The sequence below is a fragment of the Carcharhinus amblyrhynchos genome, chromosome 11 (genome assembly GCF_965287045.1).
Source record: "Carcharhinus amblyrhynchos chromosome 11, sCarAmb.v2.hapA, whole genome shotgun sequence".
NCBI classification, from domain to species: Eukaryota; Metazoa; Chordata; class Chondrichthyes; order Carcharhiniformes; family Carcharhinidae; genus Carcharhinus; species Carcharhinus amblyrhynchos.
Window position 1 is genome coordinate 40,765,031 of NC_137334.1, and position 576,716 is coordinate 41,341,746.

Genomic DNA, 576,716 nt, shown 5'->3' on the forward strand with positions numbered 1-576,716 from the left:
TGAGGAGCTGCCTAAGTGTGCATACGAGAGCAATGCAATTGATGTATCTATGTGGACTTCAGTAAGGCTTTTGACAAGGTCCCACATGGGAGACTGATCAAGAAGGTAAGACTCCATGAGATCTAGAGCAATTTGGCAAATTGGATTCAAAATTGGCTGAGAGGTAGGAGACTGATTGTTTTTGTGCCCAGTGGTGTATTACAGGGATTGGTGCTGGGTGCCTTGCTGTTTGTAATGTACATGAATGATCTAGATGTGAATTTGGGAGATGTGATTAGTAAGTTTGCAGATAGCACGAAAATTAATGATGTGGCAAATAGCAAAGAGAAAAGTCTTGCTTTACAGGATGATATAGATGGGCTGATCAGATGGGCAGAATAGTGGCAAATTGAACTTAACTCTAAAAATGTGAAGTGATGCATTTTGGGAGGACCAACAAGGCAAGGGAATGCACAATGAACAATAGGATGCAAGGAAGTACAGAGGATTGGATGGACCTTGGGATGCATGTCCAAAGATTCCTGAAAGCAGCAGGACAGATGGATAAGGTTGTTAAGAATGCTTCTGGGATTGTTGCCTTTATCAGCGAAGGCATAGAACATAAGAGCAAAGATGTTATAATGGAGCTATATAAAACATTTGTTAAGCCACAGCAATTCTGGCCACTACACTATAGGAAGGATGTGATTACACTAGAAAGGTTGCAGAGGAGGTTCACTAGGATGTTGTATGAGGCTGGGTTTGTTTTCCTTAAAGCAGAGAAGGCTAAAGGGTGACATGGTTGAGGTGTACCAAATTATGAGGGATATAGATCGGGTAGATAGGAAGAAATTTTTCTCCTTTTCTAGACGGGTCAACAACTAGGGGGCATAGATTTATGGTGAGAAGGGGATTTCAAGGGAATTTGAAGGAAGTCTTTTCACCCAGAAGGTAGTGGGAATTTGGAGAACACTGTCTGAAAGGATGGTAGAGGTGCAAACCTTCACAACAAAAGTGATACATTCGGATGAGTGCTCGAAATGTCATAGCATGTCAGGCTATGGACCAAGTGTTGGAAAATGGGATTAGAATATATTGGTTCTTGATGGCTGCAGCAGACACATTGGGCTGAAGGGCCTCTTTCTGTGGTGTAAAATGCTATAATTCTCTGACCTTACCATGCTGTTGGTAGATCGCGCTGGTCCTGGAGAATAGCATGCGGGCCTAATAATCATCAGTTTTGCACCCAGCCCCTTCCTATTGGCATGACTAGACTGCGTCCCGGAAGGGTACTAGTCCAATTAGTGTAAGTAAAGTAGTATTTAAATACGCATAGCCAGTTCAAATCCCAGTGCATTTGAATTGCAGAATTCACCGGCCTTCGGGCACAGCAAGAATCATGCCTGGTCTCCATTAGTGGAGATCTGGCATAATGGTCACTCCAGGGGGCTCAGAGGCCACTGAAGTCACCAGGTGGTTGGGGTGTGGCTGGGCAATGCCCACCTTGCACACCAGCAGTGCCCAACAGTGGCCAGTGGACAGCCTGGTAGTGCCAGCTGGGTATCTCCAGGGATGATGTGGATATGCCGGCATTGGACTGGGGTAAACACAGTAAAAAGTCTGACAACACCAGGTTTAAGTCCAACCGATTTATTTGAATGTTGTCAGACTTTTTACTGTGTTTACCTCCAGTGAACCAGCACAATGCCAAGGATGTGGGGCATAAGTGGGGTCATGATAAGGGGGGCTCATCATGCAGGGGTAGATCACGATAGCGTCCCAATGAGGGGCAAGCCAGGAGTCCTAATGGTGATGCATTGGGAGTCCTGAGATGAGGCAAGTTGGGAGCCCTAAAGGGGGCATGTTGGGGGTCGGGCAGCAGGGTCCATTGGGAGGACGTGGGAGAACGTCCCCATTGATGAGGGGGGAGTGAGGTCCTGATGTCTGTGGGGGAGGGAGGGGATCTCCTATTGCACTATCAGGATGCCTTTGTGAAACGGTGCCCGAGTACAGTGCAGCCAGGCTCATCATTGAAGAACAAGTAGAAGCTACACAGTATCTGAAGCATAGGATCAGCTTGTTACAGCAGTGGCTCAGACTGCCACCCTCACAGCTGCAAATACCAATGTTTAAAGGGACCTGTCACTTGTCACAGTATGCAGAGTCTTTCCTTCAGTGGAGTACTAGGATTGCTGTAGTGTCACCGTGGCGTATGAACCTGCTATCCTCTGAGAGATAGCATTCATTCCCCCATGACTGCCACTTCACCATCAGCAGTTCCTGAATTCAAAGATGAGATCTACTGAAGGTCACAAGCTTCAGCAATGAGTCTTAATGTGATTGAACAGACCGATGTTCGACCCGTAGATCTTTGGGCACATGGGACAGGATATCCCACAAAGTCTGGAATCTGGAGTGCAGGATTTGCTTCCTTTTCTTTCCTTCTTTGCTGCCACTCTGCCTCATCATTAAGGTGTTTGGACTAAAAGCATGATGCAGCTTACTGAACAAGTTGTTGCCATTTTGAAGCACTGGTACTAAGCTCATCCCAGGCAATAATGACAATACTGCAATGCTTCAAGAAGAGCTTCAGTGTGCCTTTGAAGGTTTTCCCTTGTTCTCACCTAAAACTGTGGCAGTTTGAAACATGACCAAACCAGACTTGGTGGGGGAGACTCTTTTGATGATTTTCAGCCATCTGGATAATGTCTAGTCCTTTAAAGTTGGTTGATTTTGAAGGAGTTTTGTCTGAAGGGAGCTGGCTTCTGTTAACGTTTGTTCAATGGTCATCTGATTGAATCTGGTGAATGTGGCAGAGGCATTGCTGGTGGAACATCTCTAGTGCTCTTATGTGTCTTTGATACACATTCCAGCTATCACTGCAATATAAGAGTTTGATAATGACCACAGTTCTGTGCCCTATGGGTGGGACTTTCTCACTGTGCTCGCCCCAAGACCAGAAAATCCAGCCCGAGGTCAACGGACCTTTGCATGGTCCGATTCCCTTCTACGATTCCCATGGTGAGCAGGATAGGAAAATTCCGCCCAATGACTTTTGGCTTTGTTGTCAAACACTTGCTGTCGTAGCTTGTAGAAGGATGGGCAAGCTTGTGATGGAACTCTTCGTCAATAATGGCCTTTGGAGAGAGTTGGTTGTAAAGGTATGCAAAATACTTAACATGTTCCAGATTCTCTCCTTCAACATATATGCAGGTTTGGCTGAGCAGGCGTGAGTTGTTTGTTTTGGCAACATAAGACAGGCCCAGTTTCTTGAATGAAACTGAAAATTTGAAGAGATCAAGACTGGATTGGAAATCTGGTGCAGAGTGAGCACCAGAGTGGCATTGCAGTCATCCTCAAAATGTAGATCATGTACGTGTATAGGTTCAGTTTACTTTTGGCATGGAGGCAATTGAGATTGAAAAGTTTACTATCTAAGCCGTACATAAATGCACCAGAAGACAGTTGAACTTCGATGAGGTAAAACAGCCACTGTCAGGTAGATTGTAAATAGTGTGGGGACTATCACACAGCCTTGCTTTGGCAAGCATCTGGATTTTGAACATGTCTGTTTCCCACTTAAGACAATTGTAGTCATGTCATCATGAAGCAGTTGCAGGATTGTGATCGAGTTCTTTCACATCCAAGTTGTTGGACTACAATTCGCAAAGCCTCACGGTTTACTGAGTCAAGTGTTTTGATCACATCAGTGAAAACAGTGAGAAGTTCTTGGTGTTCTTGACGTTTTTATTTAATTTGTCTGGCAGCAAAGACCATGTCAGGGATTCTTCTGAAAGGTCTAGAGCCATTTCATTGGTGCCCCTGCTGCTGCCTGTCAGCCAACCAGTCAGACAGCTACCACCCACGTCAAGATACTGCCCTCAATCTGAAATTTAGGTCTTCTAGGAGCAGAGTTGATCAAAATCCTTCCACAAAGCCACCTACAGTCTCCCCCATTGAAAATCAACAGCCTTCTGCCAATTCTGGTTCAGCCCCTGGGGATACTCCACAGAAGCATTAGAACATGCAACAGCAGAAGACAAGCGCAAAGGAAATACATAAGAGTAATTAGTCAACTTTTGGATTTTGCTTTATAAATTTGGTTTGGAATATTTATTTTGTGGTGGCTTTTATTTTTATCATTGTGGTCAGGACAATGCTGTGTGTGTCAGTGACAAAGGAATGGTGGTAAGGTGACTATTGATAAATGAGGATTAGGAGTTGCATTCATTGATGCCGTAGGCCATTCCTCCTCTTTCTTCATGATGGTGAGCTCCTGGAGTACGCATGTAGATCACCTACAAATCTTATTACGCACTCTCTTAAATATAACAGGGCCCCTTCAGAGCCCTCCAAATAGTAGAAGTATTGTTCCAACATGCTAATAGTTTCTTGATCATGTGACGTGGCTGCATGGCTTTCTTTATACACGTAGGTCTGGATTTTCATTCCCACGGCCAGGAAGTTCCCCAGCTCATTGCATTAATCTCAGGGAAACATACCCAGAATGGCAGGATCTGTGATCTGACTGGTGGAATGAGGAGGATGCTGAATGGAATCAGGCCACCATTCCCAGAGGGGGACATGAGGGCTGCCAAAAGCCGGTTGGGTAGCTAAAAGGCCTGCCTTGGTATTCTGAACTTTGCCCCAATTGTTTTCTTAACCATTTGGCCCTCTAATCCTCACCCCTCATTCTGCAACTCATTCCCCATGCCCATAGATGACAACCTGTGCCAACACACAACCATCATCCACCCTCAATGGTCTCTCATACTCTCCATAGCAACTCATGCTCTCCCCCCCGCATAGGTCCTTATAAACCCTATGCCAACTTAGTGCTAAATCATGCCCCACCCACCACTCTTTGTCTTCACATCCTCCATGTCAACTCACCCAGTATCCATCATGGGCAGACCTCAGGAGCAAGGCTAAGATGAAATAAAATAAAGTTCTAAATATCTATCCCACACTTTACATTAAAAACTATAATTCATGAAAACCAATTTAATACATTTAGATCCCTCAAATACTTAATCCCATATTAAAAAAAAGTTGTATTCATAACATCCCATCAAAGGCAGCTAAGCATTTATAACCTCTTTGAGCAGCCAATCAAACTACAAATTTACAACCCCACCTCAACTCTTTCCCACTGTGATGATAATTGGTTGTAGAAAGCAGTTAAGCATTAATAATGCTATAATGATAAGACATAGGGTTATGGAAACAAAAAGTCGCTGAAACAGTTTTTTCAACTCTCTCTACAAAGGCAGTTTGTTTTCATTTTTTGAAGACTTGGCTATTTAAATCTTGACAGATTGACGGTTCTATATATCTTATCCTTCCTTCGTGAATATTTACTCCTTGCTCTAAAGGTACAGACTCCCACAATTTGGGGTAAAGTCCTCGCTGCAACAAAAATACGGTCTGTTTCATCTCAGCACCAAGTTTAAATGGTTCAGCTAGCTTTGGGTTTTCCACATCTGGGTGTCACATCCCACCCCCATTTCCATCTTCCCGCCTCCTCCTTGCACGGAAATTTGTTTTTGCCAGACATGAGGGGCAGGGTTTTGGATCTGGGAAGTCCATTGCCATTTTGGATACTTCACAGAGTATCCAAATATCCAGCCCATATTGTCCACACATGCTCAATGATGCACTGGAATCATATAAACCAGCTGATCAGCAGATAGCATTTGTCATTAAGTAACTATCCTCTGGTTTGCCCTGGTGGCTCAAATATGTAAAGTGGACTGCCAAAGAATGAAAGCAACATGATTACTGCCAGATTACCAAGTGATGATCTACATGATATTCTGAGTATCAGAATGTACCAGCAGGACATTGAGTGAAATTCCTTTTGGCTGTGGTACATCTCAGAATTGATATTCAGAGTGACATGTATCCAGTTAATGTCAGCCTGCACCAAGAGGAAATCTATGATCTTGGTGGCCACTCATGCATGTTCCACCTGTTTCTCTCTAGTAAGAAAGAATAGAATGGAATGCTTTACATATAAAGCCTCAGTGCCCTCCCTAGAGCAACAGTGCATACTGATTTGGCTGTCGCAAGTAACAACTGTTCCGGCTTGAAAGGAGTCTGATGCATAATAGTATAGGGTCATGATCATGTTCATAGCCTTTGGCAATGCAGTCCTTGCCCTGTTTTGGGGTTGTGGTTACAGCAGCAGTGGGTGCTGGGTTTCAGGGAGTACCTTCTTGATGAAATGGAGACTTCTCAGACAGATATCATTCCTCACTGAGGTTCAGTTAGAGAGTTGCGCCCTCAACATTTGCGAGGATACAGACTGCTGCTCAGACTCCTCATCCCCTCTTCCTCACCCCACTTCGAACAGCCTCTCCTCCTTTAGTGTGAGCATATCTAAGAGTAAATGTTTTGCCCAGGCTTAACACAATGGGTTAACAAAATTTGAGACTCATCATAAATGAGGGTTAGTGTCAGCTTGGATAATAAATATGGCTTGAAGATAGAAAATAGCAGTGTCTGGACCTGATGGAAGCCAGTGGTGTTTCCTGAATGTCAGTGCTGGGATTGTTGCTCTTTTAGCAATATAGACTAAAGGACAAAGTTCTAAAGTGTGTCAAGGACAAAGTGACCTGGGGGTGCATGTGCATAGATGTTTGAAGATGTCAGAATATATTGAGGGAGTAGTTAGCAAAGCATATAGAATGTTATCCTTCATAAATAGAGGCACTGGATAGTAACATCTGAGCTCCAGTGCCAGGACAGTGTAACTGGGGATACACCACTTATGCGCTGGGAAATCATTTTGCATCCCCAGATGTTTCCAGCGAGTTTTGCACGGCAATTGCATCTGCAATCTTCCAATTGGCAATTGCCCTGAACTGGGAACCATGTAATTTAAATCACAATCTTCACATGGTTCTATCTCTCTTACATCAATAGTTCCCCATAAAAAGTTAGAAGAATTAAAACCACTTCTAGTTTTTGGGTAACTATTGTATAGACCAATACCAACACCCCCATGGGACTCCCCTGACAAACATCCCCACATGATTCTCCTATCCTCCAATTAACATTCCCCAATGGATCTCCCCACACAGCACCTGTCATGGCTTGCTGAGCCTCCCACCCCACCCCTAACCCATTGACAGCCCCCTGTGTGCCCACCTTCCCTAACCCACTAAATTCTGATCATTTACCTGAGAAACCTACTTTCCCCCGGCTTGTAAGTTCCTGGAACTTTAATCCTACCTGATTTATGGCAGTTAGTGCAGTAAAACAGGGAGCGTGACTTTCTTGCATCCCGCTCTGAAGTCCACAACAGAACACTCCAGGAAGGCATTACCCTGCACTGTTCTTGCCTGGTCTGAATCAAAAGGTTGGGTCAGAAAAGAATAGGAAGTTTTCAAAGTAAAATTGAGAGATAATCCAACTCTGATTGCCACCCATTAAGTGCAAGTGCAGGAAAGTTATTCTGAACAACAATGAGAGCGTGCATTTAGTTGCAATTAGCACTCTTATTAAGGATATGAATGAAGGTCCTTGACAGGGTGCGGAGGAAATTTACCAGAATAATTCCGAGGATGGAGGATTATAGCTATGAGCTGAAGGTGGGGAAGCTGGGGCTGTTCTCCTTGGAAATAAGAAGTTTATGGGCAGATTTGATAGATGTGTACAAGATTGCACCCGGTTTAATGAGACAAAGAAAAATATTTCAATTAGTTGATAATAGAGGGACTCAGATTTAAGATTTTGGGAAAGAGAAGGGAAGACTGTGATTCCAAAGGAAACCAGAAGGGTATTTGAAGGATTTATGGAGATAGAGTAGAAGAATGGGATTGATTGCATTATTCTCCAGAGAGTTGGTATGGACTAGATTAGCCGGTGACCCCTTCTGGCTGTGACTCTTTGATTCCACAACTCCCTTTAGACTATAGAAACTTTAAATAACAGTTCAAACTCCAGAGCTCCTCTATAAACTCAGCAACAGCCGAAAGAAATAAATCAGCAACAGACCTGAAAGTAACTGATGATCCCTTTAAATACTGCAGATGAGGTTCCTACTACTGAACACATATTTAGCTGTGCAAGGTTACGTGAAGGTATTAGCGGGCCCCACTGGTGTCAAATCAGCGTTACATGTTGTTTGTTATCATTATTTCCCTATTTTGCATACTCCTGGCACATTGTCCTTGCACCCACAACAATGTCCAACTCAAGATGGTCCAGCATTGCCCATGTCATCCGTGTGTGTATGCATCAAGGACACAATTTGGTAAAAAGAAAACATCTAGAACTGATTAAAAAAAAACAATGACTAAACAACCAATTTTGATTGCAGCACTAACCTATCACTGCTGACTATGAGTGCAAGTAGCCAGATCAATCTTTAATACGATGGTGAGATGATGAGAGCGTGGGATTGGTAGACGGTATAGACAACCTGAAGAATTCTACCAGATGGGCTGGATTTTACTAGTCCTCTAGGAGGCATTGGCAGCCCATAAAACGTGAGAAAGTGAGGGGTGGCATTATCTTCTTCTTCCTGCCATCAGACCATTTTTCAGCAGTGGGGAAGCTGGCGATGGTCCTCCTGCCCAGAGGGAAATTGAGGGAAGGTATGTTTCTTTTCAATCTATTCTTTCAAACGATATGAACATCTATGGCTCAGCCAGCACTTATTGTTCATCCAGGTGACGTAGGTACACCCACAGTACTATCAGTGAGGGAGTTCCAGGGACAGTGAAGGAACAGTGAAATATTTCCAAGTCAGGATGGTATGTGGCTTGGATGCAGTGGCATTTCTTTGCATCTGCTGTCCTTGTCCTTCTTGATGGTATTGGTCACGGGTTTGGAAGGTTCTTTTGACGTATGCTTGACAAGTTGCTGCAGGATGTCTTGTATATGATAGATACTGCTGCCACTGTGTTGGTGGTGGAGGGAGTGAATGTTTAAGGTAGTAAGCGGGGTGCCAATCAATAACAAATTCAGGGCCTTTCCCACCTCTACTGGCATTTATTCAGTAGTAGGAAGCTCTCTGCAATATGAGGAGATGACCAGGAAAACCTTGGTAGCTTCCCAGGAATTTCAGGAAGGGAAACCCTCCTATTCAGGTACTCTTTGGCTACAGAGGCACTCTTCTTTGGCAATGACCACTCAGCAGCAACAGGGCTGTCTGCTGTAACCATTGTAGTATAAGTGTGCTACAGCACAGCAAGGGTTATGTGGGACTGAAGAACAGTATGATATAGAGATACGTGATCAGAGACTGGAGTTGAGTTGTATAGAGCCACTTGAGCAGGACTCAACATGCAGTTAGCTCTTAGTTCAGGCCACACCTTAGAGATGGATGCTACTCAGTGTTACCAATAATTACTACTGTCAACCTTACAAGCCTCTGAACCTCTTTGAGACCTACTGAACAAACATTTACAACATAGTCCAAAAACAGAAAATGCTGGAAAATCTCAGCAGATCTGATAACGTCTATGAAGAGAAACAGAGCTAACATTTGAAGTCTGGATGTCTCTTCATCAAAGCTGGCTCCCCAGTTCTGACTTATCCAGACTTGAAACTTTTACCTGAATTATACCACTTTGCCCACCTGAGGCTCATAAGATCCTGCCCAAGGCGAAGAGAGAGAGCCAGCAAAAATCCGGCGATTATCTCTTTTCTCTCTCCACAGGTGCTTTCAGAACTGCTGAGATTTTCCAGCATTTTCTGTTTTTTGTTTCTGATTCCAGCATTTGCAGTAATGAAGGAACCCAGAACCAACGAAGCTGGGAAGGACCTTGGAATCTGAAAGAATGAAAGCAACAGCATCTTAACTTGACTGAAGTGCATCTGGACTGAAGGGACAGCTGGAGGTCACCAGAAAGGTCCACTGCAGACATGGAGGCTGAAGGGGAGAAGAAAAATCAATTATACAGCTGAAGGACTCTACCAGAGTTTGTAGAGGTTCATTGTGAATCCCCAGCAATTACAGAGTCAAGGATGAGCAAAAATTCAGTTCTAAGGATGAACTAGCCTTTAAAAATGTTCAGGCTATGAGTCATCTTGTTAATCACTGTATGCAGCCTAGGTTCAGGGTCAGCGCTGTACCATGTAGCAGCCGAGCTCATCTGAGAGCAAAGTATTGAAAACTCAGTCAAAGCCAGGAATTGCTTTTTAATTGCCCTAACATAGTCTAAAAATATTCTAAAGGGACCAATTCATTGACTAAAATATTTGCTACAAGAAATTGATCCCTTTGATAGGTTGTGGGAGCCCACCAAAACCCAACAAGCAGAGCAAGAAACATTGAAAAAAATGGTTAGTGCCTCATCATGAAATGAAACAACATTTAAAGCTTTATTTCTCTGAGCTGAAAATCAACCCTACCAGATCAATTTGGGAAGGGCCAGACCAAGTGCAGAATTTTGCTATGGCAGAAAAGATTTTGAAGATACATGTAGGCAGCAGGATTCAATAAAAATAGAGGCTGAACAAGTGAAAAGACTACTGTATACTCAGTGGGTTTGATAGCCAATGACATTGTGAGACAAGGAATAAATTGATCTTCAGATATATTTGAAAATGTTCTGAAATCCTTTGATATCTTTTTTAATTTAAAAAGTAATATCATTTTAGGGCAAGAAAAGATCAGAAAGCGAGTTGAACAACCTGAAGAACCCATTAACTCTTCCATAAGCAAATTATACATATTGGCTGAAGGCTGTGACTCTGGCAGCCTTCAGTCAGAGCTCGTATGAGAGCAAATAGTCATCAGAGTGGCAGATAAAGACCTTTCAGACATACTACAGGCAAAAGATGATCTGACTCTTGGAAGGAAAATCCAAATAATTGGGTTGTCTGAAATTCACCAACAACACCAGTTCATTTCATGTGGTGAGGTTAAACCATGATGTGAAGTAACCTCACCTGTCCAACTCATTAAGCAACTGAGATGCAGGGACACTCCAGGTCAAAGAAGATATATCCATCAGATCACATAAAGCATATTAACGCTGTGAAGCCGAAAGACCTCAGGCAAGAGCAATGTTTAGCAATCTCTTTATAGTGTTTCAACTACAACCACTGGGACACTTTGGAAAACTGTGCAAGTCTAAGGCATTAGTGGGTTCTTTCTGGCCTTGTTGCCAACATGTATCATTGCGGACAGGACTGGAAAATTTGCTGGGCAACTGGCCACTCTCTAAATTTTCCTGTCCTGCCTGTGACAATGTCCACTGCTAGTGGCGCTGGAAAATCCCAAAACAGTCCAGAAGACTGAGATATCAAACCAGGAAGAAATCCTCCTTGGGTGAGATCAAGGATCCTGGATTCTCCTTTTGCAATACATCTCTGTAAATGGTCACCTCACCTGTTTCAAATTAGACACAGGAGCCCATGTTATGATCCTCTTGGATGAGGAACTATATCTAAAAGATCTACAATGACAGACACACCACTTAATAACCCTGGAGGAATCCAACTTATGGTCATAGGTATGATCCTTGAACCATTCCGGTGCAGTGATAAGCAAGTTTTTGAAGTTCTGTATACCATCTGAAATCAATCTGTTTCTCTCTTAAGTAAAGCTAACTGTGTTTCCCATTATGACCTCAAAATGGCAGACAGCGTCAAAACAATCTCTGTTGTCAACTACGTGGAATTGCAAATTCCTGGGAGGTTCACCAGTAAAGAGACTCTCAGCTGAAAGTTCAGTTCTGAATTGTCTTCGTTCTTGCAGGGTTGGCTTGTCCAACTCTCTTGCAGGTAGCTCAACTTTGGACAGACCAGCTAAATCTTTAGATAAGTACCATCATACTTTGAGCAGAAGGCACACATAAGAAGGACCAGCAACAGAACGATGAGCCCAAACCTCAGGCTCCAATGGTTGCTGTTACACAACCTGGTAATACCATAACAATGAAACTGCAATTTCTAGCAGAAGCGCATGTCAGCAATGTAGTGCTGGAACAGGAGAACAGCAACTATCAACTCACCAGAGGTACAAGGGCACAAGAAGGAATGTAGTATGACAATGGAAGCCAAACTGTAGGTTGAAATCTTCAATGAGGAACATTCAAACATAATGGATATATATCCCAGAAAGATCCTGGTGGGCCCCACAGAAAAAGAAAAGATGAATCTACCCAATGAATGAGCGAAGTGAACACCTTCTCCAGAAGGAACGCAACAAGCCAATGGTATCTGAACAAAGCAGATGGGTTGTCAATAAGGAAAAGTTCAACTCCAAGGTGTGCAAAAAGTGAATCAGATGGAGACAACTAAGTGCTGGAAACACAATACTAGAAGTGCGATCTTACCTGATGTTCACACCACACTCTCACTGCAGCAAAGTCATCGAATTTGGCAGTCAGTCAAATCTCCATTCACTGCAGTGGAATGGGAAAATCCTGCCAACATGAATGGTGGTAAGATTCTGGCCTACAATTTCAACTCCAAGCCAACAAAACTTGCCCAAAGCAATTGGGCCTAGCACTTCTTCAAACTTGACCAGAATATGTTGGGTGAGGAGTTGGGGGCAGTGTGGTATAAGGGCGTTCAGCGTAACAAAGGTTAATGTGGAACTGGAAAACAGTGTAGAGAGACGCGTGACAGTAGTCAGTAAACAGAGGGCTGTAACTTCCAATTGATGTCAAAAGGTGATGGCCCGCTGGAATGACAATACTTTTTTCCTCCTCAATTACCTGCTCTTGAAAATTTCACTGAAATGTCCAATGGCTGAAGCTGCTTCGAGCCTTCAGAGCTCAAGGCAGTAAAGCAGCATTAGATTCAGGAAGGTCACGCCTGTATTTTTACTGCGCTTGCCACTGTGAAGTTTATAGGGCTCAGTGAAATTGACAGGTCAGGGAGAAGATAAATGTCCAAGTTAAGTGAATGAGATTTGGGTGGTTGGGACGTTTGGAGGTCAAGGGGGTTTGGAGAGGGTGGAGGTCAGGATGCTGGGGAAGGTCAGAGAGACAGGAAGACTCAGATGTTGGGGGCTCAGGTGAAAACCCTTGGGGAATACCATGGGAAGGCTGATGAATTGGGGAGTGGGAGTGTTCCATGCAGGGATCTATCTGGGTATTTAAAATAGTTATGCAGAAGTTAGGAGGTATTATTTCTTCTAATTTTTCTTGAGTAGCTACTAGCGTAATCTTGACAGAACATTCTGAAATTAGCTACTTAAATCACTTTGCAGTGCAATTACCCAGGGGGATGTTAGCACTTCTGGACAATTATCACAAACACTTAACTGGAAACTTCTCAGAGGATTCCCCAATGCATTTTTGGAGTCCCCCAAATATAACACTGGGGAGCCAGAAAGGCCAAAATTGTATGGAGTGACTCAAGTAGGAGTCAACAAGGAGTGAGCTCCTATTTTGACCTATACTTTTTATATTGGTATATAGCTATCTATTATCGGTGAACGCTATTATTCAACCTTACAAGCCTCTGAACCTCTTTGTGAGACCCGCTGAACAAATCCTTACAACATACAAAACTGGCCAACATCACCCCCAGACCAACATAACTGGTTGTGAGAACACATGTCCATCATTGTTCCCTCCTTCTCCAAGTCCAGCCCCAGTGGTGGCCACTACTCCTGGATACTGCTGAATGCTGACCTCATGATGAGCTGGCAGCTCTTGGAGGTGAGCAGCTGTGCCACTAACAACATGTGGCTATGGGTTCTGCTGACCATCAATGTGGGGTTTCCCTGCCCCTCTTTCAGACCAGTTACATGATTCCCATCATCAAATCTAAATTCAGCCCGCATGTGTTTGAGGAAAACACAGAACTAGACTTGTCACTATGCCATCAGTTAGTAGGACAATCCATATACAGGATATTTGCAATTGTAAAAGCCCATACCTATAATAAAAGGAATAAAGGGCATTCAATTATTAATTTGCAAGTGTAAAGTTAAATGATATATTTTTAATAACTTGTACTTCAAGTGGAGAGGTGTAATTAACAATATGGCAAAGGGAACATGCTTTTGGACTCGATGTTAAATAAAATTATGTATTGTTCTTTGACATTACCATATTATATATCTTTGCCAATAAATATTTAAGTAATGTAATTATCAATTAATAATTAATTACAACTGCAATCTGTTAAAAAGCTTTCAGAGTTGGTAAAAGAAACTTGCTTCTATTTGTTAGTGTTTCCAAACGTTTTCTTGTTCTTCAAGTTTCCTGTGAAGCCAAACAGGTGCTAGGGAATGTATTATTCAATCTGAAAGATTTTTCAATGGCCTGAATTTTCCAATTACCTGAATTTATTTGACTATAAATTATATTAATATTTTGTTATAATTCATTACTATTTATGATACCTTATATTGTGCTGTCAAAATGTAATAAATAATGAGTAAATAATTGTTAAAATTGGCTTTGTTCTTTGATCTAGTATTCACAATACAATTTCATAGCATCCGCTGTTGGAGAACTGAAACATATCCACCATTCTCAAGAAAATAATCACAAAAATTAAAACTGATGCCAATTGAATATACTGCCTGTTTTGTTTTATACATCTCTAGTTTCAGTTCATCAATTTATTTAAAAATTCCATGGCTTACAAGTTTATGAAATGGATTCTAAATATGGATAAATCAGGAAAAAGAAACATTTAAAAATCTGGGGTACAAAAAGTTGAATCCCACTTCCTTCATGACATCTGCATGTGATGGATAGGAAATAAGCAGTTCCAACAGGAGAAAGGGGAGAGATATCCATTTTGGGGCAGGAAGCCAGCAATAGACTTTACTATCGTGCCTTGTCCTATTTCTGCTACTGTTCAAGCCAATGTTAGGTAAAGTATTCCAGCTCCCCTTACTTCAAAACCACTTAGTTTTAACTGGATTCTTAATTATGAAGAAAAGCATATTACTCCAATCATTGTTCAACCAATGTTTAAATAAATGCCAGTATGAAAATGAAGTTTGAACACAAGGAGTTATGTACAATCTGCAATTTTAGTTCTTGTGCAACTACATCTAATGGCCTGTTTTAGAATTTCTTTTTATGTTCCTTGTATCTGAGTATTCTGAAATTCAATACTGAGTTAATGCTAGTGATGGGTCAACAGACTCCTAAATTTAATCAAGTCATTGCAGCTGTTTTAAATGTCAAATAAGCACGCAACAGATTGACAGGAGCATTTGGGATGATAGTTCATTGCAGGATTTACTGTTCGCATAGAAGCGTTATAAACTTATTTGGATGAGCAAAGAAGTTATCATAGTATGCAAACCTCTCAAGGTAATGGAAAGAAACAAGTTATAACTTCAGTCAGGTGCAAACACACCTTATCTCCATGCCCATAACTCTTCCATTGCTTTATTAAGCAATGTCTAGATTTCTAAATTTTAATTCTTGTTTTCAAATTCTTGTATGGCCTTGCCCTTCCCCATCTCGGTAATCTCCTTATGCCCAAAACAATGTATCTGCACTCATTTAATTCTGATCACCTGAGTATTCCTAATTTATTCATTTCATCATTGGTGCCTGTGCCTTCAGTTGCTTAGGCCCTAAACCCTGGAATACTCTCCTAACACTTCTCCAGCTCTCTACTTTACTTTTCTCCTTTAAGAAACTCCTTGAAACCTACCTCTTCAAAAAAAACCTTTTGGTCATCTGATCTAATATCTCCTAATGTGGCCCGGCTTCATATTTTCTTTTGAGAAATACTCTGGGATGTTTTATTATGTTAAAGGTGCCATATAAATAAACATTATTGTTGTTGTACTATTGAGTTCAGCGTGATATGCAGTTGGCAGGTAATTTAGGCGTGCTGTTGAAACTATTCAGAGTCACTAAGCTGATTCCTGGGATGAAAGATTTTTCATCTGAGGATAGGTTGGACCTATGTTCATTGTAGTTCAGAAGAATGAGGAGTGATCTTGGGAGACCTCATCCTGTCCAAGAGGTCCCCATGTAAGGACAGTGCAGGGGTTGGCTGGCAAGTTTTTAAACTTCTGACGGACAATTGCTTTGTACCGAGATCCATCTGATACTGTGATTTCAATCAGAGAATAGTCAATGAGAAAAAGTCAGAAGGAGTTAAACAATTTTGCTTCCTTGATAACTATGGTACTAATCCCCTGACCTGCCCTCTCCCCCACTGGATCCCTGATCACCCTGACCACTTGGCATCTGCCCCGCCTCCCACCACAACACACAAACACCCACACAAACCTCTCAATACTCTCTTCGTTCTGCAACTACCCCAATCCCCTGAATATGCCCCCCTCAAGCCCCAACTATACCCTAATCCCCTACCTACACCCCTAACCTCCATGACTATGTCCCATCCACTGGCTACCCTCCTGACAACCCTGACTATCCCTCTGCTAGCCTCCCACATCACTGACTACAACCCTCACTTCTTGCCTATACCCCAAGCTGCCTGACAACAGTCCTGACCCTCTGACTAAGGCCCTGACATCCAACTATCACCCACCCCACTAACTAAACGCCTGACCCTCATCTACCCACCCCCAACTACCCTCCACACCCCAGTGACCCTCTTGACCTCCTCACTCATGATTTCCTTCTTGAACCCCCTCCCTGACCACCCAAATCCCAAATCACCCAAATCCCCTCCCCCAACCACCCAACCTACTCTCCTCCACCTCCTCTCGCCAACTACCCTAACCCCTATCCACATATCTTACAACTTACCTTCTCCAAGCTTCTCAAGGTGGCTGGGACCAATAAATGTGCCAGAAACTGGTGTGTACAAAGTGGGTATGGTTTCACTACCCTCAACACTGATGCCTCCAGGAGCTGCATTACATTTCTCACTAGGCCTGGGATGGAAGATCAGGTGGAAAATGTGCAGCTCCTGACTTGGTTATGTGAAAAGGTGTGTAGTGGCAATCCAATAATGAGTGCCAGTCCGCTGAGGTTCTGGCTTATAAGTTGCGGAGGTGGCTTGGCAGGACAGATGCTGAAAGATGGATTCCCCTTGTGACTGAATTTAGAACTATGGGGACACTGTTTAAAAATAATGGGTCGCCCATTTAAATTAGAGATGCGGATAATTTCTCCCTTCAGAGGGTTATTAATCTTTGGAATTTTCTTGCCAAGAAAGCAGTGATTGTGGGGTCATTGAATATATTGAAGGCTAAGTTAAGAAAGTGGAGTTAAGGCTACAGTCAATCAGCCATGATCTTACTGAATGGTGAAACAGACTGAAGGGTCACATGGCCTCCTGCTCTTATTTCTAATGGTCTTATGATGTTGCACTGACACATACCAATCTGAGATCATCTGTTTTTAAAAAAAGATTTGTTCTGAAGATGTGGGTGATGTTGGCAACGTCACATTTAATCATCCATCCTTGGTTGCCCTGAGTAGGAATTGGTAGGACTTATCTTTGAACCACTGCATTTTACGTAACGATGGTCACATGGTGGTATTAGACAAAGAATTTGAAGATAATGATCCAACAACAGTGTCCAAATCAGGATGACATGTGATTCAAAGTTGAAGGTGTTCCCATGACAATGTTACTGTGATTTTACCTGGGTCGTCCAGGAAGAATCCCCTGTGAAGGGGATTGTCACAGTATAGGTGCAACTTTATTTTCTACCAGCAAAATCTCGCTTCATTTTAAATTAGACATTAATGCATGTCAAAAGTGAATCAAATCTCTTCCATTAAAATAATTTAATACTGTTCAACTTATCATCACAAGCTGTGATTTTACATTATCCAAGAGATATTTTATTATTGCAATAACTTGAAACTGTTACTCATTTTCTCAATTTTCTACATGACTTCCTTGTATAACTTTGAGTTTCTTTCAAAATAACTGGACTAGATTCCCCTCCTGTTGGCAGGATAGTAACAGAACAAGACACATGCCTGACCACATCAGTCCATTACTAACCTGGCACAATTCCTTCTCAACACCCTCAATTGGTATACAAGACAGAAGTGGAGCAGGAAGACTGCTTGTAGCTTACCCTCTCTGGGAAGGATAGAAATTGATAGCTGCAGTGTTCAGATTACTGCAGCTACCCCAAAATCCACAAATCTATCTGGAAAGCAGTACTCAAACAATACAAAATTGCAGTAGTCTGAAGCATTGGTAGTACAGTGGTTAGCACTGCAGCTTCACAGCTCTAGGGACTGGGGTTCGAATTCTGGCGCGGGTCACTGTCTGTGTGGAGTTTGCACATTCTCCCTGTGTCTGCGTGGGTTTCCTCCAAGTGCTCTGCTTTCCTCCCACAGTCCAAAGATGTGTGGGCTAGGTTGATTGGCCATTCTAAATTGTCCCTTAGTGTCCTGGGATGCATAGTTTAGAGGGATTAGTGGGTAAATATGTAGGGATATGGGGATTGTGGTTGGTGCAGACTCGATGGCATCTTCCTGCATTGTAGTAGTCTATGATTCTATGATCTCAACAACTGGAAGAAGTTCCAGATTTTCCAGGCATCCATGGAGGTATTTTTTAGTAAGTGAGGACAAAAAGAGCAGCAGTGTTGGGTGTAATATTCAAATATACAGTTGTTTTGTGTTTGATTATATGAATCTGTTTACTATTGATGCTCACTGTGCTCGATTAATTAACCCTGGGTATGTACTCCAAGCAAAATAAAAACAAAACTGTAGAAATTGCTGGAAGAAAAGAACAGTAAGCATGGAGTAGACATTTTAAAGTACTATGAATAAAACTTGTTTTACATAACAGAACTGGTTTCATCTCTGCATAGCTTCAAAGTAGAAAATATACAGTACTGGGCACTTAAAGATGAGGATGGTGCAGATTATATGGAAGTACATGATAGAGGTGAATGCTAGTTGTACCATTTCAAGACTGACACACAATGCAAAAGAGATTCAATTCCTCATACAGGTAATAAAAGTAAGTCTGAACACTGGTAACCTTACACATCTATATTGGTACTTTCTCCACTCATCCCCAAAAATATCAAAGTCTTTCTTTCTACTCACCTATGTGCTAGGGAAACTTGGCAATACAACAAGAACATTTCTAAAAACACTCCCAACATCATCTTAAATAACATCTATTCTATCAACTCATAAGAGCTATAACTGTAGTATAATGGGTTAATATTAAATATGTAAGTAGACAGTCTATGTTAGCAGTAATGTAAGATCACATGACAATATGTCAAACCTCATGTTAAGCCTTATATTGTATACAATTAGAATGTTCTATAAAAGATAAGGTAACCTAACCTCCTGTACTCTCAGTCAATCCAGACCAAGTGTAGTTTTATCTAAGATCCACAACAATGATAACAGATTACAGCAGAAAACATGACGAAAAAAAACAAGTAAACGGCCCAGTAACTGGTAGAAGCACTAAAAGAAATGACTGTGGGATGAGGACAGTCTGGGAAAACGCCAACAAAAATCAAAGGAAGGTTAGAATGAAAAAAGCCATGGAAAAAATCTTATTTTTACCAGAAGGCTTCAGAGCCTGGATCAGCCAGTGAAATGGAAGAATTGGCATAGTAGGTTTGCCAGGTATAAAACCGTTTTGAGGCTAACAGAAGAGAATGACAAGGAGCAGGTCATTAACCATGTCTACACCATAGGCAGAGATGCAGATGACATAATGTGCAGGCAGGGCCTAAACAAAGAGAGAGCAACATACAACGAAGCAATAAAAGACTTCAACAACACATTTTGCAACCTTAGGTGAAGGGTGAACTTCAATAAATATACCCAATGACCAGCAAAAGAGCATTGGTTCCTTCATTAATGATTTGTATCAACTAGCTGAGAATTACGAATATGGACGCCTGAAAGAAATTAATTTGATATCACATTGTTGCAGGAGTTTTAGAACATTATCAGATGTTCTGCACTCAAGGGAGGATATGATGCTATCAAAGGCCATGCAATTAACAAGACATAGAGAAGTGAGAAAGCAAAATTGTGTATTTATTCAAGGTGACAGGGAGATCAAGTGAAAAAATGATTGACACAATGCAGGACACAAAAATAACAGTATCCCTGTCCAAAACAGGACAAGTACAAAGAGGGCAGTCACCACCATTATTCCCTATCTTCACTGTGGCTGGAAAAGGCTGCACCAATGTGAAGAATGTCTCATCAAAATGTAGGGTGCCATTGTATACCCCAGCAAAAAACTCCTAAAACTAGAAGAAAAGGAGAAATCAATAAAATCATTGGGTATTCAGCAAATTGAAGATGAAAGAGACAATGACGTGCCATTCATGGGACAAACTCTAGGATCTAATGGGAACTATTGGATTGCAGATATCTAATCAACAGACATAAAACAGACTTCAAATTAGACACTGGAACAAGAGTTTCAGTTCTTTCAGACACAGAACAGTGGCTAAAGCTAAAATCTCTCCTGTTATCGAACATATGACTCCATGGTCCAAGAGACATTCAACAGAAGCTTAAGGGATAGTTGACGGCTAAACTTTAGTATAAAGAAACAGAAATGACAGAAACCTGATATATGATCCAAAAAGTGTTTGCTGTTAAGCTGATGAAAAGCTTATAAGGATCTGCAATTCATCTATAATGTAGGGGAAGTCAAAAAAATATATAGTTCAGGACAGAATTTCCAAAATTTTTCAAATGTCTTAGGAAAACTGAAACAAGTGTACAAAAGACCTGAATTTAATAGGGCCATGTGAAAACTGACAGAACATTGGCAAAAGAAAAGCAGGTGAAGGAATTACAAGCTCATTACCTGGAAGAGCAGCTTGCATCAAGCAAGAAACAAATGGACAGACTTAAGCAAGATAAACAACAAGCAATGGCAGATGCATTGTTAAGAAATCTGTTGAAAATCCTGAATAAGGAGACGTAAATTTATGATATATTGTCCTATATATCATTGACCACAAGATTTCTACCATCACAAACACAGAGGCGAAATGAAATTCAAAAGGTGCCAAAGCAGGTGCTAAAAATAAGGAAGACTGAGAAAATGTATGGCAAGAATAATTCTTGATAATCTCACACTGAAGCAATACTTCAAGCAATGAAGACATTTTGGTGTTGTAGATGACCTGATTTATGATCAGAGATTGGCCATAACAAGAGTCTTCAGACTCGAGATCCTTCAGAGAATACACCTGGGATACCTAAGAATGCAATTCTGTGCGGTGGCCAAGGATCTCAGAATCAGTAGAGGAAACAATTTTGAGCTGATTCACATGTGAAATTCATTGCCAGGAGCAAAGGGAACTGCTAATGGTACCTTCAATGCCATTCACGCCAAGGAGACATCTCAGAATGAATCTTTTCAAGCTCAAGGAGAAGACATTCCTCATTATTTTTGGCTATTAGTCCAGGTAGATTGAGGTTAAGTATCTTCATGATCCAACCTCAGAAGCAGTCATTAAATCACTAAAATAATTTTCTGCTACACATCGCATTCCAGATCTTGTCATTTCAGAAAATGGCCATATTTTGCAAACATTAACTTTGAAACATTAACTTTGTTTCTTTCTCCACAAATGATGCCAGACATGCTGAGTTTTTCCAGCATTTTCTGTTTTTATTTCAGATTTCCAGCATCTGCAGTATTTTGCTTTTATTTTAGTCTTTAAAGGAAAAATATATCTGATCCTTTTGTCAATATGGACAAATAAGGAAAATGTTCATGTGCCTTAAACATCCTCCTGCCTCTCCAAAGGAAAAACTTACTCATAACCATCATATTCAAGGAATATCAATCCATAAAATTCTGAGTCCATTACAAGAAGAAATCTTAGAAATCATAGGCAAGAGAGGTTGCAGAGACTGGAAGCAGGGTGGAAGTAGAAGTTTGGTATATGTTAGATAGAGATCAGCATAAAAAATCTAGGTATCCTATGTTTGCTCAAAGTATACCCTCAATTGTGCTTACCCTCGACAGTTACTTCTTCAAGGGGAAATGGCCCTTTATGCACTGCTAAAAATGCCTTCTTGTATTTTGCAACCTAGAAGGTGCCATGTTTGAAATGTATTAGTCATTACCTATGACTTGTAGAATACTCAGTGGCAGCCTGGAAAATTTCTTCAGCATCAAGCTACCAGGCACAGTTTCTGAGGATATTGCTGGTTGGTGGGGAGGCAGTTCCTGGACTATCCTTGATTCACTAGTGTCTTGAGGGTCATCCTAAATTAGATTTCCAATACTTGAATGAAAGTATTCATCTGTGATAATTTCAACCAGTTGCATCTCTGAGCCTGTATCCAGCAGAATCGATGCAGGCATCAATATCCCTCTTTACAAGGCAATGAGACTACTGCCCATTAAGGGTAAAGTTTGAGTGAAATAATTGGAGAGGAATAGTCCGTCATACCCCACCAAAAGAATGCAAATAAAAGTAAATTAGAAGGGATATTATGGCCACCCGAGAATATTAATGAAATGTCAGGGAAATGGAATCCCATTAATCTCTGAAATTCAGATTAAGTTGATTTCAGTTGATGTGTAATAACATTATAAAGTAGAATAGAGTATGTATTATACATAATCCAAGAGTATTCAATGTTGGTAACTGCTGCCAAAGTGAAGAAGTCCTATAATTATTATTACTGGCATGAAATAACTTAATGAACACAAAAACTCAAAGGTGCATGTGTTCATAGCCCACCCTTGCAAAACACTTATTGAATCAATCAATTAATTATTTAAAGATAGCACGAACTTTCCTGAATGCTCTCTTTATTATTCTTTCATCATGTAACTATGTAATTTTATATGGAGCGAATTATATCAAATTCATCTTTTACAGTATCTGGCGTACATGCATTTTCAATACAAATATCAACAGGAATAGTTTTTTTGCTGATGGGTGGTTTTCTAAGTTATCAGCGTTATTATTTGTTTTTGTGATGTGAATGACACGAGCAAGGCTACGTTTATTGTCCTTCCTTATTTGCTCCGAAATTCTCCTTGAACTCCTTGGGATTCTCTTTGAACTGCTGCACTCATTGTGGTGATGGTACTCTGTGTCAGTGTTTAGTAAGAAAGGACTGAATACTGACCTAGAGGTATTACCAGAACATCAATACATGTCCAAAGTCCAAGTCAAGATGGTATGCACCTGAGATTTGATAGTATTATCATGAAATTTCTGCTCATCTAACTCTTGACTGTAGAGCTTTGAGGAGAGGATAAAGACTTACATGTATTCACAGCTCCAAGACATTCCAAAATGCTTTACTACCACTGTATCTTTGAACTGTAGTTGCTGTTATAAAGTAGGAAAATGCTGTCAAGATAATCTGTGTAAATTATTACAGTGCACCCTGTGTAACTCATGCACAATATACCAATTGATGGAGGCAGTTCTAATCAAGAAATGCTGTGCTCATAAGATGTCATCATAAAACATATTTTAACATAGCTGAACGATCTGATATACTCACCAGTTGATATTTTTTATTTCTAGTACAAGACAAACCTCCAATTTTTGAAAAGAAATTTGGTGATTCAGTATTAATGACAGGGGAAGATCTGATACTCCGTTGCATTATTTCAGGACAACCAAAACCAAGTATTACATGGTTAAAGGATCACGTGATACTTTCACCCAAGAAATCCAATGTGAGCCATCTAAATTTGCTTTTATTTGTTTTATTTCAGGCTATTAGAGTCTAATAGTTATATGGTTTAATAACATATTTAATGTGCTTAGTAAAGTGTTTTTTTTTATTTAGAGAGAGCACTTTGGTGAAAATTATGTATTCAGGAAAAGAAGTATAGGCTCAGCTGATACTGGAATATATAGTTGCATTGCCAGAAATGTAAAAGGAGAAGTGCACTGTTCGGCTTCAATAGTTGTTACAGGTATTTGTATAATTGATTTATTGCAATGTAAAACTTTCTAACATTGATCATATGATACACTTTATGCCCTGTGTAGCTTATAGTTAAGTATATGCTTATAACTAGATTACGGTTTTCTCTATTCAGAACAAAAAGTTAAGATTTATATGATATAATATAACCATTTTATTTTCAATAGCTAACAGATTTATAAAATTTGCAGCTCATGATAAATATCAGTTCTTCAATTAGTGTTATTACATATCGGCAAAGTGCAGCAAAATATTACTGGCACCCATTTAAGCTGAACAATAGCACCTATGAAATGGACACGCTAAAGTGCAGATTGCCTAGAACAACTTTGTTTCTAAATGCATTGGAGGTTCAGAAACCCATAGCTAAACCAGGTTCATGCTAATGCTTTAAGATAACATAAAAAACATAACATCAACATAATGTAAACACTTCCAATGTATATTAATCTATATATTACTACATAGCTAGTAAAAATGTTTTCTCATTACAGCTGATAAAGTTAAGACATTTTAAGCTTAATATGGAATTTTAACAAAAACATGAATTTACTTTACCATTACTGAGTACAATAATGCACGAGGAATTTATTTCTACATAGTTTTGAAACATTATTAATGGTGGTTGATTTCAGAAAAACATAAAGAATTATCGAATACCAGTAAGGAAACTCCAGAAAAGGATAAGGGAATTATGATCAAGAAAGTTAGACCTGATTCATTTACAAATACACACGGACATGGAGCATGTTGTGTAAATGATCAAAGATCAAAGACATGGTCAAGGTAAGTTGACCATTCTTTTTGTATGATGCCCTTATGTATGTCCTTACATTTGTTGCAATTGTGTAATACATAAGAAGTGCCATCAAATATTTTTATTTTTAACTCACTGTGCAGTTTCTTCCAATTTCCAGTTTCATTATTTTAATACAAATGCCAAAATTCGGTAACTGAAAATATGAACTTGAACAGTGAAATCGTTGTATGGTGAGATTGAAAGAAGGTGGAAGGAATCTTGAGCACAGCATAAGACCTAGACAGAGGGACCTCGGGGTACTTGTGCATGAGTCGCAAAAACCCAGCCTGCAGGTGCAGCAGGTGGTCAGGAAGGCTAATGGGATGTTGGCCTTCATAGCGAGGGGGATTGAATATAAAAGTAGGGAGGTCTTGCTGCAGCTGTATAGGGCATTGGTGAGGCCGCAGCTGGAGTACTGTGTGCAGTTTTGGTCGCTGCACTTACGCAAGGATATTTTGGCCTTGGAGGGAGGGCACAGGAGGTTTACTAGGCTGATACCGTAGTTGAGGGGGTTGAGCTATGAGGAGAGGCTGAATAAACGAGGCTTGTACTCGTTAGAGTTTAGAAGAATGAGGGGAGATCTCATTGAGACGTATAAGATGATGAATGGGATGGATAGGATAGAGGTGGAGAGACTCTTCCCGCTCAGAAAGGACAGTAGGACTAGGGGGCACAGCCTCAAGATAAAGGGGGGGCGGTTTAGAACGGAGTTGAGGAGGAACTTCTTCACTCAAAGGGTGGTGAATCTCTGGAATTCTCTGCCCGTTGAAGTGGTGGAGGCTGCCTCGCTAAATATTTTTAAGATGCGGGTTGCTGGGTTTTTGATAAGCAAGGGGATTAAGGGTTATGGGGAGAGGGCGGGAATGTGGAACTGAGCCACGACAGATCAGCCATGATCTTATTGAATGGCAGTGCAGGCTCGAAGGGCTAGATGGCCTACTCCTGCTCCTATTTCTTATGTTCTTATGTTCTTATAGACCTAGCATGGGATTTTCAGTCCATGCTCAGCCCAAGGCTGAAAATTCCCAGTTTCAGGTCAATGGATCTTTGATGGTCCCGCCCCACCCCTCCCCCTGCTCCGTGCTACAATTCCCATGGCAGGTGGGATGGGAAAACTCTGCCCCTATTGCATTGAATGTCTTGTTTTGGTCTTACGAATACCACATAATGCAATTCTATGTAATATGCATACAACATGGCAACATATTTCTCTACAGTGGCATACAAAATGCAGCATAACTTATGTAAGAAAAACAAACAGCCAAATAGAAGATAATCAGAATTATACTTGAAGAATTTAACTTAATCTCATGTCCTTTTACAACTGTAGTTTCCTGAAGTTTAAACTCAGCAGTTCATATTGTACCAGAATTCATCAATTATGTGACAAAATGTTATTATTCAATGATGGGCAAAGTTGAAAAAGGACTTCTTTATTTCCCTCAGCACCTCCCTTCTCCCACCCAAGAATATCACAACCCTTCTCTTTTGAGGGCTGCCCCCTGTAACCTTAAAGGGCTTCTGCCATTAGATTTTATGTGGCTCCTTCTGTCCCCATTATAATTGCCAGAAGAGGGTGAAGACAGGGGGTGGTGTGCCTGAGATCTGGGTCCTCACCCATTTAAGGAACGAGCACTGGAGCTTGCAGGAAAGGAGGAGATGCGGACATTAGTGACAGCATGGTCGGGCTGGTGCATAGAAGTGAGAATCTGCTGATCCTCCACTTGGAGAAATCACAAGCAAGTTGCATACATCCAAGATTCCTCTCTCTCCACTGCACTTAACCTTGTGTCCTGTTTTGCAGGAAGGGACCCCAACATGTCTGGGCTATCTGGCATCATGGCTCCCACTGCTGCTCCCACCCATCTTGTCCCTGACAGCTTGGAAGACTCCTCCAAGGAAGCGGATGATGGGACCTCCAAGGCCAACATCAGTTTTGCATCAGCTTCCACCTTGCAATTCACCATCCCAGAGATTCTCACGTCAGTGGGTCAAGTTAGTGGTGAGGCATCTGGGTCACTGTCTAGTGCGCACCGCACATCTGATGATGTACATCGGGTGGAGGAGGGAACATCTGAAGCCTCTGGCACACAGGAGTATGCTGGAGGTGATGACTCAGCTCGCTCCAGGCCACATGCTGGGCCTCTGAGATCACTTCTCCCTCAGCTACTGGAGATGCAGCAACAGAGCTAGGGAATGCAGGAGGGGCTGAAAGCCACATTAGACCAACTGTGAGGCTGTTGGGAGGAGTCCCAAAGTTTTCAGTTGGACCAGTTATTGCCTGTCTTGCATGTTTCACTGGCCAGCACTGCAAGGCTGGTGTCCGCGGTGAAAAGCCTGGGGCAGGAAATCCTCACCATGAGTGGCAGAGTCCAAGTGATGGCTAAGTCACAACATACCACAGCAGAGTCCCAGAGGGTGATGGCTGAGCCACAGCAGATCACAGCTAAGGGCCTCAACAGGTTTTTCAAGATTCTGTGGCCCATAACTGAAAGGCTCAAAAGTTTGCAGGAGACCCAGCGAGACAGCGCTGAGATACAGCAGGCTATGGCTGCAGCCCTTGAGCACATGGCTCAGTCACAGATAGCCATGATTGAGGGGCTGCAGAGCAAGGCCCAGTTTCTCAGGGCACTTGCTGCTGCCATTATCAGGTGGCCCCAACTCAGAGGCCCATTGCAGAGGGCTCGACTACCATGGCAGGAATGCAAATGATCTTCCAGGACTGGCAGGGTCTGGTGACACCGAAGCTTCTGGAGCTCACTGCAGAAGCACCTCCAACCCATGGAGTGATCCAGGGGCCCGCAGGAGCTCCAAGGGAGGGGGAAGGGCTCAAATCCATGCTGGGGCTTTCCACCCTCGAGACTGCAGCTATGGCCACACCCTCTGATTTCCCCCCTTCCTGACACTGGGGCATCTTGGGTTAGCAGGATGACAAAGGTGTTATGGATACATCCCTGACACCTGGAAGCCGGCCAGGGCCCTCAAGGTCCAGGCCCTCCAGAGGACAATCACCAAGGGCACCACGGGGTGCAGTAGGCAGCTGGCCACTTCCACATCTGATGTATATCCAGGGGAGACACCGAGCCATAGTGGTAGGCCACATAAGGTTAAGAGTTTGTAGCAGCCCTGAGATGACATGGGTGAAGTGCACCACTAGTTAGATAGAATACTTAGGCACTTTAAAGTTTCACATTCACATGTTTTTACGTTATCACTTATTTTGAAAGCACTATTATTGACAACAATAAATGTTATTTCACATCACACCTATTACTAACTTGTCCCTAATTAGCCTCTAACGGGGATGTACTTACCCCTACAGTCTATGGAGGGATCCTGCATGTTGATGTCAGTCAGGGAGGCCCCTCAATGCACTGTTACTGAGAACATCAAGACGCTGAAATAACTCACTGGCTACTGCAGGTGTCATACATTGGCAGCGATTTGCAACATCTGCCATGGCATCTCCAGAACCCATAAGAGATTCGCTCCCCTCCACAATCCACCTTTCCCCCGGGGCCCTGCATGGGGGTTTAGTGATCCCTTACCCACCACTCAGACATGGGCCCAGGTGCCAGTGTGCACGCGGAGCTCAGGGAGGAGTGAGACTAGTTTGCATTAGAGAATCATCACAATAGCTCATAGCCAGTCATCATCACCCTCCTGCCTGCCAGGACGGGGGTGCTGGGAGGAGTGAATAGCACCCACATGCAGCAAAACAGCCTGCTAGTGACCAAAGTGCTTGGTGATCAAGGCTTCCTTCATCACCCTCACATGCCTGATTCTTGCTGCCACCAGCTCTCCAGCACCTAGGTGGTGTTGCTCTTCGTTGTCCTCCTCCTCCTCCTGCTGGGTGGCCTCCTCCTGCTGGGCGACCTCCTCCTCCTCCTCCTGCTGGACGGCCCCCTCCTCCTCCTCCTTCTCTTCCTCCTCCTGCTGGGCCTCCTCCTCCTCCTCCTGTTGGACGGCCTCCTTCCCAGCGACGCCCAACTTGTCGGCCTCCACGTCCTCCTCCTTAAAATGGTTTTGTCGCTGCTGCACCAGGTTGTGCAAGGCACAGCATGTTACCACATTGTGGGACAATATCAGTGGGCTATATTAAAGGGCTCTGCCAGAGCAGTCCAGGCATCTGAACCGCATTTTGAAGAGCCTGTGCACCACTCCATTATTGAATGGGTGCCAACATCGGTCTTATTATATCAGGTCTCTGCATCAGTCTCAGGCCTCCACACAGGAATCATCAGCCAAGTCCAAAGTGGGTACCCCATCTCCCCCATGAGCCACCCCTGCACCCTAGATCGCTGGAATATCAAAACTCTTCAATATAAAGCTGTCATGTGTGCTGCTGGGGTGTCTGGTGCAAATGTGCATGATGTCCAGCTGATGGTCACACAGCAATTGCACGTTTATTGAATGGAAGCCCTTTCGGCTCATGAAGTCTTCACTGGAGCCTTGAGGGTGAGGTGGGAGCAGTCTATAGCCCCCTGCACATTTGGCATCCCCGCGATGGCCACATATCCTGCAGACTGGGCTTCCTGCTGGGCCTGCTCCAGGTCAAATTTAATATACTGGCCAGCCTGGATAGAGGGCATCCATGACCTTCTTGACACACTTCTGGACGGACGGTTGAGAAATGCCACAAAGGTCTCCGCCGGTGGTCTGGAAGGACCAATTGGCGTAAAAGTTTAAGTTGGCTGTCACTTTCACAGCCACCGGAAGTGGGTGCCCCCTGTGCCCCGAGATGGCAGGTTCTGCAACAAATGGCACAGGTGTCACAATGTCTCCTTTCAGAGCTGGAGCCATTGATGGTCAACAGTTGCTTGGAGGATACTCGAGTGCAGAACTGCTGGGGTCTCCGCTCCCCCCTTCTGCCCCTCCCGCTCCCCTCCTCTCTCCTTCCACTGCACCTCATCCCCCCTCCCCACCTCACCTCCACCCCCCCCCCCCCCCCCCCCCCACAAACCCCCCCACCGCCACCCTTGCAGTGAGCAGTGGCCACATTTTGCCTCTGGTGTCAGCCTCCCTCTACTCCAATGAGTGGTAAGACCTGGGTCTCCTCTGCCCACAATTCATCCTCCTGCTCCTCCTCCTCAGCTCCAGCAGTAACCCAAAGAACAGCAACATCAATTGGCTGCATCACAAAAGCCACCTTGACAATCTAAATGGGGTGGGGGTGAAATTTGAGGAAGGGGAGAGACAGATGGAGAGGTTAAAGAACTCTGCTCACCCCCAGCTCTGCAACAACATTCCCCATACCCCCTACAGGACCCCAGCAACACACACTCCCCATACTCTCCCACATTTTGAATGGATTCATCTTGCATTATGTTGATCTTTCTCTACACTCTAGCTATGACTGTAACACTACATTCTACACTACATTCTCATTTCCTTCTCTATGAACTATGATTTGTCTGTATAGCACGCAAGAAACAATACTTTTCCTGGTATGTTAATACATGTGACAATAATAAATCAAATTCAAACAAGATCCCCAGCAACACAAACTACCCATACCCTCCCACACAGACCCCCAGCAACACACAGCCCCCATGCTCCTCCCCACAAACCAACAGCAACACACATTCCCCTTATCCCCCTTCCCACACATCCCAGAATGGCAACCCAGCCCCCCCTGCCCCCCAATTCCCCATCAATTCACAAAAACACCCAGAACCCATGCAAAAATGGCCACAGATGTGCTGCTTGATGACAAGTTCTGAGGCTGCAGCATTGCCACTTCAGTGAGTTTTCAGCCCATCCCCCACCAGCAACAGTGCTTGCCACTGGCTGGACTAGGACCCAGAGTCAGCGCTAAGACCCAAGATCAACACTCTGACCCGTGTCTGTCCTGAGAGTCTGAGGTTGTACCCCAAGTAACAACAGCCCCTCCCCACACACTCGCAGTCCACCTGACCTAAAACACAACATGGCCGCTATGAAACAATCCCCTCTGAGCAGCATGGAGCAGAGAATTACCTCCTCGCTCACCTTCAGTGATCAAGCACCTGAATGTGACTTTTATATATGAGGTGTTTTCCTGACTGATCCGACTGCAGTGAGTGAGATGGTTAAGGCAGGTGAACTGGGATGATTGGGAATGAAATTCACTAATTACAATGTGATGAATGCAAAAAAAATGCAAATTGACATTTAGCCTGTTTTGGGCGGGCTCCCGATCCCAAAATGTTTTTTTCTCGGTAAAATGGGAAGGGGCACAAAAACAGGTACCCTTCCCACTAGTCACATCACGCCTGGTTTTACGACATTTTCTCACAACAAAACGGATGCGATGAGTTGCAAAATTCTACTTAATTTTTTTTAGCACCCCACATTTTCTTATGAATTTTCAATTATCAACTTCCACATGGTAGATACATGTCATGAATGCTTCTATAAAATGTAAATATAAGCTTGTCTTTGAATATCTGCAGCTGTGTATAACATATAAGACCACACGACATATAACTACCAAATTAGAACATGTCTCCATTTTATACGATTGAGAAATATTGTATAACCATGTGCATTTTCTTTTCTTTGTTCAATCTTTTATAATTATTAAAAGAAACTTGTGCAAGGAGCTTTGTATATCATAATATTGTCACTACTATTATAACCTTTGCATAAAAATTACTTGCAACAGAAAGCACAAACTACATTTAATCCTTTTTTACAATCAGATTGAATTACACATCCTCATGCATTCTGAACTGTTCGCAAATCTTAATTGTGAACAATTAATCGGTAATATGAAGCAAATGTGAGGTTTTATGTTAAAATAGGAATTTCTGTGCCAGAGGGATCACTGTTTATTAACAAAATTATTTGATCAGTTGCTTTGGAATGAAGAGACTGTTAATCTGATTTGGTGATTGATAGAAGCAGTTGTTAGAATCAATGTGTCATCAGTGATTGATGCTTTCAGTCACGCACCATTGCTAAAAGCTTGATTCTTTATCAGTTTAGTGATAATTGGAATACACAAAAGTAAAGATCAAGAAAATGAGACAATAAAAGTGATGACTGTATTTGAATTAAATCCAATAATTGTGACCATGGGCATTGAATATTACTTAGAACTAATGTGCCAAAATTAGCACAGTCTGCATAAAAGCAAAGTGACAGGCGACATTGGCTTGCCTAAAATGGTTTCATTATCCCATGATGCCCTGCTGTAGTGGCCAATCAGAAGTGTCTAAGAAATGATGTTGCATATTTTCAACAGAGTTGTGGTATATAAGGTAAAACCACCATGTTAGCACTTCTGAGCGGTTCAGGCATTCCCAGCCTTGCCTCGGGTGTAGGGATTGCATGGAACCTCCGGGTAGTTTTGTTTCCTTAACATAAGAGGAAAGCTCCATTCTCTCAGTGGATTGTTGGAAAAATTCTGAATAAGGAGGTGGTTTCCGAAGCTTTAAGACCTTTGGGCTTAGCCCTATAACTTAGGCACTCTTGAATATTCAGGTTAGTAAATCAATCTTTCTTCTAACAGAGCATTTTGTTTTCATGGTAATAAAATGAATTCAGCTGAATTTGTATATGAAGCAATAAATACATGTTTGAGCGTAAAAAGTTGAGAAAACCGCTGGTTGAGATATATTTACCTATACCTTATTAAGTCTAGACAATGGTACTCAATCTTCTGAGTGTAAATTGAATTTATTGAACATTTTTTAAAGACAAATCAAATTCAGTGGTTTAAATCTAAATTACTTAAGACATTCAAACTGCAATCAAAAGTTTTCAAGGTTATCCTATAGACAGATAAATTAAGAACTGCTAAAAATAGCACTGATTTTATGCATCTGGTATCAGCTAAGCAGTGATGTCTTTTTAAGGGAATCAGCACTGAGCTATTAGCTGTGCCACCAGCTATGTAACACATGTCCCTTGTCAATCAAAGTCATCTAACTAAATTTAGAACTCTTTTCTGTTGCCAACTGCATAGTTAATCCTTATTTAAAGAAACTGAGAATAATATTTGTAAGATGTTGCAAATTAATTTGCCTTGCACTAAATATTTATTCTAAATAAAATGTATTCATCTATATTACCTTCCATGTATTTATATGCCATATTCCATGTATTTATATGCCATATTCGTTTCCATTTAAACTAATATTTGTGTGTAACTTTTTAAACTTCAAGATCAGAATTATATACGAGTTTAGTTAAATCTCAGGTTATAGAAAATGTGGGTGGAGTGGAGCAAGAAAATATTTTCAACAACTGAAGCACACCTCGCACAAAATATTTATTTGTTCATTTTAATCGAATAAATAGTTAATTGAAACAATTCTTCTATAGTGCGGCACGGTGATCTAACACAGGAGTGCTCAATACTTCATTGTTGCGTTTTTTAGTTATCTGTTAAAGCATTCCACCGCAGTTGCCAGAAATGTCATGAGCAGTTAAATCCGGTTATCAGTAATGTTTGCTCAAGCACTGAGTCGATTCACAGTCCAAATATATTTAAACTGGATATTGCTGTAGTCACTGAATTGACATTATAAAATACATGCGATTACGATAAAATAAAGTTCCATAAAGGTTGAACTGAGGATAACTACAAATTGCATGCATACACAAAAATCATTCTGGCCCACAATTTATGTATTATTCTGAAACAGTAATAGCGTTCAAACTAAATTGGATTCTTACCACTGACTTGCAACAAACTAACGAGCAGCCTGTGTGTCAGTCAGATATAAAAATGTGACTTCGGAAAAATGTTTATTCGTTTCATTCCTTGAAATAATGGCCAATGTAACGTTTCTAAGAAGTCCCGTTACTAACTATCCATGTTCCTTTTTTTTGTTTAGAGTGCCTACAAAAATGGCAACACAAGCTCCGACTTTTTTACATCCGCTTCAAAGTGTTGTGGCACTTGAGGGTAGTGTCGCAACCTTTGAAGCGCATATTAGTGGTAAGTTAACTTTCTAAGTGTCAGCTCAATTCAAACAGATACAAAGGACACCCAATAGAGTTTAAAAATTAATTGGATAGTCGCTTCTGCTGTTGAATGCACACCTGTCTGTCATATTGTGCATTTTATTCAGGGATCAGTAAAATAATTGTTCCCTGCTACAGTTACTTAACGATATCGATCGCTGAAAAAATGTATCACAGTATTGCTTAATTTATTGTCTAGATGCATATATAAATAAACACGTTCCCCACAACCACCCCCTCCCCAAAGAGTAACTGATCAAATCCGAGCAATGCAAACTGAAATACATATTTGTTTTATTTCTACACTATTGTGCCCAAGTTTAATTTTGTTTGCAAAATCTGTGTGTGTGAGTGGCTCTAGTGTCTGTGTGTAAGCTGCACTGGAGCCCCCCCCGCCTGACTGTTGTTCTCTGTGTTTGGTCAGGATTGCCAGTTCCTGAGGTGAGCTGGTTCAGAGATGGCCAGGTTCTCTCCGCTGCTGCTCTCCCGGGCGCAGAGATTTCTTTTAGCGACGGCCGCGCTAAGCTGACTATCTCTCGCGTGACGCCCGCGCACAGCGGCAGGTTCTCTGTGCGAGCCACCAATGGATCAGGACAAGCGACTAGTACCGCCGAACTGCTGGTGACAGGTCAGTAATGCCCAGGAGAGGGGCTGGGCTAGGGGACAGACCTCATTGAAAACATCCTGCAACTCCCTCATCAACCACATGGGAGGCTGCAGACACACCGCCATCGAGTTTGTTGAGTTTTACTCTATAATCCTGAAAATACATGTCTTAAACTGGTTAAAAATACTATACTCAGAGGTTTGGCTACTCTTACTTCACACCCTTAGCTCATACATCATAAACACTTGAGGGGCTGAATGTTCGCGTCTGAAGTGTTTCTAACGCCCCTGAACAGTCACTGAGCTGGATTGACAGAGAAGGGGGGAATCAGTCACATGGCCATGGCGACAGGTTGTCTGATTAATGGTGATAGGCGTGTTCCTCTGGCAGACCCAATCAGGGGCCCTCCAACTTGAGAGCAGCTGCAGCCTGCAGAAAAGGTCAGGAATTGAGGGTACTTCAACATGAGGGCAACTTCTTTAAGAATTTAAGCATGAATTTGGAGTACCTCTGGAGACCCATTCAGCCTGCTGCGCCATTCAGCAAGATCATGGCTAACCTGACTGTAACTTCAATCCTGCCCATCCTGCAGAAGCTTTCACCCCCTTCTTAATCAAGAATCGATCTATCGCTGCCTGAAAAATATTCAAACGCTCTGCTGCCACTGCCTTTTGAGGAAGAAAGTTCCCGAGACTTGTAACCCCCTGACAGAAAAATATTTCCCTCATCTATGTCTTAAATGAGCAACCCTGTAGTTTTAAACAGTGACCCCTCATTCTAGATTCTCCAACAAGACGAAAGATTGACCGGAATTCTTCCACATTGTCCGCCACGGAATCGGAGCGGGCACGGGTCCTAAAATGGAAATCTCCATTGACCTCGGGTGGAAATTTCCAGTCTCATCCGAGTGAGGCCATAGAATTCTTTTTCATCCACTCTGTCATCACCCCTCAGAATCTTAAAGGTTTTGATCAAGTTGCCTCTTATTCTTCTAAATGCTAGTGGATACAAACCTTACTTTCCAACCTTTCCACGTAAAACAACCCACCCTTTACTGATATTTTTCTAGGAAGTCTTCTCTGTGCTGTTTCTAACATAGTTACATCTTTCCTTAAATAAGGAAACTAATACTATACTGCAAATGTGGTCTCACTAATGCCTTGTACTAAAGCATACCTAGAACATAGAACCCTACAGTGCAGAAACAGGACCTTCGGCCCATCGAGTCTGCACCGACCACAATCCCACCCAGGCCCTATCCCCATATCCCTACATATTTACCCGCTAATCCCTCTAACCTACACATCCCAGGACACTAAGGGGCAATTTTAGCATGGCCAATCAACCTAACCAGCACATCTTTGGACTGTGGGAGGAAACCGGAGCACCCGGAGGAAACCCACACAGACACGAGGAGAATGTGCAAATTCCACACAGACAGTGACCCGAGTCGAGAATCGAACCCAGGACCTGCTCTACTTTTGTAATCAATTCCCCTCACAGTAAGCAATAACATCCTATTAGCTTTCCTAATCACTTGATGCACCTGTATACCATCCTTTTGTGATTTATGTACTAAAACACCCAGATCCCTTTGCATCTCAGAACTCTCTGCAATCTCTCAATAAAGTTCTTTTATAGCCTTTCTGCCAAAATGGGCAATTTCATATTTGCCCACATTATACCCCATTTGTCTGATTTTGGTCCATTCACTTAACCTATCTATGTTCCTTTGTAACCTCTTTACATCCTCTTCAGAACAAAGAGCCAAGTCACTGCTTTGCAGGCTTGGGGGATGGAGAGAGATGGGGGGGGGGTAGTAATCCCTTTATAGGAGAGCCCTTTGCTGCACCCACACCAAGAGAGGCAGGAATGATCCAAAGTCTACCCACCTTGTGGGGCAGGTAACTGTGCTGAGCCCTGAACTCACAGTGACCAAAATGGCTGGCACCAGGAATAGGTGTTTGAAAACTCCAGCGCTGGTATTTTTGGGCCCCATTTGCCTCTGTTCCCAATCCTGACAGGGCCCAAAAATTCTGCCCCACATATTCTCAGAATTGCCAGCCTCATCATGAGGGAAACTCTTAAAAACCAAATAATTTAATATAAAATCTACCCCTTTTTTTACAAAAGAAAAACAAACCATTATAAATTCAGTGTTTTATCAACCTCATTAGTGGCATATTTAATCCCCAACAGGAATGAACGTATTGCAAAATTCTATCACTGCCCTGTTAGGGTGTAAGAAGGCCTAATTTCAATGATCAAAGTCCTGTACATCTAAAGAAACAGTTATTTTTCAGGCTTCCAGTGTGGCTACCTCAGATGTTAATTTGACCCATTGCATGGACTAATGAGAGGTCTGATTTAGGGCCCTTCTGGAAAACTAGGTTGCTTAAAAAACACTAACCAGTAGGGGGAGTGGTCTCTCTTGTAAGGCTCACTCATCTCCTCCCCACCCATTCAGTGAGGGCATATGGAATATCCTTCTTGGAAAGCTCAGTAGTTTCCTTCTCCCATCCCTTTCCCCTATTGAGAGTTGATGAGTGTGAGTCCATATGTGGAAGTCTCTGCAAAAGCGTCCCTCTATTACCCATGGTCTCCTGTTCCTTCAACCCCTCCCCTTTCCCCACCCACTCAACAAACTTGGGCATCGTGGAGTGACACGCGACTGCTTAAAGTCCCCTCCTCTGGGGCTCTTGTGTGCACCAAGCACGTAAGAGGGATGAATGTCCCGAAGCCACCAACAGATGCTTTGTCTCTGTCTCTGTCTCTGGCTAAACCATAAACTTTGGCACAGTATGTTACATTATGCCATTACTCAGGTATTTATTTAAGCACACACCTCGCCACTTTAGATTGCAAACTCAACAGAGCAAGTTGAAGTGTCGGCATGACCAAATGGGTGCACATATGCAGGAAGTTTTCAGAGCCTGTCTTTCCATTCCTCCAACCACAGTGAATAACTTCCCAACATTATTCTATTTCTTTTAACTTGATGCCCACTCACATAATCCTTCTATATCTCTGGGGCAGCAAGTGGCACAGTGGTTAGCATTGCTGCCTCACAGCGCCAGGGACCCCAGGTTTGATTCCTGGCTTGGGTGAGTGTCTGTGTGGAGTCTGCAATTCTCCTCATGTTTGCATGGGTTTTCCCAGGCTACTCTGCTTTCCTCCCATAGCCCAAAAATGTGTGGGTTAGGTTGATTGGTCATGCTAGATTGCTTCTTAGTGTTAGGAGGATGTCAGGGTGGGGTTACAGGGATAGGGCCTGGGTGGGATTGTTGTTGGTGTAGGCTCAATGGGCTGAATGGCCTCCTTCTACACTGTAGGGATTCTATGATCTCTAGCCTCTGTCCATTTCACAACTTATGTTTCCACCTAGCTTTGTAATGTCAGCAAGTTTGGATACATTCCTCCTGGTCCTTTTGCCTAAGCCATTAATATAGATAGCAAGTAGCTGCGGCTGAGCACTGATCCTAGCAGCAATCCACTAGATCCAGCATTTTCCCAACAACCGATGTCAGGATAACTGGCCTGTAGCTCCCTGTTTTATCTTTCTTAAATAATAGTGTTACACTTGCTAATTTCCAGCCTGCTGAGAATCATTTTAGAATGTGGAAAGTTTTGGAAAATTATAACCAGAGCGTTCAGTGAGGTGTTTCATCGATCTGGATTATTGGATAGAAAATCATGGGAATTGTTACCTGAATTCACATTATCTACCCTCAGCAGGTGATCTCTTCTTGGAGCATCAATTGTAAAGTTACCATTCTCTATTCATTAGCACTCTTCAATCTGAGTTCAAAAAGCAAAAAAAAACAACTGAACAAGTCCAAAAGATATGCGGGTTAGGTTGATTGGCCATGCTAAATTGTCCCTTGGTGTCAGGGGGATTAGCAGGGTAAATACATGGGGTTATGGGGATAGAGCAAGGGACTCTTATCAGTGTAGGCTCAATGGGCTGAATGGCCTCCTTCTGCACTGTAGAGATTCTATGATTCCAAGTTAACCTTCTGTGATGCTGTTAACCAGGAGATATTTTTTACCTCCATTGCTTGTGTTGTAAACTGATGGTGCAGATCACTGGCCTGAAATAGAGTCTGCTTGACTTCATTTCTGTATAGAAATTAAAATTAGACAGTTATTGTAACAAACTGAAGATACCCACATAATAAACGCAAATTACTGCGGATGCTGGAAGCTGAAACCAAAAGAGAAAATGCTGGAAAATCTTTGCAGGTCTGGCTTTGACAAAGGGTCATCAGCTCTTTTCTCTCCTTACAGATGCTGCCAGACCTGCTGAGATTTTCCAACATTTTCTCTTTTGGTTAGAAGATACCCTCAGGTGTTTTATGGCTGAAAATGACAGTTATCCCCATACACATTCCCTGAAAGCTGGGTATGGTTCAGCAGTAGTTTAGATTGTATATTAGGGAGCCCTGTGAAGAACAGAATATTGCATTGGATAATAGCAAAAGCACTATTTAGGGACAAAAGACAAATCAAGTCTAATTAGAAAAGATCAGTTCTTGTGGTAGTGACATATTTAAAGTGTGGTGTGTTTGTCATGTGCAAGATTTTTAGTTATGTAGATTGCTACACAATAACATGATTCAAGAGAGCTATAAATTTAAATTTAGATATTTCTTTCACATATTGCAGCAGAGACAGCACCTCCCAACTTTATACAGAGACTACAAAGCATGACTGCAAGACAAGGATCCAAAGTTAGACTGGACGTTCGTGTAACCGGAATCCCTACACCTGTGGTGAAGTTCTACAGGGAAGGAGCAGAAATCCAGAGTTCTCCCGACTTCCAGATTGTACAAGATGGTGATTTGTACAGTTTAATAATTACTGAAGTTTATACGGAAGATTCTGGAACCTTCTCCGTGACAGCCACAAACAGTGTTGGACGTGCCACCTCTACAGCCGAGCTCCGCGTCCAAGGTATTTCTTTGATAGTTGTAATTGCATACATTGAAACAATACTTCGCAAATTCCAAAATTAATTGAAGAGTTATTCAGACTTGAAATGTTAGCTTTGTTCTCTTGCCACAGATGCTGAGATTTTCCAGCATTTTCCATTTTTGTTTCAGATTCCAGCATCTGCAGTAGTTTGCTTTTAACTTTCAATATCATGTTCCTTTTCTACAGCTGATGATGAAGTAGTACCAGCTAAAAAGACAAAGACAATTATTGCTTCTTCTGAAATTTCCCAGGCAAGGAAAGTCCAAGTTGAAAAGGTATCTTGGTCTTAATGTTCACTCTGAAATCAACTTTTCTGTAATCTATTTGTTATAATCTGACAATTACAATTTTCTTTTTGTTTGTATTCCAGAAAATGGAAGCTCATTATGAAGCCAGATCTTCAGCATCTGAAATGATTATTGATGGCAGAACAGTAGTGCAGCATTTGCATCATAAGACGCCACCACGCATCCCACCAAAACCAATGTCCAGGTCCCCAACTCCGCCACCTACAACTGGCAAAGTAACTCGCCAACAATCCCCATCTCCTGTTCGTCATGTGAGGGCCCCAGCACCTTCACCTGTTAGGTAAGGGAAATTTAAATGCTCATATCTTAATATTAAAACATTTTTCTTAATGTGTTTCAAAACTGATAATTCATGTCAAATAATTAAGTAAAAATCACAATTTTGCTGAATTTCTAAATGAATGATGGGATTCATCAATCTGCTTTTTTTGGGTTCCAATCAAAGATAAGGTGCATGGAATTAGATCTGTTTTTACCCAAGGATCCATCTGCTGGCCAGAATTTAGAGTTCATGGTGCTATCTAGGGCATTCAGATTGAAGTTCTTCAGTTGCTTGGATGCACCACATTCCCAAATTGAATTCAGTTGAATCCAATTTCAAAGTTTTCGTTTAGTTTGCAAAGAAAATTGGCGTTGTATTAAATGGCAGCTATTTTATAGTGATAGAAGAGTGTAGAATTGATTAGGATCAGAAAAAGGATATTGTAGTCCATCTGGTCAGTGCAAAATTTTAAAAGTGCCAAATGATATTCCATTATAACATTCAACCACTTTTTAACCCTCAATCATTTCTTTCAACAAAAAGCTATTCAGTTCCTTGTTGAATTTTCAGGCAATTTTGTTTCTATTTTTGTTTTTTATAAATATTGTAAATAATCTGAAATACCTGTTTATTGTTCATCTTTTGAGTTTCAACTCATGACCATGATGAAGTCAACCAATAATCCAGGGTTCAGTAATTATACTATTAGAGTCTTGAAAATATCAATAACACCTCTCCTGAATCAGCTCTCTTCATTATTCTTACATTAATAATGTAAGTATTCTTATTCCTTTAACTTATCTTTAGCTCAAATGCATAATCCCTGATATCTGTTTGCTCTTCCTCCACTTTAATCTCTTCAAAGCCTCAGTGGCATGAAGAACTGATTGGCATGTATCCCTCCAGGTGGGTGGGACTGCACCAATTTCTATACAAAACTCATTCTTTGAACTTCTGGGCAGAATGGCAGGATTTTCCAATCCCTGTGAAGCCAGTGGACTTGCCGTTTTTACGGCATTGCCTCCATCACCACAGGGCAGTAAAATTCTGTCCTATTTTTCTTCTGTTTGCTAAAGACAACAAGGTTTTGTTTGGAGAAAGGAAAAAAATAATTTCTGAGTGTACAATGATCAAAGGCAGATTTGCCACTTTGACAGCGAGAATTGTACCGTTGCGTCACCATTGCAGGAATTATTACATTTAAATACTACATTTTTTAAAATACAGATCTGTGTCTCCGGCTGGAAGACTCTCAACATCACCTATCAGATCTGTCAAATCTCCAGTTCTTACTCGAAAATCTCAGACAACAGTTGTTGCTGCAGAAGTTATACCTCCTTGGAAGCAGGAAGGCTACGTTTCAGCAGCTGAAGCACAAAAGAGACAAAGCAAATTAACCACAAGTACCACACAGGTTCATAGAGAAGAAAAATGGGAAAGGAGATATGGAATCCACGGACAGATGACAGTCACTGGTGCTGCTGGAGCTGCTCAAATGACCACAGTTGAACATGGTGCCAGAGCTGCTGGAGCTGCTGGAATGATGACCATTGCACAAGATGTCAGTGCTGCCAGAGCTGCCGGAGTTGCAGGAGCTGCTAGAGTTATCACTGCTGAACAAGAAGTCAGTGCTGCCAGAGCTGCCGGAGCTGCAGGAGCTGCTAGAGTTATCACTGCTGAACACGAAGTCAGTGCTGCCAGAGCTGCCGGAGCTGCAGGAGCTGCTAGAGTTATCACTGCTGAACGAGGTGTCAGTGCTGCTGGAGTTACCACAGTTGAAAGTGAAGCTGGTGCTGCTGGTACTGCTAGAATAACCACAATTGAACAAACTATTAGTGCTCCCCGAATTACCACAGTTGAGCGAGTGACCAGAGTTAGCACAGCGGAAGGAGCTGCTGGTGCTGTTGGTGCTGCTCGAGTTACCACAGTTGAAGGGAGTGCTGCAGCTGTTGGAATGACTGGTGTTGCTGCTGGCAAAGAGGTAAGACAAATTTACTATTTCATAAAGCATGATCAACTTCTGAGAGAAATAAAGCATTGTTAATAATTCAAATCAGGTCTGTGTGAAAATCTAGGACGTAAATGTGTTAGGGGCAATAAGTTTTAAACACAGTAAAAGTTGATTAAAATAGATTGATGTAAAATAGCCAACTTCTTGCTTGGATGTATGGGACAAGTACTCTATATCTGTAAAGATCTAATAATCAAATTTGTTTTCTTTATGCCTTACAAATGTATGGATTTGCAATATGCATTTTGAATGTTAATTATTCCAATACAGATTCATGTTGAAACCATTTTTAAAATTGCATTTAATTTATTACATGGCATATATAACGTAATCCATCTATTTTTTGCTGCAACAAATTCAGACAGAGCATGCCGTAGGAAAAACAGCAGCTGTTGCTACTGTAATAGCTGCTGTTGACCAAGCCAGAGTACGTGAACCAGTTACTGTAACCACAGAAAGAAGCGCATCAGAGAAACATGTATTCACAGTACAAGCAGAACTGGTTGAGGATCAGGTAGTTTGAAGCACAATGAAAAATAACTTCACACATTTGTTATAAACATGTAACCTTTTTCTCTCATAATAAATTTCACTGTGAAATCCTCATGTAACAATTAAATATTGTTATATATCCTCTAGTTTTGCCACGTCTCCCTGTAGTGGTATCATTTAATTTCACTAGAATTTCTTTCTACTTATACCCCTTTGGGTTTGCCACTTCTCATTGGTCCCTTAGTTTCACACTTACTTCCCTTTTTTGATATCTTTTAGTTTCATCACTATTCCTCTGTGAAGTGTGCACCACCTTGCATGTACATGTCATGTAATTTTAGACGGTTTGCTTAAAATGTATTGGTTATAAATGCATTAAAGTGTAGTGTGCATTTTTATTGTCAAAAGCAATGCCAGTTTATTTTGTAACTTAAATCTTTACACATTGACTTTTAAGGTTGGAAAGTAAAGTTTCCTTTTTTAAACTTTCTGGAACAGAATCAGAGTGGACGAAGGTCCGATAATGGAAATCTCCAGTGATTGCTGGAATTTCCGATCTTGTCTGAGCGAGGCCGTAAAATCCTACCCGAACCCCTTACGTTTGCCTTGATTAACAAATCGACCAGCTTTTGAAAATAACAGTATCTTTAAAACAAAATAAACTTCCAGGAAATTGTAAAGAAGAAATATGTTTTCAGATCTCAATGTGATAAATCAAAATGCAAGATGGTATTGCTTTTGAAAGTCATAGTTAATCTTGTGAAATTTAAGATTAGACTATGAAAGCCCTCGCAGACTTAGCCCTTGTTGTCTGCAGATTGAAGTTGGCAAAAAGGCTGAAGCTGTGGCTAAAGTGTTGGCTGCTGTGGATCAAGCACGTACTAGACATCCTTTGTATGCTGAAGGAGTGCACACAGAAGAGACATCAATGGAGTATGAATATGCACAGCGTGGTGTATGTCAAAGTGCCACTGAGTTTTCTGCTGAAAAACGAAAAGCCCCTGCTGAACAACAAGTTGTCACCACAACTGTCAGAAAAGGGACAGTTATTGTGCCAACTGAAACACAAATTTCCTATGGCGAGCAAGCTGAAAAACACATTTCACAGGTTAGACATCATTTAACTCGTAAAACAATGAGCTAACATTAACAAAGATTCTGTTATTCATGATAACTGTGAAGAACATCATACCAGATTTAAAAAAAATTTTATTGGTACATTCTGAATTGAACATGATAATAAAGATTTTGTTGGTTGCTATAGATTGAAAGAGCATCAGAATCCGCAGTACATCTGGACCACAAACTTGCCAGTACAATTCCTCACTTCACTGTTTCAAAAATCACTGTAGCCAAACCAGAACCGACCCAAGAGGTAAGGGTGAAAATTCTATGTGGCAGGCAAATATAACATTTATAACATTAACCTTAAATAGACAGGACTATAAAATGAGGTACTTGATCATAAAAGAAAACGATACCTATAGAAATTAGGAAAGTAAAATCCATGTACTTTGTTTAACAAGACCGTTAGCAATTTTAGGGAAATACTTTTGTAATTCCCAACATGTAAACAAGGTCTGTGGATGTACCATGCAAGCAAATAAGACAAATGTATAAGTAAATACGAATACCTTCTAATGGAATAAGTCATGAGGATATTGATATTGGTAATGATTGACACCAGGGCTAAACACACTGAAGTGGAAATTCCATTAGATCCAATTTCAGGCCTGAAATGAACGCCCCCAACTAGGAGGTCCCAGTTTAGACTTTAGAAATTAGTAGTGCTATTTCAGTGAATTGTTAGATCTTAGCATGCTTCTACAGATAGCTTACCCTATTTCAAAAAAGAATAGTTAGTTTTGGCAGGGGGGAGGGAGGGTGGCTGGGAAAGAGGGGTTAGAATGACAGTAGAAGATTACTTACACTGTGGAGTCAGAAGGGTACTCCTGCGTCTCCTCGCTCAACAGGAACTCAGTTTATACTTTACATTTTATTTGAAAATAATTTTTTTGTTGGCGACCAGAACCCAGTGTGGTGCTGGCTTAGCTCCAGCTTCACATAATTTCCATGACGGGCCTAAAACAGATGTTTGACTCCTCATTTAAATGTTTAAGGGACCTAATTATTGTCTTAGGTATCATCCTAATGATTAAGACCCAACCCAATATTATGGCATACATCTTTCAGGCATATCTTGGGTGCTGGATTTCTTCCTTGAAATTAGCCCTTTTGCTTGTTTTCAGCTCTAATGTTTACCCCACTGCTCTTACAGCACATGTCATGGTAAAACATACAAACAAAGCATAAATAGTGGATATTGCTATCATTTATATTATGGAAAACATTTTTATACTCAAGTCATTTGAAATATTATAGAAATCAGATACATATGCTGTAATTAACGAGGAAGCATGCAGAGCCTAACTTAACTGAGATGGCAGATATCATATCTCAAGGTACTTTTGACATGTATTAAGCAACTTGCATTTGTGATTCCTATTACTTTGCCATACAGTATAATCATTTTTTTAAGTTTATGAATGATTTAAAAAGCTTTTTCTATAAATGGCCCAGAATTTGCTTGGAAAGTAATGGCAATTTTAATATGCTTGCAGTTATTGGTGTAATCTATTATTTATGGTGCAGAAGAGATAGCAAGTTGTGAATCACTACAAATTGTTGAACAATTTGCACTGCTCAACCAATAACCTTGTGAAAATGGGATCTACCCCATGAGCCTCCCCGTGAGTTTCAGGAAAGTGCTGCATTTGCACCATCAAACGAATTAATTTCACTGCAGGAAGTTAGGGCTGACACAGAATGATGTAAGAACCCTTTTCATTTCAATGTTTAATTTCCTGCAATGCCACTCAACCATTCCAGGCCAGAAAAGTAACAATTGAGACAGATTATAAATTGCTCCTGAAGGTTTTTAAAACTTTTAAGTGTTACATTTTAAAAATTATTCTTGTTTTCCCTTTCCATTCCTTTCAGTCTCTGTCAATCTAATTTTTATCTCCATTTTGTATTTAATTTGGTGTAATTCACACCATTTCTTTTTCCACCATGAGCTCTGTTTCCTTCTGCCCTTGATTAAGGAAATAGAGTGTTGGTCCTAATGTCCAGTAAGCTCTCAGATACCTGTCAATTTGGTGTCTCAACATTATCAATTTGCATTTCCAGCACTTTGTAAGGCAAAATACTTTTGGGCTGAAGGATTGGAAAAAATATACAATAATGGGCACACCATGAGATATTATGCACCAGCAAATTCTGGGCCAAATTGCAATTTAGTTTTATTTGTTTGTCATTCATTTTACATTCTCACAAGTACAGCTTTTTATCTTCATCATTTATACTAATAGCTTAATTTTTTAACAGTTGTAGCGAATTAACTGAAGACCTTGGAACCTAACCCTTCATGTTGTAGGAGGCTGTTTGGTCGCACCTTTCACCTTACCTCAATGTTTTCTAAACCATGAGTTCCTTTCTTCCTATTGACCATTTTGTTTTCATTCTCATACAACATTTTCCAAAAAAAAATCCATCTAATTTAGCTAACCTAATAATCAATCCATCCCTGCCTGTCATGTGACCAATCATTAAAACAATCAAAGTAATTTGTAAAAAATGTAACTTTATTCTTCTTGGCCTGGTTAGGTTTCTATAGCAGGAACTGCCATTGTTACTCTGGAAAAAGAGTTGTCTGCGTCTTCTGCTGTGAAGGTTACCAAGCCAGTGAAACCTCCCGTGTTAAAAGAGGCCAGAATTGTGACAGAGGAGAGTGTCTCTCCCCAGCCTCGTTTTAGAGAAAGAACAGATGTGTATGAAACACGGTTTGATACTGAGGTGCACAGGCATCTAGGTTTAAGTGTTTCAGGCTCACTTGAAGCTGATTTTGATGTTGAACACGAGGAAGATCAATATGAAGCAGAAGATGAGCAGGTTTGTTAATTACCCAGTAGTGTGCCCTAAATACGCTAACTTTGTGTGTTCCCTACAAATTAACAGCAGTAAATAGTGCAAAACATTTTGTTCCTGATCAAAAGCACAGCTAACATTTTTACCTTGCCCCTCTCTCATCTGAAACTGCTCAGTTCAGCGTAACACCTTAACTCCTTTTGTTGTGAGAATGAGAACTCAATGGTGTGACAGCTTGACAGTCTTCTGCAGGAAGCTTGTTCCCACGTTTTTGTTTGATGTGTGACACTCCCCAAAACTTAATACAAAAGCATAATACTGTGGTTGCTGGAAATCTAAAATAAAAACAGAAACTGCTGGAAATCAGGTCGGGCAACAGTCAGAGGGAGAGAACAGAATTAATGTTTCAGGATGATGGCTTTTAGTCAGAACCAGGAAAGTTAGCGATGTAACAGATGAAGAGGTAAGGAAAAGGGGTGAATGGAAAACAAAGTGGGAGAACATAATCATGTAGATGGCATGCAGATTAAATGCCAAAAGCAAAAATGAATTCCTGTAAATTTGTTTGACTAGTTGTTAAATATGGTGTCATTGGTTGCTCACTATACTTTGTTTTTTCAGATCACAGAACCTGTTGCTCCAATTCCAACAATAGTTCCACTTACTGCACCAAGTTTTGTGTCAGTAAGTAATTAATTCACATGAAACCACATTTTAATGGACCATTTGTACATTGTAGTCTTTACATTTGCTTCATTTCCAGCAATTTAATTTTACTGTAATTTTTTGTAGGGCTTGAAAAATGTCACTGTAATAGAAGGCGAATCTGTAACCCTGTCATGTGAAATCGCAGGACATCCAACTCCAACCGTGATGTGGTTTAGAGAAGATTATCACATTGAAAGTTCCATTGATTTCCATATAACCTTTGAAAAAGGCATTGCTAGTATAACAATTAGGGAAGCTTTTGCAGAGGATAGCGGTCGCTTTACATGTACTGCCACCAATGATGCTGGTACTGCTAGTAGTTCATGTTATCTTCTTGTTCAAGGTGTGTATTTTAGCAGAATTAACAAAGGTGATTAAAATTTGAGAAACAATTATTGTAAGGCACCATTAAAATAATTTATTATTTGTACTTCTTTAGTGTCAGAAGAGATTGAGAGCAGAGAAGAAGCCATTGCAGTATCAGAGCCAGCTGTCATTGAAAAGAAACGGTATTTAAAGTCTTTAGATATTCCTGTTAAAAACAATTAATCAAACTTATTGATTTTTTATTTCTGATGTTTTGCTTTTTTTATTCCGGATTAGGATATTCTTTGACCTTTGCTCTGTGTATTATATGGGGAGTAGCATAAATAATATAAGGATATATGACAACACATGTTAAAGCGAAGTCATCCATGATGATCTGTCAAATCAAAACCAGTCTCATTATTTGTTTCTTACTAGAGTTGAAATGAAAGTTGAAACTTTATCAGGAGCAAGTACTACCCCTGAGTCAGTGGAAGATGGCGCAGGAGTTGCTCCTTTCTTCATTAGGAAGCCAGTTGTACAGAAACTAATTGAAGGTGGAAGTGTCGTTTTTGATTGTCAGATTGGAGGCACGCCTAAACCTCATGTTTACTGGAAAAAAGCTGGAATTCCATTAACAACTGGATACAGGTATAATATTCTATTAAAAGACACTTGAATCCTCATGTTAAGGCAATTAAGACAGCCAACTAAAATCACTTTCCATTGTTTTATTGAAATATTGACTGAACTTAAAATAACACAGTGGCTTAACAAAAAGCTATTGCATTTAATAATTTAAAAAATGATTCTGTGTTTGGGAAAGTGTAACTTAGAGTTAGGGTTAGAATAGTGTCACCTCTGAACTGTGCTCACTTTGAGTATGAATTTGAAAATTTAGTGTTTATGCAGCCCTGTACATGTTCCTTAGGAACCAGACACAATTAATGAATGAATGGCATGTTGGTGTCAAGCTATTTATGTACTGGGATAGGTTTTAGAAAGCCAACAGGTTATTCTAACATAAAGGTACAAATGCACTGTCCTACTGCACTGGTCGATCAGCATGGCGAGCCAGGAAGAGGCCAAAAAGCCGAACACTATCTTCCCGGCCCTGTTTTGCCAGCGGGATTGGCTTTGCGTCCAGAAAAGGTGGCATAGTGGCAGAGTGGTTAGCACTGTTATCTCACAGCGCCAGGGATCCGGGTTCAATTTTGGCTCTGGGTGAATGTCTACGTGGAGTTTGCAAATTCTCCCCATGTCTGTGTGACTTTCCTCCAGGTGCTCCGGTTTCCTCCCATAGTCCCAAGGTGTACAGGTTAGGTGGATTGGCCATGGTGAATGTATGGGGTTACAGTGGTAGGGTAAGTAAGATATTCTGTCAGAGAGTACTGCAGGGGATCAGGCAAGCCAGCCAAAAGTCCATTGATTTTTGATGGGACCAAAGATCCCAGTAAAAAGTCTGACAACACCAGGTTTTAGTCCAACCTATTTATTTGATAATATACTCACAAGCTTTCGAGGGGACTGCCTCTTCGTCAGGTGAGAACTCTCCATTCACCTGACGAAGAGGCAGTCCCCTCAAAAGCTTGTGAGTATATTATCAAATAAATAGGTTGGACTAAAACCTGGTGTTGTCAGACTTTTTACTGTGTTTACGCCAGTCCAACGCCGGCATACCCACATCATGACCAAAGATCCCAGCAGTGGACAGGGCTGGAAAACCCCTTTAAAAAACATAGCTTTTATATGGGCAATGGAAATAATGTCTTGATGTGTTTATGTTGTTCAAGTATAGTTAATGCTGCACCCAGAAAGGTGGCATGGTGGCGTAGTGATTAGCACTGCTGCCTCACTGCACCAATGACCAGGGTTCAATTCCAGCCTTGGGCGGCTTTTGCTCTTTATCCCCGTGTCTGCGGGGGGTTTCCTTCCACATTACAAAGATGTGCGGGTTAGGTAGAGTGGCCATGATAAATTGTCCCTTACCGTCAGGGTTACAGGAATAGGGATTGGGTGGGATTGTTGTCAGCACAGGCTTCATCCACTGAATGATCCCCTTCTGCACTGCAATGATTCTAATCACATGTTCGATTGTAAGTTAAATGTTGCATGGGACATGATGCTTCCTGCTAACTTCCAGCATTTACAGTTTTGTGCTTCATTCTCACTTGGGTTCCTGCATTCATGGGATCAGTGAAGGTCAGGTCAAGAGGGCAAAGTTAGATGCAGTACTTTGGAAAGTAAAATTAATCTTCTGGGATTTCACCAGATTTACCTTTAAAGGCAGGGGGTCCTTTTGTAGAATACAAAAACAGAATACTGCAGATGCTGGAAATGTGGAATAAGAACAGAAAATGTTGGAAATATTCAGCGTATCTGTCAGCATCTGTAGACAGAGTTATAAAATGTTGCGAGTCACTGAATATTCCTCACAGGAGCAGGTGATTGACTGGGCTGGGTACAGTCTTTGGAAGGAATGAGTGTAACAGTCTTTTCTTGTTTCACGTTTCTTTCATGTTCATCAAGATTTTTCTTCCTTCTAATTTTTTGAGGTTTTGTGCTTTATGTATTTCTTTCCTCTCTAGGTACAAGGTGAGCTATGACAAGGAAATGGGAGAATGCAAACTGGTGATTTCCATGACTTTTGCAGATGATGCAGGTGAATACTCCATTGTTGTTCGGAACCAACATGGAGAAATTTCTGCATCAACTCAACTGCTGGAGGAAGGTATGGAGCCTTTAAAATAACAGTTAGAATGACTTAATTTTCTGCAACAATTAAATCTGCCTTATTGAGGTACTGTGATAAAATTATTTTTGAAATTAAAACCTCTTTGTTTAGGTAATGATTAAATAATTTGCTTTCGTTGAATTAGCTTTCAAATTTTGGTTACTGTCTGCGGTTATAATTGTAATATGTACATAGGATAATATTTTACAGCATAGAAAGAGAGTGTTTAGCCGATCACATTATCTGCAATATCTATCTAATTTCTATGCCCTTACTCACTATTTTCATTTTTGGATGTTTATCCCTTATCATTTCAAAAGTCCATTATCCGTTCTGCTCCTATCACTATTTCTGCTTGAAACTTCCATAGGCTAACAACCCTCTGTCAAAAAAAAATTCTAATCTCTCGTTACATGTTTTGTTCTTTCAAAGAGCTAGCACAGGAGTGAAGGGGCAAATGGCTTCTTTCTGTGCACCATGATTCTGTCGCCATAAAAATTGGACCAGTAGTGCCCTGTGTTTTGGTGCTATGGGTACTCTTTGCGGTACAAAATAGCACTTGTGGCACAACTGCCTGGTTTTAGGGTGAGTCACACCAAGTACCATAGCAGAGATTCGGTGAATAGTTTCTGGAAGTAAGCCAGCAGTGCCTTTTTGGAGCTCAACACTCCAGCTAACGCACGCACATTGCTTTGTATGTGCCACATGCCAACTTTGCCCTGCACCACAACTGAAAAGGATTCCATTTTGTCAGTGTCCAGCTGGTGTAAGAGCAGAGGCAGAGAATCACGCAAGTCGATGTCTATGTTGTGGCAGCAGTTATCATGCCTTCATTCTGCATAGCTCACTGTGCCAGCTACATTTGGGTCAACACAATAAATCAAAAGGTGGCATCTAGATAACAAGGGTTATCTGCTGACCACATGGCTGATGTCACTGGTGCACAACCCACATGTGCAGTGTACATACAATGAAAGCCATGCTGCAACACTAAACGTGACATAGCAAATGATTGGTGTGCAGGAACAATACTTCTGCTGCCTCAACCACAGTAGAGGAACCGGCAGTAATAGACAGAGCTTTGTCATGATCTGTTGCTTGCTGCACAATAACAAAATCAAGAGGATACAGTCCTTGCCATCGACTATATAACAAACAGATCAGGCACAGGAAGAGCAGAAACAGAGGAGGAAACACAGATAGCCTTTTTCCTGCTGGGCATCTTTGTGCAATATCAGTACACAACCCCAACTATCTGTTTGACCTAAAAGAACCCCACCCCAATTATCTGTTCATCAACAATCCCACAATTTCCCTTCTCTCTGTCACTGACTATCACAGCATCCACTTAGCTGCAATGTAAAAATGAAAGCCCACAGAAAATAAACACTCCGAGCTGAATGTACAAATCACATTACTTCATGTAACGTACAGAGGTCAGCTAATCATTCTTGGTCATTCTCTTGGAGCCTGTTTCAAGTGTGCCTTTGCCCCTGTGAGTGTTCCCGTGCAGTGTTATCCCAGTGACTGCTGAATGTTGTTGGAGAAGATTGCAGGCGGCTTCAAGCAGCTTTTAGCCTGGAAGGCCCAGACGCGGATAGCACAATCTCAGCATGGGTGGCAGCAGTCTTGGCTGGTTTCCTGTAGGAAGTAGTTTGGCTACTGGGTTAGGTGTGAGAATCAGTGCTGACCTCTTGAGCGAGGACAGCAGTTTTGGATTTTGTGGAGCATTTCAACTTCTTTCAGCATTTTATCTTATTTAGTGTAGTATTTCATCCTCTCAATTATCTCACATTAAATGTCATTCAGTAACTATTTGCTCAAATTGCAATCTGAAATTGCTAAGTGTCCTTTTTCATAGTTAAGCATAGTAAGAAGTCTCATACCAGCAGATTAAAATCCAATAGATTAATTTGGAATCACTCACTTATGAGGGAGCAGCTCTCCAAAAACTCATGATTCCAAATAAACCTGTTGGACTTTAACATGGTGTTGTGAGACTTCTTACTGTGCTCACCCCAGTCCAATGCCAGCATCTCCACATCATTGCTGAGCATGGTTCCGACTTTGCTGTTGTTTGCAAATTTTCATGTGCCTCTTTCATGCAAGTCTGTCTGCTTGAGATGAGAGCAATGATCTTAATACTGATCGCTCCAGTCTGAGTAGAAGATAACTTAAGTGCCATATTTGTTTAACTTTTTGAATTGATTTGCCATTTTAATAACTCAAAAGAGTTTGTTGTTCTAATTCTGGTGCAATTTCTTCTTAGCTGATTATGAGCTTTACATGAAGGAACACCAAGTGGTGACAGAGCGAACAGAATTAATAACAGAATATGTCCAAGAACCCAAAGCTGCAGATGTAGCACCAATGTTTTTAATGACTGAGTATGAAAAAGAACAAGCACTAATCAGGAAGAAAATGGGTAAAAGCGAAGCCATGATGAAAACTATGACAGAAGAACATGTAAGATTCCTCTTAAAATTCGTTAACGTTTCTTGAGAAATATCAGAAATGCATTGTGAAATTATAACATTTGTTTTAGAATGTGCAGAGGTAATGTATGTTATAAGTGTTGTGGCTTAATTAAGCAGTTTTGCAATTACAGTAGAACATAATTTGCATGATTATTGTTCACCTTTGGATAAAATCATCTTGGCAGCCAATATTCTATCCATGCAGAGATTTGCTAAAGTGCAAAAGAAATGGATGGACGAATAGAACAATAACTCATATTTACATATCATCTTTAGTATGGCTCCTTCACAGGAGCATTATAAACAAAATATAAGATAAAAAAAGATATTTGGTCAAAAAACAAAAGCATGGTCAAAGAGAAGCATCTTCAACGTGCCATTTGGCACTGAATAGTATTGAACAGAGAATGGGATAGTCAGTATCATAATATTCTCATTTTTCCACATGAAATAAGTTTGATCATAAATGCAAAATTTTCATACATACTAATGCACATTATTCATTTTTGAATGTTAATTGTGTGAGGAAAGGGGTATGCGCAAGGCTGAAGGTTTACGAAGGGCACGTAATATCCATACCAGCTCTGAAAATGATAGGGGGTGATCTTACTGGCTTGTCCCACCAGTTGACCAAGCCGGTAAGATCAGGCAAAATGCAAAAGTTGTGTCCACACCCAGTTTCTTGCCTCTTGCAATGTTACTGGCATTGAATTGCTGATGAAATCAGCTTCGCACCCTCATTGTACCCATCAATGGGGACCTGATGTGATAGTCTTGCTGGTGGGACTGAAGCTCCAGGATGGTTGAGGCAGGGCCAAACTGTACCCTTTGGGCAGTGCCAGCCTGGTGCCTTGGCACTGTCAGCATTTAGGCAATGCCAAAGGACTGGATCTGCAGGAGGGTGGGCAAGGCCTGAAGGGGGCAGGTCCATGTGGGGGGGAGGCAAGATGGGGTCAGTTCCATAGGGGTGGAGGGAAGGGTGGGGATTGGCATCAACTGGATTGGAATCTGCTAGGGCAACGGTCAGGGAGGGGGTGGGTTGGGGGTTGGGGTGGGGATCGACATTACCCAGGGTGGTGATAGGTGAGAAGGTGGTGTCTGGATTGATTGTGTGGCGATTGGGCGGGGATTGGCATTAGCAAGAGTGGCAGTTGCGGGATATATTGAGTCGGCATTGGCTGGGGCGGTGCTCGGCAGGGGGAGGGGTGGTGCACTAGGAGTGCACTGGGAGATCAGGGTGTCTGCGTAATGGTGCCCCTAGAGCTCATCAGCCAAGTTCCTGGTGAAAATAGGCCCTGCTCCCTTCCCATGTGGCGTGAATCACATCTGGGCTTTTTTTTTCCTTACTGCCATACAATTGCATCTGGGAACTCCCCACAAAAATTGTCATGATTTTCTCTCAATGTCCTGTTAAAGAATGCTGCAAATATTGTGCTGTATTCCATTAGTAAATGGAATTCCCCATTAACTACATTTCTGATTAACTGGCATTACCCTGCATGTAAAGATTTTGCTGTATTTTGATCTATCGCTCATTGCCATATAACATCTGTTTGCTTTCTTTAGGAATACCATATTTCTTCATTTGAAGAAAGACTTATCAAAGAAATTGAATTGCGAATCATCAGAATCACTTTGGAAGAGCTTCTTGAAGAGGATGGTGAAGAAATGGTGTTGGATATTCCTGAAGATGAATCTATTGCACCAGGATTTGATTCGACACTGAAAAGCTTTAGAGTCCTTGATGGAATGGGCGTTACTTTCCATTGTAAAGTAGCTGGTTATCCATTACCCAAGGTAACCTATTTTTTGCATTGGGAACCACATTTGCCATGAAGAATGTTTTGAGATGAAATTTTTTCTAGTTAGATATAATAGTTAATGTGAACAGCTGCAAGTATGTATCGTACAATCTAAAATGCTTTTGTAAACTTCTCTTTTGGGAGATTTTTAAATGACCTAATGCGTCTTCGTAATATATGTTTCATATTTTCATAGGTTGTATGGTTCAAAGACGGTAAGCGTCTGAAACATAACGATCACTACCAGATGGATATTTCTCAGGATGGTAGAGCTAATCTGCGTATTCCAAAAGTTTTACCAGAAGATGAGGGCATCTACACAGTGTTTGCCAGCAATGTCAAGGGAAATGCTATTTGCTCTGGAAAGCTGTTTATTGAACCCATTGGTGCTCCAGCAAGCCATACTTATTTACAAACAACAGAAATAATGAGGAGAATGCGGTACTGTTTATTAGACACTATTATTTCGTTCTAATTTTATGTTATGCTTCACATTCAGAAGCATTCAGAAAATTTAAAAATTAATCAGCTAATGATTTCAAAATAGAAATTATAACATTAATGATAATGTTAAATCCATTTTCCCTTTCTTCAGTTCTGTGTCTCCTCGATCTCCAAGTCGTTCACCTGCTCGTAGATTGGAAGATACTGATGAGACTCAACTAGAGAGACTGTACAAACCAGTTTTTGTTCTGAAACCTACATCATTTAAGTGTTCTGAGGGACAGACAGCTAGATTTGACCTAAAGGTTGTTGGTAGACCCATGCCTGAGACATTATGGTTCCACAATGGTAAGAATTATATTTTGTCACATCGCGTATTCAAGTGTGTACAAATAATACGGGAAAATGAGATATCTGATTTAATATCCGCTTATGTTACAGGTCGTCAAATTGTGAATGATTACACTCACAAAATTGTCGTAAAGGAAGACGGGATTCAATCCCTGATCATTGTTCCTGCTCTGCCAAATGATTCTGGTGAATGGACTGTTGTGGCACAAAACAGAGCTGGCAAAAGCTCTGTTTCCATGACACTCTCTGTCGAAGGTACGTTATACTTAAATAAAAATGTATAGAATTATTTCAAGTGAACTTGCTACAAGAAATATGTTTTTATTTTTTCTGTGTTCATTGGAAGAGATGTATAGCGATTAATAATAAGCAGCACTGGGACCACTGCTCCAGTGCCTTTTGCACCGCCAACAACTTCATAATGAAAAGGTCCAGTTCTTTATAATATTTACATTTTGTTCCATCTGTATTGATTAGAATGCACTGAGAGTACTGAGATGTGGCAGTAAGGTTTCCAGTGCCCAGTAACCCTGGAAAGAAGGATGTATTTGGGTTGAAAAAGCATTGTGTGAGATTACAATTAGTCTTCTAAGGCCAAAATGTTGAGCAGTATGTCAACAAGATCATTATAGTAATACATTGGATCACCCAGATTTTAAAAAAATGTTAACGTCTTGACAGATAATTCAGCTGCTGTATGTGAATAGATTTAATTGCAATAAAAACATGTGGCCTTGCTGAACCTTGTGTCACCTTGTCTGCAAGCACTATGTGCAGTACATGTTAATTGGCAGTGCAGTTTGGGGGAAGGTATAAACATTGGAATGGGATTAGGCTACTTAGTCCCTCAAGCCTGATGCACCACCCAATGGGATCATAGCTGATTCTTGACCTAACTGTATATCTGACTTTGCCCCAGATTCCCTAAAAGGTTTGATTAACAAGGGTGGTGTGTGAAATTAGCCTCAATTATACTGTGAGCTAGTCCATGTTACATGCCAGAGCAACAGATGTTGAAATTACACTTTGTATGTTTCGAGGCAAAAAAATTGATCATTTCAAAAAGTGGATCTGTCTTTTGTATTGCTTTTTGAGGCTGAAAGGGTGAATCTTTTTCTGGGTTTTGACAGAATCTCAAGTTGATAATTCACAAATGCGGAGGAGGGAGTCAACATGAATAGCATGTGAATTTCACTTCCGCTTGGTGCCAATTTGGCTGCAATGTGTGTTTCTCCCAGTGGCAAACCACAATGTGAAACTACAACCCAACTCTCAGTTGTACAGCAATTTGGAGCATCAGCATAATGTTCTATTGTGCCATTCAAATTGCGAAAATGTAGTCATTATTTACAGAAAATTTATGTTTGTTATTGCATATGTGTGTTTTTGAACATCAACATTTAAAACTGTGTTGTTTTCTTTGCAGCCAAGGAGCATTTACTGAGACCTCAGTTTGTGGAAAAGTTGAAAAATGTCAGTGTTAAAGAAGGTGCCCCTGTTGCAATGGCAGTAAAAGCTGTTGGAAACCCAAATCCTGATATTGTATGGCTGAAGAACAGTGATATTATTGCCCAACACAAGTATCCACATATTAAGTAAGTACATTGTAATATTAATAAATTGTTAATAGGTACATGTGCATATGATGTATTTGCTGATTTGTAATTTCTACTTACTTGTATCTTAGGATTGAAGGTACTAAAGGAGAAGGAGCACTGAAAATTGATTCTGTAGCAAATTATGATGCTGCATGGTATACTGCAACTGCCATCAATAAAGCAGGTCGTGACACAACAAGATGTAAACTTAATGTTGAACTTGAATTTGCTGAACCTGAACCAGAAAGAAAGTTAATCATTCCAAAGGGGACCTATAAAGCTAAGGAGATATCGGCTCCTGAGCTAGAACCCCTTCATTTACGTTACGGCCAGGAACAGTGGGAGGAAGGTGATTTGTATGATAAGGAAAAACAACAGAAACCCCATTTCAAAAAGAAGACCAGTTCTGTGAGGCTCAAATGTTTCGGACCAGCACACTTTGAATGCAGACTAACACCAATTGGTGATCCGACAATGGTTGTTGAGTGGTTACTTGATAGTAAGCCTCTTGCTGCAGCGAACAGACTTCGTATGATCAATGAATTTGGATACTGTAGTCTTGATTTTGAAGTAGCATATCCCCGGGATAGTGGTATCATCACCTGTAGAGCTACAAACAAGTATGGCACTGATCAGACATCAGCAACTCTCATTGTAAAAGATGAAAAGAGCCTTGTTGAAGAATCTCAGTTACCTGAGGGTAGAAAAGGAATGCAACGAATTGAAGAACTTGAAAGAATAGCCCATGAAGGTGCACTTACAGGTCTTTCAGAAGAATTGATAAAAGAGAAGACAAAGCCTGAAATAGTTTTGTTCCCAGAACCAGCAAGAGTGCTGGAAGGTGAAATAGCACGCTACCGGTGTCGTGTCATAGGCTATCCTCAACCAAAGGTCAACTGGTATCTTAATGGGCAACTTATTCGCAAGAGCAAACGGTTTAGGCTACGTTATGATGGTATCTACTACCTGGAAATTGTTGACTGCAAATCATATGATTCAGGTAATGTCAAAGTTACGGCAGAAAATCCTGAAGGGGTTGTGGAACACACAGTGAAGCTAGAAATAACAGAACGAGAAGATTTCAGGTCTATTTTACGGCGAGCCCCTGAACAGAAGGTTGAAACTGGCCCATCAGAACCTGCCAAGCCATTCTTTGAAGTCATTAAGGTAGAAAAACCAGCTGAGGCTGCAGTCAAAGAGGTGGTGAAACTTAAAAAGGCTGAAAGAATTATTCATGAGAAACTAACAGAGGAGACCGAAGAACTCCGTAGCAAATTTAAACGTAGAAAGGAAGAAGGTTATTATGAAGCCATTACAGCAGTGGAACTCAAATCACGTAGAAAAGATGAAGCTTATGAAGAAATGCTGAGAAAAAGAAAGGAAGAACTTCTCCATTGGACCAAAGAAGTACCTGAGGAGGAAAAGAAACTCCCTCCTCCTGAAGGCACTGTCACCATTCCAACTTTTAAACCAGATAAGGTTCAGTTATCACCAAGTATGGAGGCACCCAAAATTTTGGAGCGTATTCAGAGTCAGACAGTGGCTTGTGGAGATGAAAGTCATTTCCGTGTTAGAGTGGTGGGCAAGCCAGACCCTGAATGCCAATGGTTTAAGAATGGTGTCAAACTTGAAAAATCTGAACGAATTTACTGGTATTGGCCTGAAGACAATGTCTGTGAACTTGTAATTAGAAATGTTGTACCTGAAGATTCTGCCAGTATAATGGTGAAAGCTATCAATGTTGTTGGTGAAACCTCAAGCCACGCTTTCCTGCTTGTACAAGGTAATTAGCTTTGTCTACTAAATGCTAGATGTACGTTTTTTAAAAAATTATTCTTCCTGATATTTATAGTATTTTCCTGATCTTTTTTCAGCCAAGCAAGTGATTACGTTTTCCGAGCAGTTGCATGATGTTAAAGCAAAAGAGAAAGACACCATGGCAACTTTTGAATGTGAATTGTCAGAACCATTTATAAAAGTAGAATGGTTTAAGAATGACGTGCAGATTTTCCCTGGTGACAAATACCGAATGCATTCTGATCGGAAAGTTCATTTCCTGTCTGTATTGACAATTGCTATGACTGATGTTGCAGAATACACTTGTGCTCTTGTTGAAGATTCTTCTATACGATCAACAGCAAAACTTATTGTTGAAGGTATGAAAGATGCATGAGTAGCAAAGCAAGAACTAAATAACTGCAACATAATAGACAGCAGCCAAAGAGTAATTAAAATGTGAATTAATTTTTTAGAATATTGGTTAAGTTACTTCTCTTTAAATATTACCATATTATGATTGAATGAAAATGCTTTTATCTCCATAATGTCAGTTGGTTAAGTTACAAAATGAAAAAGAAAACTCTTGGAAATTCCATCATTCATGTCAACTTACCATAGATTTAATGACTTTCTATGAATGCAGAAAGTTATTCTTATGTCTGCTGCTGGTGACGGTTTTGATGATTGATTGTTTTCATAAAATCATAAGGCCTTAATAAGATCACAAAGTCATAAGAAATTGGAGAAGGAGTAAGTCATTTGGCCCAATAGGACTGCTGCACCATTGGATAGGATTGTAGCGAATCATTTGTGGCCTGACCTCAAATTTCATGCCCCTGCCTTAAATATCCCTGTTGATCAAAAATCTGCCCAATACAGCTTTGAATGTGTTCTATGACACAAACTCCATTTGTTGTCTGTGGAAGAGAGTCCAAAGGTTAACAGACCTCTCCATCTTCAGTGGCTGACCTCTGATTTTTAAGCTTTGCCTCCTGGTTCATGAGCAGTAACATCCTGTCAACTCTGTCTTGTCAATCCCCCTCAAAATCTTATAAAATACAATCAGATTACCTCCCATTCTTCCAAATTCGGATGAGCATGGACCCTACCTGCTCAAACTTTCCTCTTATGATTGTTAACAATAAATGTAAATGCAACATCAATTTCCACATGTACACTGATGGTAGCCAGTTTTTCACCACCACAATCTGGTACATCGAGAGAGAATTTAGCATGGCCAGTGCACCTAACCAGCATATCTTTCAGGCTGTGGGAGGAGACCAAAGCATTGGGAGGAAACCCACACAGACACAGGGAGAACATACAAACTCCGCACAGACAGTAACACAAACCAGGAATTAAACCTGGGTCCCTGGTGCTGTGAGGCAGCCATGCCAGTGGCTTGGTATCAGATATTTCTGATACCTGTGAAATGCACTGATCCATTTAACTATGTTAAAGGTGCTACATAAATGCATGTTGTCATTGATTTATGAATAAACTCATTGATCCAACACTCCCTATAGGAAACCACATTTAAAGAAATAATAGGTTGGAGAATTTATACTACAGTGCTGTAGCTCAATCTCTGACCCATGCTCCTTCAAGCATGTCTTTGATTGAGAGCTTGAACTGATGAATTTACACTTTAATAGCATTACTTAAGTCAAGATAGGCTATGATACGGTGGCTTAAAGTATGATTTTTTTAATCTTCATATAGGAGCTGTCCTTGAATTCACCCAAGAGCTTGCGGACTTAGAAGTGCCAGAGTTATTCTCAGGTGAATTAGAATGTGCTTTTTCAAGTGAGGATGCTGAAGGAAAATGGTACAAAGGAGATGTAGAGATCCAGCCCAGCAACAAATACTATATGTCCTCTCGTCGTGGTCGCCATACTTTAGCAGTTAAAGATGTTGTCAAGGAAGACCAGGGCAGATACAGTTTTGTTGTTGAAGGCAAAAAGACAAGTTGCAATCTGAAGATGAAACGTAAGTTAATTTGTATGTAAATCAGTAATAATCAGCTCATTTTTAATCTAATAAAGCATTTGGTTTGAAGATGGAATGCATTCACAATGATGGTAAATTCAACAATTTTGGAGATATTGCAAGGGTTTATTGACAAAGGTCACCTTTGTTACTTGCAGCACGTGCTGTGACAATTCTTCAAGACCTTGGAGACCAGAACATTTGTGAAGGCGATATTGCCCAACTTGAAGTTAAATTCTCTCAAGAAAATGTTGAAGGTGTCTGGCAAAAGAATGGTCAAGAAATCCAGGCTAATGAACGTGTTCACCTTGTTATAGACAAAACATCACATATGTTGCTGATTGAGGATGCAACAAAAGAAGACGCTGGCATATATTCATTTCATGCCACTGATTTTGACCTCTCTACATCTGGACATTTAACTGTGCAATGTAAATGCTTTTTTTATCTTTATTTTTTACAATTTTGTAACGTTTCATTCAGTTATAGGAGGTATCCCGGGATTTCCAAATGACAGCCATATTTTCTTTACTTTCCAGCTATTGAAGTTGTGATCCCTCTTAAAGACCTTACTGTAATTGAGGGAACAAAGGCAGTTTTAGAGTGCAAAGTCTCAGTTGCACACATTACTTCTGTGAAATGGTACTTCAATGACCAACCAGTTGAACTTGGTGACAGGATACAAACTGTTGCAAAAGGGGCTAAACAGCGTCTGGTAATCAGCAGGTCCTTTGCCTCAGACGAAGGATGCTACAAACTTGTCATTGGCAAAACTGAAACAAGCTGTAATCTAACAGTTGAACGTAAGTGACCAATTATTGTGAACTGGTTTAAGAAGTTTATATTGTTTTTATTCGGCATTTTGTTTTCTGAAATTTGGATTTGTGTCTTTTCTTATAGGAATTGAAATTATTAGAGGACTCAAAAATATTACATGCACAGAGACTCAGAGTATTACCTTTGAAGCAGAGTTGTCTCATACTGGAATTGATGTGGCATGGTTATTTAGGAACCAAGAGCTCAAAACAGATTCCAAATACAACGTAGAGGCAAAGGGCAAAATTTACAGACTGACTGTAATGGACATAATGAAGGACGAAGAAGGAGAATATACATTTATGGCTGGTGAGAAGACATCAAAAGCAAGCCTTACAGTTTCAGGTATGAAGAAGTTGATATACTATAGAACATAGTTCTTTCTATTTGTTTGCACTAAAGATTATGGGAGTTCTTCATAAAAATAAAAGCCAACTCATAATTAAATATTGTAAATACCTAGGTATCATTACTGTTACTATAAAATGGTTTGAGACAGCTACAATGAAAACAAAAACCAGCCCTCGCTCCTCATGCTCATGCATTCCACATGCCTCCCAATGCATGCCACTTCATGTCCCCACCACTTTTCATGGCCCCTCATAATCTCCACTCCCTTTCAGCCACCCCCATGCCATCTCAACCTATGCTCTTTACTCACCTCCCATAACTCTTCATAGCCTCATGCTAACTAAGTTCCAACACTTGCCAGCCCATGATCCTTTGCTCTTACACTCACCATGCCAAATCATCCAGTACCCACCATGAGCAGATCTCAGGGAACCATGTTGAGATGACATAAAATAAAGTTCTAAGTGTTGATTGCAAAATTCACTATTAAAAAAAAGTCATTCCTACAATCTCATTCAATATATGTACATTCTTTCAAACACTTAATCCCTAATAAAAACAAACATTTATTTCAAGTACTTTAATCACTTAGGAAAAAAAATTATATCCATTATGCCACATTAAAAAGAATTATAAACCCTTACTGCTCTCAATCAAACTATGAACTTACACCCCCACACCTGATCATGGTAATGCTAGATCATGGAATCAGACATGCAACATTGAGCCCAACTGTTATCCCTCAGGCTTAAGTAAACAGACAGGTAGTGAAATGGGAAACTGCAGGTTGGAAGTTTTGTTTTAGAAAACGATCTTGAGGATTTGAATGACAGCCTGACTTTTCTATTGAGCTTATCCACTTTTAACAAACATTGATATCTACACTTGTATAGGAGCATTTTTCAGAGACTATGGCCAGTATTTCATGATCTCGCTCAGACAAGGCTCGTAAAATCCTACCCAAGGCCAACAGAGAATTCCATTCTGCAAGCCACACCTGCCCCGATTCCAGGGCGAGTGTTGGCAATAAAATTTGGGCATATGTGATGTGCTGGCTTTCACATGGTTGATTTCCACCCTTAATTATGGCTCAGCTAACACAAAGACTTGTGGAGGCAGTACTCTGGTAAAAGACATTTTTTATTTTCTAAGCTTGGTCAATGTACGAGGAAGAGCGATTTGGAGCAGTTCCAAATCAACTCTGAAATTACATGACTCTTTGTTCTCTAATTATACAATTTTCAAAGCTATTTGGCCACCCCAGCTGGATATGAGCCTATCATTATAAGTGTAGATTATATACCTTGGCCAATAACACTACACCTGGGCAGCATGGGACTGTGTGATCAGCTTGTGGACCTTAAAGGCCTTACTTATAGTATCCTGATGTTTTCCAGACCCCTTTATCTGGTGTCCTTGGTTCTGCATGTATCCCATTAAGGGCTGTCTGGAGACTACTGATAAGAATTGTATTTTTTCCTTTGCTCAGCAGCAAAGTGTTTTAAGGAATGTGGCTCTTTTCACTTAAATATGCCCCATTATGCTTTATGAGCATTATGTTGTTAATACAGGTTTAAGTTTGCTTTAAAAACAATGTTTAAATTCTCTAATTGTGGTTATATGTACCTCTATGCAAGAGGTTTATAACTTTATAACTCTTTCTGTATCCGATCTTATCTACCCCAGTCTGCTGATCATTGGTCTCAAGCCATTCTGAATCTCCTTACAACTTGACAATACTAAAAGGGAAACTGACCGCTTCCAAGGCGCACCTTGCCTCCCCAAGGATATCTTCTAAATTTCTACTGCAGCTATTCTCAGACACTTAAAGTCTGCAAGTCATATTTTGGACATTATAGTTATGAAAATAGCATCTGTTTGCAGGCAATTACACTTCTACATGCAGCTGCCTGCATGAACCACGGATGTGCACACTACAATCCAATCCCTGCCCCAGCCTCAGCCTCCAGTGCTCCCCTAACATTGTCCTGGTGAAAATTATGGGTGCCAAGGTCAGGGGCAGGACATTCAGAATCTGAGCTGTAGTGCCATTTTTGCTAAGGCATGGAGCCCTCATTTTGGGTCATTGCTTATATGTGCATGCAAATATGTAGTTAATTGTTATTTGGTAATATTTTGTTGCCTTTAATTTGCTTCATTCCCATATTTTTATACAACCATAGGTGGTGCTATCAGCAAACCTCTTGAGGACCAGACAGTGCCTGAATCACAGCCAACTATGTTTGAATGTGTAGTTGCTAATCCAAAATCTGAGGGAATATGGTCAAAGGATGGCAAACCAATAAGCTTTAGTAATATTATCCGAAGTGAAGTAGATGGAGTTACCAGGCGTCTTGTAATTGATATCACTAAATCAGAAGATGCCGCTGAATACTCGTACCAAGTTGCAAACTCCAAGACATCTGCTAAGCTGAAGGTTGAAGGTAAGTTTCACAAACACCAAAAAGATTATGTTTAGACATGATTGTGATCTTTTATGTTTCATTGAGAATTATTGAATTCATTTGTGAAAATTATGAAGTGTAATTGCCAAATTATTTAACTGTTAATGGAAAAATACTTCTCATCTATTATAAGAACACAAATACTTAGAAATATCAAAATAGGATTTTAGCTAATTTTGAAAAATTAATAATTTAATTTGCATTAAATATTGCAATGTGTATTTCAAAGCAGCAATATGGTGACATATTGAAGGATTTCATGATGTAAAGAGAAATTTGTTACTGTCTCCCTTAGAAATCACGGCAAAATGAATCACATAGCTTAACAAGAGAATAATAATAGAATTTAACACATTTGGTAAGAGATAGCATCTTAACATTTAAATATTACACACAGATAGTAGATGAAAAGTTGAAAATCCAGCTTCTGTATCTAATCAAAACATAAGTCAGAACTTTGTGAGTGTTCATTCTGGTAGTGTCTTCTGGTCCCAGTGACAGTGCGGGTTTCCTAGCGGTGTGGGGTGGAATCTATGGGAAATCCCATGACAGTGGCAGGACTAAAATATCTCATCACTGGCCAATAGCACATTGCCTCCTGCTGCAAGAAAGTTGCTGTGGAGAGGCCAAAGAATCCCACCCCAATTCCTTTCAAAATAGATTATGAATGACTTCTGACAATTAAATAAATCGGATATCCTTTTTTCCCTATGCATAATTTTACTTTGCAAAACTTGATTTTCATGAAAATTATTTACAAAACGTTGTTATAACAGAAGGCATGAGGGAAAAGTAGAGTGGCTGCTTTGTTATTTTCATTTAAAAGACATTTGTTTTTTATCTATTTGTTACTGGATCCTTTGTGTATGGGAAAACTGACAGCTTTGCTGTTCTCCAAAGATAAAATATGTGAAGTAGTTTCAGAAAATTTAAATGTTGTTCCTTTTTAATGGCAATTATTGGAGCAATAGAAGAAAGTTTATTACTCTCATTTAAATTATGTAAGCTACCTCTCTAGAGCTGATTCGAAATCTCTTACTATTGAAAATTTAACATAAGTGGATGCTCTGACATTTAATGTAAATACTTAGTCCCATTACCCTAGACCAAGGTGAAAATTAGAAATTTGATATCAGCTGAGGTGTAAAAAGAAATGGCAATTTTGCTCAATTGGTTCTGTGCAATAAAACACCTGATTAAAAATATGTAACACAGCATGAGATTTAATCAGAGTAAGATATCAATTAATTACAAAATACCACTTGATCTTTGCAAAAGGGTTTGGTGTTACTGAGGAGTAGTACTTTCCACTCCTTTCCGGTCAATTCACAGGGAGGTGATGGCGAACTGGAAATATTGCAAGCGATTAATCCAAAAACTCAGCTAATATTCTGCAGACCAGGTTCAAATTCCACCATGGCAGATGATGGATTTTGAATTCAATAAAATATATCTGGAATTAAGAATTTACTAATCACCATAAAACCATTGTCAGTTGTTGTAAAAAAAGACATCTGGTTCACTAATGTCCTTCAGGGAAGGAAATCTACCATCCTTACCTGATCTGGCCTACATGTGACTCTCAACTATCCTCCAACGTTTCCTAGCAAGCCACTCAGTTCACAAGCAACTAGGAATGAGCAATAAATGCAGGCCAGCCACTGATTCACATGTCCCGCAACTGAACAAAAAAAATGATGAGCTGGATGATGAGCCAATGTAAAATTGAGATTGCATTGTAAAATAAATAATGTTCATAAAATTATTCTCCTAAAGCTATCAAAGTAAAGAAGACTTTGAAGAATCAGACAGTCACAGAAACCCAAGATGCAGTCTTTACCTTGGAGCTTACACACCCTGATGTGACCGGAGCCCAGTGGATTAAAAATGGGGAAGAAATCAAACCAAGTGACAAGTATGAGATTACCGTTGATGGAGTCATTCACACTCTTAAAATTAAGAAGTGTCTAGTTTCAGATGAATCTGTGTACAACTTCAAACTTGGCAGAGTGTCAGCCAATGCCAGACTTCATGTGGAGGGTAAATAGAGAATTTTGAGTTTTTTATGCTGCTTGACAATACTATGTATTAAAAATTCAATTACTGTAGGCTGTAATTTCTTAAAAACGCCTGGCGCTATTTTTAACTCTGCTAATATGTACTACTGCGTTCTTGTATTCTGCATTTTAAACGTATTTATAGGAATGCTTTGAAGCTTACAGAATTGTACATTAACATTTTGGCTAGTTCAGGAAAAGAAATTTATTATTTTGGACAGCCTAATGACAAAGCTTCATAAAATTTGAGTATCAGCTCAGTGCTTTAGTGCAAAAGCCTGAATAAAATATCATATAAATAAATGGATATAAATAATAACAACATATTAATTTCTCATGAATTAATTTGTTAAAATTTGTTAATTATGCATTACATTACACCACTTTAATTTAAATTTATAAAACTAAAGCTATCAAACTGGAAATATGTGTTCATATTCTTTATCACATCAGCTATTGCTGTGTCATCTAAAATTTTTACTTGAACATGCAGAACTTAAAACAATGTTTTGATTTTATGTTATTAGTTATCAAAGTAATTAAGAAACCAAAGGACATCACTGCCATGGAAAATGCCACTGCTACTTTTGAACTAAGTGTGTCACATGACAATGTGCCAGTAAAATGGATGTTCAACAATGTGGAACTTAAGACAAGTGACAAGTGTAAAGTCATTTCACAAAGGAAAGTTCACAAACTAGTATTGGAGAATGTCACCCCAGCGCAAGTTGGCGAGTATTCAGCCATTATTGGACAACTTGAATGCAAAGCAAAACTTTTTGTTGAATGTGAGTATATACTTTTATGTTCTGCAGTAACAATCCATTATAAAACAACAATTCAAATATAAAATCAAAAATGTACTCATCCCAAAATATATTGGATGGTATTTTGCACTTTGTGCACCAAGTGCTGGCTGACGTGGGCAGCTGTCCAGCTGCATAGCTGAGCTTTCTCTCCAGATTCTCTGGCACCCTATGCACAGAAAATCTGGGGGAATGGTTTTCACCATCACACTGGAGGTGTGGGGCCTGATAGAGCTGTCAATGCCAGCTCCACGGAGATCACGGCATTGTTTTTAAAATGCGCCCCAATTTGTGCTGTTTAAAGAAACGCTCCTCCCCCTCCCCCCCACAAAAAAAAAGCACTGGGGCAACCATCATCCTCAGTGCAAAAACAAAACTCTTATGGGCACACAGTTGAGTGTCTCAGAGGGCACACTGCGGTGCCACTGGTTAGAACTGCAAGTGTGTTACAAGGGCAATGTCAGGGATATTCTTTATGTGGGGGAGCAAATGGTGGGAAAGCCTTTAAGTGTATTTAGCTTTATTAAAATGTATTTAAATGAAAGGGCAGGAACCTTGTTATGTCACCAGCATTAAGCATGTCAAATTGGAAAATGAATTCCCACTGGCGAGAATCCCTTTTTCTGATTCTTGCGAGATTTTACGTCCCCATCACTGTTTGCACAGGTAGCAATCACGGGCACAAAATCACCCCTGTTATCTATTTCCCACGTTCTAATTTATTTATTTATTTATTTATTTAGCTGTACACATCACCAAGACAATGAAGAATATTGAAATTCCGGAGACAAAGAATGCAACCTTTCAGTGTGAAGTGTCTCATTTCAATGTCCCAGCCACATGGTTGAAAAATGGTGTGGAAATAGAAATGAGCGACAAGTTCAAAGTAGTTGTACAAGGCAAACTCCACCAGCTGACTATCATGAACACAAGCCATGAGGACTCTGCAGAGTATACCTTCATCTGTGGAAATAATAAAGTGTCAGCTACTCTGACAGTGAACCGTAAGATGTCCTCATTCACGTAGATATTGTTAAGCAATAAATTTTAAGTTAGTCTTACATAATTACAGATGAAAATAACTAAGTACCAAACTGTTAATAATGATTAGAATGTGTACATTGATAATATTTCTCTGCAACTAAACGCATGTTTTCTCTCTTTAGCGATTTTAATAACATCCATGCTAAAGGACATGAATGCACAAGAGAAGGATACAATTACTTTCGAAGTAACAGTGAACTATGAAGGTATTACTTATAAATGGCTGAAGAATGGGAAAGAAATCAGATCAACTGACAGAACCCATATAAAGACCAAACAATTAACACACACACTTACAATCCGAAATATTCACTTTGGTGACGCGGCAGAATACAGTTTTGTTGCTGGATCAGCCTCATCTGCAGCGACTTTATATGTGGAAGGTAATTAATGAAGTCATTTACTTGTACTTTTGTTTTAATTACAAAATTGACTGTAAAATCACATGTTTAATACATGCTGCACGCTTCCTTTTATAGCTCGGCACATCGAATTTAGGAAACACATCAAAGATATCAAAGTCGTTGAGAAGAAGAAAGCCACCTTTGAGTGTGAAGTTTCAGAACCAAACATTGCAATACAGTGGATGAAAGATGGTACGGCACTTGAGGCTTCTGACAGGTAAGTATCTGATCTATTCAGCATTTGATAAGTCAGTTTCCTGTGTTAAATATGTTATAAAAGCCAAATACGGAATCACATTTATATCTTTTTGATTTTTTGTTTACAGAATTAAAATCGTCGATGATAAATTTATCCATCGTCTCACCATTCCCGTTACAAAAATGGCCGATGCAGGCCAGTATGCAGCAGTGGCAGGTGGAACTATTTCTACTGCTAATTTGTATGTGGAAGCTCGACACATTGTGATTTCAAAACCTGTTCATTCAGATATTCAGGTATTAAGTATTCCTTTTTTATTTAAAACCAGTAACTTTGACAGTTATCAGAAGTAACAACATATAAATTGATAACAGAACTAAGAACCATTAGTTTTACTCTTTCCGTACATTATCTTAATAAGAAAATAATTTCCTGTAATCAGGTCATTGAGAAAAAGAAGGCTATCTTTGAATTTCAAGTTGATGAAGATGATGTTGAGGCTCAGTGGCTCAAGAATGGAACTGAGATCAACTTTGAGGCTGAAGAAAGATACAGATATATAATCCAAAGACGGGTACATCGCATGACCATTACTGAAACAAAAGTTAGTGATTCTGGAGAGTATACCTTTGTGGCTGGCAGGAATCGAAGTTCTATGACGCTTACTGTTAATGGTACGTTTAAGAGCAACAATAACTACATGTTATGTTATGGCATCTTTGAAATAAGAAAAAGCACCCCCTGTGTTTCACAAAATTGATTAAACAAAAGTGGATGCTGAACCAAAGCTGGAGATTTTAGGAGAATTGAGAAAAAGCTATGTTGAAAAGATGGGGTTTAAGTAGTGTATAAAAGAAGAGTGGAGAGTTTTGGAAGAAAATTCCAAAACTTGGAACTGAGATGGCTGAAGGTTCAGCCATCATTGGAGGCGTGAATAAAGGGGAGGTGGCACAAGTGACCAGAGACAGAAGAACAGTTGGGTTCAGGATATGGAATGGTGGTGTGAGTGTTGCAGAGGATTAAAGAGAAGGGATATAGGTTATGAATAAAATAAATTAAGAGAATGAGAATGTTAAACTGGAGTCTCTGGGAGAACACTACAGGAGTGACGAGTGAACTGCACTTGTTGTAAGACAAGGTACAAGCAAGGGAGTTTTGAATGAATTGGTTCACAGTGGAGAAAAAGAAAACTTTGAGATAGTTGAGTCTGAAGGTGACAAAGATATGGAGAAAGATTTCAGCAGAAAATAGGTTAATGCAAGGGCAACTGCAGAGGCAGGCAATATTATGGACGTTGTAGTAGGTGATTTTAGTGTTAGAGAGGATATAGGATTGTATGCACAGCTTCTGGTTGAATAATGTGCTGAGGTTATAAACAGATTGGTTCAACTTAGGTTAGTGGCTGGCATGAGAAGTGTAATCAGTGGCAAGGATAGAGAGCTATGACTTAGGTTGAAGATGATGGTTTCAGTATTACTAATTTTTAACAGGAGAGATTGTAGTTCAGCCAAGGCTGGCTATTGAAGAAACAGTTTGGCAGCAGAAATGCAATTCAGTGGTTAAGAAAAGTGATTGAAAGTTAGAGCTAGGTATCATTAATGTGCATATAGATGCTGTGTCATGTCTTCAGATGATGTTGCCAGGGGAAAGAGCAAATGGGAGAACAGAACCGATCATGGATTGATGCTTTTGTGACTCAGGCAATGTGTGGGGCCAGGAAGCGAAGCCTTTGCTGGAGGAGGTTAAATAGATAGGAATGGACTCAAATGAAGGCAGATCCACTGAACTAGCCAAATGATTGGAAGCATTGGAGGAAAATAGGTATGGTCAACTATGTTAAAGCCAGCAGAGAGGTCAAGGAGCACTGGAACTGATAGAGCATGGTCGGAGAGAATGTCATTTGTGGCTTTAGAGCTGTTATAGTGTTCTAGCCGCAGACAGGAACTTGACTCAAACATGGATTAGTAGGAGAAATAGATGCCAATTTAAGAGGTGAGAGCACCTTCAATACTTTGGAAGGAAAATAAATATTGTAGAATCAGTAGTTTGCATGGACAAATTAATTCAAACTGGATTTTTGATGTGGGAGGGGGGATAATGATGGTAATTTTTAAAAGTATGATAGTAATTGATGGAAGTGAATTGGTGTCATGAATGGGTTAAGCTCAGAGAGCGGGAGAAATAACATAGATGAGAAATAAAAAAGAATAGCTGCTCAGATTTAGGGTGGGGGAACCATATGTTACTTAGTTACCTAGGCAATGAAAAGAGAGGGAAGCAACAGGTGAAATTGAGCAAATGGTCTCAATCTCAATAGCAAAGAAGTTCATGATCTCTTCATACCTTTTGTAGATAATATTGATGGGAGTGGGAGGAGAGGTTTAAGGTTACCTTTGTTCCCAGGATGTATATTTTTGACACAGGAGAGTGAGGCCCAGTAGCATTTGTTGTGGTTGTGCAACATCCACCGATCAATGGCTAAAGCAGATGTGTGCCAGATACGCTCAAGCCCTTTGGAATCAAGAAAATAAAACTGACGCCTTGTCAAGGAGGATGATCAAGATAGAGTGAATTTGTTTGGCCAGGCCAGCATTTATTGCCCACGAAGGAAGATATTTTGGTAAGAAGCTAGAGGTGGGTCTTAGGTAGGAGGTAGAAAACCCACACTTTAAAAGAGGAAAGGGGTTTGGAAAAAGTTGAGGTGGGAAAAGGGGAAGATACTATGAGATAACAGATCAAGGTGCGATTGGAGAATGTGGACAGTGTGGGGTGGTAGGTGGTAGAGCTTTTATCTATGCAAAGGATGGTGTTACCATCTGAAACCCAAGTTTTTGTCATTGGCAGGTTGTCAATATTATCAGTTGCAAGTTTATGGATAGCAAGGACCTTTTCACAAGTGAATGGATATTCTGATGGGTTATTCAACAAGCTGCTGTGATTGTTGACCATCTGTGACTGGGGGCATTGGTGGGTGGAGTGAGCGGGAAGGGAAAGACGTTGGCAAAATTATTTCTGAGTATTGAGAGAGCAATGGGAAAAGGTGATGAAGCAGTTGTAATTGTTGCTTATAATGAGCCAGAGTTCAGTGCCTAAGCAACCATATAATACTAGTGTTGGAAAAAAACCAGAGCAGAGATTAAAATGTTGTTAATTGGTTCATTCATTTTGGTGCAAGGACTTGGGAGAATAATGAGAGGCATTGAATCAGATGCTCATTTAACTTGTGCTCCAATTGCCTTGGGTGAGATACATGTTAAGCTCCTATCCACTAATACCTGTTTAGCCCTCTTGGCTGACTTTCAAGCAGAGGTTGTAAAATGGAAACGTGAGTTAGTTCCAGTCCTTGACCCTGCATGGCACACACCTATGGAGATGTTCAATGCTCGAGCCAGTTGAAGGGCAAACAGTGGGCTCACCATCTAATGAAGCTTGGCAGACCTGCATCCAGTGAGGGAAGGCAGACCTGCTCCCAATGCTAGAGAATGAATGGGAAGTCCTCCGGCACTCAATGATTGGTTGCTCCATCAGTTGAGGCAGGAGCTGCTAATCTGAAGATGGCAACAAGTTTATTGGTTTGGTGTGTGGGGGCTTCACTGCATGATCCATGAGTAAGCCCCATGATTAACAATAATTGAGCAGCTGGCAGCGATATGTTCCTCAGACTGCAACATTCAAAATGGCTCTGGGTCAGACTCGTGGCAACGGTCCGTGGCACCAAACGGCATGCCTGTCTGCCTTCAATCTGCACCCCAAACTGATTTAAAAATCCCTCTCCTGTCAAAGTTGAATTTCAGTCCACTTTTTCCAATGAGAAACTGTAGCTGGAAAATCTTAATTGTTTCAAACAGCTGTTCAGGAAGTGGAATACTTGGATGTGGTCAATTAAAATTAAGTGTGCAGTTTTAACGTTCTGTTCTTTAGCAAATGGAATCAATCCCAGGAAGTAGCTTTTTTGTACATTTATTTAAAACTCCTTCAATTCTTTCTCTCTCTCAGATTTTTTTAAAATGAAAGTCTTGCTATTTTGTAGTGCTACGAAGAAATAATAAATTGTTATTCAACAGTCAACTGTAATAAAAATTAGTTTATTGGAAATGAAAAGCTAATGTTTGGCCTTCTTTTCTGTCATTACTTCAGTTTCCGAGCCTCCTTCCTTCAAGGTGGAGCTGGAACCTTGTGCTGTGAAAGCTGGAGAACCTGCTCGATTCTGTGGTGTAATAGTTGGCACACCAAAATTAGAAGTATCTTGGTTCAAAGATGGCCAAAAGCTTTCCTCAGGATTTAAGCGCAAGTTACTTCATGACGAGAACCAGTACACTTTGTTACTGATTGAAGCACTCCCTGAAGATGCTGGCACCTACACTTGTGAAGCAAAAAATGAAATTGGGGTAGCTGTTAGTAGTGCTTCACTTGATGTTGAAGGTACAACTGATTGAATTGATTTATTTGCATGTTCAGTGTTTTGATATGTACAAGCTTTGTGTAATAGAGACTGTCTGCTGTTAGTTATACACAGGTATGGGGGAAATAAAATTACTCTTTGGTGATGGTGTGATATGAGCAATAGCAAATCACCAGCCTGTTTTGAAAGCAATGGAAAAGAAAATTAGATATTGTGTTAAATGTACCCTTGGTGTATTTTTTGTTATTGCTCATTTTGTCCTATCGTTTCTATAAATAACAGTTGACTTGAGGTTCTGTGCAATTTAATCAGCGACGAGCGATCTGTTAAAATCTTCAAACTTATGCTGGTGCAGCCATGGATTTTCCTTTACTTTGCATAGTTTTCAAATCATCATTCTGATAAGCTAAGATGTGCACACAACATTTTATGAATTATTTATTATTTACAGTTCCAGAAGTTGTCTCTCCTGAGGTAGAAGTACCTGTTTATCCACCGACCATCATAAGTCCAATACAGGACACTTCAACCACTGAAGGAAAATCTGCTCAATTTCAGTGCCGTGTCACTGGAACAGGTATGTTCAATATTTGTGTTTCAGTTCCATTTTTCTTATTCCAGTTTCCAGCTTCCACCCCTGAAAAGTTGACTTTTGCTAAGGTTCCAAATTTACACACAACGTTCTTATACTTTAGCCATTCTCTTTATTTGTGAACCCAGCCACCTCACATGGCATCGCAATGAGCTCCCTGTGCCACCTGTCGTTTGTACAATGGAAACATTTTTTTTCAAAATTATAACTCAAAGTGGAAAAAGTTAAGGGATAATATCCTGTACCCTAGGCTCCTAAAAGAGTTACCTGCGGAGATTTGCTGTTATGATTTTGCAAAGTCCCCTAGGTCCCAGTCAACTCGAAGTTGACAAATGTAATTCCATTATTCAGGGAAGGAGGGGGAGAAATTAAGGAACTACAGGCCAGTTGGCTTGACATCTGTTGTTGGAAAAATACTGGAATCTATTATTAAGGAAGTCTTAACGATGACCAGAGAAAGTCATTAAAGTTTTGCAAAATTGTGCTTGGAATTTTTTTGAGGAGAGCATAGATAACAGGAAACCCAGCTGATGTAATATAGTTGGATTTCCAAAAAGCATTTGGTAACGTGCCATTGCAAAGGTTTAAGGTACAAGCTAAAGATTCTTAGAATTGAGGGTAATATGTTAGAATAGTTAGAGGATAGGTTGGTGGACAACAAGCAGAGAGTAGGGTTAAAGGGGACATTTTCAAGTTGACAGGCTGTGACTAGTGGAGTACCGCAAGGGCTGGGGCTCAACTATTTACAATCTATATTAATGAATTATACAAATAGACCAAGGGCACGATTTTACCAACTATTCGTGCCACACTCCTGCTGTAGCGAGGTCAGAGAATTTGGCACCCAGCCAAATCTCTGTTCGTGGCAGCGGGATGGGAAAATCCCACCAGCGTGAACAATGGTAATGTTCTGGCCCAAGAATAATAAACCTAAGATAAAAGCAAATCGCATGTGAGGACCCGACATGTTGGACCCTGCGAGTTGAGGAAACACAACCAACCCCTCAACAATGAGAGCCATCCAACCCCCCCACATCATGCGGACATGAGGTTTATCTGACAGGACTTGCCACTCAGGCCCCCTTTGCCCCTGAATTCCCCAATCAGGGCCCCTTCCCACTCAGAACCCCCTCAGACCGCCCACTCTGGCACTTTTCCCACAGGCCCCCCGCTGAGGCCCCGTTTCACCCCTCAGAATGCCACACAGCCTCCCTTCCCCTTGGACTCCCCAAACTGCCACCATTCACCTTTAGACCCATCCCACTCAGTAACTAACACCCCCCCCACCCCACCTCACTGGTCCCCTTCCTCTTCAGACCAACCACTCAGCCTCCCTTCAGGCCATGCATCTTGGCAATGCCAACAGTGTACTGTCCCCTGGCATCCTAATGCTGACACATTGGCCTGGTGCCAAGGGCCCTGAAGGGGCTCAAGGAGGTAAGTCCAGTGACCATTTGTTCCTCAGAGGCTGACAGGCTGCAAAAGACTGATCCCTCAAGGGTCCTGGAAGTTGGGTGGGCTCAGGCTGAGGTAAAATAGCTGACCTTGCCACTCTCTGCTAGAATGGGGATGTTGTGGCTGGTCTGCCCTGCTAACCCTGGCAGACCTGAATATTGCCCTGGCATGGTGATTTCATGATGTGGGTATGCCGGCGTTGGACTGGCGTAAAGTGATTTCAGTCAGCCCTATGATCAAGACCTGGGTTCCTGTCTGTCAGCTGTGAAAATTCTGAAGTGGCCAGTTCGCTTTCATCTCCATGTCTCCCCCGGTCACCTGGCAGGATTTTAAGTCGTTACAGCATTTTGTTTGGCAGCCGAGATTTTCCTTTCACTCTGACCAAAGCTGCAGGTGTGAAGTCCTCTGACAGAAAGGAAATGTCAATTTCATCTTGGGCGTGCGGAGGCTCCATTCTGCACAGTCATGCATTCAGCCCCAATGTGTGCACGCAGTTTTGACTTTCTGAGGTTTCCTAGCAAGCTGAAATCTTGAAACCTATCCATTGCACTTGAAGCCTTTGACCTGCAACAAATTCACTCTGCAGTGCCTCATAAAAGACTCAGCTGCCAACTCAGTGGACTTCTTTCTCCCTCCAACCACCTGTGTTTATTTTTATTTGCCTTCACGGTTGAACACCTCAAGTACCTCATTAATCCTGACCACAATGTTGACAGAATCTAAGTCTGATTGACTATTTGTAGTTTAGCTTCCTCTTCTGCAAACCACTTTAAAGAGGAAGTTAGACTACAAACTGTAAATCTGGCTTAGTCTCTGCCAACATTGTGGTCAGGATCAGTGAGGTGCATTCAACAAACTCAGGTGGCTGAAGATGATAGAGACCCATTGAGCTGGCAGTTGAATCTTTTACTAGGCACTGCCTATTGAATTTATTGCAGATCAAGACTTCAAGTGCCATCGAGAAGGTTTCAACAATTTCAGCTTATTGGGAAGTGTCAGCAACTTCAGATTGAAGCTCTGTGCATACATTAGGGCTTAATGCATATGGGGCAGACTGGACCCCCCTGCCCCAGGTGAAATTGACATGTCCTCTCTATCAGGGAACTTCAAACGGGTCTACTCTCACCTGCAGCTTCTGACAGAGAGAAAGGAAAATCTCAGCTGCAGAATGGAATGCTGCAATGACTTAAAATCCTGTTAGGTTACCAGGCAGTATGGAGGTTAAAGTGACATGGCCACTTCAAAGTTTGCACAGCTGACAACCAGAAATGCAAATATTGATCACAGGGTTGCCTAAAATCATCATGCCAGGGGTGATCTTCATGTCTGCCATGGTCAGAAGGGACAGTCCAGCCAAGACCACCACCACCCCCCCCACCATGCTGATGGAGAGTGGCGAGATCAACCATTTGCACTCAGCTCTAATTAACCTAAACTCTAGGACCCTTGAGCGATCTATCCTCTGCAATCCTCTGCAGCCTAGCAGTAGCAGAGTGGCAAATGGCCTCCTCGAGCCCCTTACAGCCTAAAGCACCAGATCAGAGTGCCAGGGAACAGTTCATTGTGGCACTTCCAAGGGGCATAGCCTGAAGGAAGACTGAGTGGTGGGGGGCGGGGAGGGGATCTGAGAGGGGAGGAGGGCTGTGTAGGGAGGAGGTCGCGGGAGGAAGGGACTGAATGTGGGGTCTGAGAGGAGGTGGGTCAGGTCACCTTATGTCTGCATGATGTTTGTGGGGAGGGATTACCCATTAATTGTGGGTAGAGGGGAGGATGCCCCACTTTGATTGTTGGTGCTCCACTGGTCAGTCGGTGAGCTGGTGGGGGGGAGGGTTCCATTCAGGTTTTTTATCTGGGGTGGGTGTGTGGGGGGCTGTCTCCTCGCATGGGGATCGGAGGGTCCTTTAAAAATGGCAGCCCAGTCTCTGAACAGCGGGGATGACTGGTGGGATGCTCAAAATAAATTTATTAGCATCTTTCAGGTAGCATTGCGATGTTACTTTTTATCTGAAGTGTTATTCAAGTGTACTGTCAGGGATTGGGGTGCTCTTTTGTAGGAAGGCACGTACTTGTGCTCAGAAGAAGACCAGATGAATAACATTAGCATTTGTTAAGGGGACTTATCTTCAGCACAGAACTGCCAATATTCCCCATCCCCAAGGTTAAAGGACTATTCGTATTCAGTAATAAGGACAGGTGAAAAAATTCCTTTTATTCAAAAGCAAAAATAAAATGGTTTCATGGCAATACTTGTCTGTCCCTCAGAATAGAAAATGTAACAAAATGGTGACTTTGAAAATTGAAACACCAGGTTTTACACCAAATGCTGTTGGGAAATTTAAGTCTCTGACATTTTAATAAAATTTATATTCCTGTGCCCTTTTTAAGTGGAAATACCATGGAACCCTAATAATCTAAGTGTAGATATAACAAAGTCTTGTATATCCCAAGTTAGTGTCTGAACTCCCTCTTTGCTATCTCTCTAACTGTCTCTAACTGGTTGCATACTTTTAAGGAGTTTTCAACAAGTACTGTTGGGCCTTTTCTCTCAGCTTGAAATTTATTAATTAAATTTGATCATTCTACATTCATTGCAGAAGAACTTTCATTTTATAGATTTAAAATACATATTAGCACATTGTATTTGCGACTGAGATAAAGTTAGCAGTCTTTCACTTGTGTGAAGGTATTTTGGCAAAATGGTTGTTGGAAATGTCAAACCTTTTCTTGTTGGACATAATACTGAAACAGTTCTATCCTTAATCTGGCTCTGACTGACATTAAAGCTAGCATTATATTGCTTCCAAAAATCCAACCCTTGTATGTGCCTGCTTCTACCTCTCTTTACTCTTCAAGACACTCTATGAAACCTATCACATTGATCAAGCTTTTGGTTATCTGCTTTGATACTTCTTTACCCTAGAATGGTCACAACGCAGAAAGATGTTATTCAGTGCATTGTATCCTCACTGCTTTTGTACAAGAGCAACTCCACCATTCCAGTCCCTGCGTTTTTGCTGTAGTTTGGTAATTTTGTTCTTTTCAGTTAATTATCCAATCCCTTTTCAAAGCCATGATCTGCCTCTAAGGGAATGGATTCATTGCGTGGGAAAAAAAAATTTCCTTCATGTCACCTTTGCTTCTTCTTTCATTCATCTTAAATCATTGTTTTGTGGTTCTTGATCCTACCGCTAAGGAAACAGTTTCTTCTTATCCACTATGTGCAGTCCCCTCATGATTTTAAACAGCTCTGTCAAATCTCCGCTAAACCGTGCCTTCTTGAAAGAGAGCAGCAAGTCCCTGAACCCTGGAAACACTCTGTGCAAATCTTTTCCTGTGCCCTTTCTAAGGCATTCACATTCTTAAGTGTAGTGCCCAGAAATGGACACAAATCTCAAATTGAGCTTGAATCAGCATTGAAAAATATTCACCATAAGTTTCTTGCTTTTGCACTCCATGCCTCTATTTATAAACATAATTCCAAATATCTTATTAACAGCATTCTCAACCTGCCCTATCATCTTCAACACCTATATCCTATATTTAAACTCTTTTTAAATCCTGAGTGCAACATTTGCAATTTTGTAATCCTCTGGCACCTATTTCTAAAGCAGATGGGAAGATTATGACCAATGCCTCCATGATTGCCACGCTTACTTCACTCAGTATCGTCAGATGCATTTGATGGAGTCGTAGTGACTTGTATAGCACAAGGTCAAATCTTATTTACTGTTGCTCATGTGCAGCACCGTGGGAAGTTTTACCACACGAATGATACTATATAAGTATCAGGGCTGCAGAGTTTGGTTATGTAGTACTAGTGATTTTGGAACTCTGAATTCTAGTTTTATTAGCAAATTACATCCACGGCATTTCTGCACACAGCCGGTGTGATGTGTATGAAATTCCAATTTGTTAAGTACAATAGGGAGTGTAAGTAAGACAGAAATATGCAGACTAGACAGATTATGATGTTGGCCAGCATCTGACACCGATTTAGCAATAGATGTGCCATTTTAGACCTTGCTATTCTTATTAATGCCCTCTTTGAAACACACCGAGATACCCCATCAATGTAATTTATAGATCATTAACGTCTTACAGGTCAATTGCTGCTGGCTGATCAAATTTCTGGAAGTGCTAAGTGGTGTTGCACATGGGGCGAATATTACTGTTAACTGCAAGGGCTCTGAGTACACCACATCATGGGCAATAGTAGCAGTTTCCTTGGGTTGGAACATGAAGGGAGATGGTGCAGAAGCAGCAATTGAGAAGACAAGCCATATGGAGAGGGAGGAGGGAAGGAAAGAAGCAAGAGGTATTTACACACCTGCAATCCTCCCAAGCCTTCATCCTAACTCTAGTTATGATGTGGAGGTGCCGGCGTTGGATTGGGGTGGGCACGGTAAGAAGTCTCACAACACCAGTCTATTTCTCCACTCACCTGATGAAGGAGCAGCGCTCTGAAAGCTTGTGATTCCAGATAAACCTGTTGGACTTTAACCTGGTGTTGTGAGACTTCTTACTGTAACTCTAGCTAAGTCTGGGTCAGGTGTCTACAATTTACCAAGGAGATGGCCAAAGAACACTACTTTTTCTTGGGAACTAGACCTGAAGTTTTTGAGCAGGGTGAAGACAACGTTGTCAGTGTCTATAATGGTGACTGTGGCACTTAGTTTTTCCACAACCAGCTCTGTCCAAGCTGGAAAAAAAAATGACATGGCTAACACCTGATTCACCTTCCAGTGATGGAAGGGAGAGGTGATGGTGCTTCTGTCTGCCAGAAGACGGGACTTCATTGTGTTTCTCTGAACAGTGAGAAGCAGGAGGAGCATGTATCTTGCTTTGGAAGGAAAGCGGGCTTCTCTTTGGCGCAGGCTGCCATCTGCTGCATACATGTGGCTTTAGGGACATTATGTTTGGATTTTCATCATCAGGCAGGCAGTGGGAGTTGAAGAAATTCCCAGCTTGGTTCATCTAGGAGAAATTGCCCAAAAAGCTGGGTCTTAATTGTGGAAATGTAACTGTGGTTGAGCTGTAATCAGATCAGCTGACCTGGGAGTGTTTGAAGGCAGCCCAGGTGATCCAACAGCCTAATGGATTTTGAGGTTTTTAACCAAGCATTCATAATAAGGGCTTGGCTGAGAGCCCAGCAATCTTATTAGACTGTTAAAGCACCTGACCTTTCGAAGAAAACATTGCCATGATTCATTGAAAACCTGGTCTGACTCCATGAAATTTTGCCACGATTCATTAAAAACCTGGTATGACCCTGTGAAATAGGCATGGTCTGACTCCATGCCTATTCTCACAATGGAATTGGCCAGGTCAGCAGTACAGGAAATAGACTTCGAAACCCTGGGAATGGGGTCAGGAATTCCCGAATCAGGTCTGGCCACAATTTCTAAAGGACTTCTACATCATCCTGACTGGGTGAAAATCCAGGCCTACATTTCAACTGTGAGCTATTCCAAAACCATAAACTCAGGGGTTGTATGCCATGCTCAGCACATCATGTCACTGAATGCCTACTGTCCTGGAAATAGTCATGTTGCATTTATTCTATGCCAGTTGCAACTGTCTTTCAGCCATAAGGTCAAAACATAGGTGGGCAACATGAGTTACCTACTTTATACCTGGCTAATGAAACCCCTTTACAAACTAACCACATATAGCAAGCATGCTACCATGGGAAACATCATTGGGCAGAAGAAGGAGTGCTGGAGCATTGGGTATGCTGTCTAGATTACTGTGAAGGTGCCCCCCACTATTGACCAGAGCGAGTATCCATTTTGTAACGGATGGTTGCATACCTTATAACTTGGTCATCATGATAGCACAACTCTTGCCACCAAGAATATGGCAAGTACTTCAGAAAGAGAAGCAAGAGGACAGGATGGACTGTGTATGAACATGTAATTCAACTTCAGTTCTTGTGAATAATGCCACAAATCTTAATTTTTATAACAAGACACCCAAATACTCCACAAAATATTCAGCTAATTACTTTTGTGCATTTCCTTTATGTCTGCCTTCTATGTCCCCATGACTATCCTAGTGCTTCAGTATGGTGTTACCTCAGTGACGGTTGCATGAGCGATGGAAGGTAGGAAATTGCAAACAACCTTGGACGGCAGTTTTTAGCAGCTCTGGGCCATGGTTCAGACTGCACTGCCTCAGCAATCTGGGCTGACTGGCTTACAAGGCAGCAGCAAGAGCACTGGCAGGCTGACAGCAATAGAAGTATAAATGCTATCATCCTGAGGGAGTATAGCACTTGTATACTCCCAAGCAATCACTGCTACACCACCTCAGCAATCAAGTAAGCTTCTGGAGGACATATTGCCAGACAGTGAGACTCTGCAACCCCCTTGAGCACTGCTGCCTGCAGCCATGTTGGCAGCACTCTGAGCCTACATGGCACCAAATTGGACTTGTTTGGCAATAAGCTGAGATTTCATAACTTCAGTTTGAATTTCCACTGTCGTACTGACATGTTGGGGGCTTCTGTTTTGCTGCAATGGAAGTCAAAGCATCAGACATCGGACTATGGTTGGGTCTAGAATGTTGTCATGGAATTTGCCACTACTTCCACACTGGAAAGAATGGGCTTCAAGCTCTGCACAAAACTCATGCCAAGTTGGAGTCATACTTCTGCATATTTCTTAAGGGGTGGCAGCCTTCCTGGCAGGTCTGCTAGTGCTTCAAGCATTTCTTTCTGCGTGCCAGCTAGCCTTGTTGGATGAGGGTGAAGCATGACTTGAGAAGCTGGGCCATCAGGAGGAACATAATGTCATCCTCAGTGGATTAAACCCTGCCACAGGCCCCTGCTTCAGTAACAACTCTTCCACTGGTGGCAAGCACTGTCTCCTCCATGGAGATCAGCACATGCAGTCTTCCCACACTCCCTTCTCACCCCACCCTGGCAGGTGCCACCTTGTCCTAAGGAGAGAGTAGGAAGTGTGTCATTGAGTGTGGTGCAAAGTGTTTGGATATTGTCTATGCCACAGTTGAACAGCTGGCAGAATGTACAAGTTGTGAGATGCAAGTTTGCATCTGCAAGCTGCACAGTCACTTGGAAATATTTAGCTGTAACTCTCAGGCTGTGCTGCACTTCAATCTGTGCTATGCTAAAAATTTGCAGTTCTTCCTCTTGGTTAGCTAGCACTTAACGTGTGGATTTCTTCTATCTTTACAGTGTGGTTCTCTAACTCCACTTCTTTTGTTGTTTTTGCTGCTGGGTGTTCCCATTGTTTCTACAGAGTACCACTTTCTGCCCTTCCTTCTTTTACATAATCAGTTCATATCCTTAATCAATTTTTATATGCTGTATATATATTTCAGCTGCATTATTTCAAATTATAAGCACTGCACAGTTACATTATTTGAATTTAATTGTGATACTTTTAAGTTAATGCTGTAGCTTATTAAGTTGAAGTTTGTTTGTGAGATTACAACCAATTTGCAACATTTTGGTGAAACTGCATTTTTTTAAAAAATACATTTAGATATGAAGGTTACATGGTATAGTAAGCAGAAGGAGATCAAACAATCGCGATTCTTCAAGATGGTTCAGTTTGAAGATACCTACCAACTGGAAGTTGCTGAAGCATACCCGGAGGATGAAGGAATGTATAAATGTGTAGCATCCAACTCCGCTGGAGAGGTGTCGTGCACTGCTAACTTAAAACTGGAAGGTAAATTAATGCATTCTTTATTTTGGCTTTATATGCTACATATTACATTATTTTTACATTTCTCTTTTCCTGGTCTGAATTTTGAAGCATATTCCTGCCTGTGGTTATTTCCATTGTTTGGTAATGGTTGACATTGCCTGTGGCATTCATTTTTACACTTTAGCACCATTGGGCCAGCAAGCGTGTTCACTTTTTACGAAAGCATGTGCATTTTGTGCTTGCATTGCTGAACACCATTCCACCTTGTCTCTGTATCTGCCATTGGTTGAAGCATTTTCATCCGTAATAGACTTCATCAAGCAACTCATCTAGTCTACATTTGTTTCCAAACCTGTAATAACTCATGGCCAGTTCTTTCATCCACCTCTAAGGTAAACAACTGAGGCTACCAGCTGTGCTCTGTGGAATGCCACTATAACACGATTATACTTACTAAAATAAATTTCTTTTGTAAACAACATAATATGTTACAACTGTAAATTTATTCAGCAATAAAGCATTGTACTTCATCATTTTGTTTGGATTTTCTTGTTAGATCTCCTCTTGCAGTGGCTTCAATTTTAAGATATTTTCAGTAAACTATAAAATAAGATGAAAGTTTTCATCAAATGCACCCAACTACCTCAACCATACAAAGGCACACTAATTTTTAAATTTCAAGTATGTGCCTTGACTTTTAATTTATAATGCCAGTCATACAGTGCAAAACCTGATTTCCTTTCCAGGATATAGAAAGGTCGATTACATCAAAGACATCATATGTCTACGTTTGGCTCTTCTGAAGAAGCAACATGAGTCCAAATGCCTTTCTTTAGTGTGTGCATTTTAAGTAGGCAAGTGCACATTGGGCCGGCAAGCATATTATATGCAATAGTGTCTGTTGGTCCCAAACCAAAGATCCAAGGATTGCATAATGGACAGTTAATCAAGCCAAGAAAAGTTCTGGTGCTTCATTTTGATAGTCTAAGAACAACAGTATACTTATTACTGATGCAAGAATAAAATTAGGATTTCCTTGGTATAGTTCTTGTTAACTGACTTAGCAATTTCAGCAAAGTACAGCCCACATTGGGCAATATAAATATGGAAAGCATAAATAAACTATACTGGCAAAAAAAATCTAATAGTGCTCTACTTACAGTAAACAATTTACCCTCTGACTAGATATTTGCTGTAATCCTTCCAAATAGTATATTTTTTGATTTTGCACTTCATATCACCTCATGTTTCGAAAATCTGATTCCTTTAACACACAATTTAGAAGCCTTTCATCTTCATCTTCATCTGGAACATTTGCAAGAGAAGAACTAAATCTTCATTTTGTTCAATGAATGCCATTTTCTCCCATGGAATTTTGCAGATTTTATTGAGGAAAAGGAATTGGGAGTTTTTCTCAATCAAGTGAATTGCACCTCTTTAGCATGTGGTGAGCATGCTGGGTTGCCCGTTGGACAACATGAGCTGTTGCTTTGATTATTTTGTCAGTCATGATTTAATATCATGATTAATACTTTGTCTTTTGTTACTCAGATTACAAAGTGCAAAGCATAGATAGTCAGAGCATAACAACTTCTGGAAAAGCTGTAGAGGAATCCATCGCTTCAAAGACTTTTGAAGTATCAGAAATGCATGTGGAGTCCCCTGTGACCTTAACGCATACAAAGAACTATACCAAGGAAATCAGTTTGCAGCAAGAACATACATACAGTGTTCAGACATTTGAAAATATTTCCATGAGTTCATCAAGCAAAACAGTTTCCTCTGGAAGTTGGGAAGAATGCGAAAAAGTTGCCAAGACGGAAACAGTTAGAAGTGGCTGTCAAAGTTCGCCAAAAATCTTGCAAGATCTGAATGATGTCACAGTTTTGTTAGGTCAAACTGCATCTCTAAAATGTCAAATTCTAGCATTGCCAAGACCTGAAATAAAATGGTATAGAGAAGATCAAGAACTTGTGGAAGTTAAGAGAATTAAAATTGTTTCTATAACAGAAGATGAAGTTTTGACATCATCCAAATTAATTATAGAACAGATCCAAGAAGAAGACACAGGAATTTATAAATGTAAAGCTACAAATCCTTTTGGCGAAGTTAAATGCAAAGCCGAAATAATTGTTACTGCAGCCAAACCTGCCCTTGAGGTTCCCCTGATTCTCCTTGAACTTAGTGATCTAAAGGTGAAGGTTGGCCAGATGGCACAGTTCATCTGTTCTTTTAGCGGGGAATCTTTTACAGAGGTCATATGGAGTCACGGAAGCACAAGACTGGAAGAATCACGAAGACTGAAGATTTCTCAGAATGGAAATGTTATGTCTCTCACTATCCTAAATGTGCACTTAGAGGATCAGGGACAGTACAGCTGTACTACAAGAAATGAAAGTGGTGAAAAGAAGACTACTGCTATACTAATTGTAGAAGGTGGTTGTTTATTATTTTATTTACAAACAGCATCCTGATCCATCCACTTCATGTTTCCGTTCCAAAATAAGTTTGGTACCTTTTTAAGAAGATCCTAAATTTACTTATTAATAGTAAAATGTTCAGTTTAAAATGTTTAGCTAGTGATTTATACAAACCTTAACACTAGACAGACCAAGTCTGCATGAATTATTGCAAACGTTGCCTCTTGCTGTTATAATTTTTTCAAGTATTTACTTTGCTGAAATTATTAAATCAGTTAACATTTATCCTAATTTTATTCTTGCATAGCTGAAGAATCAAAACCCAAAACAGGTGCAAAAATTCCCACTGATAGCAGTTCAGATAGCACAATAACTGAACAAAGACCACATATCACACCTGATAGCACACCAGAAGTACAAAAGAAACCATCAAGTCCACCACCGTCTTCAACCAAAAGGCCAACTGGAAAAGAGAAGCTACGAAGCCGAGACTATTATCCTGATGTGGTGCCCTTTGACGAATTGATAGACACTGGAGCCATAGCACCGATGTTCTTAGAAAAGCTACCTCCAGAAATCATTGTACAAGATGGAGAAGATGTTTTGTTGTTCTGCATCGTAAAAGGTGTACCATCACCTTGTGTACTTTGGCTGTGCAACCAACGCATAGTTGAAGAATCTTCATTGTGTTCCATTAAACATGATGGGTTACTATGCAGTTTAAAAATGCAAAATGTCTGCCAAAGGCACAGTGGCACTTATTCATGCAAAGCGGTTAACTCTGCTGGAGAAACAGCGTGCAACACTCTACTTAGAGTGACAGGTTGGCAATTGCATGCTTTGGTCCTTCCCAATGTGACTTTATCATGCATCTCAGCACATCCTATGGAAAGATTCTTTGCAGAAAATCATCTTGTTGACCTGCGGATTATTGCATTCATTTTTCCTGAAATCAGATTAGGCATGATGAGGCATGTTTGTTGTTTCGATACAGAGCAAAACGGAGAATGATTTTTTTTTACAAAACCCTGGATTGCCTGAATTATCTTTATGATTCAGTCAACCAGTTGCTTGGTAAATCCTTCTAGAAATCACAATTAGCGAATATATTTAATTTTTTGCATGTATATTTTGTATGTCTTTGCATATTAAATGTATTTTGAGTTTCATTTTCCTTTTTGCATATTTTATTTTGTGGGGAAAAACAGTGATACATTCTTATAATTATATTCAATATTCATTTTCATGCAGAAAAGATTCAAGACAAGATTGAACAACAGATAGAAATGGAAGTGAGAGGTAATACTTTTATTATTATTCAATAAACAATTATTTAACTTTGCATTTAATGCTAGGTTTGAACAACTGCTATCAACTTTGATATTTTGCCATCATGATAAGTTGTGCTGTGTTACAAAGTATTAAAAAATTACACGTTGTCTATGCCAATCTGATTTACAAACCCAACTTCTTGTTGTCATTCTCATTTTGACCTAAACAAAAAAACCCTTTAACATCAAAAATATTTACTTTGCAGGAAATGTTATTTTTTAACCAGTATTAGTTCCTCATATTTCTGCTGAATTTCAATTTGAAATTACTCATTGTCATAATTGATACACTGCAAAAGGGATATATAGAGTTACATTCAGTAAGTTGTATTCTAACATGAATTATGTAATGAGAAGTGGTTAAATGAACTCTCAACTATCTGTCGTTCAATGATTGAATGCTGGAAATATATATTTTAGTGGTGATTACTTGAATCAGTACTTTTGTTGCTCTCATTTACTTCTGATTTTCCAATAAATTTTTCGATAAAGAACTCACAGGCAATATTTCATAAAGGAACTTTGACGAGGGTCTTTTCCATTTTTAGCATTCATTTTCTTCCATTTTCATGACATCAACCTATCCTCATGTATTTACACTGCCTTGCAGATAGCAGTATGTGTTCACGTACGCTGGCATTTTTTTGCATAATATTGTGAATCTAGCAACTATATTAGTTCGAATAAACGCCTTCTCATGCAAATTGGAAGGATTACAGTTATGGATGAATTTATTTCCATCTATTGATTCCAATTCTAAAAACAATCTCTATCAAACTGGCTGAAAAATTTACCTGTTGTTGAAAAAGGATCAGAAAGGGCGTTTATTCTGCTGTCTGCAAGTCAGGTAAGAATTGTAATAACCTAGATATCCCCAAATCACAGGGACAGATTTTACATTCAAAAATAAGAAAATTCTTTCATGAGATCACTTTATGCTTTTTTCAAAATATACACTCTAATTTGATTTTTGAGAAGAAATTGCAACAGTCTGAAGAAGGAACAAAGAACGAGCGATTTTCCTGCTCAGAATCTTTAAAAAGAAAATGGTCTTGTGTTTATTCGAACAAATATGGTGAGTGAATTTTTTACAATATTTGTGAAAAAGCTGATGCATTAAGTTCATCATTTCATCATATTAGAGATTTGTTCTAAATTTAATTCTTATAATGTTTTGAACTGGCTTTTAAGAAACTTCATACAAATTATTTCTTTTTTTTTGCAGAGTTGTTTTTTGGTGCTGGGACAGAATATTTGGAAAATCGAGAAAACCTGCGTGATGCATTTTCGGATGCCGAAGATTATTTAGATCAGGGAATGGTTTCTGCTGATCGTTGTGCAAGCAGAACATCTTCTATAAGTTCCTGGTCTGAGAATTTCAGGCCATCTTTCACTGAAAAGCTCAAATTCAAATCCGTAATGGAAGGAGAACAAGCTATTTTTAAATGCAAGTTGGTTGCCAGCCCAGCACCAAAAATTGCATGGTTTCATAACAACAGACCTATATGTAAAGATTCAAGAAGGATTATTAAAATAGAAAGCGTAATGCACATTCACAACTCAAGTTTGGAAATCAATAATGTAGAAGAGAAAGATTCAGGGAGTTACAAAATATTTGCAATAAACTCTGAGGGCTCAACAGAGGCAACTGCATCTTTACTCATTGCACTTAAAGAAGAGCAAAATGCAAACTATCTGAGCTTTCTGAAAAGATCAGAGATGGTTCACGAAAGTATAGACTCATTAGTTAAGAAGCGGGATGCAAGACTTAGAGTTGATCTCAGACATGTTGGATCACCCTTTGATAAGAAATATCAGGTTCAAGGAGCTTTGCGTAAACATTCAAATTCTAAAAGCAAACTGATGCGTACAATGTATTTTGAAAGAACACCAATAAGGCATTATCTGTATAAGGACAGATCTGCAGAAATACAGTCATCTAGATTATCAGGGAGGGTTCTCGATAAGAATAGTTTGATTGATGAAGATATTAAAATTAAACTGCAGCTTTTACGTGAAGCTAAAAGGAAAAAAAGATTTTCTCTTGCATTCTCTGAAGCTTCATTTGATCTGGGCACTGCATCGGTTGAAGACAATCTGAAATATAATTTTGCATATTTAGACAGGGAGCGCAGCAGAAGTATGGGAGATATTGATCACATGGATTTTGAACCTAGTAAGTCTTATTTTGTGCAAGGACAGGAGCTGTCTTCTGGTGACTATTTCCAGAGAGAGTCTCCTGAATTTCAGTGTCGAATGGAGCGGGTATCAGGACTTTCTCCACAGGAAGTAGAACCACAAAGAGACCTGAAAGAAAATTTTACTGAAGAGTCTTCCAAAACAAACGTCATAAAGTCATTACCAGAGCAATTTCTGAAAGGTAGTTTAATTCAAGAAACAGAACAAGCACAGCAAAGTCAGTACTGGTTGGAAGAAGAGGAAACCGATGAATGCTATTTTCAGAAGCAATTTGATGAAAGAGCAGAACCACAGAGTGAACCTTGTGAAGAACCACAGAAATTCTCTGACCAGTGGCTTGGAGGCTTTATTAGTATGCAAAGGGACGTAATAGCAAAGGGGCCTGGAGAGTTGTTTGAGCCTCCCATACCAGCAATTAAAGAAATACCAATAATTCAAGAAGCAGCACAGCCTGAAGCCAGTGTTGAATATCCAGAGATTTTACTGAAGGAAAAAGAATTCTGTCTGTTTGACAGAACACCAATAAAGCAAACTCCAGTGGAATTAAAAGAATGTCCAAGTAAATCTGAGTTGAAGGAAGACCATGAGATATTTTCTGACCAGTGGTCTGAAAGTTTGGTAAGTGTGCAGAACTCATTAACAAAGGGAACTGAAAAGAACCAGTCAATGTTTGACTGTTCCAAAGCAACTGAGGTAAGTGGATCCAGATTTGGTGAACAAGATGACATGGTGAAAGAATCTATGCAAAAACAGAAGCCTTCTCCTTTAATAGAAGAAAAAGAAGCCTCCACTCTTTTCAGAACATCATTTGATGATAACACTATGGAAATAAGCAAAATTTCATGCAGAGTTGAAGACGAAGAAGACCCCAATGCACCTTTTGACAGATGGTCTGGGAATGTCTTAGTAAAACAGGGGTTTGGATTTGACCACGTAATCATTGATCCAACAAAATCCACTTCTGAGGAAAGTGAGATCAGTGTCTCTAAAATCAACCAAAAAGCAGCACAATTTGAAAATGAAGATTATACCCAGATGATAACACCCTCTACTTTGCCAGAGAAAATAGAAACCTCAGAATTTGTCAGTTCCTTGGTGAAAGAAATACCAAAAGAGGTGAAACATATTCCATTTAAATCTAACAAGGTGAACTATGGGACATCTGTGGAACATTGGCCTGAGAGATTCATTAGTGTACCCAGTGACTTACTAACTCAAAAACCTGAAGATGGTCATAAAATATCTGACCAACCTGCATCAGCAGTCAGGCAGGCAGAGGTAGTTAGTATGTCCAAAATCAGGCATAAAACCCCACAAGATGAAGCACAGTTTACAGATTCCAACCATGTCGTGAGACATTCTCCCCTGATAGCAAAAACAAAAGAAACATCAACTTTTACTAGAACAGTGATAAAACAAACTCCAGAGGATATAAAAGAACCTCCATATAAATCTGATGTTGAAGAAGAACATGAGTCACCTTTTGATAAAAGGCATGGAAGATTTATTTGCGTGGAGAAAGACTTCCCAGCAACAAAATATGAAGATAGCCACAAAATCGCACTGACTGATAAAGGCAGATCAGCAGTAGATCATGCAGAGGTGATTGATTTATCTAAACTCAGTGAAAAAGAGCAGCATAAAGGCAAGGTTGAAGAATTCACTACAATACTAAGACCTTGCATACCAGAAAAGAAAGAAACTTCAATATTTGTCAGTTCACCCATAAGTGAAAGAGCAACAGAAATAAGAGAACCTCCATATAAACCTGAAGTGAAGGATAGTCACCAGATACCTCCAGAGCAATTTGTCGGAGGTTCTGTTGGTCTGATGAGGGATTTTGTAACTGAAAAGTGTGAAGATACCAATGGAACAACCAATAGGCCCATACCATTACTCGAACAAATAGAGACAACTAGCATATCTAAAATCAGTCAAAAAGAGTCACACCCTGTAGGTATGGCTACAAGCACCACCCAGATAATACACATAGAACCAGACAGCAAAATTGAATCAAGCTTTTTCATTTCTTTGAAGAAAGAAACAGCAATGGATTCCCCAAAAGAACCTGCATATGAATTTGGACATATGGAAGATCATGGAACAGCAGATGACCGACAGGCTAGCTTTCTAACTGAGAAACCTGAAGAGAGTCATGAAATGTATAACCAACCTAAATTTACAGAAACACAGGCTGAGATGGTTAGTGTAGCTAAAATCAAACAAAAAGAGCCACAATACGAAGCAAAGATTGTGCATTCCACATGGATGGTGAAGCCGCCTTCTTTATCAGATGAAATGGAAACTTCAACTTATTTAAGTTCATTGAAAAAGCCAACTCCAGTAGACAAAATAGAATCTCTTGAAAAAGCAGAAATTAAGGAAGACCCTGAGACAGCTGTTGAAAGTTTTGCCATTATGCACAGAGACTTCCTGACAGAGAACCTGGAAGGTGACCATGGAATACTTGATCAATCAGCAGATAGAGATATAGCAAAGATTAGCACATCTGAAATTAGTCAGAAAGAATCACAACAAGAATGGAAAGTTAAATGTTCTACCCAAACAGTGAGACCTTCTCCTTCAACAGAGGAAAATAAAACTTCAAATTTCTTCAGTTCATTAGTGGATGAGACACCAATACAAATACAAGAACATCAAAATAATTTTTTAGCTACCAAAGAATCTCCAAAACAAGAGCCTCCGACAATTAAACATTGCCCACCTGAATTTCTCCATCATGTTGCATCTACCAAAATTAAGCAAGGAGACTTGTGTGTGCTTGAGTGCCAATTTCAAGGACACCCACAACCTACTGTAACTTGGTACAAGGATGAACGCCCAATTCAGCGAAATATGGGCTATACTATTCACTCCATGGAAAACCAATCTACATTGAGTATTGGATGCACATGCAAAGAAAATGAAGGAGTATATACATGTGTAATATTCAACCAATATGGAACTGCAAGTACATCTGGCAGCCTTACGATACAAGGTAAGATTCTTAATGCTTTATTTATGAAATTATTTTCTTAAATATGTTTTTGCAACATATTTTATGAATGATGACTTCAAATTAATGAAAAATATTTTTATTTTCCAGAACCAGAACTGTTTGAAGAACCTTTGAAAAGGTTTGACATACATGTTATTGAAGTGCCAGAGAACTATACTGAAGAAAATGATGTTGACCAGTTGCTTGAAAATGAGATGGAGTCTTATTTTCCACCGTTTACTGTAACAAAATCCACTTTGCAATTACCAAAGATTGCAGTACCGCGACCTTGTCCTGTAAATTTATCTTTGCTTTCTTCTCCTGTTGAAATTAAAATAACGGCTCCAACTCCAACACCAGAGCAAGATGACGAACGGAAAGAGTTACTTCAAGAAGATGAATCTGATTCCAAGCATTCGTCTCCAGAACTGTCCTCTCAGACCTCAAAGCACAAATTTACATTTTCTTTTGATGTAATTTCTGAACCCCCACAAGTTTTAAAAGAATTAGATAAGATTTGTTGTGCAGAAGGAGAATCGGTGATGTTTGAATGCCTAATTTCTGGAGAGCCAACACCTATTGTTACATGGACCCAAAATGATAGAGTTTTAACTTATGATAATAGCAAGCACCGATTTGAAGAGAGTGGAGGAATGTATAGGTTATACATTGATGATGCTTCAGAATCTGATGTGGGGATCTATAAGTGTGTGGCTAAAAATAAAGCTGGACAAGTACAGAGCACATCTAGTCTTACAATAGAGCCCACAATGCATAGTTTTGTTTGCCATCTGAAGGATATTGAGCCATATGGTGAGGAGGCAGAGCCATCTGTCAGCCGTTTTCTCCTCAATTTAAGTAAAATGGGACAAGAAGGTATTGAGCAGCAAGAACAATTATCAGTACAGGAAGGGCATGTGGACACTTCTCCTTTATATAGCAGAAAAGAACAAACATTAGGTCTAATTTCTGAATCTGGAGACTCTTTGATTTCCACTGCTGATAAATTTTCGAGTAAAGTTTCGTCTTTAAAGGATGAGGGCATTGAAGCCAAAATAGATTCAAATACTTCCTTTTCTGATGAAATTTCATCCTTGTGGGAGGAAAGCAATAAAATAGTCTCAGATTCAACAACTTCCTTTCCTGATGAATGTTTGAGTAAATGTTCATCTTTAACAGAAATTAGTAAAAATGTAGGTCAAAAAATGCCAGATATAGCAGCAGAACAAACATATTCTATTAGCGAGTATCTGCGCTCTCTTGATGAAGACCAGAAGGTGCATGAAGCTTGGAAGATGGAAGAGGAAACGGAACCAAAAGGGGACAAATGTGACTCTGTGAGCGAAATGTATGAGGATAGTATATTTCCAGAAAGTGTAATTAAGCAAGTTGCAGAAAGTCCCAGAGCAGAAACAGAAGGGAATGGATCAGAGATGAAGTCAAGTGGTAACTCCATATCCCCTGAACCCATTTGTGAAATAAATGTCAATCTAGCAGAAACAGTTTCTAGGAAAGATGAGGAAGATGAAAATGTTTCCATAGCACGATATCTCCTTACTGCAAGACAGGAAGAAGCACCAATTCATGAAGAGGCAAATAATGAGGCATTTGGGTACGATGAATCTGGGATAACTTCGATGGAGATTGAGGAAGTAACATTCGGTGCTGTTTATGACTATTATAATCAAAATGAAGAGTGGGTACGCTCTCTATCCCCTGAATCCGAAATGTCAATTGAAATTAGCAGTACAATTAGTGATGATGTAGCAGAGAATGGAAGATTTTATACACCACCCTTGGCTTCTGATAATTTCAAATCTGCTGTGTCTGCAGAGTCATTCCATACCCCACCGCAATCTCCTGGCTATGTGACTCCTCCAGAGAGATTGCCTCCACTTAATGTTGTGGGTAGGTCTCCTTCTGGCGCTTTGCTAGAGAGGTTTTATACACCACCTGAATATTTCAGATCCCCGATAGATGAGGGTATTGAAACAACACCTCTTGAATATATAAGTCTAGCTGCTGAGGAGCAAAGATCAGAGTTATTTTCAACTCCTGCACAGGAAGCTGAAGCAAAAGGAAATGAAACACCGCCAGCATTTATCAAACCTCTTGTCAGAAAGAAGATCTATGAAGGAGGCACACTTACATTTATCACTGAGGTAATTGGTTGCCCAGTTCCAAATGTTAAGTGGTACAGAAGGAAATCATTATTGGAACCAGACCATAGAACTAGACTTGAAAGAGAAGGAGGTTTGTGTATATTGGTAATTCATAGCATCCAGAGAGAGGATGAGGGAGAGTACATTTGCAATGCTGTCAACATCATAGGAGAAGCCAAAACTGTTACTCAGGTGGATGTTTTACCGCAAAATGGAAGGTCAATTGCATTGCCACCCCCAGTGACTCATCAACATGTTATAGAATTTGATGTGCAACAAGGCCAAACATCAAGAACTCCTTCACCTCAGGAAATTCTTCTGGAAGTTGAACTTGATGAACATGAAGTGAAGGAATTTGAAAAACAGATAAAGATTATTACAATTCCGGAATTCACCCCTGACAATAAAAACATGATTATCTCCTTGGATGTCCTTCCTATGATGATTGCTGAAGAACAAAACATTGATTTTGTAACAAAAGAAAATGAGGATGTGAAAATTAATTTTGAAGTCACTGAAACACCCCCACGATTTATTAGCCATAATTTTGACCTTGAAATTCCAGAAAACGCTGATGCAGTCTTTGAATGCTCAGTGACAGGTATTCCTACCCCTGAAATAATGTGGTTCAGAGATGATTCACTCATAACTTCAGATGGCAAGAAGTACATCCGAACAGATAATCCTAGTCACAGTCTCAAAATAACCAATGTTTGTCCTTCTGACAATGGCATATACAGTTGCAAGGCAGTGAATAGTGTTGGAGAAACAACGTGTAGAGGCTACCTTGCAGTGACAAATTCAAATGTGGCACTTACAAAATCTGGTGCTAGAGCAGTGGTAGTACAATTGGATAGTGCCCAAAAAGGTCCTCAGCAATTAGATGTTGATGTTGGTAATTCTTTACTACAAAGCAATCAGAGTTCAGAAATTGAGGTTGAGTTTGATTTTGAGCAAGGCACAGATGATTCTCAGAAATTGTTGAAACTCATAGCAGTAACCGAGACCGGAAATGAAGAAAAGGGAGAGAAATGTGTAAACATCAATTTTGATGTATTTGGTGAGCCTGCCAAGGAGGAAACTATTCAGTTTAAAGCAGAGGCTTCTGAAAACTGTTCATTTGAATTTCAAGTGACAGAAACTCCACCAAAGTTTGAAATAGCCCTCGTAGACTGTACCGCAACTGTCGGGAGCTCAGCATCTTTTCAATGCCTTGTGACTGGTACTCCAAAACCTAATGTAATGTGGTATATGAATGACAGAATGATTGAAGGTGCTAACTACGTCATTGAGGAAAAAGAATCTGGACACCATTATTTGAACATTGCAAATGTTGAAGAAAGTGATGCTGGAGTATATAAGTCCAAAGCTGTTAACAAAGCTGGGAGTGCAATCTCAGGAGCTATTTTAAAAGTACTTAATTTGTAAAATAGTACTTTTCTTCTGAATATCTTTGAATAATGATGCTTTTTTTTGATTTATGGTGAATTTATGAATTTGCTAAATACAAACTTAAAAATTTCTTGCTACTAAAAATAATCATATCTTATTTGTAGTTGTTGAAAAGGTGGTTCATTTTTAGAGTTGATTTATAATAATTGTACCCTGCAATGGTTTATCAGCAGTGGAACTTTAATTTGTGATTTTTAAAATATTAGCTGAAAAGTAACTATTACAAAAATACTCATGGTTTTAGACTAGAAGTATAAAAAAACCTAGATGAGGTCAAAGGTGTTGAAAAATATTGATAACAAGCTATTCTAGATCAAACAAGATGACTATTAATGGCTTGGTTGGCATCTTTAAACATGAGATTTTCTGCTCCCCATGGCGCATTTTGCAGTGGCAGAGATGGCCCAGCATTGCCAAACAGCAGGATCTTCCAGTCCCACTGCTGTCAACAAGGTTTCCTATTGTCTGCATGCTCCGCCGCTGGGAAACCCACAGTGGAAATCACTGGAAGATCCAGCAGGCGGGAATAGCCAAGAAATGCATTGAAGGACTGTCTTGTTGAATTTAGCACTACAGTTTGAAGTAAACCCAATCAATATCCATATGTACATGTACTTATTTGTTTTGCAATTCCTTTGTAGTATGTCATCACACTGGTTAGCATTGTTGCCTCACAGTGCCAGATACCTGGGTTCAATTCCTGGGTGAGGCGACTATATATGCAGAATCTGTACATTCTCCCCGTGTCTACATGGGTTTCCTCCAGGTGTTCTGGTTTCCTCTCACGGTCTGAAAAGACACGCTGGTTAGGTAACCAAGCTAAATCCTCCCTTAGCGTACCCAAACAGACGCCAGAGTGTGGCAACTAGGGGATTTTCACAATAACATGTAAGCCCACTTGTGACACTAATAAGTAAACTTAAACTTATCATTGGCAATGACCTTCCCTGATTTCTTGGGTGACCTACTTTCAAAGACACTATCCAAACTACTTTGAAAATGCTGTAGCGCTGCAGGAAAATTCTGTCATTCTGAATTCTTTGGCCCAATACTTTGCTTCTGCATGAGGCTGTGACTGACATGTCAATTGAGTTTCACAATTCTCTCATGCAGAGGCCAAGGTGCTAATCTCATCAGAGGTTTGCATTCAAACACACATCCTTCAGTGATAGGTGCTGCTCTTAATGTGCTTTCTGGAAATATTCACTTCAAAGTGCATGCTTGTGTTTCATTGAAAGACTAGTTAAGATATTGAAATCTTATTAAGTGAGCATTTATCCTATTTGATATACAATAGATGAATACTTTTGTTAACATTTAAGATAATTAAAGATGTGAACTAAGATGTGATTCATTGTTAATTCTTTGAAGACTATCATTTTCCACAGCAGAAAACATTTCATACAGCATGTTAGGTTGAAAAATTTAACTAAGGAAAAGAGTATCAGAAGAATGTTTTAAAAATTTTATATTGTAATAGGCAGAAATAAATGTCCAGTCTGACAGTAATGTTGAGTACATTCTGTTTGATATAAATAGCATTTGACTGAATAACATTCAATCCCTAAAGCAGAGATTAAGTTATGAGGCCACATTACCTGAACAGTTTGAAGTTGTTTCTATCTGGATTCTGCTCTGTTTCCTGCTGGCACCACTGTAGATTTAGACTTACATGTGGTTTAGAAGGTATTTTAATTTAAAGGCTTGAAATTCATGTTAATGATACTAGAGGAAAATCACTAAACATGCTGATTTGACATATGTCTACCCAGCATGTTAAGAGGATCATTAATCCCATTTATTTTAGCTGGTCTAATGCCACAATTAAAATGCCCAGAGCAATGTCAGATCAACATGTTAAAGATTTATTTGCTAATATTACCAACAGCAATTTCTTGTCCAATATTTTATTATTGGGAAACTAGTAGCTGATAACTTTAGGCATTGTGGAATTGCCATTTTGTGAAGCTATTTGATACTATGGAGATCAAGCTGAGGGATTGTGATAGGAAGAACTGAAAGTGATACCAATTGTCATGTGAAGGATGCGGATGGATATGCTTATGATTATGGACCACAGTTCTTGAACGAATTTATGCACCAGGACAGAGCTACTCCAGCGACATGACAGGATAGTTTCTGTTGGCTATAATTTAGAGAGATTCTTGAAGCTTTGGTAAGTATGATTTCAATTATGGTTTACCTCTGCTTTTGCTCATTGTTATAATTTCCATTTAGATCTCATGTATGCACTACTTTGCAGCTAAGGTAGAGAAGAGCTTGCTTTGTCCCAGCTGTTTTTGGTTATATAGGGCACAAAGTCCATGCGACTCTTTACCTAGATTTCTTATCCTGTCAATCAGAAAATATTTGGCAGTCCTAGCTTTCCTTTTTTCTGTCTTTATTGTTTCAGAAATCCCATGTTTAACCACTGTTGTGCTCTACTCTATAGCAGTTTATTGGAGTACTGGTGTACTATGTCGCCACATTGGCCAGATGTTCAACATTTGGTTTATTCAGTGTTTTACTTGTCATTCTGTTGTTGCTAACGTTAAGGCCAATGTCTGTTGGGGGTGTGGGGGGTGGGGGGGGGTGCAGAAGAGCTTGAGAGATGGTTCAGAGCTGTAAGTGCAATGTGTAGGATTAAGAATTCATTTCATGGAGTTGCAAAACTTACTGATTGTGTTACCACATTTGCTTTTGGAGGGAGTAAGCTCTGTGCCCCAATGTATTTTAATGTGCCCTAAGAATTATTATCAAATATGTCAGTTGAATCTTTTAAGCAGTTTCCATAATAGTGGAAGTAGAGCAGTCAACATGTATATTCAGTAAACTTAAAGACTATGACCTTGTCATAATACTGATAATTTCAGTGTTATTGTAAACTTACAATGAGATTGAGTCTTCAATGAGTTTGCAGATAATCACATTGTGTCTATATATGAGTCACATCTTTGAGTATCATTTTAATATTTACTCTTAACTTGTTTTTTTAATGGTAGAATTAAGCTTTTCTATTGTAATCAATGTTTAATATTTGTGCAAAACATGTAAATTGTTTAGTAGTGAAGGAGGAGCTTTGGTGGTTTGATTTGTACAAACGTCAAAATAAAAAAAATTGTACCTTTCACAACATAAACATTAATCAACATTTTAGTCAACATATTTATCAGTTATGTTCTTGCAATGCAACAGTCTAATTGTGAAAGCATGTGTTGTTTACTATCATTTATCTGCCCCATTTACATGATTTATGATGTGATGAATGAAAAAAGTTAATCTTCCATCTTGGTGAGAAGTTCTTTAATACAGACATCATTCATTCCTTGTACAGGTTTCTGTTGCTGTATATCATAATTGTTTCACGTGCTCTATGGGTGGTTAGTTGATGATAGTTTGGTTTTGGTATAGTAATAATATGATTGATATGTATGGCATATTTCCTTTCACTTAACCTGTCCTGTCCTGAGACAGCTGCTCATGCTATGATGCAGTTCCACAGGCCCCCTAGTACCTTGCCCATCTGAATGTTTAATGATGACCTGTGAATTTTGGTAAATTATTTGAGCGTTGGCCAACTTGGCGAATGTTGTTCTGCACTTAACTGATGGCTACACACACATGGCTGAATACCTTGGTTCCTGGGTTTTGGTAACAGGAGCAGTGGTATAGCTGGTAAACTAGCAGAAGCAATGTTGAGATGCCTCCCCTTCACTGACCCATTGTGGGACAGGCTTTCCAATGGTGGGCTGCAAGACAGTTGGCAACCTGCTCCATGGAGGCCAGCAACTAAGTTCCATACACAGGGCTCAATTAAAGGCCATTTTACGGATCCATCACCATTTACTAGTGGCAGGTGGGCCCCCATTGAATGGAGAGTCTGCCAATTTCCAGGAGCTGGCCCTTCAGCTTTGCCTGAAGGGGCCTTCAGAGCCAGAAGTACAAAAGGCAGCCCAAACACCCCTAACAATCCTCTGGAGTAATTTTGTTCTGTAATCGGTGTAGCCAATTGCTGTCATCCCTCCCAAAGTTTAATTTTACTTACCTCTCTGAGGCTCCTTCACTTTCAATCACCTCAACAGCTATGTCCTGCCTCAGCGGTGCTGTCCTCTCCTGGTGACAAGGCCTAAGTTTCAGATCTGTTAGCCTTCTGATTGGGCCAGCAACATCAGGAGCCAGAGTCCATAATTGGATGGTGGGCTCTCAGGTGGCTAATTAGGACAAAAGATGTGCTGGTTAGGTGCATTGGTGTGCTAAATTCTCCCTCAGTGTATCCAAACAGGTGCAGATATGTGGCAACTAGGGGACTTCCGCAGTGAATTCATTGCAGTGTTAATGTAAGCCTACTTGTGACACTAATAAATAAACTTAAAGGAAATCAGCTGCAGTAAAATCATTGAGCCAGTCCCTCTGACAGCAAGTATGGGCTCAGGATCTGCCTTTCACCCTAAAAGCAGGACCCTGAAGCCCACAGTAAAAAATTGGCCCCACATTCAGTTTGGATTGCAGGATAATGATCAGGAAAATAAACATTTTTAGATTTTGTGTTGCCATAGCCTGGAGATGCTGAAGTCAATTTTAGCATTTCATTGCTCCCTAGTTAAGAGAGGTTCAGCATAAATCAGGTTTTGTGTAGCACAGGGCTAGACAAATGTTACACTTGTCTCCTGAACCACTGGACCAGATCCTGGCTTAGTAAATTGTTATCACGTAAACCAATATGGGTTTGACAACATTGAGTTATCAGATGATTGGCAAGGTTTACACATGAAAACTATTATTTTTCATTCTGAAACTTGGCAGACTATGAAATTATCAAACAGATAGTGTTATTGTTAAGGTAAAAGTAGGAATGCATTTTTCTCTTAGTTTGCTTGTGGTATGACTTACTGCTCAAATGTGATTTATTTGATTGAAACATTTGTATTTCTGTGATGGAATAAAATTTATATTAGAAATTACTCAAGCCTTTAGAACATTTCTAGCATGCAAAATAATTTTGTATACTGATAATTAATACCAACATGACTACCTTGTAATGGAATTTTGTGAAGTTCCCATGGCAAGATGGTTACTGAGCTAGTTTTTACTCATTTTGATTCAGAAATGGAGAATATTGATGTGACGTAAAATCATTTTTATCTGTAAATAGTTACTGTGGCTCTTCAGAAGATCTATATTTAATATCTACAAATCTCAAAAAATTTTAAGTTAAATGGTTTGATTTTGACTTGAGAAATGAAGGCAAGTTTTTTTTATTTTGCTTGTAAGCTGTTCAAAATAGCTTGAGGCAAAATTTCTCTCCTGCTTTGGACTAATTCTATTCACAATTAATGGATCCAATTGTATGTTTTAGTTAAAGATAAATCTTTGAGATGAACTATTACAGAATTTTATCCTTTTGAGGCAATTTGAGTTTAGCATGCTAAGTTATGTGATTAATTTTTGTGATTATTTTCAGTTTCCAGTATTAAGAAACATCACTCACCATCAACACGCATTCTAAATTTAAGCATCTTATTTCTTATACAGAATTTTCTAGCTCTGTTACCGTTGCTGCTGAAGATAAGAGGGAAGATTTCTACAGTAGTGACCTCCATGTGTCAGATAAAACATTTGAACTCAAGCCTGAAACAGCACCTCTTTCCAGCATTTCAGACATAGAAGCTAAGCCTTTGAAAGCAATACCAGCATTTGTTAAAAGCATTTCCAGTATAGAGGTAGTTGTGGAAGATGTAGCTAAATTCACTGTGACAATAACTGGATTCCCCAAACCCTCTATTCAGTGGTTTCATAATAATAAAAAAATCACTCCTTCATCAAATTGCAAATTTATTTATGATAGGGATGAATATAGTCTAATTATACCTTATGCAAAATTTACAGATGAGGGAGAATATACTTGCTCAGCTGCCAATGTGCTTGGAACAACTTCATGTAGTGCATATCTGAAGATCAAACCAAAAGATGGTATGGGAGGGTTTAGGACATCAGCTTCAAAACCTCCAGTTGCAAAACCGACTGATAAAAAAATAAGCAAAGAGGCATTCTCAAAGGAAATTGTGTCAATGATTCCAACAGAAACCATACATACCCTTAGAGGTCAGCCACCACATTTTTTCAAAGAACTTAAATCTGTGCAGTGCCCAGAAGGTCTGCCTGCTAAATTTGACTATGTAGTGAAAGGTGAGCCAGTGCCAGAAGTGCTTTGGTATAAGGAGAACGATCAGATTCACCAGAGCGTGCAATGCAATCTTAGATCCAATCCTGACGGCTCTGGTTCATTAACTATCAATAATGCACAAAAAGAGGACAGTGGTTTATATTCCTGCAAAGCTTTTAACTCATTTGGTGAAACAACTTGCACTGCAGAGCTAATTGTATCCAGTGGCACTTCTGCTACTGTTGAACATAAGAAACAGGAAGTAGTTCAAAAGCACCATACCAAGTCATACACAAAGACTGTTGGTGATCATGCCACAGAGTCACGTTTATTCATGGTAAAGTTACCTGGTGAGGCTCAGGCTGAATTACAAGACAGAGATCAACTGGTGTACACAATAGCTTCTGAAGGTAAACATTCGGTTCACAGTGAGCAGACCGGCACATTGCATGATGTGACTGTTTCTGCTGCAGAAACAGCAATTGCAGGAAAGAGACAGATAATAATGCATTCACAAACCACACAAGAAAGCCTGGGTTATATAGAGCAACATTATGAACCAATTAAAAGTCCACCAATGTTTGAATTATCAAGCACTGAAGTACAATTAGATTCTACCCTTTGTTTGCCCACAATTGAGGAGAAAACTTTAATTCCAAAGGAAGGCAGTTTTAGTATCAGAGATTCATCTACTATAGATACTAAGACAAAGACAAAAGAAACAAGCATCTTGTCTGTGGAAAAGGATCTAATTCCCAGCTCCAGGACTGTTGTAGAGAAAGAAATATCAAAAACAGAGCCAGCATACTCTTTGCACAGCTACAAGGTTGAGGGAGATCAAGGACCACCCAAAGAGGCATTGTTTGGATTTGAAATTCCTGCATTACAGAAATGTGAAATACAAAAAGAAAGAAAAATGGAGGTTCATACAGCTGTAGCAATGGAACAGAATAAAATAAAACATGAAATGGCAGAAGACATACAAATGTTAGATGAAGCAAGAGAAGCAAAACCGTTTAAAGAATTGCCGAAACCATTCTTGATGACTGTCACTGAAAGCCAGAAATCATTAGCGAAGGAATCTCTGTTCAAAGTACCTAAAGCTGACACACAACAAGCTTCAGTTATGAAAGATAAACTTGTGAAAACTGCTTTAACTGCAGAAGAAAAACAACAGCTCACGAGTGAACACACCAAAGCAATATTTGGGTTAGACAGTGCAATCTCATTAACATCAAAAAAAGAAGAAAAGACACCTTTGCATTTACAGATTGTTAAGGGACAAGACACTCTGCCCAAAGAAACAACATTTACTTTTGAAGTACTGGCAGATGAGAAAGCTGACCTCAGAAGGAGCCCAATATTGCTGCATTCGTTACTATCAGAAGAACAGCATCTTTTACCTCACGAATACACTACTCCGTTATCTGATGTAAAAGATGCCGTCAGAACTAAACCTATGAAAGAGCGTATGCCTATTTTATCTCCTCATTATATGGAGACTACATGCATTTTTGATAAAGAAAGGATGCGACCTGATGAGAAACCAGCATCTCATGTTGCAGCACACAAACTTGAGAAAGCATACAGCTATTCTGCTGTTGTGGAAGAGAAAGCAGAATTGTTAGCTGAACAAACTAAAACACTTGAAAAGGAAGTTCCAAGTGTACAGGCTGAAGTTAAAAGTGAGCATTCAGCAGAAGAATACCTCCCAGCTGTAACTGTACCAATGCACCTATCAAAAGAGAAATGTTTTACTGTTGAAGAGAAAGAACAACGTGCAGTAATAAAGAAGTTGGATGACACAGTTAAACAGTTCGGTACTATAACAGAGATTAAGATCGTGGAAGATGGTTCACTTGCCATTTCTGAAGCCGTAAGTGCAGCAACCTGTGAAGATAAATATGAATTAAAGCTCCCTTCAGTTTCTGTGCAGGTTAAAGATAAGGCAATGCCTATAGAAAGCATCAAGACTTTAGAGGCTGCAGAAGAGGACTTTGCAGCAAGAATCCAAGAGGGTCAGTCAGTAAGATTTCCATTGCTGCATGAAGAAAAACAGCTCATTGAAGAGGAACATTCTTCAGGAATCAAGAGATCAGAGCAAACAATTCTGAAGGTGGAGAAACAACCACATGAAACACAATTTGCTCAAGTAATACAAGAAAATAATGCATTCCATAAAGAAACAGCATTCAAGGCTGAAGTTCCTAAAGCAGTCACCTTAGATGTTAGTACACAGATTAAGAAAGCATTGCAGTCAGCTTTAGCAAGTGAACATTGTGTCCTTTCTTCTATTTTACTAGGTAGCATAGAACCAGTGAAGATTAAGGAATTAAAAGTTCAAAAAGAACCTAAATATAATTTATACACATACCAGATTACTAATATCAATCCTCCCATAGACATAACTCTGTCATTTGAGGGAGAATACCCTCAGAAAGCTGACTTAAGAAAGGAATTAATAGCTGCCTTCCATGCCATTACTCATGAACAACAGCAGGCTTTGCTAGCTGAGGAATTGAATATCATTCAGCTGCCAACTGATAGGTTAGAAAAATTGTGCATCAGCATAGCTCCTGCAAAAGAGATGATCTCACCTGAGGCTGTCAACATTGCTGAAAGCACCTCTGAAGTGGCTAGGTATGGAATGCATATGACTGAACAGAAAATGCAGACAGCAGAGAAGACAGTTGTTCAAGAAATGATAGTAACCACTGAATCAGAGGATTTTATTCAGAAGTTTAAATCTGTAGAGACAATTAAAAAAGGGGCAGTCGTTAGTCACATAAGAGATGTTGGTGGTGCGATAATTACTAAAGATGCCCTTTCAGCACCTGTCCCAGTAGAGCAACCAACAGAAATTCTTAAAAAAGAGAAGAAAATTGAGGAGCTTATAGTTACTAGCATTTCTAAACCGAAAAAGCCAGGTGAAACACTAATAAAAATCACCAAAGACATTCCAGTAATTATTAAAGGGCTTACAGATATCATTGTAGATGAAGATAGTGACGTAAAATTAAGCACAGTCATTACAAAAGTTAACAAGGTAAATTGGTATATCAATGGGAAGAAAATCATTTCAAAACATGAGTTCAAATGTTTACAAGAACTTGACACTTACTCACTTATAATCAACAATGTACAGAAAGCGGACCATCAAGGAGAATATGTCTGTGAGGCACTGAATGAAGCTGGAAAAGCAACTACTTCTGCAAAACTCACAGTTATTATAAGAGGTTGGATTATGGGGATAAAATCTTTGTTAATACGAACTTCAAAAGCTAATATATTGAACTAACTATGTAGTTAACTTTTGATATTAGTTTCTCAAAACTCAACTGAGTTTATGCCAATAAATTAACATGACTAAATATTTCCTTCCCTCCTTCCTTCCATTCCTGTCTTCCTTTTTTACCTTCCTTATTTTAAAAGTAAAAGCATTATCTAGTTATCAATCTCTATACCGTGCAGTCAAAGCCTGATCAGACCGCATCAGTTGATTTCACAGATATTTTGCATCAAAAATTTCAAAACTTAACATCATTAATTTAGCAAACCTAATCTGGTTTTGTATTAATTTAAATGAAAATTGCATTCTGGCTTGATGCAATCTTCAGATGCTTTCACTGTCGGTAATAAGTAACTTTTAAAGCTTTAAGTTATGTTAAAACTTTACTGTGACTATATTATTATTTTTTGGTCTCTTATACTTTAACATTAACTTTTGATTAACATCAGCCATGGTGCTTTAAGTTTCTACTAACAGAATTAATATTGCTTTCATCCCCATATCCATATTTGAGGAGTTGCTAGATTTTTTGTCATTATCATCACTTTGTCATAACGAAAAGACATTTCTTCCTAAAACTTAATATCACCGTTTCTGTCATTTTTTTTTCTCTAGGAAAACATTTCATAGACGTACCAATTACTTGCATGTTTCTATGGACACCACACATGTCAATAAATGTTGAATTTCATTCATTGAAGTCTTTCATTTGTTGAGCACAACCACTGGTCAGCTAACATTTTTAACAATCATTTCTTCTCCACAGTCACTCCTTGGATTGTTAGTTACTGTCACCCTCCCTCCTCCATCTATGAATTTCAGGGGGTCACATACGAAAAGAATTACAGTTAACTATTGCAGTATTTTCACATATTTTCCTTTAATTTAAATCATAGTGCCTCCGTCTTTCAAGAGGAAGATTGAACCACTGGAGGTGATAGTTGGACAAGCTTCTCAGTTTGAATGTGAAGTTGATCCTATTCCTGATGTAAGGTTCCAGTGGTTTCGAGCAAGAGCTGAACTTCGCGATAGTGAGAAGTACAGGATTGTGAATGAGAAATACATCTCCGTCTTGAAACTTCTGAAGCCTCAGCTAATTGACTGTGGTGAATACACCTGCAGAGCATCCAACCAGTGTGGTAGTGTTAGCAGCACAGCCAAACTGATGGTGACTGGTAAGTCATCCATGTTCAAATTGTCTTTCATTTTAACAATTTGTTTTCAATCAGACTGTCTTAAAAGATTTGGATGGTTTCATAGGTACCTTTACTTCACATATGTCTTAATATCACTTTCAACAATAGCAATACATGTTTTGATATTTTTATATCATTTAATTATGAAAATAGTTACATTTTGAAAAGATATTTAAATAGTCAATGACTTTGCCTATCATCTGTTCATTCCTTTTATAAAATCACTATTGTGGCTTCTTTGTAATGATAAAGCTGTCTGTTTTGCTAATAGAGTGGGTTGAATTTTTCCATTTGGATCATGAGTCCAACCCTGGCCCCAGAAGTGGCAGTGGTGGAGTGTTGCTTGTGATCTTCCCAGAGGCAACCAATTGGCCTCTGGAAGCGCTGTCCAATTAAAGACAGCAGGAGGACCAATGAAGTGAGGGCATGTAACAATGTCTGGCTCGCAGCCCACTAGAAGGGTGGACTGAGATGAGCATGATGTGGATGTGCCGGCGTTGGACTGGGGTAAACACAGTAAAAAGTCTAACAACACCAGGTTTTAGTCCAACCGATTTATTTGATAGTAAACGCACAAGCTTTCGAGGTTTCCCTCTTTGTCAGGTGAATGGAGAGTTCTGGCCTCAGACAGAGCATATAAAGCACAGACAGTTTAGAGATTACTGATTAGAATGCGAATCTTTACACCTAACCTGCTGTTCAAGTCTTAAAGTGGCCGACAATGTGTGTGGAAGGAGCACTGATCACAGGTTAAAGAGATGTGTATTGTCTCCAGACAGCACAGTGAGTGAGGTTTTGCAAACCCAGGCAAGTCACGGGGGTTACAGATAGTGTGACATGAACCCACACTATCTGTAACCCCCGTGACTTGCCTGGGTTTGCAAAACCTCACTCACTGTGCTGTCTGGAGACAATACACATCTCTTTAACCTGTGATCAGTGCTCCTTCCACTCACATTGTCGGCCACTTTAGGACTTGAACAGCAGGTTAGGTGTAAAGATTCGCATTCTAATCAGTAATCTCTAAACTGTCTGTGCTTTATATGCTCTGTCTGAGGCCAGAACTCTCCATTCACCTGACGAAGAGGGAAACCTCGAAAGCTTGTGCGTTTACTATCAAATAAATTGGTTGGACTAAAACCTGGTGTTGTCAGACTTTTTACTGAGATGAGCAGGCAGCCATCAGAGATCTCCCTAAGATTGAGATGCTCTCCAGAGGATTTTGAAATGCTCAAAATCCCATTTGGTTGCACCTATCAAGCCATCAGTGTAAAGGATAAGCCCACAACAGGTTAGCTTGTGGCCAGGAGGCTTTATTCAGGTAAATGATGGACAATAGCCTCATTGGGTGGTCCCCAACAATGGCATCTCTCCCCCAGTTGGTTCAGTAATGTGTTTAAAGCATTACAAAATCATTGCAATCAATTAATATATCTGTATAGCTGCATGATTAGTATACGACCGTTGAAATTAAACTACGACACATAGTCCTCCACATATAAAACTTCATCTTTAGAAAAATACTTAATTTTGAATTCATATCTTCCTTCAGTAACACAATACAGCACCTTGGCATCTGAATCAGTTTTGTTACCTAGATAATTGTTTTGCAAATTAGTTTTTTTTCTGACTGTGAGCTTTCTGAATGCCACAACAAATGCAGCAGAGGTTATCAAAAATGCTGCAACAAATGCAGCAAAGAACATCAATGTCATCTCTTTACTTGTGTCTTTCTGATTTTCTTTAAAGTAAATCGGGACAATATAACTGTCCTAAATGAGTACTAACTTAAAGCTTAATTCCTTCAAAAATGAAAATCTTAACCAAGATGTTTCTTTTGTAGAACTTACACCACCCAGCTTTATAACTAGACTGGAATCACTTACAACATTTGTGGGTAAAACTGCAAGACTTCAGTGTACAGTGGCTGGATCACCTGTGATCCACACCACTTGGCAGAAGAATGGTGTTGATATTACTGATGAAGAGAACTGCAAAATATCAGTCAAAGACAACAAACGTGTTTTAGAAATTACCAATGTAAAGGTTCTGAATAAAGGAAGCTATTCTTGCAAAGCGACCAATGACTGTGGCACTGAAATTTGCAGTGCTGATCTGATAGTACTTGATAAACCGCATTTCACTAAGACTCTTGAACCTACTCAGACTATAATTAACTGCAGTACACATCTTGAATGTCACGTAGATGAAGACACAGCAGTTAAAGTGTCATGGAAAAAAGATGGATTAGAACTTCATTCTGGCAAAGATTATAAAATTACATTTGAAGACAAGGTAGCAGTTTTAGAAATTCTGAAAACCAAGCTGAAGGATGCAGGAAATTATGTCTGTACTGCTTCAAATGAAGCTGGAAGTGATTCTTGCTCAGCGGCATTAGCAGTGAAAGGTAAGGAGTTCTGGAGATTACTAACCTCTGGGAAGCAAAACTTGTGGCTGTTTGGATAAAACTAATTACAGATTTTAAGATCTTTTATTAGAGGCAACATTTCTTGTTGCAGGTTAGACAACTAACTCTAATTGCTCTTTGTTCAAATCATATTTTTCTTCATTTTAATTTGCAAATTTTATATAGGTGCAATCGCATTTATTAAATAACACGTTCATTAAAACATCTTGATTAAAGGCTGTTTCCTAATGCAGCTGATTCTTATTTATGATTGCCTCATTTTCATAGTTTAATGAAGCTGAGGATAATATCACTGTTTTTGTCATTACCCTTTTTCTATAAATTCAATAAATGTTACCCTTAAAGATAATTTTTCATTTTGTAAGATATAGTATTGAAGCAATTGTGAATTTTGTAGAACAAAGTAACTATGCTTTATATGCATCATTTTGTACATCATAGGTAAATTATGCCTTTCTTCTCGTAAGCAAAATATGCACAGTAGATAAATATTTCTGTCACAGTGAAAGCTATCTTTTTCTTAATTTTAATTAAACAGGCATTTGTCTTGAATATTCTCAGTTCCTCCAAATCAGATGACTATGTATTTGTCTGAAGACAATCTTAATCTTGTACAGTATAAATATTTTCTCCACGATATAATGAGAAATATTGAGTCAAGAGAACAAGTTAATAATGCAAATTAATGGAGTCTATCTGAATTAGGAAGTTGTTCTTTTAACACAGTCACGTTAATTACAAGTACTGTGCAGTTAGGATTGTGACAAATTCGTTGCATTTGGATTCAGGTTCACATAGCACATTTGTGTGAGAAATAAGACTGATGAGCTGCAGATGCAGATAAGTGCATGGAAACATGATGTTGTGGTGATAACAGAGATCTGGCACAAAGAGGGACAGGATTGGGTATTAAATATTCCTTGTTACAAGGTGTATGAGAAAGATAGGAAATGAAGGAAAGGAGGAGAGGCATTATTGATTAAGGAGAATTTTGCAGTGCTTGAGAGAAGGGATGTCACAGAGGGGTCAAAGGCAGAATCTATTTAGCTGGAACTAAAGAACCAGAAAAGATGCAATTACATTGCCCATTGTAGTCTATTGACAGTCAACAAGTGAAAAAGCCCCTAGGAAAGAAAAGAGTAGTTACAATGGGGGACTTTAATTGCCTGAATATAGACTGAAAGGCAGAGCGGGGAAAGATTCCCAACAGTTCATTCAGTTTAATTTTCTGTAGTAGTTTGTTTTCAGTTCAAAGAGAAAGGAGGCATTGCTGGATGTAATGCTCGGGAGTTAGTTGAGCCAGCTGGATCAAGTGTTAGTAGGGGAGCATTTAGGAGGTTATTGTATCGTGAAGCTCAATCTAGTGTGAGAATGATTAAATTGTACAAAAGGAACTTCAATGTGGTCAGGATAGATCTGGCCCAGATAAATTGTAAGCAACTGTCAGACAATGTTACAACAATGTAACTGAACAATTTAAATTTACTTTAAATAAGTAGCTGGTCAAGTATGCTCAAGGTGTATGTCCATGAAGATGAACACATGGGCAAACAAATGCAGAGCTCCAGAATGGTGAAAGGAATAGAGATTATGATGAAATAGGAAAAAAACGTGCGTATGGCAGATGTCAGATAGATAATACAAGTGAGAGCCAGACCAAATATAGAAGGGCCAGTAGGGGGTTGAAAAAACAAATCAGAGGAGCAAACAGAGTATGAGGAGAGACTGCCAGCTAACATAAAATGAATCCAAAAGTCCTCTCAAGGTATATAAATAGTAAAAGGATGGTAAGAGGAGGAATGGGACTGATTATGGTCCAAAAAGGGGATTTGCACATGGGGCTAGGGGACATAGGTGAGGTATTGAATTAATGCTTTGCATCTGGCCATATTGAGGAAGAAGACCCAGGTCATGATGAAAGAAGAGGGAGTTCAGACAGTTGAGAGTTTACAGTTGATAAGTAGGAGGTATTATGTAGGCTTTGTTTACTTAAAGTTGATAAGGCATTAGGACCAGATGAAATGCATCCAAGAATACAGAGGGAAGTCAGAGTGGAAATTGCAGAGATATGGCTATAATTTTCCAATCTTCCTTAGACTCCAGGTCAGCACATAGAAATCATAGAAACCCTACAGTACAAAAAGAGGCCATTCGACCCATCGAGTCTGCACCGACCACAATCCCACCCAGGCTCTATCCCCATGTCCCTACATATTTACCTGCTAATCCCTCTAAACTACACATCTCAGGACACGTAAGTGCAATTTTTAGCATGGCCAATCAACCTAACGTGCATATCTTTGGATTGTGGGAGGAAACTGGAGTACCCGGAGGAAACCCATGCAGACACGAGGAGATTGTGCAAACTCCACACAGACAGTGACCCAAGCCGGGAATCAAACCCAGGTCCCTGGAGCTATGAAGCAGCAGTGCTGACCACTGTGCTATTGTGCTGCCACCAATGACTGGAGAATTGCAAATGTTAAAACGTAGTCCGAAAAAGGGTACAAAGGCAATGTAGTGGGACAGCTTTTAATAATTCTATACAAAATTAATAGTCATTTGGACAAATGTGTGTTAATGAAGAAGAGCCAGTACAGACTTGTGAAGGGAAAATCATGTTTAGCTAACTTGTTTGAGATTTTTGATGAGGTTACAGAGGGTTGATGAGGGTAATGCTATTGATTTTGTGTACATGAATTTCCAAAAGACATTTGATAATGTTCCACTCAGTACACTTGTGAGCAAAGTTGGAACTCATTGGAAAAAGGACACAGTCGTATATGGATAAAAAGTTGGCTGAGCGACAGGAAGCAAATAAGAGTGGTGAACGGTTGTTCTTCAGATTGGAGGAAGGTTTGTAGTAGAGTTTCCCAATGATGCGTGTAAGGAGCCCTGTTCTTCCATTTATATTTTAATAACCCGGATCTTGGTCTACTGGACACGATTTCAGAACTTACGGATTCAAAGCTTGGCGAAATTGTGAACTGTAATGACAATAGTGTAGAACTTCAGAAAAACACAGACAGACTGATGGAATGGGCAGACAAATGGCGTTGAGAGTTAATGCAGGACCCGAAAATCCGTCTCTTTGTGTTTCTTTTATAATTTGCTTACTTCTGTTCCTTAATTTACCTTTTCAACAAAATAAATAAGGGAGTCAGATGCTAAGCAATTATTAAGTCAAGCATTCTGTTGATCACACACATTTTAAAATCAAGACCTATCTGAGCCTAAGTGTATTCAGTTTCACACTTCAGTTGCTGCTTTACATCTGTCACCAACTTAACTGTTTTTTATATATATAGATATGATTTTGCTTTTATCTTTGTTGAAAAATGGTTAAAAGCTTAAACACTAATATCACTAGTGATGATTAATATGGTGTATGTTATATCTTTAAATTTGTTTTAGTGATATTAGTTCTCTTCTTATAAATGCCTCTTCCTTGGCATTTCTTAAAATATTTCTTCAAACCTCCCTTCAGAACCACCTTCATTCGTTAAGAAGTTAGAACCATCATTGCTATTGAAACAAGGTGATTCAGTGCACTTGCAGTGCCAAGTGAAAGGGTCACCCGAAATCAGCCTTGCCTGGTACAAGAACAATAAGATTCTCAGTTCCTCCGAAAAGTACAAGATATCATTTGCTGACACTACAACTGTTCTTGAGATTCATGATTTAAATGTAGAAGATAGCGGGGATTATGTGTGTGAAGCACAAAATGAAGCTGGAACTGATAGCTGCAGCTCTGCCATCACAATCAAAGGTCTGTATGATGTTGTCATTGATTTCACATTAGGCAACATCATTGTTGCTTTCTCTCATCTCTTTGGAAAAAAATACTCGTTTAAAATAGAATGTTAGCATGGGATTTTTATGTTTTCCTTTGTAGAGCCTCCCTCTTTTATCAAAGCGTTTGAACCTACTGAAGTGGTAAAAGGTTGCGGTTGCACTCTTGAATGTGAGCTGGCTGGCACAGCTCCGTTTGACATTCTATGGCATAAAGACAGGAAGCCAATTCGAGCTAGCAAGAAGTACAAGATGACCTCCAAAGATGCTCATGCTTCTCTCCATATTAGCTTCTTTGAATCCTCAGACGTCGCTAATTATCAATGCACTGTTTCCAACGAAGTTGGAAAATGTCTTTGTGGCGCATCAGTAAAGTTAAAAGGTTAGTAATATTCTCAGAAAGTGAAGCAAATGCTTTCATCATCTACCAGTATAAGTAGATATTGAGAAATTAACAAAGTTCATTTAATGGATGGACCCAACCAATTCTATATGTTCATTTTAAATTAGAACCACCATCATTTGTGAAGAAGATTGAAAATACTTCTGCACTTTTGGGAAGCTCAGCTGTGTTTCAGTGCAGCCTAAAAGGCTCGCATCCTATTACAATAACTTGGCTGAAAGATAAAGACATTGTCACAGAAAGTGATAATATCAAAATTACGTATGAGAATAATATTGCTACTCTTCATATTGCTGCTGTTGAAATGAACAACAGTGGGAAATACACCTGTATTGCAGAAAATGAAGCAGGAAGTCAAAAGTGTCTGGCAACATTTGTTGCGAAAGGTCAGTTTGAGAATGGATTGGCACTTTTTATGCGAGACTCATGTTTTATGAAATTATGATGATTTTGTTAATGGCTACTGTTTCATTTTGCCATAGAGCCCGCAAATATCCTAGAGAAAGCTGAACCAATTAGTGTTACTGCGGGGGACCCAGCAACTTTGGAATTCACAATAGCTGGTACACCAGAATTAAAAATTAAATGGTTCAGGAATGGAAAGGAGCTGATATCCAGTAGAAAATACAAGACAAGTTTTTCAGACAAGGTCGCCAGCCTAAAGATCTTTTCTGCAGAAAATGAGGATAGTGGTGAATACGCTATTGAGGTCAAAAATGATGTGGGCAGTTGCAGTTGCAATACCTTTATTACTGTACTGGGTCAGTATCTAATAACCCAATTTTATATTTTCTTTGTTCATTGTAATGTTAAACATTGTTTGAATTTTGTTTTGGTAATCATACTGGTTTGTATCTTGTCTTGGACAGATCGCATGGTTGCACCCTCCTTCACGAAAAAATTACGAAAAATGACTAGCATCCTGGGTGCTTCTTTTAACATGGAATGCAAATTTTCTGGTTCTATCCCAGTCAGTGTATCTTGGTATAAAGATGACAGAGAGATATCAACCAGTGATAAGTACACAATTGCATGTCAAGACAACGTTGCTACTTTGACAATCAATCATTCAGAGATTGCAGATGGGGGAACTTACTCATGCAAAGTTACTAATGCTGCAGGAAGTGATGAATGCAGTGGAGTCCTAAGTATAAAAGGTTTGAGCAAATAATTAAATTCTGCTTCTGCACTGACGTTTTCTTTTGGGGTTTCTTTCTTGGCTACCTTCTTCCTCTCTTGAAGCTGTTGATGTCTTACCAAGGCATAATTCCATGCCATTTTTTTTGAACTTGTCCAACTGCCCATTACTTATGTGTGGAACTCAGCAAAGAATGTTGCTGGAATATTTGACTGTAGAAATTATCTATTCAGAGTCATAAGTTGTCTTTGCTCAATGTCTGTATGCACACAATTCTAGCCAGAGATTGGGAATGTGAACTTGTGTAATTTTTCCCTCCTGAACAATGATGCTCAGACCAATGATAATGAAATAACCACTGCCCTGGCTGTGGTCAACTAACACAGATTAGGAATTGAACCTTGTGTGTCACTAGTCACTGTTATTTGGCTATTTTCCAGATAAACTTGCTGAACAACCAGGGGACCCCCTTGAATGACTAAGAGTTAATTGCCAAAATGCTGTGAGTGAGCTACTCTCAGTTAACTGAGGTACCAGCAGTCTGTTAAGGCACAACACAAAAACTTGGAGCTGGAGTAGGCGATTTGGCCACTTGAGCTTGCTCCATCATTTGATAAGGTCTGATGGTAACCTCAATTTCGCTTTTCTGTCTGCCCCCCACCCCCCCCATAATCCTTGGCCCCTTTGTGTATCAAAAGTCTATTTAGTTTAGCTTTGAATATATTCGATGACCAGCTCCCTGCTCTCTAGGGAACAGAATTCGACAGGCTAACAAAATTCTGAGAGAAAATAAATTCTCCTTATCTCAGTCTTAAATTGGAGATCCCTTATTTTAAACTGTGCCCTCTAGTTCGGGCGGCATAGTGGTTAGCACTGCTGCCTCACAGCGCCATGGACCCATGTTCGATTCCTGGCTTGGGTCACTGTCTGTGTGGAGTTTGCATGTTCCCTCTGTGTCTACGTGGGTTTCCTCCAGGTGCTCCAGTCTCCTCCCACATTCTGAAAGACATGCTAGTTAGGTGCATTGATCCAAACAGGCACCAGAATGTGGCATCTAGAGGAATTTAACAGTAACTTCATTACAGTGTTAATGGAAACCTTTCTTGTGATTAATAAATAAACTTAACTTAGTTCCATACTGCCCCAGAAGAAGAAACATCCTCCCCACATCCACCTTGTCAGAATCATATATGTTTTAATAAGATCGCCTTTCATTTTTCCAAAATCCAACAGCTGTAGCCCCAACCTGCTCAATCTTTCTTCAAGGTAATCCCTTCATCCAAGGAATCAGTTGTCTGAACCCTCCCTGAATTGCTTCCAATGCAATTTTTTCCTTTCTTAAGTTAAGGAGACCAAAACTTCACAGAGTACTCCAGATGCAGTCTAACCAAAGCCTTGTCTAACTGCAGCTTCTTTTATACTGAATTCCCCTTGCATTCCATTTTCCTTCCTAATCACTAGGTGTGCCCAATTACTAACTTTTTGTGATTCATATGATCCATTGACTTCTTGAGTCTCTCGCCATTCAAATCATGGACTAAATTTTTCTTCTTCATGCCAAAGAGGAAAAATTCACATTTCCCAGCATTATTCTCCAAATTTTTGTCCACCCACTATCTAAATTCCCCTGTAGACAATTTATGTCCTCTTGGCAGCTTAATTTCCTACCTTTTATTGTGCCAGCATACAGTCCATCCCTTATCCAAGTCATTTTCATGAAAGCTCTGCCTTCTTAGCCTTGTCCCTCACCTGAGGAGTGGTGACTCTCAGATTGAATTACCACCAGTCAGCTCTTCCCCTGAAAGGGATGAGCAGCTGTGGACATCTGGGATTGTGGTAACTTGATCTTACCCAAAATAGATTGTAAATCGTTGAGGACCCAGCACTGGTCTCTGTGACACTTCACTAGTTACAATTTGATAATCCAAAAAAAATCTATTAATCCCTACTCTCTGTTTCCTGTTCACCAGCCAATTTTTATCCATGCTGATATGTTAATCTCTGCACCATATGCCCTTATCGAATGCCTTTTGGAAATCCAAGTACAACACATCAACTTGAAAATTACTTCATCAAAAAACTTTAGTTTATTTGGCAATCACAACTTCCCTTTCACAAAACCATGTTGACTCTGCCTGATTGTATTATGATTTTCTAAATTTTGTGCTCCTACTTCCTTAATAATAAATTCTCAATTTTTTCCTATGACAGACATTAAAGATGTTTTTCTCTCAGGGGATCATTGGCTTGTTAAATTTCCCATAGTTTCTTGAATTTTGTCTCACATGGGCAAGGTTCTTCTCCACGTATCACTTTACTCAACACTACAATGTTTTAGTACGTCATTGCACCCCAACATTAATCCCTGCAAATCATAAGGGAAGGAGGAAATGGGGGGAAAGCTTCCTTGCTTACTGCTGTCTATTCATTGATTATGCATTATTCATATGTTGTTTCTTTGAATGTCTTTTAGAGCCTCCCAGCTTTATCATAAAACCTGCTTCTGAGCATGTTCTACCTGGTTCAACTGTGAAGTTTAAGACTGTGGTGAATGGAACACCTCCAATGTCAATGAAGTGGTTCAAGGGTGATACAGAGCTTGTGACTGGTGGCACCTGCTTCATTATGAAGGATATTTCTACAACTTACCTTGAATTATTTTCAGTGAAATCTTCTGACAAGGGTGATTACATTTGTGAAATCAGCAATGATGCTGGAACAATTTCCTGCACCACAAGCCTCTCTGTAAAAGGTGACTTTTAAAATTTTCTTGTCTCTTTAGTTGTGTTTAGTTTTCTTAATATTTTCTTTGTTCTTTCTATTAAAATGTCACTAACATTGTCACGTATTCTCTTATTAATAGAAGAAATTGAAGTTATCATCTTTGAAGGACAGTAAACGTTTTTATCTTCTTGTCTTCATGCATCAATTTCTTTTAAATTCATTCTTTATAACATCTTGATCTTTATAGAACCACCAGTGTTTTTACGGAAACTAGAATCATCACAATTACTGAAAGTTGGTGATTCAACTCGGTTTGAATGTGAAGTGGCTGGCACACCTAAAATTAATGTTACTTGGTACAGGGAAGACATGCAAATTCTTCCCAGTGAGAAATACAGAATGTCATTTGTTAATGGTGTGGCCATTCTTGAAATTCTTGAGAGTGATGTGCGAGACAGTGGAGAATACAGTTGTGAAGCTAAGAATGAAGTCGGTACTGAGAGTTGCAGTGTCACTGTAACAATTAAAGGTCCGTGAATATATTTTGCTTCTAATTTCACAAATATAGGCTGCATTTACAAGCTATTTCTAACATTTAAAGTTTTACATGTAACTGCAAAGTGATATATTTTAGATTGAATTTATTATTTGTTCCTTTTAGAACCTCCATCTTTCATGAAAAAACTTGAATCTCTTAAGGCGCTCAAAGCCTCTGACATCATTCTTGAGTGTGAAGTGGCTGGCACAGCCCCATATGATGTTTCTTGGTATAAGGACAATAAGCAAATTAGGCCTAGCAAGAAGTACAAGGCAATCAATAAAAACTCGTTAGTTAGTCTACATGTTCTTAAATTTGATACAATAGACGTTGGTGAATATCAATGCACGGTATCAAATGAAGTGGGAGAATGTTCCTGCAGCTCTGCAGTGACTTTGAAAGGTCAGTAAAAAAAAAACAAACCTTTCTTTTCCATTAAATTACAATCCAGTCTTTTTCCACACTAATTGTCAAATGATTTTACAATGATTACTCAGCAGCATCCCATATTCATAATGTTTCATTTTAAAAACAGAACCTCCATCATTTGTTAAGAAGATTGAAAATATTACGGCACTTTTTGGAACTACTGCCATGTTTCAATGCATTGTGAAAGGTGCAAGCCCAATTTCTATAACCTGGCAAAAAGATAACGATGATGTGACAGAAGATGATAACACTAAAATATCTTTCGAAAATGACACAGCCACACTGACAATTGATTCTGTTGCAAGTCATCATGGTGGGAAGTTCATTTGTCAGGCAAAGAATGAAGCAGGAATCACAAAATGTATTGCAAATTTGCTAGTGAAAGGTTGGTTTAAAAATGATTGTGCATTGGAACTTCTTAAAAACTTGACTATTTTAATAATTGCATAAGGGCTGCCTTAAGGCAGCTGAATCCAGTAGTGTACAGTGCATGCTGAAATGTTTGGTCCACAAAAAAAGTCTTTAGGAAAATTAGGGATCAGAAATAACTGGAAAAATGATGACGACCTGGCACCCTCCATTATCACTGTGTATAAAGCTCAGCAACTTGTGGCAAGAAAGAGGTATGCCTTTAGCAAATTGGCATAAATTGTTGGATGATCTGCTCCTCCATTGGCCTCGTCAAAGTGGGAGCTTGCTGTCACTCGCCATGAGTGACAAAAAATTGGTGGATTTGCACCGCATGCATAAATTAGTCTTAAAATGCACACTTTGGGTTTGGATGTTGTCAATGATGTGATTAATGATCCTGAATTGAAACCTCAGTCTTTAATGCCCAGAAAGTGCTCAATTGAAATGATCAAATCTTGCTTGAGGTGGCTGATTATTCTTAGAGATTTTTTTTAAATGCTAAATTATATCTTTCCTCACTTTTGCTTTTGCTGTTTTTTTCTCAATCTGTCTCCTGGTCCAATTTTATTTTGCGTCTTTTTCTATTTTTGTTTCTAATTCAGTTCTATTTCATCCTAGTTCCCTCTGCGCCATTGTTTTGTTTCCTTATCTATTCCTAAATTTAATTTAATGAAGCAGGCCATTAAAGATGGACATCCTATACAATTATCAGTTTGCATTTCCAGCAATTTATCATGCAAAAATGTGAAGAGTATGTAAAAAACCAAATTTGCGGCAAATGCTTCGCATTGTGCCTTTCCAGCAATTTCTGAACAATTCTCCATTGAGTAGAGAAAATGGAATAAGAATATAATGCAACAATATCTGGAATCATGAAAATAACTGATTAAGTTAATATGAAGTTGATATAATTGAAGCAGAACGGTGGTCAAAAGAAAAAAATAGCTGAAAGAAATTCGACATGAATGTAAACCCACAAAATTGTCAATGCATGCCATTAATTAATGTTAAATGAGAAATTGGACAGTTGCACAAGCAGAATTTTCCATGACTTGAGAAAGGCATTTTCGAGTAGTATGATTTTTTTACAAGGTGTACTTGTGGAATTATGTGCATGGTTTAGCTGTAGCTTCAATAGTTTGGCTCAGTGAAAATAAAATTACGAAGGTCAAAATGGCCTATTCATGCTTCTTACATTCTTATCTTCTAACTTTTCTTTGTCATAGAACCTGCAAATATTATAGAGAAAGCAGAATCAATTAGTGTAACTGTAGGAGAGCCAGCAACACTGGACTGCATTTTTACAGGAACACCAGAAGTGAAAGCCAGATGGTTTAAAAATGGCGCAGAGTTGGTGACTGGTAGAAAATATAAAATCAGTCTTACTAATAAGGTTACAAGTTTGAAGATTCGGACTACTGAGAAGGAGGATAGTGGTGAATATACTTGTGAGGTTGCAAATGATGTTGGTAGCAGCAGTTGCAAAGCTTCTATAACAGTATTGGGTTAGTATTTTTGCTTTTCCATTTTGTTGCATTTACCATAAGTTTAAAAAGAACAGCTGATATTTTGAAAGAGATTATAGCTTTTCCTTTCCTACTATGTGTTGGACAGATCGCATAGTTCCACCATCGTTTAAAAGAAACTTAAAAAATATGGATGGCATCAAAACATCCTTTATTAAGATGGAATGCACGATCTCTGGCTCTCTTCCAATGGATGTGCTCTGGTATAAGAACAATCAAGAAATATCAGCTAATGAAAAATATAAATTTTCTTATCACGATAACTTGGCACAGTTGGAGATTCATCATCTAGAGTTGACAGATAGTGGAACTTACATTTGCAGAGCAACAAATGACGCTGGAACTGATGAAAGTAGCGGTGCCTTAACTGTGAAAGGTTGGAAATCTTGTCTTCAATCTCTTAAATGCTTACATGAATTAATTAGTTCACCTAGGATTTAGTTATCACAAACATCAGTTATTATGCAATTATTATTTGCTCTATTAAAAAACATGTTGAGTGTACCATAGGTTATACTTACATAGTTTTGTGATATTTTGCCATATCTTTTCAAAGTTTCTATTTCCCATGTATTTTCTTGCCATTATGACTGCAATTTTCCTTTGGTAATTTTAGAGCCTCCATATTTTACTGTGAAACCATTGTCCCAGAATGTTTTGCCTGGTTCCAAAGTGCAGTTTAGGAGCGTTATGAGTGGGACACCTCCAATGGCAATAAAATGGCTTAAAGACAATAAGGAGTTAACGTCTAGCAACTCACGTTACATTTCAAAAGAAGGCTCATCAAGTTTGCTACAACTGCATTCAGCTGAAGTTTCTGATACTGGTGACTACGTTTGTCAAGTCAGCAATGAAGTTGGCACAGAATCGTGCACTGCTCGTCTTTTTGTCAAAGGTGTGAATTATCTTCATGTTTCTGCACGTCATTTTACAAAGTTTATTGTCTTTCTTTAAAACATTATGGGGGGAATCATCCGGCCTCCCAGTGTGTGTTTCTTGGTGGTGGGGTGTGCAGTTCGCTGGTGGCGCAATTCACTGGTGATGCAATTCTCTGGTCCTGCTGCGGACAATGGGATTTCCCATTGATGTCACCCCATGTCGCCGCGGGAGGGGGTGCACTGCCAGCTGGACTAGAAAATCCCACGAGCATGCAAAGCTGGGAATGTCCCCCTATTTATAATCTTTATTTGAAAACTCTTTTTCTCTTTAGTTTTATTTGTGTACCTGTTGTAAGCCTATCTTTATAAGTTCAACCTGAATGTTCCTTCAATACTGTTGCATTCGATTTATTTCTCTGTGCAGTGAAAACTGTGATCTTACATTGTTTCCAGAGGTTTTGTCTTTTATGCCATGAATTGAGATTAGATCACAATGATTTGTGTTTAGAATTTAGCTGTTTAAGTATATATGAGAAACATTGTGGCCAAATTAAGGCACATCAGCCCATCAAGCCTGCTCTGCTATTGAATAAGATAATGGCTGATCTGATTATGACCTGAACTCCAATTTCCTGCCTGGACCCCCTTTAAATCATAATTCTGTTTAATCTTGCCTTGAATATAATCAGTGACCCAATCTCAACTGATGTCTGTGGGAGAGAATTCCTGATGGCACAGTGGTTAGCACTGCTGCCTCACAGTACCAGTGGCCTGGGGTTCGATTCTTGGCTTTGGGTCATTGTCTGTGAGGAGATGACACTTTCTCCTTGTGTCTGCATGGGTTTCCTCCGTGTACTCTGATTTTTCTCCCACAGTCTGAAATTGATAGGTTTAGAATCCTAAAATTTTATTCTGAACCCAATGATGGGTGTTCCTGCACCAGGAGAAGAGTGTGGTGATTCAAGATGGCCTCCAGCACCATCTGAAAGCCAGATGGTTAGGTTCATTGGCCATGCTAAATTCTCACTGAATGTACCCAAACAGACACCAGAGTGTGATGATTCGGTGATTTTCATTGTAATTTAGTTGCATTGCTAACATAAGCCTACTTGTGACACTAATAAATGAAAAAGAATTAAAACGCCTGAGAGAAAAATTTTTCCTCATTTCAAGCTTAAATGGAGACCCTTTATTTTTAAATTGTCATTTTTTTAGATTCCTCCATGAGGTGGCACCTTTACTGGCATCTATCAAATGTCTTTTAGGAATCTAAGTACATTACATCTATTGGTATCTCTTTAGCCATTGTATTGTTACATTCTGTTGAGACTTATGAAATATCTCCTTAAAAGCCTGCTGCTGCTTTTCTTTCGTCTTACTTTTTAACCTTTTCACAACTCCACCTAAGGCAACTCTGTCTTCACACCCTTTTCATTACTTAAGTTTAAGATGGTCTTCGTTGTAACTTCATAGTAACTTCATTGCAGTGTTAATGTAAGCCTACTTGTGACACTAATAAATACATTTTAAACTTTAATAAATAAACTTTAAACTTCTAAATTTTAGAACTCTAGTTTCAAACTCACATTTCTAACCCTGAATTGGATATTAAATTATTTTATGTTATGATCAGCTTCACTGACAGAATGAGGTCATTCATTAATTCCATCTTGTTACACATTACCAGATCTAAAATAACCAGTTCTTTGGTTCCTTCCAGAGCACATTGTTCTAAAAGAAACTTTCTAGAACCTATGCACGCACCCTGCAGATCACCTTTGCCAATTTGATTAATCTAATCCACATAAAGGTTGAAATCTCTCATGATTATCACAGTGCCTTTCTCATAAGCCCCCTCTATTTCTTGATTTAGAGGCTATAATTCATAATTCTACAATGTATTGGCTGTGAAAGGGCTTAAAAACAAATGCAACAGTGACTTATTTCCTTTGCTATTTCTCATCTCCATCCAAACTGATTCTACATCATGATCCTCCCAAACCAAGATCACTTCTCACCACTGTACCAATCACATCCTTAATTAACAGAGTCACCTCATTTCATTTTCCTTTCTTCGCTTCTTCCAAAATGTCACACATGCTTGAATATTTGGGTCTCAGCCACAATCACTTTGTAACCAGGTCTCTGCAATGACTATTATAGCCTATTCATTTAATTCTAATAGTGCTATGAATTCATCCATCTTGCTGTGAATGCTGAATGCATTCAAATAAAAAGCCTTCAATTTTGAACTTCTATTACTTTTTCTTACTCTGACCTTATTTGCCTGCGCACTCTTGTGTTTCTCTGCTCTGCCCCTTCCTGCCACTCTCTGGTATTCGTCATCTGTCCATTCTCATTAATTTTCCAAACTTCCCCCCCCATGTGCTCTTCTTCCCCTTCCCCCAATATTTAGTTTAAAATCCTTTCTGCAGCTTTATTATAGGATTCACTAGAGCACTGGTTCCAGGTGCAGGTTGTTACAACAATACAAAGTACCTAACAAGCCATGAATTGGAACACATTTACCCCACACCAATATTTGAGCAATACATTCAACTCTCTGATCTATTCACACAAATTTGTTTGTGGTGAAGGGGATAACCTAGAAACTTTTACTTCTGCGGATCTGCTTTTTAATGTAGCTCCAAGCTGCTCATACTCACCGAGCAGAATCTGTTTCTTTGTCCCACCAATGTCTACCATGTGGATCATGACAACTGCGTCCCTCCCCTCCAACTCAAGTTGCTCGTCAACTCCAAAAAGCTGCCCTTAACTTTCATTTTTGCTTAGAAAAAGTGGTTGCATGAAGCCCTATTCTCCTTTTGTGCTGTTGTCAAATGTGAGTACATTTTCTGCAATCAGGAATAAGTTGCATGACAATTGTACTTTGTGGCAAGTTCCTCTAAAACAACCAGCAATTATAGCTGTGGGGTGGAAGAAGAAAAAAATGTAAGTGAATATTAAATCAGTGGAAATTTTTACAACCGGGGGGAGGAGAAGTGAGCTTTATTCAACCTCCTCAGATAGTTGCAATAAGTGTTTTTAAAAAATTATCCCCCTGGATGTTTTTTCCAATCCAAATGTACTTATTTCTTATTAAGGAGCCAAAGAAACAATAAGGGCAAAATCCTCCCTTTTTGAGACAAAGTGCTGTGGTGAGGGTGGAAACAATAAGCGTTTCCCGCTGTGGCAGCCAATGGGAAACATACCAGATCTTCCGGCCCCGACCTTATTAATTATGCACCTGGGTGTTTCATGCTGCTCTTGTTTATTAAATAATAAAATACATAATGATACACATAGCATCAGAAGTAAGAAAAGTTAGAGTCAAAATAGAAGTTACAGAAATATATGATTGTTATTTGTTTGTCCATGAGATGTAGGTATGCAGCTATTTGAAGTTAGGTGGTTTCTGGTAGAATTCTGGAGTTGACTTTATTCAGGATTGCATGCTGTCAAAGACACCCTGGCTTGGTTCAGGTCTGCACTTTGTTGAAGACTCCCTTTTAATTTCAGAGTGAGTGATGTTTCCTCCTTGAGACGTGTACTTACAGACTTTGGGAGGTTGAATTGAATCAAAGTACACGTTCACAATTTAACCCCATTTTAAAGCCAAATAAATTCTTCCCTTTTATATTCTCACTTTAAGTTCCTGTGCTTGCATTTATAGTGTAAACTTTCTATGAAACTTCCCCTCATTAACCCCTTCTATTTCAGCCCTTTTCTCTCTTTCAATTTTTATCTCTCAACCTTTTTCTTATCCATGTCTTCTCAAGCCCTTCTTTCTCACTTGTTTCCCTCTCTTATCCCAACTTTCTCTGAATTAGTGGATGGGATTTTCCACGCAACCTGCTATGTGTTTCATGGCAGCGGAGTGGCCTGCCATTGGCCAGCGCTCCTTTCCACAGCGAAACCTGTGGTGGGAGTATGATGTTGGTAGGACCGTAAGATCACATTGCCATAACCATACAGAAAGCTCCAGCCCTAGGCTTTCCTAGTGCTCCTCTCCTCCTCACCCCCCGAATTTCATACATCATTGGCAAACCATTTAATATGCACGTGGCTGGGATTCACAAACGTAAATCTGGCTGTATCCTGGAACCTGTTTCTCAAATGAAGTGGAGAATTGGTTAAATGTAATTTAAAAGACTCAATTTATTTTTAAAACAAAACATTTTTAACTTTAAGACTTTTGAGTTAGTTTTTGCTCTGTTTATGAAAATTGCTCACATTTGAATGAGCATGAATTTTCTGATGTTGCTCCAAAATGACAATGATCCGCAACATGATAGTTATGTGATGATTTGTCAACATGTAATCTTCCAAGAAAATTGTGGAAATGTTTGGAGAATTGTAACGCACGCCATTTAAAGTAAGGTTGATTGGAAATCAAAACCAATCAATTGTTTTCATCATAGTATATTTCTGATTATTTGGAGATCATTCTGATTATCATCAATTTTTATTTCACACATCCATTACCTTCAGTTGTGTGCACTTAAAATCTTTGGCTTTCTTTTCATTCGATTCAATAAATGTTACATTTTATAGAGCCTCCAAAGTTCATTAAGAAGCCAGATCGTAACGTAACGTTGAGAAATGGAGCTTCAACAAGTCTTGAGTGTACACTAACTGGCTCGCCTGAAATCAAAGTTACCTGGTGCAAAAAGGAAAGTGAAATTCAGCCCAGTGACAACATTAGGATGTCATTTGTTGATTCTAAATCGATCCTTGAGTTGATTGATGTCAGTGTTGAAGACAGTGGACTTTACAGTTGTAAAGCAGAGAATGAAGCAGGTTTTGACATTTGCAATGTGATGGTTGCAGTTAAAGGTGTGTAGTCATAAAACACATTGAAACCAAATTTGACCTTTTTCAAAAAGTGCTTCCAGCCTGGTGAGGTTCTAAATTGTTTTGCTTTGCTTGGTCTTTTTTTATAGAACCACCTTCTTTTAAAAAGAAACTCGAACCTGGTGAGGTAGTCAAAGGCAACGATAGCCATCTTGAATGTGAAGTGGCTGGTACAGGTCCATTTGATGTTGTTTGGTATAAGGACAATAAGCAAATCCGACCTAGTATAAAATTCAAGATGTTCATTGGAAAATCTTTATTTAGTCTTTCTATTCAAAAATTTGATAACTCGGATGTTGGTGAATACCAGTGTGAAGTGAAAAATGAAGTGGGAAGTTGTTCTTGCGTTACTGGAGTCAAATTGAAAGGTCAGTTATCAAGTACTGATCATTTTCTTTTTAGGCATTTTCAATACTTCTATTTTGCAATTCATTCTTTTTTTCAGCTTTAGCATAAATGAATGTCAAGTGTCTGATTTTATAACTAATTCATAAAACTCTTAACTTTATATCAGAACCCCCTTCCTTTGTGAAAAAGATTGAAAACATCACAACATTATCTGGAAGTGTCGCCACTTTTAGCAGCCAAATAGAAGGCTCAGCTCTCATATTTGTTACATGGATGAAGGACAAGGATGAAATCAGAGAAGATGATTATATTAAAATATCTTTTGAGAATGGTATTGCTACACTGCAAATTGCTTCTGTTGGAGCAAATCACAGTGGAAAGTATACATGTCAAGCCATGAATGATGCAGGAACAGATAAGTGTTTTGCCACTTTGTTAGTAACAGGTTAGTATGAGTGACACAACAATTCTGAATTTCAGTAAAGTGTCACGTATGGAAACAACTTCTTACTTCACCAATTGAGGAAGTATGATTTTTCTTGCAGAATCTGCACAAATCATAGAGAAGCCACAGCCATTAAATGTCACTTCAGGAACTACAGCAATTTTAGAATGCATTGTTGCTGGTACTCCAGAACTAAAAGTAAGATGGTTCAAGAATAAAGCTGAATTGATATCCAGTAGGAAATGTAAAATGACATTTGTGAACAAGGTGGCAATCCTAAGGGTTCTGTCTGTTACTAAAGAAGACAGCGGGGAATATGATTTTGAAGTCCAGAATGAGTTTGGAAGCAGCAGCTGCACAACTTCATTGACAGTACTAGGTTGGTGTTTCTTTTGTTCGAGCATGTCAAAAAAGAAACATAGAACAAAGAACTCAGTACGATTTTAGAATACTTTGCATGAGAAAGTTATATTTTAAATGTACTGAAAACATTTTGTCCTTCTAAATATGTGCAGTTCGTTTTAGACAACATCTTAGTCACATCTTCAAGTTAATGTAATAATTGGCTTCATGGTTTGAGCAACTAATTAAATATTACAGCATCTATTAGTAAAACATGTCAAAATTTTAAGGGTAAATTTGAACTAGTGGGCACATTGTTGTTTCAGTGAGGGGACCAGCCATCCGATTCCTCAGGCAGGAGGCTCAGTCTATAACCCATTTTAAGTGCTAGGCTTCATTATTATGACTAGGCTGCCTGCTCTCAACAGGTGTTCTTCTGCATCTTGCTGGTTGAGGACCAGTATACTATTGGGTATATCTACAGGCTTATCCAACTGGCAAAACGGTAGATCCAGAGAGAAGTTAATAATCATGGGGTTGGATTACATAGATCCCAGGCTGACAGTGTCCCACATTATTATTGTTGAACTTAGAAGAGCACTTCAGTTCTACTGATACTACAGCCCCATCTGCTGCACGACTCATAGTAATGGTGCAGAGCATGTACATCACACTTCCTATCCAGTAGCCTGTAAGATGACTTCAAAGTTCCAAGTGTATCATCAGGTCACAGTCTGCATAAATTAATGGCTGGCCTGCTTGGTTTGGGTGTGCGCATCAGATACCTTGTAACGGCCTACAGAAAAATTGGAAGTGGAACAGGAACAAGGCAGGAAGTCCACCACCTCTATTTTAACTCCATTACCTCCTGTTTCCACCAGATGGAATGAGTATGCAGCTCCCCTTTGATATTCTAGCAGACAAGCCATTTTTATTATTCTTTATTGGACAGATCGAATAATTGCTCCATCCTTCACAAGAAGTTTGAAGAAAATGGATAGCATCTTGGGCACATTGATGCACATGGAGTGTAAAGTGTCTGGTTCTTTACCAATAAGCGTTTCTTGGTATAAAGACAACAAAGAAATAGTGACTGGCAATAAATATAAAATATCATTTGAAGAAAACACAGCACTTTTGGAGATCAAAGAACTTGAAATCACAGATGGTGGAAATTATTCATGCAAAGCAACGAATACTGCTGGGAGCACTGAATGCAGTGGATTCTTAACGGTGAAAGGTTCGAAAATCTCTTGACTCCAAACAATTTCTATTTCAAGATGCATCAAATGCTGGTTTTCCAGTTATAATATCCATTTTTTCTCTTCTCTTGAACATTTAGATAAATTGTGTTTTTCACTTCTTGAAATACTTTAACACATCTTCATTAAAATGCATGGAAGATGTAACTAATATTAAATGTTTTGGCTTTATTTTTACTTTATCTGACCTTACCAAACAATATTTTCTTAAATAACTTCTAGAACCACCACATTTTATACAAGAACCAAAGTCCCAAGCAATTGCACTTGGTTCCACAGTGCAGTTTAAGAGTGTTGTGAAAGGAACTCTTCCATTGGTTGTCAAGTGGTTCAAAGCTAATAGGGAGTTGAAACCTGGTCCAAGATGTTTCATTTGGAATGAAGAAACAACACACTTCTTTGAACTAATGTTAGCTAAAACCACTGATGCTGGTGTTTACAGCTGCCATCTCAGCAATGATGCTGGTTCTGTCACAAAAACTGCCGAAGTTTTTATTGAAGGTTTGCAACTCTTGCCAGTCTTATTGGGAATTAATTTTTAAGTGACATTTTTAAATGTTACATTTCTTTCCTAGTTATCTTAAAAAAAGAGTAAATTTTATTCTGAGATGATTTTTCTTATATTTAAGAGATGCAAGTTTAGTTTGTAATTCCAGTATTCAGTTTCATTGCATTTACTTTTCTCAGAGCCTCCAAGTTTTGTTAAGAAGCCACCTCCTACAACAGCACTGAAACAGGGAGAGCTTGCACATTTTGAGTGCAAAGTAAAGGGTACGCCTGAAATCACAATTACCTGGTACAAAAATAACACTGAGATCCATACCGGTGAAAAATACAAGACATCATTTCAAAACACAGTGGCTGTTCTCGAGATTGTTGATGCAAGTGTGGAAGATATTGGAGAATATTCCTGTGAAGCACAGAATCAAGCTGGTGATACCAGCTGCAACTTTGTGGTTCAGGTTAAAGGTGTGTAAAATGTTACCCTAAAGAAGAGTTAATTTTTGGTGTTTAATTGCTTACTAAAGGAGATTGTTATTTTACTCTTCAGAATCTCCAACATTTGTCAAGAAACTTGAACCTGTTGATGTAGTTAAAGCCTGTGATATTACTCTTGAATGTGAGGTGACTGGTACAGCTCCCTTTGAAGTTCTGTGGTATAAGGACAATAAGCAAGTTCGACCGAGCAAAAAATACAAAATGACCTTTGAGAATTCTTTAGCCAGTCTTCGCATTCTTAAGTCTGATGCCTCTGATGTTGGTGAATACACATGTACAGTAAAAAATGATGTGGGAAGTTGTTCCTGCAGTTCCACAGTCAGTTTGAAAGGTCAGTTATCGCCTATTATAAGAAAATATCTTTTTTTTTATTTACAGCGCCAGTTATCATTTATTGGAGCATGCTTTGCTCAGTGATTTATACAAACATTTTTTAACATCAAAGTTTTTTAAAATGCTCACTAGAAACAGTTAAATATATTCATATTACCATTTGTTTTGAACTAGAACCCCCAGGCTTCATAAAGAAGATTGAAAATATCACAACGTTGTCAGGGAATTCTATTGTATTCCAATGCCTAGTAAGAGGCTCAACACCTATTCATGTAACTTGGATGAAAGACAAAGATGATGTCAAAGAAGATGGTAACATATCATTATCTTTTGAAAATAATATTGCTGCTCTTCAAATACATTCTGTTGGAGAAAATCATGCTGGAAAATATACATGTCATGTCAAGAATGATGCAGGAGCTGAGAAATGTTTTGCCACCTTGTTAGTAGCAGGTCAGTACGACATTAGCTTATTTGTACTTTCCACTTCAAAGTTTTTGCTAATTGCAAGTGCTCTCAAATTCTTTGTTGTGCATCAACTAAAATGAGATTCATACAAACAATACATTGAAGAGATGTTTTTCTCCTTCGTAGAACCAGCCAAAATCACAGAACAAGCGCAGTCAATCAGTGTGACTGCAGGGAATCCAGCAAGCTTGGAATGTACCGTTGTTGGTACACCAGAACTAAAAGTTAAATACTTTAAGGATGGTAATGAAATGGCACCTAGCAGAAAACACAAATTCAGCTTTGAGAATAATGTGGTCAGCCTAAAATTTCCTTCTGTTTCCAATGATGATACTGCTGAATATACTTTTGAGGTCAAGAATGAGTTTGGCACCAGCACCTGTAAAGCTTCGTTGTCCGTAATAGGTTAGTGCATTATTTATAATAAAAATTTACCAGATAAATATACAGTGTTACTTAAAAGTTTTGTTTGCAGAGCAGAGAAATACTGATCATAAGGATCATAAACGTATGTAACAATCTTATTGTTGTAACTTTTTTTTATCGACTCCAGTTATGATGGGTGTACACAGATTAGTCATTTCAGTATTTAAAACAAGTTTTGTCGCACTTTTACTGTTGAAATCATTATGTCCTATTATAAACAATCACAGTGGATTTTACCAATTTAATGCATTTGCAAATATTTACCTTAAGTTGACTGGCTGTGCTTTCGTCACTTTATCTTGGACAGATCAACTAATCCCTCCATTGTTTACAAGAAAGTTACGGAAAATGGATGCTGTTTTAGGATCTTTCGCACATATGGAGTGCAAAGTTTCTGGTTCACTTCCAATAAGCTTTACATGGTATAAGGATTTCAAAATAATTACATCTGGTCAAAAATACCAAGTGTTATGCCAAGATAACACAACAACATTGCAAGTTAATGAACTAGAATTTTCTGATCACGGAACTTACATTTGCAAAGCGACCAATTCAGCGGGAAGTGCTGAATGTAGTGGTATCTTAAAAATAACAGGTTTGAAAAATGAACTTGCTTTATTTCATCTCTTGTCCTAGCTTTTGCATTTACCTGCAGCAATTAAATTTCTGATTTTTGCCAGATGCCCAGCAGGGAGCTGAATCCTTAAGACCTGCCAGGGGTTGAAGTGGGTATGGACAGGAGTTGAAAATACCAGTGCTCAAATCCGGTCTGCTTTTGTGGTCCTGATCCTGGCACCGGACATTTGCACCTAATTGTGTTTGGGGCAGTTAAGGCTATCCGTGCTCATGAATCGTATAGCCAAGTAGCTTTGTGAAGAGTCTTTCTAAGCACACTTAACTAGATTTAACTGTTCGGAAATTGGATCCATTAGCAAGCTGGATAGGCAGTTGGAAACCTAGAGGTTTTCCCAATCTGCCTGCGAAGGAACTTCAATTCCACCGCCACCCTTCCAGCCAATTTAGAGGAAACCCCGGTAAGAATCATGAGTGAATACACCCCCACCCCCGGCTACCAAGGGAAGATTCAGAAAACCCAGCCTATATAAATGCTTAAAATGCAGTTCATAATAAGGGGCAGGTCAGCTATTTTATTTTTATTTGAGCTTTATGCAATATAAACATATGCTATAGAGATCCAGTTGTATTATTCTTTTTTCCATCTGAATTTTAGAACCACCAAGTTTTATAGAAAAGCCTGTAGCCCAGGAAACTCTACCCGGTTCCACAGTACAGTTTAGAAGTGTTGTGAGAGGAACTGCTCCACTTTCTGTAAAATGGCTGAAGGATGGCAGGGAGCTGATTTCTGGTGCTGACTGTTCCATTTTAACTGAAGGTTCAACAAGTTTACTCGAGTTATTTTCAGCTAAAGTGTCTGATTTGGGTGACTATACTTGCGAAATCAGCAACAAAGTTGGCAGCGCCACTTGTACAGCAAGACTATTTGTCAAAGGTGTGTATTTTAGGTTCGCTTGTGGAATATTGTTAAAAATTCCGTCTTTGACCAGTTTGAAAACTTTGCTTTGGTTTGTTACATGCTTTTCTCTTGTTGTCACTCTTAATGTTACTATTGAGCTTTGTGCTATCTTCCTTTGCTCTTTTATATGCTGCATATATTTCATTGACAGTGATTTAATTCTCTCCCCTGGAAACAGGATAGGGATGATTTGGAGATGCCAGCGTTGGACTGGGGTAAGCACAGTAAGAAGTCTCACAACACCAGGTTAAACCTGTTGGACTTTAACCTGATGTTGTGAGAGTTCTTACTGTAACAGGATAGGAGGCAGGAGACCCATTTAACTGCATAAGAAAGTGCAGGTTGGAAACCACTTTGTCTTTTTGTGTCATCCCAATTAAGTCTGGAGAAGAAAAGCCTGAAGACAGCCTTCCCTCCTGAAAGGCCCTTGTGTGACTATTTCCAGGCCTAATCGCCCTGCCATTGTTATTTAACCAGCAATAAACAGCAGCCACAACATGTTTATTTGTGTTGTGGTTCACGAGGTAACCCTGCCAGATATCTTGTAGTCTGATGGAACTGGGGTCCCTGGAATCACTTCTATTTGGGCAGCCCCTTCCCAATGGAGATAACTGCTTGAGGCATGGGCCATGTACCCCACCCACCTATACTAACCCCCCTCCACCATCCCACAGAGGAACGTCCCAGTGAACCTTCCCCATTTACCTTGTTCCTGGGGCTTCTTTGCTGAACCTCTGCCTGGACCTCCTGTGATAGCAGCGGCCAGTGTTCCTGGTGGCAAAAAACTAGTGCTCCTCTGATTAGCTGACAGCACTCGGGGGGTGGGGGGGTGTGGGAATTCCTTCTGAGGACAGTGGACAGCCCAGGCCCAACTCAGATCCAGTGCCTGAATGGTAGTACATTGGGCTTGAGGAGTAGAGCATGGAAATATCACAGTAGGGTTGCCACCAGCTCTCCCAAGGGGAGGCAGGCACCACTGCTCCGAGCATTAAATTTTGCCTATTTTCCTTTATATGTTGCATGAATTTATTCCTGCCTTTTACTCTTGCAATGAAATTTACCACATTTTCTTCTCTAGAACCTCCATATTTCATTAAGAAGTTAGATCCTGCAGCAATATTTAAAAGAGGAGAAACAGCAATTTTTGAGTGCAAAGTAACTGGCACACCTGAAATCAAAATTTCTTGGTTCAAGCATTATCGTGAGATTCATGCTACTGAAAAATACAAGATGTCATTTGTTGATTCTGTGGCAATCCTTAAAATCACTGATATAAGCCTGGATGACAGTGGGGATTATTTCTGTAAAGCACAAAATGAAGCTGGCAGTGAATCTTGTGAGATTAAAGTTGCAGTGAAAGGTTTGTAAAAAATTCTGGTTACATTTTCCATTATAAGTAAATTAGCCTTTCTGGAAGTGTTGCAAGTTCCTATTGTACATCTACGGAATATGTGGGAATCTTGACTTAGCAACCTAGTTTCTTGTATCTTTTCAATTATGGAGTAGAAATTAATTCTGTGCGGAAAGCTGGCAGGTGGAGACAATGTACACATTTTTGTCGGAAGCCGGGAAGATTTTATCTCGTACTAGCTATTCAGTCACTTGCTGCCTGAACTGTGCCAAGATTTCCACTTGTTGGTGGTGTTCCTATCAAAATCCAGTGGATGCCTCACTCACTGCCAAAGTCAGTGGGAAATGTCAAGAAAATGGAAATGTGCCTGTCTGTTAACAACTCCCCCATTACTTCTGATGGGGTTCATTAAAGTTCCCCTTCTATTATTTTATCCTCGTTACAATCATTTACATCAATTTGATTTGATGTGGATTGTTGGTGCTTTTGAAACCTGTCATACAATCATAGAATCCTACAGTGCAGAAGGAGGCCTTTTTGCCCACTGAGTCTGCACTGCCTATAATCCCACCTAGGCCCAATTCCCATAACCCATGCATTTAGCCTCACTAGTCCCCCTGACACTAAGGGGAAATTTAGCATGGTCAGTTTATCTAACCTGCACATCTTTGGATGAGACTGAATTATAAAGTAAGTGTGAGGTTCATTTATTTTAAACTATTTGGTGCTCTTTAGTTGTCATGTTGGCACAGTGCTTAGCACTGCTGTCTCACAGCACCAGGGACCTGGGTTCAATTCTAGCCTTGGGTGACTGTGTGGAGTTTGCATGTGCTCTCCGTGTTTGCATGGGTTTTTTTCCAGGTATTCCGCTTTCCTCCCACACTTCAAAGATATGCAGGTTAGGTGGATTGGCCATGCTAAATTGCCCCTTAGTATCCCAAGGTATGTAGATTAGGGGAATTAATGGGTAAGTATGTGAGATTACAAGAATAAGGTCAGGATGGGATGCTGTGTTGGAGAGTTGGTGCAGACTTGATGGGCCAAATGACCTCTTCCTTCCCTGTAAGGATTCTATGACTAATCTGCATTAAACATTAACCGAAGCAGAAAATGTCCATGTTGGTTTATTTTCCATAATTATTCATCGGACATTTTACTGAAAATCGGTTGAGAATTTTTAGTATCAGGGAGTCACTTTGCAGAACTTGGATTTTAGGAGCAAGTAATTTGTAAATCATGTTGTGTGTTTATTTTCATAGAACCTCCCACATTTACGAAGAAGTTTGAACCAGTTGAGGTAGTAAAATCAACTGATGTTACTCTTGAATGTGAGGTGGCTGGTTCAGGTCCCTTTGAAGTTCTGTGGTGTAAGGACAATAAACACATTCGACGCAGTAAAAAATACAAAATGATCTCTGATGCTTCTTTAGTCAGTCTTTGCATTCTAACGTCTGATAGCTCAGATGTTGGTGAATACACATGTACGGTAAAAAATGATGTTGGGAGTTGCTCCTGCAGTTCTACAGTCAGTTTGAAAGGTTAGTGGCAATCCAGTTCTCCTTAGTAATTTATGTGGATGTAGTGTGGTATCTGCATGTTGTAATTTTCCTGTATCCCATTACTGAATGGCTTGAAACATAAAACATTTAATAATTAAACATTCATTGATTACGTATAAGTTATAACAGGTCATATTCTCTTTACTTTGAACCAGAGAGACCAACCTTCGTGCAAACAATAGAAAATGCAACAGTATTTTCTGGAAATCCTGCTGTATTTCAATGTCTTGTAAAGGGCTCAGTTCCAATAACTACAAGCTGGAAAAAAGATGGCAAACGTGTTAAAGAAGCTGATAATGTAAAAATGTCCTTTGAAAACAATGTTGCCACATTGCAGATTATTAAAGTTGAAGAAAAAGACAGTGGAAGTTATATGTGTCAGGCAAAGAATGACGCAGGAACTGCAAAATGCGTTGCTGCATTGGCCGTAATGGGTTAGTAGCAAGTAATAAACACCGGTGTTGTTCACAAGCTGTTGATCTCAGTTTCATGACATTTAATTTTCTTCATAAAATTATTTTTAGATTTATACATTAATTTTGTGACCATCCAAGTTACCAATGTTATAACTGGCACTGGGAACATTTTCCACGTGGAACAGTTATTATTAGAAACAAACACTCAAATATGGCACTATTAAATACGAGATATGGTTCCTCAACCATGCCCCCTTAACATATCTCTGATAAACTCTTGGAAGAGTTCTTCCACTTCATCCATGTGACTTTTGTCCATTAACCTCATCATCAATGTTGTGGCATCTCTAAATGAGATTGTTGACTTAATCCCCAGATGGGGACAGTTTTGCCATATGAGCACAAACCATTGTGAGCTCTATGGAGACCATGCAAAGGCATTTCACATGAAACACATACAGAAAGATTGACTGACATTGCAGAATTTTTACCAGATCGACCCTAATTTTGCGTCACCAAACCCATTGTACAGGCATCTCTCACCAAAATGTCTTAAAGTAGCAATCTTTGCACCAATAATGTACAGTTCCCCTGATGCAAATAATCTAACTCTTCCTGCAGAACCTGCGAATATCATAGAAAAAACAGAGCAACTCACTGTGTCTTCAGGAAACCCAGCCATTTTGGAATGTACTGTAGCTGGTACACCAGAGTTAAGCGTTGTGTGGTTCAAAAATGGAAAGCAACTGGAATCAAATAAAAAATATAAAATGAGTTTTGTGGATAAGGTGGCCAGTCTAAAAATTCTGTCTGGTGAAATGGATGACAGTGCTGACTATACTTTTAAAGTTCAGAATGAGTTTGGAGCCGACAGCTGCGATATTTCTTTGACAGTATTAGGTCAGTGATTAATTTGTATTGAAAGCTTTGATTTCATGAAGCAATTATTTTAAAACCAAATCTTATCACCAAGTTTGAAACAATTGACTTCTTAAAATCATTTTGTTCTTTTTCTTTCCTTTGTACTGGACAGAACAAATAATTGCTCCATTGTTTACAAGGAAATTAAAGGAAATGAGTAGTATTTTAGGATCTTTTGTACGAATGGAATGCAAAGTTTCTGGTTCTATTCCCATGGACGTTACTTGGTATAAAGAGGGCAACAAAATATCGGCTAGTAACAAATACAAGATGTTATTTCAAGACAATATGCTGTCTTTAGAAGTCAATGAGTTAGACATTTCAGATGGTGGATATTATACTTGCAAAGTGGCAAATTCAGCAGGAAAGGATGAATGCAGTGCTGTCTTAAGTATAAAAGGTTTGAAAAATTGCTTTGTCACATTTCCTTCTTATTGATCGTCTAAGAAATGTTTCTTTCTTTATCAAAATAGCCAATTGATTATTCTTCACTTCAATACCGAAGTAACTAAATAAACCTATCAAATTTCATTTTGCTAAGTTCTTAAATATTAGCATGTACTATTCATAAAATTGTCTTCAACCTGATCATTTCTAGTAGTTTCCATATACGTGAGTTAATTAAATGTGTTCTTTCTTGTGTGAATTTTAGAGCCCCCAAGCTTTACAGAAAAAATAACATCGCAAGATGTTGTACTTGGTTCTACAGTACAGTTTAGAACTGTTGTGAAAGGAAGCACACCATTATCTACAAAATGGCTTAAAGGGGACAGGGAACTGATGCATGGTGTGGCATATTCTATTTGGAATGAAGGCTCAACATACTTGTTGGAGTTGGTTTCAGCTAAAATATCTGACGCAGGTGTTTACACCTGCCAAGTCAGCAACGATATTGGTACAGTTGCCTGCTCCGCAGAATTGTTTGTGAAAGGTGTGCATTTTTTATTGAAATACTGTTTTGTACTATACTGCTTTTTCTTTTTAGCTCTTTTAATAGCTTAGAACTATCGATTTGTTTTCTTGATATTAGATCAGCTCTCATGGTAGGTCTTTACACTGCCAACCATGGAGAGGGAGAAGTGACAATTACCCAGCATCAGTAAATTTGGGCTGATACTCAGACTTGATATTCCTCATTTGGAATCTCTGCATTAATGGTTTGATGAAGCATCATATAATTTGTTCTGAGTTTAAGGAAGAACAGGCAAAACAAAAGTCATACATCAAATTGATTTGCATCTTAAAATGACAGCGATGGACAAGTTTGGGAAGGTTTAAAGTCTAGAATGCCCCACCCTCCCAAAATGAAGAATAAGCATTATGGTGGAGGCACTAATGAGAATAACTGATAGAATAAAGGAAATTTGTACACAGTTGTAAAGGAGAATTAAAGTATAATAATTTATTTATAAATTGTAAATGTGCATTTTAAATGTATTCTCACTAATTACTTATACCTAAATGTTAGTTGGAGTTGCTTTTGATTATTCTTTAAATTTACTGTGACATTTATTTGGCTTCCAGAACCACCTAGCTTCATCAAAAAACTAAACACTTCAGCAATATTAAAGAAAGGAGTCACAGCACATTTTGAGTGCATTATAACTGGCACACCTGAAATCAAAGTCACTTGGTACAAACATGGCCAGGAAATTATAGCCAGTAAGAAATGTATGATGTCATTTGATGGTTCTGTGGCAGTTCTTGAAATTTTTGATGTTATGGTGGATGACAGTACATGCTACATATGTGAAGCAAGAAATGAAGCTGGTAGTATCAGCTGCAGCTCTGAGGTTGAAGTTAAAGGTCTGTACTAATGCTTCCTTGATTCGGTAACAAAATATGTACTGCAGTTTCTTGAGCAAGGTTTCTATTAGTTTCTGCACTTCAGTTGATCTGGATTTCTTCACTGTGATTACTTTATAGAACCTCCCAGTTTTAGAAGGAAACTTCAGAACGCTGAGATAGTTAAAACCAGTGATATCACCCTTGATTGTGAGGTGGTTGGAACAGGTCCTTTTGAAGTTCTGTGGTATAAGGACAATAAACAAATTCATCGCAGCAAAAAATACAAAATGATCTCTGACAATTGTTTAGCCAGTCTCTGCATTCTAACATCCGATACCTCTGATATAGGCGAATACACATGTACAGTAAAAAATGATGTGGGGAGTTGTTCCTGCAGTTCCATAATCAGCCTGAAAGGTTAGTCGTAGCATGTTGTCAGAAAATAATTTTTTTCACTGTTAGTAGTGCTATTTTAGTTGTCTTGTTCTCCATTGGAAAAGTAATCGCTAAGATCTTTGTAGAAGCATTCTACCTTTATATGTTGAAGCATTGTTAGAAAAAAAAATGAAAGACTGAAATATATTCACATTGCCATTTGCTTTGAACCAGAACCCCCAGGATTTATAAAGACGATTGAAAATGTCACAACATTGTCAGGGAATTCTATTGCGTTCCAATGTCTAGTAAGAGGCTCAACACCTATTCATGTAACTTGGAAGAAAGACAATGTTGGTGTCAAAGAAGATGGCAATATTAAGCTGTCTTTTGAAAATAGTCTTGCTGCTCTTCAGATAAATACTGTTGGAGAAAACCATGCTGGGAATTATACATGTCATATTAAAAATGATGCAGGAACTGAGAGGTGTTTTGCCACCTTGTTAGTAGCAGGTCAGTGCCACGTTAGTTGTATGGTACTTTCCATTTCAAACTTTTTACCAACTGCAAATAAATTCAGATTCCTTGTCATGCATCATAGAGCTCATAGCAGTAATATATTGAAGAGATCTTTTTCTCCTTCATAGAACCAGCCAAAATCACAGAACAAGCGCAGTCAATCAGTGTGACTGCAGGGAATCCAGCAAGCTTGGAATGTACTGTGGCTGGTACACCAGAACTAAAAGTTAAATGCTTTAAGGATGGTAATGAAATGGCACCTAGCAAAAAACACAAATTCAGCTTCGAGAATAACGTGGTCAGCTTAAAATTTCCTTCCGTTTCTGATGATGATACTGCTGAATATACTTTTGAGGTCAAGAATGAGTTTGGCACCAGCACCTGTAAAGCTTCAGTGTCTGTATTAGGTTTGTGTTTGATTTACATTTAAAATTTGATTAATTTAAATATCCAGCACAATTTAAAAGCTTTGCTTTCAAATAAGTTGACCATAAACATATATAATGGATTCCATGGTATATTTTTTCTTATTGAGACCCAGTAATGATAAGAATATCCAAATCAACTAATTTTAAAAACATCTTGTTTTCAATGGACTTTGAAGTATATGTCCTTGTAAAGCTGAAAATTAAACTGTTGAAATCATCCCTACTTATTAAAAACAATCATGGTTGATTTGATTGATGTAAAGCTTTCGGAAATATTTATTCTAAATTGACTGCTGTGCTTTTGTTACCTTATCTTGAACAGATCAAATTATTCCCCCATTGTTTACAAGAAAATTACGGGATTTGGATGCTGTTTTAGGATCTTTCATTATTATGGAATGCAAACTTGCTGGATCTCTTCCAATGAGCTTTACATGGTATAAGGATTTCAAAGTAATAACATCTGGTGAAAAATACCAAGTATTATGTCAAGATAGCGCAACAACACTGCAAGTTAATGATCTAGAGTTTTCTGATCACGGCACTTACATTTGCAAAGCGACAAATTCAGTGGGGAGCGATGAATGTAGTGGAGTCTTAAACATAACAGGTTTGAAAGATGAACGTGCTTTACAATTCCTATTCTAGCTTTTGTATTTACCTTCACTTGTTCAGTTTCTGATTTTTCCTCAGTGCCCTGAAAATGTAAACTAAATACTAAAGGGATTCCATTTTTCTTTCCACCTGAATTTTAGAACCACCAAGTTTTACGGAAAAGCCTGTAGCCCAGCAAACTCTACCTGGTTCCACAGTGCAGTTTAGAAGTGTTGTGAAAGGAACTGCTCCACTTTCTATAAAGTGGCTGAAAGATGGCAGGGAGCTGATGTCTGGAGCTGACTGTTTCATTTTAAATGAAGGTTCAACAAGTTTACTCGAGTTGCTTTCAGCTAAAGCGTCTGATTTGGGTGACTATACTTGTGAAGTCAGCAACAAAGTTGGCAGTGCCACTTGTACAGCAAGTCTGTTTGTCAAAGGTGTGTATTTTAGGTTCAGTTGTTAAACCATTGTGGAACACTTAAAAGTTCTGATTTCACCCAGTTTGAAAATTTTGCATGTCTGCAGTTATTTTTCTTTGGTTTGTTATGTGCCTTTCTCTTGTTTGTTACTTTCAATGTTACTATTGTTTGTGTGTCGTTTTTCTTTATTTCTTCATGTTCATAGGCGTTGATTTTATGTTGTCCCTACTTGTTGCTGCATTTTTACTGTTGTAATGAAGTTTACTACGTTCTCTTCTCTAGAACCTCCATATTTCATTAAGAAGTTAGATTCTGCAGCAATATTTAAAAGAGGAGAGACAGCAAGTTTTGAGTGCAAAGTTACTGGCACGCCTGAAATCAAAGTCTCTTGGTTCAGGAACCACCGTGAGATTAGTGCCAATGAAAAATACAGAATGTCATTTATTGATTCTGTGGCAGTCTTTGAGATTGTCAATGTAAACCTGGAGGACAGTGGGAATTATTCTTGTAAAGCACAAAATGAAGCTGGCAGTGAATCTTGCGAGATTAAAGTTGCAGTGAAAGGTTTGTAAAAAATTCTGGTTACATTTCTGTCAGAAGTAAATTAGTCTTTCTGAAAATGTTGCAAGTTCCTTTTGTGCACATTTGGAATAGTTGCAAATCTTGAATTTTTAGCAGCCTAGTTTTATTGCTTCATTTCAATTGTGGAATAGAAATTAATTCTGTGCGGGAATCTGGCAAATGTAAACTATGGCAGTGTTTCTTCGCTGAGGGCCCAGGGAGACTTTTGCCAGAATTCACCTACCACGGATTCGGAGCGAGTGAGAGGTGGATAACAGAAATGTCCGTTGACCTCAGGTGGAATTTCCAGTCTCACTCGAGTGAGGCCATAAAATTGTTCCCCTTAACTTTTGGATCTGATTTGATTGTGGCCATTTGATTGTTTGGAGCAGTAAGCGACAACTGGCTTCCTGTGACAAGGCATTAGGTGGGGGAAGATAGACACTGTGGAGCAATGGTTGTGAGGTGTGTTACATCTGGCATCTGACACTGGGAAATGCCAGATAGCATCAGCAAGATAAACCTAGGAGGAAGACTCTGTGAGATTCTCAGACTCCCTGAGAGATTCTCTGCTGAAGGGCGAATCCAAGAGCAAAGACTACAGATTTTCTTTCTGAGGCCACAAGATGTTTCTATTATGGAATCGCTTTTGGTTTATCTCGAAAATGCTGCTATTTTCCTGACAACTTAACCTGGAGAATGGCCATTGGAGGCATTCCGCATCATCCTCAAAAGAAAAATAAAATTCCCATTTGGGTCCCATGCATATAATTGAATTCCAATTTTGTTTATCGGTCAGATTTCAGCTACAGTCCAATACACATTTTTCTCCACCCAAGGGATTGGTGTTAAAAATGGGGAACTGGCAAGAGCGAACCTGGAAATGAAGATGTTCGATTTTAACTGCTCCCTTCTTTCCTGTTGATGGGGCACAGGGAAAACTCTCTGTAATCGCATCTGGGAAAATTTGTAAACATTGAGGATTAATAACATCATTGAAGATTGTCCAATTGGATATAAAAACAAGCGTAAAAGCGTATTTGAATAATTCAGTGATAGCTGAAAGAGAAACTAGCCGGATGTTGGTTTGTCTCGTGCATTAGCCATTGCTCTTTAAAAATGAATCTCAATTCTTTATGTCATTTATAATTTTTGGAAGTCAACTTGCTAAACCTGAAATATATAAATCATGTTATCGTCTTTACTCTTTAGAACCTCCCACATTTATGAAGAAGCTTGAACCACTTGAGGTAGTAAAATCCACTGATTTCACTCTTGAATGTGAGGTGGCCGGTTCAAGTCCGTTTGAAATTGTGTGGTATAAAGACAATAAACAAATTCGACACAGTAAAAAATACAAAATGATTACTGATATTTCTTTAGTCAGTCTTTGCATTCTAACGTCTGACAGCTCAGATGTTGGTGAATACAAGTGTACGGTAAAAAATGATGTTGGGAGTTGCTCCTGCAGTTCTACAGTCAGTTTGAAAGGTTAGTGGCAATCCAGTTCCCCTCAGTAATTTTAACTGGATATTTGTTATTATGTTCTTAAGAAGCATTATTGAATACCTTGAAATAATTTTTAATCATTGGCTGTGTAATTATAAAATGTAACAGGTTATATTCTCTTTACTTTGAACCAGAGAGACCAACCTTCATACAAACAATAGAAAATGCAACAGTATTTTCTGGAAATCCTGCTGTATTTCAATGTCTTGTAAAGGGCTCAGTTCCAATAACTACAAGCTGGAAAAAAGATGGCAAACATGTCACGGAAGATGATAATGTAAAAATGTCCTTTGAAAACAATGTTGCCATGTTGCAGATTATTAAGGTTGAAGAAAAAGATGGTGGATATTATATATGTCAGGCAAAGAATGACGCAGGAACTGCAAAATGCTTTGCTACTTTGGCAGTATTGGGTTAGTAACAAGTCATAAGTACAAATCATTATCCAAAAGTTCTCAATTTATAATATATACCCCTCCAAGCAAAGTTATTTTAATATCAAAATTAAAAATGACAATGAGAACATTTTCCATGCTGAGGATCCATCTTCAGGAACAATAGTTTCCCTTGATTATTGCCAAAGGTATGACTCTGGCAAATACTTGGAAGAGTACTTCCACTCCATCCCAGTGGCTTAATTGAATTTTCCTCATCATCTGTTTTATGAGCTCTGTCAACGAGATTGTTAATATAATGCCAGAATGGGGCAATAGCTCTCCATTGAACACAAACCTATTAGGAGTTGATTTGAAGCCGCCCAAACTCATTTCACATGGATCACCTACAGTCCTCATGCAGACTGACACCCCTATTGTAGCAGCCTTTACTGGATTTAAACCCAACCCATGAGTTATCAAATCAATTCTACATGTTGCTGTGCTCATGTTAATTTCTTAACGTAGAAATCCTAACACAATTATTGCATAGTTCTCCTGATGGAAATGGTCTAATTTCTCCAACAGAATCTGCGAATATCATAGAAAAGACTGAGTCATTTACAGTGTCTTCAGGAGACCCAGCCATTTTGGAATGTACTGTAGCTGGCACACCAGAGTTAAGTGTTGCATGGTTCAAAAATGGAAAGCAACTGGAAGCAAATAGAAAATATAAAATGAGTTTTGTGAATAAGGTGGCCAGTCTAAAAATTCTGTCTGCTGAAATGGATGACAGTGCTGACTATACTTTTAAAGTTCAGAATGAGTTTGGAGCCAAAAGTTGTGATATTTCTTTGACAGTATTAGGTCAGTGATTAATTTGTATTGAAAACTTTGATTTCATGAAGCAATTATTTTGAAAACCAAATCTTATCACAAAGTTTAAAATAATGGACACGTTTTAATTGATCTTTGTGATTTTTCCCTCCCCTGTATTGGACAGAACAAATAATTGCTCCATTGTTTACAAGGAAGTTAAAGGAAATGAGCAATACTTTAGGATCTTTTGTACGAATGGAATGCAAAGTTTCTGGTTCTATGCCCATGGAAGTTACTTGGTATAAAGAGGGCCGCGAAATATCAGCTAGTGACAAATACAAGATCTTATTTCAAGACAATATGCTGTCTTTAGAAGTCAATGAATTAGACATTTCAGATGGTGGAATTTATACTTGCAACGTGGCAAATTCAGCAGGAAAGGATGAATGCAGTGCTGTCTTAAGTGTAAAAGGTTTGAAAAATTGCTTTGTCACATTTCCTTCCTATTGATAGTCCAAGAAATGTTTATTTCCTTATCAAAGCTTTTTTCTTAAAAAAATCAGTGCAGTAGTGTTGTAACTGAATAAACCTTTCAAACATCCCTTTCCTCATTATTTTAAGTTTGTAAATTTTTGAATATGTTAGCATGTGGTATTCATAAGATTATCTTCAATCTGAGCATTTCTTTCAGTTCCCACATACATGAGTTAATTAAATGTGTTTTTTCTTGTGTGAATTTTAGAGCCCCCAAGCTTTACAGAAAAAATAACATCGCGAGATGTTGTACTTGGTTCTACAGTACAGTTTAGAACTGTTGTGAAAGGAAGCACACCATTATCTACAAAATGGCTTAAAGGGGACAGGGAACTGATGCATGGTGTGGCATATTCTATTTGGAATGAAGGCTCAATATATTTGTTGGAGTTGGTTTCAGCTAAAATATCTGATGCAGGTGTTTACACCTGCCAAGTCAGCAATGATGCTGGTACAGTTGCCTGCTCCGCAGAATTGTTTGTGAAAGGTGTGCATTTCAGTATTTATTATTGTGATTATCTTTTATTCTATACTGTTTTCCCAGCTTAGCTACTTTAAAAGTCTAGCACCATCAACTTGTCTTCTTGATGGTTAGTCAGCTTTAGTTGTACAACTTTACACCGCTAACCAGAGAGAGGGCTGTCTCATTTATCAGTAAATTGGGGCTGATACTCATTCCTTATTTGGAATCTCTACAGTTTTGACATTAACTGTTAGATGAAGCATCATGGTGAAGGCTGACATTTAGGTAATTGTGGAAAGTTCTTTCTTAGTTAAGGAAAATCTCAAATAAATAAGGTTTAAAGTCAAGTTGAATTGTACTATGAAAGGACAGAAAGGCAATTTTGAGAACTTCTGAAGCCTAGACTGCCCATCTCTCAAAATGAAGAACAATTATGGTGGAGGCAGCAATGGGAAAAGCTGATCTTAAATCTGGTTTCCTCCCACCGTCCAAAGAAATGCAGATTAGGTGGATTGGTCATGCTAAATTGCCCTTCAGTGTCCCAAGATGTGTAGGTTAGATGGATGATATACATGTGGGATTTCAGGCTTCGGGCGGGGAACAGGGCCTGTGCAAGATACTCTGTCAGAGAGTCGATGCAGACTCGATGGGCTGAATTTCCTCTTCTGCACCGTAGGGATTCTATGATTCTATACATGAAAAAGGAATTTTTGTTTGTTTTACCCTACACAGAGCACTCACTGAGCGCTGAACCTTATTTTTTTTAAGTTGTTAGTTTGATCTGTAAATTTTTTGTAGCAAATTATCTATAGCTAAATGTTAGTTTGAATTGGTTTTGATTATTCTTTAAATTCATACTGACTTTTTAACATTTTGGCTTCTAGAACCTCCTAGCTTTGTTAAAAAGCTAAACACTTCAACAATATTAAAGAAAGGAATCACAGCATGTTTTGAGTGCATTATAACTGGCACACCTAAAATCAAAGTTATTTGGTACAAAAATGGCCAGGAAATTATAGCCAGTGACAAATATATGATGTCATTTGATGGTTCTGTGGCAGTTCTTGAAATTATTGATATTATGCTGGATGACAGTACATGCTACATATGTGAAGCAAGAAATGAGGCTGGTAGTGACAGCTGCAGCACTGAGGTTGAAGTTAAAGGTCTGTAATAATGTCTTTCTTAATTCAACAACAAAATATATATTGTGGTTTCTTGTGCAAGGCTTTGATCAGTTTCTGCATTTCAGTTAATCTGTATTTCTTTATTGTGATTACTTTATAGAACCTCCCAGTATTAGAAGGGAACTTCAATCCACTGAGTTACTAAGAGGTAGTAGTGCCACTCTTGAATGTGAAATAGCTGGAACAGGTCCCTTTAATGTTATGTGGTCTAAGGATAATAAGCAGATTCGATTAGGTGAAAAATACAAAATGGTCACTGAGAACTTTTTAATTAGTCTTCATATTTTGAAGATTGGTGCTTCCACTGCTGGTGACTATAAATGCACAGTAACAAATGATGTGGGAAGCTGCTCCTGCAGTTGTAGTGTCAGCTTGAAAGGTTAGTTATTTTGAGTCTGGAAAATAATTTTGCTCATAATGTTGATATTTTTACAGAACAGTTCCAAAAAAATTTTCTATTACATATTTCTATTTTATTATCATGCTTGAGGACAGAGGAAATAATTCATATTTATTTGTCTGCCTGTTTATCTGAACCAGAACCTCCCTCATTTATAAGGAAGATTGAAAGTGTTACAATAGTTGCTGGAAATCCTGCTGCATTTCAATGTTTTGTAAAAGGGTCACAGCCTTTATCCATAAGTTGGATGAAAGATAATGATGATATCAAAGAAGATGATAACCTAACAATTTGTTTTGAGAACAATACTGCTATTCTGAAAATTACTGCTGGTGAAACGAAACATGGTGGGAAATATATCTGTCAGGCTAAAAATGATGCAGGAATTGAGAAATGTTTTGCTACATTGACAGTCACAGGTTGGTAGAGAACACTTGTGAATCTTGTTGCCCAACTTGTGAAAGTCAGTTGCTGCTAAGTTCAAACTACTCGTGAAAAAGCAGCACTCCTTTAAAAAGAATAAACAATGACTCAGCACAATATTTTTTTTCTTAACAGAACCTGCAAAAATTGTTGAGCGAGCAAAGTCACACAGTGTAACTGTGAGAAATCCAGCAAATTTGGAATGTACTGTAGCTGGTACTCCAAACTTAAAAATGAAATGGTTTAAAGATGGAAAGCAGATTACACCCAGCAGAAATTACAAAATGAGCTTTGAGAAAAACATAGCCAGTTTAAAGATTCTGTCGGTAGAGAAGTCAAGTAGTGGTGAATATACTTTTGAGGTGCAGAATGAATTTGGAGTCGACAGCTGCAAAGCTTCCTTGACAGTATTAGGTTAGTATTTTAAATTGTTGTGAAAAGGAATGCAGTTAAGGCATGAAATTAGACTTGGTATTTGAGGCTACTTTTACATCTTAAGCTTACAGATTGTGCTCTATATTGTACAGATCAATTAATTGCTCCAACATTTACGAAAAAGTTAAAGGATACGGGCACTTCATTAGGGTCTTTCATGTCCATGGAGTGCAAAGTATCTGGCTCGCTTCCATTGAACATTCATTGGTATAAAGATGGCAAGGAGATATCAGATAGTGACAAATATAAAATATCACGGCAAGATAACACTTCAGCTTTGGAGATACATCAACTAGAAATCACAGACGGTGGAAATTATACCTGCAAAGTATCAAATGTAGCAGGAAGTGATGAATGCAGTGCCACATTAGTTGTGAAAGGTTTGAACTACAATCTTTGTGTTATCACCTCCATTTCTTAAAATGATAAAAGTCAGTTGTATCATACTCTTGAACTAATTGTTCTGAATTTATTAGCATTATGTGGTTCATAATGCAGAAGTTGATGAATCTTTATTTATGCTCTTTATCGCAACAAATATATTTTTTCTTCAATGAATTTTAGAACCACCAAGATTTATAGTAAAACCAGTGTCACAGGAGGTCCCCCCCCATTCTGCAGTGCAGTTCAAGAGTGATGTGAAAGGAACACCTCCTCTGTATTTCAAATGGTTTAAGGATGACAAGGAGCTAAATTCTGATGCTACATGTCGCATTATGACAGAAGGTTCATCCAGTTTTCTGCAACTGTATTCAGTAAATCATTCCAATACAGGATACTATACTTGCCACGTCACCAATGATGCTGGCGTAAATACCTGTACAGCAAAACTATTTGTAACAGGTGTGCAATTTTTATGCAGTGTTGCAATGTGTTATCAGTATCTTGTTTATTTTTTACTTGTTTTGTCTTTAACTTGCTGAGTATTCTCAGTAGAGATCATCTTTCTTATCTGTTTATCATGTTAGCATCTTGTGTTCTTCATGACATTGAACATATGTTACAATCTTATACTCTTTATCAATTTTATATTTGCTTCTTATTTTCTTCATGATCTTAAAAATACATCATCTTGTACTCTTCACTAAAGCGATTCTATTGAATGCTTTTTATTGTTTATAACACTGAAAATAAATCTTTGATTTATGTCTTTTTAAAATAATTTGAAACATTCTCTTATGTAACTACTTTCAGTATCTTTCCTCTTTCTACATACTTCACAATTCCAATTTTTCCAAAACACTAACATTCTTGTAACTCTGGCACTAAATGCCCTCTATTTTGGTTTCCTAGAGCCCCCAACTTTCGTTCAGAAGCCAGAACCATCCAAAGTGCTGAAGAAAGGTGAATCCGTACATTTTGAGTGCAAAGTGATTGGCACGCCCGAAATAAAGGTTTCATGGTTCAAGAATGACATTGAAATTAGTGCTGGTACCAAGTACAAAATGCGTTACGACAATTGTGTAGCAGTTCTTGAAATCATTAACGCTGATTTGGAAGATAGCGGGGATTACATATGTGAAGCTCAAAACGAAGCTGGCAGTGCAAGTTGCAATGTAGCTTTTACTGTCAAAGGTATGTAGATTTTTTCAAGTGTATTTCAAAGTTTGTTCTAAAGCAAGTATCTTTTCACCATGAATGCATAAATGAGACAAATTACCATTTTCTTACAGAACCTCCGGTTTTCAGTAAACCACTAGAGACAGTTAATGTCAGAAAAGACTCTGATATCGTACTCCAGTGTGAAATCCGTGGTACATCTCCTTTTGACATATCCTGGTATAAAGACAAAAGGCAAATCCGAGCAAGTAATAAGTATAAAATGATGTATGAAAACCATGTCGCAAGTATTCATATTCTTAAAGTGGAGGCTTCAGATGTAGGAGAATATATGTGCATGGCCAAGAATGATGTAGGAGGTGATACTTCCATTGGCACAGTCAATCTGAAAGGTTGGTAAATTTTCCAAATGCAAATTTTACCACTGTTGCAATTTCAGAAAAATAAATCAGACATAAAAAATATTTCTTTAATTCTTCAGAGCCGCCAGTATTTGTGAAGAAACTTTCCAACATTTCTTCTCTGCTTGGAGAGTCTATAACTTTACAAGCTACCATTAAAGGTTCAGAACCAATTCATGTGACATGGATCAAGGAACACAAAGAATTGAAAGATGATGAGTATATGACTATTACTCATGAACAAAACACTGTAACGCTACATATTTCAAAAGTAGAACCAATTCATGCTGGAAAGTATGTTTGCCAAATCAAAAATGATGCTGGAATGCATGAGAGTGCTGCCATAATATCACTTCTGGGTCAGTACTTAACATCAACTTATTGATGTTTTTAGAATTTGGTTTGCATTTAAGAGCATTGCCCAATATTATTTTCTTTACCAATATATACCAAGAATCTTTTGTAAAAGTACTTTTTTTTGTATTTTAGAACCTGCCACAATAACGGAAAAAGCAGAGTCTGTCAGTGTAACTGCAGGAGATCAAGCAACTTTGGAATGCGTTGTTAGAGGTACACCAGAACTAAAAGTGAAATGGTTGAAAAATGGTCAAGAGTTAGCATCTGGCAGAAAGTATAGAATCAGTTTTCTAAATGGGATTGCCAACCTAAAGATTCTTTCTGCCGAGAAGGCAGACAGTGGTCAATATACTTTTGAAGTCCAGAATAATGTTGGTAGCAGCAGCTGCAAAGCATCAGTCAGTGTACTAGGTTTGGTTTATTTTTTCTTCTTTTTCATACTTACTTTCAAGATTTGTTAAATGCTTGTTAAACAAATCTTTTCATAATCATGGTTTATTGATGTAACTTAAACAGATCGAATCATTCCACCAACATTTACAAGAAAGTTAAAGAAGGTGGATGGTATTTTGGCTTCTCCTATCCAAATGGAGTGCAAAGTGTCTGGATCACCACCTATTGCTATATCTTGGTTCAAAGATGGACAAGAGATTGTTCATGGAGCAAAATGTCATCTCACATTTGGAGATAATACATGTGGTTTAAAAATAAATGCTCTGGAAATGTCAGATGTTGGCAATTATACATGTAAAGCAACAAATACTGCAGGGAGTGATGAATGCAGTGGTGTCTTGACCGTGAAAGGTCAGTTTATTTTTCTGTGAAGATTCCAGTATTTTACATTATTCTTTGTATTACTACCATCTCAATAGAGACTGGTAATGTTTTTTATAGAATCCGGAAACCTGTGTATTTCAGAAAAGAATAATGTCACAAGATTGACAGTTAAATCAAAAGAATTTTAGCACATAAAAAATCAAATAACATGAACGCTAATAAATAATCATGTATAGTTAGTTAGATTAATAGATAATAGAAGTACAATGAACTCTGTTGCTAATTATCTAAACTGAACTCCCTTATTCACAAAATTATTCTTAGCTTTTTGTTCTTTCCCCTTTTAAGCCTGTAACTTTTAAGTGCAGAACTGTCTTCATAGTGAAAGCATTACTGGAGACCCTGCCTCCAGCACCAGTGAGACAAATAATCCAGTGTTACTTCAGTTTCTCATGAACTAGGTCTTTTCAGTCCAAGTTCAGGTTTCAAGTCACATCCCAGCTTGGTGACCAGTAGAGACTTCGGGCCTGTAGCTGCTCTGTTTCCTTTAAACCCCTGACAGACTAAACTGTCTTTCATATTCAGTGATATTTTAGGAAATCCTGGTAACACATTGGGTACCTCTGTACCCTGCCATCTCAAAGCCCATCACCATGGCAGCTTGAATCACATGGGTCTTATATCCAGCTATCCTTAACACTCCAACCAGCTTTTATCTTAAATAGACAATTTAATGCAGAACTTTTAACAACCTAACGTTATCAACATCTTTTTGAAACTTTGGAGACTCAAAGACTATTAGCACACATGCTGCTGCCATTATAATCAGATATAAGCATCTTGCTCGTTTTTCACCAAAAATCACTCTGGATCCCCTTTAAACTAATCGGTACTTGCTGACAGACAGACATTAGAACAGATCACATGATCTCCTTCATCTTAATTTAAAGACCACAGCTCCAAAAATATGCAGAGGGCGATTCTCCCAGCCAACTGCATGCTTCTCTAGCAATGTAATGGGCCGGGAGACATCAGCAGAGGCCATTTAGCATGGGGTAAGGGTGGGGGAGGGTGACCCCAGGGCATTGTCAGCCTAGCAGCGCCAACCTGCCCCCCTTGCATTGCCCAATGGGCAAATTGGTAATGCCCAGGGGACACCTTGGTACTGCCCACCGGGCATCAGACAGTGCCAAGAAGGTGGAGGCCTTGAGAGACCTGGGAGGCCAATGATCAGGGTGGGAGGGGATTGGAAGGGCAGCGATGGGGGGGAGGGGCTGTTGTTGAGCTGGCCAGCGGGGTCACTGCATATGTGCTGATCTTCACTCTGTGCTGTGCTGCTGTCTCTCTGGCAGGAATAGGCACCGCATATTGATTTTCAACATGAATCTTGCCTGAGGACTCTGCAGTGCTTAGAGTGTGAGAGATTCATTTTGAAAATCCTGCAAAAATACCGTAGGGAGTTACTCCAGTTTTTACTTGAATTTGGTACTTAGAGTTTTTTTTGGGAGAATCCCGGCCATAACCTTGTAAATCTTATAATTGCAACGGTGCCTGGGTAGAAATGCATTCTCTATGTAACAGATCACTGATCCTGTTCCAGATACTGTCACACCAATCAATGCAATGTGCGACCTCTATAATCTCTGCTTGGGAATCTCCTCTTATATTTCTTTATCCAGTAAAGCCTGAAAAGACTAATTCAACCCACTAATTATGTCACAGTGGCCCTATTAAAAATACATACAATTTATCCATCTGATTGCCAAAACAAGGTCAAATCTCAAGAGCTCTTGCGGCCCAAACTTGGGCTGCATCAGCTCATAAACATTTCAGTGTCAAGCTCAGGAAAAGCAAGAAAAATCATTCAGTTAAAAGTTCAGCATGACAAATAAATTAAAGAAATCAGTCACAGTATTTAAGTTAGTTTTCCTTAATTAGCCTAAAAAACCTGATGTAGGAATTTGCCAGGATTCTTACAGCAGGCCTCAACCAGACAATCTGATGTCATTTTCAAGAGACATCAGTTTGGGTGTTGTGCCAGGACAGAACTCAGCCCAACTATCATCACTATCTTTGCCAAATGCTCAAGCTGCCCACCTTTAGGCTTAGACATAAAGAATGGTACCGGAAGACTAATATTATCTATGGATTTCCATGAGCCACTTCCGCCAGGAAAGAGGGGGCAAAGGAATAAAAGTTCTGGAAAAAAAGAAAAATTGATTTTGTCTTTACTTCCAGCAAAAATTGCATTCGTCTTTCGAGTAAATTTATAACTTAATGTTCCATTACAATATTTTGCTTTGACTCCTTTAGAACCACCTTCATTTATGAGGAAACCTGATCCTCAGGAAGCTTTACCTGGTTCAAATGTGAGATTTACAAGTGTTGTTACTGGAACAGTTCCACTGAAAGTGGCATGGTTTAAAGGTAGCACTCAACTGGTAACAGGAAGGAAATGTCTAATTTCTTTAAGTGGCTCGACAGCAGTATTAGAGCTATTAAACATAGACGCTTCCCAAAGTGGAGACTATATCTGCCAAGTCAGTAACGAAGCTGGCCAAGATTCTTGTGCAACAAAACTGTTTGTGAAAGGTTTGTAAATTACAAATTAGATGAAAGAGCATCTGTGTAAGTTAATATTTTACTGGGGTTGCTTGGCCTTTTTGAAAAAAAGTTTTCATATGTATCCTTACCAGAACCGGCCGTATTCCAGAAGAAGTTGAAGGACTCCAGTGTTGTACTGGGCAAATCAGTTTGTCTTGACTGCACATACACTGGTACCCCAGAAATCACAATCAGCTGGAAAAAAAATGGAATCCCTATATTCCAGTCAGAAAGATATATTTTAACTACTACTGAAACATCTTGTATTTTGGAGATTCTCAACTGTATTAGAGATGATAATGCAGAATATACATGTGAGGTAGAAAATGATGCTGGAATGGACACTTGTCATGCTAAGGTCAAAGTATTAGGTTTGTTAAAATTCAGATTTCTATTAGTCACTGACTTTACATCAATATTATGTCGCTTTTATTTTCTTTTTTATACACATAATATGCATAATTTTTAACTGTTGATGTATATTGATTATACTTCAGAACCGCCAACATTCATCCAGCATTTAGAACCACTGGAAATAACAATAGGTGACCCAGGATTCTTTGAATGTACTCTTACTGGAACACCTGAAATTAAGGTTACTTGGTACAAAGGGGACACAAAACTGAGAGCCACCCCTAATTGTAAAATGGAGTTTGTGAACAATGTTGCAAGAGTGAAACTGAAGAAAACAACTTTGAGTGACTGTGGGGAATATATATGCAAAGCTGAAAATAAAATAGGGGCCTGCTCATCAAAGGCCATGCTCAATATTCAAGGTGATTTTGCTGAACTGATTAATTGTGCTTGACAGATTGGCATATGTCAGCATCTGATACATTTTTCCATTGGAACACTTAAAAATCTTTTCACTGCAATTTGAAAAAAGTATATTTCCTATATGATCACAGTTTTGAAGAACTCATTCCTTAATTGTTTACTTTACAGAACGTAAAGTTGCACCTTCTTTCACAAGAAAAATTCAGAGTATAGAAGGAACTCTTCATCTTCCAGTGACATTTGAATGTCATGTTTCTGGTTCGATGCCCATTGAAACCTCTTGGTTTAAAGATGGTGTAAAATTGACGAATGAAGAAAAATTAATTATATCTTTCACAGGAAATGTAGCAACTCTTAAAATTCTTAATACTGAGATGAATCATGCGGGTGAATACACTTGCAAAGCTTCAAACATGGTTGGAGCTGTTTCATGCAGTTCTAAACTAACCCTGAAAGGTTTGTTGGGTTACAAATTAATTAAATATCTTCATCTCTTTCTCTTTATTATATCCCAATCTTGCAGCATTTAAAACTTGTTTCTTTTAATGATTGCTGGGTGCAGTTATTTTACTACTGCAATATTACGATAGAAAATAATAATTTTTTGTTTTTTTTTAGCGGCTAGAATTGCTCCTGTATTTGACAAAAAACTAGAACCATTGGATGTTACTACTGGGCAAAGTGTAGATCTTGAGTGCCATTTCATTGGCTCTTCTCCAGTTAAAGTTATTTGGCTGAAGGATGGCAAAGAAGTTCGAACAAGTGGCAATTACAAGATAACTTGCATGGAAAATACACCTCACTTGACAATTCTAAAAGCAGACAAAGGAGATTCATGCCAGTTTGTTTGTGAGGCTAGCAATGATATGGGAAAGGACTCATGCAAAGCATTAGTGACTGTGAAAGGTATTTTCTCAAGTCATTTATTAGTTTTTCCCCCAGCTCAGAATTTCAGACTCAGCATTATTCATTTGAAGGGAGAATGTTGTTTCTTCTTAGTTTTCCTTCTTCAATGTGGTTGTTTTCCAGTGACTTTTTTTTTCACTTTCTCAATCTGGAGTTCTTCTTTTGAAGTAAGAGCTTGAAAAAGGCAGTTACTAAAAGCACAAATCTAAACTGAAAAGTAATGTGAAATATTGTGGAAATCTCTTTAATCCATTCACGTCAAAGAATCTTAGGGGGAATTTTCTCCATGCTGAGCCAACAGGTTCAATGGTGGGCAGAAGGGGGAATTCAGGCGGGTGTCCAAAAATAGGTTTTATGTCAGTCTGGATTTCCCACTGATGCCCACCATGGCAGATTGGGGAACCCACTGAAAACTGATTTGCATCCCACTAATGAGGTGCAAATGTAGGCCTGAATAGAATCCCACTCCCCACCCCCAACCCCCAAGTCCAATTCAAGATGCCAGCGGGAAAATGTTATTCTGGAACATGCCTGGAACAACATGGCGTGCAGAAGTCAGGATTCACCTGCTTGGCGTGCCTCTAGTGTTTGGGACGAAAGCTGCCTGGACTTTGGAATGCCATAGCAATGTGTGAGGACCATCTTACTTCTTCAATGGTGGGTTAGTGATGCTGTGGTGCACCTTTTAAATATGGCACCCAGATATAATGGCAGCACACGCCAAATTCTTCACTCTGACTGGCCTGCCCCTTCATAAGATAGGATGCAAAATTAGTAAGTTTAGGCCAGAAGATGGTTTTCCGCTGGGCTCTATAGCAGAAAACACTCCCATTATCACCGCTGCCACAGGACTAAGTTCCAGATGGGAGAATGTTGCTCTTAATTTGTATAACCTTCCACTCTCCACAATCCATCTTGAAGTGAAAGTTCAGATTTTCACTTTTTAACAGATTTCTCTTGTTGAAGCCTAACTTCACTGAATAAATAAAAAATATATCCATACATTTGGGTATTTGTAATGTTGCTCCATCTTGAAATGCCTCTCTTTTACAGATCGTAAAATCCCACCAACCTTCACTAAAAAACCTCTGGAACAAATACATGATACAGAAGGAAAATCTATAAAACTTGAGGGTCGTGTTTCTGGTTCACAACCAATATCTGTAACCTGGTTCAAAGATGAACAAGAGATCCAGCAAACTGAAAATTATGACATGCCATTTAAAAACAATGTAGCAATACTGAACATTAAAAAAGCACATCTTAATGATTCTGCTGTTTACACATGTAAAGCAGCCAATGAAGCAGGCACTGCAATGTTTACTGTGTCAGTTTTGATCAAAGGTTAGTAATGAAGATAATTATTTTTAGTGCCTGATGACAGTGGATAAATAAACAAATGTGTGCAAATTCTCCAGTCGATAATTTAGTCAAATATATTGGGTTTCTTAAAGACTTTACCAGACATCCTTTATTATTCTTCTGTCTAATATGCATTCTAAACTCTTTACTTGTTGTCAGTTGTTATCAACATTTCCTTTAGATTTTGGCCGGAATTCTCCATTTCTTGGACAGGTTACCAGATGAAACATTATGTGAAGTGAAGGTGCTAAACACCTCCAGAAATAGTATTGCCCAACATCAACGCATATTTTGATAACAAATTATAAAGTACCATTAATGTTATCCAGACTACTAAACCCTCCTGGATGAAAGAGGAGATGTGATGATGCGAAACAGCAATAGCAGTGGGTAACCTGAAAGGGGAGAATGGGTATGGACTGGGTAAAATAGACAGTTTGAAAAATCCTTGATTGTATGTTTGATGTTGGCAGGCTTTTCTTTTTAAATACTCACCTGCAATTTATTGTTGTTTTAGAACTTTTAAAGCCTCCTGTCTGTGACATACCACTTAAACCAATGACAATAACCGAAGGAGAGTCATTGAAGCTTAGCTGCCATGTCCATGGGTCTGAACCAATTAAGATACAATGGTTTAAAGACAGAAAAGAAATTAAGCCATCTGAAAGATTGAACATGACCTACAAGGATGGTACAGCTGCTCTGGAATGTAAAACATCTACTAAATCAGATAGTGGTGACTACCTCTGTAAAGCTACAAATGAAGCTGGAACTGTCTCTTGCAAAGCCAAGCTAACAGTCCAAGGTATGAGGTTGATATGAAATAAATTGGCATTGTGATGTGCATACCATAAGGAGGCTACAGCTCTTACTAATCATGTGTTGTTAAGTTTATCGAACCCCTTTAGCCTTACTGCATTAAGAGAAAAATCAGTGGCGCATTGAGATCCATTACTTGAAGCATTGAAACATTGACGTGATCCACACAGCCATATAGGTGACACTGGATCATTGGACCATTAACCAGTTGTTAAGTTTACCATTAGCAATGTCAAAACCAGGCTTTTTCATTGGCCAAATATGCCTCATGCTGCCAGTAGTAATCTTTGATTAGGCAATAAAGGTGTTCTCGCAGATCTTGCAAGCCACTTGGATCAGGATCCTCTTGCTAAGCTAGACGGAACATTTTTAAAAGGAAGAAAACGTTACTTCATACTTTTGAATTCTTAAATCACGTATTTTTTTCTTGCAGTTAAATAGCAAATGCTGTTACATGCTGGTTAACTACATTTCATATCTCACAGACTAAATATATACATATAATAATAATATATAAAACTCTAGCTCTGTTTGATACAATACCCTATTATCACTGCTGCCTTTTAAATGCTACCAAAAAAATCTTCATTTGAAGTTTAATTCCTGATGTCTTTAACCACAATATTAAATTAGTTCATGTAGTTTTAATTATATAAATATGGTACAAGACTTAAATTGTTCTTAAACAGACAATTAATATGTTATTTATTGAGGTGTAATTTCAACATGCAGTATGTGCACAAGGACTTTCATAATTTTTCATGGTATCAAAACGATATCTTAGTCTGTAATCATTTTGTTTCATCTTATTACATAATTTGTACAGGTAATTGGACTTCATGTCTTGCATGAACACATTTCAAAATACTATAAATAACAATCATAGAAATTGGGATCGGGCCATACTTGATTAATAAATATGGAGGCAGCTCTAGCCAGTTTTTTGTTCTTCCACTTAATGTAAGGGTAATAAATGGGGACCTAACACTAACACTAACAAATGGACTCCCAAATCTGAATTCCTATGTTCCCACATGCATAATGCAAAAGTTACCATGCACAAAAATAGACACATTCTACCTATTTTGCAGTGGTGGATGTATTAAAGAAGTGTTTTCAAAGTTGCTAAATAAATATCTTAGCAGTACTTGCACTGAATTACTAACGTTTGTAATGCATTTCATTCATAATGTCCTGAAGAGTTTATTCAAAAATCTCTCATTGGTGAGATATATGGGTCAATCATATCAGTTCTCAAAAAAGAGAGGAAAACTGAACCTCTAAGTAACAACAAGAAGATATTTAACATAAATTTTGCAGCTGTAGACTTGTTAGCATACTTCTTCAATGTTATAGCATATTGCCAATGTCATGTCATAAGAACATAAGAACATAAGAACATAAGAAATAGGAGCAGGAGTAGGCCATCTGGCCCTTCGAGCCTGCCCCGCCATTCAATAAGATCATGGCTGATCTGTCGTGGCTCAGTTCCACTTTCCCGCCCTCTCCCCATAACCCTTAATCCCCTCTCTTATCAAAAACCCATCAACCCGCGTCTTAAAAATATTTAGCGAGGCAGCCTCCACCACTTCAACGGGCAGAGAATTCCAGAGATTCACCACCCTTTGAGTGAAGAAGTTCCTCCTCAACTCCGTTCTGAACCGCCCCCCCCTTTATCTTGAGGCTGTGCCCCCTAGTCCTACTGTCTTTTTTGAGCGGGAAGAGTCTTTCCACCTCTATCCTATCCATCCCATTCATCATCTTATACGTCTCAATGAGATCTCCCCTCATTCTTCTAAACTCTAACGAGTACAAGCCTAGTTTATTCAGCCTCTCCTCATAGCTCAACCCCCTCAACTCCGGTATCAGCCTAGTAAACCTCCTCTGCACTCCCTCCAAGGCCAAAATATCCTTGCGCAGGTGCGGCGCCCAAAACTGCACACAGTACTCCAGCTGCGGCCTCACCAGTGCCCTATACAGCTGCAGCAAGACCTCCCTACTTTTATATTCAATCCCCCTCGCTATGAAGGCCAGCATGTCAAGGTGGATTTCAACTTTTTTCACATATTTATTATTTATAATGTACATTTTTGTATGTTTGATGGTAGAATGTTAATTTCCCACTTTTCACAAGAGAAAATTTGCTCAGTTCTACATACACAGATCAAAATATTTGGAGGAGCATGTTATTCTTGGAAAGGAAGATGTCAGTGATCGGATCCATCAAACAACTTAGGGACTTCACATGCATCTAAGTAACCTATAGATTCCAAGACACATTACTTCTCAACAACACAAACTTGAAGAACCACATCTGGCAATACAATTGTCTCATGAAACTCATAATTGGATGAAGAGATGAAAACTTCTTTCACATCATCAATGCAGAATGTTCCATTGGAGATTTTTCACAATCTTTAAAATTTTTAATTCATCCATTTTTATGGTTGGAGGCAGATTTAGTATCTACTATCAACACCCCAGTCTCAAATGAAAATTATTTTTCATAGACCCTTGGAAGAGATTTCTTAGAAAAAAGCCCCATTGCTGTTTCAATGTTATCAGCTGGAGAGAAGTGTAAATCCTGCTGATGATATCCTAAAATAACTGTAAATGGATTTAAAACCTGGCAGGGATAAAGGGCAACATTGGGCTTTCAACAAAGGCCAGATCATAAATTTTGAGTTAACTGAAAAATTACACGTTTCATTTAACTTGTATTGTTTTCATATCTGACACTTTCTCAGAGACGTAGTGACATAATGCAAATCAAAATACCCCAATGCAGAGCTGTAGCTGCCCAGTATTTTGTGCCTTAGCAATCCATATGTGAACTGAAAAAAAACCTTTCATCTGCATCTGACTTAAATCATCCACTAAATGGTAAGGAATTAGATTAAAATTAAGCACCCTACAACTTGTATATGTAGAAGGTTACAGGAGGAATAACAGGAGATTTTAGTTTCATGTAAATATAGTTTAAAAATTGGCAAGTCATGTTGCAGCTTTATAGAACCTTAGTTAGGCCGCGCTTGGAATATAGTGTTCAATCCTGGTCGCCACATGACCAGAAGGATGTGAGACTTTGGAGAGGATGCAAAAAAAGTTTTACCAGGATGTTGCCTGGCATGGAGGGCATTAGCAATGAGGAGAGGCTGGAGAAACTAGGTTTGTTTTCAGTGGAACGACAAAGGTTGAGGAGCGACCTGATAGAGGCCTACAAGATTATGAGGGGCATGGACAGAGTGGATAGTCAGAAGCTTTTTCCCTGGGTGGGAAAGTTAGTTACTCAGGGGCTTAGGTTTATGGTGCGAGGGACAATGTTTAAAAGAGATGTGTGAGGCACGTTTTTTACTTAGAGGGTGATGGGTGCCTGGAACTCACTGGTGGAGATTGTGGAAGCACCTATGATAGTGAGTTTTAAGGGGTGTCTGGACAAATACATGAATAGAATGGAAATAGAGGGATATGATCCCCGGAAGGGTAGAGGATTAGTTCAGTTGGGCAGCATGATCCATGCAGGCTTGGAGGCCTGAAGGGCCTGTCCTGTGCTGTAATTTTCTTTGTTAGTTCTTTATAAATTTTACACCATTATGATTGTTGAATAATGACAATCATTTGAAGTAAGCAACAACTGCACTGAACCACAGGGTATAAGATGCAATTCACTGTTCAAACACTACTGCTTCTTTATATTGCTAGCATAGGTACAATATAGATTCATATAGACTGAATTCAGACTCAGACCTTCCCTAACTACACAATAAAATAAAAGAATTGGGTCTCATTGCTCCTCTGCAGCCTCAATGCCAACCCTAACTCCAGATTTGCATAGACAGACTGAAATCTGCATGGAGGTGAGATCATGTTTGTAGCATAAATGCGCACCAAAATGCTTGGCCAGACTTTTAAATCTTCAAAAAATATATTTTTTGTAATCATATTATTTACTCCTGGCATATTCAACTTGTTTGCTTGTGAGAATTTTGACGTTGTAAACTAAAGCAATGCCATTCAAAATAATTTTAACATGCTCTGGTTTAGAAAAAGCTGCAGCAAAGAAAGTCGTTTCTCCACCACAGCCAGACAAGATCTTCTTCATTGAGAAACCAAAGAGTGTGAAAGTAATAGCAAGTAAGTGCACTTTGGAATACTTCCTCTCGTGCATAATGTTTATTAAAAAGAAACATTTCTGAATAATGCAAAACACGTCAAAGCAAAAATGAGCAAGTAATTACAGCGCTACACTATTGACTGTCAACGAGAAGGTATTAGGGTAAATTTTTATCTGAAAGTAGATTCACATTCATTCTTCTAGAGAAAATTAATTACTTTTGTTGGGTCACTCAGCAGAAAGAGAACGCAAAACAGGGTTCCGTTACTGTATCATTTAAGCACATAACGTTACGCATCAAGTGAAATGTGAATGCCTTTTTTAAACAAAATAGAACAACATCAAGTTCATAGATGTTTGGTGGGAAAATTATAGAGAGTAGAAGTTTAAAAGACATTTTCATTGATATTTTTCATTTATATTTTACATTGCAGAGGGTGTAGCAACATTCATTGCAAAGGTTGGTGGTGACCCAATTCCAAATGTTAAGTGGATGAAAGGCAAATGGAGACAGATTAACCATGGTGGCCGAGTTATTGTACAGCAAAAGGGACAGGATGCCAAATTGGAAATTAAAGACGTGATAAAAACTGATGCTGGACAGTACAGATGTGTCGCGTCTAACAAATCTGGCGAAATTGAAAGCAGCGTAAGTTTGGAAATTGAAGAGAAGAAAGAAGTCATTGTTGAAACAGACTTCAGAGCTAAACTGAAGAAGTAAGTATGTTAGATTTGGTGAGATTGTTTAAGGTTCTGATTCAAAATATGAATGAACAAATGATATTTAAATGTAGTGTTAGTCATTTTAAAATTACTTTTCCTGATTACCAGAAAAAATAGTGAACGTTCATGAAGTTTAATGAAACAGAATTTTTTTTCAGTCCAACAGCTTTATTCTCAATTTTTTACTATTTCATTTTGTATGGAAATTGGCAACATAATTTTATAGAAGAACATCATTGACTTTAGTTTTGGTCCACGAGCTTGTATATTTTATTTAATTTACATTTCATTTACAATGCAGTAATAATGCATTAATATATGTCATTTATTTTGAAAAGAACACCTTCCAAACAGAAGGAAGAAGAAGTAGACAAGGATATTGACATTGTAGAACTGCTAAGGAATGTTGATCCGAAGGAATATGAAAAGTATGCCCGCATGTATGGCATTACTGATTTCCGCGGTCTGCTTCAAGCCATTGAACAGCTGAAAGCCAGCAAAGGAGATGAAACTCACAGAGTGGTGAGTTACTTCCTGATCATTTATCTGTGTTAATACTGTGGTGTATACTACAGTTTTTATGCAGAATAAAGATCTTACATAATCATTATGCTGTACATTTTTGTAATTGCCTTTAACTCATTGTCACTTTATTAAGGAGTTGGAAGAACATGAACGAGGCCCTGAAGAAGAGGAATTCAATGAACTCATCCAGTATATCCAGCAAAGAATAGAAAAGGTTGAGGTAAGATCTGCGCTACAACGAATTAATAGTGACCTTGAATTGCATTCTAATATAATGTTAACATTGTTTTGCTTCAAATGACTATTTTGTTAAAAAAAATTGTTCTCTGCAGCCTATTGAATTAATCAAGGACATTGAAGATCAAGTTGTACGTACAAATGGGGTTGCAGTATTTGAATGTGCAATAAAGATAAACTATCCTGAAATCAAACTTTCCTGGTACAAAGGAACTGAAAAGTTGGAATCAAATCACAAGTATGAAATTAGTATTGATGGTGACATTCATCGCTTAAAGGTCAAAAACTGTACACTGCAAGATCAAGGCAACTTCCGCATTGTCTGTGGCCCACATATCTCTAGTGCTAAACTGACTGTTGTCGGTAAGTACCGTTTGCAGTTTTAATTCTGAATATTCTTTCCTCTCATTAACTCATCTAACTTATTTGCATTGCACTATGTTTTCCAGAACCTATAGTTGAACAGCACCTTGAAAATCTTTCTGGTAAGGAAGGTCACATTTGTATCATGGTTTGCCAGTTTTCCTTACCAAATCTGAAAACGGAGTGGTTTAGAAATGGTAGAAGAATTGAGGGCCGTGGCAGATATTCCATAGATGTTGTGGATAAGTTGCAGAAAGTCACTATTAGTGACTTGAAACCAGAAGATCAAGGCCGATTTACTTGCAAGTTTGAAGATCTTGAAACATCTGCTGATCTCCACGTTGAAGGTTTGTGGTTTAACCAAATGATCGTAACTGAGTTGCACTTAGATTAGTTTTGTACAAGTGTTATATTGTTTCTGTTCTTGTGTGTTGTAGCACAACCAATTGAATTTACAAAGACAATTCAGGATATTGTGGTGAAAGAACATGAATCAGCTGTGTTTGAATGTGAAGTGTCCTTTGATGATGCCATTGTAACCTGGTTTAAAGATACAGTGGTGCTTAAAGAAAGTCCGAAGTACAGTTTCAGAAGACATGGACGACGACACTTTATGACTATCCATAACGTCACAACAGAAGATGAAGGTGTGTACAGTGTAGCCATTAAACATGACACTTTTAATACAGTAGTTATCTATACAAATCTATCTGCATACTTGGGTTAAGGAAAAGCAATGAAGATATGTTAAATGTATAGAATCTTGATTAGGCCACAATTAAAAGTACTGTGCACAGTTCTAATCTCCATGGGCAGATTGGGCATTCTGTATGCTGTCTACCCACCCTTACCTGCCCTGTTGTGATTTTACCAGCAACCATGAGACATCATGCAGTCTTGCCTGTGGGTCAGTTGAGGCCCTTAGGTGGGTTCCCACTTTAAGGGCAAGAGGGGTTTGCATCCATTTCAAGCCCCCATACCTTTTGATGCCCCTGACCCGCTCACCACCATTATTCCCTTTCCAGCCAGCCTGTCTGCCTGACTGCACCCCTCCCCTCACCCTCGTCAATGACACTTGCCAGTCTGGTCCCAGTGAGGCCCCAGACTTGCTGTCACAGCTGCATTTTGGCATGCTTCAGCCTGGACCCCCCTGCAAATCCAACATTACTGCTTCCGGTGCCACTGCTGCAAAGAGAACTGCTGGCCATTTCATTTCCCAGCAGTTCTCTGAGGAGGGCCTTCTTTCACAAGGGGAGCAAGCAGGTAGGCTTGCTCCTAACATTTATGCCAGTGTTGGGCACCCAGCCCCAAAATTCAGCCTCATGTTACAGGAAAGCATATCAAGGCACTAAGGGAGGTACAGAAAAGATTTACAAGGTTGATGTCAAAATGGATAGCTTTCCAACATAAGGAAAGAGTGCTCAAAAAGGTAAAGGCTGAAAGTGACCTGAAAGAAATGCATAAAAATAGGGAAGGGTTGGATGGAATAGATGTAAAAAAAAGTTTCACTTGTGGAGCTGTTCAAATCTAACAGTCTAATAGCCACTAATAAGGAGTTCAGGAAAAGCGCCTTTACTCAGTGAGTGATTAGATTGTTTAACTTGGTGCCACAGAAATATTTAAGGCAAATGGCACAAATGTATTTAAGGGGAATTGGCATAAGGGGGAAAGGTGGCATGTTGGCACAGTGGTTAGCACTGCTTCCTTACAGTGCCAGGAATCCGGGTTCAATTCCGGCCTTGGGTCACTCACTGTCTGTGTGGAGTTTGCATGTTCTCCCCAAGTCTGCCTGAATTTCCTCCGGGTGCTCCAATTTCTTCCCACAAAGATGTGCATGTTAGGTTGATTGGCCATGATAAATTGCCCCTTAGTGTTGGGGGACTAGCAGGGTAAATACCTGGAGTTATGGGTGTTGTCATCGCAGGCTCAATGGGCCAAATGTCCTCCTCCTGCACTGTTGGGATTCTCTGATAGAAGAGGAAGGATATATTGATAGTGAAATGACGTAGGGTGGAAGAACCTCATGAAAATCATAAACACTAGCAAAGAACTTCTTTGTCCTGATTGGCCATTTTCTGTGCTGTGAATATTACGCAATACTGATTTAAAATAGGACGTTGGTAAATATAGGAATATAAAATTGTATTTTTCAGGGGTTTATTCAGTAATTGCTCAACTTGAACCAAGAGGTGAAGCTAAAAGTACTGCAGAACTTTATGTATCAAGCCAAGGTAGGTGCAATTGTAAATTAACACATCTTTTTCATAAAACTTTTTCATAAAACTAAAAGGTTTCCTTTATAATTTTACTAATTTTCACTGATGCTAAAATCTGTTCTCTGCAGAAATCACCTTGAAGCCCAGAAAACCTGGTGGGTAATCTGTTTCAAAAAAAATGTTTTAGTCTACTTAAATTCTCTTTAATGCTGCAGTGAAGTACATGCAGAACTAATTATTTTCATCTTCACTGAGGCAAAAGATTTAATTGTGCAAAAATGAAATGTGGCAGTATCAAGTAACTTATTTAATTAATTGCAAATATTTTTATTTGTATTTTTTCTTTATTTTGTGTTTAAAGCAATAAGCATGTACAAGAGAAGCCAGTGATCAATAATTTAAAAGCTGCCACTGGCTTGTCTATTTGTCAATGATGTTAATATTCTTGTTCAAGTAGGTCAAATATTAAAATCTGAAATACTATTTAGAAATTTAGGCTGGAATTTTGGAGGTGGAAAGGGCATGTCTTTTAACAGGATTGTGGCAGACCAAAACCCATCAGCCTTCACATCTCTGCCAGAATTAAGTTCTGGGCAGCAAGGCCCATGGTGACTTTCCATTCTGGCCTTATTGAGATCCTTAAGTGGCCAACTAATGACCACATCACCACCAATAATCCAGCTGCAGGCCTGTTGCCATGCAATGTGCATAACACATAAAACTTGTGAAACCAACTTGTCAATTCCATGGGTGGGGTAGGTCCATCGTGGTTCTTCAATCAAAGATGCCTGATCAAGTGACTGGATATCAGGAAGGGAATGGCCTGCTGTGACCAATGGCTCTGCCCTTGCTGTCAATCCCCTTCCACTGCTCTCAGCTAGACTGCATCCCTCCCCACAACGGCACCCCGCTCCTCTGCATTATTTACCTGTGGACTGGGTCGCTCCGCCATTCAGGGACTGTCCATTCAGCAGCAGCAGCCATGGCCTCTCCAATGGTAGCGCTCAGTACTAGAACTGTCATCCTCTGATTAGCTGCCAACTCTTCGTAGGTGTGACTTCCATCCCCACGGATTTGTTTCCAGGGGAAGGCCCACCAGTGGGCTTGCCACTACCTGTTTTATCAGCAAATTCCCCCCCTCCTCCCAAAAAGAAACACCCTAGTTTCATGCTGGTCTCATGCTGGCTCTGCAGCCAGCAGACGAGAACTCCAACACCCAAATCAAGATTCCTCTCTTAATTTCATTTCTTACATTAAATAGTTTAGTAAAGTAATAATGTGATAAATGTGCAGAAAGAATGGAAGAACAAAACCTAATTACCATTCTTATTGTATTGTTCAAATGTCTTTGATATTGGAATTCCATTTGGAAAAAATTGCCGGTTACAGATAAGCAAGCACATATTGTGGAAATGTTTTCTCAAGGATGTGCTGGCCTTAGACAGGGTCCAGAGGAGGTTCACAAGAATGATCCCTGGAATGAAAAGCTTGTCATATGAGAAATGGTTGAGGACTCTGGGTCTGTACTCGTTAGAGGTTAGAAGAATGAGCGAGGAATCTTATTGAAAATTATAGGATATTGCGAGGCGTGGATAGAGTGGACGTGGAGAGGATGTTTCCACTAGTCGGGCACAACCTCAAGCCAAAGGGGCGATTCTTTAAAACTCTTTGCCGCAGAAGGCCAAAGAGGCCAGGTCATTGAATGCGTTTAAGACAGAGATAGATAGTTCTTGATTAATAAGAGGATCAGGAGTTATGCAGAAAAGGCAGGAGGAGGGGGAGACGGAAAATGTCAGCCATGATTGAATGGCAGAGCAGACTCGGTGGGCCAAGTGGCCTAATTCTGCTTTTATTTCTTATGGTCAAAGGAGTCTTGTTCAGTTGTTTATTTGTCAGAATCACGTTTTGAATTCTTGCCACATTTTTCAGCAAATTTTTGAAGTTCCCCTGTGTCCTGTATCCCACTTCGTGCCCTTTTCAATGAGCTGCATTAACGTATTTTGCTTGACTTTTTGGAATTATATGTTACTAACGTATGTTTCCCTAATTTCTATGTTGTAGAAGAGGAAAAGAAAGAAGAAATAGGTAATGTGTTTATATCCTTTGCATCTCAATGAGCTAGAGAGATGATTAATTTCTAGGCATACCAACAGTCTTAAAAAATTAATAAAACAGAATATGCTGGAAATACTCAGCAGGTCTGGCAATATCCATGGAAAGTGAATGGGTAGAATATTAACAGGCAAGGGGGTGGTGGGCTTGGGTGTGGAGTGTGGATCCAGTCCAGCCCTGATTTAGCACAAGCTGTGCCCAGGTAGGGCATGAGGGGCATAACCAATGGGGAGGAATGAGACGGAGACAGGACTGGTGAGGGGGTTGAAATGCAAAAGGGTAAGGTGGAAGCAGAACTTAGAGTGAGGAGGCAAGGAGATGCAGTGAGCAAAGGTCCAGAGTGCAAGGATCAAAGTCTGTCCAGGGGAGGGTGAAAGACTGTTTGAATGCCGTTTGACTATAGCACCAGGACCTTTGACTCTATACAGTAACGGTGTGGTGTATGACGTCCTGCCCACCTCACCATGAGATTTGCCAAGCGTCTCACAGATGCGTAATTCGTGGGCTGAAAAGCAGAAGATCTTACGTGTTTAGCTGTCTGGCTGCCACCATTGGATATTGGAGAACAGAAAATTTCACACACAGTCTTCTTCAGCTCATATCAGCTCACAGTCTGAGTATATTTTATGTAGGAAACAATAAAAATATACAGTTACATTCTGACATTTGAAATAGTTAATCATTCAGAAAGATTTAGCATTTTTATGTAAATACCAGCCTTTTCTGCTCTTTCTGTTGATTTATTTTAGGAAGACTTTCCTTTAAACAGGAGTGATTGTTAATAGGCAAACTTATTGAAAGTGACCATGCATGTGAGCTAGTTAGTTGAAATGTAAGGTTGTCTGGATAATCTTGCGTTAATGACAATATCAATATCTCTAGCAGTGTTGATTTAATTTTCTTTTATTGTCAAGCTTACTGAAGTCAGTTTCTCAATTATTTAATTAGCAGTCACTGTGGCACAGTATATTGCCAAAAATAAGCTTTTTAATTGAAATTATTTTACTAAATTTAGAAATTTCTTGTTTTATGTTGTAAAAATATATTGTCCTGTCTCAAGTGTTATTTATGAAATATGATCTGTTACTGGCAATGAGCTAATAAAAAATAATTCTTTTGAAATCACAGAAAGAGTCAAGATAAGTGAAGAGATTGCTTACATGATTGTGGAAGAAGAGAAAGTCAGCCATTGGAAAGGTACAGACAAATTGAGTTACCTTGATTAAGTACCTAGTCGGTTAGGTCAGTTGACTAGATGGCTGGTTTGTGATGCAGAATGGTGCCGAATGTGTGGGTTCAATTCCTGTACCAACTGAGGTTATTCATGAAGACCCTACTTTCTGAAACTTGCCCCTCACCTGAGGCATCGTGATCCTCATGTTAAATCATCACCAGTCAGCTCTCCCCCTTCAAAAGGGAGAGCAGCCTTTGGTTATTTGGGATGATGGTGACTTTAACTTTTGCCTAGCTGCAACTTATTATCTTGCCTTATTCAGGAAGAATGAATAGATAGGTGCCTTAGATAGCTACTGCTGTTCATGGAATTGCATGGAACATTATCCAGCAGTCTTAAGAAGAAGTTTTTTTTTGACAACTTTGGTGCTTATTAATTCACTGAAAGGGGATCAGCACATCATAGGTTGTCATTCAGATTTCTTAAATGCATTTTATTCCTTTGTGTAACCAAAAGAAAAGTGTGTAACATTAAAAATGCTTTTTTAAAGTTCCTGAGGCTCCCAAGAGAACTGACGACATTTATGTTGAAGACGAAATTCATGTAACAGAAGGTACAAAAATGAAGTGTTGTGCCTTTTTAATGTGCGCTTTCAGTGTTTTTATTATTTTAACTTGACGATTTATTTTCTTTAAATAGTCCCTCTCTTGTTCTTTTTCTTTTCCAATACTAATGATGTACTTTGCCGTCTTTTTGTTTCTTAATTTTTGCTTAACTATTGCATAAATTAAGTCTCTTTGAGTGTGTGCGTTTGTGGTGGTCCCCATATTTTAGAAAATAATTTGTTCAACAGTGGAAGTCTGAATGTGGTCAATTACCTTGTACTTCATTGCTATGTAATTTGTGTAAAAAAAACCCAAGAAAATCCACCAGTTATTTGACAGAAAACTGAACTTAAAACAATTTAAAATCTTAATATTTTTAATAATGAAACTAATCAGTCTGAAACCTTATTAAGTGGTAAGCATGTGAATTGTGAAACTCAATCTATGTTGTCCAACCTTCTATATCATTAAGTATGATAAGCCTTTGCTGCATTTCCTTCGAATGTCTTTTGTCAGTCGTGCTCTCAGATCATGGTTAAGCCTTTTCTATGTGTTAGTTTTTCTTCTATTTTCTTTGAACATTTTCTTGTGTCTTTTTCTGTACACAACATAACCAAAAATGAAACTGAACTAGAAAAATATGGAAACATTGATAGTGCGAAGGTAGTTTGTAAAATATTAAATACATTTCATTGCAAATTATACATCAAGCACAGAATAAACTTCTCATGAGACTGCTTATTATTTAACACATGATTTTAAATTCTGGAAACATGAAGGAACCATTTGGAATTATTAAGAATATAGCAAAGGTAACAATTTGATAGTTTTCTTGCTGTCTGACCAATATACATCTGAAGTGCATTTTTCTGCAAAATATAGGATGTGAGAGCACAGAGTATTTGTTAATATAGTTTGTTAAATGTGTATAAATATCTTCTGTTAATTGGTGTAATCTGCAATAATAATAATTTCTTTAAAGTGCCTGGATTTGCCAAAATACCTGAAAAAGTATCTGAACAAGCTTTTCCCCCTCGGACTCCTATTGTACAGGAGACAATACTACACAAAGGTATAAAGAGCTTGTGCTGTGTTTACAACAAAGCAGCTGTTTGTGATCTTGTTAGTCTTCTATTGTGTTTTCTCACAACAAAGGCCAGCTTCTTGTATTTACCTTTGCTTATTTATTTACGTACCACTCTTTGAGATTTGGTGCGGTTTACCAAAGCAGATCTTGTACTTTTTAATTGCTACTACCTGTGTAGACTCCTATTACTGATCATTTTTGATGTTTTGTGCAAAGTGTTTAACACTGTCAACTCTGTGTTTGTTTATATTTTATTGAACTAATTTAAAATTGTGTGTCTTTTAAAAATTGTACATGTGCAAGAAAGTTTGGATTCACACTCAATCGGGACTAATAACCTTTACATGGCATAAAGTGCCAAGAAAATATGACTTCAATAATTTGGATTACTAACTCTTCCGTAAGCACTCTAGGGCAAATTGAACCAGTTGGTATAGCAAAATGTTTGAAGACCAACCCTGGAATTATTTCTACTGCAGCACTTCAAATTGCACTTTTGTCAGATTGCTAACAGGACAGGAGCATCATCTTTTGAAAACTGATGCAAAGAACCGATGCAATCGTTAGATCTGATTGCTGGTGATTATATTTTTGCAGGAACTAATTACAAAAGAGGTTTTAGTGCAGATCCAACAAAATATAATGCAGTGTGACAGATTTCATATTTCACCGCCATCTCAAACATATTTTGATTCCAGGTTTAACAATTAATTGGGAATTTTTGTATATATGCATTTTCTTTCACTTCCAACTGGTAAGATTTGTAATTATTGTTGTACATTTAGAGCTGCTTCTCGTATTTTTGTGTCAGATGACTATGCTTTATGTTCTAGTTGTTGTAATTATGCTTTTGTTCCATATATGTTGCTTAATCTTTTAAACATCTTCTAAGTTAACCTTCTTGAATGTAATTTATCTAAAATTCAAAATATTTTTTAAAGAACATGCTGTTGAGGAGGTTACGCACATTACAGTTTCAAGAAAGGAAGTAGTGCCTCCAAAAAAAGGTATGGAAATATTCATAGTGTATTTTTTAAATATCTTAGTGAAAGAAGAAGGCACAGGACTTTGCTGGATTTGCGACTTGACTCTAAGTGTGGAATTTAATGTTATGCCTTAGTAGCCAGGGTACTTTTAATCAAGCAAGATGGTGGTGGGTGGGACGCCACTGCTTTCCCACCTATGCCCCAATTACATCCAGGGTAGGAAGTGTCATGGATGACTTTCCTCTACTGCCACCAATTGAGGCCTTTAAGTGGGCAATGAGTGCCCACTGAATTGCTGATTTGAGGGCCTGACTTCGGGAAGGGTGGAAGATTTGCTGAGATTCACTACCCTCCCCTTGATGCTGACCCACCCCCACGTCCTATGTCCCCTGCTTCGTCATCATCCGCCTGTGGAGGATCCCTCAGTGATTAAGGCCTTGGTTGGGTGTACTGCTGGAAATTGCCACCACTCATGTGGGTGCTGCTGAGCAGTAGAGCAGCCGGCCTTTGGCTGCTGGCTTTGGTGGGCGAGTTCTACCCTGGGGTCCTTGTTCCAGCACAGGCCCACAGCTGCCCTGTTGATTACCTGATTGGCATTTAATTCAGCTGGCCTTCCCAAAAAAGAGTCAACGTAGAGCTTTTACCAGCAAGACTCCATTACATCCATTAACTACACTCCATCCATGTATGTTTTCAATTACACATGAACCTTCTGGATATTTTAAGGTTATTTCTCAATGAGCCTAAATGATTTTAGCTGCATCTCTTCATATAGTGTTCTTTATGTATCCCAAACTGCTTTTCTATATTGCATATTATAGTTTTATTTATCCATTAAGTAGAGGGGCACGTTGCATTAGAAACACTGGCCGGAATCTTGTGGAGGCAGTTGGGACCCTGGTTACCAGCTGGAAAACATGGCAGGAGCCAATCATCACCGCTTTTAGGGAAAGCATCTTGCTCCACACAAACACTCAACAATGTCAGCAGCGGTTTTACCTTGGGATCAAGGACTCCAGAAGCAAAAATTCACCCAGCAATAGCTGCCAGCCAATCAGAGACCAGAACAATGGTGGTAACATTGGTAGTGGTGGCTGCTGCCAATGTAACACCCACCCGAAGACCTGGACAGGCCAACAATGTGTGATGGTGGGAGGGATGGTACTGGGGAAGGTGTTGAGCAGCAAAGAAGGTGGGGTGTTTCTCAGTGGGCACCCCCATCCCCCCTGAATGTTGGCTCCCTCGACCTGACTCTCAGTACTTTTGAACGAAACACCCCCATCACAAGAGACCCCAAGTATGGCAATCCCCTTTCCCCCTGCATGCCGGTAATTTAAAATAGCTTAAGTGGGCATTAATTGGGCCACACATCGGCATTTCCACCATGGACTTATTTCTGGTGGAGGTGGGAAGATGGCAGGGTATCTATCTGATTAACAATCATATTCACCATGCTATTGGAGGTAAATATATGAAGAGTTACAACTAAAATAATTTAGATTAGTTGAGAAATAGCCTTAAAATATCCAGAAGGTTCATGTGTAATTGACCTGTCTTGTAGCTGCCTTGCTAATTAAGTAGATTGCTTAAGGCAATAATAAGTTTTTGTATAGTAGAATCACAATACAAAGTGAGAAATTATTGTGTGAATGGAGTATGATTGTACACTGTGCAATGCATTAGATGGATCTTTTGTGTTTAAAGCTAAATGTATTTCTGTGTTAAAATGTTCCATGTGCAAGTCTTTGATTTTTTTTGTCCAAAATTGAATTTCTTAAAGTGCCAGAGGTTCCTGGGGTTCTTCCTGAAGAAGCGAAACCAGCTTTGCGAAAAGAGAAGGTTGCTCCAAAAGGTACAAAGGAGACCACGTGTTGTATATTACACATTATCTTTTGATAAGTCATGCATCCATCTTGTCATTACCATGCAAAATATTTATCTTTTGGAGGCTTCAAACTGCTGGTGCTTAGTTACTTGTCAATCTTATTTTACAATATTCCATTGCTGAACTGTGCTATTTCTCTGCTAGAATTAGAAATAATTTTGATTAATGTCTTTATTATTAGCTAAGCATTCAGATGCAGAGGCTGAGAAATTTAGCTCCTTAATGCTTACTTTTCCATGCTTTACGAGAACCAATTTTCTCCAAAATGGCTTGCTTACACTTCTGGTGCGAGCCACGCTGTCACATTTTGTTGAGGGTATTAGAGCACATGCAGGGAGCATCTGTGAGACATTCGTAGACATCAGTCAGCATGTAACATTGACTACTTTTAAGTTAGTTGATTGATTTCTATTGGCTGTACAACATTTGCCGAAAGGTTTAGTGGGTTTCCATTAACTACCATTCCATCCATGTATGTTTTCAATTACACGTGAACCTTCTGGATATTTTAAGGTTATTTCTCAATGAGCCTAAATGAATTTAGCTGCAACTCTTCACAGTGTTCTTTATGTATCTCAAACTGCTTTTATATATTGCATATTATAGTTTTGTTTATCCATTAAGTAGAGAGGCACGTTGCATTAGAAACACTGGCCGGAATCTTGTGGAGGCAGTTGGGACCCTGGTTACCAGCTGGAAAACATGGCAGGAGCCAATCATCACCGCTTTTAGGGAAAGCATCTTGCTCCACACAAACACTCAACAATGTCAGCAGCGGTTTTACCTTGGGATCAAGGACTCCAGGAGCAAACATTAACTCAGCAATAGCTGCCAGCCAATCAGAGACCAGAACAATGGTGGTAACATTGGTAGTGGTGGCTGCTGCCAATGTAACACCCACCCGAAGACCTGGACAGGCCAACAATGTGTGATGGTGGGAGGGATGGTACTGGGGAAGGTGTTGAGCAGCAAGGAAGGTGGGGGGTTTCTCAGTGGGCATCCCCATCCCCCTTGAGTGCTGGCTCCCTCGATCTGACTCTCAGTACTTTTGAATGAGACACCCCCATTACAAGAGACCGTAACTATGGCAAACCCCCTTCCCACTGCATGCTAGTAATTTAAAATAGCAGCGGTGGGATAAGACCCTTAAGTGGGCATTAATTGGGCCACACATCGGCCTTTCCACCATGGACTTACTTCTGGAGGTGGGAAGATGGTAGGGTCTCCACTCGACATCCTTTTATCTGATTAACAATCATATTCACAGTGCTATTGGAGGTAAATATATGAAGAGTTACAACTGAAATCATTTGGACTAGTTGAGAAATAGCCTTAAAATATCCAGAAGGTTCATATGTAATTGACCTGTCTTGTAGCTGCTTTACTAATTAAGTAGATTGCTTAAGACAATAATAAGTTTTTGTATAGTAGAATCACAATACAAAGTGAGAAATTATTGTGTGAATGGAGTACGATTGTACACTGTGCAGTGCATTAGATGGATCTTCTGTGTTTAAAGCTAAATGTATTTCTGTGTTAAAATGTTCCATGTGCAAGTCTTTGATTTTTTTTGTCCAAAATTGAATTTCTTAAAGTGCCAGAGGTTCCTGAGTTTCTTCCTGAAGAAGCGAAACCAGCTTTGCGAAAAGAGAAGGTTGCTCCAAAAGAAGGTACAAAGGGAGCCATATGTTGTCTATTAGCATTGTCTTTTGATAAGTCATGCATCCATCTTGTCATTACCACGCAAAATATTTCTCTTTTGGAGGCTTCAAACTGCTGGTGCTTAGCTACTTGTCAATCTTATTTTACAATATCTGTCATTTCAATTGTTTGCTGATGCATTTGTGCCATTCCATTGCTGTACTGTGCTATTTCTCTGTTTGAAGTAGAAAAAATTTTGATTAATGTCCTTATTATTAGCTAAGCATTCAGATGCAGAGGCTGAGAAGTTTAGCTCCTTACTGCTTGCTTTTCCATGCTTTACAAGAACCAATTTTCTCCAAAATGACTTGCTTACACTTCTGGTGCGAGCCACGCTGTCACATTTTGTTGAGGGTATTAGAGCACATGCAGGGAGCATCTGTGAGACATTAGTAGACATCAGTCAGCATGTAACATTGACTTGATACAAGTGCTGCCAATATAGAGCTGAACACTCCAATCAGCAGCCTCTCTTAAGCTCACACTGTGAGCCATTTGGCATTTAGCAATGGTACATGGTTAAGGGATCAGCAACTACTTTTAGGTTAGTTGATTGATTTCTACTGGCTGTACAACATTTGCCGAAAGGTTTAGTGGGTTTCCATTAACTACCATTCCATCCATGTATGTTTTCAATTACACGTGAACCTTCTGGATATTTTAAGGTTATTTCTCAATGAGCCTAAATGAATTTAGCTGCAACTCTTCACAGTGTTCTTTATGTATCTCAAACTGCTTTTATATATTGCATATTATAGTTTTGTTTATCCATTAAGTAGAGAGGCACGTTGCATTAGAAACACTGGCCGGAATCTTGTGGAGGCAGTTGGGACCCTGGTTACCAGCTGGAAAACATGGCAGGAGCCAATCATCACCGCTTTTAGGGAAAGCATCTTGCTCCACACAAACACTCAACAATGTCAGCAGCGGTTTTACCTTGGGATCAAGGACTCCAGGAGCAAACATTAACTCAGCAATAGCTGCCAGCCAATCAGAGACCAGAACAATGGTGGTAACATTGGTAGTGGTGGCTGCTGCCAATGTAACACCCACCCGAAGACCTGGACAGGCCAACAATGTGTGATGGTGGGAGGGATGGTACTGGGGAAGGTGTTGAGCAGCAAGGAAGGTGGGGGGTTTCTCAGTGGGCATCCCCATCCCCCTTGAGTGCTGGCTCCCTCGATCTGACTCTCAGTACTTTTGAATGAGACACCCCCATTACAAGAGACCGTAACTATGGCAAACCCCCTTCCCACTGCATGCTAGTAATTTAAAATAGCAGCGGTGGGATAAGACCCTTAAGTGGGCATTAATTGGGCCACACATCGGCCTTTCCACCATGGACTTACTTCTGGAGGTGGGAAGATGGTAGGGTCTCCACTCGACATCCTTTTATCTGATTAACAATCATATTCACAGTGCTATTGGAGGTAAATATATGAAGAGTTACAACTGAAATCATTTGGACTAGTTGAGAAATAGCCTTAAAATATCCAGAAGGTTCATATGTAATTGACCTGTCTTGTAGCTGCTTTACTAATTAAGTAGATTGCTTAAGACAATAATAAGTTTTTGTATAGTAGAATCACAATACAAAGTGAGAAATTATTGTGTGAATGGAGTACGATTGTACACTGTGCAGTGCATTAGATGGATCTTCTGTGTTTAAAGCTAAATGTATTTCTGTGTTAAAATGTTCCATGTGCAAGTCTTTGATTTTTTTTGTCCAAAATTGAATTTCTTAAAGTGCCAGAGGTTCCTGAGTTTCTTCCTGAAGAAGCGAAACCAGCTTTGCGAAAAGAGAAGGTTGCTCCAAAAGAAGGTACAAAGGGAGCCATATGTTGTCTATTAGCATTGTCTTTTGATAAGTCATGCATCCATCTTGTCATTACCACGCAAAATATTTCTCTTTTGGAGGCTTCAGACTGCTGGTGCTTAGCTACTTGTCAATCTTATTTTACAATATCTGTCGTTTCAATTGTTTGCTGATGCATTTGTGCCATTCCATTGCTGTACTGTGCTATTTCTCCGTTTGAAGTAGAAAAAATTTTGATTAATGTCCTTATTATTAGCTAAGCATTCAGATGCAGAGGCTGAGAAGTTTAGCTCCTTAATGCTTGCTTTTCCATGCTTTACAAGAACCAATTTTCTCCAAAATGACTTGCTTACACTTCTGGTGCGAGCCACGCTGTCACATTTTGTTGAGGGTATTAGAGCACATGCAGGGAGCATCTGTGAGACATTAGTAGACATCAGTCAGCATGTAACATTGACTTGATACAAGTGCTGCCAATATAGAGCTGAACACTCCAATCAGCAGCCTCTCTTAAGCTCACACTGTGAGCCATTTGGCATTTAGCAATGGTACATGGTTAAGGGATCGGCAGCTACTTTTAAGTTAGTTGATTGATTTCTATTGGCTGTACAACATTTGTCGAAAGGTTTAGCGGGTTTCCAGACTTGATGAAGGACTTGGTCCTGACTTGAAGGATTCTTCACAAATCATTTAATCAGAGGTATGGGCCCAGCATCTTCTTGAACTATGACATGACAGGGTGAATGAACTGAGGATCTCTAAGCGGAACAAGTTGCTGGAAACGAGAGTCAAGGACGGAAGAAGGACTCTCAATGGGAGCATGAGGACCAGTATGTTAGACATGTCCAATTCATTACGTATATCCTCAGTGAAATCCACTATCTATTGCAGCCACAAGTGCAACATCGGAACAGGATGATGTTGGCACTGACAGTGTCCATGGAAGTGACTGTGGCCAGGGTTCTTCTGCTTCTGATTTTGTTGTGTCAGCACCATGGACTAATGTGCATATTCCACCAGCGTGTATATGTGTAATGTTAGTTAAACTAGTCATGACTTGTTGAAATCGTAGGCCTGATAATGGAAATGTTTACATGGAAATAATCTAAAGGTAGGCCTTGAAGATTTCAAATGATGGGGCTGTGACATTTTGTCGCCATAACATAGTAGAGCATGGCTATATTTTCTGACTGACCTGCCTATGCACCAAGAATTTCATTGTGCATAATTACGAGCCTTCTTCTGAATGTCCCACCAAATCTTCATCTGAGTCATCTGCAGCAGAACGTTTGTGAAACCTCACCATCTGGCAAACTAGCACCAATGCTTCCCAGATCCCCTGACCTGGCTATAGCCCACTTGTACCTGGTGACTCACCATGTGAAAATCTTTTCTTTATTTATTTCTGGGGTGTGGGCATTGCTGGATAGGCCAACATTTGTTGCCCATTCCTAATTGCCCTTCAGAACGTGGTGGTGAGGTACCTTATTAAATCACTGCATTCCACATGGTGTGGACTGTTATCACTGGTAGGGAGAGAGTTCCAGGATTTTGTCCCAACAGTAGAGAAGGAATTGCAATATATTTCCAAGTCAGGATGGTGAGAGATTTTGGAGGAGAACTTACAAGTGGTGGTGTTCACATGCCCTTACCCTTCTCGATGGTGATAGTTATGGATTTGGGAGGTGCGGTCTGAGGAGCCTTGGTGAGTTCCTGCAGTTCATCTTGTGGATGGAATACATTACTGCCACTGTGCATTGGTGTTGGAAGGTGTGAATGTTTGTGGATGGATTGACAATTAAGGAAGCTGCTTTATCCTGAATGGTGTAGAGCTTCTTGAATATTGCTGGAGCTGCACTCATCCAGGCAAGTAAAGAATATTCCATCACATCCCTAACTTGTACCTCGTAGATGGTGAACAGGCATTGAGGAGTCAGGAGATGAGTTACTTTCTATAGGAATCCTAGCCTCTGAGCTGCTCTTTAGCGTCAGTATGTCTGTAGCTAGTCCAGTTCAGTTTCTGGTCAATGGTAATCCCCAGGATGTCGATAGTGGAGAACTCAGTGACGGTAATATCATTGAATATCAAGGGGTGATGGTTAGATTCTCTCTTGTTGGGGATGGTCCTTGCCTTGCACTTATGTGGAGCAAATGTTACTTGCCATTTGTCAGCCCAAGCCTGGATATTGTCAACATCTTGCTGAATTTGGACATCAACAGGGTTCTGTATCTGAGGTGCAAAACATTGTGCAGTCATTGTCAGGGCCCATAACCTTTGCAGTACACAGTGCTGTCAGCTGTTTTTTGATATCGTGTTGAGTGAATCAAATTGGCTGAAGACTGGTTGAGGCTGAGATGGATCATCCACTCAGCACTTCTGGCTGAATATTATCATGAATGCTTCAGCTTTATCTTTTGCACTGATGCTGGGCTCCTCCATCATTGAGGATGGGAATGCTCTACAAGCTCTTCTGCTCTAGTGTGCTCTTTAATTGTCCACCACTATTCACAGTTGGATGTGGCAGGACTGTAGAGCTTGCCTTTGTCTGTCACGTGCTTTGTGTGATTTTCATTAGATGTTTAAATAAATGTCATTCTTTTTAATAAGCTTTTGCTAAATATAAAACATATTCCTAAAATGCCAGATGTTGCTGTGAAAGCTACTCCTGAAGAACCAGTTCCGGTTCAAAGGAAACCTACTCCTGGGAAACCAGTTCCGGTTCAAAGGAAACCTACTCCTGAAGAACCAGTTTCAGTTCCAGTAAAAGGTACAAAAATACAAAATTTTATATAAACATTTTCCCATATGGTATGGTAGTTTCGTCTTGGCACAAAGGTGACAATTTTGTCTTGTTTTCATAATGTTTCAAAGGAAAAATTGACTGTTTGTTGCTTAAAAAAACTAATTTTCAACTGTTGTGAATATGAGTGTTGTGATCATTCTTCTTATCTGTGTACATACAAATTATGAATATTGTGATAGTATTAGCATTCTTCAATATTCTGCTAAGAGATGGATTAAATTGGAGTGAAGCTTCTTTCAAAAAAACTGAAAATTTGAAAAAAATTATGAAATATTTTAAGAAAAATTGTGATGATGATATTGGAATAAGACTCAGCAAAATGTTTCATTTGTTAGCAAAAAGAGTAAGGAGCCTTTTTGTGTTATATTTTAGCAGATATGTTACAAGGAAGTAAAAATATTCCATTAACTCTGTCAGTGATTCAAATTCATATTGACATTGCATTACATACATAAGTACCAATAACTGGTACAGCTTTACAATTATGTTATTGTTACAGTAGAGATTGTTGTGTGTTGTCCTCTTTGGTGCTTTAATGCATTCTGTATATTTTCTTCATTTACTCAAGTCTTTAAACAATCAATGTTCTTTTAAAGTGCCGGGGATCCCTAAAAAAGCAGTTATTGAAGAAGCAAAACCAGCCATTATTTCAAGGAAAAAGGAGGTTTCTCCATTAGAAGGTATATTATTACCTTGAGGAATTTTGTGCAAGCTTCATTCATATATCATTTACTATCAACTTCATATCAGAATGCAAGCATGATTTTTCTTCATAATCATCTTATGTGTTCTAATCAGAACCCTGTTGTTGTTGGTGATGCTTATTGTGGCATTTATTGATTTTATTTTATGCTATGTTTCATTCTGTTGTGAGTTGTCTTTATGTGTCATGCTCATTTATTGTTTTAAGTGTTTTATTTTTGCTTTAACATAATAATTGGGGATTTAATCTGGAATATTTGAATCCATGGAGGGATGATTGTAATTAATTTGTTATGTCATCAATTTAGAAAGTAAGGCTGGAGCTCTACCACAGAATCAGAGCGGGCGAAGGTCCGTTGACCTCAGGTGGGAATTTTCGGTCTCCCCCGATCGAGGCCGTAAAACCCCGCCCTAAGTCTATTGTTTTCTTAGTTCCCATGATGGGGGAGGCAATGCCTAGTGGTATTGTCACTAGACCATTAATCTAGAAACTCATCTAATGTTCTAAGGACCCGTTTCAAATCTCACCATGACAGGTAGTGCAATTTGAATTCAATAAAAAGAATATCTGGAATGAAAAATCTCCTGATGACCATGAAGCCTTTGTTGACTGTCAGAAAAACCCATCTGGTTCACTAATGTCCTTTAGGGAAGGAAACCTGCAAAACATAATTTTAAAGGTAGTTTGATTTTTGCTGGCTCCCACTAGAGTTACTGCCATTTTTTCATTTGTAGTATCAGTTGTCAAAATTATTAATTTGAATAAGGAATGTCTTCTTCCAGCAAATACAATGCTAAGATGCAAGTTCAGACAACATGGAAACTCCTGATGGTTCAGAGAGTAAATAGGATTGAATTTTTACTGATCAAAAAGATTTGATCAGTAAAACCCGTTTTAGAGCCCAAGATGAGTCAGCTTGTTTAGTCATGATGAAGTTTAACAATGCCAAGATTCTTTTTTGCATCCCCTATTTAGATAAGACAGAAACTTCCTTGCTTATATTCTAGAATCAAGTTTGATTCTGTTGCAAGAAGAGTTTAGATGATTTAAAATGTGCTGGATGGTGGGAGGAGTGGTAAATGTGGCCAGGAAGGACACATAGTTGTAAGAGCAGTAGCAGATTTTGAGAGTATGAGTGTTTCAGAGAAGAGGTGAAGTTAAGCCTTCCCCAGATAACTGGAGCAAGTGGAAAAGGGAAGGATTGTTATTTGTATTGTGGTAAAGATAGAGTTCTGTGGATCCATGGAGAAAATATGCAACGTGAAGTAGCAATCCAAGTGAAATCACTCAGTTTATTTGTTCATTGCAACCAGTTCCTGGCAATAGTGGTTAATGCATTAATATATTTTACCACACTTCATCATGTTCATTCACCATTTTGCCTTGGCACCCAGAAACTGTCATAGAGTATCTCAGGCGGAATTCTTCCATCTGGGACTAAGTTCTGTGGCTGGGGTATGGGAGAAATGCACCACCTTGTTTCTATTTTGAATGTCCACCAGCTCCCTTACAGACGTATCTGAAAATCTATTGGTCTTGCTTGAAAGCTTCTTGTCCCCAGACATCTTGCAGCTTCAGATTGTCGCTTCCCTGCTTGGGTCACAAAAAAAGCATATTCACTGTAAGCCTTTAAGAAGCTGCTAAAGCACTTGATTTCTCACTTTCTAATCAATGAGCTGCCTTTGGTGAGTGCATTTTATGCTCTCACTTGACTCACTCTTGCAAATTATGGTCGATATGCAATTGGGTAGGTTTACCCAGTAACTTGTATAAATGCTTGCGCCTTTCACCATGCACACATCTAATAAGAGACAAAAACCGACCTTAATGTCTCCACTTGTTGAGTATAGTCAAGCAGTTATCAAAATGCACAGATCAGAAGATCTGTTTCTAATCCTTGGCTTGCATGATAAATCAGGCAATATTATACTTTTTTAAAACCATGCCTTTTCTTAAAGTGACAGAGGTTGGTCCGGAGCCAATTATTGAAGAAGTAAAACCAGCTGTTGTGCCAAGAAAAGAAAAGGTTGCTCCAGCAAAAGGTACAAGACCACTCAGGATCCAGACACCAGCATTATCTTTACATCATACAGCATTTTGTTCTTTCTTTTACAATAAAAATGATAGCTACTTTCCATGCTTGGTGCTTCAGCCCGAATCAAAGCAATTTCTTTGATGTTTCGACTAGTGCAATTTCACTTTCTATATCTATTCATAGATTTTACCATTCCTCTACAGTGTAGTGAAGTTATAACACAATTTTGTTTTGTTGTTTAGGTTACTCGTGCTCTTTGACTTAAGTAACCAGCAATTCAACATTTTCATTACAATGCTTAGATGAAAATGTTATTTCAAGCAATGAGGTGAATGTAAAGTTAATATCTTGGAGTTAATCATAGAACTCCTACAGTGCAGAAGGAGGCCTTTGGCCCATCGAGCCTGCACCAACAACAATCCCACCCAGGTCCTATCCCCATAACCCCACATATTTATCCTCGTAATCCCTCTGACACTAAGGGGTAATTTATCATGACCAATCAAAGTAACCCGCACATCTTTGGAGTTCAGGAGGAAACTGAAACACCCAAAGGAAACCCATGCAGACACGGGACAAATGTGCAAACTCCACACAGATTGCGACCCAAGCCTGGAATTGAACCCTAGAAGTGCTAGCCACTGTGTCATCACGCCGCCCTAATATGTAATATACATGTTATATGTAACGTAGAATCACCTGTATGAAAACAAACCCACTATTTAAGACAATTTTAAAATCAGTTACTATGTTGCAACATGAATCATTTGATTTGAAAAATATAAACAGTGAAATTAAGTTGTTTATAATTTACAAAGATAGCAAAGAAATACTTTAATATGATGGTATCAGTGCACCCAGATCACCAGTATTATCCACCATTTACTTTTAAAACTGCAGCCAGGTCTCTGTCACAAGTCAGAATACCTTGGTTATTCTTCCATAAAAGTATTTTGGGAAAAAAGTTATATTTAATGTTAAGCTTGTAAAGGGAAAATGTATTCAGGGAAATTTATTAAAATAGGCAACAATAAAAAGATAGTTAAAGTGCTAATAAGCTAGTTTAGATGTTGTTTCTCATGTATTGTAAATAATAAATGTAACAATTCTTCTCTGTCCATGTCTCACTCGGTGTCTGCACAGGTTTTGAAATAGTAATCATGCAAAGGTTATCTTGGCGATTTAGTGTTTGTCATTGCAAGGAAAAATATCGCTTTACGTCAGCATTGTCTGCTGTGTGGTTCATGTCATAATTTCTTGCTTAAATTTTTTTCAAGTACCAGAAGTTCCTAAGAAACCAATTCCCGAGGAAGTTAAAACCATCAGAGTGCCAAGAGAAGAGATTGTTCCAGCTGAAGGTAAAAACAAATTCGTAGAAGATTTTACATCAACATTCTTCATCCTTAATCTCTTATTCTTACTATTACAACTATTTTCAAATCTGCTTCTTATTTAAATGTTACATGTATTTTCCATGTCTGTATCTTTATGCTGGTCACTTCGTCCATTGCAACCTCATATATTGGCCCAAATCTTGCTGGAATGAGGCATCCTGTTGTGTGCACAATTATTTGTACTTTTTCCTGCACCCTTCAGATGAATTGTTTTTTGTCCCATAAATTGCAGAAAGTGCAAGCTGAAAGCATTATGGTTAGGGTAATGAGGCATAATAGGATTTAAGTGAATGACAGGAACAACAGTCTATCTTCTTAACCAATGAGACTGGTGTTACACAAACAATCATCATACAGTTAAGAGAGTACTTACACTGTTAAGTTCCCAGCCCTAACAATCTGTGCCAATCTTAATTTAAGTTCAAAGTGCAAGTTCCAATAAGGTGCTAAAATATCAAGGCTGTTGAGGGTAAGATGTGGTTTGTGAGTCAAACAGTGGAGCAAAATGTCTTTAAAAAATCAAGTTATGGCAATTTATAATTCATATCACAACTTTTTTGTGTCTCAATTTTCATTATAACAAAGTATGTTATCAGCTCACCATTTTTCCAGGAAAACTTGAGCCAATGCACTTAGCGCATTTCTTTATTATTGTTACAGGAGTAGCTAAATATGTTGATACACTACTATGATAGTGTATCAAATAAATGTAAATTTGATCATGAACCTTCACATTTATAGGGAGATTTAATGAATATAAAACATGATAGTAATACAATGTTTGTTAAAACAATCTATTCAGCATTTCATGTATGTTAGTTACTTTTATTGTGTATGTTTCATGTTATCGTGTTATGTCATGTTATGTATGTTTTGTACATCTTCAAAGCTATATAAATGTTATTGGTTGAATCATAATGATTTAAAAAAAATATTCTTTCAAGTTCCGGAAATCCCTAAGAGGACAGTTGTTGAACAAGTGAAACCAATTACCACCACAAGAAGAGAAGAGGTCATTCTAACCCCAGGTATAAAATTAAGAAGGTGTCAATTGAGTTTATTCTTATATATGAAACCATGTATCATTTCCATTGTACTGGAAATGATTCTGACTTCTTTCGGTCATCACATAAATTCTTTCTGAGACACTGCTTAGTAGCTTCTTAAAAACAATATTTGTTAAAAAGTTTTTTAAAGTTTATTTATTAGTCACAAGTAAGGCTTACATTAACACTGCAATGAAGTTACTGTGAAATTCCCCTACTCAGCACTCTCCAGCACCTGTTCGGGTCAATGCTTCTAACCAGCACATCTTTCAGACTGTAGGAGGAAATCCAAGCAGATACAGGGAGAACATACAAATTCCACACAGACAGTGACCCAAGCCGGGAATCAAACCCAGTTCTCTGGCACTGTGAGACAGTAGTGCTAACCACTGTGCCACCTTGCTGCCCCAATAGATCACGCAAATTCTTACTGAGACACTGCTTTTGTAGCTTCTTCTTAAAAACATTATTTGTCTTTGTGCATTAAACTAAGTTGTGGTGTTCTGTCATATTGTCATGGTGTTCTAACAAATGTTGTAAAGTGCTGGAAATATAGCTAAGAGTTGTCCGGGCTCACATGTCCTGACCTTGTGGCCAATGGGTACAGAGAATTTGGCGCTCAGCCAAATCTCCGTTCACAGCAGTGGGACTGGAGAATCCCAGCTGCCGGAAGAGGTCAGAGAATTCTGGCCATAACCCTTGTGTGATAATATGATAGCAATTGATATTGAATATTCATATTTACAATTTACGGTGAGTTTGTGCTGTTTAATTCAAATTATTAAAAATATTAATAACTTTTCAGCGACTACATGCTGACTTGTGTCATTACATTTGGAGATGCTGGCTGGCATTTTACGGCCCTTCCTGTAAGTGGAATCTTCCCGTCCACTGAAGCCCCCCTCTCCACGCCCCACCCTCCCATTCCCCCCAGCCGTGGCAGATTCCCTGATGTCAAGATGGACAAGCAATACAGAACAACATAGACATCGGCAGGACTGGAAGATCCCACCAGCTGCCAACTCCACCACCAGAAAATGCTACTCGTGCAAGAAAATTAATTTTAATGTGAATTAACTTAGTTTGTAAAGAGTTTAATGCATCTTTGCAAAAAGAGGCACATGTAACATTAAATTGGCTAACATACTTAGATATTTAAACTGAAATGGTAAAGATTTAGTAGACACAACCAAAGCAGAAACAGAAGAGAAGTAAGTTGAAAACAAATGTGTAATTATCGATCTTGCAGAAAGAAAGACTTGAAATCTATGGATCCCAACCTAAGAATGTTGTGCTACAAATGACACCATGGCAATAATTTGAGTAAAATCGTTAATTCAAAATATACACAACAGTAGTGACCAACTAAAAAATGGAATATAAAATTTTGACTTAAAGCAAATGAGTCAGATAGTCAAATCCCCCTTCTCTGCTCAATAATATTTCTTAGCCATGACCTCAAAAGAGCATATTCCAATTTGTTTGTATCAACAATTGAGATTTACGATTTTGTGCCCAACGTGAGACATTTTTCTGCAATTGGGTCTGTGTCCATTATAAAACACATTGAAATGTTCTCAATTAATTTCACATATAACATTTAGAACCAAGCACATTCCATTTCTCTGCACTGGGTTTCAACCCAAATCCCAGAGAATAGAAGGCTGTATCTAACCTATTTCACCATTTGGTCATGAATCTGAGATATTTATGTTTATTTTGCATGCACTTAGATAACTTCTCTTTATGAATTCTTATGAAAAGTAATTTACTTTATTTCTGTGTCTTGTTCACCTCATATTGTCATCTTTTGTCTCTTGTTAGTTCCATGTTAGCTTGTTGTTAAATGTTAGCCTATAACTATTTTTGAATTACATCTTAAATTAATAATGTTCTTTAATGTGCCAGAATTCATTGAGAAGACCATTCCTGAAGAAATTAAACCTGTTCCTGTTCCCAAAAAAGATATTATACCAACCAAAGGTATAAAAAGTTTTTTTTTAAACAATCTTGTAAAAGTATTCTGTCTTCAGTTATGATCCATGTTACCTTTTGTTGTCTTCTAATATGTTGCAGTGTGTGTTTTCTTTTAGTGTTTCTTGTTAATTGATGATAATTGTCTTCTACATGTTCATAATGAGTGACAATCTGCTACAATACCATGGCATTCTGTAATTCATGCTTAAAATCTATGTAAATTTGTCTTAAACAGTTTTAACAGAAGTCTAATATTTGTGCAATTTGGACTTTAGTCTGTAAGCTTGAACATTCGGATCTTTACTGAATTCAAATATTAAAATTTTTGAATTTAATAAAATTTTAATTATTGCATGATAATTTGATGACTTACTTTGACAAAAAAAGTGAAAACTTGTCTTTAAGTGTAAGGTCAGCAAAGGAATTATAATTGCATGAAATATATTTTGTTAACAAACCCTCAGGTGGAATTCTTCCATGTTGAGACTAGGTGCTTTGGAGGGTTGCTCGAGCGCACCTGTCCTGCCAACCAGAATGGTGAGATCCCACCTCAGATTCAGTGCTTGGAATCTCATTAATTGTACACAAACGCGCCCCCCTCAATTTTCCTGGTTGTCTGGCAGCTGATTCATCCGTTTGCCCTCTGCTGATGAGTTCAAAAGTCCTGGTGCTATATTTAAACACCGGTCCTGTTCACTCGTATCGCTCTCTCCAGCCCATTTGCCTTCACTGTGCAGGACGTCAGCAACCCAGAGGGAAAAGGCCAGCAGCTTCAAGAAGAAGTCTTTTTGATTCAACCACTCCCCCTCCACCCCTGAGCCCATCACCTGTGAGGCATCCATGTCCCTCTTTGATCTCAACCACCATCTCTGGAGTCTTTATCCATCCCCTTCCAGTAAGTGATGTGGTATTCCTTTGATCCCCTTATTGTGAGCTTTCCATGCAACCTTATTGGGGTCCAGTTTTCATACCATTGGTCCTCCTTCTGTTGTTTGGCTTCATCATTTACCTTCTTGCCCACTGTTTTGCCAGCCATCCTAAGCCCTCACCATTCCCCTCCACCCCTCCCACCCTTGTACAGCCCTCCTTCCATATTGCTCTCCTTGTCTTAGCCTTTGTCAGGCTATATCCACTCCATCCCAAACTTCAGAACTTTATTGTGATAGCTGCATGAATCCCACAGCACAGTCCTGTAAAGATAAACACTGCTGGATGGCACTGGGGAAAGGAGACCCCTGTACTCCTCAACCCCAGCCTCAGTACTTATCTGACCTGGTGATATAGGAGGTTCCAGCAGCATGGTGATGTCCATGGAGTCCAGCTCAGCATGGAGATGGAGGGCAGAGTGGTGTACAGTGCATCAGGAGCAGCGCAGCACAAGAGCAAAATGTTGCACTGACCCCGAAGTGTCTGGACAACTGAGGACCATCTTATGCACGTCACTAATTAGCAATTGGGTTTGACATTTCCACTGGTATGATGGAAGCTGGAAAGGCCTGATGGGAAGCTGTGGGGGTGGTGGGTTTGCTGTTTGGATGAGAGTTCATGAGATGCAAATGAATGCAAATAACATTTGTGCCATTTACCAGCAGGTAGTGCAACCCACTATTAAACTCCCCTCCCCATCCCCCACCCCCATCCTCCTGCCCCATTGGGAGAATTGCAACATGATTTTCCTTGGATTTTTTTGTCTTCCACTAGATTCACCACATCCGCCCACCACCAAACCCTCTGGAGCTGGCTGGAAGAATTCCGCCCATTGCTGATATTTGTTATTGTTTAATTGATTGAGTAGTAATACATAACTGATAAAATATATTGAATTGTGATGTCTTGCATTAGTTTCATCTGTCACTTATGCTTTGTATCTTAACCTCTTTCTACGTATCTTCATTGTCATATAACATACATTCTTAAGTGAATCTGATCTTAAACAATTGTCCTTTAAAGTACCAGAGATTCGTAAGAAGCCAGTAATGGAAGAAGAGAAACCAAGCATTATTCTAGAAAAAGAAGAGATCACTCCAGCAAAAGGTAGAGATAAATACGAGATGTTTTTGTAACGTTTTATTCTTCGAAATGACAGTATGTTGTTGCCATTATAATTACAGTTTCTGCATTTTGTGGTCATCTCTTGAACCTCAGTCTTACTTTGGTGCTGTTTGTTCTGCAGATGTAGACTGTCCTTCTGTTCTTTGTATAAAAAATGTTCTGTTAAAGTGTTGTATATATGTGCTTTGCATTACAAAACAACCATGCTGGGAAAGGTTTTTGAATGAGTTAAAAGAAAATTTAAACTTAAACCTGGTGATTCTTCGACCTTGCTAATGCAGGCACAAATCCCGTTGTGGGTCCCATAACGGACCCCTCCCGTTATGGTCCCGAGAGGGGCCATAACGGGATTTGCAACAGGGAGATTTCATTTTGAGATTTTCCCTTCTTCCCCCCGCATTCCCAGCTGGCGATATAATCTGGTTCATACCCTTAAATTAGCATGTATTAATAGTGACTTAAGTATTCAGAAAAGACTTTAAGCTGAATTCTCAGGGAAGCTCAATGCTCACACCATCTTGTGTGATGTGAAACCAGCAGAAATCACTACAGGTCTCCAAAACGGAGATCAGATGTGATGACCGTGATGGGGATGTGGGACCCTGAGGCCATTGTAGCTATACACACATTCCACCCCCCCCCACCCCACCTTAATAGTTAGACACATCATTAGACAGAGCCCGAGCACTGCCTCCTTCGCTTATGCCAACCTGCAGGAATTGCATCACATTTACTGCTGGAGAAGACATTTCATCATTTTTTAGAGAATTATAGCCAAAATATTTCCATTTATACAGAAACTTAAATGTGTAATGAATTCTACTTCAGTTAGTGTTATATTGCTTTGATTTTGAAAAGTTAAAATAAAATTATGGGCTAACAAATATACATAAATTGTGAACCTGTAACTCATCCTTTGGCCAGGACTTTTTGCTCACGCTTTTTAAAGTTTATTTATTGTTGTCACAAATAGGCTTATGTTAACACTCCTGTCAGGCATGTTTGGCAGAGGGCCCAGAAAATCTTACGAGAACTCTCAAATCGTGTTTCACACCGATATAAATACGTGACGTGATTGTCCCTTCCATCATTGACATAGCCATTTCCCAACATTGAAAGTTGAGAACATCATTCAAATACATTAACATCTAATTATCAAGCCTCAACGCCTGAATCAATCTACCTACACCATCAGAAAGTCCATTCACTTTGGGTGGAACCCACCTGGCCTCCCAAGGTGTGTATCTGGCAAGCATCACTTGTGGGTGAGGGTCCTGCCCGGGCACTTCCAAGCAATGTCAGGGGCAAAGCCTAAGGAGTGTCAAGCGGAGAAGGGGTTTCGTGTGAACTTCTTTGCTTTAAAAATGGTGCCACAATCTTCAAAGGACTAAGTTGCTGGTGGGCATGTGAATCAGAGGCCACCCTGCCATTGTTACCTAATAAGACAGGCCTCTTGATTCTTTTTTCCCCCTATGTCCAACCCTATATGTCAGAGAAAACTGATGTTTCTATTGGCAGCTTCAACGCTGCTTCTCCAGCCCACCATTGGCCTTTATCAAATTCTGGGAAATTGCTGGTCTTTTAGTTTTAGCTTGTTGATGAAAATAACATTGAAGTATATTTTTCTCTGTCTATCTGTGATATTAAAGTAAAATAGATAAATTAATGACAGTGCAATACAGATTTTTCTTAACCATGCACAGAAGAAACTGTGCCCAATTAATGTAAAACCTCTTTATCGCAGTTGATGTGCAATTGCCTTAATAGAGTATGTGTTCATGCAAGTAAATCTCCTTCTGATTTAAAGATCATGTATTTGCAAATGTGCATGAAATCCTATATTTGTATCTCTTGTCATTTGTGTTTCATGTTGTCTATTGTTTAACATCTTCACAATTATGTGTGCTTTATTGAGTTACTTTGCTCTTAATACACAATTGTTCTTTAAAGTGCCAGAGGTTCCTAAAAAGCCTGTGGCTGAAGAAATGATACCAACCCCTATTTCAAGAAAAGAAGCAGTCATTCCTGTCAAAGGTATAAAATAAATAACAATGATTGTTGAACTTTGTATGTTATGTTTTTGATTTTTTTTGGTCATTATCTTTTGTTTATTTGTTTGTCTTTTTTGAGATGAAAATAAAACATGTTTAAAATTAACAATTTGACTTCCAACTCTTTAGGATGTACCAATATTAGTTACCTTTAGTTTTGCCCAATCTAGTCTGACCAATGATTTGACCTTGACTTGGAAAAATTTAAGATTATTTAAATTTAAGTGTGATTGAAAACATTTAAATTAATGCGTGAACTAGAAAATAATTAAACTCATTTGTAAAGACAATTTTTTTTCAAAATTTGTTAGCAAAGAAAACTTATTACCAATTACTGCTCAATTGCAGTAAACTATGTATATAAGAACTCTAGCTGTCTAACTTATTAGTTTCATTGCACATTCAAGACGTTCGTGCTAGTGTTTCACTCTCTTAGATGTGTTCATCTGGTCTCAATTAATGTAATATCATGAAAGCTGTGCTTATTTATTTGGGCTAATGAAACAATAATGTTCTTTGAAGTGCCAGAGGTTCCCAAGAAGGCCCCTGTTGAAGAAATTAAAGTAGTTACTGTTCCAAGAAAAGAGGAAGCCCCTCCAGCTGAAGGTACATTGCAATGGAATGACTTACAATAATTTAGTTTCTAAATAGTGTGACAAAATCTTCATATTATTAAACAGAAAACAGCTTCTATTTTCATAGTCATCCCTGAAATCTTTTCGTACCCTATCTGAAATATAGAATTGATCATCTCTGTTTTTATATGTCAGTCTATTTGTTTTGTTACAACATTGTATTATGTATGTTTTGTTGATGTAGTAATAACTCCAGAGTGTAGGGAAAATGATTTTTTTGTTAATTTGATGTCAAATTTGAAAATAATCTGAGACATTTTGATTTGTACAGACTACATTGAAAGATTTCCAAAGTTATCAAGAGTATATTTTCAATTAATAAAAACACTCCAACAATATTTATTAGTTCAATACCACCATTCTTACAACATGGATTAGATTATTTTGTTAGAAAATTTGGACAAAAATGTCTTATTTTTGTCAGACAATAGAATGTGAAACAGTTAAAAACATAATCTATCACAACATGAAAATCATTTTCGTCTTGATACAAGGGTGGGATTTTCCAGCTGTCCTGGCTGGCAAGATATTCTGGTCCTGATGAAGGCAGCGGGATGGGCAGGACATGCAAAATGCCACTGACATTTGCGAGCCAGCTCAATTTCTGGAAAACACTCTGAGGGAGGGCAAGAAAATCTCACCCAAGTCATGTTCATTCATAAGAAAACATAGATTTATGCTAGTTTGTCTACCAATTTGTCATGTTTTCTTGACTTACTGTTTATATGTCTTTGAATTTTTATGTAAGTTCTTTGAATGAATCTTATCTTAAAAGCATTATGTCATTTAAAGTGCCAGAGGTCCATAAGAAGCCAATAAAACCAGAAGAAAAGCCAACCATTGTTCCAAGAGATAAAGTAGCACCAGCAAAAGGTACAAAAGTAGAATGACCGTCTTCTAACACAGCGACGTGTGCTCATACCATTAGAACAAAAATAGTTATTTCTATTCCTGGACATGCACTATTCTTCTTCAGAACTTTATTTCTAATCCTTCTTGTTATTCTTTGATTCTTTATCAATTTGTCAATGAATCTGTAATAACCTTGTGATTCTGAAGCTCATGTTATATCTGTGTAAATTGTAGAAGTTGTAAGATGCACAGAATTCAGTATAATTTTACAGCATAGAAACAGCCCAGTCAGCATTTGCTTATTATTGTCCATTTTAATCACCTCAGTTATTCTGTATATTGGAAAGTTCTACATTCTGATCATTGAGTGAAGAAGCTCCTTCTAAATGCCTTATTGGGTTTATTCTTGGATATTTTATATTCATTGTCCCACATTTTGGATTCTCCACAAGTGGAAACACACTATCAAATCCGTTCATAATTAGTCTTTCTTCTTTTAGAGAAAGGAACTCCAATCTGTTCGATCTTTTCGACATTTGGTTGCATATTTTTCAAATGCAACCAAATAAATCTAAATATTATTTTGAAGATTTTGGGTAGGATTGTTAGGCTGTGGCGCCCCAAGACTGGAAATTCCCACCTGAGCTCAACGGACTTTGAATCATCCTCCAAATTTTCTGTCCCGCTACGATTCCCGCAGCAAGCGAGACAGGAGAATTTCGGCCTTTATTTTATACCAGTGTCCCAATGTGTAGTGATCCACCAGAAATAACATTTTAGTCAATTACATGAATGATTATAGTTGAACAAGCCTGGTATATTACTATTGGAAAATCTTCAGAATTTTCAAGCCATCAAACAGACATTGACAAATATATACTCTCTTAGTTCACCAAGTAAATGTGCACTGACAGTAGAGAAAATTCATAGTTTTACGGCAATGTGTGTTTCATATAGTATTGACATATTTTTAAATGTCTTGAATGAAGCATTTTTTGGATTGAACATATCTTAAAATGCAATGTTCATTAAAGTGCCAGAAGTCGCCAAGAAGCCAGAAGTCACCAAGAAGCCAGAAGTCGCCAAGAAGCCAGAAGTCGCCAAGAAGCCAGAAGTCGCCAAGAAGCCAGAAGTCGCCAAGAAGCCAGAAGCCGCCAAGAAGCCAGAAGCCGCCAAGAAGCCAGAAGCCGCCAAGAAGCCAGAAGTCGCCAAGAAGCCAGGAATACCAGAAGACATTAAGCCAGTTGCTGTTTCAAGGGAAAAGGGTGTCATCTTAACAAAAGGTACAAATGTACACTGAAACATTGCATACAATCTTTATAGCTTTCTTGCTGTATTATTATATAAATTATTGTCTGTTTATCATGTCTTGCTCACTTGCCAAAGCCTAAACTCTTATTTTGGTTCGTTTTGTTGATATGACTGGAATTTGTCATGCCTTTTGTTTGTGAGTTTAATTCTGTGGTCTTCATATAAGTCTTACCTACTTATATAGTGCTCGTTTTCATGTGTCATTTGGCATCTGAATTTGTATTTATGTGTTTGTATTGTGATAAGAAGAGGTTTAATTTGTAGTAAAATAATTATTTACTCATTTTTAAAATTCAAGAAATAATATGTAAAGTAGCAGGACACCATTGTGACCATAGAGAGTGGGAGATAAAAGGCAATCATATTATTTTAATTAACATTATGGAAATAGATAGTGGGATATCTAATTTTGATTAATTGCTAATATTTGGCCTTAAACAATAGATTTGAATACATATTAATATTTAACTAATTACTGCATTTCCCGAGAAATAATCAGTTTTAGAAATCTGACGTGGAAGAAGTACAAACAAAATAATTTTAAATGACAACTTAATTGTTAGGCTAATGAGAATTGTTTATGGTATTCTGAGCACAGTAAATTACTGGTGCATTAGGGTCCTTATTCTTAAAAATGCTTCAATGTCACAAGTAGGCTTACATTATCATTGCAATGAAATTACTTGAAAATCCCCTAGTCGCCACACTCCAGTGCCTGTTCGGGAGAATTTAGCATGGCCAATCCATCTAACCATCACGTCCTTCAGATTGTGGATGGAAACCAGAGCACCCGGAGGAAACCCACACAGACACACGGAGAACGTGCAGACTCTGTCTGGGAATCGAGTCCGGGTGCCTGGCGCTGTGAGGCAGCAGTGCTAACCACTGTGTCACCGTACTGCCCCTGAAACATTGTGCCACATATTATGCCTGATATAAGCTCTGCAAATGGATGAATTTTGAATAAACTAATATCTCATATCTTTAGATATAATAGTTATGCTATTCTTAGAAAAATTATTATTATCCTGTGTTAGATGTGTCTGTGTGTTTCATGTTGTGTTTTCTTTTAAAATTCTCTTCAAAATTATACACGTCTTTTCAACAAATCACATTCTTAAACAATAATGTTCTTTGAAGTTGGGGAGATGCCTCAGATGCCGATTGCCTTTGAAGCTCAACCAGTCACTGTACTGAGGGAAAAAGAGACCATCACAGTAACAGGTAGAAAACTACATGGACCTATCATTCTTCTGCTTATTTCTTTTTCTATTTTTCATGGCCTTCATGTAAATCATTTACATTTTTTGTGTATGAATTTGTGTTCTGCAACTGTAGACCAAATTTTAAGTCTGTGTTGTGTTGACTGTCATATGAAGAAGTTTTACTTGTTTAAAACATTATTCATTCATATTATGAAATTGAGATATGAATATATGTGCCAAATTATATAAAATGGCACACCATCTTGGCTGAACTAGGACTGGAAATGTGAGGAGGGAAATAAATAAAATTAGTAAGTGAGTGATTCGAAGTTTGTGTTTGAATCACGTTATAGGAGATAGAAAGGCTTGGATAAAAACTGCTTACATATTACAAATTAAATATAATTAAAAACTTGGGAGTGTTCAGCATACAGCATGTTCAAATAATTGGTCTATGAAACTGCTAAAAAAGAAAAAGGACCTTGCATTTACCTTCCACTTTGGATGTCTCTAAAAGCTTCACAAATGTTTTGAAGGGTAGTCATAAGTAATGAAGGGAAATGTAGCAGCCAGTTTTCATTCAGTCAAATCCCATTACCAGCTTTGAGATAAATGACCACAAAATTTTTTTTGTGTGTTTGAGAGATAAATATTGGCCACAACAGTGGAGATAAAAATCTGCTGTTTTTTGAAAAATACCATGGGATCTTGTATCCAGCTGAATGGGCAGCCTATTCATTTACCTGGACAATTTATTTAATGTAACGTACTCTTGTGTTAGCTTCATCTGTCATATGTGTTTCATGTTGTTCTGAATTATTAAATATTTTTGAAGTTGTTAATTAATCTCATCTTAAAACAATGATGTCTTTTGAAGTGTCAGAAATTCCTCAGAAGCCAATTGTTGAAGAATTCAAACCAGTTACTGTTCAGGAAAAAGAAGAGATCATTACAGTTGAAGGTACAAAAATGAAAAGAAGACTTTCATACAAACTTCATCCAACATTATTATGTGAACAGTTGCTACTTTGCATAGCATTATATATCATAACCAGGGACCTTTCTGAACTCTAAGTCCCATTGGTCTTCTCCATCTGTATCCATTAATGCATGCTGTTGTGTTGTATGGTGGTGTTTCTGTTTTATATCTGATTGCATTGCTTGTGCTGCCATGGAGAAGCTTTAATAGCTAATAATGTTTAATTAAGTACCAAAAGATTAGAAGTAATGAAGCGAATATATTAATAAATTGTTACACACTAACTAGAAGTATTATACAAGTGAAATGGAAATGCCAATTAGAAGAAAATTAATTTAGTTATAAAATAGTGGGGAATATATTTCAAACTACAGTCATTCTGATACACTCCCTATGTAACCAGAACAGAAAAAAAGCCAGTTGAATCTTGATCTAGATCAGTCTCATGAGGAGACTGGAGCATAGTTAGGAGGCCCCCAATATCAGGAATTTCTGAAATCTCAGGCTTCAAAGAGATTTGCTTGTGGAGTCAGCATAAGAACATCTGCTAGGACTAGATGAGACCAAGAGACCGAACATATTGGTTTATCTAATGATGGATATGAAACTGTGGTCTGAACCGTATTAAAGTTAGCATATTTTCTAACCTTTGCAAAGGGTCTTTAAGGGTCTTTAAGAGGGGGATAGCTAAAATTAATTTCCTGCTTGGAGGTCTAACACCTTAATACTTGAACATCTTAGATGTACCTCTGTTTAACATGTGAGCCCACCACTTAACAGCAGCTGAGTAGTAATCATTCAATTTAGCCAAAGAAAGATTTCTTGCTAGGTGCTATCCCCACATAAATGGAATTACCGCTCTTTACAACATGGAATGCTATTTAATGTTTGTTGCTATTGTTATGTGTTTCATAGGACATGGCTTTGCCTGTTCTTAAACAATTTCAAAATGATTAAATGTTCTTGCATAAATTACATCTTAAAACAATCATATTCTTCAAAGAGCGCGAAGTTTATAAGATGACTACTATTGAAGAGTTCCAACAAGATGAAGTTGAAAGAAGAGAGATTATTACTCCAGTAAAAGGTACAAAATAATCAGAATTTCAAACTAGCTTTCATCTTGTGTTACAAAATTTATACTTTTCGTCATTTTCTTATATATCCAATTCTAAGTTCTTAGCTTTTTCTTCTTCAAAAGTAATTCACCTAAGCCATATTTCTGTGTATCTATCGTCAATTGTGCATTCCTGTTTAATTGGTACATCAATTAATATTTGTTTACATTTGTTTGTGTTGTATATGCTACCATAACGGTAGGTCTAACAATAAGGAAAAAAAATCTATTTGCATTCAGTGCTGTCAAACAAATTTACTTTTTGAGTATTTTGTATTTCTGCCAAATTTATTATGACAGCATAAGTAACAAAAACATCAGGAATATAGATGTTATTTGGAAAGAAACCTGAAGTTACTTGCTGACTTGTATCATTGCATATGTAAAACAAAAAAGAAAATGCAAAATGGTAAAACAATCTCATTTTTAAATTTGATAATTTTACATAATGAGTAAACGATCTTTATTTTCTAATTGTTGGGAGAAATGCATTATCCTAGCAATTCAAAATTATCCTTATAACCATTTTCTCCTCAAGTGCCCAAAAAGTAATTAATAAGATATACTAATTTTGTTGCTTTACGAGAGAAATGTCACTGTGTTAATTTTGTCTGTTCAGTGTGTTTCATATTATATTAAGTTGTATATATAACTTTAGCATGATGTATATAATTACCCATGAATCTTACATTAAACAATCATATTCTTTAAAGTGCTGGAAGTGCCAAAGAAACCAGCTGCTGAACCAGTCCAACCACTTAAAATTCCAAGAGAAAAAGTCACTCCTGTAAAAGGTATATTAAAAAATCCATGTAAATACTATATATACAGCTGTTCTTGTCAATCTGTTTGCACAGTAACTTCTTCAATCCTATCCAGAATTTCCTTTGGTACTTGTTATTTATCACCAAAGTAAAAATTAGAAGTAAAATCCTTTCTCTAGTAAAGATAGCAAAATACGTATTTTGCCAAAATAAATGTTCTCAAGTATGATTCCCCAATACAGAAATATGTAACCATTACTACTTACTACTCATACATTGAATTATAGAAAGCTACATTACTTTGATTTAACAGTTGTCTTGTACTTGTAATAGGGAATGTCATTTTGTGTTAATTTAGTGTTTTTTGTGTCTGGATTTGGTCAACTAACTTTAATGTTATCTGAATCATCTTAAATGAACCTTATCTTTAAACCAATAATGTTCTTTAAAGTGCCAGAGATCCCAAAGAAACCAATTGATGAAGAACCAGTTATGGTTTCAAGGAAGGAAGTTGCACCAACTGAAGGTACAAAAGAACACAGAAGAGTTTCCATCCAAATCTTAATCTTATGCACTGTACTGTCCTGTTATCTACAACATTGTAAAAACATGTATTTTTTTTTCATAAATTAACTAACATCTTACTTATACTGTTTTTATTCCAGCATATATCCATTTATTTATGCTTAGTAATTCTTTTCTTCTGCAAAATAGTAGCTAATATAGTTTTTGTCACTCACACGACATACTGTCTGCTGCAATATTTTCCACGTCCATTCAATACTTACATTGTTACAAAGTAATGTGTCCTATTCTGTTCGTTTTGTCTGTCATGTCATTTTGAGTTTCAGTATCTTAATGGCTTTATAGATTTTCATGAAATAATTGAATTCTGAAGTAATATCATGGTAAAATTATAATAATGTTCTTTAAAGTGCCAGAGCTTCCAAGAGAACCTGTTATTGAAGTGGAGAAACCAGTTGCTATTCCAGGAAAAGAGGAGGCTCTTCCAAAAAAAGGTATACAATAAAGAAGAGGATTTCAACCCAACATAGTGTTCTGGCCATTCCATTATAACATGTCTTTTGGGGCTATCTCATTAATGTAACTAAAATTTCACTTCGAACACAATTAAGTCAAAATATCTTCTTATTGCCATTGATGTGTCCTTTTATTTATGTTGTGAGGTGTCGATAAATGTAGTGTGTCTCCTTGCATTTTTCATGTCGTCCTATCTTAATTGTAAACGTCATGTTTTGTTCTTTGGAGACTGTAACCAAAACTTGAGGTTGGAACTTGAACTACTCATAGCTTAGCTTCTGGATTATTTCTTCAGGCTGCTGTTTTTGGAACTTCAATATACTTGTCTAAAGTTTGATTACACAACAGGAAGTCGTCTGTCTGTTTGTTAAAACAAGTTGTTTACTGATTTGGTTGGCCTGGTAGGCCAACTTCTTCTGTAAATTAAACAGGACTGGGAGAACACAGAGAGGCCACAAGAACAGGGCAAGCTGCTAGAAGAGGCAGAGGGAGGGCTTTCAGCACGATGTCATATTTTTAAGGCTGGTCTTTAGGGAGCAATTCTCTTATCTCAACTTCAACATGGACCAGTGTTCAAGATATCTTCACTTCACAAAATAAACCATGACTGAAATGTGCTAACTGCTGCAGCCAAGCTGCAATCTCAATGAATGGCAAGGACAGCATTGCTGTGTCTTTCAAGGTTATGTAGCTGTTATCTTTGCTATGTCTGATTCTTTGCAGGCTGCTGCTGGAGATGTAGCTTATATGTTAGTTTGTAATATACAGCTGCATCCGGGATGTCAGGGGACCTATCTATGCAGAGAGCTTCACCTCATTTATTCTTGCTGGAGTTGAGCAGATAGAGCAATCAAGAGGGTTTACATGTGTATTCTATGGTACAGGGTGCCATGGACATCCTGCACATTGGCTTTGCATAAACCTCATGTGAGCTCAGCATTTTTTACAAACCGAAAGGCATTCCACTCCCTTACTTATTTGTAGATATATATCCACAAGTAGCTCACAATGCAGATGAATATCTACTATCCTGGCAGCATTCTCTGTATCACCATGTTCTCTGTTGACCCAGTATGATAAGCCCAAGGCTGACTACTGTGCAACAATTGATATGCACTCATGACATGACTTGTTATTCCTGTATAGAACCCACACCCATAAGCAAGGCATGTCTACAAAGAAAATCATGTTGTCACAAAAAATATTACAGAGTATTCCCAAGCAACGTTGTCATTATCCGAACCAGTGTGGAGGTGCGCTGTGGTTTTCGTCTGAGCAAGCAACAATATTTGTGCTAGTTTGCTTCATGTTGCATGACATCATCTTTATGGGAAAAGAAGCGAGGACCTATTTGGTCACCCCTTTCTGTCCCAGCTCTTCATGGATGGTAGTAGCACCTCAGCCAATTTTCCCCAATCAGCAAAATTCCACATTCCTTATCCTTCCTTTATCACAAACCATCATATTCTCTTTCTGGTCCTATAAACGGAAAAAACATCTGAAAATAAACCTTCTAATGCACTTTTATGTATTCAGCCGTGAGATAATGTATCTAAAATAGTCCAATCACCAATGTGTATTTCCCTAGTGTTACTGTTCTAGAAGGTTCAGCTGCAGACTATACCATTTCAGCCTGGGCTGTAGCTGTCTGGAATGGCTGACGGATAGGCAACAAAAGTACAGATAGAGTGCAGAGATGGGAACAAGAATGTTGCAGTTTTGAGAGGGGTTCCACTGCCATTCTCATGGACCACTGCCATTCTGCTGGGACAGCTCCAAAGCAATCTTATTGATCTGCTGGACATCAAATTAATGGACAAAAAAACCCTCTGAACAATGGTACATCAGAGCCATGATACTCTTACAACAGTGCACAGAGCTTTGATGGAAGCCGCTGAAACTGCAATAGAAGTTGATATGTTGCCCTTAAGGAGTGATATCACAGTGAGTTCCACAGAGCTGAGCACCCATTCCAGTTTCGAAAGAATGGGCCCTAAGTTTATCCAAAGCCCTGTGCTAAATCTCTATTGGACACCGTGAGATTCCTTGAAATTAAGCAGACATTGCAATGCTCTGAATGTTTGGTTATGTACACCCACCAGCTTTATTTTTTCTAAAGTGCAATCTGTCAAAATCCTTGTCTGAATCTATGTTATATGACCCATTAGGATGGTTTGCCCTAGAGGGGAACTTGCCAAGCACCTGCCATTCTTGTCCTTCGCTAGAGCATGGTAGAGATTGAGAGTTTGGAACATGCTGTTAAAACAGGCTTGTTGAGTTGCTGCAATGCAGCTTGTAGATGGTACACACTGCAGCCACTGTGCACCTGTGATGAATGGATTGAATGTTTAAGGTTTGGAGGGGGGCATTAATCAGGAATGCTACATTTTTCCTGGATGGTGTCAAGCTTCTTTGGTGTTGGAGCTGCATTCATCTTGGCAAGTGGAGAATGTTCCATCACACTCCTGTTTTATACCTTGTAAATGATGGGCAAGCTTTGGTTCACTTCAGAATTCCCAGTCTCTGACCTGCTGTTGTACAATAAGAAGTCTCACAACACCAGGTTAAAGTCCAATAGGTTTATTGGTAACACAAGCCACAAGCTTTCAGAGCGCTTCTCCTTCTTCTGTTCACAAATAGGGCATATAAAGACACTGCTCTTGTAGCCATGGCTTTTGCAGTTAAGTTTCTGGTTAATGGTACCCCCCCTCCCCCACACACACACACCCCAACCCAGGATGTTGATGATGTGAAATTCAGTGATCGTAAGACTGCTAAACATCAAGGGGAGATGATTAGTTTTTTGTCTTGTTGAGATGGTCATAGCCTGGCACTTGTATGGATATTAGTTACTACTTATCAGTCCAAGTGTGAATGTTTCCCCAATCTTGATACATCTGGACACAAACTGCATCAGTATCTGAGGAATTGCAGGAAAGTACTGAACGTCATGTAATTGTCCCCACCTCTGACTGAATTTTGCAGCAAAGTTCATTGATAAAGTAGCTGAAGATGTTTGGGCTTGGAACACTACCCTGAGGAACTCCTGCAGTAAACTCCTTAGGGCCAAGATGATTATCAATAACCATTAGTATTTTGCATTGTGTTAGCTATGACTCCAACTAATGTAGAGTTTTCCCATTTGCTTCTTGATGCCACATTCAGTTAAAGCAAGCCTTGATGTTGATAACGGATATTCTCCCCTCACTGCCTGTATTCAACTCTTTTTTTCTGCAGCTGAATGGCCCTGGCAGACCTCAAACTAAACATCTATGAGCAGGTTATTGCTGTGCAAGTGTCGCTTGATATCACTGCCACCACCATCTTCCATTACGTTGCCGTTGATTAAGAATAGGCTGTTGGGACAATAATTCACCAGGCTGGATTTTTCTGCTTTTTGTGGACAGGGCATGTCTGGACACTTTTGCATATTGTCAGGTAGAGGCCAGCATTGCAGTTGTGCTGGAAAGTTGGCTGGAACGTGATTCTTCTGGAGCACAAGACTACAACTTGGATGTTGTTAGGACCCATTATAGTTCTTGTAGCTGGTACTGTCAACCCATTCTTGGTATCAGGTGGAGTGAATTGAATGAGTTGACGACTAGTATCTGCAATCTTTTGACCTCAGAAGGAGGCTGAGATGGATCAAGCAATTGACATTCCAATCGGAAGATGGTTGCAAATGTTTCAGCTCCGTCTTTTTCATTGGGTTCCAGTTTGTGGAGTCTCCTCATCCTTTAGTCGTTTCATTGTCCACCACTTCTCATGTATGAATGAAACAGAACTGCAGAGATTTGATCTGGTTCATTGTTTGTACACTCGCTCAACGTTGCCTATTGTGAGCTGCTCCCAGCTTTTAGCATAAATGTGGTGTTGTCTTATAACTTCACCATGTTGGAATCTTATCTTGAGGTTTGCATGGTGCTGCTCCTGATTGATTGAACCAGCATTGATCCTCTGACTTGATGGTAATGGAAGACTGAGGGATGCAGCAGGTGATGGTTACACATTGCAGTTAAATACATGCTGCTCCTGTCCTTGGTTCAAGGATGCCAGGTTTTGAGCAGTTAACTCTGTTCTGAATCTATCCCATTTAGCATGATGGTGGTTCCATCCAACAGCACACAAGCTCAGTTTGACAGCAGCTATGTCCTTCAGGGCAGACCAGCTCGATCAGGAGTGTTGCTACTGAACCACTATTACTGATTGGCGTTGAAATCCTGCTTGGAGTATACATTCTGTGCTACCCTGAATACCTCTTCTAAATAAACACAGAGGAATACTAATCAACAGCTGAGGCAATGTGGCAGGAAGAAGTCAGTAGGATGTTTCCTTACCTATTTTTCACTTATTAACATCAGAGTTCACAAGGTCTGGAGATAATGTTATGAGAGCTTCCAAGATCAGTTCCTCCCCACCCTATGCCACTGTGTCACCAAGATTGGTAGGTGTGTCTGGCTGGTTGGACAGGACACACCTGGGCACAGTGATCCAAGAGTCCAGGACGTTGGCTGTAAGGTATGATACAGTGAGTATGGCTATGTCAGGGCGATGCTGGGCTCATCTGTGAAACAACTCTTCCAATTATTGCATAAGTACTAGGGCATTTGTGATGATGACATTGCAGGATCAGCAGAGCAGGATGTGCCTTTGTCTTTTGTGGTGTTCTGGTCAGTGTTGGGTAGGGTCCATCTGGTTTTATTTTAACCAGTTTCTTCCCTCATGTTTGTGTAAGTGAGGATACATAACGTTCCCACGGGCTGATTTTCTCTGCCAAGCACGCTTGTGTTATTTTAATTTGTTAGTTCGCACACTTCAAGATAAAATGATTATATCTTAAACTTCTTAACATTATTGTTTCTTAAAGTGCCAGAGGTTCCTAAGAAGCCAGTTCCTGAACCACTGAAACCAAAGAAAGAGGCAGTTGCTCCAGAAAAAGGTATTCCTCCTTGTGATTTTAGATGCTGGAAATTCTTTTATGACGCATATATCGTGAACTGGTATTTTCCGGGCCTGGTGGGGTGGGTGCAGCTGCGACGGATGCAGCAAGCCAGCCAAATGTTCATTGACTTTGAAGAGAGGGATAGAGATGTTTTGCTGCAATTATAGAGGGCATTGGTGAGCCACGTCTGCAGTATTGTGTGCAGTTTTATCTGAGGAAGGATGTCCTTGCTATAGAGGAAATACAGCGAAGGTTTACCAGGCTGATTCCCGGGATGGCAGTCTGATACATGATGAGAGACTAAGTCCGTTAGGATTATATTCAGTGTAACTTAGAAGAGTGAGAGGGGTTCTCATAGAAATTTATAAAATTCTAACAGGGTTAGACAGGGTAAATTCAGAAAACCTGGGCACAGTGATCCAAGAGTCCAGGACGTTGGCTGTAAGGTATGATACAGTGAGTATGGCTATGTCAGGGCGATGCTGGGCTCATCTGTGAAACAACTCTTCCAATTATTGCATAAGTACTAGGGCATTTGTGATGATGACATTGCAGGATCAGCAGAGCAGGATGTGCCTTTGTCTTTTGTGGTGTTCTGGTCAATGTTGGGTAGGGTCCATCTGGTTTTATTTTAACCAGTTTCTTCCCTCATGTTTGTGTAAGTGAGGATACATAACGTTCCCACGGGCTGATTTTCTCTGCCAAGCACGCTTGTGTTATTTTAATTTGTTAGTTCGCATACTTCAAGATAAAATGATTATATCTTAAACTTCTTAACATTATTGTTTCTTAAAGTGCCAGAGGTTCCTAAGAAGCCAGTTCCTGAACCACTGAAACCAAAGAAAGAGGCAGTTGCTCCAGAAAAAGGTATTCCTCCTTGTGATTTTAGATGCTGGAAATTCTTTTATGACGCATATATCATGAACTGGTATTTTCCGGGCCTGGTGGGGTGGGTGCAGCTGCGACGGATGCAGCAAGCCAGCCAAATGTTCATTGACTTTGAAGAGAGGGATAGAGATGTTTTGCTGCAATTATAGAGGGCATTGGTGAGCCACGTCTGCAGTATTGTGTGCAGTTTTATCTGAGGAAGGATGTCCTTGCTATAGAGGAAATACAGCGAAGGTTTACCAGGCTGATTCCCGGGATGGCAGTCTGATACATGATGAGAGACTAAGTCCGTTAGGATTATATTCAGTGTAACTTAGAAGAGTGAGAGGGGTTCTCATAGAAATTTATAAAATTCTAACAGGGTTAGACAGGGTAAATTCAGAAAAAATGTTCCCAATGTGAGGGAGTCCAGAACTAGGGGTCATAATTTGAGGATAAGGGATAACCTTTTAGAACTGAGGTGAGGAATGTGTGGAATTCACTATCACAGCTCTCCCAATTTTGGCACAAGTCCCTCGATGTTACCAGGGAACAATTTGCAGTGTTAACTTGGCTTGATATGTCTTTGCCATTATTGTTTCATTGCTCGGCAGTCAGTCTTATTTGATTTTAACCAGTTTCTCCCCCAGTATTGTACGTGCAAATAGATAATGTAATTTTGAGTTGTATTTCACTGTCAGATATGTTTGTGTTATTTTAACCTGTTGCTTAGATATCTCAATGATAAAAAAAATGCACGCAAAGCAACTTAACATTATTGTTTCTTAAAGTGCCAGAAGTTCCTAAGAAGCCAGTTCCTGAACCATTGAAACCTAAGAAGGAGGCGGTTACTCCAGAAAAAGGTAGATTTCTTTTTATTTTAAATTCTGGAAATATTTGGATGAAGCAAATACCATGTTGCTATTTAAATATTAATAATCTATTTTTTCATGCTTTAATATGTTGAGAAGTATTATTATTACTACAAATTCCAACAACCTCAACCATCTTAATTTGTGCTAGGTATGATTCTAACCAGTGGAGATCTTATCCCCAATTCCATTGAGCTTTAGTTTTGTAAAGGCTCACTGATGCCACACTGAATGAAATGCAGGCTTCAGGTCAATGGTAGTCATTCTTACCTCACTCTTCAATTCACTGTTTTGTCCACATATTTGGAACAAAGCTGAAATGAGGCATAGAGTCGAGTGGCTGTGGTAGAAGCCAAATTGAGTATCTATGAATGATTGTTGCTTGATAATACTGTCAATGATATTTCTTTCACTTAGTTGGTGATTGAGTAGACTGTTGGCTCATTCATTGGCAGGTTTGGATTTTTTTCTGATTGTGAATTCATCCTCCTGTCTTTACTTCTGCACCCCCTCCCCACCCCTTTGCAATCCCTCTCACACCTTCATTCATCCAGTTTCTTGCGAAACCCAGCCCTCCCTTTAGGTGCACTATCGACGGCAGCTACTACTGCCAGTAACACAACCTCTTATGGAGACCAATGCATCTCATGATTGGTCAGCAGCTCTGGATGGGCAGGATTACTGATCCGGGGGTCCTGAATCCTGGTGTAGCCCCTATGCTTGGCCACTCAAGTACCTGATTTTCAGTCGGTCCTTCCCCTCAGAAAAGATTTGGTTTTCCAACCAGTTCTCCATCCGGTAAGCTGAATCCATATCAGTTGCACAAAATCCACCCCCATGAGAGGGTATGCAGGCTGAAGTTAAGGATGAGGATTCCCAGAGTCACACCTCTAAATGCCATTGTGCCACCACCGTCACAAGTCTGTCCTGTTGGTAAGACAGAGAAAAGCCAGGGATGGTGCTACAGGAATCCGGGACATTGGTTGTAAGGACTATGTCAGACTGTTGCTTCACTGGACTTTGAAATAGCTTTCTCAGTTTTGGCACAAATCCCCAGGTGTTGTTGAGGAAAATTTTGCAGTGTCAAATTGAGAGGCTGTCTCCTTGATGTTTCCAGCGCTTAGAGCCAAAATTCTCCTGTTTTGCCCACTACGGAAATTGTAGCGGGTGAGACAGAAAATTCGGTGGACCATCCAACAGGAATTTCTGTTCTTGGGATGCACGCGGCCAGAGAATCCTGCCCAACATCGATGCCGTGTTGTCCATCTTGGTTTACTTTAACCAATTTATCTCCCTGTATGTGTACACGAGTGTGCATAATGTCGCCTTGGGTTAAACTTCTCTGCCAGATATACTTGTATTATTTTAATTTGTTGCTTAGAAATTTTAATGATGAAAGCTTTGTATCTTAACATTAAACTGTTTCTTAAAGTGCCGGAAGTTCCTAAGAAGCCAGTTCCAGAACCATTGAAACCAAAGAAAGAAGCTGTTACTCCAGAAAAAGGTACATATCTTTTCAACCATGCTGGTCGACACATCCTGCTCCCAGGAAATGAAGGGATCAAAGTAAAAAAAAAAGCTTTGAAATAATAAGAGAAATAACTTTTTTTGTGAAGTCATAGGCTGAAATATTACCCCTATGGGCAGATGGACTAAATATTCAACAGATTGCATTCAATAATGCACTAATTATCTTCTTTTGTAATTACTTTAATCACCAATTTTAATTCCTTAAATATGAAACATAGATGCCCAAGTTCAAAGTATTACATGACAAAAAAAACAATTAATTTACTTTGATTTGTTTTACTTAACTAGATTCTCATCTTTTACAAATATTTTTATAAATTGTTCTTTGCATTCTTGGTTGTTGTTGTTTCTCTTCCCACAATCCTTCATCTGTTCCCATAGCAAGGTTTTGTCTGGAACAGGTTGCTAACCTGTCGTCAGAGGCTCATCGCTTGAGGGGCGCCACTCTGCATCAAGCATGGCTGATTAGAATCTCTCCCACTCTTGCCATCTGTCATTGGCATGTTGGAAGGATTTCACAGATTGACAGTCAATCTTTTGGCTGCATTAGAAATGTACCCCCATTGCCCATCAAGTCCAAGGCCATTGATTGGGACTTGAACCCACAGCTTCTGGCAGAGACAGAGATGCAACTCAGTGTATCACAAGACCTCCCTCTACATTCTCAGTGCCACACTCAATATCTTCAGACTCAAAAGCCACATCCTCACCTATTTCTTAATACTCTGAATATTTCATCATGAGTGTCAAGAGCAACATTTATCATATCACTTTCTCCATTTTCAGTGTCACTGTCTGTATTTTGTGTCTTCAATGAACAATTAATTATTTCATGATGGACCGATTAGATGTTCTTTTTCATTGAGCCAAAATAAAGAGATTTCTGGGTGATCCTGTTCAGCTTTTATGTTTTATGATGTTTTCCAAGAGTGTTTTCATTTTGTTTTTCTCATAAGACAAACATTCAGTGGGTCAGGTGGCTAACCTAAGGGTGACAATCGTACTTTTCCATCATTTACCACTGATGTTCTGCCATTATCACATTCTGGGTTGACTCATATTTATGATGGATTTAATAGATAAAAGCTTCCTGAAAGAGTCTGCTCTCTTACTTGCAACACTGCTTCATGCATTCTGTTGCTGTTTGTCAACTTACAATTCACACCTTTACATCTTCTGTGCTGTGGTGTGGCATCTGCCATTTTTGCCTTGCCAAGTGATATGTAGGTCTCAGAACATTACTGGCACAAAATAAATAAATTATGAGAGAAAAATAAGCAGATGAGAGATGCATGGTGTAATTTGTTGCATTCTTTCTTGAAAAGTATGGGTAAGGTTGTTTGAAGCATGTCTGACTTATAATGTCAGTGGGGACACCTTGTAGAATCCTCTGCTAGGAGGCCAGTGCCCCTCAGGTAGGGATGGTGTGATGTCAACTCCCATATGACATGGTTTTTGGTCTAGGAATGCATCTCACTGGTTGAGATTGGCCTAACGACCTCAGAATGTTCCAACAAGGAGGCACATTTCTTATGTACAGATATTTGGTTTTATTTTGCAACCCTCAATGCTTCTTCCAAATAGTATTCAACATGTAGGATTAGGAACTCATAACTGAGGGAGGGCAGTGGGTGTTAATAAGTAGGAAGTTTCCTTAGCCTTGTTTGATTTGATACCATGGGAATTTATGACAACTGGAAGCAAGGTTGAGTGTTCCCAGGATCATAACAGCCTGTAGAACCTTTCTGGTGGGTCTATCCTGCTGGTGACACAGGGCATAGCCAGGATAATGATGCCGGATTCTGGAATAGTGGCTCTTTGATGGGGATCAGGCTGTTGCTTGACTGGTTTGTAGGACAGTTGTCCCAACTTTGGCACATGTCCCCAGCTTTTAATGAGGAGGATCTTTCAGGGTTAAGGTTAGGGTTGAATGTCTCTTTGTTGTTTCCTATACTTAGGTCAATGCCAGCTGATCCTTCTAGTTTTATTTTAACTAGGTTCTTCTCTGATGTATGTGTACATGACATTAGGTAATATTGCCTTGGGTTGAATTTCTCTGCCAGCTATGTTTGTGTTATTTTAATGTGATACTTTGATCATTTATTGATAAAATGATTACATATTCAGTATCTTAACATTATGTTTCTTAAAGTACCAGAGGTTCCTAAGAAGCCAGTCCCTGAACCATTGAAACCAAAGAAAGAGGCAGTTACTCCAGGAAAAGGTATTTCTTTGTGTTATTTAGATGCTGGAAATGCCATGTTGCTGTTTAAATATTAAAATGTGATTCGATTTATTGATTATGCTTTAATACTTTTACAAGTATTGTTATTGTAGCTACAAATTCCAACAAACCCAACTACCTTCCTTTGTGTTAGTTATTTCCCTTTATTTCCATTGGCATAAAATTGGTTTGGGTTCCTTAATGCCATAGCCAGTCACATGCTGGCTTGAGCTCAAGAGCTATCACTCTCTCATCTGACCTCTTCAAATCATCCTTTTTGGGGTCCATATTTGGAATGAAGCTAAAATGAGGCCTGAAGCCAGGTGCAACCCAAACTAAGTGGCTCTATGTAGGTTATTGCTGAATAAGTGTCACTTGATTGCACTGTTAATGACTCCTTTCATCACTTTGCAAATGATCGAGTGTAGAATGTTGGGTTGGTAATTGGTTTGGATTGGATTTTTCCTCCTTTTTGTAGATAGATGCCTGGATACTTTTGCACATTGTCAGGTAAATGCCAGTGTTGTAGCCATACTGGAACAGCCATCTGGAGCACAAGACTTTGTCACTACAACCAGGATTTTGTTCAGTCCCTTCAGCTTTGCTCTACCTAAAGCCAGAGATTTCTTGATATTATGTGGAATGAATAGAATTGGCTCAGTACTGTCTTCTGTGACGCTAGGACCTCAAGAGAAGGTCAAGATGAATCAGACATTTGACCCCATGTTCATGGGGCCTCCCCATCTCTGTAGTTGTTTCATTTTTAGTCACTATTCATGACTGAATGCGGCAGGACTATAGGTTTGATCAAACATATTGGTTTTGGAATTCCCTAATTTTTTCGATAGTGAGCTGCTTCAGGCATTTCTCATGCATGTCACTGGGATAGCACTTAATTTTTAAGTCTGTGTACTGCTCCTAACATGCTCTTGCACTCTTTATCGAACCAGATCTCCTAGTTCAGTGGAAATGGTAGAATAAGGGATATGACAGACCGTTAATTTATTGATTGCTGTTGAACACAAATACTGCTGCTGTTTGATAGCCCATGTGGTTTGAGGGCGCCCAGTTATGAGATGCTAAATCTGTTTTGAATCTATTCTATTTAGTATTGTGTTAGTGCCACACATCACTGACAGAGATACATGGCCAGTTTGGTATTAGCTATATCTCTCAGGATCTAGCCAACTTGATCAGCAATGATACTACCAAGCCACACTTGCTGATAGGCATTAACATCTCCCTCCTAGAATGCAATCTGTGCCCTTGCTAACCTCAGAATTTCTTCCAAATGGTGATCTACATGCAAGATAACTGTTACGTCATCTGAGGGAGGGTAGTAGGGAATGGTCATTGAGAGATTTTCTTGATCGTGTTTGACCTGAAACCATGAGACTTTATAGGGTCCGGAGCCAATTTCGAAACCTCCTAGAGTCACTCCATCCTTACTGCTTACTGTTAAGCTACCACCTCTGGTAGATGTATCCTGCTAATAGGAGAAGTTATAGCCAGGGATGGTGATGGAGGAGCATGGAACGTTGTGATTCTCTGAGTAGTTCTATATAAAGTTATTGCTTGCTTATTCTGTGGGGCAGCTCTCCAACTTCAGGCACAAGTCACCAGATGTTTGTGCAGGGGATTTTGCAGGTTGACTGGGCAGGATATATCTTGCTTGTTTCCAGTGCTAAGGTCAATGCCAGGTGGTCCATTTGGTTTCATTTTAACCAGTTTCTTTCCCAATTTGTCTAAATGTGGATTATAGTGACAGTGTTACCTTGAGTTAAGTTTCTCTGCCAAATATGTTATTGTTATATTAACTTATTCTTAGATATTCTAATGATGAAAGCATTAAACCCTAATCATCTTACCACTAAACTATTTTTAAAGTGCCAGAAGTTCCTAAGAAGCCAGTTCCTGAACCATTGAAACCAAAGAAAGAAGCAGAAGAAGGTATTTTTAATTTTATTATTTTAAGTGCTGGAAATATTTGTGTGAAGCAGATAACTTGATGCTGTTTAAATATTAATATTTTGTTTTTGTTTCGTGCTTTAATATAGTTAGATGTATTGTTACTACCATCTCCAGCAACTACAACTATCTTCATTTGTGCTAGTTATATTCCAACCCATAGCAAGCTCTTCCCTGATTCCCATTGACTTCAAACTTGCAAGGGCTCCTTGATGCCACACACTATCAAATGTAGCCTTGAGGTCAAGAGCACTCGCTCTGACCACATCTTGAAATCAATATTTTTGACTATGTTTGGACGAGAGCTGAAACGAAGTTTGGAGCCAAGTGACTCGCAGAACTCAAACTGAGCATCAATAAGCAAGTTATTGTTGAGTGAATGTTGCTTGACACTTGACAGCACTTTGCAAATGACTGAGAGTAGACTGTTGTGAGGAGGACTGTGAGTGTAATTGGCTTATTGAATTTTTCCTGCTATTTGTGATACGGCATACCCAGAAATTTTGTACATTGTCCAGTAGACATGGGGCAGGGTAGGTGTAGGAAAATGCTTTGTTGAAATGGCGGCACGGGCTCGTTGGGCTGAAGGGCCTGTTTTCCGTGCTGGGTTGTTCTATGTCTTCTTTGTTCTTTGTAGATGCCCAGGTTCTAGCTTTACTAGAACAGCTTGGGTAGAGTTATAGATAGATCTGAAACAAAAAAACTTCACTGCTAAAACCGGGATGTTGTTAAGGCCTGTATCAAGTGGCTCAACTTGTTTCTTGATATTATGTGGAATTAATCAAATTGACTGAAGATTGGCATCTGTGCTGCTGAGACTTCCAGGAGAAGGCTAAGATAGATAATCCATGTGATACTTCTGGCTGAAGGTTGTTGCAAATGTTCCAGACTTGGCTTCTACCCCAAAGTGCTGAACTCTGCCATTGTTGAGGATGGGAATGTTTCTCCTCCTCCTATTTGATGTTTTAATGTCCACGACCGCCATGACTGAATATGGCAGCACAGCAGAACTTTTGATCTGATCCATTGGTTGGGGAATTGTTTAACTGCCTATCATGAGCTCCTTCCACGTTAGCATGGATATAGTCCTGTTGAAACTTCACAGCATTGGCACCGCATTTTTAGCTATGTTTGATGCTGCTCTGGGCTGCCTTTCTGCATTCCTCATTGAACCAATCTTGATCCTCCTGGCTTGATGACAGTTAGGAAATGAGGGCTATGGTGGGCCATGAAGGGTGGAATTCTCCCATGGCGAGTGCCCAGAGACACTTGCCCTTGAGCGATAATCAAGCAAAAAATGGGTTTCAGGGTAAAGGGAACGCTTGAAGGCATTGCGTGCTGGCGTGGGTGAGGGGCCAGAGCCCGATATGCACCATCACACCCCATGACAGCCAGAGGCACATCGTTCACCACAGTGTCCTGGTCTCTGGCGAGGTTGGCCGTGCTGCAGGTATCTTCCACAGGCATCTACGTTCAGACCATGACCAGGCTTTGGAGAGGGCAGGCACGATGTACAGCAGTTGGCCATGGCTGATTTGGTGGTGGACGAGCATGGTGAATCTGTTGGGAACCTAAAAGTTGGAAACCAGCCAGCATAAAATTCTCCCAAAGGCAGATTAATGGCAGATCGCTGGTAGGTGGCACAAACACCATTTACATTCATTTACATCTCATGATTGCTCACTAAAACTACTGCCCATTGACATCCCATCAGGCCTTTCAATGGGAATTTACGTCAGTCTAAAACCTGATTGCTAATGAGTGACATGCGTAAGTCAGTCCTCAGCTCACCAAAGAGTTCAGGGCGAATGCAACCACAGTGGTGTGCTGCTCCTGAAGCATTGCACACCACTCTGGCAGGACAGACTGGTTCCTGTCTTCATCTCCAAGCTGAGGCTGGTTCTCATGGACAGCACTGTACTGCTGGACCCATTGACTTTCCTTTGTCATCATGTTGGATCAGTACTGTGTCTGGGCATGAGGAGTACAGGAGTCTCCTTCCCCCTGGTGACACCCAGCAGTGTCTATCTGGATAGCACTATGCTGCTGGACACATGCGGCCACCACAACAAAGGTTCAAAGTACAAGTGGGGGTGGAGTATGAGGTGAGGATGTGGGGTTGTGATGTATTGAAGACAAGGAGGGCAATGTGGCAGGAGGGTAGTACAAGGGGTGTGGGAATGGAGTGGGCTCATGATGACTTGTACCAAGAAGGTGGATGAAGAAGATGAACATTGGAAGGCAGAGGGAAGACCAAGGGGAGAGAGGACAGACCCCAACAAGGCTGCGTGAAAAACTCACAAGCAATGGCGTCAAGAGGATACCACATTGTTTACTGGATGGGAATGCGTAAAGACTCCACATGTGGCGGGGAGAGGTCCCAGTGCAACATGGATGCCTCGCAGGTGATGGACTCCAGGAAGGTGGAGGCGTGGTGGGGGCGGGCAGGCAGGCAGGGAATGGTGATTGAATCAAGGAACAGTTGAGTTTGTTAGCCTTTTTCCTCCAGGTTGCTGACATCCTGCATGGTTTGGTGAAGACAGGTGGCCTGGAGGGAGTGATATGAGTGAGCTTGACTGGGATTTAAATATGGCACCAGGACCTTCAAAACAGCCAGGTGAGGGCAGACAGATGAATCAGCTGCCTGCACACTAGGAGATTTGGAGGTGAACTTCCCTGCACAAAATTAATGACATTCCAAGTACTGAATCTTGGGCTGGGATCCCAGTATTCTGGCCGGTGGGACAATCACTGCCAGAACCACTCACCACCTCACTGAGTCGCAAAATGGGAGGATTCCACCAGAATTACTGTTTGCTGTTGAATACATTCAGTCAATAATGATGCTCCTGAACCACTATTGAAGATAGACACTGAAAGCTCCCTCCTAGAATTCAACCCGTGTTCTTGCTACCCTTTGTACTTCTTTGAAATGGTTTATGAAAGAGTACTACTCCATCAGCTGAGAGAAGTTGGTTGGTGGTAATCAACAAGAAGTTCCTTGACTATGTTTGGCCTGATAACATGAAACTTCATAGGATGTGGAGTCAATGTTGAGGATTCCCAGTGTAGCTCCCTCCCCATTGTACACCACTGCACCAACATGTCTGATGAGGCTGACCTGCTGAAGGGACTGTACGTAGCCAGAGATGGTGATGCTGGATTCTGGAACATTAACTGAAAGATATAATTTGGTGAGTGTGATTATTATGTCAGACTGTTGCTTGATTAATCTGTAGATAGCTCTCGCAATTTTGGCACAAATTCCCAGATGTTAGCAAGGACAAATTTGCAGTGTCAGTTTGGCTGGATGTGTCTTTATCATTATTCTTGCTTAGGTCAATGCCAGATGATCCATCCATTTTATTTTAAACAATTTCTCCTGCAATATGTGTACATGAGAATAGACAGTACCATTTTGCGTTAAATTTCTCTGCCAGGTAGTGTTATTTTAATTTGTTGTTTAGGTGTATTAATGATGAAAGCATTGTACCATAACCAACTTAATATTGTACTGTTTATTAAAGTGCCGCAAGTTCCCAAGAAGCCTACTCCTGAGCCATTGAAACCTAAGAAGGAGGGGGTTCCTGAAAAAGGTACATTACTTTTTGTTGTTTTTCACACTAGAAATGCTTGTACGAGGCAAAATCTTTGTTCCTATTAAAGGATTAATATACAATATGATGTCTTAATTGTTATTGCTGCTACACCTCACTTGGACAGTTGAGAATCTAACTTCAAGTCCCCAGAGAGGAAAATATATGCCAGAATTATTGCATCAGCTCATTGAAAGGATGACTGACATTGAAGAACTTATGAAAATTATTCAGATTGGACGGCATTGAGACTGACCCAGATTCATTACTTGCATCTTTACTAATTATAGTATCAGTATTATTTCATATTAACTGTGTTGTGTGTGTGTCAAATGTGAGTTTCTTTTTGTATAAATGTTCTTTGGTACTTATTTTAAAAATAATTGTTTTTAAAAGTGCCTGAGATTCCCAAGAAGCCAGTTGCTGAAGCGGAACCGGCAACTGTTCCGGAAAAAGTTGAGATTCCTGCACCAGAAGAAGGTAAAAACAAAGATTTAATAGAGTGGGGGGAAATGCATCTTTGGCAGGGGTACATTATGGGTGTTAATGGATTGGACATCCATTACTTCAGCACTCAATTTCATTTTGTGACCCTGCCAAAATTAAATTCTCTTCCATGTTTTATATAGGCACCTCTCAGAAGAAATATTTCTTTATTCTTCAAATTTTCTTTGTTTTTACTTTTGGATATTTCTGTCATTTTCTTTGAAACGATTTTCTTTTGTTGGGGAAATGTTCATTGGTATGTGATGTCTTTCAATTGTCATTCCCTTTTCATTACTTTTCAAAGTCTTGCCATGTCTTCTGTTAAAACATACACTGTTCACATTGTAGATCTCAAAACATGCAAGCAGAATTTATATTGTAATTATCTAGTAAATGGAAAATATAAACAATGCCTTATGTTGATTACATGGAAAATAGGAATAAATGTAATAATTTTATCCTCAAATTTCTTCTTATGACAGTTTTAAAGGTGGTTTGAGGGGAGAAATGTTTGTGCAATGAAATGGAATATTGTCCATTTCAAACACTCATAATTAGCATCAAGCACTCAGATAGAATCCCACCAACAATGCCCCTTAGGGATCAAGCTTAAAAGAAAGCACTCTGCCACACTTCTTTTTTAAACTTCTCTGAATTATTTTGTTGGCTCAAAGTTAAATTGCCAATTTCATTTCACTAAGCAGAGTTCTGTGCTGTGGGCTGGCGCTCACCAAGGAATGTAGCTGTAGAACCTGCATACAAACAGCAGTTTTTCACTAATTCAGTCTGGGACTCAATTTGAATCTACGTCTAATTGGCTATATCGTTCAACTTTGATTGTCAGATTTTCTAAATTGTATTAAAACATAAAAGACACCTACGGTAGTTTGATTATTTTTCCAAGTAAAATGCCTTGTAAGTTTAAGAAATTATAGCATTCCCTTCAACCTTCCAATTGTATATGAAAAAAAAGCTGTATTGTAAATGATAGTAAACAACATAATTTTATGTTTATTCCTTTATTCTGTTTTCTGTGTTTTGTGTCACTGTACTTATGTTATCTCTATCTTAACAAATACTTAATTTGTCTTAAAAATAATATTTGAAGTGCTTCAAGTTGACAAGAGAGAAAAACGTGTACCCATCACTGTTTCAAGAAAAGTCTTACCCACTTCAGAAAAAGATAGCAAAGGTACAAACCAGCCTATGAATGATGGTATTTGAAAAAGTGTGCTAGTGTGAGCATTCCTTTTTTTTAACTAAATGTTACCAGTGCTTAGCTGGTTCATCAGAATTTTTCTTGCGTCACAGTGGTGTCCTTTGTTTCAATGTCAGTAATGTAATTCAGTTATGTCTCAGTGTGTAGTCTTGAAATGTTTGTTCTGTTTTAGAGTCATAGAGGCATTGTAACACCAAAGGGGGCCATTGTGTCCATGCTGGCTTGCTGTAGAGCAATCCAGTCAGTCCTATCTTCCACTTTATCCATGTAACTCTGAGGTTACTTCCCTCTATCCAAATATCTTTTGAAATCATTCATCATCTCCACGACTGCCACCCTCATAGGTAGTGAGCTTCATGTCATTACCACTTGCTGCATAAACATGTTCTTCCTCATATCCCCCCTTTGTCTCTTACACCAAACCTTAAATCTGCCTCCCCTAGTCCTTGTACCATCAACTAATGGGGACAGCTTTTCTTTATCTACTTTACTTAAACCAGTCATAATCTTATACACCACAATCAGATCTTCCCTCAAGCTTATTGCTCCTAGAATAACCCCAGCTTCTCCAATCTAATCTTTTTAAATTAGAACCTTTCTGGTAATCATCTTTATACCTTTTCAAGGGTCCTTCACAACCATCTTAAAGAGTGGTGACCAGAATTTAACACAATTCTCTAGTTGTGGCCTAACCACGTAATTCTTCATATTTCCTTGCTTTTGTATTCAGTATCTCTATTTATGAAGTCCCTAATCCTAATGCTGCACTAACTATTCTTTCAATATGTTCCACCACCTACACAGATCTATACACATGAACCATTATTTATAAAGCCCTTTCACACTTATCACAAACTATACAGTAGCTGCCAGGGGAAATAATTATAATTAATTACAATTAATGTATCTAGTTGCTTTGAAGAATCCTTTTGACAACATACATGTGAATATATGTCTAAAGTCTCAGATGAATACCATAGCATCCAGCACCTTGCATATTCTGATTGGATTGAAGTGCAGCCGAGAGATAGCATGGCTGTTTGCACATATTCTGCATTGTTCTGCTTGGCAGCATGAAACTTAAGTACATTCCAAATAGCAGATTGTGCTATTTAAAGTCATCCAACATGTGAATAGTGTTAATTAATACCTTGGGGATTTTCTGACCATCCCCTTGGCAGAAACTGGATGAGGGGGGTCAGTTAAAAATAAGGAAACCAACTTATTCCTAGGGTGCCACAGCATTATGCAGAAATGCATTTTAACCTAAGGTTTGTCAGCCAGATTGGCATTGGCCTCTGGCTTTAACTTGCAGACCTTGCCCTGACATGCAGTTGCTCCTCTGGGCCTCACAAGAAAACCCTACATCTTGCCCCAAACTTTGCCCCAGTCAGTATGCTTTCCCCATTCCCCAACTGTCTCCTGATCAACCTTCCCCAGTGCTGTGCACTATCCTCATTGATGGCCTCCTGTCACACAAACTGCCACCTGTGCCAGCCAGCTAGCTAGCTGGATCAGCCTGGAGGCTGGCAAATTGCATTTAAACAAGACCTAGAAGTGAAATTTATTGACTGATGACATTCTGTTCACTCCAAACATGTGCTGGTTAGGTTGATTGGCCATGCTAAATTGACCCTTAGTGTCAGAAGGATTGGCAGAATAAATGAATGGGATTGCGTGGATAGGGCATAATTGTTGTTGGTGCAGGGTCGGTGAGCTGAATGGCCTCCTTCTGCACTGTATGGATTCTATGATTCTATATTCACAAGCATCATGTCAAACAAGAATTGGCTTTAACTGCCAATACTGTTTATCTTTAATATTCTGTATTAGCAACTTATTTACCATCTAAAGTATCTATTATTATTAAAGTCCCTGAGGTTATGAAAAGTCATATAAGCGAAGAAATTATAGAAGTTCGTATTGAAGCAAGAGAAAAAATTTCTTCTCCTAAAGGTATATCAAAATCTTTATGTCTGTGGATTGCTGTCCTCTTAATTCTTTTTGTGTTCCAGTGCCATGCTGGTTCTTCTACCTAAATATCTTTGATCCCTGTTGTTGTGTATTTTATGTCTTGATCTGTCTGTTGTTATGTTATTGTACAGTTGTGTTTTGGAGAATATTTTGATGTGTTGTAAGTGTCTGTAATATTCACTAAATTAACTTGAATGTATAATTTTGAGCCATAACAAGCACCTGCAAGACATCTTTAAAGTTCTGAAATGTCCCAAGCCACATTTCAAATAGGAATCAGGAAAATAACCGGAAAAGAAGGAGGAGTGGAAGCAAACAAATGACAAGTTGGTTGAAGTGATGGGATTCTCAGACAGTTTTCATGAGAAGAGATAGAATGTAAGAGGAGGGAATTCCAGACAATAGGATTTGAGTGGCTGAACATTCAGGAACTGGCTGGGTCAGGGGAGAAATGGATGTAAAAAAAATTCTATAATCAGAGGAATTGGGCACTAAGGTGGGGAGAGTAGAGAGCTGAAAGGGATTAGAGAGATGGGATTGAGATCATGATGAGCTTTGGAGACAAACATGTGAGAGTTGTATCTCCTTAGAGTATTTTTTCATCAGCTGCCATTACAGTGACAGGCATTCAGCTGAAACTTCAAGATGTACAGAGCAGGAGAAATTCTAAAGACATTTTCCCAATTGGATTTTAAATTAAACACTTTGCAATTGGAAAAGAATGTAAACATAGGGACATATGTACTGGATAAGTGAGAATTTGTATGAGCAGGATATTTGCAGCATAGTTTTGTACAATTAGCAGCAGTAGAGGGTGGAGAAAGGAAAGTCCGTAAAGAGAACTTTGGAGTAGTTGAATGTGTTGAGTGGAGAAGATGTGTATTTGAAACTCAACTGAAAGTAAAATCAGCCTGAATCTATGTTAAATATATTTTTTTAACAAGAGACAGTCGCTTCATTGCAATTTTATTTTTGGACACTTGGTTGTTCGAGAAAATACTTGAAAATCTCAGCAGGTCTGACAGCATCTGTGAAGAGAGATGTAGAAGTAATAATTCGCTGTTATGGATTCTAAACATTAACTCTGGGCTGAATTTTCTGGCCCTCTAACAGCAGGCGAGGGAAACAGTGCAGTGGCAGTTTCCCACCAGTGTAAAATGATGGTGGGATCTTCTGCACGTCATGGTGGGTTAAAATTTCCACCAGAAATTGGCGTAAAACTGATTTGCATTGCGCTAATGGAATCCAGATGAAGCCACAATTGGAATTGCTCTCCCTGCCTGATCTGTGGTGCTGCCAATGGGAAATCTCGCCGATATACAGAACACATCTGGACCAACATGGTGTACATGTCAGCATTTACCTGAAGGCAGTCTGGGGCAGCTCGCTGTGACCTGAAGAGGAGACAAAGGCCTCTAGCAACCAGACCCCAGAACACCAGGTGCAGCAGTGGAAGGGGTGGGGAATATCAACCATGTGAATCTTCTCCATATAGCAGCTTCCAGGAAGTGGTTGTTCTCGGTGAAGCAACTCCTCCCAGGATTTGGATCTACAAGCTGCAGGTGAAAGGCTGCAGGAGGTACTGGTCTGTGCTAAGAATGGGAGACATTAGACAGGGAGGAAAGGAGTGAAGTGGTGGAGTGGTGGCAGGTATTAGGGGAAAAGGAGAGATTCTGCAACGGTTCTGGAATGGGTGAGCTGGTATGGAACAGGAGAGTGGGAAAGGTCCTGCTGGAGTGCAGGTGGGGGAGCATGTTGTGCATATATGAAAGGGCAGGGAGGTGGTGTAGAGGTGTGAATGGACTTGGGCGAGAAGAAAGAGAAGGTTTTAAAGGGAGAGGTCAGTAGAGTCAATGGAGAATTCCTGGAGGGCACATGAGGGTATCAATGATAAGATGGAATGATGACATTTAAAGGGGCACTAGAAGCCAATAGGATAAGGATGCGGTGAAATGGAATGAAGGGGTGCTGAGGATTGTTGGAAGGAATGGGGAAAGTGATGCGGATTTTGGGGTTGGCAAGATAAGGGGGCATGAGAGGATTAGGGGAAGATAAGGGGGCATGAGGGCATTAGAGGATGAGAAAGGGGACCTAGTGGTAGGGGATGGGGATATGGCTAAGGTATTGAATAACTTTTTTGTTTCTGTCTTCACGGAGGAGGACGTGAATAATTTGCCGGGTGTTAGCGATGGAAAGGTGGTAGGACTGAAGGGTCTCGATGACGTTACTGTTACTAGAGAGGCGGTGCTCGACAGACTGGAGGGGCTGATTGTGGACAAGTCCCCAGGACCGGATGGAATGCATCCGAGGGTTCTGAAAGAAATGGCGGAGGTGATAGTGGATGCCTTGGTGGTTATTTTCCAGACGTTGCTGGATTCCGGGGAAGTGCCGGATGATTGGAAAACGGCTAATGTTACGCCGTTGTTTAAGAAGGGTGCCAGGCAAAAGGCGGGGAATTATAGGCCGGTTAGTTTAACGTCTGTGGTAGGTAAAATGTTAGAATCTGTCATTAAGGAGGAAATTGCAAGGCATCTTGAAGGGAATTGCTTGATAGAGCAGACGCAGCACGGTTTCATTAAAGGGAAGTCGTGTCTGACAAATTTACTGGAGTTCTATGAGGATGTGTCTAGGGCAGTGGATAGAGGAGAGCCGGTGGATGTGGTCTTTCTAGATTTTCAGAAGGCGTTTGACAAAGTACCTCACAAGAGGTTATTGCAGAAGGTCGAGGGACATGGAGTTGGGGGTAGGGTGTTAACGTGGATAGAGGATTGGTTGTCAAATAGGAGGCAGAGAGTGGGGGTCAACGGGTGCTATTCGGATTGGCGGATGGTGACTAGTGGAGTGCCCCAGGGATCGGTGCTGGGGCCTCAGCTTTTTACCATTTATATAGATGATCTGGAGGAGGGAACCGAGTGTAGGGTGTCGAAATTTGCTGATGACACCAAGATTGGGGGAACGGCAAATTGTGCGGAGGGTGTGGAGAGTCTGCAGAAGGATCTAGATAGGCTGGGCGAATGGGCCAGGAAATGGCAAATGGAATTTAATGTTGGCAAGTGTGAGGTGGTCCACTTTGGTAGGAAGAATGGTAGGAAGGACTATTACTTACGGGGCGAAAAACTGCAGCAGGCGACGGTGCAGAGGGACCTCGGGGTCCTTGTGCATGAGTCGCAAAAACCCAGCTTGCAGGTGCAGCAGGTGGTCAGGAAGGCGAATGGGATGCTGGCCTTCATAGCGAGGGGGATTGAATATAAAAGTAGGGAGGTCTTGCTGCAGCTGTATAGGGTATTGGTGAGGCCGCAGCTGGAGTACTGTGTGCAGTTTTGGGCGCCGCACCTGCGCAAAGATATTTTGGCCTTGGAGGGAGTGCAGAGGAGGTTTACTAGGCTGATACCGGAGTTGAGGGGGTTGAGCTATGAGGAGAGGCTGAATAAACTAGGCTTGTACTCATTAGAGTTTAGAAGAATGAGGGGAGATCTCATTGAGACGTATAAGATGATGAATGGGATGGATAGGATAGAGGTGGAGAGACTCTTCCTGCTCAAAAAAGACAGTAGGACTAGGGGGCACAGCCTCAGGATAAAGGGGGGGCGGTTTAGAACGGAGTTGAGGAGGAACTTCTTCACTCAAAGGGTGGTGAATCTCTGGAATTCTCTGCCCGTTGAAGTGGTGGAGGCTGCCTCGCTAAATATTTTTAAGACGCGGGTTGATGGGTTTTTGATAAGAGAGGGGATTAAGGGTTATGGGGAGAGGGTGGGAAAGTGGAACTGATCCACGACAGATCAGCCATGATCTCATTGAATGGCGGGGCAGGCTCGAAGGGCTAGATGGCCTACTCCTGCTCCTATTTCCTATTTCTTATGTCACTCATAACAGAGGGGATTTTCAAGAAGGTAGAGAACTTTTACATTGACCTATACAGACTGGAAGTCAATAGGGGAGGGATGACCATGGGGTGATCAAAAGTGAATCCTGGAAAGTCAGTTGCAATGGGAGGAAAGATATGGGTGATGAGGGAAGGAGAAAAGGTATTAGACTCAACTTTGAAGCCATCGACAATCATGGCTGCCAACTATTATTCAGAGCCTCGTGGCGGAGACCTCATGATGCTGCATGAGGGTTGTCAGGTCAGGGTAGAGCGGAGCTACTGGTCAGCTCAACTGGACAACTGAAGGTGAACCCCAGTACATAGTGCTTACAATGCTAGGGCCTCAACGCAGATAAGAGTGTGAAGGTAAAAAGCTCAGTATGAATGGGAGACTTCTTACATATGACTCACAAGGATCCTGGCAAAAACTTTTTTGTCTCCCTGCTTGATTCTGGAAAATGTTGGGTATTTCACTCTCAAGTTTGAGGACTATCACTCTCAAACCATGTCAGCCATGATTAAAATGCAAGTAAACTAAATTTTTAAAAAGTACACTGAGCGTAACATCACAGTCACCTGTGCAACACTTGTGAACTCTGAACTTCTTAATTATTCTTTCCCCAATACTTCTATTTACTCCCTCAACATCTGCAGCAGGGGTGGCAGCAGCCTGCTGATCACTTGGCTCTGTTGTCTTGGATGGCTTTGTCACTTTTTGGGCATTGCCCTCTTTCTGACACCTGTAAGTGAAAGAGGTGAAAATGGGTGACTGCATGAGCTACCTCCAACCTGGAAGCACTCTTGACCCTGAGCTTTTTATAACACATATTGATCATTATCCAATGGAGGCTGCAAGCCAGTCTCTCCATCTCAAATTGATCTAACCTGTCTGGCCCTGCCAGTTGGGTTGCCTACTCCTTGACGTTGATCAATTAATTTGTGGCCAACCCAGAAGGAAAAGTTCCACCCTGTTTCTCTCTCCATATGTGCTGCCAGACCTGCTGAGTTTTTCCTGTATTTTGTTTTATTTCGGATTTCTAACACCCACTGTATTTTGCTTTTATTTTATATTAATTACTGGCCTAGATAATCTGCCTGTAGCTATTAAAAATTTGTATGTAGCAATAAGAAAATAATTATTAGTTAGTTGGGAACAGTGCCTGAAGCCATAAAAATACAAACAATTCCTTTTCTGAAGGAATTGAATTGAAAAACATTTATGCTAAACTTGCATTGAACTTTGCTCAAATACCCATGGAGTACTGTGCACAGTTCTAGTCTCCAAATTACTAAAGAATACAAAATGAAAATAAAATACCAAGCATGATACCAGAACTGAGAGGTCATATATATAAAAAAAAACTGAACTGGTCAGACTCTTTTCCCTAGAAAACAGAAAGTCGAGCGATGACCTGATGGAGGATTTTATAATTATGAAGTGAATTGATGGGGTAAATAAAGTGAAACATTTTTCACTTATGGGAGAGTCAAAAACCAAAGGAAACAAATAAGACATAGTCATTAATAAATCCAATGGGGAATTTAGGAGAAATGTCTTTATTCATAGAATGATTAGAATGTGGAATTTGCCACCACATGGAATAGATCAATAGCATAAGATATTGAAAAGGGCAGCAAGTTAAGTACCTGAAGAAGAAAGATATAGAAATTTATGCAGGTGGAATTAGATGAAATAGAGTGGGAAGTGGCTGAGACATAAATAGCAGCTGAATGGCTTGTTTTTCTATTGTTGTTTTGTTACATGAAAATTGCTTTTATCATTATCAAAAACTGTAGGTTCTTGTTTTGCTCTTCAAGAAAAAAATCTTTAATGTGGCTTACAACAGTTTTAATAATGTCTTTAAAGTGCCTGAGATTGCCAAGAAACTTGTGCCTGAAAAAGTTACTCCAATCACACTTACAGAAAGCAAGGAAATAGCTTCAGTAAAAGGTACAGAAGTGAGAGTACTTTCACCTGTATGGTTTTCTCATATATGTTACTAATGGTAACTTTAATGTTCCACGGGCTTTTTCCAATAACAAATAATGTCATCTCTGTTTTTTGTTTTTTCATTGTTTTATGTGGTTTGTTCTGGTGATAATCTTGTGTGGTTTTATCTTTACATTCTGATTTTTGTACCAGTCTTTGTAGTAGTGTTTTTGTATTTTATGTGTTAATATTTGTGTCATCTTATTCATCTTATTCTACACTCTTTTTAAACTTAAACTTATATGTTTTTGACCTTTATCTAAAATTCTAAAACTTTTTCTTCAACCTCTGAAGCTTTCAAGAAGATTTTACATGAAGAGACTATTGAAGTTGACAAGACTGTTCCGTATGAGAAAATTATTGAGCACGATGAGATGATCTTACCTGAAGAAACAATTCAAACTGATGAGACAATTTTACCTGAGGAAATTGAGCATGATGAGATATTATATGAGGAAAGTGCTGAGTACGATGAGATGATATCTGAAGAAACTGTGCAGGATGCTGATAGGATTTTACCTGAGGAAATTGTTGAGGCAGATGAGGAGATTTTAGATAAAGAAATTGTTGAACCTGACAAGGTGACTTCATACGAACAAAGTGTTGAGTTCTATATGGGTTTACCTGAGGACACTGCTCAGCTTGAGGAGATTATTTTACCCAAGAAAATTATTGAGGCTGGTGAGAAGACTTTACATGAAGAAATTGTTGAAGCAACACTTCCAGAAAAAAAGAAATTTATTTCAGAGAAAGGTATAGAACTATTTATTAGAGGATTATACTTTAATCAGCTGCAACATCTCATAACCAATGGAAATGTCTGTGATTTTTAAAATTTTATTTATATTCTCTGTGGGCCCTCTGTTTACTCACAGTACTGCTGTCTACAATATTGACACCTATATTTCAGATGTTCTCTAGTTACACTGGCTCTATTATTTCCTGTCTTTTAATTTTAATACCGTATTGTAATAGTTATTGAGTAGTGAAAGAGTTTGTGAGTTCAGTCATTTTTACAAATTCCCCAGCAAACCTAAACTTTGCCTAACTAGCTAACTAAAAATTCACATAAGTAACAGTTTAATATTTGCCAGATGAAGCAAACAGTCTCTTCCAGTAGGGACATCCTCCCATTATCTGAGCTTAGAGAATTTAAACCCTGACTTCCAAGAGCCAAAATTGGAGACTAATCAACTAAAACTGTGCAGTGTAACGTAAAGAAGTATTAGGAATCGTCTACCCGCTCTGAGATCATTTCACATGGTACAGTATTGACTTTCTGAGTACAAATGAAAAAATTCCATGGAGTAACTAGCACTCAAAGGTTATTTGTTTAACATTTTTTGAATGAAGTTAAAGAAATATGTTTACTGTTTCTTAAGTATCTCACATGTTCAGTTGCCTGTTTTTGATAATAATAGAAATTTTGTATACATTCACTAAATATTTAAACAAAATATTTTTTGAAGTGGCTCCAATTACTGAGAAGATTGAACCTAAAGGTGATGTTCTAGTCACTGCTCCAGTGAAGCAAGATTTGGAACCAGTAGAAGGTATACAAATCAATGTCACTCATTGGCTTGTGTCATTGGTGCAAAATCCATGAAACTTTCAACATTTCAATGTCTTTCACTTCCATTACATCTCTTCATCTGCATTTCATCTTTCTTGTGGTTCATTATTTCATTGCTTAATTGTCTATGCTTGCTTTCAACTGTTCTTCATTTTAATTCTGTCACTCAGGCCTTGTTCTTACAATCTAATTAGTAAAGGAGCATTTGTACTGAAAGAAAAATTTTCTGGCCACATACAAGATACGACTATGAAAAATGAAGTTCAAACCCCCAACCTATCCAATTACTTATTTTGGTTTGTTTGTCATGAACAATAGTTAGCAGGTTACGCAATTTTAATGTGAGTAATATTTCCTCCACGACAGCAAAGAATAAACAAGAATTTTAACTGTCCAAGGACTCTATCAAGACCATTGCACAATTGACCAATCATGTGGCATGCTTAAACCCTAAGGAAAAGTGTACTTCCCAAGTTTTTCATCCCTCTGACCTGGGTAAACTGGCAAAATTCAGCATCAAGTGGAAAGTTGGGAAACAAATGCTTGTCAAAATTAGACTGATGCTGAACTCTAATAGTTTGATGCACTCTAGCTGTTGAACCAGGGAATAATTTGGGATAATATTCCATGTAATTATGCTTTTCAAGAGTTGACTTTAATGGTAATAAAATCTTTGAATTGTTTTTAAAGTGCCTGAAACTGAAGAGGTACCTGCTACAACACTTCCTATTTCTGCTCCAGGACCAGTCAAGAAACCCCTTAAAGGTACAATTTATCAAAAGCTTGAACCTTAATTTACAATGGCAAATTTTAAAATACCTTACTACATAATATGTTGATATACAGTTTAGTATTTTTTTTCCTGAATGTTAAATGGTAAAGTTATGCAGAATTTAATTGCACAGATTTCTAAATGTTGTGTATTGGTTGTATCAAATTGTCTTCAGTCTATTTAAAAAGTTACAATTCATGTATCTTGTCTCTTGTGATCCCTTCTGTTAATGTGTTTATTTGGAAATTTTGCTGTCTATGGGTATGTTTTACAATGTGTTTAATTTGGTGAACTCACCAATTTAGTTTGGAGATGATGACATTGTTTGGTTTTGTTTAAATGTTAGACTGTTCTTTTACGGAATTGCAAAAAAAGTCCTTTTTGATGTGTCACTAAATTATATATGAAACCTTTATAGCTGCAGAACAATTCAAGCCATCTTTGAAACTAAAACCTACAGTCAAAGTTCCAAAGGAAGTAGAAGATATAGAAATTTCAGTACTGAAGAAAATTAGTAAGCTTCCCAAGGAAGAGAAAGATGAAGATGAGGGCATTATATTAAAAAAGGTGGATAGCTCTCCTAAAGAAGAAGACAAGTACATAGGGGTAGAACTTAGGAAACCGATTAAAGGTCCTGAGGAAGTGGAAGATGAAGAACATGTACCACGAAAGAAACCAGATGTAATCTTAAAAGAGAAAGAAACAGAAAGAGAAATAATATTGCAGTTGGTTGATGAGATTCCTAAAATAGATAAAGATTATGGAAAAGGTGTATCAATAAAGAAATTAGATAAAATTTCTATTGAACAAGATGATGCATACAAAATGTTACCAAGGAAAGGTACCAAAGTACAATCCAAAGAAATGGAGGAGGAGCCAGGTACACCACTGAAGAAACCTGATAAGATCACTAAGCAAAAGGAAGAAGCGGAAAAGATATCACTAAAAAAGCGTGACACAGTCCCTAAAAAAGAAACATTAAAAGAAAAACGCATAATATCAAAGAAACTACCCAGTGATGAAGAAGATAGAAAAAAGCAAATAATATTGGAAACAGTTGGTGAAGTGCCTAAAATTGAAAGAGGCATAGAAAAGACTGTGCATTTAACCAGAACAGAACCAGTTCCTATGAAGGTAGAAGACAGAGAAAAGATATCTGTGAAGCGTACCCTAGTTGCTGATACAGAGAAGGATAAGGAGAAGATAATCCCATTGAAGGAACCTAGTCAAAGCCCTATAGAACAGAAAGATGAAGACAAACATTTGGCACTGAGAAAAGATAGGACATCGCCTCAGCTTGCGGAGGAAAAGGAACACCCTAGTCTCAAGAAAGTTGACCTTCCTAAAATTATTCATGAAAAGACCAGGATTGCACCATCTCTTGAAGAAGAGGCACCCAAAAGTATAGAAATTTACCCAGTCGATAGGATACCCAGGAAGACTGCTCCTGAAGAGCCTGCATCAAAATTGGTACGAGAGGTTACTGCAGAAGAGGCTGCCGATATTACCAAGACAACATATGAAAAGAAAATGGTACCCTCCAAAGAAAAACCTCATGAAACATCTTTAAAGATTGGAAAAGGGAAAGTTCTGGTTTCAAAAGAAGAACAGGAAACAGCTTTACTGAAAAAAATTCCCTCAAAAGGAAGTGCATTTGATGCAAAAGAACCACAAAAGATTCACAAATTACCTGAAAAGGATGTGGCAGCTTATAAAGAGAAAACACAAATTATCCCTACTAAAATGGATAAAGGGAAAGTATCTGACGAACAGGAACCAGTGCAGTTAGAAAAATTCCCCTCGAAAGAAATTCTGTTTGAAGATAAGGAATCAGAAAAACTAAAAAAAGTTCCTGAAAAGACATCAGTGATCCCTACAGCGAAAGTTGATGAAACACATTTTAAAATTGCAAAAGGAAAAATTCCTGTTTTGGAAGAACAGAAAGATCACATAGAGCTGAAGAAAGTTCCTTCAAAGGAAGTTGTAATAGAAGAAAAGCCACAGAAAGTACCAGTAAAGAAAGAACTGACACCCAGGGATATATCTGATATTGCACATCCTAAAATTAGAAAGGGAAAAGTACCAGTGTCAGAAGAAAGAGATCAAGCACAGGTGAAGAAGATTCCTTCAAAAGAAGCTGCAGTAGAAGAAAAGCCACAGAAAATACCAATAAAGAAAGTACTGACACCCAGGGATATACCTGATACTGCACATCTTAAAATTGGGAAGGGAAAAGTACCAGTATCAGAAGAAGAAAAAGATCAAGCACAGATAAAGAAAATTCCTTCAAAAGAACCTGCAGTGGAAGAAAAGCCACAGAAAATACCAATAAAGAAAGTCCTGACACCCAGGGATATACCTGATGCTGCACATCTTAAAATTGGAAAAGGAAAAGTGCCAGTGTCAGAAGAAGAAAAAGATCATGTACAACTGAAAAAGATTCCTTCAAAAGAACTTCCGGTGGAAGAAAAGCCACAGAAAATACCAGTAAAGAAAATACTGACACCCAGGGATATACCTGATACTGCACTTCCTAAAATTGGAAAGGGAAAAGTACCAGTGTCAGAAGAAGAAAAAGATCAAATACAGCTAAAAAAGATTCCTTCAAAAGAACTTGTGATGGAAGAAAAGCCACAGAAAATACCAGTAAAGAAAGTACTGACCCCTAGAGATGTGGCACACCTTAAAGCAGGCAAAGGGATTCCATCAGCTGTTGAAAAAGATTTGGAACTAACACAAATTAAAAAAGTTCCCTCTGAAAGCATCTCAACAGAAGATGACTACGAAGTAGAATCAGAAGAAATGTCAATAGAAGAATTACGGGACAAAGGAGACTGGGAATGGGAATTAACTGAAGAAGAGGAGGAATATGGCTCATCTGTTGACTGGGAGCATGAAGATGATGAAGAGTTTGAGGGTGCAGTTGAGACTCCTTCAAAGCCTTACAAACAACGAGGTGAGATGGCTGCTGCACATCTACCAAACTGATTGTTCATATCTTGTGCTTTGGAAAATAGATCAGTGTTCTTTGTTTTTGTTTGTGTTCATCTTTTGTCAAACATCTTTGTTTGTCCTCGCAATGCAGCTTGTGTTTATGTGCATGATGTATCATGGTTGTCAAAAGTCTGTCAAAAGGTTGTTAAAATTCATGTCTGTTTCTTGTGTTTGGTCCATGTGGTCCTATGCTTCCCAAAGAAAAATTGTCTTAATTTGCTTTGTCGTTTGCTATTAACAGAGCTATGGGTGAATTAAAATCATTTTTCATTTACATCATTGAAGGCACAGGCTTCAGCAGACCTTCCAAATAGTCTGGTTTCACATTTTTCATTCAAAACTAATTATGTCTTTTTCTTCATTTTACATCTCCTCTGGCCGCATGAGTAAACCTTTGTTTAGTGTATTAAACAAGTGGTAGTGCCATTTTTGATTTTTCTTTTGCCTGTATTACAGATTATCAATATGTAAATATATTTTTCCATCTAAATACAATACACTTTCTGAGCCTCATTGTTTCCACCCTAAGGTTATAACAGAAGCATCTTAACATATAATAATTTGGAAGGATAGTCTTGACATGCCGATAATTATGTTACTATCTCACTACAGATGCTAAGACACCAGCAGATGAAGCCGGCAGGGGTAGAGGCTTCCTCAGAGGTGAGAGGGGATATCAAGCACTTAGTCACAACTAAGGATCCATGCATGATTGTACACATATATTTGTTTCACAAGCACTACCAAACATTAAGTTGCAAACACATGCAATATTCCAACATAACATGCCAATTTAAGACAAATCATTGAATTATACTGCTGTTAAACAGAACTTTATTTAAATTTAATTCATATATTAGTAAAAAGAAATCCATTAAGTGTTATGGTACATTTCAGTTACTTTAGAACTTAATTTGTCATATCAATTTGCATGCTCTTCCGATTACAAAAATGATTGTGGCTGCGTAGACTCGATAGCAGACCCTAGATTAATATTGCATTGCTTACTTTTGCATGAACTGTCCTCTCTTTATATGCTTGCAGCTCCAAAGAGTAATAATTGAAGTTTAAATATACCTATTTACCAAGCATGAGTAATCAGTTTGTATACTGCACCTGATTATTGGCCAGAACTGATGTTGGTGGAGGAGAACTTAGCATGAAAGCTAAGTGAAGAAACATACACAATGTTTCAATGTCCTGATCGCCTTACTAGAATCTAAAACTTTAATGCATGCATTTCATTTTCTATTTGCGTGAAAACTTGTGTTTCTGGCTGTATTGAGTAGTTCCTACTTGAATAAAATTATGCTGCCTGAAGACTGATTATGAATCATTGGTGCTCCTTGGCAAATAGCAAATATGCCAGTGCTGAAATTATATTGGCTGTATATTATGCAAATCTTACAACCTGAAAGCATGATGAAATGCGTAGACTTTGAAGGATGAGTTTCAATGCACCATTTTACCTCAGAAAACCAAGTTTACAGAGTTTGATCTCTTAGTCAGTCAGTCACATTGCTCTGCTTGCATCACTCTTTTCTTTTCCAACTGAAAATGGCACATGGCATCTAAATGTCTGGTTCGCATCAAACCATCTTCAGAAGCATGCAAAAAAAAGCAACAAGTAAAACTGAATATATTTATGTTCAACTCTAAATTTTAGCAAAAAAGACACCATCGCCTGGAGAGGGAGACAAGAAGCCACTTAAACCGGGTGGAGGAAGGCCACCCTCAGAGGAACCACCTTTTGCAGGATTCCAGCTCAAAGCGGTCCCACTGAAATTTGTCAAAGAGTTGAAAGATATTGTGCTGGAGGAAGCTGAGTCTATAGGGTCTTCTGCCGTCTTTGAATGCCAGATCTCCCCATCTACAGCATTAACATCATGGATGAAGGATGGAAGCACTGTGAGAGAAAGTCCTAAATACAAATTTACCTCCGATGGCAAAGATAGAAAGTTACAGATTATTGACGTGCAGCTTTCAGATACTGGTGAATATTGCTGTGTTGGTCGCCTTGGCAAACAAGAAAAGACATCCACAGCAAAACTAATTGTTGAAGGTACTGAGCATTGCTGTTTGAGATATTTCACAGCATAAACCATGAGCAAGACTGTGCAATGTATTAAAGTTGTGCAACTTAGGAACCCTGCTGAATAGTTACTTTCAGTCTAATTACTAAGGTCAAAAGGTCATATACACTGTTACCATGTTATTTCACAAGATTCATCAATTCAGTGTAATCCAAGTACTAGATTTGGATCTTTTAGATGTTATGAAAAGCTTTTGCCATTTTGTATAATATGAATACTTTGGTTTTTTTATCAAAAATTAATTGATATTTTCCCAAAACATTTTAGAATTGCCAGTGGCATTCTTTAAAACATTGGATGAGGAAGTAACTGTCTTCAAAGGACAGCCCCTGTACTTGACCTGTGAGCTGACCAAAGAAAAACCAGTGGTTTGGAAGAAGGATGGTGAACCTCTTGAACCCACATCTGACAGATACACAATTAGCGTCATTGGGCTGCAGCATTCGATTACCATTCCAAGTTCAGATTTTGAGGATGCTGGAGTGTATTCTGTTGAGACTGCTAACATAAGATGTGAGGGAAAAGTTAATGTACAAGGTTAGTATGTACGTCTTCATATATTTGAAGCAGCAGTAAAGGGATTTGAGGATTTGGTTTTAGCTTACATATTTTTGTCCATTGTAGAGATTGTGAGGAAGTGGTTTGTTAAACCTGTTCGGGACCAGCGGGTCAAACAGAAAGAAAATGCCGTTTTTCAATGCGAAATTGCAAAAGACACACCAAATATTAAGTGGTTCAAAGGAGATGAGGAGATTCCAATGGAACCAAATGCAAAAACTGAAATTAAGAAAGTTGGCAAAATTCTTACTCTCACTGTGAAAAATGCAACACCTGAAGATATGGCTGAATACACAGTGGAGGTGGAAGGACAAGCTTCTACAGCCAACCTGTTTGTTGATGGTAGGTATTCTATTACTTGGAGAAATGTGCACTCCTTTGCCCTACCAAGCACTGATGATCAGTATTAGAAATAATTTTAGGTGGGGCACACACCACTTGTTCATATGTTTAATCTCTACTGTCATAATGTTTAGTCACCATTGTAAATCTCTGTCAGGATTTTCTGTTCTTTTCCTACATGGACTAAAGGAATGTAGCAGCAGGCTTTAGTCACAAGTGGCCTTTTGAGCTAGATCCTGAACTTCATAGGTACTGACTTGTAGGTAACACTACAGTCAAGTTACTAGTTTAATAAAATGTTTCCTATGTTGCTTATCATCATGAAATAGAAATCGCTGATAATTTTTTGACATTCCAATTCTAAAATTAAGTAATTTTACAACCAATGGAAAATTTCAACCTTTACCTACACAATTAAACCAAATCCGATCTACCCTAGTCCAGTCTTTTCCAGCAATATCCATGACTCTTTCAATGCCCACAGTCACTTTAACAGTCTCCAATTTTCTAGTGCTAATCATCTTCCCTTCACCATGGACATATATTCTCGCAATATCTCCATCCTCCACCAGAGTAGCTTACATTAACACTGCAATGAAGTTACTGTGAAAATCCCCACACTCTGTTCAGACCAATGCACCTAATCAGCATGTCTTTCAAACTGTGGGAAGAAACCAGAGCATCGGGAGGAAACCCACGCAGACACAGGGAGAACACACAAACTCCACGCGGACAGTGACCCAGGCCAGGCAAATCTGGGATCCTGGCGCTGTGGGGCAGCAGTGTTAACCAGTGTGCCACCATGCCACCCCCTGAAACCCACTGGATCTCACAGCTACCTTGGTCATACTGCCTCATTCCCTGTTTCGATAAGGACAGCATTCTATTTCCCAAGATTCCCTGTCTCAGTTGCACCTGATGATGCAACTTGACATGGTTACCACTTCTATGCCATCAACCTTCATATTCAGTGGATCATCCACTGCTGTTTGCACTACCTCCACTCACCAAACACCTCTATCCTCCTCTCAGCTTTCACCACTTCGCAGGAACCCTACCCTTCATTACATTCCTAATTCTAATTGCAGATTGTTGTTGCCAAGTCTGGTATATGTTTTGCAAAACAAGTGGAAATCATACAAATCAGAAATTCACAATCAAGAAAACTTGTGTAGACTTTTCAAGTCTGCTTTTGATGGTATTACTTGTGATTGGATATTTTCAGCCTGCTATTCTAATGGGAAAATGACATTGAATGTTCTATTTTAGAACGGGAGATAGACATACTTTCAGAATTGCAAAGCGTGGAAGTGTATGAGAAAGAGACAGCCACTTTTGAAACTGAGATCTCTCAAGACGTTCCAGTTGAGTGGAAGCTCAAGGGAGAAATCCTCCGCCCATCACCTGTAAGCTTTTCTTCAAAGCTTGAATCTTTGTCATTAAAAAAGTGGAATTCAAGATTGTAATACTGTTTTGTAAAAATGTACCTAAATTATGATGTTTTTAAAAATTTCAGACCTGTGAAATGAAAGCAGAAGGTGCAAAACGTTTCTTGATCCTTCACGATGTCAAGCTGGACCAAGCTGGTGAAGTTGTCTTCAAGGCACGCAATGCCACATCCATTGCTTACCTAAGAGTTAAAGGTAACTAATAATCCTTAAAGAAAATGTCAGCGCAGTTTTATTTATGATGAAAAAAGATGAGAAATTTTAAAGTAGTTTGTTTTTTGTTTGATTAAAATGTAATTTTGCTTGCAGAAATTGAACTTGACTTTGAGGCACCACTAAAAGATGTGACTGTTCCTGAAAAGCACCAGGCACGATTTGAGTGTGTGCTTAACAAGGAGGTTCCCAAAATTCTGTGGTCAAAAGGTACCGACATTCTTAAGGCTGGTGATAAGTATGATTTAGTTGCTGATGGAAAGAAACACATCCTTGTTATCAATAAGTCAACCTTTGATGACGAAGGAGATTATAGCGCTGAAATTGTGGACAAGAAATCGACTGCAAAGCTCACTGTAACTGGTGAGTCCTTTTAATTAATTACATTTCATAGTTAAACAATTTGCTGATTTAATGTGTTGGTAATATTTAATTGATCTGACCTCAGTTTGGCTTATGGTTTGGTAATGTGATAATGTATTTGTGAAGCCTTACTTAAATATTCTGTTGATGATTTTTACATTGTCTCTAGCTGACTTAACTTTTGTTTTTCTGAAGCACTGAGAAACCTGTATAATTAAAGATGGAGATCCATCATTCAGAATATCACATACGTAGTATCCTTCTTGTGCAACATGAGGCCATTGAGTTTGCACTGACCCTCCAACAGGGCATCTTACCCAGGCCAACCCCTGTAACCCGGCATATTTAGCGTGGCTAATCTACCTAACCTGCACGTCTTGGGACTGTGGAAGGGAACTAGAGCACCCAGAGGAAATTCATGCAGACATGAGGAAAATATGCAACATGCAAACTACATGCATATAGTGACCCAAGGCCAAAATCAAACACGGGTCCCTGGTGCTGTGAGGCAGTAGTGCTAACCACTGCACCACAGTGCTGCCATATTAGATCAAAGCCCAGGACTGATCCGGGTTTGGGGAGTTCCCTTACTCTAATGGCAGGCTAGTTAGGCCACTTAAAAAGTACTATATTAAAGAAAGAACTTGTATTTATTTCATCGCTTTCTTCATAGTTTAGATGTATCAAAGCTCAATGAAATACTTTTGAAGTGTAGCTCCTGTTGGAATGGAGGGAAATAGCAGGGTATAAAAATGTCAATTTCAGTTGATTTATTAGTTACACGATTTTGAACTGTACAGTAACCGATCCATGCATTACTTCATATTTCAGGCATGAGGTTGAAGTTCATTACGCCACTGAAAGATCAGACAGTCAAAGAAGGTAACACAGCTCATTTTGAATTTGAGCTTTCGCATGAAAATCTCCCAGTGACCTGGTACCGGAATGAAGACAAAATTCACCCAAGCAGAACAGTTCTGATCTCCACTGATGGGAAGAAGCATGTATTAGAAATTAAAGAAGCAACTCTTGATGATACATGTCAGATACGAGCAGAAGTTGCTCAACTATCCACAAAAGGACAACTGAATGTCATTGGTAAGAATTTAGTAAAACAATGGTTTGGAATTCTGTTGTGCAGAATGCAATACCAACTGAGGGTGCAGAGAATAAGGCTGAGGGGGCTCAGGCATTGACATGAACAGGAAGTTCATGTCTGACCTCCAGCATTGGGATCAAAGGTCCAAATTATTCTGGCAGTTGAGGGAAGCAAGCCAGCAAAACTGACACCAAACAGCAAGAGGGTAATTTTACTGGTTTAGCACATCCTTATAACTCATTAACATGGAAATTTTTGTGATTGAATAGTAGCTTTAAAATTAACTGTGAACCACATGGGATCACGGGTCTTCAGTTGCCCGGTTGTTTAAACTTGAAAGTGAGCAGGCAGTTTAGTCTATGAGAGGAAGGTGAGCCACTTAGACCCGCCTGCCATTTTCAGAACAAAGAGGAGGCTATGATGCATCACAGGGAAGATGCAGTCATTATAGAGAAGGTGAGAATCTTTGCAAGAATCTGAAGGTCTTTTGAAGAGGATGAGAGTCATTGTGGGGAGGTGAAAGGACATCTCAGGAAGGGAGAAGAGTCACTGTGGGAGGACAAGGGCCATCTCTTGGTGGTGGGGAAGGGAACAAGAGCAGATTAAATTGCCCGCAGGACCTTGGTGACACATTTCAAACACAGGTACCAGGTGTTTCCTGAAGACTAGGGACACAATGAAGGACTTATCTTTGCCAGGGCAGCGTTGCAACATTTGTGGAGTTTTTAGACCTTACCATGGTCTTGGCCTCTCGGTGTTCCTGGAACCCTTAGTGAAGAAGTAGCGGTAGTCTGGAACTTCAAAGGAACAAATGGTAGGAGGCCATTGTAAAGTGACTCAGCCTGTGGTTGGATCAAACAGTAAGAACTGTTAACAGGAAGCCCAAAGTGATGCAGTCAGGTGACAATCATTGCTGCGTTTCACAGTATACAGGCCTTGCCTGAATTATCTTCAAATATCAGAGGAATGATGCCAACAAAAGTTCTGAATGTCTTGGGAAGCCATTATGTACCAGTGCGTCCTGCTACAGAATGATCTGCAGCACCTGGAACTTTGAAGAGACCCAATGCCTGTGACTTTGATGGGCTGGTATCATTAAACTTTTACGCCAATGGCTGTTTCCAGGGTGTCACTGGAGATGTGTGGCATTTATGAGGCAGCTGCTCACCACTGCGTCATCAAAGTGATCAGTTCCCTGTTGAAGAGAGCCAGAGAGTTAGTGCAATATACGACTGAGAAAGAGAGACATGCCAACAATCTGTGGGCTTCAGGACCAGTGCAGGATGTTATCCATCGAATCCATATGGTAATTAGGGCTCCCTGGGAGCAGCCTGTGCTATTTATCACCAGAAGTGGTCCAGCCCATTCACTTGCAAATGGTGTGGGACCCAGAGGAAACAAATCTTCAGCTTTGTGCTTCAGGTTTCCAGAAATTTCACAAGATGCATACATTCCACACCCCAACCAGATGCCACAGATCTTCAAGATCACTACATGCCTACACACATATATAATCACAGAAACAATGCACCATTCCAGCCAAGGAGCATTATAATGAATGCCATTGATCAACAAGAGCAATGGCTGAGTAGACCATTGGCTTGTTAAAAATAAAGTATCTGGACTGCTCTTGCAGGACTCTACAATTGGTATCTCAGTGTGTCTCTGGGATTAATGGCACCTGTGTGCATTGCATAACCTTGCAGCAAAGGGAGGCGGCCTTTGCTGATTCAGGAGCTTGGGGAGTCACACTCCTCATCTGATGATTAAGATGGGGAACAGGGAGCAGAACAGGCAGATCATCAGATTGAAGCTCCTTCACCACGTGCAAAGGCAATGAAAAGACCCACAAGAGAAATCCATGAGCTCCACACTGACACCAGATTCAAGCAGGCAAAATGCTTTGACAAGCCTTCTGCTTTAGATCTTATGCTCATGCGACCTCCAAATGTCCTTCCAACAGCAACCATTATCCATCAAGAAGTAACGTCATTCTTGTCACTCCAACCATGGAGAAGTCAATACTCTGCTTTCACTGATATATACATGCAACTTATTCTGCAAGTACCCATATGGCTAACCAGGGGACAACATTAGCATCATCCAAAATACAGAAATAATGGAAATAAGAATACTTAATCACATGCTATTATAAGCTATCAACATGGTGCATCTACATGTGGTCTCTCATGCTATCATGCGTGCTCTGACTTGGTATCACTTCAATGTCAACAGCTGAGGTGGAGAGAGAATGGTTGTGCTCATTCTTGTTGCTCTCTCTGCTTGTTTCTGCCAAGTTCTGAATTCTCTATAGTGATTCCACTGTGCGATGCCCCATGCCTGCGATGACCTTGGTGACCATCCTTTGATTGCCCGAGCCTAGAAGATCCTGGCAAGCTGAGGGACTCCTGCCTGGATGCTGATGTTTCTTTCATTGCCATGGTTACTGGAGGCGCTAGAGCCAGTGATTGAGGAGCGGCTGCTCACCTTCTGAGAGCCCTGAGAAGAGCTTCTAGGAGAGGGAGCCTGGTGCTTCTCCTTCATCTCTCTGCTTGACAGCAGCTCCCTATCCACTTGAGGAAGAGGGAGACTTCGAGGAATGTCCAGTCATCTCATCCCCCTCTTGCCTGGTCCCTGTTGCAAAGAGCTCATGGCCAATGCAGCAATGACCAGGTCCTGCAATGTCTGCCGGTCCGAGTACATACCCAGCAGCAACTGAATGGTCTGCTGAATCTGACTCTGCCTGATGGTCACAGCCTCTCCATGGAGAAAATCATGCCTGAGACATGGGCAGAATGCTTGGTCAGAATAGACTCCTCCATCATCTGCATATGCCTATACATGGCAGTTCTACTAGATGTTCCTCTGTCTGTTTTTCCATCACCAGAAGGTTTTTATTGCCTGTCACCAGAGACCCATCATCTGCTAGATGCCCTGTTTGGACCTGGCTTCCAACAATCCTCTGACTATCAGGTCCCTCAGCTGTTGAAGCTTCTATCAGCTGTTCAGGCATGTCTGGTATGTTCATTCAGTCTGATTCTGAATGGTTATCACATTCATCGAGGTGAATGTATCTGCACTGATACATGCACCCCTGAGTCTTCAATGTTATCCTCCTCAAAACTGAAGGGACATGAATGACAGAGCAGTTCCCTCCAGAATTCAAAGAACACCAGTGGAGAACACAAAGAATTAGATTCACATTTTGTTCAGGTGTGAAGGGCCAAATGACCTACTCCTGCTCCAATTTTCTGTGTTTTTTATAATCTCACTTCTCATCCCTTTCTGATACATGTCTCCTTTCTGTCCATTGATGGACACCAACTGGAGACTTCTTCTGTCTCTTCAGTCCCATTTCACTGTCTTCTATTGTTCAGCTGCCCTGCTCTCTGTCCAGGCTCATTGTCTCCTCCTGTGCTGATATGTGATCTAATGTTAGCCACTGCTCCACCCACCTTTTTTTGTTCTTTGCTGTGTGTACTATGTTTTCCTGAGGACAGAAGGGGAACAAATCTCTGCCTAATGGACATCTGACCCCCTGATCATCACGCATTCCTCTGGCAAGGTAATGGGGCCTGCTGGTTGTCCATTCTCATGACATTTGGACAACAGTGGAAGCATGAACCTTAAACTTGGCGGCCACAGGCATTCAAGCCTCATCTTGTATCTGATGCTGGGCCTTACACTTCTTTCACCTGTCTTCCTACTCCTTCCTCTCACTGGGGCACATTGCATGTTGCACTCATGAGAGCGATTTTGTTCCAAACATTCAGTGATGCTCACCCTGGAAACATGGAAGAGGTAGTTGACCCTCTTTCTTCATTCACCTTTGTTCATGTGAGCCATGTGCCACTCCCTGCATGATGCTGATCGCTGATGAGGCTAGAAGTCTGAAGCATGAACTTGAGATGCTGTTGCAAGAGAGAAAGTTGAGGCTGAAGGCATTGTCAGGATTCCCTTTTGCCTCTGCTACATTGAAGCTTCTGCCTTGTAGTCACTGTCACTCAGAAACGGTTCCTGGACCCCTGACTCTATCAGCTGGTTGGCGTCTTCCTTCCAGCTCCCATTGCAGAATTGGCTGGGCCTGGACACCATTGCTTTCATTATCCAAAGCCACCATGTAATTATAGTTGGCCAGTTATCCCTGCCAGTAATGACAATGCCACCCACTCCAGGTCTGTCACTGGTTGGCACACTACGATGACTAAATTCTGCCTGATATGTTGTGTACAATCCTCTGTGTAACAGAACAGATAAAGAAATGATTTTAAAAAAGAGGGCATCAGGTATTCCTGATGATTCACTTCTTGAAATGTTTTAACTGTTAACAGGTGTGAGACTCTTTCTCTTCAGGCAGTAAATTAGCTGTTTGTCTCTCATCCACAGAGGCTGATCCTTATTTCACTGTGAAACTCCAAGATTATACAGCTATCGAGAAAGATGAAGTAATTCTCGAATGTGAACTCAGCAAGGACGTGCCTGTAAAATGGATGAAGGATGGCAAGGACATCATAGCTTCAAAGAAAGTTTCAATGAAGGCTGTTGATAAACGCCGTATTGTGACGATCAAAAAAGTTGACAATAAAGACAAGGGTGACTATGAATGTGACTGTGGAACGGACAAGACAAAAGCCACTTTGAATATTGAAGGTATCGAACTTCTGATTGAGTACAAGTAGATTCTTCAACAATTATAAAGTAACATTCTTTCCAGATGTTCAGTTTAAACATCCATTTTTAACATTGTCTGCAGCTCGCATCATCAAGATAGTGCATCCATTGCATGGTGTAGAAATCTTTGAAGGTGAAACTGCGCACTTTGAAGTGGAGATCTCAGAAACAGATGTGCATCCTCAATGGAAGCTGAAGGGCGAAAGTTTGTTTATGTCACCTGTAAGTTGTTTCCTTCATTTATCTCAAAGTTAAGCATTCCTACCTCAATGTTGGAATTATTTGGTAATAAGTGATTTCACTTCAGAATTATGTTAATTTAATTAAACATTATAAAATCAACTTCCTAATAATGTTCAGTAGAACTCAAGGCCCTGAATATTTGTTCCTCAAGAAAGTTTTGGGGTAAATTTTCTACAAATAAACATCAACCTAAAATATCTTGGGTGATTTTGTATTGGCAGCAATGTGAGATTATCGAGGATGGCAAGAAACATCTCCTTACCCTCTACAATTGCAAGCTAAGTGATTCTGGAGAAGTTTTCTTCCAGGCTGCTAATGCTAAGTGCGCAGCTAATCTGAAAGTCAAAGGTAATTTTTAATACATTTGGAAGAATTTGTTACTTTTTTCTGAAATTTGAATAATTGTAATTCAGGCTCGTAATGTAGTACTATTGTTCCATTAATTGTATGTGTGATTTACATATGTTATATCAGCATATTAAAATATATATATAGGTATGTAATACATATTGTATATATCTATTTGAATAATTGGTCATTTTTTACTTCCTGCACTCCCATTCAGAAATTCCACTCACTTTCATTGTACCACTTAATGATGTGAAAGTATATGAGAAAGATGAAGCGAAGTTTGAGTGTGAAGTGTCCAGAGTGCCCAAGACTTTCCGTTGGCTAAAAGGAATTGAGGAGCTTAAACCTGATGAGAAATTTGAAATTCTATCAGATGGGACAAAACATATGTTGACTGTTAAACAGGCTGCATATGATGATGAGGCAAAATATATGTTTGAAGCAGAGGACAAGAGGACAAGTGGCAAACTGATTATCCAAGGCAAGAGAATGGAGCAAAAACAATGTCTGAATTCCTTAGTTAGTTTTCTTGGTGAGACGGCTTGCATTTGATTAAAAATTCCTTTCTTCATAGGCATTCGACTTGAATTTACCAAACCTCTTGAAGACCAGACTGTGAAAGAGCGTGAAAGTGCAGAATTTGTCACTGAACTTTCTCATGACAACATACCGGTTGTGTGGTACAAAAATGACAAACGACTGCATCCAAGTAGGTCCGTGACTATGAAAGATGAGGGTAAAGTCCACTCCATTACATTCAAAGATGTGACTATTGATGATACTTCCCTCATCAAAGTCGAAGCTATGGCTAAAAGTTCGGAGGCCAAGCTTACTGTAATCGGTAGGTATTGCATATGGAAACGTGTGAATGAATTTTGCTCACCAAATTTTGACACATTACATTTGTTGTTTGACTTTTTCTCTAATTTGCCTTTTTTTCTGGTTTTCTTAGAGGGTGACCCATACTTTATAAACAAACTGCAGGATTATACAGCTGTAGAAAAGGATGATGTTATCTTCCAGTGTGAGATCAGTAAATCTGCTGCTCCAGTTAAGTGGTTTAAGGATGGAAAAGAACTGATTCCTTCAAAGAATATTCAGATTAAAACGGATGGGAAGAAGCGTATACTGATTATTAAACGGGCTCAGAAGAGTGACCAGGGACAATATTCATGTGACTGTGGCACTGATAACACATCAGCCAAACTAAACATTGAGGGTAAGAGTTTATTGATAGCATTTAGATACCCAATATCCTTTGCCCTTTGTATCTGTTTATTGTGGTGAGTGAACTTGCATTTTTAGTAAATTAGATGAAATTATTTTTAGTTACTAGTAATGTACTTTTCCAGGAAAATAACATTTGCACGTTATTTTGCTTCAGAACGTGATATTAAGATATTACGTCCACTGTACAGTGTTGAAGTCACAGAAACAGAAACTGCTCGTTTCGAGACTGAAATTTCTGAAGAAGATGTACATGGCAATTGGATGTTGAAGGGGGAGAAATTGCATCCATCTCCTGTAAGTTTTAAACATTAGACAAGCGCTGAGATTTCTCTTGTCTTCTTTCTCTCTTTCTTTCTTGCTGTCTTCCTTCCTTAAAAGTTTTTCTTTTTTTTCCTTAATTTAGGATATTGAGATTAAAAAGGAAGGCACAAAACATTTTCTTACACTGTACAATGTGCACATGGATCAAGCTGGTCAAGTTGAATTCCAGGCTGCCAATGCCAAAACCGATGCCCATTTGAGAGTTAAAGGTAAAGCTGCTGAATATCATAGATTAAGAATGTTAATAGCCAAGAAATATGCACTTCTGAAATTCTTAAGACATTTTGGCATTTTATGAGGGATCTATATTTCTCTGCATGTTATGAATATCCAGAGCAATCTACAATGATGTTTTCCATTATAAACCACTACAGGTTTCCAAAATTATTGACCACCTCAATAAACCCTTGATAAAGGGTTACATTGTTGGCAGCTTAAAGCAGAGAGCTGCCATATTTATTGTTTTGTTATTGAATAATCCCCTTTTTGGCAGCTGCTAAACTGCTGGTGGATGGAATTGGGCAATTGCCAAGCACACAGCTGTTTAACTAAACAGATCTGCCAGTACTCTTGGATGGGTTGTTCCTCAAGTAGAAATTGGGGGGAACGACCACGGTAAGCAGTTTGAGTGTGATGTAGGTCAGGTTTACTGTAAAATTCTTCAGAAAGTAAAATGTCGCGATACAGATTTTGAATTCACCCGTTGTTTTTATGGCCAGGCCTTGGTCATCTGGGTGGTTGAATAGTCACACTCTGTTGGGACAGCTGAAATGCATCTTTCATTTTCTTGAGACTAATGGGCACACCCATCTCTTTTGCATTTAAAGCTCGGGTGATTGGTTTACTTCGGCCCCTCAAGGATGTGACTGTAACCGCTGGAGATTCAGCTACTTTTGAATGTGAACTCTCATACGAAGGAATTGAAGTGCAATGGTTCTTGAAGAACAAGTTACTTGAGCCCAGTGAAAAGGTATGATGAAAAATACTAAAACAAAAATAATATCCATGAGTTACCGTGTGAATGTGCATGGTTGGCTACACTATGCAAAGCAACCTTTGTTTTAGAGTTTAGAAAAAAAACTTGAGCTATTAATGCCTGACTACCGAAACCATGATTTTGCAAACCAAATATCCTTAACGTAAATACCCATGACAAACTTATTCCACTTTCAATTATCTGAACTTTATATTATCTAGAAAAATAAGGCAAGGCTGAACTATAGTTGAAATAAAGCATTAGAAATTTAAACAATGTTAAATTGATGATAATTTCTTAGTATTTTGCAACAGTTGAATTACATCAATATCTTTTCAGGTGTCTGATAATCCCCCATTGTTTTGAAAGTTGGAAAAGATAGTTTGTATGAAACCGTGATTGTTATTTGAACTGGACAGTTGCCTACTTTAAACATGACTTGAATAATCATAAAGTGAATCTATTAATTATATAAAATTCTTATTTTGGATCAGGTTGTTACACGCGCTGAAGGCAGAGTGCACACTTTCACCCTCAGAGACGTCCAGTTGGAGGAGGCTGGTCAAGTCAAACTCACTGCTAAGGACTTCGCAACATCCGCTAAACTTATTGTTAAAGGTGCGTAATGCATTATGCCAATTATTTTCTTTCCAAAATGATATACTCGGCAATGTACTTTAAGACTGATGTGCTGAATTTTCATTTACATCTTTTACAGAGCCACCAGTTGAATTCACTAAACCTCTGGAGGACCAGACAGTTGAAGAAGAAGCCACTGCTATATTGGAATGTGAAGTCTCCAGAGAGAATGCCAATGTTATATGGCTTAAGGATGGAAAAGAAATTCATAAAGGCAAGAAGTATGATATAATTGCTGATGGAAAAGTTAGAAAGCTTATTATCCACGACTGCAAGCCTGAAGATGCCAAAACATATACATGTGATGCCAAAGACTTCAAAACTTCCTGCTTCCTCACTGTGGAACGTAAGTAGAATGGTGTCCAACGTTCATCCTCTCACATTCAGAGTTACATTAATGAAAATGCGTATGTGGCTATTTCTCGACCAGTAAGACTTTGTTTCTTTCACAGCTCCTCGTGTTGAATTTATAAAGCCTCTCACTGATCTTGAGGTGAAAGAAAAAGAAGTGGCCAGATTTGTATGTGAAGTCTCACGTGAAAATGCAAAGGTTTGCTTTTTTGCTTATGTCATTCTATCAGTATTTATTTTTTAAGTTTACTTCTTTGATGAAAATTAAAACGCAATTATTTTAATTTAAACAAACTTATGGGTTAAATAACAATCTCACCTGCTGCGAGACACATATGCTTTCATTTCTTTATCAATTGCAGAGTGAGGTTACAATTAATGAGACTTCATGGTGAAACAGATGTTTTTGTATATGTTCCTGTATAATGGTCTCTTCCACCCTTTCGGGTCTCAAAATTAATAAATTATCAGCATTTCCATTTTTCTTGGGGTTGCATATATGTTCAAGGTCATTTACTAATCCTCATTTTTCCTGCACATGTGCAGGTGGTGAGCGCTAAATTATACATTCTAGACCTGGTAATAGCCCTGGGACACTCCTGAATCCAACCTTCTTGCCAAGTGCCATCAACAAGCTCCCCCCACTCCCCCGCCACCAGTCCAGGCCTTCTTTGCCAGCTCCATCCCGTATACTAACCCCACTCCCATACTGCCTCATCCCAGTACCCCAATTGTCAATTTGCATGTTATATTGCATTTTCAGTACCTTTATAGGAGCCTGGGAATTCCAGGCTTCCCCAAGAGTACAGGATATAATTTCCCTGCTCTTGTAACTACAAGACACTCAGATTTGAATGTGCCTTGCAGTGCTGTCCATCAGTAGCCTGAATGCCCAGATGTTTGTGACAAACAGCACAACCTCAGATTTCTTAGGCCTTATACGCAAATTTAACATTCTGGAATATGTCTCCAAATGTAACTAACCGAACAGAAACCTTCCTTTTTAAGCATATTCTGTCACCAGAATTGCATGATTGTTTCCAGGAGTTTAATCAATCAACATTCATGAAAATTAGAATTTCTATTAGAACTTGTAGTCATATTTGTAAAATTGAGTGTTCACTTTACTCCATGCATTTATAGGTAGATATAAAAAAAGAACCAGTTCAGTAAAGCCATTCAGAGGTGAAAACCAATTTTCCTATTCCACTCTCACAAAATGATGTTAATTCTTAATACTCTCTGAAATGACCTTGCAAGCCTTTTAGCTATAAAACAACCACAACGAAGCAGACCAATAAGGGACAAACAAGAAATATTTGCCTAGACCCAGTCAGTAGGTTAGGCCAAAGCTCAGACAACCCAAGCCATTCAACCCTAGGAAAAGAAAACATTTTGCTGATCTCTGGGAACTGAGTGTTCCTGGGTATGTCTTATCACATTTATTGAAGAGATCTACGTAATAGAGACTACTGGGAGCAGAGGCATAGTTGTAATACTTCTGGATTGGTAATCCACAGTCTTGGACTGATGTTCCAGAGATATGGGGCTGGATTTCCCAAATAGTACATGGTCCCATTTCTGGGACAGGAAACAGTTTCCAAGCCCATGCATCAACCGAGCCACCAGAAACAAGAAACGCACACCCCCTTCCCAGTCCTCCTCAATAACATCTGACAACTTAAGAATTGGAAGAGCTATCTCAATGACTGACCTATGCTACAGAAAGAGGAAATTCAGCTCATCAAGCCCGCATGCCAACAACAATCCCACCCAAACGCTATCCCCATAACCCCACGTATTTACCCTGCTAATCCCCCTGACACTCAGGGTAATTTAGCATGGCCAATCGACATAACCCACGCATCTTTGGACTCTGGGAGGAAACCAGAGCACCCAGAGGAAACCCAAGCAGACACAGGGAAAATGTGCAAAATCCACACAGTCATCCAAGACTGGAATTGAACCCAGGCCCCTTGCACTATGAAGCAGCAGCGCTAACCATCGTGCCACCATGCCACCCATGGTCATTCTCAGAGAATCATACCTTACAGCCAATGTCCGAGACTCCTCCACTATCATCCATGGGCATGTCCTGCCCCACCAACAGAACAGACCCATCAGAGATAACAGCACAGTGGTTTAGAGTCAGGAGGGAGCAGCCCTCAGATCCTCAATATTGACTCCAGATTGAAAGACATCATGGACAAGGAAACCTCTTGCTGATTACCACCTAGTGCCCTCTCTCAACTGAGAGATCAATGCTCCTTGATGTTGAAGATCAATTCAAAGAAGCACTGGGGTTGCAAGTGTACAGGATAAATCTAAAAATGTAACCTAGCCCATATTGTATTTCTTTTCAAATTATATAGCAGCTGATGATTTCCTCAGGGCATGGTGTAGAATTACACAGAATCTACAGCACAGAAACAATCTTACACTGGCGTTCGTATTCCATACAAACCTCCTCTCACCCTGTTTAGTCTATCTAATCCTCATCTCACTAGATCATATCCTACTGTCCTCTTCACCCTAATAAACTTATCTAGTCTCCCTTTAATTGCATCTGTGCCATTCAAGTACTTCACTGTATAAACAGAAAAAGTATCTTCCACACACTGAAGTAGACATATAGGCTTGTGGGTTGTCAGACACGACCACTAATAGTACTACTGCAGATCAATGATTATATTCCACAGGACCTGTCTGGAAGTATTTAGCACCTGGCCACATTCATCTCTGTAACTGCAACAATCTGTGCTCAATGAAAAAATTAACATGACATCTGAGGCGGAATTTTCCCATCCCACCTACCATGGGAATTGGAGTGAGCAGAATAGGACCATGCAAAGGATATTGGGCAGGATGTTCTGGTCTTGGGGTGGACATGGATGGAAAATCCCACCCTTGCTGTTATTTTGTTAAGGAAATTACAGGGACTTGTGTACTTCTGTGTACACCTGTGTCTCTTTCAGGATCAATAATTCATATAGTACCAGCATGTTAGATTCTAACTTCCCATGATTAGATTTGCCAAATGATTCTCTAGTAAATAATCTGTATTTTGAAAACACTGCTTTAAATATTTTGAAAATGTTTCACATGGTGTTTTAAATAAAGGATTTGTTAAATTATCCTGAATAAGGCATTGTGGATTTTCTTTCATTTTAGGTTCGTTGGTTTAAGGACGGTGTTGAAGTGAGAAAAGGCAAGAAGTATGACATTGTTGCTAAAGGCAAGGAGAGGATGCTTATCATTCACAAAAGCAGCTTTGATGATGAAGCTGAATATGAATGTGATGCAAGGACAGCTAAAACCTCAGGATTGCTTACAGTTTTAGGTAATCAATCAGATCAGAGCGGTACATAGTTTTATCTTTCAGGAACATGTTTTAGACATTATTGATCCATTTGTACTGACATATGATGCCATGTTTTGCAGAAGAGGACGCTGTCTTCACAAAGAACCTTACAGATGCAGATGTTACCGAGACAGATAGCATTAAATTAATTTGTGAAGTTTCGAAACCAAATGCTGATGTAAGATGGTATAAGGGAGACACAGAGTTGCCTGAAATTGGTCAATATGAACAACTTACAGATGGCAAAAAGCGCATTTTAGTAATTCAGAACACCAACCTAGATAATTCTGGGGAATATAATTGCAGACTTCCAACTGCTCGGACTTCATGTGAACTGAAAGTTCATGGTATGTATGGTGGTCTATTGTGTTATGAGTTTGTTTAATACGGCCATGTCGTAACTTTATCCAATGTTAATTATCCTCTTGTCTTTATTACAGAATTGGCAGCAGAGTTTATTTCTCGACCACAGAATCTGGAGGTAGTAGAAGGAGACAAAGCAGAGTTTGTCTGTTCGGTATCAAAGGAGACCTACGAAGTGAAATGGCTTAAAGGTGGCAAAGAGCTTGTATCAGATGATAAATATGAAATCGCACCTGATGGCAAAAAGCGAATGCTCATTATAAAGGACTCCATACCAAAAGATGAAGGAACTTATGTTGCCATGATTGGTACCTCAAAAGCACCAGCAGAACTGACAGTTATTGGTAGGTCATGTGAACTAAATTGTATACGTACAAACAGGTTCACAGGAAATAGAAGCATTGCATGTGCACTGTCAAATTACATTGAATGTTGCTGAAAAGACAGACAAGTTACTGAAGCATTTTGTTCATCAAGAATAAATGCAAAAGTGACAAATTTCAAAAAGTCATTTGAAATTTGGCATTCTTGTGTTTGTTCTGATGAGTGCAAAACAAAATGCTTCAGCATTATGTTTCTCTTTTCAGCAATATTCACATTCTGTACTATCAAACAATATATCAAATTATATTACTTTAATTAAATAATTAAAAAGAGAAACCTATAAACAGGTATGTTAACTCCCATCATCTTGCAAAAGCAGGAGCAGTAATGGATTAGGGTGGTGCATGTAATGCTCCATTTGCATGTTGTATCACCTCACACACCCCCCGCCCCCCTCACCCCAAGCTTCCTGCTGGGTGGCTGAGGCATATTGTCTAAATCAAACAGAAGCCATGTTTGTTTTACTAAATCTGCACACTATTTCTTGCAGGGGCTGATTAGCCCAGTTGGCTAGATGGCTAATGTGTGATTCAGAATAATGCCAATGGCACTGGCTTGATTCTCATTCTGCCCGAAGTTGATTTGGGGGACCTGTCTCCTTGTTCCACTCCTGAGAGCGGAAAGCAAACCATGATTGGCAAAAAGTACCAAGAAAATGGGTCAGGTGAAGCACCAGCAGACATGAGCCAATGACTTGCCTTTGGGCAGAGCATACATCTTGACAATTTTCTCTGTAGGACACTGATGCCATTTTAACTGCCTGCTGACAGAGCAATGGATGCTCTATTTAACTTCATTTTGACTTGACAAGCTGCATCGAGATGGCAATTTAAAGCTTGCAAGTCACTGCATGCATCTTGGTGAAATCAGGCCCTGGAAATGGGCACTATCAGATGATCAGACAATAGTCAGCTACCAGATTTTTAAAAGCAGCCCTTGATGTAAAATTCCTGGTGTGTTTCTATTTTCCTGACGGAACTTAAATAATTCAAGAATGTGAAAATATCAGGTCAAAGGAAGTTAATTTTGAGTTTGAAATGCAATTAAGGGTGATATTAATGCTACATATCCAGGCGTTCTTGGTTCCCTGTCTGAGATTTTTAAGGCGCTGGAATTAGAGGCTAAGGTCAGCAGGGGATTGATTATTAGTCATGATGTGGATGTGCCGGCATTGGACTGGGGTAAACACAGTAAAAAGTCTGACAACACCAGGTTTTAGTCCAACCGATTTATTTGATAGTAAATGCACAAGCTTTCGAGGTTTCCCTCTTCGTCAGGTGAATGGAGAGTTCTGGCCTCAGACAGAGCATATAAAGCACAGATCTAATCAGTAATCTCTAAACTGTCTGTGCTTTATATGCTCTGTCTGAGGCCAGAACTCTCCATTCACCTGACGAAGGGACTAACCCAAAAGCTTGTGCGTTTACTATCAAATAAATCGGTTGGACTAAAACCTGGTGTTGTCAGACTTTTTACATTGATTATTAGCACAGTGCTTTTTTTTGTCTTTCTTGGAGTAGTAAGTTTAATTTCAAGCTTATGAACATTGTAAGTCACCGAGACTAGCCCAAGGCCCCAAGTTAGGAAATGTCACTTCAATTATTGGTGTATCCCACCCCTAATAATAATGTTGAGGGAAAGTTTGCTTTCCCCAAATAGACAACTTCATGCAGAAGTATGTAGACTTCAACTATTTTATTGTTTTGAATAAACTTGTTTCCTTTCTCAGAACGTCTTAGGATAATAACTCCGATCAAAGACCAGCTCGTCACAGAAGGACAAGAAATTGTGTTTAATTGTGAAGTTAACACGGAAGGTGCCAGAGCAAAATGGTTCAGAAATGACGAAACTATCTTTGATAGTCCAAAATATATCATGGTCCAGAAAGACTTGGTCTTTACTCTCAGAGTCAGGGATTCACAAAAGGAGGATCAAGGAACGTACTCAATTGCACTAACAAATAATAGAGCTGAACATGCAAAATGTTCAGCAACATTAGAAGTACAAGGTAAGTGCAATTTCTTGGATGTTAAACAGTTGCACGTACATTATGTTAAGTAAAGTGGCACAAATATTACATAACTCTTCTTCATCTTTGCAGAGGAGGAACTGAAAATCATTGAACCTCTTGAAGATTGTGAAACAATGGAGAAGAAGTCTGTAACTTTCTGCTGCAAAGTGAACCGTGAAAATGCGACACTAAAATGGATGAAAAATGGAGAGGAAATCACACTTGACAAACAATTTGTGTACAAAATTGACAAGAAAAAGCATTCTCTTACAATTAGAAACTGTGCATTCAAAGATGAAGGTGAATACACTGTAATTGCCGGACATGACAAATCAGTTGCTGAACTTCTTATCACAGAAGCACCAGCAGATTTCGTAGAGCATATTCAAGATCAGACTGTCATTGAGTTTGAAGATGCAATCTTTTCATGTCAACTGTCTAAGGAAAAAGCTGCAGTGAAATGGTACAGGAATGGCAGAGAGCTCAGGGAAAGCAAGAAGTATGTTTTGTTCCTTTTTACTTTCATTCATAAGAGTTTCATATATGATATATGCATAATATATAACATATGTATCATTCATAATCTTGTCATGTTGCCAGGTATCAGTTTGAAAAGGATGGTAGTTTGCGCAGACTTATTATAAGGGAATGTCGACCAGAAGATGAATGTGAATATTCCTGTGGTGTTGAAGACAGACGTTCAAGGGCTAGATTGTTTGTTGAAGGCAAGTGCTGATTTAGAAAAACAAGCATACTATGATTTTAATAATTCAGGAAATGTGAGCTAATTATTATTTTTCTCTTTCCAGAAATCCCAGTTGAGATCATTAGGCCGCCACTGGATGTCTTTGAAGCTCCAGAATCAGATGTTATTTTTGAAGCTGAATTGAACAAAGACAAAGTTGAAGTCAAATGGCTCAGGAACAATATGATAATTGTTCAGGGTGATAAACATCAAATGATGAGTGAAGGAAAGATACACCGACTGCAGGTTTGTGACATCAGACCACGTGACCAGGGTGAATACAGATTCATTGCCAAGGATAAAGATGCAAGAGCTAAACTGGAACTTGCAGGTAAGTTAGTTTAAATTCTTTGAGCATTCTTGAGACATATTTTCTATCACTAGGAGCTGTGCTGAGAATTTGACATATTCGCAACTTGTGAATCTTTTCATTGTAGCGGTACCAGTAATCAAGCTGACAGATCTCAACCTTGTGATCGATGCTGGAAAGCCGTTCACGATGACACTGCCATATGATGCTTACCCACGTGGTGAAGCTGAATGGTTCAAGGAAGACACTGCTACTGCTGAGTATGTCAGTCTGCCCAAACGGAACATTGACACAACTGCAGAAATCACTAATTATAGACTTTTTGATCCAAAGAGAACTGACAGAGGAAGATACAAGATTGTGATTCAGAATAAACATGGAAAGGGTGAAGCATTTATAAATTTGGATGTTATTGGTAAGTATTCTTTGTTACACATATGTTTTATCACTGTGTTATTGTGAAAACTATTCTTAAATTTTTTTCTAAAATGTGCTTCCTGAAACAATATCACCTTTCCGAATTTACAGATGTGCCTGGCCCAGTCAAGAATTTGAATGTAGTAGACACTTGCGATGGTGAGGTCAGCCTTGCTTGGGATGAACCTGACACTGATGGTGGTAGCAAAATCCTTGGCTATGTAGTAGAACGACGTGATGTGTTGCGCAAAACATGGACCTTAGTTACTGATCGTGCTGACAACACTGAATTTACCGTGACTGGTCTCCAAAAAGGAGTAGAGTATCTATTCCGTGTCAGTGCAAGGAACAGAATAGGCACAGGTGAACCTGTGGAAACTGATAAACCTGTTGAAGCTAAGAATAAGTTTAGTAAGTATCAGATTGTCTTCATTCACTAATTTAAGCTCTGAAATCCAATTCATTGCTATGGGTCAGTGTCAGAAAATAAGAATATTACTACCTTTTTCCACCAGGTGTACCTGATGCACCACTGAACGTCCAAGTGAAAAACGTGAACAAATTTGGTGCCACCATTACATGGGAACCACCAGAATATGATGGTGGATCAGAAATCACAAACTATGTTATTGAGTTACGTGACAGGACCTCTGTCAAATGGGAACCAGCCATGACAACCAGAGCAGATGAACTCACCGCTCAGCTGAATGATGTAGTAGAAAACAGAGAGTATATATTCCGTGTCAGAGCAGAAAACAAAGCCGGTGTAGGAAAGCCCAGCGCAGTTTCACATCCTGTGAAGATCATGGATCCAATATGTTAGTATCAGATCAGAAATATGTGTAGTAAATGTTCTTCAATTTTTATGTTTGTACGTTCCCTCATATGATTTCTCCTTTTTTTCAGACAAGCCAAGTCCACCTATTGAATTTGCTCATTCAAAGCAAACCAAAGAATCTGTGCAGTTGAAATGGGAACCTCCTCTAAAGGATGGTGGAAGTCCAATACAGGGCTACATTGTTGAATTATGTGAAGAGGGCACGGATAAATGGAAACCCTGCAATATAAGACTTATTCCTGAAACAACTTTCAAGGTTATTATCTCTCATGTAATTAATTTGTTAAGAATACCCCTGATGACCTAATAAGAGCTAGAGGCAACTGCTTTCCTAATGGTTATTTTAGAGGTGCAATTCACCCACAATCCATCACCAAGTCACAGTTTAATTGTCAGCTGATGGTAATAGTCCCTGGGCAGCTGATTTTCCTGGACCTGTGATGTGCTCGGTGAGATTCATGAAATAGTGTTTCAAGTAGGAGGTGTTAGTCAGCATTAAGTTTCATTCACAACTTCAGTGCAGATTTTTTGTGAATGGATTTGCAAATTTGGTACATGGTATCTGTACCATTCAATGCAGCATTGGACTAACTGATGGGTCACATGTTTAGGGGACATCAAGGACATGCTTTCTCTTCACATGATTGTGCGTAGGAACTCAGCCAGAGAATATGTGCTTTGTTGCTAGGTCATATGGAGAGTTTAAAAATCAATGGTTTTAAGTTTATTTATCATTGTCACAAGTAGGCTTACATTAATACTGCAATGAAGTTACTGTGAAAATTCCCCAGTTGCTACACTCCAGCATCTGTTTGGGTACACTGAGGGAGAGATAGCACGGCCAATGCACTTAACCAGCATGTCTTTCGTACTGCGGGAAGAAACTGGAGCACCCAGAAACGCATGCAGACACAGGGAGAATGTGCAGGCTCCACACAGACAGTGACCCAAGCTGGGAATCGAACCTGGGTCCCTGGCACCGTGAGGCAGTAGTGCTAACCACTGGTTCTTGAGTTCTGAGCAATACCATTGATAATCTTGAATCAACCACATGGTACAGGACTGGATTGACAGAAGCCAGACTAGGTAGGGTTGCAGGTTCACAAATATTTGAAGATGAGATTTTTTTGAAATCATTTCTTCAGGAATAAAGATTTACAGGATTTTATGTAGGATAGGATGTAGGTCAGAAAATTCTGGAAGAACTGAGGTTTATCAAGGATGGACTTCAGGGAATTAGTGAAGAAAGCGTTAGAGAAATGAAGGCTTGAGGTGTTGAAGGATTTCGCAATAATTTTATTACTGATATGGATGATAAGATAGACAAGATAGAAATTAGACTCTATACTCTATCTGGGAGTGAGTGGATGAAGAGACAGACAGAGAACTGGATATTGATAACTTCTGAAGAGAAAATGGAGATAGATGGTGGAGAGACTGGAGGGGCTGATTGTGGACAAGTCCCCAGGACCGGATGGAATGCATCCGAGGGTTCTGAAAGAAATGGCGGAGGTGATAGTGGATGCCTTGGTGGTTATTTTCCAGACGTCGCTGGATTCCGGGGAAGTGCCGGAAGATTGGAAAACGGCTAATGTTACGCCGTTGTTTAAGAAGGGTGCCAGGCAAAAGGCGGGGAATTATAGGCCGGTTAGTTTAACGTCTGTGGTAGGTAAAATGTTAGAATCCATCATTAAGCAGGAAATTGCGAGGCATCTTGAAGGGAATTGCTTGATAGGGCGGACGCAACACGGTTTCATTAAAGGGAAGTCGTGTCTGACAAATTTACTGGAGTTCTATGAGGATGTGTCTAGGGCAGTGGATAGAGGAGAGCCGGTGGATGTGGTCTTTCTGGATTTTCAGAAGGCGTTTGACAAGGTACCTCACAAGAGGTTATTGCAGAAGGTCAGGGGACATGGAGTTGGGGGTAGGGTGTTAGCGTGGATAGAGGATTGGTTGTCAAATAGGAGGCAGAGAGTGGGGGTCAATGGGTGCTATTCGGATTGGCGGATGGTGACTAGTGGGGTGCCCCAGGGGTCGGTGCTGGGGCCTCAGCTATTTACCATTTATATAGATGATCTGGAGGAGGGAACCGAGTGCAGGGTGTCGAAATTTGCTGATGACACCAAGATTGGGGGAACGGCAAATTGTGCGGAGGGTGTGGAGAGTCTGCAGAAGGATCTAGATAGGCTGGGCGAATGGGCCAGGAAATGGCAAATGGAATTTAATGTTGGCAAGTGTGAGGTGGTCCACTTTGGTAGGAAGAATGGTAGGAAGGACTATTACTTACGTGGCGAAAAACTGCAGCAGGCGACGGTGCAGAGGGACCTCGGGGTCCTTGTGCATGAATCGCAAAAACCCAGCTTGCAGGTGCAGCAGGTGGTCAGGAAGGCGAATGGGATGCTGGCCTTCATAGCGAGGGGGATTGAATATAAAAGTAGGGAGGTCTTGCTGCAGCTGTATAGGGCATTGGTGAGGCCGCAGCTGGAGTACTGTGTGCAGTTTTGGGCGCCGCACCTGCGCAAGGATATTTTGGCCCTGGAGGGAGTGCAGAGGAGGTTTACTAGGCTGATACCGGAGTTGAGGGGATTGAGCTATGAGGAGAGGCTGAATAAACTAGGCTTGTACTCGTTAGAGTTTAGAAGAATGAGGGGAGATCTCATTGAGACGTATAAGATGATGAATGGGATGGATAGGATAGAGGTGGAGAGACTCTTCCCGCTCAAAAAAGACAGTAGGACTAGGGGGCACAGCCTCAAGATAAAGGGGAGGCGGTTTAGAACGGAGTTGAGGAGGAACTTCTTCACTCAAAGGGTGGTGAATCTCTGGAATTCTCTGCCCGTTGAAGTGGTGGAGGCTGCCTCGCTAAATATTTTTAAGAAGCGGGTTGATGGGTTTTTGATAAGAGAAGGGATTAAGGGTTATGGGGAGAGGGCGGGAAAGTGGAACTGAGCCACGACAGATCAGCCATGATCTTATTGAATGGCGGGGCAGGCTCGAAGGGCTAGATGGCCTACTCCTGCTCCTATTTCTTATGTTCTTATGTTCTTATGAAAGTTCAGAGGAATCAAGATAGGTTGAGTTTTGATAGATATTTATTGTTTTAACTCTAAAATATTTGTGACCGTATACTTGCTGATGGTTGAAAAAATGTGCTCAGAATACTTGTACTGTTTTATATTACACAGCTTTTCATTTTTGTCATTCCAGGTTACTGGTCTGAAACCAGGAGTGAAATATTATTATCGGGTATCGGCAGAAAATGCAGCAGGTGTTTCAGATCCAGCTGATGCCCTTGGCCCACTAACAGCTGATGATCCTCATGGTAATGGAAGTCCTTTTCTAAATACAAATATATTAAAGGCTACAAAATTGAGCTTTTTAAAAAAATTATGATATTTATAGCTTTTCAAGACTGATTGCACTTATCTCTTTCAGTGGCTCCTACCCTTGACCTGAGTGCATTCAAAGATGGTCTTGAGGTCATTGTTCCAGAACCACTTAAGATTCGCGTTCCTATCACTGGCTACCCTATACCCACTGCAAAGTGGGCTAAGGATGAAACACCTATTGAAAGTAGTGATCGTGCGAAGATGCAAACAACTGCTGCATATACACTATTGGTCATTTCTCCCAGTGAGCGCCCTGATAAGGGACTATACAGCTTGACACTGGAAAACGATGTGTCGTCTGTCTCAGGAGAAATTAAAGTGAATGTAATTGGTAAGTATCTGAATATTTTCAAAAAAATAAACATTTTAATTAATTGTTCCAAGAGAATTTCACGATAGTTTGTATTTATATATCACCTTTAACACTGAAAACATCTCAAGACTCTTAACAAAGACAGGAAGAAAATAAATACATTATGTGGGCATGTGCCATGCCTTCAACCTGCAAGTCAGGAGAAGTTATTGAAAACGTAATTAAAAGGACGGGTTTTGAAAAGGTTTTTAAAGATCGGGAAAAAAAGCAAAGACGAGAAAAGATTTAAGGAAAGCATTTCAGAAAGTGGGGTTAAACCACCTGAAGGTGCTGAAAGTAATGATGAACTAAAGGGACTTCAAAAAAAGGAGAAAGCGAGATACAAATGGTCAGCGAGAACGACTGACTGATATAGAAAGAGTTCTAATCCTTGGAGAAATTGCAGAATCGGACATGCAAAGCTGTGGAAGAATTTGAAAAATGGGATCATTATTTTAAATTGCATGCATAATACAATCATGGAATCAGAGTTTGTCAGAAATGCTGTGGTTGATGGAAGAGTGCAGTTGATTACTGGATAGGAAGTTGTTTTTCACAAGTTGGATTGTACAGAGGGTGAGGAGTGGAAGACTGGCATAAAGAGATCATCAAAAGAGTGAGCCTAGAAGTATGGTGAAGGAGTTCAACAGGAGTAAATAGACGTGGAGATAAGCAATGTTGAATCAAGTGGTCTTGCTGGCATTGTAAGAATGGATACTGGTATGAAGCTCAGCTCCAGATCAAATGTGATGGTGGCTTTTCACAGCCAAGGTGCCTTGAGAGGAGAAGGGAATCAGTAACAAGGGTGTTTATGACATGGTTATAAAACAACAAAACTATAAGACATTTAATTCTTCACTGTTTTAACTTCACAGAACGCCCAAGTGCACCAAAAGACTTGAAAGTGTCAGAAATTGGTCGAAATACCGTACATTTGATGTGGGAGATACCAGATAATGATGGTGGAAGTCCATTGACTGGATATCTTGTTGAAAAACGTGAAGTTAACCGCAAGACTTGGACCAAAGTAAGTCATGAACCACACTGGTCTAATTTTACATTTCGTACAAACCCACAAATATTGAACTTGTGGTTCAAAATTGTCACCCACTATCATTAAAGTTGCTAATTTAGACTGAAAACAAAGTAATTGCTGCCTATTTGGAAAAATGATTTTTGTAAGTTATAAGTTCAGAGACTGAGATACTGAAGGAAACAAACAAGAATAGAGCTGTTCAGATGTCAGTACAAGTGCTGCTCCATTATTACAAAGAACAAATAACAATACAGCACAAGAACGGCCCACCAAACCTGCACCAATTCCTAGTCCTTACATAGACACTATTGCCCATATTGCTATGTAGTATATGTAACTAAACATAGACGTCAATCCTATGTCCATACCATTCTGCACAGTAAATGTTCACTATAGATTTAAGCCGTTCATTCAAATTCTTATGCAGAATTTTCTGTTTTCTTTGAGTCCTTGTATTACGTTTCTCCAGTCAAATCAGTTTTCAAAACTCCTTGGGAGCACTAATTTCCCCAGTGATGTGGGAAGGAGAGGACAGGCAAGTCAGGCTTTTTCCCTTTCAGTTTGTTTTGGAATGTCTCAGGTTCTTCATACAGGCAATGCTAAGCCTATACTTACTGTCATCAGAGGATCAGATCAAGCCATGGCAATGAGGTGGGTGCTAACAGCCCACTTACCTCATTTTTTTCTAAAAAGAAAATCAGTTTTATGCTGGTGTGAATTTCCCACGGGATCTTCCACTGCTGCCCACCATGGCAGATCGGGAAGCCTGCTGGTGGCTGGCATGAAACGGATTTGTGTCCTGCTAATGGGATGTATATGAAGCCCTGACCAGAGTCTTCTCGCCCACTCTCGACTCTCCGTGAAGCTAATGGGAAAGCAGGCCAGTTTAGAACGTGACTGAAATAATGTGGAGTGCAGAAGTTGGGAATTACCTGAAAAATGATTGGTGTGATCCCTGGAGTTTGGGGTGGAGGCCATCAGCGACCCTGGACCCTGGAGTACCACAGCAGTGGGTGGGAGGAAGCATCTATTAGGGGGATCATCCAGCTTCAGTGTTATTGAGAAGGTCCATCTTCTCGCCTCAGCATCTGCCTGAAGATCCATCTTCTTTCTCAGGAGGTCCATCTTCTTTGTTCAATGATGGGTCAGTGCTTTTGGATGTCTTTTAAATATGGCATCCAGGTATAATAGCGGGACACATACAATCAAGCACATTCAGCCATGGACTATGGTGCAAAACGTTGGATGCATATGTAATGAGATCAGGGCTGAAAGATATGGTGTGGTTTCCCACCAGCCTTTGCAATGGGAATCACTCCCCATCCCCGCCTCCACCATGGAATTTAGTCCCAGATTGGAGAATTCTCCCTTTGTCTTTACCAGCCTCTCACTGCCTGGAACCCTTCTCATGGCTGTTCCCCAATGGCCTCTCCAGGGGCTAATGCAAGATCTGCAGTTAAGATATGTGATGAAGCTGCTTTTCAAACAAGTTCTTCAATCTTTTATACATAATTGATGATAGGAAAAAGAGGATTTTGCTGTGTTTAAGAAAGAGGTGGCAGTATTTTTATATTTTGGATTTATTAACATTAATGGATCATCATATTCTCCCATTTCTAGGTTATTGCGGGAGTGCAAGATTTGGAATTTACTGTCCCTGACCTCTTCCAAGGAAGAGACTACCTATTTAGAGTTTCTGCCTGTAACAAGTGTGGTCCAGGGGAACCTGCATATATTGATGAACCTGTTAATGTGTCTGCACCAGCAAGTAAGTATTTAGCTATGTTAATCATCCAGCTGGAATGGTAGCTTATTTCCTTTGTAAATAAAGCCAAATAGACCTATTTGATTCATTTTTAAATGTATGCAGTATAGTTACTCTTTAAATATTTCATAGTGTTTCACTAGTCACATGCTAAAATATATCATGTTAAAACATTTGTAGTGAAAGAATTTGCATTGCAAGCTCAGATCTTTCCAAAAATGACTTAGCAAGCATTTTCATAGAACAGCTGTATAAAGTTGAGATCTAATTTAAGCTAAGCATGTTTTCTTCTCCACTCTCTTAATGGATGAATTTTTCTGGTTTTTTTCCAATATTGTCTCAGGTGAGGAAATCAGTATGCATCCTGTCAGCTGCATTGCTGGTTTTTCCTGCCAAACTTTTAAATATTTGGGGAACAAAAATGTTAGCAGCATATCCCATGCCGTCATGCTGGTGGAGCAGGCTCTGAATGAACCCGCAGTGTCTCCCCAATCTAAAAAAACAATAAGGAAAGGATCCCCGTAATGCACATGGGACCCCCGCCCACAGACACATTCCCCCCCCATACCTCTGGGAACACTCCCTCCTGAACCTCCCCAATGGAAGCACTTCTGGGCACTGCCCCTGCATTCATGGGCAGTCCCAGGGTACTGCCCAGGCATGACCCTCTCCCCACTGGGGACACTTCTCACCTGAGTGCCCCCAGCAGAGACTATTTGCCAGGATCCTGTTTTACAAAAGCTGTGGTAGACGTTGGCATGAGTGGAGTCCTAATTTGGGGGATAATAGAGCGGGGAAGCCTGCTAATGGTATTAAAATGTATGGTAATGGGTTTCCCATCATTGCATGACGGGAACCTTGTTACATTGTTGGTGGGGAGGCAGGGACAATCCAATTAGGAAATCCCACTGGTGTGAAAGCCATTTTGGGGTTCCTGCTGGATTTTCTGACCCGCCAAGATTCCTGCCTGCAGAAAACAGGGGAAGAAAATCCCAGGTGATGTTTTCCCATCTGGATCATCTGTGGATTTCCTTTGGCTGGCATCAATTATTCTTTCAGTCAGGTACCTTCCCCTATTTTGGGGAAGATGCCTGTGCAAACACAAAGTTTTTCAATGATGGGCATTCAACTACTCGACTTCTCTTTTTCACTTCCCTTCCCTTTCCCTTCTCGTGTAGGTCTCAGTCACCGCTGAGGTCTAACAGGGTGCCAATATTCTACCTTCTTTAGCAGCCTCTGGGGCTGTGGCAGTAGCCCTACCATGAACCTGCCATAATTTGACTTGTGAAATCACTTTGGTGGTGATGATGGATGGAGCTTAAGTCATGTCCTACTGCAACATTGACTGGAAGGAAAATCCCACCTTTTAAACAGGATTTGCCAGCCCTGCCTGCCTCCAGGATTGTCTGCCAAACCTTATGGCTAGGCCACTGAATCTCCTGCAGATGCCCCCCCACAATGAAGTGGGAAAGTCCCAGCCTGTTGTGACTCACATTCATTAATACTACCAATCCCCATATATTTCATAAAATTATCATTCAGAGAATCGAACATCATTTGCATTGAACCATTTGAGCTGTATTAGCATCAAACATAAACTGATTTAGACCCTTTGAGGAAATTTGTCTTAAGTATGTTTGATGAGTTTTTTTTTAATTTTTGGACTGTAGGTTTTAATTTGTAATTCTGCACTTCACAGCTGTTCCAGATCCTCCAGAAAATGTCAGATGGAGGAACCCATCTTCCAAAGGAATCTTCCTTACATGGGAGCCACCGAAATATGATGGAGGCTCCAGAATTAAAGGATATATGGTAGAAAAATGTCAACGTGGTGCTGAGAAGTGGGAGCTCTGTGGAGACTCAGTCAATGAATTGAAGTGAGTTTTGTATTTAATTTTCTGATGTTTTCCATGTTTTCAATAGTACACAGTAAATACTTAAACTGCTGATATGTTAAACAGGATGGAAGTGACCGGTCTCAATGAAGGGGAATGGTATTCATACCGTGTTAAAGCTTTGAACAAACAAGGGGCCAGCAAACCAAGTAAACCCACAGATGATGTACAAGCAATCGATCCAAAAGGTGCATTGTTATTGATATAAATGTATTGTTCCAAAGCTGTATCATTTTAACAAGCTTTATTCAAATACTTCAGACCTATTGAAAATGTTGATAGATTTATTTCACAAATATGCTCATTGTGTTAAACTTTGTCACTGCTGCAAGTTTAATTGCTTTATAAGGAAATAGAATGTTAGTTTTTCAGTAACTTACTATAATGCATTTACAGCTGAGATATATTAATAAATTCAGTGAGCTTGTGCAACAAACAATTCTAATTTCCCCATTAATTCTTATTAATATTTGGGAGCCACAAATCAGGCATGCAGTTTTCAATGCCTGATTCTCCAATCAGTAATCTGTCAAATGTGGCTTTACAATGGAAGCAGAGCCTTACTGAATTGAAACTATATTTTCTATTTTAATTACACAACTTTTTGACTAAAATTATAACATTTCCCCCCCACCCCCCCAACAGAGGCCCCGGAGATTCAGCTTGATGTTAAGCTATTGGCCGGCATTACTGTGAAGGCTGGGACAAAGATTGAGCTCCCAGCTTTTATCTCTGGCAAACCTACTCCAAAAATTACGTGGACAAAAGCTGAGCACTTGCTGAAGCCTGATGACAGACTAACTATCGAGACAAAGCCTGATAGTTCCACTGTGACAGTCGTAAACACCAAAAGGAGTGACAGCGGTCCTTATCTTATTGAAGCAGTAAACACCAGTGGCCGTGCCACTGCTGTTGTTGAAGTCAATATTCTAGGTAATTCAAATGTTAAGATTCCTTTTATCAACTTAAGTAAAGCTTGAAATAAATTAATTCTCTTAAACATGTACTGACTGGTTCCTTTGTTTACAGACAAACCTGGACCACCAGCTGCATTTGATATCACTGATATTACAAATGAAACCTGCACCTTGACGTGGAATCCACCCAGAGATGATGGTGGTTCACGCGTTACAAATTATATCATGGAATGTAAGGCAGGAACTAGTGAAATATGGAATAAGCTCTCATCCACCATCAAAGAAACCAAATTCAAGGCAACAAACCTTACACCATTGAAAGAATATACATTTAGAGTTAGTGCTGAAAACATGTATGGTGTTGGAGAACCATCTCAGCATGCTCCAATTATAGCTAAATATAGTTTTGGTAAGGAAAATATAATTTTCTGTATTATAATTGTAACATTTGTTACATAATTTGCACATAGTATGTCATTTTGATTTTTTAAATTCCCGGGAAATGTGATTGTCTGTTAGATCCACCTGGTCCTCCAACACGTCTACAAGGTTCAGATATTGCCAAGGATTCTCTTACATTGACATGGTATGAACCAGATGATGATGGTGGCAGCCCAATCACTGGATATTTTGTTGAAAGATTTGATCCAGAGACTGACAAATGGATTAGATGTAATAAGGTTCCTGTCAAAGATACAACTTTCAGGTATTTATGACAATGATTTACACATGAACCAAATTTTATAAAGCTCAATAATAGGTTATGATAAATGTCATATTATAATAATGATTTGATTAGAGGTAGTTAATCTCCCATGGCAGTTCTCTTGGTGAAACTTAAAAAAAACTTCCTCTATAAAGGGCTTTTTGTTTCACATGTTAAAGTCTCTCTTTTTCTCTTCACTTTGATGCATGCTTATTGCCTTGTCTATCACCCCAAATTCAAAGCGGAGGCACCTACTTGGAATCTTAATGGCTGAGCTACTCATATGATCTGACAGGTGTTAATTGTTGCACAAACCAAATCTCATAGGAAAACTTGGCTCTGGTAATAAGATGATAAATTTACTGAATTCAGAAGCCACAAATTCCAGCTACCCTTTCCGAATTTAAAATATCTTATCAACAGAAGAATTCTTATCAACAGAAGAAAAAGAAAACTTAACACTCAAGATTACTTTTACACGGTTACAATTATTCGTATAAAACATTCTCCCAAAAAGACTTCTGACTTGGTCAGGCTCACAAGTAAACACTCTTTGCATAACAATCTCTTTTAACTATAAACATTTCAGTAGTATTACTATAAACCAAACCCGCAATTACTGTAGGAAATATATATCTCAGGGCTTCTCACTCACTCCCACTCTACTGTGGAAATCCAAGAAACTTCAAAACAAAGCCCTGCTTTCTGAGAAACAGGCACTGGCTGGAATGGTTCCTTTAGCTCTTTTCCCAACACAGAGCAGCACCCCAGTACGTCTCATACAGCCACTTCAGTTATGCTCTCAAAAAGTCTACTCAAATATTACTTTTTCTTCTTTCATTTTTTTTGCCCTGTTAATGCACCTTGGGACATTTTACTTTATTAAATACATTATACAAATATAAACTGTTTCTAAGTGATCTTCTGATTAATTGCTGAACTTATGAATGGTGACTTATGATTGATTAGTTTTATTAAGGCACGAAAGGAAGAAAGGTTTAGTTGGAATGTGACTGATCAGAATTGTTTGCGCAGCGGTGGAATGTAATTGCTGAAAGCTGCCAACAATTAACCAGTTAGCAAGAACAAAGACAATCTTGCCATTATAGTCATTGCAGATGTCAAAGAATTAGATAGATATTGTGAGACAAACTAATGTGCGCCCATACATTTTTGCAACCAACAGAGTGAAAGGACTAACTCCGAAGAAGAAGTATAAGTTCCGTGTTTTGGCAGAGAACCTAGCAGGCACTGGCAAACCTAGCAATGAAACAGACCCAATCCTAGTGAAGGATCCTATAGGTATGTATACAATTGGCTTATCAAATGAAGTCTCATAACATTTTATGTTAGGGTAAATTTTGCCAGACCCTTCGCCAGCAACATGCAACCAGCCAAATCAGAAATTCACGTAGTTTTTCATTATGCATTGGCTCTGTGCAAGGCCTGATAGAATTGACCAATATTTTTCCTGTAAATTCATTTATAGACCCACCATGGCCCCCTGGAAAGCCTAATGTTAAAGATGTCATGAAGACTTCAGCGTTCTTAACTTGGAATAGGCCAGAACATGATGGAGGGGCAAAGATTGAGTCTTACGTTGTTGAATTGCTGAAGAGTGGAACAGACGAATGGGTGAGAGTAGCTGACGGCATTCCCAGCACTGAATATTTCTTGAAAGGGCTTATGGATAAACAAGAATACTCATTCCGTGTTAGAGCTGTTAACAAAGTTGGGGAAAGCGAACCCAGTGAACCCAGCGATCCTGTGCTGTGCAAGGACAGATTGAGTAAGTTCCACTCAATTTATGTATTTTGTATATCACATAGCAGCCTTCAATTACCAAATTAATGCAAAAAGTCATAATCTTTTGAGTGTGAGGATTGTTTTCTTCTCCACAGATCCTCCTTCGCCTCCACGCTGGCTTCAAGTTGTTAATATCACAAAAAATACTGCGGATCTTAAATGGACAGCTCCAGAAAAGGATGGTGGTTCTCCAATAACAAACTATATTGTGGAAAAAAGAGATGTAAGAAGAAAGGGTTGGCAGACTGTTGACACAACGATAAAAGACACCAACGCTACAGTTACACCTCTTTCAGAAGGTTCCCTGTATGTATTCAGGGTCGCTGCAGAAAATGCAGTTGGACAGAGTGAATACTGTGAACTGGAAGATTCAGTACTTGCCAAAGATACCTTCAGTAAGCTAATTTATGCATATTATTTCCCTGTGTATAATAATTTATTTCTTTGAATTATTTTTATCTTACATATACATTTTGATTTTTCTCAAGCAACACCTGGACCACCTTATGCTCTTACGGTTGTTGATGTAACCAAGAGGCATGTTGAACTGAAATGGGAAGCTCCCAAAAATGATGGTGGAAGACCAATACAGAGGTCAATATCATTTTTTTATCCAGTGCATTTTCTGAAAATCTCTTTCTTTCCGATAATGTGCATTAATGAATGCTATTGAATGTTCATATAGGTATGTAATTGAAAAGAAAGAGAAGTTAGGAACTCGCTGGGTTAAAGCTGGGAGGACTCCAGGACCAGAATGCAACTTTAGAGTCACTGATGTTATTGAGGGCACTGAAGTACAATTCCAAGTCCGTGCTGAAAATGAAGCTGGCTGTGGGCATCCAAGTGAACCAACTGATATGCTTACAGTTGAAGACCCAACTAGTAAGTAGAAAGTGATATTAAGAATGTTACAATATGAGTCCCCTTAGTTTGAAAACAAATAGCAGATAACATTTAATTTTTATTTTGTGTCTAGGTCCTCCATCTCCGCCTCTTGAATTACATGTTACAGATGCAAGCAGAGAACACATATCGATTGAATGGAAGCCACCAGATAAAAATGGTGGCAGCCCTATTATTGGTTATCATGTTGAAATTTGCGAAGCAGGAACAGAGAAGTGGATGAGAATTAATTCTCGCCCAGTAAAGGAACTGAAATACAAAGCAGTAGAAGGCATTATCCCTGATAAGGAATATGTCTTGAGAGTTAGAGCTGTTAATGCCATTGGAGCAAGTGATCCATCAGAAATTTCAGAAAATGTCATAGCAAAGGATTCTGACTGTAAGTACAGCTTTCTTTTGAAATTATCCCTTTTTTGGTCTTAAAATGTTGATTTTCCATAAATAGAATTAACTTTTCCAATAGACTTAAAAATATACTTATTTTGATAGGTAATCCAAGTATCGAACTACAGACTCAAGATATAACTGTTGTGGAGGGTGAGAAATTGAACATCCATGTACCTTTTAGAGCTGTACCAACACCAACAATTTCATGGTTTAAGGATGGAAAGGAATTCAAAACAGATGACAGAATGACCATGAAGAGCGCCTATACTCTTGCATCCCTTGAGATTACAAAGAGTGTTCATGCTGATGCTGGTGTCTATACTGTTACTTTGGAGAACAAACTGGGTTCAACGACAGGAACCATTCATGTTAAAGTCATCGGTAATAATCTGAAGTGAAACGGAGGGAAACTTCCTTATTTATTACCTGGTCTGAAAAGTTTATTTTCTGATTAAAATATGTTTTCCTTTGTTTTAATTCAGGATTGCCTGGTCAGTGTAAAGATATCAAAGCAAGTGATGTCACCAAGAGTTCTTGCAAAATCACTTGGGATCCTCCAGACTATGATGGCGGCAGTCCAATTTTGCACTATGTTCTTCAACGTCGGGAGGCTGGTAGAAGAACATATACACCAGTAATGTCGGGTGAGAATAAACTGAGCTGGCCAGTAAAGGACCTTATTCCAAATAGTGAATACTATTTCCGTGTAAAGGCTGTTAACAAAATTGGTGGTGGTGAATACACTGAGCTTCGCAACCCAGTAATTGCAGAGGATCAAAAGCGTAAGTATTTTGGGGGAAAAAGTCATCGCTTAACAACATGTATCTATTTAGCCTGCAGTCATTGTCACATTTTGAATCTGATTAATTGATGCTTTAAATTTTCCACAGAACGCCCTGATCCACCAGTTGATCTTGAGGTCCAGGATCCAACATCAAAATCAGCAACATTGACGTGGAAACCACCTCTTTATGATGGTGGCTGTAAGATCACAGGCTATATCATAGAAAAGATAGCTAAAGGAGGTGAAAAATGGGAGAGATGCAATGAGTACTTGGTTCCAGTTCTGTCATATACTGTAAAAAATCTTGAGAAAGGAAATGAATATCAGTTCCGTGTGCGTGCTGAGAATATTGCTGGAATTAGTGATCCTTCAAGAATTACACCAGGAATCAAAGCTGTAGATCCGGTTGGTGAGTATTTTTTTCATGTGAAGCTTTGGAAAATCATTAACTGGATCAAAACTTGATTCCTTCATTTTTATAAATGACCAGCTGAGAAAACAATGTGCACCAATTTCAAGGCTGAACAATTAAATAATGGGAAATCAATATTATTTACAATTATTCTGCTTTTCTGTACAGATCCACCAAAGGTCTTCCTCGTTGGAAACCTTCAGTTTGGATTAAATGTCAGAAGGGGTGATGAGATTAATCTTCTAGCCCGTATATCTGGTTCTCCTTATCCAACTGTGACATGGCTTCGAAATGATATAGAAATCAAACCTGAAGAAATCAAAAAGAGAGTAACAAGAATATTTCCAGTTAAGAAGAAGGAAGATGTCGTAGAGGAGGAGGTCTTTTCTCTCAGTTTACCAGAACGTTTAACTGTTGATAACAGCAGAACAGGAGAGTCTGAAATTATGGTTCGGGATTCCATCAGGAAAGATTATGGAAAGTTTACAGTCAAAGTAGAAAATGATCATGGTGTTGCCCATGCTAGTTGTGATGTTAATGTCCTCGGTAAGACCTTACACAAATTCTTTCATGGACGTAACAATATTATTTTTACAAGATATTGAAAAGATGCAAACATTTACTGCTGTTTCTGCGAATGTAATTTATGAATTTTGTATTTGGCGTTCTAGACACACCTGGCCCACCAGTCAACTTCATATTTGAGGAAGTCAGAAAAGATTCAGTCATCTGTAAGTGGGAGCCTCCTTTGGACAATGGTGGCAGTGAGATTCTTAACTATATCTTGGAGAAGAAAGATAATTCCAAACCTGGAATCAGCTGGATTACTGCAACAACAACTCTTAGACACTGCATGTATCACGTAACAAAACTTATTGAAGGAAAAGAGTACCTTTTCCGTGTGGCAGCTGAAAATAAATATGGTCCTGGTCCATTTTGTGTTACAAAGCCTCTTTTGGCCAAAAATCCATTTGGTAAGCTTTTCCTGTTATTTGTCAAAATCAACATAGTATAAGATGCAATACTTAAATGTTATGTTAAAATTTTATTTGTCACAAACTTTGTTTAAAAAATGACCTTATTGATGTTATATAGCTTACAACTACATTGCCAATGATATTTGATGTTAGGTTGTTAATACCTGTACAGCGGTATACATATCCTTGTCATTCCTTATTTAGAACCTCCTGAAGCACCTGATAAACCTGAAGTGGTGGATACTACTAGAAATAGTATGGTTGTTACATGGAAAGAACCAAAAGATAACGGTAGTCCTATTATAGGCTACTGGATTGAAAAAAGAGAAATTAACAGCACACACTGGACTCGTGTTAATAAAAACTTGATAAATGCTCTAGAAGCAAAGGCAGAAGGCCTCATGGAGGGGTTAACGTATCTATTCAGAGTCTGTGCAGAAAATGCAGCTGGTCCTGGAAAATTCAGTTTACCTTCAGATCCCAAGATAGCACGGGACCCGATTTGTAAGTATTGGTTCAACAATAGCTGATAAACTAAAAAGCACATTTTAATGCATCTCTTATTTATTTTACAATTAATAATTTTTTTTCACTTTTAAGTGCCACCTGGGCCACCAGTACCAAGTATCCTAGATACAAGCGCAACATCAATAGATGTAACCTGGGTTCCTCCTATCTATGATGGTGGTGGTGACATCATTGGTTATTTCGTCGACAAGCAACTTGTTGGATCAAAGGAATGGTCACGCTGCACAGAAAGACCAGTTAAAGATTGCAAGTTTACAGTCTTTGGGGTTAGAGAAGATGCAGATTATATTATTCGCGTGACAGCAGTCAATAATGCTGGGGAAGGAGCTCCTGGCCTCACTCAACCTGTAACTGTAATGGATCCAAAAGGTATTAAAAATTAAGCAATTATCTAGTAACTAGTTTATATCTTTCGGTTTTCTCTCTGTTTTTAATAAAACACATCTTGTTTTAATAGAGCCTCCAGTGGTAGAGTTTGATGAAAGCGTAAGAGCAGGCGTCCTAAAACAAGCTGGAGAAGTACTCAGACTTCCTGCCACTGTAACAGGCCGACCAACTCCAGAAATTAAGTGGACCAAGGATGAAGAAAAAGTTGATGAAAATCATGTTGTTATTGAAACAGTTGGTACCAGGACAGAGTTAATTATAAAAAATGCACAAAGAAGCGATTTTGGCAGATATGTGGTCAGTGGAACAAATAGTAGTGGCTCCAAATCTGCATGGGCTCGAGTGGACATCGTAGGTAAGTCACATGCTAAAGAAACAGACATAAAATAGATTGGAATTCTATGTAGATACCTTCATTAAATCTAAATGGTATCCCACCTTTTTCTTTCAGATGTGCCTGGCCCTATACTGGATCTAAAACCTGTTGTTGTTACAAGAAAGATGATGTTACTTAACTGGTCTGAACCTATTGATGATGGTGGTAGTGATATCATTGGCTATGTTATTGAGAAAAAGGATGCTAAAATGCACTCTTGGAGACAACCGATGGAGACAGAGAAATCCAAATGCGATATTGTTGGTCTTCTTGAAGGACAGGAATATATGTTCCGTATTTGTGCTAAAAATAAATATGGCTGTGGTCCTGCTTCTATACTTGGACCTATTGCTGCAGTTGATCCACTAAGTAAGATATAAGAAAAGTAGGAAAATTAAATAATTTTTGTTCATTAATGTCACATGTTTGAATTGAAAATGTATTTTGATTATAGGTCCACCAACGTCTCCTGAGAAATTTACATACACAGACAGGACAAAGTCAACAGTCACACTTCAGTGGAAGCCTCCAAGAAATGATGGTGGCCGACCTGTTTTAGGGTACTACGTTGAAAAGAAAAGACATGACCAGCCTAAATTTGAGAGAGTTAACCAAATAGCTTGCCCTGATACAAATTTTGTGGTTGAAGATCTAGAGGATCTAAACATGTATGATTTCCGTGTCAGAGCTGTCAATGAAATTGGAGAAAGTGAACCATCAATTACTATTAATGTAATTGTGCAAGATGACGAAAGTACGTGCATTTAGTTGTTATGTCTTGTGCTATTGACCTTTTCATGTATGATTTTCTTCCAAATTTTAATACTTTTGTAACATTTTTGTTCATATTTGATTTGCTTAACAGTGCCGCCAATTGTGAGACTGCAACTGAAAGGTAAGAAAACCGTTATAACTGTGAAAGCTGGTGAACCAATTGACATTCCAGCTGAAGTGGAAGGCCTTCCTTTACCCAAAATTGAATGGAGTAAAGCAGAGACTGTAATAGAGAAACCAACTGACCGACAGAAGATAGAAACTAAAGTAGTATCAAGAACGAATGCGCTGACCAAGTTTAGTATTCCTGCCACTGATCGAAAGGATACAGCTACTTACACTATTACAGCCTCCAACCGCCTAGGAACAGCATCCCAGTCTGTGGATGTTAATATTCTAGGTGAGAAAGCAAAGCAATTGCAACAAAGAACTTGAGAAAATATTATGAAGCTTGTATAATAAATTCCCCAAAATGTACTACTTTGTTTAAATATTGATTTACTTGGCACTTTTCTTAACTTTAGATAAACCTACACCACCAAGAAACCTTAAAGTTTCGGATATCAAAGCAGAATCCTGCCATCTGACCTGGGATGCCCCTGAGGACAATGGTGGTAGTGAAATAACTAACTACATTGTTGACAAGCGTGATGCAAGCAAGAAGAAATCTGAATGGGAGGAGATCACAAACTATATTATTGAAAGACGATATGGGGTAATGTTTCTTTTTCATATTACTGCATTAAACCAACATTTTAATAAGCTTCTTAATTGAATTTGGTGAATTTTATATGTGTAACCAAAGCTTTCTTCTATTTAGGTATGGAAACTAACTACAGATGGAGAATATCAGTTCAGAGTTAGGGCGGAGAACAAATATGGAATTAGTGATGGTTGTATGTCTGATAAAGTGACAATAAAAGATCCATTTGGCCTCCCAGGACCACCAAGTAAACCAAAAGTGTCTGATGTTACAAGAGCCTCGATGCTTGTATCTTGGGATCCTCCAATGGACAATGGTGGTTCTCCAATCACAGGTTACTACATTGAGAAGAGAGAGGTCGGTGGCGTGTATTGGTCACGCGTCAACAGAGCTCCTCTGACAAAACCAGCTGTAAAAGGCCTAAACTTCAATGTCCTTCATTTGATTGAAGATGTTGAGTATCAGTTTAGAGTCATGGCAATAAATGCTGCTGGAATTGGACCTCCAAGTGAACCTTCTGATCCTGTTTTGGCAAGTGATCCTAAAAGTAAGTTTCACTCTGAGATATGTGTGTCTGTGTGTCTCAGTTAAAGAAGTAGCTGTTGATCAAAACTTTGGTTGAAACAAAACTATCCTAAAATAATCCATATACAGTAATAAATATGGTCATATTTTAATAAATTTAAACAAGATGAATCTGTAACATGGTAAGATATATTTGACATTTTGCTACACTGCTTAAAGCAAGCAAGTAGCACAAAGGCATATTCAAACATACTAAAGAAAATAGATCAACCCAAGTATGATTTTGTTTTTCTTTGAAGATCCACCAAGTGCTCCATCCTGTCCTGAAGTCACTGACAAAACCAAGGATACCATATCGCTTAAATGGAATAGCCCAGCTAAAGATGGTCATAGCCCAATTCAAGGTTACATTGTTGAGATGCAGGAGGAGGGTTCACCTGATTGGACAAGAGCATCAGATCCTGATAAATTAGTTCCCAACTGTGAATATGTGGTGCCCAAACTAAAGGCTCTGAAGAAGTACAGGTTCCGTATTAAAGCTGTTAATGCTGCTGGGGAATCTGAACCAAGCTTACCAACTTCAGAAATAATTATGAAGGAAATTCTAGGTATGTACCTCTACATTTAGAATTTCAGAATATCAGAATACATTTTGTAAGTTATGATTAACATATTTTTCTTCATGATTTACAGAGGAACCAGATGTTACATTGGAAGTCGGTGCACCAGATTTTCTCAATTGCTATGCTGGTAAACCTTTGAGAATTCCAACTGTTGTCACTGGCCGTCCTACTCCAAAGATTACTTGGGAGTTTGAAGGATTAGCTAAGACAGTGATGAAGGTATGAAGTATCCTAATTATATTTAGATATGTATGTCTGTTCCAGGAAGAATTTTTTTCAAAAATTTACTTATTGGATGTGGGCATCGCTGGCTGGGCCAGCAGCTATTACTCATCCCTAATTGCCCTCTAAGCTATCCAAATTTAAAATGCCTTGGACATGTGGGGCTGATGATGATCGTACTTGGTGAATGTGCTCTAGAAGGTTACAATAGAGAATTGCATTTCAAAGCTCTGGTATGACGAAATAATAATTGGCTGGCATGGTGGCACAGTGGTTAGCACTGCTGCCTCACAGCACCAAGGAGCCGGGTTCAATTCCAGCCTTGGGTGACTGTGTGGAGTTTGCATGTTTTCCCCAAATATGGGTTTCCTCTGGGTGCTCCAGTTTCCTCCCACAGTCCAAAAATGTGCGGGTTAGGTTAATTAGTCATGCTCAATTGCCCTTTGGTGTCAGGGGGATTAGCTGGGTAAATACATGGGGTTATGGCCTGGGTGGAATTGTTGGTGCAGGATTGATATGGGCCAAAAGGCCTCTTTCTGCACTGTAAGGATTCTATGATTTTAGGAATATACTGCTACAATGGAAGAATTGTTTAATTCTGTTCGGTGTTCCTTGATAACTGTTGTCTTTTTATTTGTGAGGCTGGTGAAGTTGATTTGATTTTTGCTCCATCTGGCTTGCACTTATAAGACTGCTATGAGTGGCATGAGAGGTTCTCGACCTACTGATGCTTCCCGTGGAAATGTTTTGTTCACAAACTCTGTACCAAAACATGAAGAATTGTGCCAATTCATACAAAACCTTGGGTGACCAGTAAAGAATATCCTTAGGGTAGATTTCATCGGTACCACCAAGTTGTGAACCATCCCAGGTGCAGGAAGGCAAATATGTGTAATGCAGTTTACCTTAATTTTTCTTCCAATTAAATTAAAGGAGAAAAATTAGACAGACTCCATCTATGAGCCTCCCAGCTCAGTTCTTCTCCCTGAAAGAACATCCTGATCTCCACATGTACCCCAAAGTTCATTGAGCAACATTTATCCATCTCAGTTATACAGTTGCAGACTGACCGGGTCTAAGTAGATACCTTTCTAATGGCTGTTTTTGTCACTAATTACCACTAATATAGTATCAGATATTGGTTCACAGAAATGCAACAATACATTATGTTACATATATCAAATATTAGAATATGATACTATCTTGCATACAACACTGCTCCCCATATTTTTGGTTCTGCTCACACTGTAAACTACTGCAAGAGCTATTCTAATTACTCCATATACTAATTTTGGAAGTCAAGTGGAAAGTTAACTAAAGGTTTTCAATGTAACAATTGAACATGTCAGATTTAAAGTTAATTGAAATGTACAAATTAGCATACATAATTCAAATGAAAATTCCTAATTTTGAAAGATTTCAGGTATCAGAGGTGATTAAGTGCATTCACAATTGGCAGAAATTGAGGGATATTACTCCAGTTATTTAAGGTGATACCAGATGAAATGATTTCTATGATTGTTGGCCCGATTATACAGAGAATTATCTCCAACAAAGGACTCTGAAATGCAGATGTGCCTGATAGTTCACTTCTTCTTTTGGTGTTCATGTGCAATCATGTACAAAACAAAGGGGAAAATGTCAACAATTGTATTGCATTACGTTTGGGTGATGTGCCTGCGGTGAATATCTGGAAGTATATGGAAGCTATGAGGCGTGGGTATGGGGTTGGCTGTATTGGTCAGTGTGTGAGGGAGGATTTGGAGCATCTAAATGTTAGGTACGTGTCCCAATGGGTCAGTGAGAAGCCTGTGAAACATTGAGCAGCATGAGAAGTTGCTAGTACAATGGATAAGGATTTAATGTGAAGATGCATTTGCTGACCTTAACCACCTGCGTAAAATCATTGAACTTTTTGTGGCACTGAGCCGGGTTGTCAGACAGACTCTGGGAATTGACATCCATGGCCACATATTCAGAAGGTAGACCAAGAAGGCCTCCTAACCTCCAATAGAGACACCACTTTCTCCTGTCTACTTTCAACACCAACGCCTTCACCGTTTAACAACCCAGTAGTCTCTCTCTCTGGCCTGTTGTCCCATTTGCAATCTTCCTTCTTCCAAAGAAAGACTTTGGTGGGGATTTTAATGCAGCTTGCAAGAGCAGGGACCATGGCATGTGGGTGATTCAATTAAAGATTTCAAAGAGGCATTAAACTGTTATCTGAAAAGGATGAATGTGCAGGGTTACAGGAAAGACAGGAGAATGACATTCAGTGAATTGCTGATTTGGAGAGTTGGTGTAAACACCATGAGTGTACCATCTGGAGGAGGGAACTGAGTGTATGGTGTTGAAATTTGCTGATGACACCAAGATTGGTGGAAAGGCAAATTGCGCGGAGGGTGTGGAGAGTCTGCAGAAGGATCTAGATAGGCTGGGCGAATGGGCCAGGAACTGGCAAATGGAATTTAATGTTGGCAAGTGCAAGGTGGTCCACTTTGGTAGGAATAATGGTAGGAAGGACTATTACTTATGTGGCGAAAAACTGCAGCATGCAACGGTGCAGAGGGACCTCGGGGTCCTTGTGCATGAGTCACAAAAACCCAGCCTGCAGGTGCAGCAGGTGGTCAGGAAGGCTAATGGGATGCTGGCCTTCATAGCGAGGGGGATTGAATATAAAAGTAGGGAGGTCTTGCTGCAGCTGTATAGGGCATTGGTGAGGCCGCAGCTGGAGTACTGTGTGCAGTTTTGGTCGCTGCACTTACGCAAGGATATTTTGGCCTTGGAGGGAGTGCAGAGGAGGTTTACTAGACTGATACCGGAGCTGAGGGGGTTGAGCTATGAGGAGAGGCTGAATAAACTAGGCTTGTACTCGTTAGAGTTTAGAAGAATGAGGGGAGATCTCATTGAGACATATAAGATGATGAATGGGATGGATAGGATAGAGGTGGAGAGACTCTTCCCGCTCAGAAAGGACAGTAGGACTAGGGGGCACAGCCTCAAGATAAAGCGGGGGGGGGGGGGGGGGGGGGGGTGGTTTAGAATGGAGTTGAGGAGGAACTTCTTCACTCAAAGGGTGGTGAATCTCTGGACTTCTCTGCCCGTTGAAGTGGTGGAGGCTGCCTCGCTCAATATTTTTAAGACACGGGTTGAAGGGTTTTTGATAAGCGAGGGGATTAAGGGTTATTGGGAGAGGGCGGGAATGCGTAACTGAGCCACGACAGATCAGCCATGATCTTATTGAATGGCGGGGCAGGCTCGAAGGGCTAGATGGCCTACTCCTGCTCCTATTTCTTATGTTCTTATGTAATGGTCTCCTTCCTCATTGTAACAATTCTGTGATTTGTAAGTTAGTTTTCATTTTTTAAATCCTCAATGTCTTCCACAAACAATGATCCCTCCAAATTATCATCTCCAACTGGCAGCATTTGCGTTTTTGGCCAGATAAGTTATTTTCATGTATGAAGTTGATTTTAAGTTGAGTAAAAATGAATGGAACCAATATACAAGCCCAGGCTGAAATTGATGTGTGGACTCATCCAGTATGGCATCATGAACAAAATAGTTGGGGGGAAAGTTTAACTTGAACAAATAAAATATCAATGATCATAGTTTTTCCTAAATAAGGATTAGACAGATTTTGTAACATTTGATGTTTTACTGTTTTGTGTAGGAGGAAGGACATAATCTCCCAGCTGATGCCCAGGTAATAATATGGTTAATGATTATTTTAAAGTATCATTTTGGAATCTAAAAATGGAATTTGAATATTACATGCTGCTTAATTATTAATCTTCTTGTCTTTAATAGGTTGAAAGCATCAAAAATAAGTCAACTGTGATTATTCCAGAATGTAATAGAGGTCATTCTGGTCGATATAGTATTACTGTGAAAAACAAAGCTGGACAAAAAACATTAAATGTCAGAGTAAATGTTCTTGGTATGTAATCATTTTATTTGATTGTATTTGATAAAGAATGAATTGTAGTAGTTTAATGTGATTATTAAATGAATTATTTTTGGTTACAGATATGCCAGGACCACCAAAAGACCTCAAAGTAAGTGACATCACAAGGAGTTCCTGCAGACTCTCATGGAAGCCCCCAGACAATGATGGTGGAGATAGAATTAAAAGTTATGTTGTGGAGAAAAAGACTGTAGAAGGAAAGGCTTGGGTAAAAGCGAACGCTGCCTGTGCAGGCACAACATTTGTTGTGCCTGATCTTATTGAAGGGCAAGAGTACTTCTTCCGCATCCGGGCAGAAAACCGATTTGGTGTTGGTCCGCCAGTAGAAACCATTCAGAGGACCAAAGCTAGAGATCCAATTCGTAAGTTTATAGTTTTAAAAGCGTATACCTATCTAGTTCAGAGATCAGTATTATTTATTTCAGTGAAGATGCTTCTTGATCGCAACTTTTTTTGATGACTACTTTTATATTTCAGATGCTCCTGAGCCTCCAACAAAACTCCGAGTTGGTTTGGTTACTAAGAATTCTGTTTCACTTACTTGGAAGCCACCAAAGAAAGATGGCGGGGCTCCAGTATCACATTACATTATTGAAAGTCTTCTCGTGGATCCAACTGGCCAAAAGAAGGAAACTTGGAAGCAATGCAATAGACGTGATGTGGAAGAAACCAAATTTACCGTAGAAGATCTTATTGAGGGTGCACAATATGAATTCCGTGTGAAAGCTGTAAATGAAGCTGGTGTGAGTAAACCATGTAACTCTGTTGGACCCGTCACTGTGAAAGATCAAACATGTAAGTGTTGACACAATTATGGCATAACACAATGTAACAATTGAACATATCAAATTTAAACCTAATTGAAATGTACTAAATTTTCGCATGCCCAGGTGCACCTGAAATTGAACTTCAAGAATTTTTGGAGGCAGAACAAAATACAGATATCAGCATTATAGCCAAAGTTAAGGGCACACCATTCCCAACTTTGACATGGTATAAAGCACCTGCTCATAAACCAGAGGAAAAATCTAAAGTAGAATATGATCAACACGTCAACAAAATTGTGACTGAGGATGGGTGCACTTTACTAATTCACCAGTCCCTCCGAAAAGACACCGGTCTTTACACCCTCACTGCGACAAACAATTTGGGAACCGCTTCTAAGGAAATGAGGCTCAATGTTCTTGGTAATTATTTTTATTAGCTATCTCATTAAATTCCTAATTTTGGCAATGCAATTATAATTGCAATCCTGTCACTTGCTATAGTGAGTGCAACGGAAAATATTTATATTTTGACTTGTTTTAATACTTAGGTCCCCCGGGTCCTCCAGTTGGTCCTATTAAGTTTGAAGAAATTAGTGCTGAACAGATGACTATATCATGGCTCCCTCCAAAAGATGATGGTGGTGCCAAGATCACTAACTATGTTGTTGAAAAGAAAGAAGCGAGTAGGAGGACTTGGATTCAAGTTTCCAATGATGTTAAAGAGTGCATTTGCACAGTGCCCAAGTTGTTGGAAGGACATGAATATGTATTCCGCATCATGGCTCAGAATAAATATGGTGTTGGGGCACCTCTTGACAGTGAACCAGAGACAGCAAGGAATCTGTTTAGTAAGTATTGAAATATACAATTCCTCCTGCTATTCCATAATTTGTTATTTCTGATCTTATGAATCCGTGCTGTCCAATTCTATATGATCTTACACCTGATATTTAAACGTTCTACCTGTAATTTCAAAGTGACTGTCAGAATATAATTAGGTTACCTTCTTTTGTAGATTTAGAAAATACTAATGAAATATATATTTTGTTTTAAAGCTGTACCTGGAGCTTGTGACAAACCAACTATCGGTAGTGTGACTCGTGATTCAATGGTTGTCAATTGGGAAGAGCCAGAATATGATGGTGGTTCTCCAGTAACTGGCTACTGGTTAGAGCGTAAAGAGACTACTGGAAAGAGATGGAATAGAGTAAATCGTGATCCAATTAGGATTATGCCACTTGGAGTATCCCATCAAGTAGCTGGTCTTATTGAAGGCTCATATTATCAATTCCGTGTGTTTGCCATCAATGCAGCAGGCATTGGACCCCCAAGCGTGCCTTCTGACCCAATGGTAGCAAGAGATCCCATTGGTAGGTATACATTTTTGCTTGGAGTTTTCAAACTTTTATGTGTGAGAAACATCTGCGAACAACAACAAACCAGTATAACTATTTTCACATTCCTTGGGACCAAATATACTAACTTCTAACACTATTGACTACCCATAAGTAAAGCAATGTAATATTGCAAACAATATCTTTATTAGTATAAAGTAACAGAAGCAACAAACAGGTTATGTGCATTGAACCGAACAGGCACCAGAGTATGGCAACTAAGGGAATTTCACTGTAACTTCATTGCAGTGTTAATGTAAAGCCTACTTGTGACTAATAAATAAACTTTAAAGTGAGTCAGCAAAGAAATCTAATTACTACATTCTATGAGGAACTACTCATTCTCAGTTTTAAAACTTGTGTTTTATGATGCATCTAGATTAACAAGATGTTGGTGATAGCTTGTTCTGAATTTTCCTTTTTTCTTTCTAAACAGCGCCACCTGGTCCTCCATTCCCTAAGGTAACAGACTGGACTAGGTCAACTGTAGATCTTGAATGGGCTCCACCAACAAAAGATGGTGGATCCAGGATTACTGGATATTTTGTTGAATTTAAGGAGGAAGGAAAAGAAGAATGGGAAAAGGTAAATTAATCAGTAATGGTTTGGTACATGTTAAGTATAGGACTGATTTTCTAGTTCCTGTCCTATGCCTTTACCAAGTTCAGGATAGACAGAGCAAAATTGAAGTGCAGTCTGCTGGGACTGTGCCCAAATATGCTGGGCCAAGTCATTAAATGGATCCCACTGCAGCTTCTTCCCTTGGCAGGGCCATACAGTGAGGGTGAAACAAAAGTGCAGATGAAGTCACTCAGACCTACAGTGGCACTCCTGCTCCATTAGCCCTCAAATTCCACTGGCTTTTGTTAAAGAACAGCTCCTGAAGGCCCCAGCAACCTAAAGGCCTGTCACCTTTCTTTTGGCCTGCCTTTGTCACATGCCTCTGTCAAACCCTCCCATATGAGAAGACCCAAACTCAAAATCCAGCTACCGCTGAATTTGGTTCCCCTTTTTCAAAGCAATGAGAGAAATTTGAGATTGTCATGTTTGAAATGTACTTCATTTCCAGAAGAACTGGCAATGTACATGCTAGTCCAAGTATTGTAGGCACAGGACTTACTTCACCTTCCAAGCAAAGCAGAAATTTTCAGGCAGTATGAAAAGGCCAGAAATCTGGTATCAGAGTTTTCTTGTTCCAATTTCTGTTGCTCAATCTTGGCTAATATTTTTGCCTTTTGTGCCGTTTATTCATAGGTAAAAGACAAAGAAATTAGAGGCACAAAGTTTGTTGTACCAGATCTGAAGGAAGGAGGACTGTACAGATTTAGAGTAAGGGCAGTGAACGCTGCTGGAGTTGGTGAACCAGGAGAGGCTTCTGATGTCATTGAAGTCAAGGATAGAACAGGTAAAAAAGTGAAGACTTTGGTTGCATTTCTTCTGTATGACTTAGACAAAGATATTAATTTACATCATGTCTTTATTTACTCTAGTCGTTCCAGACATTAGCTTGGATGCCAGCATGAGAGACAGAATTGTAGTGCATGCCGGTGGTGTCATTCGCATGTTGGCATACGTATCAGGTAAACCACCTCCAGAGATCACATGGCAAAGAGATGATAAACCAATACCAGGAGAAGCTGAAATTGAAACCACAGCTATTAGTTCGGCTCTTGTCATTAAGAATTGTCAGAGAAAGCATCAAGGTGTGTACAATCTCATCGCAAAGAATGCAGGAGGTGAAAGAAGAAAGACAATTATTGTTGATGTTTTGGGTAAATATTCTTACTTTTTGATTTTACACTTAGTGCAGTCAACTTTTCTTAAGACCTTAAGTAAAATCAATTAATATTTTTTAATTGCAGATGTTCCTGGGCCAGTTGGTGAACCTTTCCGCTGTGAAAACCTGACAAATGATTCGTGCAAATTGACCTGGTTCCTTCCAGATGATGATGGTGGATCTACTGTCACCAATTATATCATTGAAAAACGTGAAGCTGACCGACGAGGCTGGTCCCCTGTCTCATACACAGTCACAAGACAGAATGCTATTGTTCAGGATCTAATTCAAGGAAATAGTTATTTCTTCAGAATTGCAGCTGAAAATATCATAGGCATGGGCCCCTGGGTGCAGACAGCACAAGAAATTGTGGTTAAAGAACCAATGTGTAAGTAATGCTTCTAGTTGCATGTTTTTCTTCACATCTTTGCGTCTTAAAGAAATCAATTGTAACCACTGAATACATTAATTTTATTATATTCTTCCTAACTTGCAGCTGTCCCTGAACGCCCTGAAGATCTTGAAGTGGCAGCAGTCACGAAGCAATCAGTTAGCTTGAAATGGAACCCTCCTAAATACGACGGAGGCTCAGACATTACAATGTATGTTCTTGAGGGCCGTCTTATTGGCAAAGAGAAGTTCATCAAGCTTACTAAAGAGAAGTTGTTAAATCGGGTTTACAACCATAGTGGATTAAAGGAAGGTGACACTTACGAGTACCGTGTCAGTGCAGTGAATGAAGTTGGACAGGGCAAACCATCATTCTGCACAAAACCAATCACCTGCAAGGATCAACTTGGTAAGACTTCTTTCAAAAATGTTTTAGGAAATATCGCTTTTCTTCTGGAAAGGCAATAATTGTATTATTATCTTTAGAACCACCGACACTTGACTTGGATTTCCGCGACAAATTTGTTGTGCGCGTTGGTGAATCTTTCAGCCTGACTGGAACATACAAAGGGAAACCTGCTCCAAAGGTTTCTTGGCTGAAGGATGATGATGTAGTTGAAGAAACCAAACGCTTAAAGATAAACACTACACCGTCAAAACTGTGTCTGGGAATCCTGAAAGGTGTTCGTGATGACTCTGGTAAATACTGTGTGGTTGTGGAGAACAGCACAGGGGTACGAAAGGGTCTCTGTCAAGTGACTGTTGTTGGTAAGTTAGTTATTTTTCTTCTTTTTCCATTTAAAATCTTATAAGCAGGAAACAGAATTGAAACCAACTTTTTTTTTTCAGATCGTCCACTACCTCCAGTTGGCCCAGTTGTGTTCCATGAAGTTCATAAAGATCACATGGTTGTTTCCTGGAAACCGCCACTTGATGACGGAGGCAGTATGATCACTAATTATATTGTTGAGAAAAGAGATACAAACCGAGAACTTTGGATGCCTGTTACTTCTTCAACTACTAAAACAACTTGCAAAGTTCCAAAATTAATTGAGGGCAGAGAGTATATTATCCGCATCTATGCTGAAAACATGTATGGAATCAGTGATCCATTGCTTTCAGAAGAAATGAAAGCCAAAGATCGTTTTAGTAAGTACTGGACTTCTCATTAATATATTAAGTGAAACAAAAAAAACAAACAAATGCTCAATAAAGCAAATTAAGGGCCTTATTTTCTCATTGCCTCGCGTCCGTTTTCAGGCGTGAAAATATGGTAAAGTCGGGTCTGAGGCCATCAATGCGATCTGCACCCGCGCCCACACAGATACCCACTTTACCGACACCCTGGAATGGCTGCGATCCGATTCACGCCCAAAACAGGCACAATGGCAATTTAAATGCATTTGCATGTATTTAAATTGAATTAATGCCCTCCCAACTTTACCAGCATTTCCCTCTTTACCACCACACTCGCCGATCCGGAATCACGCCGAAATGAATATACTGAATAAAAGTCTCAGTCGGGTGCTCCAGCTGCTGAAGAAGCGAGTTCAGAGCTTCCAGTGGTTCTCTGAGTCAGACCGGTGGTCGGGGGGAGGTCAAATCATATTCTGGGGGGGTGCGGGGTTGGGGGGGGTGGGAGAGTGAAGCCAGATTGATATCTGGTTGGGTGAGGGGGAGGGCCAGTCTTGTCTGGTGTGGTGGGGGGGGTGCAAGATTGTTGTCTGGTTGTAGGGGGAAGGAAGGCCAGATCATTGTCTGATTAAGGAGGGGTAGGGCTGATCGTTGTCTGGTGGCGGGGTGGGGTGGGGGGTGGGGGGGTGGGGACAGCTGGTCAATCGTTGTGTCTATTGGGGGTGTGGGGAGAGCCAATCTTGCCTGGTGGGGAGATAGAAGGCCCAATCATTGTCAGGTGGGGGGTCGATCATTGTTGGGTAGGGGCTCGGGGAGGGCCAATCATTGTCGGGTGGGGGGGGTGGCTGGGAAGGGCTGATGATTGTTGGGTGGCGGGTGTGGGGAGGACCGATCATTATCGGGTGGGGGGAGGACCGATCATTGTCAGGTAGGGGGTTGGGGAGGGACGATCATTGTCTGGTTTGGGGAGGGAAGGGGTGGGGGCAGGAGGAGGCGAGTCAGATGTATCTGGTGGGGAGGAGGGGGGTGGAGGGAGGCCTGATCATTGTCTGGGGTGGGGGGTGGGGGGGTCTGGTTGGAGGGAGGAGGAGGTGGGTCACTTGTTCCTCTGGGGGCGGGGGAGCAGAATGAAGCCAGGTCATTTCTCTGGGGGGGGAGGGAGGAGGAGGTGGGTCAGATGTTCCTTTTGAGGGGGAGGGGGGTGGGGGTGGCGGTGGGGGTAGTGAGGCCAGATCATTCTCGGGTGGGGGTAGAGTGAGGCCAGACCATTCTTGGGGGGGGGGAAGGAGGGAGGCAGGTAAGATGTATCTCTTCTGGGGTGGGGAGGCCAGATGGATTTCTGATGGAGGGGGGGTCCGCTGCCACTCTGTGGGTGATTGGTGGGATCGTGATCAGTCTGGGGAGTGGAGGGGTTGGGTGGATAAGGGGGATAGTGATGCCATCACTGCCACTTTTCGCTCCCGAGCCGTTTTCTCCGCTTTCTGTGGCCTGGCAGCAATCTGACACGGGCGCTCTTCTTCAAATTTTTTTCTAACTGCGCATGTGCAGTTCAGAGCTCCAGTCATTTTGGCCGTGCTAAGCCCTGCCCACAGCGTGAATCAGACCCGCGATTTTTTTTTAGGCTGAGTGCATATGGGTGCGCCTGAAAACAGATCTCCAAGTCAGATCTGCATTGCACCCAGATTCAACACTTAGAATGAAAATGGTAAAATTGGACTCTAACAGTCTTGTTTTCTCCTAACTGGGTCCAGCTAAAGGAAGGTAGAATTCTGATCTCATATTCAATATTGTATTAAATACTTTGTGGTTTTGATATTAAAATCATTTTAGTTATAAGTGTTGCACACAACAAAGGTGTCTCTTTCCTATTTATCCACAAGTTTGTAAAACATTAGTAGTGAGGGAGAAATCTTTGTTTTTATTTTTCTCAAACCGTTTTCACTATTTTCTCTAAAGGGGTCCCTGAAGCGCCAGAACAACCAACTATAAAAGATGTGACTAAGGATTCTGTTGTGGTGGTTTGGAATAGACCACGTGACGGTGGAAAACCTATCACCAGATATATTGTGGAAAAGAAAGAAACCATGTCCAATCGCTGGGCAAGAGTATCCAAGGAACCAATTTATCCAGACACTCAGTTCAAAGTAACTGACCTGCTTGAAGGCTGTGAATATGAATTCCGCGTTTCAGCAGAAAATGAAATAGGAGTTGGTGATCCTAGTCCACCATCCAACCCCGTCTTTGCAAAAGATCCAATTGGTATGTCAAAATATATGCACCCAATTTCTTTTTTTCTTTAAAATAACTCTTTGTAATGTATGTGTTCTGATTTACATTGACCATGTTTTTAACTTCTTGTTCAGTCAAACCAAGCCCACCCATTAACCCCGAAGCAGTGGACAAAACCAAATCTACTGTTGATTTATCTTGGCTACCACCACGCCATGATGGAAAAGGGAAAATATTAGGTTACTTAGTGGAGTATCAAAAAGTTGGTGATGAAGATTGGAAGAAAGCGAATCAAACGCCAGATTCCTGCCCTGACACTCATTTGCGGGTGGCGGGTCTGACTGAAGGTGATATGTACAAATTCCGGGTGATGGCAGTCAACCAGGCTGGTACGTCGGATCCAGCTTATGTCCGCGATCCAGTTGAAGCAAAAGACAGGCTTGGTGAGTGTGTTATAGGAATACAGTGTGGATCATCCCACAATGAAGAATTTTACTCTTAATTCTGTTTTGTGCAGTTGATTCTGTTCACTCAAATTTTCTTTCTTTTACAGAGGCACCTGAATTGTTTGTGGATGCTAACATGACTCGAAATGTGAACCTAAAAGCAGGAGCTACTTTAACCCTCAGTGCAAACATAAAGGGAATGCCATTCCCAAAGATCACATGGAAAAAGAATGACTTGGAAGTACCGATGAAAGCTGATATTGAAATTACTCCTGTTAGGAGCAAGCTTGAAATCCGTAATACTGTTAGAGCTGACAGTGGAAATTACACACTCACTGCAGAAAATGAAGCAGGAAGCAAGAGTGCTACATGTGTAGTTACAGTATTAGGTAATATAGCAGAGCATAAAGATCCTAGGAACAATCTGTGTATTTAATTCAGTTTTCATCTATTTGTCTTTTTTCACGTAATTACAATATTAAGAATACATTAATTATTTTCAGATAAGCCTGGTCCACCACGTAACCTGAATATCAGTGAAGTTAGAAGAGATTCATGCTACCTGACATGGAAAGAACCAGAAGACAATGGTGGTGCTGTTATCTCCAACTACGTAATTGAGAAAAGGGATGTTGCAGCTCCTCAGTGGGTCCCTGTCTCATCCACAACCAAAAAGCACAGTGTTATGGCTAGGTACTTAATGGAAGGCATTCAGTATTTGTTCCGAGTGGCTGCTGAAAATCAATACGGTAGAAGTAGCTTCATTGAATCAACGAAACCTATAAAGGCAATTGATCCAATATGTAAGTTCTCATTTGTCAAAATTAACATTTCACTCACAGCTTCCGTCCCTGTTCACAACAGCTAAATTATCATGTTATCTTTTCTTTGGTAGCTCCACCTGGCCCACCGAAGAACTTACACCATGTTGATGTGGACAAGACAGAAGTGTCTCTTCTTTGGAATTACCCAGATCGTGATGGAGGTTCTGAAGTCACAGGATTTTTAGTTGAATACCAGGAGGATGGAGCGCAAGATTGGATTAAATTCAAGACTGTTAGCATACCAGAATGTGTCGTAACTGGTTTACAACAAGGAAAGACATACAAGTTCCGTGTTAAAGCTCAAAATGCAGCTGGGCTTGGTCGGCCAGATACAACTGTACCTATCCTCTGCCAGGAGAAATTAGGTTAGTTAGTTACCTTGACTCAGATCATTTGCTTTGTGTTTTCCATTGCATTCAATCTGCAACTCATTTTTCATAATACTCATTGGTTTCCTATATGCTTTTGTTTTATAGTATCCCCATCAGTGGATATAGATGTGAAGCTGATTGAAGGTCTTGTTGTAAAGGCTGGAAGCACAGTCAGACTTCCTGCTTTGATGAGGGGTATTCCTCCTCCTTCAGCGAAGTGGGTCACTGACAGTACTGAGATTAAATCAGAAGGCAATTACAAAATCGATACTGACAACTATTCAACTGTACTCACTATTAAGGATTGTACCAGAAAACATACTGGTGAATATATACTTACTGTTTCCAATCCAGTTGGCAGCAAGACAGTGGGTCTACATTTAACAGTCCTGGATGTTCCTGGTCCACCTGTTGGCCCAATCAATATCCTTGAAGTAACACCACAGCACATGATTATCTCTTGGCGCCCACCTAAGGATGATGGTGGAAGCCCCATCACCAATTACATTGTTGAGAAACGAGAAACCAGAAAGGAAACCTGGGGTGTTGTTAGCTCTGGAAGCACAAGCACTCAAGTTAAAATTCCTCGTCTTCAGAAAGGATGTGAATACATTATGCGTGTTCGAGCAGAAAACAAAATTGGCATTGGTGAACCACTCGAGTCTAAACCCACTGTTGCCAAGTACATGTTTGATGTTCCAGGCCCACCCACAAAACCAACTGTTTATGATATCACAGAAAACGCTGTAACAGTTTCTTGGGGCATACCAAAGTATGATGGTGGCAGCCCAATTATTGGTTACATTATGGAACGCAGAGAAACAACTGGTAAATGGATTCGAGTGAATAAGACGCCAGTATTAGATCTAAAAATGAGAACGGTTGGACTTTTTGAAGGAAATGTGTATGAATTCAGAATATTTGCTGAAAATATTGCTGGTCTAAGTAAACCATCACCAATCTCCGATCCTGTCTCAGCAAAGCGTCCTATTAGACCACCGGGACCACCAATCAATCCTAAACTGAAAGACAAGACAAGAGAATCTGTTGACTTAGTCTGGACAAAGCCCAACAAGGATGGGGGTAGCCCAATTTTAGGATATGTTGTAGAGTGTCAGAAGGCAAGTACTACACAGTGGGATAGAATTAATAAGGATAACTTAATCGAACAATGTGCTTTTAGAGTACCTGGTCTTATCGAAGGTAATGAATATCGATTCCGTATAAAGGCTGCCAATATTGTCGGTGAAGGTGAACCAAGAGAACTACCAGAATCTGTAATTACAAAGGACATCCTTCATCCTCCAGAGCTAGAACTTGATATTGTTTGTCGTGAGCTGGTCACAGTTCGTGTGGGACAAACAATTAACATAGCTGGCCGTGTTAAAGGCAGACCGGATCCAGAAATCACATGGTCAAAAGAAGGCAAAATGCTTTCTGATGACAAACGTGTAAAGATGAATAATGACTACCCTGTTATACAGCTCTTGATTAAAGAGGCAACCAGAGCTGACCATGGTAAATATATTGTTGTTGCGAAAAATAGTAGTGGACATGCCCAAGCTGCTGTTGTCGTCAATGTACTTGATAGACCAGGCCCTTGTAAGAACATCAAGGTCAGCTATGTCACTAAAGATTCCTGTATGCTTGCCTGGGAAAATCCAGATGATAATGGAGGCTCAGAAATTACTAACTACATAGCAGAAAACCGTCAACCCAGCCAGAGAGGGTGGTCTGTGATCTCATCTGATTTAACTAAACGTGTGGTCAAAGTTCCACTTACAACAAATCATGAATATTTCTTCCGCGTGTGTGCAGAAAACAAAGTAGGACTAGGTCCAACCATTGAAACCAAAACACCAATTTTAGCCATAGATCCCATTGAAAGACCTGGAGAACCTGAAAACTTCCACGTTGCTGACATAGGAAAGACATTTGTCCTGCTTAATTGGAGGCGACCCGACTATGATGGTGGTAGTCCTAATCTATTTTATCATGTTGAAAGAAAGTTAAAGGATTCAGCTGAATGGGAAAGATTACACAAAGGAAGTATTAAAGACACTAGTTTCATGGCTGACCGATGTATTGAGAACCAGACCTATCAGTTTAGAGTTCAAACAAAGAATGAAGGTGGTGAAAGCAACTGGGTGAAGACAGATTATATTGTTGTTAAGCCAGAAATACAGAAACCAGTCTTGGATCTAAAGCTGACTGGAGTGTTAACTGTAAGAGCAGGTGACACCATCAGAATCGAAGCATCTCTCAGAGGCAAGCCTCAACCAGAAGTTGTTTGGGTAAAGGACAAAGATGCAGTTGATCTTAGCAGATCACCTCGAGCTAAGATTGAAACAACTGCTGACGCAGCCAAACTCATTATAACTAAATCTAAACGCGAAAACAGCGGCAAATATGTAATCACTGCAACTAATTCAGCAGGTAGCTTCACAGCATATGCTACCGTGAATGTTTTGGATGTACCAAGTGAAGTCAGAAACTTGAAGGTCTCTGGCATTGCAAGTGATAGGTGTAGAGTCAGCTGGGACCCACCAGCAGATGATGGTGGCTGTGAAATTCAAAACTATGTTCTAGAGAAGTGTGAAAGCAAGAGAATGGTCTGGTCCACATTCTCCTCTTCTATAATTGCCGAATATACAAATGTTACTCATCTTATTGAAGGAAACGAATATATCTTCAGGGTACGTGCAGAAAACAAAATAGGCACAGGTCCACCAACAGAAACAACGCCAATGGTAGCTAAGACACAGTTTAATAGACCTGGTCCTCCAGATGCACCTGAGGTCACTAAAGTTAACAAGGAAGAAATGACTGTTGTTTGGAATGCACCAGAGGATGATGGTGGAAAATCAATCACAGGATATATACTGGAGAAGAAAGAGAAACGAGCTATTAGATGGATTCCAGTCACCAAGAGTTCAATTCCAGAGAGACGCATGAAGGTTACAAATCTGATTCCTGATCGTGAATACCAGTTCCGTGTCAAAGCTGAAAATGAAGTTGGATTAGGAGACCCAAGCCCACCATCAAAGCCGGCAGTAGCAAAGGATCCAATGGGTATTTATATTATAACATTTTTAAAAATTCTCAAAGTACAAATATTTTAATTCCTCGTCACTCTATAAATTTCTCCTGACTCATTTCCTATCTTTCTGTGCACAGAACCTCCTGGCCCTCCAACTGGTCTAAAGGTGGTTGATAGTACAAAGACCTCAATTTCCCTTGGCTGGACAAAGCCAGTGTATGATGGTGGTTCTCCCATCATTGGTTATGTTGTTGAAATGAGACCAAAGGGTGTCAGCAAATTACCCGAAGAAGGATGGAAGAGATGTAATGTTCCAGCTCAGCTTGTTCTTACTCAATTTACCATGACAGGCCTTAATGAGAAAGAAGAATATGAATTTAGAGTTTCTGCACAAAACCAGGTTGGAATTGGTCGCCCTGCTGAACTGAAGGAAGCAGTATCACCAAAGGAGATATTGGGTAGGCACTGCATTTTGCCCTTTACCCCCTTTGTGATATAAATAAAACTTTTTTTAATATAGTAATATTTTTTGATGGCAAAATGATTTCTCACACCAAACTGATTTCTTTTTTCAGAACCACCAGAGATTGATTTAGATGCAAGCCTGAGAAAGGTTGTCACTGTCAGAGCAGGATGTCCAATCAGATTGTTTGCCACTATCAGAGGCCGACCTGCACCTAAAGTTACCTGGAGGAGAATGGGAATAGATAACGTCGTCAGAAAGGGTCAAGTGGACTTAATTGACACAATGGCTTTCCTTGTCATTCCTGACAGTACTCGTGACGATTCTGGCAAATATTCACTGACACTTGTAAACGCAGCAGGCGAAAAGGCAGTGTTTGTGAATGTTAAAGTTCTTGGTGAGTAATATGCATTCTGTTTTTGTTTTGGATGCTTTCTGATGTAACTTGATCATAGGGAAGGAATTTCTGAAGTTTGTTCAGGAGAGCTCCCTTAATCAGTACGTTTTCTGCCCAATGAGGATGGAATCATTACTGGATTTGGTCCTGGGGAAAGTAGTGGGTCAAGTGAAAAATACTACAGTGAGGGAAAGCATCTCAGGAATAATGAGCATAGATATAGTGAGCTTAGATATTGTGGAGAAGGACAAGTAGCGACATAGAATAAAAATACTCAAATAAGGACGAGTTCATTTTGGTGAATTGAGCAAGGACTTGGCTCAGGTAAATAGGAATCAAAACTGGCAGACTAAAATGCAATGGTGAAATGGGTGATCTTAAAAGAGATGGTTCAGGTAACCTATATGTATTCCCAAAAGGAACAAGGAGCGGGCAACCAATGCTAAATCTGTTTGGATCTGTTAGCTAATGCTTAAAAAAGCATTAATAGGATGAATCAGTAAGGGACTTTTGGCAGATGTCAGTTTGATAATAAAAGAGAGAATATAAAAAGTACAGAGAAGTGAGAAAAGAAAATAAGAAGGATGAAGAAAGATTATGAGAACAGATTGACAGCTGACATAAATGAGAATCCAAACATTGTCAAAGGCATATCAACAATGGAAGGTTTGTTAGAGGAACAAAATGGGGAGCTGTTGGTTGAGGCAGATGGCTTGACTGAGGTACAAAGGAGATTGTTGTGACTGGGGAGAAATCAGAATAGCTAAAGAGGAGGAACTTGAAAGATTGACATAAAGTGAATAGTTCACATGGTCTAGATGGGAATGCTGAGCAAACAAAGGGGTAGAAATTGTGGAGGGGCTGGCCAGAATATGTCAGTCCTCCTTGGACACAGGAGTGATGTCAGAAGAAATGAGACCCGTTTAAGAAAGTACAAAATAACTTTGACGATTACAGACTAGTCAGTTTAATGTAGGTGATTTAATGTAGGTAATGCAGACAGAAATGAGGAGAATCTTTTATCTCAGAAGGTTATAAATCCCTGGAACTCTCTTTCTCAAAAGGCATTGGCAACAGAGGGTGAAATTTTCCCAAGGCTGGGAATTCCTGCCCAAGGTGAATGGATCTTTGCATGGTCCACTCCTGCCTGCTACAATTCCCATGGTGGGTGGGACAGGAAAACTCCACCCATAGTCTTTGAATACTTTTTAAGGTAGAGTAATATAGAGTTTTGGTTAACTGGGAGCTGGGCAGGAATATAGGGTTGAATCATCTTATTGAATGGCAGAGCAGGTTTGAAGGATAAATGGCCTACTCCTGCTCCTAATTCATGTGTTTGCTCTTCAAAAGAATTGGCATAGACTCGATGACTGCTTCTGTGCTTCATTTTTCTAAAATGAAGTCTTGATTTTTATGAAATTTGTTTTTTGTTTTTAGATACACCTGGACCTGTCTCAGACCTTAAAACTTCAGATGCTACAAAAACTACATGTCATTTGTCCTGGTCACCACCTGAAAATGATGGCGGTAGCCAAGTGACCCACTATATAGTGGAGAAACGGGAAGCGGACAGAAAGACCTGGGGCGTAGTGATACAAGATTTGAAGAAAACTAGTTTCACAGTGACTGGCCTGGTACCTGGATGTGAATACTATTTCAGAGTAACTGCTGTCAATCAATATGGACCCGGAGTTCCAAAAGACACTGCCAAACCTATTTTGGCAAGAGATCCAATCAGTGAGTAATGTTGAATTGGCCAAAATGCCTTTAGTGATCCTTAGCCTTTCTGAGTAGTATTGATATCAATTAGTCTCAAACTAACAGTTTACAATTTGATTTTTAGGTGAACCAGATCCACCCAAGAAATTGGATGTCATTGATATAACAAAGAACAGTGCTTCACTGTCATGGTTGCCACCTATTAGAGATGGAGGAGCTAAAGTTGATGGTTACATTGTTGCCTATCAAGAAGAAGGCCAAGCTGAGAAGCAATGGACACAATACTCTGTAATCAAGGAACTGTCCATTCTTGTAACAGGCCTTAAGGAAGGAATTAAATACAGATTCAGAGTTGCAGCTAGAAATATTGTAGGAGCCAGCTTGCCCAGAGAAACTGAAGGATTATTTGAAATTAAAGAACAACTGAGTAAGTAAACAGTTAATTATTTCAATCCAAAATAAAAATAGACTTTTAAGAAAAATTGTGATTGAAGACTTTGAGATTAAGCTATTAAAGCTATCAGGAAACTTGAACAACTTGTGCCTTATTAATGTTCTGCCACCAAGCTGCAGCTCACTGCCTTCCTTCCATTGTAGCACTCAGATCCTTAGCATGTATGACTAGTCACTGGGGGTGGTGGAGGATGCAGATACTGGGGAGGGTAAGAAATCGCTGCCAACAATCCAAAGAAACTCCTGTCTTTTCTGGCACACTTTTTGGAGTGGTCTCCTTTTAAAGTTTTACAATTAGGCTTCTCGATATTTATAGAAATGGGACTGGCAGATGCTGTCCATTCTTCTTTCTTTCCCCTTTGAAAGATGTAAATTGACACTGAGCTTCCATTTTAGTGCAGTCTGGCAGGCAAAGACACACACACACACACACACACACACACACACACACACACACACACACACACACACACACACACACACACACACACACACACACACACTCCCCCACCAAACTTTTCCCCAGTCATCATTTTCAGCCATGAAGTCGAAGACTTGTTGTTTTAACCACTGTAACTTCAAGGTAGCTTCAAATTTTTTTTAAAAATTGTATTTAAATAGTGCCTCTCAGAGACATTTCAGAGTGTTTCACAGGCAATGAATTATTCTGACATATGGCAACCACAATTTTGCAGGCAAGAATGGTAGCCATCTTTCGCAAAAACAGGGGCTGGGATTCTCCAACCTCACCCGCGGCTGGGATTCTGCGGTCCCGCTGCAGTGAATGGAGATTTGGCTGAGTGCCAGATTTTTCCTTCTCACTGGCAGCAGTGGCAGGATAGCAGTACAAGACCAGAGAATTACAGTCAAGATCTCATCAACAGCAATGACACTTTGAATGAATACCTTAACAGGGCTTCAGTTTAACATCTTAAAGTATCAAATTAGCATCTCAAACAATCCAGCACTGAGTTAATATTCCACTGAAGTTGCATCCCTAATCTGACGTTCAAGTCCTGGAGTGGAGCTGAATCCTACAAATTTTTGGTACAAAGGAATGGAACTGAACTGATACTGTGTTGGTAGAAAGTACAAATAATTTCTTGTCAGTAATTGTTAAATTATTTAAGATGCTGATATATTAGGACTGATTCCCCAATTGTTTGTTGCTGGGGGGGAATTTAACCAGTTGCCTGTAGTTATGAAAGATTGGGAGCTTCTTGCTAACAATGCATCCTTGGAAAATTGGCATAGATATGTTTTAAAGATGCATGTAGGTTTTTAACAAAGGTTCACACCCCTGCATTAACATTGAATTAATACCTTTTTTTTAATAGTGCCACCAAAGATTATCATGCCTGAATTCATAACAATCAAAGCCGGGCAGAAGCTTAGAATTGAAGCTCATGTAGCTGGCAAGCCTGCACCAGTTTGCAAATGGATGAAAGGAGATGAGGTTATAATGCCATCTAGTCGCCTGGTTGTACATAAGACGAAGGATACTTCAGTACTTATCATTAAAGATGTTACCAGAAAAGATAGTGGCTACTACAATCTTTCTGCAGAAAATAGCTCCGGCATCGCCACCCAGAAAATACGTGTGGTGATAATGGGTATGTATATTTGATGCTTTGTGTAATCATAGAATCATAGAAAATTTACACACAGAAGGAGGCCGCATGGCCCATCGTTTCTTTTCCAGCTAAAAACAAGCCACCCTGCAATCCCACTTTCCAGCATTTGGCCCATAACCCTGAAGATTACAGCACTTGAGATGCATATCCAGGCACTTCTTACATGAGTTGAGAGTTTCTGTCTCTTCCCTCTTTTGAGGTAATGAGTTCCAGGCCCCATAATCCTCTGGGTGAAAAGATATTTCTTCACTGCCCCACTAACCTTTCTACCAATCATTTTAGATTTATGTCACCGGGTTACCGTCCTCGCTGGAAAATCCCTTTCCATCAACTCCATCTAGGCCCCTCTCAATTTTATACAGCTCAATAAAATCTCTCCTCAGACTCCTGCATTCCAAGGAGAAGAACCTCCACCTATTCAGTCTTTCCTTATAGCTGGAATTTTCCAGTCCTGGCAATGTCCTCATAAATTTCCCCTTTACCTCCCTAATGCAACTATATCCTTTCTCTAATGCAGTGACCAGAACTGCACACACTAACCAAATTGTGGCCTAACTAATGTTTCATATAGTTTCAGTTTAACCTCCCTACTGTTAAATTCTGTGCCTCAGCTAATAAGTAAAAGAATTCCATGTGCCATCTTGGCCATTTTACCACCCTGTCCTGCTACCTTCAGGGATTTGTATACATTCACTCATTATCTCACATTCCTTCTACACCTTTCAGTGTCCTCCTATTAATTGTGTACTACTTTGCCGTGTTTCACCTTCCCAAGTGCATTCCCTCAAGCTTCTTTGGATTGAATTCCATTTGCCACTTTTCTGCCCATCTGACCAGTCCAGTGATATCTTCCTGCAGTCTCCAGCAATCCTCCTCACTATCAACCTAACAGCCAATTTTTATCAACTGCGAACCTCCCCTACACTTACATCAAATCATTAATATATACCACAAAAAGCAGGAGACCTAATACTGAGCCTTGGGGAAGCCCACTGGAAGCAGCCTTCAGAACCTTCCTGCCACAAATCTAATTTTGTATCCAACTTGCTACACCCCTTGGATCATGTGGGCTTTTTTTTAACCAGTCTTCCATGTAGGACCTTGTCAAAAGCCTTTCTAAAATCCATGTAGGCCACATCAATTGCACCACTCTGACCAATCCTCCTTGGTACCTCCTCACAAAATTCAATCAAATTAGTCACAGACATGATCTTCCCTTAACAAATCCATGTTTACTGTCCTTGATTAATCTACGCCTTTTGAAGTGACAGTTTATCCTGCCCTTCAGAATTGATTCCAAGGGTCAAAATGACTAGCCTATAATTATTTTGTCTATCCTTCACTCCCTTTTTAAGCAAAGGTACAATAGTAGACCCCCAACCCTCCTGTGCCTCTTCTGTATCCAGTGAGGATTGGAAAATGACAGAGCCTCCACAATGTCCTCCCTAGTTCCTTTTAACAGCACGAGGTACATTTTATCTGGCTCTGATGATTTATCCACTTACAAAGATGCTAATGCTCTAATGTTTCCTCTGTCCTAAGGCTACGTAAGGTTGTGCACTTGAACAAATTAGAGCTGTGTAAATAGTATTCCATTAGTATTGCTCTGTAAAGCAGCATTATTTCATTGTTTTATTCTGAGCACTTTATGTTTTTCAGATATTCCTGGACCACCACAGCCACCATTTGATATTACAGAAATTGATGCTGATTCTTGCCACCTGAACTGGCATATTCCATTTGAAGATGGTGGCAGCAACATAACAAACTATGTAATAGAGAAATGTGATTTGAGCCGTGGTGACTGGATTACAGCTGTGGCATCTGTAACAAAAACAAATTGTAGAATCGGAAAGCTTATCCCTGGACAAGAGTACATGTTCCGTGTTCGTGCAGAAAATAGATTTGGTATTTCAGAACCTCTCACCTCTGATAAAATGATTGCTCAGTATCAATTTGGTAAGCTATAACAAAGTGTTTGGGCTGCATTTTTTTGAGACATAAAACCTGGCTTCAGAGCTGATGAAAGTTTTTTTTTATTTTTATGTACAGATGTTCCCAGTGAACCAAGGAACGCACGTGTCACAAAGGTGAACAAAGATTGCATATTTTTGGCATGGGACAGACCAGAAAGTGATGGTGGTAGTCCCATCACTGGATATGCTATTGAACGTAAAGAGAGAAATAGCCTTCTCTGGGTAAAGGCAAATGACACATCTGTCCGTGCCACTGAGTACCCATGTTCAGGACTGATTGAAGGGCTAGAGTATACTTTCCGAGTCAGTGCACTGAACAGGGCTGGATCTAGCAAGCCTAGTAAACCAACTGAGCTTGTAGCAGCTAGGACAGCTGTTGGTAAGTATTCTCAAAAATCTTGAAGAAGTTACTTTTATAATTATCTTAAATTCTTTGGATTTTACTTCTTGAAGTTTTTGTGTGTAAACTTAGAAACACGTGCCCATGTTTTACAACAGATCCACCAGGCAAACCTGAAGCCATTGACGTCACGAATAGTACAGTTTCTCTCATCTGGGCAAGGCCCAAACATGATGGTGGAAGCAAAATAATTGGTTATTATGTTGAAGCCTGTAAATTACCTGGTGATAAGTGGATACGATGCAACTCCAATTGTCAAAATGTACCTACTGAAGAATTCACTGTTACCAATCTTGAAGAACATGCCCAATATCAATTCAGGATCATTGCGAAGACAGTAGTTAATATCAGCAGACCATCTGAACCTTCAGATCCAGTGACCATCGTGGCAGAACACGGTATGAATGAATGTCACTTTGTTGTATTACTTTATGCCTGATTTTCATTTTGCAGAACTTGCAATGTCATAAAGAGGATGATAAATGTAATATATTAATTTTATTGTACTTGAGAAATATTATTCATATTAAAGTGTTCTTTTCAAATTACAGTTGCACCAAGAATTGATTTGGGTGTGTCCATGAAGTCTCTGATCACTGTGAAGGCTGGATTTAACGTTTGTTTAGACGCTCATGTCTTTGGAAAACCCTTTCCAAAGATCACTTGGAAGAAAGAAGGCAATGTACTAAAGTCTGGTGAAGGCATTAAAATAGCCAGAGCAAGAAATCTGTGCACACTCGAATTGTATAGTGTACAAAGGAAAGAAACTGGAGAGTACACTATTGTGGCAGAGAATGCAAGTGGATCCAAATCAGCTAACGTAAAACTGAAAGTATTAGGTAAAAGTATTTTAAAATGTTTCATTGGATATGAGTGAATCTGGTGTCCATTGTACAATAGCTCAATAAAACGTGTATGTGAATTTTCAACTATAAATGTAATTTTTATGTGAACCTGACAAAAAAAACAAGATTTTAAAGCAAATGATTAGTTTCATTTTTAACTCAATTAAAAAAAAATCCAAAATTTTTAATGCATTATTATGTTCTGTGTTTTTCATAGATAAACCTGGTCCACCAGCTTCTATCAAAGTTAGCAACATTTATTCAGATCGTGTTACACTGAAGTGGGAACCTCCTCTTGAGGATGGAGGTTCTGAGATAACTAACTACATAGTCGATAAACGTGAGACAAGTCGTCCTAATTGGGCTCAAGTTACTGCTAATTTACAGATTACGCAGTGTGGTATAGAGAAACTGATAGAAGGACACGAATACCAGTTCCGTGTCAGTGCAGAGAACAAGTATGGAGTTGGTGATCCAATTATTACTCATCCAGTTATTGCTAAGAATCCTTACAGTAAGTAAAATACATTATAATTTTGTAGCTACTTTTCATTTTAATTGATAAACAGGCAAACACATGCATTGTATTATTTACAGATGTACCTGGGCCATGTGATGCTCCAATAATTAGCAACATCACAAAAGATCACATGACTGTTAGCTGGAAAGCCCCAGCAGATGATGGTGGATCTCCGGTGACTGGATATATGTTAGAAAAACGTGAGACGATGTCTGTTGCTTGGTCGAAAGTCAACAGAAAACCAGTTTTAGAAAGAACAGTTAAAGCCACAGGACTTCAAGAAGGCACTGAGTATGAGTATCGAGTTATTGCTTTGAATAAAGCAGGACCGGGTAAACCCAGTGAATCTTCAAAAGCAGCGTTTGCCCTTGATCCTCAGTGTAAGTAAACATATAACTTTATATACACATGAGCACCATACTCCCTTACTCTCTTGTTTGTTGAACTTTTTCATTGAAATTGTTTTATTTCCATTCAGATCCTCCAGGACCTCCTGCCTTCCCAAAAGTTGTTGATACAACTCGCAGTACTATCAGTTTGTCTTGGAGTAAGCCAGCATATGATGGTGGCAGTCCAATTTTGGGATATTTAGTTGAAGTTAAGCGTGCAGATGGTGAACACTGGACAAAGTGCAATATACCGAAGAATCTTCGTGAGACACATTATACTGTAACAGGACTATCTGAAGGCACTGAGTATCAGTTCCGTGTAAGTGCAGTGAACAAAATAGGCTTCAGTGATCCAAGTGAAGTGCCAGAAAAACATACTGCCAAGGATATTTTGAGTAAGTTTTCATTACTCTGTGAAGCAAATACAGTATTGTCATTTAAACATTATATTATCCTCAACAAGTCAGGCAATATGTGGAGAGATAGTACTTTCTAATGAAAGGTCATCGACCCACTATGTTAACTCTGTCTCTCGTTCGACAGATGCTGCCCAACCTTTCCAGTAGTTACAGCATTTTTAATTTTATTTACAATTTGCAGCATTTGCAGTATTTTGCCTTTGTATTATCTTTCTGAAATGTTCTCTCCATTATTCAAATGGAAGAATTATTGCATTCTAAATAAATGGGTTAATGGCAATAAATAAATAAATATTTTTGATTCTTGTAGTCTGAAATCCAGCAACATTATTACAGAATCAGTGGGTGGTATTTTCTGGCCTTTCCCACTAGTAAGATCTCCTGGTCCAGTTTAACCACCACCAAACAACGCCCCCCCACACATCACCACCACCATCACCACTACCGTCACCACCACCATGTGGTAGGTTCCTAGTGGCAAAGTGGATGCATCATGCAAAAGTCTGTAGAGTGTGGCGTCAGCACCTATTGACTCACCACAGGAAAACCCGCCACAGAGGGGCTGAAATATCCTGGACAGCTGGAGATCAGCTCAAACTAGCACCAGACATGCATGCCTTGGCGTGCTGTAAGTGTCCTTATGTTCTTCAACCGACCCTTAAGAATGTAGTTTGAGTGGGATAGTGCCATAGTGTAGAGTAATGCCCTTTTTCTAATGGGATGGTGCTTACAGAATCAGATCTTTCTTTATCATAATGGAAATGAGGACATATTCAAGAGTTGTAAAGTTAGATGGGAATTTTGTGGGTAAGTTTTTTTTAGTAAGTTTAAGACTATTTGCGTGCAATTTGTTATGTTTTAATATGTAAAAACATAATTTTACAGGTATATGTTTAGGTAGATGAAGCAAATTTTGTATGAATACAATTGGCATTTTTGTGACTGAACTAAATGACACTGTAGAGGTAGCATAGGACATTATTAGTTCCTGAAATAATGTTTCTGGAATCTGATTGACCAGACAGGTTGAAGTGAAAATGTTCTCAGGGATGTAGCTGAAGCAATGGTGGCCTCAGGTTCTGTAATCTGTTTGGTAGAATTAATTTGATAACACAGAAACATATCATAATACATATGGGAGATTTTTAATAATGAAGATTGAATTATGTACCTTTTTTCTGAACAGTTCCCCCTGAAGCAGATCTTGATGCTGACTTAAGGAAGGTGCTTATATTGCGTGCTGGTGTCACAATGAGAATCTATGTGCCAGTGAGAGGCCGGCCTCCACCAAAGATTAGTTGGGCTAAAATGGATGCCAACATACAGGATAGACAAGGACTTGAAATCAAAACTTCAGACTATGACACAATGTTGTACTGCGAAAATGTGAATCGATACGATGCTGGAAAGTACATCTTAACTTTACAAAATAGCAGTGGAACAAAAGCATACACACTTACCGTAAAAGTTCTTGGTAAGTTGTTACAAATTATTTTGTTGTCATAAAAAGTAAAATATTAATATGAAGTGAGTTGATTATATTTATTTTACTCAGTGAGACAACCATTTACCTTTTTCTTTACTTTTTAATTAGATACTCCTGGACCTCCAGTTAATCTTATAGTTAAAGAAACATCAAAGGATTATGCTGTTATATCATGGGATCCTCCTCTCGTGGATGGTGGCAGTCCAGTTAAAAATTACATAGTAGAGAAACGAGATGCTGAAAGAAAGGCATGGTCAACTGTAGCAACTGAGTGTTCCAAGACAAGTTTCAGAATTACTAAATTGGAAGAGGGTAAATATTACTACTTCAGGGTTCTAGCTGAAAATGAGTATGGCATTGGCGAACCTTGTGAGACAAAAGATGCAGTGAAGGCTTCAGGTGAGGATTAAACATATTGATTACTTTTCACAATTTAATACTGGACAAAAAAAACTGCATATTGTAATTTTTTCCTCTTAAACAATCTATTGCATTATATAGAAGAGCCTGGGCCTGTGGAAGACTTAAAGGTTGCAGCTGTGTCCAAGAGATCTTGCACTCTGACATGGAATAAACCAATCAGTGACGGTGGAACACGAATTACTGCTTATGCTGTTGATGTAATGGTTCAAGAGGACAAGTGGAAAGAGTTGATGAGAGCTAAGAAGTTGCAATTTTCAACAAATGACCTGGATGAAGGAAAAGAATACACTTTCAGAGTAAGGGCACAGAATGATGCTGGATTCAGCGTGCCACGTGAAATTACACTTGTAGCAAAGGATCAAGTTGGTGAGTAAGCCCCTCTTGGCATTTGTAGTTTATCTTTGAATAATTAGAAGTTCAAATGCAAGTTTGAATTGTTGAATGTAAAATAACTAATATTTGGTTTTGTTAATTAACTAGACCTTTTTGGACACATTAACAAGTCTCAGAAACTTCTAAGGTGTTTTGCAGTGCATAAATTACTTTTAAAGTTTAACTACTGTGTTATATAGGCAAGGTTATGATAAAGCTGTATAAAACACATGTCAGGCCACATCCAGATTACTGTGCTGCTCTGGTCACCGTACTGTAGGAAGGATGTGATTACACTAGAAAGGGTGCAGAGGAGATTCACCAGGATGTTGCCTGGGCTGAAGCATTTCAGAAGTGAAGGGAGGCTGGTGGTTAGGTTCAGGTTGTTTTCCTCAGAGCAAAGAAGGATGAAGTGGGACCTGATCAGAGAATGCAAAATTGAGGAACATAAATAAGGTAAATAGAAAGAAACTTTTCACCTTAGTCAAGAGGGCAATTACCATGGGCCTTAAATTTAAGGTAAGGGGCAAGAGATTTAATGGGGATTTAAGGAAAAACTTTTTCACCCAGAGAGTGGAACTCATTGCCTGAAAACATGGTAGAGGTGGAAATCTTCATGACAGTTAAGGAGTATTTAGATGAGCATTTAAAACACTATAGCATTCAAGACTATAGACCAAGTGCTGGAAAAAGCGATTTTAATAGATAGTGCTTTATGGCTGACGCAAATCAGATGTGCCATAGTGCCTCCATCTGTTCTGTGGACTTGTATGACTTTAAGGTGATAGGGTGGTAGAGATATATAGATATAGTGTGCTGAGTGGCAGACAGGGTGGTAAGGTCCCAGCTGGGTAGAGTAGCATGGTGGTATGCGGAAAGGGTGAGAGATTGGCATAGTAGTAAGGTGGCAGGTTGGGTAGGTGGTGAGGCCAGGGGGAGTCAAATGGTCAGGGGATCAGTTGTGAATTAGGGTCAGGGAAAGTCAGAGGGTCAGTGGAGTTTAGAGGACCAGGGAAGTTGAAGGTTCGAGAGGAGTCAGTGAATCAGAGGTGAATTGGAGAGTTGTGCGGGAGTTGATGGTTGGGGAGCTGAAGGGTCAGGGGAGTCAGATGGTCAGTGTGGAGGAGTGTGGAGTGTCAGAGGATTGGGGGACTCAGAGGACCAGGAGCAAACTAGAGGGTCGCAGGGTGTTGGAGAGTCAGGATGAATCAGATGATCAGGGGCTTCTATCAGTGAGTGGAGGGGGATTCAGAGGGTGGGAATGAATTGGAGGATCACAGATGAATATAAAGATCAGAATGTGTTGGATGGTCAGCGGTGTGTCAGAGAGACAGGGTTGATTCAGAGGGTCAGAAGTTTGACGGGGGATCAGTGGATCATGAGGAATCTGGGGAGTTGGGGTCAGGGAAAGTCAGGAGGTATTGAAAGGTCATGGGATATGGGAGTCAGGTGAGTCAGTATGAGTGATTATGCATAGTTACTCTGGAGTTCGAACTGTTTTCTTTCTGTTTGACATTTCCTGAGTAGGTAAATAAGTCAAAATCATCCAATCTCTCTTACTCCAGACGGTTTGGATTCGGGAATTGCCCAGTGTAAATCCAAACTTCCAGGAGAATCCCCACAGTCAGTGCATTGGGACATCTGATGCGTCCCAATACATATTACATATTGGGAGACAAATGTTGGATAGGACCATCCAGAATTTCTGGCCTTATACATGCATTGCAGAAGGATTTGATTTAGCTTTACGCAAAGAATTATTAGAAAAATGAAACTTTGTGTTTAGACATTTGACAGGCAACCAGATTGAAGGCCTCAATTTTGCTGCCGCCCAGGAGATGTATTGGAAGGCAGGGATTGGGTAAAATCATGGGGAGCCGTGTCTGATTGACTCCCTGATATATTCCCAATATTGGGGCATTTTACCAACAATGGACTGGAGACAGTCTGTCCACTCTAATTTCCAGAGTTAAAAGCCCAATTCGGTGCCATTGTCATTTTACTGATGGCATTTGACTCCCACTTCATGAGACCGGCAGATAATTAGAGCCCCCCCCCCACCCACCCAGGTGAGCAAAACATGGAAGGCAGACTCTGTAGCCAAAGCAACCTCCCCAGAGGCCTCTCCCTCTAGCACTCATTCCTTTCACAATTTAAAAATTTGGCTTCACCTACCTGCTATAGGTCCCAGGTCCCAAGGCAGCTTCAGTAGAGAGTGCCACTCCTAATGGTGCTGCTAAACCATTGGCCCTCTAATTGAGCGGCAGCTCATGAGGGCATGTCACCAGCATTAATAGGATGGCAGCTCGTAAAATGCAGGGGGAAGTTCCATCAGTCACTCGTGCATGATAGTGACACACATTTCCACCTCACATCAGGAACTCCACACTGCCCACCAAATTCTGGTCAAGGTATTTAAAATGATAAATGGATTCAGTACAGTAGATTAAGAAAAGTTATTTTCTCTGGTGGAAGAATCCACCAGAGGGATGGCACAGTGGTTAGCACTGCTGCCTCATAGCACCAGGGACTCAGGTTAAACCTGGTCTCGGGTCACTGTCTATGTGGAGTTTGCACATTTTCCCCGTATCTGCATAGGCTTCCTCTGGGTGCTCAGGTTTCCCCTCTCAATTCAAAGATATGCGGGTTAGGTTGATTGGCCATACTAAATTGACCCTAGTGGCAGGGGATTAGCAGGGTAAATATGTGGGGTTACAGGAATAGGGCCTGGGTGGGATTTGATCAGTGCAGACTTGATGGGCCAAATGGCCTTCTTCTGCACGGTAGGGATTCTATAAAACAAGATCATTTCTATGTTTGTAGGTGAAGTGTAGAATTTCTAGGTTTGTAGGTGAATTATAGAATTCCCTTCCTCCCAAAAGTCTGTGGATGCTGGGACCACTGAAATTTTCAAAACACCAACAGATTGTTGTTAGGTCCGGTTATAGGCTTTTGGGTTGAAGATGGATAGATTGAGTTGAAGCCAAGATCTGATCCAATGATGCAATGTTGCCAAAAGGCTGAATGACCGATTGCTGTTCCCACGATAGGACATAGCTAGTCTTTTCATCTTCAATTCTAACATTCCAAGCATAAAGGATTGCATTAAAATTGGCACAAGCCAAGTGCACAATTTGCACAGTAGCTATAATACTTACTTCAATTAGACAATTATCATTAAATAATCTCTTTGAAATTGGTTGGCCATTATATGTCACCTATGGTAAAGTACTTTATGTCAATTGTTAAGTTAAACTGTGTACCATCTTAAAGCCTCGCTCATAATAAGACATTGCAAACTATTATTTAAACATCACAATGGTCTCAAAGTATAATTGTCAAAACTGAGAATTGGATTTATTAAACTTTCTTTGCCTCAACAGTACCACCAAATCTTGACTTAGGAGATTTCCCTGACCTAACATACATTGCCAAGGAGGGAAGTACTGCCCGTATAAAGATTCCAATCAGTGGCAAACCTGTACCAAAAGTAACATGGAAGAAAGGTGAAGATGTGCTTCAGGAAACTGGAAGAATATCTGTGGAATCCACAGCAGTTAATACAACTCTCACAGTGCGAGATTGTCAAAAGAGTGATGCTGGAAAATACACAATCAACTTGAAGAATGTTGGTGGCACTAAAGAAGGTGCACTGTACATGAAAGTAGTTGGAAAGCCAGGAATACCAACTGCACCTTTCCGTTTTGATGAAGTAACAGCAGATGCAATCACTTTAATCTGGGCACCCCCTAAGGATGATGGCGGTGCAGAAATCACTAACTATATTTTAGAAAAGCGAGATAACGTCACCAATAAATGGGTGACAAGCGCATCTGCTGTACAAAAAACTTCATTCAGAATCACAAGGCTTCATGAAGGAAATGAGTATGCGTTTAGAGTCAGTGCTGAGAATAAATATGGAGTGGGAGAAGGTCTGAAATCTGACCCTGTGATAGCCAAGCACCCATTTGGTAAGCATCTTTTGCATTCTGCAATTAAACTTTAATTACAGTGCTACATTCAATTTGAAACTGAATGTTGTTTCTCTTTTTCCCTTCCTCAAGACGTGCCTGATGCCCCTTTGCCACCAGAGATAGTTGCAGTTAGACATGACTCTGTCTCCCTGACTTGGAAGGATCCAAGGAGAACTGGTGGCTCACCAATTACAGGTACAAAATCAGATTTCTCGTTTTTGGCCAGTAGTTAAACTTATATAACTGCACTACATTTATTTGAAACTACTTTTTTGCACCAGGTTATCACGTTGAATATAAAGAAAGAAACAGCCTCCTTTGGAAGAGAGCAAATAAGGCCGTACTGAAAATGAAGGATCTTAGAGTGCCAGGCTTGACAGAAGGTCTTGAATATGAATTTAGAGTTATGGCAATTAACTTGGCTGGTGTGGGCAAACCTAGTGGACCATCACATCCTGTTACTACACTTGATCCAATTGGTACGAGAAATCCATTGCAAAGTTTCTCATTTCTTATTGTTGTGCATTATAAATGACAAAATCAGTGCCTGACATAAAATGCTTTTCTTTTCAGATCCCCCTGGAAAACCTGAAGTCATTAATGTTACCCGAACATCTGTGACCCTAATCTGGACTGAGCCCAAGTACGATGGTGGTCACAAATTAACTGGCTACATTGTTGAGAAACGTGATCTGCCTTCAAAGATATGGATGAAAGCAAATCATATAAACGTTCAAGAATGTGCTTTCACTGTTACTGATCTTACTGAGGGCTGTAAATATGAATTCCGTATAAGGGCAAAGAATGCAGCAGGAGCAATTAGTCCACCATCTGAAACTACAGGAACCATTATCTGCCAGGATGAATATGGTGTGTAATTTTCTTTTGTTTAACCACATGATAAAAATAAAAAAGAGGAAAAAAAACACATTTAGTAATACTAATTCACTTCTTTCTTTTATACCCACAGTGGCACCAACAATAATAATTGATCCAACTGTCAAAGAAGGCTTAACAGTTAGAGCTGGTGATACTATTGTAATTACTGCTACTAGTATTCTTGGCAAACCTCCACCAACATCAGTATGGTCTAAAGGTGGAAAGGACTTCAAAGTCTCTGAGATTGTTCAAATTGATCAAACTCCAACTTCCTCAACACTGTCTGTTAAATATGCTACGAGGAAAGATTCTGGTGAATACACAATCACTGCCAGCAATCCATTCGGCACCAAAGAGGAAAATGTGCGTGTGAAAGTGTTGGATGTCCCTGGTCCTCCAGGACCTATTGAAATAAGCAATGTTTCATCTGAGAAGGTCACACTTAATTGGTTACCACCAATAGAAGATGGAGGTTCTCCAGTTAAATCTTACACAATTGAAAAGAGAGAAACTAGTCGCCTTCTCTGGACTTTAGTTGCCGAAGATGTTCCAACCTGCAGATATGTTGCAAGCAAACTTATACAGGGAAATGAATATATCTTCCGTGTCTCTGCCGTAAATCAATATGGGACCGGTGATCCAGTGCAGGCAGAACCAGTTAAGATGGTGGATAGTTTTGGTAATCACAGTCTTTTTTTTAAATACTAATTAAAATAATAATTTAATAATGATTTAAAATGATATTACTTTTGCGCATTGGTCTGATAGAAATATAAACTTAATTTATGCTATCCCTCTTTCAGGTCCTCCTGGCCCACCTACAAAGCCTGAGATTACCAATGTTACCAAAAATACAGTTACTATTGGCTGGAAGAGGCCAGCCAATGATGGTGGTAGTGAAATCACAGGATACATTGTGGAACGTAAAGAAAGGAAAGGCCTTAGGTGGATTAGAGCAACGAAGAAACCCATATCAGATCTCCGACATAAAGTAACAGGACTCAATGAAGGAACTGAATATGAATTCCGTGTCAGTGCAGAAAACAAGGCAGGCATTGGACCACCAAGTGATCCATCACTACCAGTACTAACAAAAGATGTAGCATGTAAGTATTAACATTGCACTACACCTTTCTTATTTTTGTGTTGGGTACATTGTCCTGTGAAAATAGACATACTTACTTGTATGTAATTGTATCATTTTCTTCCAATTTTTACAGATGTACCTGGACCACCTTCGAACCCAAGAGTGGTTGATACAACGAAGACTACTGCTAGCTTGACTTGGGGAAAGCCCCACTATGATGGTGGCCTTGATATTATTGGCTATATTGTCGAACACAAGAAAGAAGGAGATGAGAACTGGGTAAAAGACACAACAGGCACCGCACTCAGAATAACTGAATTTGTTGTCGCTAATCTTCAGTCAGGAGAAAAATACCGCTTCAGAATTAGTGCTGTCAATGCAGAAGGAGTTGGTGAGCCTGCACAAGTTGAAGATGTTATTGAAATTAAGGAACGTGAAGCAGCACCTGATTTTGAATTAGATGCTGAACTGAGAAGAACTCTTGTTGTCAGAGCTGGAGTGACCATTCGCATTTTTGTACCAATCAAGGGACGTCCAACTCCTGATGTCACATGGTTCAAAGGAGACATCCCTGTTAAGGGTCGTGCAACTGTAGAAAACACAGATTCATACACATTCCTGCTTATCCCAGATTGCACAAGATATGATGCTGGAAAGTACACAATGTGCCTTGAAAATGTTGCTGGTAAAAAGAGTGGCTTTGTAAATGTGAGAGTCTTGGATTCACCAGGTCCACCCATAAATCTCAGAGCCAGAGAAGTAACAAAAGACAGCGTTACAATACAGTGGGATATGCCAATGATTGATGGTGGCTCACGGATAACCAATTACATTATAGAAAAACGAGAATCAACTCGGAAGGCATACTCTACTGTCACAACCAATTGCCAGAAATGTTCACTCAGAGTTGTCAATTTGGCAGAAGGATGTGAGTACTTCTTCAGGGTAATGGCAGAGAATGAATATGGCATAGGTGAGCCAGCTGAGACTGCAGATCCTATAAGAGCATCTGAAGCCCCATCACCTCCAGAACGTCTGCACATTATGGATATAACAAAGCATACTGTTAGCCTAGCTTGGCCAAAACCAGAACATGATGGTGGTAGCAAGATTACAGGATATGTGCTTGAGGCACAGAAGAAAGATTCTGAAAAATGGGTATCTTTGGCAACTGTAAAGACACTGGATTATATTGCAAAGAATCTTACTGAAAATGAAGAATACACATTCCGAGTAATGGCAGTAAACGCTGCTGGGAGAAGTGATCCACGAGAAAGCAGACCAGTTATTGTTAAGGAACAAACAACGCTTCCAGAATTTGACCTACGTGGCGTATACCAGAAACTTGTGATTGCAAAGGCAGGTGATAATATCAAAGTTGATATCCCTGTCCTTGGTCGACCAAAACCAACAGTCACCTGGAAGAAGGATAACCAGCCTTTGAAGCAGACGCAGAGGATAAATATTGAAAATACAGCAAACTCCACCATACTTAACATCATGGAATGCGTACGAAATGACAGTGGCAAGTTTACATTAACAGCTAAAAATATACTTGGTGAAGTAAGTGATATCATCACAGTTCAGGTTCATGACATTCCTGGACCCCCAAAAGGGCCAATTAAATTTGATGAAGTTTCATCTGATTATGTATTGCTGTCATGGGAACCTCCAGAAAATGATGGAGGAGTGCCAATAAACAATTACGTTGTAGAAATGCGTGAGACCAACAGTACCACATGGCTAGAACTAGCAGCTACTGTAATACGTACAACATTTAAAGCTCCTCACCTTACCACTGGAACTGAATATCAATTCCGAATTAAGGCTCAAAACAGATATGGTACAGGTCCTGCAATCTCTTCAGAGGCTGTTGTTGCAGCATATCCATTTAAGGTGCCTGGACCTCCTGGGACTCCACAAGTTATTGCCGTTAGTAAGGATTCAATGACTATCACCTGGAATGACCCTGTTTCTGATGGTGGTAGTCCTATTTTTGGATACCACATTGAAAGAAAGGAAAGAAATAGTATACTTTGGCAAACTGTAAGTAAGTCTTTGGTTGTAGGCACCACCTTTAAATCAGCTGGACTTACTGATGGCATTGCGTACGAATTCCGTGTTGTTGCTGAAAACATGGCTGGTAAAGGTAAACCAAGTAAACCATCAGAACCTGTATATGCATTGGACCCGATAGATCCTCCTGGTAAACCAGTTCCACTTAACATTACTAGAAATTCTGTAACACTCACCTGGACAAAACCTGAATACGATGGAGGCTTTAAGATAACTGGTTACACAGTTGAAAAGAGGGATCTGCCTGATGGCCGCTGGCTTAAGGCAAACTTCAGCAATGTGATCGAGACTTTCTTTACTGTTAGTGGTCTTAATGAAGGTGACACATATGAGTTCCGCGTAGTAGCTCGTAATGCTGCTGGCTCAGTAAGCAAACCATCTGAGCCTACTGATGCCATTATATGCAAAGATGATATTGAAGAACCTAGAATAATGGTTGATGCTAAGTTCAAGAGCATTTTACTATTGAAAGCTGGTGAAACGTTCAAACTTGAAGCAGATGTTAGAGGGCAACCTCCACCAACAATGGTTTGGACTAAAGAAGGCATTGAACTTGAAGAAACAGGGAAACTAGAAGTAAAGATGACAGATTTCTCCACTGTTCTAACACACAAAGAGAGCATAAGAAGAGATGGTGGTGCTTACACACTTACTGCATCCAATCCTGGAGGAACAGCGAAGCATGTTTTTAACGTCAAGATTTTGGATAGACCTGGGCCTCCTGAAGGACCAATAGTAATTTCAGATGTCACAGCAGAAAAATGTGTGATATCATGGTTGCCTCCACCAGATGATGGCGGTGCCAAGATTGAACACTATGTCGTTGAAAAACGTGAAACCAGTCGGCTTGCATGGACTAATGTGGCCACAGATGTCCAAATAACCAAATTAAAGATACCCAAACTTCTGAAAGGAAATGAATACATTTTCCGTGTAATGGCAGTAAACAAATACGGAGTTGGTGAACCTTTAGAATCAGATCCCGTTGTTGCTGCTAATCCATTTGTACCACCTAGCCCACCAAAGAATCCTGAAGTTACAGCAATCACAAAAGATTCAATGGTGGTTTGTTGGGGACATCCTGATTCTGATGGTGGAAGTGAAATTACTAACTACATTATTGAGAGGCGTGACAAGACAGGAATGCGCTGGGTTAAATGCAATAAAAGAACTGTAACTGATCTACGATACAAAGTTGGTAAGCTCACAGAAGGACATGAATATGAATACAGAATCATGGCTGAAAATGCTGCTGGTGTAAGTCAACCCAGCTCTTCCAGCCCATTATACAAAGCACTTGACACTGTATTCAAACCTGGACCACCAGGTAACCCAAGAGTGCTAGATACCAGCAGATCTTCAATCACTATTGCATGGAATAAACCTATCTATGATGGTGGTTCAGAAATTACAGGTTACTTGGTTGAAACAAGTCTCCCTGAAGAAGATGAATGGACAGTTGTAACACCACAGAGTGGACTTAAGGCGACTTCATTCACAATCACTAATCTGAAAGAAAACCAAGAGTACAAAGTTCGCATATATGCTGTAAATTCTGAAGGCATTGGAGAGCCTGCACAAATTCCTGGAACTGCTAAAGCTGAAGAAAGGTTATTGCCTCCCGAAATTGAGCTTGATGCAGACTTGCGTAAAGTGGTAACTATAAGAGCTTGCTGTACCTTGAGATTATTTGTTACAATTAGAGGAAGACCAACGCCTGAGATTAAATGGGCAAGGGAAGATGGGGAGCCCCTAGATAGAGCTTCAATTGAAAATACAAGCTCATATTCCCTCTTAATCATTTCAAATGTAAATAGATTTGATAGTGGCAAATATGTCTTAACAGTAGAAAATAGTAGCGGTAGCAAATCTGCTTTTGTCAGTGTTAGAGTTCTGGATACTCCAGGAGCACCACAGAACCTTAAAATTAAGGAAGTTTCCAAAGACTCTGTTACAATTAATTGGGAGCCTCCAATCATTGATGGTGGTTCAAAGATTAAGAATTACATCGTGGAGAAAAGAGAATCAACACGGAAAGCTTACTCTACAGTGATTGCCAATTGTCATAAGACAAGCTGGAAGGTGGATCACTTGCAAGAAGGCTGCAACTATTATTTCCGTGTTTTAGCTGAAAATGAATATGGAATAGGTCTTCCTGTTGAGACACCTGATTCAGTTAAAGTATCAGAGAGGCCACTACCACCTGGCAAAGTAACTCTTGTAGATGTGACAAGAAACAGTGCAGTTTTGTCATGGGAGAAACCAGAGCACGATGGAGGCAGTAGAATTTTAGGATATATCGTGGAAATGCAAAGTAAGGGCAGTGAAAAGTGGACAACGTGTACTACAGTGAAAATAACTGAAGCCACCATAACAGGATTGACACAAGGTGAAGAGTATATGTTCCGAGTGTCAGCACAAAATGAAAAAGGTGTCAGTGATCCCCGACAACTGGGCGTTCCTGTTATTGCAAAGGACCTTGTGATTGTTCCTACTTTAAAGCTTCTGTTTACCACATTCAGTGTACTAGCAGGAGAAGACCTAAAAGTTGATGTACCATTTATTGCGTGCCCTAAACCAACTATATCTTGGATGAAAGATGGTCAGCCATTAAAACAAACGACAAGGATTAATGCTGAGAGCAAAGACAGTAAAGCAGTTTTGGTGATTAAGGAGGCCTGTCGTGAAGATGTTGGCCAGTATAACGTAAAACTTACAAATACTGCTGGGGAAGTATCTGAAAATCTTAGCATTGTTGTGTTAGACAAGCCTGGGCCTCCAACTGGACCAGTCAAAATTGAAGAGGTTACTGCAGACAATATTGTCATATCATGGCAACCACCAGAATATGATGGGGGCTGTCAAATCAATAATTACATCGTTGAGAAAAGAGATACTTCAACCACTGCTTGGCAGATTGTTTCTGCTACTGTTGCCCGAACAACTATCAAAGCTGTACGTTTAAAGACTGGTACCGAATATCAATTCAGGATTGCAGCTGAGAATCGATATGGAAAGAGCAGTTATCTTGTTTCTGAATCAGTTGTGGCACAATACCCTTACAAGGCCCCTGGTCCACCTGGTACCCCTTTCATAACAAGTGTTACAAAGGATAGCATGGTGGTGCAATGGAATGAACCTGTCAATGATGGTGGCAGTAGGATCCTGGGTTACCATCTTGAACGTAAAGAAAGAAACAGCATTTTGTGGGTCAAGCTGAACAAGACAATTATTACTGACACAAAATTAAAGACCACGAATCTTGAGGAGGGCATTGAATATGAATATAGAGTCTATGCTGAGAATATTGTTGGCATTGGCAAACCTAGCAAAGTATCTGAATGTGTAGCAGCTAGAGATCCTTGTGATCCACCAGGTCGTCCTGAAGCTATAATCGTCACTAGAAATTCAGTGACACTGCAGTGGACCAAGCCTGAATATGATGGAGGCAGCAAAATCACTGGCTACATTGTTGAAAAGAAAGAACTTCCTGATGGCCGTTGGATGAAAGCCAGCTTTACTAATGTCATTGATACTCAGTTTGCTGTCACTGGCTTGGTAGAAGACCAGAGATACGAATTCAGGGTAATTGCTAGAAATGCAGCTGGTGTATTCAGTGAACCATCTGAATCCACTGGTCCAATTACTGTTAGAGATGAGGTAGAACCACCTCGAATAAGCATGGATCCGCAATATAAGGAAGGTATTGTAGTACATGCAGGTGAATTATTTAAACTTGAAGCTGATGTTCATGGAAAACCAATACCTGAAATCCAGTGGATGAAAGGAGACCGAGAACTTGAAAACACAGCTAGGCTTGAAATGAAAAATACGGATTTTAACACAATTTTGACCGTCAAGGAAACAATTCGTGTTGATAGTGGCCACTATACCCTTTTGGTAAAGAATGTAGCTGGTCAAAAGTCTGTTACTGTTAATGTGAAGGTACTAGACAGACCAGGACCACCTGAAGCACCAATTGTTATAACTGGGGTAGGTGCTGAAAAATGTACATTAACTTGGAAGCCACCAAAACAAGATGGCGGTAGTGATGTTTCACATTACATTGTTGAAAGAAGAGAAACTAGTCGTTTGGTCTGGACACTAGTTGAGTCCAATGTGCAGACGACAAGTTGCAAAGTTACCAAGCTTCTGGAAGGAAATGAGTATATCTTCCGTGTTATGGGTGTGAACAAATATGGTGTAGGCGAGGCACTTGAATCTGATCCAGTAATAGCAAAGAATCCATTTGTACGCCCAGATCCACCAAAGGCACCTGAGGTCACTACTATCACAAAGGATTCCATGATAGTTGTATGGGGAAGACCTGCATCTGATGGTGGCAGTGAAATTCAGGGTTACATTTTGGAAAAACGAGACAAGGAAGGTATCAGGTGGACAAGGTGTAACAAACGCCTAGTCAGTGAATTACGTTTCAGGGTAACTGGACTTGTAGAAAACCATAATTATGAATTCAGGGTATCTGCTGAAAATGCTGCTGGTATCAGTGAACCAAGTCCATGCTCCATTTTCTACCAGGCAAATGACCCCATCTACAAACCTGGACCACCCAACAATCCTAAAGTAACCGATTTTACAAGATCATCTGTCTTCCTTTCATGGGGTAAACCCATTTATGATGGCGGATGTGAAATCCAAGGATATCTTGTGGAGATGTGTGATATAAGTACCGACGAATGGACAATGTGCACAACAGCAAGTGGCATCAAGCAGACCCGATTTGAAGTGGATAAATTACAGGAAAAGCATGAATACAAGTTCCGTGTCTGTGCTGTTAATAAGGCAGGAGTTGGTGAACATGCTGACTTCCCTGACACTGTCCTTTTGGAGGATAAGTTAGAAGCTCCAGATCTTGATCTTGATGCTGATTTGAGGAAGGTTATTAATGTCAGAGCTAGTTGCTCTTTGAGATTATTTGTCCCTATCAGAGGCCGTCCTACGCCAGAAGTGAAATGGACCAAGGCAGATGGTGAAATAAGAGACACTGCACAGATTGAAGTTTCCGACAGTTATACATTGCTTGTAATTGATAATGTTAATAGATATGACTCAGGCAAATACATATTAACTTTGGAAAACAGTAGCGGAACAAAATCTGCATTTGTTACTGTGAGAGTCCTTGACACCCCAAGCCCACCAGTTAATCTCAAAGTAAGGGAAGTAACAAAGGATCATGTCACCTTATCCTGGGAATATCCTCTGTTGGATGGAGGTGCTAAAATTAAGAATTTCATTGTAGAAAAACGAGAATCTACAAGGAAAGCCTACTCAGCTGTTATCACAAACTGCCACAAGACCTCATTTAAGGTAGAACAACTTCAAGAAGGTTGCAATTATTATTTTAGGGTAACTGCCGAAAATGAGCATGGAATTGGATTACCTGCAGAAACTGCTGACCCAATTAAAGTATCTGAGGTGCCACAGCCTCCAGGAAAGATAAGCGTGGTTGATGTGACAAGAAAGACGGTTTCCCTTACCTGGGAGAAACCAGAACATGATGGTGGTAGCAAAATCATCCAGTATATTGTAGAAATGCAAAGTAAAGGCAGTGAAAAATGGTTGGCATGTGCACATGTGAAAACACTTGAGGCAGTAATCAATAACCTGGTACAAGGAGAGGAATATCTGTTTAGAGTCATGGCAGTGAATGAAAAGGGCAAGAGTGACCCAAGAGCCCTTGCTGTGCCTGTGATTGCTAAAGATCTTGTGATTGAACCAGATGTCAGACCAGCATTTAGTAGTTATAGTGTACAGGTAGGACACGACTTAAAAATAGAGATTCCTGTAGCTGGACGTCCTAAACCAAATATTACTTGGACAAAGGATGGACAGCCACTCAAGCAGACAACTCGAGTCAATGTTACTGATTCCGACAATGCTACAGTCCTAACCATCAAGGAAGCAGTTAGAGAAGATAATGGATTGTATGGTATCACTGTGAGTAATGCTGTTGGACAAAAGACAGCAACTATTGAAATAATAGCACTTGATAAGCCTGGTCCACCAATTGGCCCAGTAAAATTTGATGCAGTTAGTGCTGAAAGTATCACAATTTCATGGGATCCACCAAGCTTTACCGGTGGCTGTCAGATAACTAACTACGCAGTTGAGAAGAGAGATACAACTACTGTAAATTGGGAGATTGTTTCAGCTACAGTTGCCAGAACAAGTCTGAAGATAACCAAACTTAAAACTGGAACAGAATATCAGTTTAGGATATTTGCCGAAAATAGATATGGTAGAAGCTTCGCTCTGGATTCTGCAGCAATTATCGCACAGTATCCATTTAAAGAACCTGGGCCACCAGGTACACCATTTGTAGCAGCTGTTAGTAAGGACAGCATGGAAGTGCAGTGGCATGAACCAATTAATGATGGAGGTAGCAGAGTCTTGGGATACCATCTTGAGCGCAAAGAAAGAAACAGCATTCTTTGGACAAAAATCAATAGAACTATTATACCGGATACCAGATTTAAGACGTCAGGACTTGAAGAAGGCATCGAATATGAATTCAAAGTGTATGCTGAAAATATCGTTGGTATTGGAAAACCCAGCAAAGTGTCTGAATGCTATTTTGCTCGTGATCCATGTGACCCTCCAGGTTGTCCAGAACCCATTATCGTATCCAGGAACGCAATAACGCTTCAGTGGACAAAGCCGGAATATGATGGTGGCAGTGTTGTAACTGGATATATAGTAGAGAAGCGTGACTTACCTGAGGGCCGTTGGATGAAGGCAAGCTTTACAAATGTCATTGAGACTCAATTCACTGTAACTGGCCTCACTGAAGATGAAAAGTATGACTTCAGGGTTATTGCTAAGAATGCTGCAGGTACAATTAGCAAACCATCTGACAACACTGGACCAATCGTTGCAAAGGATGAAGTTGAACCACCTAGAATAGCTATGGATCCAAAATACAGAGACACAATAGTGGTTAATGCTGGTGATACGTTTAAGTTAGATGCTGACGTCCATGGCAAACCACTACCCATTATCCAGTGGTTCAAAGGTGATAAAGAAGTTGAAGAATCAGCAAGACTTGAGATTAAAAATACAGATTTCAAAGCTTTGATCCTGGTTAAGGATGCGATTAGAGTGGATGGTGGACAGTATGTTCTTCAAGCTTCTAATGTGGCTGGTACAAAATCTGTTCCTATCAATGTAAAAGTCTTGGACAGATCAGGACCTCCAGAAGGTCCAGTCCAAGTTACTGGTGTCACTGCTGAAAAATGTTCATTATCTTGGGGCCCACCACAACACGATGGAGGAAGTGCTATTTCGCACTATATAATTGAGAAAAGAGAAACTAGTCGCCTTGCTTGGACTGTTGTGGTCGCAGAATGTCAAGCTACTATGCATAAAGTTACCAAGCTTCTAGAAGGTAATGAATATATCTTCCGCATAATGGCTGTCAACAAGTTTGGTGTTGGTGAACCTTTGGAATCGGCACCAGTACTAATGAAGAGTCCATTTGTACCTCCTGGTGCACCAAAATCCTTGGAAGTAACCAATATTGCAAAAGACTCAATGACTATCTGCTGGAATAGACCAGATACTGATGGTGGTAGTGAAATTATAGGTTATATTGTAGAGAAGAGGGACAGGACTGGAATCAGATGGACAAAATGCAACAAGCATAGAATAACAGATTTGCGCTTCAGAATCACAGGACTCTCAGAAGACCATGAATATGAATTTAGGTTATCTGCTGAAAATGCTGCTGGGATTGGTGCACCAAGTCAACCAACAAATTTCTATAAAGCATGTGACCCAGTTTACAAACCTGGGCCACCAGCAAACCCACACGTTGTAGACACTACAAAAAATTCTGTTGTGCTAATTTGGGGAAAACCAATTTATGATGGTGGCAGTGACATTCAAGGATACATAGTCGAAATCCGCAAAGCAGATGAGGAAGACTGGACAATGTGCACACCACCAACTGGACTACAAGTCACCCGCTTTGAAATTGAGAAACTTACTGAGCATCAGGAATACAATGTTCGTGTTTGTGCTATCAACAAGGTTGGAGTTGGTGAGCCAGCAACTGTAGCTGATATAGTTAAGCCAGAAGATAAACATGAAGCACCTGAAATAGAACTTGCAGCAGAGTTAAGAAAGGGAATCACAGTTAGAGCTGGCAATACTATCAGAATCTTTACACCATTTAAAGGTAGGCCAGCTCCTGAGATCAGTTGGTCAAAGGACGAGGGAGAACTATCTGATAAGTCTCAAGTAGAAAAGGGCCTAAATTATACTCAGGTAACAGTAGACAACTGTGATAGAAATGATGCGGGGAAATATATTCTCACGTTGGTGAACAGCAGCGGTACTAAGTCCGCATTTGTTACAGTAAAAGTTTTTGACACACCTGGCGCTCCACAAAATTTAACTGTAAAGGATATAAGGAAAGATTCAGTTACACTAGTGTGGGAACCACCCATTATTGATGGAGGAGCAAAGATTAAAAACTATGTTATTGACAAGCGTGAATCAACCAGAAAAGCTTATGCTAATATAACTGCTAAGTGTAACAAGTGCAGTTTCAAAGCAGAGAATCTTACTGAAGGAGCTATTTATTACTTCCGTGTGATGGCAGAGAATGAGTTTGGTATTGGTGTACCTGTTGAGACTATGGATGCTGTGAAAGCTTCTGAACCACCTTTACCACCAGGGAAAATCTCTCTTGTTGATGTCACCCAAAAGAGTGTATCTCTAATTTGGGAGAAGCCTGAACATGATGGAGGTAGCAGAATAATGGGATACTTGGTAGAAATGCAGCCTAAAGGATCTGACAAATGGGGTGTCATTACCCAGTCCAAGACATGCGATGCAGTAGTTTCTGGTCTCAGTTCAGGACAGGAGTATCTCTTCCGTGTAATTGCTTTCAATGAGAAAGGAAAAAGTGATCCGAGACCCTTGGCTGTACCAGTGATAGCTAAAGATCAAAGTATTGCACCTGCTTTCAGACTCATGTTCAACACATTTAGTGTCCAGGCTGGGGAGAACCTAAAGATTGAAGTTCCATTTATTGGCTGTCCCAAACCTAACATTGTGTGGACAAAGGATGGACATTCACTAAAACAGACAACAAGAATCCATGTGGAGGATGCAGCAACAACAACAACCCTCCTTATTAAAGAAAGTCATAGAGATGATCATGGAAAGTATTCCATAAGTGCCACAAACAATGCTGGGACTGTAACAGAAGACATTGGCATCATCGTGCTCGATAAGCCAGGTCCTCCAGTTGGACCAGTACAATTTGATGAAGTTAGTGCTAATTTTGTTGTAATGTCATGGAATCCACCAGAATATACTGGAGGTTGTCAAATTAACAACTATATTGTTGAAAAGCGAGACACAACTACCACCAATTGGCAGCTGGTGTCAGCAACTGTGGCAAGAACAACTATTAAAGTTACCAAACTTACCACAGGATCTGAGTATCAGTTCAAAATCTTTGCTGAAAATAGATATGGAAAGAGTTCGTCTTTAGATTCTGTAGCAGTCATTGCACAGTACCCATACAAACAACCCGGTCCACCAGGCACTCCATTTGTGCCAGCTGCCACAAAGGACACCATGCTTGTACAATGGAATGAGCCAGTGATTGATGGTGGAAGTAAAATTTTGGGTTACCATCTTGAACGCAAAGAAAGGAACAGCATTCTTTGGACAAAACTGAACAAAACAATCATACAAGATACCCATTACAAGTGCAACAACCTAGAAGAAGGTATTGAATATGAGTTCAGAGTTTATGCAGAGAATATTGTAGGTACAGGTAAATCTAGCAAGGTTTCTGAATGTTATGTAGCCCGTGATCCTTGTGATCCTCCTGGCCGTCCTGATGCTGTTGTCATCACAAGAAATTATGTTACCCTACAGTGGAAGAAGCCTCAGTATGATGGTGGTAGCAAAATTACTGGATATGTGGTAGAAAAGAAAGAACTCCCTGATGGTCGCTGGATGAAAGCTAGTTTTACTAACGTAATTGACACTGAATTTACTGTCAGTGGATTAACTGAAGATGCAAAATATGAATTTAGAGCAATTGCAAGAAATGCAGCTGGTATTTTCAGTGAACCATCTGAAAGCACTGGACCAATTACAGCAAGAGATGAAATTGAAGCTCCAACAGCTTCAATGGACCCTAAGTACAAAGATGTCATCGTTGTTAATGCAGGGGACACGTTTGCACTTGAGGCTGATATTCATGGTAAACCTGTACCGGATGTAACATGGATCAAAGATGGCAAAGATGTTGAAGCAAATGTTGCTAGAATGGAAACTAAAACTACCATTCAGAAAACTAGTCTGACTGTCAAGGACTGTATTCGAATTGATGGTGGACACTATGTACTTCAACTGAGTAATGTAGGTGGAACAAAATCTATTCCAATAACTGTTAAGGTCCTTGACAGGCCTGGTCCTCCTGATGGTTTGACAGTTTCAGGTGTAACTGCGGAAAAATGCTACTTGGCTTGGAATCCTCCTTCTCAGGATGGTGGTGCCAATATTTCTCACTACATAATAGAAAAGAGAGAAACCTCCCGACTTTCATGGACACAAGTAGCAATTGATGTACAAGCTATCAGTCACAAAGTAACTAAACTCCTTTCAGGTAACGAGTATATATTCCGTGTCATGGCAGTAAACAAATATGGAATTGGTGAACCACTGGAATCTGACCCAGTGTTGGCTAAAAACCCATACCATACACCAAGTGCACCAACGGTGCCTGAGGTTACAGCTATTACCAAAGATTCTATGGTTGTGACATGGGGGCACCCTGAAGATGATGGTGGAAGTGAAATTGAAGGTTATATACTAGAGAAGCGAGACAAAGATGGAATCAGGTGGACCAAATGCAACAAAAAGAGGCTGAGTGATTTAAGGTTTAGAGCTACTGGTTTAACTGAAGGTCACTTCTATGAATTCCGTGTATCTGCTGAAAATGCTGCAGGTGTGGGTGAACCAAGTGAACCATCCATTTTCTACAGAGCTTGTGATGTAGTCTATCCTCCTGGTCCACCAAGCAATCCAAGGGTGATAGACACAACAAGATCCACAGTAGCCCTTCTGTGGGGCAAGCCAATTTATGACGGTGGGGCTAAAATTAAGGGTTACACTGTCGAGGTGAATGAAGTGAACACTGACAGCTGGATCACATGCACACCTCCAACAGGTGTGCAATCAACACATTTCACAGTAGAAAACTTGAAGGAGAACATTGAGTATAACGTTCGCGTCTGTGCTATTAATTCAGAAGGAGTAGGAGAACCTGCCAATATCTCTGGGACAGTAATTGCAGCTGATAAGCTTGAGCCACCAGAAATTGAGCTAGATGCTAATCTCCGGAAGGTTGTGTCCGTACGTGCCAGTGGTACTTTGAGATTATTTGTCCCTATTAAAGGCAGACCAGAGCCAGAAGTAAAATGGGAAAAAGCTGAAGGTACTCTAAGTGAACGAGCCCAGATTGAAGTTACAAGCTCTTACACCATGCTGGTTATAGATAATGTCAACAGATTTCACAGTGGCAAGTATAATTTGACGTTGGAAAATAACAGTGGTGTTAAATCTGCCTTTGTTAATGTCAGAGTACTTGATTCACCAAGTGCTCCTGTGAACCTACACATAAAAGAAGTGAAGAAAGATTCAGTGACTGTATCATGGGAACCACCTCTTATTGATGGTGGGGCAAAGATCACCAATTACATTGTTGAAAAACGTGAATCTACCAGAAAGGCTTACGCTGCTGTTACCAACAACTGTATTAAAAACACATTCAAAATTGATTCACTTCAAGAAGGTAGTATTTATTTCTTCCGTGTAATGGCAGTTAATGAGTTTGGAATAGGCTTGGCAGCAGAGACTGCTGAGCCTGTCAAAGCATCTGAGGCCCCCTTACCTCCTGGCAAAGTGACACTGGTGGATATAACACGAAATAGTGCAACACTTACCTGGGAGAAACCTGAGCATGATGGAGGTAGCAAAATAACTTCGTACATTGTCCAAATGCAGACAAAGGGAAGCGAAAAATGGCTTTCATGTGCCCAGGTGAAAACATTAGAAGCAACAGTGAAAGGACTTACCGCAGGTGAGGAATACACCTTTAGTGTAATCGCTGTGAATGAAAAAGGAAAGAGTGACCCAAGGCAGTTGGGAGTACCAGTGGTTGCAAAAGATGTCGAAATTGAGCCCTCTGTTGAACTTCTATTCAACAATTTTAGTGTAAAGGCTGGTGATGACCTCAAGATTGATATACCATTTAGGGGAAGACCTTTGCCGACTGTGACTTGGAAGAAAGATGGGGAGTCTTTGAAACAGACAACACGAATAAATATTCAGACATCAAAGACATCAACACTTCTTACCATCAAGGATGCCATAAAAGAAGATGTTGGAAAATATGAAGTAACTTTTTCAAATAGTGTAGGATCAAAAACTATCTTAATTACCATTATTGTTCTTGACAAACCTGGACCACCTAGTTCCATTCATATCGATGAAGTCAGTTCTGAATATATAACTCTCTCTTGGAAAGCACCAGAGTATGATGGTGGTTGCCAAATTAACAATTACATTGTTGAAAAGAGAGATACCACTACAACTACATGGGAAACTGTATCTGCCACTGTAGCACGAACATCAATTAAAGTCATACACCTTACAGCAAAATGCGAATACCAGTTCCGTGTTTATGCGGAAAACCGATACGGCAAGAGTCACTATATTGACTCTCCCGCTGTTGTTGCAGAGTATCCATTTAAACCACCTGGTCCTCCTTCAACTCCCATTGTTGCACATGCTACAAAAGGTTTTATGATTGTAAAGTGGAATGAACCAGTTGTTGATGGAGGTTCCAAAATCATAGGCTACCACCTTGAATGCAAAGAAAGAAGCAATATCTTGTGGACAAAGGTCAATCGGGCTCCTATAACTGACACAAAAATGAAAGTAACCGGCCTTGAAGAAGGACTGGCATATGAATATCGTGTGTATGCTGAAAACATTGCTGGTATTGGTAGACACAGTAAGGTTTGTGAACCTGTTGCAGCAAGGGACCCCTGTGATCCTCCAGGTCAACCTGAAGTAACATACATTACAAGAACCTCTGTTTCGTTATCTTGGACCAAGCCGGAATATGATGGTGGTGCTAAAGTTACTGGTTATGTTATTGAATCTAAGGAGCTGCCTGATGGACGCTGGCTTAAGTGTAATTTTACTAATGTCCAGGAAACATATTTTGATGTTACTGGTCTGACTGAAGATCAACGTTATGAATTCCATGTTATTGCAAAGAATGCTGCAGGGTTATTCAGTGAACCGTCTGATTCAACAGGGCCCATTACTGTTAAGGATGATATGGAAGCCCCAAGAATTATGATAGATGCCAAATTTAGAGAGATTGTTATTAAGGCAGGTGAGACTGTCAAGGTTAATGCAGATATTGCGGGTCGTCCTCTTCCAGTGATATCATGGACAAAGGATGGTAAAGAGCTTGAAGGACAAGCTAGAGTTGAAATCCAATCAACTGACACCAACACTGCAATTATTATTAAGGACTGTATTAGGCAAGATTCAGGGCAATATATTGTGACATTGCAGAATGTTGCAGGTACAAGATCCCTGGCTATTAACTGCAAGGTACTTGATAGACCAGGCCCACCCGCTGGTCCTTTGGAAATAACTGGTTGTACAGCTGAAAAGTGTTCACTGTCATGGGCACCTCCTCAAGAAAATGGAGGAGCAGAAATCGATCACTATATTGTAGAAAAGCGTGAAACAAGTCGCCTTGCTTGGACTTGTGTAACAGAAAACGTACCAACGACATCATGTAAAGTGACTAAACTGCTTAAAGGTAATGAGTATATTTTCAGAGTGATGGGAGTGAACAAGTATGGAGTTGGTGAAGCTTTAGAGAGTGAACCTATAAAAGCCATTGATCCATTCACAATTCCTGATGCACCAAAATCAATAGAAATTACCAATGTTACAAAGAATACCATGACCATCTGCTGGGAAAGACCTGACAATGATGGCGGGAATCCAATTTCTGGATATATAATTGAGAAGCGAGAAAAGAATGGTTTACGCTGGACTCGAGTTACTAAGAAACCTGTGTATGATCTAAGAGTTAAAGCATCAGGGCTCCGTGAAGGTGCTGACTATGAATATCGTGTACATGCAGAAAATGCTGCTGGTGTTGGTCCTCCAAGTGAACCATCAGCATTTGTCCGTGCAGAAGATCCAGTTTTCATACCTTCTCCTCCATCCAAACCAAAAATTATTGATTCTGCAAAGACCAGCATTACTATTGCCTGGACAAGGCCATTGTTTGATGGTGGAGCACCTGTCACTGGATACAATGTGGAATATAAAAATTCTGAAGATACTGAATGGACAACAGCAGTTCAGAATTTAAGAGGCACAGAATACACAGTACTTGGACTTACATCTGGAGCAGAGTATGTTTTCTGTGTACGATCAGTTAACAAAGTTGGTGTTAGTGAACCAAGTCAATCATCTGACCCACAGATTGCAAAAGAAAGAGAAGAGGAACCTGCATTTGATGTTGATAACGAAATGCGCAAAACTTTAATTGTCAAGGCTGGAAGTTCCTTTACGCTACCTGTGTCTTTTAGGGGAAAACCAGTGCCCAATGTAATGTGGAGCAAACCTGATGTCGACCTCCGTGTAAGAGGAACTATCGATACTAGTGATTCATGTACCTCCTTAACAATAGAAAAAGCAACAAGGAATGACTGTGGTAAATACACAGTAACACTGCAGAATGTCCTAGCTACTGCCACACTAACATTAGCTGTCAAGGTCCTGGATTCACCTGGACCTCCTGGCCCTATTATTATAAAAGAAGTTACCAAGGCATCTGTAACGTTGTCCTGGGATGTACCAGAAAATGAAGGCGGTGCTCCAGTGAAGAATTATCATATTGAAAAACATGAAGCTAGTAAGAAGGCATGGGTCACTGTAACAAACAACTGTAACCGTCTTACTTACAAAGTTAGCAACTTACAAGAAGGCGCCATTTACTACTTCCGTGTCCGGGGTGAAAATGAGTTTGGCATTGGTGTACCAGTTGAGAGCAAGGAAGGCGTTAAAGTGACAGGTAATTTATCAATTTCTTACAATCTTTTGAACATTTAATAATTAATTATGAACTATAATACTTTGCCATGTTGCAAAACATAGTGTTCATATTCTTCACATTATATCACAGCATTAGTAACAGAGCTTTACATAATTTCCTAAGGGTTATGTGTTAGCAATTTCAGCTCAGGCTTTTATATAGCGATAAAGAAAAAGGCCTCTTTTTCCTCTTGACTCCACAGTAATGTTATATCAAATTTTTGTTTTAAAAACTATTGGCAATCGTTGCTAGGTGCCAGTGGCTGCTGAATAATCCTGGGTGGAGCAATTCTGGCACAGGTTCACTTGTGTCATGTCCAATTTTTCAAAGGGAGCTTGATCCAGCAATTAATAAATCTCATTTATATTTGTCAGGGGCCTAAAATAGTTTTTGACAGAGACATTTGAAATGAAGTTTGATGCGTAGAAACCACAGAATCCTGAAAGTGAAGGAGACCATTCAGCCCATCGATTCTGCATGATTCATCATGATTCTCTGAAAGAGCATTTTACCCAAGCCCAACCCCCGCACCTATCCCCGTAACCCTGTACATTTACGATGGCTTATTCACCTAACCTACAGATCTTTGGATACTAAGGGGCAATATGGCATGGCCAATCCACTGGATCTGCACATCTTTGCACTGGGTTGGATGTTATTTAGGTTGGAATTAATATTCAGAAAGTGAGGTCTACTTTTTATCTCATGATGCTATAGAATGTGGGACATAGAGTTTCTCTTCTCATTCTGATTTAATTAACTCTCAATCTTGACCAGTTCATTTGGTGTAGACATCATGTGAATGAGGGGCGCATCCAAAAGTGGAAAAACAAATATCTGCGAGTTTGTCAACCAGTTTTTTGTGAAATTTGTAGAAGTATAAAAATATTGAACACCAAGGAACATGTTTTCTGTTTGTGCTCTGAAATTGGGCATGTTTTATGGTTTGGAAAAATTAGGAAGGAAACCAAAGGAAATAACATAGAAGATAAAAATGAGAGAACTGTGTTAAGCATTCTACTTGTAAATTATTATATTATCGGCATTCTTAATTTAGGCATAGTATGATAAAATCTGGAAACTGCACCTGAAATTGACAGGCTAAGAAGTAATATTATTTATTTTTCCAGAAAAACCAAGTACACCTGAACGACTTGGAGTTACAAATGTTACCAAAGAGAGTGTTTCACTTGCTTGGTTGAAACCAGAACATGATGGAGGCAGTAGGATCACAAGCTACCTCATAGAAGCCCTTGAAAAAGGCCAGCAAAAATGGATTAAATGTGCAATTGTGAAGACCACACACCATGTTATACATGGTTTGAAGGAAAATGTTGACTATTTCTTCAGAGTATCTGCTGAAAATCAAGCCGGCCTAAGTGATCCAAAGGAAATGCTTCTGCCAGTAACAATTAAAGAACAACTTGGTTAGTATTATTTATATTATAGTAATGACATTCTGTCAGACAAGCAGCTATAATTTACATGACTGGCCATTTTTTCATTTATTGCAGTTTAAGCTTTACAATTCATTTACAAAACCAAAACTGATATTTTTAAAATTTATTTCAGAGTCACCTGAAATTGACATGAAGAACTTTCCACACAACACTGTGTACGTTAGGGCTGGATCCAACCTAAAATTTGAAGTCCCAATATTTGGCAAGCCACAACCAAAAGTATCTTTGTCCAAAGATGGTGTACCTGTGAAGTCAACCATGAGATTTAACACAGAAATGACTTCGGAAAGCATGATCGTGAACCTGAAAGAAAGTGTTGCTGGTGACGCTGGTCGGTACGACATTACTGCTGCCAACTCCAGTGGAACCACAAAATCATTTGTTAATATTGTGGTGCTGGATAGACCTGGACCTCCAGTGGGCCCTGTAAATATTACTGATGTTACTGAAGATAGCGTAACGCTAAGATGGCAACCACCAACTTATGATGGTGGCAGTCAGGTAACAAATTACATTGTTTTGAAAAGAGAAACAAGCACTGCTGTGTGGTCAGAAGTGTCTGCTACTGCAGCCAGAAGCATAATCAAAGTTATGAAGCTGACTACTGGAGAGGAGTATCAGTTCCGCATCAAAGCTGAGAACCGCTTTGGAATCAGTGACCACATCGACTCTAAATGCGTTGTAGTCAAACTACCATACAGTAAGTAACTTATTGAGCAATAAAATGAAATTGAATACAGCAAAAAAAACATTATTCATTTTATCGATTCACTATTCACACAGTTAACTGTATTTTCCAGCAACACCTGGACCTCCATCAACTCCATGGGTCACTCATGTCACCAGAGAGAGTATAACTGTAGGCTGGAATGAGCCAGTTTCTGATGGTGGAAACCAAGTGATTGGATATCATGTGGAGATGAAAGACAGGAACAGCATTTTGTGGCAGAAAGTTAATAAGACCATTGTCCGGACAACACACTTGAAGGTCACAAATATCAGTGGTGGACTTATCTATGAATTCCGTATATATGCAGAAAATGCCGCAGGCGTTGGCAAAGTCAGCCATCCTTCTGATCAAGTTCTTGCAATTGATCCTTGTGGTATGTATTCACTTAAATTGCCCTTAACTTCTATTTAAACAAAAGTAGAATTGAATTATTGCTTAGATTAAGCCACTATTTGCATATATGATCAAATAATTACATTTTAATTCATGTTCATTTCTCAGAAATTCCAACAAATCTACATGTAAAAGATGTTACAAAGACCTCCGTAAGCCTCAGTTGGAAAAAACCGGCCTATGATGGTGGAAGCAAAATCACTGGCTATATTGTTGAAAAACGCGATTTGCCAAATGGAAGATGGACAAAGGCCAGCTTTACAAATGTTATTGAGACTCAGTTTACTGTCTCAGGCTTGACTCAAGATGCAAAGTATGAGTTCCGAGTATTTGCAAAGAATGCAATTGGTTCAATAAGTAATCCATCTGAAGTTGTTGGACCTGTGATATGCCACGATACCTTTGGTAACTATTTCTTTCTGACCATAATGTATCTACACATGAAGAATTATTTTGTGTGTAGGGCTTCTATTGATATCACTGTTGTTAATTTTGATTCATAGGTGCACCTGAAATTGACATGCCAATGGAATATTTAGATGTGGTCAAAGTTAAGGCTGATACATCTCTGAAGATTAAAGTTGGAATCTCTGGCAAGCCTCTACCATCCATTGATTGGTACAAAAATGGTAAAGAACTTGAGACAAGCTCTCAAATCTCCTTGGAAAGCACAACTGACTCTGCAGCAGTAATAATCAAGGATGCCTCTCGGATCAACAGCGGAACCTATGAAATCAAGCTTAAAAATGCCTTGGGCTCAGCATCAGGAACAATCAGACTACTCGTACTCGGTACGGTCTTGTGTGCTGATAAATTGAAGGCTTTTTTCCAATTGTACATTTTTCAGAAATTACTTGACACATTTCCTCTGTTTCACAGACAAACCTGGACCCCCAATTGGGCCTATACAATTCAAGACTGTTACAGCTGAGAAGATTACAATCACATGGACTGCTCCAACAGATGATGGTGGTGCACCGATCATGCACTATATTGTTGAAAAACGTGAGACAAGTCGAGTTGTCTGGACTCTCGTTTCAGAGAAGTTGGAACATTCTATCATTACAGTACGAAATATCATCAAAGGCAATGAATATGTGTTCCGTGTCCGAGGTGTCAACAAGTATGGTATTGGTGATCCATTGGAATCTGATGCAGTCATTGCTAAGAATGCATTTGGTAAGATAACAACACTACTTTGTCCACTGGATGCTCTTCCTAATTGCTGCATGAAGGATAATTTTTAAACTTCTCTTTTCAATAGTTACACCCGGGCAGCCATCCATGCCTGAAGCTACCATGATAACGAAAGAGACAATGACTATCATCTGGAAGAGGCCCACTGTTGATGGCGGCAGTGAAATCAATGGCTATATCTTGGAAAAACGTGAGAAAAAGAGTCTGCGATGGTTTAAGGTCCTTAAGGAAGCAATCCGTGACACCAGACAAAAGGTTTCTGGCCTTACAGAAGGAAATGAGTATCAGTACCGTGTGTGTTCTCTTAATGCAGCAGGAGCAGGCCCATTCTCTGAACCTTCTGAATTCTATAAAGCTGCTGATCCAATTGGTATGTAACAGTAATATGAAACGTTGAAATTTTGCGAACTTTAAGTAATTGGCAACAATGCTTTACATGATCATACATTAAAATTTTCATTTTATTTTGCAGACCAACCTGGTCAACCGACTAAACTGAAGATTGTGGATAGTACTAAATCTTCCATCACTCTTGGCTGGACCAAACCTGTCTACGATGGTGGAAGCGTAATTACAAGCTATCTAGTGGAAATGAGGGAAGCTGAAGAAGAGCAATGGACAGTAGTTACTTCTAAGGGTGAAGTCAGAACCACAGAATATGTTGTGTCCCATTTAAAACATGGTGTAAACTACTACTTCCGTGTCAGCGCTGTTAACATTGCTGGTCATGGAGAACCAATTGAAATGGCAGAACCTGTACAAGCTAAAGATATACTCGGTAAGTTTACGATATTTAGAATGCATTGGAAAAGAAATACATATATATATATATATACACACACACTCATAAATAAAGGATATTTCCTAATATATGTATATATGATCATTTATATTCTGCAGAAGAGCCAGAGATCGATCTTGATGTTGCACTCAGAACTTCTATAACAGCAAAGACCGGTGAAGATGTAGAAATTATGATACCTTTCAAAGGCCGTCCTACTCCAAATGTCATCTGGAGAAAGGGTGAGAAAAATATAAATGCTGACGAAAGATATGTCATCCACAACACCGAGTCATCTACAGTTCTCACTATTCCTGAGGTCACCCGTGAAGATTCCAGCAAGTACACTTTGACAATTGAAAATGGTGTTGGAGCACCCAAGTCAGCATTTGTAAATGTAAAAGTCCTTGCTTCTCCAGGACCTTGTCAGAAATTACATATTAAGCATGTAACCAGAGGCATTGTCACGTTAGTTTGGGAGCCACCTCTTATTAATGGCGGTGCTCAAATTACCAATTATGTCATTGAAAAAAGGGATGCAACAAAGAGAGCCTGGTCAAGTGTTACAACGAAATGTTCCAGCACAACATTCAAGATTACCAAGTTGTCAGAAAAGAACGCATTCTTTTTCCGGGTACTAGCAGAGAATGAAAATGGATTGGGTGAACCATGTGAAACTTCAGAAGCAGTGAAAGCCACAGAGGTACCAGGACCAATCAAAAATCTTGTGATGAAAGACTCAACAAAATCTTCTGTTGTGTTAGAATGGAGCAAACCTGACTATGATGGAGGTAGTCTAATTACAGAATATGTAATTGAAAAGAAATTAAAAGAAGATCAAGAATGGTCACCTGCTGGAACTTGCAAGGCCTGCATATTTGAAATTACCAAATTAAAGGAGTTAGCAGTAATGGAATTCCGGGTGTTCGCTAAAAACGAAAAGGGATTAAGTGATGGTGTTACCAGTAACCCTATCACTGTGAAAGATTATGTCATTACACCTGAAGTAGACTTAAGTGACATACCAGGAGGACAAATAAGTGTAAGAATTGGACACAATGTACATGTTGAACTGCCATACAAAGGTAAACCACGACCAAGTATCAAATGGCAGAAAGATAATATTGCATTAAAAGAAAGTGAACAAATCCGGTACACTAAAACAGAAAACAAAGCCATATTAAGTATTAAGAATGTTAAGAAAGAACATGGTGGGAAGTACACCTTAATTCTGGATAATGCAGTTTCCAGAAAGTCGTACAGCTTTACAGTAATTACATTGGGTCCTCCATCAAAGCCTATAGGACCAATTAGATTTGATGAAATCAAATCTGAAAGTATCATAATATCATGGGATGCTCCTCAAGATGATGGAGGAAGTGAGGTTACATCGTACAGTGTTGAAAAACGTGAAACTTCACAAACCAATTGGAAACTGGTCTGTTCTAGTGTGGCCAAAACAACCTTTAAGGTCCTCAAACTGGTTAAAGATTTAGAGTACCAATTTAGAGTTTGTGCTGAAAATAGATATGGAGTAAGTCAGCCACTTACCTCAGTGGCTGTTTTGGCAAAACATCAATTCAGGCTTCCTGGACCACCTGGAAGACCTGTTGTATACAATATTACTTCTGATGGTATGACAATCTCATGGGATGCACCAGTGTATGATGGAGGTTCAGAAATCACCGGTTATCATGTTGAGAAGAAAGAAAGAAACAGCATCTTATGGCAAAAAGTAAATACATTGACAATTACTGGCAGAGAATACAGAATTTCAGGACTTATTGAGGGCCTGGACTATCAATTCCGAGTTTATTCTGAAAATAGTGTTGGATTGAGCCCCGTTAGTGAGGCAAGCAAATTCACTTTGGCTGTCTCACCAGTTGGTAAGTAACTTATTTTTGTAAAGTGTAATACTGAATTCATCTTTGTGTTTACTTCTTTGTGCATCAGACCATGAAAGGTAATATTGATTATTTGTATACTTCCATCAGATCCACCTGGTATGCCAGATTATATTGATCTGACAAGAGAAACTGTAACACTTAAGTGGGATCCACCACAACGTGATGGTGGAAGCAAGATTGTGGCTTATAGTGTTGAAAAGCGACAAGGAGGTGGACGTTGGCTGCGGTGCAACTTTATTGATATTTCTGAATGCCAATATACAGTATCAGGACTCAGCCCTGGTGATCGTTATGAATTCCGTATAATTGCTAGGAATGCGGTTGGAACAGTCAGTCCACCTTCTCAATCATCAGGACACATCATGACAAGAGATGAAAGCAGTAAGTACTGAAAAAAGAACCTAACTATTTTGTATACGTGATAGTAGATATTTATTATGTCTTTGAAGTTTTACTTAGTCAGTTTAACTTAGTAATTATTTAACACATCCTTTTACAGTTGCACCAACAATTGAATTTGGTGCTGAACACTTCGAAGGTGTGACAGTAAAAGCTGGTGACAGCATCCGGCTCAAGGTGCATATTAAAGGCCGTCCCCTGCCTCAGGTGACCTGGTATAAAGATGGAAAGGAAATTGACAAGAAATTGATGATTGATATCACGAATGTTATTGGGTCTAGTTCTGCCTTCGTTAGAGACAGCAATCGAGATCATCGTGGTATATACACTGTGGAAGCCAAGAATGCTTCAGGCACCAAGACAGCTGATATTCATATCAGAGTTCAAGGTATTTTGAGGAAATTGACAGCTTGAAAACCTACTCTAAATTTTCGAAAGTTTATTTACTATTCTTGGTAATACAATTATTTTGGTTCTTGTTAGATCACTTGCACGTCTCTAACACTTCTGGTTTTATTTAGATACCCCTGGACCACCGGTAGGACCTATTCGATTTAGCAACATTACAGGCGAGAAACTTACATTGTGGTGGATTCCCCCCGATAATGATGGCTGTGCTGTTATTAGTCATTACATGATTGAGAAACGAGAGACCAGTCGACTTTCTTGGGCATTGGTCAATGATACATGTGAAGCCTGCTCATACACCGTCACCAAACTGATTAAGGGGAATGAGTACCAGTTCCGTGTCTCGGCTGTCAACAAATTTGGCACTGGCAGACCAATAGATTCAGTGCCAGTTATTGCACAGACACCGTACAGTACGTGTGTTTCACAATTTATAATTTATATTTGTTAAGAGTTTTCCTCACATTTTTGTCAAACTTTTGCTGGTTATAACTTATCAAACCAGTCCTAATTAGATAACTTTTTTTTGTTTCACAGCTGTACCTAATGAACCTGGTACTCCAGAACCAACCAATGTTTCAGGAGAAACTATCACACTTACTTGGTCAAGGCCAACATCAGATGGAGGAAATGAAATTAACCACTACATCCTCGAACGGCGTGAGAAGAAGAGTATGCGATGGGTCAAGGTTTCTAGCAAAAGACCCATTACTGAAACCAGATACAAAGTTGCTAATCTTACAGAAGGAAATGAATATGAATTCCGTGTCATGGCTGAAAATAATGCTGGAGTCGGTCCTCCAAGTGGTATTTCCAGACTTATTAAATGTCGAGAACCAGTTAACCCACCAGGTGCTCCCACAGTTGTCAGAGTCACAGACACAACAAAGACATCTGTAAGTTTGGAATGGACTAAGCCTGTCTTTGATGGTGGCATGGAAATTATTGGCTATATAATCGAGATGTGCAGAACTAGTCTTGAAGAGTGGCGTAAGGCCAACGTAGAAGCTTGTGTCAACACCAAATACACAGTTACTGACTTGGAACCTGGTGAAGAATATAAATTCCGTGTCTGTGCTGTTAATGGTGCAGGAAAAGGAGACAGCTGTGAAGTTTCTGCTCCAGTACAAGCTATAGATAGGTTAACCTCACCTGAAATTGATATTGATGCCAGTTTCAAACAAATACATATTGTTAAAGCTGGAGCTACAATTCAGCTGCAAGTTGCCTTCCAAGGCAGACCAGTTCCTATTGCCACCTGGAAGAAAGCAGGCTCTTCCATTGGAGTGCATGTTCATATTAATACAACAGACACAAGCAGTGTATTAATGGTGGAGAACTGCAATAGGTATGATGCTGGAAAATATACTCTTACTCTAGAAAACAACAGTGGCAGCAAATCTATTACATTCACTGTTAAGGTACAAGACACTCCTGGTCCACCGGGACCAATTACCTTCAAAGATGTTACGAGAGGTTCTATTACATTGATGTGGGATCCTCCTGTTCACGATGGAGGTTCACAAATTCATCATTATGTTGTGGAAAAGCGTGAAGCCAGCAGGCTTAGTTGGCAAGAAATTAGTGGAAAGTGCACTCGGCTGATCTACAGGGCACAAGAACTTGCAGAAGGAGTGCCATACTTCTTCCGTGTAATAGCAGAAAATGAATTTGGTCTTGGTGAGCCATACGAAATGACAGAACCTATAGTAGCCACCGAGGAGCCAGCCCCACCTAAGAGGCTAGATATTGTTGACACAGGCAGAACCTCTGCCGTCTTGGCTTGGTTGAAACCAGAGCACGATGGTGGCAGTCATATTACTGGTTATCTAGTGGAGATGAAGCAAAAAGGTTCAGATCACTGGGTTGAAGATGGTCACACCAAAGCCCTTACTATTACAGTTGATGGACTTGTTGAAAACACAGAATATGAGTTCCGTGTCAGAGCAAAGAACGATGCTGGCTACAGTGAACCAAGGGAGGCATTTTCATCTGTTATTATTAAAGAACCACAGATAGAGCCTAAAGCAGATTTATCTGGAATCACCAATCAAACAATCACCTGCAAAACAGGCAGTGCCTTTACTATAGATGTGCCTATTAGTGGACGTCCGGCTCCTAAGGTAATGTGGAAACTTGAGGAGATGAGACTTAAGGAAACTGAGAGAGTGAGTATCAAAACCACAAAAGAGAGAACCACACTGACGGTAAAGGACACTATGCGAGGTGATTCTGGCAAATATTATTTGACACTTGAAAACACAGCAGGAGTCAAGACCTTCACTGTAACTGTTAATGTTATTGGTCGACCGGGTCCAGTTACTGGTCCTGTAGAAATCACATCCATTTCAGCAGAGTCATGTGTACTGTCATGGGCAGAACCCGAAGATGATGGTGGCACTGAAATTACCAACTACATTGTGGAAAAACGTGAATCTGGTACTAGTGCCTGGCAGCTCATCAATTCCAGTGTAAAACGTACTCAGATTAAAGTTACTCACTTGACAAAGTATATGGAATACAGCTTCCGAGTCTGTTCAGAGAACAGATTTGGTGTCAGCAAACCTTTGGAATCAGCACCTGTGGTTGCTGAACATCCATTTGGTAAGTGAAAAAACGCAAACCATTTTGTAGTGCTTTTGTTTAAACATGCACCTAAAGAATGAGATCTGACAACAAAAAACTTGCTAATTTTGTTTTTTGGTTATTATGTAGTTCCACCAAGCCCACCAACCAGACCAGAAGTGTATTTTGTATCTGCCACTGCTATGTCTATTCGATGGGAAGAGCCATACCATGATGGTGGCAGCAAAGTTACAGGGTATTGGATTGAAAAGAAAGAACGTAACAGCATTCTCTGGGTAAAAGAAAACAAAATACCATGCATTGATTGCCATTACAAAATATCCACTCTAGTGGAAGGCTTGGAATACCAGTTCAGAGTTTATGCAATGAATACTGCTGGCTTGAGTAAAGCTAGTGAAGCTTCTAGACTAGTAATGGCTCAGAACCCTGTTGGTAAGTACATACATAAGTGGAAGAAAAAGTATTATATTTTTGCAATTATACTTTTCTGTATTTGCAAATAGTTACAAATTGAAATTTAACTTTACTTTTGTTTGAATTTATAAAGATCCTCCAGGTCAACCAGAAGTAACAGATGTTAATAAATCTTCAGTTTCAATAAAATGGACTGTACCAATGTATGATGGTGGAAGTAAGATTATTGGATACATCGTGGAACGTAAACCTTATCATGAAGCTGGGGATGGTCGCTGGCTAAAGTGCAACTACACCTCAATCTCAGATACCTTCTACACTATTACAGGACTTAGTGACTCAGAAGTCTATGAATTCCGTGTTTTAGCCAAGAATGCAAGTGGAGTGATTAGTACACCATCTGAATCTACAGGACCTGTCACTTGTAAAGATGAATATGGTATGCCAAAGTCAGAAACACATCATAGACCTATACTAACTTTAATTCCCTTATGAAACAAAAGAAGTCTCTTTTAAGGAATACTGATGTTTTATTTGTATTTTCAGTTCCACCCAACGCTGAACTACACAGCAGGCTTCTTGGAGACCTGATTACTATAAGGGCTGGATCAGACCTGGTACTTGATGCTTTTATTGGTGGGAAACCTGACCCTAAAGTCTATTGGTCAAAGGGAGAGAAAGAACTGGAGCTTTGTGAAAAGATCTCTCTACAGTACACGAACAAGCGTGCTGTTGCTATTATCAAGTTCTGTGACAGAGATGACACTGGAAGATATACACTAACTGTGAAAAATCCAAGTGGAACTAAGACTGTATCTGTAAATGTTAAAGTATTAGGTAAGTGTCCTGTTACAAAACATAAATACTTTTGGAAATATACTTCAAATAAAAAGTTATTTACAGGATATCATGTGTTTTAACTTGTTTTCAAACTCTGTTTAGATTCACCTGGACCGTGTGATGGTCCACTTGCGATCAGCAGATTAACAGAAGAGAAATGCACTTTGTCATGGAACATGCCAAAGGAAGATGGTGGAGCAGAGGTTACACATTATATTGTAGAGAGGCGTGAGACTAGCAGACTTAACTGGGTCGTCGTTGAAGCTGAGTGCAAGACTCTTTCCACTGTTGTTACAAGACTTATAAAGAACAATGAATACATTTTTAGAGTAAGAGGCGTTAATAAGTATGGACCTGGTGCACCACGGGAGTCTGAATCTGCCATAGCCAGAAACTCATTCAGTGAGTAATATGTGATTTGTTTATTTCATATTTGCAAAGTATTATTATTCATCTTAGTAATGCAATGGCAAAGATAATTCTGAAATCTAATGCACTTCAATTTGTTGTAAACAGCAATTCCATCACCACCTGGTGAACCGGAGGTTGTTGCGATTGGAAAGGAGCACATCATCATCCAGTGGTTGAAACCAGAAACCGATGGGGGAGCTGAAATTAGTAACTATCTTGTGGATAAACGTGAAAAACGAAGTGTGCGCTGGACTCGAGTCAACAAAGACTTTACTATTTATGATACCAGACTCAAAGTTACAAATCTAATGGAGACTTGTGAGTACCAGTTCCGTGTTACAGCAGTAAATGCAGCTGGTTGCAGTGAGCCCAGTGAATCATCAAGCTACATCCTGTGCAAAGAACCAACATGTAAGCATTAGGTTTAACTTAACATTTTAAATTCTGATAATTGTGAATCTATACAAGTACTTACGAGCTTTATCTATTTAAAATAAATGACAGATGTGCCTGCAGCACCTTCAGCACCAAGAGTTGTGGATACAACCAAACACAGCATTAGTCTAGCATGGACGAAACCCATGTATGATGGTGGTTCTGATATTATTGGCTATGTTCTTGAAATGAAAGAGGAAGGCATGGAACAGTGGTACAGAGCACATACTACAGCCAACTTAAGAAATACTGAATATACCATTACAAGTCTTACAACTAACAAGAAGTACTATTTCAGAGTTGCTTCTGTCAATATTAATGGAATGAGTGAATTCAGCGAGTCATCTGCTGAAATTGAAGCAGTCGAAAGAATAGGTAAGCAGCCTTATACAGGTAATTCATATAGTTTTGCAATTTTTAACACCATTTATGACATGATATCTAAGTTTAAAATAAAGGGTGCATATCTGATACTAAAAATATAATAACATTAAATTATAACTGAAAGCAACTTAAACTTTATAATCCTGAGAAATTTTATCTGTAACACTTTCATTGTTGATAACTTCTTGAAGAACTTATCATTGGAAGAACTTGTTTTTCATTTTATTTTTCTAGAAATGCCTGACCTTGAGCTTGCAGATGATTTGAAGAAGACTGTCACTGTTAGAGCTGGTGGCTCACTGCGCTTAATGGTCTCGGTTGCGGGTAGACCTACTCCAATGATAACCTGGAGTAAAGCTGGTGTTGATCTTCGCCATCGTGGTATTATTGATATAACAGACTCTTACACACTGCTAGTAGTTGACAAGGTGAATCGCTACGATGCTGGAAAATACACCGTTGAGGCTGAAAATCCCTCAGGCAAAAAGTCAGCAACTGTAGTTGTCAAAGTATATGGTATGTAGAAAAACAATGTTTTTAATCTTTATTTTGTTCCTGTTGTTAGTTTGGACATTTTAAAACATACGGAGCAAATGATTAGGAACTAAAATATCTTCTGTATTCTTAGATACACCTGGCCCACCTGGTGCTGTCAATGTGAAGGAGGTCTCAAGGGATTCTGTGGTTATCACATGGGATATTCCAACAATTGATGGCGGAGCACCAGTCAACAACTACATAATAGAGAGACGTGAAGCTGCTATGAGAGCGTTCAAGACAGTGACAGTTAAATGCAGCAAGACAATTTATAGGATAACTGGACTTACTGAGGGAATGATGTATTATTTCAGAGTCTTGCCAGAGAATATGTATGGCATTGGTGAGCCATGTGAAACAGCTGATGCAGTCCTCGTCTCAGAAGTTCCTATGGTTCCACAGAAATTGGATGTCATTGATGTCACAAAATCTACGGTCACACTCGCTTGGGAGAAACCACTACATGATGGAGGCTCCAGACTGACTGGTTATATTATTGAAGCATGCAAGGCTGGGACAGAAAGATGGATGAAAGTTGCAAATGTTAAACACACAGTCTTCGAACATACTATAATCTCGCTAAATGAGTCTGAACAATACCTGTTCAGAGTTAGAGCCCAGAATGAAAAAGGTGTCAGTGAATCAAGAGAAATTGTAACTGCTGTCACTGTAAAAGACCAGAGAGGTATGTGTAGGTTTAAAATGATTTTTGATATTTACTTTAGCTATTCTTTCTTGGGATGTGGTAGCACTGACCAGGCCAGCATTTATTGCCCATCCCTAACTTGAGAGGCTTGAGAGACCGTTTAAGAGTCAACCACATTGCTGTGGTCTGGAGTCATATGCAAGCCTTTACAGATAAGCATGGCAGATTCCCTTCCCTAAGGACATTAGTGAACCAGATGGATTTTTACAACAATCAATGATAATTTCATGATCAGCTTTAATTGAACTAAGATATATCAATTGAATTCAAATATTTCACCAGCTACCATGATGGAATTTGAACCTATGTCCCCAGAGAATTGATAAAGAGGCAGTGCTCCGAAAGCTCGTGGCTTGTGCTGCCAAATAAACCTGTTGGACTTTAATCTGGTGTTGTGAGACTTCTTACTATGCCTACCCCAGTCCAACACTGGCATCTCCACACCCCAGAGAATTTGCCAGGGCCTCTGTGTTACTACATGTCCCATGACATTATCACTACACCATCATCTCCCCTCCATATAGTAGTTAATAACCAATGTGTACTTACACTACTGTGAAATGGCATATAGTTTTACTAAAATTGCCTTACTTTATTTCTTTCTTAACAGTAATACCAAAGATTGATTTGGCAGGCATACCTCAAAAGACCATCACTGTACATGCTGGCAGACCAATTGAATTATCTATTCCAATTAGTGGCCGTCCACCTCCTGCTGCTACATGGTATTTTGAAGGAACCAAAGTAAAAGAAAATGATCGAACAAAAATAGAAAGACTAGCCAAGGTAGCTCAGCTTACTATACGTGAAACCACCATAGATGATACTGGAGACTACATGCTTGAGCTAAAAAATGCTGCTGGATCTGCTTCTGAATGCATCAAAGTGATCATTCTTGGTAAGTGTTTCTGACAAACTATAACAAAAGTACATCTATATCAGTGTACTGTCCATGCCACTGTAATCATTTTTCAAATCTTAGATTATTGTCTTCTAGTGTACTGTCTGCAGTCCTACTATCAGTTTTCAAGTGTTAGATAATTGTATTCATTTATTTTCAGATAAACCAGGACCACCTGCAGGCTCAATTCGTATTGATGAAATTGATGCCACCACTGTCACTATCAGTTGGGATCCCCCAGAGAAAGAGGGTGGTGCTGCCATTAGTGGTTACGTGGTGGAACAACGTGATGCTCATCGCCCAGGCTGGCTTCCAGTGTCTGAATCTGTTACCAGGAACACATTCAAGTTTACTAGATTAAATGAAGGCACTGAGTATGTCTTCCGCGTGGCTGCCACAAACCGCTTTGGTATTGGATCATTTTTACAGTCTAGCATTGTGGAATGCAAGAGTGCCATCAGTAAGTACAACACTAAAATATTGTACTGGTAATTAAAAATGTCATGATATTCCATTATAGATCGTTTTATGTGAAAACCATCCTATGACTTTACAGTTTATTGATTGCGGTAATTATTGTGGCCAATAGTTGCAGAAATGATGATAATACAGTAAAGGTTAGAGTCAGTAATTAGACAAATCTTTGGACATGCTAATTCTCACAAATTTATCATGAGAGATACAATTTCAATCCAAAATATGTCCATTTTGAAATCTTGCAAGAGGGCTATGAAATCTTGGGAGCTTTCAAAATGCATTTAACTTGGGTAAAATTGTGGGGAACAAAATGCCCAGATCTTTTGTTCCCTGGAGAGTTGTACCCCAGAAGATGTGCTTGGGAGGTCTCCCAGAGCTCGCCATGCAAGCACTGCTTGTGAATTGCTCAGGAAGTTTAAACATCTGATGGTAATTACCCTGCACTGGGAATGATCGGATATTCTGAATTAAATTGAAGACTTTGAATAATTCCAACTCTGTTAGCAGTTTAGCTATCCAGAACAAAATAAGAGCATTTAAACCACTGTCACACCCCCAATCTCCAATCTCTCAACTAACCTCCACCCTCCAACTACTCCTCCAACTACCCACCCACCCTCCCCACTACCCTGACAGCCCCCATCCCCATAACTCTCCACCTTCTCACTACCCCCATCCACAACTCTTCCCCCAGCCACTCCCCAACCCCTGACCACCCAACAAACTGTCACCCACCACCACACACTTACCTTCTCTCCTTAGCGTGGCTCAGACCTTTAAATGACCTGATTTCCATCAGCGAGTGCTATAAAAAAGAGGTACCACTTTAGTTCCCTGATGATCATGCTCTGCAGAGAAAGACTTAAGGAGCTGCTGTGTTGCATATTTGTCACTATTTCTCACTTGGAATTCTGAGCAATGTGCAGCTCCAAACTTTTTGCACAGTAAGATTGTTTAAAAATCTATTTCTTTGACCCAATTTTCCATCCAATTCCTTGTTTGCTGTTCATTTTCCTGGTGCCACCTGTAAGCTATCATAAGGCTGTTTTTCTACCTTATAGATGGTATGGAAATTTAAGTTATTGTTTCTCACCCCAGGTTAGACCAGAAGGAAATGTTTTACATAATCCATTTGTTTATTCAGAACTGAAAACAATCACAGCAGGAGTTCACTGGAATTTCTGCTATGTTTAAAGCCTCCCACCGTGTTTGTAACTTTGCTCCATTGAAAAATGGTTTAAAAGCTGCATCAACACAACATGAATATTTGCCCAGTAGGAGCCCCATGTAGTATTGTGTGGAAGGTCAGGAAGATCCCACATTCTTTCATTATTCTGTGCTAAACCAATCTCAGCTTGGCCTGCACCACAGTTTTATTTGTCTCTCTGTGCAAGTGAAACAGGGTTTTTAAAAATGGGTCAGGGGTGGTATATCTCAATTAGAAATTATCAGGGAGATCTTCCATGCTAATCCTGTGAGCATGCATGAGGATGGAGTGCCTGAGCCTCATTATACCTTCCGGACAGCTATAAATAAAGGTTGCACCGTGTTACATCACATTGTTACAATTGAGACAGATAACTTTTAAAATAAATTTGAATTTCCAGTTAACAGCTGAATAGCACAACAAGATTTCATGTTTTAAGGTGTTTAATATAACAAAAGACTAAAGGCACTATTGTTGTAAAAAAAACCTATACTTTAAACCACAGAAGATAATATTCCCATCTTATTTTTAGTGCAACTGTAAAAACACACTTCACAGGTAGACAATATGTCACACTGGTCTCTGAATTCTCGCAGAATCCATCCCAAATGATTCTTAGCTTCTGAGGCTTTAATTCTGTTTCTTTTTCCCTTTTCTCAAAATGGTAACCCCGGAACTGTCCTACACAGTAAGAATATTAGTGGGATACTCCCTCTAATGCAAGCAAGGCAAATCTTCCAGCCTCGCTTTAACACTTGACGAATTTGTTCATTGAGCACAAGCTTCCTCATTTCAGTGAGGTGAACCATAGAAACTATTTGTTTCTGGCTGCTGTCTCTCAGACTAACCTGAATATGATTGGTGGTGATATTTTAGGGAAACCTGGAATCCAAAATCACAGGGTCTTTCTCTGTACCCTCCCTATCTCAAAGCCTATCATCATGGCAATTTAATTTACTTGTGCCTATTACTCAGATAAATTACCTCTCTTTAATTGTGAAAGTAAATGGACAGTTTAAAACATAACTGTTTACAGCCGAGCAGTCTCAACTCTTTCCTGGGACTATGGAGAATCATAGAATACACCGGTTTAACACACAGGCCGCCACCATTGCCTCCATGTTCAAACATCTTGCACCTTCTTCCCAGTAAAATGATCTGGACCCCCTTCAATCTCAAACAATCAAACCTATCAGACAGACTTCACGACAGGTCACTCATTTTATCTTAAAGTAAAGGCATGGTCCCAAAACCAAACAATCTTATAAACCTCATAATTGTAACAGCCCATGGTACAGAAATAGACCATTGAGTAGAACTGCTCCATGCCAGCATATATGCTTTACGCCAGCGTCTTCCTCCCTTATTTCATCAAACCCTATCAGCATATCCTATTAATCATTTTTCCATCATGAATTTTGATCGCAATCTGACATGCTATTCTTGAATGAGCGATAGAAGCAGCTGCAACAGTAAACTTTAAAATGTAATTAGATAAATATGCAAAGGGGATTTTTTTTACAGGGTTAAGGGGAAAAGCAGGGGCGTGTGACTGATTGGATAACTCTGTCAACACAGGTGAAATAGGCCAAATGATTGCCACCTATGCTGTATCATTTAATGGTGGTGAGAGAGTGGACCCTTTTTAAACATGTGCAGGAATAACAGGTTTAGGAAAAAAAATGTTTTCAAAGTAATTTCAAACTCTGACCTATTATAGATTAAATATGCCATTAGTGAGCTTTGTAAACCAAATGACAAGCTATATTGGTTTATGCTTGAGAAAAAAGCTATTCATGATTTCTATACCAAATTGCTTCATCTTTAAGAGACTGTCTCTTGACTTACGAAATGGTTGGGTTGGCAAACCTGAAATGTTGCTTGATTGCTTAAGAGACTCTTTCCTGTACCAATGGAATTCTTCAAAATCAGAGTCATTAATACTCCATTATACTCCTAAAAATTATCTTTAAGAATCAGTTCCAGTGGATCATTAAATGATTTTACACAAGGTGAAGTACATTCATCCTTTTTCCCCAACAGATGTGCCTGCACCGCCTGGTACTCCTCATGTATTTGATACCTCTCGTGATGGCATGACAATTACTTGGGAACCACCCATTGAAGATGGCGGTTCGCCAATCAGCGGGTACATCATTGAACGGAAAGAACTCAAATCTGACCGATGGGTGAGAACCAATAAAGTACTTGTGACCATGACAAGATATCGTTCCACTGGTCTTATAGAAGGATTAGAATATGAACATCGCGTGACAGCCGTGAATGCAAGAGGTGACAGCAAACCAAGCAGACCTTCCAAGTCTGCAGTTGCCATGGACCCGATAGGTAATGTGATACAATGTCAAAGCTTAACCAACAGAGTTTCATATTTTGAAATTATTCTCTTGAATTCAATTTGTTGTCTTCTGTTTTGTATGAAAAATATTAATCTAATTATTAATACTTATGGAAGATGTTCAGTTTACCAAGAGTGTGAGGTAACACCTAAGGACTATGTTGCTACTTTTGATTAAATCATAATTTTAAATTTTGTGAAATTCTAAAGCACACTTTATTGCGTATATTGTGTAAATCGTGTTACTAAATTATATTACCACAGCTTTGATTTTCCCTGTTATTAAAATTGCCATAGTACAATTGTTATATCTAAGTTGACTTCTTAAATGAAAGTGCTTTAAATGTTTGAACTAATTCACCAAGCAAGTTAATGGAGAGAAAAGCATTGAATTGACTCAAATTTTGTATAATGCTGTGTTAATGTACTAGGATTAATTTGTACAGGTTATTTCTCACTTGTGATTTCACTTATGAATAACCACTTAAGTTGCAATAAGCACCATAGAATACAAATGCATGCTGTTTGGACAGAAATCCATCTTTATAATTCTAACTGAGTGAGTCACAACTGCAATAATAGCATGAAATGGAAAATATCTAACTGTTTCCTTTGATTTGAAGGAAATAAAAAGTGACGCATTAACAACCAGCGTTTAATCCAAAAATTGTGGAAATTTGGGCTTACAAACTTAATTATATATTACTCCTATTTATTTGTTACACATTAACTTGTCAGTTATCAATTTACAATACACATTCGGACAAGATGCATCCAAAATCTGAACAAATTTAACATTAATTCTATAAATCATACCTTCCAGTTATTACACCCTGTTTGATATTTTTCCTTTCTGTCCTTTGTGTTCTTCTATTGCCATTCTGTTTTCTTCTGAAGGCATTAGACAGAATTTACTGCACAGGCCTGGTAGTCAATCAAAGGAAATTGGTTAGGGAGGCCTACAGCCACATTTCCAACCCTGCTAGTGATGCTTTTGATTTTCCTCCACCCAGGTTAGGAAAGCAGCTGATCAGCTATTCACTCTCCCAGCATGTGCTAATGAGAATGGGGCACATTTCCCTGTCCTTTGACATAGTGACCAACCTTAGGAATCACCAGAAATGGGGCAGCAATAGACTGTATCATAATAACAGAAGTCCCTTTTGAAGAGAGAGAACCAAATAATCGGGTTTTCTCTCTCTCTTCAGGAAACTCAAAGAGACCTAAAATAATATTGCTCAGATGTTGTTTTACTGTATTTATAGATTCCCTGTCCCCTTTAAATAGGATTTCTCCTTTTGTGGTGTTACAGTGGGTGTGCTGTTGTAGCAATGCTGCATCTTCCCCAATGGTAGCGTCAGGCTCCCCCATTATACTCGGAGCTCTCCTTACTTAGATAAACAGCAATGGCCCTGAAAAGCTGATCGGAGTCATGACAGGGTCAAATGACAGTTAGAGATACTTCTTAACTCTTCTCTGGGAGAATTTATCCTGAAGGAAAATCCTGGCATGTGCCTCTTTGCTGGGCTATAGTTTCAGGGCTAACTGAGCACTTTCCAGTAGTTTACCCAACTAGTTATAATGTGACTGTGTGCTTTGACAGTGAGTCCCACAAGTTATTTGAAGAGATCTTCAACCCATCTTTAACAAGCATCATTGTGCAGCAATCAAGGAGGGAGTCCCAGACCCAAGCCTGAGTGTGATGTGGCTAAATGCAGCAGCCACATCAACGAATGTCAACCAACTTAATAAAAACTACGGATCAAATCTCAACTTTTCCAATAGCCTCAATTACTCACAATTTAAAATCACTCACACATCATTTAGTCTTCATAACCAATTATACTGAAAGTTCTTAATTTGTTTTATTCTGTAGAGCCACCTGGCAAGCCACAGAATCCAAGAGTTACAGACACAACAAGAACATCTGTATCCATTGCCTGGAGTCCACCAGAAGAGGAGGGAGGTTCCAAGGTCTCAGGCTACCTTATTGAGATGCAGAAGGTTGACCAGTATGAATGGACTAAATGCAATACTACTCCAACAAAAATATGTGAATACACGCTGACTCACATGCCACAGGGAGCTGAATACAGGTTCCGTGTCATCGCAGTTAATGCTGGTGGTCCTGGTGAGCCAGCTGATGTGCCAGGAACCGTTAAAATCACTGAAATGCTAGGTGAGAAATGCTAAGATTGCTGCAGTTTGTGTCATGTCATGCCTCATGTTATGCTATGCCAAATTTAGGTTCTGCTATTAATCCATTAATTAACCAAGTCTGTTGCATTGTACAGTGCAAATTCACAGTTGTCAGCCATCCAAAACTGTCCAACATAACCTGAAAAGAAACCTCACCTACAATGCACTCATAGAACATAGAACACTATAGCACAAACAGGCCCTTCGGCCCACAAGTTGCGCCGATCACTTCTATACCTACTAAGCCATAGACCTATCTATAACCCCCAATCCCATTACATCCCATATATTCATCCAGAAGTCTTTTAAAAGACCCCAGCGAGTTCGCCTCTACCACCACCGACGGCAGCCGATTCCATTCATTCACCACCCTCGCTCCAATAAAATTTCTATTTCCTTATTAGAAAATCAGGGCATGCAATTGCTGAAATGGCTAGATAAAGGAATCTTGAACTTCAATGATACTCATTAGTCATTAATACAGAGGCTTCTATATGCCATTTTTCATCCATCAATGGTTGATCCCTCAATGATGAAAGTAGAGAGGGGCCAGTACGTTTACAGTCAGGCATGCACTAATAATGATACTGCCCAAATCAGGCATGAATTAGCCCAAGTCATAAATAAGAGTCATAGAGGTTTACAACATGGAAACAGGCCCTTCGGTCCAACTTGTCCATGCCACCCTTTTTTTTAAAAGACTTCTAAGCTCACCCCAATTGCCTGCATTTGGTCCATATCCCTCTATACCCATTGTACCCATGTAACTATCTAAATGCTTTTTAAAAAATAAAATTGTAGCTGCCTCTACTACTACCTCTGGCAGCTTGTTCCAGACACTCACCACCCTCTGTGTGAAAAAATTGCCCCTCTGGACACTTTTGTATCTCTCCCCTCTCACCTTAAACCTATGGCCTCTAGTTTTAGACTCCCCTAACTTTGGGAAAAGATATTGACTATCTGCCTTGTCTATGCCCCTCATTATTTTATGGACCTCTATAAGGTCACCCCTCAGCCTCTTATTTTATAGACCTCTATAAGGTCACCCCTCAGCCTCTTATGCTCCAGAGGAAAAAGTCCCAGTCTATTCAGTCTCTCCGTCTCTCCTTATAATTCAATCCAAGTCCCGATAGCATCCTAGTAAATCTCTTCTGCACTCTCTCTAGTTTAATAATATACTTTCTATAATAGGATGACCAGAATCGCACACAGTATTCTAAGTGTGGCCTTACCAATGTCTTGTACAACTTCAACAAGACGTCCCAACTCCTGTATTCAGTGTTCTGACTAATGAAACCAAGCATGCCGTATGCCTTCTTCGCCACTCTGTCCACCTGTGACTCCACTTTCAAGGAGCCATGAACATGTACCCCTAGATCTCTTTGTTCTGTAACTCTCCCCTTCACCCTACCATTAACTGAGTAAGTCCTGCCCTGGTTCAATCTACCAAAATGCATCACCTTGCATTTGTCTAAATTAAACCCCATCTGTCATTCGTCAGCTCATTGGCCCAATTGATCAACAGCTGTCACATTTTTCTCACACTTGTTTTATGATATGGGTAAACTAATTTTTGGGATGTCACCCATGTAAGATTTGGGGTCTTTTCTATTAAAGTTCGATTTCTTCTTTTTTCCAGAATATCCTGATTATGAACTTGACCAACAATATCTTGAGGGTCTGATTGTAAGACAAGGTGGAGTGATCAGATTAACAGTGCCCATAAAAGGCAAACCTATTCCCATCTGTAAATGGACAAAGGAAGGTCGTGATGTTAGCATGCGTGCAATGATTGCAACTTCTGATACCCACACTGAACTTGTAATAAAGGAAGCAGACAGAACTGATTCAGGCACTTATGACTTGGTTCTAGAAAATAAATGTGGCAAAAAGACAGTATACATTAAGGTGAAAGTGATTGGAAATCCCGATCCTCCACAAGGACCACTTGAATTTGATGACATTCAAGCTCGTTCTGTCAGAGTATGTTGGAGACCTACTGCTGATGATGGTGGATCTGATATCATTGGGTATATCGTTGAGAGACGTGAGGTACCCAAAGCTGCCTGGTACACTGTTGATACCAGAGTGAAGGAGTGTTCCATTGTTGTTAAAGGCCTGAAGGAAAATGTGGAATATCACTTCCGTGTTTCTAGTGAAAACCAATTTGGCATTAGCAAACCTCTAAAATCAGAAGAGCCAGTTGTACCAAAGACACCACTAAGTAAGTAGAACATTGTTCATTATAGCCTTAAGCAAAGACTACATTATCTTACCTTTTGCATTTAATTAATTTTTCACATACTGTAGCTAATTCATTGCTGTCATTCTAGATCCACCAGAGCCTCCAAGCAATCCACCAGAAATACTGGATGTCACCAAGAGTTCTGTCAGCCTCTGCTGGTCAAGGCCAAGGGATGATGGTGGCTCACGTGTCACTGGCTACTTTATTGAACGTAAAGAGTCTACCACAGACAAATGGGTGCAACAAAACAAGACCCATATTACCACAACAATGTATACCATTGCTGGGCTTGTTCCAGATGCTGAGTATCAATTCCGTATTCTGGCAGAGAATGACATAGGCCTTAGTGATCCAAGCCCACCATCTGATTCCGTCCAATGCAAAGATCCTTTCGGTAAGTTTTATCGAATCTATGTAAGTTCACTGTATGAATATGCAATTTTAAAGTAAGATTTCAACAGCAGTGCAACTGTTGTACCTCAGAAAGGCGCCTTACTATCAATTTAATCACATTAAAAGTTAATATAATTCAAAAAATTATATTTCACAGATAAACCAAGCCAACCTGGAGAGATTGAGGTTACTTCTGTCATGAAGGATAGCATCACTATAGAATGGGAACGTCCTGAATGTGATGGTGGCAAGGAGATTATTGGTTATTGGGTTGAATATCGTCAATCTGGTGACAGTGCGTGGAAGAAATGTAACAAGGAACGAATAAAGGACAGGCAGTTCATGCAGGGAGGTCTTCTGGAAGCCACAGAATATGAATTTAGAGTCTTTGCGGAGAATGAGACTGGTGTTGGCAGACCCCGTAGAACCATAATGGCAATCAAGACTAAATTGACTTGTATGTACTTTTGTTTTGTGTTTTAATTTAAATTAATGTTTTTGTGTTGTTAGAAATTACTCCTGCTCATGCTTCTTTTATCTTATCAACAGCTGGAGAAGAACCATGCGTTAAGCAAGAGATTGCTGAGGTTACTGCTAAACTAGGCGAATCAGCCACACTGACCTGTCAGATTACTGGTAGACCACTTCCTGAAATTACATGGTATCATTTTGGAAAGGAATTGCACCAAAGTCGCAAGTACAAAATGAGTTCAGATGGACGTAATCATTCAATTACCATTGCAACAGAAGATCAAGAAGATGAAGGTTTGTATACATGCAAGGCTACTAATGATGCTGGAGAAACAGAGATCAGTGGTAAAGTATTGCTTGAGGCTCCTCCACAATTTCACCCTGCGTATCCATTAAAAGAGCAATACCTCGTAGGTGTTGGTACCAGTCTTCGCATCCATATTGTATATATTGGGCGTCCTGTGCCTGCTATTCGCTGGTTCCATGGAAAGAAACCCTTGACAGATTCAGATAACGTTTCCATAGAAAACACAGAGCACTATACTCACCTCGTAGTGAGAAATGTCCAACGGAGGAACCATGCTGGAAAATATAAGGTGCAGCTGAGCAATGCATTTGGAGCAGTTGAAACAACATGCAGTGTGGAAATCCAAGGTAATCTATGGTTAGTTTTATTGAGTTATTGCCAGATAATTTCACTTAAACAGTACATCTAATATTATTTACATTTGCATGTAGATAAACCAGCAATGCCGGAAGGACCAATAGTCATTGATGCTTTGCTGAAGAACTCTGCTGTAATCAGTTGGAAACCACCACTTGATGATGGAGGTGCATTAATTACCAACTACATTGTGGAAAAACGCGAAGCCAAGGAAGGTGAAAAATGGCGTCTAGTATCATCCTCTATTGCGAGCACATCTTGTAGAATTTTGCACCTCATTGACAATGCTGGCTACTATTTCCGTGTTTCTGCTCAAAATCAGTTTGGAGTCAGTGAACCATTAGAAGTTTCCTCTGTTGTCATAATCAAGAGTCCATTTGGTAAGTATCTACATAAATTAAGTTGTTACTTGCCCACCGTCTTGCTATATTTTGAATTCTAATATGTATGTTGTTTTTCCTCCTTATAGAGAAACCTGGGACACCAGTCAAACCTGTTGTAAGTGCGGTCACAAAGAACTCCTGTGTGGTTTCATGGAAACCACCTGCCAGTGATGGTGGTGCAAAAATTAAAAATTATTACCTTGAAAAACGGGAGAAGAAACAGAATAAATGGATTGCTGTAACAACTGATGAAATACATGAAACAGTCTACTCCGTGAAAGGCCTCATTGAGGGCTTGGAGTATGATTTCCGTGTCAAATGTGAAAATCTTGGTGGTGAGAGTGACTGGAGTGAAGTATCCGATCCTGTTGTTCCAATGTCTGATGTACCCATCATGGCCCCGAAGTTCAAAGAAGAAATACGCAACTTGAGTGTGAAATATAAGGGCAATGCCACTTTTGTTTGCAAGATTACTGGTAATCCTAAACCTGTTGTAAAATGGTTTAAACAAGGAAAGGAAATTGAGCCTGATGGTGAAAAGGTGAAGATCCAGGAATTTAAAGGAGGATACCACCAATTGGTGATTACTGGTGTCACAGGAGATGATGCCTCTGTGTATCAGGTCCGAGCAGTCAATCAAGGAGGCTCCATTTCATCGACAGTCTCTTTGGATGTTGACGGTGTGTATCATGTACCAATTATGTTGTATAATAATGAGGGGATGTAATTGGTCTTGGAAGTAGTGCAAAATGGGTGAATCAACAGCTCATTTTACAATCCATTCAATTACCTTTTCATTGAAGTCATTGGAAAAAATCAATTGGATGGAGTGAAAAACAAGCCGTTTATACACTATTTCCCATTTGTTCCCAAGACCAACTTTACCCCTGCTATGTTCACTGTTTTACATTAACTTGCTGCCTTTAAATATTTATATTTACTTTTAAAATTTTTTTTTTGTCTCCAGTTCCTGCCAAGATTCATCTACCCAAACAACTGGAAGGCATGGGTGCAGTTCACGCTCTCCGTGGTGAAATAATAAGCATTAAAATTCCTTTCAGTGGCAGACCTGATCCAGTAATCACATGGCAGAAGGGTCAAGATCTTATTGATAATAATGGTCACTACCAAGTAATAGTAACAAGATCATTTACATCTCTTGTATTCCCCAATGGAGTTGACAGGAAAGATGCTGGCTTCTATGTTGTATGTGCCAAGAATCGATTTGGTATAGATCAACAAACAGTTGAATTGGATGTGGCTGATGTACCTGACATGCCAAGAGGACTTCAAGTTAGTGACATTACACGTGATTCCGTTGTATTAACATGGAATCCTCCAGCTAATGATGGTGGAAGCAAAGTCATTAACTATGTCATTGAAAAATGTGCAACAACTGCAGAGATGTGGATTCGAGTTGCACAGTCACGTGACACTCATTACACTGTTGTGAATCTTTTTGGCAAGACCAGCTACCAGTTCCGTGTGATTGCTGAGAACAAGTTTGGCCAGAGCCTGCCATCAGAGCCAACCGATCCTATAGTCACTAAAGAAGATAAGACAAGAGTTATAAACTACGATGAACAGGTTGATGAATCAATCGAAATTACCAAAAGCAAGGCTACCCATTCCACTATTAAGGAACTTCACAGTCGATACTCAATTGCTGAAGAGCTGGGACGTGGACAGTTTAGTATTGTTCATCGGTGTATTGAAAACACCAGTAAGAAAACATACATGGCGAAGTTTGTTAAAATAAAGGGTGCTGATCAGGTGCTGGTGAAGAAAGAGATTGAAATTCTCAATATTGCGAGACACAAGAATATTCTTTGGCTACATGAATCATTTGAGAGCCTTGAAGAACTAGTCATGGTCTTTGAGTTCATTTCAGGCCTTGACATCTTCGAGCGCATCAGCACAACCAACTTTGAACTGAACGAAAGGGAAATTATTATCTACACCCGCCAGATCTGTGAAGCACTCGAGTTTCTACACAGTCAGAATGTTGGCCATTTTGACATCAAACCAGAGAATATAATCTACACCACAAGAAAGAGCTCTTTTCTTAAGATTGTTGAACTTGGACAGGCCAGACAACTCAAACCTGGTGACAACATTAGAATCCAATTCACTGCTGCAGAGTATGCAGCACCTGAACTCCATCAACATGATGTGGTCAGTGCAGCTACTGACATGTGGTCAGTTGGTGCACTTGTGTATGTACTTCTTAGTGGTCTAAATCCATTTATTGCTGAAACAAACCAACAGGTTATTGAAAACATTATTAGAGCAGAATACAACTTTGACGATGAAGCTTTTAAAGATATCACCACTGAAGCTCTGGACTTTATCGATCGCCTGTTGGTCAAAGAAAGGAAGGCTCGGATGACAGCTGTTGATGCTCTTGAACATCCATGGTTGAAACAGAAGACAGAAAAAATGAGCACCAAAGTGATTAAGACTTTGAGACATAGAAGATACTATCAAACCCTAGTTAAGAAAGAATTAAATGTTGTTGTTTCTGTAGCTCGAATTTCTTCTGGTGGAGCTGTTAGAGCTCACAAGGGAGTTACAGTTGCCAAGGTTAAGATAGGTCCAATTGAAATTGGACCACTTACTGGACAAATAATGCACGCTTCTGCTGAAGAAGGTGGTCATGTTAGGTATTCCTGCAGGATAGAAAATTATGATCAATCTACCGAAGTCACGTGGTACTTTGGTGTCAGGCAACTGGAATGCAGTGATAAATATGAAATTACATACCAAGATGGTTTGGCAACAATGTATGTTAAAGACATAAACAAGACAGATGATGGTACCTACAGATGCAAAGTGGTAAATGACTATGGTGAAGATAGCTCCTATGCAGAGCTGTTTGTGAATGGTGTGAGAGAAATGCGTAAATTCTATATGGAACGCACAGTGAAGAAAGTAAAACGTAAAGTGGATGCTATGAGACTCCTTGAAAGGCCACCAGAGTTTACATTGCCTCTGTATAAACGTTCTGCATATATTGGAGAAGATGTCAGATTTGGTGTCACTATAACAGTTCACCCTGAACCACGGGTAACCTGGTTGAAATCTGGACAAAAGATCAAACCTGATGAAGATGACAAAAAATATACTTTTATTTCTGACAAAGGCCTCTATCAACTGATCATCCACAGTGTAACAAAGGATGATGATGCTGAATACACCGTAGTAGCTCGCAATAGATATGGTGAGGACAGCTGCAAAGCCAAATTAACAGTATTACCTCACCCACCTGCAGCAGATACCACAATGAGACCCATGTTTAAACGTTTGTTGGCAAATGCAGAGTGCATGGAAGGCCAAAGCGTTCGTTTTGAATGTAGGGTGTCTGGCACGCCATCTCCTGCTCTGAAATGGGAGAAAGATGGACAGGCTTTGGCATTTGTTCCAAATATTGAATTTGTCCATGAAGGTTTGGACTACTATGTTTTGCACATAAGAGATACGTTACCAGAGGACTCCGGTGTTTACAGAATTACTGCTACCAACAGCGCTGGATCTGCGAGCTGCCAGGCCTATCTAAAGGTTGAACGCATGACCTACGTTAAGCGTCAGTATGAGAGTGAGGAGGAACGACAGCGACATGCTGAGAAACAAATTAACAAAACAGTGAGAATGGCTGAAATTCTTGCAAATGTTGAAGCTGTTCCACTGACAGCCGTAGCAAAGGAAGCTCTGCGAGAAGCTGCAATAATGTACAAACCAGCTGTCAGCACCAAGAATGTCAAAGGTGAATATGAAATTTCAAAAGTAGAAAAACAAAAGGAAGAAAAGAGACTTCGTATGCCCTATGATATTCCAGAACCTCGTGTGCATGCAGCAAGTGCAATTGAAGAGAATCAAGAGATCAAACAATTTGTCCCATTATCTGACATGAAATGGTACAAGAAACTGAGAGACCAATATGAAATGCCAGCACCCATGGAGAGAATTGTAACAAAACGACCAAAACGAATCCGTCTCTCCAGATGGGAGCAGTTTTATGTCATGCCTTTGCCACGCTTTACTGATCAGTATAAGCCCAAATGGCGTATACCAAAAATGTCACAAGATGATCTTGAAACAGTTAGACCTGCTCGAAGGCGCACACCATCTCCTGAGTACGAAATATATTACAGACCAAGGAGGAGATCACTTTGTGATTTGTCAGATGATGATTTACTCCGCCCTGTTGACGAGTACCTTTCGATGAAGAGAGTAGAGGAAGAAAGATTGCGTCTTGAGGAGGAACTTGAATTAGGATTTTCTGCTTCACCTCCAAGGCATAGCCCACCACGTTTTGAGTTATCAGCTCTTCAGCACAGACAGTTAGCTACAGCAAAAGAGGAGGAAACACATGTCAAATACCAAGGATATCACATTCCTTCCAAGTATGAAGCTGGCCCAAGTTTTATTGATCTCCGGCAGCGTCATGACAAAGCCATTTATAAGCCACCAAAACAAAAGCAAAGAATGATGGAAGACAGAGAAGATGATGAGTTGCTTAGACCAATTGCTACTGTCCAGAAATTATCCGCCTACCAAACAGAACTTGAGCATATGGAACGTGAGGAAAAGACAAGGATCAAAAGTCGACGGGAAAGAGAGATTTTTGTGACAAAATCTGAAGAAGAAGAAGAACAACAAAGTTTTGAAGTTAAGGAATACGTTCGCAAAGAATCTCCTGAAGTCTCAAAGCTTCTTAGGAGAAGAAGATCGCTTTCCCCAACTTACATTGAATTGATGCGACCTGTATCTGAGCTAATCAGAACTCGACCACGCCGCACAGAACTTGAAAGCGAAGGCGTAGAAAGACGATCCCCCACACCAGAGAGAACACGTCCACGTTCACCAAGTCCAGTATCGCGAGAGAGCTCACTTTCACGTTTTGAAAGGACTGCCAGGTTTGACATCTTTTCACGCTATGAATCAATGAAATCTGCTCTAAAGTCTCAGAAGACTTCTGAAGGAAAATATGAAGTTATTACTCAACAGCCTTTCAGTCTTGACCATTGTCCACGTGTAACTTTGAGAATGCGTTCTCATCGCATCCCCTGTGGTCAAAATACCAGATTTACATTAAATGTTCTGTCCAAGCCAAGAGCTGAAATTAGCTGGTACCACAATGGTAGAGAAATTCAGGAGAGTGACAAGTACCACTTTACTGACATGAATGGTGTCCTAACACTAGAAATCCGGGATTGCCAAGCTGAAGATAGTGGAACCTATCGAGTTGTTAGTTCTAATTACAAAGGAGAGGCTTCTGACTATGCAACACTAGATATTACGGGAGGTGACTATTTTACCTACCTGTCTCGCCGTAAAGATGAGGAGCAACCAAAATTACTTGTACCTGAACTGACGAGGACTGATTTTTATCAACTCTCTTCATTCAAAGCAGCAACAGAAATTGAAGAAGTCAGTGAGATGAAAGAAACTACGGTAGAAGAATCAGAAGTAAGGGAATCCATCAGTTCTAAAGAAAGATTAGCTTATGCATCCAAGAAAACTCTTCCAGCCAAAATAGTAACAAAACCACAGTCAGTCACAGTAGCAGAGGGAGAGTCTGTTAGGTTTTCCTGTGGCATTGACGGTGAGCCAACACCCACTGTGACATGGATGCACGCTGGGCGAAGAATTTCATCTTCCAAACGCCTGTTTATTATGACGACACAGTATAAATCTACCTTTACAATTTCATCAGTCCAATCTTCTGATGAAGGAAGTTATACAGTGGTGGTAGAAAATTCTGAAGGCAAACAGGAAGCACAGTTTACTCTGACTATCCGCAGAGCAGGAGCAAAAGAATCAGGTATTGTTGAGACAGTGAGAACTAAGAGAGTCAAATCACCAGAACCTGCCACTTCTCTTCCAAGAGTTAAGTCACCGCCAACTCTCAGAACACCTTCAGCAGAACGAGTAGAGATCCCTGCAAGTGCTCCACCCAAGATTTCTCAAGAATTGAAAGCTGAAGTTGCTGAAGATGGTACAGTAAAACTCAAGTGCGCAGTTGAGAGCACAGTCCTGAATGTGAAAGAATTGACTTGGTTCAAAGATGGACGTAAAGTAAAGGAAAACAGTCACTACAAACTGGAATATGCTGCTAATGGTGTCTATAATCTCAGTATCCATGGAATTAATGCATCTGATGAAGGAGAATACACTTGTGAAATCACTGGTGAAGGAGGCATTTCCAAAACCACTTTTTCCTTCATTGGTCAAGTGTTCAAAAGCACTGTTGCTAAAGTGGCCAAAATAACTGAAGTTCAGAAAAAAGCTGCTAAATCGTATGGAAAAACAGAAGTAGTTCAGGAACAAATTGTGAAAAAAGAACTTAAAACATCATCCACAGAAATTACAACTACGCGGGTGCAAATGACTGCTGTAGATGGCCAGAAGGCCATACTTAAGGCAAGCATACCAAATGCTTCTGATGTGAAATGGGTCTCAAATGGTTTGGAACTAATCAATTCAGAAGATTATCGATATGGTGTATCTGGAAATGACCATACTTTAACCATCAAAAAGATCAGCTTTAGAGATGAAGGTACAATCACCTGTGAAGCAAAAACTGAGCACGGAAGAGTTAAATGTCAGTTTGATTTAACAATTCAGAAGAAACAATCAAATGCGCCGGCATTCATTGTGCAGCCCAAGTCCCAAAATGTTAATGAAAGACAAAGTGTGACATTTACTTGTGAAATATCAGGAGATCCTTCTCCAGAGGTTGAATGGATGAAAGACAATCATCCTGTGAGTACTTTATTAATTTATGTTTGCTATTCGTTTATGTGATTCTCCAAATCAAATTACTTACTGTGTTATTTATGACGAAAGGGCTTATGACGAAAGGGAACTTGTTTCGTATTTCAGATTGCGATTTCAAGAAATTTGAGAGTGAGTCGTTTGAAAAATAAGTACACCCTGGAAATTCTGAGTGCAGCATTCTCTGACAGTGGAAAATATACAGTAACAGCAAAGAATTTCCATGGGCAGTGTTCTGCAACAGCGTCTTTAATTGTACTAGGTATGCTATTGCCTTAAATTATTGCACATTTGCATTTTCTGTACATCTGATTAACATTGATTTTTTTTTACCCTGAAGCTGAGTTTCTTCGGTATACTGTTGAGCAAAAGTCTGGCAAGTAATTGAATATTTTTAACATTAATCTTCATTTTTTATAATATAAAGTAGATGCAAATGATTCAATGTTTTATTTGGTCTATCAGCAAGTAACGTGTGACACACTCAAGTAGGACCCAGATTTTGATCTTCATTTAATGATTTTACCTTTCCCGCCGTTGAAGGTGAGGCGATTTATGCATCACATCTGTTTGCTATGCTCCACAGCTCTAATTGAAGAACCTTCTAAAATGGTAGTTCTGGGGACGGGTTCTTCTGCCAGCATGCAGGAACATTTCACTGCCAAGGCACAGGAACACTTCTCTTCCAAGGCAATGCAAATGACCAAACAAGAGGCCAGCAGCAGCATGACCGAAGTTAAATTTGCCAGCATGTCTTCAAGTAGCATGTCATCATTTAAAGAATCAAAATTATCAATGAGCTCCAGCTCTTTCATGGAGCATTCCAGTATGAGTCATCTAGAAGCAAGTACTGGCAAAATGATAACCGGCATTACTAAAGGTGATATTACCAAAACATTTTTAAAAATGACTTTTTCTATTAGCCGCATCCAGTTGTACCAACATACTGGAAAGAGAAATTAACCTGTTTACTGTATGTTTTTTTTTACAGGATCTTCTCCTAAAATTGAAGCTTTACCATCAGATATCACTATTGAGAAAGGAAAGGTTCTAACAGTTGCCTGTGCTTTCTCTGGTGATCCTATGCCTGAGGTAAAATGGTCACGTGGGGGAAGACCTCTTTCTGACGATGAGGATGGTGGCAGATTCCACATTGAAACAACAGATGATCTAACAACACTCATTATCACAGGTGTCAAAGAAAATGATGCAGGACGCTACACTCTAAGACTCACAAATGAATTTGGATCGGATTCTGCCACTGTAAATATTAAAATCAGATCAGTATAAAGATCTGAATCGGCTGACACATAAATTAAACTTCAAAATAGATACCTTAACTGCTATGAACTTGAATTTCTGACCTGTATATATTATTTTACATATTTTTTTACCTAACGTGACATTGTGCATTTATACCAGACAATATCTGAACAAATGGTAGATTGTGCATTGATTATTGCACATGGATTTAGGAATTTTTAACCATTTTCTGTGACATGTACATACTGTATATAGCCGAACTAAACGGTTATGGAAGTTTTGTACCTTGTGTTTTATGAGATTTTTAATGGAACTTTTGAAACTGATAGTTGTCAGGGGAAAGTTTGAATAGGACGACTACCTTGTTCAACTTGGAACTAAAACTTGTACCTCAACATTGTGTTGATGTCTAAGAATACCTCAGCAGGTGGAGAGGCTCCCTGTTGAAGTCAACCTACACCCAAGCGATGATACTATGCACTGTACCTAGATACATGCAATACAAGTTTGTGGAATTAGAAGGCTATGTCTGTGATGCTATTTACATATACCCTCCTGCAAATAACACCACAAGACTTTAGCCCATGAACCGACTATGTCATATCACTGTTTAACATAGACAAGATGGTTAACTATGAATACGAAGTACAAGCGGCCATTACTTTGTATTACCATCTTTAATGTGCACTGTTTCCAACATTGGAATTACTTGGATAGTTTGAATGAAAAATAGATCAACCTGGCCATACCCTCATTTCAGCAAACTGTTTCAAGTACTTCTATGTGGAAATAGTGCTAACTCAAGGAGGTTCAGATTTACCCTGGGGTGCACTGACTTTGTGTGGTAATTGTAGAATTTTATTTCATATTATCTGTTTTAAGGGCATAAGTAACAGAAATTAACCACATTGAAGCAAAAAAACCTTTGTGCTCCAACATTTTAATGCCCTGTGCAGTAACTTTAGAGAAATAAGTAGTGTTTAATTAATTTTATTGAACCTCCTTGAGAATTAGAAAAGTAAAATTGTACTCCTGATTGAAAAATAAAGCATGCTTTCTGCACCTATATACATTTCCTTGCTTTTTTTCACAAGTTTAATCAACTAAAGGCATCAAAGTATACAAACCAGTTCGGAACCTTAGTAACTTCACCTCTATTAGAGAGAAATTTATTTCACAGAAGTTTAGAAGATAAAAGCGTGTAAATCAATAGAATTTTGTGGTTGGGAGGTGGGGTGGTGGTGGCGACTGAAGGATATGTAAAATTCCCTGGGTACCTTTCCTGTCCCCAACTTTATGTGGATCGGGTGAGGCTCTAAGAGGCCACTTTCTACCTGACCTCAATTTTGAAGCTAGTGGGAGCAATTCAGGGGCAAGGTATCCCAACTGGTCACCTTGCTTGGGCTTTGGATGGGAACGGGGGTGCGGCACCTCCTTAAAGGCCCACTCCTCACATCAGGTGCTCCCCCACCCCTGCAGGGCCTCTATATCAACACATCTCCCACCCTCCCCCTTGCCAAATCACCAAGTGTTTGGGCCTTTGATTAAGGAGGTTGTAGCTCAGGGAATGTTTGATGTTATTCATATGGAATTCCAGATGGCAATCAATAGGTTCCAACAAATGACTTGGAAAAAATGAAAATATATGAAATTGGAAGCAACCTACTGACGTAGGTAGTATGTTATTTAGGAGTTAGGAGATCAAGAGTACAGTACTCCGATTGGCAGGATGTGACTAATGGAGTTCCCTGGGAATCTATACTCGAGCCTTAGCTTTTCCTTATAATTACCAATGTTTTAGCTTGAGCAGTATCTCCACATTTGCTCACCACTACATTAGGTGGCACAGTAAATGGTGTGAATGGGAGCAAAGGAATAATGATACATCGAGTGGGCAAAAACTGTCGCAGATTGAGTTTGATGTGGGGAATCATGAAGTGACCACTTTAGACAAAAAAGAGATAGGCTGGAGCACTTTCTAAATGGTAAGGATTTAGTAAGTGTGGAAAAGTGGAGAAATTTAGGGGGTCCACATACTAAAATCATTAAAAGTTATTGGGCAGTTGCACAAAATAGTTTTAAAAGCTAATGAGATGTCTTTAAATTAGGAGTCTAAGATTAAAGAGAAGGAAGTTCTGCCAAAGTTAAATAAAGCTTAGATTAGAGCATTTTTGCAGTACTGCATTCAATTGTGAACAGCACACTTTATTCCACACAATGGACTTGGAGTGAATACATTGCAGCTTCATCTTGAATGATACATGGAGCAAAGGAGGTTCAATTATGAGAACAGGTTTCATAGAGTCGGCTTCTGAGTATAGAATATTAAAGGGTGATCATAAGTTTTGCATCTTGAATTTGGCTAGGATAACTATGGTATGTTTCTTCAGTATGATTCAAATGACCACTAGGAAGCTTTTATCAAACAAAGTTTAATTAAGAATATAGTTAATATGTGGAATGAAAATTAGCAATAACTTTTATCAATTTCAAACAAAAATAAAACAACCATGATAATGTTTAGCCATTAACAAATATATCTAAGATGTTCCAATAAAACCAAAACTTTCCATGGACAAAACCTTTTAAACAATTTCAACACAGCAAAGTCTAATGCTGACATGATATTGGAATTGAGTTCTTTGGAGAACTGAAAACGCTCAGTCTTGTAAGTTCTAGCAGTCCTCTTGACACACCGAGAACAGTTAGAAGTCAGAACAGCATTCGAGAATCCCAGGTGGACTTTGGTCAAGGCACCAACAGTAGAATCTTTCCTTCAGTAAGGCAAGATGCATTACTTCCAGCTAACCAGCAGAATTTCCAAAACCAGGGAGAGAGAGAAAAACTTTACAGTTTGATGCCCCTTCTAAAACTAAAACAGAAAACAAAACCTTAAACTCACTGGAAAGGAAAAAGAAAACTGTTGAAAAACACATGACTGTCCTCCTAACAATGCAGGATCATAAAACACCCTAGAGTTAAAATAAACAGACCCCGTTTAAGCAATTGAAGTAGCAATAAAAGGACATCTCCAAACAAGCTGGTGCCATAATGAAAAAAAAACTGAAGCCAAAAAGACTGCAGAAAACATGATGTACAAAAGAAATCTCAAAGGTGCACTAACGTCACAATAGTATTTACCAAACAGAAAGACAATTCATCCAAACAGGCCCATGAGGTGTTCAATGCTCCAAAAGAGCTTCCCATCCTACTTCATTTAACCCTACCAATGTAACCTATAGCCTTGCTCATGTATTAATCTACCTCCCTCTTAAATATATCTATGCTTTCTGGCTTAATTATTTCTTGTGGTAACCTTTCCACATTCCAACCATTCTTTGAGGTGAAGAAGTTACACCTGAATTAAGAACATAAGAACATAAGAAATAGGAGCAGGAGTAGGCCATCTAGCCCTTCGAGCCTGCCCCGCCATTCAATAAGATCATGGCTGATCTGTTGTGGCTCAGTTCCACTTTCCCGCCCTCTCCCCATAACCCTTAATCCCCTCTCTTATCAAGAACCCATCAACCCGCTTCTTAAAAATATTTAGCGAGGCAGCCTCCACCACTTCAACGGGCAGAGAATTCCAGAGATTCACCACCCTTTGAGTGAAGAAGTTCCTCCTCAACTCCATTCTAAACCGCCTCCCCTTTATCTTGAGGCTGTGCCCCCTAGTCCTACTGTCTTTTTTGAGCGGGAAGAGTCTCTCCACCTCTATCCTATCCATCCCATTCATCATCTTATACGTCTCAATGAGATCTCCCCTCATTCTTCTAAACTCTAACGAGTACAAGCCTAGTTTATTCAGCCTCTCCTCATAGCTCAATCCCCTCAACTCCGGTATCAGCCTAGTAAACCTCCTCTGCACTCCCTCCAGGGCCAAAATATCCTTGCGCAGGTGCGGCGCCCAAAACTGCACACAGTACTCCAGCTGCGGCCTCACCAATACCCTATACAGCTGCAGCAAGACCTCCCTACTTTTATATTCAATCCCCCTCGCTATGAAGGCCAGCATCCCATTCGCCTTCCTGACCACCTGCTGCACCTGCAAGCTGGGTTTTTGCGACTCATGCACAAGGACCCCGAGGTCCCTCTGCACCGTCGCCTGCTGCAGTTTTTCGCCACGTAAGTAATAGTCCTTCCTACCATTCTTCCTACCAAAGTGGACCACCTCACACTTGCCAACATTAAATTCCATTTGCCATTTACTGGCCCATTCGCCCAGCCTATCTAGATCCTTCTGCAGACTCTCCACACCCTCCGCACAATTTGCCTTTCCCCCAATCTTGGTGTCATCAGCAAATTTCGACACCCTGCACTCGGTTCCCTCCTCCAGATCATCTATATAAATGGTAAATAGCTGAGGCCCCAGCACCGACCCCTGGGGCACCCCACTAGTCACCAACCGCCAATCCGAATAGCACCCATTGACCCCCCACTCTCTGCCTCCTATTTGACAACCAATCCTCTATCCACGCTAACACCCTACCCCCAACTCCATGTCCCCTGACCTTCTGCAATAACCTCTTGTGAGGTACTTCGTCAAACGCCTTCTGAAAATCCAGAAAGACCACATCCACCGGCTCTCCTCTATCCACCGCCCTAGACACATCCTCATAGAACTCCAGTAAATTTGTCAGACACGACTTCCCTTTAATGAATTTCCCATTAAATTATTGACTATCATATGATCCCTATTTTGATTTGATTTATTATTGTCACGTATTGGTATACAGTGAAAAATATTTTTCTTTGCACACTATACAGAAAAAGCGCACCAGTCATAGTGAAGAAAAGGAGAGAGTGCAGAATGTAGTGTTATAGCCATAGCTATGATAGAAAGATCAGCTTAATACAAGGTAGTTTTTTCCAAAATTTCTGATGGCAGCAGGGAAGAAGCTGTTCTTGAATCAGATGCTACATGACCTCAGACCTTTATATCTTTTTTCAACAGAAGAAGGTAGAAGAAAGTATGTCCGGGGTGCATGGGACCCTTAATTATGCTGGCTGCTTTTCAGAGGCAGCAGGAAGTAAAGATAGTGTCAATGGGTGGGAAGCTGATTTAAGTGATGGACTGGGCTTTGTTCACGACCCTTTATAGTTCCTTGTGGTCTTGGACACAACAGGAGCCATACCAAGCTATGGTACAACCAGAAAGGATGGTTTCTATGATGCATCTGTAAAGGTTGTTGAGAGTTGCGGACATCCCAAATTTCCTTAGTCTTCTGAGAAAGTAGAAGCATTGGTAGGCTTTCTTAACTATAATGTCAGCATTGGGGGAACCATGACAGGTTGTTGACACCTAAAAACTTGAAGCTCTTGACCATTTCTACTTCGCCTCCATTGATGTAGACAGGGACATATCCTCCACTACGCTTCCTGAAATCAATGACAATCTCCTTTCTTCTGTTGACATTGAGGGAGAAATTATTGTCATTACATCAGTTCACCAGATTCTCTATCTCTTTCCTGCTCTCCAGAGCAGTATACTTGGTGGCTGGTGAGTTTTTGGATTTGCGATTTAGTTTCTTTCTTCTCTCTATTGCTGGTTCATGGGGTTTTAGTTTGTTTTCGCTTTCCATAGCGGGAGCTAGGCACGGGGGCAGTCGGGAAGGGAGCGCAGGAGTACAAAAAGAAGGCCACAGTAGACAGCGGGCAGCATCGGGAGTGGGCAGCAGAGTGAGGTGGGTGCAGAGTGAGTGCTGTAAGGGCTTTGGCTCATAGGGCTTAGACGAGAGCAGGCTTAGGCACGGTGAGTTACTGGTCCATTTTTTCCTGTTTTCCATTTCTGTGTCCATAACTCTAAGGGTGGTCAAGTAAATGGCAGGGTCCTTGGGGAGACGCGTTAGCTGTGTTAGGTGCAACATGTGGGAGTTCCTGGAGACAACGCGTCTCCCGAAAGTCCACACCTGCACCAAATGTCTGGAGTTGCAGCATTTGAGGGCCCGAGTTAGGCAATTAGAGCTGCGTCTAGAAGATTTATTTTTAGTCAGGGAGAACGAGGCAATAATGGATAGGAACCACGGTCACGTGGAGATCCCAGAGCCTGGGGGCAGGGGGACGGGCGGATTACTGTTAGGAAGGGGAAAAAGAAGAGGAGTCATGGTCCAAAGACTACCCCAGAGGTAGTCTCCCAAAATATCAGGGGTAAGGAGTCAACTGGAGTAGAAAGGGCAAGAGAGGAAGACCAGAATGCCTCAGAGGGAAGGAAGGGGGCTGGATGTGAGATAGTGGTAGGGGATGGGAGGGTTAAAGGAATTGATAGGCGGTTCTGTGGGCAAAAGCGGGACTCCAGGATGGTAGTCTGCCTCCCTGGAGCAGCGGTACAGGATGTGTCAGAGAGGGTAGAGGGAATTTTGAAGGGCGAAGGAACCCAGGCTGATGTAATTATACACATAGGAGAGAAGGACGTAGGAAGGAAGAGCAGGGGGGATATACATAGGCAGTTCAGGGAGTTGGGGGCCAGGCTGAAATGCAGGGCCTCCAGGGTGGCATTCTCTGGGCTGCTGCCAGTGCCCAGTAATAGCAGGGCTAAAAATAATGAGATCCTACAGCTGAAGGATTGGTGCAGGACGGAGGGTTTTACTTTTGTAGACCATTGGGAAGTCTTTGTGAGGGAAGGGCACCTGTACAAGTGGGATGGGGAACATTTAAATGGGAAGGGCACAAATGTTTTAGCTGGGAGGTTAGCTGGAGTGTTTCGGCAGGGTTTAAACTAATATGGAGGGGGGGGTGGGGAGGAGACAGATAGCTCAGTAGGCACTGGGATTGGGAGCGAGTTGGGTGACAGGTCTAGATGATAGGAAAATCTACCAGGAGAAGGAGGATCCGAGTGAGCCTGTAGGTCTTCAGTGCATCTGTTTTAATGCGAGGAGTACGGGTAAAGCGGATGAACTTAAGGCCTTAATGTTCGCGAGGAATTTAGATGTGGTGGCAGTGACGGAGATGTGGTTAAAGGAAGGGCAGGACTGGCAGCTAAATATTCTGAGGTATAAGTGTTTTAGGCATGACAGGGGAGGGTTGAAAAGAGGAGGGAGAGCAGCACTGTTAGTTAGGAAGCACATCTCAGCGGAGGATAATATAGAGGGGTAAGGAATTGAGTCTCTGTGGGTGGAGTTGAGGAATAGGAAGGGAGCGATTACTAGGGGTGTACTACAGATCGCCCAACAGCCTGCGGTAATGGAAGAGGGTATATGTAGAGACATTTTGGATAAGTGTAGGAAGAACAGGGTTGTTGTAGTGGGAGATTTTAATCTCCCTGGGATGGATTGGAAGGTGCCTAGAGCTGGGGGGTCGGACGGGGAGGAATTCGTAAGATGTGTATTGGAAGGGTCCTTGGAGCAGTATGTAGATAGCCTGACTAGAGAGGGGGCTATACTGGATTTAGTTCTGGGCAATGAGCCAAGTCAGGTGGCTGAGGTTGCAGTAGGTGAACATGTGACTAATAGTGACCACAACTCTGTCTACTTTAGGATACGAATGGAAAAAGATGAGTGCTGTCCTAAGGGGAGGGTGCTAAATTGGGGGAAGGCTAGATACAGCCGGATTAGGTAGGAGCTTAGGGATAGACTGGGATAGGCTGATGGAGGGCAAGTCCACGTTAGGCATGTGGGAGTCTTTCAAGGGAAAACTGAAATGGGTGCAGGAAAGGCATGTGCCGGTTAAGAGGAAGGATGGGAAAGGTAGGATTAGAGAGCCGTGGATTACTAGAGATATTGAGGACTTGGTCAGGAAGAAACGAGAGGCGTATGTTAGGTCTAAGCAACTGGGAACGGAGAGAGCGGTGGAGGAATACAGAGAGAGTAGGAGGGATCTCAAAAGGGGAGTTAGGAAAGCAAAAAGGGGGCATGAAATGACTTTGGCAGGTAGGATTAAGGAAAATCCAAAGGCGTTTTACTCCTATGTTAGGAACAAAAGGGTGGCTAAGGGAAAAATCGGTCCCCTCAGGGACAGAGGAGGGGAATTGTGCTTAGAGTCCAAGGGAATGGGGGAGATCTTGAATGAATACTTTGCATCGGTATTCACGAAGGAGAGGGGCTTGATGTCTGGTACAGTCTTCAAGGGAGCTGTAGACCAATTGAAGGAACTATCCATTATGAGGGGAGAAGTGTTAGGGCTTTTAGGTAGCATTAAAACTGATAAATCTCCGGGGCCTGATGGCATTTATCCTAGGCTGCATAGGGAGGCGAGAGCTGAAATTGCTGGGCCTCTGACGCAAATCTTTGTCTCTTCTTTGGACACAGGTGAGGTCCCAGAGGACTGGAGGATAGCGAACGTGGTACTGTTGTTTAAAAAGGGTAGGAGGGATAACCCTGGTAACTATAGGCCTGTGAGTTTGACGTCAGTGGTAGGCAAGTTGATGGAGAGGATGCATAGTGATAGGATGTATGAGCAGTTAGAGCGTTGCGATCTGATTAGGGATACGTAGCATGGCTTTGTAAAGGGGAAGTGTTGCCTTACGAATCTGGTAGAATTTTTTGAGGAGGTGACAAAAACGATCGACGAAGGACGAGCCGTTGATGTCGTCTATATGGAATTCAGTAAGGCGTTTGACAAAGTCCTTCATGGTAGGTTGGTTGAAAAGATTAAGGCTCATGGAATACAAGGCCAGGTATCTAGATGGGTTGAGAACTGGCTTGCTAAGAGGAGACAGAGAGTAGTAGTGGAAGGGCCCTTTTGTAGCTGGAGGTCTGTCACTAGTGGTGTGCCACAGGGCTCAGTACTAGGACCTCTTCTCTTTGTAGTGTATATAAATGACTTGGAAGAGGGAGTAAGTGGTGTGATCAGCAAATTTGCTGATGACACCAAGATGGCTGGATTGGCAGGCAGTGAAGAGCAGAGTCAGGCAATACAACGGGATATAGATAGGCTGGTATATTGCGCAGACATATGGCAAATGGAGTTTAATCCTGATAAATGTGAGGTTATGCATTTTGGCTGGAATAATGAAGGGGGGGGAGTTATATGATAAAGAGTAAGCCTATAAAGAGTATAGAAACACAGCGGGACCTGGGGGTGCAAGTGCACAAGTCTTTGAAGGTGGCCGTACAAATGGAGAAGGTTGTGAAGAAAGCTTATGGTATGTTAGCCTTTATAGGAAGGGATATAGCGTATAAGAGCTGGAGTCTAATGTTGCAGTTGTATAGAACATTGGTTAGGCCGCATTTGGAGTACTGCATCCAGGTCTGGTCGCTTTACTACCGGAAGGACGTGGAGACCCTGGAGAGAGTGCAGAGGAGGTTTACCAGGATGTTGCCTGGTATGGAAGGATTGGGTTATGAGGAAAGATTGACAAAATTGGGGCTGTTTTCTCTTGAAAGACGGCGACTGAGGGGGGGAATCTAATAGAGGTATATGAGATTATGAAGGGTATAGATAGAGTAAACAGAGGTAAGCTATTTCCTATGTTAGAAATGCACAGTACAAGGGGCCACGGGCTTAAGGTGAGGGGGGAGAGGTATAACACAGATATTAGAGGGAGGTTTTTCACACAGAGGGTAGTGGGGGTATGGAATGCTCTGCCAAGCAAGGTGGTGGAGGCAAGCATGCTAGAGTTGTTTAAGAGTAACTTAGACAGGCACATGAGTGGGTTGGAGATGGAAGGATGTACGAGATTGTTTTAAATAAGGTTCATTACCATTGGGATGTCCCTTGTACTGTATAAGGATGTGGAATGATACTAATGTTTTTCTCTTTTAATTCACAGGTTTTAAATTGGTCCACCTTGTTGTCCAACGAGGGGCATACACGCGATGGGTCGTACAAGGGCTGCTCTTGGATATTCGAGAATAGCCTAGTACTTCACGTCGTTAGTGTACGCTTAAACTGGACCAGATACTGGGCAACATAACAGCTCAGTAAATATCACTGTTTACTGTGCAGACACATGGATTTGGGCCAGTGTCTGTGGGAGTTTGCGCGTTGCCCCCCCCCCCCGTGCTTGCGTGGGTTTTCTCCGGGTGCTCCGGTTTCCTCCCACACCCCAAAGATGTGCTATTAGGCTGATTGAAGGTAATAAATTGTCCCTAAATTAGTTTTCCCTCAATGTGGAATGCCATAAATATAGATAAGGGTCATGGGTGGAGGGGGGGAACTGGTAATATTAAAATGGCGGCGCGGGCTTGTTGGGCCAAAGGGCCTGTTTCCTGGGCTGTTTTTGTTCTTTGTTCTTTGTCATTATTTGAGATCCAACCCACTATGGTGGTGTCATCGGTAATCTTGAAGATCAAGTTGGAGGGAATTTGGCCAAACAGTCATGGGTGTATAAGGAGTATAGTACAGGACTGACAACACAGCCTTGTGGGGTACCGGTGTTGAGGATGATTGTGGAGAAGGTATTGTTAGCTCCTTACTGATTGTGGTCTGTGCGTTAAGAAGGTCAGGATCCAGTTGCAGAGGGAGAAGCCAAGCCCGAAGGCACAGAGTTTGGAGATGAGTTTATTAGGAATGGTGTTGAAGGCTGAGCTGTGGTCAATAACTAGGAGATTACCTTAGGTGTCTTTGTTATCTAGGTGTTCCAGGGTTGAGTGCAGGGCCAGGGAAATGGTGCCTGCTGTGGATCTGTCGTGGTGGTAGGTGAACTATAGTGGATCCAGGCAATCCAGGAGGCTGGAATTGATTTGTGCCATAACTAACCGTTCAAAGCACTTCATAATGATGGATATCAGAACCACCAGGCAATAATCATTAAGTCACACTGCCTGGCTTTTCTTTGGTACTTAGATGATGGTCATCTCCTTGAAGCAGATAGGGACCTCAGATAGTTGTAGAGGGAGGTTGAAGAGGTCTGCAAAAACCCCACTAGTTGATCTGCACAGGGTCTGAATGCTCATCTGAGTACGCCATCCGGGCCAATCTTTTCGAAGGATTGACCTTTGCGAAGACTGCTCTGACATCTGCAATGGTGACCTCAGATACAAGTTCATCTGAGGCTTCCGGGGTGGAGGGCATGCTGTTGCTGACGTCTTGCTCAGAACGGACATAGAATACATTCCCTCATCACCTCATGAGGCAAGGGTGGGTTGGTACTGGTGATTTTTACATGCCTTCATCTTAGAACAGTACAACATAGTACATGCCCTTCAGCTCTCGATGTTGTGCCAAGCAACGTCCAAACCCAAGATCAAGCTATCCCACTCCCTATCATTCTGGTGTGCTCCATGTGCCTATCCAATAAGTGCTTGAAAGTTCCTAAAGTGTCCAACTCCATTGTCACAGCAAGCAGTGCATTCCACACCCCAACCACTCTCTGAGTAAAGATATCCCTCCTATATCTCCCACCATGAATCTTAAAGTTATTCCCCCTAGTAACAGCTACATCCACCTAAGGAAACAGTCTCTGCACGTCCACGCTATCTATCCCCCTCATCATCTTATAAACGTCTATTAAGTAGCCTCTCATCCTCCTCCAGTCTAAAAAGAAAAACCCCATCTCCCGCAACTTTTCCTCATAAGACCTACCCTCCAAACCAGGCAGCAGCCTGGTAAATCTCCTCTGCACTCTCTCCAATGCTTCCACATCCTCCTTATAACGAGGTGACCACAACTGCACACAATATTCCAAATGTGGTCTCACTAACGATAGTTGCAACTCATCACATGCTCGTTACAGAGGCAATGGCAGGATTCTGAGGAATGTGGAGGAACTGAGAGATCTTAAGAGTTCATATCCACAGATCTCTGAAGGTTGCCACTCAAGTGGATAGAGCTGTGAAAGAAGGCTTATAGTGTGTTAGTGTTTATTGACAGGGGATTTGAGTTTAAGAGCTGTGAGGTTATGCTGCAACTATACAGGACGTTGGTGAGACCACATTTGGAATATTGTGTGCGGTTGTGGTCACCTTACTATAAGAAATGAAACGCTAACTTCAGTTCCCTAACGCGGTTTTTGAGGGGCTGGAGATGGGTGCACTTCCCACAGGTGAAATCAGCAGAGACACTGGCTGCATCCCTCACCTCAAATATTCTGCAGAAGGAATATTGCACTGCCTAGAAAACCATTCCTCTAGATCTTGCCTAATATTCCCTCACCACCACACCCACCCCCCACCCCCCCCAACACCCACCCCCCACCCCCCCCAACACCCACCCCACCCCCCACACCCCGCCCCCCCCGCCCCACACCCCGCCCCCCCGCCCCACCCCTCACCCCGCCCCCCCCACCCCTCACCCTGCCCCCCCCCCGCCCGCCCCACACCCCCCCCACCCCCGCCCCACACCCCCCCCACCCCTCACCACCCCCCTTTCTTGTATAGGTCAGGGTCACCTGACTTGAATGCCTCAGACCTGGACTTCAACAAGCAGTGGCTATCCCTGCTCATCCATGGTTTCCAGTTGGGAAACATGTGGATTTGCTTCTTTGGCACATAATCTTCTACATACTTATGACTGAAGTGAAACACTGCAGTGGTGCACTTGTTCAGGTCACAGTGTTTTTAAATACTGACCAATCTATTGACTTCAAAGCAGTCCCACAGGAAATGATCAGATTCCTCAGATCAACATTTCAACTTTCTTTGACAGATTCTCCTGTAAGCTGAGAGTCGGAGCACAGCCTTATGGACTGATTTGTCAAAGTGTGGGCAGGTGATAGAGTGGTAGGCATGTTTGATATTTGTGTAGTAGTGGTCTAGGATGTGTGGGCCTCTGGTGGAACAGGAGACATGTTGGTGATATCTTGGTAGGCTGCTCTTGAGCTTGGCCTGATTGACCCTAGTCTTGCCACCTCCACTGGAAAAGTCTTCTCTGTATACCCTATTAAACACTGCCAACCTCTTACAGAATTACCCCTATGTTTTATCTTTTCAACATTCAGCCTCTTCAACCTTTCCTGATAAGTAAAACACCTCCATTCTAGTATCAGCTTGATAAAGGTTTCTTTCACCCTTCCCAATGTCCATGTATTCTCTTAATTATGTGACAACTAGAACTTTTTACAGCGTGTTATGTGTGGTCCAACCAAGGTTCTACACAAATTTAACATAATTTTTTAAAAAGCACAGGGTATGTTATATTTTAAATCTGCATCATTAATTAATAACCTTCGCACCTGTATCCAAAGCCTCTCTGCTCCTCTATCCCATTTAGACTTTTTAAATTGAGTACGTGACTTCCCATCTCCACTTATCTACATTGAGGTACATTTACCAATTATATACTCATTCTACAAGTTTATTAATAATCTGCCTGTGTTCTGTCGCAGCTTTTATTATTTTCTCCCTATACAGAACTAAGGTGAAAAAATGGAATTGTGGTTCACAACAGCTATGATCTTATTTAATGGGGGAAAGAATCTTAAGGGGTTAAATGTTCCACACCTGCTCCAATCCTGCTTCAGTTGCTACAAAATAACCTTACTGTTTAAAGTTTATTTTATTCGTGTCACAAGTAAGCTTGCATTAATACTGCAATTAAGTTACTACGAAAATCTCCTAGGCGCCACGCTCCAGTGCCTGTTCTGGTACACTGAGGGAAAAGTAAAACATTTGCTTCAGTAATCATGAGTGTCTCTAATTTAAATTTACACATTTATTAATTGTAAAGGGCATTCCTATTTCTCAGAAGTTGCAGTAATGAGTTCTGCACTACACATTTCAGAGACAAGAATGAACTTGGTTACTGTTGTCAGGCCTTTGGTTACATATTCAAAATCATCAAACATGTTTGAGTGGTTACTAAAGCATTTTGCCATCCTTCTTTGTAGGGATGCTCATACTTTGCACTTGCTTATATAGGATACAGCTTGCAAATCCCACATTTAGCAGAAAACAGTTTTAACTCACATTCAGATCTTAACCAAACATGCATTGATCCCATAGATTGTATAGAATATTGAAGTACTCCGGTAGCATGGAATCTTGTTCCCATAATCAGCATTTCAAAATCAGCAATTACCAATGGAATAAAAGAAACTGTGGACGAGAACAGGTTAACCAATCCAGCAAGCTTATTCCACAAGCTGCAAGTTTCCCTCATTTATCGTATTCATCTCTGGTCAGAATACAATTTACCAGTTCACTTCCTTCAAAGGAATTAACTGCGTCAGGCCATGTTACTACTGCTTTAAACCACTTTGCATCTGGATCCTTCTCAATAACAAAGTGATCTATGTCAGATTAAACCATCAGGATCAAAGTCACTAATCCTCAGTTCATGTTTTTTTCCAGAACAGTTATCCAGTTCTGTTGGTTCGTGACTGAGGCCAGCATTTATTACACATCCCTGATTGCTTGAGGAGGTGATAGTGAGCTGCCTTCTTTATCCGCTTTAGTCCATGTTGTGGAAGCACCCTTTTAGTGCTATTAGATAGGCAGTTCCATGATTTTGATCGAGCAATGAAGGAGCAGAATGATGTGTGACTTGAACAGCAAGATGCAGGTGATGGTGCTCCCATGTGCTTGTTGCCCTTATCCTTTGATTCAGCTGTCACTTCAAATCCTTTTTTATATGCAGAAAGAATTTCCCTTCTATTGGTGGGAACCTACTATGCAATGTTGATAACCTATTGCACATACTCGGGGAACACTAACTCTCTGTGATAATTCACCCATGGAGCCCTCATGACTCAAAGCTCAGTATTAGATTAGTGAACTGGTGATCAGGGCTGTCTTCTTCATTCATGCATGACGCAGCATGAGAAGTTGAACAAGTATAATAAGGCTTATTCAACTACAACATGTGCCCTAGAGCATCTTATATGCATCCTGAAACTCTTTTAGGCACTTAAGATATCCAAGTACAGCACAGCCAGAAACAACACATAAATTATTCACATAAAGGCTTGCTGCATTTTGATTCCGAAAGTGGTGATCAAACCAAGAATCTGCAGCCACAACTCCAGAGTCAGGAATGTGCAGTTAGAAACCGGAACAGGAGTCGACAGCCAGAGAAAGGACAACATAACCAAAAACCCAGTGCTGTCAAACCTGTATTTATTTTGCACCTTTAATATACCAAATATACCCAAGGAGTTTGACATAGGAGTTAGGTGGCCTGATGTCATGTGTTGCCACATGAGCAGAGATGGCCAAAAACTTAGTCAAACAGGTAACATTTAAGAAACATTTTAAAGGAGCAGAGAGGTGGACAGACAATGACATTTAGGAAAATAATTCCTGAGTTAAGGGTCTCAGCTGTTGAAGGCCTAACCATAATGGTGGGCAGTTAAAATCAAGGATTTCAAACAGCCAGAATGAGAATCAAAATCTTGGACAATTGTGATGGAGAATTTACAGAAATGGGAACTGGGGGCGGGGGGGCAAGAATGGATCCTAGGATTGCATCAGAGATAGTGGTGCAGAAGCTTGGCAAGTGATACTCTGGCTACAATTAGATGGATAAGAATGGAACCAGGAAAGTACCAGCTGGATGATGTTTCTTTAAAAAAAAGTACACATGCCAAAATAAATTTAAATCTCACAAGCCTGCTCAATTATTTCCTATCACCATCACATTCAGGCTTCTGAAAAAGTTTTTCAACAGTAAAAATCTTTTCTATGGATGAATTCACAAGATTTGCAATCTTGGCAAGCACAGCACTGTAGTAACAGAATGTTATTGGGCATCAATCATTTCTTCTTTAGGTATTTGTTTTAGAATAAGTATTTTGTTCACACACAAGTGATCACCATCAGAAAGGACACCATATTGCTATTATTTTAAACTAGTATTGAATTATTTTGTTCTTTTCTAGATTTTATGCTCCAGGGATAACAAAACAATAAAACATACATAACTATTTAGGACTAGACTTTCAAGATGAAACTTTTTTTTGAGAACACAGAAAAGATTTACAATAGCACGAATCAGATGATGCATATAGGTGCTGACAATCACCTTTGCTGTACTGTTCAATCTAGAGGGTTAGGGCATTATTAGATTAATAAACCCATAAGCTTCAACTTTTATAACAGCAATATTTGTGAACCCGCTATATTTATGGCTTTCCAACTCAAAATTAGGTGCATCACTGCATGTTACTCATTATGTACAAGTATTTGAGCTCTGCAGTCTCGGGAATGTTTTCCCATTTTATTTTGATCAATTAAAATTCAGATAGGAAACAAGGTAAAAAACCATAGACAAAGTAGCAATGGCAAGTTTTTATTCTTACAATACAGATCATGTTTTCAGTGTTCAGGACATTTAAAATGTTCAATTAAGTATACAAAAAATCTTAAGTTAAAGTATTCCCTTCAGTGTTTATATATATAACCCCATTATTTTCTCTTTATAGTTATAAAAAATTAGTTAATATACCTGAATATAGATTTTGGTCCAACTGATTAAACAAACCAAGCCTGCCTGATTTTATATAGCAAGAAATTGGAGCCACAAAAAATGTTAATCATAATTGAACAATATCCAAACCTAAATACCTACATTCCTACAGTACATACCTCTTCTTTAACAACCACATCTGGTAGTCTTTTAGTACTTGTGAAAAGTTAAAAGCATTGGCTAATTGGCACAGGTTTCTGTTGGTCATTGAATAGAGCCCAAATGTTTAAAGATAACTATCTAACATGATATAATTTCTCAATTTAAAAAGTATTTTAAAGCCATACTGTGGTCTGTTCTAAGATACTCAAATGTCTTCTTATAACAAGATTCACAGATTTCTGGTTGCATTGATTAATGGACTTCCGTCATAATAGGAATATATTAAAGAGTAATACTTAAATGTTTGTGGCAATCTTAAACATAACTATTCAGAATTTTCTCAGACTTCAGAAAACAGTTTAGAGAAATCAAAATGCTTCCATATCTCTATCTTTCATTTTCTAGATTTTATTGCTATAGTTGAATATACTGGCTTCCCAAATTTTAAAATTTCAATGTTGAGTTAAAGAACAGGAATATCTTATCTCACACAGTATATCCTCAATATCCCATCCTTTGCATCTGCATGTGGACTAAATGAACTTAAATGCATTTGAGACCTGTTTTGCAGTGTAGTTAAATTCTATATCTATGCATGATTTATTATGTATGCAAGATTCAAATATGGTCTGGAACGGTACACTCCAAAAATAAAGCATCAAATGTGGTTTAGCAAAGTGTACAGGTAGAATTTGGCACTGGTGAGTAAATGCTCAAGAGTTGGTTAAAAAAAAATTCCAAGATTGCTTAATTATAATTACAAATTACATGTTGATCTAAAAGGTTGCTGGTAAAATGTATGCCATTTGTGACTAATTCAGTCTACATATATAGTCAATATAAGGAGTAGTTTTGGAGGGTGTACATAGTAGACCTAGGCAAATCATTTACCAAGACAGATATTCTAATTTATAGATGCTGTGATATATTGGAGAAGTTCTTTAAGGAAAACAGTGGCTATTTGTGTTAGTGATAGAACTGCTCAACCAAAATTTGGTTGTTCAGTAATCAAGGATTCAATATTTGGTTTTGGAGATAACAAATACTATCAATGTTACAAATTATTTTATAAGGTTATATAAAAAAGTTCAATAGTTAATGAAAATTGCAAAAATTTATTCAGATTATATAAATCTCACCACTGAGCTTATCAATGTGACTGAAAAAGTGAGTAGTAAATCAGCATATTAACAGTACACCCCTTCCCCACATAAGCTTAACATTCAGAACTCAACTTTAATTCAAACTATTATTAGTATAACATTTAATGTCACTATGTTTCCTATTAGTTATTCTCTTCAAGTTCTACTAACATGTAAAAGATCTAGTCTGTTGGGTAAACACAATTAGCATAATTGATTGAATATATTAGAGTACAGACTGTTGAAATATTCAATCACCTCTCATCAGCAGAGCTACAACTTTGATTGTGTATACCTCTCTAAAGGGGAGGTGTTTTCCCTCGTTATTTTCTCAATGCAAATAACATTTCAAGCTTGACCAAAAGTATTTTCATGAAAGTTTAATTTCTTTATACAAAGAAATGTAATTGAAAGATAGCAGATAGTGATCAGCAATGAAACCTATTTCACATGCCAAACCAACACATCCTAATGGACATACAGACATGGCAAAATCCATCTCCTGGAATCTATTTTACATTCACTGAAAGCAAAATTTAACACTGTACACGTTAACATTGTAAATCAACCATGTTGAGATCTTAATGGCTCAGGATTACCCATTAATTAAGATTATAATACTTCAAAATGCCTACTCTATAGTGCATTAGATAAAATCTTTCCTTTTGAAGTTCTCTTCCTCTTTTAAATCTCCAAATCTAATGTGCTAAACTTTAAATTGTTAAACTATATTACTGAGAAGCATCAAGGTTCAACAAGTGTGGTAATTTTTCTATCATTCTAAATTTTAATAGCAAAAAATGTCACTAATAGAACTTAGTGCTACATCTATTAAGACACAAATAAATGGGAAATTTTCTTTCTCCATCTACTTTCTTCCCTCCCTTCCTGATGATGAGCTTTGGGTTCAATCTATTACTTTATCCAAGTGGCCATTATTTACATGTGAACCAAAACAGTCAATGTTAACATACTATCTGACCATTAGATGTGGGAAAAAAAATTGGGTTGTGCAGTGGGAGATATCAAATTTGAGCTCGATTCCATGTTCCCCACATCTACATGCATGAGCTAAGAAAATGAAAGGCAAGGTCAATAGTAGTTGATAATTGAAATACTGATTAATTTTTCCTTTCTGCCACACAGGATGCCAAGCTCAATTGTACCATCCTGATCACTGCTTCAGCAGGAGGCTAGTTAACTTAACATAAACCAAACATCTTGACATGAGACTCAGTTTTTCACTGGATAAAGTCACTAAAATATTGGTCAAGCTGCAAAATCATGTATTTTAAGCTTAAATACCCAAACTGATGTATTTTCAAAGATATTGCTCGATATAAAATTCTATTCCTTTAACAATTGAATTTTGCATGCAAATTCTTAATATTCACAGTATTTAATATTTATGAAAAAATATACACAGCACAAAATGATGGCATGGTTAACCATTTACATCCATATGTAACCAATTGGTTCAATCAACTCCATTATTTACTGATGCATGTAAATGCTAACATTTTTACTTGCTTAATACTTTCTTGACCTTTAAAAGCTGGAGTTGATTAATGAACCGAGATTAGGCAATTTCTGAAATTTGCTACAGAGTTTTGGAGATTAAAGTGCTATACTTTGCACAAGGAGTTAGGACATCATGGATATACTATTCTCAGATAGTGCTAACATGCTTGAAATAGAATTTATACATATTGCTCATAAGTTTATATTATCCAAATTGGGCTGTCAATCTTTAGATAAAATACACACGTCACAGTTCAAATGTTTTGATAACTTAAACCTATAACAAGGAAGAAAGATGTGATCTCAAAGAACTGGAGTGCTATTAATCTGAATTTTCGTCCAATATGTAGCAGAACAAAGATTATGTCCACAATTTTGTTTCCTCTTGTTTGCTAAAATTCTCCCCCACTTTCGTAATGGTATTTTTCAGACTGGAAGAGGCAGATTTGTAGAAAAAAACTAAACAATTAAACAAAATTGATTGGCAAATATAAAGCAAATGAAGTAACAGGTAGAAGAGGTTTCTTGAACTGATTTTTTTTGGCTAACTGGACAATAAATGAATTGCCATTCTAATTTTTTTTTAACAAAACTACATTTTGTTCTAATTTAAATGCACTTGTCTAAACAACATTTTGGAGAGAGCCGCATTTCATTCCTCAAATATCTATGTCCTCTCTGCTTAAAAAAAGGCGCAACAGATAAAGAAATGCAAGAACTTTGAATTGCACAGCCAGTTACATCTCTGCAAATAAGCAGAAAACAACTGGTTATGGGAAGGAAACAGTAAGAAGAAAAATAACTCTGAACTATAATGCCTTTTGACCACTGGAAAATAACACATTAATTCTATCTCAGATAAATAAATTATCATAGATACATCAATTTCAAAGAAAAGCTCTACTATTTACCTCAGCTGGAGACGCTCATATAAAGATTACATCTAAGTCATTGCCAGTAACATTTTGTTTCAGGGTTTCCATAGTCATTCATTAATCTATTTTTATTGGATATAAAATACACTACGTTTACCATCTCCGCTAAACTGCATACACTTTGAATTGGGAAGAATTTACTCGTGTCTCTTTTACAAAAGATTTTATAATATAGTGCAGAACACATTAGTTTTAACCATGTTGTGTTCTGGAAGCTGTTTCTACAAGTATTTGAGTTCTGGTATAACCAGTACTAATTGGCTGCTACTAGAAAAGATGAAGCAAAATCCAAACCTCATCCTAAGACAGTGTACAGCACTGATGTATGTAACAAAGATTCCATTCAAAATGTACAAACACCAAATTAAATAAAAGGTCTAAACAAAGATCAACATTTAACAGCAATTGCTTCAAAATGTACATCCCTCCTGGATAGATAGGTGCAAACAATGGACATGTACAACCCTAAGGATTCAATTCATGGTATCAAACTTGTCCTGGCAACAGTCACAAAAGTACACATCTCTAGCACTACTGTGTTGTCACATGTTATATCCTCATTTTTTCAATCAAGTATCACTGTTGTGACCAACTTTTAATGACACCTTGCTATGTGTGAATAAGTCCTAGACCAGACCATCAATAAACAACAGATTCCACAATACAGTGTAGAAAATACAGTTGTAATTTGCTGAAAATATATAATAGAAATCAGATTAGGTAAGCTTGTCAACTTTTCTGATTTTATGTAGTAAAGTGCAGAGAAAGTCATTTAACTGGGAAACTGCAGATCCATTTCACCTTATTGGAATACCTAAATGCCAGCAGTAACTGCAATATCAGCAGAGTGAGCATCTTTTTAATCCATTTTAATTCACATGTTTTCAACTTGAAAGTGCAACAAAAAGACTCTCTGTCTCAGATAATTTATTCCTCGAGTTTGCAATATTTTCTTCTGGAATGGCCATTGGAGGGAATTCACCATTTGCAGTCGGTGAGGAACTGCAAGTAATCTGAGCAGTCTCTGCAAATGGTTGAAAGATAAAAGTTTATAATCTTGGTTCAAAGCGTACATTTTACCTCCACAAATATAACTTCCAAGCATCTAACTTCAAATAAGAGAGTAAACGGATATTAAAATCCTCCAATTTGGCTTAGTTGTGCCTTGCACATAGCCAAGAAGGTACACTTATTCTAAGCACAGACGGGCCAAGTCAGTTTCTTCAATGTTTCAATCAAAGTCCTGCCTTCATGACCAGTGGCTGAGTATTAATCATTAGTGCAATTTAAACCCACTGCAGCATGCTTTGAAGTACATCCAACACTCTACCTAACAGCAGCTATACTATTAGATATCTGCCTACATTTTATGTTCATTTAATGTTGTGAAGTAGCAGTGAATTATTAACAAGGTCATATGTCAAGCAATCGTTTACGTAAACAGCTCGCTCAGCCCAACTGATCAGTGTTGATAGTCAACGTACACAATCCCGTTTCCAAATTTCTATGCCTTTAATCATTTGCCAAAATTATTCAGGAATGTTGAGTTGGTTTCTCCTTGTGTTCCACAGTTTTGTAATCTTCAAAAAATGTTGCATTTTATACAAAATTCCTTACATTTAATTTTTATACCTATATCTCCTCAATCTAATCATCACAATCACTGGAAACAGTCCACTATGTTCTACTCTGTCCCATCCTTAAAATAACCACCTGTCAAAATCACCATATTATTTCCATTTTATAAAAAGCAGTTCAATAGGTATATTCTAAGAAGTTATACAATTGTGAAATTAAATTTGCTTAATTCATGTGATTTTGTTCATCGTTTACATAGAATTACATAGGATATAAAGCACAGAAACAGGTCATTTGGCACAAGCTGGCATTTATGTTCCACTTGAGCCCCCTCCCATCTATCCTCATCCAAATCTATTCCCTTCTTCCTCTTATGCTTGCCTAGCTTCCCCCTGAATGCATGCATACTATTCATTTTAACCACTCCCTATGTAGTAGCACATTCTCACCACTGTTTGGGTAAAGACATTCCTTTTGAATTTCTACTGAAATTCTCGATGGCTTTCTTACATTGTTGGGCTCTAGTTATGCTCTTCCCTATAAATGAAAACATTGGGCCAAATAGCTGATTCCTCCTATTTTCTATGTAAGGACCTATATTTTCACATACACGTTACCAGCTCGTATCATTGCATGTATCATGACCACAATTTATATTCACTTTAGTTGAATGGAAGCATTCTAACTATTTTGGTTCAGTATTTAGCAGGATGCTAGTGGGGGTCAATGGGTGCTATTCGGATTGGCGGTTGGTGACTAGTGGAGTGCCCCAGGGATCGGTGCTGGGGCCTCAGCTATTTACCATTTATATAAATGATCTGGAGGAGGGAACCGAGTGTATGTGTCGAAATTTGCTGATGACACCAAGATTGGTGGAACGGCAAATTGTGCGGAGGGTGTGGAAAGTCTGCAGAAGGATCTAGATAGGCTGGGCGAATGGGCCAGGAACTGGCAAATGGAATTTAATGTTAGCAAGTGTGAAGTTTTCCACTTTGGTAGGAAGGACTATTACTTACATGGCGAAAAACTGCAGCATGCAACGGTGCAGAGGGACCTCGGGGTCCTTGTGCATGAGTTGCAAAAACCCAGCCTGCAGGTGCAGCAGGTGGTCAGGAAGGCGAATGGGATACTGGCCTTCATAGCGAGGGGGATTGAATATAAAAGTAGGGAGGTCTTGCTGCAGCTGTATAGGGCATTGGTGAGGCCGCAGCTGAAGTACTGTGTGCAGTTTTGGGCGCCGCACCTGCGCAAAGATATTTTGGCCTTGGAGGAAGTGCAGAGGAGGTTTACTAGGCTGATGCCGGAGTTGAGGGGGTTGAGCTATGAGGAGAGGCTGAATAAACTAGGCTTGTACTCGTTAGAGTTTAGAAGAATGAGGGGAGATCTCATTGAGATGTACAAGATGATGAATGGGATGGATAGGATAGAGGTGGAGAGACTCTTCCCGCTCAAAAAAGACAGTAGGACTAGGGGGCACAGCCTCAAGATAAAGGGGGGGGCGGTTTAGAACGGAGTTGAGGAGGAACTTCTTCACTCAAAGGGTGGTGAATCTCTGGAATTCTCTGCCCGTTGAAGTGGTGGAGGCTGCCTCGCTAAATATTTTTAAGACGTGGGTTGATGGGTTTTTGATAAGACAGGGGATTAAGGGTTATGGGGAGAGGGCGGGAAAGTGGAACTGAGCCACGACAGATCAGCTATGATCTTATTGAATGACGGGGCAGGCTCGAAGGGCTAGATGGCCTACTCCTGTTCCTATTTCTTATGTTCTTATGTTCACTCAAAACGTGGTGAATCTCTGGAATTCTCTGCCTGTTGAAGTGGTGGAAGCTGCCTCGCTAAATAAATTTAAGATGCGGGTTGATAGGTTTTTGATAGGCAAGGGGATTAAGGGTTATGGGGAGAGGGCGGGAAAGTGGAACTGAGTCACGACAGATCAGCCATGATCTTACTGAATGGCGGGGCAGGCTCGAAGGGCTAGATGGCCTACTCCTGCTCCTAGTTCTTATGTTCTTAGATCAGGTAGACATTTGCTGTGCACTGGGCCAGCTTTTAAAAATGATGCCTGGATCATTGCTTTGCTGAGTTGATGATGGGGCAAGCAAATCAGAGGATGCCCGCCAGCAATACGATGTAGAACCCCCAACAGCCTGCCTTTTTTCTCAAAGTCCCACACTATTGCAGAAAAAGCCACCATTGGCACCAACGTCTGGCAGGAAAAGGGGCATTGAGGCCAACTATGTCAAAGTTGCAGAGGGAACTGATGGCACCATGGCCACAGATATTTCTAAACAAGTGAGTGATGTTTGATTGGAAGTATCATAAGGACATGCTTTACTGACAATTTATACAAATAATGACGCCTAAGGTTTCTCAAAGAAGGGATCGATTTGCTTGCTTACTTTCTGCATGTTCAAGAACACTATCGCTGCATGATTCAGCACCTGAATACACCCATATTCTCCTATGTTCTTCACCATGTGGTGTCACAATAATTGCTTCCTTTTGGTGATTAGTGTTCAGTTTCCTGTTGAAGACAACATTTAATTTCAACACAAAACATGTTCAGGAAAGTAATCATTCAAGTATAAAATAGATAAGTCAAACTGCTGAATGGTGACGGACCGGCAACCAGAATAATAAAGTCCAAACTCATAACTACATTAAAATAGAATCTTTTATAACCAGAAGCTAAAAATTAAGACATTAAACATCATTAGCATTCATATCCTGTTCTGTCCTTGCTTGCATTCAAATCAATTGTGACCAGCTTTATGCTAACAATATCAGGGCACAGTTACACTGAGGAATTAAGAACTCTATCATTACTGCAAATGTTGATTGCCAGCACATTCTACAACATACTTATATTGCATCAGTGACAATACCAACATGCTGGGATAGAAAATACTATAGTTAAAAAGGTCTCATCATTAACGATCACAATTACCAGTACCCAAATATAATTTGAAACTACAACCAGTAATATAATTCCTTTCCCTTACCTATCATAAAGAATGGTACCAGGATGGCTAATGGATCGTTTCATCTGCAATATCAAAATGAAAGTTACCAACTTTAAAATCATCTAAATTAAGCTTGTATCACAACTCAATTTACATCAGGTGCAAGTCATGAAAAAGACAAAGTTTTACAAGAAATAGCAGTAATCAAATTGCAAAAACATTAGAAAATTTTTTTTTAATAGTATCATACCCGAACCATCTGAACAGGTGATGGTGATACAGGAGAGACAAGTGGATCAGTGAGAGAGAATTGGAACATTTCTGGTTTAAACTTGGCATTGGCTATTTTCATACACTCATCAAGAGTTGTAATGAAGGTATTGCAAGTGGCACTGAGCAAGGATGAGGCTTCACTCATGTTCTACGAAACAAACAAAATGTTATTTAAATGTAGAGATTTCACAACATACTTTAAATGTAGACTGTACAATTGATCGTTGTCGTGTATCTGTATTAATCCAAATACAAAGCTACGCAGGAACCTAAAAGCTTGATGCAATTTATAGATTCCAAGCAAAATGTTTTTAAGTTATGAAATATGAAGCAGCACTTTACCCAACTTGTATTATTGGAATAGGAATTCAGTTTTTGTTTATTTTACAGACTTAGCTGGGTAACTGTTCATTAATTCACAAACTTGTAGCAGAAAGATAGATAAACACTTTAACCTGATAATGAAGTAAGCAGAAAAAGAGGAGAGAGCATCTACTCTTTTGTATAATATTCACAGAAATAGTGAGGTTATAGAACTCACTTCCAGAGAAGATGATTACGGCACAAACTGTCAACATTCAAGATTATCTTTGACAGGTGGATGAAGGGACATTGTACAAGTTCTGTAAATGCAAACAGAACTTTTTCCTTGGATGAAAGATCAGCACCAACATGAATGGGCAGCATGGTGGCACAGTGCTTAGTGCTCCAGCCTCACAGCCCGCTGGACCCAGGTTCAATCCTCGGTCCTGTCTGTGCAGAGTTTGCACATTTGCCCCGTGTCTGTGCGGGTTTCCTCGAAAGACGTGCTGGTTAGATATATTGGCATGCTAAATTCTCTCTCCATATTCCCCAGCAGGCACCGGAATGTGGCAACTAGGGGATTTTCACAATAATTTCATTGCAGTGTTATTGCAAGCCTACTTGTGACACTACTAAATAAACTTCTTTGGACTTGTGATCCATTTATATTGTAGCTTTTATGTATTTCGATGACCTGGTAGAATGATTTACATATAGCAAAACAAGTGTCAACTTGTCAACAAAAGAAAGTCATAGACTGACCATAAGGCAGTTTGACTCAGGAGCTTCTGATTATGGCCCAACAGTCCACTGCACATCCACGAGAGTAGGAAATTTAATTACATGTTTACCAAATCTAACATCTATCAGTTTATCTTCTGATACTTCATACCTCAGCAGAGGATGAGAAACTTGGCTGGTCTTGTCTGACAGACTCCTGTATTGTATGAACTTGCTGCATCAATAAATCACAGTACAACCGAAGTTCTGACATCTTAGTTTTGAGAGACTCATTGGTTTCGCTGATTTCTAGAGAATTCAAATAAAAGCGCACAATTTACAGATAAGCCAATGGATTCATTTACACAAACGAGCTCAGTATCAGTTTGTTCAGCAAGAGTGAATGGATTAATTTGAATGGACTGATAAGGAAAGAGAATACAGTACCAACATCAATCTATTTTTTTTTTGCAACTTTGTGTAATTTACAAAATGAAAATTGGTAACTTTCAGACAGCAACTGATGTTTTTGAACATATATCTAAAAAGTTATAATCGTTGCATTTACTTTTATTTTCCTAATCAGCATGGTGTAAGGGTCCTGGACCAGAATCCCAAATTACATTAAGAAGCCAGACTAGACCCCAACTACTTTTCTATTTTGGCATAAATGTGAGGATCAGATGCTTCACTCCAGGATTAATTCCACTGACAAATTAGGGATACCTTATAATAAAGCAAACTTTATTTAATAACACTGTTTAAGTATAACTCTAACAAATAATGGAGCTTAACTATTAAGGGTTGAACAATAGTTAAAAATGAAGGAAAACATTTCCTTCCTTAGAAATTATTTAATTTCTAATTTATTACTGTTTCAGTTCCAAATATACGACATTCTCTTACAGGCTTAAAATTCCACTTTAAATTCAGTTAGGAACATAAATATACTTGCTACGAGTGTAAACAGCCTTGAAGCAGTGAGAGATTTTTGTGGAGAGAGCAGTTTGTAGAAAACCTGTCTTCAAAACAAACCTCAGCCAGAACTGAAAGCTGTCTTCCTCTGCTACAAACCTAGTTCCTCCCATTTACTATATTTATTGGTATTTATATATTTATTAATATTTATATATTATCATTTACCTAGCTCCTGCCAATCAACCTAATCAAAAACCCTTGGGGAATAATTCACTTATAAACAAAACTCGATTAGCTCTTGTAAATAAACACTACATGGCCCAATGAGAAATTATTCTACTCTCCTACAGCATCCGAGCTGTATCCCCTCCAGATATACTGACTACCTGTAGAAAAAAGCTAAATGTTAAAACAATACCCTTAAACATAAAATATAGCAATAGCACACTATCATCACAATGGGTTTAGTAGGCACTATCAATGATTTGCTGACTTTGGACAATTTCATATAATCAACTCCAAATGACTTAATCCAGTTACATTCACTAAAATGGGCATAAGAAATAGTGTAAGGGTGACCAGAAAAACCTAATTATTTGCACAACAGTTTATCAGGAAAACAAAGTTACAAAAGAGAGTTTACAATTGCCTCTATTGTGTGTTACAAATCTCGTTTGCAATTAATGTTACCTTTTTCCTTTTTAGTCCTGGTATCTGTCAGACATGCTTTTGAACTTCCTAATGCCACCAACCATCTCTGCCTTTCAGCAGCATTGACTGATTTCACATAGAAATGCTGCTCTCCAGGAATAATCAACTCCATTCGTGTGCTGTCTGTTGGATGTACTAATTTTAAAGAAAAATAACTTATGAAATATTCTAGTAGTACACCAAATGCAAAATACTTACGATAATTTTTTTTGGAAATTTGTAATTAAAAACTACAATTGGTACTCTAACATCCATAAAAAAGGTTAGCAACCTACAATGATTTACAAGCAATCTGATAAATTATCAAGTTTTGATTTTCTGAAGATGAACCTTCAGTAAATGTGAATTAAACCAATGCTTAGAGCATCTTGCCCTAAATTCTAAAACACAGAATTTAAAGAACTCTAAAATGAAGATCCCACAGTAGTAATATGTCACAAGGAGTTTGAAAAGAAATGTATATGATAAACTACTTTCATTCACGATATTTTGACTTGGGAAATAGGTTATTCTTTACCTTTAATTTCACATACAGCCATTTTGATACTTCCTTTGCTGCCTTTATTAACATCATCCTGAGAATCATAATAGGAAAGTATGCCATTGTCCAGTATGAACCAACGAGGCTGCCAACCTGGGAGAGAGAAATAACAATTGCAAAATCTGATTCGAACTAATTTTTTGAAGCAACAACGTTCACAGGACAAGAACTCATTTCTTTGGAACTAATCCTACCCAATTATTTTGACCTATATAGATGGAAAGTAAAAGGCTATTCTGGTCCCAATTTTGAACAGTAATGCTAAAAAAAAATCTTAAATATTAAATGTCATTGATGTACATGTGGGCTACATCCTTGAATAGCAGAGCATGAATTACTGTAGGATTAGGTGCTGTAAAGGTAACCCTTTGTAAACCCTGTAAAGGTAACAAAATGTTGGCAACCTGATTCAAATCTAAGAAAAGATGATTTAAAAAGTATTCTGCCAGTTGTAAGCTCCTATGTGAAATATGTTGGACAGGCTGAACCCAGTTCCTATGTACACAGTTCTAAACTCCAGAATGGAAATGTTACATTTGCATACAATGGGCATAGAAGGATATGGGCCAAATGCAGCCAATTGGGATTAGGTTAGGGTTAAAAGGGTGACATGGACAAGTTGGGCCGAATGGCTTGTTTCCATGCTGTAAACCTCTATGATTTCAAATCAGGGCAGATATCTTTTTGGAAAATAATAATTTGGAACAGACATGTTACAACCCGACCTGAGTGTATTTGATATCAGCACTGGAATATGAAATAGAAAAGAACTCTGTTCCCAAGACAAATATACTTCACTTTGCTTCATACATTCTAAAAAAAAGTTTAATGATTACAGTACATTCAGAGGTTATACTGGGTGAAGCTAATGTGGTCTAGTTTCAAATATAATACAAGAGAAAAACTCAACTGATGATCCCTCAAGTATACTGTCATCGGTGGATTAGTAGCAGCATCCCTGAGTATTGCCTTATTCAAGATTAGATAGGAGTATGCAGTTAGGGAGAAAATACTTTATTTTAGAATTTAAAATCCCTCACTCCATTTCAAAAAATTAAACGTGAACTCTGTTTCATGCCTGATCTGTCATTCAATGAATTCACAGCTGATTTGACTGTGGCCTTAACTCCACTTGCATGCCTGCCCTTCCATAACACTTGATTTCTTTGTAGATCAAAAATCTGGCTTTATCAGCCTTGCTGGGGAAGAGAATTACAAACATTAATGGCACTCAGAGAAACAATTCTCATCTCCATCTTAAATGGTAGAGCCTTATTTCAAAACTCCCCAAATTCAAGTTTCCCCCATAAGGGGAAACATTCTCTCAGCATTTATCTTCAAACTCTCTCAGAATTTTAGGTTTCAATAAGATCAGCTCTCATTTGTCTAAACTCCAATCAGTACAGACCCAACTTGCTCAACCTTTTCTCCTAAGACCAATCCCTCACCATAGAAATCGACCCAGTGAACTTTCCCTGAACTGCTCCTAATGCAAGTAAGGTGACAAACTGTACAGTGCTTCAGGTATGGTCTCAATCAATGCCTTTGTAGTTGTAGAAAGACTTTCCTACTGTTATTGTCCAAGAAAAATCCTTTGCAAGAAAGGTCAACATTCCATTTGGCTTCCTAATCTCTTGCTGGGCCAGCATGTTGGCAGTTCACATACAAGGACACATCTCTCTGTCCTGCAGCATTCTGCAGCTTCTTCCCATTCAAATATTTTGCTTTTTTATTCTTTCCACCCAAATATACAGCAATTTCCCACATTATACTCCGTCTGCCAAATTATTGCCCACTCAGTTAACCTATCCATATTCCTTTGCAGATTCTTTGTATTTTCCCATCTATCTTCATACTGTTAGCGAATTTGGCTACAGTACAATGAGTCCCTTCATCCAAGTAATTACATAGATCGTGAACAGCTGAGCCCCAACACTGATCCTCCCTGTGTCACTCCACTCATTAGCTTGCCATCTTGAAAATGAATCATTTATCCCTATATTCTATTCCCTGCTAGTTAGTCAGTCCTCCTCCATCCATGCTAACTTTCAATGTGGCACCTTATTGCATGTCTTTTGAAAATCCAAATACACAATATCCCCTGGTTCCACTTGCTCCACCTTGCTTGTTACATCTCAGGGAACTCTAGCAAATTTGTCAAACACAATCTCTTTTTCACAAAACCATGCTGAGTCTGATTGATTCTATGATTTGGAAAATCACAATACATCAAACCCTACAGTGCAGAAAGAGGCCCTTCAGCCCATCGAGTCTGCACCGAACACAATCCCACCCAGGCCCTACTCCCATATCCCTACATATTATACTCACTAATCCCTCTAACCTACGCATCCCTAGACACCAAGGGGCAATTTCTCAGCATGGCCAATCAACCTAACCCACACATCTTTGGACTGTGGGAGGAAACCGGAGCACCCGGAGGAAACCCTCGCAGACACGAGGAGAATGTGCAAACTCCACACTGACAGTGACCTGAGCTAGGAATCAAACACAGGACCCTGGAGCTGTGAAGCAGCTAACAAATGTCTCACTACTAGCTCTTTAATAATGGATTCTAGCATATTCCCAGATGACAGACATTAGGCTAACTGGCCTATGGTTTCCTGCTTTCTGTCTCCTCATTTCTTTAACAAAGGTATTACATTTGCAGTTTTCTAATCTGCTGGGATTTTCCAGAATCTAGAGAATTTTCAAAAATTACAACCAACGTATCCGGCAACCAATTCCATTAAGGCGCAAGGATGCAAGCCAACAGGTCCAGAGCCCTTGTCAACCTCATGTCTTATTAGAATTCTCATTATTTTTTCTCTAGTATATTGATTGTTTTATGTCTTAATCTTCTTTTATTCTTGGGAAATGCTTTGTGTCTTCGACTACGAAGAAGAATACACCCTCTGCCATTTCCTCATTTCCCATTATTAATTCCACTGTCCTATCATCAAAGGGACCAATGCTCACTTTAACTACACTTTCCCTTTTTATATACAGGGACTGGACCCCTTTTCTGGCATCCCGAAAAATTGGCTGCATTTGACAGCGTCGCCATGTTTAGCAATTTGAATATGACTTGCAGATTAATTTGTCAAGCTCTCACCTTATTTAATGGTACTATTGACTGCCACATCAATTACCTGTACGGTGTTTCTCTGTAGTTTTAGCCTTTATTATTCCTGGTTTCATGTCAAAAAGGTAAACAAATAATCAGCAGAAAATGGAGTTAGTATTTGGGTAAAGAACAATGCTTCAGTGAAAAGTATGGTGCTGGTACATTGACATTTATGAATTAAAGAAACAAAAGGAGGAGTTTCTTAAAGCTTATGCTGCCAGTGATTTGTCCTAATTAATGGATAATAGGAGAACATTCCATCAGTCAAGACTATCCACGCAGACTAAGTGCTACTAAATGAATCAGGCAGCATCATAGCTAGAAATATCCATTTGATCATCACCGTGGGCCAAGTTATTATGTGGCAAAGTGAAAGCGTTCCATGAAGAACCACATTTAACAACACCATGCAAATACTCATTACGTTGGTATAACAAATGTTTAAAAACACAATGGTGTTTTGTCTATTCAAAGTATGCAGTCAAAAAGCTTCAGGTGCCCTTCAAGCCGCAGAGGCATAATTAGAAGCATTTTCCACAATAATGTCAGAAGGTCTAACAGCAAAGTGTATAATATCGATGAGGCCTCTATCTTAGAGGCACGTTCCCAAGAAAACTGATGTAACTGCGGATGAGACTGCAGCAATGAGATTCAAAGATTTTAAGGAACAAACAGCTTACTATACTGGGATGTTCAAATGCCATGATGTGGAGATGCTGGTGTTGGACTGGGGTAAGCATAGTAAGAAGTCTCACAACGCCAGGTTAAAATTCAACTGCTTTTTTCGATAGTACAAGCCAATGGAGCAGCGTTCTGTAAGTTTGTGGCTTGTGCTACCAAATAAACCAGATGGACTTTAACCTGGTGTTGTGAGACTTCTTACTATGTTCAAATGCAGCATGCACCCACAGGTGTAAATTGCTTATTATTGGTAAAAGTCAGAGTCCTAGATCTTTTAAGGGGATCAAGAATTTTTCTGTTTCTTATAAGGCCAATTTTCCTTGATTGGTACGAGAATCATTTTGTCCCTGAAGCCAGAATTCATGATCAGTGTGGGGTCTTGCCAGGGCTGCAAAATTACATTACTTTGTGATAATATGCTGCACATCCCACTGCAGAGCTCATCATCCGCGACAACGTTTTTGGAATTTATTTGTCCAGTCCATGGATAAAGGAATTCTGCGGGCATTTGGGTCCAAGGCTGAATTAACCTGCAAAGAGCTCTCAGTGCACAGGAGGCTTGGAACTTAAGGAATTCCAGAAAGAATTCAATACAAAAGATGCACTCAGGAATGTTGTGAAGGACCAATCTATTCCAAAATGTTTTGATAAATGGATGGCACAGCTTATGATTTTTAAATGGTGAGTGAAACTGCACCTGATTTTAGTGGTTTTTGGGTGTCTGAGGAGAAAAAAATTGAAGATATGCAAAGGATTTATCAAGTGCTGAGCTTAGATGAAGAAGCGGTTGAGGACTGTCTAAACACTGACAATGGTGCTCTAGTTCACCTCCTTCCTCACTGACAGTGAGATATGTGATACGGTCACAAACAAAAATAAACAGAACAAGAGTGATAATGATGAAAATAATGTGTTGGATAAACAGAAATAAAGTGTCTACTGACAAATGTATAAGCAGTACAGGGGAACTGTATTCTGAAATTAAGAAAAATGAGGGGAGACCAAATTGAGGTATTCAAGATGATAAAATGTATGGATGAAGTAGATGTGGAGCAGTTGCTTCCACTGGTGGGACACTCTAGGACGAGAGGTCATAGTCTTAGGATAAGGGGTAGCAAATTTAAAACAGAGAAATTACTTCTCCCAAAGGTTTGTGAATCTGTGGAATTTGCCATCCCAAACTGTGATGGATGCTGGGACAGATAGTAAATTTAAAGAGAGTTAGACAGATTTTTAATTGGTAATGAGTTGAAAGGTTATGGAGAAAAGGCAGAAAAATGGGGGTGAGGAGCATATCAGCCACGATCAAATGGTAGAGCAGACTCGATGGGCCGAATAGCCAGATTCTGCTCTTATATCTTATGAACTTATGCATGGGGTTGAGTCGAAGTGCTTTGTTATGGAGCCACGTATTATGTAGGTCTACAGAAAAGAAAAGCTGTTTTTGAAAGAAAAGCCCACCTGTTTGAGCCAACTTAAGCTGCAGGACATATTTAAAAGTAGTACAATGGAATCTGAACCTTCAACTTCTGCAGCCTATGCCCATACAGCAACTGAGTTTTTTCGCTGAGATGCAATTTACGCAAATAAAACACAAAGTAAATAAAAGCCTCTTAATCTTTATTTCTCATACTTTCATCATGTTTTATAAATGCACAGTAAAAAATCCATAAAATCTCCAAATTGATAACATGTCGAATCCCGAACATCTGAATATCGAATCCAGTAGCTGTACTTGTAGAAACTGTCTTTTTCCTTTTCTTGCTAGTTTTCTCTCATACTCCAATTTCTCCTTCCATTCTGTTTTAGGAATTGTTTGCTAGTTTCAAATCAATTCTCTCCCTACTTCTTTCCATCAATCTTCACAGCATTTCAATTCAATACCACTCTTAACTTTCTTGGTGCATCCTTCTGTTGGACTCTTTCTTCCTCAAATGAATACATCTACTTACATGTCTGCCACTGTTTCTCTATTGTTTTGCCTTTAACCTATTTATCCAGTCCAATTTAGCCAATTCTGTCTTCATACCCTTCTAATTGCCTTTATTTAAGTTTAAAATATTAGTTATGGCATACCCTAGCAGGTATCCATGAAAACACCGGCAAAGACTATTGGTTCAAAAGGCTAACTTTGCATCGGGATAAGAATTGTAACCTGCAGCAAGGAACAGGAATTGCTGATTGGGCAGTCACCTCACGTGAGACATGTCTGTGCAATGCCTCTGATGGACAGTGATTGAAAACAGAGCCCGTGAATGGAAGTGCTCAGAAACAAGACCCCGAGATAAACATGATTCCCTGAGCAGTCATGACTTAAAGACAGCGATTCAGCAGTGATTGACAGTATGTGACTACGAGCACGATAAGTGCCAGATAAAAAGGAAAGACAAAGAAACATCAAGAGCAACAACCTACAGGAAATGGAAAGCAGCAGCATCCTGGATCTGGGACTCAGAACATAAGAAATAGGAGCAGGAGTAGGCCAACTAGCCCTTCGAGCCTGCCCCGCCATTCAATAAGATCATGGCTGATCTGTCGTGGCTCAGTTCCACTTTCCCACCCTCTCCCCATAACCCTTAATCCCCTCTCTCATCAAAAACCCATCAACCCGCGTCTTAAAAATATTTAGCGAGGCAGCCTCCACCACTTCAACGGGCAGAGAATTCCAGAGATTCACCACCCTTTGAGTGAAGAAGTTCCTCCTCTGTTCTAAACCGCCCCCCCTTTATCTTGAGGCTATGCCCCCTAGTCCTACTATCCTTTCTGAGCGGGAAGAGTCTCTCCACCTCTATCCTATCCATCCCATTCATCATCTTATACGTCTCAATGAGATCTCCCCTCATTCTTCTAAACTCTAACGAGTACAAGCCTAATCTATTCAGCCTCTCCTCATAGCTCAACCCCCTCAACTCCAGCATCAGCCTAGTAAACCTCCTCTGCACTCCCTCTAAGGCTAAAATATCCTTGCGTAAGTACGGCGCCCAAAACTGCACACAGTACTCCAGCTGCAGCCTCACCAATGCCCTATACAGCCGCAGCAAGACCTCCCTACTTTTATATTCAATCCCCCTCGCTATGAAGGCCAGCATCCCATTCGCCTTCCTGACCACCTGCTGCACCTGCAAGCTGGGTTTTTGCGACTCATGCACAAGGACCCCGAGGTCCCTCTGCACCGTCGCCTGCTGCAGTTTTTCGCCACGTAAGTAATAGTCCTTCCTACCATTCTTCCTACCAAAGTGGACCACCTCACACTTGCCAACATTAAATTCCATTTGCCATTTCCTGGCCCATTCGCCCAGCCTATCTAGATCCTTCTGCAGACTCTCCACACCCTCCGCACAATTTGCCGTTCCCCCAATCTTGGTGTCATCAGCAAATTTCGACACCCTACACTCGGTTCCCTCCTCCAGATCATCTATATAAATGGTAAAAAGCTGAGGCCCCAGCACCGATCCCTGGGGCACTCCACTAGTCACCATCCGCCAATCCGAATAGCACCCGTTGACCCCCACTCTCTGCCTCCTATTTGACAACCAATCCTCTATCCACGTTAACACCCTACCCCCAACTCCATGTCCCTCGACCTTCTGCAATAACCTCTTGTGAGGTACTTTGTCAAACGCCTTCTGAAAATCTAGAAAGACCACATCCACCGGCTCTCCTCTATCCACTGCCCTAGACACATCCTCATAGAACTCCAGTAAATTTGTCAGACACGACTTCCCTTTAATGAAACCGTGCTGCGTCTGCTCTATCAAGCAATTCCCTTCAAGATGCCTTGCAATTTCCTCCTTAATGACAGATTCTAACATTTTACCTACCACAGACGTTAAACTAACCGGCCTATAATTCCCCGCCTTTTGCCTGGCACCCTTCTTAAACAACGGCGTAACATTAGCCGTTTTCCAATCTTCCGACACTTCCCTGGAATCCAGCAACGTCTGGAAAATAACCACCAAGGCATCCACTATCACCTCCGCCATTTCTTTCAGGACCCTCGGATGCATTCCATCCGGTCCTGGGGACTTGTCCACAATCAGCCCCTCCAGTCTGTCGAGCACCACCTCTCTAGTAACAGTAATGTCATCGAGACCCTCCAGTCCTACCACCTTTCCATCTCTAACATCCGGCAAATTATTCACGTCCTCCTCCGTGAAGACCAAAACAAAAAAGTTATTCAAGACCTCCGCCATATCCCCATCCCCTACCACTAAGTCCCCCTTCTCATCCTCTAAGGGACCAACGTTCACCCTAGCCAGCCTCTTCCTTTTTATATATTTATAAAAACTCTTGCTATCCTTTTTTATATTAAGCGCTAGCCCAGCTTCATAGTTTCTCCTACCCTCCTTTATCAACAACTTTGTCAATCTTTGTTGACATTTAAACCTCTCCCAATCCTCTTCTCGCCCACTACTCTTAGCTACTCTAAACGCCTCCGCTTTTAATTTAACACTTTCCTTCACCTCCTTCGTTATCCACATCAGAACCCACCAAGGGATGAGGCTGATCACCTTGCCTCTTAATGAGTTGTATTTAGGTCCAAGCTGTCAGTTTTGATACTTTGTGTAATAGAGCTCTTGATACTCTATGGTGGAGTCTTGGTATTTTTGTGGTAACCTGGTAAGGTACAATAAAGATTAAAACAATAAAACAATTTCTATGGAATACTGACAGAGGTTTGAAGGGAGGTTTGAAGGAGATTGCTGTATGGAATTTGAGTATTTTTGTCCACAATGTCAGTTGACTATCATATCTGAGATGCAGCAGCCCACACTTCTCACTCAAACTGAATGCAAAATTCAGTAATGTTATGATCAAGCTTGCCAGAAAGGACCTTTACTAAGAGATTTTTAAAGAATCTTGTTTCATTTCACATTACTAGGTCCAAAATGGCCTGGTTCCTCAAAAGCTCTGGAACATAAAAGCAGATTACTGTGAATGCAAAGATCTAAAAGAAAAACAGGAAGTTCTGAAAAAACTCAACAAGTCTGGCAGCATCCGTGCAGAAACAAAGTTAAAATTTTGAGTCCAGTATGACTCTTTTTCGGAATCGAGTTGACCTTCTTTCACCTTCAGTTGTTGCATTTCTAACCCTTGCATTCCTAAACTTCAGTCTCCATTTCTGAGAGTAGGCCATCAATGGATCTTCACTATAAGCCAAAAGATTTTCACAGCTATCTCGGCCACACCTCCTCACACCCTGCAAGTACTCTTCTCCCAATTATTTGCCCTCTGCTACATGGTTTCTGAAGATGGAACTTGCTATACCAATGCATCATCTAATATATCTGAAACAAAAGCAGAAAATTCCGGAAAAACTCAGCAGATCTGGCCACATCTGTGGAGAGAGAGAAAGAGTTAACATTTTGAGTCTATACAACTCCTCTTCAGAGTTGAACATAAGAACATAAGATATAGGAGCAGGAGTAGGCCATCCAGCCCTTCGAGCCTGCCCCGCCATTCAATAAGATCATGGCTGATCTGTCGCTGCTCAGTTTCACTTTCCCGCCCTCTCCCCATAACCCTTAATCCCCTCTCCTATCAAAAACCCATCAACCCGCGTCTTAAAAATATTTAGCGAGGCAGCCTCCACCACTTCAACGGGCAGAGAATTCCAGAGATTCACCACCCTTTGAGTGAAGAAGTTCCTCCTCAACTCCGTTCTAAACCGCCCCCCTTTTATCTTGAGGCTGTGATAGAAACGTGGTGAATCTTTTACTGTTGGAGAAAAGGTCAGAGATAGGTGGGAGTGCAGATGATATTTGACAAGGTTGCCATAAATACAATACAAAGATTAATGGTCATGTTAAAGACTAAAGAAAGTGCTAATAGTGGCAGAAGGTACGATAGCAGAATGTGTTAAGAGCAGAACAAGGGTCAGTACTCTATGCAAGCAAACCATAACAAGTTACAGATGCCTCTGTGGGGAGAGGGGGTTGGGGGAAAAAAGTAAGATTTAAAAAAAAATCAAAATGGGGTGGCAGCACAGTGGTTAGCAAGGCTGCCTCAGTGCAGGGACCTGGGTTCAATTCCAGCCTCAGGAACTCTTTATGTAGTTTGTTTATCTCCCTGTGACCACATAAGTTTTCTCTGGGTGCTCCCACAGTTCCCTCCCACAATCTAAAGATGTGCAGATTAGGTTGATTGGCCAAATTGCCCAGAATTCAAAATTAAATGTGATGAGTTGGTGTAGACTCAATGGGCAGAACAACCTCCTTTGGCACAGTGGGGATTCTATGAGAGTGTTCATGGTCTGTAGTTATTGAATTCAACGTTAAGTCCAGAAGGTTGTAAAGTATCAAATCGATGACGTGGTTCCATTCCTCCAGTTTGTATTGCGTTTCACTGCAGCATGCCAGGGACGAAAATGTGGGTTCGAGAGCAACATGGTGAGTTAAAATGGCAAGTGACGGGGGGTCAAGGTCATGGTTGCGACTGAGCGAAGGTATTCTACAAATCAGTCACCAAATGTGTGTAATCTTCCCAATGTAAAGGAGGCGGCAATGTGAGCAGCAAATACAGTAGACTAAGTTGAAGACAGTGCAAGTAAATCATGGGTTTACCTAAAAGGGGTTCCTGGTGCCTTGGATGGCGAGGAGGTAAAATACCAAGTGTTACACCTTATGCAACTGCAAGGGAAGGTACACACCATGGCAAGGAGACAAGGAGTTGGGGATGATGGAGGAGTGGATCAGGGTGTCATGGAGGGAACAATTTCTATGGAATACTGACAGAGGTTTGAAGGGAAGATGAATTTTATGGAGTTGGCAGAATTGGCAAGGGTTAATCCTTTGAATGCGAAGGGGTGGAAAGTGAGGATAAAGGGGATGATTATGGAAAAGAGGGAAAGGGGCGAGGGCAGAGGTGAGAGAGATGGATTGCACATGGTTAAATGCCCTGTCAAGCACAGTGTGGGAGGGAACATTGGTGCAGGAAAAAGATCACTAGAAGTGCAGTTTGGAAACAGAACAACATTGAGGCAGATGCGACAGTTGAAGGAACTGGGATAATAGAATGAAGTTCTTCCACGAAGCAGGGCGAGAGGAACTGTAGTTGACGTAGCTATGGACGTCAGTGGGCTTATAATGAATATTAGTAGTCTATCACCTGCAAAGGAGACAGAAGTCAAAGAACAGAAGTGTTGGAAATTGACAATATGAAGGAGTGTGTGGGGTGGAAATTGGAAGCAAAATTGATCATTTCTAATATTTTCCTTTTTCCACAGCTAGCAATCACTAGCACACCATCCAGCCCTTCGCTGACAGGGTTCTTGGCCTTGGCTGTTCAATTTCTAACATTTTCACTCTCATCCCTTCCTCTTCCCCCTCCCCCCTCCATCCAAGATAGAGCCCCTCTCTTCCTTTCACCTCACTAGCTTCCATTTTTTAACAGACCATCCTCTGCTATTTCCAGGACAGCAGATTCCACCCTCCCTTTTTCTTGCATTTGGAGGGACCATTCCTTCCATGATACAGTTGTGTATTTCTCAATTACCACCAACAGCTCCTTCCTTTGGCATGGTTCCTTTCCGCACAAGCACAGGAGATGTGACACTCGCACTTTTACCTCCTCTCTACTCACCATCCTAAGTTCCAAACACACTTTTCATGTTTACATATACTTATTTCAATTACTACATTAACTGATTGAAATAGATCTGTTCATCACTGGGGAGACCAAACACAGTCAGATTGACTGCTCTGCAGATTATCACCATCCGGTACACAAGCATGTCCTGAACTTCCAGTCACCTGTCACTTTAGTTCTCACAGTAAAAAGTCTGACAACACCAGGTTTTAGTCCAACCTATTTATTTGATAATATTCTCACAAGCTTTCGAGGGGACAGCCTCTTCGTCAGGTGAATGGAGAGTTCTGGCCTCAGACAGAGCATATAAAGCACAGACAGTTTAGAGATTATGTGCTTTATATGCTCTGTCTGAGGCCAGAACTCTCCATTCACCTGACAAAGAGGCTGTCCCCTCGAAAGCTTGTGAGAATATTATCAAATAAATAGGTTGGACTAAAACCTGGTGTTGTCAGACTTTTTACTGTGTTTACGCCAGTCCAACGCCGGCATACCCACATCATGACTTTAGTTCTCCACATGCTCTCAGGCAGACTCTTCCATCCTTGGCCTATTGTTATACTCCAATAAAGCTCAAAAAGATTGTTATAAGAACATAAGAACATAAGAAATAGGAGCAGGAGTAGGCCAACTAGCCCTTCGAGCCTGCCCCGCCATTCAATAAGATCATGGCTGATCTGTCGTGGCTCAGTTCCACTTTCCCGCCCTCTCCCCATAACCCTTAATCCCCTCTTTTATCAAGAACCCATCAACCCGCTTCTTAAAAATATTTAGCGAGGCAGCCTCCACCACTTCAACGGGCAGAGAATTCCAGAGATTCACCACCCTTTGAGTGAAGAAGTTCCTCCTCAACTCCGTTCTAAACCGCCTCCCCTTTATCTTGAGGCTGTGCCCCCTAGTCCTACTGTCTTTTTTGAGCGGGAAGAGTCTCTCCACCTCTATCCTATCCATCCCATTCATCATCTTATACGTCTCAATGAGATCTCCCCTCATTCTTCTAAACTCTAACGAGTACAAGCCTAGTTTATTCAGCCTCTCCTCATAGCTCAACCCCCTCAACTCCGGTATGCTCCAATAAAGCTCAAAAAGATTGTTATGCTCCAATAAAGCTCAAAAACACTTCTTATTTCAATTTGGCTCTTCACAGTTCTCCCAACTCAACCTTAAGTTTAACAATTACAGACCATAACGTCTGCTCCTATTTTGTTTCTTTTTTTAAAATGTAGAGTTTTTTTGTTTCCGCTTTTAGGAGGGGTTCATTCTACCATTCCCAATTCCTCTGGACACACCTTTCATTTCTTTACCTTCATTATTATCACTTAATTTATCGCTGTGCCAAGTCTACTGTCTTTAATCTTTCCTTTCTTTGCACGCTATAATAGACATTCAGTTTTGTTCATGTTATCCTCCCAAAACCCTCCCTTTCATTTACTCAAGAACAACAACATTCCTAACTTTTCCCAGCTCTGACTACAGTTCTTCACATTTAGACATTAACTTTCTTTCTCCGCAAATGTTGCCAAACCTGCTGACTGTGTCCAGTATTTCCCGTTTTGCAGCTCTCTAGCACACATCGTATTTCGCTCTTCGCCATAACTTATTGACCGGGTATCATTATCACTGCACGATCCCCCTCACTTATACACCCTGGGAGATAGACACCTTCAACACCCGCCCAGCCCCGGCATGCTCCCCGCTCACCCGTCAGGTAATTAGTCCACTTGTACAGGATCCCTTCCATTTTCACATCTTCCGATTCGGCCTCACTTCAGCATCAGCTCGCCTTCACATCCAGGCCGCAGCAAACCCCCCAGTGGCCCAATCCAGTCCGGCCCGCGCTCTCGCTTTCATTGCTGCGCGGGCCTGGGTTCGCCCGCGGCCCCGGCCTCAGACACAGATCCTTCTCTCAGTACCATCCCGATAGCCAGGCACCCACCCTCCCTGTCAACCTTTGCCCTCCCACCCTCAGCACCGGAAGTTCCCGCCCTAACACCGCAAGGGAGGGGCCCCGGCAGCACCGACAGGCAAACGCAGTAGCCGCGCAGCCGCAGAAGATGCCCGTCCGCCGGCGGCTGGGACACGCTTGTCTCGCGCGCAAATAGGATTGGGCGGTAGGGTCGTTGACTGACAGCTCGAGTGGCCAATGACAGTTGAGAATCCCCCCCCCCCCGGCCGTTGTCTGGGTTACGTGGCCCGTTGCTACGTGGCAGCGGAGCTCGAGTTGCTGCTGATGGTTAGAGTGTGGTGTTCGTTAACCAACCTCATGTCCACCATGTACCGATACAGCGCCTTGCTGTTCTACTCGTTGGTTTGTTCTGTTCTCTTCAACTGCATTTGCGCGGAAGAAGTAAAGATAGAAGTTTTGTACAAGCCAGAAAACTGTCCCGTGAAGAGCAAACGTGGAGATGCGCTTAATGCTCATTATGATGGTTTCCTGGCAAAAGACGGCTCCAAAGTTTACTGCAGGTCAGTGTTTTCCTCTTTAGTTGGAAAATGATAAATTTGGATTTTACTTTGTACGTTTTCTGCCAATTCCATTCTGCACCTTCTCCTAAAGCAAGTTGGTATTTCATATTCGAAAGCAAAATACTGTGGATGCTGGAAATCTGAAATAAGATACTTAGGTCCATCTGTGGTCAGAGAAACAGGAGTTAAAGTTTCAGGTTGATGATCTTCCACCATTACTAGGAAAAGTTAGAACTGTAGATGTAACATCTGTCACACACCAGTCAGAACCTGAACCTTCTGGACAAATGGTAAAAGAGTGAAAAGTCTGACAACACCAGGTTTTAGTCCAACCTATTTATTTGATAATATACTCACAAGCTTTCGGGTTAGTCCCTTCGTCAGGTGAATGGAGAGTTCTGGCCTCAGACAGAGCATATAAAGCACAGACAGTTTAGAGATTACTGATTAGAATGCGAATCCTTACACCTAACCTGCTGTTCAAGACCTGAAGTGGCTGATAATGTGAGTGGAAGGAGCACTGATCACAGTTTAAAGAGATGTGTATTGTCTCCAGACAGTACAGTAAGTGAGGTTTTGCAAACCCAGGCAAGTCACGGGGGTTACAGATAGTGCGACATGAACCCAAGATCCCTGTTGAGACCGTCCTCATGTGTGCGGAACTTGGCTATCAGTCTCTGTTCAGCGACTCTGCGCTGTCGTGTGTCGTGAAGGCCGCCTTGGAGAATGCTTACCCGAAGGTCAGAGGCTGAATGCCCGTGACCACTGAAGTGTTCACCAACAGGAAGGGAACAGTCTTGCCTGGTGACTGTCGAGCGATGTTCATTCATCCGTTGTCGTAGCGTCTGCATGGTCTCCCCAATGTACCATGCTTCGGGACATCCTTTCTTGCAACGTATCAGGTAGACAATGTTGGCCGAGTTGCAAGAGTATTTACCATGTACCTGGTGGATGGTATTCTCACGTGTGATGATGTTATCCATGTCAATGATCCGGCATGTCTTGCAGAGGTTGCTGTGGCAGGGTTGTGTGGTATTGTGGTCACTGTTCTCCTGAAGGCTGGGTAGTTTGCTGCGAACAATGGTCTGTTTGAGGTTGTGTGGTTGTCTGAAAGCAAGAAGTGGGGGTGTGGGGATAGCCCTGGCGAGATGTTCGTCTTCATCAATGATATGTTGAAGACTCCGGAGAAGATGTCGTAGCTTCTCCGCTCCGGGGAAGTACTGGACGACGAAGGGTACTCTGTCCACTGTGTACCGTGTTTGCCTTCTGAGGAGATCGGTGTGGTTTTTCGCTGTGGCGCATCGGAACTGCCACAGCAACCTCTGCAAGACATGCCGGATCATCGACATGGATACCATCATCACACGTGAGAATACCATCCACCAGGTACATGGTAAATACTCTTGCAGCTCGGCCAACATTGTCTACCTGATACGTTGCAAGAAAGGATGTCCCGAAGCATGGTACATTGGGGAGACCATGCAGGCGCTACGACAACGGATGAATGAACATCGCTCAACAGTCACCAGGCAAGACTGTTCCCTTCCTGTTGGTGAACACTTCAGTGGTCACGGGCATTCAGCCTCTGACCTTCGGGTAAGCATTCTCCAAGGCGGCCTTCACGACACACGACAGCGCAGAGTCGCTGAACAGAGACTGATAGCCAAGTTCCGCACACATGAGGACGGTCTCAACAGGGATCTTGGGTTCATGTCGCACTATCTGTAACCCCCGTGACTTGCCTGGGTTTGCAAAACCTCACTTACTGTACTGTCTGGAGACAATACACATCTCTTTAAACTGTGATCAGTGCTCCTTCCACTCACATTATCAGCCACTTCAGGTCTTGAACAGCAGGTTAGGTGTAAGGATTCGCATTCTAATCAGTAATCTCTAAACTGTCTGTGCTTTATATGCTCTGTCTGAGGCCAGAACTCTCCATTCACCTGACGAAGGGACTAACCCGAAAGCTTGTGAGTATATTATCAAATAAATAGGTTGGACTAAAACCTGGTGTTGTCAGAGTTTTCACTGTGTTTACGCCAGTCCAACGCCGGCATACCCACAAAAGGTAAAAGAGCCAGAGGGATGGGATGGGAATGCAATAAGGAAGATCCATGATGAATGGGGAGCAGGTGAGATTATTTGACAGATTATGCCACTGGATATGCCATTGGGAGTGGTGATGAAAGAGACAAAATATGTGGCAGAAAATGTGGCAAAATGATAAACAGATGCTGTCCAAAAGCAAAAATAAGGAAGAAACAAGATAGCAAGAACAAAACCTGCAAAGAACATGGGGGAAGAGATTACAATCTGAATTTGTTGAACTCAAATGTTGAGTTCAGAAGGCTGTAAATGCCCGATTGAAAGATAAAGTGCTCTTCCTCGAACTTACATTGAGCTTTGTTTATTGGAGCTACTCCAATCCTATTTGGTGTTACTACTGGACTGGACCTCCCAGAATTGGAATAATAACAAATAAATGGCAGAGGAACTTAATAGTTACTTTGCATCAGTTTTCAAGGTGGAAGACACCAGTAGGATGCCAGAGCTCCAGGAGAGTCGGGGGCACAGGTGAGTGCAGTGGCCATCACTTAAGGAGAAGTTTCTGGGGAAACTGAAAGGTCTGAAGGTGGATATTCACCTGGACTGAATGGACTACGCCACAGGATTCTAAAAGAGATAGCTGAGGAAATTGTGGAGGCATTGGTGGTGATCTTTCAGGAATCGCTGGAGGCAGGGAGGGTCCCAGAGGACTGAAAAGTAGCTAACGTAACACTACTGTTTAAGAAGGGAGAGAGGCAGTAGACTGGAAATTATAAGTCGGTTAGCCTGACTTCATTCATTGGCAAGATTTTAGAGTCCATTATTAAAAATGAGATTGCAGAATACTTGAAAGTGCATGATAAAGTAGGACTGAATCAACACAGCTTTGTCATGGGGAGGTCATGTCTCACTAATCTGTTCGAGTTCTTTGAGGAGGTAACAAGCAAGTTAGATAAAGGAGAACCAGTGGACGTGATTTATTTAGATTTCCAGAAGGCCTTTGACAAGATGCTGCATAGAAGACTGTTAAATAAGTTAAGTGCCCGTAGTGTCAAGGGTAAGATCCTGGCATGGATGGAGGATTGGCTGACTGGCGGAACTCAGAGAGTGGGGATAAAGGTGTCTTTTTCAGGATGGCAGCTGGTGACTAGTGATGTGCTTCAGGAGTCAGTGCTGGGACCACAACTTCTCACAATATACACTAACGATTTGGAAGAAGGAAATGAAAAGACTGTTGCTTAGTTTGCAGATGATACAAAGGTATGTAGAGGGATAGGTAGTATTGAAGAAGCAGGGGGTGGGGGGCTGCAGAAGGACAGGTTAGGCGAGTAGGCAAAGAAGTGGCAGATGGAGTACAATGTGGAAGAGTGTGAGGTTATGCACTTTGGAAGGAGGAATGGAAGCATAGACTGTTTTCTGAATGAGGAAATGCTTAGGAATTCAGAAGCACAAAGGGACTTGAGTCCTTGTTCAAGATTCTCTTAAGGTTAAAGTGCAGGTTCAGTCAACAGTTAGGAATGCAAATGCAATGTTAGAATTCATGTCGAGAGGGCTAGAATACAAGAACAGGGATATACTTCTGAGGCTGTATAAGGCTCTGGTCAGATCCCATTTGAAGTATTTTGAGTAGTTTTGGGCCCCATATCTAAGGAAGGATGTGCTGGCCTTGGAAAGGGTCCAGAGGGGGTTCACAAGAAATGTCCCTGGAATGAAGAGCTTGTTAAATGAGGAACGGTTGAGGACTCTGAGTGTGTACTCATTTGAGTTTAGAAGAATGAGGGATGATCTTATTGAAACTTACAGGATACTGCAAGGCCTGGATAGAGTGGATGTGGAGAGGATGTTTCCACTCGTAGGAAACACTAGAACCAGAAGGCATAACCTCAGGCTGAAGGGGCGATCCTTTAAAACAGAGGATGAGGAGGAATTTCTTCAGCCAGAGAGTGGAACTCTTTGCTGCAGAGGGCTGTGGAAACCAGGTCATTGAGTGTCTTTAAGACAAAGATAGATAGGTTCTTGATTAATAAGGGGATCAGAGGTTATGGTGAAAGAGCAGGAGAATGGGGATAAGAAAAATATCTGCCATGATTGAGTCTGCTCTGCCATTCAATGTGCCGAGTGGCCTAATTCTGCTCCTGTGTCTTATAGTCTAATTGAACACTGATCCAAAAGACTTACCAATGTTTTCTTAAAAAAAGAAAAAGTTGAACTGTGCCAGAGGGCTGCCAAATAGCTTTCAACAACAAAAGAATGTATTAAACACAAAAGGCTTGACTACAGTATGATATTCCTTCATTCTCGCTAATCTTTGCAAATGTACACAGATTTTAAGTATAACACACGTTATAAAATATATCTTGTGCTATAAGGTTTTCAATAAACAGCAGTCCTAGGCTAACTCTGGCCAGGCCACCCCGACTCTGAAACCAAGCAGCAGATGCCACTCATTCGATCTTCTGTGAGTCTCTCCTCAAATTTCCCCCAGATAATGGTCACGTGTGTTGAGGATATTCAAATTCTTCTCTTTATTATCGGGGAGAATGTAAATGTATGCGCTGCTTGACTCTGTTTATTTTCTCAATTGAATAAAGATTTGTAATGTCAAGCAGCCTGCATGAGTGATCTTAAACCGAAGTTACTAATCTGCTGAATATGATGATATTGTAGTGTAATTTTGTTTCTAATTCAAGAATATTTCTGTAAGCTTTCCTTAGGAAAACGAAATTAAGCTATCCTACTGCAGTCAATTTTTGCATTCTTACATTCAGCTGGGGCCTATTTCGTTAATGTGATTTAATTTTTTAGCTATGGTGGTCATATCTTTTAACCCATGTTTACTTTGAAGATAGTAAAAAGTCTGACAACACCAGGTTTTAGTCCAACCGATTTATTTGATAGTAAACTCACAAGCTTTCAAAGGGACTCCCTCTTCGTCAGGTGAATGGAGAGTTCTGGCCTCGGACAGAGCATATAAAGCACAGACAGTTTAGAGATTACTGATTAGAATGCGAATCTTTACACCTAACCTGCTGTTCAAGTCCTAAAGTGGCCGACAATGTGAGTGGAAGGAGCATTGATCACAGGTTAAAAAGATGTGTATTGTCTCCAGACAGCACAGTGAGTGAGGTTTTGCAAACCCAGGCAAGTCATGGGGGTTACAGATAGTGTGACATGAACCCAACATCCCTGTTGAGACTGTCCTCATGTGTGTGGAACTTGGCTATCAGTCTCTGCTCAGCGACTCTGCGCTGTTGTGTGTCGTGAAGGCCACCTTGGAGAACGCTTACCCGAAGGTCAGAGGCTGAATCCCCGTGACCACTGAAGTGTTCGCCAACAGGAAGGGAACAGTCTTGCCTGGTGGTTGTCGAGCGATGTTCATTCATCCGTTGTCGTAGCGTCTGCATGGTCTCCCCAACGTACCATGCTTCGGGACATCCTTTCTTGCAACGTATCAGGTAGACAATGTTGGCCGAGTTGCAAGAGTATTTACCGTGTACCTGGCGGATGGTATTCTCATGTGTGATGATGGTATCCGTGTCGATGATCCAGCATGTCTTGCAGAGGTTGCTGTGGCAAGGTTGTGTGGTGTTGTGGTCACTGTTCTCCTGAAGACTGGGTAGTTTGCTGTGAACAATGGTCTGTTTGAGGTTGTGTGGTTGTCTGAAGGCAAGAAGTGGGCGTATGGGGATGGCCCTGGCGAGATGTTCGTCTTCAGGAGAACAGTGACCACAACACCACACAACCTTGCCACAGCAACCTCTGCAAGACATGCCGGATGATCGACACGGATACCATCATCACACGTGAGACTGATGGCCAAGTTCCACACACATGAGGACGGTCTCAACAGGGATCTTGGGTTCATGTCACACTATCTGTAACCCCCATGACTTGCCTGGGTTTGCAAAACCTCACTCGCTGTGCTGTCTGGAGACAATACACATCTCTTTAACCTGTGATCAGTGCTCCTTCCACTCACATTGTCGGCCACTTTAGGACTTGAACAGCAGGTTAGGTGTAAAGATTCGCATTCTAATCAGTAATCTCTAAACTGTCTGTGCTTTATATTCTCTGTCCGAGGCCAGAACTCTCCATTCACCTGACGAAGAGGGAGTCGCCTTGAAAGCTTGTGAGTTTACTATCAAATAAATCGGTTGGACTAAAACCTGGTGTTGTCAGACTTTTTACTATCTTCAAAGTAAACATGGGTTAAAAGATATGACCACACGTGAGAATACCATCCACCAGGTACACGGTAAATACTCTTGCAACTCGGCCAACATTGTCTACCTGATACGTTGCAAGAAAGGATGTCCCGAAGCGTGGTACACTGGGGAGACCGTACAGACGCTACGACAACTGATGAATGAACATCGCTCGACAATCACCAGGCAAGACTGTTCCCTTCCTGTTGGCGAACACTTCAGTGGTCATGGGGATTCAGCCTCTGACCTTCGGGTAAGCGTTCTCCAAGGCGGCCTTCACGACACACGACAGCGCAGAGTCGCTGAGCAGAGACTGACAGCCAAGTTCCACACACATGAGGACGGTCTCAACAGGGATCTTGGGTTCATGTCGCACTATCTGTAACCCCCGTGACTTGCCTGGGTTTGCAAAACCTCACTCACTGTGCTGTCTGGATACAATACACATCTCTTTAACCTGTGATCAGTGCTCCTTCCACTCACATTGTCGGCCACTTTAGGACTTGAACAGCAGGTTAGGTGTAAAGATTTGCATTCTAATCAGTAACCTCTAAACTGTCTGTGCTTTATATGCTCTGTCCGAGGCCAGAACTCTCCATTCACCTGATGAAGCGGGAGTCCCCTCGAAAGCTTGTGAGTTTACTATCAAATAAATCGGTTGGACTAAAACCTGGTGTTGTCAGACTCTTTACTGTGTTTACCCCAGTCCAACGCAGGCACATCCACATCATGACTACTTTGAAGATAACAGAAATTCAGCCTCCTTCAGCTGACCTATATTTTTGAGCTGACGTTTTGATACTGAATACAAGTTTGTATTTCTTTACAGTAATTAAACAAAACATTAATAGGTTAGTGCCTAAAGTAAACTGAAGACCACTTTAATCTTTAATCACTGTCATCCCTTTCTCTTATTCTGATTTATTTATTTTGGCTTGTTTAACTGTTTACATTTATTATCGCTATGTACATTTTTCTCTTTGCTTTTCTTATCATTCTAAAGTTTCTTTTTCAATATTGCTCATTAAAAACTAGGCATGATCTTTGATGAGATTAGGCCAGTGTCTGATGTGGATTATATAATGTATTGAACGTTTTTCTTAAGTTTTATAATTCACTCACTAAGAAATAAAGGTGAATTCCCATTTTGTGCTGTCACTTGATTAACCATTTTGAATAGATTGGCATGAATTGTTCAGTTACCACTTTTCAGCTAAGATGGTATGAAGAACAATATTTAATATTATAAATAAAGTGGAGATCCTGTAGATTTTATTGTTTAGTATTGTTGAAACATGAAGCAATATAACTAGATATACTTCCAGGACATTTATAGCTTACGTAGTCATTGAAAGCGATTCTGAATTCTTTAGAGTGAAGCTTGCATTCAGATTAAGTTTTTTTTTTGCTCTTAATAGAGACATTTCTCATCAGACTAGCAAACAGAGTTTTAAAAAACTTGCACTCTCAATATGGAGCAGTTATCAAAGGCAATTCCAGCATAAATTATAATTAAATGTCTGCTTGTAAGGACGGCATGGTGGCACAGTGGTTAGTACTGCTGCCTCGCAACGCCAGGAACCTGGGTTTGATTCCCTGCTTGGGTCACTGTCTGTGCAGAGTTTGCACATTCTCCCTGTGTCTGCATGGGTTTCCTCCCATAGTCCAAAAGACGTGCTGGTTAGGTGTATTGGCCATGCTGAATTCTCCCTAAGTGTACTCAGACAGGTGCTCAAGTGTGGCAACTGGGGGCGGTTTTCACAATAACTTCATTGCAGTGTTAAGGTAAGCCTACTTGTGACACCAGTAAATAAACTTTTAAAACTTTTAAACTTGTATTTAAGCCATAATTCTATTAAGGTTGAGATGTGGTAAGATTTAAATGTCTGGCTTTAATATGGGAATAGTAATCCAAATTGGTCACAACCGAGCACTGATCCTCACACATGCCATTTCTAAGTAGCATATGATTTCCTCAATGGGTCAGGATTGTTTGTTTTTTGTTGGCTCATTGTAAGAAACAACATCTGAGGGGGAAATTCTTACACCCTGTGGAATGTTCATTCTTTACAAGGTCCTGTAGAATCTTCAAAATAAGGCCAGTACTAATTACAAGAAGAACAGAAAATGCTGGAAAATTTTAGTGGCGATTGACAGCATCCGTGGAGAAAGAACCAAGCTAACTTGAAGAGTCTGAATGAGTCTTTGAGGGGCATTCAGACTCAAAATTAGCTCTGTTCTTTCTCTGCATATGCTGCCAGACCCTGCTGAGATTTTCCATAATTTTCTGGTTTAATTTCATTTCCAGCATCCGTGGTAATTTGCTTTTATATGACACTAATGTGCTGTACTGCTGCAATATTAGGGATGTGCACAAGCTGACCATGGATTATTTGCTTCCTGATAATGTCGTAATGGTAGAACTAAACAAGAAAATCTTTACAATATCTTAGCATTGTTAGAAAGTAAACCAAAGTGTGCTTTTGCTGCTCAATTGGGACGCCAGTGAGTTGGAAAAGAAGGTTGAATAAAGTTATGGGACATGACTATGGTAAGGGATCACATAACTTAGTTTATTGACCCTGTAACTTAGTTTATGGACTGAGAAGGATAGCAGCCACCTCCAATGTACATTAATTTCTGAAGTGCATTTCAGTATAATAAATTCAAATGAAAAAATGTCCTGAATACATTTTCAACTTCATGTCCTAAGGATGTCATATTTGGATTATGTATGGAGGAAAATATTGTCCTTTTACTTTGTGTTTTGTTTAGGTGGTCCAACTTCTCTGCAAAACACCTTTCATAATTGTAATTCTGTATTTTGATTTATTGAAAGATTTATAACCTAGCTAATTGAAGAAAGCATTTCATATTCCTACAGTCGTACAGACAACGAAGGCCACCCTAAGTGGTTTATACTTGGTGTTGGGCAAGTGATAAAAGGATTAGACATTGGTATGACTGACATGTGTGAAGGAGAAAAACGGAAGTTAATTATACCACCTTCCCTGGGATATGGAGTAATTGGCAGAGGTAACATTCAAATTCAATTTAACAGTTTTTCTTGTTTATTTTTAACATTTGTTATTGAAGCCTCACTAATGTAATACAAATAATACAAAGTCCCTCCAGTTTAACTTGGAACATAGAACATTACAGCATAGTACAGGCCCTTCGGCCCTCAATGTTGTACCGAGCTATGTCCAATCCCAAGATCAAGCTATTCCACTCCCTATCTTTCTGGTGTGCTCCATGTGCCTATCCAATGACCGCTTGAAAGTTCCTAAAGTGTCTAACTCCATTATCATAGCAGGCAGTCTATTCCATACCCCAACCACTCTGAGTGAAGAACCTACCTCGGACATCCCTCCTATATCTCCCACCATGAACCTTAAAGTTATGCCCCCTAGTAACAGCTACATCCACCCGAGGAAATACTCTCTGCACGTCCACACTATCAATCCTTCTCATCATCTTATAGACCTTTATTAAGTCGCCTCTCATCCTCCTCCGCTCCAAAAAGAAAAGTCCCAGATCCCTCAACCTTTCCTCATAAGACCTGCCCTCCAACATAAGAACATAAGAAATAGGAGCAGGAGTAGGCCATCTAGCCCTTTGAGCCTGCCCCGCCATTCAGTAAGATCATGGCTGATCTGAAGTGGATCAGTTCCACTTTCCCGCTTTCTCCCCATAACCCCTAATTCCCCTGTCTATCAAAAACCTATAGACCTGTGACTTAAATATATTTAGCAAGGTAGCCTCCATCACTTCAACGGGCAGAGAATTCCAGAGATTCACCACCCTTTGAGTGAAGAAGGTCCTCCTCAACTCTGATCTAAACTGCCCCCCCACTCACTCCCCCATCTTGAGGTTGTGTCCTCTAGTCCTGCTATCTTTTCTAAGCGGGAAGAATCTCTCTACCTCTACCCTATCCATCCCCTTCATTATCTTATACGTCTCTATAAGATCCCCCCTCATCCTTCTAAACTCCAACGAGTACAGACCCAGTCTATTTAGTCTCTCTTCGTAGGCCAACCCCCTCATCTCCGGTATCAGCCTCGTGAACCTCCCCTGCACTCCCTCCAAGGCCAATATATCCTCCCGCAAGTGCGGCGACCAAAACTGCACACAGTACTCCAGCTGCGGCCTCACCAGTACCCTGTACAGTTGCAGCAAGACCTCCCTACTTTTATATTCTATCCCCCTCGCTATAAAGGCCAACATTCCATTCGCCTTCTTGATCACCTGCATACTGGGTTTTTGCGACTCATGCACAAGGATCCCCAGGTCCCTCTGTACCGTAGCATGCTGCAGCTTTTCGCCTTTTAAATAATAATCCCTCCTACTACTATTTCTGCCAAAGTCGATAACCTCACACTTGCTAACATTATACCCCATCTGCCAGGTCCTCGCCCACTCGCTCAGCCTATCCAGATCTCTCTGCAGACTTTCCACACCCCCCACACAATTTGCTTTTCCACTCATCTTCGTGTCATCAGCAAATTTTGTCACCCTACACTCAGCCCCCTCCTCCAGATCATCTATATAAATGGTAAACAGTTGAGGCCCCAGCACCGATCCCTGCGGCACTCCACTAGTCACCAACTGCCAACCAGAATAGCACCCATTGATACCAACTCTCTGCTTCCTATTACACAGCCAATCCTCTATCCATGCTAACACCTTACCCCCAACTCCATGCACCCTAACCTTCTGTAGCAACCTTTTATGAGGCACCTTATCAAATGCCTTTTGGAAATCTAAAAGCACCACATCCACCGGTCCCCCTCTGTCTACTGCACTAGTCACATCCTCATAGAAATCCAATAAATTCGTCAAACACGACTTCCCCTTAACGAATCCATGCTGTGTCTGCTCGATCAAACCATTCTTTTCTAGGTGCCTTGCTATTTCTTCTTTGATGACGGATTCTAGCATTTTTCCAACTACAGACCTTAAACTAACCGGCCTATAATTCCCTGCCTTTTGCCTGCTACCTTTTTTAAACAGCAGCGTAACATTAGCCGTTTTCCAATCTTCCGGCACCTCCCCGGAGTCCAACGAATTTTGATAAATAATTACTAAGGCATCCACTATCACCTCTGCCATTTCTTTCAGAACCCTGGGATGCATTCCATCCAGCCCTGGGGACTTGTCCACCTTCAGTCCCATTCGTCTATCAAGCACTACTCTCTAGTGATGGTAATCGCATTTAGGCCCTCAACTCCTACCATCCTTCTATCTTTAATATCCGGCAAACCATTCGTGTCCTCCTCCGTGAAGACCGAGGCAAAAAACTTATTTAAAGTCTCAGCCATTTCCTCATCGCCCACCGCTAAATCTCCCCTCTCATCCTGCAAGGGTCCAACATTCACTCTAGCCAGCCTCCTCCTCTTTATATATTTGTAAAAACTTTTACTGTCATTTTTTATATTTAGTGCTAGTTTAGCTTCATAGTCTATCTTTCCTTTCTTTATCGCCTTCTTAGTCATTCTTTGTTGATTTTTAAATCTTTCCCAATCTTCTAATCGCCCACTATTTTTAGCCACTATTTTTAGCCAGGCAGCATCCTGGTAAATCTCCTGTGCACTCTCGCCAATGCTTCCACATCCTTCTTATAGTGAGGTGACCAGAACTGAACACAATATTTCAAATGTGGTCTCACCAACATCCGATATAGTTGCGGCATAACCCTACACCTCTTAAACTCAAACACTCTGTTAATAAACGCTAACACACTATACGCCTTCTTCACAGCTCTATCCACTTGAGTGGCAACCTTCAGAGATCTGTGGATATGAACCCCAAGATCTTTCTGTTCCTCCACATTCCTTCGAACCCTGCCGTTGACCCTGTAATCTGCATTCAAGTTTGTCCTACCAAAATGAATCACCTCACACTTATCAGGGTTAAACTCCATCTGCCACTTTTTGGCCCAGCTCTGCATCCTGTCAATGTCTCTTTGCAGCCTGCAAGAGCCCTCTACCTCATCCACTACTCCACCAATCTTGGTGTCATCAGAAAATTTACTAACCCACCCTTTAGCCCCCCTCTTCCAAGTCATTGATAAAATCACAAATAGCAGAGGACCCAGCACTGACCCCTGTCGTACACCACTGGTAACTGGCCTCCAGTCTGAAAATTTTCCAGTAAGGCCAGTTACTTATTCAATCGGCCAAATTTCCTTCAATCCCACACATCCTTATCTTCTTCATGAGCCTACCATGGGGAACCTTATCAAACGCCTTACTAAAATCCATGTATACGACATCAACTGTTCTACCTTAGTCCACACACTTAGTTACCTCCTCAAAGAATTCAGTCAAATTTGTGAGGCAGGACTTGGCCCTCACGAAACCGTGCTGATTATCCTGGATTAAATTGCATCTTTCAAAATGGTCATAAATCCTATCTCTCAGGACCCTTTCCATTAACTTACTGACCACCGAAGTAAGACTAACTGGCTTATAATTACCAGACCAACTTGTAGATAAATATTGAATGTATGACATGGTCATTAACATACACGCTTGTGTTCTATGAATTTCATAACAATGATTTAATGCATGTTACTTAACAGTGGAAGATTTTAGCCAACAGCATGAACATTATTTCAAAACTCTTCAGATTATTTTGGAAGAAAATATAATCTAATACCATGGCATTTCCTGCACTTTTATCTTATTGTTTATTAAAGGAATGTTTGGAATGTTTTGGCATAGAACTAATTATGCATGAACCTAACAATATTATTTACTAATTTTTTACCTGTAACATATTCTTCTGTATTGCCTTGTCTAATTGGTAATGCCTCACTTTTAACTGTTTAAAATTTTCTACAGTTCCTGAGAAGAAGCTTGTCCATCTACATAATCCATTGATAACTTGAGCAATTATGCATGCTGAGAAAGATGAACCTCTGGTGTAGAGTAGAGTGCATGTATTTATTTCTACACGGTATGTACACTCAAAATTGGTCCCGGAATTACTAGCTTCACTAATATTAATAAAAATAATAGGCTTCTGACAGAATAAAAATGAAGAATCACTATAAAGATTTTGTGGGTCAAAAGGAAAGCATGTCAATGCTTTGGTAATTTTGATAGCAAATGAAACCTCATCTGCATTACCAAAGTAATAAGCACAAAAATAAAAATCGAGGTGATGGATTTGTGTTAAGAATGTTTTCCATGAAAATAGAACTCATCAATGTCAGAATAATAATGCCATGGTTGGAAAAATGGATCTAGAGTAGGCAATTTTCCAAAAGTGAGTAGTGCAGGAAGATTAAAATGGGTTTTGTAAGGTGACAGATACTAAAAGGAGGGGGAAGAAAAGGTTAGACTTTGGTGGACCAAGCAACAACCTACAGCAAGATAGGTTTTACTTTCCCGTGGAAGGGAGCAATCAGCCTGCTTCTGTTGTGCATACTAATCTTGAAGAATTGGCATATCAAAAGTTAACCTGGAGCAAGTGGGAGATCATGCTGTTGAAAGACCTTTGCCTTGTCATTCTGCACCAATAATCATTAGTTAGTATTTGACTATCAAGATTTGTCTTTAATATGGAATTGGTCACAACTGAGCACTGGCCCCCAAACTCATGCCATTCTTAAGTAGCGTATGATTTTCTGAATGGGTCAGGATTTCTTCTTATTTGTTGGGTGATTAAAAACAACAACATCTCTGAGGAGGAAATTCCTATACCCTGAGGCCTCTCTCCTTTACAATGTCCTGTACAATCTCCAAAATAAGGCCAAGTACTAAAGGCATGAACTTGTTGCAATTTTTTAATTTTTTACTCCACTCTTAAAATGACAAAGCCTATGCTCAGAGTGGACAAGAAAATCCAAATCCAATCTTTTCTTTAGAAAACAAATTCCAATTCCAATTGAATCCAATCATGGTCTCCACAGGAGAAGCAAACCAGATCCAAGCTGACAACATAAGACATTACACCGCATCTCAGGCTTGATCTGATGCTTGAACTTAGCCAAAAGACCAAGTGAATCATTGGCCTCCTGATAACTATCAAAATGGTAGAACTGAACAGAAGGAGTTCCTTGACAATACTTGGCATGGTGGGAAATTCACCTAAAATGGACAAGCTTTTTCTGTGCAAACAGGACATTACTAGGATAATTGAAATTATAGGATGTGGCTGTGGTGAGGGATCAAAAGGCATAGTACCTGTTTGAGTCAGGAAATAGTTTTTCAGTCCTATTTATTACATTAAAGAACATGTTTAAAACTTTAATTACTACCAGAGAATCATGATTTAAATGTCTGCCTTCAATATGGGAATGATAATCCAGATTGGCTAGAGCAAAACACTGGCTCCTAAATTTGTATGCAGTTCCTAAGTAGCACATAGCTTCCTCAATAGGTCAGAATTGCTTGCTATCTGTTGGGTTATTTTGCACAACAACAATTCTGAAGAAATCTCAGGCATCAGGTATGTGCTTCCTATTAGTGAATTATAGCACCATTTTCTTTGACAAATACAAGGCTCAACTGCCCTGTCCATTTGGATGAAGGATGAAACAACAGAAATTATAGTACTTATGGGGGAAATGAAGGCCAGATGTAAACCAAGCATACCTTTACATAAAAGAGAAATATGTTTGGTTTTCTATTCAGAAAAGGTACCGCCCAATTCAACCCTGGTTTTCGAAGTTGAACTCTATACTGTGAGACGGGGGCCAAGGAGTGTGGAATCTTTTAAGATGATTGATTTGGATGGTGATAAAAAGCTTTCCCGTGATGAGGTATGCAAATTTTTTTTGGAAAGGTTGGTTATAGTTATGAAAATATTTGAAGTCTACTCTTACGAAAAATGGTGTGTTAAATTTTTTTGAAAGCAAGACATTACCATTTTGAACTGATTCATGTAAGTAACAATATCATATTGGTACTAAAGTAAAGACTATCAGTAGGCAAATGCTTTGCGCTGCAACTGCATGCCAAAAATGGGTAATGTTCTATTTCAAGCATTATCACCGTGATGCACATAGTGCAATTTCAATTAAAATCATTTCAGCCTATAGTGCCTGTTCCCGATCTTCTTCCACTAAGTTTATGGCAGTGCATTTCAAACCACAACTCCTATTTTAACAAAGAAAGTTTATTCATGTCATCTCTGGTTCTCTTGTCAATCACCCTTTTAAATCTGTGTCCTGCTGCCAATCTAATAAAGCTTTTCTGCTGCTTTTCCAAGGCCTTGACGTCCTTCCTAAAGATGTGGTGCTCAGAATTGAACACAATACTTGACTGAAGGCTAACCAGAGTTATGAAGGTTTAGCTTACTTTTGTACTCTCTTAATAAAGTCTAAGGATCCATTTTTTTTTTAACAGTTTTCAATTTGTCATGCCACCATCAAAGATTGATGTGTATATATAGACTCCTAGCTCCCTCTTTTCCTACACTCCCTTTAATTGGTACCATTAAGTGTCCTTATTCTTCCGATCAAAATATTATCACTTCACATTGCTCTGCATTAAATTTCATCTGCCCATTTTACCAGTCTTACTTTTTCATGGGATGTGGGTTTCACTAGCTAGACCAGCATTTATTGCCCATCCTTAACTGCTCTTGAGAGTGGTGATGAGCAGTCTTCTTGAATGGCTGCAGCCAAGTGCTGAATGAACATCCACAATGCTGTTAGAAAGGATGTTCCAGGATTTTAACCCAGCAACAGAGAAGAACAACAATATAGTTCCAAGTTAGGAAATGAGTATTGCAGGTCGTGGTGTTCCTATGTCATGAGCCTGGAAGATGCTGTCAAAGTTTCTGAATTTCTGCAGTGCACCTTGTTAATGGAACACACTGCAGCCACTGCGTCAGTGATAGAGTGAATGTTTCTGCATGGACTGCAAACTAAGAGAGCTGCTTTGTCCTGGATGGCACTGTTCTCATCCAGACAAGTGGAGAGTATTAACTCTTGACTTGGTGCCTTGTAGATGGTGGACAGGCTTTGGAGAGTCAGAAAGGAAATTACCCTCTGCAGAATTCCCAGTCTCTGACCTGCTCATGTTGCATAGCTAGTTCGGTTTAATTTCTGGTTAATGGTAACTCTAGGATGTTGGGGATTTAGTAATGGTAATGCCATTGAATGTCTTAGAGAGGTGGCTAGATTCTCCCTTGGTCATTGGCATTTTGTGGCTAATGTTACTTGCCACTTCCAATCTCAAGCCTGTATGTTGTCTGGGTTTTGCTGCAAATGGACACAGACTGCTTCACTAATTAAGCAGTTGCAAATCGTGCCACATATCATGTACTCTTTATTGAATGTCCCCATTTCTGACTTTTGATGGAAGGAATGTCATTGATGAAGCGGGCAACAATGGTTGGGCATAGGGCACCCCCCCCAACTCCTGCAGTGATGTCCTAGGACCAAGATGATTGACCTCCAACAACTACAACCATCGCCCTTGGTATGACTCCAACCAGTGGGGTGTTTTCGCCTGATTCCCATTGGCTTCAGTTTTGCTAGAACTCCTTGATGCCACACTCGTCAAATGCAACCTTTATGTCAAGGGCAGTGACTCTCACTTTGGTTCAGCTTTAACTGTCCACGTTTGGACCAAGACTGCAATGATGTCAAATCCTGGTGGCCGAAACTGAGCGTTAGTGAACAAATTATTGCTGAGCAAATGCTACTTGATAGCACTGTCAATGACATTTTCCATCACTTTGCTGATGAGCTCATCCTGCAATCAATTACTATCCTCCTCATTGTTTACCAACTTTCCTATAAATGACAAAGTTTTGAAATTATATCCTGTATATTCAAGCCCTGATCACTAATTTATATCAAAAACAGCATTGGTCAAAGTCTGACTCCTCGGGGACATGACACTATTAATCTCTTTACTGTCCCTTACAACTGTTCAACATTATTCTATTTTCTGTTCCTTAACCAATTTCATATTTGCACTTAAAAGCTAGCAAAATTGAAGTCAAGGTTCACTAATGTCTTTTAGGGAAGGAAATCTGCTGTCCTTACCTGGCCTGGCACTTCCATCTAGAAGGACAAAGACAGCAGATAAAAGGGAATACCACCACCTGCAAGCTCCCCTCCCAGCAACTCATCAACCTGATTTGGAAATATATCACCATTCCTTTGCAGTCACTGGGTCAAAATCGTGGAATTTCCTCCCTAAAGGCATTGTGGATCAACCCATAGAACATGGACTGCAACAATTCAAGAAGGCAGCTGACCATCACCTTCTTGAGGGCAATTAGAGATAGGCAATAAGTGCTGGCCAGCCAGTGACGCCCATGTCCCACAAATGAATAAAAAAAAACTTCCCTGTGTGTGGTACAGTTCATTCAGGTAGTCCAAACTCTGGTAAACATTTTACTCGTGTGTTGTAGTTTGGCGCTATGGTTAATGATGGTTGGGAACTTTCTTTCTATTACATGACTAACAAGAAATCTGTTCTATTACATGGCTACAAGGAATCTGTCTTGCTTTTACCACCTGCCAAGGTATGTGTTGGAAGGATATGCAGTTTGATACTTAACCTATTTGGCCAGATTATGAACGCACCTTCCTTAGTCACCAAGTCTTGGGGTGGACTAGCTCAGAAGCAGGGATGCTACCTACTGTACCACAAGACCATATCATTCACATTGTTATGTCTTTAATATCATAGGCTTTAATTTTGCTCACTGGTCTTATTGTATGGTACTTCACCTATTAGACTACTCTTCGCCGCATTACCCTCAACTTTCTACTTTATTGAAAAATTTGATCAAATTGATTTTCATGTCATTCTTACAAGATCTATAATTGCCTTACTTCAAACCAGATTTGAAATAAATTCTCCTTTACTAATTTCAGCTGAAGATGTATTTGCAAGAGGAATTTAAGAGAGATACTAGGAACCAAGATCCTAGTTACAAAGATCGCGTCCTCACTGATATACTCCTAAAAAACGATCATGATGGAGATGGCTACATTTCTGCCAGGGAGTACAATGTTTTTCAGCATGATGAGCTGTAGCATTTGTGCTCTTAATATGTTTCGTATCAACATGACTGAAATACAGCTTTTTCAGTAGTACTATTTGAGTATTTTAATACTTGCCTTGTTACTTCAGAATACAAAATATTTTTGTCAAAATGTTGATCTTTTGATACACAGAAGTTATCTTAAGCCTAATATTGAGATTAAAATTCAAAGACTGTGGAACTGGATCACTCTGGTGTTCGTATTTAAAAAAATATTGGATTGTACAACGACCATTCAAATAAATGTTTTGAAATAATCAGCTGTAATGTCGTCTTATTTTCATATATTGACTGTTAGCTACTTGTTGAAATTATTGAAATTGTATAACTAATTATTGCCTTTAGAAAGTGTAAGCTAGGGTGTGAAAAGCTGCAGGAGCTAAGGGAACTTAGGTTGTGAAAATAAAATTATCCTTTGTATTGTTCAGCCATTCCTTGCTAGGGGCCTCATAAATCTGCCAACCAAAGAAAGCATATTTTCTGCCTCCAATATAATTGATAACACAGTGCTTTCTTTAATGGACAGAAGTGGAACCAAAGCTTGTTGACTAAACACCACCGTCAGGTTTGCCTGCTGAAGAGAACAAAGTTCAAGGAGTATAGCAAGGTGATGGTCCCTGAGTAAGTGCAGCCCCTTTTAAGGATAATTGCTCATGGGAATAGGAGGACACTTCCTCAGCCAGGTAAGCATAAATGAAGTTTGGATAAAATGAGTGAATGCCAGATACAACCATTAGAGGGCACTGACTCCACGATACAAAGATCACTGAGTGAGGACAGGGTAATCATGTTAGAATCACAAAAGGTTCAGATTGACACCAATTGGTTGGGATTCCCAGTGTTTGGGAAGTAATTTACAATTCCAAATAGATCTTATCACCTGCAAGGTAACTAGACAAATTCGTTTCCGTTTTAATGCAAAAAGATTAGTCTCCAACCATATTATGTATGCCTACACACATCTACTCTTATGCCCAGAATAATAACCATCTGTGTCTAAGACCAATAATTTCTATCCGCACGAGTTCAAATTCTGGTTTTCCTACTTACCCAGCAATTTATACATCCTAAGTGTGCAAAGTTCAGCTTTTTCCTACAGGTAGCTAGTATGTCTAGGAGGAATGCAGTTCAGATACTGGGAGAGCAGAATAATTACAAATTGCAACCTTACAAGTGGTTATGTATGGTGAATTAATGGACTTTTGTTTACTTAAATTCCCCTGGGATTTCAGATTAGAGTGCTTGACGGGGTCATGTGATATTGTGGTTTATGTGCAATCCTGGATCTGAAGCAGGGAAAGAAAAATGCTTTTGCAGAAAGGAGTGGAGTTTGGCTGCTCTAGTTAAAGTTTTGCAGGCTTCTGAAAGCTCTATATATCTCTGAAAACTCTAAGGTTGTCTGCGCTCATAGAAAGTATATGAGTGATTGCTAACTATATTTAAAAGGGGGTTTTATGTCTAAGAAGGATGTTGCTTATTTGGAACTGAAATAGTGATACTTTAGAGATTAAAGTTGTTTCTGTTCATGTTTAAAGAGTGTTCAATTGTTAAGAGTTAAGCTGTTTCATTCTGTTAGAGTCATATTTAAATCGTGTTATGAATAAAGCTTGCTTTAATAAAAAGATCCCTGATTTGTCAGTGGAATTGCTCTTGGAGTGAAGCATCCTTTCTTCACATTTATGCCAAAATAGAAAACCCGTTAGGGTCTAGTCTGGCTTCATAACATACTTTGGGACTCTAATAATAGCAATTTCCTGTCCTTATACTATATCAATCCTCTTTGAACTGGAACAATGGGCACCCAATGTTGCATTTATCTGCTTTGTTCATTGATCATTTACAAACAATAATCATTGCCAACATTAAGTTTCAGTGACTTATTAATGAGTCACTTTCCACAGTAAGTAATGACATAATAAGTATTTCCCTAAAAACCTAATTGATAGTTGTAAGTGGATATAGATACAACTTCTGTGCAAATGTATGTCTTTGGTACATGTTAATTTCTTGTAACTGGATGTTAACTATAAATGCCTGATTAATTCCTGGATCAAGGCTCTGCCTGATGAACCACTAGTTGGAGCCTTGGGGCCAACCTGTACTATAGTTCTAATAAAGGCATTGTCTGAAACTCAGTCTTGGTCTGATTTCCTCATGACTGAGTGAATAGCTGTATTTTTCTCCCTAACAATTTCATGCACATGCTGATACAGAGAGGGTAAAGCTGTCATTTGTGTTGCATTGTGTGGTCAGGTACTGGTTAATTGCTACTTTTGTCAAAGCAAAAATCTGTATATTTATATCTGCTTTTAAGACAACCTAAAGCAACAGTGGATGGAGTCACAAATTCCTCTGGATAACAAATCATTCACACTTATGTTGGAAATTAATGGAGTCCACCGGAGAGGTCTAGGTGGCAGGTGACCCCATACAATTCACAGGAAAGACTATGTGGCCCAAATCCCAGTTACTCAGTACAGGAATAGATGATACAGGATACCCTACTGATCATGTAAACTCATTATTGAGCCACAGAAAAGCCGTTATTCCTGTGTCCACTGGATGGTTCAGAAATTCGGGCAAACTTGTGCAATGCCTGCAGGCCACCCAGAAAATCCTAATGGGTTTGCAATTAGGCTCTCTAATATCTCTGAAGGCACAATGGACAATTGGATGAATGGCAACAGGGAGGGGGTGCCTGCTAAGACCCCTCCTGCCTTTATATACAACTACTCTTGTTTGATGACCAACCCCCCGACCCTCCCTATGGTGCATAACCCATGTCCACACTTGCCTATCTAATGATTTTGCAGTAATTCTTAATGAAGACGTCACTAAATTTCACACTGCCAGTTATGGAGAGATCTCCAATTGGCATGATGTTCACAGTCGTTGAACTTCTTCCCTACTGGAGGCTTAACTCTATGGAAGGCTTATGTTGCACACTCATTGCACTTAGACATAATTAAGTATGTATTGGAGAACTCACATGGGTTTTCTATCAGTTCTACCATCATTGGGCTGAATCCACGTCATCCATGTTAAATTCATCCATAGCTTCAGATTATCTTCCTACAATATAGATATCTTGAAGAAAGTTGGTAGCCTATGGTTATCTTTGTGATCATTACTCCCAACTATGAAATCAACCTTAAGCCCCTTTCATTAATATATACAGAATTCCAATTCCAGGAATAAATTCCTTTTCAGCAAGTAATCCTACCTTGTACCAGTTATTTTATTTTAATCTTTTGATTTGCCTGTTGATTGCCTTAGGCTGTCCACAACAACAAAAAACCATGCAATGGTCACAATCATTCATTACCTCTGAAATGAGACAATTTTGAGATTTTACCAATTGTAGCAAGATCCTTCTAGACCTCAGCCAAAGCTAATGTGTGGCTTCAAGCTTTTATGGAATTACCTTCCAGGCATCCTTAACCCTTTTTCTCTGGCCAACTGGCATCTATCACCAAACAGGTGGCCAGGCATCTGTTTGAACAGATGACCTCCAAGAATCACTAATTGATTCAGCCTTGAAGGGAGTTTTTTTGCACAGCTTGATGGGGACTGCTAGCTTTGGCAATTTTATGAGTTTGCAATAAGTTTCTGTGGTGTTTCAATGCTGGTTTGGCTGTGTTTGATGGATTGAGACTTTGTTACATTTTCATAGGAAAATTTTTAAGATCAGCCTGAGTATTTCAAAGACCTTTGGTTCTCCAATTAATGTATATTGGAAGAGTGTTTCAAAGGCTTAGCAAATGTGAGGGCATTAGCTATTTCACAGTTAGTAGCGAAAATATCAGTCATGCTAGTAGCCTTTTTATAATAGTCAGCAAAAAATCCTCTCAATAAAGATCTAAGTTTCTGCCATCATCAAACATATTTTCATCTGTTCAAAGATATGGTATCAAAATTTACATTCACTGATTCTACAATATGAAGAATGCAGAAGCAGGCTTTATCTACTGGATAAAGTACTCTAGTGTATCTTAATCCTTATATTGGGCTGGTCTAATTAATGATCTCTTGCATCTTAAGGAACCAGTCCCATGATTATTGTGTTTTAATAACTATTCAAACATCATTTAATTGAGTTAGCAAAAGCTTTTAAATTCAGCGGTCAAAAAGTTTCCAACACTGCAGCAGGCTTCTCTAAGGTTCACAAACTAACTAACCTACAGCCTTCAGGAACCTACCAACTACCACAAAAATAGCAATTAAGGGGAAAATTATATTTGGAGCAGACGTTTAAACAGCAAACTCATTTAAACTGAAAACATGTCACTGTGACCTGCCATGTGTCCCAACCAAGGGAAAATGCCCTGCACTTTAACTCAATAAACCTTCATGCATTTACAATTTTATTCTTCAATGAATTATTAATCCTTTAAACAAGTCAACTATTGATATTCATTGCAGTTAATTATGTAAAAACAAAACAGGAAGATGAAACTGTTTACACAGTCCCTAAAAAGGTGGATGATAAATTTCAAGCACGATCCCCAAAAACATTGACGTTACAAATTCACAGTAACGTTCTTTCGCTAATGGATCGACCCAAGAATTAGTTCTTTATACCATTTCACTACACTTTAAAACTACAAATTTGCAAAGGAAAGAGTTCTTTTTACACAAAATCAAATCAACTTACTGATTTTAAAAACATGAAAAGTGCTACACAAATACTAATATAGTCTTGCAAATGTGATATCACATCCAGGAATCTAACCCACACCAAAATATATTTCACTTTATTCTTTTGTGCCACAAATCAAAGCACGGCACGACATGCAATCTCACATATTTCTGCCCATTGAATGAACACTCAAGGCACCCGTATACAGTCTCTCTTCGGGAACTTCCCATGCCACAAAGAGTACAGAGTCCTTTGGAGATGTTATGGTTGAGGAGATTGACCCGCGTGTGTGCATTATCTCGTAGGTAGTTGGTGGAAATATCAGTCATGCTGCTGGTAGCCTTTTCATAGTAGTCAGCAACTATATCCTCCAAATAAAGATCCGAGTTTCTGACATCGTCCAACATCTTTTCATCTGTTCAAAGACACAATAACAAAATTTACATTCACTGAAAAGATTAATTTATCACAAGAAGGCTATGGCTTTATTTTACCTCTGATAGTATTGGAAAAGACACCTGCTGACAATAAAACAGTACTGCCAACCGGTGTTCCACGTAACATATTTTCCAGTGAGGAACTAAATTAAGTTTCTGCCAGCAATTTATATTGAACAGCACTTTGAGTACAACTAGCACATGGAGCAGGAATTCACAGGGGAAGTGAAGCAAATAACAGTTGGTCTCATTCCCATCAACACAGCTACTCCCTGCCATCTAGACACCTCTCAGTATCACTGGAAGGCTATCCCCATTGCTGCAGAAACAGAATTGCACAATTTAAAAAAGCTATTGAAAAAATGGCTGTTAGGAAGTTAAGTATACCTGATATGCTCAGATATATATTAAAATGGATGCTTCCAATAGATGCAATTGCAAGTGGGGGGGGTAATATCAGACTTTCTGTCAAAATAGCAAAAGTGAAATCTGCTGCAGCTCACATGCAAAAATCACAAGCTTAGTTCAGCCTGATGGAGAACCTCTCTGTCATGGTAAAAATCTGTGCACATTCTACATCAGTAAGTACAAGATATATATGGGGCTTCTATGAGTTTTACTTAAATTTCTCTTATAATAGTGTTGTTAGTCCGTATTTGAGGGAAGACGTACCAGATCTGAATGGACTGCCATAAAAGAAATCCGAAAAGCATCGTCGCAGCTTCCACACTGAGAATCGGCTCATTAAACCACCCAATTGCTCTGATATTTGTTCTTTTTCAAACCCACCTTCTGATTCAGATGTAACACAAAGTTCTAAAAGTATACAAATGCAGGTTGGTTAGATGATCTTGCTTCATCCTGCCTAACTATAAATGCAATTTTCCTACTACTGATCAGCCTGCATAGCCTCCAACTAGCAAATGTTTCATTCTATCATTGAGAATTCACGAACTCAAAAAGAATAACACATTTTGAGTACCAGAAAAACATTTTTTTAAAGTTCTTAAAATAATGCTCTGGATTTCTGTCTTATAGTGCAAGTATCAGTAATTGGCTGTGTTCTATATTTAAACTAAATAAACAGAAGCAACTAATTAGTAACCACAGAAATTATCTAAGGGTGCATTGAAGAATTTGAGCTTTGACAAAGGATCATCTGGACTCGAAATGTCAGCTCTTTTCTCTCCTTACAGATGCTGCCAGACCTGTTGAAATTTTCCAGCATTTTCTCTTTTGGTTTCAGATTCCAGCATCTGCAGTAATTTGCTTTTATGTATTGAAGAATTCTTCAGTACTAACTAAAGGTAGTTTTAAAGGAATACAGACAATACGTTACCTACCAAAATGCCCGTCTAAATGAATGTAGAGTTCAAACACACTAAATGCAATCGTTGTATGAGCTGGAATAACAATGGCTTTGTCACATCCTTTATGATTCCGTCCATCATCAATCTGAAACTAGAATAGGTATTATAAACAAACCTATCTATCTACTTTTACAGACCAAAATTAAATACATAAATGCTGAAATATCTGAATTTGATTCTTATCAAAAGTATGAAAACCTTTTATTTGTACTATTTTCTCCATGCAATTCCAAGTAATAATATCTCTTTACAAACAACACTGTTACGGTATACGCAAACAAGTATATTCCTTTAGTATCAGCAGTAAAGCTGGTCGTTCAGAGAGAATTCCAGTATTGGAATCCACAGAATTTGGCACCTTAACATCAAAATCAGATTAAAAGCTGAATGCTATTTATATTTAAGGGTCAGATAAGTGTTATAACAGCACAAGTCAGATTAAAACAGGCTTGGATCTGGAGATGAAAATCAATCTCACTAAGTCTTAATACAAGCACAAAGCATTAATTTATACCATTACACTGCAATAAATAAGAATATGAATTATAATTGAAAATGAACAATTAATTAATTGTGCAAATCTTGCATGTTGTCTAATTTACCTTTCTCACATCCTTCCAATGCCAGTGCCAGACATCTCACTCCCCTCAAGTAACAACCAGCCTTTTCACAGCTAATAGGATCTTGAAGTTTATAGCAAAAGAGATAGAAAATAGATCTCACATCTGATGATTCTATGCAAGGCACTTGTACAACTAGCTCTAGAGCAGCAGTGTATGCAGTCCGGGTTGTTTTACTTTGTAAAGGAGAAAGAAGCTTCATGGAAGAAGGTATTGAATGATGTAGAATTCTTACAGAAATGGCTCAAATTTAACAAGATGTACAAATTGTTTAGATTTAAGTACACAGAGTGCTGAATATGTGGCATTAACTGCAGAGAGAGGCGGTGGAGGAAATCGATAAAAAGAATAGAAGTATAGAATAGTAATTTCAAGGAGTGCACGATTGCAGTATTAGTTTATGGGACTGGAGAGATGGACTGCAGAATTTGTTCCAGTCCTCTTCATCTCCCAAGATCTATATCTGCTTCTTCATTCTCCACCTGTCTTCCAATACACTAGCCTCAACCTACTATCCCACCGCCAACTTCCAGTTCCTTTCTCATCAATGGGGCTGCATGATGGTAACCCACTGCTGCCTAATAACGCCAGGAACCTGGGTTTGAATACTGGCTTGGGTCATTGTCTGTGTAGGGTTTGCATGTTCTCCCCTTGTCTGCGTGGGTTTCCTCCAGGTGCTCCAGTTTCTTCCCACCGGCCAAAGATGCGCAGGTTAGGTTGACTGGCCATGCTAAATTGCCCCTTAGTGTCAGGGGTACTAACTAGGGTAAATGCATAGAGTCATGGGGAGCGGGCCTGGGTGAGATTGTGGTCAGGGCAGCCGAATGGCCTCCTTCTGCACTGTAGGATTCTATGAACACATTAGCACGTCTCTTGAATGAGTTGTGGGGTATGTCGGAATTTGAAGGAGATTTACAAAAGAAAGTAGAAAGGAAGAGAAAGCATCTGAGCCAAATGAATATAAGCAAGAGGAATAAAAAAATTGTACATAAGGTGTATGAAGAGAGGAAGCAGGGTAAAGGAGAAACAAAGTGAAAACTTGAGTGGGTTCGTGTAAGAAATGTCACAGAAAATAAACTAATTGTTACAAATGTGATGGTTATGGAATTGTTATGTACTGTACAAAGTCCTAAAGATGTGTTGAGACTGTCAAGTTATAAACAATTATGCTTTAAATTGCCCATTTAATTCTGAGGTATTGAGTTGGGTTCTAAAGGATAGATAATCAGTATTTCTACTGAAGTAAAATGTCCATGTGATTAATGTTGTCATGGATGTGCATTTTGAGAGCTGAAGGTTTCTAAAATATCTCTGAAACACAGACCTGGCCAATCTCCCAGGATCCAGGAGAGAACAGCTGGAGGTCAAAACTACGCAGAGATGCAGGTTGGAGTTCACCCTCAAATTGAAAAGACAATATTTGGCAGGACTCACAAGGCTGAAAAATTCATCTAGTTTTAGATGCAGGGAGGAATCTCTATAAAACTCCCATTGTGGAAGATAGTTTGGAGTTAAAAGTTACTCGGTTGGGAAAGGAAAAGAACAGAACTTAATCCAGAGAATCATTTTGAACAGCTTCCTGAAAAGTTGAATATATACATTGGGAATGATTTTGTTAAAATAAAAATGCCCACCATGCAGGAAAAATGAGATTTTCCCTTCTGTTTTTTGGGTGCAATTAGTCACATGAATTTCCGACAGGGGATTCACTGTGGTAGGTGGTGGTGGGGCCAAATCCCACCCGAGAGGCCAGCATCAGTGCATCAGCAGGAGGGAGATCGGCACATACACTGGCCCCCCAATCTTAATCACCTGATAGCATCCCCAATATCTGAACCTCCCCCCAATTGTTGGCCTCCATGATCAAACCTGCACTACCCCATAGCCAGTCTGATCCCCACAATGGCCAGCCTGAACCCCTGCTACCGTTAGCCTAACCACCATCCCCAATTGTCCAGGTCCCTTCTTCCCCCCGATCACTGTGGCACAGTGCGCAGTAGTAACTCCCTACCACCACCTGGACCGCCCCCTGTCTGCAACCCCCAGAACACCCTGTTCCCCTCAGGCCCCACTCCTTGGCCCAGTGAGCAATGCCAATGTGCTGCTGGGTAGTTCCAGGGTGTCAGGCTGGCACTGCCCAAGGGGCACCCTCCATGCAAACAAACTCACAGGAGGACCTCAATGGCCTCTGCCCCCATCAGCAAGGCCATCACACATGGTCCCCATTGATGGGGACCAGCTTTAATCCCCACTGGTAGGAACCTCCCCTGATGAGGTGGGAAACATTAACAAGCGTGGGTGATACCATCCCAGACTGGCTAATGATATGGAAATTAAGATTTAAATATTGTAATTTAAATATTGTAATCAGCCTCACGCTGTTCTCCCACATGTGTCTGATTACACCATAAAAATTAGCCCAGGAAAGCCTCCCGCTTACATTTCTCAGCCCGTTGGGCTACTCATGTAGTGCAGTGGGCTGGGAACATCGCGCCCACAAAGTATATCTGTGAAATTTTTCTTTCGATTTTGTTAAAGTAAAAGGGGAAACTCAATATTTTGAACTGTATTTTGAACTGTAGCTGTTTACAGAGTTGAGCCAGCAGTGCTTTTAGTTTGTTTATCACAGAAGTAGTCTTGGAACATGAAATCCCATTGTGACATCCTTTCGGCAATTCACTGGAAGTTCAAATTTATTTTGAAAAGTCAACAGATTCTACAGTGATTGTACAATTAGTCTCCAATATACTTTACTCTGTCTGCCTCACAGATAAATACCTGTTCCTTAAATTCTTTGTTATTACATATTTCCTCAGCCAACTGAAAGCAGCATTTAAATAAAAAAGTTTTGGGATGTAACTGGAATTATGCAAAATGAATTAATGCTATGTAATTACATTTTTGGACCAACCACATCATTAACTATAATGCAATCAAAATTTACAGAGTCTTACTCTCATTGTTTTTCCTCTCATTCCTGCATGCACAGTGAGTGAGCATTGCCGAGTTGTGCGGATGCTTTCCATGACAACACACAACACCGCACGCCGACTTTCTTTCATCTGGCGAACGAGACAATGTTCCACATCAATCTTTCTGAGGAGATATCAAACGGAGGAAGAGCTAGAAATCCCATATCACAGAATCCTACAGTATAGCTCATTACCTTGGGCTTGCCCTGACAAAATAAAAAATACAGGGTCAATTCTCCCGTCCTGCGCACCTAATCGTGTGGGCTGATTCGTGGGATTCATGCATGCATTCCCGCCACACACATCTCCGAGCACCAGATATTCACTGGAAACTGACGGGGACAGCAGGTAAGTGATTTAAATCTTATTTAATGACATGACTCTCACACACCATGCAAGTTTGATCTGTTTCCTAGGTGGCCCGCTGACGCCTAGTGTTGTTGACTGACAGCGCCAGGGACCCAGGTTCCTGTGAATAGCAGGTGCAGGACTGACGTCACCAGGCCCACCCAGCCAGTACAATTTCACTTCGGAGGGCTTCAGACTAGCTCTCCACTTCTGGGGAGTAGTAGGGCAACCCACTAGAGTGAAGAGGGGCAATCGGGACTCCCTAGGGGGTTGAATGGTGGGGGATGGTGCTCCTGACAGTGCCAGCCCGTGCCCCCCTGCATAGCCCAAGGGGAAAAGTGCTCATGCTCAGGGCATCTTGGAATTAGCCACTGGGCATGGGGCAGTGCCTAGGGGGCCGGGTCTAGGGGCAATCGGTGGGGGTGGGGAGTCCCGCTGCTACTCAGAATGGGGATCTGTCGGGACTGGAGGGAGGCCAGTGATCGGGGTAGGAAGTGGTGGTCACCGCTGGGAAGCAGGGGCTGGAGATCGGGGCAGTCTGGGATGGTGGGGGTTGAAGTTGGTCCACAAATGGACGGGGAGCTGATATTGGTCTATGGGAGGTTTGACAGGGGGGCAGCATTGAACAGGGATATCCACTGCTTGCTGAAGTCCACATTTGAGGTGTTCAAGTCAGGTGACCCTGATCTATACAAGAAAGCCAGATAAGAACATAAGAACATAAGAAATAGGAGCAGGAGTAGGCCATCTGGCCCTTCGAGCCTGCCCCGCCATTCAATAAGATCATGGCTGATCTGTCGTGGCTCAGTTCCACTTTCCCGCCCTCTCCCCATAACCCTTAATCCCCTCTCTTATCAAAAACCCATCAACCCGCTTCTTAAAAATATTTAGCGAGGCAGCCTCCACCACAGATATGAGCTAAAGAAATCCATCAACAATGTCAAAAGACAGTATGTCCATCACTCAAATCAGCCTACCACCCATTGACACTGTCTGTACTTCCCGCTGCCTCAGAGAAGCAGCCAGCATAATTAAGGATTCCATGCACTCCAGACACACTCTTCCACCTTCTTCTTTCCTGCTGCCACCTGACTGTTGAATGGACCTACCTCGCATCAAGTTGATCTTTCTAGACACCCTAGCAATGACTGTAACACTTATTCTGCACTCTCTCCTTTCCTTCTCTATGTACAGTATGCTTTGTCTGTATAGCATGCAAGAAACAAGACTGTATGCTAATACATGTGACAATAATAAATAAAATCAAAAGTAGGAATAATTTTCTCCTATTTATCGTCATGAAGTTCATAGAATCGTAATAGAATCCCTACAGTACAGAAGGAGGCCATTCAGCCCATTAACTCAGCATCTCACCCAGGTCCATCCCCCTGCCCTATCCCCATATCCCACTAATCCCCCTAACCTACACACCTTTGGACACTAAGGGGAAATTTAATATGGTCAATCCACCTACCCTGCACATATTTGGAGTATGGGAGAAAACCAGAATGCCCAGATGAAACCCATGGGGGGAACATATAAATTCCACAGAGACAGTCACCCAAGGCTAGAATTGAACCTGGATCCCTGGAGCTACTAGGCAGCAGTGCTAATCACTGTACCACCATGTTGATAGCTCTATCAGATCCACTCTTAGTCTTTGCTGCTGAGTTGAAAATAATTTGTTTCTTGAATCTCTCCTCAGAACTGAAGTCTCCCATTCTTGGTATTGCCCTGGAAAATTCCCATGAATTGATCTTCCAGAAATAAAACATAGATAAGGCCTAACCAATAATTTGTATAGGTTTTGCACTAACTCCTTGATTTGGGCTTTGAATACAATCTGTGTTATCGAGGATCTCATATCCCATCTTCTTCAGCCTTTTGAAGAAGGATTTGGAAATCCTTCTACTTTAATATCAAAGCCCTATATGTCACTGTTCCTTTCTTTCTTTTACTATTTTATCAATTTTTATTTTACTTCATCTTAACACTTAGTATGCCTTAATAGGCTACTTGCTCTTATTGCTTATTAAGTACATGTTGGGAGGGCCTCCTGGCCCCATGAAGATAGAGGAAATTTCTGACACTTTCTGTAACCCATACCAGGACCTCTTGTGCATGGCAAAAAAACCTTTGAACCTGTTTTCTCATGTTGTGCCATTCTTCACTGTTTCCATGCAATAGTCACTTCCTGCATGATTGCCAGCACAATGCATCACAACTTTAAGCAGTGTAGATTCTTGTTAAGTGGTGCTAAAAGAGTTATGATTCAGAGCCCCATGCTAACGCATGCAGCCAAGTAACAGCACAGTTAGCACTGGCTGAATGCAGCAATCATTAAAATGAGCATGCAGCACAAGTAGGCATGCTGCCTGTATTACATTGAACATACATTGGTTAATCAAGCAATGCAATTTCATGCAAATTTCAGGAGCTATTCAGTTTAAGTCCCTGAGTACTTATGATGCCCAATTGTCATTCCTACTGTTTCAATGATATGTATTTTTCGTGATATGTTGACAACCAGATAAGAATCATGGAAAATGGGAGAATTACCTGTTAATGATCTCCCGGAGAAGTAATGGAACCTCTACTTCATGTTTTGTTACTATTCCAAATGAAGCTTTCACTGCCACAGAGTCCGATCCATCAATGTTAAATCCAACATCATGAATAATATGATTTCCGAGTTTCCCACTTAAGGAAACATCTGACTTATCTTCATAATTGAGTAGCTGATATGAAGAGACCCCTATTAAACAGGAGACAAATGCCCGATTATTTTCATTATCTTTATTTTCAACATAAATTCATATTTATTTTAGCACAGACACAATCATAGATCACTACAATACAGAAGGAGGCCATTCAGCCCATCAAGCCTGCACCGACAGCAATCCCACCCAGGCCCTATCCAGATTACCACATGTATTTACCCTGCTAATCCCCTGATACTAAGTGTCAATTTAGCATGGCCAATCAACCTAATCCACACACCCATTTGGATGTATGTAATTTACTGATGCAAATCAGTTTATGAAACTCAGATTATTGATTACACCAGTTAAATGAACAATCCCCAAAGTGGTAATCCACTTTATAGAAACTCATCTAATTAAGTGGAAGATGGCAAACAATTTGACTTGGAAGTGAAGCTTTTGTGATAAAAGGTAAATAGTGTTCTGAAAATTTGTGGTCATAAATATAACCTATATTAATGTGGTATAAGGGTTTGGTATGGAAAGAGTTAATGTGGAACTGGGTACAGTACTTCCCACACTGTGATGTAAAGAGATACATGGCCCTAGTCTAGAGGGCAGTCTTGTACAGGACAGAAGTATGTGTAGATGTAACTGTGAAGACAGCTCTTAGCTTAGAGCTTATACTGTATATATTTACATAGTTACTAGTAGTTAAAAAAACACTTTCTGTTAAACTATACAAGACTTAGGAACTCCTTATGAGATGTATTGAACTACACATGTCTTACAACAATTAATTTTTTTAAATGATAGGCAACTAATAAAAAACCATCACTATAACGTCACTACAATAAAAATAAAGCCTAGGGTACAGAGGAAGTGATGAACCAATAAATTATTTACAAAATAAAACCGAAATAAAATAACTAACTTTGCATAGTATCCATAACATATCATACAGGAGTAAAAACAGAGGCCTGAATCTTCTGTCCTGCCTTATGAAGAGTTTGGCTTGAAGTGCCATTTAATCAGGAGGGATGGTGCTGGCTCTGGTGGCAGGTGGGATGCTTCTCTCACCCTGCTGCTAATGAAGCCTTTAATGCCATTTAAACTGAACACCAAATCCTCCATCCATGCTTCCAGCAGCGGCAGGGTGTGAACAGCCGGAAAATTACAGCCCACCGAAAGGCCCACAGACAAGTTACCAATTGTTTTATGGCTTACCATTCTACTTTGACCTTTTAAATCAGCATTGTCCAGCCTTCAATTAGTTTTTTTGGTACAGCCATCACAATTTTAATGTGTTACTAATATTCTTTTGTATAATAATGCATTCCTTGAATTGTAATTGCATTCACACCAAATGTTTACCTGTTTTAAATTAGGTTCCCCTGAACCCATTTTAAATTAGGTTCCCACCTCCACCCCGTTCTTCACCCTGTAATTATATGGCTAGTTCAGTTATGTTTACAATCAACTAGGATGTTTATAGTGGGGACTCAGCGCTGCTAATGCCATTGAATATCAACGAAAAGTGGTTAATTTCTCTCTTGTTAGAGTTGGTCATTGCCTGACAGTGGTGGCAAGTTACATTCATGCCACATATCAGCCCAAGCCTGATTGTGGTTCAGGTCTTTCTACATATGGGCACAGACTACTTTGGTATCTGAGGAGTTGCAATGAGCATTGCAGTCCATCAGCAAACATCCCTACTTCTCAGTGATGTTGGAGGGAAAGTCATTGCTGAATCATGGTTGGGCCAATAACCTTTGGAGCTCCTGTAGCAATGTACTGGGCCTGAAGTGACTGACCTCCATCAACAACAGCTATTTTCCTTCTGAATAACCGACACAAAAAAAAATTACAGAACAAGCAAGATAGCCAAATAGCCTCTCTTCTTTTCTTACGTGCCAGGCACTCAATCTTACAAACATAATACACAATCACAACTTTCACTAGGACTTGGGGTAGAGTTTAAGCAGCTTATTTAGTCAAAATGATTTCACCGGCAGTCCATGGACTGACAGCACAATTGGTTCTGAAAAACATTACAAGTTGAAACATCGTAAGTTGGAATTGGTTTTCCCATAGGAACAATGGTACAAATAAGGTTCTGCAGAAGGGTCATCTAGATCCGAAATGTTAGCTCTGTTTCTCTCCACAGATGCTGCCAGATCTGCTGAGTTTATCCAGCATTTTCTGTTTTTTATTTCAGATTTCCAGTATCTGTAGTATTCTGATTTTAACTGTACAAACAGGGGGTTGGTTCCAGAACCAAGGCTGGATATCACTCACAGCAGGGTTAAGTGCTCTCATCTCTTGCCCTGTCAAGTCACTTGTGCTAGGTTTGCCCGCACAACCTAGCACAAGTTCCTTGGTTAGTGTGGCAGATACGATGAAGCTGTTTTTTTTAAAACTTCATTCCAATCCAATCAAGTCAAATCGAGGCCAATTCAGAGTCTCAACAAGTTGGGACACTCCCGATCCAAGCCGACAAGACAGGGCTCCCTCCTCCTGGCCCGGGCCTGACCCACACGATCCAAGCTGATTGGAGTAGGTGTAGCTCCACCTCCAAGGCTTGATCTAATCCGCATCCCAGCCAAAAGGCCGAGATGCCGCTTTAAAAAATTGTTTCAAATGAAGCTGAAATGTAACCAAATGACTTCAACCAAGTGCAGCATGTCAATACTACACTTGATCTTAGCCAAGAGGCCGAGAAGTCCTGGGAGATCAACCTTCCTGATCATTGACGCTCCCCTGCCAGGTTACAATGAAGCTGTTCAATCACTATCAGCTGCCTTAACCTTGAACTTCTGCGAGCATATGCACATATTAAATACAATGTAAGCGTATTAACAACATGTTAAAATTGTGATAGCAGTGCCAAAAAACTAACAGGATAAAACATCAAGATGGTTTAACCTCCCCAGTCATACAGATGGATGGTACAGAATGCCAATGTGCATGTGTGAACGTGCTGATGTGGCATCTTAAAGTTGAAACCAACACTGTAAGGTTGAAATGTGTTAATTTATAAATGTTGTAATGCCATTTATCGTAACTCAAATATTGTGAAGTCAAAACTGCCTGTATTGCAATAACAGTTTCCTGCAAAATGCCCAAATAATTTTCCCGTTAATCAAATAAACATATTACCTGCAGAAACCTCCTTTTCTCCAACAAGAATGTCCTTCAAAGTGAATGGTGTAGAGCTATATTTCTTTCTTTTCCAGAAGAAGGATTTCTTTCTCTTTGTGACTAGACTGAGTGGCTGATATCGGTCAGCCTCACTCAGACCAGGAACAGGTTTCAGTCTGCCTGTATCTCCAACCTGCTTTACAAAGTTCTTTGTGGCAGCAGCAAACATTTCCAACAAACAAAAACCTTACCCGGTTTGTTACAGCCGTCTTGCACTAGAGAAATTAAGATTCTGGAATTCTAAACAATCAAACTATTGCAGGGAATAAAAACATTTGAAATGATGGTAAGTTTGGAATTATTGTCAGCCATTTCAGTAGAACTTCTCCTTGAACTGCACTGTATCTTTTTGCACGTCTGTTGTGTCCAGGTTTATGAATAATAAACAAGCAGTTAACCTGATAGGGCTGTTTGTGACAATATCTCTTGCAGTCACAAGTTTATTCTAATTATCTGATGATAATATAATTAGCAAACCAAAATAACTTCAATTATACATTAGGTATAAGTATACAATTTAATTATTGCTGAACATCAACGTATCTTCAAAACACAAAATGTTTAAATAAATGTATTGTGAGAACAAATTCTGTACCAAAATTCAGAACAAGAAATTAATGGTGGTTGTTTCAGTTCAGATATTATTACTGCAATAAAGTAATAAGTACCTGGATTCAGATTAGAAACCTTTGAATCAAATCTTTTAGGTCAGAGATTTAGCAACCTTTATTTGGGAATGAACAGAGAGGATAATGCAAATAAGCAAGATCGCCAAAGATGGGGAAGAAAACAAAAACAGGACTGCTGAGCTTTGACTAAGATTGAGGAATGAACAGCCAACAGCATAATGGCTTCCAAAGATTTGAAGCTTGACCATAAACTGCCATAATAAGAAAAAGCACAGAACTAATTACAGTGAAGTAAAATAACTTTGAAACTTAACAATAAGAACAACTTTGGATGGTTCCTTAATGATGGCAAGTAACCCACAGAAAAAGAAGAATCAATTTTAAAAGTCATTTTAAATTGCCATTATTTATCTATTAATAAATCCAAGAATTCCAAATGCCATTTGAGAGCTTTTTCAACTTGGTCCGGTGGTAAAATATTTGTATTCATATCTCAACATGAATTTGTTTTTGTAACCCTTTACTGCCTCACTTCAATCTACCTAACAAAATTAATTACTTCACACTAGTCTGTGAAATATTTCACCAGTCCGTCTATGTCACCTGAGGTGTGCTTCTATTTCCTCATTGGTGATGACATTTCTGAGAAATCAACAGGGGGCTGAGTTGGTTGACAATAAAGAGAGTGAAGTCACTTCCAGGGATAGTGTGTTTCATAGGAGTTCATTTTCAGCAAGAGGTCAAGGAAGTCTGTAAGCAGGGACTTTGGCAGAAAAGATACATGAGATGCAGTGAGTAAAGATCGCCACATCTGCATCCTGCATCATGTGTCGCATCGCGGTTTGAAATGAAGCAAAGTTACTCTTTGTCCCTGCTACTCATTTATCTTCTTCCCTCTACAGGTCATTTGACAGCCCGAATAGACTTCTGCCCCGAAGGACTGTCATTAATCTCTGAGGGGGATGAGCAAAAGTAAGAGGGTGCATTGTCCCATCCTTGCTCCACACCTTGCATCAGCTTAGATATCAATAATTTGGTGGGTTTGCACTCAGTGACTAGAATGATTACACCTACTGGTCTGAGCACTGCACAATCACCTGAGCAGCTGTCAGAGGTGGTGACAGTCCAGGACTCTGGGAATTTGGGAAACCACAACAATACCCTTTGCAGATAACAATTCTCTGGCATCATCTGTGAGGCAGCAGGTGTTGGATGGCAAACGGGGGCTATGTAAAAAATCTTGCAGAGCTTCTAGAGGGTATGCATGCCCTGACATTATCCTGTGATCGTCCTCTCTTTGGAATGCATGGCTTCCACCATTGAGAGTTTGTTAAGCCTCACGTAGAGCCACACCCAGCAGCTCAATCAGGGGTTTCTGGGCATATGTTCAAAGCTCCAAGCCCTTGCATTGCCGACAGCATTCCAAAGATGTATGGGTTAGGTTGATTGGCCATGCTAAATTGACCCTAATATCAGTGGGATTAGCAAGGTAAATATGTGAGGTTACGGGAATAGGGGTGGGATTGTGGTCAATACAGACTTGATAGGGCAAATGGCCTCCTTCTGCACTGTAGGGATTCTATGATATGCAATAGAGGTGGAAAAGTCCACTTACTTGCCTGGATTTTAACTTGCCTTGTCGCAGAGAAGGGGTGAGGTACATAGCAGTATCTCCTCTGATTCCACTGCCTTTCTGCCATGTCTCAGTTTTAGCCTGCTTTCTTTTAGGTCAGCAACACACTTGCTTAAAAGCAACAGGATTTTCTTAAATCTACGGTTTGGGTCTTGGTGTTGGTCATTGAGACTTTGTGAGCAGTTTTTGCAGGAGGCCTGATGGGGAAGTAGTCATCTGCTACGAGGTGTATCGTGGGAGGAGAGACCCAAGCAGCCATGTTTATAATGGGTATATTTCAGTCATTTGAAAACTACTTTGAGTGAATTTCTCTTTTTATGCTATTGATAGAAGACTCACAACACCAGGTTAAAGTCTAACAGGTTTATATGGAATCACAATTTTTTGGAGCATTGCTCCTTCATCTGGTTGGTTCTTACCTCCCTTTAACCTGGTGTCGTGTGACCTCTCATCTTATCCTAAACAGGACAAACCATAATTGCAGGGGTCAGCACACTCCAAAGTGCCTTGTCTCCTGCCCCATCTGCCTGATCATTAGCTCTCCCCTGCCAGGTAAGCTGAGCAGTAGAAGCTTCTACAAGCAATGCAGTCTCAATTGCACAAACAGCTTGCACTCAATGGCTCAGATCTCAAAAATTTTGGGTTCAATTCCGGACTCGGCTGACTGTCTGTGTGGGAGTTTGCACGTTCTCCCCATTTCTGCGTGGGTTTCCTCTGGGTACTCGAGTTTCCTCCCACAGTCCAAAAGGTTATTTGGCCTGCCCATGCTAAATTGCCCCTTAGTGACAGGGGGTGACAGCCTGGGTGGGATTGCTGTCTGTGCAGACTTCATGAGCCATATGGCATCCTCTTGCACTGTAGGGATTCTATGATTCTAAACCCGGTCTCCTGAACCACATGGAGAAATCATAGAAACTGTACAGTGCAGAAGCAGGCCATTCAGCCCATCAAGCCTGCACTAACCACAATATCTACCCCCTTACCCCAACATATTTATCTGCTAATCCTTCTAACCTATGCATCTCATCACTCTAAGGGGCAATTTTTAGCATGGCCAATCAACCTAACCCACACATCTTTGGACTGTGGGAGGAAACCAGAGCACCCGGAGAAAACCCACACAGACACGAGGAGTGACCCAAGACGGGAACTGAACCCAGATCCCTGGAGCTGTGAAGCAGCAGCACTAACCATTATACTACCCTGCTGCCCTAAGCTGTAATGTAGGTGCACCTCTCAGTGGGCACTGACGTTATTGGATTATGACATCACTGAATGACAGAATCTCCCATCTGACGCTCCGTTACATCTCACTGGGAACTTCCCATCATGCCCGAGCATCCGCTCCCTGATCACGTGACCGACAGAACGGACTACACTTCCCAGTACCCTCCGCGGCACAACCTCTCTTTCCGCCGGAAGTGAGCGGGCAGAAGCGCCGCCGAGGGTTGGAGCCCAAACTCGGGGGGACACAGAGCACCTTTTTCGCGCGGCTACAATCCTACTCCAGCGGGACCAGCATGTCTGAGGAAAGGTTTACAGCCGCGTCCAAAAGGAGCTCTGGTTGTGCCAGGTGAGTGCCAGCAGCTGGGACCCACGGCCTCTCAGCCCATTAGCCAGCAAGGCGGACGGAGCAGAGTATGGCGGCTTCACTCACCTGTTAATAACTGCAATGTCTATACAACCTCCTACCTGCTCAGGTACAGCTTCCTCATTTAACAATCAGAACCAGAGCCCACCCCACCCCCCCCCCCCCCCATCTCCTTGCTGTTGATGGAGGACGAAGCTTCTGCTGCAGCTACTCCCTAAACTCATTTTTCTTTTCTACCGTTTTAATAACTAATGAAGGAAACTGTCAACAAAAATTAGAGTTAAAACACTTTTTCTAATGTTGTTTCTGATTTTGGGGCCCGAGTCATGCCCATCTGTGTCCAGCAGGTTAATCTTCATGTGCCTGAGTATCCAGCGCACTCCAGGATGGTTGTGAATCCTAATCTCTGCCCTCTTCGTTGTAGTGTGGAGATGGTGATGTTGGCCTGGGGTAAACACAGTAAGAAGTCTCACAACACCAGGTTGAAGTCCAACAGTATTATTTGGTAGCAAACGCCACTAGCTTTCGGGGCTCTGCCCCTTTGTCAGGTGAGTGGGGAGTTCTGATCACAAACGGCATATACAGCCATATGGATGACTGATTAATACATGACCGTATGGATGACCATATGGTCATATATGCCCTGTTTGTGATCAGAACTCCCCACTCACCTGATACCGGGGTAGACCCCCGAAAGCTTGTGGTGTTTGCTACCAAATAAACCTGTTGGACTTTAACCTGCTGTTGTGAGATGACTTACTGTCTTCACCCTAACTCAGGGATGGCAGGATCTCCTGTGGCATAGAATCAAAAATGTTTGTGGTGCAGACATTGTCTCAACTGACCTGAAGAAAGGAACTATCCAGCCTAGTCTTGCTTTTCAGCTTTTGATGTGAGCCCTTGTAGGTTCAGCACTTCAAGTGCCTATCCAATTATTTTCTAAATGTTATGGGGGACTTTGCCTCTTTCATCCTCTCAGGGATGTGTTCCAGATCTCCTTCACCCTCTGGTTCAAACATTTTTGCTCAACTTCCTCTTCACTCTTCCAATTACACTAACTTCTCTCTTCTAACTGTATAGGCCCCTCATTGTTTTCCTCAATTAAACTTCCCCCTCAACGTTCTCTGTTTAAAAGTAAACAATCCAATCTTTCCTCATGGTTAAAATTTTTAGTATCCTATATCTCCTTTATCCTACTTAGTGTGATCACATCTTTCTTTTAGAGTAGTGATCAGATCTGTATACAATACTCTAGCTATGGCCTAACTAGTCTTGTATACAATTCAATCACTCCCTGGTCTTGTTTGCCCTTCCCGCTCGACAGACTGGAGGGACTGATTGTGGACAAGTCCCCAGGACCGGATGGAATGCATCCAAGGGTTCTGAAAGAAATGGCGGAGGTGATAGTGGATGCCTTGGTGGTTATTTTCCAAACGTCGCTGGATTCTGGGGAAGTGACGGAAGATTGGAAAACGGCTAATGTTACACCGTGGTTTAAGAAGGGTGGCAGGCAAAAGGCAGGGAATTATAGGCCGGTTAGTTTAACGTCTGTTGTGGGTAAAATGTTAGAATCCGTCATCAAGGAGGAAATAGCGAGGCATCTTGAGGGGAATTGCTTGATAGAGCAGACGCAGCATGGTTTCGTTAAGGGGAAGTCGTGTCTGACGAATTTATTGGAGTTCTATGAGGATGTGTCTAGGGCGGTGGATAGAGGAGAGCCGGTGGATGTGGTCTTTCTTGATTTTCAGAAGGCGTTTGACAAGGTACCTCACAAGAGGTTATTGCAGAAGGTAAGGGGGCATGGAGTTGGGGGTAGGGTGTTAGCGTGGATAGAGGATTGGTTGTCAAATAGGAGGCAGAGAGTGGGGGTTAATGGGTGCTATTCGGATTGGCAGTTGGTGACTAGTGGAGTGCCCCAGGGGTTGGTGCTGGGGCCTCAGCTATTTACTATGATGATCTGGAGGAGGGAACCGAGTGTATGGTGTTGAAATTTGCTGATGACACCAAGATTGGTGGAATGGCAAATTGCGCGGAGGGTGTGGAGAGTCTGCAGAAGGATCTAGATAGGCTGGGCGAATGGGCCAGGAACTGGCAAATGGAATTTAATGTTGGCAAGTGCAAGGTGGTCCACTTTGGTAGGAATAATGGTAGGAAGGACTATTACTTACGTGGCGAAAAACTGCAGCAGGCGACAGTGCAGAGGGACCTCGGGGTCCTTGTGCACGAGTCGCAAAAACCCAGCCTGCAGGTGCAGCAGGTGGTCAGGAAGGCGAATGGGATGCTGGCCTTCATAGCGAGGGGGATTGAATATAAAAGTAGGGAGGTCTTGCTGCAGCTGTATAGGGCATTGATGAGGCCGCAGCTGGAGTACTGTGTGCAGTTTTGGTCGCCGCACTTACGCGAGGATATTTTGGCCTTGGAGGGAGTGCAGAGGAGGTTTACTAGGCTGATACCAGAGTTGAGGGGGTTGAGCTATGAGGAGAGGCTGAATAAACTAGGCTTGTACTCGTTAGAGTTTAGAAGAATGAGGGGAGATCTCATTGAGACGTATAAGATGATGAATGGGATGGATAGGATAGAGCTGGAGAGACTCTTCCCGCTCAGAAAGGACAGTAGGACTAGGGGGCACAGCCTCAAGATAAGGGGGGGGCGGTTTAGAACGGAGTTGAGGAGGAACTTCTTCACTCAAAGGGTGGTGAATCTCTGGAATTCTCTGCCCGTTGAAGTGGTGGAGGCTGCCTCGCCAAATATTTTTAAGACGCTGGTTGATGGGTTTTTGATAAGCGAGGGGATTAAGGGTTATGGGGAGAGGGCGGGAATGTGGAACTGAGCCACGACAGATCAGCCATGATCTTATTGATTGGCGGGGCAGGCTCGAAGGGCTAGATGGCCTACTCCTGCTCCTATTTCTTATGTTCTTACTTTTCTGCACTGAATTTAATGTCACTTTTCCATCCATTGACCAGTCTATTGAAAACGCCCTGTTATCCAGAGCTATTTTCCTCACTATCCAGCACATGGGCAATTTTTGGATTATCTGCAGATTGCATAATCACACCCCGAGATATCTAAACTTTGATATTGATCACAGAAAGCAAGATATGAAATTTGAAGCATCAGCACACCTCGTGAGTTAAATATGAGGAGTTACCAGACTTTCCAATGGGCATCCCAATTGAATACTGTAAAGCCCCATAAAGGCCACTCAGGAATATTGTCAACGTAATGATATTTCAGCTACTGCTAGTAAGTTTTAAACATTAAGTATTGATTGTAATCTGAAGTGGCTATTCTTTCCATTTCTAATTTTATTTTCTTAATTATGCTTCTGCTGCACCTGTTGAAATTTAGTGATAATTGGTTATTTGGAAAGGTCGGTCTTCATCTCTTTTCTCATGGTAGTTTTAGGATGTGTGTTTCAGAGGGATGAATTACTGGAAATTGAATGGGCTATGTAGAATAATATTTGGCTTAGTACAAAACCCAGTAAACAGACGGATAAATTTAAACATTTCAGGTTTGAGGTGGTGGGTTTAGCCAATTTTAAAATTCACAGTATGAGAAGATAACGTGCATTCTTGGAATATTTTCATTTTCTTCCATCATTAAATTTTGTTTATTTCAATCTTCTAGTTTGGATCAAGTGATTGCTTCAAACCCTGGCAAGACCCCCATCAGTCAACTGCAGGAATATTGCACAAAGAATGGTAAAGCCCCCCAGTATGAGCTTGTGAAGTCTGAGGGTCAAGCCCATCTGCCTAACTTCATCTTCAGAGCAACAGTGGGAGAAGTGAGTTGCACAGGTCTGTCAAACATTAGTGTATTTCCCACCCACAACACTCTTTCCATCTGTAATTTAAAGATATAATGCTTCGCATCTATTAAATATTAACACCTTCTGAAAGATACTGCAGAGATCTGTTGCAAATATTTCAGACTTTATAGTAGAATTCACTTGAACTGTGCAATTAGCAATTTTGAACAAAATATTGGCACGAAGTATTGCACACTATTTTAAATGGTGAGAGATGGCAGAACTCCCTGGTACCAAAGTGTGTCCTAGCAACCAAGGATGCATTTCATCCAAACCGTGTAACTTGTAACTAAATAGTGGTAGCAGCATCCTATAGATAGAGCTAAGAAATCCCACAGCCAAGGTGTCAGATTAATGATCTGCAGTACTCCTATGTCAAACGGTTAATGGGCGGATTGTCTCTATGGCTATCCTCATCATCAATGGCAAAACCCAGTCTGTGAATGTGAAAGACAAGAAGCATTCACAACTATCTTCAGCTAGAATTGCCACGTGGATGATCGTAGCCTCTTCCTGAGGTCCCTAGCATTATTGATGGCAGTGTTTAGCCAGTTTAATTCACTCCGTGCGCCATCAAAAAACAAACACAATGGACGCAGCGAAGGTTATGAGCCCCATCGACATTCAGGTTGTAGTGCTGAAGCCCTGTGATCCAGAACTAGTTGCATCCACAGCTAAGGTTTATCAGCACAGCTACTTTCATCTACCTGGAAAAAGAAGGGAAAATTGCTTGTGTACATCCTGCACAGGAAAGGCAAATCCAGCCATCTCTCACTCATCAACATGAAAGTAGCATTGTTGGTGACTTCCCTGAAATGTAATGGGCTCACTTATAAACTGCTCATTAATGTTCAATTTGTGTTCTTTCGTGCTGGTTGGTTTCAGTCCTGTTAACAGCCTTAATCCAAACAGTTGAATTTCAGCCATGAGGTGAGTATGACTGCTCTTGACATGACAGGTGCATTTTGACCAAGTAGGCTCAAAGGAGCTTTGGTAAAACTGAAATGAATGAAAATCTGGGGAAAACTTTGCACTGGTTGGTGTTATTCCTAGAACAAGGGATCATTGTTGGAAACTAATCTCAGTCCCAGGAATCACTGCAGGAGTTCTTAAGAGTAATGATCCAGTGCTACTAATGTCCTTTAGGGAAGGAAATCTGCTGCCCTTACCTGGTCTGGCCTACGTATGACTCCAGAGCCACAGCAATGTGGTTGGCTCTCAACTGCTCTGAAATGTCCTAGCAAGCCATACAGTTGTAACAATTGCTACAAAGTCTCAATAAAGAAATGAAACCAGGCGGATCACTTGGCATTGACCTAAGAATTGGAAAAGACAACAGCAAAACAAATAGCCCTTTCAACCCTGCAGAGTCTCCCTCACTAACATCTGGGGTCTAGTGCCAAAATTGGGAGAGCTGACTCATAGACTAGTCAAGCAACAGCCTGACATGGTCATTCTCACAGAATCATACCTTACAGATAACACCCTAGACACCACCATTACCATCCCTGGATATGCCCTGATCTACCGGCAGGACAGGCACAGTGGTATACAGTCAGGAGGGAGTTGCCCTGGGAGTCCTTAACATCGGCTTCAGAACCCATGGCTTCAGATTAGACATGGGTAAGGAAACTTCCTACTGGTTACCACGTACCATCCTCTTTCAGCTGATGAACCAGTATTTTTCCATGTTGAACAACACTTGGAGGAAGCACTGAGGGTGCCAAGAGTGCAAAATGCATTCTGGGTGGAGGATTTCAATGCCCATCACCAAGAGCACTACTAATCAAGCTGGTCGGTTCCTAAAGAATATAACTGCTAGACTGGGTCTGCAGCAAGTGGTGAAGGAACCAAGAAGAGGAAATAACATCCTTGACTTCATCCTGACCAATTTGCCAGCTGCGGATGCATCTGCCCTTGACAGTATCGGTAAGACTGAACACCGCACAGTCCTTGTGGAGATGAAGTCCTACCTTCACATTGAGGATAACCTCCATCGTGTTGTGTGGCACGATCACTAAGCTAAATGAGACAGACTTCAAATCAATCTAGTAACTCATTGAGTGCTGTGAGCCATCAACAGCAGCAGAATTGTATTCCACACAATCTGCAATCTCATGGCCCAACATATCCCCCATTCAACCATTATCAAGCTAGGGAATCAACCCTGGTTCAATGGAGAGTGCAAGAGGGCATGCCAGGAGTAGCACCAGGCACACCTAAAAATGAGGTGTCAACCTAGTGAAGCTACCAAACAGGTCTACTTGCATGCCAAACAGCAAATGATAGATCTGATCTGTTAGTTGTAGGATCACTTAGCTCTAAGCTCTGCAGTCCTGTCACATCCAGTCGTGAATGGTGGTGGACAATTAAACAACTCACTGAAAGAGGAGATTCCACAAATATCCCCATCCTCAAAGATGGAGGAGCCCAGCACATCAGTGCAAAAGATAAGGTTGAACTATTCACAATAGTCTTCAGCTAGAGGTGCCAAGTGGATGATCCAGTTTGGCCTCCTCCAGTGGTCCTCAGCATCTCGGATGCCAGCCTCCAGCCAATTTGATTCACTCCACGCGATATCGAGAAAAGGTTGGAGGCACTGCATACTGCAAAAACAATGAGCCCTGATAACATTCCAGCAGTAGTACTGAAGACTTGTGCTCCAGAATTTGCCGCTCCCGTAGCCAAGCTCTTCCAGTGCAGTTACAACACTGGCATCTACCCAACAATGTGGAAGATTTGATTTGTTATTGTCACATGTATTAACATACAGTGAAAAGTATTGTTTTTTGCACGCTATACAGACAAAAAATAGCGTGCATAGGGAAGGAAATGAGAGAGTGCAGAGTGTAATGTTACAGTCGTAGCTAGGGTGTAGAGAAAGATCAACTTAATGCAAAGTAAGGCCATTCAAAAGTCTGACAACAGCTGGGAAGAAGCTGTTCTTGAGAAGGTTGGTATGTGACCTCAGACTTTGTATCTTCCCGAAGGAAGAAGAGAGAATGCCCAGGGTGCTTGGAGTCCTTAATTGTGCTGGTTGCTTTGCTGAGGCAGGGGGAAATATGGACAGTCAGTGGATGGGAGGCTGGTTCGCGTGATGAATTGGGCTACATTCATGACCTTTTGAAATTTCTTGCAGTCTTGAACAGAGCAGGAGCCATACCAAGCTGTAACACAACCAGAAGGAATGCTTTCTATGTTGCATCTGTAAAATCTGGTGAGAGTTGCAGCTGACATGCTAAATTTCCTTAGTCTTCTGAGAAAGTAGAAGCATTGGTGGGCTTTCTTAACTACAGTGTTGACATGTGGGTACCGGGACTGGTTGTTGATCTGGACACTTAAAAAGTTGAAGCTTTTGACCCTTTCTACTTTGTCCCCATTGTTGAAGACGGGTATGTTCTCCTTTACGCTTCCTGGTATCAATGACAATCTCCTTTGTCTTGTTGACGTTGAGGGAGAGATTATTGTTGCTGCCCCAGTTTGCCAGATTCTCTATCTCATTCTTGTACTCTGTCTCATCGTTGTTTGAGATCTGTCAGCAAACTTGAAAATCGCATTGGAGGGGAATTTGGCCACACAGTCATGGGTGTAGAAGGAGTATAGTAGGGGGCAGAGAACACAGCTTTGTGGGCACCGGTGTTGAAGATGATCATGGAAGTGGTGTTGTTGCTTATCCTTACTGATTGTGGTATGTGAGTTAAGACGTACAGGATTGACCTGTACACAAACAGCAGGACAAATCCAACCTGGCCGATTACCCCCAAACAGTCTACTCTGGATCATCAGTAAAGTGATGACGGGTAATCACAGTGCTATCAAGCACCTGCTCAGCAATAACTGCTCAGTGACGTCCAGTTTGGGTTTAGCAGTGTTGCGGGAATGTTGACTGATGATTGCACATTGTTCAACTCCATTCTAAATTCCTCATAATGATGTCATCCGTGCATGCATCAAGACCAAGGCATCATCCAGGTTTGGGCTGATAAGTGGGAAGCAACATTAGTGCTGCACAAGTGTCAAACAATGACCATCTTTAACAAGGGATACTAGCCAATGACCTTTGACATTCAGTGGCATTATCATCAACATCCTGAGGCCACCATTGACCAGAAATTTAACTTAATTAGCCATGTATGTACTGTGGCTACATAATTGGGTAATTAAGTGATAAGTGACTCAATTCCTGACTCTTACAAGCATCTTCACTGGTTAATAAGCACAAGGCAAAAGTGTGATGGAGTGTTCTCCACTTGGCTGGATGAGTGCAGTGCCAACAACAGTTGAAGTTTGCAATTCAAGACAAAACGCCCTGCAGGATTGGCACCCAGACCTTCACCTTGAACATTTACTCCCTCCACCACCTATATACTATAGCTGCTGTATGTGCCAGTTGTAGAAACTGCTAAGACTTCTTGCAAGCCTGCAGCTCGGCTACCTAGAAAGAAGAACAGCTGGTACGTAGTAACCTCTAAATATGCTCCCAAGGTGCACGCTATTCTGACTACGTTGTCGTTCCTTTTATTATTGCAGGGTTAAAATCCTGAAATTCTCCACCTGGCATCGTTGGGAATGATATCATATCTTTTGTGTTATTTGCCAGGCTTAGCTGCTGAGCAAATTGAGCCTTTTTTCTGTCGGTCACAAGTAATGCTTACATTAATGCTGCAGTGAAGTTACTGTGAAACTCCCCTAGTCTGTTCGGGTCAATGTACCTAACCAGCGTGTCTTTCACACTGGGGGACGAAACTGGAGCACTTGGAGGAAAGACCTGTAGACCTGGGAAAAACGTGCAAACTCCACAAAGACAGTGACTGAAGCGAATCGAACCTGGGACCCTGGCACTGAGGTGGCAGTGCTAACCACTGTACCACCCTGAAGTTTATAAGAATGAGTGATCTGATTGAAACATACAAGATCCTGAAACAGCTTGATAGGGTAGACACAGAGATTGTTTCTGCTGGTCGGGGAATCTAAAACGTGGACAGTCTTGGGATAAAGGCCGAGCATTTATGACTAAGATGAGGATAAATTACTTAATTAAAAAGGTTGTTAATCTTGGGATTCCACTTACCCAGAAGGCTGTAGATGCTCCAATACTTAATATATTTAAGTCTGAGACAGACATTTTTTTTGCCTCTAAGGGAATCCAAGGCTTTGAAGAACAAGCAAGGAAGTGGAATTGACGCTCAAGACCAGTCATGATTGAATTGAATGGTGGAACATTCAATTTAATTCAATTTAATGTCGGATATTAAAGATAGGGTAGAAGATGAGGGCCTAAATGCGATTACTATCAATAGAGAGGTAGTGCTTGATTGACTAATGGAACTGAAGGTGGACAAGTCCCCAGGACCAGATGGAATGCATCCCAGGGTTCTGAAAGAAATGGCAAAGGTGATAGCGGATGCCTTAGTAATTATTTTATCAAAATTTGCTGGACTCCGGGAAAGTGCCGGAAGATTGGAAAACGGCTAATGTTACACCGCTGTTTAAAAAAGGTAGCAGACAAAAGGCAGGGAATTATAGGCTGGTTAGTTTGACGTCTGTAATTGGAAAAATGCTAGAATCCGTCATCAAAGAAGAAATAGCGAGGCACCTAGAAAAGAATGGTTTGATCAAGCAGACACAGCACGGATTCATTAAGGGGAAGTCGTGTTTGACGAATTTATTGGGTTTCTGAGGATGTGACTAGTGCAGTAGACAGAGGGGAACTGGTAGATATGATGCTTTTAGATTTCCAAAAGGCGTTTGATAAGGTGCCTCATAAAAGGTTGCTACAGAACGTTAGGGTGCACAGAGTTGGGGGTAAGGCGTTAGCTTGGATAGAGGATTGGCTGCCTAATAGGAAGCAGAGAGTTAGTATCAATGGGTGCTATTCTGGTTGACGGTTGGTGACTAGTGGAGTGCCGCAGGGATCGGTGCTGGGGCCTCAACTGTTTGCCATTTATATAGATGATCTGGAGGAGGGGGCTGAGTGTAGGGTGATGAAATTTGCTGATGACACGAAGATGAGTGGAAATGCAAATTGCGTGGAGGGTGTGGAAAGTCTGCAGAGGGATCTGGATAGGCTGAGCGAGTGGGCGAGGACCTAGCAGACAGAGTATAATGTTAGCAACTGTGAGGTTATCCACTTTGGCAGAAATAATAGTAGGAGGGATTATTATTTAAAAGGCGAAAAGCTGCAGCATGCTACGGTGCAGAGGGACCTGGGGGTCCTTGTGCATGAGTCTGCAGGTGCAGCAGGTGATGAAGAAAGCGAATGGAATGTTGGCCTTTATAGCGAGGGGGATAGAATATAAAAGTAGGGAGGTCTTGCTGTAACTGTACAGGGTACTGGTGAGGCCGCAGCTGGAGTACTGTGTGCCGTTTTGGTCGCCGCACTTGCGGAAGGATATATTGGCCTTGGAGGGAGTGCAGAGGAGGTTCACGAGGCTGATACTGGAGATGAGGGGGTTGGCCTATGAAGAGAGACTAAATAGACTGGGTCTGTACTTGTTGGAGTTTAGAAGGATGAGGGGGGAACTTATAGAGACATATAAGATAATAAAGGGGATAAATAGGGTAGAGGTAGAGAGATTCTTCCCACTTAGAAAGGATACTAGGACTAGAGGACACAGCCTCAAGATAAGTTGCGGGGGGGGGGCGCAGTTTAGATCAGAGTTGAGGAGGAACTTCTTCAGTCAAAGGGTGGTGAATCTCTAGAATTCTCTGCCCGTTGAAGTGGTGGAGGCTACCTCGCTGAATATGTTTAACTCACGGGCAGATAGGTTTCTGATAGACAGGGGAATTAAGGGTTATGGGGAGAAAACGGGAAAGTGGAACTGATCCACTTCAGATCAGCCATGATCTTATTGAACGGTGGGGCAGGCTCGAAGGGCTAGGTGGCCTACTCCTGCTCCTATTTCTTATGTTCTTATAACATGCTTGATGGGCTAGGCACTACTATTGTTGTTTTCTAATGTTTTTCTGGATAGCCTTTTGTCTTCCACTCTTAATGAACTTGAGCTCTCTCAAACTACTCTATACATTATCTTAACTTGCACCAACTCTTCTTCAGCCACCACAAGTGGTCGTTGATCTACTATGGCTCTTTGGTCTACTCGTACCTTGACTCATCTTCATTTGAAATTCTTTCCTTGCCTCACTGAATAGTGTGTATGCATCCTGCAAACTTGGAAGTGTTGGCATGGAGCTCTGAAGCCTGTTTGTGACAATGACTGAATCAAATTACAGAACTGAATTAGTTAAATTACCTTGAATCACAACATGGAAGTTTGAATTACATATTCTAGTCTAGTTGTTAGGTGTCCCCCTTTCAAGTATACAAGAATAAAGACTTAACTGCAATTATATAGGGCATTGTGAAAGCCACACCTGGGTACCATGAGTGGATTTAATCTACCTAAGGAAGGGTATACTTGCCTTGAAGTAAATTTAACAAAAGTTCAGTGCACTAACTTTGGCATGAAGGGATTAACCTTTTGAGGAAAAATTGAGTAGATTCCCTAGAATTTAAAAGGATGAGGTGTGATACAGTTGGGCTTGACAGGATTGATGTCGGGAGGGTGTTTCCCTTAGTTGAGATGTCTAGAACATGAGATTACGTTCTCAGACTAAGGAGTCGGCTATTTAGCACCATGATGTGAAGATTCTTTACCCCAGCGAGAATATTCAGGACAGAGATTGCTAGATTTTTAGATACGAAGGGGGTTCGGGGAATATGGGAACAGTACAGGAATGTGGAATTGAGACAGAAGATCAACCATAATCTTACTGAATATTAAAACCAACTCTTAAGGGCTGAGTGATCTACCGTCTCCTGTTTCTTTTTGTTCATAAATCCAAACATTGCTTGTGAAATGCTGCATACCTGGGCCACATGAAAATCTTCCCACAGCTACGAGGCCCTGGGATACCACCTGCAGTATTTCTACACCTCTCACTATCTTTATTTCCCACCACCAGATTACCTAATGTTCTCACTAATAATGCTGAAGATTACCAGAGCCCATGTCTCATTATTGAGCTTCGGTTAACTCAATTTGTCTTTCTAACCATGTAATCTTCAAAAGAATTATTTCTATTTTCTAACTGTATTCTTATCTTCAACCAATCTTCTGCATTGAAATTGGCATTTGACTTTCAACTCAGAACTTGCACCGACACACCGTTACAAGTTGTACTCTTATCTGCATTCTGTCTTTGTTTCCCCCCGACTAATTTATTTTATTCTTCAGTTAAGCATTATCACTACCATATTCAGAAATCAGTTATTCTGTGCATCCCACCTCTCATCCAAGTGGCGTTGTATTCACATTTTCTGCACACTTTGATTTGACATTTATTGTATACAGTACTCCTCCCAAAACTGCTGCATCTACATTTGTCACCTCACCTTAATGTGATGCATTATGTCGTGCCATAGGAAATCAACGACTAGTACAAAAATGGCATATCTAATGGCTGTCACACTTCAGATATTACAATTTTTTGAGGGGGTGTATGTATATAAAATCTCATCCAGCACAACAGCAACACTGGAAGTTTTACGAACAAGGTTTGTTACATTTACTTGACCCAAATATTCTTCACATTCCTCATAACTGACCAATACTCTCTAGCAGAAAAAGAGAAGCCAGTTTCTGATCTTTCTCCAAGACAGAAGGCAAGAATTTACAAGCAACCATCAACGTTGAGAATCAAGAGACTAATGAACCTTTCTAAAGGCTGGCATTATCCTTAAAGATAAAAACTTCTTTTAACAACCAAATTTAGCCTTAAATTCAAATCCCAAGGTCAATTTAAGTCCATTCTCCAGTTGGTAGCTGAGCAGTTAGAAATAATTTCTGTTTTGCTCTAGCCGTTTTCTGACTGCTATACTATGTAATGTGTAATGCAACATTGATGGATTTTTGGAAACGTTTGCCTTCTAACTTCGGGAAAGACCAGGAAATGTCTTTTTTCCTCTAGAAAAAAGTAATCAACTGTAATGCACATTAAAATAAATGGGACAACAGAGGTAACAAATTTTTTTGTGCATGACATTTCCAATGCAGAAGGAATACCCTAAACTTTTGTACCCAAGAGCAAACTCATTGATACAAATACTTTACATATATACATGCGGAACAACACACACGTCATAAGAGTGTACCACTAAATTACTTTGAGAAACACCATAGGAAATCTGATTGTCAAGTTTCATATTGATTGGTTAATTTGCTTTGGCATAGTGCTTTTACTGAACTACATATCCCAAGGCATTTCAGAAACATAGGTAGGGTTTTCCAGCCCTTCCTGCTGGTGGCATCTTCCAGTTCCATCAAAGGTCCCTCCCCGCTACACCTCGATTTGTTCCATGGTGGCAGGGTGGCCATGCCATGCAAAATGCTGTAGATTTCAGAGCGACTGGAAAATCCCATCAGTGGCCAACAGTGAGCTTTGCCATAAGAAAAAACACCACAGGTGGGGGGAGAAATCCCAGCAATATAAAAATGGACCTTAAGCCAAAGGGGAAGATGTTGGGAGGAATGACCAAAAGCCTTGCTAAAGAGTTTGTCTTTAAGGCTTAGGAGAGTGGAGACCGATTGTCAACAAAATTAGAGAATGAATTTCGTGGTGTTGGGCTTAGATGACTGAAGGGTTGGCTAATCATTTTGATTTTGAAACACAAGGCGGAGAAGAAGTACAAAGGGTGAACTTGGAAGAACAGAAGATTATGGAGGAAATATCTGTTTTCTTTTAAAAGAAAGGTTGAAGCCGTGAAGGGTGGTAAATTAAGAGGATTAAAATTTTAAAATAGTAGGCTTTGAGAGGGCTAGGAACAAATGAAGCTCAGCAAGGACAGGGACATTCAGCAAACAGCCAAAGCAAACAGGGTTAAGAACATAGGAGCTATTCAGCCCATTAAATCTGCTCCACATTCAAATAGATCATAATTGATCATTTTATCTGTCATTCCACCCCCTCCTCCCCTTGCTTTATCCCCATATCCCTTGATGTTATTAATATCTAATGATCGGTTTTGAATATGATTGAGATTCTGCAGCCTTTTGGGGTAGAGAATTCCAAAGATTTAACACCTTTTGAAACATGTCACTCTTCCTCATTTCAGTGTTGAATGGCCTGCCCCTTATTATGAGACTGTGTCCCCTCACCAGCCTGGGGAAACATCCTATCTACACTCAATTTCTGAAGAGAATTTTTGGTGTTGCAACAAAAGTATCAGTTGTAACTTATCAAACATTTCTTCATCCAATCCTGGGGTATGCAAATTGGCTCTGGGATCCTTGTATGGCAAGAGATGCAAATAACATAACGTGATTCAAAAGACCTACTGCATGATTCTGTATGAATCAATATGTGAAATACATCAGTGTCACATTCACTATCGAAGATGAATGAGAATCGCTCCAGCAATAGGGGGAGACAACACACTGACCACATTCTATAACAGATGGTATGGACTGGTTGGAATTGACTGAAACAAGTACCTGGTGCACTCTGGCAATGGCAAAACGTAAGGTAGCCACCATGCAAACTACAAAGACCATTTGCTCCCAAGACAATGTAACAACAGTTTTTTTTCCTAAGGAAATCCCATGCAGCCAAAAGAAATAGAGACAGCCCCATCACATGAAATTTTCAAGACCTATCCTTATATTGTGTTGATTTAAGTTTTCATTATCAGGGCTAACAGGTCAGCAGGTCATGCTTGCATTTAGCTAGCATTTCCATGTAAGTGTCGATTGAATACAGATATTAGTCTGTGACACTGACACAACTAAAGCAGAAGATCAAGACAGGAATGGGCAGTGCCATTTTACCATTGATTGTACTTGTTTGAGAACATTTCACTATCTAAAAAAGTCTTGAAAATACTTTAAGATTGCAAAATGACCCAACTTACTTTAAAACTCTTTGAAAGTAGTTTACTGTGCTAGGCAGCTACTAGTAACAACTGCAATGTAAAATTTGTTCTGAAAAGAGCTGTTGTTACCTTAGAAGAACTAGTGGGCTTGAACGTTTTGGGCAGTGCATCCCGCCTCTCATCTGGAGGAATGAGCAGAAGTGACAAATGATATGAATTGGAGGATGGGAACATGTGTGGGAACTCAATACTGATTGGTCAGACTATTGTGTTTGCAATAGGTCAGTTGGTACCTGTGAACAGACCTGCTTCTGATTGGTCAACTGTACAGAATGGTTGGTAATGTGTTTCTTGAACAAGAATGGTCAGATGCCATTGACGAGAAAATCTTGGGGGAGAGTGTGGTATTAGTAGATTGATGTCTCGTATGCCAGTGCATGATGGATCAGGCTAGACTTTGGCCACTGGATGTGGTGGTTGGAAGTGTTTGTTGATAACTGACTTTTCCCATTCACCATGTTTCATGTTATGTGCGACTACTGTGTATGCTGTGGCATGTCTCCCCACTAATGGGCAAATCCACATATGATGTCTCCAACTCAAACATTTCTTTAAGAGGACACAGCAAACCTCAATCAACACACGGTGTCAGTTCCAACATTGAGTCAATCTTCACCAATGTTCCCATTCCAGAAGATTGTCTTATCATCAGACAGTGTTTGGAAGATGACATCTCCTTGCCTAACAGAATTGTGATATCATTGAATCAAATTAAATCTTCTATACATTTGCCTAAATTTAACATCATTCCAAATTCAAACAAACAAATGGTGTTGCTATGTGATCTCCATTGCCAGTAGCCAGTGCTAACATCTAGTTAAAACAAACAGCATTTCAATCAGCTAGACTTCAACCTAAGCTCTGATTTTGGTAATTCAAGTATCTGTCAGTGTGAGTAGACTTATGGAATCATAAAATGGTTACAGTGTACAATTTGGCCCATCATATCTGCTGGTTCCCTGAAGGTGCAATTCACCGAGAAGTGCTCTCCCACCGTCTCCCTCAAGTCGTGTACATTCTTCCTGTTTGGATAATCCACTTCCCACTTGAATGCCTCAATTGAACCCGTCTCCACTTCTCAGGAAGTGGATTCCAAATCTTTACCTATCACTGCATGAAAATGTTTTTCCTGTAGTCTCAATTGCTTCTTTTGCCAATTATTTGAAATCTCTGCCCCTCCACCAATGGAGCCAGTTTCTCCCTATCAACTCTCTCCAGATGTCTCATCTCAAATTAAATCTCATCTCCAAGCAGAACATCCATCCTAAGGCGCAGTGCCTCAGACAGAATGTAGTGCTCCATTCGAGGCTGAACCAGGATTTCATACAGATTCAACATAACTTCCTTGCTTTTGTACTCTGCCATCGATAAAGCCCAAAATGCTGTATGCTTGATTAACTGCTCTCTCAATCTGTCCTGTCACCTTCAATGATTTCTGCACACATTATGCACTCTACATAGAGTGCTGGCTGGGGTGATAAACTTGGCATGTGATGGAATACTCTCCATTTGCCTGGATTAATTATAGCTCCAAAAGTTTCTCAAAGCTTGACACCATCGAAGACAAAGCAGCCTGCTTGATTGACACCCAATTCACAAACATTCACTCCATCACTAAGAACAGTGGCAGCAGTGTGTGCCATCTACGACATGCACTACAGCAACTCACTAGGGCTACTTATACGGCACCTTCCGTATAATAATTATAACCATCATTCAGTTAATGGTAGGGCATTGGGGAGAGCTATAAGAACAAAGAGATCTAGAGGTACAGGTTCATAGCTCCTTGAAAGTGGATAGTGTAATGAAGAAAGCATTCAGGATGCTTGGTTTCATTGGTCAGAACATTGAATACAGGAGTTGGGACATCTTGTTGAAGCTGTACAAGGCATTGGTAAGGCCACAACCTTGAATACTGTATACAGTTCTGGTCAACCTATTATAGAAAGGATACTATTAAATTAGAGTACAGAAAATATTTGCTAGGATGCTACCAGGACTTGATGGATTGAGTTATAAGGAAAGACTGGATAGACTGGGACTTTTTTCTCTGGCGTGTAGGAGGCTTAGGGGTGATCTTATTGAGGTATAAAATAATGAGGGGCATAGATCAGCTGGATAGTCAATATCTTGCCCAAAAGTAAGGGAGTTTAAAACTAGACTCATAGGTTTAAGGTGAGAAGGGAGAGATACAAAAGGGTTCAGTGGGGTAATTTTTTTCCACACAGAGGGTGGTGAGTGTCTGGAACAAGCTGCCAAAGATAGCTGTAGATGTGAGTACAATTTTGTCGTTTTAAAAGCGTTTAGACAGTTACATGGGTAAGATGGGTATAAGGGCCAAACATGGGCAATTTTGGCCAGCTTGGAGGTTTTAAAAAAAGGGGTGACATGGGCAAGTTGGACCGAAGGGCCTGTTTCCATGCTGTAAACCTCTAAGACTCTATGAGCACTATCATCTAAAAGGACAAGGACAGCAGGTACAGGGGAATACTGCCACCTGGAAATTCACTTCCAAGCCACTTAGCATCCTGAGATGATGTTCACCTCAAGGCAAATAGAGATGGGTAATAAATGTTGGCCTAGCTAGTGATGCCTGCATCTTATGAATGAATTTAAAAAAAGACTGTAGCAGGGCACTTGGAAAATTTCAGGGTAATCAAGCATAATCGAAAGGAAATCGTGTTTAACAAGTTTATTGTTGCTCTTTGCAGAGGTAATATATGCAGTGGATAAAGAGAAGCTGGTGTATGTGCTGCATTTAAATTTCTAGAAGGCATTTGTCACATCAAATATTGTTGTGAAAAATATAAGCCGGGGTGTAGGGGGTAGCATATTGACATGGTTAGAAGACTAGCTAACACGAAACAGAGTCGACACAAATAGGTCATCTTCTGATTGGCAAGATGTAATGAGGGATGTGCCACAGGGATCAGTGCCTCAACTTTTTCCAGTTTATATAAATGATTTGGATGAAGGGGCTAAAGGTCTGGTTGCTAAATTTGGTAATGACAATGATAGGTAGGATCATAAAATGTAAAGAGGATAATGCCATTTTTCTCGCCTGCTATCAGCCTTTGCTGATATTCAGGAAAATTTTACCCTTTAACATAAATGCAAAGCAGTGGACATTTAATTCTAACAGACACTGAAGAAACTCCACTCCACCCTTCATACCCAAAAAGATTTTAAAAAATCTCAACAAAACCAGGAATTGACAGCATAACATGTGACTGCGATTGTGTATAACTATCTCTTTCACATATTCCAATCATTCCTCCAGATGACGGCAGGGTACATGGCTCGAAACATTGAAGCCGAAGAGTTCTTCTAAGTGCTTTCTTTGTGCCAATAATTACTTTTTTTATCACGTTTTGGTAACTTGATATCAGTTGTTTTGTTTCATTGTTTTGACCAAAAATAAGGCAGTATTGATATTAATTTGTATTTGCACCGTATTCTAGTACTAGAATTGTCTATTGTAAAAGTTATATTATAGTAATGTGACCAAACATTGTTTTACCATCCCATCACTTGTAAATTGTGTAGCTGACTAGACCGATTGACTATACTATTACAATCATTGGCAAATTGAACAATGGCCAAAATTTTCTGAGTCCATCATGGTGGGACCCACCATTAGAAATTTAGCAGGCCTGCCAAAACTCCATTGACTTCCAGCAAGATTGGATGATCCCAGCAATGGGTGGAGCCAGAAAATCCCACCTTGTCACTTTTATTTATAAAACCCACATTACTTCTTGCTCCAAATGGGACATAAATCCTGGGTAGTATTTTGAATCCATTGGAAGTAAAGGAATAATAGGACAAACATGTGAATTGCCACACTATCAATCACAGTAGAATTGATTACATGTATGTAATATTGATATAAAGCATAATTATATGTGCTGATGCTGTGTATACCTTTTAATTGCATTCTGGGCTTTGTCTACATTCTCTTTGCATCCAGGATAGATGAATGTAACCTTGTTTTATTCAGTGATATATATTTTTATAATGAATATCCTAACAATTAGAGTTTTTAAAAACTATGGTCAAATATTTCCATCCCAAATAGATAATTAGTATTTCCATGGTTGTAGGCCAGGGTCAAAGCAAGAAGGCTGCAAAACACAAAGCAGCAGCAGCTGTCCTTGCTGTTCTGAATGGAGGAAATCTGCAAGACTCTGTATGTGATGGCATAAGGTGAGCAGGCGGTTAGATTTCATAAATTACTGATTATTTAATTTGCACTCTTACTGTGTAGTTAACATCTGACCAAATGCAGAGCACATTTCTATTTATTGAAATTTTTTGCTTTTAACAGTACAAGAGATCAAAATGTTTAAAAAAGAAATGAAGTACCATAATGCTTTATTCCTGGACTGGATGTTTTATGAAATACATATATCAGTTACTCTCTTTTCAGCTATGCTTTGCCAAATTCTGAACCCATTACCTCAAAGCAGCCACACAATCCTCCCAACCCTATTGGTACACTTCAGGTGAGATGAGGATAGTCCTCTTTCTTTCATATAATTTATGGTTTTAATTGTAATCTGTTTGCTCTATGACTGCATTGGTGTTTTTTGGTGCAATTCATTTGGGATTATTATAGCAGTTGTAGTGTCAGGTGGAGTATAAATCAGGAAACTAAAGATGCATATAACAGGAAGTTGGCTTAATTTTCATATTGACTGAGGAAGCCAAATTTTCAGTAATAATCAACTTTATGGAAATATACAAGATAATTTTCTAGATTAGTGTGTATATAAGCTGTCAAGGTACCGCCTATTTTAAATCTGAAATTGTGTACAATGAGAGGATTAATTAATCTTGTAGTTAAAAACCTGTAAGGACTAGTTAGCATAATATGATAGAATTTTATATTGAATTGGAGAGTGATCTCGTCAAATCTAAAACGAACATCATAAATCTGAGTAAATCAAATTATGTAGGTATGAGGAATGAGTTGTCTAAAATAGATTGGGAAACTAGATTAAAATATATGATGGATGATAAACAATGATAAACATTTAAAAAATTAAGTTATAATTTGCCACAAATATGCATTCCCTTAAAGAATAAAAACCCAAAGGAAAAGTAGCCCGATCATGGTTAAGGGGAAAAGGGAGGAACTTATTAAGTTGCCAGAAAGAGTAGCAAGCCTGAGTATTGGGAGGATTTTAGAATTCAATGAAGAGTGACAAATTGATAAAGGAGCAAATAGAATATGAAAGCCTACAAAGAGACTTACGGTTGAAATTTCATTGCTGGCACAGGAACACAAAGTCCAATATTTGAGGTGGTGGCCAATCTAATAGATTCTGAGGCTGGAGGGTTAATAAGTGGACTACAACCCTGAAAGCCCACTGTCTGTTGTCGGAAATGCTGATATTAGTAAGGCCATATGGATAGAACTCAGGAACAGGAGCAATAGCACTGTTGGGGTTGTACTACAGACCCAACAGCCAGTGTGAAGTGGAGGAACTGATATGTCAGCAGGTTATGGGAAAATGGAAAAACAGCAGGGTTTTGTGATGGGCAATTTTAATTTCCCCAACATAGACTGGAATTCCTTTAGTGCTAGGGATTTGGACGGGGCAGAGTTTGTTCATTGTGTTCAAGAGACAATATGTAGGTAGTCCAACGTGGGAAGGGGCTATCTTAGACCTGGTTCTGGGAAATGAGCCCAGACAGGTGATAGATGTCTCAGTGGGGGACCATTTTGGGAACAGTGATCACAATTCTAAGTTTCAAGATACATGTAGAAAAGGTTAGAAGTAGTCCCAGAATGAAAGTATTGAACTGGAGAAAGGTTAAGTATGACGATATTAGGCATGTTAAGATAGAAAGAGAGGAAATATTGGAGGTTTTGAAAAATTTTAAGGGCCAGATAGTGTATGCCAGAATGCTGAGAGGGGCAAGGGAAGAAATTGCTGAGGCCTTGGCCAAAATCTTTGTACCCTCTTTAGCCAGGAGCAAGATACCAAAGCATTGGAGAACAGCTAACATTGTCACTTCTGCCCTTCTTAAAGAAAGAAACAATCTGGGAAATTATAGGCCTGTGAGCCTTACATCAGTGATGGAGAAATTATTGGAGAAGATGTACGCACATCTGGAAGAGAATAAGCTTATTAGCATTGGAAACATGCTTTCATGAAGGGGAGGCTGTGTCTCACAAACTTCCACTTTCGAGGAAGTGACAAGAAAAATTGATCGGGGCAGTGGATGTTGTATACGTGGACTCTAGTAAAGCCTTTGATAAGGTCCCTCATAGCAGGCTGAAGTCGTACAGAATCTGAGCTGAACTGGTAAGATGAATACAAAACTGGCTTGGGTATAGAAAGTAGTAGAAATGCAAGGGTCCTTTTCTAACTGGAGATCTGTGATAAGTGGTGTTCCACAAGGCTGAGTGCTGGGGCTCTGTATTTGGATGGAAAATGAACGATCTGTTTTAGCCAACTCATTCCCCATACCTATGTAATTCCTTTGTAAACAAGGTAATTTTTTAAAATGGTGAGAGACTGATAAATGTTGGTATTCAGAGAGACTTTAGTGTCCCTCAGTTTATATGAGGAGGTAGGACCTCAGACAGGCAAACCAACAAAATGAGAAGGTAGGATCTGAGGCAGGCAAACCAATAGTTTACCACTATCAGCTGAATTGTAAGTCAGCACCATGATCCCCCATAACCCCACTTCGAGGAAGAGGGAAAAGAGGATACAATAGACCAGTTTACCTGAGATCAGTAGCTGTGAAAGTGTTAGAATATATTTTTAGGCCTATGGTAATGGAACACTTCGGGAATTATAGTAAGATTAGACCAAGTCAACATAGATACAGGAGAATAGTTTGCCTAATGTATTGTTTTCGGGGGTTGGGATTAACAGGGTAAATGAGGGACAACCAGTGGATGTGGTGTATTTGGATTTTTAAAAAGCATTCAATACTGTACCATACAAGACTTTATTGGACAAAATTGGGGCTCCTGGGATTGGGGTAGTATATTAGCATCAATTGAGGATTGATTAACGGACTGAAAACAAAGTAGCAGCCAATAAAAAAGTAATTTTCAAATTGACATGCTGTAATCAGCTTGGGGGGGAGGGGTGGTGGTGGGGTACTGCAAAGATCATCTATTTACAGAATATATTGATGACTTAGCTGAGGGGCCTGAGTAATATATCCAAATTTGCTGACAGAGCAAAGTTAAGTGGAAAAGTAAACTGTTGGGAGGATATAAAGAGGCTGCAAAGGGATTGAAACAGGTTGAGTGAGTGAGCAAAAACATGACAGATGGGATGTAATGTGGAGTTATTTACTTTGGAAGGAAAATAAACAAGGTAATATTTTTAAATGGTGACTGAAAAATGTTGGTATTCAGAGGGACTTTGGTGTCCTTGTATCATCAAAGTTAACATGCAGGTAACAGCAAGGAGTTAGGAAAACAAATGGTACCTAAGGCCAGGGTATTCATGTCTGTGTTTGAACAGAGGCAGCGGATTTATAAATGGTAGTTGGGACTTGTTCTGCGATTTCTGCCTCTGTTCCTATCATGTGGGATTTTTATGGCTCCAGGATAAGGGTATGGTACCAACTCCCTGCTCAGTAATCGTACCCATGCCTATTCATTGCTGCAGTGGGCATTTTAGAGCCCTACTATTTCATGGAGCCAGGCCTGTTTTGTTAGGAGACACGTTCATGGCACCTTAGGAGTTGTGAACTACAGGGGACTCCCGTTCCAAAAAGGGGAACCAAACAGTCAAATCACCTGCTGCTGAAATTCATTCATTAACAGGCTTTGAAATAGAAAAATATCTGTTCTTTTAGTTTCAATAATTAGATGTTGTATTATATCAATTGTGTTTTTACTTCAGTAATTGATCACAAGGCTCTGTCTTAAAAAATTAAGTTGACCATTACATTGATGAGCATTGTGTAAGTGTTGATTTGCATTAGTGTTCTTCCCATTAGGAAATATGCTCTTGTGCATTAAAAACTGAAGATGATTCTGCTTGGAATCTCTGGTGTAATAAATCTGAAATGAGTTAAATGTTCAGAGCCCTTTAAAGGTAGTAAAAAACCTTCAGCAATTGTCAGGAAAACACCAGTTTTTCAGTAGGCACCATTGAGTTGAAATTGTTTGTTTTGATAACTGAGCACACTGAAAGCTTGGCTGAGTTTTAAAAGTCCAGTGCCATTTATCTCAACAGGTGCTGTTTTGGCATTTTGACAATTTTAAGAAGCTATTAAAGGATGATGTGGTTAATGAAATCAGTGTTTTTTTTACAATAGATTGACCACTTGAGGGGATTTAATGGAAATTATTTTTAGTATGTTTTGTTTGAATTAGTTTTTTTTTGAATAGTCATTTCAGAGATATCCTGAAGTCTGTTCATATTGGATACTGGTGAGTTGTATTGAAGGTTGGAAAGGGCCATGAGAATTGAGGGGCAAGGAGGCAATAAGGGGGTATGGGAACGTGAAGGCATGGAGAGTGATTGGAGGACCAATAGTCTTTAATACAACTGGAGCAAAATCCTAGAGAAAGAAGCAGTTCTTAACAGTCCTCTTCACATTTGCAGGCCTCTGTGGCTGACACTGAACTACTTCAGGAGATAAGAAACCTGACTACAATCTGCCGCTGGCTATGCAGAACAAAAATATGTTAGGCGGAGATCCTTTAAAAGAGTCTGTTGGGTTGAGAAGTCTTCCAATTCCACCTGCCTGCTGCCTCCATGAAAATCCAGCTCAAAGCCCTTATTACAAAAGGGTTCAAATATAATAGTAAAGACAGTCTTATTGTGATTAAATAAGGCCTTTGTGAGATCACACCTAGAGCCCTCTATGTAGTTTTGGACCAATTACCTAAGGTGGATATACCTGCCTTGGAAGAAGTGCAGTAACACCACTAGATAATTCCTGGGATGCGAGGATTATCCTGAGGGGAGAGAGCTAACTAGAACTAGATCCCTTGGAATTTAGAAGAATAAGAGGAAGAATAATGAAACATAAAACTCTGAAAAGACTTGATTGGGAAATGTTGGCAGGATCTTGCCCCTGGCTGGGGAACTAGAACTAAGGGCCACAATCTTTGGAATAAGGAGTTGACCATTTAGGACTGGGAAGAGAAATTTCTTCACTCAAACATTTCTGGAACTTTCTAACTATTGGTTGTTCAATCATAAACCATAATAAAGACAGAGATTGACTGTTTTGGATTCTAGGAGATTGAGAGATATGGGGATAGTGTGGGAAAATAGACTTGAGGCAGAAGATTAGCCACAGGAGAACAGGCTCAAAGAACTGAATAACTTACTCCTGTTCCCACTTTTATGCCTTTATTTTCAGTAATTCATTGCAGTAGCAGTTAGTTCAGGCTTTCTGAGAATTGTACAGCCAGACAACTAACATATGGTTTACTAGGAATTGGTTGTGCGGAAAGGGTGGAGACTTCCAGATTACAGCATTGCTGAAGAATCGGGTCCAGCTCACAAGAAAGAATTTACAGTGACTTGCACAGTAGAAAAGTTTGTTGAAACAGGTATGAATCATGAATATTATATGTTTAAAGTTTATTAATGTCACAAGTGGGTTTATGTTAACAGTGAAGTTACTGTGAAAATCCCCTAATTGCCACTTTCTAGCTGTTTGGGTACACCAAGGGAGAATTCAGTATGGCCAATGCACTGAACAGGCATGTCTGTCAGACTGCGGGAGGAAGCCCATGCAGACATGGGGAGAATGTACAGACCTTGCACAGATTGACCCAACCTGGGAATCAAACCAGGCTCCCTGGCGCTGTGAGGCAGCAGTGCTAACCACTGTGCCAACATGTGCAAGTCCAAGTTGAGACTTTGGCATATCTCTAATTGAGAAGATGTTTGTAATTTAGTATATATTCTTAAACCATTGATTATAAAATAATTATCTAAGTTAAATTTACATTAATTAAATGTTTTTGTAATTTCATCTTGCTGTTAATGTGTTTCAGTGGCAAGATTAGCATTTATTGCCCACCCTTGAGGAGGTGCTGGTAAGCTGCCTCTTGAGCCACTGCAATCTTTGTGTAGGTACACTCTCAGTGCAGGATGAGAACCATGACGAATGTGCAGAAATCAAATATTTCAGTTGTTTTGTACAGAATTGTTACAGCGTAGGAAGCTGTTTAGCCCTTCATATCTGCACTGACTCTCCGAATGAGCAACTAACTCCCCTAGTTCCATTTTCCCACCTCCCTGTAGACCTGCACATTCCTCCTTTTCAAATAACAGTCCAATTCCCTTTTGAATGTTTCAGTTGAACCTGCCTTCACCATACTCTCAGGCAGAGCATTCCAGATTGTAACCATTTGCTCTGTGGACAAGCTTTTCCTCATATCACTTTGCTTCTTTTTCTAATTACTTTAAACCTGTGCCCTCTCATTCTTGATCCTTTGACCGGTGGGAACAGTTTCCGGCCATTCACTCTGTCCAGACCACTAATGATTTTGAATACCTCTATAAAATCTTCTCTGTGTCTTTGTCAATATGCTGCTCCTGCATCCACTCTAAGTTCTGTCCCATGTGGTTCTACATATGGCCAATCGAAGAGCTCGTGTTTAAAGCTGTGAGCCATGGTGGCACATGAGCTGAATTACGTCCTCAATTCTAATCCCTAATTCTGCACTGCCTCTGGGAACTTTAATACTTTAGTACACATCTGTTGCTGCTGGGCTAAGTAAAGCCTTTATTTAAGGTGCTGCACCTATGCACAGCTGAGCACGGCTGCGTTTTTTTTTAATTGGTTCCGTCACAGGATGGAACTTGAGTGGCTAGGCCAGTATTTATTGTGCATCCCTAGATTGCCCTTGAGAAGGTCTGTCCTCCATCCTCTGAAGAGGACCCTCCATTGCTACCTCCTCTTGCATTATGGTGCCATATCTTCACCAGTGTCATCCTACTTAACTGCCTGTAAGGATCACCAATGTGTGTGTGTGTGTGCATGGGTGGGAGGTATGTCAGCATAATGTGATGGTGCTGGCTGTGCTGTTTTGGTTTCTTGCAATGGCCCCTGTGCATTTATAGGACTCGGGTTCCTCCCCCATGCCAGAACCTCTGGGAGATACGAGAGGAAATCATGAGGCAACCTGTAATAGCAGATCCCTCTTAGTGCAGAGATTCCCAATGCAGTTGGACCTTTGACACACTGTCAGATGGCAAGCAGTGAATTCCATCCCCATAATCTACAGATTGTAATAATTTTTCATCCTCACATCCAGATATCATAGAATTTAGGGCATAGAGGCAGGCCTTTAGACCCAAACTGGTCCATGCCAACCAAAATGCCCATGTAAGCTAACCCCATATGCCTAAATTGGGCCCATATCCTGCCAAACCTTTTCTATCCATGTTTCTGTCTAAATGCCTTTTAAATGTTGTCAGTGTCCCTGCTTCAACCATTTCTTCTGGCAGCTCATTCCACCCTCTGTGTAAAAAAAAAAAGTTGCTCCTTGGGTCCCCATTAATTCTTTCCCCTTTTAACTTAAACCTATGCCCTCTAGTTCTCGATTCCCCAAGCCTGAAAGCGTATTCACCCTATCCATGCCTCTCGTGATCTTATACACCTCTATAAGATCACTTCTCAATCTCCTATGTTCCAAAATAAAAGTCTTAACCTCTCCAAGCTCTTTCTACAACAGTCCCTTGAGTCTTGGCAACATCCATGTAATGTCCATCCTTTCTCCCTGAATTGTTTCTGCAAGGTCTCCCTGTCTATTTCCATGGCTTCCTCCTCCATGACAGTTACAGTGTGGAAATGGGACACTCTTCTAGTCAGAACACTCTCCCTGGCATTGTGAGCCCTCTTCTCCCGCAAGGACAACAGAGAGATAAGGTTCTGTTGGCCTTTCTGACCAGTGTCAGTGGCTTTGACCTAAGCTGCATGTATCAGTGCTGGCAAGTTCTCAACTGCAGAAGGGCTCTGAACTTTGCTGAGAAATCAGCAAGTATCCTAGACACTCGTTCCTCTCGTTCAGGAGCAAAATTTGCTCATTTGTCTGCTGGAGGTTGAGAACCCAGACTTTGTCATTAGGGTCTAAAGTTGAATTAACTTTGCCTGGACAAAGAAAGTCATTGAACCTTTTATGGGGCTGGACCTAGTTCTTATGGACCACAAATCTGCTGACTGTCTCAGCCATGCCATTTGTTTTTGTCTTGGTGGCCTCCTTCCATATTCCAAAAAAGGGGACCTCCCCCTTCCCTCATAATTTCCAGGAAGACCTCAAAATCAGCATTGGAGAAAAGGGCTGCCCTACTCCAGATGTCAAACCTGTCCTCCTGACTCCCTGATGGCGCATGCATCTTTTCTCTCAAATAGTAGCCACTACAATGGCTGCCACAATGGCTTTTAACAGGGCCTGCACTTGGAATCCCACTTCTGTCCTGCTCAGCACCAGAAATCACAAACTGTGAACACTCACTCCCAACCCAGGCTGGGGCCAGGACCAAGAAACAGTCCCAACATTGGCATCCTGACCCAGGAAGGAAAATCCTGCCTGATTCACTTCTGTATTAAAAGCAGTAAATAAACTTACATTGATGAGCAAAGTAATTGTATATGATGCTGATTTAAAAAAAAAACTAGACTGTTAAGAAATTAGAAGATATAAATTGAAACTTTAAGCAACAATGTATTGAAACATACAATTATCACTGAAGTGTGAATTTTTAATTCTTATGTATAGGTTGTGGCACTTCAAAAAAAATGGCAAAGCGTAATGCTGCAACAAAGATGGTTGCCAAACTACAGAATATTCCCGCAGGCTGGAAACAGGGAGATAATGTCAATGCTGATATTATTTCATTGGTAAGAGTATGATAAAGTTTGCAGCAAGAGGTTCACGTTTAGATAAATTTATAGCAGTTTGGGAGATGGTCACAGTTCTAACAAAAGTTGAAATCCGAGACTGTTTGACATTTACCTACCTCAAGCAAGGAACTTGAATGGATGGTGATATTAAAAATCTAGAAAAGCGTAAATCAATTTGATAGTTGAAAAAGTTAAAATTTTCAGCTTCGAAATGATTTGTTATTGCCACATGTATTAGTATACAGTGAAAATATTATTGTTTGCATGCTGTACAGACAAAGCATATCATACATAGAGAAGGAGAGAGTGCAGAATGTAGTATTACAGTCCTAGTTGGGTATGGAGAAAGGTCAACTTAATGCAAGATAGATCCATTCAAAAGTCTGTTGGCAGCAGGAAAGAAGCTGTTCTTGAGTCAGCTGGTACCTGACCTCAACTTTTGTATCTTTTTCCTGACAGAAGAAGGTGGAAGAAAATATGTCTGAGTTGCATGGACTCCTTAATTATGCCGGCTGCTTTGCTGAAGCAGTGGGAAGTGTAGACAGAATCAATGTATGGGAGGTTGTGGTGTGAGTGCAAGTGTCAAAAAGTGTTGCCATCTTGGATGTAATTTGGAATTAGCTTGCATGCTATTTATGTCACCATGGTAACTGAACATAAGATTATGACAAAGGTTACTTGCCTTTGACTTTTACCTCCACAATCACTCGAGTCCTATTTCCAGATTTGTGACTGCTTCTAGTGTTCTGCAAATTGTTCATAAGACCCCAAGAAATTTTGCTTGGTTTCTGACTGATAAGTCTGAGTGTGCTGCAACTGCAATGTGGTGTCTCAGGCTTTGCCTTTTCGAGAATATTCCTCATCTCTGGCTAGGGGAATACAAACTTAAATTTGAATGCCACTGGAAAATAAGCTGGCATGTTGCCTTAAGTTGTGACATTAACATTAGGGAGGTTCTGGCAAGTTGGAGAGTGAACCACTCTAATTACAGGATAACACTAGAAGTGAGAGTTGCGACTGATTCACGTGGATTTATTAGGAGGTAGAGTATGCTGAATCCAAACCATTGGAGAGATTTAATGAATATTATTTAAAAAACAATATAAACCAGGACTTTCCACATCCTTTGTCTTTGTGGGCCACTTAAATATGTATGATAGATTTGATAAAGTTGATATTTAAAGTTTGTTTATTTATTAGTCACAAGTAGGCTTACATTCATGCTGCAATGAAGTTATTGTGAAAATCTAGTCACCACACTCCGGCGCCTGTTCAGGTACACTGAGGGAGAATTTAGCATGGCCAACTAGCACATCACTGGACTGTGGGAGGAAACTGGAGCACCCGGCGGAAACCCACGCAGACACAGGGAGGACGTGCAAACTCCACACAGACAGTGACCCAAGCCAGGAGTCAAACCTGGGTCCCCAGTGCTGTGAGGCAACAGTGCTAACCACTGTGCCACCGACTGATACTTGATTAATTATTGTAAATTACCAATATTAATATGATTTAGGACCCACCTAGCAGGATAGATTTTCAAGCCTCTGAGCCCTCAAAATTCGAACAGCAGGATCCAGCAGAGTAAGAACACCAATGTCTCTACTTTCTCAAAATACTAAGGAAATTTGGTGTATCAGCTCTGACTCTCTCCAACTTTTGCAGCTGCACCATAGAAAGCATTTTTCTGGTTGTATCATAGCTTGGTATGGCTCCTTCTCTGTCCAAGACCACAAGAAACTACAAAACGTTATGAATGTAGCCCAATCCATCACGCAAACCAGCCTCCCGTACATTGACTCTGTCTACACTTTCCGCTGCTTTGGTAAAGCAGCTAGCATTATTAAGGACTCCATGCATCCCAGACATTCTCTTTTGTATCTTTTTCCTGAAGGAAGAAAGTGGAAAAGTCTGAGGTCACGTACCATCCGACTCGAAGAGCTTCTTCCCTGCTGCCATAGACTTTTTGAATGGACCTACCTTGCATTAAGTTGATCTTTCTCTACACCCTAGCTATGACTGTAACATTACATTCTGAGTACTCTTGTTTCCTTCTCTATGAATGGTATGCTTTATCTGTATAGCATGCAAGAAACAATATTTTTCACTGTTAATACATGTGACAATAAATCAAATCAAAAGTATAAATGAAAATGTAGGGTACGTATGACTTGTGGATTGTTTAGCTACCCATATTAAGTTATGGAACAAATACATCTTTTTAAACACATTGGATTCCTGAAAAAGGCTAGAAGAGCCAATTTGAAACATTTTAGACCACAACGTTGTTGGGTTTGAATCCTGTAATGCCCTCCCCCAGCAAAAACAGAGAATATGGTATTCAGCCAAATCTCCATGAACAACAAGAGCAGGGTGGGGAATTCCAGTGCAGGCAAGGTTGGAGAATTCTGACCAGAATTTGATCGAATGGAGTTTCAATGTTTTACCTCAATTTTTGTGAGAATAAGCTAGATCAGTTAATTCTATGCAAGTGTCAAAGTCAAACTTGTATGTGCTTCAGATACCTGAAGATAAATGGAATGGTTCAAGGGGAAAGATATTGGTAAGCAGCTGGGACCTGCTAAGAAATTCATCTGGAGAAAAAATTAACCAATTGAGGAGGAGTCCACTCAGCATTCCCAACACTGACTATAGTCTGATGTTGGCAGAAGTGATGGAAGAGCAAGGATTTGATGTCTCCTATCTGGATATAGGTATGTAAATTATAATAGTCTGTCGTCTTAGTTAATGATTTTCACTTCTCAGAATGGAGCTGAATATTTTACATGATTTAATAGAATATCCAGTCAAAACATTTGGTAAACAGCTAATGTTCAATTAGGAGTCTACTAGTCATTTTGTAATTCTTATATTGAATGGAAGTTGCAATACAGAACTAAAGCTAATAGAACATTACAGCACAGTACAGGCCCTTCAGCCCACAATGTTGTGCCAAGCTATGTCCAATCCCAAGATCAAGCTATCCCCAATAATCTCGCTATTGTACACAATCCTTCTCAACAATGTTAATCTAGAGGTCTTGTGGCACTGTGGATAGCGTCCTTCAAGCCAGAAACTCTGGTTCAAATCTTACTTCAGGACTTGATGACCAAGAAAGATGTGTTCATCGTACTCCTTCCAATATATAACCAATGGCAGGTGGTAAGAGTGGAAGAAAGATTCCTGATCAGAGATGTGATAGAAAGAAAATTGGGACATCTATAATCACTATAGCTCTGGGCTACAACATGCACCTAAAGTGCATGTTGTAACAATAACTTGGACTCCAGTTGGCTAGACAACCGGTGTGGATCGGATTGGTGCCAATGACAGAGTTCAGTTCTTGTTCTGGTTGCAATGGATCCCTGAGCTGCTTTCTGGCTCTAGCCCTGGTGGAGATCATGACACTGTAGATGGATCTGTCTTTGGACTCAACTGAAGGAGAAGAATTAATCCACATCTGTTATTTACCATATGCATGTCCACACCATATATGCTTATGGGTATGTTAAACTTAATTCAATGACGGACTCTATTTTTGCTCAATTCATTTTTTGAAATCGGTCCCAAAGTGCTTAGAAGTGATCTTTAGAGTTATCTTAATCTGACTTTTGTGTTGATACTGTGACTTACATTGATTTTTTAACTGTACTGATTGTAACAAGTATGCATTTCAAATGAACCTTGGGTATTTGTAATGATGACTGGACTGGAGGTTACCATCTCATTATGTAAGTTATGAATCAAGACTATTTAACTTGATAACACCTTTCTATGAAGGCTTACTGATTGTTTGACTTGTGTTTAATTGGGGGAAGAACTGATTACATTTTGTTCTGTTACAGATGAGTTGACTGTGAATGGGCAGTATCAGTGTTTAGCTGAGCTCTCAACTCAGCCAGTTACTGTATGCCATGGTACTGGAATTTCCCGTAGTAATGCTCATAATGATGCTGCCCACAATGCACTGCAATATTTGAAGATTATGGCTGGAAGAAATTAAGATTCAAGTTTCATCTACATTGCCCTAGAAGAGAAATAAGCAACTTCGAGAAGTATTTTTCTAAATTACGTCATTGAAGCACAGCCTGAGATTTTAAGCTGTATTTTAAAGATTGGCCTAGGTGTATGTATGTATGTGCACACAACAAACTGTTTTGAGTGTTTCCTTAGTACTAAAAGTCTAAAAGACCTGGACTGTTTTAAAGAATTACACAGTACCTTTGAAAAGCAACTCATCAAGAAACTGATTTTTAAACATTTCTCCCCAGCCCTGTCCCTAAATGACAAATGGAGTCTCATTGGAGATTTATTTATGGAAAGTAAAATAGTCAGACACACCTTCCTATATATAATTTAATTGTCAGTTTTGTCCAGTTCGTGTTCAAAGATGAATGACACCAGTTAATTAAAAATAACATTTTGAAACATTTAGCAGGATTTTATTAACTCAAAACTATAACAGGCAGATTTCTTTAAAAAAAAGTCTTTCCTTTTGTTTAGATGTACATGAAGTTAGTTAATGGCCCCTACTAAACTCTGTAGCTCCCTGATCCATGTTGTTCAGGTTGGGCGCAGACAGATGGATCAATTGGACCTCTTTCCACCCATATGTCCTAGCTTGTCACTTTACTGCAATATTTTTAAAATTCTTTTAATGAGGAAGCTTAGCCATTCAAAAATACTTGAAATCAGTTTTGTCATCTACCAAAGTAATAATGATATCAAATGATGCATAAAAGAAAAATTCATTTGACATATAATAACTGTTACAGGTGAATATTGAGGCCCAGTGTAAGTTTTCATTATAACTGATCATCAGGTCATCCCTGAGTTTTCATGTTTTTATGCTTCTGTATCAGACTTTTTTTTAATAGAAACATCAACTTTTTAGGCGTATGAATATAAATAAACATTGTCATAGCTTTATAAGCAGATACATTTGTGCTAATATTGAGTGGGAATGAATATACCATTATTTATTTATAATGAGGCCTAAATAATTTTTCCATCAGTTTTTAACTTTTCACAGTTTAACTTTTTAACATGTTGACAATCTGAAAATACATTTGCATAACACAGCTAGATAAAAATTGGATTTTCCTATTAAAAGTAATCCTGACTGAGGCTGTTCAATTAATAACTGAAATGCTAAACTATTTAAATTTTTAATCCAGAGTTGTCTATGCTCCAAACAGTGTTTGGAGACACTAATTCTACAGAAACCATGTTCATTTATGATAACAGTTCTTGTATAGACAAAACAATCTGTCTTAACATCCCTGGTTAGCCATTTAATGATTGACTTGAACTGTATGATTGTAAGCATGCTTTGTTTTCAGTCTTTGTATATTAAAAAGATATTTACAAAATATTAATTGTATAAATCCATCTGTAGACTTAATTATGGAAATGATTATTACTTTCACTAATAATTTTGTATCTGATTGGTTCAAGAGAGCCACTTAAGAGCCTCAGGAAATTTATCTTCATGACATAGACCTCATGTTTCAGGCCTTCCATTGTCTGATATCAACGTGGCAGTTTTTCTGTAATTTATACTTCAGGAGCTAAATGAGAACTTTAGCTGTGTTATTGTGATGTAATTTCATAGTAAAACTAAAGATGAATAAAGGTATTGTGTAAAAACAGATTCATTAATTTTGCTTGTGAAGGGCCTGAAAATTTGACCTAACTGACCAAAGTCTCCAATACAGTGGAAACATATTGGAAAAGCTGGTTGTGCTTGCATTGTGGGATTTCATTGGTGTAAATAACATTTTAATTAAGTTTTTTTCTCTTCACAGGACCCAGTTTTGCTATTTTAACACTCTTAGTTCACTTGTCACATGTTAAATTTGTACTGGTAGAAAAGGCTCCTCTCAACCCTACGTTAAAAGAATATGAGCTGTCAAACCTACCCCTTGACTGCAAATGAAGTCAGCTCACAAATTGTTGCTTTTCGCTTCACATGTGTGAAGACTTCTACCATTACAGCAGATTGATTTTTTTTCCTTTGGAAAAGGGTCAAGATCTATGATACTAATCCACTTCCCTCCTTCCCAGCCCCTATTGTCTGGAGTATATTTAAATTTTAGTGGCACAGTAGGCTTACATGAACATGTTCTGGTGCCTATTTGGTTACACTGAGGGGGAATTTAGCATAGCCAATGCACTTAATCAGCATGTCTTTCAGATTGTGGGAGGAAATCCACACAGACATAGGGAGAATGCGCAGACTCTGCATAATAACCCAAGTAGGGAAGTGATCCTGGGTCCTGTGAGGCAGTAGTGCTAATCACTGTCACCCCCTCTCCCCCCCCCCCCCCCCCCCATTATTTACATGCCACACTATATGTTTTTAACCAAACCAGGTGGATTTAGATGTTTGATTCATTCACAAAAATCAGTTAAGCCCTTTGAATGCATACAGGAAATAAATGCAACATTTTAGGTTGTAGATTTACAATTACAGTAAAGAAATAAGGCATCTAGTGAAAATAAAAAAGATTGAGATTCTTTGTATAAGGTGGCAATGTCAAAAAAGTGAAGTAATTAATTAGAACTTTGTAGTAATTAATGTGTAGTGAGACAGGGCATTCGGGATTACTTTTAAGTTGCATGTCAAAAAAGCTTTCTATACATTACTCCAGCAATACCACACTGTTATTTTTTGATTCATTCATGGGACATGGGTGTTGCTGGCTGACCAGCATTTATTGCCCGGAAGATTTATTTGGTAGCAAAAGTCACTAGCTTTTGGAGCGCTGCTCTGAAATGTTGGCCACACCTACTAAGGACATTAGTGAACCAGATGGGTTTTTCTGACACTCATAAGAAATAGGCCATTTAACCCTTCGAGCCTACCCCGCATGCTCATCAGTAGATTTTAATTCCAGTTTTTTTTGTGTCATGGTACTGTATCATCACAAACAGTAGATAAGATACTGACAAAATTTAAAATGAGAATTTAAAGCTTGGAATATTAATTTACTAACTAGTACATAAGTTACCAATATTTCACTGCACTGCTTGAACTTTGCTATAATGGTTTACTTGAACTAGAATAACTACAGCATCAACACATGCTGTAAATTCTGAGCTATAATCTAGCAAAATTGAAAACTGAATTTGGATGACAAACTATAGATTGAATTTTAGCTGTAATACTTGCCTAGGTTTGGAGAACTCATTGTTTCTATACCATAATTGACAAAGAGTAAGGAGTTGGTATATAAAATATTACATACTGCAGCTGTTGTAGAACCAGAAACTAATGAATAGAATGCATTTTCATTACTTACTTACTGAACAGCTACTAAACATTCAGGAAATATTCAATTAACAAATGATAGATTCAACAGAGCCTAAAGGTACTCTTTATTCATATTACTTCATCATAAAAGGGACCTAACTTAGCTGAATGACAATTTTTTGATTTTACTTTCTTGGGCTGCAAATCTACAGCATATTGGCAGAGTGGTTAGCACTGCTGCCTCATAGCACCAGGGACCCAGGTTTGATTCCCAGCTTGGCTCACTGTGTATGCAGAGTTTGTATGTTCTCCTGCTTGTGTGTTTTCTCCCACATTCAGAGATGTGCGGGTTAAGTGGATTGGCCATGCTAAATTGCCCCTTTAATGTCAGGAGGATTAGCTAGGGTAAATGCATTGGGGTTATCAAGGACGAAATAGCGAGGCATCTTGAGGGGAACTGCTTGATAGAGCAGATGCAGCATGGTTTCGTTAAAGGGCAGTCGTGTCTGACAAATTTACTGGAGTTTATGAGGATGTGTCTCGGGCGGTGGATAGAGGAGAGCCAGTGGATGTGGTCTTTCTGGATTTTCAGAAGGCGTTTGACAAGGTACCTCACAAGAGGTTATTGCAGAAGGTCAGGGGACATGGAGTTGGGGGTAGGGTGTTAGCGTGGATAGAGGACTGGTTGTCAAATAGGAGGCAGAGAGTGGGGGTCAATGGGTGCTATTTGGATTGGCGGATGGTGACTAGTGGAGTGCCCCCGGGTTCGGTGCTGGGGCCTCAGCTATTTACCATTTATATAGATGATCTGGAGGAGGGCACCGAGTGTAGGGTGTCGAAATTTGCTGATGACACCAAAATTGGTGGCAAGGCAAATTGTGCGGAGGGTGGGGAGAGCCTAGGCTGGGCGAATGGGCCAGGAAATGGCAAATGGAATTTAATGTTGGCAAGTGCGAGGTGGTCCACTTTGGTAGGAATAATGGTAGGAAGGATTATTACTTACGTGGAGAAAAACTGCAGCAGGCGACGGTGCAGAGGGACCTCGGGGTCCTTGTGCATGAGTCGCAAAAACCCAGCTTGCAGGTGCAGCAGGTGGTCAGGAAGGCGAATGGGATGCTGGCCTTCATCGCGAGGGGGATTGAATATAAAAGTAGGGAGGTCTTGCTGCGGCTGTATAGGGCATTGGTGAGGCCGCAGCTGGAGTAGTGTGTGCAGTTTTGGGCGCCGTACTTACGCAAGGATATTTTGGCCTTGGAGGGAGTGCAGAGGAGGTTTACTAGGCTGATGCTGGAGTTGAGGGGGTTGAGCTATGAGGAGAGGCTGAATAAATTAGGCTTGTACTCGTTAGAGTTTAGAAGAATGAGGGGAGATCTCATTGAGACGTATAAGATGATGAATGGGATGGATAGGATAGAGGTGGAGAGACTCTTCCCGCTCAGAAAGGATAGTAGGACTAGGGGGCACAGCCTCAAGATAAAGGGGGGGCGGTTTAGAACGGAGTTGAGGAGGAACTTCTTCACTCAAAGGGTGGTGAATCTCTGGAATTCTCTGCCCGTTGAAGTGGTGGAGGCTACCTCGCTAAATATTTTTAAGACGCGGGTTGATGGGTTTTTGATAAGAGAGGGGATTAAGGGTTATGGGGAGAGGGCGGGAATGTGGAACTGAGCCGGGACAGATCAGCCATGATCTTATTGAGTGGCGGGGCAGGCTCGAAGGGCTGGTTGGCCTACTCCTGCTCCTATTTCTTATGTTCTTATGAGGATAGGGTCTGGGTGGCATTGTGATTGGAGCAGACTTGATGGGCCAAATGGCCTCCTGCACTGTAGGATTCTATACAGCTTCTATCTCAAAATATAGTAGGCATTGCTAAATAACTGATGTGCTATTTCTCAAAGAAAGTCTATTGCTGCTACTAACCAAAGAGCTTAAGACTGAAGGAAAAACAATCCACAGTCCCAATGGTGCCATACAATTTTATTAGAACAAGCACAGATAGCAGCAGTGTACAGAATATAAGTACATATATGCATTAATTAACAATTGCACTTCTTCAGAGGCCCTTTTAAAATATGCACTTCAGTAACCTATTTATGCATCACTGTCAGGTTTAGCACCAGTCAGTTCATTTCTGTCTTCCAAGACAACTCATCACTACAGACCTTTTGGTAAGGCATTTGTAACATTCATTGGCAGGCTAATTTATACTTGCACATGCAACTTAATTTACATTGCAACAGACACTGCAGTGTGAATTCTCTCTAAACAAACATATTAAAATTTATCTATTTAAGTCAGGCACAGCCTGAAAATACAGAAAAGTAGACACCTGTTGAAACATATAATACAGGTACAAAGCAATTCACTTTGTTCAGCAAAGCCCAATGCTTCAGTACGAAAGATACTTCCCTTTTTAATATTTTGTAATTCCCAAAGATGAATTCCAATCACAGGATAGGTGGCAAAGGGATAGAATGAAAATTGATTAAGTAATTGAGGGATGGAATAAATATTCCAGTTTTGGAAAATGTAACTACATTATTTTACACATGTAATGTTCTGAAGAATGAACATGCAATGGACATCTTAGGCTCCATTTCCTTATTTAGATAACCAAACATAGTGATTGCAGTTTCCTTTTCAAGTATAACTAATGCAACTTTAGATATTGTTACTCAGCTGCTGTTTGGCAAAGGTTTAACAAGAAATATGTTTTAAGTGACAGGGATAGGAGATTTTTCCTTTTGAAATTAGAATTTTAGAAAAGTTATTGAATGAAAAAAATAGTTTCTAAATTAGAAACCAACGACACTTAACAAAATCCAACAGTAAATTGATATCCCAATTTTGGCCTAAGGACTATACTTCAATAGATTTAATTTTTCAGCAATTGGACCTTAAGGCACTCAAGTAGAACTACTGATCAAAAAGTTATAGCCAAAAAAGAAACAGAAGAAATGGAATGGCTAGAATAATTAATGTATTAAGTGGTTATTCAACTGATACGATTTTGCTATTTAGGACAAGTAACAGTTTTAGGATGAATCATTAAATAATTTCAGTGGTGGAATACAAAAAGAGTTTTACAGATATGTTACGATTTGAAGACTCATTGTTCAGAAATAATGGATAATTTCAGCACAACAGCAACATAAATAATCACATTACTGTTGTTCAGTAACTTATTCACACAACACAAATCTAATAGCTTCTGGAATTTTAAAAAGGCTTTTACTATGGAAGTATATTGGTAAAACCTCTATTTACATTCTTAATCACATTGTTCTAGATGCATTTATTTGAAAATACATCTGTAACACGATCTAATGAAATCTATACAGCTATGATGAAAAGTAATCAATATAGTGCAGTGTCTAATAATTTTATGACAATTTTAGAAAAGTTGACCAATATTTTAGTTCATATGTGCTTTGTAGATGGATTTTTATGATTTCTTTCTTAGTTATCAATCTCTGAACCCAGCTGTTCACAAAGTAACGTGTAAGCTATATTTATGTTCACTAACAAAAAAGTAATCTTCATATTTTCCTGATAAGCTGAGCAGGTAAAACCACAAAATTAGTTTATTAATCTAGTGAAACAACTAGCATTGATATATTGGGAAAATTAAAGCACAAACTACATAAAGAAATAGCAAGACATTGTCATTCACTCAATATTCCTTACAATATGAAAGCTGAAAATCTAAAAAATGTGACCGTGATTCTTTCATTTGAAAGCAATAAATGGCTCCACTTGTCAACTGTTGCTAAGTGAAAGAATAATAATGATATTGAATAGTAAATAGGATCAAATGAAATGATCTTAAGTTTTTGAGACATCAGACAGGCTGTAAAATGAAATGAGTAGCAATGTCTTTCTTAACTCACAGTTAACTGCATATAACCAGTTGCTTAATTAACTTAACCAACAAGATAGAAAATCCTCATTCTGTTCAATGCATTAATAACTGAAATAGACTATGTGTTTACATATTGTTCGGTGGTCCTTTTGGTAACTTTTCTTCGGGAGAGTAGCACTTCTTCTAGAATCTAAAATGCTGACAGTATGATTTTGTATTACCCTGTCATATGCAGATTACGTTATTTAATTACTCAGCTAGTTGGCTATGATGTCTCGAATATTAAAAAAAAGGTCTAGATTTTCTTGTGCGGATTTGTTGCATTTCAAAATTGATAGGCTTACGTTCATGAATTTTACATAATGCATTAGAAAACTTGCATTGAGTTTAGGGCAGCTATGCTATGTATGTGCATCTTACATATCTTGATATATGGTACAGCCTGCTATGTTTCACCAAAGGCGGTTGGAATCCAGTATGATGGAGAAAACAGTTAATTACATCTAGTTAACTGATAATGGCTACATCACATAAAAGATGATCACGGAAAACCTTTAAACAAAATGAACACATTCAGCTTAAATATCACTAATAAATTATAATACCTCTTAATACGACCATCAGTGTACTCAGCAAGACATTCTGTTTATCAAATGGTTTTCTAATAAGTGAAGTGACTGGGGATTGGCTTTATTGATTAGTATATATTTCCTTTAAAATACCACTGCCATTAAATGAGTTCCAATAACAGGTTTCTATTGCCGCACCATTGCTTATATCTTCCCAGACTGAACGTGCATACAACTACTCATTGAAACTGAATTTAAAATACACCGTGTACTGAAACTTGTTGTTTGTGAACACAGTTTCTTGCTTGCGCTTGCAGGACCCATAATAAATGATGTAGAACTTTTTATACATCAGTGTATAAATATTACTGATAAATATATATTCTTTATAAACTTTAAAATTGTGACACAGAACATAAATGGCAAGCCAGGTGAAAACAAAGCCCATCTTAAATGGTGGAAGAAAGTAATGAATGCTGAATGAGACCACATTAATAAACATTAGTGAATTTCAACCCAATTATTGTCCTGTACTCTAGGCACATTAATCTTTGATGTGATGCATTATATTTGAAAGTGAGTTGACTGTATGTAGATCTCCAGAATAAAAACCATGTTTGCTAAAGGTATTTACTATTTTAAGGCATGAAAATGAATGTTGAAACATTTTAGCAAAAAGCCATGATAGTTATTAATGCTTCATTAGGATTATATTTTCATAAATATGTGACTGTCAAACAGCCATCCCTATTCTTGTGCATTCACTTTAAATTACACTTTTGGTTTACCAAAAATTCACAGTTTTAGTGGAAAACAATTTTCTAAACCAGTGTTTGGGTCATGGCCTATATTTATAATGATGTCTGTAAATAAACAGACATACCTAGCGTATGACCAGCAAAACCACAAGAACACAGTAAGATTTATAATAGCAATAATAACTTATGCATAGTTAATTTCTTCTGTGAAGAGTGTATTTTTATTTTTTCAGATCCAGTTACCAAAGTGTTAAGGTCTCTAATTTATTAAACCCTGGATCCTTCCGCAGTTCCCAGTAGTTGCCATTGCTCATCCAGGATTCTCTCTGATTACCTTCATAAACTTTCCTGCAAAAAAATTATAGAGCTTTAGTTAAAATCACCCACAAATGCAAAGATGGGAATTTTACTGTCCCACCTGCCATGGGGCTCGTAGCAGGCATGACACGGACCATGTAAAAGTCTGTTGGCCTCAGACAGGATTTTCCTGTCTTGAGGTAAGCATGGCTGAAAAATCCCACCCAAACTCTGTGAATAAAATAAGCCATTATGATTTCAGATCATGAGCTAGCCGAGGCAAATTAGTTACTACAGATTCTTCCTGAAATGCAACAGAAATACACCTAAAGCAATGATGGTCAGCACTCACTTAAAAAATCGTGGTTGATAAATTGTATTGTTTTCTTCCATAAACCTTCTCCGCTCCCTTTGCAATTCTTCTATTCTACGCTTCTCAGCTGCAGCAGCTTCAATATTTCCTTCTTCCAAATATCTGGTGAGAAAAGGTACAAACTCAGTATTGCTTCTGAATTGGTGTTTGAATTGGCTGGTGCCTGATAGATAAAATCCATTTCTTCATTTTGTTGGGAATATGCTTGTAGAAATAATACTAAGGCACAAGGGGGAGCCAGTTTGTGTGCAACATTCTTTCCGGACAGTAACACGAGGTAACAAATCTACACTGATTATTTACATTTCTGTTAATTTCAGCAAGAATAATATTACGCTGAAAATCAGCCTCGTATCACTGGTAGTGCTCTTACCATCGAGTCAGGTCATGGGTTCAAGCCAACTCTAAGGAATTTAAGCATATAATCTAACCTATTATACATAATCACTGTAACATTACTAGAGGGACTCCTGTCACCAGTGGTGTGCCGCAGGGCTCGGTACTTGGACCTCTTCTATTTGTGGTATATATTAATGACTTGGAAGAGGGGGTAGGTGGTGTGATCAGCAAATTTGCTGATGACACCAAGATGGTTGGATTGGCGGGTACTGAGGAGCAGTGCCTGGCAATGCAACAGGACATAGACAGGCTGGTAGATTGGGCAGATAGATGGCAAATGGAATTTAATCCGGAGAAATGCGAGGTGATGCACTTTGGCCGGAATAATGTGGAGGGGAGTTATACGATAAAAGGTAGAACTATCCGGAGTATAGATACGCAGAGAGACCTGGGGGTGCAAGTGCACAAGTCCCTGAAGGTGTCGGTACAGGTGCAGAATGTGATGAGGAAAGCGTATGGTATGTTAGCCTTCATAGGAAGAGGTATAGAATATAAGAGTAGGAGTCTGATGTTGCAGTTGTATAGAACGTTGGTTAGGCCTCACTTGGAGTACTGCGTCCAGTTCTGGTCGCCGTACTACCGGAAGGATGTAGAGATCCTGGAGAGAGTGCAGAGGAGATTTACCAGGATGTTGCCTGGTATGGAAGGGCTGTCTTACGAGGAAAGATTGAATGAACTTGGGCTGTTTTCCCTTGAGAGACGTCGGCTGAGGGGGGATCTAATAGAGGTTTATAAGATTATGAAGAGGATAGATAGAGTAAATGGTGGTAAGCTTTTTCCGCTACAAGAAATGGATAGAACGAGGGGTCACGGGCTTAGGGTGAGGGGGGCTAGGTATAAGACAAATATTAGAGGGCAGTTTTTCACGCAAAGGGTAGTGGGGGTGTGGAATGCACTGCCGAGTAAGGTGGTGGAAGCAGGCACACTAGGGTTGTTTAAGAGTCACTTAGACAGCCATATGAGCGGGCTACATATAGGGGGATATAGTAGGCCTTACTGAACATTGTAGGCTTGGGAATATGTTTTGCCTCAGGAATGTTAGTCTTTGCCTGTTTAATAATGAATTTTTTTGTCTCCACAGGCATTTAAGTCCAGCAAGGGGCATGCAGGCGGCAGGTTGTAGTGGGCTGCTCTTGGATGTTGCTTCGGGAGTTGCCTATTGCTTCATGTCGTTAGTGTGCTTAAACTGGACCATCTCGAGGGCAACATGACAGCTCAGAGACTATCTCTGTTGCTGTGCAGACACATGGATTTGGGCCTGTGTCTGTGGGAGTTTGCACGTTCTCCCCGTGGTTGCGTGGGTTTCCTCCGGGTGCTCCGGTTTCCTCCCACATCCCCCAAAGATGTGCTTTTAGGCTGATTGATTGGGTACTAAAATTGTCCCTAAATTGGACCTCCCTGATCCTCGCACGTTAGGCGTAGACTAAAATCATGAATAGGTCACTGAGATAGTAGGACGGCGGCGCGGGCTCGTTGGGCCGAAGGGCCTGTTTCCCGTGCTGTGTTGTTCTTTGTTTTTTTTTGTTATGGATGAAGCAATAAACCAAGGTTGTACCTGCTTACCCGTGCAAGCATGAAAGATTCTGACCCAAAATTTCCGGTCAGATCAGAACACCCGTGTCTGACCCTGGTCAGACAGAAAGCTACAGACTTAGCTGTGTATGTTGGAAATACTCCGACTTCCTATCCATGTTGCAGAGGAATACTCTCAATGCAGGAATCCTCACAAACAGCAGCAAAGAGAATCAGTGCTCGAGCCACATCCCCCTTTTAACAGCACTAGCTGCCATAAGATAATTTTGTATACATTACACTGTGTTCCTTCATCTAAGTCATTTAGATTTTTATCACTTCAGGCCCCACACTGATCCTTCCTACATTTCACTACTAACAGCCTGTCAACCTGAAAATGCCCTGATATTTGTGTGTCCTCCTCTATCCATGCTAATATACTACAACTCCTTGGCCGGAATTCTCCAGCCATTCATGCACTGTTGCCAGCGAAGATGGAGAATTTGGCACTCAGCCAAATCTCTTTTCACTACAGCATGACCAGAGAATCTGTGCAATGTCGGAGAATCTCACTCTTTATTTTGTGCAGCACCTTGTCAAATGCAATTTGAAAATCCAAATAAGTAACATCCATTGGTTTCACTTTATCTGCCCTGTTAGTTTCACCCTCAACTAACACTAATAAATTTGTCAAATCTGGTTTCCCCTTCAGAAAAGCATGTTGACTTTGCCTTATCACATGATTTTCTAATTGCCCTGTTATCTCTTTTTTTTAAAACTGGTTTGCAGCATTTTCCAAATTTCTGATGTCAGGCTAACAGGCCTGTAGTGCACTGTGCTCCCCTTCTCTCTCTCCTTGAACAATGATGTTACATTTGTTACCTTCCAATTCATGAGAGCATTCCAGTTTCTGGGGGTCATCAACCAGCACTTCTGGGTTCTAATATTGTTATCTCTGAAAGTGGTACATTTAATTCTTTTTACCTCTGATCTGGTCTAAATCTGGCATCTGTTGATGGGAGGAACTCTTTCAATACTGGATCCAATTCATTCAGCTCAATAGCAAATCTCGTAAAACCATAATACATCTCACTGTCTGTCGGCATTGAGCCTGTGAAATTTAAAAAAATGTTTATATACCAAAATAAATATACCTTAACGTCATTGGCATCAAATATACAGACATCACATTATTTTCATTGCAACTAAATTACTTAAGACATTTGTTATGTAGCACTAAATTGATCAAGAAAACATCAGGAATAAAAGTTTGAGCTGTTAAAGACTGGTATCCCATTTACTATTCACTTGCCAACAATTCAGCAATTCTTCCGTTAAATGAAGCAAAGTGCTTTGTGCAACTTTAAATGCAACTTACATGTTTTATCAGTGTCTAAATGTTGACTTGCAGATTACTAACATGACCAAAGTCAGTTTAGGGTGACAAAACATAGACCCTCAACAAAATGGATATTGCAGAACTAACATCTAATGTTATTCAGTTAATGAGACAGTACAACAACAATGCTGTATTCAAATATCATGGTTGTGTCACGTATGCTGTGTCTATTATCCATGCTGATCTATTGGTAGATTTCCCTCTTTCTCATCAAGGATGCATTTACGTTTACACTGCAGGATGACCATCATCATGAAGCAATTTCTGTTTTGAACAGATGTTAAACTTAAATCCAGAGTAAGGTAATAATCAAACTCAGCAGGCCAATTCCCTGAAGGAGAAAGGATTGTATTATACATAAATATGATACATTGCCATTGTCAAACCTGGTTTAAAAAACAGGTAGAGAGAATTCTGATTGAAATCCTGGACTTTTTAAAACAGACTTTGCTGCAAATTTGGGGAGAGTCATTGGGGGCGGGGGCAGTGAGGGGGGGGCGGGGTTAGTGTTTGGGCAGGAAATTGGAGGGTAATGATCCCGCCTCCCTCCAATTAAGTCTGAGACAGGAAGGCTCAAGGATGCCCTTTTAACCTGCCAGCAATTGAGGCCCTTACATGACCACCTGTGCTGGTATTTAACCTGTGACAGTGGGGGCCATGTCACACCAGCCTACAGCCAAGAATACCTGGGCAAGTAGACCTGAAGGGGAAATTCCTCCTTGCTGGGCACTCATGCTGGTGGGAATGGAATAAGATACTCCTCCTTCACATCAACTCCCCATGTCCCCTCCTGCTCACCCACAGGGCCTAGCCCTATGGCTCCAAGACCAATCGTCTGCCCAGGCTGCACTGCAATACTGGCTGTAGCCACTGCTCCCAGCGGTGTTGCTGGTGCTGGAAGGCTGCCAGCCTCTGACTGGCCAGCAGCTCTGAGTTGGGATATCTGTCCCACACTGTGATTTCTGGGGGAAACTGCCCTCAGGCCCAACGGCAGAAAGGTGTGGGACCTCTATTGTGCCTCTTGAAAATTGCCATGGTGGAGAAGCCACTGGTTTATGAGCTGGTAAATGGGCCCCTGTCGCAACCATTAAATTTTGCCCGCTGCTCTGTAAACATTTACATTTACAACCGTTAGGCTGAGTAGGCAGTGTTTATCTGTTCTATATCCCTCAGCCAGGGGAAGCAACCTCTCAGTGTCTACCCTGTCAAGCCCCTTCAGAAGCCTGTATATGTTTCAATGAGATCACTTCTCATTCTTCTACAGTCCAGAGAACAGACCCAATTTAATCAGCCTCCTGTTGCAAAACAATCCTGTCATCTCAAGACACCAATTTTGTGAACCTTTGTTGCACTGCCTCCAAGACAAGGAGACAGAACTGTGCACCGTACTCCAGGTAGGCACACATGCTTATCATAAGTGCATGAAGCTCTTTTCTGGACTGAACATTTGAACTTGTAGTCAACTTGTTGCCTATCAATTTAAATTCAAACTACAGTCACACATCTCAGACTTGTAGCTGCACACTTCCCTTCTCATTCTATTTCCTAACTGCTACTCAATTTTCATATTATGCAAATCTTTCTTCCAATTTCAATTTTCACCTCACTTTCTACCAAAAGAAATTTGATATAATCAACCTGATAGTTCCTCGCTAGTTCCATACACCCCTCAGATTAAAATTAATCACAATGCGTTAAAACAAAGGTGAACTACAAGCAGCTTCAGAAGTGTTCCACTCCTGGAAACAATACATCATACCTTGTCATGCCTCTTCCCCTCCCCACTGTGCACAGGAGCAATTTAGAGAACAGAAGTGTACCCTGCTGTAAAAGATAGAGTGATTGGGAGCAAAACCACTTTGTCATGGTAATAGAGGCAACATGTCAAGTAGCAAAGGCAGACAGAGAGGGAGATGTCTTTGGCTCTGCTAGGAAGGGAAGGTCCACTCGCTGTCAGGGTTTATTGGGTACATAGAAAACAGCACATCTGCCAACATAATATAACTAATCGCATAGGTAAACAGACATGCGCATGTAAAATAATCTCAGATTTTCAACTTCTATTTATTTAACAGATACTCTCATGAAGTGAACTGTAACAGAGGGAGTTCTACATGTAAATGGTGTGTAAGATATATACGCATATGAATATGTTCCCAAAAGAGATCAGATAATTTGGATGCAATTTTACTTAGAAATCATAGAATTACTACAGTGCAGAACAAAGCCATTCAGCCTATTGAGCCCGTACCAAAAACAATCCCAACCAGGCCCATTCCTATTACCCCACGTATTTACCCTGCTAATCCCCTGACACTGAGGGGCAATTTAGATTGGTTACGTCGATTGACCTAACCAACACATTCTTGGAGTGTAGGAGGAAACCAGAGCACCCTGGGGGAAACCCACATAGACATGGGGAGAACACCCAGATAGTCACCCAAAGCCGGAATTGAACCTGGATCTCTGGTGCTGTGAGGAGCAGTGTTACCCACTGTGCTGCCCATCCAATGAGAACAGGATCAAACACCCATTTTACAAGTTACCCAATTTTACACATCACTGGCTTTAACTGGGTTGTAAAACAGGCATCTAGTCAGAACCTGTTTTATTCACACAGCTGGGGTTAGGTTAAGGTTACTCCTATTGTTTTGAATATCCTTCCAGTTACTAAAATGTAAAATATTTCTTTTGGTTATTGTTTTCACAACAGAACTTTACTTTTTGGAAAAAACAAAGGTATCCTAAATCACAATATACCCAAGGATCTAAGTGGTTACTGTGGAAATCTGATCTACTTATTGAAATTATAATTGAAAATGCCAATAATAAAGGGGCCAGAAAATGAGGTAGTGGTGGTGGTCTCAAAATAGGATGCAAGATGTTGCTGTTGCTCTAAATGTCAGTTCTTTGTCATCACTAATTTAATTAGTTCACACTCTATATGTTGAGCTCCAAAACTTGCACTGTGATATATCACTCATCAATGAATTCACCTGGTCTCCATGTGCATTTGGCAGAGGGTGCAACTCCACAATACAGCCCTTCGTGCCACTTGCCAAACAGTCGGCGTACTACCTTCCCTTCCTGATCCATCACAAGTCCTTGGACTTCATTTACGTTTGAGCTCCAGTAATTTCCCTTTGCAAGTAAAGGGAAGAAATATGATTATGTGACAAACAAACACTGATTCCTATAATATTTACGACGCTCTAATTGTGAGATAAGGCAACCATTAGTCTTCTACAATTGCATATTTAAACTAAGTTTATTTTTCAACACTGCAAAGTGAAGAGAAAGATATTAAATATGTAACACTTTAAGCATAATCAGAATTAATGATGCACAATGCGTGTCAATAATGCCAGTGTTGAAACATTATTTGTAAATGCATTCAAGTAAGTTTGATCAAATTCAGGATCAGAGTCAAAGAACAAAAGAACAAAGAAAATTATAGCACAGGAACAGGCCCTTTTGCCCTCCAACTCTGCACCAAGCATGCTGCCCCAAGCTCTTCTGGGGACCACATCCCTCTATTGCCATCCTATTTGTGTTTGTCAAGACAGCCCTTAAAAGTCACTATCGTATCTGCTTCTACTACCTCCCCCGACAGCGAGTTCCAGGTACCCACTACCTTCTGTATAAAAACCTTGCCTCATTCAGCTCCTATATTGTAGACTTCTCTTGGGAGAAAAGGAAATGAGATGATGAAGGAAGTCAGCATTTACTAGAAAACATTGTACACAAACGAAAGAAGCACTGCAGGAAATTGTATTATGGTGCCATTATTATTCAGTGTTGTGCTTCTGTAGTTAGCTCTATTTCATCCTCTCCTATCTAATCATTTTCCAACATTGCTTCCTTGGTGAGCAGAATGTGCCATATTACACCAATAGTGGGTGAATATCAGCATGATGCAGCATCATACAATGCTTAGATCAAACAAAGCACTTCTAATATCAAAACCAAACCATAATTCCAGAACTTGAATGTTATTATGCAATAAATCTAAAATGGATTAGTTATAACTGAAAGGCATCCTTGAGAAACATTTTCACAGACAAATTCCATACAATTACACAACTGATTTTTTGCATTCAATCAAGAATAGTCTTTTTATATTAATGGAAATGTATCTGCATTTACCTTAATGAAAGTCAGTTTACAAATACACGCATTATTCTTTATGTTTCTAATGGTGATTTCTCCATAGTGTTCTATCCAACGACGCCCACTAAGGATGTTGTGTATACATGTGGTAACTTTGTTCCATTCAAAATGATCACCATATCTAAAATATCAAGTAATTATTCTGCAATTATACAATTACATTTAGCTGGTAGCAAACACATGAGGAAATATAATATAGATGTGGTTTCCTGGTTCAAATGATTAGGCTTACAAACAAAATAATAAACACTATAAAAAGGAGTATGAAAAGCAAGTTGCAAGGAATATCAAAATCAATGCAAAACCTATTACATGAGGAAAACAGAAGAAATGTACCTCTGATAATGGTAACGTCAATGAAAATAAGGAAATATACTAAATACTTATTTAGTTTCAGTACCTACAGTAGAGGAACAGGTCAGAAAAAGCCTGGCCTCCTCCTTGCCTCTTTTACTATTTATATGTTTATCGAAGACTTTTGACTTCCCTTTCAAGTTAGTTGCCGGCTTCTTCTCATATTCTCTTTGCTTCTCATTTCCTTTACCACTGCTCCTTCAAATTTTCTATAGGTAGCCTGGACCTCATTATATGATCAAAATTAAATCTGACATAATTGCCCTTTTTCATTTTCATTTATCTCTTTTCCTCATCCAGGGAATTCTAGCTTTTGTTGCCTTACCTTTCCCCCGTGTGGGAATGTACTTGAACCACCTCTTCTTACGGCAGTTCTGTTACAGTTTTGCCTGACAATTTTTCATTTGAATTTATCCTACACAACTCTGTTCTCAACTCCCTGAAAATTCTCCTCCTCCAATTAAGTATTTTACATTAGATTGCTCCTAGTCCATTTCCATGGCTGATCTAAACCTAATGATATGTTGATCACAGTTCACTAAATAAATCTCCACTGACATTTGATTCACATGGCCCACCTTTCTCCCCAGAACACAGATCCAGCAATATCTCTCTCTTATTGGACTGGCTTCAAAACTCTTCTCCTTACCTGGCCTTTATACTATTGCTATCCCAGTTTACCTAATGATAATAGGCTACCCAACCATGAGAAACAGCTTCACATAATCCATCCTATTAAGCGCATCAGAATCTTATACCTTTCACTGACATCACCTCTCATTCGTCTAAAGTCTAGAGATCTATTCAATCTCTCATATTCAGTCAATCATGTCTCATGAATCAATTCAATGCACATCCCTTGTTAGGTAAGGAGACTAAAACTGCCCACAGTACTCCAGGTGTGGTCTCACCAAAGCCTGGTACAATTGTAGCAAGACTTCCTTTCTTTTGTATCCTAACCTCTTGCAATAAAGCTCAACATAACATTTGCCTTCCCAACTGTTTACAGTATAGATATGTTAAGTTTGTTTCTTGTATGAGAATATATAAATTGCTCTGAACAGCTCCAAGGACCTGGGTTCAAATCCACCTTGGGTGATTGTGTGTGTGGAGTTTGCACATTCTCCCAGTGTCTTCCCATGGGTTTTCCCCAAGTACTCTGATTTCCTCCCACAGTTCAAAGGTGTGCAGATTAGGTGAATTGGCCATGCTAAACTGCACCTTAGTGTCCAAAAACGAGTAGGTTAGGTGAATTAGCCCTGGTCAATGTGTGGGGTTACAGGAATAGGGCGGGGAGAGGGCCTGGGTAAGATACTCTGTCAGAGAGTTGGTGCAGATTCGATTGACTGAATGGCCTTTACTGCACTGTATGGATTCTATGATTCTACAAAAAATGCTTCTCAACATTTAGAAAAGCTTCTCAACATTTTCTATTCTTCCTACCATAGTGAATCTCACATTTGCTCAAGTCTTATTCCATTCAACACCTTATGGTCCATTCATTTAATCTCTCCATATCTCTTTGCAGCCTCTTTACATCCTCCTTCTAGTTCCCACCTAGTTCTGTATAGTCAGCAAACCTGGATACGTTGTTTGCAGTTCCTTTATCTAAGTCATTAATATAGATTGCAAATGATAAGATCCCAGGATTGATCCTCACAGCACTCCACCAGTTACAATTTGAAAATACCTCTATGCTTTCTGTTAATCAATGATCCATACTTACTAATATTTTACCTCCAAGAACCCTCATCTTGTGCAATAATCTTTTATGTGTTGTCCTGTCCAATATCTTTTACATATCCAAATATGCTACATCCACTGGTTCACTTTTATTTACCCTGCTAGTTACATCCATAACAAACCATAATAAAATTATCAAGCCCATTCCCATTCAATAAAGCCATGTTGTCGCCACCCAATCACATTATGATTTTCTAAATGCCTCATAAACATCCACTTAAATAATTGACTACAGCATTTTCTTGATGACTGATGTCAGGTTAACTAGCCTGTGGCTCCCCATTTACTCGATCCCTCATTTTGTGACTTGAAGTGCTACATTTGCCAACTTCAATCCACTGACTTCATTTCAGAATCAATTTATTTTGAAAGATTGCAAACAGTGAATCTACTATATCTGCAGTAGGTCTGTTAGAACCCTGGAATGTAAACTATTAGGTTCAGGGGATTTGTCGGTTTTTAGTCCGATTTGTTGTTCTTTACTGACATAAATTAAGTTTTTCATTCCCATTAGACCCTCAGTTACTCACAATTTTAGTATGCTTGTTGTGCCTTCTACTGAGAAGACAGATGCAAAATATATTTTTAATATCTTTGACATTTCCTAATTCCCCACTACAATTTCTCCGAGCTCAGCCTCTAAAAGTCTACTGTTTATTTTCACTACTCTTTTCCTCTCTACATACTTAGAGAAGCTTTTGTAAGTTCAATTGATCAAGGCCTAGGATACTGATCTTTGCTGCCTTGCTGAATGCAGCAACTATTTGAAAATAGCCCCAGCCAATCTACAAAGAGCTTTCACAAGCCTTGCCTTAGCAAAGCTTAGTCAAAAACACCACACTTTTTTTTACATTGGCCTGGCATGACATCGAGGGACCTACCTCCAGCACTTTTTTCTCAAGTGTTTAAAAATTTGGCAAGAAAATCCACACAGCTTTTCCTACCCGAGGCAATGCTTTCCCACTGAGGCAATACTTTGAAAGAACAGAAAGTTCCGCATATTGCCTGCATATGCATTGGCCAAGTTTAAGATCCTGACATTGTAACAGCCTGTTTGACTGACTTATGCCCAAAGTCTTTGAGTGCAAACAGGGAAAGCACCTGTGTGCCATTCTAAAACAACAATGCCACACAAGGAGTGACCAATGATGCATTGTTCCCTAGGAAGCTGAGGTAACTTCTATTGTGCTGCTTTAGATAGTGCCACAGAAACAATTTTCTAGCTCTCTACCCCTTCCTCTCATATTCTGCTCATCTTTACTCAACTTGCTACATTGCTCTATTATTTTAACTTTTCACTAACTTTCTAAATATCCCCTCAACTGGCCCTGCCCTCCCTCCTTTTTTAATTTAAATATGAAAGTACATCTCTAGCTTGCTAGGACATCAAACTCAGCCTGGTTTAAATGTACTCCTTGCCAACGAAACAGTTCTCTTTTATTTCCCCTGTATTGATGCCAGTGCCCCATGCATCAAAACCACCTCCTCACACATCACTGTTTGAGCCATGCATTTAACTCTGATCTATTTGATTCAATGCCAATTTGCATATGGTTCAGTCAGTAATGCCAAGGTTATAAGTTTTGAGATTCTGCTTATTAATTTACATCCCAGTTCCTCAAACTCACTTTGTTGCTGGTCCTCATTCTGGGATATAACTATGCTATTACTTCTTACCTGAATCATAATTAAGTTACGTTAAGTTAAAGTTGTTTATGTATTAGTCGCAAGTAAGGCTTACATTGACACTGCACTGAAGTTACTGTGAAATTCCCTTAGTCACCACACTCCAGCGCTTGTTCAAGTCAATGCACCTAACCAGCACGTCTTTCAGAATGTGGGAGAAAACTGGAGGAAACCCATGCAGACACGGCGAGAACGTGCAAACTCCACACAGAGTGATCCAAGCCAGGAATCAAACTGCTATGAAGCAGCAGTGCTAACAACTGTGCTACCGTGAATTACTGGATCCTCATCATCCAAGATCTTCTCCAGTCACAAGACATCCTTATCCTGGACACTGGGCAGATAACACAACATTTGGAAATCTCTGTTGCAGCTGCAGAGAATAGTGTATATTCCCCTGACTCTACTACATCCTACCACTGCCTCAATCCTGTTCCTCTGCCCACTAGGTTGGCCATCTTTACCACTGGCAACGGCCAGTTGTCCATTCTCACTGCAGTCCTCCAGTTATATTTAAAAAAAGGCTAAAATTAAAGTTTCAAAAACAGTGACTGTGATATAACAAATTTCAATATTGCAAACAGATTGAGAAGAAGTAGTACGTTTAATATACTCAGGCTGAAATTCCACAGGAAGTACACATTAAACTAACAGGCATCACAGTTAGGTTTGGCACGATAACATTCCGAAAAGCCATTTGCTGAAAGTGCCGCATGGTTAGACATTTGAACAAACCAAAAAACAAAAAACTCAAATAAAACCAGAAAATTCTAGAAAAGCTCAGCAGGTCTGGCTGTGGAGAGAGGGGGACAGAATTAACATTTTAAATCCAATTTTAATTCTGTTTCTCTCTCTATAGGTGCTGCCAGACCTGTTGAGTTTTTCCAGCATTTTCTGTTTTCACTTCAGGTTTCCATCATCCACAGTATTTTGCTTCGATTTTAAATATGAAACTCACTTAGGTAGTATGACATTCACTCTTCCTATTGGAAGTATTTCCATAGATTTTCCCCAAAATTTATTCTTCCATCTGATATCTGAAACAATGGGAAGTTTGATGATAATTGAAATTCAAAGCATGCATTGTTTTTTTAACAGATACATATCACTGCATATTAATTTTACACTAAACAAAAAATGCGTCTCTGACCATGTTTATATATAAAGAATTTGAAGAGAAATTCATTGCCCAGTGTCACCATTGACTGGAAGATTGAACCAGAGTTTGCGTCAGAATAAATGAGGTTAGTGGCCCTTGTTACGATTTATACAGAAATGATACAACAACTTCAAGTGAGGGGCAGCACTCAATTAAATGCCAATAATCAAAAGTTGCTCAGGATGCATGAATCCACCATTAGTTTTACAAAAACGGTATTTTGTCATTTGCCTCAATGTGCATTGAATGTTGTAAAGTTGTAGTACTGACATAGCAAACAAGAACAAAACATGTTTCAAAAATCTTGTGATTACAAGTATAACTACCCTTTTAACTATGTGATAATTGTTATTGCCAATCAATCTCTCTGGCACTGAACATTAATTATTTGAAATGGGAAGTCTCATTCATTTAACTATTAAACGAAGAAGATTTTAAAAATATTAAAGTATCTTTATAAACCTTTCCATTGTCTCTTTTTTAATCCAATCATTTCTCTGAACCTGTTTTAACCTTGAATTATTTATACTTCCTTCTCAGTTCTTGTACTGTTTATTTCCCAATCCTTTAATTTGACTGATTAAGGAAATAATATTTTAGTTGCTTTGTTCACTCAGGTTCCAGATGCCCTATTTCTCTCGTTGCAATTTACAGCAACATTGTAAGATGTTTTGAGCTGAAAACAACAGGGCAAAAGTTTAATTAAGAGCTGATGCCATTTGGCACCCAGTTACAACAAAATATAACCAATTATATTGTTACATTATTGACCATTTCTGTAGTTGACAAAGTTACTTTTTTTAAGAACATGCCCAGACTGATGTTTTGCACATTGTTCAGTAGAATTTGCAACCCCTCAGATACAGGCTATGTCCGCATGCAGCATAAACTAGACAACATTCAGGCTGAGGCAGATAATTTGCGTCACATAGGTACCAGGAAATGACCATCGCTAACAAGAGAGAATCTAATCATCTCCCCCCAGTGTTCAACAGCATTACAATTGCTGAACCCTCCATCATCAATATACTGGGGGAGTTACCATTGACCAGAAACTTAACTGGTCTAGCCACATAAACGCTGTGGCTATAAGAGCAGGTCAGAGGCTGGGAATTCTGTGGTGAGTAACTCAAGTCACCTCCTGACTTCTCCAAGCCTTCCAACAGTTACAAGGCACAAGTCAGGAATGTGATGGAATCCTCTCTACTTGCCTGGATCAGTGGAGCTCTAATAACACTCAAAACATGATACCATCCAGAACAAAGCTTGGTGAACACCCATCCCCCAATTAATGGCCACTTTAAGACCTTTTCCTGCCCCCACTGAGATTTTACCTGGTGCCAAGCGTCCAGCCCAGCCAGGCTAGGCCTTTTCAGGCCACTGTGTCCTATAGAAACTCCACCCCCACCTCCCCAACCAAGGCATTCCTTCCCTGCCCCAAACATAAAAATCTAAATCAGTATTATACACACTCTGTGCCTGCCTGTCATCCTGCTCTTTGTGGGCCACAGAATTCCAGCCATCAGGTGCTACACTTTTTGAATTTTCCATCATCATTTTCAAAATTGCTACATTGAAGCAACCAGTTATAAATGAATACATCAGACTACCTAGGTAACAAATGAAGCCCAAGAAAAATCAATCAATAGCAAAACATTGAAAGTTTGACTAAAATAACAACTGGAAATTCCATAGGCACTTGAATGTTACTTAATTTTGCAGGCAGATTATAATTAAAAGCCCTAAATTCAAATATTTTTATTCTACCAGAAAATTGTAGTTACACAATGGCCTAGATTTCCGTCTGCGTGCGGGTGCACAGAGTCAGGACAATTCCTGACTCCGCAAGCCTGACTCCTAAAAGTACCTGCCGAGACATCAAAGTTTAATTCAGTCGGGGAGTCTGGCCAGCTGACCCCACAACGAGTGCGGAGGATGCCGAGTGCAAACGCAGGCTGAGCAGAAGGGTTGCCTGGACAGTGTTGAAGTTTAATAAAAATGGAAAAGCCTAAAACAGCCCTTCAACCTTCAGCACTTAACTAGTGCCCCCCCCCCCACTCCCTCCCATGCTCCACCCATGCCACCTCGTGCCTTTTGTCCACCCCATGGACCCTCATACCCTCCATAACAACCTATGTCCTTTCTGCCTACTCCCATCACACTTTACAGCCCTCATGTTAACCTCTGCCCCCACCCCTCATGGAATTTTTTGAACATTCTGCCTACGTAGTGCCATCTCGTGCCAACCCATGACCCCACTAACCACAATTTGCCCCAACACCTACCATGCCAATGTACCCAGTATCCATCACAAATACACCATGCTGAGTGTCTGTTGAAGACTTTATTTAAAAATCTCTACAGGCAGTTGCTTCTGTAATGTGTACAGGAGCAAATTCCAACCTGGGCCCATTCTCACCCCTGTGAAAATGGTATGTGTTGTGTTTGGGGGATTTCTGGATTTGAGCCTATTTGCCATGCTGAAGAGGGTCTCCATTGTGAGAAAAATCTAGGCAAATGTACTGGCAGAAAAATGTTTAGCAACTTAGAAAAGATGGAAGTAAGTTCTATATATCTCATGATAAGCAGATATTTATTTACTTCCAGCACATGATGGATTAACTGTCTCAAAAAATCCTTTCGAAGGCTCAAACTGATTAAGTGAACCCCTCCCTCCATCCACCATCTGCCTCATGCTCAAGAAGCTTCCCACTGCAATAATCTAACCATTAAATACGTCATGTCACAGGAAATCCGATAATAAAGAAACATTAGGAGTAGCATGTGCTGGTGTCCATCCTAACTCGGGTGTCATGGCTGAAACTTGAATTTGGCTTCACAGAATGATACGACAGATAGCCAACAGGTGATTGTGCCTGTGCCAAATCTCAGAAAGAGTTGCCCAATTAATCCCACTCCCCTGCTCTTTTTTTATTGCCGTGCATATGTCCGCCCCTTTAGCATTAGTCTAATTCCTTTTAAAGGTTACTTAATCTGCTTTCAAACAGTTGCAGCCCACGTTACACTACACAATTGTTTATTTTCTCATGCCACCTTGAGTTCTTTTGCCAATCACTTCAAATCTTTATCCTTTGCTTACTGATGCTTTCCACTGGGAACCCAGGGAGTGTGTTTGTGTGATGAGGGGATGTGAGGGATTAGAGGGCAGTTTTCTCTTTTATTGTAACTGGGATGAAGTCCATGGCACTGAGGCAATCCTTTTAAACAGCCGACCTATGCATCCTGTGACTGCCTCTGAATTATGAGCTATGTCCAGGGTCAGAGGGTACTATTTCAGAACATTATGCCTTTGCAGGCACTTCCTTCTGAGTTGGGTGCATCAAGCCTGGAAGTCTTCTGACACCAGGGTGAAAATCCAGCCCATTGAGTAGAAAAGCAGGGAGGTTTTGCTGAACCTTTATAAAAGACTGGTTAGGTCTCAGCTGGTTTCATTAATCCATTCCTGGGCACAACATTTAGAAAAAATGTCCTGACATTAGAGAGAGCGTGATAGAGATTTTCTAGGTACGAGGGGCAGAAAACTTCAGTTAAATGTAAACACGGTAGAAATTGGGAATTCATTTCGAGAATAGACATGTTTACAAGGAGGTTTGATGGAGATGTTCAAAGTTATAAAGGGTTTTGATGAGCAAAGGAGGAGAAATTGTTCCCTACAGAGAAGTGCCAGTAACCAGAGGATAAAGATTTGAAGTGATTGTCAAAAGAACTGGAGGCAGTGGTGTGAGAAAAATTCTGCAATTGTCAAAAGAACAGGAGGTGGCATGGTGGCACAGTGGTTAGCACTGCTGCCTCACAATGCCAAGGACTCTGGTTCAATTCCCGGCTTGGGTTGTTGTCTGTGTGGAGTTTGCATATTCTCTCCATGTCTGTACGGACTTCCTCCAGGTGCTCCAGTTTCCTCCCACAGTCTGAAAGACATGCTGGTTAGGCGCATTGCCCCAAACAGGCGCCAGAATGTGGGGAATTTCATAGTAACTTCACTGCAGTGTTAATGTAAGCCTTACTTGTGGCTACTAAACAAACTGTAAAGAACAATTATGTAGTAAATTATGATTGCCAATTCATGCCACCTAATGACTCCCACCCAACTCAAATGGCCTCTCATGCCACTCATACAAGCCTATGCACCTCCACCTAATGGCCCCTCATTCCCTCCATGCCCCACCAATGATACTTCAATGCCCAGTTAGCCAGAATGACTCAGGAGTATTAATCAACATTAATCTGTTGAAACAACATTTCTTGATTGACAGTTTTCTCTGTTAGATCTATTTCTCAAATGCTCAATGTTTAATTACACAAGATAAAGAGGATCAAGTGTGTGCAGTTCTGCTCAGAATACGTACACATGCTTAGTCTGGCATGGGGAGGGGGGGCCATTGGAGATGGGTGGTGGGGTATAGGTTGGCATGGGGGTATGAGGGGTGATGGGGACTGAGTGGAGTTAGCACAGAATATATGAGGGGCTACTGGGGGTAGCTGGTGGTGTATAGGTTAGACATTTTGAACTTGCCTTTTAAAAGATTCCCTCATCCATCCTGAGGGACCATGAACCACAACTTATTGAAAAGCTGGCCTAACTCCACAAAATCTGCAGGAGGCTAGGATACAATAAAGATGGCCAGGTCATAAGTGTGGTGTGCAGGCCTTGACAACATTAGTGATGCTGGGAATGGAGCCAGGACTTCCAGAATCATGTCCTGCTGCCATTTTTAAAGGTCTGCTGAGGCTCCTCAACTCCAGCCCTATATCTCTATTTACAAAGTCAGGGACTCCATAAAACGTTGTAAATGGTCTTCTTAATTTGTCCTGAGACCTTCAAAGAGTTGTGCACCTCCACCCTGAGTCTCTGTTCTTGCACCTCCTGTAAAATTATATCATTTATGTTCCTCCCAAAATTGTTCACTTTTCTGCGATAAAGTTTGTCTGCTGTGTGTCTGTCAATTTTACCGTTCCATTTCCTTCTGATGTCCATTTCTATTCACCCTGATGCTTACTACATTTCCATGCTTCAGAAAAGTTTGAAAGTATATCCTTACACTTACATTCAGGTCAAATATATGATATCAAAACAAACAATGGTCCCAACCTGGAGGATATCATCAAACACTTACTTCCATTCCATAAACAACCTGGGTGGGATTTTACGGCCTCGCTCAAGTAAGACCAGAAATTCCTCCCCAACGTCAACAGACATTTCTGTTTCCGTTCCTCATCCGCTCCAATTCCATGGAGGGTGAGACAGTATAATTCTGGCGAACATCTCACCAGTACTCTCTGCTTTCTGTCCCTCAACCTATTACACATCCACTTAGCTACTACCTCTTTAATCTCTGGGCTTCAATTTTGTTCCCAAGTCTATTATGTGGTACTTTATCAACTTTCCTTTGAAAGCCTATATACATAGCATCAATCCTCTCCATCACTCCATTAGGGAACTCAGTCAAGTTTGCCAAACACACTTCCCTTGAACAAATATATACGCTGACTTTTACCTCTGAATCCAGGGCCAGAATTCTCCCAAAACAATTCTTGGTGCCCAATTTGCGTGAAAACTGGAATAATTCGTGCTTTTTTTTCCTCACTGGGAGTTCAGGTAAGAATCTCCCACACACTGTGCACTGCAGAGGGCACTAGTGTGCATATCATTAAAAATCAGTGGACAGGCCTTATTCCTGCTGGAGAAACCAGCAGCAAAGCGCTGGGCAGGCCACTGCGCATGCACCAGCATCGAGATTGGCGCATGTCCAGTAGCCCCGCACTGCTGGCCTTCCAATTGCTGGCCAGCCCTGCTATCCCTGCAGCACCGGCTGTCTGCATCCCCCACAGCCCGACTGCTGGCCCCTGACCATTCCTGAACCTCCCCTTCACTCCTGCCTCGATCCCCAGCCTCCTCTCCCCCACCCCCCTCCCCAGAGTCCTGACTACCAGCACCCCCCTCCCCCAGCCCATCCTGATTGCTTGGCCTCCATGCTTCTCCCATCTGCAGAGTGGCAGTGGGACCCCCCCACCCTCACCGATTGGCCCACCAGGCCTTGCCCAATCGATCCCAGCAATACCTGCTGGGCAGTGCCAAAGTGCCCCCCCAGAACATTGACACTTTGCTCCTTGGACAGTACCAGAGGGCCAGGCTGCCACTGCCAAGGTGCCACTGCTCAGGGGGCACTCCCATGCCCGACCATCTGGAAGCCCCCAATTCCCCTCTTCACTCCAGTGGCGTTGGGCCGCCAGTTCCCCATTAGTGGGGAGCTACTATAATCTCCACAGGAGTGGAGCACTCTGCTGGGGGGAGATACTAGCAGGCCAGGAGATTTCAGTCCTGGGCCCACTAATTACATTTAAATTATATTAAATTGACAACTTAAATGGTCTTGGCACTTTCCTGCTGATCTCTGGCACTGCCTGAAATCCTGTGCTGAGAGATGCTACTGGGGCAGGACGCCCAGCGCAAACCCCACAAATCGGCCAACGAGGGAATCGACCCCATACTTTTCCAAATGCCACGTTGGCAAGGAAGGAAAGTTGAACAGGGTAGGCTTGGTTGAGAGGAAAATTATCTGGGGGAAGGAGGATCCGAGTGGGCCTGGAGGTTTGGATTGCGTCTGTTTTAATGCAAGGAGTGTAACGGGTAAAACGGATGAGCTTAAGGCCTTAATGTTCATGAGGAATTTAGATGTGGTGGCAGTGACGGAGACGTGGTTAAAGGAAGGGCAGGACTGGCAGCTAAATATTCCTGGGTATAAGTGTGTTAGGCGTGACAGAGGAGGGTTGAAGAGAGGTGGTGGGGGGGGCGTTGTTAGTAAAAGAGCACATCACAGCAGTGCAGAGGGAGGACAATATGGAGGAGTTAGGGATTGAGTCGCTGTGGGTGGAGTTGAGGAATAGGAAGGGAGCGATTACTATGCTAGGGATGTACTACAGGCCACCCAACAGCCCACGGGCAGTGGAAGAAGGCATTTGTAAAGACATTTTGGATAGGTGCAGAAAGAATAGGGTTGTTGTAGTGGGAGATTTTAATATTCCTGGAGTGGATTGGAAGGTGCCTAGAGCTGGGGGTTCGGATAGGGAGGAATTTGTAAAATATGTGCTGGAAGGGTCCTTGGAGCAGTATGTAACTAGCCCGACTAGGGAGGGGGCTATATTGGATTTAGTTGTGGGTAATGAGCCGGGTCAGGTGGTTGAGGTTGCAGTGGGTGAACATGTGGTCACTGTTAGCCACAATTCTGTCTACTTTAGGATAATAATGGAAAAAGATATGTGCTGTCCGAGAGGGAGGGTGCTAAACTGGGGGAAGGCAAGTTACAGCCGGATTAGGCATGAGCTGATGGATACTGATTGGAAGAGGTTGTTTGCAACTAAGTCCACGTTCGGCAAGTGGGAGGCTTTCAAGGGAAAGCTGAAAAGGTTGCAGGAAAGACATGTGCCAGTTAAGAGGAAGGATGGGAAAGTAGGATTAGAGAGCCGTGGATTACAGGGGATATTGAGGACTTGGTCAGGAAGAAGAGAGAGGCATATGTTAGGTCTAAGCAACTGGGAACGGAGAGCGCGCTGGAGGACTATAGAGAGAGCAGGAGGGAGCTCAAAAGGGGAGTTAGAAGGGTGAAAAGGGGGCATGAAATTGCTTTGGCTGATAGGATTAAGAAAAATCCAAAGGCATTTTACTCTTATATTAGGAACAAAAGGGTGGTTAGAGGGAAAATAGGTCCTCTTAGGGACGGAGGAGGGGAACTTTGCTTAGAGTCTGAGAGAATGGGGGAGATCCTGAATGAATACTTTGCGTCACTATTCACGAAGGAGAGGGGCTTGGTGTCTTGTACTGTCTTGGAGGGAGCTGTAGACCAGTTGAAAGAAATATCCATTACGAGGGAGGAAGTGTTAGGGTTTTTAGGCAGCATAAAAACTGATAAAGCTCTGGGGCCTGATGGCATTTATCCCAGGCTGCTTAGGGAGGTGAGAAATGAAATTGCTGGGCCTCTGACGCAAATCTTTGTCTCTTCTTTGGACACAGGTGAGGTCCCAGAGGACTGGAGGATAGCGAATGTGGTAACGCTGTTTAAAAAGGGCAGTAGGGATAACCCTGGTAATAATAGGCCAGTGAGTTTGACGTCAGTGGTAGGAAAGTTGTTGGAAAAAATTCTTAGGGATAGGATGTATACACAGCATGGCTTTGTTAAGGGGAGGTCTTGCCTTACGAATCTGGTGGAATTTTTTGAGGAGTTGACAAAAACGGTCGATGAAGGACGAGCCGTTGATGTCATCTATATGTATTTCAGTAAGGCATTTGACAAAGTCCCTCATGGTAGTTTGGTTGAAAAGGTTAAGGCTCATGGGATACAGGGACAGGTATCTAGATGGATTGAGAACTGGCTAGGTAACAGGAGACAGAGAGTAGTAGTGGAAGGGTCCTTTTCTAGCTGGAGGTCTGTCACCAGTGGTGTGCCACAGGGCTCAGTACTGGGACCTCTTCTATTCATAATATATATAAATGACCTGGTAGAGGGTGTACGTGGTGTGATCAGCAAGTTTGCAGATGACACAAAGATGGCAGGATTGGCGGACAGTGAGGAGTGGTGTTAGGCAACACAGCAGGATATAGATAGGCTGGTATAATGGGCAGTTAAATGGCAGATGGAATTTAATCCTGATAAATGCAAGGTGATGCATTTTGGAAGGAATAATGTAGAGGGGAGTTACATGATAAAGGGTGGACCTATTAAGGGTATAGAAATGCAAAGAGACCTGGGAGTGCAAGTGCATGTCTTTGAAGGTGGCAACACAGGTGGAGAAGGTTGCGGAGAAAGCTTACGGTATGCTTGCCTTTAAAGGAAGGGGTATAGAGTACAAGAGCTGGCGTCTAATGCTGCAGTTGTATATAACATTGGTTAGGCCGCATTTGGAGTACTGCGTCCAGTTCTGGTCACCTTACTACCGGAAGGACGTGGAGGCCCTGGAGAGAGTGCAGAGGAGGTTTACCAGGATGCTGTCTGGTAACGGAAGGACTAAGTTATGAGGAAAAATTGGATAAATTGGGGCTGTTTTCCTTAGAAAGATGGAGATTGAGGGGGGAATCTAATAGAGGTGTATAAGATAATGAAGGGTATCGATAGAGTAAACAGTGGCAGGCTTTTTCCTAGATTGGAGACAAATATCATGAGGGGCCACGGGCTTAAGGTGAGGGGGGGTGGGGGCGACGTATAATTTGGATGCTAGATGGAGGTTTTTCACACGGAGGGTCATGGGGGTATGGAATGCATTGCCAAGTAAGGTGGTGGAGGCAGGCACGCTGGACTTGTTTAAGGTTTACTTAGTTAGACACATGAGCGAAATAGGGATGGAGGGTTATAGGAGACTGTTTTAAATAAGGATCAGAGCCTCGGGACGTTCCTGGAAACCAACTGTTACATGTGTTGATGTTTTTCTCTTTTACTCCACAGGTGCGTCGGTCCACCTTGTTGTCTAACGAGAGGCATACACGCGGTGGGTCGTGCGTGGGCTGCTCTAGGATGTTTCGAGAGTAGCCTAGTACTTTGCGTCGTTAGTGTACGCTTAAACTGGACCAGCAGATGGGCACCACGACAGCTTAGTGACTATCACTGTTTGCTGTGCAGATACATGGATTTGGGCCAGTGTCTGAGGGAGTTTGCGCATTCTCCCTGTGGTTGCGTGGGTTTCCTCCGGGTGCTCCGGTTTCCTCCCACACCCCAAAGATGTGCTCTTAGGCTGATTGGTGTAACAAATTGTCCCTAAATTATTCTCCCCTCAATCTGGTTTCCAGTGTGGGTACCATAAGCATAGACATGGGTCAAGGGTGGAGGAGGAAAAACACATTGTTAAGATGGCGGTGCGGGCTCGTTGGGCCGAAGGGCCTGTTTCCCGTGCTGTGTTGTTCTTTGTTCTCTAACACTGAAGTGAACTTTTCTTATTTTTGGTATATTTCTCAGCTCTTGTTGTGAAATGTCAAACCTTAATCAGATTAAATGTACAAGTGAAAAAAGGAGTAATTTAGTTTAGTTGACTAAGGTGTGGCACAGCATGGATTCAAGCGACATACTGGCTGAGGTAATGCTCAGAGCCTATCTTTTCGCTTTGCCACACAGCTGAAGCCATGATGAAGAATCTTCAGTGAACTGCAAAGGGGTGAAAGTGGAGAAACACCCTGTACTGACCATCCACTGCAACTGCAAGATACCAAGATGTCAGCTTCGATGTCTACCAATACCACGACCAGTAAAGAGTCATACTCTCTCTATTAGATGTGTAAAGATTTAGAATCATAGAACAGTAGAATCCCATAGTTCAGAAGAAGGCCATTTAGCCCATCTAGTCTGCACCGACTCTCCAACAGAGCATCTTACCCAGTCCCTATCCTTGTAATTCCATATTTTTACCCCGCTAATCCCTCTAAACCATGCATCTTTGAAACTGGAGCACCTGGAAGAAACCCATACACATATGGGTAGAGGAAATAGCGAGGCATCTTGAGGGGAACTGCTTGATAGAGCAGATGCAGCACGGTTTCGTTAAAGGGAAGTCGTGTCTGACAATTTTACTGGAGTTCTATGAGGATGTGTCTAGGGCGGTGGATAGAGGAGAGCCGGTGGATGTGGTCTTTCTTGATTTTCAGAAGGCGTTTGACAAGGTACCTCACAAGAGGTTATTGCAGAAGGTCAGGGGGCATGGAGTTGGGGGTAGGGTGTTAGCGTGGATAGAGGACTGGTTGAACATAAGAAATAGGAGCAGGAGTAGGCCAACTAGCCCTTCGAGCCTGCCGCGCCATTCAATAAGATCATGGCTGATCTGTCGTGGCTCAGTTCCACTTTCCCGCCCTCTCCCCATAACCCTTAATCCCCTCTCTCATCAAAAACCCATCAACCCGCATCTTAAAAATATTTAGCGAGGCAGCCTCCACCACTTCAATGGGCAGGGAATTCCAGAGATTCACCACCCTTTGAGTGAAGAAGTTCCTCCTCAACTCTGTTCTAAACCGTCCCCCCTTTATCTTGAGGCTATGCCCCCTAGTCCTACTATCCTTTGAGTGGGAAGAGTCTCTCCACCTCTATCCTATCCATCCCATTCATCATCTTATACGTCTCAATGAGATCTCCCCTCATTCTTCTAAACTCTAATCTATTCAGCCTCTCCTCATAGCTCAACCCCCTCAACACCGGCATCAGCCTAGTAAACCTCCTCTGCACTCCCTCCAAGGCTAAAATATCCTTGCGTAAGTACGGCGCCCAAAACTGCACACAGTACTCCAGCTGCGGCCTCACCAATGCCCTATACAGCCGCAGCAAGACCTCCCTACTTTTATATTCAATCCCCCTCGTGATGAAGGCCAGCATCCCATTCGCCTTCCTGACCACCTGCTGCACCTGCAAGCTGGGTTTTTGTGACTCATGCACAAGGGCCCCGAGGTCCCTCTGCACCGTCGCCTGCTGCAGTTCTTCTCCACGTAAGTAATAATCCTTCCTACCATTATTCCTACCAAAGTGGACCACCTCGCACTTGCCAACATTAAATTCCATTTGCCATTTCCTGGCGCATTCGCCCAGCCTATCTAGATCCTTCTGTAGACTCTCCCCACCCTCCGCACAATTTGCTTTTCCACCAATTTTGGTGTCATCAGCAAATTTCGACACCCTACACTCGGTTCCCTCCTCCAGATCATCTATATAAATGGTAAATAGCTGAGGCCCCAGCACAGACCTCTGGGGCACTCCACTAGTCACCATCCGCCAATCCGAATAGCACCCATTGACCCCCACTCTCTGCCTCCTATTTGACAATATAGATGATCTGGAGGAGGGAACCGCGTGTAGGGTGTCGAAATTTGCTGATGACACCAAAATTGGTGGAAAGGCAAATTGTGCGGAGGGTGGGGAGAGTCTACAGAAGGATCTAGATAGGCTGGGCGAATGGGCCAGGAAATGGCAAATGGAATTTAATGTTGGCAAGTGCGAGGTGGTCCACTTTGGTAGGAATAATGGTAGGAAGGATTATTACTTACGTGGAGAAAAACTGCAGCAGGCGACGGTGCAGAGGGACCTCGGGGCCCTTGTGCATGAGTCGCAAAAACCCAGCTTGCAGGTGCAGCAGGTGGTCAGGAAGGCGAATGGGATGCTGGCCTTCATAGCGAGGGGGATTGAATATAAAAGTAGGGAGGTCTTGCTGCAGCTGTATAGGGCATTGATGAGGCCGCAGCTGAAGTACTGTGTGCAGTTTTGGGCGCCGTACTTACGCAAGGATATTTTGGCCTTGGAGGGAGTGCAGAGGAGGTTTACTAAGCTGACGCCGGAGTTGAGGGGGTTGAGCTATGAGGAGAGGCTGAATAAATTAGGCTTGTACTCGTTAGAGTTTAGAAGAATGAGGGGAGATCTCATTGAGACGTATAAGATGATGAATGGGATGGATAGGATAGAGGTGGAGAGACTGTTCCCACTCAGAAAGGATAGTAGGACTAGGGGGCACAGCCTCAAGATAAAGGGGGGGCGGTTTAGAACGGAGTTGAGGAGGAACTTCTTCACTCAAAGGATGGTGAATCTCTGGAATTCTCTGCCCGTTGAAGTGGTGTAGGCTGCCTCGCTAAATATTTTTAAGACGCGGGTTGATGGGTTTTTGATAAGAGAGGGGATTAAGGGTTATGGGGAGAGGGCGGGAATGTGGAACTGAGCCACGACAGATCAGCCATGATCTTATTGAATGGCGGGGCAGGCTCGAAGGGCTAGCTGGCCTACTCCTGCTCCTATTTCTTATGTTCTTATGTTCTAACGTGCAAACTCCACACAGTTATCCAAGGCCGGAATCAAACCTGGGTCTCTGGTGCCATGGGGCAGCAATGGTAACCATTTATTGAAGCAGGGTTGATATTCAAATGAAAAACTGACTTATTTCATTTAACTGATCAAAGAAACACGAACAAACTGGAAACAAATACTCCACCATTTATATTGTTCTCTTACTAGTTTCTTTCAGTGGCAATATAAACCTTTTGCCAGTCACACACACCCCAGCATCTGCCTCACCATGAGGCACACCATCAGACTTCTAATGATTGATACATTAAGAAAGGTCCTGCACCCAATGCTTTCCAGCAACTTCAGAAATGATACTTTAGAAGAATACAAGTCGCGATAATTTGGGCTTTTCAGTAAGGAAAGGGACCAAGTAGTGATCAGTCTGGAGAAACATCCAATGCCAAGAACACCTTAATTGATCATAGGATTTAGACTACTTCCTTGGACAAAATACCTGATTGGCAGTTTTAAATCACTTAACATGTGCTGCTCCAGATTCTATGAACACCACCACAACAAATGCTATCAATTGTCACATGTATTATCACCATGTTCTTTTATAAATCCATGAAAAATATCAAATCAGTGATAAAAAGAAAAGGCGGTGTAAAAATAAACATTCAAGTGAGAACTCAAAAACATTTCCAGCGATCCAACTCCACAGCCCTTAGAGTTACCCAGGCTACATGGAATTATATCCAACCTACCGACTTCACACCTCAATTGTCTAAGTGGAAAATGTAATCTCAATTCCTGTTTTTAAAAATGTATTTTTTAAAAAGTGTATACCTTGCCAAAAGACGAATTTCTTTGATTCACAATGGCAGGCAGAGATGGGTGGATGGTGGCTGACCTGTAAAATGAAATTTGGAAAGACATTTTAAAAAGGAAAGGACCATCTGGTTACTTTCTTTATTGTACAATACACACATTCTTTATGTACATTCCTTCTTTAATGGAAATTAGCAATAATAAGGATTATCAAATCTTTCATAACTGCAGAAACATTTAAGGTATTAGGTGCCAACAATATTGCAAGTATTGAATACTGCTACTGTAAACTTGTAGCACTCCCACTGGGTGAAGGATGCAGCTACAGCATGCCAAGTTTACATAGTTAGCTTCCCATTCTACATGTAGACATAGTATATTATATAAGATATGCTGACTGAATGTTTGCACAGACATGGGGTATTTATGATTGGCAATAACAATGTACTTTGCTGGAGACACACAAATCAGGGATAGTATCTGTGGACAGAAATGACAAGTCAATTTTGTCAGAACCTGATTTCAGACTTCTAGTATTACGTTGAATTGAAATTCCATTCAGCTAAATTGTGAATTTGAATTCGATAAGTGTGAGCTAGCATTAACAAGGGCAAAGAAACTGCCTGTGGATACTCACCTACTAGCCTTCAACTAAAAAAAAATCATTATTGCTCCAAGTTGAAGACTATTTGGAGGAAGCACTGAGTGAAGCAAAAGCAGCATCCAGGGTAGACATACATATGTTAATCTTTTAGAATTCATAGGGATTTTCACAGTAACTTCATTACAGTGTGAATGTAAGCCACCTTTTGACTAATAAATAAACTTTTTAATTTAGAAGCCATGGGGATAGACAACCAGACGTACAGAGAGAATAAACAATTGTATAATCGGCAATTTATTTGTAGAAGCAGGCGCAGATTCCATCTAGCAGCTTGTAAGCCGGTTCTAGCTAGCAGACCAGAAGCAAGAGTGCAGAAACGTTCATGGAGACAGTTAAAACTAAATCTTCGCTGAATCAAGGGACATTCCTCAGCATTACTACTCAATTGTGTACAGTGCGGTAGCTACAAGCTGGCCTTTTCTTATAGATTTATTGATTTGTTTAACAGGGAAGTCCTGAAAGAGTTCAGATCTTGTAAGTGTACTTTGGAACAAAAGAGTTAATTTCTATTTAAAGTGTGTGGGTGTATTTAGTATCTGTACATAACTGCCTTAGATCATTATAGTCCTTTTGCGTATAAATTTTTTTCTTTACTGTAATAAATAGTATTTTAATAAATGTTTCACTATGACTAGGCTGGTAACTGTTCTCACTGAGTCTTGCACATGGCTCCTTACACTATTACTGTAAAGAAAACTATGAACCATCACAAATTGGTGTTTCCAAGTTGGGACACCCTCAAAGATAACATCAGCCAAGTTTGAGACATTCAATCAGATGCAGCCAAGAATGGTGATAGACACAGCTCCTGAATATCCCCCGCCTCTATCATTGTGCAGTTCAGAACAAATACAAAAGGCAAGTTAAAGTATCAATTGTGTCCAGTGAAAAATTCTATTTTGCTTCATCCTAAAGTTTCCACTATTCCACTACCATTGATGCCAATCTAGTTGCATCCACATGAATCAAGTAGTGTCTGAGTATACAGAACACAGCAAAGCTACAAGCTGATAATCTAGCTGTTGTGCTGAAGATCTGCACACCTTAACCAGCTGGATCCCGAGTCAAGTCATTCAGTGCAGCTATGACAATTGCAATTATCCAACAACATAGAAAATTGTTCCAATATGTCCTATCACCAAAAGCAACATAATCCTCAAACAACCAACTACCACCCTATCAACTTCCCTTCAGATATCAGCAAAATTTTGGAATAGTAATCATAAGTGCTATCAAGTAATTCCAATAATTTTCTCACTATCCTTCAGTCAGCTTTTGACCTCATCACAACCTTGATCCAAACAAGTGAAATGACATCAAGACAACATTCAACCAAACCTGGCCAGCCTCAAGCTTCCTGTTTGGGCTGCTTATGCAGTGCCCTAGGATCAAGCCAGACAAATTTCAACCCTTATATGTTTAGTTCTTTAAGATTGACAATAAAACATTGTCGACTTCGAGTTGCTGTATTGAAGATGATATATTTCAATAGACAAACTGCTTATATTTTGTTTATGGTCCCTTTACATCTCTTAGAGTTTTGAGATATACAATGTCAGATCAGTAGAGAAAGTTTGACATTACATTTCTTCACTTTACCATGTAATTGAAAAGATCTTTATAATGATTTAAAAACCAAGTAGAACAGCTGAGAATTAAAAAAACTTTTCACTTTGAGATCAATCAAGATTTATATAGCAATGGATTGGGATATGAATCATACCTGCTCAGCAAAAAACCTGAATCCCTTGTCTTCTCGAATACATTCATATGTTTCCCCAAGCACTGGATTAAAAGGTTTAAACGTAGCTCTGTAATATGTTGTAGCATATCCTGAAACTGCAAACGTAGCAACCATAACCTAGAAATTGAAGTCAGAATGAAGATTGGAATAGATAAAGTCATAAACATGCAGAATATACATTCACAAATTTCTAATAACATCAATTATATAATATTTATCAAACTAGCTTTTGTTCATAAAATTATTCAAGTCAAATTTTGGTACAGGAACAAAAGTTCCAGTTCAAATTTGAGTTTTAGATACCTTACTAACAAAATGTTGAGTTTAATTTTATAAATTGTGTTCCATAAATTGTATTTTAATTTACAATAGGAGTATTTGTCTTGAGATATGCAAGCTCAATATAGCAACAGTAACATTACAATCACTGTTTTAAATACCAACAGCAACATTGCTTAACACCAAATACTGATCTTTACAGAGGGTCAATTTTTTAACCAGAATAAATGGATCAGAACAATCCGTAAAATGCTTAAATAAACAAGGACATTAAGTTAGAATGCGATAGGACTGATCCTGTAGATTACCATTCGATCATACGGATCATCTGTTTCAGCAGCTTTGTCTAACAATTCAGAATATTCCAATTCTTCACATAGATGCTGCAGAGTGTTTAGGGGTTCATTCAGCTCAACAGGCATGGAGACCTTGGATAGGTCCTTTCCAATGTTATTTCTCAAAATATTCCATAGATTGATGCAACTGGTATCAGGTGATGGTGCCGGGAGACATGTACGCCTGCCATTTCGGAATGCACCACTAACGAGCTCGCCATTAGATACTGTAAGAAAAATTAATCAGACACACAGTAAAAATGTCATTCTCATATATTAGGTCAAAACATTAATTCACATTTCCTTAATGTTATGAATAGCTAATACTTAGTGTATGGGTTTGCTACAATAAAATAGCAAATTAAGGTACACATCAGCAATATTCACTATATAGCATACGCACAAAGAAGTGATTTGCAAGATACCAAACATTAAAATAATCAGGCTGCTCACAACAGAGAGAACAGGGTGCTCGTACTGGGTTGGGGATGGGAAGATGAGCATCCAACTCCAAATGCAAAAGGTTGAGTCACTTTGGAGAAAACAGGATGAAGTGCAAAAGGAGCAGTAAGCACGGAGAGGTGGAATGTGTCTTTGGAGGAATAGCGAGCTTAAGCCATGTGGGGGTGGGAAGGAAAGGGAAGTGTGCCTAGAAGTGAGCAGTGCAAAGTGAGGAGGGCAGGAGCTACATAGCCAGGCAAGACCAGGAGAAGCTGTACTTCAGAGTTTGGGGGCTCTCTGAATCATTGGTGAAAGTTGTGGAAGACAGTGAGACTCCGGCTAATTTGGTCAGCCTGCAATAAATGGGAAGGAGCTGAGCTGAACAAAAGTCATTCACAAAATTGATACGGCACAGAAGGCAGCCGTTTGACCCATTAGATCTGCAATGACTCTCCGACTCACCTACTACCATTCTCCCATCTTTTCCACGTAACCTTGCACATTCTTCCTTTTCACATAACAGACTAATTCCTTTTTGAATGCTTCAATTGAATCTGTCTTCACCACACTTTCAGGCACCACATTCCAAACCCTCACCACTTGTTGTATAAAAAGTTTCTTACTTCGGTTTTGCTTCCTTTACGAATTACTTTAAATCTGTGCCCTCTTGTTCTTGGTCCTTTCACAAGTGCGAGCTATCTATTCTGTCCAGACCCCTCATGATTTTCAATACCTCTATCAAATCTCCTCTCAGCCTTCTTTTCACCAACAAAAACAGTCCTAACTTCCCCAATCTATCTTTGTAACTAAAGTTCCTCATCCTGGAACCATTCTTGTAAATCTTTTCTGCATTCTCTCTAATGCCTTCACGTCCTTCCTAAAGTGCAGTGCACAGAACTGGACACAATACTCAACTGTTGGGGCCCATGCAGCATCTCTTTGCCAACCCTGATTTTGTTTGAGGCTCAGGCATATTCCTCATTTAACAATTGTCCAAGACTCAACCTGGAAACAAATGGCCCAGGAAAGTTCATAGCAAATGAAGGTCACAAAGCCACTGGATTTGGCCTGCAACGGTCAGATACACGCATAGCCTGGGGCAAAGTTGTTCAATCGATTTACTTAATGAGCATTTACAATCTAATGATAGGTAGGATAATAATGCCAATTTTGGCTGTACGTCTGCCTTTAATTGATCCACATATAACAGCCTGGAAACCAGAGGTTAATTGGTGCTGTGTTGGTTCATGGATCATGGACGAGAGATCAGGTTTTATGAGCTTCATTTCATTGTTAGAAATAATTGGATTTTTAAAGATGTTTATGATCTGAACTTTCAAGCTCTGTGCATTATTTCCATTTGTATTTCATCTACACTTGCATCAGGAAACAAAAGCCATCAGTTCACAAACGTGACATAGGAGGTGAGGAAGAATGGAACAAACGTGAGGAGGAATGGAATGGACTTTGAGAGAGGAGATAGAGTGGGATGAAAATGAGGAGGGGAAGAATGGGACATGTGAGGAGGGAAGAATGGGATGGGTGAAAAGAGGGAGAATGGGATGTGTGGGGGTGGGGGGAGAATGGGACATGTGGAAACAGGGAGTATGGGGTGAGAGAGGATGGGGAACATAAGACCAAGGAGAAGTAGGCAATTCAGCCGCTCGAGCCTGCTCCGCCAGTTAATACGATCATGGCTGATCTCACCTTAGTCTCAACTCCATTTTCCTACCTGTCCTCCATAACCCTTCAACCCATTAACCCATTACTAATTAAAAATCTGTACATCTCCTCCTTAAATTTACTCAATGTCCTGACATCTACCCCAGGCTGGGGTAGTGGATTCCACAAATTCATAACCCTTTGAAAGAAGTAGTTTCTCCTCATCCCTGTTTAAATCTGCTACTCCTTACCCTAAAACGATGAACACCTTATTCCAGATTTCTCCACAAGAGGAAGCATTTACTCTACATCTACTTAGTTAATACCTTTCATCACCTTCTGAACTCAATTAGATCTCCTCTCATTCTTCTAAACTCTAGAGAGTATAGGCCTAAACTGTTCAATCCCTCTTATAAGACAAAACACTCATCTGTTGAGTGTTGGCGAGGGATCACTTTGGGGCTAGTGACTATAATTCTATTACTTTTAAGATAGCTATGGAGAATGGTAGGTCTGGTCCAAAAATTAAAACTGGGGCAAGGCCAATTTTGATGATATCAGGCAGGAACTTTCAAAAGTTAATGGCGGGGGGGTGTGTGTGTGCGCGGGGTGGTGGTCTGTGGGAAGGCAAAGGGACATCTGGTAAGTGGGAGGTTCTCAAAAGTGTCTTAACCAGGGTTCAGGGTAAGCACATTCCTTTCAGAGTGAAGGGCAAGGCTGGCAGAAGTAGGGAACCCTGGTTGGCTTGGCATATTGAGGCCCTGGTCAAGAAGGAGGACACACATGACATGCATAGGCAGCTGTGGTCAAGTGGATTCCTTGAAGAGTATAGGGAGTGTAGGAGTTGAGAGAGAAATCAGGAGGGCAAAAAGAGGACTTGAGATTATTTTGCAGATGAGGCAAAGGAAAATCTGAAGAGCTTCTACAAATACATAAAGAGTAAAAGAGTAATAACAGAAAGAGTAGGGCCTCTTAAGGGTCAACAAGGTCATCTATGAGGTCAAGGTCAAGAGATGGGTGAGATCCTTAATGAATGTTTCTCATCCGTATTTACTGTTGAGAAAAGCATGAATATTAGGGAACTTGGGGAAATAAACAGTGATGTCTTAAGGCGTGTACATATTACAGAGGTAGTGGTGCTGGAAATCTTAAAGCGCTTCAAGGCAGATGAGTCCTTGGAACCTGATGAAATGTATCCCAGGACATTGTGGGAGGCTAGAGAAGAAATTGCAGGTCCCCTAGCAGAGACATTAAAATTATTGATAGTCATGGCTGAGGTGCCTGAAGATTGGAGGATGGCAAATGTTATGCCTTTGTTTAGAAAAGGCTGCAGGAATCAGCCTGGGCTTATTCCTGCAGCCGGAGAGTCTCACATCTGTGGTGGGTAAATTGTTTGAAGGCATTTTGACAGACAGGAACTACAAGCATTTAGAGACGCAAGCACTGATTAGGGACAGTCAGCATGGCTTTGAGAGTGAAAAATCATACCTCACAAGTTTCGTTGAGTTTTTTGAAGGTAGATGAGGATAATGCGGTTGATTTGTCTACGTGGACTTTAGGAAGGCCTTTGACAAGGTACCACAAGGTAAGTTGTTGCATAAGGTTAAATCTCACAGGATCCAGGGTGAGGTATCTAAATGGATACAAAATTGGCTTCTTGAGAGAAGCCAGAGGGTGGTTGTAGATGGCTGTTTTTCAAGTTGGAGGCCTGTGACCAGCGGTGTGTCTCAAGGATCAGTGCTGGGTCCACTGTTATTTGTCATTTATATTAATGACTTGGATGAAAATATCGGAGGCATGGTTAGTAAGTTTGCAGATGACACCAAGGTTTGTGACACAGTGGACAGTGAAGAAGATTATCTTGGATTGCATTGGGATTTTGATCAATTGGGCTATTTAGCTGATGAATGGCAGATGGAATTTAATTTAGAGAAATGCAAGGTGATGCATTTTGGTAGACTGAACCAGGGCAGGGCTTACTCAGTTAATAGTAGGGCACTGGGGAGAGTTACAGAACAAAGGGATCATAGTTCCTTGAAAGTGGAGTCACAGGTGGACAGAATGGTGAAGGAGACGTTCGGCAGGCTTGGTTTCATTGGTCAGAACATTGAATACAGGAGTTGGGATATCTTGTTGAAGTTGTACAAGACATTGTTAAGGCCACACTTGGAATACTGTGTGCAATTCTGGTCACCCTATTATAGAAAATATATTATTAAACTAGAAAGATGACAGAAAAGATTTACTAGAATGCTACTGGGACTTGATGGTTTGAGTTAAAAGGAGAGGCTGGATAAACTGGGACTTTTTTTTCCTCCGGGGTGTAGAAGGCTGAAAGGTGATCTTATAAATGCCTGTAGATCCTGGCTCTCAAAATACCTTCAAACAATTTACCCACCACAGATGTGAGACTCTCCGGCTGCAGGAATAAGCCCAGGCTGATTCCTGCAGCCTTTTCTAAACAAAGGCATAACATTTGCCATCCTCCAATCTTCAGGCACCTCAGCCATGACTATCAATAATTTTAATATCTCTGCTAGGGGACCTGCAATTTCTTCCCTAGCCTCCCACAATGGTCTGAAATAATGAAGGGCACAGATCAGCTAGTTAATCAATATCTTTTCCCAAAGGTAGGGGAGTCTAAAACTAGAAGACATAGGTTTATGGTGAGAGGGGAGAGGTACCAAAGTGTCCAGAGAGGCAATTTTTTCACACAGAAGGTGGTTTGTGTCTGGAACAAGCTGCCAGAGGTAGTAATAGAGATAGATACAATTTTGTCTTTTAAAAAGTAGTTAGACAGTTACATGGGTAAGATGGGTATGAGAGAGATATGGGCCAAAAGCAGGCAATTGGGACTAGCTTTGGGGTTTTAAAAAAGGGTAGCATGGACAAGCGGGGTCGAAAGGCCTATTTCCATGCTGTAAACCTCTATTGCTGGAATCAATCTAGTGAACCTTCTCTGAACTGTCTCTAACGTCACTTCAACCTTCCCCAAATAAGGGGACCAAAACTGTACACAGTACTCCAGGTGCTGTCTCACCAATGCCTTGTATAGTTGCAGCAACACTTCCCTACTTTTATACTCTATTCCTTTGGCTATAAATGCTAAAATTTCATTTGCTTTCCTTATTATCTCCTGTACCTGCATATCAGGTTTCTGTGACTCATGCATGAGAACACCCAGATCCTTCTGCACCAAAGAACCCCAAAGTCTCTCTCCATTTAGATAACAAGTTGCCTTCCTATTTTTCCGACCAAAATGGATGACCTCACATTAAACTCCATCTGCCACATTTTGACCCATTCACTTAACCTATCTATATCCATTTGTAAATTTCTTATTTCCTCATTGAGACTCACCTAATATAGTGTCATCTGCAAATATGGCTATAGTACCTCCTATCCTGTATCCAAATCATTAATATAAATTGTAAACAGTAGGGGCCTGAGGACCGAACCCTGTGGCACCCCACTAACTGCACATTGTCAACCATAAAATGACTCATTTATCCCAACTCTCTGCCTTCTGTCAGTTAGCCAGTCATCTATCCAAGCTAATAAAGATAGCAGATGTAAGCACTGGGAGCATGGGGTATGTGAGGAAGGGGAGAGTGGGAAATGTGAGAAGTGTAAGGAGAAGGACAATGAGAGGAGAGGGAAGAGAGCACTTTTTCCTGTAATGCTCACAGATGCTCAGCAATCTGCAGATTACTGCACATTAAAATTTCAAGTTGAGGCCTGCTTATTTCAGCAACTTTTAAAATGTAAACTTCCCAAGATGTGGAAGTAGTGCTCAGAAAGTTTGCAGCCCTCCTAGTACAAAGAAAGTTTTGAGGGATAATGCACCTTAGTAAGCTTTAACAACAGCTCAGAAGAACAGTTATTATAATTCATTTTTACAAGTTTAATTAGCAACAGCCCATAGGATTTCCATTTGTTTACAAAAATAATTTAAGATGGTTATAACCATAGAAACCATTTTATTGCATTACTAATTGACATAGTATGCCTGAACCTGACAAGGAATCAATTAAATATTCAGTGAAATGTAGGTTCATTACTCAGTTGTTCACAATCACCCTTACTTTATATATTGAAAAGTATTCCTCAAGGAGGTGGAAAGTGTAAGTAATTATACTTTAAGATTCATTGCCGCTCTTTGAGTCGTCACTATCATATCAGAAATTAAAATTCATGTCAAGTAGGAATAAGGTTCATTAAATTTGAACTCTCTTCCCATTGGTTCAGAAGGCAGCTAATCATCTATTTTGAAAAATCTACACAAAGCCACATAAAAGGAGGAATTTATGATTACATGGTATAGGACCTTCTCCATCTTTAACCCTAATACTTTAGTCTGCTCCAACTTTGTTTCTCCTCATCCCTTCTTTGCAATTGCTTTCTCATCCCTTCCCCAAACTGATTGCTCCATGAAATTCTCCTCTGTTTCTTCAATTAACTGCCCGACTTCTACAAAGCTCTTGACGATTAAGTCATTTCCTCTTCTCAACTTCCAATATCTTGTATTGCCAAGCTGTCCCTATAGTATCAATATCCCAATTCCCTTTAAGATGGTTATTGTTCCTTTTCAAAAAAAAACCCTACTCTATTCTGTCAAACTAACACCCGATCTAAAACATATACTTTCTTTTCAATGTCCTTGTAAGTATCAAGGTTAACATTAGCATCTCCACGGTTACATCGTCCACCAATTGCTTTCAAATCCTTCCTGTCTTGATTCTGATCCATTCATGACACTGAAACTGCCTGACTCAAGTTAACCAAGGAGACAAAGTTCAATGGTGTTAGTCATTCTACTTTCTTATCTCTTCTATGAAAGGGAAATTGTGTTAAACAAATTTATTAGAATTAGTTGAGGACGTAACAATCACAATAAAGGGGAACTAGTAATAGTAAGTATTTGGATTTCCAAAAGGCATTTGATAAACCTTTGACAGAAAAAGCTTTCTGCACAAGATAAAAGCTCAGCTGGAGTACTGTGTGCAGTTTTGGGCACCGCACCTACGCAAAGATATTTTGGCCTTGGAGGGAGTGCAGAGGAGGTTTACTAGGCTGATACCGGAGTTGAGGGGGTTGAGCTATGAGGAGAGGCTGAATAAACTGGGCTTGTACTCGTTAGAGTTTAGAAGAATGAGGGGAGATCTCATTGAGACGTATAAGATGATGAATGGGATGGATAGGATAGAGGTGGAGAGACTCTTCCCGCTCAAAAAAGACAGTAGGACTAGGGGGCACAGCCTCAAGATAAAAGGGGGGCGGTTTAGAACGGAGTTGAGGAGGAACTTCTTCACTCAAAGGGTGGTGAATCTCTGGAATTCTCTGCCCGTTGAAGTGGTGGAGGCTGCCTCGCTAAATATTTTTAAGACGCGGGTTGATGGGTTTTTGATAAGAGAGGGGATTAAGGGTTATGGGGAGAAAGCGGGAAAGTGGAACTGAGCAGCGACAGATCAGCCATGATCTTATTGAATGGCGGGGCAGGCTCGAAGGGCTGGATGGCCTACTCCTGCTCCTATTTCTTATGTTCTTATGTTCATGGTATTAGTGACAACACATTATTATGGATACAACATCAGCTAACAGCAAAGTGAAGGTTAATGGATCATTTCCAGGGGGCTTGCTGAGGCCGAGGCAATGTTGCCATAAGGCAGCCATCACCACAGATTCCAATATCTGGGACAAAAAGGTATCTGAAAGGAAGGCCATCATCTCCATCACCCCAAAGCCCACCAGGAAACCACCATGTGGTCACTGCACATGGCTGTGGAGTGGGGTGGGGTGGGGTGGGGTGGGCGGGACCACCATGCTGGTGGAATACTAGTGAGGTGGGAAGAGCTTCTCCGTTGGCCGTCTGCCACACTTCCTGCCATTGACAAACTGGCATGGCAGCAGGAAGACGATAGGCTCTCCCTCCAATGATTTCCAGCACCATCTTGTCAACTTCCCTGTCTCCTCGCACGTTGCTAAAGAACTGGTAAAATCCAGCCCAAAAAGAGTGCAAAGGGACATAGGTAGGTGAAATTGGTAGGCAACAACTTGCTAGATAGATATAATGTGGGAAAATATAAGGTTACTACTTGGTAAGACAAGAAAAGGAGAACAACGGGCAGGTCATTACAACTGGCATGGTTCCAACACAAAAAGAGTCAGCAGGGAAAGCATCCCTGCTGATTGCAACAGTCCCAGCTCCTTTATTATGGAGACAGTGTGCCAAATGGCTGGCAGCTCTGTAGTCCCAGCAGTGCCTTTGGCAGCAGTGACCAAGTCTATGACTACAAGCAATCTCCAAATTCCAAGTCCAGGAGCAGCTAAATATGACAGAGGTGGAAGACAAGTTGAGCAAGAGTGGGGCGAGCTGGGTGAAGGGCTTGATAGAGGCCAGAGGGGTAAAGAGCGTCTGTGTGGCCCGAAGTCTGGGACAGGGTGACCTATTGGGTTTTGCCCCTGCTGCTGAACTCCTCCCCTCAGCCTCAAAATTGAAGTTGGGAAATGACTATGGTTAATAATTGGCCATTTAAGGGCCTCAAATGGGACAAATGCAGGCAGGCCACCTTAGGACTCACCCCGTAACTCTGCAAAATTGAGGACAGGTGAATGCCACCAGGGGAATTTTATGATCCCCATCCCTATCAGTTCATTCAGAACAGAATTTAGAAAATACTTCTTCATACAATGGGTAGTAGGAGGATGAGGTTTCTCCCACAAGAACCACAGATACAAGCCCAATTAATAATTTTAAATCTTGTTTGTTAGGGACATGAAGTCATGCTGGGTGAATAGAGTTAGGGATACAGGTCAGTCTTGATCTCATTGAATGTGAGCTCGATTGCTGTGAATGGAAACAGGGAAGGCTATTGGAATTGAAGGGTTTCCAAACACAGAATTCTGATCATATCATCTGACAGATTTACTCAATTTATCAGGAGCTGAATATCCTCAGACTTCTTCATACAATGGGTAGTAGGAATATGATAGCTGTTTTAAAGGGCTATGTTTCAAACTAAACCCTCCACTTTACAGGTTTGAAATACTGCTTATCCCATTCCTTTATTCTTTTGAAGGAGTCATTACTTTAGCCACAGCACCTATATTCTTTCAACCTCTATCCCAAAAATACCCGCTCATGTTCACTCCTTTCTAAAGGTCGTCTTAAAAAAACTCTTCAATCATACTTTTTCGGTCCTTTTATCATTTTCATCACTTGCTCTTTGCACCCTCCACTGTAAAGTGCTCTATTCTCCTACATGAGAAGCACTACACAAATGCAAGTTGTTGTATCTGTTTGACATATATGTGGTCATTTGAACCACACTGTTAACATGTGAGACTTACTCACACTCGTACTCTCTTCATCCCAGAGTTAAGGAAACGGCCAACACATCTCCAGTATTAAGGATTTCTGACTATTATGAATATTCAATTATGTTTTACAAGAGATGATTATATCTTAAGAGCAGCTGAGTACTGTCATTTGAGGTCTTTTGTTTCAGGAGATAAAGATAAACTGACAACTCTTGTAATGTAACAGTGGAATGATATCCAATGACTCAGTAGGATAATAACTTGCTGTAATTCAGTTAATGAGGCATTCTGTAATACCATTCCACAGTAGTATACAATTATCTTTCAATGCTTGAAAATGAATATAGCTGATAAGATTATCATGGTGAACCGGGACTGACATAGATAACCAGGTGGTAATTCAGTACCTTTCTTTCCAAGGCTCTGCTAATCTATGTCCTGTCCTTTCCATTGCTCTCCTCTTGAGTGCAGAGAATGCTAGCCTGCACTGATTAAACTGGAAGAGGAGCTGCTGCTTAAAGTATAAAATGTGCACCGCATGCTATTTCCTTTAATATTCAATTAAATAAGTCCCAATATCATTTCAATTTAAATCAGCTGAATTGGCATGTAGTTATGGAAACTGTGATCTCACCTACCAATGCTGCATTAAAAAGTAAACTAACCTTAGAAAATGGAAGGAGATTAACAAAATCAAAGAAAAACTGATTAAACAACAGCATGGAGACAATAACAGGTGAGAGATCAGCTGGTAAACGTAGCTTAAGATATCGCTGAACTTATGACATACTGCTTTTTGATTTTTTTCTATCTACATGGCAGTTAGCAGTAACTTAAAGTATTTACCACGTGGAAATGAATCATTTGGTGCAACAGATCGATTGAGATGACTGTGCTTCGCTCACCCCTTAACAAACTCCATCAACATATCTTGCTCTTCCTTTCTCTCTGTCGTGCTTATCCATCTTCCCTTAAATATCTCTGTCTGAACAACTCCCGGTGAGTTTCACATTCTAACCGCTCTCTGAATAAAGTACTTTCGCCTTGATTCTTTTTGCAATTTATTAGTGGCTATCCTATATATGTCTAGTTCTGGTCTCATCCACAAATGGGGAAATCTTCTTTCTGACAATGCTATCACACTATCTCATAATTTTAAAAGTTTCGATCAGATCGCACTCAATTTTCTCTTTTCTTGAGAAAAGAGCCCAGAAAATTCAAGTTGGCCTGAAAAGTATCACCTCTCAGTTTTGGTATTAGTCCAATAAATCTTTTTTACACCTGCATCCATATTCTTTTAATAATATGGAGCCAAGAACTGTTCACATTGCTCCAAGTGCATTTTAATCAACAATTTTAACTTTTTAATAAGTTAAGCACTATTTCTGTTTTTCGCTCCATCCTTCTAGAAACGAATCTCAATACTTTGTCTGCTGTAACACTGCCTTACACTGCAGCACTTCTTTAGTGATTTATGTATCTGTACCCCAGACCTTTTGTTCCTCTACCCAATTCAGGTATTTATTTTCCAAGGAGTATATAACCTTCTTTATTCTTCCTACCAGAAATGAACTCTCTCTCTCATATCCAGACTGAAGTTAATTTGCCAATTAAACAACCATTCTGCAATTGTAGTCACATCTTCCTGTATTTTGTCATATTCTTCCTTTATATCAAATATATCCCCCATTTTGATGTTATCCACAAATTATGCTTCCAATTCCACATCATTATGAAAATAGTGAAGAACAATAGCCCAATAACATGCACGCATGCACACACATTTTTAAAATCCCCTCATCACTAACTGATATTGTATGTTTTTGTTCATACATTGTCGAGAAACTGTCTCTCCAACACTGGCATTGTCTTCTGAAATATTGTCACTGACATCACTAACATACGATTCATCATCTGATCCCTAAGGATTAAAAACAGAAGTATGAGATTTGTTGTGAAAGAAAACAAAATTGTTTACATCTTGACTCAAGTATCATAAATACAAGTAGGCTATATGTAGGAACCTACTGCAAGTCAGTTTTCACTGCAGCTTGTTAACACACTGCAGAAAATAACAGACTATTATTCCTGACCTCAGGCAGTGCGCTTCAGGTTGAAGTGCCTGCAGGCACTACACACTTGAAGTGCAGCCTTATCCAAACCTAGGAGACTTCTAATAAGATATAAAAAATATATAAATCAGTGAACAGTACAGCACAGTCTGTTTTAGAGGAAAAAAAACTACGAATGGCTGAGTTTTAACCTGAAATTGACCACCACAGGTTGGACTTTCAAATTGGAACAGGAACACGATGCCTAGATAATTTCTGGGTCCTGACAGCATGCCTCAACTGCAGTGCTCATGCAATGCAATTTTGAAATGTTAATTCCTTAATTGGACAGGAGGTGAGCACAGTGCCCATGGGGGCTGATGGCAGCCACGATGGGGCCTATCACTACCTTGCTGAAGGGAACAGACAGCACCTTGGTGGGCTAGCAGCATGAAAGCTATAAAAAGATGGCCATGTGGCTTAATGAGCAGCATTGCATTCAATCTGGAACAAGATCTCACTACTTCTCAATGCATCAAAGGCTGGGATTCACTGAGAAACCTGCCGCGGGAAGCAGCCTGCCATTGGCTGGTGGTGGGATCTTCTGGTCCTGTCGTTGAACACACCATGTGCCACCAAGAAACCCACAGGGTGGGTGACAACGGCAGCCACCATTGGCGGGACCAGAAGGTCCTGCCAGGGTGAATGATCAGAAAGTTCCAGCATTTATTTCTCCACACTTTGACCCCAACAGCTGCGCAGTAACAAGCATCAGACTGTTTGATTTTGCCAAAAATCACATTTAATAATTGCAGTCTCGCTTTTCCTGGCCCATTGTAAAACTCCACACAGATCTTAAAGGGCCCTTAATTGAAAACCAGTGGGTTCCCCATTCCCCCACCCCTACCCTCCCTTTGAAAATTAGAGCACATCCTGGAGGCACTGGGATCACAAGACGCCCTGTTGGAATTCGATTTTTAAATTCAGACTGCACCTAATTCCCACCCCAGTAACAATGAAAATTCAGCCCTTCACTTCTATCACACCTGGGGCCCTCTTTGCTTTTAACTGTTGGAGATTTCGCCTTATAGGAATAGGCAAGCTTAAAAACCACATCTCCAACTAAACAGGAAAATAATACATTGTGTGTGGTATAATCTCCTGTCATTAAAGAATCTGAAAGTATTTTTTCCCATATATGGGAACACGTTACACTTAAAGTGAACGACTGGAATTTTCGATAAAGCCAATACTGTTGGCTATCCATTAAATTTTCACTTTTCCTCCCAGAGGAAGATTTTCTGTGTCAAAGTGTTGTAATATTTTCTCTCTTACCTCATTCTCGGAAGAACTTGCAGACAGGAGCACTTCTTGAGCATCAAAAAATTCTGACACTGATTCAGACATGGAAAGCCTGCTCTCATTACAGACCTGCTGTGACAGTGGGATACCGGCATGAATCTTGCCACTCGGCTGAAAGTTTAAAAAAATTTAAAATTTTAAAAATGCTGAAGATTATTAGTTTTAGGTATAATAGGCTCGGAAAGCTGTTTGGCTTTGCATCTCCGTTTTGAATGCAATCTTGCATCTGAACAAACTTGATTAAAAGCACACATCTATGATAGCCTAAACCCTTTGTGGGCACATTTTGTGTCAAAACGGTGCATTTACCAAACCTATGTATGACGAAATTACGCTGCAAATTATTTAACCATTGCATTCAAACCAGTCATGCAACAATAACTAGGCTGACTTTAGAACCAGGACTAGAGTAACATAGTAAATCCAAAATAATCTGAGAACAATATAAGTTGCAGTAACAATGATTTGATTGGAAGGGAATCACTTCTAGGATGCTTTTCAGGGCTGTGAAACATTTTTCAACAAGTGCATAGATTTTTAAGAAAATTAGCAATCTGTTATATGTTCACATGCTGAGCATATGGAACACGAATGTTAAATATTTGTGAGTTCATTGTCATCATAGCAGGCAGATGAGAAAGAGAAAGGTTAGCTTTGCAAGAAATAAAAGGGATATTGGCACAAATTGGTCTCCTAATCTAGAGCCCCTTGGTTATCCAACAGAATAAGAGAAAGCAGAAAAAAAGCTCATGATAGTCACAAAATGCTCAATACTGTAGAGAGCATAGAGGAATATAGAAACTAAAGGAGTAAAGTAAAAAAGAAAATTAGGAAAGCAAAGAGAGGACATGAAAAATAGGTAAAATCAATGAAAACCCAAACATGTTTTACCAGTACATTAAGAGCAAGACAATAACAAAGGAACAAATAGGACCCATCAGAGATGCACATAGTAACTTAAGTTTTGATGCGGGCAGGGATTTTAAATGAATAATTTGTCTTTGTCTTCACTAAGAAGAGAGATGATGCACTTACTCTACTTAGAGGAGTATGAATATTAGATTCAATAAGCATAAAGGAAGTAGTAGTATAGACTGACATTCTTGAAGATGGATAAATCACTAGGTCCAGCTAGATCATATTCCAGGCTGTTGAAAAGTGCCAAGGAGAAAATAGGAGATGCACTGGGGATCATTTGCCAATCGTCATTACACACAGCCGAGGCACCAGAGGATTGAAGGTCTCCAAACGTTGTATCAATATTTAAAAAGGGTGTGATGTCTAAGCCAGAAAATTATAGGACAGTCAATCTAACTTTGGTGGTGGCCAAAGTATTGGAATCAATTCTGAGACATAGGGTAAACTATCACTTAGAAAGGTACAGATTGATCAGGGATAGTCATAATAGCTTTGTCAGGGGAAGATCATGCTAATAAATTAATCAAATTTTTTGAGGAAGTAACAAGGAGGGTTGAGGAGGGTAGAGCAGTGGATATCGTCTACGCTGGTTTTAGTAAGGCGTCTAACAATATCCCACATGGCAGATTGGTCAGAAAAGTGGCATCCCATGTCATAGAAGGGAAGGTGGCTGAGTTGAGTCCAAAACTGCTTCAGCAATAGGAAACAAAGAATCATAGTCGATAGCGGATTTTGCGAATGAAAAGTGGTTTCCAATGAAACAGAGGAGGCTCAGGAGTGCCTTAATTGAGATGTAAAATTATGAGGGGCCTAAATATGGGAGACAGGAAAGACCTGTTTCCCTTAGTTGAGGAGTCAATTGCCAGAGAGCATAGATTCAATGTAATTGACAGAAGGATTAGAGGGGACATGAGGAAAAACCTTTTCAGCCAGTGTGGTCGGTGTCTGGAATTCACTGTCTGAACTGGTAGTTGAGATTGAAGTGCTCAACTCATTTACAAGATACCTGGATCTGCACCTGAAGTGCTATACCTGCAAGGCTACAGATCAGGGACTAGTTTCTTTATTCTCTCTTTTTTGGCCAGTAGACATGATGTTCTGAATAGCCACTTTCTTTCAGCGCCGTAAACTTTTCAGGACTTTATCTCTACTATGACCAAGTTCAAGGATAGCAGCATCGAGCACCAACACCAGCAACAAATTACAGCTTCCCTATCAGTTGCACAAGTGCAAGGTTATTGTTTCAATAAAATCAAAAATTCCAAAAAAGCCATGAAGTTCTATAAAGGCGAAAATATCTCCATGTCTAAGTTCCAAAGCACAAAGTAGCAGCTTCAGATGATTACACTGAAGACCTAGAGATGCCACATCATTCTTTGGTGTCTACCTGAAGTCAACTCATTAGATGGGAAATTTGCCTCACCAACACCAAAGCTCAGAGGAGATGAAGTATCTAGAACTCTAAAAAGAGTGGGTTAAGTAACATTCTGCTTGTTTCACCTCAGTATGACAGGGATATGTATTTATTAAGGGAAAAAACTGCACTGCAGAGGAAAACTATAAAGAAGATGACTGTCAGTAGGCAATGGGACATTTAGATATCAAATAAGGATGCTAACGTACGCAGCTTGACAACAAACTGCAGTGACTTATTATCACAGCTGACTGTAGAACTCTGAATGCTCTCAAAAAGGTATCATATCCAACAGTGACAATTTAGTAAATTTATTTAGGTTTTACAGTCTCTCAATCATTAAAGAAAGAGACATGTATAATTAATACATTTAATGAATTAACACACAGGTGCTGCTAAAACCCATGACAAAATGTAAATATAAAATTTATAACAAAGAATTTTATATTAGAATACAGGAAATATTTTGCCCCCTCTTTCAATAACATTTTCATAATGCTAAATTTTATATAAATAGTTTAGTCCCTTCCATGATTTTTTTTGTTTTAGTTTTTTTTGTTCTTAAGTTTCAAAACTTATCCTTGCTGCTGTGAAGTTAAATTTATTCTGGGAACCTGAACAAGCCTAAGGCCACTATAGCCATTGATTGTACCTGCAAAAAAGCAAAATAGTAATGTCAAACTTTTGTAGGAACTGAGAAACATTTATTTTCTGTACGAAGGATCAGACATGCATTCATTCCATCCCTTGCAATAAAGTCCTGACTGGTGTGAACATCCATGCTTTGTAAACATGGCTTATTGAATAGATACAATTAAAGAAAATGGCTGTTGTCCAGTCAGAACATGCATCACCTGTGGTTCAGGAAAGTCAAAAGCCAAATTAATGCAGGAAATTGATTACTTTTGCTCAACATGAATTGCAGTAACAAACTGATTGAATCATGCTGTGAAAATTGTTTTTATGTATTTTATGTAGAATAAACCAAATTGCTGTTTTACAGTTGGCCTCCTCTCACTAGAGTCCTTTACAGTTCAGTTCCTGAAAAGTAGGAGAAATATACATGGGAGAGAGGGGAATCTATTGTACAAAATGAAGAAACTTATTGTTACAGTCCCTTAGTTGGACTAATGCTTAACAAGATAGTAGAAGCAAAGATGATCTCGGGATGATAGGGAAGCCATGTCCATTCACAAGAGTGACAAGTGATGCTAAAACGCTGAACCTGAGAACAGATCCATAAAACTAAGTGTAAACATCATGGGAAGTGGGTTGTGATATTAATCATTTATTATCTGGAGGAAGTTTTCTAGCAGTGTTGTCATTTATCTCAGTGCTATTTGTGGGACCGTCACCCCTTGAGATACATTGGGGGGAATTTTATGACCTTCATTCCCATTTTGCGGCAGGAAAAAGTCATAAAATTGGGCTGCTGCGACTAGTGGGAATGGTGCCCATTTTTGCACCCATTCCCATTTTCCCAAGAAATCGGCACAATTGGGAGCTCACCCAAAACGGACAAAATATCAATTTGCACATTTTTGCATTCATCACAATGTAATTAGCGAGCTTCATTCCCAATTATCCCAGTTCACCTGCCTTAACCACCTCACTCACTGCAGCCGGATCAGGCAGGAAAACACCAAATATAAAAGTCGCAATCAGGCGCTTGAGCAGAGAGGGTGGGCGAGGAGGTAAGTCTCTGCTTTCAAATTGCAGTGCTGCAACCTCAGGACTTATCAAGCAGTGCTGTCTCTGGCCACTACTGCATGGGTTCTGGGTGTGTGTTTGTGAGGGGGGGGGGGGTATTGTGTTGCCAATCTGGAATCTGTGGTGGGGGGCTGGTATGGGGAATGTGTGTTGTTTGCTGCAGGCAAGCAGAATTCTTTAACTTCTCCATCTGTCTCTCCCCTTCCCCAAATCCCACCCTGCCCCTCTTCAGATTGACGAGATGGCTTTTACAATGTAACCCATTGATCTTGCTGTTCTTTTGGTTACTGCTGGAGCTGAGGAGGAGGAGAAGGAGGAGGAGGATGAATTGTGGGCAGCAGAGGTCCAAGCCTTGCCACTCACAGGAGTAGAGGGAGATGGGTGCTGGAGGCAGGACGTGGCTGCCACCCGGGGGTGGGGGGTGGGGGGGCAGCAGAGACCCCAGCAGTTCGTCATGCATGTGTCCTTTGATCAACTGTCAGGCATTGTGTGCTGTCAATGAAAGGGAAGTGTAATACCTGTGCCATTTGTTGCAGGATGTGGCACCTCGGGGTGGGGGGACTTTGTAGCATTTCCCAACCATCCATCCACAGCTGTGTCAGGGAGGTCATGGACGCTCTCTATGCCTGAACTGACCAGTATATTAAATTTGACCTGAATCAGGCCCAGCAGGTAGCCTGGGCTGCAGGATTCGCAGCCATCATGGGAATGCCAATTGCGTAGGGGCCTATAGACTGCACCCACGTTGCTCTCAAGGCCCTGATGAAGAATTCAGAAAGATTCATGAACAGAAAGGGCTTCCATTCAATAAATGTGCAGTTGGTGTGTGACCATCAGCTGAATATCATGCACGTCTGCGCCAAACATCCCAGTAGTGTTCACAACAGTTTTATATTGAGGAGTTCTGATATCCCGGAGGTATTTGAGGAGGACCCCAGCATGCAGGGATGGCTCATAGGGGACATGGGGTACCCGGTTTGGACTTGGCTGATGACACCTGTGCTGAGGCCTGAGACTGATGTGGAGACCAATATAATGAAGCCCATGTTGCCACCCGTCCAAAAGTGAAGCGGTGCATAGGGTTCCTCAAAATGCAGTTCAGTTGCCTGGACCACTCTGGTGGGGCCCTCCAATATAGCCCCCTGATATCGTCCCGCATTGTGGTGGTGTGCTGTGCTGTGCCCTACACCAAATGTAACTCAGTTCCTGACTCCCCAAAGCCTGTCCACAATCTTCAAGGCACAAGTCAGGAGTAAGATGGAATATTTTCCACTTGTCTGGATGAGTGCAGCTCCAACAACACTCACGAAGCTCAACATTAACCAGGACAAAGCAGATCACTTGATAGACATCTTTTCCACAGACATTCACTTCCTCCATTGGTCACACAGTGGCAACAGTATGCACCATCTATAAGATACACTGCAGGAACTCACCAAAGATCCTTAGACAGCATCTTCCGAACCCATGACTACTACCATCTAGAAGGACCAGAGCAGCATACTCGTGGGAACACCTGGAGGTTCCTCTCTAAGACACTCACCATCTTGACTAGGAAATATATCACCGTTTATTCACTGTCACTGGATCAAGATCCTGGAACTCCCTCCCTAACAGCACTGTGGGTGCACTTACACCACATGGACTGCAGTGGTTCAAGAAGGCAACACCACCTTCTCAAGGGTAATTTGAGATGGGCAATAAATGTTGGCACAGCCAATGACACCCACATCCCAAAAATGAATTTTGAAAAATTGAATGTTGAAATATTGAGAACAGAAAATGCTATAAATAAACAGCAGATTTGTCAACACTTTACAGGCACATTAATACTGAGTGGAAGCTCATTGCTAGGCTACAGGTTGATCTGTTTTTAGAACAGCCGATTAGCCTGTAATTATTAGAACAAGGTTGAATCCCCAATCTACATTCCAAGATCACATGGCAATTTAACACAATCTCAAGAATAAAAGAATCTATTACATGGTCAAAAAACAGAGGTGAAATTATATAATACCACCTTAAAAGAAAAAACTGCATTTTAATCATGAACCCAGGATGACAACTAGGGAATGGCCTCTGGAAGAACCAGTTGTTCAGTTGTAAAACTTTGAGTGAGATAGCAGAAGAAAACATACAACTTCCCTGTTACAAAAACTATAGTGCAATCAGACTTAAATGATTTGTGAGCTGAAAAGCTACAATAAATAGTTAGAATGGCCCTGGCTTTGTGGCAATGGTGAAGTTAACATCAATTGTAAAATAGAGTTGAGTGCTGGTGTTTCAAGTTTCCCACACTAGATTTGGAACATCCTGACATTCACCATCAGATATGTTCTTAACAATGGCCACAGCTACCTGCCTGCCTGTGATTGCTGAGGGTCATCCCCTCAGGGGATGGTCAGGGGCTGCAACCCAGCAGCCATTATGAGTCAAGAGGTGGTTCCTCGTATGACTCATCATCCATTCCGCTTCACTTCCAGGCCGGGGTTGAGGATTATCATATCAGATCAGTCTTGATCACATTGAATGGCAAAGCAAACTTGATGGGCTGAATGGCCTACTTCTGCTCTGGTTTTATGCTGGTGATGGCAGGCTGACACAGGCGACTCGCCATGCTGGCTGAAAGTTCCAGTTGGCAGGGGAACGTAAATGATCAACAGTTGGTCTGAATTGGCAGCTTTGCTAACCAACAACAGATCCAACTCCAAGCCATCATCATTAGAAATGACTCAGGGTCAGGATAGTGGTGGCAAACCAGCATGGAGGTCAGTGGTGGAAAATTGTGTACCTTTCCGCCCCGTTCTGAACCTTGCAGCAATTTAAAACTCCCGACCTGTTTGTCCAAGCATATGGATTCTTCAATCTGTTTGGTTGCAGAGACATTCTATTGCTTTTGCTGTTTGCACAGGTTTCAGATTCTCTAAAGAGGCTGTAGCGATGTTTCAGATCTCTAATTACTGCAAATAGCAGTACAAGAGCCAACAGAAATGAATTAAGCACAAGTGCAGCCAATGGTGAGCACAGTTTGCTTGCTGCTGAGTGTAAACTATCACCAAAATTTGTTACAGAAGCTGCACAATAAATATGAATCATTTCATTGCCAGCTTTGAGGTGATGTGATAATCCCAGTGCTCGCGCTGTCTCTATTAAAGTGGCCGAACTATTCAGTATGGAAGCAGGAATAACATCACAAACACCACTACAATACAAATTGATACATCTCCATAATCTATAGCTCGTTAATAACCTATTGAGGCCAATTAAAGTAGGCCAAATGGAAACTTCCAAGTCTGCCTCCAGGCTCCTGCAGGCAGCAGAGGCCAGTTTAGATGCCTGGGGGCAGCTGCCTGTTGGCAGACTCAGGGCCCCCAGCACCCCAAGCCAGGCTGGAGGCCCTTCATGCCTGCAGGGGTGCAGGAGCATCCGCAAGGCGGTCCCTCCTCCCACTACAGTGTGGCTGTAAGATCCATGTCTTGATTCAAGTGGAAAGAATATCTCTGATTGGCCCTCATGTTTTGAGAGCCTACTTGTTATCTTTAACTGGATGTCTGTCTGACTCCAGGTCAATTACTGCACCACCCCCCACCCCCCAACTGGAAAACCCCAATTAGCCTCATCTTTGACAAGGTTCTTGATATGCTGAATTGACTGCTCAACACGTGGGGGAGGGCAGCCCATCTAATCTCAAACCCATCTCGTCCAAAATGGCTGATGGCAGGAAGAGTGTTGCAAAACTGTTGTCTCATCAGCTTTTGATATTTTCGGGGCCCGTACATCTCCTTCCCTAATCTCTGGAAAGGTTGACGAAAAAATCTTAATCCGAACCTCCGAAGGAGATATTAGGGCAGAAGGTCAAAAGCTTGATCAAACAGGTTCATTTTAAAGATCTTCAAGTAGGAAAATGAGGTAGACAGACACAGAGGTTTGGGGAGGAAGTTCCAAAGCTTAGGACCGAAGCAGACGAAGGCAGGACCATCAATGGTGGAGTGATTGAAACTGGAGATGCTCCAGAGGCAGGAATTAGAAGAACGCAAGTCTCTCAATAAGTTGTAGGGATGGTGGAGATTACAGAGATAGAAAGGGGTGAGGCCAAGATGGTATCTGAAAAACAGAGTAAGAATTTTAAAATCAAGATGTTGTTTACCTGGGAGCCAGTGTGGGCCTGTGAGAACAGCGGCGAGAGTAAATGTGATTTGGTGTGAGTCGGAGCACAGGCAGCAGTGTTTTGGATGACCTCATATTTATTTGGAGGCAGACTATGGGATGCTAACCAGGACTGCATTAGAATAGTCTGAAGCTAACAAAGCAATGGACGAGGATTTCAAGTGGAGAAGAACAGAGATAGCAGTGAAGTCAGGAAATATGACAGAGGTGAAAAATGGCAATGACAGCATGGCTGGAAGCCTATCTCAGGTTCAAATACGATACCAAAGTCCCTGGTTCAGCTTCAGACAGTTGCTAGGGGTGGAGTTAATGGCTAAGGAAAACAGTTTATGGCAAGGATTGAAGACAATGTATTCAGTCTTCACAATATTTAACTGGGGTAAATTTTTACTCATCCAGTACTGGGCGTTAATATACAATCTGATAATTTAGAGACAATGGAGTCAAGAGAGCTGGTGCTGAGGTCGAGTTGAATATTGTTAGCCTAAATGTGAATGCTTAAGTTGCGTCTTTGAATGATGTCTGAGAAGGAACATGTAGATGAGAAATAAGAGGAAGCTAATGCTTGGGGAATATCAGAGGTAATTGCAGGAATGGGAAGACAACAATTAGATAGATAAGAATGGAACTGGACATGTGCAAACCCACCCAACTGGATGACGATACAGAGATATTTTAGAGGAGAATGGTATGATCGCCATCTCAGTTACACAGGACATCATTTGTTATTTTGATGAGAGCTGTTTCAGCAAGAATGAAAACCTGATTTGAAGGAATCACACGGAGTTCCAAAAAGCCGGGCACGAAAATGGGAGGTGAAAACACGATCAATGGCTCTGGACAGGAAAGGCAAGTTGGAGATGGGCAATAATTTACAAGGACGAAAGGGTCAAGGGTTGGTTTTTGAGGAGAGGGGTGATGACAACTGATTTGAAAGAGGGGCAGAACTGCAGAAAGGGAACCATTTAAAATGTCAGATCACACAGTTGAGTGGTGTGGTCTGTAGTTCAGTGTGAATAGAGTCGAGAGAACTGGAGTTCTCATTGATAAGGTGAGCTCTCAGAGGCCATGAGGAGTGACGGGAGAAAAAGATGCAAGGTCAGGGTTAAGCAGGGTAGAACCTTAGAAGAAATTTGGTTTTGATGGGCTAGTGGAAGGGAAGAAAGTGGCAGAGGCAGCTGATCTCATGCTTGGTGACAGGAAATCCATGAGCTTTGTGCACTCATTGTTGGAGGTGAGAGTGGAGAAGAAAAGGGAAATTAACAACATAACATTTTTTTCAAACATCAATCTCCATATCTTTGATGAATTGCAATTTATGTCAATATAAGATCTAGATATAGAATCATTTTGGGTAGAGGTAAGAAATAGCAAAGGTAGTAAGTCACTTGTGGGCCAAGTCCCCTAGCAATAACTATATTATAGAACAGTATACAGGAAGAAATGATGGTGACTTGTGATAACCATGAGTGATTTTTATCTATATACAGATTAGATAATTCACATTGACGAAGTTGGCCTGGAAGATGAGCAAATTGAATATTTTCAAAACAATTTCTTAGAGCACGTACTAGAACCAAACAACAAGCAGGCCATTCCAGACCTGGTAATGTGCATTGAGGCAAAATAAATCTGTGACCTCATAGTGAAAGCATCCCAAGGTATCAGCGATCATAACATTTTGAGAGAGAGAAAAGTGTGCTTAACTTTAAACTTAAATAAAAGCAATTATAAAGTTATGAAGAAAGAGCTGGCTAAACTGAACAGGGAAATCAGCTTAAGGGATAGGTCAGTAGAAATGCAGTGGAAGACATTTGAACAGATATTTCATAACAAACAGCAAAGATACATTCCAGTGAGAAAACAAAAGGACGAAGGAGAAGGATGTATCACTTGTGGCTAACTAAGGAAGTTAAAGATAGTATCAAGTTGAGAAAAAAAGTGTACAATCCTGGGATGATTACTGCAGGTCAGAAGATTGGATTAAGTGTAAAATACAGCGAAGAATAACAGAAAAATGTAAGGAGGGCAAAATGAGAGCATGAGAGAAAGCTAGCTAGAAATATAAAGATTAAATAGTAAGGATTTCTACAGATATTTAAAAAGGAAACATGTAACTGAGTGTTGGTCCTCTAAAGGTAGTCTGGGGAATTAATAATGGGGGAATCAGAACTGACAATTTTTATGCCAATCTTCATTGCAGAAGACACATATAGCACCCCAGAAATAATTATAAATCAAGGGGTGAAAGGGAAGGGAAAATTTCAAATATTTACAATCACCAGAAAAATGGGACTGAAAAAATTATTAGAAGGAAAAACTGGCAAGTATCCTCGTTCTGATGTGCCTCATCCCAGGATATTAAAAGAAATGGGTTCTGAAATAATAGGTGCATTGGTTTTACTTCTCCAAAATTCCACTGACTATGGAGGGTGCTATCAGATTGCAAATTAGTGAATGTAACTGCTCTACTCAAGAAAACAGGAAGGGAGCAAGAAATTATAGGCCAGTCAGTCTAACATTTGTAATAAGAATAATGCTGCAATCTATGATTAAAGAAGGGATAACAGGATACTTAGAACAACATGGTTTCATGAAGGGAAAACCTTTTCACTAATTTATTGCAATTCTTTCAGCAACCAACAAGCAACATGGATAAAGGGGGTCGTGCACAGATCAGCTATGACCTTATAAGAACATAAACATAAGAACATAAGAAATAGGAGCAGGAGTAGGCCATCTAGCCCTTCAAGCCTGCCCCACCATTCAATAAGATCATGGCTGATCTGTCGTGGCTCAGTTCCACTTTCCCGCCCTCTCCCCATAACCCTTAATCCCCTCTCTTATCAAAAACCCATCAACCCGCGTCTTAAAAATATTTAGCGAGGCAGCCTCCACCACTTCAACGGGCAGAGAATTCCAGAGATTCACCACCCTTTGAGTGAAGAAGTTCCTCCTCAACTCCGTTCTAAACCGCACCCCCTTTTATCTTGAGGCTGTGCCCCCTAGTCCTACTGTCCTTTCTGAGCGGGAAGAGTCTCTCCACCTCTATCCTATCCATCCCATTCATCATCTTATATGTCTCAATGAGATCTCCCCATATTCTTCTAAACTCTAACGAGTACAAGCCTAGTTTATTCAGCCTCTCCTCATAGCTCAACCCCCTCAACTCCGGCATCAGCCTAGTAAACCTCCTCTGCACTCCCTCCAAGGCCAAAATATCCTTGCGTAAGTACAGCGACCAAAACTGCACACAGTACTCCAGCTGCGGCCTCACCAGTGCCCTATACAGCTGCAGCAAGACCTCCCTACTTTTATATTCAATCCCCCTCGCTATGAAGGCCAGCATCCCATTCGCCTTCCTGACCACCTGCTGCACCTGTAGGCTGGGTTTTTGCGACTCATGCACAAGGACCCCGAGGTCCCTCTGCACCGTCACCTGCTGCAGTTTTTCGCCACGTAAGTAATAGTCCTTCCTACCATTATTCCTACCAAAGTGGACCACTTCACACTTGCCAACATTAAATTCCATTTGCCAGTTCCTGGCCCATTTGCCCAGCCTATCTAGATCCTTCTGCAGACTCTCCACACCCTCCGCACAATTTGCTGTTCCACCAATCTTGGTGTCATCAGCAAATTTCAACACCATACACTCGGTTCCCTCCTCCAGGTCATCTATATAAATGGCAAATACCTGAGGCCCCAGCACCGATCCCTGGGGCACTCCACTAGTCACCAACCGCCAATCCGAATAGCACCCATTGACCCTCACTCTCTGCCTCCTATTTGACAGCCAATCCTCTATCCACGCTAACACCCTACCCCCAACTCCATGCCCCCTTACCTTCTGCAATAACCTCTTGTGAGGTACCTTGTCAAACGCCTTCTGAAAATCAAGAAAGACCACATCCACCGGCTCTCCTCTATCCACCGCCCTAGACACATCCTCATAGAACTCCAATAAATTTGTCAGACACGACTTCCCTTTAACGAAACCGTGCTGCGTCTACTCTATCAAGCAATTCCTCTCAAGATGCCTCGCTATTTCCTCCTTGATGACGGATTCTAACATTCCACCTACAACAGACGTTAAACTAACCGGCCTATAATTCCCTGCCTTTTGCCTGCCACCCTTCTTAAACAACGGTGTAACATTAGCCGTTTTCCAATCTTCCGTCACTTCCCCAGAATCCAGCGACGTTTGGAAAATAACCACCAAGGCATCCACTATCACCTCCGCTATTTCTTTCAGAACCCTTGGATGCATTCCATCCGGTCCTGGGGACTTGCCCACAATCAGTCCCTCCAGTCTGTCGAGCACTGCCTCTCTAGTAACAATAATGTCATTGAGACCCTCCTGTCCTACCATCTTTCCATCGCTAACACCCGGCAAATTATTCATGTCCTCCTCCGTGAAGACCGAAACAAAAAAGTTATTCAAGGCCTCAGCCATTTCCCCATCCCCTACCACTAAGTCCCCCCTCTCATCCTCTAAGGGTCCAACGTTCACCCTAGCCAGCCTCTTCCTTTTTATATATTTATAAAAACTCTTGCTATCCTTTTTTGTATTAAGCGCTAGCCCAGCTTCATAGTTTCTCCTACCCTGCTTTATCAACTTCTGTGTCAATCTTTGTTGACATTTAAACCTCTCCCAATCCTCTTCACGTCCACTATTCTTAGCTACTCTAAACGCCTCCGCCTTTAATTTAACACTTTCCTTCACCTCCTTCATTATCCACGGCTTATTACCTCTCCTCCTACGGTCCTTTTTAACCATTGGAATAAATTTCTGCTGAGCACCAAGAAAGATCTCCTTAAAGATCCTCCACTGCTCCTCAGCAGACCTACCTTCCAATGCGCTCCCCCAGTCAACATTCGCCAAGTCTTCTCTCATCCTTCCGTACTCCCCTCTGTTCAAACAAAGGACGCATGTCCGGGAACCCACTTTCTCCTCCTCCATCTGCACCAGAAACTCCACCATACAATGATCACTCTCCCCAAGAGGATCCTTCACCACAAGGTCCCTAATTCTACCCGCCTCATTACATAACACCAGATCCAAGATAGCTCGCTCCCTCGTTGGCTCCAACACACACTGTTCAAGGAAACTATCCCGGCAGCATTCCAAGAACTCCTCCTCGAGCCCACCGCGTCCAACATGGGTCGACCAATCAATATGTAGACTGAAATCCCCCATAATTATCGCCATTCCATTCCTGCACGCCGCACTTATTTGTGCGTTAACAGCCCGCCCCACCTCCAGATCATTATTCGGGGGCCTATAGGTGACACCCACCAGCGTCTTCCTCCCTTTGCTGTTCCTAATCTCCACCCACAACGATTCCACTTTCTGCTCTTTGGTTCCTATATCATCCCTTGCTACCACCCTGATGCTATCCTTAATCAGCAGAGCTACGCATCCCCCTTTTTCCTCCCGCCTATCCTTCCTAAACGCTTGATACCCCTGGACATTCAGCTCCCAGTCCCTGTCACCTTGCAGCCACGTCTCTGTAATGGCCACCAGATCATATCCATTTGTGCTGATCTGCGCCACCAGCTCATTCACTTTATTCCGAATGCTTCGTGCATTTAGATAAAGTGCCTTCATCCCAGCCTTCACCTGGACCCTATTTGCCAGAACGCCACCAACCATACTCACGCCCCCTACTCCCTCTATTATTGGGACATCCTCGGCCTCTTCCCTTACCTGTACCCCTCCTTAACTTTAGACCCCGTAATGTCACCTACCCTCGCACCCACCCCTCCCCCAATTAGTTTAAAGCCCTACCTTATCAATGGTAAGGCTCCCAATTCATGGCTGGGATTCTCCCAAAAACTTTGAGTGTCGAATTCGTGGAAAAGCTGGAGTAAATGACTTTTTTTCAGTGGGAGTTTGCACTAGAATCTTCCACACTTTGTGCACTGCAGAAGCCACCAGCGTGAATATTATTAGATTTCAAAGGATGGGGCTTGTTCCAGCCCAGAAAACTGAAACTATCAGATCACTGCACATGGGCAGTGGCCCTGAACTGTCATCCCCCTGATCGCTGGCCAGCTCGATCGTTGACCAGCCCGCAACCCCACAGTGCTGCTCTCCCAACCTCCCCACGGCCCGATCACAGCCACCCCGACCATCCCAAGGCTGGCCCTGAAACCTGCCCTCCCTTCATGCAGTGACGATCCACCCCACCCACTTCAGGAGGCAAATCCCTCCCTCTCCCCCCGCCTGCCCTGATCGCTGCCCTCCCTCTTTCCCTGACTGGATCCCAATACAGAGTGGCAGTGGCAGGCCCCCCACCTCCACCCATTACACCTAGGCCTTGCCCCCAGCAGGCCCCATCTCCTTGGCACTGCCCCATGCAAAGTGCCAAGGCGCCCCCTGAGCATGGGCACTTTGCCCCTTGGACAGTGCCAATAACACAGGCCAGCATTGCCAGGGTGCCCATGTCCAGGGGGCACCACCTCCCTGGTGCCCATCCCTTGGGAGGTCCCAACTTTCCTCCTTCACCCCAATGTGGTTCTCCCACTAGTTCCCCGAAAGTGGGGAGCTAATATGAACCCAGCTGGAGTGAAACACTCCTGATGGAGTGGGAGATGCTCGTGGGCCTGGAGAATTCAATCCTGGGCCTGATAACAGCATTTAAATAATATGTAAAATAGTATTTAAACGCTAGCCCCGCCTCTGATCTGATTTCCAGCATCGCGCAGATGCCACCAGAAATCCAGGCCTGGGAGACACAAGTACAGCGCGAACACTCGCGGGAATCCTGCAAATCAGCCAATGCGCAATTCTCCAGCAGGATGGGAGAATCACCACATCCATATGTTCCTAGATAATTTGAATTTTCCACCACTTCTGACATCTGTGATTTTCGAAGGCTACAGAGAGGTTTCTGCCACAGACACATGTTGGGATCATGTTAGGACTCAAATAAGGCAGCAAGTTCAGCAAAAAGAATAACATTGAGTCAGGCTGTCTGTGAATAATCTCAACGTATGTCTCAGTTCAAAGATTACTGGAAGGTATCACAGCTGGCAAATGACAATCTCCTGTGTGTAAAGTACCTGGGACAGCGTTCTCCTAAGGTTGAAGATTTGGGCATTGTGGCCAGAATGTTCTTGCTCCAACAACATTTGCTTCAGCTGCTCCCTTTCTGATGCTACTGTGTTGAAGGCAGACTTTAAAAGACAATGAACTGTGAAAACAGCAAAAACACACAATAAATATACAGTTTTATTGGGCCGATTACTTATCGATTATTATTTTCATAGAATTTTCAGTCCTCACATAACTTTTACTGAAAGGAGTGACATTGCCACAGCTCTCTAATCCGTCACGATTCCTTTTCATGAAGAATATAACTGGCAGGGCCTTTGGTTGAAGTAAATGTAACTGAATTCCGACAGCTTTTAGTTTCTGAGTTCAGGGCAGCCAAAAGTTAAGATTTGCCTCACTGCACAAAATTTCTATGATAAAATCTTATCTAAATGGCATTTTCTACTATTTCTTTACACTTTTCTCAATCTAAAAGGCAGATACACTCATGGTTTGTTTTTGCTCAAAATGGCTTGTCAACAAATCTTGGTTACCAAAGATCAATGCCAGGATTTAACCATTCTGAACATGAATATCCTACAGCTTTTCTGCTTCATAATCCTTCCAAGTAAATGTAAATTTTGTAATTTTGTTATATTTTACCATATTATACCTATAGGGGAGGCAGTAGCATAGTGGTACTGTTGCTGGACTGGTAATCCAGAGACCTAGTATAATGCTTTGGGCACCTGGTTCGAATCCCACCACGGCAGTTATGATGAAACTTGAATTTAATTCAAGTCTGGAATTAAAAGTCCAATGATAACCATGAAGTCATGTAATTGTCCTAAAAACACATGGTAGCACAATGGTTAACACTGCTGTACTGGGTTTGATTCCCAGCTTGGATCACTGTCTGTGTGGAGTTTGCATGTTTTCCCTGTGTCTGTGAGAGTTTTCCTTTGGGTGCTCTGGTTTCCTCCCACTGTCCGAAAGATGAGCTGGTTAGGTGCATTGGTCATGCTAAATTCTCCTTCAGTGTACCCTAACAGGCAGCCATGGTGTGGCAACTAGGGGATTTTCACATTAACTTAAGCCTACTTCTAACACCAATAAATAAACTTTAAAAACATATTTTTACTTGGTCTGGCCTATAAGCGACTCCAGATCTACCGTAATGTGGGTTGACTCTTAAATGCCTACAGGGTTGGGCAATAAATGCTGGCCCAGCCAGCAATACCCACATCCCATGAACAAATTTTTAAAAAAAATCCGCTCAAAAGCTTCATGTAGTTTAGTTTTTTTTTTAAGTATTTAGGTCTCAATCTTCCATTCTCTAACAAAGTAATCATTGGGACTTAGCTAACAATATATAGCTGTGTCATATTATGGTTGGCTCTGAGAACCTATACCTTTAAAATAATTTTGAAATCTTCTCACTAGAGACTAGCGAATTAATGTTTTCAATTCTAAACAATAAATTATTTTCTCCAGGTGACATTGCTAATAATATGGCTAATAGTAATAATATCATGTTTAAAAACTATGAATACATGAATGATGCCACAAGGCACACAAAAGAGAGAAGTACACTTTCTATCACTGTCAGAGCTTAATACTATTCATTTTCTTCTAGGTTGCTGAATTTACAGATCAGTTGACAAAAAATTAGGCCAATTATTTAAACATAATGGTCCAGATCTTCCAAGAAGCAGCAATCACCATTAGATTGCCGTTCCACTCAAACTTTTCTGACATGACTCTGCTCTGCATTTCTCACCAGGTCATCTGGGCCTGACTTTAACAGGGATGTGAGTGCAGCATTCCTCAGAGAACACTGTTGTAGAGGAGTAGACACACAAGTAAGAAGACACACACCAGGTTAAAGTCCAACGGGTTTATTTGGTAGCAATAGCCACTAGCTTTCAGAGCGTTGCTCCTTCATCAGGTAAGTGGGAGTTCTGTTCACAAACAGGGCATATAAAGACACAAACTCAATTTACAAAATAATAATTGGAATGCAAGTCTTTACAGGTAATCAAGTCTTAAAGGTACAGACAATGTGAGTGGAGTGAGCATTAAGCATAGGTTAAAGAGATGTGGATTGTTTGCAGACAGGACAGTAAGTGAGATTTTGCAAAGCCAGGCAAGTCGTGGGGATTACAGATAGTGTGACATGAACCCAAGATCCTGGTTGAGGCCGCCCTCATGTGTGTGGAACCTGGCTATCAGTTTCTGCTCAGTGACTCTGCGTTGTCATGTGTCGTGAAGGCAGCCTTGGAGAATGCTTACCCAAAGATCAGAGACCGAATGCCCATGACTGCTGAAGTGTTCCCCAACAGGAAGAGAACACTCTTGCCTGGTGATTGTCAAGCTGTGTTCATTTATCCGTTGTCGTAGCGTCTGTATGGTCTCTCCAATATACCATGCCTTCCTGCAGCGTATCAGGTGCACAATGTTGGCCAAGTTGCAAGAGTATGTACCGTGTAACTGGTGCATGGTGTTCTCACATGAGATGATGACACCCGTTTGATGATCTGGCATGTCTTGTAGAGGTTGCTGGGGCAGGGTTGCATGGTCTTGTGGTCACTGTTCTCTTGAAGGCTGGGTAGTTTGCTGCGGACAGTGATCTGTTTGAGGTTATGTGGTTGTTTGAAGGCAAGAAGTGGGGATGTGGGGATGGTCTTGGTGAGATATTTGTCTTCACTAATGACATGTTGAACGCTCTGGAGAAGATGTTGTAGCTTCTCCGCTCCGGGGAAGCAGTGGACGATGAAGGGTATTCTGTCCGCCATGTCCCGTGTTTGTCTTCTGAGGAGGTTGGTGTGGTTTTTCGCTGTGGCGCGCCGGAAGTGTCGATCAATCAGTCAAGCACCATATTCTGTTCTTACGAGGGCATTTTTAGCATCTGGAGGTGTCCTCAAGTGAACACATCCTGCGTATACGGAGAGCTTGTCTGTAGGGGATGGCTTCTTTAACGTGTTTAGGGTGGAAGCTGGAGAAGCGGAGCATCATGAGGTTATCCGTGGGCTTGCGGTACAGTGAGGTGGCCGTCCTTGATGGAGGTGCGTGTCCAAGAATGCAATTGATTCCTGAGAATAGTCCATGGTGAATCTGATGGTGGGATGGAACTTATTGATATCATCGTATAGTTGTTTCAGTGAATGTTCACCAGGAGTCCAAAGGAAGAAAATGTCATCAATGTATCTAATATATAGCATCTGTTGAAGGTCCTGGGCCGTGAAAAGGTTTTGTTCAAACCTGTGCATGAAGGAGTTGGCATATTGAGGTGTGAATTTGGTCCCTATGGCTGTTACGTGTGTCCAGGTGAAGAACTGGTTGTTGAAGGTGAAGACATTGTGGTCCAGGATGAAGCAGACGAGTTGTAAAATTGCATCTGGAGACTAGCAGTTGCAACTGGAGACTGACAGCGCTTTGAAAGCTAGTGGCTTTTGTTACCAAATAAACTTGTTGGACTTTAACCTGGTGTTGAGAGACTTCTTACTGTGTTTACCCTAGCCCAATGCTGGCATCACCACATAGTACAGTAGAGTCACGGGAAGACAAGACATGCCTTTTTTTACTGCACTAGCTGGTGTACAGTAAGCTTAATTTTAGTGCATGAATGTCAGTGGGTGGGTGAATGGGTGAGTAGGTGAATTAATGCATGTGTGGGTAGGGTGGTAAACTGGGTGAAATAAGTGGGTAAATTAGTATGGTAGGTGAGGTAAGTGGATATGGAGGATGAGGTGCCAGGTGAGTGGGTGGGTGAAATGGCAGGAGAATAGGATGGCAAACAGTTGGTGGGTGGGTGGTAATCAGATTGCAAGGCTAGTAGGGTGATTGGGATTGATGGGGGGGCTTACGCAAGGAGATTGTTGTGGAGTCAACGTGGGCAGCTGGTGGTATCAGTTCCAGAGTTGCCCAAGAGGTAAGCTGATTTTTTTTTCTGACCAACATTTCCTGGGTAACTACTCTGATAAATAAATTGGACCTATCTGAAGTTTCTGACTCTAGGTCAGAGCTGGAGATATTTGCATACAGTATCGGGAAGCAGGAAAATTCCCACTGGAAATTGAAACTTCCCGGGCAGTTTCCACATAGGTCAGTGCATCAGGGCTTCCACAGGGTCCTGACACACATTGCCATTCGTATGTTCAGTCTGATGATCAGGAGACAGGAAGATTTGGGCCATCGTTCCACAGTGCTGACTATGGTTGCTCTAGCAGTGGATTCTGATAAGTTGTGCAAATGAGGCTAATGTATTCGTCAGTCTGAAGTACCTGTTGAATGATAGAACACCTTATATAGAAAATCATAAACATTCAATTAATGACAACCTGCATGCTTTTGTTTTGCTGTTAATTGCTAGTATTCGTCCTTTTTCACCAGTAGCCTGCGTAACACCGATAAAATATTTAAGCTGAGTTTGTGACACATTATTAAAACACACAAATGTTGAGTTATATTTCCTTTCAATTTTTAAACATTAAACTTGGTCAACACTGTTTAAGGTTTATAACAATTTCCATGGTTGTAGCAGAAATGCTTTATCAAATAAAAGTGTAAGAGATGTTAAAGAAACCTTACATCCCTGTAAAATTCATATGACCAAACTGGAGCAGCATGCATTTAAAGACATTAATTTAGGACAATTATTCAAATATTAATACATATTTTAAATGACTCAAAGGGTTCAATTTTTAAACAAATTTTTTGACAATTAATCTATTACTTTTACCAGATATTCACTGGGTTTGTAGTGTGGCATTTTCCATACTGTTGCTTTTAATCTTTGCTGATTTACGACAGGAAATATTATTTGATGATCTGGTAACTTTTCTTTTATTTCACACTATTTGTGAATTGTCTTTAGTGAGGGAGAAAATCTGTGTCTTTGAATTGTATGCAATATTCAGATGTGTGTACACACCCATAATCTCCTTTGAAATACTTAGTTTTTGCTTTGTAAGGCAAAACCCTCCATTTCATTACACATCACCCATTTCCAAAAATATCCTGTAAAACTTAAAGAAGCAGAAAGAGAGCAATAATTGCCAATAATGCGCAGTTAATTTAGTCCATGCTCCTAGCAGGGCAGAAAATGCTATACAGTATCACCAATTTGTTGGGGTTTGAACTCATTACCATGCTAGATCAGCACATGTTCTTTCATCAGTTAAACCGGAGTGAAACAGATTTTCTAACATTTCAAGTCACAGAATTATTTCACCAATAAACTGATTAGATTACATAAGTGAAATGAATACCTCAATTGTGTTTATTTTGGTAACCCAAGAAAAATTCATCACTCATTTATAGAATCACAGAATCTTACAGTGCAGAAGAGGTCCTTCGGCTCATTGAGTCTACACCAATGCATAGAAGGCACCAACCTGCCCACCTAATCCCACTTGGCCCATAACTTTGAATGTTTTGGCATTATTTCGATTCAAGATGCTGCAATGCAGATAAAATCGAGTAACTTGTCACGGTTCAATTATTTTTATGCATTTATTTTGCCATAGACCAAATTAATTGTCCAATCTTGGTCAACTGGAATTACAAATTTGGTAATAAACCATTTCTAAGAATTCAATTACCTTTCTGTGCAATTTGACAAAACTCTTCTTGAAGTTTAGTATAATCTGCAGCAGAATCAGGGGAATCCGCAAGTGGACTTGGCTGTATTGGATACTCTCCAATGTCATCAGACAGATTAGGATTTGAAGAGTGCAAACGAAGTGGAGACATAGGGGCACTGGTAGGAACCTGCAAGCATAAACAAATCAACTTAGTAATGACTACAGTATCACTTTCCCCAGAATGCAGAAGTAGTTATAATGTTCTTTTCGCACATCCTCATATACATTTTTCCCTTTGGGGAATATTAGGCAGGCAGTAAAAGGATTCTCGGCTGATTATCATTCTGTGGAACCGCGTTATAAATGCTCTCTTCGTGGCCAACAAGTCTTACTGTGAGACGAAATCAGAGCTTCTGGCCCAGAGTTAGAGATGCTACCAACATGCCAGAAGACCAATATGTTATAAACAAAATAAGATCCACAATCATTTAAATGTGTTTGATTGATTTTGTCATTTAAAAACGTTTTTAGATATCACTTTATAGCCTAGAATAGACATGTTCAATCTTTTACAGCAGTGGGTCTGATCCATCATAATCAAATGAGAGCCACTTGCAAAGACATTATTTTCGAATATCTCAGAATCATGATCACATGGCATTTCCACGTTACTTTATGCTACTTTGGATCCGTCAGACTGTGCAATTTCCAACTTTTTCTTTATCCTACACTTCAGTCTATTACTGCCACTTTCTGTGACTTAACTATAACTCGCCTTTTGAATAATCAGTCATCATTTTCTAACAGGAAGTTGCAGTTGAATAGGTCACAGGGTAGAGGATTAGCAAAACAGTGATCTTGTTCTATTTATAGACATCTTTCCCACAAATGAATCCCACGGAGAATATGTAATGTGGGTTCATTCTACTGCCTCGCTCCTTCTTTCATTTCCTATCTCTAGTTTCTCTTTTCCTCCCATCCATCTCCCTCAAATCTTTTCCATCACACATACTCTTTCAGTAACTAGTCTCACAACACCAGGTTAAAGTCCACCTTTTCTACCTATATTTTTCAAACTATAAAAGTACATCTTACTTGTTCTCTTTTAAAGGTTATATTTAATATTAATCTTAGCTATTCCTAAAATTCTGGCTCTTGTGTTTTGGAAATAAAACAACCAGCTTGTACGGCCCAAAAGGAAAGCAAAGTGCTGGAAATCGGGAAAAATAACTAGAAAAATACTCAGCAGTTCAGACAACTTCTGTGGAAAGAGAAACATACTAACATTTTAGATACCACTGTCCAGCTTCCTTGTGGAAGCACAGCACTCTGACAGTACATCTCTGACTCCCATAGCACCAATCCCCTATTAGTCCAGGAATCCATGATATGGTAAAAGTGACTTATATCATCAGTCCCTTGCGCTCTCACTGAAAACATTGCAGTCTAATTATTTTGTTTTGATGACTCCATCATTTCTACTGTTCTTGCTGGATGGTTTCTCAAACCAAGAGCCACTGGGTAAGCTGTGTAAAAGTGCTAGCAGGCTGGATTCAGCTTATGAGTTGGAATTTTTGAGCTAGAAGTTTGTAAAGGGATCTTCAGTGTCCATTACGTTGTACTTCTATTCCTCTAGAACAAAATATGTTTCATGCATGAGCATATTGTTAAAAACTTGTGGGATAATTTTGTTTGGTTGATCTGTCTATGTCAATCTAGTTTGCCTGAAATCAAGAATTTTTTGTGCTAGCTTTTAAAGCATCACTCTAGAAATTGACCCTGCCTGTAAGAATGGCCAGATGCCCAGGGTGAATTACTCACAATTGGGCTTGTTTAAAAGCCTTCAAAGAGGTTCAGCGGGCATGTTTTAAAATGTTTTTTACCTTTTTAAAAATTTGCTAAGAAACTACAGTGACCCAACATAACTAGTAAATGCTTCTATAACATTTTAAACTCCACTTCGAATAATTTACCACCCCATCCACCATATTAAACATTCACTTATCCACCACCAACGCATAGTGGTAGCACTACAGGAACTCACCAAGGCTCCTTCGACAGCACCTTCCAAACCCGCGACCTCTCCCACCTAGAAGGACAAGAGCAGCATATGCATAGGAACACCACCACCTGCAAGTTCTCCTCCAAGCTACACACCATCCTGACTTGGAACCATATTGCTGTTCCTTCACTGCACTGAATCAAAATCCTGCTCCCTAACATGGGTCTACCTTTACAACAAGGATTACAGCCATTTAAGAAGATGATTCATCTTCACCTTCTCATGAGCAATTTGGAGTGGCAGTAAAAGCTGGCCTTGTCCATAATGTAAAAGAAAAGTCAAATAGCAGATTATCGCTGTGATTAAAAATGCTTATTTTTGTGATAAACCCATTTGTATTTTTATTAATGAAACTTTACCAAGTTACAACTCAAACAAGGAATATTTTTAAAGAATTGTTTTTAAAAAATGCTTTAAAACACTGCTCGAATGCAGTGGCTCATGACAGATTTTATATTCTCTTATATGCAGATGAATTTCAATTCAAACTTGTGAAAATAAAATCACTCTCAAAACAGCCACAATTCTGTACACAACTTGCACCCAGATCGTCAACTGTACCTAAGGCAGAAGCTCTACCCATGGCATTTATCGTTTTGCAGTGACTGATTAATTTTTTGATGAGTTCAAATGTATCAGAAGGGGGGGGTGCTGGTACAAGATGAGAAGCCAGTCAGGAAAACGTGAAATAGTTTAGTCAGGAAGTTGTAAAGCCAGATGTGAGGATGGGCTGAGGTACAGACAGAAATGAGCTAGATGTAGGGTGGCTGTTATATAAACAATATGGAACAGTAATAGATCAAATAGAACCCTGATATTGCAAAGTCTGTTTCAGTCTGAGACAGTGTTTACAGAAGGACATGTAAGGAGTGGTAAGGGTTTAAAATTTTTGGTACAAATTATTTAAACGTATGTTCTAAATGCTCTAAAGCATGATGCAGCTTACACATTGCACTAAGTTAATAAAAATTCTTTTCTATATTGTGCTGTTAGCCCTATTAGTAGATTGGAACAAATTAACTATTGATGGTATGAGACACTGCTGCAACATTTGTTGGTGTTCATCAACCATGCTGTTAATCAAAAGATCTATTGTTCCAGATACAGTATCTGACATCTAGCTGTGACAGCAGATGCTGCCTGCAGGGCAGGTTGATGTCGGTCTTGCTTATGAGCAGTCTGTGGTGAGTATGGCATTATTGCCTGTTCTGAATAACCTTTCTGAAGCACCCTGCGAATCAGGGAACTGGAGCAAGAGTGTTCAAACTTTTGTATATGAAATAAGATGTGTCCCCAAAGAGAAATGGGAGATGAAGAATTGCTCGAGATGCAAACGGATCCATCACTAGTCAATCCATACACTGCACATTCACTGAACTTCTATGTGATTATTCCACTGGCCTGAAGAATTGTAAAATAATTGACAATATTTAGTGTTGTGGTATCTATCTCAATTAGATGCTACGTCAAGAGAAATAAGTTGGCACTTTGTTTAGGCTAAGTCCTGACACAACTGAAGAATAAGTTCCTCTTTATTCGTTATAACGGACAACTCTCATTATTGCTGCCCAAATGTGCCCCACATAGCCTTGGACGAAGACTATTAGCTCAAAGTAATTGAAGTGTTCTGTGGACAGTTTTATCCACATGCTTTGTGTTTATCTGTCTCAATGTTATACCCCAATCCAAAGAGATGATATCCACTGATGCTGCAATGGATAGCGGTAGGAATACACCAAATAACATATTGAATGCTTAAGTGTACCTCATAAGATCCTGAAGGGATGTCCTAATTGCACTAGATGGGATATGGGAAGTCTGCAGAGCAACAACTTCTGAGTTAATTTAACTGAAAAATCCTCATGTACAGTTCTACTTTGAGGATGGAAGATGGCCATTGCAATCAAACCAGATAAGCAAAATAGACCTATGTTATATTTGTAGTGATTGGGATACGAGATTAAATACACTCTCAGCTGGGTATACTTCTGATGGGCAAACCTTGTCCAATGTAGTTGACAACATATACATTACTAAACTGTAAAACCCTCTCATAGATAACTGCAAACTAGAATATACGAATGCTTAGATTCTGGCGTAAACTCCAGAATTGGGACAGGGTCCAGAGGATGATTATCGGATTTTCTCAGGACATGATCATTTCCTTGGTGAAAGCTTTTCTTAGAGGCAACCCCTAAATATTTTCTTGGATGAGCCAATACTTTTTCTATCCATGATCTGTAAGGAACTAAGAGGAAGCTTAAAGTCACTGGCTCAGGCTAATGAAAAATTTGAAAGAGTAGTTCTTTCTTTGCTATGGACAACAATGAGGCCTACTGCTGCATGAGTTTTAAATTGATTTGAAAACTATTTTCCTCCGCATCATTAATCTCCTTCATGACAATGCCCTCTCATGATCATGCTCTCCAACTTGCACAGGATGATTCATGGTGTGCAAATGTGGAGGTTCCTTGGAGAATTATCCAACAAACTCTTAATGTGGTGGACATGGCAGAAAATAAAACAAATCAAACTAGCAAGTGTCTGGTTAAAGAAATCAATTGATGTTATGGCAGGGTCTCCTCTTGATCACTTCCTACCCATATCACATAAAAGGATGGCCCATTCGTGTTTAGGTTCCACTCGGTAGCTGTTTTAAGTGCAAGTAGAATGTACAGTTCTGAGAAGAATTCTGTTGGGAGGGGCCCCAACCACAGGCAAGTAAGCCAGGGACAATCAGCACAAATTGTTGTCTTCTCCATTATACTGGCAGTCTTACAAGTGTCCTGATGAGTGAAAGATGAAAAGCTTCGAAATGTCTCTTGTTTCAGAAATACAACATTTCTTCAACACTATGTTAAGATCAGGGAAAAATATTAATTTGTGAATTCTTCATCCACTATTCTCCTCTGGAAGAAAATTGATAAAACAGAAAGATGATGCTTCCGAGGCATATGAAGCTAATCCAGGGAAATTCTTTTCAGTAGTTGAAAGTTTATATCATTAAAGCTCATGTGGTTTAAAATGTATTCATCAGCTATGATACCTATCTTTAATTAACACTTTTTTCTCAATGTACAGGGCTCCATCTGGAAGTTGCACACAATGTTGTCTCTGGCAATAAACTGCCCAATTATTCCACGAGAAATATATGATTGATTTAGTTGGTTACCAGTCATTAAAAGTTATTTTTCAGCCATAAAAATAATTAAAACATATTTGTTACTTTCAGCATAATGGTTTAAATGGGAAATTTCTCTTTTCATTTTTGATTCGTTTGTTTGTTCATTTTGTGATTTAACATTGAAATAAGTCTGCCTGATACTTTGTGAAAATTGTCCAAGCTGACATTATATTCATTAGACTTGAATAATAATAATGTTACAGAGTCAAATACATGTTTATAAGAGTGTTTCAGAGATGGTGTACTAAGATATTCAGAAAATTGAATTTCTCATCCCAAGTTATTGCTTTAATCATTTTTATCTTTATCACTGGAGCCTCCCCACTAAACTGTTAGAAATTGCATAAGGGCATGATGGGAACTTTATTTTTTTGGTGTTTTGATTTTAACCACAATAAACAGCTTTCCACAAATTGAATTATCAATAGACGCATCTGATGGTAGTATTTTGCCCGTAGATGTTTAAAAAAGGGGATAATTCAGATATTTATGAATTTACTCAAAGGGGCCACCAAATTACTTCACATCATGAATTTGTTTGATTCATTGCTTGTCATGGGGTGGGTGTCCATTTTGTCCATCAATAAAAGTGAAAATCAGGGGAATGTATGACAAAAGGCTGATGCAAGGCCGAACTCAAAATAACCCCATTACCCCAAAAGGCAGTACAGAGAAATGGGCCACGATTCTCCCATCCAGGAAATTCTTGCATCAGGCCTGCTTGCATCTTCCAGTGCCAGATTTCTGGCAGTGTCTGTTCTGCACTGGAAGTGAGTGGGGAGGCGCAAAGACCATTTAAATCATCATTTAAATATAATTTAAATACAATTAGCAAACACTAGACTTAAGTCTCCAGGCCCACCAGCGTATCCAGCATGGATTACACTAGCTCCCCACATTCGGTGAGGTGGAGGTCTGACATGGGTGGGTGGGTGGGTGGGGGGGGAGCGGGGGGAGAATCGATGACCCAAAGAGGGTTGGGCAGCTGAGGGGGTGCCTCCTAGGCATTGGCCCACTGGCACTGCACAAGGGACAAAATGCCAATAACCACCTGGCATGGGCAATGCCAAGGGGATGGAGCCTAGGGGCTATTGGTGGGAGTGTGGGATATCACTGTCACTCTGCAGAGGGATTGGTGGAGGAAGCAGGGAGGCCTGGGTTGGGGGCGTTGTTTACCTTCAGGCGGTGGGAGGTAAAATCAGTGTGTAGAGGGGGGGCCTGGAGATAGTGGCAGGCCAGGAAGTGTGGGGGGGGTTGGACTCAGGAATGGTCAGGGGTCAGCGATCGGGCTGTGGGAGAGGTGGAGAACTAGCACTGCAGCACTGGTGAAGCTGGCCAGCAATTGAGAGGCCGGCAGTACAGGGCTACTGCGCATGCACCAATCATGCATTGACACTGATAGTGCGCAGTGGCTCCTCAGCCCATGACTTCAGCTTCTCCAGCAGGGATAGAAATTTAATGATATTCATGCTGGTGTCCTCTGCAGTGCGCAGAGTGTAGGAGATCCTTCTCTGACCTCCCACTGAAAAAAATCAGCGAATTACTCTAATTTTTCCACATGAATTCGACACTTAGAATATTTTTAGGAGAATTCCGTCCATGACATGCCATTATAACCGGTTGCTTCCTATCATCTAATTGTGTATTGTAACTGGATGACAAACAAGCTATGCACTATGCTAGATTAATAAACTATCCAAGCATTTTACTCTGGGAGGTTCATGAGGGAACCACAATTTCACAATATTGCTATTTGGAATAGAATATACAAATTTATTTTACTACTCCTGGAAAATAGTGGCTGCCCACGAAGACTGCAGAACAAAAGGCATTATTGTAACTAATCTAGTCTAACAGTGACAGCATTATAAAGGTGAACCAAGTACCTGAAGCTGCATTTTTCCATCTTTGCTGACACTTTTTGTTCTCCATCTTCTGGTGACACGCTTGTCTTTCTTTGTAATATCTATGCAATTAGCCTACATTATACAAATGGTTAAAGCCAAAGATAAACAGGCTGTTAAATTTACTAACAATCACACAGACAGACCAGGACAATTTAGAAACTACATTTTTCTAAAGAAAATATGTAGAATCGGTTTGGCATGATGTTCCAAAACCACATGAAAACAGATGGGCAATCAAGTGTCTATGGGGTTCAATTTCCTTTAGTAGCCGGCTGTAATTATTTCTGAATAAACACATAATAGTGATGTCACAAGCTGCTGTTTCTCATCACACAAGTGCACAGGATGTGCCGAGATGTTGATATCTGGACCGATAGCTACTACTTGTTCAAAACTTCAAACATTTCTTCCCGAACCAGGAAAATACAAAATAAAATATATCAGGAAACAACTTGAAAGCTGTAGTCTAATTTCAGTATCCTGTTGCGTGTTGTTCTGCTCAAGCGTTGATTTGTTTTATGACGTCACCTCAATTCCCTCTCTAATTGCTGACATGGTATCTTGCTCTATATTTAGTATTCTAAGTTTAGCTCCTTCCATACAATGCTGGCCAATTTGATGCACACTAACTAGCCTTGTAAAAGCAACCTTGTACAAGTTGACTAAAATAATAAAGTATAAGCCACAGAATGTTGGCTAAATTCTTAATCTCTCAAAATAGGGTCAATTGCTAAATTGCACCTTGATGTGAAGACAACAAATTTAGATTTATTTATTTCCAATTCACCCAACTGATGCTTGTTAAAGCTAAATAGAGCACATAAATTGTAGGGGACAACACCATTTTAAGGGCTATTTTGTCAGCATGTGTAACAGTCACTATTAAGTCAGCATTTCTAAGAAAAGCAATTAGAAAGCCATTGCTGAATTATTCTCAAGTACCAGGAACAATTTACATTTTTAAAAGGTAATGTCTGTAAGGCTGCATTTCAAATACAGTAAAAACATATTATCAATAAGTTAATGGATTAATACAAGCGCATGTAAACATCAAGGGCACGATCTTATGACCTTGTCCCGCCCATCATTCAGTGAAGTGAGGTGGTAAGATTGCATGAGGCGCAAAAAATTGGGTTCATGCCCATTTTCTTGCCTCAAACAAACAATCTTACCAGCCCTTTACTAGGGAAATTGGCTTTGCACCCAGAGAGGGTGTGAAGCTGATTTAATTATTAATAACATGATTGACATGTCCTTAATGAATCCTGGCCTTGCCAGGAGGATCAGAGGCCATTGAAGCTTCTGGTTGGTCCAAGGCATGGCTGGGCAGTGCCCACCAGACGCCCTGGCACTGTCCAATCGGCACCATAACTGTGCAGGGGTCCTGATTGGTGAGGGAATTCTCTGGGGAGATAGTCAGCGTGGGGGTGAGATTTCTCTGCAAATGAGGTGGGTATTTGAGGGGGGATTTCTACAGATGAGCAGTAGGGAACTCTGCAGGGGGTTCATCAGCTGGGATTGTGGGGGCGACTGGCACAGGGAGCAATTGGTGGGGAAAATGGAAGCAGTCGAGGTGGGGATCTCTGCAAATGAGGGGGGGTATTTGAGGGGAGATCTCTACAGACAGGCAGTGGGGAACTCTGCAGGGGGTTAATCAGCTGGGATTGTGGGGGTGACAGGCACAGGGAGCAATTGGTGGGGAAAATGGCAAGAGACCTCCCCGTGCACAATGGCAAGCGTAGGCTCCCCCCACCCCCTCTCCCAGGAATCACATTGCAGCTCTTGTTTTGCACTGAGTGCCGTACGTTTGCGACTTGCAGCTTGGCTAAAAAATCAGCACCATTCTCTCCAGTTTCCTCATTCATTTGGCACTTGGATTTCATAAGATCATGCCCCTGTCTTTAAAGGATCATTAAAGGAACCACGCTGAAATTCATAGAAGCTCCAGGAACAAGGTTTTCTACGTTTTCAATTATCAGGTTATACATACATATATTGTCTCAGTGTCACAAAAATCAATCTTAGAAGAAATCAAGATATTGTGCTGTACCTGCATATCAGTGAAATTTGGAGCAGATTGTGTTCTTTGTAGGATTTCCAGATTTTGTAGAAGTTTGCTGAGTTCACCAAGGCTTGATTGGCAATGTGCAAGGTCTACAGATATCAGAAAGACAAGTGGAATATCCTTATTATCAGCTTGAAATTCAAGAACAGAAATTATTACTTAATGAGGTTTAACAAGTACCTTTAGCACACTTGTTCATTTCCTCAGATTCCAACAACCATGCTGCAACTTTGGTTTGGCTGTTGCTGTAGGAAGCAGGTAGACTTGTACTGCATGAATTGGAGGGCTGCCGTGAGAAACTGTTCTGCTGAGGCTAAGTATATTCAAAAACACAAGGATGCGTAAGCACAAAATAGATCAAAATTTTAGTCTACAGAGCTGTAAAGCAAGAGGAACGCCACAAATAATTGATCCTTTAGTGGTTAAAGCAAATTACTGCTGATGCTGGAATCTGAGACAAAAACAGAAAATGCTGGAAAAGAGCTCTGACTAACCGTCATCCAGGCTTGAAATGTTAGTGCTACTGATTGCAATCTTACCGGCTCGCTGTGCCCAGTTCTCGCCTCATATAACCTTACCAGCACTGTTTTGCCTGCAAAATCCGCTGATATAAAAAATTACATGACTTATACGTCATTAATGAGCCCCACATGGCATCGCAAGTCGGACCTCACACTGGCGAGAATCACAGCTGGTCTCCATCAGTGGATGCAGAACAGGTCTGAAATTCTGCTGTTTTAGAATTTTTTCATAAGATTGCGTCCATTCTTTCTTTACAGACGCTGTCAGACCTGCTCAGGTTTTCCAGCACTTTCAATTTTTGATCCTTTAGTGGATCTGATGTTTGCTGAGAGATACAAATTCCTTCAAACCCAGTTTAGCATTATTGTTGCCTGCAAATTTTAGGGTAACTGAATTTTTTTTAGAATTAATTAATTCTACTTTTCTTTTTTAAACAAAAGCCTTTTATATTTTCTGTATGAATACTTCCTACTGTCATTGATAGGAAAAGCTTAACCACAATTAGAATTCAGGTGATCCATCAATTCCACTTGTGAAACAGATGGTCATATCACTAAGCCCCATGCAGATTTGGTTGAGCGCTGTCCACTGTCTTCAGGGAGGTTGAATCTCAGGATGTCTATTGCTGGGTCAGTGATGGGGTGTTAGTTCTTTATGCTGCACGTGTTTTATGATCCCATCCAGGGGATGGGTCAGCACCAGTTGCATGAATATCAGTTGCTGCCTCCAACAATGGCTAATGCAATACAAATTGGTTTTGTGGGGAAATGTTCGAGTCTTTGTGAATGGGAAGGTCAGGATGAAGGCCATGACTAAGTCACCTTCCCCAAAAGGCAACATTGAGGTTTTCCCAACAGGTAGTTTTGTTTGAGTATTGCTTACTCTTTAGTGGGTCTGAAAAAATCTTCACATGGAGGTTAACTGCAAGTCTTTATTGACCCTTAGGACTATTTACAAACATATAGTAAAAGGAACAAGTTAGGAGCTAGCTCCTTGCTGATGCAAGTGGCTCTGTTCAACAGGCAACTGATCCCAGTTGTGGATTATGTGTTCTCTTATATCATTGTATGGGTAGTACTGAACTCAGTATCCCATTAACTCTACATGTGCCAGACCCTTCCACAACATTGTTCAGTTGAAGCACCAGCGGACCTATCTTCCCCAGTTTGGGAAGCAGCATTCTGGTAGATAAGGATCATTTGTGAGGATCTGATTTGCTTCTTCCAATATTGATGTCTGCAGCTTCTGTTTGTTTTTTGTAAATTGCATTATCCTCTTATACCATCTCACTGCTCTAGCTGAACACAATGTTTTAATTTCTTTTGGCATTGTTCTTATGCTCCCTGGTTACTCAACTGTTTTATTTTTATTTTATGCGCATTGCTTTTGTCTGCAGAACATATGCGGAAATAACAGAAAATTCTCATTTTTGTTAAAACTCCTCAATGTCTCTCACTTAAGCAGGTTTTTTGGTGCTACTGTATGTAGTCGGTATCAGAGGAATGATAGTCTACAATTAAAACAACCTTATATTACCAAAAATTAAAAAGGCATAAAGATCATAAAAGATGACAAGGTCAATATAAAAATATGGGGCTTGAGCATTGAGAATTTCTTCAAGCCACACTGCTGGTTTTACAGGAACACGATCATGTGATGACCATCCATATTTTCAACTGTTAAGAAACTATACAGCAACAAAATAATGAGTTTTCAAGGTCCCATTTCCATCTGTGGTAACATGTCACTTTAATAAGAGCAGGATTAATGCAGCATCAATGAGAAATGCAGTTGCCTCTACGTACAATATTAGACCTTTTTTCCCTATAAATGACTAATAGTTGGCACTAAACATTAATCAAACATTCAAGTAATTCATCCATCACTCTAGACATCAGCTAGGAGGCTGAAGTCCCGCTGACAATGAACCTGGACAGGACAAATGCACAGGTTGTTGTCTGTGATGTCACAAATGATCTCTTTGACAAATGATCTCATTCTTTGAAGAACATGCAATGTAGAGGCTTTAAAAATGTCACCTCGGGAGACAATGGGAAAGGGTGTGTCCTGTGAATTCATAATACAAGGGCCAGTACCTACCCTCTTCACACATGCAAACTCAGTCTGGTGGATATCACTCATCCACAAATGCAAGACTTCCGCTTTGTTGTCAGAGTCACTCGGAAAGGGAAAACGTTGAGAATACCCTTTATTTCAATTCATGTACTTTAAAACAAATAGAGTTTAAAGCAATTCGAGCCTTCATTTATTCTTGGGATACCATGGCCTTGATTTTCTCCCATGAGTCAGATGCACAGTGTTGCATGAATTCCTGACTCTACAAACTATTGGCTGCCCAATCTGGGAAGGCAGACTATATTAGAAGCTGAAGCCGGCAAGTCCAGAAGTAGTGAGGAGGATGCCAGGTGTGAAGGTCAGGTGGAAAGCCTGCCTCAGGGCTCTGGCACAATGTCCAACATTTTTAAAACAGAGAAATAGACATGAGAACTCCATCCAGCTCTCACCCCTCAACCCCTCTTCACACTCTCCATGCCCTATCTATACCAAGCAATACTACCTCACGTCCATACCCAACCCCCATGGTCCATCATACCCTCCAAACCAAGCTATGCTCTTCTACCTACCCCAAAGCTCTCATACCCTCCATGCCAACATATGCCCCTGTACCCACCATGGCCTATCATACCCCCCCAAGTCAATCTATGCTGTCTACCATACTTTTCCATTACACTTACTATGTCAACTCACCCCAGTAGCCACAATGGGCAGGCCTCAAGACCCAAGCAAAGGTGAGATAAAATAAAGTTCTGGGTGTGTATTGCTGCCTTCACCATTGTGAAAAAACTCCCATCAATAAAAAATCAATTTACTACATTTACACTTCTTCAACTATATAAATCCTTACAACAACAAGCATTGGAATTCACAATCCAACTTCAAAGAGTCTATAGCCACTTGTAGTTGTCAATCAAACTTTGAAATAGAAGGTATGTCCCTGTAATAATGAATGTTTGTGATACAAGTCATGCAGCAGTAATCCAGTAATGGAAGCCCTCAGGCATGTGTCAGACAGAGTGAAATAGTAAGCAATTTTGTTTTTGCACTCCAGACAATTTCTCAAAAACTTAAGGACAGGACTGAAAATGCCTTGGCAACCTGACAGCTCATTTCATGTGCTTTTGATTCGTCCTCTGACAGTGTTTTGACAGGTCTGTTTATAGTTCCATGAGCCTGACCATTAATAAATTTGTACACTTTTTCTTTTTACACACATTTATACGTACTTCAATAATTTCAAAGGGCACCATATCTTCCCCAAAAGATGTCCCATGATCATATCCAGGGGGTTACCTCATCTCTCCAAAGGGCTAAGCTGGCTATCCAAACCAAATCACAAAGTTCAGACCTGCTTTTAACCAGGTCTAATCTGCACACTTAAGGTTTTATAGTCCTGGGCCACCAAAATCCAATTTGAGTGGAGGTAGCTGATGATTCAACTGGCCAGCTGTCTCCATGAGATGTGCACGCATGAAATGCAAACTGTCTCATTCCCACCCCTGCTGAAACAGGAAGTGCCGTGTTCTGGAATCCGATTTTCTGACAATTGCACCACTTTGACCATGACAGAGACGCACTCTGTCATGACAAAAATCCCAGCCTATGCACAGTTAGGATCAAAGACACATGCTGAATCAGTTCTACCCAAATAAGGTTAATTCTGTTGAGAAATAATGTGAGAACCTCTCCAAATAGTTTGCTCACAAATACTAAACAAATTACACCCTTTGTTAAAAGTCTAAGGTTCTCCTAAGCAGTTTTGTCCAACTGGCAATGATGTGGCATATAATAGCTCTTTGCTGGAGTACTTGCAGTGCTTCCATTTAGTGAACCAGTAACGATGGAACATACATCTGACATTTAATTTTGATGTTTATAAAAAGCCATCATGGTTAAATTCCATAAATGGGTTTTTCCAAAATGCTTTATGTTATAATAGTGTCCACATTGCTCATATGTGCAGTAAGAAGTATCATAACACCAGGTTAGAGTCCAACAGGTTTATGTGGAATCACAAGCTTTCAGAGTGCTGCTCCTTCATCAGGTGATCCTTTATCACTGAAGTGCTAATCCTTCAACCCACTCACTCCGTGATTCCAAGTAAGCCTGTTGGAGTTTAACGTGGTGTTGACAGACTTCTTATTATGCCCACCCCAGTCCAACGCCGGCATCTTCACATCATGCCTGTTCACATGTAGGTCTGTGCTGGGAGTAATAGGGTTTCATTCAAGGGTTAACCTTAATGCTGGAATGAGGGTATTCCTGAATGGCAATCAATCTGCTTTATGTCTGTAAAGGTGAACTACCTGGATTTCAATATTGTAGCATGGCTTTCAGTACGTCAAATCACTCTGTTGTAAGCATTTCACTATCAATCATTAGGTGCCTGACTTCAGCAGAATGAATCAAAGAATGAATTTTTCTTCCCTATGAAACTTGAAGTTATAACCAGAGCAGTACTGGGTGGGAAGGCAAGTGGTGAGGACGAAACAAAAAGTCTACAAAGGGATACTGACAAGTTAGATGAGTAGAATACTGACAGGCCCAAGAGATATTCTCTCTTGTAAATTTATAAGTTAGAGGTGGTATTACAGAACAAGATCAAAACAGTAATCCACCTAAGAAGAGTTACACATTGGACAGAATTTTACTATCCCCTTTGGGGCTAGGCTTAGAAGTTGAAAGACTGGCAAAGTAATATGAAAACCTGTTGGCAGGGATGCCCAATTCCACCCTGCTACCATTTTGTTAATGGTGAGAAAGGTGATCGAAAACCTTCCTGCTGGGAGCCCAACTGAAGCTTACCTAGATAAATGGCTAATTGGGGATCTCCTCCTGCCTCCACTGGCAGGAGGAGAGGGTGTGCTGGAGTGTGTGTCTGCCACCAAGTAAGGAGAGTAAACCCTGGTAGCCTCCTTTCCGGTAGGCACTCTTTCACCCATGCAGGGGACCACCTGGCAATAGCCAGCCTCTGGCAGTGCGCCACCAGTCTTTAGCAATCTCTTTCGCCCAGTTGAGGTGGTTTGTATGGCTGGAGCTGGCACCCCACATGCCACTTAACTGACTTTGAGGATGTTTGCCCATTGATGCAACGTCATCTTCCAGATGCAGTTCCAACAATGGCCAGCAGCTGTAGGGAGCCACTTAATTGATTGTCACCAGCAAAATGCAGCTTGGGGTCATAGCATCATTCCCTGCTTTTAGCTCTGGTAACAGGACAGCTGCTGCTTCCACTGAATGTATAATTCTGAATTACACATTAATTCAGAGTAGTTCCAACCAAACCTCTGGAAATGCAATTAGGCTTAACAAATTCAAGTTTTCTACGTTAGTGATCTCGTGATTGACAAATGTGAATTTTATAATTACACGTTATGCTCAATATTTTACTTGGTTTTCACTTGACAAACATAGTCATGCTGGGGTAAAGCAATATGAAATGGATAAGCACTACTTCACATGCAAATGTATTTTATCGGTTCTGGGCAAATTTATGTGCCAGGAGCAAATGAAATAAACATCTGACATTTAAAATTAATGTTTATAATGAACTATCAATGCTAAAACAGTTACAATTGACTCCTCTATCATTCAACAAGCTTTTTCACTGAGTAACAAATCAGGCGTTCACAGGTTTTATCTATAGCCTATTCTGTTTTAGTAGACTGCAGCTGAGATGGCACTGGATCAAAACAAAAGCCCAGATTCCTGATTTTGGTCAGCATTATGCTGGATGTGTAAGTGTGGATTGTCAGGCAAGGGCAGCATTAGCTTGGCACACAAATAACTTGTCACAGTCAGTGACACGACTTGCGCATTAATATGTGCATCAGATACCAAAGGACAAGTGACACTAACGGAACAGTGCAACAGCAGTGTAAGAATGGAGGTGGGAGAAATCTCAATTAAATCACAGATCCAATGATTAGAAATATCTAAATAATAAAACTGCAGTTAATATATACTTGCAGTATCATTGTGTCTCAGCAGATTTTTTTTTCCAATCAAGCTGGCTTAGAAAAATTCCAGTGATAAATACACTTAATTTAGTCCGTTGTGGCTCTATGGATAGATACAGAAACAGGCCTCTGCATTGGTCTGTACTTACGGAAAACTACATGACCATTCTGGTTGTATCACTGCAACCAAATGATTATTATCTCCAGATGTTCTCCTGTCTGATGTTACACACAAAAATTATATTCATTCAAAAAAAATTGTACATAAAACCAGGGTTCCAAACATTGCTCAAAGTGAATTTGATTAAGCTTGACAATAATGATTTATTCTGCTTTCAAAACATGTGGAATAAAAACATGCTTTTCCATCCTAAAATTCCATAAATCTAAAGAATGTTTTGATGTCTAAATTTAAATCCTGCCCATCATTTTTTCTTCAAAAATTAAGGGGCATGACTGAGGTATTAAAACAATACTTTGCATCTCACTTTATTAATGAAGATGCTGCACAGGATGTGGTGAAACAGGAGCTAATTCAGACACTTGTAAGCATTTAAAATTGATAAGGAGAAAGTATTGGAGAGACTGTCTGTACTTAAAGTTGAGAGCACTAGGACCAAACGAGATTCATCCAAGGATATCAAGGGAAGAAAGACTGGAAATTGCAGAGGCACTGGCCATATTTTAGCAATCTTCTTTAGACTCGGGGATTGTGCCAGAGGACTGGAGAATGGCAAATGTTACACCCTTGTTCAAAAAAGGGTGTAAAGATAAGGTCAGCAACTATAGTCCAGTCAGTTTAACCTCAGTGGTAGTGAAATTATCATTCATTTTGGTACAAAGAACTCAGAGACATTATATTAAGTAAAGGTTACAACTCTAAAGATGGTGAGAGAGCAGAGGGATCTGGGTGCATAAACACCTGAAGATGGTAAGACAGGTTGAGAAAGCAGTTAATAAAGAATAACCACTCCTAGCTTTATTTATTAGAAGAGTAAAGCAAGCAAGTTATATTAAACTTGAGTAGAACATTACTTCAGTCTCAATCGGACACTTGCAGTCTATTCTGGATGCCACACTTTAGGTAAAATGTAAAGGTATTAGAGATAGTGCAGAAAAGATTCATTAACGGTACCATGGCTGTAAAACTTCAGTTATGTAGATAAGTTAAAGAAATTGGGACTGCTCTTCTTGGAGAAAGTCAAACAGAGATTTGACAGTTGTATTCAAAATCACAAGAAGTTTAGAGAGAGGAGATGGAGAGAAACTGTTCCCACTGATGGAGGGATAAAGAACACAAGTCCACAGATTTAAGTGGTAAAACAAGCAATTTTCACACAGCAAGTGGCACAATCTGGAAACGATCTAGAGACGATGGGGGAGACAGGTTCAATCGTGGCATTCAAGAGGAAATCTGACAATTATCTGAAAAGGAAGAATGAGCAGGGAAATGATAGAAGAGTGGTTTTGGCTGAATTCTTACTTCAGAGAGCCAGCATAGAAATGGTGAACCAAACAGCCTCCTTCTGTGCTCTAACCATTTTGTACCTTTGAGGCCGAACTAGTGTTCTGTGCAAGTTTAACGTAACTACCTTGCTTTTGTACTCTACTCCCCTATTAAAATGTTGATTTTAGAATTAAATAGCCAGTTTAAATAACACACAAGTACTAACATGCTACCAGCTTCAAAGTCTCATTGGTAGGAACCAGAGAACCGAATTGTTACATGCTCTAAACATTAGTCACAATCACTCACCTTTACATCTAATACAGTGGTAGCTGGAGCTGGTGAAGAATCAGTTTTTGGTGGTGTAGGGAAGACATGAAAGCTCGCATCTCTGGGTGATCTCACAATTTCATTTTGACGGTACAATCGATGATGGCGCAATTTTGTTACCCAAGCATCAAACACTTCCTGAGATTTTACCTGTACACATAAAATTATGTTGATAATTTTTGCATTTCAACGGGATTTATTTTTTACTAGGAGTACAAAGATGCAGCTTTGTCTCAGTGTAGCAGACCCAAGTGCTTAATCCTGGGAATTTGGCAATGAGGGAATTTGGTGCAGTGACGGAGGAGGTATTATTTGGTATTTTTACAAAGAGAAGCAGCCTGGGAGAGGGAGCCAGAGACAGCAAGACTTGAGGGCTAAGCGGGTAAGTAGGTAGGTGGCTGGTGAGTTTTACGTTTTTTTTGTATACTCTAAACTGGGGCAGTAGATTAATGGGATATTGGGAGGATATAAGTAGTGTTTTAAATGTATAGCATAACTAGTTAAATTGCATTATATAACCATAGTCATTCAAATGGGTGGTGGCATGGATCAGAGAGGTGAAGATTATGCTGAGGGCATATGGGAAGATTTCTCTGTTCAGAAATCAGATCAGGGTGGTGGTGGTAGGGGATTCATGGGAGGAGAGAATTGGACCATTGAAGAGAAAGGCCACGACAAAAGCACAGGGTAGCAGGAGAGACAATACGGGTAATGATAACCAGTGCGTGACAGCAAGGGGAAGAGTATACAGAAGAGCATGATTAGAATAGAGAAAAAAGGTAAAAAGGCATTAGCGATGCTGTTTATTTGAATTTACACAGCATTTATAATAAGATAGGTGAATTGATAGCACAAGTAAAAATATATTAGTGTTGGTTGCAAAGTGACCATAGATGGGACTTGAATATTCAAGGGTATTTGAGATCAGTAGTGAGAAATGTGGCAGAATTTTACTGCCTTGTCCTTCCAAGGCTCATAAGATCCCATCCGAGGCCAACGGGGGGGGGGGGGTATATGTATGTATGTATGTGTGTGTATGTGTGTGTGTGTGTGTGTGTGTGTGTGTGTGTGTGTGTGTGTGTGTAGGCACCTAACTGTGTAGCTACACAGTAGGATAGTACAATTCAAGAAATAGTGGAAGCTAATAAGAAAGGTACTACAATAATCATGGGGGACTTTAATCTTCACATAGATTGGATGAATCAAATTAGTAAAAGTAATTTGAAGAATGAGTTTATAGAGTTGATTCAGGACAATTTCTTTGAACCAACTTTTGGAATCAACCAGGGAACAATTTTAAATCTGGTAATGTGTAATGAGCCAGGATTAATTAACGACCTCAAAATAAAGAATCCTCTTGATAAGAGCAATCATAACACAATAGAATTTCACATTCAAATTGAGGGTGAGAATTGAGAGTCTGAAACTAAAGTCTTAAGCAAGATATGAAGACAAAGTAAGTGAACTGGGTAAATAGGTTAAAATGTGAGATTGTAGAGAAGTAATTAGAGACTCTTAAGGAGACATTTCATAACTCTCAGCAAAGAAATACCCCACTGAAATGTGAGCAATTGGAATGAGAAAAAAATGAGAAAGAACTTTAAAAACATACAGTAAATGCTTCTACAAGTACATAAAGAGGAAAAAATAGCTAAAATGAGCATCAGAACTTTGAAGCATAAAACTGGGGAATTAATAATGGAGAAACAAAGAAATGAAGGAGACAAATATTTTGTACTTGCCTTTACAGGAGGAACCACTAGAAGCTTCCCAATAACAGGAGAAAAGCAAGCAGCAAAGCAAAGGCAGGAACATAAAATGATCACTGGAGGAAAAAGTACTAGGAAAACTAATAAGGCTAAAGGCTGTCAAGTCCTTGGACTTGATGGTCTGCGTGGTAGGGTCTTAAAAGAAGTTACTACTGAGATGGTGAATTAATTGGTTGCAGTCCTTCAGAATTCCCTAGATTGGAAAACCACATATGTGACACCTTTGTTCAAGAAAGGAGGGAGACAAAAATCAGGAATCTTTAGGTCAATTATCCTACTGTCTGACATTGGGAAAATGCTAGAATCTATTATTATAGGAGATAGTAAAAGGACAATTTGAAAATTGTAATCCAATCAGGCAGAATCAATATGGTTTTGTGAAACAAAAATTATGTTTCACAAATTCATTAGAGATCTTTGTGGATGTAAGAAGCAGGGTCAATAAAGGTGTAATAGTAGACGTAGTGCATTTGGATTTCCAAAAGGCATTCAATAAGGTGCCGCAACAAAGGTTACTGTGTATAAGATAAAAACTCATGGTGTTGGAAGTAATATATTAGCATGTTGATAAGGAATTCACTAACTAACAGGAAATAAATGGTCAGGTTAAATAGGTCATTTTCCAGGTGGCTAACTTAAGGGCTGCAGTGTGTTGGAAATCAGTGCTGGGCCTGAACTATTTATGATCTATATTAATGGCTTAGACGAAGGGACCAACTGTGCTGTAACCAAATTTGCTGATGATACAAATATAGATAGGAAAGCAAGTTGAGGATTATACAAAAGGGATATCGATAGGTTGAATGAACAGGCAAAAAATTAACACAGGGAGTATAATGTGAGAAAATTATGAGGTCATCCACTTTGGCAGGAAGAATACAAAAGCATTATATTATTTAAACGGAAAGAGACGTTGCAGAATGCCACAGTGCAGAGGACTTCGGCTGTCCTTGTACATGAAGTGCATAAGATTAGCATGCAAGTAATTAGGAAGGTAAATGGAATATTGACCTTCATTGCAAGAGCGATGGAATATAAAAGTAAGTAGTCCTGCTACAGCTGTACAGGGCATCAGTGAGACCTCATCTAGAGAAAAGCATGCATTTTATTCCTCAATACATAACGAGGGACATGCTTACATTGGAAGCAGTTCAGAATATGTTCAATAAGCTAATTCCTGCAATGAGTTTGTCTTATGAGGGAAGGTTGAGCAAGTTAGGCCAAATTCAGTGGCGTTTAAAAAAAAAGGGGTAATCTTAGTGAAACACAAAATTCTGAGAGGGCTTGACAGGATGAAACGTAAAAGGATGTTTCTCCTCATGGAGGAATCTAGAGCCAGGGGGCAGAGTTTAAAAATAAAAGATTTACCACTTAAGATGGGAATGAGGAGGAATTTCTTCCCACACAGTTAGTCTTTTGAATCTTTTTCCGCAGAGGACAACGGACGATGAGTCATTGACTATATTCAAGGTTGAACTAAACAGATTTTGAGCAACAAAGCCACAATAAAATCAGCTATGTTGTTACTGAAAGGTGCAGGCTCAATGGGCCATATGCCTATTCCTGCTCCTATTTCTTATGATTTTTTATTTATCAACCTTTAAATAGTAAATGGATTTCTTCATTTCCATGTTTATATACCTTTAGATGGTAGATATGTTCTTCTGTGTCGAGGTCTATTCTACGTGCCTTCTTTTTGATTGACATCACTGACAATCCGACATCAATACTTCCATGAAGTTTGCCTTTTTGAATCTAAGAACAGAGAATAATGAACTGCAAGGTCAGTGCACAACATTAGGTGAACACTTACAGATCCAAATCAAACAAAATGCGTAGTAACAGGATGCAATATGTTTTGCCCCACAGAGAATTGGCCTCTTTTCTTCACAGGAGTCTATAATGACATGTAATTCTGTCTTCTGTCTTAAAATATTACTCTTTCTTATTCCATGATGCACATTAGAAGTCACAAAACTGGCTCAAATGCAATGAAGTGATAACCTAAAAATTCTAGATACAATAGAATGATCACATACATATTATATAACCTATTATCTACTGAGAATTAATAAAGCATTATGAAAGTTTTACACTTAAAAACTGATCGTTATCTATGCCATGGATAACATTTTCACTCATGATTCACTAAACTAAAATTCAAAGAAAATATAATTTTTTGAAAATATGATATTTTTATCAGTGGACTAATGTCTTTTGCAAACTCAAAAAATCTAAGGGCTCTGTGAAAATTAGAAAAAGCTATTTGTATGTAATTAAGCTTGGAAATTAGAATCAACACTTTTCTCCAGCTATTTTTCTGCTGGATTTTGCTGAATTCAATAACTTACATAAATTGCAAGTATAACCTAAATACATCGTAACATAATAATGCAGAAAAATACCACTGGTGTAAGTAGCCTAACCTTCAAAACCTCTTAACAGTAATTATCCGAGTGAATGCCTTTTATGGCCTTTTGTACCAAGTCTGCCATTATTCAGTTTCTTATTTTGTTGTCTATCTCTGTGAATCATCGTCAGATGGGACAGCTTCAAACTTCTTCATAAAATCCATGCAGGTAACCACTAATGCTTCACTCTAAATCTGAAACTGCCTAATACAAATTCAGTAAATTGGTCAGGAGGAACTTGCCCATCTGAAACTAGGCCCATAATCTGACCCTGATAGTCCTTGTGCATCATCAAATTCTCAAATACTTTCTCCAAAATCAAGACAAGATACACAGTTCAATAAATTGAATTTCTCCTTACTTCTTTGGATAATCATTGAGTAATACTGCTGAACTTGAGAACTAGTAATATGAATCAAAATAAAAATAGCAGGGCAGGTGGTGTGTTGCAGCTGTAGCACATGGGTTCTGTGATTCAAGAAGACCACATCTGCAGCTTGAGGAACTTTGGTTCAGAGTTGATGTGATGCAGTCTGAACTGCAGCCACAGCAATTCATTGGTGAGAAGGGGTGGAGTACCAGGACACTTTGTTCCAAGAGGCAGTCACAAGACTAGATTTAGTCCAGGGTGAGGGACAGGAGGGTAAGAAAGGCAGAAACAGGGATCCAGAAGGTAGCAATAAAGAAGCCTCAGCTCTTTCAATTGTCCAACATGTAAAACTTTGATTACAACCTGAAACACAAGCAAATTGAAATAGGGTGAATAATATCAGAGAGTTGAAGGTGTGGCTCAAAGATTGGTGTGGGAGAAATGTGTTTTAATTCATGGGGCACTGGCACCAGGACTGGGGAAAAGCTGTACTGTTGGGATGAACTTCATCTGAAATGTGCTAGGACTACTTCTGCTCCAATTTCTTATGATCTCATTTAAAGATTGAGCTGTATTTGGTATTTTCCAATCTTTTAGGTTTTATTCAATTCCAATGAGTTTGCAGTGATATCTGTAATGTCCTCAGCCAACTTCGCCAGAATTCTAACATACCTCTCCTTGTGATTCGAAGAGGTCTCAGTCTGTTCTATGTGCTCTTGTTCTTCCCTCATCTCCAGCAGCTTCTCTACTCATTAGTAAAAGCCATTATGACATGGTGATATAGTAATTCCAGCACTTCCATTCTTGAAATGCCAAGTCCTCACTGTACCTTTCACTCACTCTTGGTATATTTAAAATACTATATTGTTGTTCACTATGTTCCTTCTTATTCTCTCTTTGCATCTCATCAGTGATTTGAGTGTTTTTGCTTGATTTTATGGTTCTCCCCATCCTATTTCTTCCCTGCAAGTCTTAAAAATTCAATATGCCCTCCCTTTGTCCCAATGGCTTTCCATTACTTACTTTTGATTTATGTCGCTTTTACTTGCCTGCTTGTTTTTAGCTAAAAGTCTTTACAATGTAAAAAAAACTCCTTAATGCACTAACACTCTTTCTTTATTTGCTTCCATTTAAATAGTTCTCATCTGATTCATCCCATGCAGCATTTTACTTCCTCAGTCTGCTATTCTAAAATACAAACTAATGAATTTAAATTATCTATTTTGTTCTCGTATTGATATTAAAATTAACAATTTGATGTCTTAATCATAAATATTTCCTTACTATAACACTGATTTATTATTCCTTCTTGATTGCCTTTCCTGCTAACTTTTCTCACCTGCTACTTAAGAAATTTTAATAAATTTCTTCTGCCATAAACAGTCCCTGCGGTAAGCTCCAGTCTGTGTAAGAAAAATTAAAATTTTCCATGACTACAAGGCAGCCTTGGCAGTTTTTTTGAACATCCCCATCTCCGTCTTATTTTGTGATGGTCTGTAACGTAATCCTACTACTCCCATTTCACTTATTTTCCAGATGTGTCCAAAGATACTGTAATAATATCCAATCCCTCTTCCTTGGAAATTCGCATTGGATTCCAGCTGCTTAATACCGTGCATGAGGAACACTCCAGACAATGCATTTGGTCCATCAAAACGGGATCGAAAAATCATTATATAAATCCTAATCATTCAAAAATTTGTAAATTTGATTCTCTCCTCAATTGAATCAAAAATTGCAGTAAATCAGTTAATAAATCAATCATTAAATACCATTCAACATAAACCTCCTTTATTATCTCCATATGATCCACCACTTTAAGTACAGTAAAATAAAATTTAAACAGCAACAATAGGCTACTAAGTAAATCTGAAAAGGTGAACTGCTATGAAAGATTACTGCTTAGATCAGATCACATTTACATTATTACTCACATCAATTGGTGCCTTGGAGTACTTTAGCATCCCATTATCAAGGACAAAGAAACGCTGCAACAAGAAAACTTTGATTAATTGACTAACATACAGTCAGTACACTTCATTGTAATTGAATTTGTACAGTCTAAAAGTCCAAACCAATCAATTTGATGTCAGAAAAACATGTGTACAATGTCCTGCATTTCCAAATGTTTGAGAGAACCCTTGATCAGTAAAAATGAAGCACTGTTAGGTGAGGGCTGCTGTACACAGTTTCTCAGACAGTGCTTAAAAGGCAATTTCCAACTTGTTGAAAGTCATTTCACATGTTTTGAACTTCAGTCACCTACAATTGCACGTCTCTGCTACCAAGCTTCACAATGGCATGGGGGCAGTGCTACCTCCTAAATCTGACAAACAGCATGAACAGCAGCAACACCAGCAGCAGCATCAACTGTCTTGTTCTCAGCCACATGATGTCCCACAAGGCAGAGGAGCTGAACAGAGATCCAACTTGAAGACAAGATCCCAAACACAAGCAGAGAGGATCAGCTCTCTCGACGTGCATGAACACCAATGCCTCAAGTGGCTCAAGCTTTTACAGCAGGTCATTGTTGACATTTGTAGCCTGTGTTGGCATGAAGAGTTTTGTGCAGGTGAATAAGGTTTGGCACCTGAGTGTGTTAGTCACTCATCACGCCACCCTGCTGAGCTCCTGGAACCTCTCAGTGCACGGTCTCAGGAATGGAGGGAGTACACCCCAGCTACTGACTTTCTCAGCCCATCCACTCCTGATTAATTGTGGAAGGCCAGCCCCTTCCTTTTCTACTTGGGCAACTCACCTCACTTCTGCCCCTCAGACCCTGCAGTAGGACCTCCAGGTAAGAGGGCAAGGCCTGGGAAACAGCCTGTGGTTGTTGCAGCCTCAAAATTCCATGCAATGTTAGCTTGTGTAAATCATGTTGGAGACTCTTCAATTAGAAATCCTGCCTTTGAGAGACCCTGTGCATTATTCCACCTATCCATTGATTGCTTGGGGAGCTGAAAAATGGGATATTAACATTGTGACTCAGTTAAAGGGACTCGGCAAAGCCAGCTGCAGAGTCCAATGAGTTCCCAGCAGAGAAATGATTGTGTCGATTCAGCAAGGAACTGGTTGAGAAAATTCCATCCTTGGTGTAAAACAAAAGATACATAAATAAAATCTTGAGAAAGTGAGCTTTTCAGCCTACTAATGAATGTGTAAATCCAGAAAACTAATTCAAAATAAAGTGAAAAGATGGTGTAAATTAATAAAAGGAAAGTTTAGGCATGTTAAAAGGATCAACAAATGGAATGGACTTCCAGGAGGAACAGTGGGGATGAAAATCCTGCTGTGATTTATAAAGCAGCTAGAGATCATAGTGGGAGGACTTTAGGACCCTTCCAGATGCAGAATCTAAAATGGGCAAAATGCTCTCTTCAATTATCTTGTAATGTTATAACAGAGGGAGGAGATGGGGAAAAACACGCCAAAGAAATTCAAAATTAAAGTTTAGGTAGCTGAAAATCTGACTAAATTGTAGATTGAATTGGACACAATGATACAGTAGCACAGTGATTAGCATTGCCTCCTCAGTGCTAGGGACCCTAGTTGGGTCACCATCTGTGCGGAGTTTGCACATTCTCCCTGTGTCTGCGTGGGTTTTCCTCCAGGTGCTCCAGTTTCCTCCCACAGTTTAAAGATTTGCAGGTTAGGTAGTCTGGCCATGCTAAATTGCCCCTCCAAGAATTGTCCTTATTATTTATTGCTTTTGTATTTTCCATAATCACTTCCTTTACTGCATTTCCACCAATTTTGCTGCTGCTTCTTTCCATTTTTATATTTATATTTCTCCCTTTTGGTCGATTTTCAAGGGAAGTATGGGGAAACAACATAGAGTTGGGTGTTGGATTAAAGTAAATATCAGGGACTATGGGGTAAAAGAGGGGCTGCTGGAAAACACATTCAGTTAAAATAGCTTTTACACCAGAAGTTCATATATCACACCAGCCTATAATGCAACATTCTGATTATATAAATCCATTTTCCTAAATTGATGATATTATTTGCAAAATCATCTTGCAATTGTGCAACGTCCATGCAAGAACATTTGCTAAAATGACACAGCAATTATAAATAATGTAAATCTTTACAAGACTCCAGTTAGAAGTAGGGGCATAAATCACATAGCAACATTCGATTCCAAATTATTTTGCAATCTCAGGCATCAATGATCTATAAATTTGTCTGTCTTGAGAATGAACTTATCTGAAACTTACTTTATGCCACCCCTTTAATGGCCATTTTCGTTTCTTCAACATGAATCCTTCATGTTTATCTGGTTTCTGCACATTGCTCTGTCCGATTTTTAATCCTTCAATGATTTCCCAGTTGTCACCATCCTGCAAATTTTGAGAATGACAATTATTCTGCAGTTAAGATAAACTCTTGTAAATGAGAAAACTCACAATACTCATGTTTCTGAATAATACTTTTCAATTGTTTTCACAGGCTTATTATTTACATAGACCTTGAAATGGGGTAAGAGGAAGTGGAGTACTTAGCATAAGGAAGGATCTGAATACTCTATCTAGTCACTTCATGGAAATACATGAAAATATAGTTGACAATAAATTGCATTTTGCTTAATATTTAACACCATCACGTTCCAGGCTCCTGCAGTGTCCAAGACCGTAAGAAATTACAAAGGGTTGTGAATGTAGCCCAGTCCATCACACAAACCAGCTTCCCATCCATTGACTAACTTTCCGCTGCTTTGGAAAAGCAGCCAGCATAATCAAGGGCCCCACTGCGGACATCCTCTCTTCCACCTTATTCCATTGGGAAAATGATATGTTTTGGTACATCTGAAATCATGTACCAACTGGTTCAAGAACAGCTTCTTCCCTGCTGCTATCAGACTTCATATTAAGTTGATCTTTCTCTATACCTTAGCTATGACTGCAACACTATATTCTGCACCCTCTCCTTTCCTTCTCCCCTATGTATTCTATGAATGGTATGTTTTGTCTGTATCGCACACAAGCAACAATACTTCTCACTGTATACTAATACATGTGATAATAATAATAAATCAAATCATGCCTTTCATATTAGGCTCTTTTTGGGTTCATTTTAACTCCCAGATGGAAATACGTCCTAATAAGCTGTCTGAGATGACAGTGAGGAGCTCAGTTAATTTCAACACCAATAATTAGTATTTTTATATTATAACATCACAAAGTGCTTCAAAAGGAGTGGTATCAAGCAAAACACTACAACTTGAGGTGATATTAGGTCAGGTGACTAAAAATTGGTCAAACAGGTAAGTTTTAAGGAGCATCTTACAAGAGAACAAAGTGGAAATGAGGCAATGAGATTTAAGGAGAGAACTCAAGTGCCAAGAACCTAGGCCACAGAAGAGACAACCTCTAACGACAAGGCAACAAAAATGAAGCATGTGCAAGAGGCCAGAATTGGAGAAGTGCAGAGATCTCAGAAGGTTGTGGACTTGGGAGGAAATTACAGAGATTGGAAACATGGGAGGGATTTGAAAACAACAGTAAGAATTATGAATGTGGGATGCCTGGAGCACAGAACGTATTTTTTGTGGGATGAGAATGGATCTGTCACAATGAAAGATTGGCAGGATGAAAGGAAGGATGGAAACTGCGGAGGTCCTGACTGTAAACGTCCAATCCAGAGAATAAAACTGCAAACATTACCATAATTGCAAATACTATATCCCTGTTCAAAAAAAAATTGCAAGGATAAACCCAGCAACATAGGCCATTCAGTTCAGTGGTGGAAAAGCTTTTATAAAATATAATCCAGGACAAAGTAAACAGCCACCTGACAAGTGTAGATGAATGAAGGAAAGCCCGCAAGGATTTTAATTATCTTGACTGAGGTTTTTTTGATGAGGTCAATAGAGAAAGCTGATGACAGAGAAGGTTGATGAGGATGGCACAGTTGATATGGCTTGCCAGCTAAGCAGAAGTCTACGGAATAAAAGGGACAAGGGCAGCATGGTTGCAGAGTTGGCACAGTGACAGGAAACAGTAGCAGTGAACGATTATTTTTCAGATTGGAGAAAGGTCTGCAAAAAGGTTCATCTGTGGTCATCTGTGTAAAGGACACAATTTCAAGGTTGGCAGACGACACAAAACTTAGAATTATTGTGAGCCGCAAAAAGGATAGTGATGGGCTTCAAGAGGACATAGGCATGCTATGTTTTAGAAAAAAAAAATCAATAGTCTATGTTTGTAGTGATCATAGTTGATGGTAGGTGAAATGGAGAGAGGTGGTTTAAACTGCAGGGCAAAATTCTAAAGAAAGTTTAGGATGTACTTTAGGAAGGATGTAAAGGGCAACACAGTGGCACTGTGGTTAACACTGCTGCCTCACAGTGCCAGGGACTCGGGTTCGATTCCCAGCCTGGATCACTGTCTGTGTGGAGTTTGCATGTTCTCCTTGTGTCTGCATGGGTTTACTTCAGGTGCTCCAGTTTTTTCCCCCACAGTTCAAAGATGTACAGGTTAGGTTGATTGAGGGAGAATTTAGCATGGCCAATGTATCCAAACAGGCACCGGAGTGTGGTGATTAGGGGATTTCACAATAATTTAATTGTGGTGTTAATGTAAGCCTATTTGTGACAATAATAAAAAACTTAAACTCTAAAAAAAAATGTAAGGCTAAAGTTTAGAGAAGATTTACGAGTATGGTTCCTGGAGTGAGGGACTTCATTTATGGGTAGATTCGAGATGCCAGAGTTGTTCTCCTTACGGACGGAAAATTGAGAGGAGATTTGATAGCGGTGTTCAAAATATGAGGGTAAATATGAGGCTTCTGGACAGAGTAGATATGAAGAAAATGTTCCCATTGTCGGAAAAATCCCCGGGGGACACAGATTTAAAGCGATTAGCAGAAGAGACAGAGACAATATGGGGAAAGCCTTTTCACGCAGCACATGGTTAGGATCTGCACTGCTCTCTGCCTGAAAGGGTGGTGGTGGAGGCACATTCAGTCGTAGCTCTCAACAAGAAACAGGATAAGCACCGGAGAGGGAAAAAACTCAGGGTATGATAAAATAGTGAAGGGAGTGAAACTACCCAAATTGCCACTGTAGAGAGCCAGCATCAGCCTGGTGGGCCAAATGGCTTCCTATGTGTTGTAACCATTCTATGGTTCAAACATCTGTGCTTTTACTTCCTCCATTCCTTCCATTTGGGGCCCCGAGTCACCCCATCCAGGTGAAACAAGGATTCACTTTCAATTTAATGTACCATATGCACTACTCCGAATGCAATCTCTCTGCATTCAGTAAACCACAAATTGTATAATCATTATGCTGAACACTTATGTTGAGTCCATGAGCATGCCCCTGAATGCTGGTTGTTTCTAATTCCCTGCCCTGCTCCACTCTGACTTCTATCACATCAACATCACACATGGTCCCAGTAACGTTTAACAAAAGCTCAAGAAGCAGCAATACATCTGTTGATTAGGCACTTTACAGTCTATTGCATCCAACAATGTAACACTGCTTCCATGTTGTCGCTATTTATGTCTTTTTCAGACCCATTGCAGTTTAAATTTGACGCCAATTCAAGGGAATCTCCAGGCATTCAGCAACAGTGGTGTTGTTAAGCAGGCATGTAGGCAGTTAGATTGAAAAATCTCCCAGGCAGCATACCAGGAAGTGAAAAATATGATTGTCATTTAGATTTTTAATATCAGATCGCAAAATAAAGGTTTGAACATACACATGGATTAAAAAAGGTGAAATATTAAATAAACTAAAAAAACTGGAATTTATCCTAATGAAGAAATTTAGCTTCCCTTAAATAGACAACTTTTCAGCTAGACAGGTTGTTCAGAAGTAATTGTTAACTTAGTACACAGCTAAGCAAAGTTATTCCCCTCATTCAATAAAGTGTATTTTGTCAAGGGTTTTATGGCAAGACAAACTGCAAAGTGGGAGTTCTAATCAGTTCAGTAATTTCCAATTGATTGCAGTTTGAGGGACTTCAACAACACACCTTATGGAGAAGCACAGAATCACTGACAGCAAATTCTGGGTTTCCATGTTGAAGTACAGATTCTCAAGCTCCAACAACAATGAACATTAGTGCCAAGACTACTACCACAAGATCCAGGCTTTAATACTCTTGCCTGTCACTTTTGTTCTCTCTCCCCATCTCTCATTTTCCCTGCTGCATTTGCCTAAAACCTGCGAAATCCTGAACATTTTTATTTCCAGGTCTGATGAAACGTCAACAATCTGAAACATTACCTCCATTTCTCTGTCCAAAGATGTTGGGTGTTTGCAGCACTTCCTGTTTTCATTTGCGATTTCTAGTGTCTATTAGATTTTGCCCTTACCATAAATGAAGATTAACCTGTAAGCATCCTGCAATACTAGTTAGAGTATTTTGTTTATATGGCTTCTTGCAGTTATTTTAAAGCCATAATATCAGCCAAATAGACTATTCACTACTGATTTCCGTCACAATACAATATAAAATACAATACCAGTACCAGCACAAGCATGGTAAGGGAACACTATCTACAGATCTGATAATTTTGACAAGTTACGTGTGCAATTTAGAAAAAAAGTGATCAGTAGTATATGTTTGTAGTGATCAATTGGATATCAAAAGCAGCCAGCTTACCTGCAGTAAAAGTAATGTCCTTCATAACAGTGGTTCTACTGCAGTCCCTGGATAACGAGACATGAGTAGTTGCAAAGTAGCTGACTGGCGGCTTGTAAAGCAGTCATAATTCATATCACTGACCTTGATGCGTAATGCACTTTCAAATTTTGGCAACTAACTGCTGCTAAAGACAAACACTCTTGCTACAGTGTGGTTGCGTGCTTGCTGTGCCAGTGAATGTAGGATCACCTGGGTGGATTACTGATCTCAAAAATATCATTGGGAGAGTTGTTGGATGCATGTGGTTCTCCCAAACATGGAGATATTGCGAGCTGCAGCATATCAGCTGTGGTTCAGTCTAAAGATTCTCCAAAGAAGAATGAGTTTTCCATTTGCAGTTATCTAGTGTCAAACAGAACATATTTTACTCTGTCTCAAGTTCACCAGTTTATTCACTTAACATTTATTTTTTGTATTATGATTTTGGCCATTGTGTATGTGTATTTTCACACTGTATGCAGACATGGAGAGAAAACTTTTCAATACTGTTGATTCTCCATGTGAAATGCCAGGGTGAATAGCCTACCATCACCTTTCAAGAAACCAAACCACACATTTTCAATGAAAGCAGAATATTGCGAATGCTGGAAATTTGAAATAAAAACTAGAACTACTCAGCTGGTTTCAGCAATATCTGTGGACAGAAAGGTCACAGGCTTGAAACGTTAACTCTGTTTCCCTCCAACAGATGTTGCCATAACCTGCTGAGTGCATTTCCAGTATTTTCTGTTTTCATTTCACAAGTTTTTGAGGTTTTAGCAGTGAAGCACAATTGTATTGTCTGATAATCTATAGAACGTCTTGGCTCTGCCAATCCTGTTCTAGTGAAGTTAGACTTACATCCTTTGTTGTTAGATGCTTTAGATGGCTTTGCAATGGGAAAATATTTTAAATAGCTTCTTCCTTGTTGTAAACTTCCCTTGTTGGAAGGTGAACAATTCAAGAGTCAGGTCAGGTGTATGATTCCCAGCATGACTTGTGAAACCATCAGTTGTGTATTCCCAGATGAAAAAAAAATTTCAGTCTATTTGACTTCATTCTCCCAATCTTCCCAACTTGCCCTGATAGAGTTTACTGAATTTGGAATTAAATCCAGAGTTCTGGCACAACTATTCTTCTTAGGAACCCATACTACTTCTTCACCACTTTTGCATAAACAAATATTCTTCATGACAGATAATAAAGTATCTGAATAGGGATTTAAATTGTAGAAAAACTGAAGTTTAAGAGGAAAAGAATCCAGTGGAAAGTTGAACACAAAAAAAAAGGGAAAAACTAAAAAAGGCAAAAAAAGAGTTTGAGATTAAAATTGGTAGGTAATATGAAAAGGAATCCAAAAATCTTTAATAAAGCATATAAAAGAATAATTAATAGAATTGTGGAGCTCATTAGGATGCTGATATTGGGGGATTCAGCTATGTAATGACATTGAATGTCAAGGGACAATAGTGAGATTCTCTCTTGTTGGAGATGGTCATTGCCTGGCACGTGTGGCGCAGATGTTACTTACCACATATCAACTCAGGCTTGAATATTGTCCAGGTCTTGCTGTATTTGGACATGGACTGCCTCAGTATCTGACAAGTCACAAATGGTGGTGAAAATTGTATAGTCATCAGTGAACATCCCCACTTCTGAGCTTATGATGGAGTGAAGGTCATTGATGAAGCAGCTGAAGATGGTTGGGCCCAGAACATTACACTGAGGAACAGGGTAATGTTATGGAACTGAGATGGTTGACTCTCAACAACCACCACCTTGTTTTGATCTAGGTATGACTCTAACCCATTAGAGAGTTTTCTCCATGACCCACTGAGTTTTTCTAGGGGTCCTTGATGTCATACTCTGTCAAACGCTGCTTTGATGTCAAGGACAGTCACTGTCACCTCACAGCTGGAGTTCAGCATTTTTGTCCATGTTTGAACCAAATCTGCAATGTCAGGAGCTGAGTTGTCTTGGGGAACCCAAATTGAGTGTCTGTTAGCAGGTGATTGCTCAGTAATTGTTTTTGCTCCCTTTCGTCACTTTACTGTATTTATTTCCTCTCCGCGTCCCCTTCTGTCCTTTTAATTATTTAGTAATGTTCAAATGTTATTAGTGTTTTCCACTGTGAAGACTGACACAAAGTATGTGTTTAATTCCTCTGCCATTTCCTGGTTCCTCCTTATGTCAAGAGTAAACTAATGGGGCGGTAATTGGCCAAGTTGGGCCTGTCCTGTTTTTTTGTACAGAGCTGGGCAATTTTCCATATTTCTGGGTCGATGCCGTTATACATGCACTGGAATAGCTTGGTTGGCACATGGCAAACTCTGGAGCCAAGACTTTAGTACTATTGCCAAAATATCATCATGGCTCTTAGCCTTTGCAGTATCCAGTGCCTTCAGCTGTTTGTTGATGTCATGAGGAATGAATCAAATTGGCCGAAGACTGACTTCTGTGATATGAGGCCAAGATGGATCATTCACACAGCACTTCTGGCAGAAGATTATAGAAAATGCTTCAGTCTAATCTTTTGCACTGATGTACTGGGTTCCTCCCTCATTGAGAATGGGGGTGTTTGTGGCACGCTTTCATCCAGTAAGATGCTTGATTGTCCCACCACCATTCAGAGCTGAGGTGGATCTGATCCATTGGTTATAGAATCGCTTAGCTATATCTATCAATTGCTGCTTATGCAATTTGGCACACAAGTAATCCTGTTGTAGCTTCACCAGATTGTCACATACCATGAAAAATGGTGTTGCTCACGATATGCTTTCCTGCACTTTTGAATCAGGGTTGATCCCCTCACTTGATTGTAACGGTAGAGTGGAAAATATGCCTGACTATGAGGTTAACAACGTTGTTGAATACAATGCCGCTACTGAGGTCCATGGCACCTCATGGTTGCTCGGTCTCAAGCTGACAGATCTTTTGATATCTAATCCTTTTAGCGCGGTGATAATGCCACACAACACAATGGAGATTATTCTCAACATGAACACGGGACTTCATTCCACAAGGACCGTGCAGTCATGGACAGCTGCATCTGCTGGACAGGCAGGCTGGTGAGGATGAGATCAAGTATGTTTTTCCCTCCTGTTGATTCTCTCACCACCTGTCACAGATTCAGTCTAGCAGCTATGTTCAAAAAGGACTCTATCAGCTTGGTCAGTAGTGGTGCTACCAAGCCACTCTTGGCGATTACATCCCATCTATCCCAATTTGGTAATCCCATTGAGAATACTCAATCCCATTGAGAAGGCTATCAGTCTCTGCTCGTCACTCTCACTGCTTCCTCCAAGTGGTGTTCAACATGGGGGAGTACTGATTCATGAGCTAAGAGGGAATTTCCATGTCTTTATTTAACTTGATGCCATAAGACTTGATGGGGCCCTAGAGTCAACATTGAGGACTTCCAGGGCAACTTCCTCTGCTGTGCTGCCACTTCTGTCCTGCTGGTACAACAATAATGGCGATGGTGGTGTCTAGGACATCGTCTAAAGGAATGGTAAGCAAGAATTTCTTTAGATATATGAAAAGGGAGAGGGGCCAAAGCAAACAAAGCCCCTTACAGAATGAGACTGGGGAAATAATAATGAGGAACCAGGAAATAGCAGAGGAATTAAACACATACTTTGTGTCAGTCTTCACAGTGGAAAACACTAATAACATTTGAACATTACTAAATAATTAAAAGGACAGAAGGGGATGTGGAGAGGAAATAAATAGAGTAACTATAATTAGATAAAAAATACAAGGGAAACTAATGGTGCAAGAGGCCAATAAGCCTCCTGGACCTGATAGGTTGCATCCCAGGACATTAAAGGAAGTAGCTGCAGAGATAGTGTACGCACTGGTAGCAATCTTACGAGAGTCCTTTAGTTCTGGAAAACTGCCAATGTAACATTCTTATTCAAAAAGGAAGGGGGATAAACACAGGTAACTATAGGCCAGTTAGCTGTCACTGGGAAAAATGTTACAGGCCATTATAAAGGATGTAATAGCAGAACATTTAGAAATATGTGATATAAATCAAACAGAGGCAGTATGGTTTCATGAAGGGGAATTCATGCCCAACAAACTTATTAGAACTCTTTGTAATAGTAACAAGCAGAATAGATAAAGGGGAACCAGTAAATGCAATATACTTGGAACTCCAGGAAGTGTTTAATAAGTACCACACAAAAGGCAACTTAATAAGATAAGCGCCCATGATGTTGAGGTAGCATATTAGCACAGATAGAGAATTGGCTAACTGAAAGAAGACAAACAGTTGGGGTTAAAGGGGGGATTTAAGGGGTGACAACCAGTAACTAGTAGAGTGCCACAGGGATCAGTCCTGAGGGAAATGAATGTACTATTGCCAAGTTTGTGGAAGACACAAAAATGGGTGGAAACGTGAGTGGTGAGGACGACACAGAGTCTACAGAGGGATTTAGACAGGTTAGGTGAGTGGGCAAAAACTTGATGGATGAATTATAATGTGGGGAAATGTGAATTTATGCACTTTGGTAGGAAAAATAAAGAAGCTGAATAATATTTAAATAGATAAAGACAGCAGAAAACTGCAGAGCAGAGGGATTTGGGGGTCCTTGTGCATAAATCACAAAAAGCTAGCATGCAAGTTCAGCAGGTAATACAGAAGGAAAATTGAATGTTGGCCTTTATTTCGAAAGGAATGGAGTATAAAAATAGGGAGGTCTTGCTAAAACTTACAAGGCACTAGTTAGACCACACCTGGAATATTGAGAACAGTTTTGGTCCCCTTATCTAGGGAAGGATATATTAGCATTGAAGGCAGTCCATAGAAGGTTCACTAGGTTGATCCAGAGCACGAAGGGATTTTCTCATGAAGTGAGGTTAAGTAGGTTGGGCCTTTAGTCATTGGAGTTTAGAATAAGAGGTGACCTTGAGACATTTAGGATTCTCAGAGAGCTTGACAGGGAGATGCTGAGAGGCTGTGGAAGACTCTGGGATCAGAGGGCATAATCACAAAGCAGTGGCCCACTTAAGACAAAGAGAAGGAATTTCTTTTGAGGGAAGTGAGAGAAATTCTTTACCATGAACAGCTGCAGAGGCTACGTTGTTAGGCTGAAGGCTGAGGTAGATAGATTTTTAACCAGTACAGGAATTAACGGGTATGGGGATAAGGTGGGCAAGTAGAGTTGAGGAATATCAGTTCAGACATGATCTTATTGAATGGCAGAGCAGACCCAATGGGCTGAATGGTCTGATTCTGTTCCTACAGTCTTGTAATATGAAATATTTGGTTATTTCTGCAGTCCATTTTTAGAGTATAGTATCACACTACGTGGAAACATTGAATACAAAAACAAAGAAGTTCTGCTAAATCTTTACAAATGACAGGTAGGCCACAGTATTGCGTACAATTCTGGACACCACATATTAGGAAGGATGCCAATGCCATGAAGAGTGTACAGGAGAAGTTCATCAGGATGATACCAAGGATGAGTGTCTTCAGTCATGTGGACAGACTGAAGATGCTGAGATTGTTTTTCTTTGATAATGGAGGTCTGGCGGATGCCTGGTATTCAAAATTATTAGGGGCTTTGATAGAGCAAGGGCGGGGGGGAGAAATTGCTGTGTCTGCTAAGTGGGCGAGAAACCAGAGATCACAAACTTAGAATAATTGGCTAAAGAACTAAAGGGGAAAGGAGAACTTTTTTTCACAGGTGGTTTTTGATCAAATTGCACAACTGTTTTGAAGAAGTCACAACAGGCCAAATGGCTGCCGAATGTGCTATAATGTTTTGTTATTTCATGTGTATCCAATAATTTTTCCTTCACATCTCTGAACTCATGTCCTTGAACCCTCAGAATTATTATTTCAGGTTCATTGTTTATTTGCCTTCACATACAGTATACATCTCTATATTATCCTGTGAGGCATCCTTTTGAAGTTGTAGAGTCATACCTAATCATGTCACCCTTCTGTCACATTGTCACCCTTAATTTTCTTCAATGTGCTGCCTCCAGGATGCAGGTTGACCTCTTACAGCTTCCAGAATTTAACACAGTATCCAAGCTGACAAGGGTATTGTCGAGTTCCAATATGACCGCTAGGAATTTAAACTCAAACTAATTCAGCAATATAACTTTGCATACTATTTGGTTAATTTATTGTATCTTAAATAATATACAGATGGTAAGCAATGAATGAAAGCTCATCCCTCTAACAAATCATCTGTTCCAGGTGTTCACTCCAACCCCATTCTCAGAAACCTCATTGCCAATGGTGACATCAGTGTACCTTTAAGGAATTTGTTTTTAAATCATGGTCTCTGCAGCTCTCACAGCTTCAGTGTTTTCTCAGCTCACAGCTTTAGATGTTGTTATTATGGTACTGGCCTGACTGGCTTATGTTCTTTTATTGCTGCTTAAACGAGGGTTTGTTTATTTTTATTGGGATATTTATGACTCTGCATTGATAGGAGAAAACTGGTTGTCAGGTCGGGTGATAAGAGTGTTTTCATTTTAAGTTTGGAGCTACAGTTTTAGTTTTAGAATGGACAGCAAGCTGAAAAGAAGTCTCTCTCTCGCTCTCTCTTTCTCCCTGTTTTTAGAAATTCTGAGGGCAAGGTGAAAATCATCCTGGAGTAGAAAATCTGTTGTGGCGACTTGATCAGACTCTACCTGGGGTTCTGAGAATTCAAACTGTTATGAATCTATCCAGAGAACTGCAGACTTCATCCAAAGGACTCCATTCTAGTACCACTTAAGGATTAGTCCATACTGGATTGAACCTGTTTGAAGGGCCACGCTTACGGGATTGGTTTTGATTGGGACATCTCTATATGTTAAAGAATATACGTTATCGTGGTCGTTTTGTTTTTGTTTGTAATTGATTAAAGTTATTGCTAATTTTCTTTCCACACGTTAACTATACTCTTAATTAAACTTTCGTTCAATAAAAGCTCCCCAGTGGGCTATTTAAATCATACCTGAAGTGAAACATATTATGCTTATCCTAGCCAAATTCAAGATGCAAAACTTTTGGTTCAGGCGGGCTCCATAAAACACTTTGGAGTTTCTGACCAGAACCATGGAATCTACTTGCAAGTTTTTCTCCAATATACCTATTCTAGTACACTTCCATTCTTAATTGCATTTGCCGCTGATCAGTTCCAGTGCATAACTACTTGGAAAGTGCGTGAGCTGTCCATTAGGCCACCTGGGGTTGGAACTCTTTAAACATAATTCACAATATTTTTAACACAAAAATTGAATACCTGAATGCAGGGTGGAGAGAGCTGGGAGACATGGAGAGGGGTGACAAACATGCAGCAAGCCTCAGCATTGACAATCAACAATATAACCTGGTCTGGTGACTGAGTATCATTGTTCAGAGACATCATTCCAAGACTGGTAATTCTAATAAAACTATAACTTTAGTTAAGAACAATTAATTGTGTGAAAGAACAAAACTATTTTCAGAATACTGCAATTCAGAATTTCTAATA

The 576,716-nt window shown here is 40.1% G+C and overlaps 7 protein-coding genes and 1 non-coding gene across 10 annotated transcripts in view; 4 read left to right on the top strand and 4 right to left on the bottom strand.

Moving 5' to 3' along the window:
* The first annotated feature begins 31,865 nt into the window (after positions 1-31,865).
* ttn.2 (titin, tandem duplicate 2) lies at positions 31,866-355,897 on the top strand. Its single transcript, XM_080198903.1, has 290 exons — positions 31,866-32,049; positions 33,408-33,511; positions 33,962-34,165; positions 38,810-39,097; positions 39,305-39,393; positions 39,489-39,706; positions 40,916-41,669; positions 43,009-43,299; positions 43,456-43,566; positions 45,858-46,142; positions 46,740-46,802; positions 46,911-47,169; positions 47,266-47,335; positions 47,571-47,783; positions 49,721-49,863; positions 52,136-52,332; positions 53,910-54,140; positions 54,342-54,586; positions 54,741-54,937; positions 55,031-55,195; positions 56,367-56,535; positions 56,628-58,321; positions 58,413-58,694; positions 60,040-60,306; positions 60,465-60,737; positions 60,846-61,109; positions 61,207-61,467; positions 63,657-63,917; positions 65,715-65,978; positions 66,523-66,783; positions 67,545-67,805; positions 67,968-68,228; positions 68,325-68,466; positions 68,576-68,744; positions 68,891-69,122; positions 72,586-72,870; positions 73,302-73,427; positions 82,403-82,591; positions 84,122-85,006; positions 85,298-85,813; positions 86,242-86,289; positions 100,665-104,531; positions 105,481-105,759; positions 107,624-108,187; positions 111,696-111,977; positions 112,104-112,382; positions 112,511-112,789; positions 112,886-113,164; positions 113,273-113,560; positions 116,015-116,293; positions 116,513-116,794; positions 116,927-117,205; positions 117,339-117,617; positions 118,870-119,148; positions 119,258-119,545; positions 119,786-120,064; positions 124,602-124,883; positions 124,991-125,269; positions 125,416-125,694; positions 125,795-126,073; positions 126,989-127,276; positions 127,521-127,799; positions 127,986-128,267; positions 128,350-128,628; positions 128,805-129,083; positions 129,225-129,503; positions 129,832-130,119; positions 130,756-131,034; positions 132,137-132,418; positions 133,669-133,947; positions 134,124-134,402; positions 135,006-135,284; positions 135,418-135,705; positions 135,958-136,236; positions 136,830-137,111; positions 137,232-137,510; positions 137,703-137,981; positions 138,116-138,394; positions 138,738-139,025; positions 139,171-139,449; positions 139,714-139,995; positions 141,205-141,483; positions 141,636-141,914; positions 142,464-142,742; positions 142,879-143,166; positions 143,437-143,715; positions 144,576-144,857; positions 144,979-145,257; positions 145,419-145,697; positions 145,837-146,115; positions 146,229-146,516; positions 146,701-146,979; positions 147,430-147,711; positions 147,810-148,088; positions 148,178-148,456; positions 148,587-148,865; positions 148,971-149,258; positions 151,545-151,823; positions 151,928-152,206; positions 152,333-152,611; positions 152,781-153,068; positions 153,231-153,518; positions 154,572-154,862; positions 155,398-155,685; positions 159,744-159,833; positions 160,248-160,530; positions 160,875-161,058; positions 161,195-161,281; positions 161,394-161,661; positions 161,748-162,008; positions 162,099-162,308; positions 163,815-163,892; positions 164,006-164,032; positions 165,939-165,962; positions 167,118-167,186; positions 167,714-167,776; positions 168,751-168,840; positions 169,797-169,862; positions 171,622-171,693; positions 173,319-173,396; positions 175,175-175,249; positions 177,889-178,011; positions 178,644-178,727; positions 180,709-180,792; positions 182,063-182,143; positions 183,124-183,207; positions 185,134-185,208; positions 187,153-187,236; positions 189,205-189,288; positions 189,828-189,911; positions 190,733-190,813; positions 191,827-192,075; positions 193,244-193,327; positions 194,186-194,269; positions 195,291-195,374; positions 196,118-196,198; positions 196,620-196,694; positions 197,104-197,187; positions 202,077-202,148; positions 202,947-203,018; positions 203,810-203,881; positions 205,323-205,394; positions 207,573-207,644; positions 209,532-209,594; positions 213,140-213,208; positions 213,605-213,688; positions 214,803-214,886; positions 222,620-222,703; positions 223,037-223,495; positions 224,212-224,295; positions 225,006-225,080; positions 225,506-228,043; positions 228,694-228,744; positions 229,748-230,143; positions 230,442-230,711; positions 230,799-231,074; positions 232,344-232,480; positions 232,591-232,717; positions 232,832-233,098; positions 233,930-234,196; positions 238,584-238,847; positions 238,951-239,090; positions 239,333-239,459; positions 239,677-239,943; positions 240,037-240,303; positions 240,415-240,681; positions 240,847-240,986; positions 241,096-241,222; positions 241,841-241,983; positions 242,484-242,607; positions 242,708-242,974; positions 243,081-243,178; positions 246,151-246,319; positions 246,421-246,687; positions 246,781-247,047; positions 248,817-249,095; positions 249,189-249,597; positions 249,699-249,823; positions 249,908-250,174; positions 250,281-250,568; positions 250,682-250,981; positions 251,086-251,388; positions 251,477-251,664; positions 254,616-254,730; positions 254,844-255,128; positions 256,025-256,176; positions 257,806-257,953; positions 259,650-259,827; positions 259,912-260,033; positions 260,491-260,778; positions 260,875-261,171; positions 261,282-261,468; positions 262,655-262,770; positions 262,958-263,257; positions 263,370-263,669; positions 263,763-263,868; positions 263,960-264,156; positions 264,251-264,556; positions 264,667-264,945; positions 265,047-265,346; positions 265,455-265,757; positions 265,929-266,306; positions 266,432-266,734; positions 266,942-267,241; positions 267,338-267,634; positions 267,723-268,007; positions 268,104-268,397; positions 268,483-268,782; positions 268,894-269,202; positions 269,327-269,517; positions 269,623-270,052; positions 270,330-270,638; positions 270,724-270,872; positions 274,549-274,581; positions 274,686-274,815; positions 274,905-275,204; positions 275,320-275,637; positions 275,733-276,029; positions 276,158-276,457; positions 276,665-276,979; positions 277,440-277,588; positions 278,258-278,408; positions 278,494-278,775; positions 278,866-279,168; positions 279,277-279,579; positions 279,657-279,938; positions 280,020-280,319; positions 282,261-282,563; positions 282,668-282,976; positions 283,087-283,368; positions 283,483-283,782; positions 283,875-284,168; positions 284,280-287,246; positions 287,352-287,672; positions 287,790-288,074; positions 289,512-289,811; positions 289,918-290,220; positions 291,584-291,859; positions 293,540-293,839; positions 293,933-294,235; positions 294,355-294,654; positions 294,808-295,095; positions 295,319-295,615; positions 295,699-296,001; positions 296,100-296,405; positions 297,616-297,903; positions 298,024-298,314; positions 298,417-298,704; positions 302,094-302,681; positions 302,775-302,879; positions 302,966-303,163; positions 303,258-303,554; positions 303,655-304,242; positions 304,367-304,669; positions 304,784-321,886; positions 323,038-323,334; positions 323,480-324,067; positions 324,168-324,470; positions 324,599-324,895; positions 324,994-325,281; positions 325,370-325,669; positions 325,755-326,057; positions 326,160-326,465; positions 326,588-328,354; positions 328,463-328,756; positions 328,875-329,162; positions 329,296-329,595; positions 329,720-331,786; positions 331,898-332,200; positions 332,316-332,621; positions 332,729-333,019; positions 333,125-333,424; positions 333,539-333,844; positions 333,938-334,243; positions 334,487-334,768; positions 334,881-335,474; positions 336,106-336,393; positions 336,557-336,856; positions 340,124-340,426; positions 342,313-342,615; positions 344,275-344,859; positions 344,969-345,274; positions 345,431-345,730; positions 345,823-346,398; positions 346,483-346,788; positions 346,878-347,471; positions 347,759-353,556; positions 353,677-353,830; positions 354,155-354,448; positions 354,560-355,897. Exons 2-290 carry the CDS (start codon positions 33,421-33,423, stop codon positions 354,856-354,858), a joined length of 106,800 nt encoding a protein of 35,599 aa, XP_080055029.1. The 5' UTR covers positions 31,866-32,049; positions 33,408-33,420; the 3' UTR covers positions 354,859-355,897.
* On the top strand, positions 86,659-100,093 carry LOC145349741 (uncharacterized). The gene is made up of 4 exons (XM_080198275.1): positions 86,659-86,667; positions 87,300-87,396; positions 87,547-91,518; positions 91,627-100,093. The coding sequence occupies exons 1-4, from the start codon at positions 86,659-86,661 to the stop codon at positions 95,106-95,108; spliced, it is 7,560 nt and encodes a 2,519-aa protein (XP_080054401.1). The 3' UTR covers positions 95,109-100,093.
* A 16,821-nt stretch (positions 355,898-372,718) lies between the features above and the next one.
* On the bottom strand, positions 372,719-396,158 carry plekha3 (pleckstrin homology domain containing, family A (phosphoinositide binding specific) member 3). The gene is made up of 8 exons (XM_080198906.1): positions 395,913-396,158; positions 382,793-382,909; positions 382,255-382,410; positions 380,819-380,955; positions 379,601-379,771; positions 379,390-379,433; positions 378,787-378,911; positions 372,719-375,833 (listed from the first exon to the last, which is right to left on the bottom strand). The coding sequence occupies exons 1-8, from the start codon at positions 395,950-395,952 to the stop codon at positions 375,694-375,696; spliced, it is 930 nt and encodes a 309-aa protein (XP_080055032.1). The 5' UTR covers positions 395,953-396,158; the 3' UTR covers positions 372,719-375,693.
* Positions 396,159-396,405: 247 nt separating this feature from the next.
* On the top strand, positions 396,406-417,017 carry fkbp7 (FKBP prolyl isomerase 7). Its single transcript, XM_080198907.1, has 4 exons — positions 396,406-396,677; positions 405,816-405,967; positions 411,574-411,701; positions 414,780-417,017. The coding sequence occupies exons 1-4, from the start codon at positions 396,442-396,444 to the stop codon at positions 414,939-414,941; spliced, it is 678 nt and encodes a 225-aa protein (XP_080055033.1). The 5' UTR covers positions 396,406-396,441; the 3' UTR covers positions 414,942-417,017.
* A 2,408-nt stretch (positions 417,018-419,425) lies between these two features.
* On the bottom strand, positions 419,426-431,407 carry pjvk (pejvakin). 2 transcript variants are annotated; one of them, XM_080198220.1, is made up of 6 exons: positions 431,197-431,407; positions 427,895-428,090; positions 424,970-425,111; positions 421,369-421,486; positions 420,698-420,841; positions 419,426-420,003 (listed from the first exon to the last, which is right to left on the bottom strand). In XM_080198220.1, exons 1-6 carry the CDS (start codon positions 431,405-431,407, stop codon positions 419,699-419,701), a joined length of 1,116 nt encoding a protein of 371 aa, XP_080054346.1. In that variant the 3' UTR covers positions 419,426-419,698. The 2 variants fall into 2 exon arrangements, with proteins under 2 accessions (XP_080054346.1, XP_080054347.1); XM_080198221.1 differs by lacking the exon at positions 420,698-420,841.
* Positions 430,573-430,764, bottom strand: LOC145350386 (U2 spliceosomal RNA). The gene has a single exon (XR_013888177.1). It is a non-coding gene; the product is annotated as a U2 spliceosomal RNA (small nuclear RNA).
* A 3,514-nt stretch (positions 431,408-434,921) lies between the features above and the next one.
* On the top strand, positions 434,922-468,338 carry prkra (protein kinase, interferon-inducible double stranded RNA dependent activator). Its single transcript, XM_080198908.1, has 8 exons — positions 434,922-435,073; positions 438,725-438,894; positions 453,939-454,041; positions 454,265-454,340; positions 459,265-459,382; positions 462,563-462,684; positions 465,209-465,401; positions 466,533-468,338. Exons 1-8 carry the CDS (start codon positions 435,021-435,023, stop codon positions 466,688-466,690), a joined length of 993 nt encoding a protein of 330 aa, XP_080055034.1. The 5' UTR covers positions 434,922-435,020; the 3' UTR covers positions 466,691-468,338.
* Positions 468,339-471,901: 3,563 nt separating this feature from the next.
* osbpl6 (oxysterol binding protein-like 6) overlaps positions 471,902-576,716 on the bottom strand; it is a 156,073-nt gene continuing 51,258 nt past the window's right edge. Inside the window, exons 3-23 of one of the 2 annotated variants that reach the window (XM_080198909.1) lie at positions 564,817-564,939; positions 562,534-562,587; positions 559,460-559,573; positions 556,029-556,199; positions 547,893-548,025; positions 547,698-547,801; positions 545,627-545,719; positions 540,539-540,583; positions 538,513-538,681; positions 532,939-533,069; positions 517,638-517,775; positions 516,085-516,172; positions 504,802-505,055; positions 504,194-504,331; positions 501,825-501,888; positions 488,020-488,098; positions 483,255-483,399; positions 482,105-482,249; positions 478,694-478,820; positions 475,778-475,900; positions 471,902-475,476 (exon numbers count right to left, since the gene is read on the bottom strand). In XM_080198909.1, coding sequence (XP_080055035.1) covers positions 475,368-475,476; positions 475,778-475,900; positions 478,694-478,820; positions 482,105-482,249; positions 483,255-483,399; positions 488,020-488,098; positions 501,825-501,888; positions 504,194-504,331; positions 504,802-505,055; positions 516,085-516,172; positions 517,638-517,775; positions 532,939-533,069; positions 538,513-538,681; positions 540,539-540,583; positions 545,627-545,719; positions 547,698-547,801; positions 547,893-548,025; positions 556,029-556,199; positions 559,460-559,573; positions 562,534-562,587; positions 564,817-564,939 — 2,547 coding nt within the window. In that variant the 3' untranslated portion in view covers positions 471,902-475,367. The remainder of the gene's footprint in view (positions 475,477-475,777; positions 475,901-478,693; positions 478,821-482,104; positions 482,250-483,254; positions 483,400-488,019; positions 488,099-501,824; positions 501,889-504,193; positions 504,332-504,801; positions 505,056-516,084; positions 516,173-517,637; positions 517,776-532,938; positions 533,070-538,512; positions 538,682-540,538; positions 540,584-545,626; positions 545,720-547,697; positions 547,802-547,892; positions 548,026-556,028; positions 556,200-559,459; positions 559,574-562,533; positions 562,588-564,816; positions 564,940-576,716) is intronic. The other variant, XM_080198910.1, reaches the window with a different exon arrangement.

Excerpts from the sequence above, each read along its gene's own strand:
- ttn.2 (XM_080198903.1), top strand. The coding sequence starts at position 33,421 with ATGGCAACACAAGCTCCGACTTTTTTACATCCGCTTCAAAGTGTTGTG. Across the intron at positions 116,294-116,512 it reads CACAAGCCTCTCTGTAAAAG|AACCACCAGTGTTTTTACGG; the intron begins GTGACTTTTAAA and ends TGATCTTTATAG. Across the intron at positions 334,244-334,486 it reads TGAAGCAGTCGAAAGAATAG|AAATGCCTGACCTTGAGCTT; the intron begins GTAAGCAGCCTT and ends TTATTTTTCTAG.
- LOC145349741 (XM_080198275.1), top strand. Across the intron at positions 87,397-87,546 it reads TGTTTATTCGAACAAATATG|AGTTGTTTTTTGGTGCTGGG; the intron begins GTGAGTGAATTT and ends TTTTTTTTGCAG. Across the intron at positions 91,519-91,626 it reads TGGCAGCCTTACGATACAAG|AACCAGAACTGTTTGAAGAA; the intron begins GTAAGATTCTTA and ends TTTATTTTCCAG.
- plekha3 (XM_080198906.1), bottom strand. The coding sequence starts at position 395,952 with ATGGAAGGGATCCTGTACAAGTGGACTAATTACCTGACGG. Across the intron at positions 382,411-382,792 it reads GGCTGTATGTGAAATTAAAG|TACATCCAACAGACAGCACA; the intron begins GTAAAGAATAAC and ends CTTTAAAATTAG. Across the intron at positions 379,772-380,818 it reads GTTTCTCATCCTCTGCTGAG|AACATGAGTGAAGCCTCATC; the intron begins GTATGAAGTATC and ends TTTGTTTCGTAG.
- fkbp7 (XM_080198907.1), top strand. The coding sequence starts at position 396,442 with ATGGTTAGAGTGTGGTGTTCGTTAACCAACCTCATGTCCACCATGTAC. Across the intron at positions 405,968-411,573 it reads ATATGGAGTAATTGGCAGAG|AAAAGGTACCGCCCAATTCA; the intron begins GTAACATTCAAA and ends TTTTCTATTCAG. Across the intron at positions 411,702-414,779 it reads AAAAGCTTTCCCGTGATGAG|CTGAAGATGTATTTGCAAGA; the intron begins GTATGCAAATTT and ends TACTAATTTCAG.
- pjvk (XM_080198220.1), bottom strand. The coding sequence starts at position 431,407 with ATGTTTGCTGCTGCCACAAAGAACTTTGTAAAGCAGGTTGGAGATACA. Across the intron at positions 421,487-424,969 it reads TGAGAGGAAAAACAATGAGA|TTTCAGATTGATGATGGACG; the intron begins GTAAGACTCTGT and ends TACCTATTCTAG. Across the intron at positions 420,842-421,368 it reads TCATTTAGACGGGCATTTTG|AACTTTGTGTTACATCTGAA; the intron begins GTAGGTAACGTA and ends GTATACTTTTAG.
- prkra (XM_080198908.1), top strand. The coding sequence starts at position 435,021 with ATGTCTGAGGAAAGGTTTACAGCCGCGTCCAAAAGGAGCTCTGGTTGT. Across the intron at positions 459,383-462,562 it reads AGAAAAGTTTGTTGAAACAG|GTTGTGGCACTTCAAAAAAA; the intron begins GTATGAATCATG and ends TCTTATGTATAG. Across the intron at positions 465,402-466,532 it reads TGTCTCCTATCTGGATATAG|ATGAGTTGACTGTGAATGGG; the intron begins GTATGTAAATTA and ends GTTCTGTTACAG.